This window comes from Choloepus didactylus, chromosome 1 (assembly GCF_015220235.1).
Source record: "Choloepus didactylus isolate mChoDid1 chromosome 1, mChoDid1.pri, whole genome shotgun sequence".
Lineage (NCBI taxonomy): Eukaryota > Metazoa > Chordata > Mammalia > Pilosa > Megalonychidae > Choloepus > Choloepus didactylus.
In genome coordinates, this window is record NC_051307.1 from 52,591,218 (window position 1) to 53,167,933 (window position 576,716).

Here is a 576,716-nt window from a genome sequence, read left to right on the forward strand (position 1 = left end):
TTTTTGTCCAAGAACTGTGTTCCCCTAGTTTATAACAATATTGTTAAGCATGATGAGCATTTCTGACAAAATTAATTGTACATATGTGCATATATGCAAATAAAGTCACTTGAAAAAGTCTTTAATGAGACTACAACTATTCAGAGCTCTTTGCACATTGTGGTATAAATTTCATAAATATTCAGCATTACATTAGGCAATGTTAACTCCTCCTATCCTTCTGCAAATGTTGTAATACCCAGTGAGCAGACAGCATTCCTTTTTGAGGGTAGATGTGAATACATACCACTCACATAAAATCCAGTTTCAAACAGTTTTGATGTGAATTTAAATCTTCACATCCCAAACACAACAATGCAAAGCGGATATTATTAGAAGCTTCAATTTCATCAATGCTCAATTTAAATATTCTTGGCCTACTCCTGCTTTCCTGGACATACTACAATTACAAAAAGAGAACTTTTACCCCTATATTTTACACTGACGATAGTTTATTTTGAGGGAAATGAGAGCGCAGATGACAAAACACTAACAAGAACAAAAAGGACCTAAACTTGATAAACCAGATTACCAGCTAAGTTCCTTTCACTGTAAAATATCCCAGGATACATTAAAGACCAACTAACAATCACCACTATTTTTGTTTTAAATATTGTGCCAGTTTGAATGTATTGTGTCCCCCAAATGCCATTATCTTTGATGTAATCTTGTGTGGGCAGATGCTATCAGTTTTGTTTAGATTTCTTTGAGTGTTTCTTTGGAATGCGCCCCACCCAGCTGTGGGTGATGACTCTGATTGGATATTTCCATGGAGGCATGGCCCCATCCGTTTAGGGTGGGCCTTGATCAGTGGAGCCGTATAAATGACCTGACGGGCAGAGGGAACTCAGTGCAGCTGTGAGTGATGTTTTGAAGAGGAGCTACAGCCAAGAGGGATGCTTTGAAGAAAGCACAGGAGCTGCAAATGACAGACAGTTTGAAGACAGCCGTTGAAAGCAGACTCTTGCTCCGGAGAAGCTAAGAGAGGACAAATATCCCAAGTGAAACTAAGAGTGACATTTTTGAGGAACTGCAGCCTAGAGAGGAACGTCCTGGGAGAAAGCCATTTTGAAACCGGAACTTTGGAGCAGACGCCAGCCACCTGCCTACCCAGCAAACAGGTTTTCCAGACACCATTGGCCATCCTCAAGTGAAGGTACCCGATTGCTGATGTGTTACCTTGGACACTTTATGGCCTTAAGACTGTAACTGTGTAACCAAATAAACCCCCTTTATAAAAGCCGATACATTTCTGGTGTTTTGCATCCCAGCAGCATTAGCAAACTAAAACAAATATTAAAAGATTTTCTCTAGATCCAAATCTATTCTCATTATATTCTTCTCTGAGAAGATTCTTAGATACCAAATAACCCCTTACACAAAACTGAGCCTATTTATGTTTTGACTTTTAATTTTATGTAGCATTATTTTTATTTTATTTCAATGTAGTCTTATTAAGTTTAGACCAGTTAACATCTGCAATAGGTTTTAAGAAAGAACCAATACGATGAAAATACATGTTAAATTTGCTACAGAGAATATACTGCATGTATACTGATTTGGGTTTGGTAGACTGACCTACATTGGGAATATAGTTGAAATATTTAAGAATCCATGATTTGTATATATCATGGTGTCTTTATCTGAAGAGATAATAATTTTGCTAGTATAACAAGTTTTATTTGGAAATTTACCTATTACAGTACAAATATTCTGAGAAAGTTTCAACTTCATCTTCAATAAGTCAACTTTAGGATAAACATTTGGGTGACAATAAAAATAAGTGATTACATTGGGTCCAGAAGAAGTGTTTTAAAGCTCAAGAAGCAAATCACAAATATTTCATGACTCCCGGTCATTCAAAAGTGGCAATAAAGTTGTGCTGACCCAAAGGCTGCCAATTTTTTTCATATATTATTGTTGTTGCTTTTTAATTTTTTTTGTAAATAGATTGCCTGATATATGACTTAGAATATATTCTTCAAATTATTTTCAAGAAATCAAAGTATATGATTTAGAGAGGAAGAAAATTTCAGTTTCGAGTAGAACATGGATTATATATTAATACATAAAATCTTATGTTCTAGCCCTCAGTTATGCTTTGGTATAGTTATACTGGAATGAATCTATGTCTAGTCTTCACTGTCATTTTTCTTATATTTTCCCCATAGGATAAGACAACAAGTAAGATAGATGAGCTGCCATATTTCCATAGAGGGATGCCAGCTAAATACACAAATTCCTGATGTAGGTCTTGGCATTAACTCTAGATTGGCATAAAACTCCTCAAAGTTTCTTTAAATAACACTGATTATCTTTTTTTACATTCTGTGATGATGCCAATTTTTGCTCTTGACTAGATCTCTTCTATGGAGGATCAGGATGAGTTTTGGATTCAATTTTGACTTATGGTCTTATTCAGTTGCAGGAAAAGCAGTTTTTTTCTGGTCACACACATTCTTGTTCTCTCTAAGTTACCACCATCCTCAATACTAGGGAGGTATAGTTCAGTTGGGGAACAATCAGGTCCCTAAAGCAAACCCCTTTAAAAAATAAAAATCAATTTTTCACAGCTATTCAAAAATGCATAATAATTTGGAGTTTGTCTACTGGGAGGTTTCACTTTCTCAACCACAAGTTCCTTCCCCGATGCCCAACCTCCTTGCTAGGAAGCAGTCTGTGTAAACCTTAGATGCACACACCATTACAGTGATTTGCAGTTCATGCTCTTAGCGCCCTGCCTGGAGCAATTGTTGTACATTCCTTTGGGGCACTGGCACTCTTTGTACTTTCCTCTGAACTGAAATTATGCTTGAAAGCTTGATAATTTGATAAATCTTTTAATTGTGAGCTGTACATCATCAAGTTCCTTTTTAGATTGGTGTTAACAATATTAACTCTCTCTGCAAAGAGCACGCTGAAATGATTAGGTGAAAAGCATCCTGTTAAAAGGTTGGGCTATGGATTCTCCTTTTTGCACCATCTTCCAGAAGCAGTCAGCTCATGTAGGCATTTTCCTCTTTATTATATGAAGTGAGGAAAGCTGAAAGTCTGGTACATGCCTGGAAAGGATCAAGCAGTTCATCTCTTACCTTAGAAATTGGGTTTGTATTTATGTGCTGTCTTGAGCTATTTCAATCTCTATTATCAAACATATTCTTCCTTTTCTTGCAGATAGCAGGAATGCTGACACCAGTGAATTTCCATTTTCTTTTCCATGTTATTGTAGTAAATTCTTGTATTAGCTGTGATGAGAGATGGAGTCATCATCTTATTGTAAGAATTTTGAAATTAGAACAGAATTAGAACAGGATGACACATGAGGGTTCTGTGGCATCCTTCTGACAATAGAAAAAAACAGTTTTTCTGATATTCATGTTATCAAAACAGGACAAAATTCTGAATGTTATTCAAGAAGAAAGCCAAGAAGCACTTTGAAATTCTGGGAGAATTCTGGGAGAATACCATGGATAAAGGGAAAATTTATGAAAAATATTGGCTTGATGTTTTGACAGGAAAAAAACATTACATTTTATTTGAATTTATTCAATTTCAAATATCTGCATTTGAACATTGATTTATAATATAAAACAAATTAATTTCGGCAAGTGTCATGCTTTACTTTCACAATACTGTATTTTTCCTGTGGGCATCAATTTGCACACTGAGATATTTATTTACATCAAACAATACTATTAACAGCCTCCTGGTAGTGGCATTTATATGGTTATAATCCTACCTAGGCCACTTAGTAGCTGTGTTACCTTGGCCATTTTTTACTTCCTGGAGTTTCTGTTTCCTCATCTAGAAAAATAGATTAATAATAGGTTTCTCACAAGGTTATTGTAGGAACCAAATGAAATAATATAGCAGAAACAAAATGTCAAGTAGTACCCAAAAAATATTAGTTCTTCCTCATTTAAAAACAAATATCCATTCAAGGTATAATGGAAAAATTAACTAGGCATTAAAAATATCACATACATCGCTTTGCAATTGGTTTTGAAAAGAGTTTTGCTTTTGCATCTGCCAATCACGAACAATCTTCTGAAATATATTAAATGTCCTTTGATGGCTCTCATATACATGTTCTAAAATGACAAATAAAATTTAACACATAATGTGGTGTTAGCAGCTTTATATCTCTGTACCAGTTTGTATATATTATGTCTCCCAGAAAAAGCCATGTTCTTTGATGCAATCTTGTGGGGGCAGACATATTAATGTTGATTAAGTTGGAATGTTTGGATTAGGTTGTTTCCATGGAGATGTATCACACCCAACTATAGGTGATAACTCTGATTAGATAATATCCATGGAGTCATGGCCCCGCCCTTTCAGCATGGGCCTTGATTAGTTTACTAGAGCACTATATAAGCTCAGACAGGAGCCAGCTTGCTACAGCCAAGAGGGACATTTTGAAGAATGCACAGGAGCTGAAAGAGGAGCTGCAGTTTACAGAGACATTTTGGAGATGGCCTTTGAAAGCAGATTTTTGCTCTAGAGAAACTAAGAGAGGACAAACACCCCAAGAGCAAGTGAGAGTGACATTTTGGAGAACACAACCTAGGAGCAAGCAGTCACCTAGAGAGGAACATCATGGAAGAAAGTCATTTTGAAACCAGAACTCCAGAGCAGACGCTGTCCTTCCCAGCTAACAGAGGTTTTCCAGATGCCATTGGCCATCCTCCAGTGAAGGTGCCCAATTGATTGTTTATGCCTTACCTTGGACACGTTATAGCCTAAAGACTCCAACTGTGTAACCAAATAAACACCCTTTATAAAAGCCAATCCATTTCTAGTATTTTTCAAAAAAGGCAGCATTAGCAAACCAGAACAGTCTCCTATATTAATTATTTTGTATTCCTATTGTGCACAATTTCAGGTTCTCAAATCTGCTTATTTGAATATTGCTCTAACCCTCTCCACTGCAATTCATATTTAATATGACTGTATGAGTATTATAAATTTCAACAGCAATCTTGGAATTCTGTGTTCAAATATCTTTAAAGGCTCCCCATATCTCATAGAAAATATCTGAATGCCCTTTTCCTTTCTGCAACTGGCTCCAAAATTCATAACCATTATTTCCATATATCCCCTATATACACACCTTATATTTCAACCAAATTAAGCTGATTTTCCTTCCCTAAACATCACTTACATGTCTCTACATGTAAGTGTACATTTATCATCTCTCTTGTATGGAATTAATACCCCCTTCCAAAGCCCACTTCCCTTGTGTTGGTCAGAATTCTATGCATCCATCAAAATCCAGGTCAAATGTGGTATTGTCTACAAAGATTTTCCTTATGATCATAAGAAAATTGATTCTTTTTTCCTCCTCTGAATTTTCATATTATTGATAGTTATATAGATATGTGTGTATGTATGTATCAATACATATATACATACATATGTAAACATTCACATTATGGCAAATTATCATTGTCTTGGTCTTAGTTTATTCTACCTGTGCCTTTATGCCTTTATTCCCTGTCTAGATTAAATTGGCCTAATATGTAGGAGTTTATTACCACCATCTTTGTAAATTAAGAGCATCTAACATAAAGAAACAAAATGAATCTGCCAATTTTCTTTTGGATGAAATTGTGTGCCACAACAATGACTATTTTTAAGTGAGACAGAATTGAGAAGTATAAGGAAGAGGAATCTGCTATTATAGATATCCCACCAGGAATTTGGAGCATGGGTGCTGGGGGTAGGGGGTGGGGAGTGAGAAGTCAGGAAGAGGAGTTACTGAGCAGAAACAACAGGAACACAAAGAAAAGCAGTATATTTATATGTAAGAAATACCATTTCATGTCTTTGGCTAATAGAACTCTGATCATTTAGGAATATAGTGAAACAAATGCATCATGACCACTTTGAGAGAGAAGGTCCACTTTGGAAGAACACTTTGTTGACAAATGCAAAGAGATGCCCTCTGATCTTCATAAATTTTCATAAATTTATATATTTATAAATATTCCAAACTGCTCTGATAGCACTCCTTTGCTCATAGAATTGTGACATCAGTTGTTCTAGTTTGCTAACGCTGCCGGAATGCAAAACACCAGAGATGGATTGGCCTTTATAAAAGGGGGTTCATTTGGTTACACAGTTACAGTCTTAAGGCCATAAAGTGTCCAAGGTAAACACATCAGCAATCAGGTACCTTCACTGGAGAATGGCCAATGGTGTCCAGAAAACCTCTGTTAGCTGGAAAGGCACGTGGTTGGCGTCTGCTCCAAAGTTCTGGTTTCAAAATGGCTTTCTCTCAGGACGTTCCTCTCTAGGCTGCAGTTCCTCAAAAATGTCACTCTTACTTGCACTTGGGATATTTGTCCTCTCTCAGCTTCTCCAGAGCAAGAGTCTGCTTTCAACGGTCGTCTTCAAACTGTCTCTCATCTGCAGCTCCTGTGCCTTCTTAAAAGTGTCCATCTTGACTGTAGCAGCTTGCTCCTTCTGTCTGATCTTATATAGTGCTCCAGTAATTTAATTCAGACCCACCCTGAATGGGCAGGGCCACACCTCCATGGAACTTATCCAGAGTCATCACCCACAGTTGGGTGGGGCGCATCTCCATGGAAACACTCAAAGAATTCCAATCTAATTAACACTGATAGGTCTGCCCACACAAAATTACATCAAAGATAGTGGCATTTGGGGGGACATAATACATTCAGACTGGCACACCACTCCATTCAGAAACATTCAGATCTCTCCACAATCTCTCTAGTCAGTTGCAAACCTATATCTATTGTTCAAGATCTGTGATCTGGCACCTTTCAAACTCTTCTTTGGCCATTCCACTTCAGACACTGAAGGCTCTAGCCAAACCGGACAGACAACTTTTTCCACACATCGTCAATATCACACTTCTTCATATTCTTCTCTGTGCTTGAATACACCTCCATCAACCTCTCTTCATTCTCTGCAATCTCTGTCACTATTTATATATAGAAATGCTGCTTATACTACATGGTACTACTTAAATATCCATTCGTCCATGAGTACTTCTCAGAGTCACATTATAACACACAAAAAAAGATATGATTTCTTCTTCCTTGAGTACTCAAAATAATTTAATAATTTATAGCTATTAGAATAGTCTGTTTTAATATTAGCATACATTTTATGTCCTTAGTTAATTTGTAAATTTCTTGAGGACATGGTAAATGCATTTAAAAATATTTCACAAGGAATGAGCTAAGGAATATTCTTGCAGTTCATATCTGAATGAGGGGAACTGGTTTTATGAGTAAAGCCAGAATAAAATGAACCAAGTGAAATCTTAGATTTTTATGTGAAATAGTAGCAAATATAATTTAATTGAGAAGCATCTGATGGATGTTAGTACAGAGTTTGCAATAAAATTATCAGTTGGTGAATTTCATAAAGTTAGGGAAAAAGGAGCATGAAGAGAGAGGCATTTTAAGAGAGACATCTTAATCTAACAACTTTGTGATAAAGTCAAATATATCTAAAGAAAATGACACTTTTTGCACAAAAAGTATTAAATCTCTGGGGAATTCCAGTTGCTAGTTTAAGCTGGTTTCCAGAAAAACAGTGAGTGTGTGACAAAAATTTTTGTTGCTTGTATATCTTGAATTCTCTACCAAAAGGCCATTGCTGAATTTCTTGCAAATTATTTTCACACTCCTAGCAAGTGCAAACTTGGTGTCTTAGTTTCTCAGTGCAGTCATAACAAAGTATCACAAACTGCATGGCTTAAAACAACAAGAATTTATTGTTTTACTGTTCTGGAGGTTATAAGTCCAAAATCTGTAAGGGGGAATCCTTCCTTGTCTCTACCTAACTTCTGATGGGTTGCCAGAAATCCTTCGGCTTCAATCTCTGCCTCGGTAGTCACATGCCCTTCTCTCCTGCCTGTTTATCTGTGCCCAATTCTCCCCTTATTAAAAGGACACCAGTCATATTAGATTAGGGTCCACACTAATCCAGTCTGGTCTTAGCTAATAACATCCTAAAAGACCCTAGTTCCAAAAAAGCTCCCATTCACAGGAGTGGGAGTTAGTATTTGAATATGCCTTTTTGGGTGATACAATTCAACCTACAATACTTAGTTACTCTAGTCTAGGAAAGAAATGCATTTATTTGAAACCTAATTTTAAAAAAAAGAAAAGAAGAAAGTCATTCCTCTTTTGCCCCAAAAATGCCAGATCAAGTTATCTGGAACATTTCGTTAAAAGACAAAATTAAATTCAAGAAGCAATTAATAAGAAATATATATATATATATATATGTGTGTATATAAATATACATGCATAAAAACCTTCAAAAGTAATAGTAGTCATTTTAGGAATGTTAATCTTCAAAAATTCTAATTTTTTAAGTATGTCAGGTTTTATATTCAATATTCTGAATACAGGCTCAACCCACCTTTCTATTGTTATTTGAGCTGTTTTCATTTCAGACCATCTTGTATGGGGCATATGACTCGGTAAAATAATCTCAAGAAATAATAGAATAATCTACCATAATATTTAGGCATTATCAGAGATTACTGTAGCACATATAATGATTCTATAAAATAAAGATGGTAATGAGAAGGATGACAATTAAAGCACCAGCAGGGAAAATGTCAAGTTGACTTTCTTTTCAAATAATTCAATCCTCAAAATACACATTTCTGTATTTTAAATTAAATTGTTTCAACCTTTAATTTCAATGGGTAAGGTAAGAATGACCTCCACAATTTATATTATTTAAAATGGATAATGATACATAAGTCCAGAATACATACAATGAATGCAATGTAATGACATGTAAAATAGAGAGTCCAGAAAAAGTGACTCATGTGACCTTGTTTCAACTAACAACTCATTGTATTTGGGAGAAATTTCAGTCCTCCCCACTCTCAACTTGTATACAAAAGCTGATGAAACAAGAATAACTCAGCCCCTTCTACTGACTGTTCAACAAAATCCTGTCAGTATTCACGCTGCTGAAGTGCTATAATTAGAACTTGCTGGAAGCAAAATTACAGTGATAAATAATTATATTTTCTCTACTAACAGCACATGTGGGAATACAATAGAGATAAACACAATGAGAGAGAGAGAGAGACAGAGCACTCTTTCTGTCTAACATCTCTGATAAAAGCTGCACCAGAGGCAGGCAATAAACTTAGTATGCAAGTAGTAACTCACTCAGATGAACCCAGAGCTCCCCAGTTTGTCAGTGCCAGGAAGAAAAGAGTCTCTGGCATTCTAAGGAAATCAATGACAGTGCCATGTTAAATGCTCCTTCATGGGTTACTACAGGTCAGCCTAAGAATCCTTTTGTCCTCATTCCCTGTCACTTTGCTATTTTCTCTACCAGTTTTTAGTTTTCTTTGTTGGCACATCACGATTAAGCAAACATCAGAACTGCCAGATAAATGCAGGTGGATTAGCTGAGCAAACATAGAAAACAACATGACTTACAAATGATATGGAAGACGTGTTATATAGAATGTGCTTTTCCATAGTCAAGATAATAGACAAAGGTTGAATCAGCAGTTGTAGAAAAAGTTCGATTTTCCCGGATTGCCCAGAGAAACTGTAAAATGGAAACTGAAGCTTTTGAGAAAAAAATGGAGAGGAGGTGATGCTTCTTATCTTCTTTATTCTGCTTCTTAATATAATGAAGTGCCCAGGCAGCACCTAAAATGTCAGCCAGTTCAGATCTGTCTGGGTATGTTGGGAGAGTTGGAGTCCTTTGCTGAAGGTGGGTCTACCTTCTTGAAGAAGCAGAAGCTTGAAAGGAAAGAAAACTAAATAAATAGTTTATGGGTAGCCAGCTGTGTGGTTTGGAGAACACAGGTCATCCTTTAAATCTCTCAACTGGTTGAAAAATATTCTCATGCAGAAGCTAGTGCAAGCTTCACATGGGAATGGTCCATGAAGTAAGGACCATCTGTGCATATTAATGAGGTGAAACTCTGATAGGCTTCCAATGCAATCCCTCTTTGTTTTCAAGGGCCAGTGAGGGTATGTTGGGAGAGGGGAGACTAGAGAATGGAATAATGTAATAAATGCTATATCACTGGTAATTTTATATGAAATTAAGAGAACACTAAATTGTGGGACCAACCTCATAAGCAGAAAACTTCGATGTATCTTGTTTAAGAAATTGATCATGGTCTCTAGAGCACACTTGAAGTTAGGTAGAGTCTTGTGTTTTGTGAGACCCATTTCTCCCATTGGCTTCCTAATATTAGGATTTTTTTGCTTTTTTTCACAAAACCATCTTCTTTCTCTACACTTTTGCTCTATGTGAGCAGCTATTTTCATGATTTAAAAACAAACAAAAAATTTAAAAAAAACAATCTACCTGCTTTTAATTTCTGTAATCCTATTTGATATTTCAGCAACTGTCTAGTACTTTAGGCAAATAGCCTCTGAAAATTAGAATGAGTGGGGGATTTATGTTCCATCTTCCATAATCTGACTACCATGTGGTGTGTTACAATGAAAGCAAGCATTAGACAAAATGCTGCCCAGCATTTATTTGTACTAAGGTCAGTAAAGTGATTTAGCCTCTTCTTGTAGCTTGGAGAAAGTTCCTTTCTATGGCCTTTAGTACTCCACAACACATGACCCTCTATTCTGAGGGTTTGGTGCACCAGTATTGTGGTTGGATCAGGTAACAAAATCTGTCAAAAATCAATGTTTTGTAGAAATAAGAGGGATCTAGACCGTGACCCTTGCATGAAAAGTTTAGGCAGGTTATGCAGGAGCAAGGCCTAGGACACCTCTCCTGTCTTGAGTGTCTTGAACACTACCACTTTCACCAGTGAAAAGTTACTTCTGACTTCCCTTAGGGGCACAGAGGTTGGACTGATGTACTTGGATCTAACAACAGTTCTATTCTGATTCCTTCAGTTTTCTCAGTGACAGAAGAAGCAAGGTCATCAGTTGAGAGTGAAGGTAGTTCCCAAACTAAACATGCCATTCCGTAGACCAGCCTGTCTAAAATAGGAGAAGCTGAAGAGAAGGGGTATGAAATGGGCATCTAAGAGAGTGGGAGGATGGATTAAGAAATGCACTTCATTGCTTTCTAGTATTAGAAGCCCATTTGTAGCTCCTGGTCATGATTTCCAGGGTCATCTGTGAATAGATGTAGAGAATGCAGAGAGTTGGTATAACTGAGGGTAGAATTACATCCAATGGCTTGTGTGGAAGTATTTTCAAAGAAAAAACAACACAGAGGATATAATACTGTTTGTGACCCAACCTGTATATTTTCTATTTCTACCTGTGTCATCTTAGTGTCATAGTCACTCGACTAAATTGAGAATCCCAGAGATTCCAAACTGAGTATTTCATTCTACTGACCAGTCTGTCTATTTAAAATAGGTCCTTCCTTTTTCATTTTCTCTCTCTCTTTCCCCCAAAAGTACTTATCACAATTTAAGTAAAACCATTTCATATTGTTGTTTTTGGTCACTTCTTGATTTGAAATCATATGTCTGAAACACCAGGGAATGTATATCATTTTTTGTTAATCATTCTTCTCTCAGCATTTACCACAGTGTCTGACACATTGTAGATAGTCAATACATACTTATGGAATAAATAATGAATGAACAAATAAATGTGAGAAAATGAATGAGGGAAAGAAGAGATCTGGCAAGGGTTTCCAACCTACATTTTATTGGTCACAATGAACTAGAGAAATGCTGTTTTATTGCCATAACCTTGACCCTATTATACCTACCCTCTTGATCCTGGACATCAATGTTATATCGGGACTAGAGCCCATTCCTTCTATTTTCTCTGGGACTCCTCTATAATTGTTATCAGCACATTACCCAGTCAGCCAACCGTTTTGAACATCAAGTAATCTAAATTATGAAGAATCATGGAATACAAACTTTACAGGAACACTAATATGTGAATATACTTCCATTAGTGTTGAATTATTATTCTGATTTAACATAGCATCTCTCTCCTGCTTCAGCCCAACCCATAGCAGGTGGGGCAATCTTTCTTAGCTATTATCCTTGGCATGGCTCCAAATACAACTCCTGGGTTAAAACTGCAGGTGACTCCTCCAAATTGGCTGCTTCACATGATGGAAAACAGTTAGAATCTTTGGAATTTCTTTTGATACATCCTTACCTGAACAGACATACTTACTTTCATTTGCTACCCTCATTCCTTCCCCACTTTATCTACTTCACTATAAACACTCCATTCTTTTTTCCCATCTTTCTGCTACCCTCTACTGCTTGGCAGCTGTTTTACGAGTAACATCCTCTTAATTCATATTCTCTGCCTTCTCAGATACCAAGTTCTTGGACTCAATCTTCTTCAGAAATTATTCATCCAAGTTCTGCATCCTTATAACTTTAGTATCAACAAACCCAACTTTTTAAAAAATGTGTATGAAATATTTTAATCAAGTATAAAATGATATAGTTATAAACATATTTGGGGAAAATCTATCAATTAAATAAAACATATTAGGAATCACTCTTTTTCTTTATCTTCTTTAATTCTTATAAAATGTATTTTCAAATAGCTTTGGAGGAATTTCCTGCCTTAGTAAACAAAAATGCCAATGTGAATGTTTGTCATAAATAGAATTTTGTGATACTTCAGGGTCATTGTTATCAGCATTGATATTATACTGAAAATGCAGATGATTTAAGACATTGGACTGGACAATAGGCCATGTTAGATTTATCTGAATTGCTTCATTTGAAAGAAATATATTAGTTGGGCTTTTTTATTCTTTCAAATTTCCACTTTTTTTTTTTTCTGTGGGTTATAGCAAAACTATTTTCAAACCATCTAGTCCATAAGGGCTTTCTCACTTATTTTGTTTCTAGAAGCTTGAGGGACACTTTGGCTCAGTTATCCATCATGATTCAAGCAAAGCAAATGTTTAAGCCAAGCTCATCTAGATAATTGCCCAAAATCTCTATTTCCTCTCAGAATGTGGACACAATCTATAAATATGTTGGGAGGGATTATTTTCTTCATTTCAAAGCAGCTGATTCCCAGGATTAATTTAATAAAAGTGATTTGTCATCACCATGAACTCATTGGAACTATGTGCTAAACTTTAAAATTTTAAAGAACTTATGATTCCCACCATCAGTATTTATCCATTAAAATACAGCAGAATGAGAAAATTTCAGAATCAGATGAATGATTCAGCAACAGTAATGGTTTAAGCAAAGAGTTCTGAGAAGATTAATACCAGACAGGAAAAATAATATACCTGGACCACATCTTCCTAAAGGAAGTTCTTGAAAATACAACCACAGTAATTTTTAAGGATTTGTGAAGCCAACTGTATTTGGCTTTATAACTCTCAAATTTCTAAATAATTGGATTAAAAATACAAATGAATTTTGCCAAAAATTTTCCTCCGTTAAATTTTAATCCTGGGTAGAGTTCCAGTGAAATGTACTGCAGATGTTTCTGATTAATTTTCACTTGTAAAATCATTTTAGGGGCTATAATGAAGCATTGAGTAGTACTTTTCTTTGTCTTTCCAACACAATTTCTATAGGAAACAAATATGTATTTAGCTCCTTGGGGGTTCAAACTGAACTCAAACTGCATGGTCTGTGAACTGAAGTTTCCTGCAATCTGCCAGACACTTGTAAACAGGACACAGTAATTGAGGATGTTTTCTATTGCTAGGATTAACTTTCTGGTTTCAGAAAAAGGAAGGAGGAATATTGTCTCTCTAACTCATCTTCCTCACAGGTTTTAGGAGAGTAGGGAACTAAATCCAAACTTAAACTGAAAGAACCAGAGGTAACAAACACATCCCGTTTAGTAATTATGCTCTTACATATGATAATATACTTACCTCCTTCTCTAATTCAATTGTTGCTGAGATATTAACAGGGACAAGAAATTTTCTCAAGTGTTTTTGAATTGCCACCAAAGTTATATATAATTTAATATTGGTATTATATATACAACTTAAGATTATTTAATAAAACCAGATGTCTCATCTATAGTAAAACAAAACAAAAAACTTAAGACCAGTTGTAAAGATAAAGGGAATCTGTATGAGAAATGAATAACACCAACATTTATGTAATGCCTTCAAGCACTGTTCACATACATTAATGATAGTTATATTCCTGATAACCATTTGGTAGTTATTTTAAAACCATTTTGCAGATTTTAATAATCAACCAGTTTAGTAGATATATTCTACAAATATGTGTCCAAAATATTGCACATTTAGCCCTTGTTTAGCTGGCTGAAAAATTGGGATAATTTCTTTAGATGTTTATATGTTCATCCAATTTCAGCCATACTGGTGCACTTTGGCTTCTTAAACAAAATAGTGTTTTTTTCGGTCCCGTTTCAGGGCTATTGGCCTTAAGCCTCCTTCAACCAAGATTGCCCTTCCTTTAGATATGGACAGGTTCACTCCCTTTCTTTATTAATCTCTGCGTAAATGTCATCTGCTCGGTGAGACCTTTCCTGAGCAACTTACGAAAAAAAAGTCACTCACCATTCCCATAATCTCCTTGATTTTTCTTCTTAGTAATTAACAATAATTTAAATTAAAACATGTTAATCTGCTTACTTGCTTATTGTCTATCTCCCTAATTAAACCACAGCCTCACGAAGGCAGGAACTTTGTTCTATGCATCTCTGTGTCCCATGCAGAGAGCAAAGCAGGTGCTCAATAATTATTTGTTGGATGAATGAGGACTGCACTGGAATTGGCAAGAGGTGCTTTCTGCCAGCTGTTAATATTTTGGGGAAAGGGCCACCTCTTTACTACTAAGGCTTTTTTACATAACTTTAAGACATTGTAAATACACATTTAGTAGAAGAATAAGTTCAGGTGAAAGGATGTTATTTTAGAAATGTGTAATATCTACCAGAATTGAAGCAGAGTTACAGTTTCAGTAGCTGAAAGTGTTACAGATGGAAGCATTGCATAAGACAGTGAATGAAACAGAACCAACTGCAATAAGCTAGCTCATTTGCAGTTTGTTGTTTTCATAAAACATACCCATCAATCAACTGAAACCAGCTGCTCAGTGTTCAGAAGCTATGGGTGAAATTCTCTGCTGAACAGGATAATAACCTCAAGACTAAAACACATGTGAGCTTCTAATTCAGAAACGCTTGCTAGGCTTTTATTAAACTACCATATATAAAAAAAAGAATTTCTTCCATTCTACTTTTGAATTTGTCCAGGATTCTGATAACCTTCATGGGTCAGAGAAATATAAATCTTCCTTTTATGAAGCTTTCACATTCTTCTCCTGATAGATACAGTTGAAATAATCCCAAGTGGATGTTTTAAAATCTGAAGTACAGTTGTAATCACAAGAACATGTGTCATTTACTATTCATCCATTTGACTCAATTCATGCCAACAGTAAATTAACATGATATACACACCCCAGGATCATTTTTCCACTCTTAGATTTGTTTTAGTGTAGCCCTCCATCACATTCTGGATTTCTTAGGGATTTAGAATTTTCAAAATAATGCTCTATGGCCAATCATTATGCTCAAACCAATTCTGTTTTTCCTTTCTGTGACCTATAAAATTCTGGACAACTTTCTAAGTTATGTTTGATCAGAGATTTAACTCCAAGTTTCTCCTGTGAGTTTCCTTTTCTTATCCTCAGGTTGTGCGAATAGAAATTCAGTGTCAGTTCTATGTTTTGCTCTTTATTTATGTGGAATTATAAATTCATCTGAAATATGTATTCAGAACCAAAAGAAGCCTATTTTTTCACTCATTACTTGGATTAGCCACACACTAGCCCCTTCATCCAGCCTTAAATCAATCTGAACACACCTTATTTAGTAGCACGGATGGTGCATCTAGATCTGCTTTTTTTTCCTAAACTAAGTCACTGTGCAATGTTTATGGTCACTGCCTGTGAAACTGGATCCATTACATTAATTCCATCTGTCTATTCCTACTCTCTTTTAGGAATGGACTTGGTTTTAGAAGAAAATGTCTGCTAAAGTGGGCCTGAGCTCTTTCTGCAAGACTTGATGATCTGAAAGGAAAAATCCAAAGCTGAGCCTTAAATTGTCATTATTTATAATCTATTGGTTGAGCAACTACAATGTGCCAAAATGCCTGAGCTATAAAATAAAGCAGAACTTCCCTGCCTTTCAGATTTCAAATCTGAAAGGAAAAACAGATATTAAAGTAATAAATAAAAAACAGTATAAAGAAAACACAGTCATATAAACAGGCATTAGCAAGGATGTTTCATCAAGCATGAGTTGGAATACAGCATTCATATAAGATAGAATATATAATCCCTCATAGTGCATAGAGTGAACAAAGGCTTGAATATATTAAACTGCATGGAATGTTGGGGAATGAAAAACAGTTTTCTGGTTTGGTTGGTCAGCAAAGGATACTCATAATCTGTAGGTGGTAAATGAGCCTGGGTATCATCTGAATCCATACTAATGGATCAAGGATCTTTTGTAAATAAGGCCAGAGGATTTCAGACTTTGGTGTCCATAAGAATAACCATGGGAGCCACTTGAATGCTGATTCCAGGGATCCATCAACAGAGATTCTTATTCAGTATGTCTGGGATTGACAAAGGCATATGATATTTGACAAGCATTTTGGGAGATCTTTTATCCAGATCAAACCAGGTCCAGGCAAGGGGGACCCCTGCTCCATGTGCTGTAACTCATGGGCTCCCCATGCTTTGGAGCACATTTCTCAAAACTTTCTAAGATCTCCTTCAATGCCTGGGATCAGCAAAGGCTTGCCATGTGGCCAAGCAGGGCTCCCTGAGCCTATAGTAGGACTCTTGTGGATCTTAGTCCCAGTCTCTCCCCTTCAGGATGCTCTTCAACCCTCTTCCACAGTTATGGGTTCAACAGATGCCTGACATACTTATAAGTTTGTCCCATTGCTCCAGTATTTCCTTCATGAGTTTATGTGAAATTGGACTACCATAATAGAGCTGGCACACTGACTTGGAGTAACTCTCACTCACATTGGACATAGGACAAATTTAGAGCTCTAGGCTACCTATAGAACCAGTGAGCTTTGAGCTACATGTGCAGACCTATGCATCAGCTATTGGCCTTCCATTGGCTCATGCCCATCTGTGTTCTGACCTTCACCATGGTGCTTCTTCTGACCTACAGCATCTGAGTATGGCAGGGTGGTGCCAGGCATCCTCTTTACCATGTTTCCTTTCCACTGGAACCCAGAGATATCTTTCTCCCTTCTCCAGCAGCCTCATGTCAGGACAGGAAGTTCTTCAGAGATGGTCATGCTTAACTCCTCTGAGAGCTTTCAAGAATGTTACTCCACAATGCCAATGGACAGTTCTGATAGATATCCTCTCAGCCTCTGATTGATGTGGTCACCTTCTGCCCTTCTACATCAATCTTAAGCCATAGATGAGGGATGGAAATTCTTTGTGTGAAGTCCTCTGGCTTTGTCCATAGATTTCAAGCTATTTTACCTACTGGGGGCAGTATGAGGAGGAAGTAGTAAGATCAACATTGAAAGAGATCACATTCCAGGAATTCTGTGATTATGGCCTAAATATTTCAAGAGAAGATATAGTTGAAAGATGACCAGAAAAAATAATTATCTCTCACATTTTCCTACCTACTCTGTATAAGAGTTGTATTTGTGCTCATTATCAAGGAAGAATAATCACAGGCAGTACAATGGATGATGCAACATCAAGAGTAATGATGCAACCAGAATTAACTATGTGACATTAGAGAACTGGAGAGGCAAGAAAGTCTATGTTGTTTCAATACAACCAGGATCTGAAGGTCCATGACATTGTGAGTAATAACCATAATGCTACCTTTTTCTCATGGTGGAAGATAAAAACAAAACTAGTCAGAAATGATGCAGCTGACAGTTAAGAACACAGAGAACATTCCTGGACCTGCACTGGAAGAGATGGTGCCTGGAGACTGCAAAAGAATCTTCACACGCACTGATTGGACAATAAACAATTACCTAAGTATCTTTCCTTTATCCATTATTCTACATCTTTATTATGAATCACTATGCCTCACATGATCCCAAGTACTTTGTAATACATTTTTCATTCTGAATGTTTATACAGACAAAGGGTCCTTAAACACATCCAAGGGCAACTGATTCAGAAGGTAGGTCAGAATAATAGCTAAGAAGATTCAACCTTACCATTATTGGAGAATGAAGATGAGGGCAAGACTTTGTATCAGGTTTGATGAATTAATGAAAGGTAGAAGACTTGATCTTCACAGATTTTTTAAAAAGATCAGAATTTATCTCAGGCTGTTAATGGGTTTTACCTTGCATCACGCTCTCCCTCATTCTACCCTATGCATAGCTAATTTTTCAGCCTTAATCCCTATTTGTCTGATCAAGTTGCTTGTTAAATCTTTAAGAGCTGCAAATAACCTTAACGATGAGAATGTGGTTAAGTTAATATCCATGAGGATTAGATTTGGTCTACACGTTTTCATTATCTTCAACAAGCCACTTCATGGAACCCATTGAAGAATAATGTCTCCACAAATCTGTTGGTTTGTCTATTTTCCAGCCACATTTCATCATTAGAAGGAATAATTCAATATACACATAAGTATGATTCTTTCCATTTTGTTTGCCTTCTGAGATAATGTATGTTGAAAATAACAGCTACTTTATTATTATAGTTATTATTATCACCAACACCTTATTCAACTTACGTAAAATGACTTTCTGAACTTACCATCACAATCACAAGAGTTTAATTAATAGAATCAGAGATTTTAGAAGTAATTTATTAATCTCCGTTGATTAGTTTGCTAAATGAGACTCTGGTGGTCTAAAAGTATTGACATGCCCTATCTGGATGTCTTATCTACATAAGAAAGTAGTTTATACGTTATGAGATGAAACATTCAATTGCAGTGAATTTGATAACTCTTCTCTCCAGTTACAGTCTCTGAAAACACCTGACAAATGAAGAATCATGCTTCAAAACATTGGACCTTTGTTTCAATTTAAACGTGTGGGAACAAAAAATATGGTGCACAAACAACTGTGGTGCCATTTCTTCATGCCAATAAAATATGGTATCAGTTAACAATGGTTAGCTATCAAGTCATTTTGAAAGGACAATTGCCACTTTTTAAACTACATATCCTGATACTGACTTTATTTTTCCAGACACATCTCATATGTGGCACATATTTATATACCTCAAGGTTTCTAGAGCTTTATAGTATGCTGTCATTTCATAAATACTTTCATTAGCTTGGATTTTGGATAGCTTTTGGGTTCCTCTCTCAGTGATATTTCTGAGACTTCTGCAAAGGTCTAGTTACATGGTATTACTTCAAATTTCAGCTCCAAATTAGTCATTACTGACAAGTATAGAGAATTCAATGCACAAAAATCTCAATGGTATTTATATTAGCACTTCCAAGTATTTATCTGATTTTTCACAAAGAGCAAAATTTGGCTTTTTTTGTTTCAGAACAGTTTAAGGCAAGGATTTTCACACTTTAAAATATATAAAGGTCATGTTGGGGACTTATTTGAATAGAGATTCATGGCCCCTTCCAGAGATTGGGATCTATTTAGTACAGAGGGAAGCTCTAATGGTTCTGAGGCATACTTTAAGACACATTGCCCTAAAGAGATGAGGCTTAAAGATTAGACACTAAAATTACAGTAACTTTATATTTGGTAGTGGATTTTTCCCTTGGTCATCTCCATGCCAATATCATCAGTCTCACTAAACTTTGGGTCTCCAAAGTGGGAGGGGCAAAAGACAATAGAATGGATTGTAGGGAAACTATTAGAATGCAATTTAATTTAAAACATTTTATCCTTTTTCATTTTTACTTTTTGACCATGTTTTATAGCATGCAAAACATATATGTAAGGTAATAAGCTATGATATTTGTGAATAAATATATATGTATGTACTAGAAGTGTATACTCAACAATTTTTACTGATGATGAGGAAAATTTCAAAAGTTTGACAATCACTGTTACAGATGATACTAGTATTGATTGTGTGTCCATAACACACAACACTCAAATAGAAGCTCTTAACATCACAAGGTGTTATTTTTTTCTTACACAATATCTGTTGTGGGTTCAGGCAACTCTCCTAGACAACTCTTCTCCATGAAGCGACTCTGTAAGGAGAGTCCAGCATTCTGTAACTTCCTGGTCTTAAACACACAGCCTCTTTGTTCTGGGCAGCAAGGGAAGAGGGAGTGGAAACTTCTGCAAAAGCTCTTAAAAGCATGTTTTATTGGCCAAGTGGAGTCCAAGGATATACCTAATTTTAGGGCAGGGGAGAAGTGCAATCTTCCCACGTGCAAGAAATATTGATAAGCAACTCTCTTTATCTACCAAACACTTTAAACACAAATCCAATCTGTAAAACAATTTATCCAGTTCTAAACATTTTATAAATGTTTGTAGACACATGGGCACACATACATACACACATCAGGGCTGATCATGGGACAACATGTATACAGAAATATATGAAAAATTAGTATTCATGCCCATTTTAAATTAACAACACATTATACAGTAGAATTTGCAAGTTGAATTTCTGCTAGTCTACATTTTTTTTTCATCTGAAAATCATCCTTTGATGTATCAAATCACTAAATAGAAGGAGATAAAAATTATTCTTCTCTCTAGACTACTATTAAGTTTAAATGTAAAAACAGTTGAATAGCATTCAGCTTCAGTATCATAATCATCTTATATATTTAAGATTGAAGGGAGGAAATATGGTTATAAGAAAACTTGGAATTTTGGCATTCCTGTTCCACAGAAGCAACGGAGTTATTTAAGTTACCCAAAAAAAAAAAAAAAAAAAAAAAAAAAAAAAAAAAAAAAAAAACCACAGACAATTCACTGGTTTCTATGCCAAATTCCATCAGTTTGAAGGACTTCATTTTTCACAGCCAAGTTTTAAGCACGTGGAAATTATAAACGGAAACATATTGTGTCCTCTAATCTTGGAGGTGGCAACTTTTGCTACAAAACTGGATGAGAGATTGATCTCATTCTTTGGTTTTCCAGTTTTTGATAAAGAATTTGAATTTGCTATATTTTAACCAATGGTTAAAAAATATTGCATAGCCCCAGTGAAAAGAGCAGTGTTTTATAACTACATAATAGTTTCATCAATAAGTAAGAGTCTGCTTCTTGCAACGAAGCCACAAATATGCTGAAAGTCCCCAGCTTTCTGCAGGATGTACAAAGATTTCTGTTCAAGTTAATTTTGAACCATTTTTCCTTCTTTGCGGTGGCAAGGGTTGTCTGGCTTTGTGGGTTTACATTTGAAGCACATTTTACAGATTTTTAAATAATGCATTCTTTGGGAGAAATGGAGTGTATAAGCGCTTAAAGTACTTTTCTATTTGCTTATTGGTTTTCTCTAGCAATTCAAGATAGATTAAAAGAGGAGAATAAAGAAGCTTTTCTAAAGAAAATAGAAAAAATACCTGAAGCTTTTTTATCAAACTTGTTTTATATTCATTTATTGTTAGTGTCATAAAATCTTTGATCACTGAACTAAGATCTCAACTGGCATTATTCATATTGGGTTAATAGTAGTCAAATTCATTATCTTGAAGGCTTTCCATCTAGTGATATTAGATTCATAATGTTCATTCATTCATTCTCAATTTCCATTTGATACACTCAGTGACAATGTGTTTCCAGCTCTAAGTTTCATCTAAAAAAAAAAAAAAAAAAAAAGAAAGGAGTCTTCCAGGTCAGACTTACTAGAGGGCAAGTTAAGTATCTTGAGTGTTTTCATGGCCTACTTATACTGATTATATGATTAGAAGATGACTTTGGCAAATTTTCCCTGGAGAGTTTCTTTCTGATCTGTGTCTTTCATAGTAATCTAGGTCTGTTAGAGCAAAACAAGCCTGGTCTATTTTCATTCTTTTTCTATTTCAGGAGCAGTTTTCACATTCTTCAGTAAAATTACAAAGAGGATAATATTAATATATATAATGAGCAGCTTTCTCTGGTTATCAGTATGTCTAAGACAGATATTTAACTAAATCAATGTTTCCTTTCAAGTCTCCTTAAGTTTATCATGAAATTACGATCTGTTTTCTTATCTAGTAAATATAAAATTCATCTTTTTGTATCTAGGCAGCAGTACAATTTAACCATGATGGACAGATGGGTTAATTTCTAAAAATCTCAGATTTCATACGAAAAATCAAAGGCTTAATTGAAATTATTTCTCCTCCCCCAAACTCTTATATCATATATGATTTTAAAATAAAGATAATTCCTTTGCCACCCTTAGGGAGCTTTCTTGAGTATACATCTCCTTTATTTTTAGGCAAGATTTTCTTACTAATGATCTAAATTATTCAAATTCATATACACCATTGTTTTACAACATTTTACTAAATGCTAAGTAATAAATACATTTTAAAGTTCTTAACCCACACATTCTACCACCTTTCTTGTCTCATCCCCAAGCAAAATAATTAAATTACAATTATTATAAGTCCTCCAATGTTTAGGTTGTTAGAAAAAATGCTTTTCTGTGTTATTTTCAGTTTTTCTGATTTTTTCTTAGTATGTGAACATCAGTCCTGTGTGGGTAAAAAGAAATTACTCAGAGTGCTCACAACCAAATATTCCAATATTTGTTTGATTCATGTTAGCCTCTTCCACACATTCTCAAGCTCACGAGTTTTTCAATATCATCTTCACTTGCCACTTTACCCTAGGGAAAATCTAGGAACAGGCAATAACTTGCCCACTCATTTAAAAAGTGTTCTTAATTTAATCGAGAAAATAGATAATAAAATTGAACCCTAAGATTATATATTAAGGGTAAACTCAGAAAATTCTCATTTTAGCATATATAAAGAGAGAGAGTCATAAATAACAGAAGAAATGAGGTGAGTGTCAGAAAGTTCTTTGATTTCAGAAGTTCTTTGACTACAAGTTTATTGAGTTTCCACAGTAGTTAGCAAGGGCTTCCTTTCTAAACTATTCATGAAGAGCTGCTGCACAAAGCTGTCAGAAATTACTCATCTTCACCCGATGCCCACTACTCTAGTTAGCCCACACTTATTGAGTATTTATTATGCACCAAGGATATCTCATTTAATGCTCACATCAACCCTGAAAACTATGTCATAATTACTGCGGTTTCACAAATGAGGAAATAAAAGTGTAAAGGTGTTCAATTATCCAAGCCAGTTAGTGGTAGAATTGGAACTCACACCCCAGGCCTGTTTGATTGCAAAACCTATGCCTTTGACCTCTATGCTCTATAGCCTGTGCTTTATGATTACTTCCTGTGTCACACTAAATTTGTCCCTCTCACCAGGTCCTTCCCCATCCTAAATGATGATTCTTGGTGATTTATTATTTGACATCTTTATTTACTAAATTTCCATACGTTTTAAATGAAAAGCATAATCACCTTGTGCAAAATTTGAACAAACAATTTTTTAAAGCCCCCAACCTATAAATTAGCAAACATTTCAATGGTAAATACCATTAGATGCTAAAGTAAAGCACCTGAAATGCAATTGCAAAAACTTCAGTCTTTTAACTAAAATAAGCAATAATGAATGATGTAGAGTAATCATCAATTGCAGGGATATTGCACCCTGTGCCCTCAAGAGGACTACTTTAACTAGGGAGTTAGCTTATGGTCAGATTAAAATCTTCTGATTAAATTATGCATTTTCACTTATAAATATAGTTTCGGAATGAATGAATGATTTGAAGACAGAACTGTCACAGACTGAATATCTAATATTTTCAAGATTATGCCTTGATATTATAAGCTAGACTCAAAGCAGCAGAAAAGCAATAAAATGTTTTAGAAATGACCAAACTCCCACAACTCTGCTTGCCTTAATAACCTAGGGTTATTAAGTTTCCAAGGAATCACTATCATGAGTTAAAAATTGGAATAATTACATCACAAGAGAGGGGATAGAGAACAGCCATATACTTCCGAAGGGCAATATTATTATTTTTGATGTTTTCCTGGTTAAAAACATATTTTAGTTTTGCTTGAATTTTGCTAATTGACCACTAAAAAATGTGCAAAAATAAGTTCAAATAATATAATGTCTAACATAAAGCAAAATTACCAAATATTTCTCATTTTCTGCCAACTTTTTCTTTGTTTTAGGAGTGAGATCCAACTCCCAGTTAAAGTAGTTTTACTTTCTTTGAAAGCTATTTATTTGCTTCTTCACTAAGATCATGTGCTTTCAATTTCTTTTGCATTTTACCACTTACTTTCTACAGCATTCTTTTATGGAAGAACGGCTGCCTGGCAGAACAGAAAATGAACCACAGTATGTAATTAAGTTCCTTTGCACAATGGAAGTTAGTCATCGACACAATTAAACAACTGGCTTAAGAATCCAGAACCAAAGGAATGAACAGTAAAACCAAATAGCATTAATTCCAATGAAATTTTTCTAAACCATGAGATTGAAGAGCACTGCCTGCTTTTTGGTATCACAATAAGAATCCAAAATAAATTATCTTTCCAAAACTAAAAACAATTCAGGTTAAACAGTATCTTTTTTCCTATATATTCATTTTTTACAATTTTTTCATTCTTTCTGAATCCTGTATAGAAACTTCAGATTATCAGTCGTAAGAAACATTTTAAAGATGATTTTCTGCTCAAAGCCAAGAAGAAATGTCCTAAAATATAAAATGTACTCTTTATGAATAATAATTTAGCTACATTTTACTGTTTTATGTAATAATTTAGCTACATTAACTTTATGTAATATAAAGTTAAATGCAGCAAAATATAATATGCAATAGTTCAAATATATATTAATATTTTTCAGTTCTTTATGACTAACACTGTTTTAGTTTTAGGCAGCAATGGTATACTTTAGAGCTGTTTTAACTTTATGATGCAAAATTTAATTTTATATAGATGGTCATCAGGGAAGACATTTATCTAGGTTCAAATATATCATGGGTTCATTTTGCTAAATACAAGTAAATGACATTAAGTATAATTTTCTGCTGGAAAACAAAATGTTTTACTTTTGAAAGGAAAATTGTTTTTGGTCTTCTCTAAGTAATTTATCTCTAAATATATTTAGAGAATTTTTAATATGAAATATGGGAGAAAACAATACAAGATCAATTAATTAATTAATCAAAAAGCTTCAAACCACCCCTTGCCCTCTGACCACATTATTGATTAAAATGATACTAATAGGTTCTAGTTGAAACATGTATCAATTCAGATAAAAAGCAAGGAACTTAAAAATGTAAAATTACATATTTAAATAGATACTATACATGTATTGTATCATTCAATAATTCAATTAATTCAGATATTGTGGATGTAGTGTATAAAGACTTGAGTAAAGAAGACTGGGTGTAAAATGGACTTATTTTTTGGAAGTTACCTGGAAAATTTCTCCTTTGACATTTTCTCTATAAAGTTTTCACTATGATAACTAGGATACATAGACTTGTCCACAATCATATGTGTTAAAATATAATTATTCAGAAAACTCCAATGATATGCTGCAATTAATATTTCTGGTACTTTTTCTGACTAACCATTTGTTTTTCTCTTGATGGGGATAAAAAATATTTTCTGGTTGGTAGTACTTTTAGGTAGACACTTGACTTATTCTAATAGCCACTGTACTATTTCATAAAATATGAATTGAGATAAATGGGAGGGCAGCTATTAAGTTGACGGAAAAATAAAGGAAGAATAAAGATGCACTGCAAATAAGTATGTCTTGGTTTTGGAAAACTTTGTTTTTCCAAATTGCCTTTGATCATGCTGCCCCCATCTCCCACTGGATTGTACTATCCTCAGCTCTCCATAAAGGATATTAAAAACATGTACCTTCTTCCTTGAATGCTTCTATTCCCTCATAGTGCTTCGTTCAGTTTTGCTTTAGCTATTCCCTCCAAGGAATGTGACTGTTAAACACTTTAGAACGCCTGTAGATTAATGAGTTGCATCCTTCTGGAAGGTGGAGAAGGCCCTGAGAAACCGAAACTCAAAACTATATGCCAGAAGTGCTCTCATAGATGTGAACTTTCAGGCCCTGAGCTTGCTTGTTGGAGGACACTTTGAAACAGATTTTCCTTTTTCACAGATGAGGTAAGCAAGCACGCACAAGACCTGTAGCAAGGATAGGCAACATCTGGCCTTAAGGCTAACATTACTCAGACCATCATATGACCAAATCTAAACACGGTTGCAGAAATCTCATTCACTGAAGAATAAAATAAGACATATAATTAACTATCCTGTGATCAGGTTCAAGCATGACATAAGTAGGTTGTAAGTGAAAACTCGGACTAAAAAATAAAATCCGAACTAAAAACAAAACAATGACAAAGTGGAGCTTGCTGCTTTAGTCGCTCAGCGTGTTTCAAAATATTAACTAACTGGGGATGGGATGGGTGTTGGCAAGGGGTAGTTATTAAAAAGGATAAGCAGGATGTCTAGGCATGAAGGGTGAAGTTTGGTCAAGAATGTGAAGTCAGGAGTAGACAGTTGGAACAATACCAGCAGCACAGTTGTTCTGACCGGCTATCCTATCCAAAGCCACCTGGCGGCTCAGGTCCTCCCTGGTCTCCAATGGAAACACCATCAAGATCTGGGCAGGGCCTTTTACTTGAAGTATTTAAAGTGGGATGATTTTCAGTTCAATTTATTCATTCCTTCACATATCTTCCCCAAGATTATTTATTGGGTGCTTGCAATGTGTCTCATATCATAAGATTATAAGACATTGATACCTAGGAAGATGTTAAATTCTACCTAAAGAGAAAATTAGTACCTGAATGGAATGGTATGTGAGCTTGAGGAGAATATGGAAAGTACATGTAACCCAGATGAAGGGGTTCAAGAGGAAAATTTCAGGAAGTGGTGGTTCCTCAGCAGTAATGAAAGACAAAGAGGAAAAGGAAGAAGGATAAGAAAACTCCAGGCAGAGGGGCAGCACCTGCAAGATCCAGAGGTAAGAAGTAAGTGGACCAATATTTTAGAACAATATGCAAAGTATGCAAGGGGGCAAGAGGCCGTGACATCCTAAGGGTCATACAGTATCCTGAACATAAGCTTGGACTTTATCTTTGAGCTAACAGGGGGCCATTGAAGATTTTAAGCAGGGAGGTGGTACTTTTAGATTTGCCTTAAGAAGATTGTTCTCCCTTTGAGGGAGGCAGAGAAATTAGTTGGGCAGTTGTTGCAGTTAAAAGGAGATATGGCAAGGATTGATTTATTTATTTTTAAGTGGAGATATACTTAATTCCATAAATTCTATAAATTTTGTAACTATAACTCTCATTACTTTATAGACTTACTTGCTCCCTTTTAAATGTAGGAAAGTGTGATCTCTCCCTTATTGCTTTAAGTTAATTCACAAATTCCAGACAAGGAATGTAATGGAGACTGCACAAGGTATGGATAAACCTTACTCAAAAGAAGGTATCTTCATTAAACAAGTCTATATAGTAAATAAATAGGAAATTCAGAAATGGGGTGTCATATTCTAAACACCTTTTTACAATTCACTTCCAGTATAAGACCTTATAAGAAAATTTCCTCTAAACTCGTACTCACTTGCCAAGTACAATGAAGAGCTATGCTTTTGTAGGTTGCTATTTGATTGTAAGGCTGATTTGACCACCTATATAAAAATACTACAACAGCAGAAAATTCATCTTTTACTGTTTCTGCATCTATCACTGTTTAACAGATTTACTTTAAAAGAATCTTTATTTATAGGAATTATTTTAAGAAATAGAGGAAGGCATTGGAATGGAGATGTATAGAATATTAATAGAAACAAACTTTTGTATATTAATAACAAGAAATCAGCATGTTACTCCTAGAGGGGAATTGAGATTCTGCCTTCTTCAGAATTAATAATTCTAACTTATCATATGAGTTGATAAAAGGCCCTGGACTTAAGTCAAAACATATAGTTTTGAGTTTCAGTTTCTCCTAATGCTAACTGGATTTCAAAATGTGTTACTCTTTTTGGGCCTTCAGATGGAATAATCTAGATGATCATTAAAGTTCTTTAGAGTTCTAAATTTCTACGAGTCTTTGGATTTTAATCATATATAAATTAATAAATATATAGGTTATTTAATAATAAAAAAGAAATAATAAAAATGCTAAAATTTGTTGATGTCTATTTTTACACCTAACTTTCTGCCTCAATTTCTCTGAAATTCTCTTTGCTGAAATGCAAAGCAAATTCTTTGTGATACATACTTAATCAACTAAGACATTTTCTATTTAGTTGAGCATAAAACACAGTATATGTGTATCAACAGTTCCACATGCAGGAATTGAAATTATTTTGTGATGGAAAAATGGACTTTAGTCTGTGTATCTTTGGATTGATGCTTTCAGACAAAAATGTAATAATTGTCCCAAATCATAAGGATGAATCCCAAGAGCACCAACATCAAACTAAGTTTTGTTATTTTTTAAGAATATTCAAACTGCTTTATAAATATTAAAAAACACAGTAATTAACTATATTTAATTCTGGTAAATACTCATTGTATGTCTGGTATTCAAATTTCAGTTTTTAAATGGTATCTCAATTGTACTTGAGAGGTCTATGACCTAGAGAAATAGAGCATCTTAATGCGATATAAACCTTTTGAAGGTAACATTATTCTCAAGCCAATAAGATAGCAGTGAATTCACCTTATCTGGCTATGACCCAAGAATTGTCCTCAACTGTTACAGTTTAAAGTTTTTTGAAAAATATTGCAGGGACTTTAAAATTACGCTTTGACACCACAAAGCTTCTTTGTCAGGGCACCATAAAATCTGGTAATTTGTTGGTTGCCACAAGATTGGAAGACATAAGAGCTTTATACGAAAATTTCTTCTGGACATATACCATTTATCCCATGTCATTTGCAAACTATATGCTTGGATATAATCTGCCTTGTCCATAAGCCTATTCCCAGTAGCTGAGCAATTTTCATGTTTCGATAACACTGCAAAAGAGCCTTTGAGAATCTGTGACAGCTAGGATCACAGCCAAGATAAATTAAGCATTTTTGTGATCTTTTGAGCCAAGGATTGATGTGCATTTCAAAAAATATAAATGTGCTTTGAAAAGGGGTATATTCTATTACACAAAACTGAGCATTTTGATACTATATATATATATTTTTAAAACCCACAACTGATTTATTACTCATCATGGTTTCCCCTTTTCATAAAAATACCTGTTTCTACTATCACTCCAACTAAGCACTATTATTATCATTATCTGAGTTGAATAAAAACATCTCAAGTACAGCCAAATCAATATATAGTCAACAGGGGTGTGATGACATAGAAATGTTAAAATTCAGATGTTCATTCTTGAAAATCATATTTCCAGGTATATTGATTGAAATATCTCAAAGCTGATTAAGTGACTAAAGTATGATAGACTTGTAGGAAGGCATCAGTTCGGACCAGGTGCTGCATGTGTGTGTGTGTTTTGTGAACCCAGAGTTTTAAAATTTTTAAATCAACACTGAAAACTAGAAATTTCCATAAGCAATCTAGATATTACTCTCCTTTTAAAAACTAAGAATCATCTGAAGCTGGATAGATTCTTCTCTCTGACACTCAATTACATTCATTTGAGACCTGCAAGCATTTGAATTTGAACCAATTTTGGACCAACTCACTAGGCTCTTGTCTTTTTGATACATTGCACAGAAGCATCAGCTCCGCAGAAATATTGTGGAAAGATAATTTATGAAGGAGTTGAATATACACAGCGCCAGAAGAAGCAAGTAAGGTAGCCTTCAATTTAATGATGTATCTATACAAATTACAGGTATTTCTGGCTCAATGTCAGAATCTGATCATCACACATACTGAGTGAATGCACTAACCTGGACTCAAGCTGAATCAATTATTGTATAAATTATTATGCAAGTTTTGTGACATCTATTTTCACTGTTAACAGATAACTTTTTTTTAAATCTTGGTAACTCATTTCTAATAGATGAAATTGGATTGTTAAATTCTTGAAAGTTGTTATTGCATGCACATCCTAAGTATGTCTTTAGAAGAACAGACTGTGAAGATTATGATGAAGAATGAAACAATTTAAGGAATAGTTTGGAGACATCATGCCTATTGGAAATCCAAGATTATTACAACAAGCAAAAATCTGACACTAGATTATTTTATAAAATATTTGAAGAAAATGACTATAAGCAATCTTTCAGAAATTTAATTTAATTTCATTAAGCTTCTTTGCTATAAGACTCTCCAGTTGTCATTTAGCTCTCCCACCAAGATTGCTTTTGTGAGCAGTGGTTAAGTGGAGATCATTTTAACCATTGGAGAAAAGGGGTAAATCCTATTCTATCTATAGGTGATGAATTAAGAGTGCAACTGTTCATAGTTACTTTGCAGAATGAAAACACCCATAAATATATTAATAATTATCTCTGAACTTTAGGAATAATGTTTTTTATTATATTTTATGGCTTTATAAAAACACACAATAGTCTAATTTAGGAAGTAAAGTTGATACCTAGTTTATGAAAAGCACTATTTCAAATATTCAGAAAGCATCAAAAGTATATAAATACAAAAATGTTTTTTTAATTAGCTCTCTGGGTAAAAATCATGTTGGTTTTGTACTGTGGCTTTAGTTTAAAAAAAAATAAAAGGAAATACAGAAATATACATTTAAAATAGACGGTATTTCTTTGTCAGTATTAAGATAATAATAGGAAACATAATTTTATGTCATAGCCTGTTTGACTTTAATCCTTTCAGACATTGCAACCATTTGATTAAGTGGTATATGAGCTTTCTCCCCCAACACTCTCAAAGTGTCATCTGTCATAGCCTTTCTGTCACAGCCATAAAATATGACTGTCTAATGATATTAGAGTCAAGAAATATGATGTTGGGTTTGGCATTTCAGATCACTATGGGTCCTTCCTATAAACCATTTAGCATGGTCCCTGTGTATATAACAAAAGAGAAGATATCAATTGAGACAGTGAACATGGCAGATGTTGGAAAAAATAGACTGGAAGAATGGTAACTTTATTGTCCATTTCTGTCATATTCAAGACAGACTGATTCTCCCCTAATCTTCTTAAATGTATTATCACAAGCAAGTGAAAAGTTATGCATTTCGGTATAATCACCTAATCAAAACATTCATAATAACTTGCATTACCTTCAATAACAGTGCATCTCAGAAATCATCTATGGATTTGTTATTAAATAGTCTCTGAAAATATTATCCTAATTGCTACAGACCCTAAAAGTGTCAACAAATTGTGGAGCATGATCTCATGGGCTTCAGAATATGCCAAAATGTTTCCCAGCTGCTTTCAGTAATATATAATATATAATTATATAATTATAGTATATTCCTAATTTCAAATATAAATTTAAAAACTTGGAAAGTTACTTAACTTTGCTTTCTTATTTCCCTTATTTGTAAAACTGTGTTCCCAATATCTGACTGGCAGAATTATTTTGTGAATTAAGTGGAAAAATATATGTGAGCAATTTAGCGGCATGCTTGACACATAGTAAGTACTCAATAAAAGGTAGCTATGTTTATCATTAGTAATATTGTCAGAAGCATATAGGTTAATGTATTCTTGTCCTTTTACCTTTAATTTGGAAGTGTGGGTCACCATACCTCAAAATAATTGAAACTTATAGAAAGTGCAAGGAAACGTAACAGAACTAATTGAGCAGATAGAGTGGATTTTAGGGATCATTGCTTTCTGTCTTAGTTTCCTTGGGCTACAGTAACATAGTACCTCAAACTGGGTGGCTTGAAACAACAGAAATCAAGGTGTCAGGAGGGCTGTCCTTCCTTAGAGGGACACATCTGTTCCATGGCTCTCTTCCAGCCTCTGACAGCGACTTAATGGCAATCCACGGTGTCCTCTGCCTCAGTTGTCACATGTGTACTTCCCTCTGTCTCTCTCCATCTGTGTCCAGATCTCCTCTTCTTATAAGGATACTAGTCCTATTGGATTAAGGGCCCCCTACCCCATTATGGCTTCATTTTAACTTACCTAATTCTCTCCTACTTCCAAGTAAATTCACATTCTGAGATACTGATGCATAGGACTTCAAATATCATTTTATGGGACAAAATTCATTCCATAACACATTGATTCATACAGTATATGGATTATGAAATATATCAGAATAGATGAGAAAAAAAAAACATGGAGAGTAGATAAGGTCCACAGGGCAAGGAAGATGGCAGTTAAGAGAAAATATCATATATCAAATGGAGGGAGGTCTAAGCAAAATATCAGATGTAGAGTGAATGGCACTTTTATTAAATAAACAACCACTGTGAACAGTGAGCAAAACTCAGACATAGGATCTGCTCTCCAAAAACACATGTATAAATGGAGGAACTGGAAAATATGTAAATACAAAAAGATAAGCTTGCTAGACTGCAAAAATGTAGAAAGGTGAGAAACACTTTTAGAATGGTGGTGTGAGGATCTCCTTAGATATTCTTTCCAGCTAAACCACCATAACTCATGAAAATTGTCCAAAGGGCTCATAGCAAATGGAAAAACATTTATTGAAGGGAACTTGCAAATATCAGTAAAAACAGTGAGAATCTGGTATATCATCCATAAACTGCTCCCTCCACTCGTCAAGCTCAGTGTGACAAAAGCTCGGTGCTGGGCAGGTGTGGCCAAGAAGATAGGACTCACCCTCCTCCTGGCTCCCAAGCTAAAGTGATGATTTATCCCTAAGGAGAACAGGCCACAAGCATTAGTCATCCCTTCCCCCAGCTCTATGTTGCAGAAGCTCTATTCCAGGCAAGCACAATTGAGAGACTGATCAAAAAGACTAGGACCTTATTGCCCCCTGTGCCAGTTTGAATGTATTATGTCCCCCCAAATGCCATTATCTTTGATGTAATCTTGTGTGGGCAGACCTATCAGTGTTAATTAGATTGTAATTCTTTGAGTGTCTCCGTGGAGATGCACCCCACCCAACTGTGGGTGGTAACTCTGATGAGATAATTTCCGTGGAGGTGTGGCCCCACCCATTCAGGGTGGGCCTAGATTACTGGAGCCATATAAATGGGCTGACAAACAGAAGGAACTCAATGCAGCTGTGAGTGATGTTTTGAAGAGGAGCTACAGCCAAGAGGGACACTTTGAAGAAAGCACAGGAGCTGCAGATGAGAGACAATTTGAAGACAGCCATTAAAAGCAGACTCTTGCTCCGGAGAAGCTGAGAGAGGACAAATATCTCAAGTGCTACTAATAGTGACATTTTTGAGGAGGTGAAGCCTAGAGAGGAACATCCTGGGAGAAAGCCATTTTGAAACCAGAAGTTGGAGCAGATGCCAGCCACATGCCTTCCCAGTGGTTTTCCGGACACCACTGGCCATCCTTCAGTGAAGGTACCTGATTGCTGATGTGTTACCTTGGACACTTTATGGCCTTAAGACTGTAACTGTGTAACCAAATAACCCCCTTTTATAAAAGCCAATCCATCTCTGGTGTTTTGCATTCCAGCAGCATTAGCAAACTAGAACACCCCCTGTTCCAGGTCACACAAATGGTAGGCATTTCATTCCAGGAGAGACAAGCTGAGAAGACAGAGCTACCACTCCCTCAATCCCATCCAGTGCCTGTAGTTAAGGGGAGGGTTGTCCAAGAGAAGCAGTCTACTATCCCCATTCCCAGCTCCTCAGCAGTGGTACAATTATTCTGTGCAAGGGGAGATGCAGGCCACAAGAACAGAAAGCTCTGAGGCTCTCTCTGCGAAGGTTGACTACATTTGGAACATAGGAGGAATGTTCTTGTCCAAGGACAGGATTGAAGTCAATGGAGGTTTTGGTGGTGAGCAAACAAGAGGAGATTGGTAGCTCCAAGATAGCAACAAATGAAATGGGAAACCAGCTATTAGTTTAATATAAAGAATCAGGGAAAGACTCACCTAGGAAGACCCTTCCTGGGTTCAAAGCAATCCTCAAAGGCTAGCCTGAAAGAAGTTTTTAGTCTACCCATGCAAATGTGGCCACTCTTTATTTGAATAAGACTGTGGAAGAAAGCATGCCCCAGAGCATTGTTGAAAACAACAGAATATTCAATTCACATTACTGGAGGCTAGCAACTGTGGACAATGTCACTAGAGACAGACTAGGGGCAATCAGAGAAAGAGACAGAGAACCCAGCTACAATCATAATAATCTCTGGGAAGTTTAGGGGGTCAGAGAGACATGTGCATGGCCCAGGCTATACCCTGAGAAGAGCAACATCAGAGACTGCACACTGTGGGGGGAATAGATGTCACAGAACTAGCACATCCAAGTCACTAAGCAGAGAAGCAAACAGCAGCAAGCCCTGGGGGCTGGGGGAAGATCAGTATCTAAGGTCACTACAACTTATCTATAATGTACAGTTTTCGACAAGGAAATTATGAGACCTGCAAAGAAACGGGAAAGTGTGACCCATACACAAGAAAAAAAGCATGTAATAGAAATCGCCTTTGAGGGTGCACAGATGGTAGATTTAGCAGACAAAGGCTTCAAAGCAACTATTACAAATATGTTCAAAGCCATAAAGATAACCATGCTTAAAGAATTAAAAGAAGGCATTATAGTAATGTCTAATCAACTAGTGAATATCAGGGAAGAGATAAAAATAACAAAAGGAACAAATGAAAATTTTGGAGGCAAAAAGTATGATAAACTACATGAATTCACTGGAGGAGTTTTGGGTTGGAAGAGGAAAGAATCAGTGAATTTGAAGGTAGACTGATAGAGAATATACAATGTGAAGAATAGAGTAAAATGAAGAAAGAAAAATGAACAGAAACTCATGGAAATATAGGACACCACTAAGTGATCCTATATATGCATAATGGAAGGAAATAAATGAGAGAGAGAAACTAGAAGAAAAATGTTCAGAGAAATAAAAGCTAAACACCTCAAATTCAATGAAAATTATTATTCTACATATCCAAAAAGCTCAATAAACTCCCAGTTGAGTAAAAACAAAGAGATCCACATCCAAACACATCATAGTCAAAATATCAAAACCCAAGAACAAGAGAAGGTCTTAAAAGCAGCAGCAAAAACGGCTTGTCACATACAAGGGAACCTCAGTATGTGTAGCAACTTACCTCTCATCAGAAATATTGCCTGTCAGAAGACAGTGGGTGTGGCATATTCAAATTGCTGAAAGAAAAACTATCATTCAAGAATGATATTATCATCAAAAATTTCTTCTAAAATGAAGGCAGACTTTAAACATTTCCATATTTTAAAAATTGAGAGAATTTCTTGCTAACAGAAAGAAGAAATACTAAAGGACATACTTCAGGCTGGAAGTGAGTAACATCAGGCAGTAATTTGAATCTACACAAAAAGTAAAAAATAAAAAAGAGCACTGATAATTGTAATTATGTATGTAATCATAAAAGACAGTATAATTGCATATTTCTTGTCCTTTTTTCCCCTAATTTATTCTATGAAGCAAGTATTACTCTGATACCACAGCCAGACAAAGACATCAGGAAAAAGAAAATTCCAGGCCAACATTTCTTGTGAATATAGATACAAAAAATCTTCAACAAAATACCATCAAACTGAATCTAGCAACATATAAAAAGGATTATATACCACGGACAAGAGGAATTTATCACAGGAATGAAAGATTGCTTTAACACAATAAAATCCATCAATGCAATGTACCATTAATAGAATAAAATATAAAATACACATGATTATCTCAATGAACACAGAAAATATATTTTAAAAATCCAACACTCTTTCATGATAAAAATCACTCAATGAACTAGGGGTAGAAAGAAAACTCCTCAACCTGAAGTGAGCCTCTATGGAAAAACCACAGATAATATCAAATGAAAGTGTGACAGATTGCTGCTCTCCGGAAGAGGTTCTTGCTTCTCTCTCACTAGCTTCAAAATGAGTGGCATGTGTATGCTTGATTGAACCTAGAACTTCTAGCCATTTTATAAGTCAAAGTGAAATTTAGAGAATGCTTATAAGACATTTTCAGCATCTCAAATGGGAAATAGACTGGCTGTCCTTAAGGTGAGGAATTCCTCAAACAGAATGATCAAATGAGATTGTAACCAAAAAAATAAAAAAAGAGAGAGAGAGAGATGCTTACTACTCTTCCTTTATAGTGATGTCCCTCTGTGAAACGTATCTTGGAACTGTTATTATAAATAATCATGGTCTAGATAGGTCATCTACCTAATTGAAGGTAATGCTTCTTTATCCATATAGAATAAGAGGGCAAATTTCAAGCCTGTTTCCTCATTAGCTTGTATTCCTGAACAGATTTGGTGCACATGGTTATACCTTGCTTAGAGACCTAAAAAGGACCTTACTTACCTAAAGGCATTATTTTTAAATGGAGAATAAATGTAAGTATTGGAAGGAAGAATGGCTCAATAAAAAATAAATTAGGTCAACTGAATCAACCTCCAGACCTATAGAATTCTAAAAAGGAAATAGTCTGATGATTCTAATTAGTCTAATCTACATTTGTTCTTCAAAGGCTAGAAGAGGTCATATGATATTTTATATATATATATAGATATATATATACACACACACATATATATATATATACACACACACACACACATATATATGAGAGGAAATAGCCTCATTATTTTCTTTTTGGAAAAAGAATATACAATAGCTGTGCTCACCTGTACTTAACATAATGCTTACTCTAACCAAAATTGAAAAATTTTTTAAAGTCCGGGAGATTTATCAGACCTATTTTATTATTTTACTGACACATTTTTACTTTAGAAAGCTATTATTAAAGCTACATTAACCGTATTATTTTCATCAGATATTGCATTTTTACATTTTTGTCATTTTTTCATTTTTCTCCCATATGAAAATTTCATGACACATTTTTAGGGTTAAGTATCAGAAATAACTAAAAACCTTATTTTAATAATTGCAATTAATATGCTCTGGAATTTCTACTAATAATGTATAGATTAACAGATGATCTAACAAAACTACTAATTAGCATTACCTAATGTTTTTGTTTAAAAAAAATTAAAAAGCTCAACATCACAATGCTATGAAGTTCCTATATACAATGCTTTGGGTTTGCCCTAGCTAATATTAGCTAGAGGATGTTACCTCCTGAAAAGGGGAAATTCAAACCAAAATATTCTCTAAATTTAAAGCTAAATGCTTTTGTTCATTGAATAGATATGATATGTCCACACACACGAGGAAAAAAATCATTCCTGTTGACAACCTCCCATCTCCATTTTATTTTATTCTGTTTCCAATCAGACTGAGGATGAATTTCACAGATAAAATGATTCATTATTGACATTTAGAAATAGTGGTATTTGCTTGGCAGCCTCTAACCCTGAGGCAGTAACATGGACAGATTTATATTAATTCCAGGATTGGTTGGAAAACTTCAGGTTAGCATGAGAAGGAGAGTGAGATGTGAGTTGCGACCACAAAATGCTTTATTTCATGTGAAACTGGTGTAAGTGAGAACTTTAAATGGTATTGACAGGAGTGTGAATTTTCTTTTTTGAGAGTTCCACCTGCCTAAAAGTGGAAGCTTCTCCTGCTGCTGCCCATGATGTCCTCATTTGAGGGATAAACAGAAGTCTCCTCTCCAAAAGTCTGTCAATCCAGCACTTTTCTAAGGCACTGAATTCATTTAGGGAAAAAATGTGCTAAACGAAAACATTGTCAAACTAAAAATGATTTTAATTTTTAAAGGGAAGCTTGGCATACCAATTATTCTGAATAATTATCTTAGCAAGTGTAGTTTTGTGTTACCTACTACAATAGTGAGCAATTCAACATCATACGTACTATTTTAATCAGCAGATACTGTTGGTATCCAAAGTATAACTACGAAAAATTGTCATAGAATGTATGCATAAACGCCATAGAGGGTGGGAAGCAAAAATGCTGCTTCAGTAAATGAACATCATCAGAATAAAGGCTAATACCATTTAAGATTATCTTCTTTTATCTTCTAACATTAATCATAAATCATATAAAAATGAGGATTCTGATATTTAAAGCCAGATAATTATTTTATTATTTCTTGACATACATTACTTTATTCACAGGAGAAAAACTTATTGAAGTTTTAAATTACTACCTTCAATTTGTGAGTCTTCTTTAAACTTTCTAATTTGGTTCAAGCCAGTTGCTAAACAAAAGCTTTATTTTGCTTTTTAAAGTAAACCAAAAAACACAAAACTTTTACATGCTGTCTTGCAATTTAGAGAGTATTGTGAAGTCATTAACTATGTTTAGACAATGGAAATGTATATAATGTCTCAGTTACGATACATCAGTTTTCCTCTTTGCAGGAATCAAGTCTGGAACAATTTTAAAGTGCTCGTTTCAGGTACTGCTCTTTAATTCCAATTCATTTGCTGGGACACAGGACCTGATAAAAGATGGTATTTAATTAATACTTCTGATCCATTGTGTTCACATCGGCTTCTTCTGTGCTACTGCAATAGTGAGTGGTGCACAATAGGAGTCATTTGGGTCCTTATTGTGCATAATTATTAAGGTGTGACAAAAGGATGAAGGAAATGCAGAGGCAATCTGTTCTTCAATCTGGACTGTCTGAGGACCCTCTCAGAGCAGCAGAGTGTTAATTTCCTGAGCATCTCATGATAAGCAAAACAAGGCTTCTCTGACAAGAAAGTTGCCATAAAAACATGCAGTTGGTGGATGATTTATTCTCCAATGTAATAAAAACCGCACTGAAATAAGAGGGTTTAGTTCTCTCTGGAAAAGAAACTCTCCAAAGTCTATAAACAGTTGGTATTCTCCTGCCAAAGGGATAGGATGGTGGAGACTGTTTATATTATGAAAGTGAATTCATCCCCTCAATTTATAATAATTTTTACTTCGTATAAGTGGAGATGAAACAAGATCATTGTCGAGATGATTCTTACTGATATTAAAGTCCATTCCTCCCAAAGAGAACAATTTGTAAAAGTTCTTGACTGTTATAGTAATAGAGTTTACCAGTTGTTTGGATATTATCTGTTTGTGCATTTTGTTCCTTAGAACTATGACAATTAGTAAACACAGTAGAATATGAAAAACAACTATCATATGAGAAAGTTGTTGACTTAAAAACTATAAATGGATCGTTTGAACATGATGAATTTGAAAATAAACTCTGTGGTGAATCCAAAGGTGAATATGATCTGGTCCCTAACCTAAAAAAGGTTATCAAGCAATCAAAGCTACAGTTGTTTGTGAAAACTCGTCTAATGAAAAGAAAGAGTGTGCTTATGTGTTTGTCTGTGTGTGTTTCCAAAACGGAGGCCCATACAAAGTCCCAGTGCTGTCGAGGAATGGTAGGAAATGATGAAGGAGAAAATCAATAATGGTTTTGGGAGAAACAAATGCTCTTTCACAGTACAAACTACTCTCACCAAAAACCAAAGGGTATCTGAAGCCAGATGTGTGTTCCATGTAACCAGGGAGATTGACTTAGCTTCGATGGTGCTGCTCATTCAGCCTATCCCCAAAGGAAAAACAATGCCTTGTGTTTCATCAGTGCTGTTAGCTACCAACCTTATGAACCATTTGAAGGAGAATCTCCAACATGCATTTGCGAAACATAGCGCTAGTTCTCTGTAGCAGTTTTTATGGACATAAAACACAATTCTTTTCTGCATTTGGTGATCTCAACTAATAATCTTGCTGCTCTTTCTTCCATTTTCCTTTTCTTTAAGCTAACCTTCCTTTTTCATGTTTGAAACTGTTTCCCAAACAACATACATCCTCTCAAAAGGGTTTTCTACAAAGGCTACTCTGCCTTAAAGCAATGTGAGCAAATATAACTCCCAGATGCTACTAACTCTGACATTCTCACAACTAGGACACCAGTCTTACAGGCATCCTTACCATCTGATATGTCTTGGTCACAGGGTGATGATCAGACACTGGTCACAAATGCCCCTGTTCACAAAGATCAATAAAGAAGGACTTTGTGGGCCAACAAAGATTAGAAATGTTTACAAGCAAAAATGGAGAGCAAATTCAAATTTAAATTTGTTTTGGAATATCAGACCACTTTTATAAAGTCTATATTTGAGTTAGTTAAATGCAAATAAGATGTGGAAGAATAAATTTTCCATGAAATACATACTAAATATAATATGGACAAGCAATTGAACCTTGGGAAAATAAATCATTGCATTTTTTTTTTTTTTTTATTTTACAAACCTAAATGCAGAACCAATTATAACCTTGCTGTTTTGACTATGGTGGACTAAAAATGTTTGGGGACTTAAATTTTGAATAACACATGCAGAAAAGAATTGCTAAAACAGGGGACAATATTTTCCTTTCTCTTTTTTACAAGGCGTAGACAGCCATATCAGAAAGACCTTATGTTCGTTGCAAGGAAAGTTTGTTCTAAGGGCTTTTAGCTATAATTTTGATGTTTGGAAACTGTATATGACAAGATATATGTTCAGAAAAGTTTCAAGGCTATTTGATAGTACAGTTGAACTGCCTTATACTGCTGATTTCAACACAGACTCCTGTTTCATAGGTTTTCTATTCCAAAATGACTGGAAAGCATTTATTGTGGTCACACATGTGGGCTGAGCCACCTCATCCAAAACTTGGTTTGGATATTAAGACTGATGACCCCACAAATGCACCAAGAGGATATGAAAAGATTTATTACTCACATAATGAGACCTTCTGGGGACAGCTAGGTGAATGCTCCAGAAGGCCCAAGAGTGAATTGAAAGAGCAGGGAGCAAAGATTGCCTTTAGGGTTTTTATGGTGACTGGGGGCTGGGATTGGATGAGAGTTCTTCACAGGCCAAGGCTTGTATGGTTTGAACATCCCACCAGTGCTAAAGGATGAAGCACCTGAGCTTATTAGCTTGGCAAGGTTTAAGGAAGAAGGGAGTGCTGGAACTTGAAACACACCAGTAGTCAAACATCAAAAATGGAGTCATATTCTTTATTATAATTCACCTCAGATTTTTCATGACTGAAATGTGCCATGTTTAATTTAACTGCATTCAAACTTGTTCAAATTAGCCATCATACATCTCTATGAGGCATATAGCCTGAGACTAAGGGAGATGTATGTTCCATTGAAAGTCTTGTTCAAGAGCCCAACACGGTGGAATTGTGGAAGTGAAATGAGTGCCTTGGTCACTATCAATAATGTGAGGAATTCTAAAAAAGATAAGGGATATTTCGGTGAGGCCTTGTATTGCGGCTTTAGTACATGCAGGAATGTGGGAAATCTTTTGCATATCTGTGAGGCAAGAGATTCCCAGAGTTCTTTACCCCGGAAGGGGCAAACTTGCATAGGCAATTGTTGTTGCTGCCATTTCTTGGCCAGTAGGCCAGACCATTGGCGATAACTAAAAGTATGTAAAAACATTCAGATGGGGCTAATTGATGGCCAGGTTATCTAATGCTAAGATGACTACCTGAAGTTCAGACAATTATGCTAACCTTTGGATCCTATCCTTGACTAGGTCTACTGAGTCAAGAAATAAAAATTAGCAGCCCTTCAGTGAATTCCATCAGGTGAGTTGGTGGTGCTACTGTCCATAAAGTATACATCCTCCCTTTATTTTCATCATACCAAGGAGCTTCCCAGGTAGCCAATGAGTTCAGGACAGGGGTTTCTTCTCTAAAACCATGGCATCTGGCAAAATATTTCACAAAGGATAGCACCCCTTCCTGTAGATGGGATATGTCAGGATGCTCATGTTGACCTTCTTGAAGAAAGCCTCTGTAGTTTTGTCAAGCTTGCAGGTTACTGCTCTATGAACCAAAGCATAATGGACAGCTTGGTATGGAGAATCATGAGCTCAGAGCTTGTGAAAGCCTCTGTTTCCAGGAGAGTTCGATAGGCATTCAGTCATTGCTGCTCTATTGGCATGTAGTGTGAGGCCAAGGAGGAAAATTTCTTGCACCAGAAGTTCATGGACAATTTATGGCAATGACAGATGATCCGGAGAGTCCAGGAGGCATGAGAGGAAGTGTCTAAAGCCTCTACAGTGAAGGAGTCTCTAGGTGGCATCAAAAGGAGTGCCTATTGCATGCGATTTAGACAGCTTCATGAGCCTTTTGTTGTAGGCAGCCCCATTTAAGACAAGCTGATTTTCGAGTACAAATGTAAGTAGGCTTAAGTAAAATTTGTAAATAAGGAATATGTTACCTCCAGAACCCCAAAAGTCCTAGGAGATGTTTGCTTGTTTCAATATCGTGGGTGCTGAGAGGGTGAATAGCCACTTCTCAATAATGTCCTGGATAGAGTGGCCCTCAGCTTATTTCAGGATATTTGTTTTTCCCAAAGCTTTGCTTCATTTTGTTTGGAAATGTTTTGTTTTTTTTTTATTTGATAAATGAAGTAATTTTAAAAAAATAAAAAGGTCTTGAATTATGTATTTCAATCATTGAAGTTCTTGTTTTAAATTGCGTTTGGTTCTATTGACTATTTTAATTAGAGAGGAGAAGATTCATAGGGTCCCATTTTGTCAAACCATTTGTATGTGCCAAAGACTAAATTTGATTTTAATTTATTATCTGTTTATTATTAAATTTAATTTATTAGCCTTCATGCTCACTATGGGAAATTTTTGAGCTGTGGATACTATGGTGATAGGGAATTTAGGCAAGGCAATGGTTCCAATAGTTAAGACGAAGCATACCTGAATGTCCATATTTTATGTTCAGGAACTCCTTTAAGATTATTGAGGGTACCTTGTTTAAAATTAATGGGATCCTAGCTATAACTGTAACTTGAGTCCCAGTATTTATTAAGGTCATCAAGGTTTGTCAATTGGTGCATTTCAGCAGATGTTAAAGCTAATTCAGGATGTATGTTGGTAGAGGTTCAAAACCCAATCCCTTTTACTTATTTTATTTTATATATATATATATATATATATATATATATATATATATATATATATGTAAACTTTGGATTTCCAATAAGTCAAATTATGGACCTCTGTTTCAGTTTTCTTTTCTCCCTCTGCATCTATGTTTCTTTCTTGCTTACTTGCTTTCTTGCTTCCTTCTTTCCTACCTCTCTCCCCTCCCTTCCTCCCTCCTTTCCTTCCTTCCTTCCTTCCCTCCTTCCTCCTTTCTTTCTTTTCTTCCTTCCTTCCTTCCTGTTTGATTGTTTCTGGACATACTTCTGGGGGTATGGGTGTCCTCTCTACCCTGCTCATATTTACAAGATTCTTCCTTCAGAGTTCCCAAAATCATTACCTTCAGAGTAAGAGGACCCTCACATGGCAATGATGGGCTTAAGGACCCTGGAATTAAGTTCAAATTAATCCTTTGACTGCCATGAGAAAGGCTGTCAGCAATCAAATGGAATCAGACACTTTATTACACATTGCGTGTGTTTCTGTGTGCTTGTGTATAATATGTATGTTATAATAAAAGAGTTGATTTGAAATATTAGTACATATTCACCTGTTCCCAGTACAAAGTAGTGATTCATAGAGATGAGAGGTGTAGAAATAACATAGACTTTAGAGTCAGGCAGACCTGAAGTCATACCCCTAATCTGACATTATTTATTCTTTGCCCTTAGGAAAATGTACTTGAACTTTCCCACTTTCTCCACCATGTAGAATGTAAACATCAAAGAACTGTTGGGAGGAGGGGGTCAACGCATGAATGCAAGTGAACTGTGTGGCATGGTTGCTGGCACATGGTAGATATTTTTAATGCTAGCTTCACCTTCTCTCCTTTAGTCATTCAGTAAATTCTTGTTTATTTCTTAATGGAAACTCTGGCAGTAGTAAGCTTTATATGGACAGGCAGTTCCCAATTATTCACAAGTGAGTTGCCTTCCTTGGGGATAAAGCTGGGGGCCTCTGGAGTTTACCAGCTCCCACTTCCACTGGCTAGTATTCTCTACCCTAGGGTAAGGTCTAATTCTAAACCATCTAATTTTATCACATATTAAAATTGGATTATGCAAAGCCATTTTTTTCCATTGCATTTGAATATGAAAAAGTATATTTAAACCTTTCTATTTAATCCCAGAGAGCAATTATCTTTTTTTTTCTAAGTTATGAATTTCAGGATGGTAACTATGCACACTTCTATCATTCTATTCTTTCTTTCCACAGCATGCATTGAGCACACCGTGCTAGGTCATGGTTACACAGTAAGCCTGCCGACAAAGTAACAAAAAAAAAAAATTCAACAATATGTACATGCAGCAAAGTAAGATGTACTGGTTATCAGTAAGTAGACCATATGCTGCCATTCCTTGTCTCCTAACTCAATGATATCAAAGACAGCAAACCCATGACTATGAATTCCTCTAACTTGTGGGCTTCTTCATTCCAAAAAAGTCATTTCAAGCACTGAAACAAATGCTTTGCTGCCCCACCAATATATCTTGAGCCTTACAATTTCAGTAAACACAGGCTGATTCCAATGTCAGTATCACATCTCTGTGTCTGATGGCTTACTCCAAATCCAGAGAATAGTCTGCCCACATGTGAGGTATCTTGGAAATGACAAGTATTTAGCACCCCTCAAGAGTAGCTCCCAACCAGTGACTGAAGAGAATTGGTATTTAAATACCCCATCATTCTTGTCTCCTAGATAGGAAAACTCTGAGGCATGTGTTTTATACTGACTTCCAGATTTTTCCATTGAGATCAAGCTCCAATCACCCTCAGTGGTAACTGGCCTTATATTCTACCCTTGGTTGATTGTTTTCTCTTCCTTTTATTCACCTAACAGTGCTTCCTGTTAATCCTAAGTAAACTACTTGCACTCACATCCCTTATTTAGGGTCTGCTTGTGAGGGAAGGCAAATTAAGATAATCGTGAAAATTAGGTCTATTTTGTTGAGGAATTAGACAAATACAAAGGGGTTATGTATGGTCACTGGTATCTATCAAGAACTGAGAAGTGTCTTGGAATTTACCCTAATTGCTGGGCTAATGAGCTAGCTGCTTTCTGTTTCATGGATACTGGCAGAAGTCATGAGACTTATGGGTCAAATTCAAAGAACTTTATGCCAGTTCCCCTTGCCCACCCAGCCCAATGAAGGTGATGCAGAACGACCTCTATGAATGCTGGATATGTAGTGTATTTGCCTCACAACCGAAAAATATTGAACCTGGTGACTTCACTGCTTTTATAATGAGTGGCAAGAAAGGCTGTTTTTTGTCGGGCAAGAGCTATACCTCATCTCTTAAGGTTGTTCACTGCAAGCACAACCACGGAAATAGCCTTGGTAAAGAGGGCTCAGAGCCTTACATTCTTGGTATACCCAGCAAGAACCCACAGGACACTCAGGATCGATTACAAATTGCCTCTCCCAAAAATATCCTGGTCTCATTTAAATTCTTTGCATGTTTTGTTTGCCCATTCACGAGTAAACTGAAGTGGAAGCAACTTAAAGTGAGCCTTGAACCATCATCTTCACTTCTAACACAGAGCACGTCATTGTGTTCTGGCCTAGATCACGCTGACCATAAGGTAGGTGCTGGAATATCTTCCCTAACTTGAAGGCAACAGTAGTCAACTGGAGGTAATGCAATGTAAGCCCGAGAAAAGTTTAAACATAGAATGATTGAAGCATAAAAGGGTCAGCAATTAGATTTGGGGGAGATTTCTCTATTTTCATAAGAAAGTGCCAGTTGAGCTGTCATGAAAAATGACTAGTTTTATAAAGAAAGAGAAAATGGATACAAATAGAAAATAAACCATAGATGAAAGTCATCAAGACATGGAAGCATCACTGAAGATCAGTAGGGCAGTATGAGACAAACTGGGAGGAAGGAAGTGAGGTTCGCAACGTAATTTTAACAGATTATGTAGGGTCTTGAAGTCACTTTATGTTTATTTAACCCATATTTAACTTATATCTATTGCTCCAATAATGTAAGCTACTCTCCTAGGTTCTCCATTCCATATTCTCCCTTCTCTGCACCCTCCTCAACTGTCTAATTAAGGTAGCAGGACCACAGTCTGAAGGAAAGTCTTTTAACATACCCACCCTCATCATTAGAGTAAAACAAACAGTTATGCTTTAAAGAATTTTTTTTTCTATTTCAGTAGTAGAGTTTAGTAAATGTGAGAGTATTATGGGAACGGACCTCTGCAGGGGCTAACGTATGGGGTCATGAATTCCAACTGTCAATTCCCAGTTCCACAAATGAGGCTTCTTAGCTATATGATCTTGGATAAATTACATAACATCTCTAAGACTTGATTTCCATCTCTGTAAAATGCTAATAACAATGTTACCTTACACGAGCAGAATGTACTCCTGATTGAATGTTATAATGAAGTACATGGTGGAGAGCCTTGCACATATTAAGCTCCCAATAAAAATAGTTGTAATCATAATCCTTGGATTTATACTACTTTCACATATGGTTAGAAGGTGGCAGTATTTGATAGAACAGTACATATATATCAATCCTTTGGGCTTATTTGACTATTTTATTAAAGGGTTTACAAAGTTTTCCAAATTGGAGAGAGTCATAATATTTACAAGTTGTAACATTCTTATCAAAATTGAAACCTGCTCATTCCATCAAAATCTGATTGCAGTTTCCCACTTAGTGTCAACAGACTTTCAAAAAAAGTTTTGAAAGATAAGCCTGTGGTTTATTTTGAAGAAAACTCCCACACATTTACAAGCAAGATATAATGTATTATCTTTATGCAAATTATTTTCACGTGCCATGGTGGATTGAAAGAGTTACCGTAGTTTCAAAAGCGCCTGACAAAAGTTAAATTGGAGAAAAAGAAAAAAAAAAACAGTTACAGAATATAATACCCAAGGAATATAGAATGCAGAATGCATTTTTCCATACATGATGTTATTTTCATATACTTTGTTATATTGGAAATGAAGAAGGAACAGTATGTGTAACTCTGTACCACAGGCGCCTATAACGCTTCTTTTGGCCAAGCCGCAACCCAGAAACCACAAAAATATGCCCTATTGGATAATCCGGGAATTCCCCACTTGCATTCACCCTGACACAAATCACAAACAATACTCATGCCAACAATTACATAATTTGCTTTGTAGCCACAGTACCCTTGCTCTTTCCTCTCTGGGGTTCACTCAGTCACTGCTTATTTATCTTGTTTCATGCTGGCCTGTCCACTTTAACCAGTTCCTTTAAGTGCTAGTACCCCATCTCTTCACCCCACAGCTCTCCCCATGCACATTAGCGTTGAAACCCTGGCCCATTGCAACAGATTTCCTACCTAGCATTCACTTCTGACGTGACTCTGCCGCTTCTAAATTTGCTTCTGAACCCTTGCCCTGCATCTACCTTTCTCTTTGCATTTGCATTAATGTGATATAATTCCTCCGGAGGATGGCTGTGATCCTGTAATCCAACCCCCTCATTTTACAGATGATGAAATGATCTCACTTTAGTTGCTTGTAGATTAGAATGTTTCTCATGGGATTTTTACAGAAATATTTATAAATCACTTCATATGCTAGACTAATTTCTGGAAGGTTTCCACAAGTGGCTAATCTTCCCCTCTGTGTAATTTTGGCTCCTATAAGTTTTTATTCAGAGGCTAAAAGAACTATTTTTCCCCTGAGGGAAAATGGTTTTTACTGATAAGTTTGTAGATCAGAAGAGGGAATGTACTTTAAATGTCTATAAAGGTGGATGCACAGGACTCAATTTTTTTTTTTATTTAACATATTCAAATTCTTTAAAAAGAAGCCTTTAAGTCAACACATTTTGTTATCTTTTTAAATATATACTGGACTTTATTTCTTTTTTCTCAGTTTCCCTCAAATTTACTACAATTTTTTATTACACAGTGCTTTATCATATTTAAAGTTACCTCATATTTTGCTAATGGCAATAAAACACGTTGGGAGGGAAAAATTTTACTATATTTTATAAATGAAGAGAACACAGATCATTTCTAGCTGTGTGGATTTGACTATTGAAAGAAAATATACAAACTGTAAAAATATCGGGGACCTTGATGAAAAAAGAATGTTGATGTAATTGAAATACAAAAATTCCACAATTTTATCCCCCCCAAAAGGACAAGTATTTGAAAATATTCAAAGATGGTGAAAATATCCAAGGTAGATTCTCATAGTATGTAATTCTTTGCGTGTACCATAAGCAAGTCTCTAGCCTTTTAGGAATAAATATGCTTGATGGGATCCATTTCACAGTGAATTCTTCTCTGCCTTTATAACATTGTTACAAGGTTTTAATAAATAAAGTATTTGTCTTTGAAATTAGTGTGGAGAGATTATGAGAACAAACTTACTTTGAATCTTAACTATCGCTTTTTCTTGTGTAAATAGGTAAAACATGAGATGAATTATTGATAGAAAAAGTTTTAAAGAGCTGTTGAGGCATTTAAAACTCTATGGGAAAAATATCACTTAACATTCACCTTGGAAGAGAATATATGAAAAAAAAAAAGGCTAATATAGCATCTCCTTTTTTCCCTCAAGCCAATTTCTTGGTGCTCATTTGGAAATCTTGGCTAAGAGCATGCTAGGAAAATCACAAGTTAATCCATTAACTACTTTTGTGGCTCACATCCATTTTAATCAATAAAGAACTTTCTATCAAACTTTACTATTCTGTCATAGAAACACTTTAATCTTCCTTCTTCATCTAGACTATGTAACTTCCTCTAATACTTTTAAAGCATCTCAGTCAAAATATTACATCAAACTTTCTTTTTCCCTTCTAATACTATTTCTTTCATGGTATTTCAAATATTTCTGTAAAAGTATTTTTCTGTCTTTTAAAATGTCAAGGTTTACTACTTGAAACATATGTGCTACTGTACCTCCATAAACTACCAGCTGGGACCAGTGACTGAACATGACTTGGCTTCTCTTTGGAAAGATGCCATATATCCCCAACACCATCTCACCTTGCAGCACACAGTCTTATTAAACAAAGATATTTTATTGAAGAGAACAACCAGTTGATGCAAAAATTAGTTAAAATGGTTGTTAAAATGTTTTCAGCCAGTTGATTTATACTGATGTCTGCTCTCAGCATTATTAGCAAAATTATTTCATTCAAACATAAACAAACAAACAAATAAACAAATAAAAAGTTTCAGTCACAGTAATGGGTAATGCAGGTTCTCATGCTGTTGCTCAGTCAAATAAATTGTTCAGTAATCATTTTTTAATTCAATAACAAAACTAGAAACAAAAATCAGCAAAATTTTTCCTCCAGTGTTTTTAAGCACATGGGAACTGAGTGTCCTTGAAGCATTTTAAAAGCCTGATTTGTATCTTCCCTAGGTGACACATTGGAAAAAGCACTCCACATGAATCTGAAAATCTCAAATTTTTAGCCAGTTCTGTAGCAAAGTAGCTGTGTGACTCTAGGCCTGGGTGGCTCAGATCTGATTCACAGGCTGAAGAGACCCGATGATAGGTGATACTGATATTTATAGACAGATGATAGATGATAAATGGACAAATAGAAACAGAGATAATGTAGAGTAGAAATACAGGTAGAAGTATAGATACAGGTGTAAATGTAGATAGATGTAGAGAGGCATAGACCTACATATACAGGCACATGGGTATACAGAACCCCTTTCATCATGCTTTCCTGTCCTGTTATATTCATAACTTTAGAATGTCCTGGCTTCTGCAGGCATATGAATTTTCCATCTGTCTTAGTTTCCCAGGGCTCCTGTAACAAAGTACCAGAAACTGGTGGCTTAAAACAACAGAAACTTATCGTCTCACCATTCTGGAAGCCAGATATTCAAAATCAAGGTGTCAGCAGGGCCAGGCACCTTCTGAAACCTGCAGAGCAGAATCCTTTCTTGCCTTTTCCTATCTTCTGGTGGTTTACTGGCAACCCTTGTCTTTCCTCGGCTTGCACCCACAGCACTTAAATCTCTGCCTCCATTGCCATATGGAGTTCTCCTTTCTGCATCTGTTTATATCTCTTCTCCCCTTCTCATAAGGACACCAGTTATATATAAGATGACTAGAGTGGCCTCTAATCATCTTAACTAATCCCATCTTCAAAGACCCTATTTCCAAATAAAGCCACATTCACAGGTGAAGATTTGATCTCATCTTTTTGGGAAACAAAATACAACCCACAACACCATCCTGTTTTGTGTATAGTACGTGAAATGTTTTCTTGCTTCTCAGAAGGTCTGTACGTGTTTGGGGCGAGCCAAGGAGTTTCTCACATACAAATGTACAGCTCTTACTGAAGTATGGATGTCAACAAAGCATATGAAAATCTCACCATGGAATTTTCTGGAAAACTTATTAAGAAAGGTATCCTACTATAATTTTCAAATGGGAAACTATAAGTTTTTCTGTAGAAACCTTTCTGCAGCCTAGCTGCAGTGTTATTCAACTTATTTAAGCTTGAAGTTTATTTTTTAGTGTTACATAAATGGAAACCAGAATATTAGTAGAAAAAGCAAATCTTCATTCCTTGAAAGATCCAAAGGTTCACGGGCAGTCAGTTGAGTTAAAACACACACATACACATATACACATGTGCACATATGTACCACACACATGCACACACAAGGGCGTAACACATATACTTATGTACTTTACAATTCATTTATTTGAAATGCTGTTATTAGATTGGCCATCATGTTAGATAGATGTAGTCTTTCACTACATTCTGTTCTTTTTCCAGATATATTGTCTCAAAATGTCAATTTACTTGACAAGTGGTAAAGGTCATATCAGGTGTTCTGGGTTGCTAATGCTGCCGGAATGCAAAACACCAGAAATGGATTGGCTTTTACAAAAGGGGGTTTATTTAGTTACACAGTTACAGTCTTAAGGCCATAGTGTCCATCAACAAAGGGTATCTTCACTGGAGAAAGCCATGGGCATCCGGAAAACCTCTGTTAGCTGGGAAGGCACATGGCTGGCATCTGCTTGCTCCTAAGTTGCATTTCAAAATGGTGTTCTCCAAAATGTCTGCATCAGCTTCCAACAGCCATCTTCACAATGTCTGTCTCAGCTCCAGCTCGCTATGAGCTCCTTCTGTTTGAGCTTATATAGTGTTCCAGTTAATTAAACAAGTCCCATGCTGAATGGGTGGGGCCACACCTCCATAGAAATTATCCAATCAGAGTTATCACCTACAATTGGGTGGGTCACATCTCCATGGACACTGAACCAATAGGTTCCAACCCAATCCACATTAATAAGTCTGCTCGCACAAGAATGCATTCAAGAATATGGCTTTTTCTGGGGGACATAAATATACAAACTGGCACACCAGGGTTAAATTGCTCTGCCTTTAATAGGTAGATTAATAATTCAAATTCACATTTTCAGTGACCTGGAAATTGTATTCTCCGAACAGTAGTTTTTAGTCTTACAATAATATTCTTTAGACACACACATACACAGAGAGAGAGAGAGAGAGAGAGAGAGAGAGAAATAAAAACTGCAGTAGCAATCCATGTACATGACAGAGGCCATGTTTGATACATATTGACTGGAATGGCAGTTTGCACTGGTAGATTTAGATTTATCTGCCATGTGTGCTGTATTTCACATGTTGTTATACATTTGATTGTTGTTTACTTTTTCTGTACTCAAAGAGTTTGGCTTCATAGAAGTCTATGAGATCTCTAAACTCTTTCCCTATGGGTGGGTGTTTGCATATATAATATGAAACCTAAGAGACCAAAACAATAACAACTAAACATAGAAAGCTATTACTGATCACTGGATATTACTTTAGCATGAGAATAATAAAATATCCAATAAACTAAGACATTTATCTTGTATAAACAAAAACTTAAAGAATCCTTTAAATGTTTGCAATCATTCATGCGTTTCTCCAGCTTCTCTAACTATGGTCTTTAGGCATCCTGTTAGAGATTATGGCAATTAAACATTGCTATCTTAATGTTGGGAAACCAATGACTCCTTAAATAATGAATTGTTAGAAGTTGGGAACATACTTGTAAGATCATCTCATTCAGTTTTCATAGATGACTGATATTGAACCTGAAAGGAAAAACAGCAATGAAACTATTGAACAGAAACCTATAAATAAAGTTTTCATTTTATGAACTTTCACTGAGAAGAAATGCCAGTAGCCTCAATTTAAATTATTATGTACTTAAGAAAATACTTAAGTCTCTTTGAAACAGTCAAATTAAAGACAATGACTATTTCTTGGGAAGGGGACATTCAGTTTCAGACTTTATTTATTGAATACCTACTTCTTGCTATTCACTATTTGCGTTACTGAATATAGAGACATAAACAAAACAAGGGGAGAAACCTGCTATGTTGTAGCTCATATTTTAGAGAAGTAGGTGAAAATACACAAGTTTTAAGCAAATATTAGGATACTTAATAGTACATCACTTACACAGAGTAGTGGAGAAAGTATGAGACTTGGAATGAAAATACCTGAAAGCTAGTCTGCTTCTGAAACTTACCTTTTTTCTTTTTACCTTCAGTTTCATCCTATGTTAACTGTGAATTCTAAGTTGTACCCAGTCTTCCTCACAATCCTTCTCTCTGAATTTTAAAGGTGCTCCAAGTCTATGACAACATTTTTAAAGTTGTATCGAGAACTACATAAACATAAAACAGTGCTGTCATATGGGTATTTCAGTATGGGGAAGGAAATAAACTGAAACCTAGCAAACAAACTCCATAGAGCATTTCCAGATCTCAACAAATGCTAGCGATTGGTCAAAAATTAGCATAACTTATATGGGTTACATTAAGAAAGATCGGAAGAATTTAGGACATGTGTTTATCCAGCTTTGTCCTTGCAGATCCACCCCTAGAATGCAGCATACTGGGGCCTTCCCCTTAGCCAGATCAATGTTTAAAAGGAACCAATTTTGCCACAGGGCAAGGGGTAATGCCACAGAGGTTCCCAGAGTAGCCCTTGGGAGAAAAGGAGATCATTCTACCAACCTGTGCTAAAAGTCACTGATGGTCTCCCAATAAAGCAAAGGAGGAGGATGGCACTTCTTTTCTGGCTTTTCCATTAATTTTCATTTTCTATTTAAACTTGCCTTGATATTTATTTTAAATGAACTGTATCTACTTTAAAAATATTGGCATTGGTTCTAGAGTTAGAATAAGAACAACACGGAACATTTGTTCTTAGGCTCTGTTGCTTCGACAGCATGGTTCTCAAATAAGTGTGGGCAAAATGCTACTGTTGAGCTTGGAAGCATGGGCATCCCTGGACCATGGTACAAATATTATGATTTGATAAGTCTGGAATGAGTCCCAGAAGCTGCATGTTAACTAGTATCTGTCCCACCTTCCCAATCTAATCAGATGACTTTTATGATGCACTTTGAGAAAAATTACTCTGAGGGTAAATACTTTTTCTATACAAAATATCTTTTTAGGAATTTTTACAAATATATTACAAATAGCTGTGTGTAATTTTAAATAATTAAGATGAGAACACATTGTTGTGTTTTAAATTCTATTCTGATGTCATTTTCAATATGCAGTTTTGAAATTCGATCTACTCCTTTTTTTTCCCTGAGAAGTTTTCCCTAAAGAGTATAGAAAAACTATGTAAATTAATAATATTTTTCAGCATTTACCTAAAAGCAGAAGAGCTCCCAAAGCAACCTAAAGAATGTTTACCAGAATAGAAATCTACTAGAGAAACAAAAGGGAAAGGAAAATATAAAGTGAATATATTACTATGAATATATTACTATGAGAAGAAGTAAAGGAAAATATATTGAATAAACCAAGCTCAGGATCCTAGAAAATTCTACTGTCTGACTTGGGAATTCCCAATAAGAGACTTTACATGAGAACTGTGTATGTGAGTGTTTGTGTGTGTGTGTGTGTGTGTGTGCACAGAACACACATTTAATGCCACAAGATATAAACTAATTTGTTTAGTTTTTATTTTAGAAAAGCATGTTGATACTTTGAAGGACTGACAATTCAAAGAAAACGTGAAATTATAACTTTACTTTTGAAATAGTAAATAAAAGGAAGGGAATAAAAATGGTTTTCATTAAAGTTTTCAGTTGTCTTATATATGACAAGAACTTCCTTTTCTCTTTCTAAGTTTTAAAAGGTTCAGAAACATTCGATTGGGCTTTATTTTCCTCTATGCATTTCTTATATACTCTCTTGGGTTCTGAAGTCATTACTCAATAGGATGGAATTGGGGCAACTCCAAAGTTGAAAATAAAGAGCAAACATGGGTAAAGGGTTATGAAATAGTATGAAGGCAGAATGGTAACAGGAAAAAGTTAATTTTGGTTTTGGAAGACATGAATGAAAGGTATTACAACTCTTTCAGGATTACCAAGGACAATTACATAGAATACTTGTCCAGGTGTTGTTCATCTCCTTTGAGGACAGTTCGAGAGGAAATAGATTGAAACAATTATTTACTTCAAAATGAAAAATAAATTCCTGAGACTGAAGATGAACAACCATTGAAATTTCTTGAAGTTTTTTTATTTAGGGGAATCTTGTATTTGTATTACCATAAGATTTTCAAATTGGAACTCCTTGGTCTCAGCTGCTTTAGGTGCGGTCCTGCATGAGATGAAAAATAGTGTAGGTGGCCTCTGAGAATTCATTTTATACCAATCATACTATAAATTAAAAACCCAAGTGGATATTCTCTTTTCCTCAGACAGTTTAAAACCGCTGTCATTAGGGAATTTTCCCTGAATTCAACATGGATTTATTTCTCATGGTCCTCTTCTCCTTTCAGTCTTCATCTCATTTGTTCTCAATTACTTTCTTTCTCATGATAGTGGAAATTAAAGAGAATAGAACACACAGAGAATGTTTTAGATGTTGTCTTTCCTGCCTGAGTTTAAAAGCAGCACTTGGAACAGTTTTCACTGCAATTTTTTTAGATGTTTAAAACAGAAAGTGTGTTGAGATTAGTTTTCTGAAAATAAGTTATCAATGGCAGCTAAAATACTGAAAATTATGTTATTAATTTAAAATACCACTTTAATTGTAATGATAAGTTATAAATTGCTCATTTCAAAAGGCAACTGAATTTGACAGAAGGAATGCCAAACTGTGTTCTTTAACTGTTGTATTCTATGGGTGCAAAATACAATGTATGGTACAAAGAAAAGATGATATGAAAAACTCTTTAAATGACTCAAAATGCATTGTAGATATGAAGTAGCTATTAGAAACAGCTTTTATGCTTTCTAAAATAAAATCTATATTGTATTCAAAGAATAATATTTGACTTTCTATTGATATAATAGCTTATAACATATTTTTAAAATTTAGTTTTATCCTTAAGCGCATTTCAATGTGTTATAAGAACTATGGAGTGTAGCAATTCAATATAAATATTGCACTATTCAAGCCTTGATTATTCATGATTTGGGCAAGGAAGCAAAACTAAAAAGTTAGAGATAATAATCTTGTTGGTTTTCAAAGACCACTTTCTTTATAGTGATTGTAGTGTGATAAGTTATAATAAAAGAGAAACTGAAGCTATAGATATTTCTTTTCAACACTAGATGCAACAAGAAGTTGTATAAATTTTAAAAATAATTATTATATACATTATTGAATGAATACATGTTATCTTTGTGAAGAATATAAGGAAAAAACATCTAGCTCAGAAAAGGGACTAGTATTACTTAAGGTAAGTGTTGTCCAAAATAATAAATTTGGAAAAAATGAGAAAAAGTAGATTTGTAAATTACTTTTATATACTTCTATATTTCTCCCATTTTTACAAAAAGTCTGTGAGAAAATCTTTTTTGTATAAATTCCATTATATTTTATAAACTTGTTTAGTAATTTCCATTTTGTGACCAAAATCTCTGTTGTCTTTGAAAACCATCTTGGTACTATACTCTATATATTCAGGTTGAAAAATTCTAAATTCTCTGTGGGCAATATCTCAAGTGAAACTAAAGCTTACTGATAGATTTTCATTTATTTCCTGAACTTAGTCCTTTATTTTGGTTAAACCATGTATAATATCATATGCAATAATCACGATCATATAAGAATTTTTTTTGGTTTTAGTTGCAAGATGTGAATGAAACAGATAATTCATAACTCTTTTCCACCCCGTAACAAACTTACGAGGGGGTGGATTGAAAACAGTCTTGCTTAATCAAACCAGGTAATTTGTAGACAGATCTTTTAAAAACAATCAGAAATTCAATCAGATGAAAATGAGTTTGCAGTTGAAACTGATGAGAATGAGTATGCAGCTTAACCAAGTTCCTAATCATTTTCATTAGGGAAGGACAAAAAAAAGAAAGAAAGAACATAAACTTCATTATCAAATGAACAGAGGGGAAAGTTAGGCCTTCATCATAGAGAGTTACGTGGCAGTGCTTCTTACAATTCTTTTCTTCCCAAATAAACCTCACACATGGAACAAAGAAGCCAATGCCTTTTCTCTCTTCTCTCTGCTTATCCCTACTGTTTTTAATAATGTATGTCTGACATGCTAACAATCAAGCACATGTTCCTTCATTGCTGTCTGATCTCAGTTCTCTGATAATGACTTAGGAGGAATGATGAGTGGAATCACACATCAAGGGTCTTCTTTGTTGATAGTATAACCAGGGGTGTATTTCCAATTTGCAGTTTTGGTGCTGCAGTCTTAGATGTGCCACATTTGATATTCACTTGGTGGTGTGCCATTAATCTACCAAACTCAGGGGTCAACTTTTCCGACAATGTGTGAATGAGGAATCAAAGATGGGGACTTTCAAGATTTTTGTGAAGAATAAAAGAAACAGTTTGTTTCCTAGGTTTTTAAAAATCTCCAGATATGAAATAATAAAATATCACTTTGCAAAAACCTGACTATACCATATGATATATACATGCGGCCAATACCATCTATAGATTTGGGCTCAGAAATGTTTCATGTTTTCAATCATGAAAGAAGAGACAATCTGTTCTATGTTTTACCATTTGAAATTAATCCAATACCCATTACTTAACAGATTATCTTTATAACTTCTCTGCATTTCAAACTCTTGAGGGAAAATACATAATTTCAATATCTTAAACATTTTCTACTATGAACACGTATTGCTTGGATAAAAATAAAAATTTTTCTTTAAAATATAACTTCTAAAATCTGAGGAAGTCCTTCAAAAAAGAAAGATTTATGGTTACAAAAATTAGAAAAACTTATGTTAGAATATTTTTCCTCTACCAATGGTAGCATGTTTTCATAAAGTACACTTTTAGAAAGGACTCCCACCCTCTGATTAACCAAATTGCATTAAGTTGGTAATACTTGTTTCCTTGTATAAATTGATTGTGACGGAAATTAAGCTTTTTCAGGTATTGAGGCTATGTTCACAGTTTGATGCCTTGAATTCATCTAAAAAACATGTGCCTTCTTAGAAACTACATATATAACATCTGCTACTTTCTTCCATTTTTTTCCTTTAAGAATAAAGAAAAAAGATTAAACTCCACTTACACATGATTTATACCCTTTTATATTAATAACTATCTCTGAGAACACTGTGGTACAAGTGAATATATGTACTCTAGATAAGCCCACTTTTTATTCAAGCACTCATTCTATTAAAAATGATTTTAACTTTAAGGCACATTAGCATGAAGAATTTCAGAAATACTCTTAGTTAAATATTCAAATTGCCTCAATACTATAATACAGACATATTTAGGACAAGATGTTCTCTCCACATGGAATCACTTGAACATAGTATCCAGTGAATTCATTATTTTACCAGTTTTTTTCTTGTGATTGTTTTTAGACCTGCCACGTATAAGAAAAAAAGAATAAAAATAATAAGAATCGGTTTAATGAATGGCATTTAAATTAATATTTGAAGAGAATAAGTGAATAAATTGAAAATCTGTAAAACAAATGATAAGCCATAATAAGTATAGAAAGCTATTAAATTAATGTCTGCTATGCATTAATTTATGTCAGCTCAATGAAAACTCTTCTTAAATGAATTCTTGCCAACAAAGGAAACTTTTAAATGGAATACTGTTATTATTGTTATTTTACTCAAAGCCTGAACACTTAGCTACCCACTTTTCATGATAAAATCTACCAACCTTAACGTTCCCACAAAAAATAATCCATTTTAAGCCTGTGCTGCCCAATATGCATTTTTAAGGTAGGACTTCCTCCAAAAATAGTATCTTAAGTCAGATTGTACATTCTCTCTTGCAAGTGGCTATTAAAATTCATGTAAACTATATACTTGTTTTTAAAAATGTCCTTCAAGTGTAGAAATAGGCTATAGAAAAAAATATGACTTTGAGAATGAACTTTTAATAAGATCTATACACAAACCATGGTTTGACCAAGATGCTCTCATGAAGTCCCAATGTGATGAGAGTTTCCTTGCAGTGACTCTAATTGCACTGTACCATGATAAAAAAGGTGAGTTGGAACCATGGAAGAAGGGTAAGGATTCTATAATTTCTCTGGGTAAGGAAGAAGGGCAGCATTTTAATCACCAGGACAGCCTGCATGCCATGTACAAATGCTATGGTTTACCCCTGAAGCGAACACTTCTTTCAACTCCTGAATAATTGCAATATTGTGTTTCTAGGTTTCCAATAATGTCTCACAATAGGCTATAGCTCAACTTGAATGTTGCAGGATCTTTTATGCTAAAGATGTGTCCAAAGCTTAACATGGCTAAATTTCACATTACAATGGCCTTTTAATTAAATTGAACTTACATTGAAAAGCATAGCTGAATTTGTATAAAAGGATGCATAGCATTTGTTTTATTCTTTTTACCATGCCTCATAATAACAACTATTTTCAATTTAAGGTAAAAATTAAACTCAAGAAAAGTTTAAATTAAGCATTAATCTCAAAACACACATCTCAGCTTATCCTTTATTAATGAAACTAAAATAGTATCATCTTTAATTAACTCCACCTTGCCAGTATTCTTTTACAGAGTTTGGGTGTTTTCTTTTCCTAAACTTACACTTTTTATGAAGATGCTAGTTGCTAGAGAAATGTTAATGAACTTCTCTTTAAAATGATACCCAGAAGAGAATAATCATCCATTTTGTGATGGAGACAATGGAGTTTGTGTGATATAGTATCAAACAGTAAATAGGAACAACCAGGTTTAACATCAAAAACACTATTCAGAATACAGCAGAGTAGCAAATTTACTCATATTAAATATGTGGGTGTAAAAACAAAATAACTTCTTTTCTCTCATGTTTCATAAGGCCAAACTCCAAGAGACATGCTAATTTTGCAATTTAAAAACATTTAGAAACAGTCTTTTCTAGTTTGAACAGTCTCTTTTTAGTTTAAGCACCAAATCTATTCAAAGATCCTTTTCCTATAGAGTAGATTCGGCTAACTCACTCTCTTTAAACAAATGCTCCTTCAGCTTTAAACTCTTTTCCTTTTTCCCTCTCAAGATGGTTTCTGCATGTTTGGGGAGGTAGAATGTCCTTTAGCAGCAGGGCAGTAGGGGTTCTGGAATGCATGCGGAATCTTCTGGATCTTTATGATCCTTTTGTCATAGTGGCTTCAAAGATCCATTCCACTTCACTGGACAGGGCTTTAATTTTCTTTTCTCCACATTATATCCAACTGTTAACCTAACAGAGCAAGTTTCGTGGTTGAGCCATCATAGATGAAATTGTTTCTTCTCTACATTGTGGAAGAAACTCTGTAATCTGAGCACATCGGATTTGCTTCTTAATATATATATATATTTTAATTAGAAATTTCTTGTTTCTGCAAAGCCTGGCTTTGCAAAATTACATTTTGAACCTCATACACTGAACACTACTATTTTTACATTCTTTTTGTAGCAACCTTAATTATCCCTCAGTAAATCAGTTCCCTGAGATGAGTAGGTCACCAGATGGAAGCAAAGTTCATAGACAGCCCGTGGGGTGAGATCTGAAGCCATAGAGAACATTCAGTCACCGCTAGAGATGTTACTCAAGGCAAAGGGAAAGAGGGAGGCATGCCCTTACTTCTCCATTCTTTCAACTTCCAATCTCCATCAGTGCCTCCCATTGGCCAAACTCAGTGTAAGAAAAGCCAACGTCAGTAAATCCACTTACAATGAAGAGGAGAACCAGGGAACTGTGAAGAATGTATCTAGGATTAAATAGGCAAAGGATTGGTGCAACTACCCAACTGATGTCTCCTTTATCTTCCTCCTGAACTTCAGATTCATGTATTCAAACAAAATCTGAAATTTCACTTGGATATGTAAAAGGCACATTATACTGAATATGTAAAACATCAAACTCTGGACTTACTGCCACACACACACACACACACACACACCAACAAAAACCAAACTATTTGCTCAGTACACAGAAAACTGTATAAAATACCAGAGATGCTCAAGTGTTAAACTTAGGGGTTTGTTCTTCATTCTTTTCTTACCTTAATCTCCATTCTCTTGTTACTGTTCATTCTAATTGTAAGTCCTAACTCTAAAATACATCCTGGGTCTGTCTACTTATCTTTATTTCCACAACTAAGTCACCATTATATTTAGCCTAGAGGTTGAATACCTCCCAACTGCTCCACTCTGTCAGATTGTATTCTTCAAAGCTGGTCAAATCAAAGTCTCTTATCCTACATAATTTTTTTGCAACATGAGCTTATCTCATCCCCATCATGAGGTAAAACCCGTTTCTCTCCCCTCTTGAATGTGGGAGTGCCTATGACTGGTTTGAACAATAGATCCAGTGGCTATGGTCCTGTGCCTGTGCTGAGGATTCTGTTTCCTATCTCTTGTACCCATCAGCCATATAAGAAATATATCTAGCCAGAAATTAGCATGTTTTGGGAAGTCCAGGCCATGTGGAGAGATTAAGGAGGGTAAGACAACTCCTGGAGGAGAGAGGCCAAGAAGCACCAAATATATGAATGAAGCAGCTTTCTTAGAAGTGCATACTTCAGCCCCAGCTGCCCCAATATAGTTCCTCAAAATTCTAAACATATAGTTGCCATATGACTGAGCAATTCTACTCCTAAATTCATGCCCACTAGAAATAAAAACATAATCCACACAAGAACTTGTACCTGAATGTTCATAGCAGCATTATTCATGAAAGTCAAAAAGAATAAACAACCCAAATGCTTATCAGTTGAGGAATGGTAAGGAAACGTGGTGTATCCATGCAATGGAATTTGGTAAAGCAATAATAATGAATGAAGCATTGAAACAAGTTAAAACATGGATGAACCTTGAAAACATTATGCAAAGTAAAATAAGCCAGCCACAAAAGACCATGTATTGTCTGACCCCATTTACATGACATACTCATCAGAATGCGCAAATCTACAGGACAGAAAGTAGATAAGTCTAAGACTAGTAGGGGTGTGTGTGGGGAAAGGGGGAGGGAGTCAACAGGGATATGTGGGCAGTGGGTGGAATGTGGAATGACTGCTAATTGGTACATGGTTTCTTTTTGGGATGATGAAAATGTTCTACAATTAGATTAACAAAATGGTTGTACAACTCTGTGAATATACTCAAACCATTGAATTGTACACTTTGAATGGTACACTATATAGGATGTAAATTGTATCTCAAGAAAGCAGTAAAAAACTTCTAATCAGGTCATGGCAACCTGGCTTGACTTCCCATCCTCCCAGAATAAGCTCTAAACTCATATCCAACACCTACAACCCTGTAAGAAAATCTCTATGAGGTCAAGACCTTGTCTACCTTCCTGATCTTACCTCTTCCAATTCTCCCACTATCCCACTGTGTTTTACCCATGAGGACTTCTATTTTTTAATGTTTCATATGATCTGAATTCTCTTTTTGAGGAATTTCCACCACCTATTCCCTATGCCTAAAACACTCTTCCCCTGGGTCTTCACATGCTTACATCCTCCTAGTTACTCACATCTGAGTTCAAATATTAACTTCTGAGGGCAGATTCACCCAATTGAAATAGTCTATTAGTAACTTACACAACACTTCATTTTGTCTTCATAGCTCTTTTTACCCTATAAAACATTATCAGGTTTGTTTTATTTAGTTAGTTGCAATTGTCTTTCTCTCCCACTAGAATCTGAGCTCCACGAGAGCATAAATGTAATCTTTTAATCATCACTTTGCAGTACTGGAAGAGTGCACAGAGTAGATTCTTGATAAATATTTGTCAATGAGGAATTATTTAAATTTAGTTTTCTTCTTATATTTATCTATAAGAAGCAAGTGCTGTTTTCCAAGCAGGTGTTTTCAAAATAGTTATCTGTCCCCAAAGATATTCTTTGTAATCTTGATTCTTACCTTACCCTGCTCATTTCTGTGGAAAGCTCAGACTGCCTTTGGACTGAGCTGTCCAGAGAGTATGTGTAATCCTATTCTTACCTGCTTGTTTTAGGAACTGCCTCATAAATATTCCCACCAGTACTATAACAATGGAAATGCCCTCTACAGATATTTTGTGTCTAGGGTTTATATTTTTACTGTTTATGATACAGAATAGTGAAGAATAAGCACACAGTGGAGACTCAGGAAACTTAAATTCCTGCCTGAATTCTGCCCCTAAAAAGGTTAATTCACTCACCTGAGTCTGTAAAATATGGAATTTTTTCTCGATAACTTCTGAAATCCCTTCATGTTCCAAGATTAAAAGAAATCAGTCTATAGGAGTGATTTAGATAGCTTACCATTCTGAAGTTCTTGATTTATTCTTTAGTGATTGTGCCAGACCTATTCTATGATTTTTTCTGATTTGCTTGGCCATAGTTTTCTACTTCATGCTCCACATTGTTTTAGGAAAATTCATTTATTGAGCTCATTCACAATTTCATGGGACTCTTTTGCCAGGCCAGTTTGACCACTGTCGCAACTGATGTTGAGGGCATTCTGTCATGCCACCCTTTTCTTTTACCTCTTGCTCTAGGACTACCTATTCGCATGGAAAGGACAAGCTCTGCACTAGCTCAGCAGACTAGGCCTGAGAGGCTGCAGACTGCATGTGGGCAAGTGGAGACTGCTTTAGTAGTGGCTGCTTGTCCTCTGGCTCTCACAGCTTGCTGCGGCTCAAACCACCAAGTCATTTGCAGTTACCTTCTGTTTGGCTTCACAAATTCTATCCAGAGACAGAGCTGCACAACTGGGCAGTAAAAAATTCATGAGAATATTTTGGCTGATGGAAGAAAGAACTGTTAGAAAAATTCTTCTCTCTTCTTCTCCTTCATGGAATGTTCAAAGAGACAGTAAGTACTTTTTCAGCATCTCTAAATACATTTGAAGAAACCAGTCAATTGGTTGCAAATGTTATGAATGGTGGAAAAATTGTTAGTAATGCATACATTTGTAGTGCTTTCCCTTCCTTCCCTTTTCCACCTTCCTGGTATTGCACACCCAAGCAAAATCTAAACTAAAGGGCTAAAACAGTAGTAAAAGAAAAAATGGATTTCAACCATGACATAAGTTCTTGCTTCTTACTGACGACCTCTGAGTCAGTATCTCCAACTCAGAACTAAATAATGCCTCCTTATGGGTGTCAGCAATGGAATATCTTTCCACCCAAACCTACTTCCCCTACTTCTATTTCTCCTGTGTTATCGAACAACACCTGATTGCCCAGAGATTGACATGATGCGGTCACAAGAACAGGAATATCAGCAGAAGCTGGAAGAGGCAAGGAGTGAGTGGATTTTCCCCTAACACCTTTGGAGGGAGTAAAGTCCTGCTGACACCTTGATTTCAAACTTCTGGTCTCCAGGAGTGTGAGAGAGAAGTTTCCATTGTTTTAAGCAACCCATTCTGTGGTGATTTTTGTTAACAACAGCTGCAGGAAACCAATGAAGACTTTGGTACCACAAAGTGAAGGGCTGCTGTAACCAACATCTAAAAATGTGGAAGTGGCTTTGAGATTCAATAATGGGTAGAGGGTGGAATAATTTGGAAGTGCATGATAGAAAAAGCCTAGATTTCTCTTAAGAGACTGTTGGTAGAAATATAAACATTAAAAGTAAGGGCACCAAAGGAAATAAAGAACACACTACTGGCAATCCTTGTTATATAGTGGCAGAACTTAGCTTAATTGTATTCCAAAATCATGATGAAAGTAGAACCTATCAGTGATGAAACTGGAATATTTACTGAGGAGGTTTCCCAAGCAAGGTATTTAAGATGAATCCTGTTTTCTTCTTACTGCTTATGGTAAAGAGTGAGAGGTGAAAGTTAAATTGAGGTAGGGATTTGCAAGCAAATAGGAACTAGCCCTTGATTTGGGAGAAAGACCGATACGGAGAAAGAAATAGATGATACCTCGGAAAGGGTCAGGGTGTAAACAGGCAATGGCACATGGAGCAATGTTCTGGGAGAGTATGGTGTGGTAGATTGAATTGTGTTCCCCTGTTTGGACATGTTCTTGGTCTTGGTCCACATTCTCATGGATGTAGATCTGTTGTGAATAAGATCCCTTCAAGATGTTATTCCAGTTAAAGTTGGTCCTACTGAATCGGGTTGGGCTTTAGATTACTGGAGCCATTTATAAGCAGAGGGAAAGCAGACAGGGAGAGAAGCCATGGGGTACAGCCAGAAGCTGGAAGTCGATGATACCCAGAGGAGAAAGGAGGAGATGCTGCCTCGTGCATTGCCATGTGATAGAAAAGCCAGGAATCACAGGCAGCCAGCCTCAAAATGCCAGTCTTTGGGGAGAAAGAGTTACCTTCCTAATGCCTCAATTTTGGACTTCTCCTAGCCTCAAAATTGTAAGCCAATAAATTCTCATTGTTTAAGCCAACCCATTGTATGGGAAACTAAAACAGGTGGGGATGCAAAGAGGATTGGACCAAAGCAAAACATCAAGGAAGAAATCACAGGAAAGAATAGAATAATTCCTCCATATGAAATTTAAGGGAAAAAGAAGGGATGGAATAAAATCCCAACAAGCAAACTGGAAGCATTGGTTCCTAAACTAAGAAGTAGAATTCAAAAATTCTAAGATGGGCTAGAAGGAAAAGTAAGATGGACGCATAAAAAGAGTCAGAGGAGTTAAGCTTTGGACATGCTGCTTAGGATAAAAGGAGAAGACATCAGCATTTCCTGGAAGTCAGCCCAGGGCAAGATTCTTTACTTTTCATCTTACTTGCATTGCAAATTGTTTTCAATGTGATTGTCTTTCCAGAACAAGGTCATTTGCAATATTTGACGTGAAAATTTTATTCTAATAATTTCCTCAGATATGGTCTAATTTTTTGACAGGATAATATGGGGGTATCAGGGTATTTTACTTACTGAAATTTATTTGGAGATCTTCAATCTAGCCAATAAAATTAGCTGGCTTTTGGTTTTTCAGTTTGTCTAGTGGACTTGCTAGTATCTAGTGTCTTTCTCTGTTGAAAGTGAATTTTCCAGTTGATTCCTGGGAGAAACCATCATCATCATCTGTTCAGCATGATAACTGTTGTTAAATCTTCAGTGGAAGATACCACAGAATATTTAACCACCTCTGATGATCCAGTTGCTTTTCTAGATGTCATTTCTTTTCCCTGATCTGGCATTAGAAAGCAAATGGCAGCAACCTTTTTTACTATCTATAGAGCAGTTACATGCACAATAAAAGAAAATGGAAATTACACAGCAAAGAACATAAAAATTACACTTGATTTCACCACCAAGTGAAATTGGTATTTTCTTTCTAACCTATTTTCTCTGCCAATGTGTCTAATTTTTAAGTACTCCCACTAATAATGTATAAAATTCTACAGCCTGATTTTTCATTTGTCTACCATTAACATTTTTCAGGTAATTGAATGCTCTTGCAAAGAGTAGATTTTTAAAGCTGCATAATATTCTTTCATGTGGTTGTGCCATAATTTGTTTAGCCATTGTTCTATTTTGAAATTCTTTATTCTTATTTTTCTTTTAAATATTATTACAAAAAAATTCTACACATTCTTTATCTACTCAGGACATGAGGTTTAAAATTCTGTGGAACATTATCATTATAATTGCTACTAGAGTTTTTATTTTAAAATAATATATCTGACAGTATGCAATAGTAATAAATAATTCCATATTTTACATTAATGCTGATAGTGCTAAGCAGGTGCATTTTGGGTTGTTAGATTATCTTAACCAAGTATTCATAATTGTGAATTTCATGAATTTGTGTTGTGAAACTCTTTTGCATTGTGCATTTGTCAAAGTTGATTAAGATAACAGAAATAAATATTGTATCATGTATTCTGGGATACACTAAATTAGAAGTAGTGTTACATTCAGTGTTTGCATTATACTTTTTCATAATAATCATGGTAAACTATATTATTTTAAATTCTGTTGCAAATAGTGGATAACTGTTGTCATGATCAATATTTTAATACTAGGAGTTACTTTGAAAATTGCTTTACTTAAACGTTTTTCTTTTTTTTGCATCAGAATATTCCCTGGTAGTTTTAAAGCAGACATTATAACTCTTGCAGCATATACCTTGTAAATGAAATGCAGTTATGTGAAGGATTTGTTTTTCCCTGGGTAGAAATATCCTGCCCTGTTGCACTTTTCTCTTTTTGTTGTTCCTGTTTCAGGAACACACGTGCTCCTGAGTGAATGGATAACACTGGTTGAGAGAAGAGCCTAGAAGAGAATAAATCTCACATGTTTCTATTTGGAATTCATCAATGGCATCTGCTGATGTTCAAGGCAGACAAAGTTGCTTAAAATGCAGACTTTTCGCTGTTCCCACCACAATCAATATCGCAAATCTTTCATACTTTAAAAGCTGATTTTACTGTAAATCTTCTAACATTCCTTAGGTGATAAATGGCAGGCTTTTAGGGACTAGACCATTTCAGCTAAAATGACAACTGTATTTTTATGATGAAGATTTATTTAAATTAAAACAGACTTTGTTTCTGATAGAATAGCAGGAAAAGAAAGGAAGAATTACCCCCCTTCTTATCACTTGTGTTGCCAACTCATAGGCTGGTGCTAACGTTTAGGCAGTGTTAGTTTCATTTGTCTGTGTGTTTATTTCTTATGGAAACTTAAAATGCTATTCTTAGCACATTATAATGTGGAGGAAAGAAAGCCTTCTAAATCTCTTACCTCTTAGTTGTAGGCACATATAGAAAGCAAACTAAATCTTATAATGTTATTATGGGGTAACTATTTCTGAATCCATCTTAACCCTCCCATAGACACAAATTATTACAATGCTATAATAAGGAAAAAGTCAGTGACCCTTGGAAATGGGATGTAGTATTTCGATGGCTATCATCTAAAGCTAAATTCCTGTTGGCTGGGATAGCCATCATGATATTTTTCAGAGATCTCAGGGCTAGAGACTAAGGGAAGGAAAAAGTGCTTGAGGAGCTCTTCAAGAAGAATGTAACCTAATATCTTTAAGCCTTGAGGTGTGCTAAGCATAGCTTTAAAAAAATCAAAATTTCAATTTTTCTAACTATTTTCAGGTTTGCAAAAAAAAAAAAAAAATAGAGACTTGAATTGGCCTTAAGGGGTGTTCATTTTGTTTGTTTGTTTTATCTACTCTAAGAAAACCATTTTCATTTATTGAAGGAGAAATTTTGATATGCTGGGTATTCTAGCTTTCTGCTTTTCTGGAAGAGAATAAGTTATTTCTGGCTTTGAGTTAAGAAGAAAGAAAGATAATGGAGGAAATGGCATGGTAGTCCTATCCAACCCCTTGACTGATAGGTATCAAATGATTGAAAAAAAAGAAAAAAAAAAAAAGGTTTTGAAAAGAATGCCAAGACAATGCTATGGGGAAAGAATAGTATTTTCAACAAATGGTGTTAGGACAACTGCATATTTATATACAAAAGAATGAAGTTGGACTGCTTCTTTATGCCATACACACACACACACACACACACACACACACAAATAATTCAAAGTGAATCATAGACATAAATTTAAGAGTTAAAAGTATAAAATGCTAGAGGAAACAAAGGAGTAAATCTTCATGTCCTTAAATTAGGCAGTGCTTTCTATGGTTTCTTAGATACATAGTGTCATATAAAAACATGTAAAAGACAAAAGAAAAACAGATAATTAATGTTAATCAAAAGTAACAATTTTTGTGCTGAAAATGATAACATCAAGAAAGTAAGAGGACAGCCCACAAAATGGGGGAAAATATTAACATACCTGATAAGGGACTTAATTCAGAATAAATAAAGAACTCTTACAAATCAATAATTAAAAGACAACTAACCCCATAAAAATAGGCAAGGGATTCAAACAGACATTTATTCAAAGAAAATGTACAAATTGCTTATAAGCATGTGAAAAGATGTTCATCATTAACCATTAGGGAAATACAAATCAAAATCAAAGGAGATACCACTTCACACCCACTAGGATGACTATCATTAAAAAAACAGACAAATAATAAAAATCCTGGAAGGATGTGGAGAAATTGGAACACCCCCCACCCCTCCCCATGCATTCTAGTGAGAACGTAAATGGTGCAGCAGTTTGGCAGTTTCTCAAAACGTGAAATATAGAGTTACCATATGACCCAGTAAATACACTTCTAGGTATGTGCCCAAGAGAAGACATGCATCCATTCAAAATCTTGTACATAAATGTTTATAGCAGCATTATTTGTAACAGCCAAGAATTAGTTGGGTAAAACCAGTGTCTATCAATTAATGAATGGATGAATAAAATGTGATATATCCATACAATGGAATATTCATCAATAAAATGGAATCAATAAAAAGGAATGAATGCTATAATATAGAAGAGCCTTGATAACATTATGCTAAGTGAAAGAAGCCAGTCATGAAAGCTCATATTTTGTGTGATTCCATTTTAGGAAATATCTAGAATGGGCAGATCTATAGAGATAGAAAGACAGTTGTTGCCTAGAGCTAGGGAGACAGGGGGGAGATGGGGGATGACTACTAATATACTAATGGCTATGGTGTTTCTTTGGGGTGATCAAAATGTTCTAAAGTTGAACAACTCAGTAACTATACTGAAAAAACAATGTTATGATATGGGAATTATATCTCAATAAAGATGCTAAAAAAGTAGTGCCAAAATCTCAAAATAAGGTTTCCAAGAGAAATTCCTGATTAGAGGACAGGGCAGAAATTGATGCAACTCTATTAAGAAACTTCTAGATTAGACACAAATAGATGTACTTTGTATCCAAAGGGACCTGGTTTGTCACAGATGAGTTTAAGTTCTCACTTTGTTTACTTGACTCTATCAGCATATGTTCCTGATGAATTGCCATATATTAAGATTGGATGCATTGAGGTTATCAAGAGACAACACCCTTAGCACAGATATTTTTCCTAAGACAATAGAGCATTCATCATGATTCCAGGGTATACTACACTCACTCTTTTTTGAGAAACCAGTTGCAGCCATTAGTGATTTCATGTCTATTTTCTGGTTTTGATGAGGAAAAGGAATAAAGACCTTTAGCTAGGAATCTATTTATGTGACTCCATAAATGGCACAGGTTTCTTTTGAAGAATGTATTTATTTTGCAAATTTTTGCAAGGAGGTTCATTTGTGAAGGTTTCACTTGAAAACCTACATGTGTATATGTATAATATTCTCCCCAAACCTTTTGCTATTAATTTCTTAGAAATGAAGATATGAGAACTACAGAGTGTTTCAGTTGAAGAAACTTGACACAGAATAGTTAAACTACCCTCAACCCAAACACAGTGGATCAGTGAGAGTTCAAAAATAATGATAGCTAATTTCTTTCTTGTGTACTCTAAAACAACACAGACTAGAACTAGACAAATGCAAAGAACTTTGTATAATTTCTGGCTAAATGTGTTAATAAGTTTTTTTATTTATACTGAATTCAGTTGAAATAAAATTTTGCTATGAATCATAATGTCATTTGTGCCCACCCTCACCTCCACCATTTATATTTTAGCAATCATGGGTGTGATGATGTGAAGATCATATTCTTAAAGCTAATCCATTTCTTGTGGGTGGGAGCTTTTGATTAGGTTATTTCAGTTGAGACCTGCCCTAGGTGGGTTTTAATCCTCTTACTGGAGTCCTTCATAAGAGGATAAAATGCAGAGGAAAAAAAACAGAGAGAAAGACAGAAGCTGAGAGAGAAAGACACAGAAACTCAGAGAAAAAATGCAGACGGAGCAGCCAGAAGCTGAAAGCAACGAAGCCCGGAAGAGACAGGAGAGACAAGCAGACGCCATCATGTTCCTTGCCATCTGACAGAGGAGTCCAGGTATCCTCTTGATGATGCCTTGATTGGGACATTTTCACCCCTCAGAACTGTAAGTTCATAAGTTAATAAATCCCATTGTAAAAGCCAACCCAGTTATGGTATATTGCATATCAGCAGCTTTAGCAAACTAAAACAATGGACAAACTTATTTAAGCCTATTGAGCCAGATAAAATAATCAGGCATAATGACACATTTTGCAAGAACAGAATTTTATTTCAATGAGAAAAACAAAAGAGTAGGTTTATATCAGAGGATCTGTAAATCTCCTGTCAGCTATTATTTCGTGATTCTATGACTCCAAATGTTTAAAAAATTTTAGAAATGGGTGTAAGCCGGAATAAAGATATTAGTATTCACATTGGGTAAATTGTTATTAAAAGTATCAGGAGAATGACATTCTAGGATTTCTAAATCCAATAAAAGCCACAAAGCATTTGTCAGAGAGGCAGACTTATAAAATGGTGACAGTGCTTCCAAGGTTACAGTATAAGAAATCAGGAAAAAAAATAGTTTTAAAAGGTAAAAATGTGCAGAATGCTTTATATTAAATATCTTAAAATATGAATAGGATAAGAAATTCAGTATCTTAGAGTGGACAAATTCCTTGAAAAAACATAACAAATTTTAGCACAAAATGATATAGAAAATCCAAATAGTCAATTGAGAACATAAGATACGCAAGACAGCAACTGAAAATTTTAATAAAACATTGTTGGGAGGAATTAAGCAAGACCTAAATAAGTTACCAAAATTGAATTTACAATTCAAAACTTTTCCACAAAGAAAACTCCATGCCCAGATGATTTCATTGGTACCTTCTATTAAGCATTCATGGAATTCTACATGAACTCTAACAGAAAATTGTAAAGGAGTGAATACTTCCCAATTTAAGGCTGGCATAATGCTAATGCCAAAACCTGAATCAGACATTGCAAAAATAAAAACGATTGCATATTAATATCTTTCATAAATATGTGAATGTCATAATTATTAACAAATATTTGGCAAATTGAATCTAAAAATATATGTTAAATAGACTGTAACCATGTAGGGTTTATCTCAGGAAGGTAAATTTGTTTTCACACTCAAAATCAATCATTGTAATTCACCATATCAGAATAAAGGATAAAAAACATATGATCCTCTCAACAGAAATAGAAAAGTATTTGGCAAAATTCAATGTTCATTGGTGCTCATATCTCTTCCTTTCTAGGAATGGAGGTAAATGTCCCATTCTGATGAAAGGCATCTACAAAAAGTGTAAATCTTAGACTAAGATCATAATTAATGGCATTATATTAAAAGCTTCCTCCTCAAGATCAACATTGTACTGGAGGTCAGAGTCATTGCAATAAAATGACAAAGAAAGAAAAGGCATAAAGATTCAAAAGGAAGAAGTAAAACTGTCTCTGTTGAGAGGATTGCTTACATGCAAAGCATCCTAACGACAGAAATGTTCTTCTGTTAAATAAAATGTCAATGTTTCCAAATAGTGTGGGTGTCTTTTATAAACAATAGTACTCTGTGAATAACTTAGAGCTGATGAACTGTATTGATGATATTATAGTTAATTTTTGGTTGTGGCCATGAGTCTGAAATCAAATTTTCTATTGGTAAGAAAGAGATCATTTAGCTAGGGCTTATAGGAGATACATAAATAGATACAGGTATAGAAATAGATATAGATATATAGACAAATATTATATATACAGACACCAGGTAGCACTGTCTTCCTGTATATTTAATTCCATGATACATGTCTTAGCATTTTCATTTTAATAGGATTAAAAAAATTTTTTCTAGTTGAAGGAAAGTTTTCGGCTCCAATATTGAAATTACCATTCAGAGCTCCTTCCACAAGCAATAGATTCGTGTAATATTTAAATAACGGTCTCCCTGGAGACATTTTTGCTTAAGAAAATCCTGGCATTCCCTATTCTGATAAAAATATCTTCAGAGTAGTGTATCTGACATGAACCATAGATACACCATCTTTCAACTTCCCAAACTAATGTATTTCATATTATATATTTTGATGCAGTTTAGCAGTTTGAAAAAGCCCAGTAAGAAACATAAGCAAACAATGTTATGTGAAATAGCAAATAAGTATATTTGACTAATCCGCATATTGTTTTATCCCCACTTTCAGTTAGCACTTTTTTAATTTAAATTTTAAAATATTGAATTCCCAGAATTTTAAAACCCATGAAGAGAAATGTAGTTCTTGATAATCAAATCACTGTTTTTAAGAAAATGGCTTACATTAGAGTCACTTAGACTGGCAATAACTGGGGATGGTGGAGGGTGTATTCATTAAATATTATAATTTGCATTGGTATTTACTTTCATGTCACTATCATTTACTATATTTATTTACATAGAAGAAAATGCAGGATCACTTAGGGAAAAATACTCCATATAAATCACAAATAAAATGTTTCTATTAGATCTCAAATTGTGACCTGCTATCTAATTAGCTTTGAAGTATTCATGTCTTCTGTATGTCTTGAGCTTGAACACTTACTCTCACCGTCACTTTTTGTTCTAGTTGCTGCCTATCAATGCTTAATTACTCCATACGGTCTCCTCTGGAAGTCATTCGCTAGTAATTAGTAAGTCAGACCTCTACAACATTATGAACCTTCTTTCCAAAACATGTAAAGTTGCCATTTACCAGTGGATAAGTAAAGAAGTGCAGGCAAAACATTTGTTCTTAGGAAGACCTCTTGAAGAGATCTTAGGAAGATCTCCAATAGTGAGATCAAGCTGTAATTTCTAAATATTTCTTAAACGTTACACACACAGAGTAAGGTGGTGGAAAGTATTGTCTCCATCAAGGAGACTGAATCATTGTTTTTGTTGTATTAAGAACTCTTTCCTTATTTCTCTGAGAACTTATTGCTTTCTAGAGAGGTTGTTACTGAGTGAAAATACATACTAGGATTTAATTACTTTGAATATCATGTCAGCTTGGGGGATCTTATAAATCTTCTACATGTGTAATTTATATCTGCCTTTTTCTTTTCCTTTTTCTTTTTTTCTTTTTATTCTATTGCAATACAACTTGATGAAGTATGTTTCAAGATTCTCAAGGCCTAAGTTTTCTTTGAAGAATTCTTCAATGCTGTAGGTCTTACTAAAGCATCGTTCATTGCCTTAATTCCAGGACTCCAATGCTCCATAAAGCAAAGAAGCATCCAAGGGAATAAGAACTTATTTTTCCACATTGGACAACCCCTCTATAACATTCAGAAACTGTGCATTAACAATTTGAATTCCATTTTTAGTCTTGCTAGGATTGCCTGAAGCTGATTCCTTTCATTTCTAAATTTCTGAGTAAATAAATAAAGAGGCAAAGGCTAGATTTTTTCTTTTAACCTCACAAATAATGCATTAAAATTTGTCTCTAAATTCTTCATTTATGGTCTAAAGACTGATGAAAACACAAGCATCAATAAAAGGGTATTCAGATAATTGCATATTGATGAGGACAACAACTTCAACAAAGGACTATACACTAAATATAAAGTGACACATTAATGTATAGAGCAACACAGAGGGACATGTGTGGCAGGAACTTTTCTGCTAATGTGCTTATCCTGAGGGCAAATAAGGATCTTAAATCTCAAGGGCTGCCAACCAGGCTCTTTTTATAAAGTAGACGCTACATTCATGTTGTTCCACACCAAGGTATTCTGCAATTGAAAAAAAAGCAAGTATTGATAGTTTATTGACTATTGATACCCTGAATATATGGTATAATTAATTAAAGATACAAATTGAACTTTGTGGATATTAAAGAGCTTTTTTATGAGGAAGTCTAAATATTGGAATTTGACTGGATATAATGACCGATTACTTCTGCAGTCATTTTAAATATTCATACATGATAGTTTTCATTAGATAAAGTTATTCTGTCATTATTTATGTAAGTATGAGACCTAAGCGGCTCTGGCTGTGTGGTTTGATTCTTTAGAAGCTTAAAGATAAAAGAATACCCTTGTTCCTATTTTGGGGGAAAAAATAAAATAACAAAATATTGCTTTTTGAGGATTATCAAATTCAAAACTAAAAGTAAAGTGATAGATGGTTTTGCAGATTGAATATACTTGTACCGGTTTTTAATTGTAATTTTGCTTTGATTCTATCACTTAAATCCTTCTATATAATAATATCAGTTTATTAAAAATGATAATATAGGAGTTAACATGAAGATTGTTAAGTAAATGGATATACAGAAAAGTCTTTCACTGTTGATTTATTAGTTGCTTTAAGAATAATTTATGGATATCTCTTTCAAGGGTCAATACTTCATTTAAATAGCCCTTTGATGTTGTTTAGACAACCCAGTTATATATGTTTCTGAAGTGGGAGTATAAGATTACTAGCTTGATTTTTCTATAAAATATATATGATAAATATAGTAATATATTCAAATACAATGGAATAAATCTTACTTATTCACTACTGCATGATTAGCTGCTTCTGCCCACATTGCTGGGCTATGTTAAATTGTTTAAAAAGAAATACTCTTCAGTAGATTTTCTTTAGGAGTATATTGGAAGCAGTGAAGTTGTTTCAGGATATTTGTTTTTCCCATTGCTTTGCTTTGTTTTGTTTGGAAATTTTTTTTTATTTGATAAATAAAGTAATTTAAAAAAATAAATAAAAATATAAATAAATACTAAGGAAGCAAGGTAGTAGGTAGAGTTAAAGTTTGGCATAAAATCAATCCTACAAAGAAACAGAACAGAACAATGAAAAATAAAACTTGACGTATGTTTTCATGAATATGAATTACATTTTTGTTCATCAATAACTATTGACTGTGCACCCACTGTGTGCCAGACACTGTTCTAGATGCTGGGGACACCGCAGTGAACAAAAAAGAACACAATCTCTGTTCCTCTGGATATCCTTAGATGTTTAATAATGCAGTTTCCTGTGCTTCATAGAGATCATCAGAATATAATATGGCTGCTATGGATTGAATAATTTCCCCCAAAAGACATGTCCAAGTCCGAATCCCTAGACCTATAAATGGGAACTGATTTGTAAATAGGACCTTTGAAAATAGTATGAGTTAAGGTGAGACCAAACTGAATCAGGGAGGGCTTTAATCCAATATGACTGGGGTCCCTACAAGCAGAGCAAATTTGGACACAGGGAGGACGAGACCGATGGGGAGAGAGATGGCCATTTGACAGAGGTGGAGATTTGTTTGTGGATTACCAGCCAGCCACCTCTAGAATGCTACAGAATTCAGAAAAAGCATAATCCTGTTAACACCTTGATTTTGGACTTCTAGCCTACAAAACCATGAGACAGTAAATTTCTGTTGCTCGAGCCAGCTATCTGTCATAGTTTGTTACAGCAGTCCTGGAAAACTAAGACAATGGTATGTCTTTGGTTTGGCGTATCAGTCAATAAATGAAGGGTCCCCAGGCCCCATTGAGTATATTCCTAATTTAGAATGTCTTTAAACATTAGCATTGTTAAATATTATAGCAGTTGTGGTAACTTCCACTCTGAAGGATAATAAAAATAGATAATTACAAGTTTTTAGAGTAGAGATAGGAAACTGATTATTCTCCTTCAGGGAAAAATGTCAGTTCTGCAGGGATTTTTCTCTACTTGTTCAAAGAGGGTACCCATATGCCTTTTGGGAATTATGCTAGGATAAGTCACTTTTACTAGTGGGAACAAGGCATAAGAACATCAGGTAGGCGAGTTGGTGCCTAAAAAAAGGATCAGATCCTTCCAATTTATTTTTGATTTCTTCTTGAAGTTTAAATTGAAATTGAAAGTGGAAGGACAAAATTATTCAAAATTTTTCCTATAGCTGTTGCTCTCCTCAATAACTTTACCATATATGCTATAGGATATGTTTCTTTCTTCCTTCTGCTCCATATCTTAAAGAGATTTCTTAGGCAATGACTGCCCACTTTGGAAGTCCCGCTTCTCTCATTGACAGCTTTGTCATATTTGTTGGACCCTCTTTTTCAGTATATTTTACTAAAATATCTATTTTGCTGAAATATCTGTAATACATTATAAACCTTATATTCATGTCATTCTCATTATACATTTTAATGAAGAATTTAAATGAGGAAACAGTGCCTGATAAAGAATGCTAAAGAAGAAACTGTGTCACTCATCTCTACACTCTTTAGTGTGGAAATTTCTCTGGACCAGGAATCAAACATAACTTCTTTATTGATTCCTCAGGGCTATGATGAATTCATCATAGCATTCAGATAAGGTAAGTACAAGAATGTAAGTGATTAGATAAATTCACAGATCTACCTAAACATCCATAACCCTTCTTAATTACTACCAATAGGGAAATCAATTGCACTGAACCTAAAAATAAAGTTGTGCTAATTCCTGTGACTGCCTCTAGGCTTTAGGTCAATGAACAGACATGAACACCTGAATATTCAGCTATAGAGGCTGCTGCCTCTTTCGCGCCCTCTAGTGGAATATGTGGCTTATGGCAGTTTCCTAAACCAGGTGCTTGACAAAAAATCTTTCATTAAATTCTGGGAAGTGGGTACTGGCACATGACGTTATTCCATTTATTTAGATGTGATTTTACCTCCAACAGATGGACCTCCTGAGTGTGAACTTGAACTGTAAATTTATTTCAGCTTTTGTACACTAAAACCTATTGAAGCCAGCTTCAGGTTTTCATTTGAGGCTTTAAATGTGCAAGTGTTTTAAAAAATAATTATTGAATAACTGAGTTGACTAAACTAACATAGAAACTGCAAAGTGAACGTATTTGAAAAATCAGAAGATGACATGCACAATTTGAATACTTTCATTGCCACACTTAAGAATTGAAGGAGGATACAATTTTTTTAAGAAAAAAATATAGTATTGGTATAATTGCAAATTATTATTAAATATCTTAGGTGTAAGCCCTCTTACTTTAATGTATCTTTCAAACTGAGTTATCTCTGAGTTTGTATCACCTCTGTAAAATATGTAATTTTTATATTGAGAAAATATATTTGGATTTATGAAAACCTAGATGTTGAAATGGAAGTAGCTTCCATTTTAACTTGGGAAATGTTGCATGGGTAAAGATAATTGACATTAAGATGTAGACTACCTGCCACATTTCAAATTATTTATCATTATTTAAGCACTGTATTGACATGACATGATAGGGATCACTGGCCCACAGCACTGTCCAGGAGACAAATTGGAAAAGCAGGTGAAGTTGTTTGGGCACTTGAGGAAACCAGAGCATCCATGGAAAAATCACAAATGTTTGACACTGTTAAATATAAAACCCCTATGACTTAATATGGGTGATTTTTTCAGTTCCCAGCTGAATTGACAACTATAGTTAGACAGGCACATAACCAGTTAATTTTTCTGTGTTGAGAAATGCTATTTTATGTTCCGGCTTACAGGATACTTAGCAACAAAATTGAATCCATGTGTTCTACAATATACTTCTATAGGACATTTAATATAATAATTTACTACATTTTGCTTTAGGTTAAAAAATACTTTGGATGTACCTACATTCATACCCAAGGCATAAATACAGCATCAGCTATGACAATATTTTTTTTTTAAAAAAAAGCTCCCTTCAATCCATAGGCCATATTGCTATTACTTTTTTTACTGAACCATATATCAATATATTGAGAAAGTGAAAATGCCATTTTGTTATTAAAGCTAATTGGTTAGAAATGAAGGTATTTTTTCTTTGTTTTTAGATAAACTTCCAAATATAATAATCCTAATTCATCTTGTATTGTTGTGATTTAGTGTTTACAGTAGTTTTCTTATCCTTGTTAAAACTTGAAAATCCTCTTAGATTGTTAAACTCTAGTATTTCTTAATATATATCTCAGGAAATTATGCTAAAACAATCATTATGACATGTTCAACATCTCGAAACAAAACAAAATTGATTTTTATACATTATCATGTTGAACAGTGCCTCACTCTTCCAGACAATGCTAGATATTTATTTTGTCATTAAAGACCTTAAAATATTGTGGGGCAGACAGTTCATCCACCTGAAGTAGTTAAATACCAATGCAAGTCAGTAAATGATGAAGTGCTTACAAGAGTGATATAGACAAAAGTGAAATCAGAGTTCACAGTAAGATGGAGTGGTCTTGACTATATAGCTTCAAGAAAAAAAGGAATTTAGAGTAATATGGTATTATCTAAGTAGTTTGCTGGAGCAGTAGGTTTATCTTGAAGTTTACCATGAATGAGGTTGAATAGATTGGGTCATATATTCCTATATTTATCATCTAACTTTTCGTTCTTTTAATACTTCTATATAAACATGAATCTACATATTTATGATAATTTTCCAACAAAATCTATGTATTCTAGAACCTTGTTATACAAGGTTGTCAGACCTGCAACAGACAACACCTAGGAGCTTATTAGAAATATACAGTCTCGAGCCCTGTCTTAGACTCACTTAATCAGATGCTGTAATTTAACTAGCTCCCCAATCTTATGCATATCAAAGACTGAGACGTCCTGCTCTAGAAAACACTACCGAATAGTGCAGCTATACAATATAATATATGAGTATGTGCATGCCTTTTTATGTATGTGAATATGTGTGTGTGTGTATATATACACACATATATATATAAATATATATACATATATATATTTGGGGGTTTCTCAAAAAAAGGATTTAAAAGGACATCTGAAATAGATCCTATCTCAGACAAAACACTCCTTTTACTCCCTATCCACCTCAAGCCACATATGCCCTTGTTCAGAGATTTGCCCAGAGCTTTGGGATGTTTTCTTTAGATTTTGAGATGAACTCTTAGCTTATTTTGACTGTCTTTTAGCAAAGGAAAAGGAAGACTAGGAAGAAATGGTAGTAGTAAAGTTTGTTTCAAAAAATGGAAAAACTTTCCAAAGGTAATTATAAATGAACATAAGAATATGTTTCAAATAGTATTGATTAATCCTAACAAGCAAATCACATTTATGATCAATCTTTTAATTTTCTTTTGACAGCATTGTAGCAATTGGATAGGATCTGTCTAAATTATAAGTAGTGATTTTTTCAATTAACTCAGGTATCTAATTTTTATATTGATTGCATAAACTTAAATGTTTAAATTGAAGATATATCAACTCAATGGATACCAGTTAAAATATAGCAAAATACTTTGTGGAACCTACTGTGACCATTTTTAAATCCAAAATTCAGTAATTGTCCTGAAAAGTCACTGCCCTTTCCAGAAGCATCCTTGGATAATTACATTCTTCTAATCACACTCAAACACTTAGGTAACAGACTATTACTTGTAAAGTTCCTCATAAGCATTTTTTCTAATGTTTTCTTTGTATTATGGAAAGATCCTTCAGATTTTGTGCCTATTTCTGTCTTTGACTGTGTCCACATAATTAGTCATTAAGTTTTTACTCTTTTCTGTAACTGTAAATTGATAGGTTCTAATACATTTTCCCAGCTCTAAACATGATCTGGGAGAGAATTCCCACTCTGGTGGCTTTTCATTAACTGACACTACTTCCATGTATAATGAGCTTAGAGGTAATCTGTGATTTCAACAGTGGTGGTACTCGGAGTTTTGCAGATATGATTATATCTTCTACAATCACACACCTTGGTTGTTTTTTTTACTGTCTATCCAGCTTCCCTCAACCCTTTGTAATCTGGTTTAAGCCTTCTCACTCCAGGGAAACATCACTGGCAAAAATAACCAATTACCTCTGAATCACCAAATTTCTTACTTTTTTGTCTTCAACCTTTTTCAGACTCTACCTTTTTTGCTGATTTTCCCTTCCTGAAATTTGCATCTCTCTTATCATCTCTGATTCATTCTCTCTTCAGCCTCCTTTTATAATTTTATTCCTATTCAATATATTCCAATAATTACTTATCCTCCAACTGGCTTTTGAATATTTTATTTAATCAGAGTTGTGTTGTGGGTTCTCTTTCCTCCTCACTGTTTATGATCTTTCTGGGCAACTTCATCTACTTCCATGGATTAAGCTATACCAATTTTCCAATGATTACAAACTTGCAGTTTCTGCCCTGACTTCCCTTCTAACCTCCTTGGATATATCTACTAGTGGCTTGAATATCTGCACTTGGATCTCAACATGTCCTAAAAGGACCTCATTATTTTCCCACTTTTTCTTCACATCCCATATTTGTTCCCCTAGATCCCTTGTTCATTAATTGCAGCAGCAGTCAACTAAGCACACAAGAGACAAATCATATAAGTCTCTTCCATTTTACAACACTCAACTGAAACATGCTTTCTCCTTTTCTAAGCTTGCCTTCCCTTCTAAGGTGAGTAAGACTGAGAGAATAGTATACTTCTCATTTCTGCTTCCAAATTTTCCATGTATTCCTTTTAGTTAATACAACATGCAGTCCAGTTAATGGTACCAAAACTGTTACCATCAAAGTGTTTAAAACCTTCAGATTATCAAATCCAATTGTCACTTTTCAGTCAATATCTTACTGAATCTTTTTGTTGCACGCACCGCTGTTGACGTGAACTGTTTGGGAACACTTCAACAAGCCTGGTTTCCAGTATGTTAAGCTTTTCTAGTGCTTTGATCTTCTCTATTTCTACCTGCCTTTTAAATATGTATGTATCCTTGGGATTTATCCTTGGCCAACTGATCTTCATACCAAAGACTTTTCTTACAAGACTTATCTGTTTATTTTTCCATATATTAATCATTTCCAAAGGAACAGCTCTAGTCAGGGACCTGGAGAATTCTACATCCATCTACCCTTGGTTTCTCTCAGATCACTTCTACTAGACAGTTCTAAAATTGAAATCCTTAAATCCTATACCCATTTTTCCTCCTCAAAAAGCTCTTTTGCATTCCTGACTACCTCTTCACTCAAGCCAGAGATTGAAAAGCCTCCTAGACTCTTTCAGCTACATTATTTCCCATAACAATCTATTATGAAGTTTTGCCTGTTTCCCCCACTTGTATTTGAGTAATTTGTAGCCCATCTATTACTGCTGAATAGTACTTCCCCTAGATCACTTTTCTGGATCAAGAATAAAAACTATTTATTGAATGCTTTTAACGTATCAAGCACTAGTCTATCACTTTATTTGTACCATCCTAAATCTCATGTAATTCTTAAGATAGCTCTACGAGGTAGAATCTGTTATTATCTGAATTTGACTAGGAGTGGCAGAGCCAGTCAGTCACCTAAATCTGTCTGATTCAAGAGCCCCACTTTTAACTTCTGCATGGCATTGGCTATCCTACTGCAAGAGTCTCCTGATTGATCTCTTGGCTCCTAAGTGGTGTTTTTGCTTCCATTTTGCCCCTCCGCTCTTAAATATGTGAACATGTCCTTTCTAAAATGTAAAATGAATTCTGTCTCTCTTCTGTGCCATATCATCCACAAAGTCAAGTTCAAGATACTTAGAAAGGCTCACAGAACTCTTCATAACCTGGTTCCTTCCTCACTCTCCTGAATCTTCTTTCTCATATTCCCCACTGCTGCCTAAAAATCTATGCTCTACTAAAAGAGAAGTATTTGTGACTTTCTCCAGAAAACCTGCTTTTCACATTTATTCTCTCCTGTGAGAATGCTTTTCTTTAGGACTCATCTTTCCAGATTCCTCCATTTACTGCCATCTCCTCCAGGGAACCAATGTGCATCTATCTAACACTTGCCATAGTTTCTCAATGTGAATCTACATCATTTTAAAGGGCTGAGACCAGGGTATTCATTTTACCCTCAGTGATCTAGAACATAGGCACATATTAGACATTCATATTCTGTTGAACTGAACTATTGATTGAACTTAATATTGCACATGCCTTGGGCATTTCCTGCTTCCTCAACCATGACGTCCATTTGTTCCTTGGGGAATGTAGTTTGTTTCATCTCAAAAACATCTTTCAATTTCATCTTTTGTCTTTCTTCTTACTGATCACTAGATTCAAGTTCAGTTTCTTATTACTTTAGTTTTACTTTTAAAATAGCATCAAACCTGGCTGCTCTGTCTCTGATATTCCCTCCTCCACATGCAGTAGTCATTCCCAAACTTCGGAGACCATAAGGATCATCTGAGGGAATTGTTAAGTTACTGGGTCCCAACTTTAAAGATCTGGGGTCAGTAAGTCTGTGAAGAGAAGAAGAAAACTGCATTTTTAATAAGCCTTCTGGTATTTCCATAGCAGGTAAACCACGTACCCTAGTTAGAGACACCTTGTTGTATGCTATCACTAAATGTCTTCCTAAAACTCTGAGTTGATCAAGTTATTACTTTGATAACTAGCTTTTGATATCTGTCTCTATTTTTTTTAATCCCAAATATACTGTACACATGGCATAGTAATCTCTGCACCGTTTCCTATCTGCATTTCCAAGATCACTGTCTAGCACTTGCACCCACCCCGTCCACCTCCTTGTGTCTTTGCCCGTTTTGTCCCACAAATACTCTATGCTCTCTATATGCCAGATGCTGTTTTGTCTTCACTTGGACACCACTGTGGTTTTGTTTATGTTCCATTTGTCTGCTTGCAGTGCTTTCTGATCTATCCTACAACTGGTGAACTCCTACTCATCCTTCAAGTTCCAAATCAATTATCATTTTCTTTATGAGGGGTCCTTGAATCTGCTGCCTTCACCTCTGTCCTTTCCACTTCTATTGTGGCCAAATTAATTACTCTCCTCTGTTGCCACCGTCTTTTTAAAAATCCATCCAGAGTGGCACTCAGATGATGGAAATACTTTTGCCTACTGTCTGATGCCACTTGACCTAAAGGTTTACAGTTTAGAGACTCTCGATTGTTTACATTATATTCCCAGGCCAGCTAATGTTGTTTTTGTTTTTTTTTTTTTTTTAATTCATTTTGACTCTATTGTGTCTTCCTTCAAACATGAAGTCTTCCACAGTTGCAAGCAGATTTTAAGTGTGAAAAGAAGTAGCCTGAGGTGGTCTATGTATGTGCTTCTCAGTACATTTGCATATTTTCCGAAGTGTTTTTAAATTGTTCCTTCCAAATCGGATTTTTTTCTTTCAAGTTTCAGAAAGATCTTCGGAAACCCTAGCACATTGTAATTGTCTTATAGAAGAGTTAAAGTTGTTTTGGAACTTAAAATGCTACAAAGTTACCACTTTCTAAGTCTTCTCTTTAATATCTGTCATTATTTTCAATTCTGACAGGCTTGACATTGGAAGAGGGCTCTATAGCTCTGGTGATATAATGCAGGAAGAAGTTAGAGATACAAAGTAACAAGGCACATGTTAAAAAAGTCACTCTCTTCCCCTTCCTTCCTCTATCCTCTACCCCATCCCAGCCAACAAAACATTGTTAGAAGGCCACTAATTCAAATTATTTACATGAAAATTGTATTCTTTCGTTAAAGACATATTGTAGTGTTTGTGAAATGAGTATCTTATTAGCAAAGCTTTTTCAAGCCCTCATTTAGATTCTACTGCCTAGAGTTCTAAAACTGACCACTAATCTTAAATTGTTAACTCATCTTTGTTTTTTGGAGTGGTACAAGAAATGTGATAGTCTTGTTTTCTTTTTAAAATAGGAAGAGAAAGATGGGTGTGAGGTGTATTTGAGTAATCATTTCTGGGAAGACATCTAAAGATAAATTAGGATAGGAAAGTTCTTCAAATATAAATTACAAAAGTATTTGGCTAAAATAGGTTGAAATTATATTGTTTGACAGGGGAATGGAAGTAAGAGGGACCAACATGTATAACCATAGTGTAAAGTAAGTAAGAAAGTGCAAGGAAATTACTATTTAGCGATTGTATTTGGAATAATAAAGAAGACTATTCAAATATTATCGTACTGTAAGTAACTGAAAAGCTGGATGGGGAACTGTGAGTTATGCATTTTTACCTCACAGAACCCAAGGATCTGCATGCCAGAGGTGATGGAAAGGAAGGAGTTAGGAATTTATCATCAAGAACTTTAGATTTGATTCTCTTATTTATAACCACAGAACGGAACAAGGGATGAATGCTGACCCATTGCTACTGCTAGGGTTCTGTCTGATCATTCCCTTAGGATTTAGAAGGTTACTTCTCAGTTTTGAAAACCAAAGACCGCTGTCTGTGCACTTACCCTGAAAACACTGTGTGAAATTTATTGAAAAGCTCTATACCATCCATTCTATAACTGGAAAAACTTTCTGTTCTATTGGAACCCAGAGGCTAATGTTGTAATAAAGGATAAAGGAATACTATCTGCTTTGAAAATATCAAACAAAGAAAAGGTTTAGCCAGCAGGGTTTGGGGATACTACAGGGCTTGGAGTGTGTATTAGTGTCCTCTGGGCAGTTATGATCACACTGAATACTGCAAAGGAATAATCCTACCTAATTTCCCTTGTAAATTATACTTCACGAATTTTTTTTTTAATGGTTATCATTCTTTTAATACCAAACATTTTTTTCTGGCATTTCGGTTTCTTTTTCACTCACGCTGCCGTATGACACTCCTATCAGGGATTCTGGTCTCTTCAGGGAATTAAGCTACAGAGCAAATATAGCAGACAATAAAATAGCTGCTTTTCATTGAAAATAAACACAGGTTGTTTTTCTCTCCTCCTCGACCACTGCCCCATCACAACTTCTGGATTTCCTGACCCATTGGCGACGTACTCCCCCCACCCCTCCCACCTCTCCCTTCCTTAGTAGCTCCGCGTTGGAGAGCTCTCTGGGAGGCGCCTGCTGCCGCGTTCTCCTTTAGCCCTCGCTTCCGACGGCACTAGGACCCAGGGAAGTCCCTGAGCGAGGTTTGCCGAAAGGCAGCCAGACTCCTCCTTATCTCCAGTGTCAAACTTGACATCAGCCTGCGAGCGGAGCATGGTAACTTCTCCAGCAGTCAGAGCGCTCCCCCTCACATCAGTGGCATGCTTCATGGAGATATGCTTCTCTCACTGCCCTCTGCACCAGCAACATGGATTGTCACCTCTCCATCCTCCTCTTTCTCAGCTGCCCTGCTCTCAACTGCTTCGGGGAACTGATTCTCCAACCTTCCAATGAAGGTAAGCCAGGTATAGAGACGCGCACAGCAGGGCTATCGCTCTCCAGGCACGTTTTCACTGAAAGCCTTTTCACGTCGTCGAGGTGCCTTAGAATAAAGCATTTCACTCTGAGAGTGAACTAAAGATGTGCTTTTATTTTCAGCTGTCTTCAAAAACACTTCAGGAGCTAATTTTGGATTGCTTAAACCTTCAAAATGTGTTTTTAATCTGATCTCAATTCAAGCAATTACCTTGTTTGCCAATTTTAAGCAAAAGGAAAGAAAGAAAAAAACCCTCCAGTTTTTACAACCCAGTATGTTAATTGCCAAACAGCCAAGGTGGTATTTTATTTTATAATTATGACCATGTGGTACTCTGAAAAGTTTAAAAGAAAATCCAGCTTTCCTTTTTAGATTCTTTAGTATGTTTAAAGGTAATGACAGGTTGTTCATAGTTGAGATCGTGGCATTTATGAATGGACTAAAGGGAAATCAGAGTTTGATGAAGTGTGTGTGTGTGTGTGTATGTGTGTGCGTGCGTGTGTGTGTTTATGTTACAACTGCTATCTTGAAGTGTGTGCATCCCGCCAGGAGATGGTTTGCCCTATGGTAAAGGTTCTAATGAGCAGCATATGCCACATTAACATAAGTAATATTTGCAGGAATTACAATAACCTTAGGTTTGATTTTCTTTGTTTAAGGACTTATATACAAATGGGAGAATGTCAGGAACAGTGAATAACTTCTGGGTGGGTATAGTATAGAAAATCAAGAAAGTATATACAGCAAATGGCATTTCCTTGATCTTAGGCTATTTATTTCTCTCTTAATGGGCATTCATCTCTTTTCAATGGACTAAAGTGCAAACCAAATAGCAACAATACCTGTTTCCTATAAGATTGTGTATTTAATAGATTTGTTGTCTTTTTCCTGTATACCTTTTGTGACCTATTCCTAATGATTCATGAATACAATTACTAACTCTTAAGAAAAACTTCTCTGAATAATTGATTACTTTAAAGCAACACTTTCAGCTTTAATTTCCTCTTAATGACACTGAACTTATTATAACATTTAGCAATTTATTTTACGAGCTATACAGAACAATTGACATGCAAATGTCATATTAGATATTATGTCACTTACTAAAAAAATGCATTTTCAAGCCGATGCTATTGTACATTGTATACATTATTTTATAAATACAATCAAAGACTCAAAATGTTTAGAAACTTTTTCATTAAATGTAAAATCTGCCTCGCATATATGGTGACCTACTTTCACCGCTAATTGAGCAGTTTAATTTCGTTCTTTCCTCAGTGACTGCCTTTATCAGTTTGGCAGATTTCATTAAATTTTTCTGAGTGTCTTTTTTTAATTAGGAAATTGAAAATTCTACAATATAAGGATCAAGAAAAGCATTTTACCTATGAGACTTTTTTAATAAACCAAATTAAAATGTTTATTTGAAAGTAATAGCCTACAATTCTTCAGACTGAAAGACAAGAGTACTCATTTGAAAAATGAGCAACATTTCAATAAGTTAAAATTTGTGTTTTTAAAATATTTTTGTTCTCTTTGAAGATATTAAAATATTGATAATAGCAATAACTAGAAAAATTATTATTATTACCATATGGGTATGATAAATTGTATTTTTCCAGATGCAATGTTTATAATCTATTTAGATAATGGATTTTACTGAATTAATAATGCACAGGGATATAGCTGAGAGTTAAAATACTTTTGTGGAAAACATAACCTTTAAATAAATTGACAGAAAAAAATGAACCTTTAAACTTATTCACACCTATAGTATACTAATGAATATTAATTTAATGAGACAGGAATAATCAAATGCAAATTAATTTAAAACCACAACTTATGTATGTTTGGGTATCTGATATATATAATTATATAGGTACACATTAGCAATATATATATAGGAAGATAAATTTATTCACAAATCTGACATAATTACACTTAATTTGCATGAGTAAAAGTTCCTCTATCTATTGTTCATGAGATTATTCTTTTCAGACATTGCCCTATGGATAGTGTCTCCTTTCCATTCTGAGATTAAGAAAGGAAACTTTGAAATAAAATTTTAAAAGAATGATTTAACTTTGGTAATACTTCAGTGAGTTTTTAGTGATTAATACAATAGCTTAGCTCTTAGTAGCTGAGTTGAACGTAATTCTAACAATGTAATTTGAACAGAAAGCAATGCTTCTGAAAATTCATATATTCTGGGGAGAACTGATGCTAAAATGATTCACCTTAATATAGCTTCCTAATATTATTTTTGAAAGCTAAAACATAAAATACTAGGTGGCACTGAAAATGGTATGCTCAAATCATACTTCCACGCTATGGAAAACTGGTAAAATTTACTAGAATATATTTTGTAATCTACTATGAAGTTAAGCATGATGAACTAAGAGAAAACAAAACCAGATGTCTGAGTTAATTGCAAGGAAACTTGCCATTGTATAATTATTTTAAATTTGAGGTTTGATAATTAAATTTAAATATTGATATGCCTTGGATCCATGATGAGAAAATGTAACTTAGAAAATAGGTTAATCTGAACTTTTCTTTTATTAACTCAGTTACACATAACTTTCTAATGTACTTTCAAAAAAAAAATGATTCCTAATGATACTTTCTGTCACTACTCTCCTCAATAATAATAAGTATTAATAATTTTGATGAACATGTAAATCAAGAACTGGCCTATATATTTAAACAGAAACTTTATAAAATCTGCAAAAACTATATTACAATCTTATGATATGACACAAGAAAAGCCTTCCAATGAAAAATCAACTGCCATTCAGAGCAAAATATAATTGCTATAATATGTATTGTTAGCAAAGTTCAAATATATGCTCCCTGTTCGAGTCCCAGATGTAACTCATAATGACTTTGGAAAGAGGTTAAAACTTGATATAAAGTAATGTACAGATTGTTATTAGTTCAACCTCTTTCAGGACTGGATAAACTGCACTCTTGAAATACTTTACTACATTTGAAGCAGTCTCTCTGAGGCAGAATGCACTGCTTATTGATCAGTACACTATACATTAGATCATTTTTCTACCCAAATGTGTTCAGAAATTAGATAAACATTTACCATAGAACTAAATACATTGAAAATCAGATTTTTCAAAATAAAACTGAATACAAATTAAATATATATATATTCATACATTAATTATTTTGGGAAGACTTGTTTTTCTATGGCTGGGACACCGTCTCTGTAAAAATGTATATCCTTCCACATAAATCTCCAATGTACTAGAGGTGACTATGTGACTTTATAAGCTTAAAAGTAATACTTGCCAGTTCACACTGTGTTTCCATTTGAATATTAGGTAAATGTTGGAGAAAAAGAACATTTAAATAATGTTTTTTTTCTTTCTTAAAGATTATTATGAGTTGGTATCACTTTTCATAAATACTTATCTTCACAATAAGAATATACTGTGATTGATACATCTAATAGAGAACTAATCTATCACATCATCTCTATAGGTGTACTTTTTTTTCCTTTTGGAAGATGTTCCACATTTTCTTTTCAGAGCATTTCTTCACACTAGACTAAATAATTGAATGCATTATACATTTTTGTAATTTAATAGCTCCCCTAATAGCTAGCACACCCCCCACCGCCCCACCCCCAACACACACACAGCAGTTATAACTGTGCTATTTGCCCGGGGGCAGGAGAAACCTTAATTTCACTATTTTATAACCCACAACAGTTAACACTTGACCTAGGTCATTAACAGGATTATCAGCAAATTTGTTTAAGCTTTTACTGACAATCTGGATTGCTAGGATAATATTTTGATTGTGCCGGAAAGAAACTTCTTGTAACCTCTCAAAATCTATCATTAAATTAATTCATTCTGAATCTGTATTTTCCTAAAGATTAATATTGATAATAATAATTCATGTGGGCAAATGTCCTCTTTGATGTCCAGTTCTCCCAACTTTTATGTTTCACATGTCACACCATTCCAGTTTTGTAGTTCTTAGCAATTAAAACCTTGTACATATTACATTTTCTGATAATAACAGTAAGTTTGTAAATACTAAACCAGTTTCACTGTAACTAACAACATTTTAATTTTATATATTTATTGTTACTGTGTTTGATATAATATGTTTTCTGCTTATTTTAAGGTAAAAAGTTTAAGGTAAAAAGTTAATTGGATATACTTATAACTAAGAAGTGACTGAACTATAAACGAAAGACTACATATGATAAGACACCATTGCCACATGTTAGATCATAGTTGTATTTTATATCAAGTTTTCTTTTCCACGGAATTCTAGAAATTTGGGAACTATGAAACTCTTAAAACTAATATAAAAGTTTTAAACAAAATGTTGTAAGCAATTAGAATCTAATGGGTGTTTTTTTATCATTGTTTAGAGGGTTTAAGATGTTTCATGTGTAGTTTTTTATTACTTGAATTTACTTATGGTTTGATACTTTTTTTACTTGAATTTACTTATGGTTTGCTACTTGCTCTTTTAAACAATTTAATAGTTTCACCTAGACTCTTAAGAAACTCTTTTTTAAAGAAAGGATTTAATAAGTTTATTTTGTTTATATATTACCAACATTTTAATATTCAAATATTGGTGTGCTTTATAGGGGTCCTGTAACTTTTAGTACTTTTCCACAATACTTTTCTTTATAAAGGTCGCTAAATGTTGAAATTGTTTTAAAACTTCGGATTTTTTCTGAAATAAAATACATGAAAATTTAAAATATCAAATAATCAGTTACATATGCAAAGGATTTTGTAAAGGAAAGCATATTTCCACAGTATATTTGATTTACTAACTACAATGCAAATGGAAACAGCAAGATGTGTTTTTGAGAGTTACATTTTCCAAGTCATAAAATCTTCAAGAAAATATTAATAATTTTTTCCACAAATCATCAAAATTTGATAAGTTCTTACAGGCATTAACTTCTAAGAAATCTATGATGTGGGCTGCCTTTGATGTGAGTCATTTTCCAATAATTTTATTTGGCATAAATACTAGATGTAAGGAGAAATATGTATTTCTTGGAAGAACACTGAATTTTACAAGTTATTTTCTGTCAAGATCTTCATCTTTGTATTTTAAAAAAAACATATTTTCCTTTAAAAATATTTAATAAATCTTGTTCTTATAATTTCTGCTTGATGAAAGATTAGAAGAACAGATGCAGTTGTCCCCTTTTTGGTTCTGTTGTCAGATATCTGGATTTTATCACCAGGGAGGGTCAATGCAAGGCTATTACCAAGTGCACAAGTAGCTTTCCACAGATTTTTCAAATAAAAGGTTGACTGGTGGTGTAAAACATTCATTATATTATTCATCCAAGTACACAGAAGACCTATATTAGAAATTTACTTCTCAAAAGGTGAAAACCTGGGATAACTCTTCTGTAACTATTTAGAAATCAAAGCAATGTTATGACATTTATAAAACGCATAGTATTCTAAGCCTAAAAATCAATCAATTTAGGAAGACACCCCGAGTTCGAATCAGGATGTGGATACATGTGCACACCTTGATTTCACTCTCAAGGTCTGTTACCAGCTGCCTGATTTCAGGTAGTTCTTGAAACCTGGCAGGAGGCTCTCTTCAGGCAAAATCTGAAAGTCAGGAGGTTTAGTTTGCCTCCTACCAGCTTTCTTTGAAATGAACAAGTGTGGTAGATTACAAAGGGGGTGGGTCATTTGCATATGAAAAGATAATAGAAAGTTGACTGGAAAGATGGAGAGGTAGAAAAGTCCAAAGGTTTGAAAACCAACGTTAACAACATATAAATCTTTTGGTTAAAAGACATTTTTTTTGCTTAAAATATTAGGCTAATCAATTTTTTTAAATTCCTAAAAACCTTGCTCACTTAAAAAAAAAAATGTGATTGCACTTGTCTGTTTTCCTCTGTTTTATTCGCTTTTGATTTTTCCCTAGAAGAAAATATTTTCTCTAGCAAATTTATAGGAGCATAAGCCAAAGAATGCGTCCCCTTTTGGGTGCCTGGGCAAATGCATGTGGAGGATGGATGGAATTAAAAAGAGTTCAGCAAATAAAGCTACAAACTTGGAGTGAGGTTATCAAACTGGAAGTCCTGAGAGTGGAACATCCCCCACCCCTTCATTTTCTAAACTATGCCCTGCTGTTCCAGTCAAAGCAAAGGGTGAAAATCCACATAATCCAAACCACTACGGTGAAGTCAGAATAGGCGAGGGAGGCAGGGGAAAACAAGAGAGCACTGTACAAACAAACTGTTGAGAATAATCTTAGCCATTGACAGGGGTGGCCGCAGGAGGGATGAAGACGCTTCTTTTCCTGCGTGTTACATCTCACACATTTGATATGCAATATGGATTGCATTTTTAAAGTGCGCCCTGGGAAATTTTAGGAGGAGGCAGGGCTTTAATAGGGGGTGACAGTGTAATGCGGCAACAGAGAGATGAGCATTCCTCGCTGCCACCACACCCACCGACAGGGCGTCTTAACGGCAAACTCTTCGCCCGCAGGACAAGGTTCAGTGGTGCTGGGGGAAAACAATTCACTATTTTCCCACTCCTCATCAGATTAAAAATAGGACCATAAAAATCCAATCCGGGTCGGCATAACCCATATTCCAGCCCGGTCCGGGGACCGGTGGCTTCTTTGTGCACGAGTCTTTCCGCGCCTGCAGCCAAAGCCCGTCGCCCTGACACTGCGAACCTTCCTCGGCCTCTCGGGGCAAGGGCAGGCGAGCGCAGGCGGGGTCCCTGCTGCTCGCGGATTCTTCGGAGCCGATGGTCCCTGACGCTCTCAGCCAAGGGCGGGAGGCCAGAGCGAGGAGGAACGCGAGGGCGCAAAGTTGTGCGGAAACCAGCGCCTGCTGGAGACTGGGGCTGGTGAGAGGCAAACGTGCGCCCTCTGTCTGCTGTCGCGGAGCTGCGGGAGCTGGGCGAGCGCTGCTTTCTTCCAAGCCGTCTGGACTGTCCTTACCGGTGGGTCTGTCCCACTCTGTGCGTGGGGTTTGGACGGGCCAGAGTATGTACGAAAGTAGACAATAGACTGACCCGAGGTCCGTGTCCCTCCACATGGCCTCCCCCACCGCCATCAGCCAGTATTTTCAGCTTGGCGTCAGAGGTGGCGTGGGGTCCTTTCCAGGCCCACGGATCCAGCAGGTGACAGAAAAAGGAGGGGGATATAGGGCCTGCAGGAGGGCTCCTAAAACTCCCTGCAGAGTTGGGAAGGCGCCAGGAAGTCCGCACGTCTCGGGTGCTCAGTTCTCCTCCTTAGTGCAGTCACAGCCTAAACTCTCAGTGCCGTCCGACCACCCCTGACATTTTTTTCTTAAAGTCCCCTCTCCTTTCCTCAAGAGGCTGAAATGAGGAACTTTATTTCAGTTTTCTTTCTTTTCAATGTCACCTAGCAACGCAAATTAGACCCCTCATGAGAGCGGAGGAGATGTTCCATAAACTTTTCCCCACTGACAAAGTTGTCATTGTTTTTCTTGTTTTCTCCAAGAGCCCCTTCTTTAACTGGTATCGTTTAAGTGAAATAGGAATTTTTCCTCTTAGGATTTGGAAGCCCACATGGAATGGACAAGAGATAGTTCTGGGAAATAGGGGGATGGTATTAATGGAGTTAGGTTGGTAGTTGGTTAATGCTGATGTTTTTGTGGCTCTATGGGTACTTTTTATTTTTTTCATTAAAGATAGAATTATTGAATCCAGTGGATTCCAACGTTAAACATGTCCAGGGTCATGCCTAACACTGAGATATCAGTTGCACAGTGTTTTGTTAGTTGAAAAGAATTTTCTTACATTGTCATACTCTACTTACTAGATCTCATTTAATCAGCAGTCCTGTAAAACAGTTGTAAATTCTCTCATTGTTACAGCTGAGGAAATCGAGGAAACTAATCATAATACAGTAGTGACTGAGCCAGACCCTGTCTATTGATTTTAATCTCATGTTTTCTCCTATATGCAAATGCCTAGGAATTAGAGCAGTATCCTTCTAATCTAGAAAAGCACAAGCTCAACCTTAATTCCAGTGACTGCTAATTTGTCCTGTGATTTCTCAAAGAAATACTCGGGTTATTGGAGAGAAAATGGAAGGAAATTGCATAAAATGAGAGTACTTTGAGACTGTGAAGTGTTTACACTCAAAAATTATGATCATGGTGCATGGATGGAGAACTCACTAAGATAATTGTTTAAAGGAAATTTGACGTGGACAGAGGAATAGGAGAAAATGTCTGCGCTGCCTTTTCTCCACACAGTCCTACCTCTGACTTCGTTTCCTCACACTCATACACTCCTTTCTTCAACCCCCAAAGATTTTGTCCGAAATTACACACAGAGGGGTTGTAAGGCAATTGTCAACATTACAAAGAATGTGACTATTCAAGGTTTTATATAATAAAAGGTAAATGTGTGAATTAACTATTGTCAGAGAAGTAAGTAACAAGGTGAGGAGAATTGAACATGGTCTAAAAAGTAGACTTTAGTACCCAAGGTAATTTTTTCTCATTGTAAAGATAATTTATACATTACTTTACGTAAGGTAAGAAAATAAATTCTGGGGATTTATAATCTCATTTTTTATGAAAACACTTATTCTATTTAAGTGTACGCTTTGCGAAAAGGTAGCTAAAACAAGGTTTTGAAAGGTAGCAAATTAAGTTGGGGGTAATTATATTTTTCATGTGGATGTTTCAGCACATATGCTTTTCATTAATTGCCACAATAAATTCTGTTAACCTGGCAAAGAGCAAAAATAGCATATTGATGACATCAGTCTTCCAAATCAGAAAGCTCATTTTAGTCTCTTGCTTTCTTCACTCTGACATTCAAAAAAAGTTTGCTAATGTGTTATCCTTTATGTTCTCAAGGAATTACCCAACCACACAAACTGTTGGTACATTTTCCATGAGCAAAAATGAAGGCTTAACAACCAACTGTTTTTCTTTTCTTCTAGAGAATTAAAGTCAATAATCCTTTTCCCTGTTATTTAAGTTTTTATTCATATTTGGGTTTATAGAACTCTTCCAACTCAAGACAAATTATAAACTTGATTTTAGAATCTACAGAATGAATTGCCTCTTGTTTCAAGACAAATATCACGACTGGTTACATGGCTGAGCCTCAAAAGGAACTGGAGCAAAGTGTGCAGCATGGGTTAATTATATTGCTGCTAAATTGAATTAATCTATATCAAATTGTTTAATCTTTACTTTTTTATATATTCATTAAGGGGGGGTTAATTTGTCTTTTTAAAATCATATTTAATAAAGATAGGTGAGTTTACTATACAGGTCCAAAAGGAAGCACAGGCCCTCCTGTTTGATAAAATTATGAGGTATTAAATTTTTATTTTTGTCCATGATAAATGTTGGTGAGTTTCCAATCAATATGAAATTTTAACCTTCCCTGTCTACCTCGGGGTGACTAAGAGAAAAAGAAAGCAACTTGTTTGTAGTTAACATCTATTTATTTCCTGATTTTCAAACCCAATTCACCAATTGATCAAAGTCTCCAGGTTTCAGAAGGACATTTATTGCAAAAGAGAACATTCTTCATGCTGAGAGGAAGTTAAGATGGGAGAAAGAATTGCAGTGGTTTCCATGCAAATTATCTAAATAATCTTCTGGTTAAGCAAAATACCACTCTTAGGAAAAGTCTGCAGCACTGTGTGTCTGTGTGTAGCTGTCTTTCTTGCTCATGAAGAGCATTGTCTCTTTACAAAACTGAGGTATTTCCACACGATGGTCAAAAATTTTATGGATGAACACATATCTTTTGGAATTGAGATGGTATACAATTCTGTTTTTCTGATTTACAAATTGCCAGTAGGAAAAATAAAAATAACAATTTTTTAAGTTGTCATCATCCCATCTTGTTAATTTTCCCCAGTTGGACTGCTGAACTATAGCATTCTAAGATGACATGAGGCTAGAATTATATCCAAATTTTGATTTTCTCCTTCAATGTGCCAAAGCTATTCATGGTCAATTTTTGCATTTTAACAGAATGACAAGAATGGATGTCTTCACAGAAACTATAAATGGGAATTAAATTGGGCTGTTATTCTTCTGTTAAATAGGTAAACTCTATCAAAAGTAATTATTTCATAATATTGAAAATGCTTCTTAAAGAGGTATAATAAAAGGAAATAGTATTTTTCTCTTGTTTTACTTTTATTATCTGATTTACGATAGATAAGTTAAAATTCATTTACACTAGATAACTCAAACAGATAAATTCAGGGATTTTATTATGTTGTTCGTGATATTTCTCATCTGAAACTATTCTGCTTCGATTGTCCTTGCCCTTGTTTTTTTTTTGAAGACAGATTGCCAGTTATAAATATATGTATTTAATTCTAACTGAACTAGTGACATTAATCTATTAACCTATGCTTACAATGATGGTTTCACTATATTTTGAAGTCCAACTGCTTTCCTAAAACACCTGCACATTGAATAAGGAAAATTTTTCTTACTCTTAATTATAAGTGATGTCCAAAATAATTCTAAAATTTTCATACCCAAAACCCTTCCATATAGAATTAGAAAAGAAAAAAACTAAAAAAGACACAAAATTAGTAGTATCCCTTTAAATTTCTCTATGCAAAAACGATCCTTTAGAAAATAACCAGGAATAGTTTCTACCTCTGTTTGGCCAGGTTTCCAGTAAATTTGCTACCCTACCCCTAGTAATAAACACGATGGAACACTAAATTTAATTTCAAAGGCACAAGTTTAAAAAACGTTAAAATAAGTCAAGAAAACTTTAAGAGAAATAATTGTGTGTTACATAAGCATAATTCATCTTTTACATTATAATAATTCATTGTTCATATTTGTTTATTTACCAAACAATCGGTGTACACTGAAACATTGGTGTTATGCTGGATTTTGGAAAAGGAGATCACAAGGAATAATGTGCTTGATGCCCTTGAAGATATACAACTTAGGTGGGACAGATCACATCAAAATAAATATCTGTGTTAAAAAGTGCTGTGATATAACAGAAAAGTGAAAAATAAGAAAAATTCGTATGAACCTTCAGAGAAGGGTTCAGTTAGCTTCCCAAAACAAAGCCAACAGGATATGAGGAGGATTTTTTTCTTTTTTAGATACAAGGCAATAATAATTTAGTAAGAGGAGGAGATTAAATGATTTGCCTAATTTCATGTGGTCGGATGATTATAACCCAGGATTTTTTACTGTATGTATCTAGAAACTTTAGACATACTTCAAACGAATGTCTAATAAACACTCAGATTTTTTTTAAAAACTTTGAAAGAACCAAATATTCAGAAATAGCTGTTCTAAGAAGTATGTATCTCAAGCTCAATGTAAATTCTTTGTGAGTGCATACTTGTCTGTATGTGTGTGAGTGTATTGGAAACACGTGACTGAATATCCAAAAGGAACCATCTCAAAATAAACTCTCCTGTAAGTGCTGTTCATATTTTGACTACAATACCAAGAAAAAACACTGTGTAGTTTGTCTGAACTCTTATCTCCCCATGTTTTGATAAATTAAAAGCTTTCTGACTATCCTCAGCACAATTTGACACTTTCCATTGACACCATGTTTCTAAGATGCAAAGGAAAGGATGAGAGTTTTGAATTAAATTGATAAGCACATGGCACCTTATTTGATTCTTTGTGGAGCATCATAAAGACCCATAATTACACCTCAAAGAATGTGTTTCTATGTGCTTGTTTTTAGATATTGAACAAATTTGTATTGGCATGAACAAAACAAATGAAGGACATAAAATCCAGAGATGTTATCCTTCAGAATATGATGACGCCAAAGCTATATTCTGATTTAAATTGTCTGTAAATTTTAAACAAATTTATTTATTCTTCAGTGAGCTTATTGTGTGTGTGTGTGTTTGTGTGTGTGTGTTAGTATATTAAAAAAAGACTGGAAGCTGTTTTTAAATAGAATAAATTGATCCTTTTTCTTTCATATGCGAACAATTTTGTATCCTTCATTGAAGGAACTTCTAGGCATAGTTTTACTTCTAAAAGAAATACTATTTAGAGTCTTCTGTAAACCAATCTGCTTACACTTTTCCATTTTCAGGGTCATCAGTCAGACCCAGACTAAACAGATAGCTTTTGTATACTACCTGAAGGTTAATAATCAAGATTTAATAATAATGTTAAAAATCTATTGACAGGCTGAATTTATGGGGTAAAGGGAATATCTGCTTGCTAAAGTTTTGGCAGCTAATTTATTTAAATGGCTACCTGCCCAGGAAATAAAAATTATGATTCTTACTAGATGTAAAAGTTTGCCTTGATGATTATTTATATAATTTCATAATTGAGTAACATTTTCATCTTCACTTTTTATTCTGCCAAAAAAGTCTTTCCAAATTTTAATTAATAAGTTTTTATATAATACTTTAGAAAGAAACAGTGAGCTTTAAAGTATATTGTTTACATAATCATAATGTTCCACATTTAGTGATCTTTCCATTTTGGGAAACATTTCATTTGTGTAAACACTTCAAAATATTGGTTGAAAATGCACAGAAACACAGAAACCTACTCTTGCAGTGAGTTACTGAAGCTGAGATTGTTAGTGTACTAAAACTTCTCTGACAGTTGAACATCTTCACGAATTTTCTGGGAAAGAACTATTTTGTTACAACACCAACCCTAGTGATATTTTGATAGCTCTTTTCTTCCTGATTCTATTGATATCAGTCTTTAGATTTCTCTGATTAAAAACTCTAAGAAAGGAAAACTTTAATATTTTTAACACAGCAAGGATTTTACATTTCCAGAATTGCCCAGGTGTCAGGTAGAATTTTGGTCTGTTTCTCTTATTTCCTTGAACCACTCTAGTCATGAAAATGTAGACCTCTCTATTGTGAGACTCTGTGTGTTTTGATTCCAAGGAGTCGTCCCTGCTGTTGGCAAAGATTGGGATGAGGCAATTAATCACAACTTCTTCTACATTTAGGATCTGTCTAGAAGTAAATCCAAAATTATTGCCTAGGAGGAAAAGCTATTAAGAAAGAATAAGTTGATAGTATACCACTTTGTCTAGAAAATCAGTTTGTCACATAAATAATCCATGAAGATGCCATGTAATAAAAGATGTTTTTCAAAAAAATGTCTAGCACTACTCAGTATGTTTTGGTCTTTAATACTTACATATTAATTTTAGGTCTTTATTTGATAGAGAATTTTTCATAAATATGTTTTAAGATATAGTTCTATGATATAGAATGCCTATTAATTTAAATTCAACATAGTTGATAGGAAGTTTTTATTTGCACACATTTAATAGAAAGTTGTTGACTTAAGTTGTTTGCATAATATTTTATAGTTTTTGGTCTGTGGAATATAATGCTAACTAGATCTATTGAAAAACATTTTAATTATGTTAAGGTATATTATAGTTAAATATATAAATAAACACAAACAGAAAGTTCACAATAGCAATTAAACAAAGACTATTTAAGCACAGTAGATGAAAGTTATGTTGAAATATTTAAATATATCAGTAAAACTTTGATTTCTCTAAATTTCTCTTACACACTATCTCAATGGCATACCCTGATATGTACATTAAAAACAAGGAGCTGAGCTTTGGTTAACTCATGTCCCAGAATAAATCTTGATTTCCTACTTCCATGTTAGGTTTGACCAGAGACGTAACAGAGAATTGTGACACTGAACTCAAAATTTATTTCCTCCTGTATCGTTTTCTTCTGAGTGTTTGTGGAATTTAAGTACAACTTGAAGCTGATTAAAGGAAGCTTTTGCTAGCTGTAACCTCAAACAAGGTACTTTGTTTATCATAACAGAAGGTGATGTAAATGGTAACGGTAAGTGTTTAAGAAATGTGGGTGTTAATAGAAAAGAGAATGTCATTATTCTTGAGTAGAGGCAAGATGTAATCAAAGGAAGGATTTGTGTTCTGTGGTAGTGGTTTTATAGTTATTTGCACTTGGCTATAAAGGCACCTTTATACCCAAAGGTTTTATAAGAAAAGATTCTATTACTTTAAGTGTCTGAAATTCTTTAGCCCTTTAACTCTACTGTTAACCTTGTAATGATTATTTGAAAATCTTTTTGCTGCAAGGTTTTCATAAAAACTAAGCATTATCACAAAGCATATCAATATACTATTGGATAGTTGAAAAGATCTTCAGTAAGAAATCCTGACATTTATTTTTTTTTAATTCTTTTAGCACTGTCTGTATATTTGCAGCACTTAATCTTTCAAGATGTGAATGTTAATTTAATTCTCAACCCTTCTGAGTGGAAAAGTAGCTACTATGAATCAGAACTTTGAAATGCCCTTGCAAAAATCTTGACATGTTAATGATTCCCTAAGACTGAAAACTCCAGAAATTCATATCTAAAATTTTTAGACATCTTCTCTTTTTAAAAGCAATAGACATGAGAGAGTAAACCATGTGAAATAAATCCAGAATCATATCCATACGAATGTAGAACTGCTTTCTGAAGAAAATTTGTCCAAAGAGCACCTATTTATATTTCAATTTTAAGTAGTCTCATAAAATTAAGAAATGTGCCCAATATAGTGACTTTAATTAAAAATTAATATGTATGTCATATGGCTTTTTAAAGAGAAAACATTCTGAATTTAATGAAATAATGGGTTTCCTTGTTACAAACCAAAAATAATTGTAAATCACATCATCAGAATATGAAATCTGGTTAAGGGGCTATTTATATCTTCTTTAAATATCCCAGCACAGAGCAGTCATTAAAGAAGTAAGCCATCTATGTGTTTCCCTTTACTTTTAATAATAATTTTCTAGCTCTTTTTGTTAAAATTCATAATTATGAACTCAGAGTTTTCCAGCACTTGAATTAAACCTCCAAGTTGTAAGTTTTACTAAAACTCAGACAATACTGTAATGTTTGTATAACACAATCGCATCTGCCTATTCTATCTGCCCTGGCTATCTCCTACTTACTTGAAAGGAAATGGTCAGGTCTCCATCTGTTTTGAGAGAGGAGAGCATTAGTTACCAGAAGTTCTTGTCTGTATCAGTTTGGGGTTTAAGATGTTGTATTGCAATGTTGCATTTAGTCCATGCATCCCGAGAAATCACTCACAGCATGCTTACTTTCAGATTCCATTAACTTTCTCCTTATCTCAATTATGCTGTACTCAGACTGCCACACAACAGAACACAGGAGACTTGAGTTTTGTATCCAGGGAAGTCCCAGTTTAGCAATCATTTACTTTAAAGTGTTTTGAATTCTAAGATTTTATTTTTCTTACTTGGCTATACATGAAACCACCAGGAAACACTATATTGACAACATGTGAACATGTTATGTGGCATTATAACTCCCAAATTAGTGCTTAGAACATTTTTTTTTATATTTCAGTTCTTCTACATTAGGTCATTTATTGATGGTTGATCATAAATACAATTCAGAAACCAAACTGGAGCCGTTGTTAGTATATTGATTTTACAAGAACATTGAATTTGTATACCAAACTGTAAACTCATGGTGCTTTAAAGTACATTTATATTATTTGATCATCACAATGACATGAAATAACCAGAGCAGATATAATTATGTTTGATTGGCAACAGAGTCGAAATCATGAGTAATTCATCTAATTGTGTTGATGTCATTCACGCTAGATGGAGTGCACCAAAAATTCAATTTCTAAGTAGATGCAATAACTTTAATTAATCTACTATACTTATTTTAATTGACGGTGTGAGGTAATTGTTTTTGGTTTAGCTGTTTTCTTTTGGGCAGAATCCAATTGTTGATGTTATTAGTAAAAGTCCTTTTCCTCTTGCAATTATCATCAGAGAAAACTTAAGTGTATTTAGTTCTTTAGTTAACAACTCACCTTTTATTGAGTAATTTATTAAATGAAGTGTCTTCTTTGCTTCAAAACTTTTTTCCCTTTAGTTACTCATATTGAAATTTAGGTCAGCCATTCATCTTAGCATGTGGAGTGACATACTAATCACATAGAACATATTCAATTATTATGTATACACTATGGTACGTTTAACTGGCTAAATCCCTAAAGGCATTGCAGATATGATCTGATGATTTATGAATACTGGCATTGTAAATTCCTTGATGTAAGTCCTGTATAAAACTCAGTAAAGTCAACTGATGACTATGATACACCCAACATTTGAACTAGGTATGTGTTCATTATAATTAATTTATTAAAACAGTGCTAATATGCTTTAATTTAAAGGTAGGGTGTATTCTTATATTTTCAAATGTTTTATAATATTGGTTGCTCTGTAACACTGATTAATCTGTAGAGTTTTTAAAGTCTTTTTTGAGAGATAACAGCAATATAATTAAGCATACTGAATCGTGGGAAATAATTCAATTATGGAAATTACGCTTATATAATCCATGGAGCGGCTATCTTCTTCTCTTATCTAAATATAATTACTTCTCATTGAGCTTATTTTATTGTGAGAAAAAATCTTTAATCATTAAGGAATTCAGGTGTGATAGATTAAGTTAATGTGTTTTTCTTTAGCTAGAAAACTTAGAGAATCTAACTTTTAGAATTGTATCTCTTTTAATTTGTAACAGTCGGGAGACTTTCTCATACTCACCTAGTGTATTTATCATCTAGCCAGTTAACCAAATAACTTGCTTTAAAAAGTAGTGCTTGACTACAATTACACAGAACTTTGAATAAGAAGTGAGCTATGGTAGATCTATATAGATTAGAATGAAATAGCAACACATCCTAAAGTAATCTGGGTGGAGAATAAAAATATATATGTGGGGCCCCCCTGAAGAGCTGGGAGAGGATGCAGAGGTGTTGGACTTCGTCACCTGGATTGTTGCTGATGTTCTCACAAAGATTGGGGACTGACAGCTTGACGTGCTGAGCCCTCTGTCTTGGGGCTTGCCCCTGTGAAGCTGGTTGCTGCAAGGAGAGGCTAAACCTGCTTCTAATTGTGCCTAAGAGTCTCCCCCTGAGTGCCTCTTTGTTGCTCAGATGTGGTCCTCTCTCTCTAACTAAGTCACCTTGGTGGGTGATCTTGCTGTCCTCCCCACTACGTGGGACCTGACTCCCAGGGGTGTAAATCTCCCTGGCAACGCAGGATATGACTCCAGGGATGAATCTGGACCCGGCATCATGGGATTGAGAATATCTTCTTGACCAAAAGGGGGATGCAAAGTGAGACTAAATACTTTCACTGGCTGAGAGATTTCAAATGGAGTCGAGAGGTCACTCTGGTGGACATTCTTATGCATTATATAGATAATACCTCTTAGGTTTTAATGTATTGGAATAGCTAGAAGTAAATACCTGAAACTACCAAACTCCAACCCAGCAGTCTGGACTCCTGAAGACGATTACAAAATAAATTAGCTTATAAGGGGTGACAGTACGATTGTGAAAACCTTGTGGATCACACTCCCTTTATCCAGTATATGAATGGATGAGTAGACAAATGGGGACAAAAGCTAAATGAAAAATAGGGTGGGATCGGGGGGTGATTTAGCTCTTCTTTTTTATTTTTATTTTTTTTTATTCTTATTCTCACTCTTTCTGGTGTAAGGAAAATGTTCAAAAATAGATTGGGGTGATGAATGCATAGCTATATGATAGTACAGTGAACAGTTGATTGCACACCATGGATGATTGTATGGTATGTGAATATATCTCAATGAAACTGAATTTAAAAAAAAAAAAACAGTAGTGCTTGAAAATTTAGAGTTCTAGTATTTCTCAAAATATTAGTTTCTTAATATTTTTAAAGATTTCTTCTGTAAAAGACTACTCTGAATGATTAAAAAAGGGTGGTACATTTCAAGCATTGGGAAACATTTTATTGACAACATGTGGACATGTTGTGCAATGTATATATTAAAATTATGTTTTGATTTGTGTACATATGGAACCCCTGAAAATGGTTGTCTTTCATTGTATTTATTGAGTCACCTGCTCTGGTTCATGTTACTAATACATATGTAGTTTATGAAACCTTCCTTTACAGCTTCCATTAGTCAATCATGGGATTGTTTTCTAAATTAAAAGAAGGATGAGGTAAAACCATAGTTTCCATTATTTAACAGGGCAATCAAAGTGCACCTTTTGTTTATTAATTCCATTTGATTACCTTTTTATATTTCAGTTTTTAATCCATGATAAATTAATGCTCTCTATGTTGAAAATAAATCATTTGCCTTCTCTTTTAATAATATATTCAGACTGCAACCACACATGTTATATTTTGTTTTCCAACTATAGGAATTGAACAACAGTTAGACTTTATACTAACTAGCACAAAGTCCTAAGTAAAATCACTAAAGCCTTTGGGTAATAAACCTTCTTTAAATAAGTAAAGTTTTACACAGATGATATTATAAATCATATTTTTGCTGTAGTTTCTTCTAAAATTGGTAGTTAAGCATTTTGTTTGTTATACATAATTAGACAATTTACATAACATTAAAAATATATATTACAGAATAGTATTTTGATATTGGTTTTGCCAGGAACAGTATTAAGATGCCATATCATAATATGTGCAAGCAGAAATATTAATTCATTGAGGACACATATTTAAGAAATTAATTCATAATGGGAGCCTATAATTGTCAAATTTAATGGTCATTGCAGTTATTTTGAAATCATGGTAGAATTATTACTGTTTCCTATTTTGCATTTTTATTGTACCCTTTTTAAATACGTAGTTATTCTATCAGAACTAATGATCAATATATTGAATATTAATCTATGTTTGTAAGTAAACACAGACAGCTTAAAATGCTGACAGTTTTTGATCTTTTCACTTTCTTTACATGTATTTCTTTTTTCATTCCCCTCTCCATGTATGCATTATACATTTATAATATAAAAATGAGCAGTCATATCTTTTGTCAATTTTCTGGGGTCACTTTGTACAATCCCAAATTAATATAATCCAAAATAACAAAAACATCAAGAGATAACATTAGCCTAACAGAGTTATTATAGAAATAATTCATTTCTCTTAACTGTGTTGGTGTATTTGTTTTCTTTTAGTCAATCTACTGGATTCAAAAACAATTCAAGGGGAGCTGGGCTGGATCTCTTCTCCATCGCATGGGGTGAGTTCAGTAAACTATTGAAAGAGAGTGTGAATGCATCTATCACCTCTCTGAGGAAGCTGTAGAAATTATTGGCATGTTCTCTGAAGGGAACTCTTGTATTTTGATGTTGTGTTATGTTTATAAGAAGGTTCAATACATGGATTACCATAGCCTAATATTTGTGACCAAAGGAACTATTTAGAATTATGAAGTTTTTTTTTCTAATGGATTTATCAGTTGCTTGTAAAGACTGATTATATAGTTTACTTCTGGCATCATGCAGATGCAGATGTGAGATAATCTAATTTATGATGAGATAAGAATATGTGAATTGAAAAGGCATTACAGATTTCAGGTAATGTAGAAATTGTGTATTTGGAGACCATGTCATAGCATTAAGATCAACCCTGATGACTGTTCCAGAAAGATGATAGGATAGGATTAATTTGTCAAGAGAACAAACTTGTGTTGCCTTAATTTCTTTGTTCAAAGTGCCTGCAACTTTTGTAGATTACTTTAAAACTGGAAATTTTATTTAGGCAAAACCTGGTGCTGCATTCAAATTATAAACTTTTTACAAAGCTATACTAGTTTAGCAAACTAGACACTGACTTCTAGAGTGTGTGGTATTTTGGTGCCCCAATTATTTATTTTGAGCCTTTTGTGTGAGCAAAGTGCCATTTTCTCTTTTCAGAAAAAGAGAGAGTCATACATCTGAAAACTCCTTGTTTCTACAAAATTGTATAATGAAGGTCGAAACACATTTTTTTGGTTTCCAAGTATAGTCTGTGAAAAATGCAAAGTACTATTTAAAAATATTTGTCAATTGGGACAAATTAGTGTATTCCTTTTCCTTCTATGATAATCCTCTTTTCAAAGAGATTATAATTATTTCCACTTAGTATTGACTTTCAGTCTTTAGATTTCTGTGCTTAAACATACTAATTTTAAGGGATTACCAGCTTCTTCCCATCGGATGTTTTACATCAGAAATACTTCATCTGTCTGTCATTTTTGTATCTGCTTCTTTTCCTGGCACACCTTGACTTTGACAAAATGCCAAAACCTGTCACATAATCAAACTTTCGTTAGTTGCTTTGGAGGGGAGAGTTTGAAGCAAGCCAAGATTTGGTCTTCCCATGGGTGTGAAAGGAATCAAATGAGTAGGAGAAACACACCGCCCTGGTGGATATAAAGGGGTGAAATGGAAACTCAGGATTGTGCTGGGAATCTAATTTAAAACTTATCATCCCAAAGTCACACCTAACCTTAGTTTTGACTTTAGAGGTTTGAGTTTACATTACTCATCAGATAATATACCATATAAACTTGCCTATTAAGAATATAAGAAAAGCAAAAAATCATAATGACATTTTACTAAATGATACTTAAATATGTACTTTTTGAAACAACAAAAAGAAATTGAGTTGTATATCAAAAAAACAATGTACTCCATGCTTTCCTTTAAAAACGTATTTCTATATATTGAGAATTCGGGGAATGAATTCATCTTACATTGTTAAATAATCTTAAAGATTTTGTTATGAAAGAAAGTTGGCAATTCTGCTTCCAGAGATATGTAGGGGAGGATGTTCTAGCACCTGCTACACAATGTGTGGTGTATGGATCAGCAACATCCACAACATGTGGGAGACTGCTTGAAATGCAAACTCCCAGGCCCCACACCAGTCAGACTTTCTGAATCAGAAAGTGCATCTTTTCATGGTCCCAGGTAATTTTTAAGCACCGTGAATTTGAGAAACACTCCCCTGGGCAACTTAAACTCCTTAATTTCCCATCTCTCTCTCAATTTCCTATCTTTCTGCCTGGGAATCTCTTATAGTTTCCTCAATCAACAGTTTTCAGTTTCTCATTTGGCTCAGTGATGTTTCAAAGAATCTCCCTCAGGTGCTTTGGGCTCCTCTTCACTGCTGTTCTCTGTTGGTCTTCATGCAGCTGTGACTTCCCTGCTTGTGATGCTTAAAATAGCCTAAAACAGCTGGTAAAGCTGTAAGTCATTGAAACTTGATGGGGACAAAAAAAAGAAACAACCTTCCTAATAGTCCATGATACCTATAATGCTTCAAGAATCTGAAAGCAGAAAGAAAGAAAGAAAGAAAGAAAGAAAGAAAGAAAGAAAGAGAGGGAGGGAGGGAGGAAGGAAGGAAGGAAGGATGGATGGATTGGCAGAGGGATGAAGGGAAAAGGAAAGAAGGAAAGAAAATAGGAAAGTAGGAAGGAAGGAAACCAGGAAGGAGAGAAAGAAAGAAAGAAAAAAGGAAAAGAAGATATGTGAATTATTGTCCTGTGCTCCATGTAGTGCTTATATTCTTTAAATTCCCTTCCATGCATTATATTAACCATAATGTCCATAAGGATATAAATTATGCTAATTAAAACATTAGATTAATATTCATTTCTTTCTGAGATACAGATGAAATTCTTGGATGAAACCACTGCATAGGAAATTTAGGTTTGGGATTTAACATCACTGATTGTATAATTGTTCCTGCCTTTAGATTCAATTAATTATTTTTATTGCCTAATCTTTTCTGTTTCCAACATGACAAGGTATTGAATAGTTCAAATTTGTGAACATTTTGCTTTTAAAGGAGATAGTGAAAACAATTGCAATGTTTGCCACAAATTTTGCCATGAAAAATGACATGTACTAGTTGGAAACAATTTTGAACATATTGTTTTTTAATTAATCCTAATTATCTGTTTGGAGGTTGACTAAAATATTTATGCAAACTTCAGTGGAAAAAAACATAACATTATTATTGTAATTGAATTATATCATATAATTAAATGATATTGAATCACTGAAAATTCTGCTCGTTTGATTTAGGGTGTTTCCCAATAGGAGTGAGGGGGTGGTGGGAAATTTTGCCCTCAAGGGACATTTGGCAATGTCTAGAGGCATCGTTGATTGTCACAGTTTTGTGTGCGTGTATGTGGGGAGGTGCTCTTAGCATCCATAGGATAAGGCCAGGGGTTCTGATATACATCCTACAATTCACAGGGCAGCCTCCCACAACAAAGAATGATCTGGCCCAAAATGACAATATACCAAGTTTATGAAACCCTGCCTTAGGTGATAAATGATAGCACTCCATCAGGAGCTGTGGTCACTTAAGAGATCTTGGGAGACTGCCAGCTCCTTCTCTGCATTCCATCCATCCTCCCATCAGAAGCTCTAAATTACAAATCTGTTGAAATATAAATTTAAAAAAATAACAAAATTATTCTTTCCAAATTTGAAGTAAATCTTTCGTGGCATGATTATATCACTTGAGCTATATAAAATCAATATTTTTTTTCCATTTCTGTTCTTGCTTTCTCCTGACAGGTATTCATACATAAAACTTTATAACTAACCCATGTAACTTTCTTGGGAGGAGTATTTCTGTCTCGATTTTTAAATTGTACTTCAAATTTTCAAGTAAATCTGGTAGAAAATTATGGCACTATGGCTATTAGGCCAGGTACAAATTTTCAAAATAAGTATCTGAGAGGGCATTTAATGAAACTTTGATTTTGACTATACGAAGGGCATGAAAATGTTACTCAAATTTATATACTGAAACAATCTAAGGGATCATGAATACCAATTAATTTTACAGTGAAAAATTTTTATTTGAAATGAATATTTTCTGGCCTGTATTTGTTCACCTTACTAAAACAGACAAGCACTTACCTTCTCTGACCCTTTGAACTATGAATTACAATAACTGAATCCTGGACTTAATTATATTCAGAAATTTCATGTAATTCTATATTTTCAATATACCTTGATTTCGAGGACAATCAACCAATATAAGGGGCCAGATTTATTCTCGGATTACAACCTAGAAAGACAGTCTTTTCCCAACGCATGACTAGGAACTTGATTGATTGATAATGTCAATCTACCAAGTAAACTTCTTAGTCTGTGTATCATTACAGAGAAGGAAGCAAAAGTACACTGTTTTCACTTAGAATAGTACTGATACTGTGATTAACAAGTACAAAGGAATCATGAGCCATGACTAGCTTAAAGAAGCTCAAATAAGGAGAAGAGAATGGAGACAAAGGGGTGGGGAGGGAGAAGTATAGAAAAAGTAGTCTGAAATGGGCGATTCATATATATTTGTGGATGATAGAAGTCTAAACATTTAGCAATTGAGAAATTATTTTATTTTCTCTCCTCCTTTTCTTTATCTCTTTTAGATTTTTTTTCCTAAACATTCCCTTGGCTGTGATAATGTACATAAATAAAAACACTCTTTCGACCAATAGAGATACTGTTCCTTGCCCAACCAGTATCCATTCACTGGCTTTTCCTAGCTGATAGAAAACTGACCTTGTTTAAACAGGTTTTTACCCTTCCATGTGTTCCTGGAAACTAATCATGACAATTCTGGTCATTTTGCCAGTGATTGGTTTAGGCAAGAGCAAGTAAAGCCAATGAGACTAGAGCAGAATTCCAGTAACTTCTAGGAAAGGCTTTCCTCCTGATAAAAAGGGATGGGAGAAGCCAAGCATTTCCTACCTCTCAGCTTGCCAGGTGAAGGCATAATGTCTGGAGGGTCCCCTCAAAACCAGAAAGGCAGAGCCAGGCACACTGCAGATGGTGGGGCTTCCTGGAGCCCTACCATCTCCGAACCACTGATTTAACCAATTCTGCTGCTGCCCTGCCTCCTGACATTCTGTGACATGAAATAATACATTTGTCTAATTGTTTAAGCTCTTTTTAATTGCCCAATAATAGGCGTTCTTATAGAATGTAATATTTTATCTCCTGGTCAAATATCCTTATAAAAAGCCACAGTGCCACTTGTATTTTCTTAGTTTATCTTTCATAGTGCTTTAGTGATATAAAAGATAATAAGCAGAATAGTAAAATAGAATATGCACATCATTTAGACTTGGGACACCTGTATTTGAATTCTGACAACTTTCCCACTTCTTGGCTGTATGGTCTGGTACAAGCCAACTAACCTCCAAAAGCATTTGCCCTCACTTAAAAAAAAAAGTTAATAACAGTAATTCCTGTGTCCTAGCACTTTTTTTTTTTGAATGGTTAACAGTAGCATTGGAGTGTTCTTTCATTAATTGTAACAAAGGCAATATAGCAAAGCTAAAAGTCAATAAGAGGGGCATCTAAGGGAGGGGTGTGAGATTCTTGTTGTTGTTTCTCCTTTTTCTTTCTTTTCTTTTTTCTATTTTTCTTTTCTCCTCCTTTTCTTGCTTTGTGGAAGAAATGAAAATGTTTTCATAAAGACTGTGGTGGTGACTATGTGATTATAGTGGAACCATTGACTGTGTACTTAGGATGGACTGTATGGTTTGTGAATAAAACTGCTTAAAAAATAAATGAAGGATGCAAGCACTGGAGAAATGTGGAGAGAGATATATACCTATTCGCTGTTGGTAGAGAAGTAGAATAGCACAGCCCCTCCAGAAGGCAGTGTGGCAGCTTCACAGGAGGCTAGGTATAAGATTGCCACATGATCTTGCAACCCTGTTATTAGGCAAAGACTTGCAAGAACTGAAAGCAGGGACGCAAATAACTATTTGCAATGGATAGAGGTGGCTAAGAGGACATTGACAGATGAATGGTAGGGTGAACCGTGGCATATAAATACAACAGAATATTGAATGGCTGCAGGAAGGAATGAAGTTATGTGGCATGCAACTAGGTGAGTGAACCTGGAGGACATTATGTTGAGTGAAATAAGCCAAAAACAAAAGGACAAATAATATATGGTCTTACTAATATAAACTAACTATAATGAGTAAACTCTGAGAATTGAATTCAAGAGCATAGGTTATGAGGGTATAGAAAGTGGACAGAGAATGGGAAATTGATGATTAAGGAGTACAGAATGTTCAAATAAGGCTCATTATAAAGGTTCCTAAATTGTAAACTCTCACAGCAGTCGTATCAGTTCTTCGGTTTTAACTGTTATTTCTAAATTCTGAGATACTGTGCTCTTTGTGTATAACCTGGTGGTTTCTTGGAAAACTGGGTATCTGTGTGACACCTGAGACTCAGCGTTAGAGTTCTGTAGCTCTGAAAGTCAGCATTATTCCACACAGCAACTGTTAAAGAAGCTGAAGTTGTTGAACTGTAATGCAGTATCCCTGATCTTTGATAATGATTGTATAATAATGCCTTTCTCTTTGGGAGCAATCTTCTCCATGTCTTTTAATTGAAATACATCTTACCTCTCCAAAAATATTTCCGTCAGGCAAGCTCTCTTTTCCTCTGCATCAGTCCTTTTTTCTTCAACACAGCACATGCAGCAAGTCTTCTGGTGGTGGGGCCATGGTGTGAGGCAAGGGGTGGGGCAAGCCAGGTCAGGTTTTCTGTCCTAGCATTTTTGAGCAAATGAGATTTGAGCAAATGAGATATATCTATATGTGGAACTGATATATGTATATGTGTGTATGTGTATATGTATGATAGTTCATATGAAAGAGCTATATAAATCTTAAATCTTGTTCTAGGGCATTTCAGCTGTGAGGTTCTCCCATTCTAGTCCAAAATATTTTTCTAAAGACATTGAAATATTTCCTTAAATCTAAGTTTACACTTGGTGTCTTAGATTTGGATTTAGAGGAAGTAAATTGACAGTGTTGCTTGAGGTTCTGGCAAACAACTCTTTTCAAAACATTGCATTTGACATCACATGATTGTTATCTCATAAAGTCTGCACAGATTAAGGTTTGCATATAATTTTGACACTATATTTTTAATTGAAGCAGTCAAAATACAGTGATTAACTGTCTGATTTATTTACATTTTAAGTGATTAGAATTTCCTCATAATAATGATATTTCAGATTTCAGGTCAAATTTTTGACTCCCCACATGCCACCCTTCTTCCAGCCCCAGACCACCTGCTTACTTACCACCTGCTAAGTAATCTCTTCTGTCTCCTCATACTTGTTCTTTTTTGTACCTCCACAGCTTGTAACTATACATTTAGGTAGTTATTTGATTGAAGTTTGTATCTTCCAGGAAACTGAAAGCTCTCTGAGGCAAGTTCCCATTTCATAACATTCTCTCTTTTATTCCCAACATTTAGAATTCCTGGATTAGTTGTACATTAATTAAAATTGCCAGAATAAATGAATAATAAAAGCTTTCCAAAACAAGGGAGAATAACAGAGTTAAAGCTGATTTTGTATTCATTGAGAAAAATTTGATGATTCCTAATCTATTATTTTAAATGTAATGTAATATTTTATCTTCTATATTAGCAGAGCTCTTCAGTTAAGATCTAGAACATACTACCAGCCTATGAATTGGAAGTTAGCTGAAAAGAAAAGTACCTAAAGGCAGTTTTATATTGAAAATTGTGTCGATTGTTGCACTGGGACAATAATCCAATATTCAGAAAATATATTTCTTGGAATTGAACAAATCATAAAGAGGAATAGGAATAATGTAAATACTTGCCTGCTTTTTTAGTCTCCAGTATGATGTAATATGCCTTTAATACTGGAAATACTGCTGTTAGTGAGGTCTGTATTCTAAAGTCTTATTTACTGGATTTCTATCTTTCACTTTGTGAATGGAGTCTGAAATGTAGAAGAATATTTTGACAACTGGGTGTCAGCAATAACCACCTGGGATTCTGTCTTTATGAATCGCAGTCCAAATTCTGCTTCATATGCTGAATATGTGATCCGGTAAAATCACATTTTTGACACGTGTGATGTGATTGTTGTTCATTTGAAATTTTTCTGCCTAGACTCCATTTTAAATATGTCACTTTCAACTATCATACTGACCTTTCAAAGAAGGATATCTGATCAAATTAAAAAACCATGGCAATGTTTTCCAGTTTTTTTAAAGCCTTTCTTTGCAACAAAACAGACTTTAAAAGAAAGAGAAATGCGGATAAGTATACAGACCAGGAAGAACATAATTTATTCTGGCAACATATAATTGCTAAAAGTGAAAATGTTTTCTTGTATTTGGTTAGAAGGAATTTTTTATCAGCACTTTAAAAAATTGCAAACCAATTTTTGGCTTGAAAAATTGTATGTTTTTATGTGAATGTGAATCTTTCTCTCTACAATGAAATGGTATTTATTTATGTTTGGGGGTTAGAATTTAACAAATACGACATGTAAGATACTTTGCCTCTTTTACTTTGATGTACAACTTTGTGAGATTTAATCTAGAAGAGCCTTGTTGAGTGGGTCTTGTTTAGTCCAGCTTTACTCATATAGTCATTCATGTTAAATAATCTTCACCTAACATACAATAACTATAAAGTTAAATGAAAAGTTAAGATGTATTGAAATGATTTTCACTTCTATTTTAAATGTATAAGTGCTTTATAAACTCACTGACCATTTAATATTTGTTTTTTTAATTAAAAATTAAAATAAAAATCAAATTCTGTTTCTGGTGATTTCTCATACTGATAGCATTATTTTTCTTTAAAACCAATAACTTATTGACACTGAGCTATATTACTTTGTTTGTGTAACTTCAATTAGTAACTCTTTTGGTCAGAAAGAATGGTTATTAAAATAAAAGGACCAAGAATATAGAAATCATAATTTTAAAAAAATCCCTCTTACTCAATTTATTATACAATCAATTTGTTGAAACATAGGCAAAATAGCATGTGGCAGACAATACCATTTTCCATATTGCTAAGAAATGTCCTGTTCTTTTAATATTTTAGAGTGTATTTAGAATAAACACTGTTTTCAAGCTTCTAAGTTTTCATTTCAATGTGGTAAATAAATCAACATACTTACCCCAAAGGAAAGAAGTTCCAATTCTTTCATTCCATAACTGTAAATAAAGAATTTTGATGGGAATTTATAAAAGTAAGAATTCACTCAAAATTTTTGTTTATTTTTTCTTTGGTCTTTTTTTTTCAATTCTGGGAATTAATAGTTTTGCTTCTTAGGTTTATTATACTCTGGTGTTTAATTGCTTTTGAAAGATTTTTAAAAAGAAATTAAATTTGACCTGTAAAAAAAAAATATGCTATGAAATGCTTTTAAAATAAGTCCTGTGTCCCAAGTGGCAAGTGGACCTGAGAATGTTTAAAAGTTGTGACATGTACAAATCACCTATTTCTGCAACCTTAATAACCCCTTAATAACCATCACTTATTTCCTTCAAATTATGCTCACTTTATTCAGGAATTGTATGAATAGAAACATTATCAAAGCAGTTTTCTGAGACCCCTTGGGAGATGCTAAAACCATCCCTTACTATTACGAAGAGCAACATCAAGGGGGTTATGTACTGGATTTTCTGAGTATTCCTAATTTTACATTTTTATTCATTCTATTCACAATGCTTTTTGATGTAAGTGAACTAATAGATTGAAATCCTTACTTGTTAATTTGGATACAGTAATTGTTAGAAATACAATTCATGGTTCCTAACTAAGACCTACTGCATTAGAAGTCTGGGGGTGGGGCCCAGCACTCTGGTAATAGGGCCATGTGATTCTGATCCTGCCAAAGTTAGGGAATCACTGTGATAGAAAATCATTATCTGGTGTAATGAGGCACGCGTTACTCATTGAGGTATTCAGCTATTGTTTGATATAGTGCTTTAGTTCATTCCAGCCTCCTAATTAATACAGCACTATTCATGTTCATGATTAATATAGCTATTGATATCTTTAAATTTAGAATTTTACAGTAAAAACATACATTAAGAGAAAAATAGGTGTTTCTTTGGCAACTTGTGGAAACCATTCTTACTAGTTTGTCACAGGTACTTTTTTCAAAATCATAGGATTTTTCTCATGTAATCTTATAGTTTTGTTTGAATTGCAATATAGTTTCTTCTGTATTTGCAAACATTGAAGGTATTTTTATGTAGTGGTTATATTTATATATATAGCATCCATTGCTCATATAAAGGTAAGGCCTTTAAAGTCTAAAGTAAGAAAAGGCATGATTTAAGTGATAGGGAACTTGGGATAAGAGATATGAAAGGCTCCCACAGTGTATGGGAAATGACTAGACAAATTCAAAGATTACCAGATAAAGACTACAAAGACTAGACCAATGACTACAATATTACAGGGATCATATTGTAAGACAAAGAGAAGCCATAATTGAAGAATTGAGTGAGTTTTAAGACCTTTGGAGGAGTTGGTGGGAATGAAGATTATCTAATGAACCAAGGAAGGCAAAGCAAGAGAAAAAATGGTGTATAACGTGCTCTAACAAAAAGTAATTCAGTTTCCCTTCCTATAATATCAGTCTTTTTTTGGGTGTGTGTGTGGCGGGGTGAGGGGGTGGGGCTGGGGTTAAGAATAAGCTAAAATATTTAAAAATGGAAACAGTAGCCTCCTTATCCAATACAAAGTGCCAAGATAGTGGATCACACAACCAGGGAGGCTCAGCCACTGCAGGAAGAGAGGAGAGATGTGGTGGTTTCAAAGAACTTTAACACCCAGTCTACACTTTTATAAAAACTTATCCCATGCAGTACAATCCCAAGAAAGCTGATAACCATAACTTTTCTAGGAGCACTCAAAAGTTTTCCACAGGCTTCACAGCTTGTGGGTGACTTATGAATCAATTTTGTAAACTGTACTTGCACAGGAATTTGTACATCATCTGTATACCCTTAATGTTGGATATATGTGCTGGGTGCATGAAGTAAAAATTAGTGATATAATTTTGATATAAAGCTGCCTATTCTCCTAAGTGTTGGTGAGACAGTCCACAAAACCTTACAAACCATAAAAAAATCAATTATGGTATAGAATTTTTTGAAAATGTTTGTTGATAGATCTTCATTTTTTCTTAAAGGCAGCAAAAATTTACCTTATTTGGAGCAGTAGAACATATTTGAATGAGTAATCAATTTTAGAGGCAGCAGGGACTTAGAAATCATCACTAATTACATAGACAAGCAACTGAAGCTTGGGGAATCTTAGTGGCATGTCCAAGACCACATCATTATTGCTTTCTGGGTCTAGGTTCATTGCTCTTTCATGACTTCTTTCTGCCTTGGTGGGTAGACAGTACCAGGAAGGCTTCAAGGTGATATGATTTAATATTTAGCAGATTATCCTTCATGGAATTTCAAGACCATTTTGTCTGAGTGTCATGCCCTACAACATCCTAAATAATAACCAAATCTTGGGACACATCAGTCAACTTAGAGCTCTTATTTCTCAGCAGCTGAAAAATGCTGATCTTTCATAAGCCCAAGAGGGAAATTGGGTTGTATACGACTATTATTAGCTTTCCATTCTTGTGGATGCATATCCCCTCATCGCAACTTGATTTATGATCCAGGCACTGAGCTGTCACTTGATGACTAAGGATGCTTAACTCATTCTCTGACAACTAGAAATTGATTTTAGCTTAGCTTCAAATATAAATCAAAATCTATTACTTTGAAAATATTTTAAATATTAGCTAACCCAAACAAATCTCATGTAATTTCAATTTTCATAGAAACCAGTAAATATTTTGAGATCTTTTTAAAATTAATACATCATTTTAATGTGACTATTCTTCAAAAGAAGGTTTAGATGTGTTATCTTCTAGTCAGTAAATCTCTTCAAGGTTCAAAATTCCTCTAAGTTTTTAGCTTCTACTTGGTGCCTTCTGATCAGCTAAAATTTTTTTTATTGGATGCTTTTCACAGAGATGTATAGTACCCATATATATACTATTTTGAAAATAGTTCAGTAATTATATGTTAGGTTAATAAGTTGGTTCTTCAAAAAATTTTGGAACTAAAATATTAAAATGAACACTGGAGTTTCATATCCCAAGGAAAATTTTGTGGTGAAATTTGCCGTAGTAATATTCTCTGGTATAGTACATAAAAATAACATCTCTTCCAAAGTAAAAGCTTTTTCTTTTCTGAAATAAAATGATCCTCATTCAAGAAAAATGGAATATAAACATTTAAGAATGTAAACATTTTTGAGAAAACTAAGAGTGATAACATTATTTTGGAAAGGAAAGTATGGAAGAAGTAATTTTATACTTTAAATAGAATCTGTTTAATTCTGAACTGTTTATGAAGCATAAATTGATTTGTAAAATCTTTAATACATTAGAATCCATTCATCCAGTTATTCAGTAATTGCTTGAGCTCCTACTCTGCACTAGGCACTAATAATAGGCAGTAGGGTTACAAACAATGCCAATGGCTTATATTTCCACAAAGTGCCTTGTAATATTTCTAGTGTTTTCTATATATAAACTCATTTCATTGCCACAAAATGCCACAAAGAATTTAAGGAACGTGACTGAGGACATACATCTAGTAAGTGACAGAATCCGAAACAATTTGGCTGGAAACCAGTTTGGTTCCATATGCAATGAGGCAAGGAAGATATTTCCTCAGGAAACTTCAGGTTTGGTGGGAAGAGACCAATCCGTGAGCCAGTAACTACAATACAATGACAATCATCACAATAGATACAATAATATCATACAGAGAGAGTCCTCAGCTCTGCTTGACACAGGTCAGGGAAAATTATGCCAAAAAGTTGAGAGGCTTTAAAGATGCATAGGAATTCACCAGATATCCATGATGGGGCATTATACATATAAAGCATAGACTGTTAAATAGCATTGTGTATTGAGAGAAAAACATAGCCTTATATCATCTGTAAATAGGATACGGAAGGGATAAGTGAAGATGTGAAGAAAAAAAAAAGAGAGTTAAAAAAAGAGAGACTAGATCATGAAAATCCTTACATACCATGCCAAGGAGTTTGAATGCTATCTTAGAGAAAAGTTGTTAAGCAATCTGAGAAATAGGAAGTTTGCTCTGTGGACCAAGATTGGAGATACAAAGAACCTATGGTCTATTAAGGTCATCTGAGAAACAGGTGAAGACCTTATAAGTGGCAGATGATAAAGGAAGGTGATGGAGCTGGTCTTTTAGGACATCTGTAAGAGAGAGGCAACTCGGTGTAGGCAGAAAGGAATTGGAGAATCCAAGGAAAAGTGCTATGATTCTATGAGTGGTTGATGGTAGCTGATACATATCTTAGTTCATCCTAGATAAAAGTTTTCCAAACATTAGAGTACATCAGAATCAACTGGAGGGCCCTACCCCTATAGTTACTGACTACATTGCTGATGATGCTGTCCAAGGACCACACTTTGAGAACCTATATCCCAGACCAATTTTCAGAGGTTAGCCAGCAAATAAATGTGAGAAGTTTAGTTTTATGAAAGCTTAAAGGGTAGAAATTATATGAATATAAAATGAAAGATATGGTTTGTTCTCATGTTATAAAAGGTCAGTTCATCTTGAAAGTAATTTTTAAACTAAATACCCTGTTATTGGTACATACACACACACACACACACACACACACATATATACTCAGTGTATATATATACACACACACATATATACATTTAGATATATATATCAAACACATATATACATATCTATATCTATGTCATTTCCATCTATATATACACCACATATCATAAACACACACTGGTATCTTATGTGCCATTGTAATATTTAAAATTCTGTATCATTGCTACAATATTGTGAATAATTATTAAATCATAAAGAAATACAGAAACTATCACAGACTAAATTTTCACACAGTTGGCCACAGGTGGTTACTGGTCATATAATGAACTTTCAAAGTTTTGGCATATCAAGCCTTGGATTTTTTGACAGTAGAGGATACATAAAACAAAAAAGGGAAACAAAGAAAAGTTTTATACCAATGTTAATTTTATATTCTATGGTATTCATAATATTAAATGGATACTTTCTGAAGAAATATCATGTAATGCTATGTGATAGACAAAGAAGAGGTAGAAAATAAAATAAGAAATTTTGAATAGGATTTTTAAACAACTCATAACCTTGGAAAGTGCTCAGTATATAGCTTGTCTTTCAAAGTTCAATTTCCCTTGAAAAACACTGACATGAAACAGAAACATAGGTAGGTGTTTACGTCAATAATCAAACAGGAGAAGAGTATTTGCTAAACCTGTTAAAGGAGCAGGGGATGCTCCATAGCACATGCGTGCAAACAAATAGAGCATGAATAGTCTCAAGACATTTGTAAGCATGTAAACTAATTCGTGTTGCCTTGGGCCTAATTTTAATCTCACGAGTATTAGCATTTACCTTATCCAAGCATGTTTAGAATGGAATCAAGGAATGTCTTGATTTTTTAAAAAATTATTGAGTTTTAATTCAAAATTGAAACAAGATGTTACTTAAATTTGTTTGCACCTTAAAGTATATCTTCAGACAACATACATAGTTCTGAATTTCACTTTGCTAGACTAAGGTGTGGATCTCTCACATATATCATGACCCAAAGTGCCACCAAGGAAGATTTTCTTAAAATGTAGAGGACAGAAGTTTCTTTAATTTTATATAACTCCATTACTTTTTCTTATCATTTGGGATGTAGTATGCTGATTCAGGTCTCTGATCCATCAAATTGTTCAGTAAACTCACCCAGCCAAGAGCCATATTATGTCTTTTCAGAAGAGCACATGGACCCCTCACAGTGCTAACCGAAAGATTATATTAAAAAAATTAAAATAATTGAGCAGTTAATCAACTGTAACATGTTTAACAGTAGGATAGAGAAATTCCTTGTAGACATATAGCTAATTAGCAGATGTCTTAAGGTGGAAGAATTTCTTAATGTTATTTACAGGATATTTTATAAAATATAACTGACATGAAAAATGAAAGCTTGGCTTTAACGAAGAATCCGTGACATTATATTTAGTGAAATCTTGAAATACTGAATTTCACAGAATGGCTACATAGTTTGGGAGAAAAGAACAATTGCCTATAATGAACCTCATTTCTCTTTACTCTTCTAGTAATTCTTCTTGTCCTTATTTTGGAATGTTTAATGTAGCCTGTCTATAAGCAATGATTCACATTAACTAGCAAGCTATCATTTTAATGAATACAATACAAACTATAGTATGAAGTGGCTTCAGAAGATCTTTGTTTCTGTTAAACTGCAGATGATTGAGAGACATTAAGCATGTAGAAGCACTTTCTCCACTAAACATTTCAGAGTCACATGAGACTAAGAAACAGCCCCTGCCCACAGGAGTTTATAGTACACCATTATGCCTAGCCCCTGTTTCACACTTCGCAGATACAGAGAAGAATATGGTTTGTAGTGTTAGGGCATTTAATTCTAGGTGTTCATCATTTCGTTATTGTGTATGATGCTGTTTTGAATTTGGCCATTTATGTCTCCCTTCCACTTGTAAACATGTCTTTTTGAATTCTGAGTTTACAAAGGCTCTCTCCATGTGCTAGTTCCATTCTATGTTTGTCAAGGACTACTTTTCCTTTGAGTCAGGTTTTCTTTCAGAATTCTTAACTTTGAAGTTGTAAAAAACCTTTCAGAATGGTTTGCTATTAGGAAATGCCTATGCATACCAGAATATTTATTCATTTGCATATTATCACTTTTAAGATTACAAAGTATACTTCAAATCTTTGCTATTTTTGCATCATAATACAATGATTTATTTTTTGGTTAAAGGGAGTAGAGTACTAGTTTCACTCATCATTTTCCAAGCTCTTTGAAGCTGTACTAATGGTAAATCGCAAGTATAACTTGTTTCTACTTTTTAATTCCCAAGGCTAATTATTGGGCAATGAGTGTTTAATGAGAGTTGGGGAAAAAATTCAGAAGAGACACAAGCTACTGATTGAAATATAACAGTTGGTTGATGGGCTTTAGTTGCATCATTTAAAACAAATTAGGGAATAACAATCATAATCATTCTTAGACTATCAATAGTAAACATTGACAAAGCCACAGGATTTGAAAGATCATTTACAGGGTAAAAATAAAATAAAATCCACCTTTATGAAAGTAGACAAAGAAATCCCTTTTCCTCAATAGGAATAAAAATCAATGAGCCTTATCAAGAACATGTTTCTTTTCTGATAATTTCTTTAGAAGGGAGAGAGTAAGGAAAGTGGGGGAGAGGGGGGAGAGAGAGAGAGAGAGAGAGAGAGAGGATATTAGAAAATTGATATTTTTTTAACCTAAAAATAAATGTTCTCAAAGTTTTGCTTCCAGTGAATTTTCTTCATTTTCTATAAACCAAGCATGTTAGAAATATTTAATTTTAGTTGTAGCACCACACACATACACACACACACACACACACACACATGTGTATATTATATTATGCATGTGTTATATAGTACTTTTAGTGTGTTTAGTCTTCTGGTAAACATTTGTCAAATAAAAAACAAATCTGGAATTGGTAGGAGAGACTTTATTTGAAAAGATCATTGCAAGCGGGGAAAGGGACTATTTCAGTGGGGGAGGGGAGATCTGTTGCAATAGGGAGAAGCCCTGAACATAAGAGCATAAAATTTGCAAGCATCTCAAAAGTTAGGCAATGTGAGTTTTTCTTTATAAAGGAGAGTAAGCAAGGTTAGAAGGAACCAGGTGTGGGGAAGCAGGATGAAAGGGTGGAGTGATAGGACAGTTGATCACAGACTGTTTTACCCTGAGGACAGCCCATTCTTGGGAGGGGTCCTTAAGAAGGAGCTGTATGTGGCTCATGCTGAAGTTAGGCCAGTGTGTGGGCCCAGGGTAGAACAGTTTGGTTAACAAATAATTTCTTTTTTTTTTTTTTTAATTAGAGAAGTGTGTGCTTGGCCTTGTTATGGGTAAACAAAGGGACATTTTTGAGTCCCGTCTAAGTCTCAAGGGCAAGCATGGTTCTTTGCAGTAAACCATTTTCTAGAAGACAAAGGGTGGGTGGGGGGATTTCTTAACCTTCCCGGTTTTCTAGGGTCACAGAGCTTGGGTAAAGTTCAGCATTGTCACATGCAAAAAGTTTTATTTTTTTTAACAATATCCATTAAATAAATACTCTTACTAAAGCCATTATCTTATGTGGGTATAATTTTCAGGTAGGTGGATATGTTTTTTGTGCTAAATTGAAGTTTTATCAAAGCTGTTTAAAATAATTTAGAATGATCTTCATAATATAGATGTTTGGAAGATCTTACCTTGTGATTTTTTCTTTCATAGATTTCCCTGAATTTATAATACTCAATGACTTGCATCCATTTCATTGGGTAAATTGACTTAATCCCAAATATTTTTAAAAAATCTGCTCTTCCTTCTATAATTTTCATCTCAGATAATGCATTATATATCTGCTATATTTAGTCACCTAAGGTAGAGACTTTTGAATCAATTCAGGTTTACTGCTTTCCTTTTATTCATGGCTAGTCATTCACTAATTCCTCAGGATTCTTTTTGAAATATGTCTAGGATCAATTTCTCATCTCCATCTTTATGGTTGCTGTATTAAACTCAAACCCCATCAGACAAGGCACCAGAGATCTTTGGCTTAAAAAAATAGTAAGTATCATTTAACTAAGAAAGAAATATTAACATCAAAATAATACAACAAATGAGCAATAGTGTTGAGAATACGAAGAGATGCTATTCAAGAAAGAAAACCCTTATTTACATTTAACCTGATCTTATGATTAATTCCTCACCCTTGAGGGAATTTTGCCTAAAAATGCAACATGGGACAGAAAAAGACATTGGTATAAAGGTGGAGGTGATGACTACTGACTAAAGAGTGGAATGATTCACATATTAGCAGAGGTCATGTTTAATAAAAAGCAGCCAGTTCCCTTGACAGGAATGATGGAATAGTTGATCAAAAAAGGAGGAAAACAAAGCAGAAAAGCCTTAATGTTTTACCTTAGGGAAGTTAAAGGACAAGGCGTAGGGATGTGTAGCAGCTTTCATTAATGTGAGAAGGAAAATAGGAGAGGGAAAAGGAAAATGGGAGGAGGAAAACCCATCTTTAGGAGAAAGGATCTCCTATGTTCTAGACATGCACAAAATCTAGAACTAACTAAGATTTTTAGGGGACAATGAATGGACTTGTGTGTTGATAATAGAATGCAAATATAATCAGTATCTCATTGATTTGTGTATGTGGTTGTGTGCATGAGCCTATGTTTGTTTATTGTTGGAAAACTAAAATATATATTAAAATGAAAACATAGGCATATAAAGAAGTTGGTAAAAGTATTAATATAAATAATAAAGGCTTACTCAAGTACTTATTTTTAGAGTGTCTATAAGATAGGGAAGACAAGTGCCTGTGGAGAAGCTGCTTTAAAGAAAAGACTTTTTCTCTATCTCCCTCTCCTTCTCTCTCTGTCTCTATTTCTATTGGAATAAAAATTTTTATTGGTGAGCAGAGGAAACAAGAGGTATTAAGTAAATTTTATTTAAGAGCAAATTAAAAGAATTTATGAATAATTTGAAATTAGATGGGAAAGTATCCCAAGTTACAAAAAATATTTCCATCTTTCATGAAACACATACCTAAATTGAATTTAACTTTAGTTTCTGTACATTTTTTTTTTGAGTGTGAACATGGTGAGGGAAAAGTAGTAAATTTTTTTGTTAGGCACAACTTGTGCTTTAAAAAAATCATGCATAACTTTTAGAATAATAGGATAAAAATGTTTTTTTTAGAAAATCCTTTACATATTAATTTAATAAATCTTATATTGTTTTATGAATATACCCATTTTAAGAAAAGTCTGTTTGCATTTCACTTGATATAGAAGCAGCTGGTGAATGCACTTGAGTTATTTACAATTCATTTCAATGACATTTCAGTCTGGAAATGAAGAGAAGAAACCACTCCTTACCTGGACCTACAAGTCCTAGCTATTTGCAACTAGAAAATAGGAAATACAGATTAACTGGAATCACAACATATTATGAAGTAATTGTGAAAAATGTATGTCAGTAGTGGGACCTGGAAGTACTGAATCACAGAGTTAGAATACCATACTAGAATGCAGACTTTGAAGCCGGTGCATAGTGGTTACAGATCATAGCTCTTTGCAAGAGACAGAGAAATGGAGCAGGGTATGCTGTTGAAACAGAATACCATGTCCAAACAATCATAACATTTTCTATAGTTCAGGGGATTTGGGAGAGTATTGGTTTCTGCCTGCAATCAGAATGTGTGACATGGTTTTGCAAATTAGTAACAGTGGTATGCAGTTCTGCCTTTCAAAAGTATTAATTCATTCATTCATTCAGTATTTGCTAACAATCTTCTATTTGCCAAAGCAGTGCCAGGCATTTTTTAAGGTACTAATTTGAAGATGGAACAACTACTATTTAAACTACCAGCCTTCTTTTGGGTTTCCTTTTCTGAAATAAAGTATTGAAACTAACTAGTCAGATAGGAGAAACACGTCATCCATTAGACACTAGTCATGAACTTCAAGTGGTCATTGTATACTTATTTAAAAACTGCCCACATTAAAAGTATAGAAAATAAGGAAAGTCACTGTAGAAATCCTACAGAGATTATAAAGTTGTAAGTCTTTATTTTCTTAAAACTAAAGTCATAAGAAGCAATTTAATGTATTTTATGTGCAAACATTAATTCACTGCTGTGTGAATATGTGATAAACAAAAGACTGATATTAATTAACAGGAAAATTTAGGTAGATTTTTCTGTGTTCCTGTCTGCCCTTGTAATAAAGGAATTAAATTTGTAGTAGAATGCACAATTAAAGTGACCAAATAGTTTCCTATGTACGAGAACCTTCTTGTTCTCAGTTATTGCTTCAACCTCCTGTAAAGCAGTGGGTATTCCAAAGGTCCTGTTGCAACACATCCATTTCCTTGTATCTCTCACTCTCTGTTCAGTGACACACTGGGGTTAGGAAAGAATATGACTCTTAAAGGATATTGGTGCTATGCAAATGAATTCATGATTAATTAAAGTACCTACTAATTCAGATTAAGTCTAATCACACTGTAGACTCTGCAGATTTAAAAGTTAAAGTGGTAGTAAGCAATTTTAGACTTCTATGGGGTATATTTGGCTAGTTGAACAAAGATCTTCAACTTTGAGCCAGATGTAAAATCATCAATGGTCTTCAGGAAATTCTGACAATAAAATTTGATGCATACTACAAGTGCATAGGTAATTTATTTACATTTCATATATATAGATACATAATAATTACCAACATTAAATGTTGAAAAAAGTAGAAATTGAAAACGTTAAAACAAATATCCATAGGAGGGGTTCATGCATATCATTTGGGAGACCCCCCAGAGTAGAAAGTGGATGGTATCTTTCATTTTATGTCCAATGGTCATTTCCAGAATTGAAAAATTCATGTAACTTCCCATTGAACTTAATGTGTATAAGTTTTTCCATATGATTAATTACTTGCTTCATACAAGACCATCATAATGACAGAATGATACAGGCAGAACAGAACATCTTGGTATCTGTAGGACATCAGTAATTCTGACATTTTTAGTATGGGATCTGCTTCTTATAAATTTGGACAAGTTCTAACCTCTTTTTCTGTGTTATGCTCATGTCAGAGTAAAAATGCTAAATGTTTTAACTTTGATAATGAGAGATATATTATGAACATGCTAATTATTGTAGGGGAATGAGGCAATTGATGATTCATAAAAGAAGCAGAGAAATAGATCTAGTTATAATGGCTGGATTGTGTAACACTGAAAACCATTTGTGTCTAATTGCTTTCTCCAAAATCCATTCTCTCCTTTCTCCACAGTCTCAGAATCACTATTTTATTCAGATTGGCATTGTACTCAGCTAAAGGAATGTGTCTCTCAACCTCTATCAAATCCAGATGTGCCCATATGACTAAGGTTTGATCAGCGTGATGTAAGCAGGGATGTGGGACTTCTAAAGTTTCTGTAAAGGAAATTGGGCATTAGTGTAATGGCTAGCACTATAGCAGCCATCTTGGGAATAAGGATGAGTGCCACGTGGTGGGGTAGTGAAGACCTGGGAGAAACTGGCTCACTGATTATTTCAGGAAGCTGCCATAGCAGATTTGGACTACCTTACTTATGACCTCTTTATGCGAGACGATGATACCTTGTGTATCAGTGACGATTTTCCAGGTCTTATCACTCCCAGTACACCACAGTTCCTAAAAACATACCAAACATACCAAGTATATATTATTTTAGGAAAACCTAATGTAAATCTAGTATGGGTATATGTAAATATACTTTAATTACAGACTATTACTACATACTGTATATACATATGATAGCCAAATTACTCAAAATATTAAAATTATAGAAAAATATTAATTAAATATTAAGGCATGAAATTTGCAAATCCAATTTGTAGTCGGATACTTCCTGAAGCTCAAGAAAGAAAACTCTTCTACTAAATTCTGTTTGTAGTGATTTATCCACCTTAAACTCATAATAATTGCAAGAGGCATCTATAGGAGGCTGAAGGTTAGATTTTTACTTTTAAAATAATAGATTTCACATGCTGAAGAAGATATTCAAAAATGAAATATTGTTTGAAGGGAAGTTTTCATTTGAAAAAGACTTCAACCCAACCTTGAGATTGTGAAATGGATTTGTTTATATTATCTCACATACTTTCCTGGGCATTTTAATTCATTTTTCTCTGCTATAAAAGTAATCATTCATATGATGTCCATGTTATCTTCTATCCATGTTTTTCCTGATTTATGTGATTACAATTCCAAATCCAATCTTAGGTCAATTGGATTTTTTTGTATTGATCAGAGACAATACAACATGCATAAATCATGTATACATTAGCATTAACAAAATACTCCCTGTTCTCTACTCCTGGTAAACCTAAAACAACCTCCTTATGCTGTTTCTTGTTATGATTAAAGGCTCTGCGAAACTACACAGACCAACCCTCTCCACCCCCAGCCTATTTATACATATGGAAGTTTTAACTTAGGGTCGAAACTATGCAAGTTGTCTAGGTGATTTTACTCATCTGTTTTTATGAATAATTCTCAGGAACAAAAATATGCATTCTGTTAAACACTTTAGAGAGAGCTACTGGAATACATACAATTATATTTGGAAAAAGTTGAATGAACAGCATCATGATTTCCTCATTTATTATTTCAAACTTCCTAAAATTAATTACAATTTAGAAAAAGAGCATGCTTAAATTTCCCATCCAGTCGGTGGTTTTGCAGAATCAGAACACAATGTTGTACGAAGTTAAAACCATTTTATATGATTTTATATGATTTATATTTTATATGATTTAATGTGAAAGGTCCCAAAGAAATTGTTAATGTTTGTTTCTAAATGAAAGAAGGAATGTAAGAAAATATATTTTGATAGGAGTTTCAAAAGATTCATTATGAACTAGAGTCCAGATTCTACCATTTTGACACTGATTTGCTGGGTATGTTTGGAAAAAATCACTCAGGGTTTTCTACTGTTTGTAAAATAGTCTATTTTATTGCCTATTTCATAAAGCTGGGTAGAGACTAAATCTAAATCTAAATTGTTATAATCAAGCATATTAATATAAATAAGCACAACTGTGATAATGACTATACGTTAATTACAAAATGAGTTACATGCATAGAATGAAATTCCTAGATGCTTAAAAAAGGGAAGAGATTCATTTGAGGTGTTTAGGAAAAGAGACACTCAGTGAAGACATGAATCTTTGACTTGAAGGGTACAAATCAGAGAGAAGATGAGAATGTTCATTTTTACGTCACTAGGCTTCTGGGACACCATGCACTGCTGGCTTTACTCTTTTCACACTTATGGCTCCTTCTTCATTTACTTTGTGGTTTCCTCTTCATTTCCAGACTTCAAAATGCGGATGCATACAATCAAATGTTTGCTTACCATCTCCATCTCAGCTTGAACTGATTAAAAACCGGTTCCCTATTTCTCTCCCTGCCCCACCCAAAAATGTACTTCTGCAGTTTTCCTTCTCTCAGTTCATGGCCACCCCCTCCTTCCAGGTGCTCAGCCCCAAAACTTGGAGTCAGCCTTGAGTCTTTTTTTCCATCTCCTATTTCACTTCCAATGGTGAAAAATCCTGCCACGCTCTGCTTTCAAAATACATTGAGGACATACCCATTTCTTACCACCTCCATTGCTACCTCCCTGTCCAAGCCACCACCATCTTTTTGCCTGAATTACTCTAAAAGTTGGGCTTGCTGCTTCTGCCCCTGTCCTGTTGCAGTTACAGTCTACCATCAACAAAGTGATCCTGTTAAAATGTTACGTCTACCTAGTCACTCCTTTGTTCAAAACCCTCCGATGTTTCCAGTCTGACTCAGAATTGCCAACGAGACCCCAGTGAGTCCTTGTGACCTATCCTCTCCCCTTCCTTATCTGCTCAGGCATTGTTCCTTGCCTCCACACTGCCCTTGAACCAGTCTGATCGGCTTCTATGGCCGGGCTTCAGCAATTTCTCTTCTCCCTTCCCGCAAATGCTTCCTTCAGCTCCATCCATGGGACCCCCCTCTTACCTCTTTCATTTTATTCCCCTCAAATGTCAACCTCTCGGTGAGGCTTGCCTTCATCACACTATTTTAAACAGATGTTCTCCCCATTCCTCAATATTTGGGTCACTTCCTGCTTGATTTTTCCCCGCAAAACTTACTACCTTTAGAACACTAGGGCAGGGATTTTGGTGGCTCCTTTGTTTCTTGATCCAGGACCCATAACAAGACCTGGCACAAGGTGACCTCTCAATATTTGCTGAATGATTGAATAAGAAATTTAAGAAATGTAGGAGAAGGTGTCTTTCCTTTAAGAATTCCTCAGAAAATGTTATGACTATCAGTGTATTATGTAGTGCTTATATAATGCTAGGGAAGACATGTGAATACAGTGCATAAAACCGTAGTCTGCTATTAATGTTGAAAATACTGATTTGGGGACTAGCTGCTGAGATTGCTCTCTTTAATGGAAGGCTATACTGAAAATATGTTTTAAATTCCTTGATACAGCTCAGGTTGATTCCATAAAGCATATGAAAATTTTCAATCATTTGGCAGCTGTTTGAGAAACAACTGTCTGATCTATAATTGGTAGACTAGTTAAACAACTGAAGAATGGAATACAGTGTTTACAGAGTCAAATAGATGATGATTTTAAGACAATAGATATTCTATTTGATATACTGAGCAGTTATCCATATATTTCATCAAAAGGTAAATGGCACATTTGGATAACAAACTTCTTCAAGCCACACTAAAGTATCTAATATTACAAATAATTGTGATAATGTAACAATAATTGTTGTAAAATGGACCTACATTAATTTATCCACAATCTGTTGATAAAATTTAATATTTAACTTTACATCATAGATGATTGAGGGATAATTTGATCATTTATTCAGGTTTTTTTATTGGGTTAAAATATCCAACTTTTACCTTAAAATCCTTTGCAGATAAGAACTGTGTTAAAAGCTTTGGAAGATTTATGTTTGTTTTTTCATTTTTTTTTCCAAAGAGAAAGCTTCCTTCTTCCTTAAAGAATTCTTGAAGCCTGTTGAAAGCAAAATCTATTAAGCCTTTACTGAGTATGTTTTTGACATTGTTGTACATTAAAGCATGCAAAGATGATTATATGACATAGTACCCAGGTTGGAGGGATTTCAAAGCTATTATAAACATAAATGTGTACAAATCAATAAGTAGTGATGAACATTATTCTGAAATATGAACAATGATCTTATATAGTTTTCATCTTTAGTAGCCTAGTGTCTATATCTCAAATTGTAAGCATTATTTTACCCAATCTGTGTCATTTAAAACAAATTAGTCAAAGTTCAGGGCACATATAAAGCAGCTTTTTCTAGTAATGCTAATATTATCAACTAGCATTTGATGAATCCTTACCTTGTACCAGGTGCTGGCAATATATATCGTATATATTATTTTGTTTAATCTTCACAATAATGCATTAATATATCAGGCATTGTCTTAACCAGAAGGATGTTATTACTGATGAAATAGTAAACAATTTTAAACAAGATTTCATATTAGATCAACTGTGAGAGCAATCCATTATGATTTTAAGGATGGCCTTTGGATTGCTAATGGAAATTTGAATAGGGAAACGGGGTCAATACTCTTTTTTTTTTTTTTTTGCCTCTTAATCATTTTTTTTATTGTTGAATATAACATATATACAGAGAAGTGATAACTTTCCAAGTGCAATTTAACAAGTGGTTAGAGAGCAGATTTCAAAAAATGCAGGTTACAGTTCCACAGGTTCTGTTATTTCCTTATTATGAAATATATATGCAAAAAGGTAATATCTTTCAAAGTATGATTTAACAAGTAGATACATAGGAAATTTCCAAAGTTGTTATGAGTTGTACTACCATAATTGCAGTTATTTCCTTATGCCAGACTTCACAAAGATCTTTTATAAAAGCTGAAAAACAAAGCAAAATAACTCCATTTTTGTTCATTATATTTTAATAAGGTTTACACAAATTCTTTTCATATACCTATTGTTGAGGGTTGAGCTTTCTTACGAGAGTGAAAATATGGTTTTAGTAATTTCTTTTATGGGACTCCCCTATCTCATCTTTGAAAACATTGAACAGATTCATGCTTTATACAGTATGTAGTTGAAAGTCGGGAACCACTCTTGTAGCAGTGGTAGGAGTAATTACAGCTGTCACTTCTTTCAACATGAGAAAACAACCTCTTTCAACTTCACCAGAAACAGATTGTAAGTATCCAAAGGAAAAGAAGTAACAGTCTTTATGTGATGAACAGTGTGCTGATTGTTAAACTAGTAAACTTGGTCATTTGGAGGGCTATATATACTGGAGGCTGTTGGGGAGAAGATACAGTTTATATGCAAGTCTGAAAGCGTTTTATGAATGAACAAACGAAAACACGAGTACTAAGTATCATATAGGGACAAAACTAATGCCTAGTAGACTCTTTGGGGTAGAGAAATTGTGTCTACAGAAACTTGCCTTAACTGCTTTCATGTGTGTTTTGTTTTTTGTGAAAGTACTTCCTTTTTATCTGGGTGTTCTTCACATCTTTTTTATTTGGATGTTAGAAATCCAGGACTTCCTTATACTAAACAAGAAGAAAGTAGATCAAATTGCAAAAAGTTGAAAACACGTTTTAAAAAGCAAAGCAAACTATTTTGTTTTTAATTGGGCTCCAATAAATAGTTTATTTGTAAAGCAATTTGTTTAGTGTATACTGCTTCTTCTCTTATTCTGTGTGTGTGGGATGATTTGGATGCTTTTGTTCCCTTTTGACCGAGTTAGCCCAGCTTGTTAGCTAATCCATTGTTTTTACATTTTTGTCTCTTACCTTAGATAAAAATAAAAATAATAATAAGGTTAACAATTATATTTTAACCTTATTAAAGTATAATGAACAAAAATGTAGTATTTTGCTTTGTTTTTCAGCTTTTATAAATGATCTTTGTGAAGTCTGGCATAAGGAAATAACTGCAATTATGGTAGTACAACTCATAACAACTTTGGAAATTTAACAAATTAACAAACCAAGTTAGTGTACAGAAGCTAAAACTAGACCTAAGACAAAGGAATTTTTCAATGCCAGACTGAGCAGCAACATTTTATTTTAAAAAATAAGTAGTCTAGGAGAGCACTAAATATATTCACGTACAAGTTTTTCTGTCTACTTTTGGTATCATCACTTTCCTTTTTCTCTTTGTATTCACTCATGTCCACTACATATTTTTTTTCCTGAACAAATTGTAACTAAGGGCAGCCAGATGGCCTAGGACAGAAAGCAGGACCCCTCTCCTTGCCTGGACAGGTTTCAAAATTGACACTGCATCAGTGCACAAATGGATCCAAATAATGTGGCAGAAACAAGTGTCTGCCCCTTAACGTGTAGAGTGAAAAAGCTGAAGGGATAGAATAAACTTTCATGGACAGTTCTGCTTTGCAGATATATAAGACTGAGATTTTGATGAAGTGAAGGTTTCTATTAGGATTAAAGCCAGGACACTAAAGTAGTACAATCCAGTGTCCTAGCCTTGTCCCACCAAAGTCTTTTCTTTTCTGATTGAACCATTTATTCCCAAATTGTTTTATTTTTCATAAATATTAACATTAAAGTAGATGCCTTCATTAAAAACAAACAAATAAAAAAAAAAAAAAAACTGTTGCCATGTATTCCTTACCATGGCATTCACATAATTTTCTAAGATTGCTAAAGTAAAACAAATTCTGTTTGGCCTTTATTGACAGGCACCCTTTCTCATACTTAAGCTGTTATCCATAACACCTGTAGCAAATTCCTAAGGTGTTGTTTCACAAAAACAGATCTCTTGCAAAGTTGATGAAAAAAGGAAGAGGAAGAAGGTACATAAAATATCACATTTCATTTAGCTGTTTTTTCTAATTTCCTTTCTGTTCTGAAACATGTGCTTAACTTTGTGGTTATGTAAATAACTATGTAGCTCCAAGCAGATAGCTGTTTTAATGGGGTAATATTGGGTGGATAAAGACCAGACCAGGGGGATCTAGAAGCAGAGAAGAACCATCTGGGGGCTGATGATACACATGCATTGATTTCACAATCATCATATGGGTAACTAATCCCAGGAATTTGTCTCTACATGTCTCTGGAGATACAGCATTAAACAAGAGAAAAATTTGCCTTCCGAGGATGTGGGGGATAGACAATAAACAACATAAATAATATCTATGGTGTTTAAATAATGACATGCAGTATGGAGAAAAATAAAAAACAAAATAAAATAAAACAGGGGTGGGGGCTAAGGAGAGGCCATGGGCAAGGTTGTAATTTTAAATAGGGTTGATACAGAAGAGCCTGAGAAAGGACCTAAAAGATCTAAAAGTGGTGAAGTCTTTTCTACCAGTGTCAGGTGGAAGAACCTGCCATTGTTATTTATTTAACAAATGCTTTTATAATTCAGTATATGCCCATGCTTTACAAGCACTAACTTATTTAATCCACATGATAACTTTATGAGACACATAAGATAAAGAAGATAACTAAATTATTTCTTGCTATGGGCCTATCATATGAATCGATCATTTTAGGGCAAGGAAATTATAAATAACTTTAGCCATATCTTCATAAGAGTATATGCATTATTTATTTAGTGCATTAACGTATTAGTTCATCTTACAGTAATATGGCTGGCATATTAATCAAATGTTTCTAATGATATTTCACTGGTTCATTAAGCCAGTATTTTTCAAACATCTGCTATACATTTTGGCACACTGAGATTTAATTTTTAAAGTCATTTCTATAGCCCTGATAATTTTATACCAAACTGTTTTTTTTTTTTTTTCTTTACAACATCAGATAATCATTTTATGAATCAGATATATTAGGGAGAGCATCAGAAACCCATTCCAGCTGATTTAATCAGAAAAGTAATTTACTGAAAGGAACATCAGCAAGACCTGACAACCTAGCTCAGAAAGAAGCAGGATCATGAAAGGTGAGGACACAGTGAGACCACAGCAAAGAGACCATTGCCCAACTCCTTGGGTAAAGTCCCTGTGGACACTACCACCTTTAATCTCTGTCTCGGCCCCTGGACAGATTGAAAGCTGCCAGTGGACAGATTGAAGCCAGGCCCCAGGAATGAATTCTCTGGCTCTCACTCTCATTTCAGAGTCCCGAGCAGGAATATCCAGAGCCAAGCCCTAGTTGCCAACTGGAGCAACAGAACAAAAGTGGCAAGCAAATTATTTGAGGCTTCTGTGGAGAGAGGAATCCAAATATAGGAAGGCAGTTCATTTCCCGAGCATGCAAAGTAGATACATGTCTTTATGAGCCCTAATATTATTGCTATTACTTTTATTATTTTTATCATCTTAATTGATACATTATAGCATCCCCAAGCACCCAATGTAATAAAAATATTAGCTTCATGTGGTGATTTGTGAGATTTGGTATTGAAGTGTCATCATGATCTGTTGGAAAACTACAAACATCAGTAAGGCTTTATGTATATATATTTATGGACTAGATGCTTTTCTTTCCTTCTCACTTTCTCTTTCTCTTCCTTCCTTCCCTCTTTCCTTCCTCTTTCTTTCCCTTCCTTCCATCCATCCTTTCTTCTTTCTTCCCTCCCTCCCTCTCTCCTTCCCTGCCTCCCTCCCCTCCCCTCTTTCTTTCTCTTTCCCTCTTTCTCTCTCCCCCCACCTCCCTCCCTCCCACCCTCCTTCTTTTCCTTCCTTCCTTCAGTTCCTTCTCTACCAAAATGGAAACGTTATATTAAATATGAATGCATAAATATTGCCATTACACTGACACCTTAAGACCTTGAGAGTCTATAACCAGATACTCCAGGAGATTGAATAAAAATTGTTAGTAATCAGTTTTCTTACACTCTGTTGAAGGGAGAGTGTTTGAAAATACAGTAAATAAGTATAATATACACTGTGTTAGAAGTTGTTAAGTGTTGTGGAGCAATCAGAATGGTTCTTACATTCTTTTGGAGGAAACAGACAAAAATATAATAATAAGTCATCTATATAATCTGTTTAAGTATGACAAGTGATTAAAATAGTAAAATTTGGGTTGGGTATCTTCTTAAATATCAGTTTTCTTGCATAAAATGACGATAAAGTTTGTGTTTTTCTCCTTCTATATTGTTAGAAGAATAAAATGAGACTTCATTTGAAAGCCTATGAGTTTTTACAATTATGCAATTTTCAAAATTTATAAATAAATATTCATAAATAAATGCTTTAAATGCTGATACTCAGGAGTATACCAACATGAGGATTTCTTATTATATGGTTATTATATGGTTGAGATCATGTTATACCTGTAAACTTGTATCCTGTTTAAGGCAAATGCCACCTCATGAAAATTGTTTTGAACTCCCTAGACCACACTTTGAGAACCACACTGTATCAGAAACCTAGAGTAAAGAAAGTTCTGTATGGCTAATACATTCATGTGATTCAAATTTCCAAAACTATTGAATTATATATATTGCATAAATTCTCCTTCCATAGCTGTCAATCATATTTTCTTCTGCTCCAGAGACTGTGGATATCAATAGTTATGTATTTATATATATGTATAAATTGTGTAATGTTTATATAATTTAAATATAACCCCTCTTTTTATACAAGTGGAAGCTTTCAGTCATGCTGCTCTATAGCTTACTTTTTTGAAACACAATTTGTCTTGAAGATCAGTGCTTTGTTAAGACTTTTTGGGGGGCTGGGAGATCAGGGAGAAGATAAGGAAGCTATCCTAAAACATCTCATTTATATGGCTGCTAATTCATTAAACTATCCATGTTACCTTATATTATATAACCAAATTTAACATATATAAATATGTTATAGTCATATGATATAAAAATGAAACGTAGAATTTTTGTGAGTTCATTCACTCTGTAATGTGAACTTTTATGGCAACAAAGGAATAAAATGATATAAATTCCTTAAATGGATACTAGTTGTGGGTGTCCAAACTCTTGCTTTCTAACATGGGTTGTGGGTCTCTGCTGCAGCTTCATGGCACAGAAAAAATGTAACATTCCTGGATATATCAGAATCAATGGAGAAGACAACTCACATTGTTTCATTACAAGATTGGTGGATGGGGGAAGGGAGAGTTACAAAAATCTATTCTAAAATGAAGGATCTCTGAAGTCAACAAGGGAGTTCTGGATGGTTTCCTCCAGATGAATTAGATGAGAATTAAGAAATGAGATGCTTTTAGCATCTGACTGCCTGGTTTTGGGTGGAGAAGTCAGCAGTTAAAAGCACCAAACCATTTTAGAAAATTATATGAAATGGTATCAAGGGGATAGAAAAAGACCAAGTTGATAATGTTGAATTGTTCAGAGGTAACATTTCAAACGGAAAGGCAGTTGATGTAGGGACGCATGGATCTGACAGACAGTCTAGACAAAATCCAGCTTAAAAAAAAAAAAAAAATCCAAGGAACCTTTTGTTTTGCAACTGTTCCTATAACTTTGAATTTATTTCAAAAAAAAAAAAAAAAAAAGACAAGAACCAGAAAAAAAAAAAAAGCAAGATTAAAACTAAAGACCTAACTGAACTGAAGAAGCTAGAGAATGACCAGCAATCTAACCCTAAAGCAAGTAGAAGAAAAGAAATAACAAAGATTAAAGCAGAAATAAATGCATTGGAAAACAAAAAAAAAACAATAGAAAGAATAAAAAAAAAACGAAATTTGGTTTCTTTGAGAAGATCAACAAGATAGACAGAGCCTTAGCTAGACTAACAAAGTCAAAAAGAGAGAGGACCCAAATAAACAAAATCAGAAATGAGAAAGGGATAATTACTATGGATCTCACAAAAATAAAATAAAATCATAAGAGGATACTATGAACAATTGTATGCCAACAAGCTAGATAATTTTCAGGAAATAGACAATTTCCTGGAAACACGTGAACAATGTAGACTGACCCAAGAAGAAAAGATCTCAACAAACCAGTCACAAGCAAAGAGATTCAATCAGTCATCAAAAATCTACCTACAAATAAAAGCCCAGGGCCAGATGGCTTCACAGGGGAATTTTACCAAATTTTCCAAAAAGAATTGACAACATTCCTGCTCAAACTCTTTCAAAAAAATTGAAGAAATAGGAACAATACCTAACTCATTTCATGACATTGCTTGACTCAACCAGGAATTCTTTGTTGAGGGACATTTTCCAGACTTCATTCCACACCTGATACCTCCTGACACTTTGCTCCTTTCCATCTACAGCTTCTTCTGCCCACTGGATCTGCTTCCACCTATGCTATCTCTTGGGGGCAAATCCCAATAGTTGTTCTGTCTTTCTCTGACCTATCAGAAACTTTTTTGAACACAAAATTTGAGATGCCTTTATGCTCCCTTTTTTTCAGGGAAAAATAAAAATAAGTAGGTGAAGGAAATGATCTCCAGATTATTCAGTGAAAACATGTGCTTTTCTTCTAATTTACTCTCTTGAGAGCATCAAGTTAGTACTAAGAGACTATGTGCTGGTATGAGAATCCCTCAGAACACCCAACAGAATAACCATAAACTTTATCCCTGGGACTAGATGAACATATTTAATAGAAGGAATATCCTGATGATAATCAGAACACTTTAATTAAAATTTTATTTACATAGTTACTCAAAGACCATCTTGTAGTACCACTCAGACAAAATATCTTTGAGTGCAACATTGTTTGGGGTTCTCACATACTTATTTTAATACTTTAAAATCAGTCCCTTGCTTGACTTTTAAAAATTGCAGGGGCACCTTATATTCTCTCTGTCACTTTTAATTCTAATCAGTGAAGGATTAGGAACATAAAGCAGATTAATACAGGAGACATTTTGTAAATCATTCTAATGCAACATTCTAAACAATCCCACTGGGATCCATGGGAAAATCCAATCTGGTGTCCTTTGTAGCTACAATTGAAAAGCTGGGAAAGCTAGACTAGAAGACAAAGAACCTTAAATTCAGAATAAGGAAATTTTCCAATGCCTTAGCTAATCCTCAAAATACTGATTTTCATCAGAATGAAAATAAAACATTATAGCATATAACCTACCCAATGTATATTATGAACAGAAAATTTTCTCCAAAGAAATAATGCTTTTCATAGAAAGTTTTTATAGAAATTCTAGGTGATGCAAATGTATACTGGTGAAATTTTTGTCACTCCCAGTGCTGCCCTCTCTGGTCCAGATATCCACCTCTTAACTGTTCTAATGCATTTAAAAAATACTTCATGAGTTCTCTCTTGGCACAGCTTTCCCACTGAAAATCTCATAATACTTCCAAGAAGATCTGTTTAAAACACATCATGTGGCAGTTGTCAACTTAATTGTTCATGTTTTAACTTGCAACAACAAAAAGCGCATCCCTGTTTATATCATCTCTTTCTACCCACACTTTATCCTGAAAATTACACACTTATTCTCAGAAGAAATAGGAAATCAGACTCCTTTCCAAGGCTGACTAGACCTTGGATGATGTGGCTGTCACCTATTTAGAACTTCATTTTCTCCAATTATGCTGTGGTCACTTTCATGTCCTCAGAAAAACCCAATGTTTTCACTCCATAGGCCCTCATTCCTGTGTTTCCTTTTTCCAGAACACTTTTCCCATGGCTTTTCTTATGTAGTTCAACCTATGGTTTTAGTTGCTATTATCAAGTGAAACCATAAGGTTTAAGTAATTAGCCCAAAGACCAATAGCAAGTAATGGCAGAATCGGAACTAAAACCCCATAGTCTAAATCTAGAGCCTGGTTCTTCACCACCATATTATATCTGCTTCTTATCACGTTTCTAGTCTAGTTCTCAACTGGAATGTCAGAGAGGTATTTCTTGATCTGCTGCCTAATGTAGGTTTCGCACCATCCCTTGTTCTATTTCTTCACTTATCTTCCCTTTCATAAGATTTATCATGATTGATCACTAAATTATAAGGTTTTGAGGACAAGACCAAAATACACTCAGCATATATACCTTCCTGTAAACATAAGCACTTGATCAATAAACTTTTTCTTGTAGTAAATAAGGCACAATATAAGGCCTTGTCGGTATTGAATATGTCTACAGGTATTGAAATGTCACTGAGTCGTTTAGGGTTAATACAATTTGTGTTTTCTGATTTTCATTCTATTGCCATCATGACAACCACATTGCAGAGTTCCTCTCTCTTTTTTTGCAAAAAGACAAAAAATAGCACCAGCAATAAAAACAATGATTAACATAAAAAGTAAATCAGTTAACTTCTCTCTTCAGCCTTTCTCCTTTTCTCCCCCAAATTCACCTTCTTTCTCTGATTGTCCTCTTCTTTTGTCCATCTTGGAACCATCCCCTGTAACCAGTTTCAAAAGTATGGTTTCGCCAGAGACTTCAGCTCTCGAAATATTTTGGAATGATGTCAGAAAGGACCCCGAGACAGAACTCATACTTTGATGGAATTGATACAGCAATATCAAAGTGGAGGAATCATGTCAATTGGTGGAAAATTCTTGTCGAGTGCCAATTTATAATCAAGGCAAATGAACAAGCACAGAACCCAGAAAAGTATGATGCATAAGGCAAAAGAGGAACATTTACCTGAAAGGTCATAGCCAGGAAAAACACTCCTGCAAATTGACCCATTTCTTCTCAAAATGTCTCTGAGATGAAATGGAGCATCCTTTATTTTACACAAAGAAAATAACTGAAGGTAACAATTTAGTGATATATGTCATCATGTCTAATAGACAAGGGCCTGAACAACAACAACAAAAAGTCAACATTTAAATAAAATTGGAAATGTGAAGGTGAAATAGTTTGAAATGTCACATTTATTTTTTAATATATTGATCAGGAATTTTTATATTTCTCTTCTTTCAATAAGAAGATAAGGTATAACTAAAGATACAGTATTGGGAAGACAAAGGGAGATTTGAGAAATGAGAAAAGACCTTGAACAAGTGTTTCCAAAGCATTCTCCCTCTTTGGGGAGAAATAATGTTAGAAGAAATAAAAATTACAATGCATTGTTCTTTGGTTGAGTGTTATACTCACTGCACAGTTGGAAATATTTGTAGTTATTAGGAATCTTGCTGTCAGTGGTAAAGGACACCAGTGTCTCTGCTTTTGTTTTAGGTGAAGGTCAAAGTCAAAGTGTGATGTGGACTTTCTTAATCAACAGCAGAATGTCAAGGGTCCCTTCTTAAAGGAATTATGTGGGCTGTCGAAGAAGTTGCTTGATGCTGAAAAGAAATATGTGTGTGTTGCTAAAACCCTTTCTTCTCTTTTCTGGTGGAACACAATAGAATTCCCATTCATCACCATAATTTGACCTCTTACCCCTCATATTTATACCTTTTGTGAACATATTTGAACATTGCAAAGGTGGGAGAAATACCTTCTCTGCTAATTTCCATCTTTCATTTAATATATGTACTTTCAAAAAATTCTGATTGGCACTTTATTTGAAGTGTTTCAAGTACCAGAAAGTCACTAAGAAGAGGACTTGAGGTTGGCACTGGATAAAAAGACAACCTTGAACTCATTTTAAAGTTTGCAATTAGCGCAGATCACAGTGTGGCAAGTAAAAGTTTTAATGATAGACTAGCCCAGGCCTTGAGGTAAATTATGCATAATTATTCATAACTGCTATTTTTGGCTTGCCTGATTTGTCCTAGACCTCTGCCTGAGGAAACAATTTGAAATAATTAGTGTACTAGTGCATTGACAATGATGAATGAATTGAATACTTTTTGTGCCAAACATGGTTCTTGATAAGAAGCAGATAACTTTGGCAACTGTAGTATTTTGTTATTGATTCTTTGAAAGTGGAAATTTTGTGGGGCTTTTTTTCCCACTTTTTATAGGTTGTTTCTTAAGTCATTCTCTAAAGAACTTAAGCATTCTAGAGGCTATGATTCAAAACAAACAAACAAAATGAAAAAGAGCATTTGTTGCTAAAAAACTTCAAGATTTCTCATCTATTTATATACAATTTTTTTTGCATGTTTAATGTTGAGAGTTGGAATTTATGGTATATCAAATATAATTTCACACTAGCTAAGAAACTTCCTTTTAATTTTAATTTCCTTGACTTTTTCAGAGTTTACTATGTTTGACCAAAATTATATTTAAGAAACAATATACTGGTAATGAACTGAATGCAATGTTTTTTGAAATAGAGATGTTTGAAGTAATTAATATGCAATATAAGAATCACTTATTATGTTTCTAAACATTTCTCTTATAAAATAAGAACATAATGAATATTTACCTACATGCTGAATTCATATTGCCAGTTAGAGAAACTTCATCTTTACCTACAATGATATATAAAATAAATTTCAATGATTGGTATTATAAATGTGCTGAAATAACTAAAATTAAGTAATTCTGCTGCATGACCAGAAGATGAAACTAGCAGAAAAAGATTAACGGAAAGGAATTTCAGAGATCTGTCATTTTAATTCCTTGTCCATAAATTGTATAAAGTCCTTTTCTAAATTAAGCAAATACACAGAAACACAATATATTCACATTTTTTTCATTAGAATAGACACAAACAATTGTCTCTGTCATTCTGGCTGAAGGTCTGGACAAACAGCCAGGCAATCTTTGTTTTGGTGAACAAGCTCCAGCCCATTAATGTCACAAGTATGCAAAATTAGACTGCCTTTTTCTAAAACAATAGAGTAATTTAAAAGTATAAAAAGATGGAATTTCCAGACAACCTTTGAAATCATTACTCTACTACTTGAATTTTATCTTGCTGCTAATTGTATATTTAATTTTCTGTATTTTTAGTGTCTCAGGGTGGCCAAACTTATAGTGTAAACAGAATAATTTTTCTTACAGTTACCATATATACATTTTTCTGTCAGAAAAAAATATATATTTTATACTACGTACACACACACACTTGTTGTGTCTTAGTGGTGCTTCTGAATGCTATGTCTAATCCAATTTTATCATTTTTTGTTAATTTTAGCTATGAGAAAATCATTTAAATGATGCCTGCCTTTCATATCTAGAATAAACTACAGCATTAAATAATCTGCACATAGAATATATCAATTCACTTACTGAGTGCTATATATCATTAAACAATTCTTTTATGTAGCTTACACCAATGAAGAGGCTAAAAGCACATGTGACCATACATTTTGTATGTGTGTGTATGTCTCCTGCAGTATCAAATAACCAGTATTTCAGAATAATTGGCCTCTAAACTTGAAAAAGCTGTTTTTGTGGGGTTCAAAGCTGTAAATAGGAAGATTTCTCCCAAGTTAGTTCTCTAGCTATTTTATTCATTGGTTTAAAATCCAAATGTAGCATAGCTTGAGTTTTACTGGGATATAAATACCACTTTATAACCTTAACTTTGGCTTCTCATTTACTTTTCCTGATAGCATAAATCATAGCATTGAGTCTACTTTACCTGAAGGGCCTTGTTAATTAGGGCATCTAATAAAGTTACTAGTGATGATAGTCTAGTTAGAGGCTTTGGAAACCAACAACTCTAATATTGAGATGACAGCCAAATAAAAGAGATTCAATCACAGAACTAGAATTATTAAAATGTAGTCATGGGGATACTTGGTTTAGTCTGTGAGATAACTTTCTATCTTATTTCCTCATAAGTAGTTTGTTATAGAAATAGATTACATTGGATCCCAACCTTCAAGAGCATCTTATCCTGACTTTCCATCCCAGTGGAACAGGAAGAACAGAACTCGAGCAGTGGAGGCTTCCACTGGCCTTTGAATACATACAACATGGGGATAAAGTTTGGCAAAGGAGCCGGTTGCAATGACCGGGTATTTTTTGTAGTTTTCTTCTGTGCCCCCTGTGACAACTCTCTCTACTGAAGACAGAACAAGAGAGTAGGCAGAGGGATCCCAAGGCAAAATAGCATACTCAGAAATATTGAACTTTCAATGTGAATCACGAGAGATAGGTTTCTGTACTTAATATTTCTACATGGTGTTGTAGAACACAAACACTTGGAAACTCTGATAAACTTGAGAAAGAAAAAATCAAGAGAGACGATTTATTTGAAAGCACTTTGTAAATCATAAAATAGTAATATAAATGCACTCTAGTATTACTATTTTTGTTAATATTTACCCAGAATTAAGTTCAGTAGTTTTCTTGTCTAATAGGCCATTAAAATAAAAGATGTTTACAAATGAAAAGCAAATGTTTACTCTTTAGAACCATTTTTGAAGAATTATATACTGATACTTCTGTTCAGCTGGGTAAGGAGAGCAAAACTTTTAACAGATCAACCCTGTAAAAAGGTTCTGCTTAACATCACCTCATCAGTATGCATTTGCAGGTTGGTACAAATTAGCCTTGACATTACATGCAGATTTTGATGCTCCAAATTTATGAGAGTTATCTCAAAAACCATATAAAGAAGGAAGCATTTTCCCACTGAAATGAAGGGAAATTTTATATGAGAGGCTTACCTACTTCTGTGGTGAGTTTCTTGCAACAGGTTTAAAATAAGCACCTCATATTTTTCAAATACCTCTTCTCATTGGAAACTAGGCAGATTAGATTTCATGGCAACAGCCCAATATTGAAATCTAAGGTGACAGTAATGTTTCAAACTGATTGAATATCACTAATCATCACTATAGGGGCTGTTGTCTTTCCTTAAATCAGAAACAATGAATTCTGGCATACAATGTACCAGAGTGTGGATATGATAGGTTGTTTTTGTTATCTCATGAGAACACAAACTGATACTTAATTTTGAAGCTTTGTTGAATGAACGTGGTGGGGGATGTAGCAAACTCTATCTCACATTTATTAGATTTTAAGGTAATGGTGATTGATAAAAATAATGAGGGGGAAAAAGAGCTCCTCTAATTTATTCAGGACTGTTCACTCATTTCTTAATTGCTTCAGGGTACAACTTCAGGGCCTGTTACCAAAATGTCATATTTTTTTCTCGTGACATGCTTTTTCACAGTAATTGTTTTTTTAAAAAAAGTCTCTTTCTGGTAGATGTTCAAGGCTCTATTTGGGATACCATGGAAATCTTCCAGAAGGAGGCAGTTGAAAGAAGAGCAGCACAAATGTGTAAGCCTAAGACCATGGCTTGACTTAAAAATAGTTATAATCAGGAACCACCTTATGATTTTAACAGTCATGTTTAAATGCAAGCCTCACAGAGATGTGCAGATCATTGATAGCTTTTAGTTCAGGGTATTGTTTAAGTCTGACTGCAATCTTCCCATAGACAGAGGCCCTCTGTTTGGGTGGAAGGCCGTTTTCTGTGAGATAGCTTGCAATTTCTCCTCTTTTCTTTTTTGTTTCTTCCTCCTCCCCAAACAACTGCCTCCTCCCTCTCCCCCTCCTTCACCTCCTTCAAGTCTGAAGCCATCAATCCATGTATTTAAATGTCCTTGGAAACTGAGAGTAATCTAGAAGGTTATTAGCATATTGTTATAAATGTTAATGGCCTGACACCAAGGATGGGCTTTTTCTTTTACGGGTGGTGTTGTGAACATGATGAGTTTAAATGGGGAAAATCTTCCCCATTCAGAGTGTCAGCCTGGCCCTTCATTCACATGTCAGGAGCCATTGTGTGCCCAAACCTTGTCAGAGGCTTCTAGATGTTTCGTGGCAGCAGCTTGCCATTGAGAGCTGGGAAGGGGCTGTTGGGATGGGGGAAAGACTGGCCTCGCCAGCCAGGTGGTGGCCAACTGGCCAGTACTGACAGACAATTTAACCTAACTAGGCAATACAGCGAGGCCTGTGTTACAAAAGGCCCACATGTGTCCTTAGCAAGCTTCATTAACTCTTTTAGCTAGCGCTGTACTCCTCTGACATATTAATTAGTTCAATGCTTTCTCTTACTCCAAGTTAACCTTTCCATTGGTCACTGGATTCAAGTGGATCTTTGGAAGCTATTAGAAGAAAATGTATGCAAAGTTACTGGAAAAATTAGCTGTAGAATGAGGAAACTATTCCCTATCCCTGGAGTGATTTTATATGAAACTGTAATGATAAAATGAAAAGAGATGACCATAAACATTTCAATCAGAATGGTGTTCCAGTCCATATTGTTAATAAAAGGAGGACATCAAATATTCCATAATTATGTGGATGTGATAGGTGTAAGAGTCTCTCTTGCCTTTTTACTGGACATAAAAGGAAAGATTTTAAGTAGTTTTGAGTAGTTTTAAGTAGTTTTGAGTGGTTTTCAGATGTTAAAAAGTCTTAATGAGAAAAAATTGTGGATGTTTTAAAAGAGTATAAAAAGTACAGAGTATTCAGAATCTGTAAATATGTTTCACACATGTATATATGCATTGTGTGTGTGTGTGTGTGTGTGTGTGTGTGTGTGTGTCCACCAATAAAGAAGGGATTAGACTTTTTGGGTAGTCTTCTCCTTAAGTTACATTTCATAATCAGGTGACATATCATGTGAACTATGTCTATGGTATTGAATTTAATGATGGATGAAACTAATTCATATTTTTCCTTTGTTTCACTTATAGAACATTTCTTGGCAGAGGTAGTCTATAGATATAAATTAATTTAGAAAAGTCCAAAGGCCAAAATGCGTTTAATATATCTACTCTTGGTAAGCAATAAATCTTCAGTTATACAATACTTTTAAGTTCTCACAACAGATTAGTCACCTGTCAGGTCCATTGAGAACGTGAAGTCAGTCTTGTTTCATCATTTTATATCTTGTAATTGTTCCAACTTAAGTTTTATGTTACATTTAATTCAATACTCTGAAGGAAAATTTCCCTACATGAGAACAGTGTGGTAGTTGTGTACCTATTGTTAAATGTCTGAGTTTCTATCAGTTGTGTAAAATCGATAATTCTAAAAGTAAAATTCAGCATCCTTTTAAACTACATTGCTAGAAAGAACTGTTTTCAAAACCTGACAAGGAATACTGTTTCTGCATACTTTTCTGTTGGCCTAATTATATTGCTCCCAGCAGTTTGTTAGTATGACTGGTGTTCAAGCTGACTCTAAAATAAGCATGTATTTCGCAATTCTTGAGATCTAAACATATATTCATTTGTTTCAAACTATATAAAAATAATATACTGTCACACTTTAAGAAAAGTAATGATCCCCTCAAACATTAGTTGTGGTTTCCTAAATGATGTTCAGTATAAAAGAGATTGACTTTAAAAGAATAGTGGTGAACATTGGCCATCTGGCAGCAAAGAGGTATGTATGCATTAGGAGTGTATGTTTTGGGGAACAGTGTTGATTTTGGAAGTAGAAACAAGAAAAATTGCTTCAGCTATTACAGAGAACACACTTGAGAAAGATGCTATGTAAGGAAAATGACTCATGCAATGCATTATTATTGTTGTTGATATAGTTTCAATTCTACCAGTTTATGTTTATATTCAATAATTCCTCAAAAATCATGCATGTGCATTTTCTGTTGGTGAGAAGTGCATGTTAAGTATCAAGGAGTCTTAGGTTTTTGTAGCACTCTTCTCCTTGGTAGTCATCTTCTCCTTGGCCTTAGGTGTTCTCATAAATTTACATTAAAATTATAATAAAATAATTATAATTATACCTGTCTCCAGAAGTGTGAAAAGCTTCTTCATAATTGTATTGCTCTGAATAGAACTGATCAAGGCAAACATATGAGTGTGAGTGTGGTCATTATGAGTATTTCATGATTTTTTTTATTAGAGAAATGAGATAATTTGAAACTACATATAATGAACTTATTATGTGTGGATAGATTGGGTGTGTTTTTTGATCCATTTCTAAACAGCATGTGCGCTCACTATTTGCATATCATGTCAGGAAACAAAATTAGGAAAGATTGAATGGATTGAGTAATTTACACTATACTCTGGCAAGTCTGTACTGTTTTCTAGAATCCTTGTCTTGAATGTAAATCAGAATTTATTATTACCCTTAATTTTAGAGTTATGTTAGACCCAACAGTCTTAGAAACATGCCACTTGATGAAAAGTTATTCTCTTTTTAAATGTGTAGGGTTAAATTATGAAACAATTATTAGAGTATGATATGATAATACTTTATAAAGGCAGGAGGTTTGGAAATAACTTATACTGGTCCATTTAATCAGATGCTAATAATTATGAGATTTTCTGTTCCCATGTTTAATTTTTTCAATCAAATCAAGCTTTATGAATCTGATGGCATAGAATTTGCAAATTAAAAAAAATGAAAGTGACAGCAGTTTGTGATTTGCTGGAAACTGATGAACTTATACTAGGTTTTTTAAAGTTTTAAATTTTTTTTCTCAATTTAATTAGATGCATGTAATAATGATGTTCTCTGGGGCCGGCTTTTTTTCCTCCCCCAATTAAACCGAACTCAGAAAATCTGATGACAATAGATTTTGTAAGAAAAAAAAAAAAATGATGGCACTTTTTTATTTGGCCCTGAACCTTTCACCTGAGGAAATAAACATGAGTTGGTTTTATTTGGCAGTAGAATGTTGTCTTTGAAAATATGCCCTTTTTAATTTGCAGTGATCCAAACTGACGCTTAAACAAATTGGGTCACAATTGCCAGCACTTGATAATTTAAAGTGGTGTAAAAATGATTGGTGTTTACCAGTACAATTTGCTCCAGGAATATTTGGGAACACCTTTAAGTTGGAAAAGTGTCAACATTTTAAGATATATTTTATACAAACCATGCCCAGGTTGCAGGATTCTTTCCAAGCACAAGCTCTATACAGCTTTAAACTGTTCATTTAAAGTTGTGGTTTACAGGTGCAGTATAAAGGCACTGGTCATTTACTAAAGCACACAGTTTTTTAAGGATTAAATCACAGGAATAGGTAAACATATGTATTTTAGTATGTGGAGGTTTATTTTGAATCATGTTGAAACATTAACTTTTAAAAATTAGTGTAATTTTGTTTATGGGCTTTTTAAAGAACTATCTTTAAATATTAATTATCAAAATTATTCCATTTCAAAATTCTGTTCATACAAATTAATTTGACTACTTCCCAAAAAAGAAAGGTAACTATCTAAAAATTCCCATTTGGTTTCTAAGCTATACCTATAATTCTATTCTAGGAGAATGGCGGTTTGGGGGAGAGGGAATGGGGAAGAAGAAAAAAAAGAAGGGGGACAGGAACATATTTTCGTACTCAGTTTCTCCTTGTTACTAGGTTTATTGTGGGTTTTTTCTTCTGGCCACCCCGATTCCAACTATGCTATCTTGAGTACATTTTTATTCTTTTATGTGCAACGCCCAGCTTAGTTTTGAGAGGTATTTTCAGTTTTCTAACAGAGCAACTAAACTTCTAGCATTTTCTCTTTAGGTTTCTGTTTTTGTGAAGTAAATTTCAATATATTCCAATTTGTGATTGTCAGTATCATAGCATAGGAGAAATTGTATAGGTGTCAAAGTTCAAAAACTTGACTTGGAAATTTGATTTTCCCACTTGCCAGTCATTTTCTTATGCCAGTCATTTTGTCTTTCTAACTCTTGCTAAATTCACTTGTAGAACTGTAGAATGAGAATAATAATACATGACTCAGAATTGTTGTGTGTGATAATAATTTGTAAAGCACTTTACCAATTTACTGCCTTAAATATTATTTAGAACAAGTTACAAATGTACTTAACCATAAGTTTATAGGTAAATACATAACAAAGTATGGGTCACTACTGTCATCTGTTGTGTAAATTACTTGGAATTTATCTGGAATATAGTAAAAGAAAATGAATTGAAGTGAATAAATAAATTTTTAAAAATTGAATTTCAAAATACGTAATTGCAATTTCTATGAACATTAACTTAAGTATTCAGATACTTAAGCAACAACAAATTCACAAAGCAGAGATGCAAGATACATATAACATATACACACACACAGATTGTCTTAAATCTAATTTGCAAAATCCAAACACTTGCCCCTTTTAGCAAAAGGGGCTCCTTTAATTTTTTAACTATTCTCTCTGGTCCATCGCTTCTCATAGTCATTTGGAATTTTCCTAAATACTGTGAGTATTTTTACTTCTTAAATCTGATTTCCTATCTTAACAAACACTTTCACCTCTAAGCCTGGGCTGTGTGCTGGTCAACTACCTGCCAACAAATTCTATGCAGAAGGTCATCAAAAGACACTCGTCTGAGTGTTGTGCATGCCTTGGTGCACTGACAACTGGGTTGAAACCTCTGGGGGATTTCCAGGAGCGACTGTAACTCTGATGCCTTGGATTGCCTGTCCACATTTGGAACTCTAACAAAAAAAAAGATTTATCTCTCATACATCTGCCTTCTCTCTTCTGAGTTCTTGTTCTCTTGCTTATTGGTAAGATTTCCGTAAACAACTTCAAAGACTGACATAGGCTGACAGCCCAGAGCAGATATGAAGGGTTAGATTTCTCTTTATCTTTTTTAGATTTCATTTTTGTTAAAATTTTTGAAGTTATCAATTAGCTTCGAGATTTAGTTTGTTAAGCTTTTAAAAGCAACTCAGACTGTGGAGAAATGTAAAACATAGCATATATTCAAGTCGTTAGTTCAAATTAGGGATTGCTAATTAAAATGCGCTGTTGTATCACAATACCATGTATACCTCCTCTGGCAATTTAAACTGTGGTTCTGATGATAACATTCCTTGTATTTTTTTATTTCATATGCATTCTTTTGATGCCTACTATATTTTCTATTCTTCCACAGTGCCTTCCCTTACTCATTTTATTTCTCTCTTATTTAGTTAGTGTGCTATTCAAGTAAATATTATTGACTGACTAATTTATCTATCATACCCAGCTTGGTCCAAAAGAAGCTTCAATGTGCTTATTTAAAGCAAAATTATAATAAGTCTAAAGATAGTGGGGAAAATAGGCCCCAAAAGGAACCAAAATATTGAAGGAAAATTGCAAGAGGGTAGGCTCTATTGACGTCTATTCACCCAATTATATTTATATTTTTATTTTGAGTTTTACCATTGAACCTCCATCTTGTTTGTTGATAGTCTTGAAACTATTGAATACAATTATTCTACTAAACTCTCATAAGGAGTGGTTTGATCCATAAACTGCTATTTATTAGGAAAGTACATATTTCGAGGGCCTATAATCAAGAAATATATATGTAGCCTTTTTTTATATATAAAACATTTAAATCAGTATTATTTTGTTTATTAGATTGAAACATCATAATTTTCTTCTGAATATTCCATTTTTATTTTGATTTGTAGAAAAGTAGAACTAATATTTAAGAGAATGTTATTAGATAAGTTATGATTACACATGTATTATAGTTGATTTAAATGAAAGTCTGGTTGAGGGAGTCATATGTCACAGCAAAGATACACCAACTGTTTGGAAAGGAATTCTCTTTCTGAACTCAAGACCTTAGGGAATAATGGCTCCTGTGAATCCATTATTTATTACTATAGCGGTACATTATCTATGAAGTTTGTGGATTAAGACATATTGCATTAGATATTTTAGGTGCATTGAAAGATATATTTTAAGGATTTTTGTGGTTTTAGGTATATTCAGTATTTCTGAAGAACATAATTTAATAATTAGCATATTAGTATTTTCAAGGCTGTTACATTTTAAACTATCCTCATTTTTTAAGGAGTTTGAATACCTTTACTTCTATTTCCTAAGACAAATAAGTTCATATTATCATTTTATGGATAAGAAAAGAAAAATAAAGGATGTATTTTATTCAGTTACTGCTTATGAGCAGCATCTAATTTTTGAGGCTAGGACTTTTCTGCATGTTTAATATCATAAGTTTATTGTTTTTAGCCATTCTCTCTATATAGGCCATAAGATAGTCAATAAATGGTATAGAAACTAAAACTGCATTATTGATGTGCAGTGTTTTTCTGAAAGCTAAGAGTGCAAAATATATCAAGTATATTTCATTACCAAAGTAATTTTCATTTTCTTTTTTTTCATTTAAAATAACTTTATACCTAACTAACCATTTTCAAAATGTTATTTGCTGTTTCCTTGCAGTGTTGAATTCTTTCATGTGCATTTCCATGTTTTGCCAAACATCCAAACAAAAACTGTAAAATGATATGGGAAAGAAATGATTTGGGAAATTAATTTAATATGTTTTTGTCTAGTATTTTTCCTACTATAATACTGATCTCTGAACTCTGGTATCTCTGAGCTCTCCCTCAATTGTTACATGGAAGTAAGATGTAGACAATTTTATTGGAGAAGAAGTTTTAAATAAGTTCAATTAAAGAAAAAGGAAGAGAGCTTTAAAAGTGAATTACCATCTGACTTTATTTCTGATATAATAGAACACATACTCCATCATAACAGAAAAAAGAAATCATATGACCCATAGTGAGTCTCTTTATGATCTTTGATCCAGGCTAGTCTCAGGGGAATGTAAAAGTATAAACTTCGAATCTTCTCATCTCTTTTGTTTGGATTAAGGTCACTGGTGGGGCAGAGCAGAGAACTGTGTGGTTAATTGTAGTGGAGATAGCCTTTAAGGCAATGTAAATGTTACGTTCAAATGTTACCAATATTTTTACACTCTGACTTTAAAAAAAAGTCTTCAAAAAATGTGGACAATGAAATCCTTGTCTTGTTTTTTTTTTTCTTTTTTAACTTTTTCCTATTAACACATAGAGTCACAGATGCATGTTACCAAGTCAAACACACTCACACTTGTAGATACATGTTCCCAGCAGGGTTTCATTTATGCTTAGTGCTGCGGTTTGGTGAAAAACCCTCTCATGTGTGTAGTTGTTTTCATTTTTGAGCTTGTCACAGCATGAAATCAGGGTCTCACTGAGAGCAGTTTTTTTTTTTTTTTCTTTATTTTAATACCCTGAGACTTAGAGGCTAAGTAATTTAAATGTCTGAATATGCAGAAATATTGTTCAAGTGTTGTATATATATTCGTATCAATCCCTGTTATCAAAGAATAGAAACGTAATATAACACAATGTTATCTGTAATTGAGGGTGTTTAGAAAACTGTCCTTTTTTTTTTTCCTATGCTTTTCTAGACCGGAATGAATAATTTCTTCCCTAAAAATTCACAAATACATAGTATGCTAATAATAAGATATCAAAACAGCTATGTATTCGAAACATGATTTGTAACTAAAGCTTTCCTTTCCCTTCCACATATCTAAGATATCTTAGATTGTCCAGGCTTGAATGTGGAAATGTTTATGTTTATGAATTGTCCTTTATGTAATTCCTAAACCTGATGTATTTTTCTTCTATAAGTTTTCCACTGTACCATAAACAGACAGGAATTACTTTCTCTTGATTTTCAAGTCTGTGTACACTCATTTCCCCAAAGAGAAAGATGAGACCATACCCTTAAATTTATGGTGTATGTATTTACTGACTGGCATGCTACAGGAGCACTGTTCAAAAACCACAGCTTTATGATGCTTTGGGTCAAACATTGTTTTGACATTATGTTTATCCTACAGTAATCAGCATATTAAACTGGAGAGAGTTTGCTCATATATGCAAAATGTAGAGTATAAAAAGCAGCAGTTTAGTAGCATTTAAAGGCCAAGTGAGGTTATGGTTTGCTTGGCTTGTGGTTCAGCTGATAAAACAATTGGACTGTTTCCAAGATTCCTCGACTCCAACTTTGTCATTTATTTTTGTCTGTCATTATTTTTTACAAAAAAAAAATAGACTTATTTCATGAAACTCTGAGGTGGCAAACCTGCATTTTACATGAAAGAAAAACATTTTTGCAAGTGAAATGCATATGGAAATATTCCAGCAAGTTCAGTTTGGATAATTTGTTAAGACTTAGTTATATAAGAAGGGCTAAAATAATTTCCAGAGGGAGAGTTAAAAAGAGACTTTGCCACAGCCTCTTTGACTCAGATGTTGACAAACTGAGTGAATGATGAACCATTTTTAAACAGAATACTTTCTATACTCTTTAACATATGGTGTTGGAAATTTGCTTTCATGGTTTTGAGAATGGTTCTTTTTTATTTAAACATGAGTGGTCCTATATTGTATTCAAGCAAATTTGTATCTGACTGATTTAAACAATCTCTTTGTTTTATTATTTAAATTACTCTCATTCTACCTGTGTTCTCAGTGTATAGTAGGCTTTTTGAAGAACACAGGATTCCTAAAGAGTTTACAATCTAGTTGAATTAGCATGACCAAGATACACCAAATAAATGAAGAATGTCATGAAGTATGAGTCTTCTGATTTCTTACAGCAACAGATAGCATTTCATTACAAAGTGTCTCACGTAATTCCATTTTATACACTGATTAAAATGTTTTAGGAGCCAGTAAGACATTCATATAGATCTGTTTGGTAGGTAATCGATAACAACATCAGAAAAGGATGCAGCCAAGTAAACCAATAAACAAATACAAGAAATAAATAAGCAAAGACAATGCAATTCAGGTAGGAGTGGGAAGAAATGTTGAAGAACTTAAAACTGTGATGTTTTAAACTTGTTTAGGTCTCTAAAGTTTCAGTGCCACAATCAAAAAGCAGTTCTCCAGCGTTACAAGACAGCAAGTCCAGCTACATAATTTGAGGAGCACAGTGCAAGCAAAACTGTGGGGACCCTTATTCAAAATTCATTAAGAGTTTCAAGATGGGGACAGCCAAATATTAAACCAAATGCAGGCCCTTTTAAGCAGGGTTGCTGGGAAATTGTGCAGGTGCCATGGCCTTGCAGCCAGCCCTACAGAGCACAGAAGCTAAGAGTGAACGTCTCCAAAGTCAGACCTTGTTTCCAATCCTCTAAGTTATTACTCCTTGTCAAAATACTAATATCTACTTTAGGACTGCTGTGAAGATTAATGAAATACTGCATGTAAACTGTTTAGATAGCGATGAGTACTTGATAAATAATTATTTCCATCCTTATTCATATTTTAGCTCAATTTCACTATTATTTTCTTCTTCTTTATTAGCATACTATCATACATTTTTCTCCTGCTTTTTTTTGTCTCTGTGTTTCTCTTCCATGACTTTAATCAGCTTCTATTTTCTTTTCATTGAACAATAAATAAAAGTCTTGTACCACCCTTCATTTCCTGTAGTGAAAGCATGTCGTACTCAGTGGTGGTTCTTTACTGTCCCAACTCTGCCTCCATTTTCAGATCATTCTTTCATCAGATTTCCTTGACATCTGTAAAAGATCAGTCTTGGAATGTATAATTGCTAGTGGTGTGGTCTGCGTAGTACATCGTGGAGAGTAACCTCGTCACTGAGGTTTAAACATATCAGGGTTTTCCTTTTAAAACAAGAGGTAGGAATGCATTGATAGTTTGGTGTAGATGGTGCAGTTTGAATAGATGTTAAATGGCCTCTTTATAGAGTCTGTATAGATTTTTACCCATTTCAGTAGATAATTTCAAAAATTATATCTTACATTATGCCATGAAGAGGAAAATTCTCAAGTCTCGGAAATAATAATAGGGAAAAGTAATCCATACACAAAATTTGAACAGGGAAGTGTGACTTAAATAAAGACCTATACATATTAAGTGCATGTGTGTGTGTGTGTGCAAATTCATGTTGCTTTACCTGGAAATAGTCTGTACCTGTGAAAGTTGAGATATAACAAAAACAAATTTGGTATATCCTTCTACTTCCGTAACAATGTAAAGTATTCTTTAACTCCCTTTCTGTGAGGGAATCTAGAAAAATCAAAATCATCTCTATGTACTATTTTAATCACACAGTTTATTGTTATTTTGATTTTTAAATGCTTTGAACGAAAAGCTTTTAACTGGAACACAAAAAGCAAGCACTAAAACCTGTTATGATGTCAGATGTTTCTGAACCTGAAAGTGAAACTATATTTACAACTATGATTTGAAAGAACAGTTTGAATTTGAGGATTCAGAAAAATTATTCAGACTTACAAGATAATTTAATATCACCCAAGTTTTCGATGATTTCTCCTGATAATTAAAATAATTATTGAGCTCCCTACTATATGTATAGATATCTATAGATTCATTTATTAAATGTATAAGTGTTCATTTGATTATATAATATACATCAAGATGCACACAACTTTGAATTTCAATCTAGGTTAAAATGAGAACCACAGAAATATGAATTGAATTTCTAATATATTGTTCCACATGCCTTATTGAGATATGTTTGTACCATTTTGGATCGCACTGGATTTTGCTGTGGGTGGGATCTTCTAGATTCAGTCTTTTCTGAAGTCTGCCACCGGAACTTTTGTTGATCATCTAACCAAATACCCAAAGATACATCAACATTATCCTGATCGTAGGGTGTGTAAGGCCATAGTCCATGCTATTTTCAATCAACTTGGGGCCTTTCTTCTCTATCACTTAGGTTCTCACCCAGTCATTGCCCAAAGTTCTGAAATATCCTCTATGCACAACATACACATACACACACACCCTACTACCACATCCAATATTCCCTAGGGTTATTTAATCTACTTTATAAAAAAGAAGAAGAAGAAAAAGTTGTTCAAAGAAAACAGATCTATCCCAGGTCTTTTCTATTAACATAATGCTTTATTTTAAATGGAATTATGTTCCTTTAACTTTATGAGCAGCAATGTCAAATTTTGTAAACTTTTTTTTCTAATGGCTCAAGAAGTCATTTTTTTAAGAATTGGAAAGTAGTAACAGATTCTTATCATGAAGTTCTGTCTGCAATTTCTTTAAAATCTTTAGGCTTGGATATAATGGTAAGTATAAAAGCATATGAGATTCTGTGAACTATAAAGAATCCTTGAAATTTAAATGATCAATTGAATATCTTGTTTCAGTTTGCTAAAGATGCCAGAATGCAATATACTAGAAATGGATTGGCTTTTACATGGGGATTTATTAAGTTACAACTTACAGTTCTCAGGCTGTAAAATGTCCAAATTAAGGCATCAATAGGAGGATACCTTCTCTGAAGAAAGGCTGCTGGCATCCAGGGTTCCTCTGTCACATGGGAAAACACATGGCAAAGTCTGCTTGTCCTTCTCTCTGGGTTCTGGTTTCAATGGCTGTCTCTCTCAGTTCCTGTGGGTCCTTCTTGTATCTCTGGGTGTTTCTCCCTCCCTCTCTCCAAATGTCACTGCCTTTTATCCTCTCATGAAGGACTCCAGCAAAGGATTAAGACTCACCTTGAATGGGCTGGGTCACATCTCAATTGAAACAACCTAATCAAATGTCCCACCCACAAAAGGTCTGCCCCCACAAGAAGGGATTAAAAGAGCATGGTCTTTTCTGGGGTACATAACAGCTCCAAACCGGCACAATCCTATGAATAGAAACATGTCTTAAGGATATAATTTTTATAAATAGCTTTATTTGTTCCTTTTTCTTGCTATGCTTTGAAGGTTTGATCTCTTCCTTTAAAAATATTCGCTTGATTCAGAACAATATTTAGAATTTGTAGGATGATGGCATTGCTCAAACACTTCACAGATATGATTCTCTATATGTTAAGGATCAAACAGCGTTAAAGAGATCACTGGCAAAGGATGATGGTCTTTATCTCAGACAATTGGAAACTGAAAGAAACCAGTTCTCCTAAGGGAAAATATTATTTTCCTTTCCCCATTCATGAAGGGAACCTCAGGATAAGCATGTAGTGTGGCTGGTTGATTTGTTGAGTGACTTCATCAAAATGGAGGCCTCTGTAAAGCAATAGTCTCTTAGTAGTTTCCAGCCATAGGAATTTCTTGGCATCAAAACCATCGTATTCTGTTTATGCTTAAAAGACCTCCATTCATTGGGTTGGTCGTTTACATTGGCATGAATCTAATTACACTCTGGTTGTTTTGAATTTAGTTTAGATATGCCATAAGTGATTCTACTTTCAATAATCATATGCACAAATTTCAAAGTAGCACTCAATGGAGGACTTTTAAAATAAACAAGCACTGGAAAAACCAAACTCTTGTGTGTTTCAGGAGTATAATCTAAAGTATAAACACATGCTGAAACAAAACTCCTTAAACATCAATGAAAGATACTGTACTCATACTACTCAAGACTTTTTCTTGCCAGAATTCTTGCATTTCTTATGATTGCTAAAAAAAAAAAAAAAAGCAAAAGTCTTGAAAATAGAATAATTTTATCATTTTTTCCCTGCTTTTCTAATAAGGATAAGTGACTTGTAGCAAAATGATGATGGGAAATCAGGTGGAAAGAGAGGGGACTTAGGGAAAGGGAAAAAGCAGCAGTTACTATTCAGATGTCAAGCTAGAAGTAGAAACTACTGCTCCCGGAAATAAAATCTCTAAGTGTTCCCAAATCTTCTTTCCATTACCAATAGGGGAACTGGTATGTCTAGTTTGATAAAAATGTCCTTGATTCCTATATGTCTAAAATAGAAAAAGAAAAAACAAAAACAACTTTATCGTATGTGTGTATGTATGTTTTATCCTATTTCTGGCTTGTTCCTTAGATAAGAGCTGTGTTCTCTATCTAGCTGACTCTTTAAGATCAAGTTCATGAAGAATATCCAGATGGCACTGTTTTATGTATGTATATGAATGTGTGTGCTGTGAAGATTGTGTATGACTGTACACTTACAATCAAGGTATGGTAAAAAAACGAGGAAACTTCATGGAGTCCCCTATATGGAATTCAGAGTAAAAACAGAGTCAGTAATGTAATTGTAAGAAAGTTGAAAAAGTTCCAGCTTTTCTCCTGAAAAAAATTCTTTATGATTTTTTTTCCTTTTTAAATACATTAAACAAATTTCTGTATTTTTGAAATTAAAAAAAAAAAGTTGGATGACCTTGCTTTGCTATTCCTTAGATATTTGTTGACCTGTCTGAGGAATAATCTAGCACCAGCTGTAGAAGAATTGGCTAAATATGCAGAGAGAGTTATCTTTGATATGTATGTTTAGTAGACTAGAAACAGAAAATTCAGGATATTTAAGTAATTTATTTACCAAATATCACATAAACTAGAGCTCAGGTCTCAGTATAGTTCCATTTTCCCAATATTTCACCTTTGACTAAAGAGACTCATCTTTTGTATCTTCTCCAGGGCTAAAATTTGGGAAAACTGCAGAATAGGTAGGTTTGTAGAATGTGTTTTACCTCTGTCATTACACACTCTCATTTTTCCTTTAATGTGGTATGCTGGTTTGAATCTATTATGTACCCCAGGAAAGCCATGTTCTTTTAATCCAGTCTTCGGGGGGCAGACCTGCTGTGGGCGGGGCATTTTGATTAGGTTGTTTCCATGGAGGTTTGACTCACCCAAGTCAAGGTGAGTCTTAATCCTTTCCTAGAGTCCTTTAAGAGAGCTCACTGAGACAGAGAGAGCTCAGAGACACTAAGAGATATAATACAGAGTTCGCCCCCGGGAGAAGCCAAGGAAGCTAAGACAGAAGTTCTAGACATTTTGAGGAAAGCCACAGAAACCAGAAGCTAAACCCATGAAAGGACCAGCACACTCCAGCCATGTGCCTTCCCATGTGACAGAGGAAGCCCAGATGCCATTGGCCTTCCTTCAGAGAAGGTATCATCCTGTTGATGCCTTACTTGGATCATTTTCATGGCCTTATGACTAAATTTGTGAACTAAACCCCCCATTGTAGAAGCCAATCCATTTCTGGTATATTGCAATTTGGCAGCTTTAGCAAATTGGAACTTGTGGGTTCTCACATCCCCCCACCTCCCCACCACCTCATCTGCTCTCAGAGTATTTCCAGCTCACATAGTCACACTATGATTGTTTAGGTTTAATATGCTTTCACACTTAGGACACTGTTATTTTGCAAGATAAAAATAGCCTGAGAAAATAACAATTTAATAGTGGAATTTCTGTTGTCTTTTGAATGGTGGTATTTTTGAGAAGATCACCGTCTTGTCAACCCTCAAATTTAAAGTACACAAAATGCTGCATTTTGTTTTCTTCCTTCCTCCCCCTCCTTTCCTCCCTCCCCATTCCTTCCTTCCTTCCTTCCTTCCTTCCTTCCTTCCTTCCTCCCTTCCTTCCTTCCTTCCTCCCTTCCTTCTTTCCTTCCTTCCTTCCTTCCTTCCTTCCTTCCTTCCTTCCTTCCTTCCCTCTTTCCCTTCTTTCTTAATATTACACTTCTGATTAGCACAGTTAATGGCTCCATTATTTTTCATCTAAATCTCTCTTGGTAAAATCTCACTGCATTATCATAAAATCTATCTTGACACTAGATTGTGACTTTCTTGAGGGCCTAATTCCCTTTACTTCGGGAGAACTTTTTTTATAAATGGTAGAGTATTTACTTCTGAAATCTCTTTCCTTGCCTGATAGGCCCTGGAACCTATCTACTAAGTACCTCTTCCTGTTCATCTGTATAATAGTGTAAGCTTTACCTCTCAATATGTGCCCTGGTTTTGTTAGACCAGGTGGTAAGCTTACAACATACCTACAGCTTAGTTTACATTTTTTCCCTTAAAAAAATTAATTTTTTCATTATTTCAAAAGAAAAACTTAAGCATTTTTACTGTCACAATTCAATTATATAAAATGAAAACAAGTCAGACTTCACATTGAGAACTATTTTCTGATATTTTCTAAGTTGTGCTTGTGTACTACTGCCAATTACATTTATTAGCCCTAAATATTAAACAGCTGGCAGAATTCCATTGTATATAAATAAGACATTTGAGACCTGGACAAGTGCCATTTTGAATAGAGCCAGCTGGTGCTTTTTACAGTTTCATTCAGCCTAACAGAACTGATTCCACAGTGCATTCAGTGTTTAGGTAAATGACAATAAAAAAGCATGCTGTGAATTAGGAATTCTATCAGAAAATCCACTGTATAGAAATACAACATTTCAAAAACTTGTTAAACCAAGGAAATGCTATGTTATGTACTTGTTTGCTGAATTTTTTTTGACACCTGGAACTGTTTTTAGTCTTTAATTTTCTCTGTGCCCATTTTGTAGAGCTCTAAGGTACGCAAATAATTGCTGCTTTGGTTATTCTTTCCTCTTCTAATGAAATTAAAATTCTTTATTTCAAATTTATTTAAATCATAAAAATATAACCAAACTTTGCATTAGTTGCCGCTTAGAGTCTTACTTTATATTATTTTCACTAATATTTCATGTTCATGCCCTACCTTCATTGAATTACCATATAAAGCCTTTTATCATATTATTACATCAGATTAATGTTTTCAAAATGTAAATATATAATATTATTGCATTGAAAAAGAGCACCAAATATTGGTAAAATGATATGCATAGTTCTTAAAATACAAACTATGCAGTAAATATTAATTTATATTAAATAATGAATTTGTACAATCCTAAAAATGCCTCCTTGTTTTGATCTGCTATGTGTATTCCTAGAATTAATTGGTAAATATAATCAAAAATATTTGTTGATGCATATTGTGTGTATGTATGTATGTGTGTGTCTGTGTATGAAAAATCTGAATATTTCTCCTGAACTCAATGAAATTAAGCAGCATATTTGTCACTGTAGGCACTTATCTGAAATAACTGACCATGACATAGCTTTGTGGCATCAGTTAAAGGACTGGATTGAGAACCACAATAGAACGATTCTCTTGACTTGTTGGAAAGTAAATCTATTATATTTTAGTTAACATTAAAATTAAAAATAGCTTAGCATTTCAGTCTAAATATCCCTGCATAAAAAACAATCTGAAGAAATGTAGAATTTCAATGGGAAAGTGACTTTATAATAAATACAAAAGCTATCTAATAGCTAATAATTTATTTTCACTTGTTTTGATATTTTCTGATTTTCATTATAAGTGGATTTCTTTCTTCATAGTTACCCTTTAGTGTGCATACATAATGTCCTCAATAAAATGTCATTGAAGGAACAAATAGGTGAAGCCCATACAGATAGAAAAAAGCCCAGCCAAGATCTCATTCTGCACTAGACACAGTGATTTCCATGTTGTCAAATTCAGTGGCCCAATCCTGAATTCTCACCTTTCTCCTTTAGTAAAAACATTTTACAAGCTGATCATTGACATTTTCTCCTTGCAAGAACACTATCTTCATTTGGTGTTGGTACACCACTTTTTTGGTTTATCCCTTGCTTTACCTGATGCTTCGTGTTAGGTTCTTTTGCTAAGTTCTGCCAATATTCTGCCAAACCTCACTTTTCAAATCTCTTCTTTTCTCTCTACAGTTACTTCCTGGCAAATTTCATCATTTTATATATTGACAAACTTTGCATTATATCTATCTCTGGCTTCAGCATGCTATTCAGTCTCAGAGTCATGAGGACAAGTGCTTATTGCATGTTTGCTTGGATGTCTAATTGTCATTCACAATTAATATGCCCAAATACCTTGGTATCCTGTCCATAAATGTGCTCCTCCTACAATTAATCTTCTTCATCTTGATAAACGTTTTTCTTGCTTACATCACTCACAGTTCTGTGCATAATAATTTATTACAGGAACAGCCCTTGGCCACTGTATCCTTTTACTCTCCATTTTTTACTATCTGCTCTGCATCTTCTCTATAAGACAGGTTCAATGAAACCTAGGACTTTGCTGTTTCTTTTTTTCACTGGTTCTATCCCCAATCTCGAGTAGTGTTGATTCATAACATACCCTCAATAAATCTTTTGAATGAGTTAAATTATAAGTCTGTAATAAGAGTTTCTTTCATGTTCTACCTAGAACAGATGCCCATACCTGGAGAGTAATAGTTAAATAGACTCTAATCTGCTTAGAAAACTGTTAGAACATTTTCTGAAGGGGATAATTTAAATCTTTCTCAAGAGAATGAAGAGGACTGCATGGGAAAGATTGATTTTACACCATCAAATGACAATACCTCAGACTTTGCTAGAAATTGAGATTCCAGTACTTTGAGTTTTTCATTGTACCATATCAACTTGCCTGACATGATAGGTTTTCCTCAATAAAATGAACCCTTACCTTCATTTCCAATAATTTTTCTACATCAGCTACTCTTTTAAAAAATCACTCTGTGTACTCTATGTTTAACAACAGAATTAGTAAGAAGACATTAATTTTGTGTAATATACTCTGCAATTCATTATTAATGGGTGTCTGCCTGTGTACAGTAGCTCTACTATTTTCTACCCAGATATAATAATGAAAAGCAAATTTTAAATTCAGCTCCTTTTATTTGGAAACATAAATTCAACATTAGGTCTGAGTTGAAAACAGGTCCCTCGTTGTGTGGAAACTTGGACTCTAAGAAACTTCCTGTGCAACACTATTAAACATCCTCCATCTGTAGCAGTTCAAGGTTTTATTGCTTAACCATTTCATGACTACTGAACCTAAAGGCTGCATCTGCTTATTGAAAATATTTTATACATTGAAATAAATCCATGCTTTCCTTTACTTATTTTTCTAATACTTATTAGAAGAAGCTGTTAAAATTCTTTAATTTCTCTGGACTGAGCTGATTACAATAAAAGGTCAAAATCTTAAATTCTTTTTCTAACTCTCTTCAAAACTTTTGTTTGTTAGGCACATCTGTGAAAACAGATGAACCAGTCATTTCAGTTAACCATATAGTAAATAGCCAGTTAACCGGGCATCTGTAAACTTAACTTTAATTTGGATATTAAACTTTACAATTTTACATAAATGTTGATATTGCATGGTTAAATCTTTATTCATTTCATTTTGTTATTTTTATTGGAAAAATTAAAATATGATGTTCCTTTTTCATTAGTTAGTAGACATCTATTGAGTGACTTCAGCCAGGTATTGTTCTAGATTAGGAGTCAAAAATGATGGACCAAATTTTGGGTATGGTGTTTATTAAAAATTAAAATGGAATTTCTTAAGATATTTGATGTACTCTCTTAACAAAGTTTCCATGAGTCCCAGTTGTATCCAATCAGCTTTACACTTTTATATGGTCCACCCTTCTAAGTATGCACGTTTTCAAGCACTTTGTTAGATTCTATAGCTAAACAGAATATTAGTACTCTTAAAGATCACAAAGTTTTGCCTTCAGGGAAAGTGTAACCTCTTTGGAGAAAAATGTTTAAACAAGTCGATGCAGTACAGTTAATATAAGCAATAATAGAACTATTTAAGAAGTGATGGAATTACATAGCTGAGAAGTGAGTGATTCAACTTTGGTGGGGAGATAACTATTTATAGACAAGGCGCCATTTGAATTTGGTCTTAATGATCAAAAAGTAGCTCACTGGGTTGGTCCTTGGAAGGAACAGAGTAGAGGAAAGAGGATTTGGGATGTTATATAAGTGTAAAAGGGGCACAGAAATGTCTTTTGGATTTGGATAAACAGAAGGAAAGATGAGACAGTCAAAGCCAACAAATGGAAAAGCAAAATTAAGAGTACAGTCTGCAAGGCAAGCTGCCTGGGTTCAAATCTCCTCTCTGTCACTTCCTAGTTGTGTGACTTTAAGAACTGACTTAATCTTTCAGTACTTTTATGTCTACATCTATCAGAAGGTGATATTAATAACCTTTACCCTATAGATTAGCTATGATGATTAAATTGGATTGCATATATCAAGTACTTAGAAAAGTGCCTGGCCAATAAAAACACTCAGTGCAGGGGAGTAGGGTTGCCTGCTGAAAGAACACCAAAATCTTGGAGGAAAATCCTAAGCATTTTATCATGGGAGTCATACTAGACTATACACTGTTCATTAATTTACATTCATCATTTACATTACTGTTGGACGATTGTTAATATTAAGACTGAGGTACTCAGATCCAGAGTTATGGGGGGGATAAAGGATTAACTGTCTTCACAAGGGAAAGGCTAAGATCTTAAATCAGGAAACTACCATAATGAGAGACTTAGGATTTAGTTCTCTAATAACCAGAGTATACAAGTGACTTAATATTAGAATATTTGCCTTCCAGTATACTAATAAAAATCTGTGAACTATGGAGTCAGTATTACTTTTTTTTCAATATAATACTGGGATTCTACTTAATCCCTCAGGATTGACTTGGGTTCCATATTTTGAGTAGAGGGACATAATATAGAGAATAAACTGGTATATGTCACCATTTTTGGTAATATATAGTTCTAGATACTGAAGGCTTTTGGAGCCACATAATATTATATAAATAATATTAGGAGCCATCCTGTTTCTAATCCACCTCAAACAGCTGCTTTAACATTTACAAGCTCTAGCATCATTAGATAAGAAATATAGAAACTGATCATCAGTTGTAATATTTGAAACAATGTAGAAAAGTATTTTCAAATAACTTTTTACCACACATTAAATAGTATCAATAACTACATTTTGAATTCATCTGTGACTATTTTCTGAAATTCTTAATAGAAAGTTAAATGAAAATTATTTTGGATAATTTGAGTGTAATTGCATAAATTTATGAAAATATAATATTTGTAACCACTAAATAATATATTCGGTTTCATACTTTCTCTTTATATTAGCCATATACAAGATATGGGAACATTTGTAGTACCACAAATAAATAAACAAGAACTCTGTAGCTTAAGTACTTGACCATGATTTTTGGATCCATATTTTCAAAAGAAGTTCAAAATATTTCTCTGATGATAATTAATAACCCCCTCTTGTTGGGAAAGTCAAGGACACATTTAACAGCCATCTCCCAGCCCTTGTTTTTACCCTCCTTTTCCTCTCTTGCTCATTTGTATGCAGGTGTTTGTTTCCACTTTTGTTTGTTTGCTTGCAAGTGATTGCTGTGTTTCTATTTGTGCCTGTTTGCCTTCAAGTTCTTAGTATGTTCCTACTTTGGAAGAGAATGCAGCTGGGGGAGATGTTAAATAGTAACCATTCCCAGCAGCTTTCCAGGGCATGAAGATTGCTCATTGGCAGAGTCCCCTCTCCCTGGAGTGTATAAAAGCTCATCATTCAGTCAGTGCAGGTATCCCTCATCTCCAATGTGAAGAGAGGCATGTAGTGCTGCTATACATCAACCCTCTTACCCAAGCAGTTGCCCTCTCCAGGGGATTGGCCAAGGTGAGTTCTTTTCCCCTGCTTTTCTGGGCCCTTTGTACTATGAAGCAATAAAGCAGTCATTTACTGGGAGTCTCTGTTGTGCCTGAGCTGGTGTTCCCATGACCCAACATATAGCAACCTGCTCCACTCCTCCCTCCATTGATGGTGGCCTTGGCATTACTATGGGAGCAATTAATGAATCTATTTTTCACAATTTGTCAAAACAGTTTTCTCCGTTCACAATCGTTTTGATATTTTATCAATTACTTTTTCTTTGAAAAATTTTATTATGCAAAATAATGCTCTTCATACACACCATTTAGCTTTTTAAGTTTATTCCAATGTGATTACTTGCTACCTAAATGTTAGGGAAATGTTGGACCATTTTTTCCAAACCCAAAGTAATTAAATTTTAATTTGTCCCCCAAATTTTTATGACTATCCCATGCATCACATTTTTTTTTTTCTAATCCTGAACATGCAGCTATTTAAGATTCCAGTTGTTTTGTTGTTTTTCTTCTACCCACACTCACTTTGGGTAGTGAAACAATGTACTCTATATTGTAGGACATTTATAATCATATGATAATTTTCATAGTGTAAGGTAATATCACTAATTAATTGTTTACAGTTGTCATGTGCATCAAGATTGAAATATGGCTAAGTCCGTTCACAAATATTCTTTCAGAAATATAGATCTTTCTAAAAAATACTAATATTTCAGTACTTATTGAAACATGTCCTTTATAGTACATAAATTTAACGTGTTCTCTGTGTGGAAATTTCATCTGGAAAGAAGGTCCCAGTACCCCTTCAAGGGCTCTATTGCATTATTAAAAGCTCAGTCAATATAGAATCCATTGAATCTTTTTCTGTTTAATAATAAAATTCTTGAAAAAAATTTACAATTACTTCTTCTGCTTCTCCTCCGCTATAGACTCCTTAGTCCCAGGAGGTTTTGGAACAACCTCTGCTCTCTAACAGAAACTCTCTTTATAGTCACCAGTATCCTCCACTTATCACTTCATTCTTCTCAGACCTCATACTTTTTACTCTAATGTATTCTCCATTTTTACTACATTGCTCTTGAAATTCTCTCCTCTGTAGTGTCTTTGCTTCCTCCTTGTTTTCCTCTTATCTCTGCAAATGCTTCTTTTCAAAGCTATATTTGTCGTGCTTAACTTGAGATACTTTGACATGGGGAATATTTCAATATGGATGCTTTGAAAAATCAGTTTTTATAATTTTTCCATTTCTTTCATCAGCTCATCTTTCTCTTGCTACCCTCCAAAATATAAACCTTTCAAAATACAGTTTCTGAAATCCCTTTTTATGTTGTACTTAAAAAAAAATTATCTTAAACACTTGCAAAGCTTTGTTTATGCAACTCCAAAATGTGAATTTCTACTTTTATAAACTTTTTTCCTGACTTCTGGATGACCTTTACAACTTCTCACGTATCTTTTTCTTTGTTTCCTGTTGGTGTATCAAACTCGGTCCAAACAAAACTGCACCTCTTCCTCACTTAACTTTTTCTACCTCTTTTGCTGCCTCTCTCAGATAAGAATATTATTATTACTGAATCAGCAAGAGCTACCTAAATGTTAGGGAAATGTTGGACCATTTTTTCCAAACCCAAAGTAATTAAATTTTAATTTGTCCCCCAAATTTTTATGACTATCCCATGCATCAGCAAGAGAGATTAGTGGAAATTAGGAGAGACTTTGGAATCAAAGAATTGTGGGTTAAATCTCGGCCTCTACATTTACTGGCTATCTGATTTGTGGCAACTTGCTGACCCTTTACTGAGCTTCATTTGTCTCATCTGTATTATTGATGGATGATAGCATCATCCACTCAGAATTGTTACAAGGATAAAGTGATGCATTGCAGAGAAAGCCATTACTCAGTAATTTCCACGTAAAGTTGTCAATATGATTGTCAAATATTAGCTTAAAATCTCAGATCATTTCAGCTTTTCAGTATTCTCAATCCAAATACCAGTTGGTTACCAAGTTCTAGTTCTACCTCTGAAATATTACTCTTATTCAAAAATTAACTCAGTTATTTTCTCATTCAGTGAATGGATTATGTGGAACTGTGCTGGGTGCTCGGTATCAATGAGCGAAATGGACAAGCTCCCATAACCTCTCCCTTAGTTTCCCACGATAACGCTCCAATCCATCTAACTAAATGCTGTTGTGAAAGTAATATCCCTGTATTTGATCTGTGTTTGAATCTCTCAAGTATTTAGAAAGCCTCAAACCTCAGTTACATTATGGCAGTCCACTTGCTCATCTGCCCTTGCTTCCTCTAAGTTTCTACACTTCTTGTTACAGAAATGGGAGAGATCCTTTGGAAAAGTGAGGCTTGCCAGTTATCTGCTCAAAATCCAGGATTGGATCTAAACTCCTCCTCTGCTCTCCTCCCTTTTTTCCTTTCTCTTCCTAGGACAAACCAAAACACTCAGCCTCAAAGCTTTTACTTCTATTCCATTTGCCTCAAATGCTCTTTGCAAATGTATCCATATTGCTTTATGAAATATCATCTTCCCAGTGAAGTCTTTCCCTGCCATGAGCCACATTTTCATTTCGAGTCTCAAGTTAAATATCATGTTCATGATGAGGTCTTCCCAGGGTGCTCTTAAGAATTTCCCCTTCTCTCAAAATACACAGCTGTCCCATCTTCCTTCCCTCTTTCCTTATTTCTTCATAAAACAGATCCCTAAATAAGAAAACAAATATTATACCTCTTTATCTTGTTTATCTGTCTCTCTCACTAGAATGTAATCTCCCCGAGGAGAGAGATTTCAGATTGTTTTGTTCTCCGTTATTCCAAACAACTAATAGGTTCACTGGTGCATAGCAGGTGCTTCATAAATAAGTATTGAATAACTCAGTAGAAGACTGGCTTTATCTCTCACTATAGTTACTTAGAGATACACAAAGTCCATTGGTATTTTTATATTTTTGCATCATTTCCTGTGTTGCTTCCCCTGCCCTGAATATGTTCTTCTTCCTCCTTCTCTCTGTTCACCTGTTTTCACTAGCCAAAGTTCCACTTATGTTTAAATTTCTTGCCTATACTCCACCACATGACTGCTGTTTTTCTCCAAAGGTATTTTCTCTTTCTCTGGTGGTCACATGGCTCATTGACACTTTTTGACTGTGTAAATCACATTCTCCACTTCTCTCAAGTTCCCCATCCAATCCATCATCAAATCTTTTGATGCAACTGCCTAAATATTCCCGGAATCTGATCTCTTCTCCCCACCGCCACCACCACTTTCCTATCTAGGGTTCCATCTTCTGTCACGTGGACTGTTGTAATAACTTCCTCATGATCTCAATTCTTAGATCCTTGCTCTTTGCAGTTTCTTTTCCACACACCAGCCCAAACCAAAGTGCCTCCCATGGCCTACAAGGACTTACATGATCTTGCAGCCAGCTACCTCTCTGATCTAATATTTCACTGCTTTACCCTGGATTGCTCAGTTCCAGCCACAATGACCTCCTTGCTATCTCTTGATTACAATAAGCACCCTCCTATCTCTCTGTCAGTGGACTTTCTGTTCCCTCTGCTTGGAACACTGTGTCTGTGACTATTCTCTTGTACTAGTTTCTAACTTAATTCAAGTGTCTGCTAAAATGGGATGATATCCCTGGCTACCCTATCTAAAATGCCACCACGATTCCTGACATCATTATCTCCTCCTTTAACCTGCCCTGATCTTTGTTATGACAGCTCCTCACCCATCATATTTGTGTGTTGGCTTACTCTTTGTTTTCTCTCGAGTAGAACATAAGTTTCATGACCATAATAGTTGCTTTAACTTATTTTAATCTGTGGGCTGAGGGCTTCCCGGGGCTGAGGAAAGTGCCTGGCCCACAGTAGATTTTTTTTGAATGAGTGAATGACTGTAATATTTGTTTTGCACAATTCAGTTCTGTTCTTGTCATGTAAACTTTCAGAAGGGCAGGAAACCATGACTTCTGCATTATTATCATGGTAGTGCCAGAAAACTATCTTGTAGAATGCAAGTCCTTAATATTTGCTTTATTTAGTAAGCTGGCAAAAAACCTGACAAGCATTTATCAACTATCATTATTATCTGTTATACCTGAATGGACAGTCATTTATGAAAAGTCTTATTATCATCTCCATTTTTTACATTAGATAACTGCGGCTCAACATAACTCCCTGCTATGAAGTAAAAGCACAATAATAATACTTATCCTTTATTTTTATTAAACTACAGAATATTTTTATTTTATGATATAGTTGTATGCAGGCAGGTTAAATAATATTTATGTTCAAAAACAAATAGCGAAAGGAAATAAAATCAAATGTCTAGTAAAATTATAGACCTATAGGACCTGGTAACATGTAGAATATTTATTGGCAAAACTTTTACTCTACTTTAGAATAGGCAAATTTATCATAGATAAATACAGCAGACTCATTTATAATGAAAATGTGAAGCGGACAATTATTCAGTTAACTTTTGTCATTAATTATATTTATTACATTTCAAAACAGTAAAACAAACTACGTTTGTCAGGAATTACGGTGGCTTTAAATAAATCTCAAGAAACTCTAGCCAAGTGAAAAAGAATATGAAATAGGGAAAGCTTGAATTTAAAATGTATTCCTATTATTTTACAGGGAAAAAAAGTCAGAAAATGATTTAGGCTTGCAGAATTATTTTACCTAGCCATTATTTCTTTTCCAATGGTAGGAGAACCAGCTGTCCAGGAAAGCAACTTACAAATTGACAAGAGACCTTTAGCTAGAGTGTTTGTGTTCAACTGAAGTAGTAACTCTGTAAATTGTGAAATGCCTACCACTTTCGTGCGGTCTCCCAGCATCATTCTTCATCGATGTTTGTTTACATGGTCTAAAAGATGGTGCTATGTATTCCAATGCCATCTTTGATTAACTCAGCTTTAGCAGAATAACAATAATACTTAACATTTGTTTACTGCTTCCCATGTGCCACACAGTTACAAACATTTTAAATGGATCATCTATTTTTGTCCACAAAACTTCTATAAAGTGGATACAGTTATTTTCTCCATTTTTCCGATGTGTAAACTCAACCCAGTCTATTACATCTCCTAGCTAGTAGGTGGTGGAGCTAGTTTCAAACTCTGTGTCTCTCTCTCTAGAACTTCAACCCTTAACTCTGAGGTCCCTAGGATATTCAATGGATAAAGAATGAAAAATGTTCCTATGAAGCATGTTGTTATGTGTGTGGTAAGAACAGCAGAAGAGATCTTTGTAGCTTTAAAAAGTGCTACAAAGTAGCTTATATTTCAGGGAAATGCTCTGAAGAATTATACTTATTTTGTTAAAAAATAAATTCAGTTGTCTGAAAATCTGTAAAACTTAGCGTATGTTCCACAGTGACACAAGTTAATTTCATTTCTGTCAATGTGAGTGCTCCACAGGTACCTTGTAAATTGCTATGAATTACTGTGGCTGTGACCCATTATCATCGCAGGAAATTACATGAATCTCACAACTGATATGAAATATACTGCTGTCACCGCTATGCATTAATTTCTAAATAGTTGGCCATTTGTAATAATTCTGCAAATGCACATCTTACCACAGTATTCAGTCTAGACAAGTTAAACCAATGTGCATGGAATTTCCCCATTATTTCCAAGCAGTTATACTGAATTCTAAAATTACCTTTTTATTGGGCAATTTCACATTGAACATTTTTCCAAGAATTGGAAACATGATAGTCCCATTGTCCTACTCCTTAATATTTAGGGGAAGTTTATTCTACAAAAATTAAAGCCATTTGGATATATATGAACAGGAAGACAGAATGACAAAATCTCTGAAGAAAGTCGAAATGTTTTTATTTTTCTTTCTAGCTTTTATGGGATAGCTGAATGATTTATTAGATGGTTTTTTGACCATGTTAACCTCCTCTTTGCTATGTAATTTTCAGATAATGGCATACTTTATGCTAATAGTTTTTGAAAACATATATTTTTGCAATTATAAATCTCCTTTAGAAATCAAACCTCTGTAATGCAAATCATACTTTCCCGATTCTTCCCCTGACAGGAAAATAAATTTAAAAAGGAGGTTAAATTAAAAACTGTTGACAGCAATAAATTTAGATACTGGTATCCCCATGGTATATTTTATATTTTAATATATCTTACCTGTTGCAGGTCAATGCCTCTGGCTAAAAATTCATTTTTATAAGTAGGTCTTAAGCATTTATATTATTTTTGAAATATTTTTCCATTGCCATCCCACCATCTCCCACGCTTTAAGATTTTTCCACCCTCCAAAATTCTTTTCACCATCTATTTCCAAAATCTTTATCATAGATTTACTGACACATGGTTTCTAGAAATTTATTTCCTTCTTTCTTAATTTTTACAAAATGCTTATAATCCTGGAATGGGTCTTGTATTTGCTCAGTTAGGCCCATATTCTAGCACATAGCTATCCAGAGTACTGATTTATTAAATCCAAAGACTTATATAACAAAAAACACATAATATTCTATTTAATTTTAATTCATTTCTATAAGGTATTTACTTATTTATGAAGAATTAAAGATAAATGAATGTCTTATATAAAATAACAAAGGATATAGCTGGTAGACTGTGTTTGTAAAGAACAAGTACCATGTCTGTCTTCTACATTACTGCATCATGGACACAGAGCCTGGCACTTAGCAATTATTTAATAAATGTAAGTGTAATGTTCTTGAAATGAGATACATAGTATCTAATGAGGACACAGTTTCCCAGAAAAAAGAAAATTAAAGACATGAATTTATTTAAATACATGTATCTTGATTTTTATTTCTGTTGATGCTCACTCATAAGAAAAATTTATGTCTTTATAATATTTTGGAAATTTTTCAGAGAACATTCATTCAACAGAGACCATTTTCCCAAGACTTCGAGTTTGGATTTTGAAAGTGGTCTTTCTGAGGCCTTCCTCTTTTCTTTTCTCTGGAGTGCCAACCCCTGGTCCAGAGCCAACCACTCACCCCTCTTCAGTAATTTCTCACCATAGCAAATGTTACTGAGATGCTGCAGTTGATGTCACCAAATTATTCAATGCCTCCCTACTCTAAGTAGTTTTCCACATGCCCTCTGCCCTGTGCCCTATGTTCTAGCCAACTGAAACCTGATTCCTTAAATAGGTTGTCTTCACATGCCTCTATAAGTGTGCTCACACTTTCCCTTTCTGTTTGACCTCCTGCTTCTACCTGTAGAAGTTCTAGCCATCCTACCTTCCATTTCTTTTTTCCTTGATGCTTTCCCAGGGCCTAGCTTTCAGTATCCTCCATCATTTCACACAGCTCCTTGCAGTACCTCAAATGGAGAGTATATCATTATCTACCTTGAGTGGTAGTTAAGTCTTCCCTTTCAGCTTCAACTTCTGGATAACAAGAATTATGTTTTATTCATTTTTTTTACTATACACAGAAATATTTAATAAATGTATATATGTAGAGTTGAATAGAACTATTATTGAAGCATTTTTTTAAAAATCAGAAATCATCACAGAAAATCACAGTGAAAAACTCAAAATAAAAATAATAGCTTGTCTAAAATTAGTTGCATTTTATTTATGCCAGTAGACATATGTGATTGACGATAACTCTTTCCCATAATGTTTACATGATTTTGTGATACATTTTGCTTTTACCACCAAATGTGAAAGAGAACAATGTGATTATATTTAATTTTTTGCTTAGGTAAATCATGAAGTTATTTTTTTCACTTTCTTAGTATTTCCAAAATTGTGTTAGACTATGCACTAAAGGTATTACAGCTTCTCCCTCTCTAAGACAATGTAAATTATTTTTCACTCCATAATCCCTGTTAGCAACTAGCTGAAAATGTTATCCCACAGAACAATTAATTTTTACAATGCGTATACACATTCTTAATTATTACAACTAAGATTTATAGGAATAATAGTTATTAGACTAAATACTGATTATTAAAAATATGTTTTCCCAGTTGACTCAGTGAAAAGGAAGTGTGCTATCAAGAAAATATGAATTAAGGGTCTCTGGTAACGTAAAACACCTTGGATGAAGGGCAGATTCACTGTGATTATGCTATCAGGGATAGATTTCAGGGTTACCTCTTCAGGGAGAGGAAGGCTGGATAAGTGGTTTTCTTAAAGTTGTAATAATCCTGAAAAAGGAAAAAAGAATAAGGGATTCAACTCCGTGCCTCCATGGTCTAATAATATAAGCTTGAATTAGGAATCTTGAAGTCAGGCTAAATATCTGAATGTTGACTTTAGAGAATTAAATAATTATGAATTATTTTGAGTTTTTCATGAGCCTGTGTCCACTTCCACTAAATACAGTGTTACCTGCACACTGCTCACAGAGATTTTTTTTAAGGATGAGGAAAATAAAGAGAAAGATAACTGTACCACCCAATTCTATATGTCACACATTTTCTTTTTTCCAAGTCTGTCTTGGGACAATTACTGTGGTGAATATAGTATTACTGATTATTTATGAACATCACACATAAGCTCTTGGGAAGAACATAGGATAAGGCTGCGCATTCTTTTAATTTGTAAAGCATAAGGATTACGATAGCAGCATTAAATAGTGACTTTTGTTGTTATGCTGCTGTTATTGAGAGAAGGCTCTTTTAAGGTTTTTATTTCTACATTGTTAGTCCTCAGCAAATGCTAGCCTTAGAGTCTTGCTGTGTTCGCACGTGGTCTGAGATGGCAATCCACCATCACTTACAGGCAATTTGGTCTTCATTACAAATTAATGAAGTGATAATTGTTCTCTGCAACCTTTTATGTGTAGAACATGCTGGTGTTGTTTGCATTATCTTCTTGCAATTTATACCTCTGTATTCAAGGACTTGTGATAGCTTGCGAAATTAGCATTGAGAGGAAAAATGGTAAACTACAGTGAGATCTCCATAATTAAAATAATATTTTGTATCAAATTATGAATATTACTATATAATAAGTTTTTTGATGTCTAATAAAATGCTGTACATTACAGGAGAAATTTGCGAAGGATTCATCAGTTGAAATACAGACTCATATCTATTCTGATAAGGCAATCAACTTAAAAATGTCAAGTCAATTGCTTTGACTGTTTAAATAGTAATATCATGATCTAACTTCCTGTAAAAAAACATTTATTTTCTGTAGTTTTGCTAGCTTTGTGCTTTACAATGCCAGTTTTTAATCAATGTGACGATCACAGAATATATGCCACACAATACTAACTTTTAACACAAGAGGTTTTTGGAGCACCATTTCTGTTCATTCTTTTCTTTTTTCCAATATTAAATTAATACATTAATTTTCTTTGAAATGTAACTTATCTATTATAGTCACCTCAATGTAAAAATCCTCATAACTAAGAATGTAATGTACATTTGCCTTCTTAAAAGTTCTCTGTATAATACATGCATAGGATGGATGTATGAAACTATGTATTAGTGATTATTAAAAGTACAATGTGAATATTTTCTTTCCTTATATTAAGATACAAAAATATATTGTATCTTATGTCTACAGTTTTCTAAAAAAAATTCCCAAGCTATTTCTCTGTTTACCTTGGGTGGAGAATGAAGTCTCTCCTGTTTTTCATGCATAACTCTTAGATTTCATTTTTTTGGAGGGAGAGGGATGATTTGAAGTTTACATTTTTACTTCAAATTTTTCTTCATACTTCCGCAAAATATATCCATTAAAATGGCAGAGTATATTATAAAGATACATCTTAGTGTTTAATCACTTGGAATCAACTTGTTTTGCCACATGCTAGATTTTACCAGAACCTGGCCCAAACTAGGAAAAAAATAATAAAGATGAATTTTAGGCAGTGGTATTTTTCATTCTCTTTTCTAAAAAGAAAACAAACCAACAAAACAAAAAGAAAAACAAAACACCAGAAAACTCCTAAAGCCAAACTGTACCATTGTGTCATTGATGAGCACTTATTTGAGATTTGGATCTTGGAATGTTTGGCTAGGCTCAACCAATTGTTGAGTGACTTTTTCTTGCACATATGAAAAATTACAAGGCAATTAAAATGTGTTCATCAAAATAATAAAATATTTTTGTGCCAATGAACTCAGAGAATCTTGCAAATAATAAAAACTACACACAAGAATATTATGGAGTTTCTCCATATCATGATTTTTAGTGAGTAACACTGAAGGTTCTGCCTATTTTATTATTTTATAGTCTCTGTGATGCCTTTGATACCCTCACCTTGTATTTATTATTATTCATTATGACAAGTCATTAATGTGCCTCTATTTTTTTCTCTTTGATTCTTCAGTGGGAAGAGATCAGTGGTGTTGATGAACATTATACACCGATCAGGACCTACCAGGTGTGCAATGTCATGGATCACAGTCAAAATAATTGGCTGAGGACAAACTGGGTGCCCCGGAACTCAGCTCAGAAGATCTATGTGGAGCTCAAATTCACTCTAAGGGACTGCAATAGCATTCCACTGGTTTCGGGAACTTGCAAGGAGACTTTTAACCTGTACTATATGGAGTCTGATGATGATCATGGAGTCAAATTCCGAGAGCATCAGTTTACAAAGATTGACACCATTGCAGCTGATGAGAGTTTCACTCAAATGGATCTAGGTGACCGTATTCTTAAACTCAATACTGAAGTTAGAGAAGTAGGTCCTGTCAACAAAAAGGGATTTTACTTGGCTTTTCAAGATGTTGGTGCCTGTGTTGCCTTGGTGTCTGTGAGAGTATACTTCAAGAAATGCCCCTTTACAGTGAAGAATCTGGCTATGTTTCCAGACACAATACCCATGGATTCCCAGTCCCTGGTGGAGGTTAGAGGTTCTTGTGTTAACAATTCTAAGGAGGAAGATCCTCCCAGGATGTACTGCAGTACAGAGGGAGAATGGCTTGTCCCCATTGGCAAATGCTCATGCAATGCTGGATATGAAGAAAGAGGTTTCATGTGCCAAGGTAAGAGTCTTCTCTGTTTCCTTAGAGTGGTATGGCTTCTCACCTGCAAGTTATCATAAAGTAACTGAAAGAAATAAACCTAGACTGAATTCACATGGAAGCAAAGCATGCCTCAAACTGAGCAGAGTCTATTTACAGAATAAATGTATCCCACTTGACATGATGATTCAGAGTTTACTGGAGAAATGTGTTTATGGGGAGCTGCCCTTTACCTAACTAGAAGTATTAAATATGGTATTCTTAGTTTTTCCCTGCTATTTAATGGTTTTAGTAGTCTAAATATAGTTCAACTAGGGAAAAAAATTGGTCTCTTTTATTTGGATGGTAGAAACACTGTTAGCACTCAGCTAATCGAATCTTAACAGATTTAGTTACTGTGGTGACTATTGTTATTTTGCGTTCCTCTACCTCGTAGCAGTATTTACTTCACTGCCATAAAATATGGTATTTTTCTGCATTGACATCTTGTATCAAATAAGTGCTTACTTACAAAACTAATGCTTTAATAAAGAATATTTTATTTTAAACTGCAGAGCTAGTACTTCAGCCTTTAGTACATAGAAGAGTACATGTTTTTGTTTTTGTTTGTTTCTCTATGGTTTAGTACATTTATCTGCTCAGGAGAATATTTGTACCACACCTTAGGTTTGATGCCAATTTGATCGTTAATATAGTATCAGAGAACCAGAACTGTGTCATCAAATTGATTTTTATTAAAAATCTATTTGCAACTAAAGTAGTACAAATTAAAAGATATTTTCCATATAAAATTATGATCTATCAGATGAAAACTCCCATTTAAACACAAAATTTATTATTGAGCATTATGCAAGGCTTTGTGCTTAAGAACACACTGAAATTATTATTTAAATTTAAAATGTAGAAATACACATGAGATCTTAAGTATGTAGTTCTCAGAACTTAGTCTGTTTCAGTACTTTTGTTACTGTTATACTCTGTCAAAGGGAATTGAGCCATTTAGAAATTCATTATTCTCAAGTCCATGTGGAAGAAATGAATATACTTTATATATAAATCATTTCTAACAATGTGAACATAACATTTTGCTTTTGATGATATAGAAGATTTTTTTTAATGACAGCAAATGGTAAACATTAGCCCATATATCTCCATTTAGATGTTATTTTGATCCTTGGAAATCACCATCAGAATGCTGTCACTAAGTATGATTTTGAAAGTTCTAAAATCAAAACAACATACCAGCTGCTACTTGCTTTTATACATGAATGGAAAGGAGTTTCAATAACTATTATATTCCATTTTGAGTTGTATCTATTTCTATGGTATTTGATTATGACATATGGCATTTGTGGGATTTTCTTTAAATAAAATAATGGAGACCTAACTCAGGAGGGATTTTAAAAATGTCCCCTCCCTCCAGTATGATCCCTGGTGAAATATTCTCTGATACCCAACTAGGAGAGGAACAGAATCTTTGCCATTTCAATGTGTATCAATTTGTGTGGAGCTATCTCCTATGAAATATTCCATGGTGCAAGAAAACTAATCATTCATTTTTGGATTTCAAATAATTTCTATATAATGCTTTATGTCTCATTTAAAGTCATAAGAAATAGAAAATTAAGTATCAGTGAGGAAAATAAAACAACATAACATTGTTAAATATAGTTAAATAAAGCAAATAAGTAATTTATATAACATGCTATCTTGAGAACAAACTTTACTAGAAGTTTCAGAAAAAATCGTATTAACTTGTATCAGAAAGGTTCACAATGAATTCAAAGTTGCTACTATTTTTTTTACCTAATTTTAATTTACTAAGCCATTTTTTAAAGTAACCTTGATGCTATTCAATGCTATTACATGTCAAGATTGATCCTATGGATAGTATCATGTGTGTCGAAAGTTTACATCCTTGAATCTTGTAGTTTGTCATGGGCATAATCAGCATGTCAGTAACATAAGAATGTTGTATTATCACAGACTTCCCCCCCAGTAGCTGAAAATACTGGTTTCAGTATGAGACACATGTACAGAAAGCAAGTTATTATAAGAAAAAAGACTTCAAAAATTAAACCGATAAAAGTAATTACAACTGAATCAGAAGTAGCATATGAAATAGAGTATCACTGGAAGAAAAATAAGGGAGAGGACATTTTTAGCTTTGTAATTTAAAAATTGGAGCATGTACTTATGTTTATATCTTGATATATCTTGGTTTTGCTGAGTGAGTTTTGGCTTCTTTCACAATCAGAAAGTCTTTGTGTATTCAGATTATTAGACAAAGTATCAAGGTATTCTACTTTGTTCTGATTTATATGAGGTGTCCTGTGAGTCCTCACCAATTTTATTTTATCAAATGTTTGTTCAGTAAATCAGTTTAGGGCATATTCTAGTAGGTATTGAGAATCTGATATTTAGTAGTTCTGACATCTGTAATAATATAAGCCAGCATGACTTGAGACCTGTAATTTTGTTCTTGTTGTCCGTTGAGGTGGTGGTATTAGTTCTTGTTGCTATAGATCCAGTTTGCTTTTTTCATTTGTTTTTTATAAGCTTGCAGACTGGTCAGAATAGCTTGATATAACTCTTACACAAATCATCTTTTTAGCAGTAGTACTTCAATTCAGTGACACAGAGCAATGTTGATGCTTGGAAAAGATGCAAAGAAGACAGGTAAACAAACTTCCTGTATTTCATGAGATCAGTTTATTTTTATACTAGAAATATTGACTTATTCTTCTCAAAAAAAGATGGAGCTATGCCTTTATATACCCATTACTCCTAGATTCTAAACACCTCTGGACAATGTCATAACACAATAATCAGCAACCACAGTCTTTCAGTGTCCTATCCAAGGAAAAACAAGACTCATTCACTGAATTTAACAAATAATTGTTGATCTCCTATTTCATTCTAAGCACTGTAGTAAAGATACAAAGATTTTTTTTTAACATTCGTTAAGCACTTACTATGTGCCAGACAGTGTGCTGATTTGCCAAGTAAATCCATGGGCATCTCATATATTCCTCAGAATAACCTATCAGTTACATACTGTTACTGTCCTCATTTTTAAACAGCTTTGATAGGTTAAGCATCTTGTTTAAGGTCCCTAGCAAATAAATGTTGGAATTGAGATCTGAAACTAGTCTTAACCTCAACCGAAGGCATTTCCCTGCTGTTCAGTCTGAAGGTGACAGAGACCAGGAAACCCCTCAAAGATGAACATTCTATTGGAATTGGAGTACTGTATTTTGAATGATAAGTAGGGTCTTAAAGAATGGGCAAAAAGTAACTAAGAATCTGTTAATATAAGGTTTAGCTGTATCAACTTATTGCCCACATCTTTCAGTTACTACGTCTTTAAGAAAGAAGAATTAATAGCCAGATTATCATGATATTTTGGAAGAAAATATTTTGGAAAAGCTAAGCTTAGCCAAGTTGACATAAAATAAAATCTGTGTATATCGATTGTCAAGCATCTAAGATATATAAAAAGTCTACCAAATTTAATTAAGTGTTTCTAATGGTCTATTAGTACAAAAAAATAAGTTGTATGCTAGGCACAGGGAAACATAGATGAATAAATCATTGTTTCTGCCTTTGAGGAGATTACAATCTAGTATGGGGAACAGATACATAAATGAAAAATTTTAAGTCAAGACAGACCAATAAATCTTCTACTAGGGATATAATATGCCTTGGCAGAATAAAGGAAGAAGAGATTAGTTTTTAGTAATCTTGAATAATTTTGAAATGTTGAATAATGATGGAACATTTTTGCATTAGGAGTTTAAGGATTTATCACTATTGTTCTTAGAAGCTTTTAGGGGTAGGGAGAAAGGACTAACTACCTTACTCAGTTTACACATCCTAGAAGGCAAAATTTATAATTTGTTTATCGAATCATGGTCTCAACATCTCAAAATGTTTAGTAGTCCCATTCGAGTGTTGTCCTCTGAATTCATGCCACAGGGAGGCCTTATAGAGGTTTTAATTTCATAACCAGGTAATTTGCTGACTTTCAGTAATGAAATATTTTGAATTATCTATCCCATTCTAGACAGAAAGTTCAGCAAGCTGAATGTTGAAAATGTGATAATCTTTATTTGATAGGAAAACAATTGATAAAAATGTTTTGTTTTTAAAAGAATCATCCATCAATATCAGAACTATAAATAAAACCAAAGTGATTGTATTCTTACCACAATATTATACTTCCCTTGAATATAATGCATATTTCACAACAATCCACTTTTCCTGAAATGAGAAAACATAGTGGGGAGTGTCATTTGATCATTTATTCAATTTTGCAGCATTTATTGGACCCCTAAAAGATGCCAAATGCTTTGTTGGATACTAGAAAGAGATGAACATTGTCACTGCTAAATAAGTTTGGTTCTTAGTTTCAAAATATGTGTGTGTATGATGAGGGATGTGGTTTAAAATTTTTTGGTCTCTGTCTCTGATTTGTTAAATGCAACTAAGTAAATAGTAGTTTAACTGAAAAATAAGTTATTAGTATTTATGGGGTATGGAGATATTGGTGTGGGAGGAGATGAGTGATGGGAAATTAAATTTTCTGTGGTAAAATGCTTTTTGTTGCTGGTCTTACTTTCTTTACTAGGGAATATGGGGCACAGGAAAGCTAAGAGTTGAAAAATATGTATCTTTCTCTTTCTCAGTCTGGTTATAGACACAAAATGAGGGAAGAAGAGAATAAATCTTGGTAGCTAACATTTAATTTGAGAATTAGCATGGCAAACAAACTGGAAATAGAAAAAGGCAGCTAAAGCCAGTTCCAGGTAAATAAAGAATACTTATTAAGATAAATTTGGTAAAATAAAAATGGACATAGGGAATAACTACATAAGATTAAACTGATGAGGGGAAATGGAAGTATGAGTAAGAAAAGAAAATCGAGGTCAGATGCGATGACAGTGTGTCAAACGGCATATTGTTTTTAAGCTATGTCAATAAACATCCTTTAAAAAAGATAACATTGAAAAATTAAAATTATAAAAAGACCTATTAAAGCTAATCATCTGCTATTTGCTTTAATCCTTGACAATCAGATTTGATTCATTTCACTTGGGGCATCTTAGTGTTTATTTCTTATGTCCTAGCACAACTCTCTTCGTTGAATTTTCACTTTTCAGTAGGAGGTGTGGAGAAATTTTGCATTAATACCAAGGGAACTTCATGATCTTTATTTCTTTTTTCTTTTTAATCCTGACTAATGAATCATATTATCTACTGCAATTTTGTTTAGAGAGAAGAAATAAGAAAGTTAATGACTTTTTATACAGTCAATTAATCGCATTTGAGGCTGATGCTAGGAGGTTACTGTAAATATTCCTGCTCACAGAAATTTTGTTTAGACTTAGTGTACCAAATACCTTATTAATGTCACTGAAGAATCTTGTTGCTCAGGGCTTTATCACTGAGTGTTCAGTGTGGAATGCTGATTTTATTCCTTGTTCTTTTACATTAGCAGCTTAATAGAAAAGTGTGTTTGATGTGATGTATGACGAGATCTAGACTTTTTGATGACTGTCTGAAACTGTTTGTATCACTTATGACTTACTTCCAGCTTTTACTCTATACTCTGCTCTTTCAATTCAGAAACTCTCTTTTAAATTGACTGTCATGGTTTCAATTAGCAGGACAATTTAAACAGTCTGCTTGCTCTGACAGAAGAGCTAGAGAAAATTGAAAACCTCAGTAGATATTTCGTAGCATCTACCTGAGTCTATGTGTTTTAAATGATTTAGAAATATTTCTTTCCAGTTGGTATTAGACTGGAAGTTCCTTGAGGGACTGCATCTTGCCATTTTTGGTGATATCTTGCCTGAAACCTAGCAGAGTCTTAACTGAATAGGTTCTCAATTAGATAATTACTGAATGAATATTTTCATGCCAACTCTGCATTCTTAGAATGAAAGTGTGAAGAGAACATACTTTACATTAATTATCTTTGAATTCCTCTAGTTCTTTCAAAATACCTTGCACATAAAGATATTCAATTTGTCTAGTTAGAAATGAATGCACTTGACATTCACATACAGTTGCAACAATTTAAGAGTATATTCATCTGAACTATAATTAAAACATTGAAGAAATTAAGTACAGTAACAATATACTTTATATAGTACCTATGAGTTAATATATTTTTTGGAACTTATGAATATTATTTTTCTGCCTTGCAAAACCCAGTTGTCACCGATTTCATACCTATAATAAGGAAAAGATCTAACTATTTTAGAAGAGTTGAAATGTCTTGCATTTACTTTCCTTAAATTTATACACCTTGAACATAAAACATCAATTCATTCTTTAATAGTTGCACTGAAATCATCAGATTTGTTACCCAGAGTTATGAAAAATTTGTCTGCCCTGAGTTTAAAGTGACAACGCTGCATTCCCATTTTGACTTTAGCAGTCATACACCCATGACTTTCAAAGCCGATTAGCTTATTTTAATAAGAAATAAGCTCCTGAAAAGTAATAATGTAAATAAGCTTAAAATAACAAATTAAATAGGAATCCACTCATTCGTTGTGTGACTAAATGGCCTGAATCCCACTTTGCTCATCCACCAAATGAAAGCTATATTACTACCATTCAGAATTGCCAAAGGGTGTATTGCTTAGCCTATTGTATAGTATCTTGTGGTACACATATGCAATGTGATATTATTCAGAAAGTTCTAATGTATACTACAATGTGAATGAACCTTGAAGACAACATGCTGCATGAAATAAGTCAGGCAAAAAGGCAAATATTCTGTGATCACACATATATGAAATACTTAGAAGAAGCAAATTTCATAAAGATAGATAGTTGGTTATGTTTACAAGGGGCTGGGGGAGAAGGATATGGGGAAGTGGAAGAGGGAGTGTTGCATGATGGGCACAGAGTTTCCTTCTGAGTTGATGGAAAGTTAGAGTAATGGATATTGGTGATAGTAGCACAACACTGAGAATGTAATTGACACTACTGAATTGTACACTTGAAAGTAGTTAATATGGGAAATTTTGAGTTGTGGATAGTTATTACAATAAAAAGCTAAAGAAAGGGTATGTTATCACCTTTATTGTCAGTTAGGGTCATTGGTAGGTATTACCTTACTTGCTTTCTTGTTTCAGTCTGTGTTAAAACACATGTATGACAAAATCATTCACGCAGCAGTCCCTCTTACCTTAGAGCTTACACCTTAGAGATACCTTTAGGGAGAGAAAATGTCTTTAATTAATTTATATACTTATGCATTCATTATTCATTCATTGATTGCCCACCTTCATGAAAACAAGATTTTAATTTTCCAAGGAGACTTAATTTTTAGTTCACTTAAACCTTGAGTCTATTCGATCATGGGTGGTATTTCCCCTATTATCTTCTTTTTAGTTTTTATTTTTCTTCTTCTTCTAAACAGCAGTCACTCTTGATTTTTTCTGTCTGTTATTTGGCTTGGTCTCTTAGTGTTTCTAGAAAGGATATTTTTCCACCAGTTTTAAAGAGCAGCCTTGAAGTTATAGATGGGATTTTTATATTGTATGCCCAGAAGGACTTGTAGGTTATAATTGATTCAATTTAGGAGAATACATAGTTTAGGAAATAAGCAAGCCATGAAAACAGCAAAATAAAATAAGAATGCTGCATTTTGAAAACTACCTATATTTTTTTCATAACTTGGTTATGTTCTAACATACCTTTAATAAAAGTCTAGATTGGATAGTTGGAGAGGATATAACAATAAATAATATGTTTGCTTTAAAGGAATCCTGTAAGTCAAAAATACGTAAGACATTAAGTGATAATATTTGTCAAATCATTTTATTTGACTTGGTGTAAAACTAAGATAACTATTCATTATTTTAGGTGCTTATCATGTGTTTAAGAATCACCCAAATAGTAAAACAGTGGAGTAAATGGTTATAGATGGTATGAAGTAAATGTCAAATGTGCTTATCTGAATTGCTTGCATGATATTAGTGGAACTCTTCAATCAAATATGTCAACACACAATCTAAACAGTAATTAAAGTAAAAATTCTTTTCAAATATGAAGCAGACAAAGTAAAGGAGCATATTTGGTATGTGATCTATTTAAGGACTGTAGCTAATTTTTGAGTCCATATGCAAACAAACAGCATAAATTTAAACCTGGATTTGCATGTTTAAGGTACTAGACAGAAATGTGAATTCTCTGTTCTGTGTATATTATAAATTAGATTATTTTGAAAAATAAGAGAAACTTTAAGTGGAAACAAATAACTTTTTGCAGCATTTAACCATGAATGTAAGTGTTTTAAACATTTAACCATATAACTGTGGTTAAATTAGGGGGGGTCAAAAAAAACATCTAACCATTTATATACCCCATAGTGAGAACATTTTAAATGGTCATCAATAAACCACTATAAAAACCTTAAAAATCACAGGCAGTTCTATGAATGATAATAACATTCTTTATCAAGATAACACTAAATAAATAAGAGTTCTAATATGTTTTAGTAAAATATGGAGTCTTTCACTTATTAAAGGTTAACTTTAGTTACATAATCTTACTGATAATGTTGAAAGAGGGAAAAATGGTGAGATGTTACCTCATTCAATAGGTATTTTAATCCTTTTTATCCTAACCTGTACTACCATTTTATAGGTCAATATTCAAGTATATTCCTAAGGGTATAACTGAGTTTATAGTAATCCCTTATCAAGTCGCTGTAGTGTATGTATGCTTTAGGGTATCAAAGTCTTTTTTTTCACTACGCTGTATTTCTTGGGCATTCAGAGGTCTTGTCTAATCTAGTAAGTGGCTTGGAGTTATATGCCCTGGAAAAACATGTTCTTCATATTAATCCATTCCTATGGATGTCAACCCATTGTAAATAGAAACTTTATAGAGGTTACTTCAATTAAGATGTGGTTAACTGAATCAGGATGGGTCTTAATCCTATTACTGAAAGCCTTACAGAGAAGGCCGCAGAGAGAGAAGACCCGGGGAGCAGCCAGAAGCTGGAAGTCAGTGGAACATGGAAGAGGAAGGTGCCACCATGAGCATTGCCATGTTGTGGAAAAATCAAGGAACCCCAAAGAGAGCTGGCCAGTCATAAGATACCAGCCTCTGGAGGAAGCAAGCCTCTAGCCTTTGAAACTTGAGCCCATAATTCATGCTACTAAGCCAACCCATTGTATGGTAATTGTTTTCCCCTGGAAACTAAAAAAGTTTTTTCAAAGATGCAAATAGTAATTTTGGTAACACTTATATGCCAAATGTATAGTCTTTGGGGAACAAAAATAATTTGCCCATTGAGTAGTTTGTTTCAGAGTGTGTGATAAAATATGAATTAAACTTTCCAGGACAGTATTCACTATGGGGATCTAAGACATGGAAAAAAATAATTTAGTTTCAAAAAGGAAAATATCTCTGATTTTACTTGAAATAGTTTCCATCATTGTATTTTCAGTTTCATTTCCAAAATAAGATCGGAACATTGCTTGCCAGACCATTCACTAAATGTCTTTTAAAAATAATCTTATCTGCAAAGTGATTAGAATTTTTGAAGGAAAAGCCACATCTAAGTCCTCTGCTTGTAAGAATTGGAATATTTGTTTTTTTGAATATCTAAAAATTATAATTATTTTGGAATTTTTATGAATATCACTGTTTCAGATAGCTCATGGATCTGTCATGATAATTTACCATCAAGTTCAATTGGACCCTGCAGGAAGTCTTGAAACTTCATTTCTTTAACTTAGATCACTTTGAGTTTTATAAAGGTAGCCCACCTTCATTCTGTTTTACTGAATGTCTTTTTGCTGAAGGTGTCTTTTTAAAGCTTTTATGTTACACGTACTAAGGCTTTTGTAAAGAGCATTCCTCTTCAGTTTTTCAAAATGATGCTCTCTCTTTCTAGCTGTTAGATATTATCAAAACTTCTGTATTTTAAAATTTGAAGAATGCAGCTTTTTTTTTCCCCAGAATAGATATGAAGAATCGATTTTAAGGGAGATTATTGGTATTTTCTTAACTTTTTCAAGTTTTCCCTTCTTTCTTCTTCCTGCCTTCTTCCCTTCCCTTTTTTTTTCCCCAAAATCCATCCAAAGTAAGGGAAAGCAAACCCTTTGCAAAATAAATTAGAACTAGACTTTTTTGCCTCCATTATGAAGTATTCAGATTCTGTAAATGTATTGATAATAGTTCCATAAAGATTGCTTTGTCAGTACAGATTCATTGAACATTTTTCCACCTTTTTCCTAGTGATTTCTCCCCCACTTATGTCTGTGTTTGGAGTTTGGACAATCCCTTATTAGTTCCAGAGCAGAATTTGTAAGAGCTAATAAGGGTTTACATTACAGTTCTGACAGCTGGCACTAAACTTTAATAGAGAGCAATTGTAGAGAGAAGGACAAGTTTTGATAATATTTGAAGAAAGTGCTCTTAAAGTAAGAGCCATTTGGAAAGAGTCATATGACTAGAAAGGCCGCACGTATGCTCTGCTGTTGCAGCTTCTCATCTTCCCAAGATGTGCACAAAACATCCTGTTGGCAGATATCTCAATGCTCACTTAAGGATTCCTCTTTAAGGGAATAAAATCAATGATAGTAAAAGAGTATAAAGTTTGGTCACATTTATATCTACAACTATTCCTATAATCTTCTGAGACATGCAACTTTTTATTGTCCTTTAGGAAAACAACCACAATGTTTACTTCTAATCATGGAGAATTTCTGAGTGGAGTCCCAGAGATCCCAAGGGCAAGTCACCCAAATCAAGAAACTCATACCCCCTAGATGATCAGCCACAGGCTTTGTGTGTTATAAAAAAGAAATCAGAAATCATAATGGCTACTAATATTCAGAGACCCTGAATGTAAAATATTCCTGAATTTTCTGTCTCTGTGGTCAGTTACAGTACCCCAGAACGTTAAAAGAGGATGCTATAATTGATGCTGCTTTTTGACATAAAGATTCACTTTCAACAAGGAAAGAGGAAACACAGGCTATGGCATGAGAAAATACCTTTTTTGAACTAATGCTTAAGAAACATACAAAATTTTGTGAGCTTCAGAAACAAGTCTGTTAATACAAATGGTTGTAAAGGGACAGTTTTGCTTTTCTGATAGTTACTAAGGAGGCAAATCTATATTTCAGAGGTGGGTACATTTGCTTTTTAACTTATGCTGCTATATTGAAGATGGAATCTTTCAATAAATCAATAAATACTTGTTAAGGCTTTATGGCATACAGAATTGATTAGTGTACTGAGTTAAGGAAAAGAGAAATACAGTTCCTGCTCTCAAGCATCTTGGATTCTAATGGGAATAGGAACTGAATCTATGTAAAATGTAAGCAAGAATGTAATGTTCACAAGGAAAAAAAAATGTGCTAAGAATGAAAAACAAATGTTATTTCCAGACACATTGACATGAGCTGCTAAGATATGATAAATGGAGAGGTTTTAATCCCTACAGAGTTAGATATTAATTCATTAATTCATTTTTAAACAAAAATTTAATAAGAGCCTACTATTCCAAGTTCCATTGTATCCACTGTTGATGTGGCACTGAAGAAAACAGTCTAAGTCTTTTCTCTGAAAGAACTTAGATTTTAGTGGAAATATCAAGAAACCAAATGCTAACGCTGAATCAGATTCTTTCTGTTTACTACCCATAGAATTTTAAAGTCTAGACCAGTGGTTCTCAAACAGGAGTAGTTTTGTCCCCCAAGGGACATTTGGCAATACCTGAGGACAGTTTTCGTTGTCACAGCTGGGGGCAGGGAGTTGCTACTGACATCTAGTGGCTAGAGGCCAGGAGTGCTGCCAAATATCCTACAATACAGAGGACAGCCCCCAGCCAACCATGTCAATAGTACCAAAGCTGAGAAACCTTGGTCTAGAGAGAGATATAAAATAAGGCTAAAAGGTCAAATTACACATTAGTGGAGCCAAAATTGGTACCCAGGTTCAAGCATCTCGTGATTGTTCTTTTTGAATACATGAAGTCTTACTCAGTGGATTGAAAGGAGACACCTATACAAACAAAAAAACTAAAAGATTTTTTTTGGAGTTATGGAGGTAGTTCCCATTTAGAGTACTCCCCTGTACTGACATGAAATAAAATCTGACATTCAACTTTCTTCTTTTCTGTGATGTGAAACTAATGCAAAGATGACAGGTAAATATGATTACATTACAAGACATACTGTATTAATAGACTTTGTATAAAAATTTCCTGGGGTTTAGTTCCAGAACTATTCCTTCTTTGAAAATTAGAGTGGCATCTCAATATCAGCTGATTTCTAAAAAAAAAATAGCCATGTATGCCCTTGGGCATGTAACCAAGGCCAGCAGGATTTTAGTCCTCACAGTGACCCATGAGGTAGTTGGTATCACAGCTTGTGGTAGGTTGAATCATGAACCTCAGGGAAAAAAAAAAAAAAAAAAAAAAAAAAAAAACACATTTTCTTATTCTTAAACCATTCCTGTGGGTGTGAAGCCATTGTAAACAGGACATTTTGAAAATGTTATTTTTAGTTAAGGTGTGGCCAACTGAACAAGGATGTGTCAACCCAGATTACTGGAGTCCTTTATGAACAGAATAAAAGTCAGACAGAAAGAGAGAAAAAGCCTTGGGAAAGCTGGAAGCTGGACGTCAATGGAACCCAGAAGAGAAAGGACAGGACATTGCCATGTGACAAAAAAGTCAAGGATCCAAGGATGGTGGGCAGCCAGCCCCAGAATGGCACAGTGTTCAGGGACAGAGCTTTGCCTTGCAGACACTCGATTTTGGATATCTCCTAGTCTCAAACCCATGAGCCAATAAATTCCCGTTGTTTAAGCCAACCCATTGTGTGTGTGTTTTTTTGCAGCTGGGAAATTAAAACACAGCTAGTAGGCGGTGAAACTGGGATTTTGGTGTGGACTCCTAGAGTGTAACCACCACTACCTTCTGCGACCTAGTGTAGGGGACCAGGGGAAGTAAGGAACCAGAAGCCCTCCAGCTTGCACTATAAGAAACAGCCTGTGAAGCTCAGGCTGCGTAAAACTTTTTCTGAATTGCTATTCAACACTATTCCCCGTATTTTGAGGATGCTGGTTGATTTTTGGTTCATTTTAATTTTCCTCCTGCTTTTTTGTTTCCGCTCAAAATTAGAGTCTTAGGTGGCAAGTGCTAAATGGATAGCTTCCCACCTTCCTAATTTGTGATGAATATCTAAGATATAGAACCAAAAAGTACCAATTTTTAAAATTAATTTTAAATGTATTTCATATCTTTTTATTTTGAATAAAGAAAATTTTCATTTTCATCCTCAAAAGACTTGGATGCACTGCCAGCCCTCACTCCAGCATCACCTACCAGTTAGAGCCAGTCCACTTGCCAGATCCAGCTCCCACTTCTCAGCTCCACACAGTACAAGACCTCCAAAGATGCTTCTGAGGGTGCTATTAAAAGCTATTCACCAAATTCTCTCTCTGAGACCTATCCCAGGCATTTCCCTCTGGCTCTAGTGCCAGGACTGTTTGTGCTCCCCCAGTCTGCAAGCTTGTTTTCACTTTTGAACTCTGTGCATTATGCAATGGTCTTGGTAATTCTATTTGCATTTCCTATAAATGGGCATAGGATTATGCATCTTCCTACATCAAATGGATGTGATCTCACAACATGCACTTTTTAATACTAAACTCACAATTTGATTTTTTTCTTTGTTTTACCTTTTGCTCTATTCTTTACTTTTAAAAATTATTGTAGTATAATTTACCTCTTGAACTACAAGTTTCTTTTCTCAAATACAAGTCATCAATATATTTTAATTACCATTTATTATTTGCCTATTATACTCAGTGATTAATATTATACCATATGTACTATTAGCCATATTTTACCTGGAAAGGACTATATAATTTAGTAATTTGCCCTGCGTCACAATGCTAGGCTACAAATTCAGGTCTGTCTGTCCGAACCCAGACATTTTAGTAATGTAACAAGCTAACATTTTTCATTTAATGAGGCTTTATCAAGTACTCATAATGTGAAAATTTGCAAGCTCTCTCTGCCAAAGGGGTTATAGAAAATTTGGTTATTAGAGTTGAGGAGAAAGATTGACGATGGACATTTAATGAAGTAAGAACTTTGTGTTTGTTAACGTAATATTTACTTTTTTCTTCAATATAGAATTAGGTAAGGTTACAATATCAAAATATTTTAATAGGATATCTTTGGCCTTTATTTTCTGAGCATGTGGAACCCAGTCATGCCACTAATTACCCATGCTTCTATTTGCATTGCCCCTGCCAGTGCCAAGGACATGATTGATAGATGATGGTGAGTGGGGGACCAGGGCTCAGAAAGACATTCGCTATGTGCCCAATGTGTATGCTTTCACAATATGCTCCATTATTAGTTTGACACATTTCCAAGTGGCCTAATGGGAATGCATTTTGGAGATGCTGACATATCATTTACACATAATTGGGTTTTAAAAAGCTCATAAACATGGCTATATAAAAAATATACAGACATATGAAATACATACCTATGTATGAATGCATATGAATATGCATTTATAAACGCATACTATGTGATAGCTACCTGTGCAGATGGTCATGTGTAAATTCATATATATCCATGTATGTTATATATGTACATATATATACTTAGCAGTATATATTTAGTATATATGCATGTTCATGAATGTACTCAAAATCTTTATTTCTAAAAAAATTAAAAGAGGGAAAGATGGAATAAAGTATCAAATTGAGCTTCAGATGATCTTGGGCCACTGCATATCTTCCTATGTTCCTTTAAATTACTTTTAGATGAGACAGTGCACAAAATGATTTAATAAATATAATGTATATAACTTCCGAAATCTGGAGGGAGATCACACAATCATAAATCTTTGCACTTTGTTAGATAAATTAATGGGGCATAAAATGTGCATTCTTCCTAAGTTACTGATCAGGTTGTTTTACGGGAGGGTCATGTATAAGACTTGTTTCTGAAAATGTTGTAACTTTGCTATGAGGAATTGCTTAAACTTCAAAGCTTCCCAGAATCTAAATACATGTATAAAACAACTATTTCATTAATATGGTAAAATTGCTTTAAAATGTGTATGTTGAAGGAGAGAAGTCATTCCCAGGGTCTTACTGCTTATGATTGTTATGTTTCAGTGACAAGATAGGCACTGCTTTATATCCAAATCTGTGTAATGGTGTTGGGTGGGATATTACTTCAGTGTAGAACTACTGGGAAAAGGAAGCTAAAAATAAAACCAGACTCTGTCTTCCCTAAAGTTGATGGTTACTCTTATTAGTGATGAAAAGCAAATGGGAAAATACATTGACTTGCTTTTTATTAAGCACAGTAGGTGAAGCAGATGAATGTTTGAAAACTCATTGAGCTGCCATAAAGAAATTTAAACATTGTTTATATTGGCTAGTAGCCAAATTCATACTGTAAACACCAGATTTTGGAGGTTTTGTCAGCTGTATTCATAGGGGATAGTTCTGTACATTCGTAGTCCAGTAATAAACCTGAGATTTACCCAGCAGGGTTGGTGGGTGTTGTATTTGCTTTACATGACTTGATATCCATATGAATTCACTACAGTGGAATCCCCTAAGATTCCCTGGCAAAGATGATGGGGCTACTTGACATTATATATCTGGCTCTTGAGTATATTTTTTATTACAATGTTTTATATCTATCAATAAATTTGGTTTCTGTATCTCTTGACCTGTAATATTTTTCTATGAGTCAGAGTTAGTACACAACCATAAAAATATAGCACTAAAACATGACTAGTAAATATTGTAGTAAAGTACAGGTACTAATTTTTTTTAAATGAAAAAAATCAAGCATAGTTATTGTTATATATTGTAATATTTCTAGGATTTAGTGACTGTGCTTTCCATTCTGGAGAGCCTGGTCCAAATTTGTACATGATCAGTACACATATTGTATGAACATTGTTGGATCCTTAATTTCTTTCTCAATGTTTTTGCTACTTTTTAAACATATGCACTGTATCAATATAAAACAGAAAACGTGGAACAATAGTAAAGCGTGGGTAATTTTCTTGAATGTAGGTACACATGGCGAACATAGAAACATATAAACCTGGATTTTTGTTCTAGTCTCACCTGTATTTCAGAGAATAGAGCATTTCTCCTTCTTACACAAATCATTTTCCATAAAAAGCATTCAAAATTAAACTTTATAAAACAGAGACATAATCTAAATATTTGACCGATCAACTGTTCTGGTTAACTAGAGACATGAAATATTAGTGCTACCTTGAGGACAGATTAATTGGAACAGTTAATTAACAATAAAAGGATAAAAGAAATTCTGCTATCCTAGCTAACACATACAGTTTGCCAGTTCATCTTTAAGTACTTTTTCACCTTTATTGTTTTGAAAAGAAAGTCTGTAAAGAGGGGGTAAATGCCTTAATTTCCGAAGAAGAAAGAAGGCTAGAAATGGCCACTGATTTAAAGGTACAGAAACCTGTATAAACAATACACACTTTAAGTACTTTTTAAATGTTGAAAAAATAGGCACGAAAGTTAAAACAGTTGCTTAAATGTTCGTATATAATAAAAAGTCTTCTGAATTTTGTGAGATTGCTGTTCCAGTTTAAAGCAAAGTAAAAAGTAAATGAAATTTAAAAAGCAGTGCATTCCTTTCAAAAACTTCAAATAGAGGAAGAGATGGTATTTGGAAATATCAAGTTACCTACAGCTAAAATGATCTATCACGGAACATCTTTCTTAAGATGTGGAAGATTTGTTGGATAACTTTGTAATTACATGTGATTTGCTATTTTTCTTTCACTGGCCAATTGTGGAGCATGATTATATGCTGCTGCTTCAGTGACTGTTCATGATAAGAAGAAATGCCTTGATGATCTAGTAGATTCTATGTCTGAGGAAGTCGGCGAATCCCCGGAGGCACTCTGTGCTTCCTTTGAAGGCTCTTGGTATGTTCAAAACAATTTTCTAAAATTACAATGGTGTGAAAGTAAACTGGATGGAACCTCTACATTTTCTGCCAAAAGAAAAACTTCGTACTCTCAATCACTAACTTATTTCTACATTTCATTTGATTTAATTATCACATTCGTTAAACTGAGTCATAAAATTAGTTCATAATAGCCTAATACATTTAATATATTTTCTAGGTAATTTGCTTTTCTTTTTTTTTTTATCAAATAGTTTTACAGAAAACACTTTTCTTACTTGCTAAACTAAGCAGGGTGGCAAAGCATCTTTTAGGAACTGTCCAAGTTCTTGTAGTAAAGTTTTTCTTTTTATTCCTTACAGCACGCTGAGGCCCCCAGTTAGAGCACACCTTACTTTAGATACATAGTTATAACATGCTTAGTGATTTGGTTTCAAAGCTGATGTTAGATGAGATGCTGAAAGTTGAAAAGGGGAAAGGAGCAGATAGAATGAGTGTAATGAACATAACCATTGGCAACCTTAGATTGGATGTGAGACAGAAGGGCTAGAATAACATACACAAGTTCTCAAATTACGTTTGCCAGGGACCATCATGGGGCCGCAGTCTTCTATGCCTGAGAAATCCTGAGTGCATTACAGAATTCCACAGTGCCCAAAGCAAATAGAAATATTAATAGTCATGGCCTTGAGGGTCAATAGATTCTTAAAATATATTCACTCCTGTTTGATAAAGAATCAAGCTGTTACATAATATACCTTATAATGTTTTCCTTCACAGAAAACAAAGATTAACAGCATCATTGCCTAGCATGATGGCATAAATCAGAACACCTGGATTTGATACTGACTCCGTGCAGTTCATGATGTAACTATGCAACTGTGTGCAAGTTACGTAACACTCATACGTAACAGTTTGCTCATATAGAAATTGGAGATGACAATTAGCATCTCCTTTGTAGCATCCTTGGGAGGAAAAAGTGAGATAATGTATGCAAAGTGTTCAACAAGGCTCCTGGCACTTTTCTGACAAGAATGAATCCTTAGTTATGGCGATAATGTCAGCTATCTAGAAAGGTTTTTGCCCCAGGAAGTCCAGGAACCCAGAGAGTGACAGTTTTCATATTTATTAAATAAGACCAAAATAAAGTAAAATGTAACTAAATTTTAAACAATCTGTATTATACTGCATTTCTTTATTCAATTAAGAGATCTTCAGTTTTTAAATATATTTAGCAGTTAGAATGATCCATGATTGGCTAGTTGTCCAGAATCAAATAACTTTATTTGGTTTAGCAATTGGTTTTGATTATCTGTCTAATGTGGTTCGGGGTTGCCTCTTTTAAAACAGGCATGTCATACCATTCTGAATTCTTTGTAAATTATGAATTACCTTGCTATTTGCAAGGTAATTCTTTCATTTTCGTGTTTGATTTTTGTTTTTTTAATTATGTTAAATCTAATTCTTTAGTCAGGGTCAAATAATTAATTACCTATTTGCAAATGCCATGAAGTTTAAAGCTCCAACATGATAACTAGGACTGAATCACATTTAAATTCCTAATATGCATTCCATTGTATGTAAGTATAAGAGAAAGAGGGGCAGGGTTAAGCATTGTAATGTGCATATGTATATGTAGTAAACTATAGGGTAGATTAAGAGAGAGACAACATAACCAATAAGCAGTTAAACAATAAACCGGAGAAAAAGTGGTCAAAAGATAGAGAAATCAGTGAAAACCTGGTACTCACGTGTCTTTCAATTTTATGTATTAATGTTCAATCAAATATGTGATTGATACCTGTCATGAATAGCATGTGGCTTCATATATGCAATACTTTAAGAATATTATTTCTAAGTTTTTATTTCTACTACTTTTTTTTCAGAGAGACAGAAGTTCTTACGTTGCTATCCTAATTGTGGTTTCTAACACTAAATTTTAATTGCATGTGAATTGGTTCAAAATGCCTTGGAGAAATAAGTCATAGCTTTTCTCATGGAAATTCTGAAAAGTGACCTCAGTCTTTGAAGGTAATCTTGTTTACATATTGAAGATATAAGCCCAAGGGATCACTTCCAGGTCTCTGATTCCTCATGTGTCATAATTTATTTCCTGTGTGCTTGTTGAATAAATACTTAATTGATATATGGAACTCATACATGACTAAAGAGCCAGTATTTATGTCAGTATTTAGTATATTAAGGAAAACATCTTATAAGTCATGACATAAATTTAAATTCTGGAACTGGGAACAAAGTTCCTCAAATGCTTCACGCCCTTCTATGAACAACTTGTCATTTCCTATTTGGGTGTACTCAGGTATTAGAGGGGCACTTGATTCACAGTTTACCTGTGATTTCAGAAGGTCGAGTATTATTTTTGTTCATTTAAACATAACATAATAATTCCCTTAACATGATGGCTATTATTTTGGACATGTTATTTGTAATGTCCCATTTCCAAGAATGACTAACTCTTATATTAGGTTGTTTAAACTGGAAAGGTCAAATGACTTAAGCTTCCAAAAATCCGTTTAGCAAATTTAACATTTGCTTTCAGCACTGTGGTTCCCTTAGCCAAAAAATATTCATATTAAGGCTGTAAGTACAGTGAATTTCCAAGGTTAATTATAGAGTATTGTGCATAATACAGTCATTTTGTTGGTACTCCAATATTATGTTTGGCATATGTGATGACATTGCAAAGTAGATTTTCTGTATCTTGACTTTATGTATCCTTAGTTAGAAATGATTGTACTGTCAGACAAATGATCCCCAGATAAAATGCCTACTGAGATTCACTTCATAGAAAAAATGTTTTTTTCTGCTAAAAAATAAGTTTCACCCATTGGTGGGTATTCGTGGACAGAGGTATGTAATTGGCAATGTATATTTGAGTGGTGCACACAAGCCTTGAGAAGAAAGCAGAATATTGAAGATGAAAACTTGACTGGTATATAGATCTCCTTGGGAAAAATTAGAGAAAATGCAAAGGGGAAAACATTCCATGACAGTTTTAGTGGATTAATTTCCTGATATTCATTATGCAGGCCTAACAAATGCATTATATCCACAGTTATTATGCTATGCAAAGTGCTTTTGTCATTCCAAATATTCGGAAGAAATGTTGAGAAGCATAAAATAATGCCATGCTCATGCAAATAATTTTTTTTTTTGTACATTGGGGTGAGATATACCACTAAATGGCCTAAAGTTGGCAAGGTAAATTCTTTAGGTGATCATGGCTTTAGGAATTACTAATTTATATATACATATTGTTTAATTTTGAAATTCAATTAATTGTGAAAAGCACTATGAAGGATGCAACACCTGTGAAAAAAATGTTCTTTGTCCTACAGATACTTATAATCTAGTTAATGAATAACCATAAACTTATACAGGAATTATGTAAGTACTATCTGAATAGAAATATGTGCTTGCTGCTCATAACCTAGAACACGGGCATTGGTAATCTCAAACATCCAGACCAACAGTTTTCAAGCTGAGGTGCAAGTAAAATTGGAGTTTCATGGAGACTTTCCAAATTATATACAAGGATGTATAGTTTTAAGGAAATTAATTTTCATATCTTCAACTACCACATGTACTAAAGTTGACTTGTCTGAGAACTTCACTGTCTTTAAGTCCAAACGCTCAAGCTGGTTGTCATTCCCCACTTTGCTTTTCACAGTTTCTCTTCTCCTTTTCTAAAGAAAGGCACAGTTCTCACTGTTCTGAAATCTTTCTAAGGCTCATTGTCCAAAGGATGTAAGTGCTAAACAAAAGGGAATTTAAAAATTAGTGTCGAGAAGGTGAATGCATGTATATCAAATCCAATTTCAAGTAGAGTATTTTTCATTTCTCTGCTTTTATCCAAATTGAAGGAGGACTTTATGAAGTTGTCACTTTGATAAAGTAGAAAAATTATTTTGATAAATCACTAGTATTTTGACATATAACTCAAGTACAAAGAATTAAATTGTGCTGTATAAGAAAATTCTTGCCATTCCTATAGACTTATTTATGTAAACAAGATAACTCATTGTTTACATCTATAACAACAAAAATTAGGAAATTAATTGATTCTGAGCCCAGTGTCATTCTAGCAATAAGTAATTTTCATCCTGATTGGAAAAACAAATGCCTAGTTCATCTAAGTAAGACATACATTTCCAATAAAATGTTACTTTTTATCTAAAAAGTTTAAAATGTATAATACCTATGTAGTTTTGATCAGCTGTTTACTACTGATAGTTGTAACAGGGAAATTCAGAAAAACAATTTGCAGCCTTAAAGCATTATAATTATAAGAAAGAAATTTGTAATTTCAATATCTATATTTGATTATATCAATATACAATAGGCTGCTGGATATAAGATTTTCAAGCATAAAAATGTATTACCTTTAGCATAATTTTTAATGAGGTGAGTTGATAGGAAATATAAGTTCAAGGAAAAAAAGCAAACAATGCAAAAAATGTGACCATTAAAGAAGAATTTGTTTACTTGTTTCTTATATGGATGATAGTAGGTATCAAATCACTGTTATTTGATTCTATTGAGCTCATTTGAAAAAGCAGTATACAGCTTTACTTTTAAATGTCAAAATGCTGAACATTACATAATTCCCAGTAATTTGCACCCATGATGAAACATTTGAAATGTCAACCTAAAAATGTATGATTCTGTATATAGATTAAAAAAGTTATTTTAGGGAGTGTGTAATAACAGTTGGAAATTCATGGTTATAGGCCTACCACGTTATTTGAAGAAATGAAGATTCTGCTAGTTAGTAACTGAACCCAGACTGGAAGGAAGGGTGTATTGGAGAATAGGAAGGTTTCATGAAGGAGCAAACATGTGAGCTAAAACTTTACTGGGTGAAATGGCGGGATGGCTTCTAAGGTAGAGGGAAGTATTTAAACTAGAGGAGTTTTTCACCTAGGTTTTTCACTTCCATCCCTGAAAAATAGAAAACATGAATTTTCCTGAACTGTATAGTTTTGTTGAAAAGTATTGGTACATAAGTTTAGAATGTTATATAGTACTGTATTGTATTGTATGTGGGGTTTAGCTGTTCAAGGTTTTTAGTAGGTCAACTGGAGGAGTAAAAGTGGCATAAACTAATGCAGAATTTACAATTATTGTTTATCTCAGGGGAGATGATTTAATCAAGACCCCTATTTTATGGAAATCAATCAGATGTCATTTTATTTAGCTTTACCTTCTTTCAAGTTTTAGAGTATGGCTACATTCCAATGGCATGACTTCACAACCCAACACAGACACACACACAGACACACAGACACACACAGGTGGAATTCCTGAATCTTTGAAGCTCCAGGTTGTGAGCTTTGTCTTAAGGCACAATCAGGGCCCTCATCACTGGCTTTCTCCATGGCTAAATATCTGTGAATCTATAATATTCTTTCCACACCATTCCATTTATTTGAAATAAGACTGATTTATTAAACTCAAGAATCTTCTTTGTTACACATTTCCCACCATATTTAAAAATAACTGAATTTGCCTGAGATGGAACATATGGTTTCCTCCTTTTATTAATAACTTGCACTAACATGAATAGTATAAATTTATTAACACAGTTATCGCCTATAGAATAACTACTTTTTTTGCCATTTTATTGGGGAAAAATCCCTTTCAATATGTAACATTAGTAAATTATTCATCATACAAAACACTATCAACCTCTTTCAGACCAAACTCTAAACTAATTGCATTTGAAGCATATCATTATGCTGTCAAATATTTCCATTATTGTAAGAATATATACATATCAAGGTATATATAGTATATATATATATAATACACACATATTTATACATATAGTGTATATACACATATATACATATACACACACTAAATAAACACAATCTAGATTTTAGGTTAAAGTATTTATTTTAATAAGCACATAACTTTAAAAAAAATGCTGTTTGAATGCATGGATGTGGCCTAAGGGTACACCAACTGAGGAACAGAATGGTGAACTGTGGTGTATGCTTATAATGGAATATTGAGCAACCATGAGGAGCAGTGAAGCTGTGAGACATGCAACACAATGAGGGGAATGGATCCTATAGGCAGCAATTTGAGTGAACTACACCAGAAACAAAGACAAACACTATAATGCCTCACCAATATGGACTAACTACAGTGTGTAAACTCAAAATTGAATCTTAGAGCACAGCTTATCAGGGGAATGCTTATTGTAATGGTCCCTAGATTGTAAGCTCTTATAGCAGTCACAGCTACTCCTGAATTGTAATGGCTATCTCCAGATTCTGAGATGCTGATCCCTTTGTGTATAACCTGATCGATCCCTGGAACTTTGGGTATCTGTGTGACACCTGAAACTCAGAGCTAGAGCTCTGCAGATCTGAACGTCAGTATTAGCACAACTAATAGGAGCAAACATGTGAGCTAAAATTTTACTGGGTAAAATGGAGGGATGGTTTCTGTTAAACTGTTAAAAAAGCTGAAAAAGAGTCCAGACTTCAATTAGAGATATGAATGAAGAAGATCTAGTTAGGACTAGGGCAAATCAGGCCAAAGGGTAAAGGACGATACTGACTGTGTTTTAAAACTTCAACTTCCATGTGAGACCAAGGGAAGAGATATTTATTTGGTTCAGAATCTATATTTCCTAAATAATTTAACTCATATAATTTGTTCAAATACTGTAATTACATGGAACTCTGAATAGGAAGTGAGACCCTGTAGGTTTCTATAGGTTGGTGTGAAATAATGACACATCCCAAAGTAATTTGGGCAGAGAATAAAAATATATATGCATGGCCACCCTGAGGAGCCGGGGAGAAATGCGGAAGTGTTGGACTTCTTCACCTGGATTGTTGCTGATGTTCTCACAAGCATTGAGGACTGTTGGCTCGATATGCTGAGCCCTCTGTCTTGGGGCTTGCCCCTATGAAACTTCTTACTGCACAGGAGAAGCTAATCCTGCTTGCAGTTAAGCCTAAGAGTCTCCCCCTGAGTACCTCTTTGTTCCTCAGATGTGGCCCTCTCTCTCTAGCTAACCCAACTGGGCAGGTGAACTCACTGCCCTCCCCACTATGTGGGACCTGACTCCCAGGGGTGTAAATCTCCCTGGCAACGCAGGATATGACTCCCGAGGATGAATCTGGACCCAACATTGTGGGATTGAGAAAATCTTTACTCAAAGGGGGATGCAAAATGAAACAAAATACAGCTTCAATGGCTGAGAGATTTCAAATGGAGTTGAGAGGTCACTCTGTTGGTCACTCTTATGCACTATATAGATAACCCTTTTTAGGTTTTAAGGTATTGGAATAGCTAAAAGTAAATACCTGGAACTATCAAACTGTAACCCAGTAGCCTTGAGTCTTCAAGACAATTGTGTAACAATGTAGCTTACAAGGGGTGACTGTGATTGTGAAAGCCTTGTGGATCACACTCCGTTTATCCAGTGTATGGACAGATGAGTAGAAAAATTGGGACAAAAACTAAATGAAAAAATAGGGTGGGGGCATGATTTGGGTGTTCTTTTTTACTTTATTTTTTTATTCTTATTTTTACTTTTTCTGGTAGAAGGAAAATGTTTCAAAAATAGATTGTGTTAATGAATGCACAACTATATGATAGTACTGTGAACAGTTGATTGTACACCATGGATGATTGTATGATATGTGAATATATCTCATTAAAACTGAATTAAAAGAAAATCAGCTTCTCCAAAAGCTAAAAAAAAAAAAAAAAAGAAAAAGAAAAAGGAAAAAAAGAATGCAGTTTGTTTGAAATTCCCTTTCTCCCTTCTGCTCTCTTCCTAGTTTCTAGCTCCTAGTTTTGCTGTTGTTGCTGCTGCTGTTGTGTGTTTGGTGGTAGAGAAGAGCATTTCTCAAGCTTTTAAATGCATATGGATCACCTTGGCATGTTAAGCATGCAGATTCTGAGTAGTAGGTCTGCTTTGGGGTCTGAGAGTCTACATTTCTAACAAGCTCCCAGGTGCTGGGGATGCTGATGGCCAAAAGATCATCATTTAGTATGATTTTAGAGACTTAAAAGGCACATATTTACTTTTGGTTAAAAAATTATTTCCTTAAGGACTGTAATTCAAGTGTACATATTTAAAGAATTAAAATTTAAAAAATCTGGTGATTGGTTAAGGAAGACAGAAGACTTAGTCTATCCAGGCTGGTAGCTTGGAGAAAGCTTTGTTGTTGGGAGAAAGAGGCAGCCAAGCTGGCTGCTGTGGAGGCAGCAGGTAGTCTGACAGTCATGTCTTGGCAGATGGGCATGACTGGGTGGGGCTCGCCAGACTGGCGAAAAGACTTGGATGAAAATTTAAATTGGAAACAGAAAGGTATCAGAGGACTCATATGATTTTAAGATGGAGAATGACATACTTGGTTTAGATACTTTGAATGGGAAAATTATATAAATCTACCATCTTTTAGAGATATATTTAAATTTCAGGCTAATGGGAAAATTTAAGTACTGGGGCAGGGGGAAGATAACATTTTTAATAATGCAGTTGAGGCACAGAAGCCATTTCCCAATTTTATTCCAGATTACATAATGGAAGACAATTAATATTACAGTGCGTTAAACAAAATGGTCTCTTCAAATTTGTGAATAGTCAAGTAGCCAAGAAGAAATTGAAGTGCTCTATAATTAATTCTAAACACAAGCCTCAAAATGATTGTGATTCTTTTTTTCCCCCATATTCCAGGCTACAGAAAAAACTTAGCTATTTGCCTATCATTCACTCAAGTCATTTTCACTATCAAAAGTAGACAGATAGTAGAAAGAATGAACTTTAAATTTCACTGAATTATAGCTGTCAGCTCTCTTTTTTCCCTGTATCTGAGTTCAGTATATATATGGAAAGTTATATTTCCAGCATGTGGAAAAATGAGCCCTGTTTATATCCTAAGAAGGTCAACTTCAGATTTTAAGTAAAATATAGTAATTTCTTCCAATATACAAGACCACAGACATTCCACATACAATATTTACTCGATATAACTACTGTGCCACCTAAGAAAATAAAAAGGTTAGGACTTAAAAGCAGAATAATTTTTTCATCCTTAGGATTTTGCAGGTTTTGTTCACTTGCTCAAATGCTATTATTTCTGAAGATGAACTATTTAGAAATTAGATAATTTTAAAAACAGGAAGTGGAAGGCCGTATTTGTTGGTGTCTATTAGATTAATAGACACAATGATAATGCTGTTGATTTAACTGCAGTGCTTCCACAAAGATCTTCAAGTCTTCCCCTTTTCTGTCTTTGGCATTGAACTTTCATTTGTTAATGAGATTGTCAGCTCTTTTTTGCCCAGTTGTTTCAGCATGAACAGTAGGCCATGCCTTTGGTACCTAGGCTGTTCATAAGATCAAAGCTTTTAAAAATATTTTCATTGTTATTGTTGACATGACTTTTTGCTTCTATTTTCCCTGCTGAGCCAGCCCCTAAGAACTTTGTACCAGCTGCTGTTTTTTTCTCATCTGCTGATTTGCTGTTGGTTTGAAGATGGGAAGTAAGAATGCAAATTATATTAGTTTGTTACGTAGAGTTGGCTACGGGTCTTGTTCTGTTTCTAACTGAAGATTTAAGTGTATGCTGCTTCTCTCTGAGGGAAATAGTGAAAAGCTTAACTGAGATAAATGAATGCATTTTGGAGTTTGTCAGCTAGAAAAGGCAAAGAGTTAACTAAAGGGAACTCTTCTCTTGTAGGCTTCCCATTATATTTTCCTACCTGAAAAGGGGATGATAAGATTGGTTGAGAATACCTAGGGTGGGACTAATAAGAAAAATAGCTCATCTATTTTTAGATCATTGAGTTGATTTTGTCATTAATATTTAGAGGAGATTGAAGGGATATATCTGTTGCCTTCCTTTCAATTCTGAACTCATGCTCAATCATATTGATGTATAGAAAATAAAGTCGTGATGGCTGCACTACTTCTGAAATACATTTTTATTTAAAATCATAGCTAGAATGGGAAGACAGCCATTCTCTGCTCCAGACAGAGCCTCTGGCAGAGAGAATCTTTAAAGGAATGGTACAGAACTCCAATCCTGCAATCCTTCAGAAGGTGACTGCTGAGCCAGCAGATTATGAAGTTAGTTTGCCATAGGGCCTAGCGTGGTCCTTAAGATGGTGAATGATACATGGATTAAAATAGACAAACGTAAAATAAAATAGTTGGTAATTTTATGATGGGATTTCAATATCTTGCTACTCTTTAAAACTTTATTAGTTAAATCATTGTTGTTTATACTTATACATTCTTATGGCTAATCTCTGTGATATGTGACACTTTTGTAGCTCCCTATAAAGATGATTTACAATTTGCAAAACCTAGTCGATTAGAACTACTTAAGTTTCACTTTATATTATTTTTAGTGAAAGGTATCCATTTTTTTTTGCACAATTATCACTGTCTTTTCAGAAGTTCAAGGCCTGAGACCTAATAAGCTAAATAAATTATTGTTGACATAATCAAGATGACTAAGACTTTCCTATTTTCTTATCCATTTTGTAGGCAGAAAAAATTATCACATTTTTGGGCTTGCAATTGAGTGGAGTGTAGTTAGAAGTAAGCTTCTGATAGGATGACCCAAATCTGAGTGGTAAATCTCCATGGTAAGAGCTTTAAGAGATTCACTTTTCAGGTTAACCAAAGACAATGGATATGGGATAGGAATGTTTTAAATTACATAATAAAAGACAAAGATTGCCAAGTTGCATTGATAGTCACTGAAAGACCAATTGAAATATAATTTTGTAGAGTGAAACTGATGTTATAAATGTAGGAATAAAGCTTAGAATAAAAATTACATTAATGAGGTAATTCTATAAAATCTTAATATCAACAGAAGAGAATTTTATTTATGCTGGAGGTTACATTAAATTTTCTAACTTAATTTTCCATGTGACAGATGTTTTCATGTATTTCATTAAATAAAATCTTGTAGAACTATACAAAACCATGTAGAAAAATAATTATTTAAACTACACTGTAAATGACCACAATATGCCTTTATAAATGGATTTTATTTATATTTCATTGTTTATTTTCTGTCAGCTTAGTAACTAAATAAGGTTAGTCAAAACTAACCCCATATGGAGCTATAAAACTTGCCACTTCCTTCCTAAGTAATGAGGACTATTAGTTACTTCTAGAGGTGGAGTTTAGTAGTGTACTTTATTTAGATGATAAGCCTTTCCACCATGTAATAGTATTTGGATAGGCTTTGGCTGCATTGTTTTCAAGATAAATTCTCTCCTGACACTCATCCATTTATAGACCAAAGAAATGTTCATAAAGAATGCATTCTTTTCTTGAGTACTGTTTTGACATTCAAAGGGAGAAAACAAAATGACTTTTAATGGAAAGATGGAGATTTAAACTTGAAATCAAATATATTTTGTGCAAACATAGCTACCTCCATGCCAGTACTTCACTTTCTTAATTACTATTGCTTCATAATAAGTTTTGATACCTCAGGCAAGTGTCTCAATACCATTTAAACTTCCTCACAATTCTCACCCTTTATTCTTTCATATGTGTTAAAGAATCATGCTATTAAGTGCCATGAAAATCTCTGTTGAAGTTTTTATTGGAATTTCTAAATCTGTAGATAAATTTTAGAAAATTGGCATCTTTACAATATACTATTCTTATTCATGAGCATGGTATATCTCTACAGTTAATAAAATTTATTTAATATATTTGTATAAAATTTTATAATTTTAGAAGCCTTGCTAAATCCTTAGCACTAGATTTTTTATTTATACTGAAATTAAATATTTAGCTCATCAAATACATTTTAAGAAAATGAAAAAAAATAAAACTGAGAAAAGCTATTCTCAATTACACTGAAAAACATGCATGATTAATATGTAAGTATTTTCTATGTATTAATAAATAAGTAATATAAAGAAACAGGGATAAAAGTCATAAATAGCCAATTCATTGAAAAGGAAATATATTGGTTCAATAAACATGAAGAAAAATTTGGTATCATTATGATCAGAGAAAAGCAATGAATTACCATTTTCACCCATTTATTTGGGAATTTATATTTTAATTGAATATTTCAAGTGTGGAAGAAGATATGGTTTCACATCTTCCAGTGGGAATTTAATCTAATTTATGGGAATTTAATTGGTAAAAAACCACTTTGGAAAACAGTTTGGAATTGTCACCTGAAACAAATTAAACCATTCTCCACCTAGTTAAATAATTAAGAAAACCTCTTGTAAATGCTTGGCAAGAGATATTTTCACAGAACATTGTACAAACTATATAAGACATGGAAATAATCTACATATCTTTTCAATAAGAGTGGACAAATGAATTGTATGTAGTACAGTCATACAGTGGAATACTACACAAAATCAAAATAAATGAAATATATTCATGTGAAAAATGTGTATGAATGTTAGCAATATATGTACAAAGTCTTTAAAAGTTACATGTAACATGATACCCTTTTTAATGGAGTGGTCCAGTTTGCTAATGCTGCTGTTATGCCAAATACCAGAAATGGACTGGTTTTTATTAAGGGGGTTTATCTGGTAACAAATTTACAGTCTGAAAGCCATAAAGTTTCCTAGGTAAGGCATTAACTATCAGGTACCTTCACTGAAGGAATGGCCATTGGCTCCGGAAAACCTCTGTTAGCTTGGAAGGCACATGGCTGGCATTTGCTTGCTCCCAGGTGGTGTTTCAAAATGGCATTCTCCAAAATGTTGTTCTTGGGGCATTTTTCCTCTCTTAGCTGAAACTCCTCTTCAGAATGTCATTCTCAGTTCCTCTGAGGTCTTTCTGTCTGTGAATTCCTTTATAGGACTCCAGTGATCCAATTAATACACACCCTGAATGGTTAGGGAAAAACCTGCTTGGAAATTATCCAACCTAAAGTTTCACTCACAGTTGACTGAGTCACATCTCCATGGAAACACTCAAAAGATTCTAGTCTAATCAACACTAAAACATCTGCCCCACAAGATTGCATAAAAGAGTATGGTGTTTGGCAGGACATACTATATCCAAACTAGCACATTTCACCCCCTGGACCCCAAAAGACATATTCTTTCCAAATACAAAATACATTTATCCCATCACAATATCACAGAAACTTAAGTCAGTAACAATCGGTAAGTACAAGATCCCATCAAAATCAGTTACAGGCACAGTCTGTCCTAATGCAAAATTCGCCTCTGGCTGTGGACCTGTGAAACTCAGAACAAGTTATCTGCTTCCAATATACAAAGGAGGGACAGTCATAGGATTAACTTTCCCAGTGCTATAGGGAGAAACAGTAAGCAAAACAGGGTTTAAGGGACCAAAACAGTTCCTAAAACCTGCAGGGCAAACTCCATTAGATTTCAAAGTCTGAGAGTCATTTATAGAAAAACGTTTTATCCTTGGGGCTTGAGAGACTGGGAGTCCAACCCTTTCTAAGGGCTTTTGCTGCAGCCCTTTTCTTTCCAAATGCTGGGTTGAGCACTCCAACATATCCACACGCTGGGGAGACCACCTTCTTCTCAGCCCCACTCTCCTCAAACATTGGGATGCCATCCAGACTCTGCCTGTCCGGGGCAAGGCTCTCCCCTCTCTTAAATAGTGGGGTGGCAGCCAGGCTCTCCCCAGTCCCTGGGGAATGTGTCCCATCCTCCCTGGGGCCTGGGGTGGTAGCACTCTTCCTATGCATTGAGGCAGAAGGCCTGCCCTCAGCCTCCAGGGCAAACTCACCCTTTCCATGTGCCTGGGTTGCTCTGCTCTTTTAGCCCAAGATTTCTTGACTCCAGACCTCAATTTCCATGATTCTGTCCTTGAAGAAACTTTTCCTTCAATTTGTTCCTCTGTCCTTGTGCCAGTTTGAATGTATTACGTCCCCCCAAATGCCATTATCTTTGATGTAATCTTGTGTGGGCAGACCTATCAGTGTTTATGAGATTGTAATTCTTTGAGTGATTCCATGGAAATGTGCCCCACCCAACTGTAGGTGATAACTCTGATGAGATAATTTCCATGGAGGCGTGGCCCCACCCATTCAGGTTGGGCCTTGATCAGTGGAGCCATATAAATGAGCTGACAAACAGAAGCAACTCAGTGCAGCTGAGAGTGGCATTTTGAAGAGGAGCTACAGCCAAGAGGGACACTTTGAAGAAAGCACAGGAGCTACAGATGAGAGACAGTTTGAAGATGGCTGTTGAAAGCAGACTCTTGCTCCGGAGAAGCTAAGAGAGGACAAATACCGCAAGTGCAACTAAGAGTGACATTTTTGAGGAACTGCAGCCCAGAGAGGAATGTCCTGGGAGAAAGCCATTTTGAAACCAGAACTTTGGATCAGACACCAGCCATGTGCCTTCCCAGCTAAGAGAGGTTTTCCAGACACCATTGGCCATCCTCCAGTGAAGTCACCTGATTGCTGATGTGTTACCTTAGACATTTTATGGCCTTAAGGCTGTAACTGTGTAACCAAATAAACCCCGTTTTATAAAAGCCAATCCATTTCTGGTGTCTTGCATTCTGGCAGCATTAGCAAACTAGAACAGTCCCCTCCAGACTGGCCATGGCTCTGGTTATACGGTTCTCTCACAAAGCTTGTTGGCTTGTCATGAAGCACACAGGGATCAAAACTGTCAGACAACAGGACTTTCCACAAATCCTTTCTGGATAATTCCATCTCCAATCTTGGCTTGTACTGAAATGATGGTTGGGTTCTATGTTTGGTTAAATCATCACACGGACTGTAGCTACTGGGGTCTCACTTTTTGGAAGCCTGGAATTTTCCAAAGTATCAGTTTCTGGTTTCTTCATACCCAAGAGTTAGTTTCTCTCTTGTCTCTGTCCTGTCACATTTTACTATAAGCTGCAAGGAGAAACCAGGCTGCACTTTCAATATTTAGTTTTGAAATCTCCTCAGATAATTATCCCAGCTCATCGCTTTCAAATTTTGCCTTCCTTCTGGCACCAGGACTCAATTTTGCCAAATTCTCTGCCACTTTAAAATGAGGATCGCTTTTCTTCCAGTTTGCAGCAACACATTCATCATTTCTGCTCATGGAATCATCAGAATTATCTGTAGAGTGCATATTTCCACAGTCTCTTCACAATTCTTCCAGAATCGTCTCCTTATCCATTTACAAAGCCATTCCAACATGTTTGGTATTTGCAAATTCAGCAGCACCCCACTTCTCTGGTACCAAAATCTGTTCTGGTTTGTTAATGCTGCCATTATGCAAAATACCAGAGTTGGATTGGCTTTTATTAAGGGGGTTTATTTGGTTACAAACTTACAGTCTGAAAGCCATAAAATATCCAAGATAAGACGTCAACAATCGGGTACCTTCATTGAAGAATGGCCATTGTCCGGCGCTTCTCCGCCCCGCCTCGAGTCCTCGGTCGGCCGGCGATGGGGACCAGAGAGATAAGGGGAGAGAGGGTGCGGACAACGTCTTACCCGGAGCACTTGTGATCACTCAGGACTCACGGTGGTAAAGCAGATAAACTTTTAATGGGACTAGGCAATCATCATCTTTACAGGTTCCACCCGGGGCGAGACACCTCGGGGGAGAACAACCTCGATGCGGCCGTCAGGTACGGCTCCTTGTGGGCTGTCTCCCCGAGCTTTGCCCGGGAACTTTCTTATAAACCTTGCGTGTATCCAATGGGCTAACGCCACGCACACAAGCATGATTGGTGAATACAGCGGGTGGTTACATACATCAGAAGCCGGAAGCAGGATGTGGGCGCCATCTTGGCACCACTCGATGGGCGGGGGGAACTCAAGGGCAGGCTGCAGCTTGTCTACTAGGCCAAATCCGGAAGGTGGCTGCTCACATCTCCCCCTTTTTTGTTTTTTATGCCCCAGTGTCTCCAGTGATGAATGTGCTCCCGTGGACCAAGATGGCCCACAACGTATTTTTTGGTGCTTTGGGGAGTCTGGACTAGGTCCCGGCCATACCAAGGTGGGACCTCTGGCACCGACCAGAATGCTCACTTCATATAGAGACCGGAGAACCCGTGAGCCGGAAACCACGTGGCCCTCCTTGCAGTACTCAGTCTCGCAACTGGGGGACAGGAGGATTAGGAGAAGGTAGCCAGTGCCGAGGGCGTCACTAGGAGCCTCTGTGCAAACGCCAAGGGTCCCGTCTGGCCACAACTAGGACTCTGCGTAAGAGGTCCACCTGAGACAAAAATTAGGGCCACTGGTACCGAATGTTTATATACGAGATTTTTTCATATACTTAGCTGCGAACCTTACCCCCGAATGCCCAGCTTCGAGTGGTTGGGATGGGTGCTGGGCAGAGGGACTATAGTTATCAGGAGGGTTACAGGCAGAGGACATGGCCATCATGGCGGTAACACGTAATTGCTGTTGTCTTTGAAACAAACGCTCCAGCAAACTCTTAACAATGATCAAACCTACTAATAACCCCACAGCAAGAAGAACCCAGTTGGTCAGATTAGGCCAAGAGAACCAGGAGGGAAAAAAGGTCAATATTCCTGGCCCTCTTCCCGGTCTGCTGGGGAGTGGTCGACACCGTCGACATCATTTGACCGCTCATCACGCGAGTTGAGGACTGGATCCAACAGGTCACGTTGGGGGTTTAACGACCCGTCAGGCTGCAGTTCTTTGGTGTTCTCAGGCGACTGCACGGTTCTCACCAATCTCTCCGGTACCCACACTGGTTGGCGTCCTGGTTCCTGGGGAAAGACACAAACAGAGCCTCTGGCCCAGCTGAGCACTGGGTCAGGACCTTTCCATTGCCCCGACAGAACATCCCTCCAACGGACCAGGCCTCTATGCGGAGGACCTGGGGTGGTATGTTGTAGGGCAGGCGTCATGGTTGATGCGTTTTCATTTAAATAATTGTATGTAAATAGGGCGGCAGACAATTGGGCCCTGGGGGACAGACCATGACCTATTCCCTCCTTTTGCTTTTGCAATAGTTCTTTAATGGTCCTATGCGCTCTCTCGATGACACCCTGCCCCTGAGGGTTGTATGGGATGCCGTGTTTTAGGTTAACTTCCATAACATCACAAAACTTTTGAAAAGCTTTGCTAACGTAAGCCGGGCCGTTGTCTGTCTTAAAGCAAATTTTGAGGCATCCTCAGGGTGAAGTGGGATAGAAAAGAAGCAATCTTTCAGATCTATGATGAAAATCGACCAGTGCTCCGGTAATGCCGAGAGGAGGGGCAGTCCCATCTGAACGGGCCCTAAAGGCTCCATGCAATCGTTAATAGCTCTTAGATCATGTAGCAGTCTCCATTTACCAGATTTCTTTTTTATTACGAATATAGGGGTGTTCCACGGTGACGTGGAAGGGGCGATATGGCCCTTTTCTAGTTGTTCTGATACTAGGGCGTGCAACGCTGCAAGTTTTTCCTGTGGCAAGGGCCACTGAGGCACCCACACCGGAGCCTCGGTTTTCCATTTTAGTTTTATAGGTGTGGGTGGGAATCTCTCCTCAGTGGCCCCTATGAAAAACCCAAGCCTCGTCTGTCAGACTTGGGGGCAGCTTGTATAGGCTCCGCACGTCCGTGCAGTGAAGCTCCTAAACCCTTGCCGGGGGTATACCCCATTTCTTTTAGCAGTCGCTTAGAGGTTGGGGAGTAGCCGCTAATTAAAGTAACGTCCATTTGGGTCAGAATGTCTCTTCCCCACAAAGACACAGGCAGGGCTAATACATAAGGCTGGAAACTGCCTTGGTGTCCTTCTTCATCGGCCCAATGAAGGGCAGCTGCACTGAGCATGGGCGCTGAAATTTGGCCTATTCCTCTAATGGGCTCTTCCGCCCTGCTCGTTGGCCAGGTGGGGGGCCATTCTTGTCTTATGATAGACCGATCGGCCCCTGTATCGAGCAGGCCCAAGAAAGATCTGCCTTGCACCTTAATGGTTAGCATAGGTCGAGACTCCAGGGACATATGGAGTCCCTCAAAAATCGCTCCACTGGATCCGAACCCTTTTTCCCCTCTCTGTCTGATTCTGCTTGGAAAGACTGCATGTAAGCTGGGTAAGAGCAGGAGCTGCGCCAGCTTATCACCTTCTGCAATGACTAAGGTGCCCCGCTGAGATTGAACCATAACTTGGGCACGGCCTGTGAAATCTGAATCTACAAGTCCTGGTATAACTGTTAATCCTTTCAGGGCCGTGGATGCTCTTCCCAATATGAGCCCTACAGTACCAGCCGGTAAGGGCCCCTTGAAGGAGGTCCCTACTAACTGGACACCCATGGAGGGGGTTAGTACGAGTCTGGAGGTGGCACAGAGGTCCAGTCCTGCTGAGCCGGGGGACGCACGAATTTGATCGGATCCTGTGTTGTCGAATGGCATGCAAGGGGGTCCGTCGAAAGGGCGGACCCCCTCTTCCCGTTTTTTGGAATCTGCTCGGGGCGGCCAGAGAGGCGTCTACCCTGCGCATCGAAAACCGATTTACAGTCTTCTGCGCGGTGGGGGCCTTTGTGGCAACGGCCACACGGCCTGGTTGCTGCACCTGGTTCGCCAAACCGTTGAGTGGCAGGGGGTTGACGTCTATTGGGACAATCTCTCTTAAAGTGCCCTGATTGGCCACAGCCATAGCACCCGTTAGACTTTGCCCCTAAGGTTCTCGGGCTTTTTGTAGCCACCTGTAGGGAGCTGGCTAGCATGGCAGCTAGACCTGCATTAGTTAAAGGGCTGCCAGCATCTCTACAGAGCCTGACCCACTCTGTCAAATTTTTTGCTCTGTTTTGTGCCAGGATAACTTTGCACTCCTTGTTGCACTGCTCAAAAATCATTTGCTTAACCACAGTCTCTGCTACTCCTGGATCTGAGAAGATTCTCTCAGCTGCGGTTTGCATCCTGGCTACAAAATCCGCAAATGGTTCTGTGGGGCCTTGGTGTATATTGCTGAGTGAGGCCTGAGCCTCTCCCTCACCTGTTAGCTTTTTCCAGGCACCCACAAAACAGCGGAAGATCTGGGCATAGACCTCTTGTGGGAAACCCGTTTGGTTCTGGGCATGGGCGCCTCTCCCCAACAGCATGTCAGCATTCCACCCGCCACGTCTCCCCGCCGCATTCCTTGCGGCCTGCTCTTCAGCTAACTCCTCAAACCATGCTTTCCAATCTATGAATCGGCCTGACGGCAAGCAAGCACGGGCTAGCTGAAAAATATCTGCGGGTGTATGATTTAGAGCAGAGAGGTTCTCGATCATGTTCAAGGTATAAGGGGCATTGGGGCCATACTGATGGACGGCCTGCCTCAATTCCCTCAATAGTTTGTAATCATATGATTCGTGCCGATTGCCACCTTGGGGATTGATAATAACCGGGTACATTTCTGAGACTGGCTGCGGCTCAAGTGGCTGGTAGCCACCCAGCATGCCAAAAGGTCTAAATGTTGTGAAAGGGTTCCATCTCCAGAAATGTCTCCCACCACTACCTAATGGCAAAGGGTCCTGAGGGCCTGTATACTCGGGCGGGGGGTACGGCAAAGGTTGCCCCTCCCCTGACCGACCCATCGGGGTTTCCGGGTCTGGCAGCAAAGGATAATTACATTTACTGGGCATGGCCACTAGAGGGAGCTCTCGGCGAGGTCCTTTGGTGGGACCGCCCAAGGCGTCAGTTGGGAGCTGGGGTGTCCCTGGGGGTGCAGCGGTAGACATTGGCGGGGCGGAAGGCCGCACGGGTGTGGCGGGAGGCTCCTCCCACTCAATTAGCGGGGATGCTTCCGCCTTCTCGTCAGTATCGCTATCTGACTCTGAGTCAGAGTCACTGGACTCCGGCGGTTTGCCCTTACAGGAGCCGTCCGCTGACGAAACTGACTGGGTTTCTTGGAGCGCGCACCGTGCTTCTTGCAAGACAGAGGACGGGCTTAGGCCGGTAGCCGATTCTAGTTCAAGGACCGCACGGACGGTCTCCCATATGGGTACTAGAATCGGGTCCATACACACGCCCGTCTGGCGCGCTCGGTCTATGTCGCGACCGAGCTTCATCCAAGAGGGTAGGCTAAGGCTGCCGGTGCAGGCAAACCAAGGGGCAAAAGTATCAACATCATCAAGAAAACGCTGAAGGGAGCTTTTCCTGACCGAGATACCCCGTTGTTTCAAAAGGTTCTTTAAGGGAGCTAAGAGAGGTGAACTTCCGGACTGCCCCATGATTGCAGTCGGCACTATACTTCAGTCACTCGGAGAGCTCTTCCGAGTCCCCCGGGGTCACCTGAAAACCCACGGGCCCTAACTATCATGTAATAAGACGCACTCACCTTCTCGCGTTGATCAGGCGCGGGAAGTCCGCCGTAAGCTCGACGCGCAGCGCTGCTCTCCTCACAGAGGGACCGTCGAGAGCGAGGCAGGAGGAGGAGCTTCCCCGTACGGGCCACCACTTGTCCGGCGCTGCCCCGCTCGGTCCCCGGTTCCCGGCCGGCGAGGGGAAACAGGGAAGGAGAGAGAGAGAGATGCAGACTGCGCGAACTAACCTGGTCATGAATCACGACTCGAACCACACGGCAGTTGTGAAAGCAAGCCCTTTACTACAGCTAGATGAACATTCTGTGTTACTGGTTCCCACACGGGGCACGGCGCCTCGCGGGAGAGCAGCCTCGATGTGGCCGTCAGGCACGGCTCCTTGTGGGCTGTCTCACCCTACCCCGTCCGGGTAAGACCTTTTATACACAATTAACAACCAATAAGCTTCTAGGCTAGTATCGCGTATACAGGATTTCGATTGGTAGGAGCGGGTGGTTACATACATCAGAAGCCGGAAGCAGGATGTGGGCGCCATCTTGGCACCACTCGATGGGCGGGGGGAACTCAAGGGCAGGCTGCAGCTTGTCTACTAGGCCAAATCCGGAAGGTGGCTGCTCACAGGCCATTGCATCCAGAAAACCTCTGTTAGCTCGGAATGCATGTGGCTGGCATTTGCTTGCTCCCAGGTGGCATTTCAAAATGGCCTTCTCCAAAATGTTGCTCTTGGGGTGTTTTGTCCTCTCTTAGCTGCAGCTCCTCTTCAAAATGTCATTCTCAGTTGCTCTGAGGTCCTTCTCTGTGAATTCCTTTGACTCCAGTGATCCAATTAATACCCACCCTGAATGGGTAGGGGAATACCTGCTTAGTAATTATCCAATCAAATGTTTCACTCACAGTTGACTGAGTCACATCTCCATGGAAACACTCAAAAGATTCCAATCTAATCAATACTAATACATCTGCCCGATAAGATTGCATCAAAGAATATGGCTTTTGGTGGGACATAATACATCCAAACTAGCACATGGAGTTAAGGAGAACTAAAATTTTTAAAAATGTGTTTAAAAACAAAGTATACATAAATATGAAATTAAACTATATATGAAAAAAGCAAGGTCATGGTGATAATGGAATTCAGGGAATTGATTATTTCAGGAGAAGGAAGACAGGGGTGTGGTATAAGAGGGAGAAAATATGGCCAAATGTATACAGTTATTGTTAGGTTCCTACTCTGGATGATGGATTTACAGATGCTTATTATGTTGTTATAAATGAATGAATGAATACATGGACAAATGAATGGACAGTTAAGCAAAAAAATTCATAAATATATAAATGGTAGCCATACACAATCCTGTGAGCTCAGTTCCAATAAAAATAAATTACAAGATATCCATAATTGTCACAAATTCTTATTTTTCTGATTATGATTCCATTGGACTTACAGGAGAGTTTAGTTGGCAGTGAGTGGGTAGTGTTTCCATGAAGAATAACTTTGACCTGTTATTTTAAAACTTGACCAAATTTGTAGTTTATGAAGGTATGTTAGAATAAAGTAGAGTCAATTTGTGTGCCTAAAACTTTTCATGAGGAGAAAAGATCAATTGGCTTTCAGCGTATAAATGTGAAGGAATCAATCCAAAATTTTTCTTGTGAAGATTCTTAAAGGCATGTCAGTGACAATGTTCAGTATATTCTCTAAATAACTATTATATACTGTTCCTTAGTATGATGAGTATCTTAAGTACTAAGAGGAAAAGTACTTTTGTTAGTGGAGGAGATTGCACACTTGAGGTAGCCAGATAGAAATGTGGGGCTGATTTCCACACAATTTGGCAGTTGGTTCAAAGTATTTGCATTAAAATCCCAGTAAAAACAATGGAGAATTGGAAATTTAAGAAAATGTTGGTTTATGCCTGTAGCTCACAACTTTGCTGAGGTATGTGAGCCCAATTTTGAATTTGGTAATTGCATATTGTCTAAATATCTCAATAATATATTTTATGTATTCTTTTGCCTTTAGCCAGAGCCACAATTAAGCCAGGCCCAGAATCAGGAAATTCTATTCTTCTTTAACTGCAGTTCTAGCATAAGAAATCTGTATTGAGTTTAACAGCTCCGAGTTTAGGGAAGCATTTCATTTTATTGTTTGTTTAAATGTGGATAGTTGCCATTTATGGCAATTTATCCCTAACCAATATAGGTTTTGGGAAGTAGTGTTACCCAAGAAGATTTGTGAAATGGTGGCAAAAAATATGGAGTTGATCTTGCTTCCTTAATTACATGTTGACCTCAACAAATTTCTTACTTCATTTCCACAACTACAAAATGCCAAATACTAGTAAAATGATTTCAAATATCTAAATATTAAGCTATTTTATAAGTATTTGCAATAATCTACACCATGGGCTTGATTCTATTTGAAGGGGAGAGAAAACTTTTTAAAAGTTACTTGCTGGCCATGAATCTACCCTTTATTATTCTCAGAAACAGAAACCAATTGTATTCTGTCTCAAACAGCTAGGATTACCTTAGGTTTGAAAAACCATACCCAGCATGGTATAAATACATCTTAAATTTGGTCACATTTTCCTACTAAAGTATATGGTGTAAGAAGCTACACAGTATGCTGGATTGCTTGACCACTTTTAATCTTTGGTCTTTCGAGATTTTGCAGCTCAATCTCAAAAAGAAATCCCCATATGCTCTATCTAAAACTGTATACATTGTACTATGGAGTATCAAAAGCAGTCAATCCTCATTCAAAGGGGATTGTACTGTTCAAAGTAAATTCTTTCTTGTTATGAGTTTTATTCCTGAGAACATTTCAAGAAAATTGAAAATAAAAGCACAGAAGGGAATAGTTTGCCAATGATTTCATTGCTTTCCACATTGCAAACTATCTGTATAATTTAAATGATTTTAATTATCTGTCGGTATCTGAGACAAAGAATTTTATTCTCAAATCTAAAACATTTACTCTTTTAAATGATGCTGCTTTAAGGAAATAGCCTAGCCAACCAAACAGTAATAATAATGATAATAATAAATCTTACATCTTAGGAATATTATAAAGTTACAGGCGCTCATTTTAAAACGTTAAGCCATTATTTGTACAGTATATATTTTAACATAACAATAAAATGTCAGGTTCAAATAAAGTTATTGGGAACTCTTAGGAGCGTTTTTGTTTTTGTTTTTGTTTTTAATCAACTACTCTTTCTGACTCCATAGCTTGGCTTTATAGATCCAAACACGTCACAGACATTTATCACTACTACTCTTCTCTTCCTTTTGAAAGAAGCATAATTCATCAAGAAAATACTTTTCAATAATCTCTGCACAGGATAATTTGCCTTTTTTCTGGTCTTCAAAATGACAGATTGCCTACGTTGAGCCTCTGACTTAAACTACAGACCGTTTCACATTTCCATGTGCTTTTCTGTCTCACTAGCTGACTTGATTTATAATTGTTGAGGTAGAGCAGAATTAAAAATTAATTAATTTGAGTGAATTGGTAATAAGGTGACTGAGCTACTGTATTGAGATGCTAATAGGCCTATTTCAGACCTATTCTGACTATCTGATGCTCTGGAGTATCCAACAGCTGTGGTAGGCAAAACTGACAACTGAGCACATTCAAGGGTAGGGTCAAGAGTTTGTCATCTAACCCCAGTGGGGCCAAAACTGGGGTTGAATCTCCTGACATTCTGGTTCTGGGATGGAAGCAGGTCAGCTGGTTGAAATAACATATTTGTATGACATTGCTAGAGATGTCTGTGTAGAAGCACTAATATTGCCTACAGGATATGATATTATGGTTTTCATGGAAAACAGCTTCCTAAGCAGTTTTCTATAAAGCTTCCAGTAACTACAGTGATTGCTTCATTGACTGATTCATTGGGAGAATGTATAATTAATGCAATTAAGACTTTTAGAAAAAAACTTCACTGGTAGAAATATATATAAGTGTAATATATTAATATGTATTTTTGATTTAAAAATTAAAAAGAAAATTCTGTTTTACAAAACATATGATAAGAATGTACTCCATTTTATGATGGCCAAATATACAAAATATCTGATTCATAAAATACATAATTCAGTATGTTTTTATATCTACCACTAAATATATATATATATATATATATATATATATATCATGCATTATTTTCCTAGTTAGACAAATAGAGGATATCCATTTATGGGTTTTTTTTTTAATTTAAAATAGTATAAGGAAATATATAAAAGCATTCACATGCAAGTTACCTAAGATAATAATTATTTGTTTGACAAATAATTACATGGGGATTACATGGTAGAAAAGTAATACTAAATTAGCAGGACACTGACAATTGATTGCCAATAAAAGCTATACAAAGCAGCACTGAGTTAAGTTTTAAAAATTGACAAGCTGATTTGCGTTGTGACAATTTTTATACTACAATTGATTTCAATTATTATTTACAGAGAAAGTTTTGGAAAACAAAACTTTAAAATTGAAATTCTAAATCCAGGAAATGACAAAGCAACACAGTACTTCTTGAAAATCAAGCCCACAGATAAAAACTAAAGCCAAAAGAAAAAAAAAAATAGTAATTTTCTGTTTTGCAGAGATATAATTGTCTTTACCTTTTAAAAAATTTACTTAATTTTTGTGAAGAACACATTTTGCACTCTGTAGCTTCCTAGTTAAAGTATCCCCAGCTGTTAATTTGAAGTAGTCAATATCTTGTCTAAGGGTGAAACACAAAAACAAACAGTCATTGAATAAAATGTAATTTTTATTGTTCCCTCTGCTTGATTTCTTCTCTTTCCTCGGGGAGAACAAGGAAAAGGTGATTAGCTATTAGTCACTCAGAAACCAATTACCTCCATGTCTCTGGTGAGATTTTCTTACCACAAACTGATCAATCAGCCAATCGTTGTTGACCTCCTGTAGCTAAATGTTTGGTAATTGAAAATGGATTAGCATATACCTTGACACAATGCATTGAGCTAAAAATTACTGTGGTGTTGGTGATTTAAATAAACTTTAACAATCCTGAAATAACTGTTTCTGTTAGAACCGCTACCAAAGCTACCAATGACTACTATTTCTACTTCACTGCAACTACAGGTACCACCACTACTATCTGATTACTGCTATCACCATTACTAATACTTAGCATTTATCAAGTTATTTGTAACAGGCATTGTTCTATCACTTTTATATATATTTAACTCTTATAACAATCCTCTTTGCCACATACTATCATTTTCTTCATTTTAAAAATGAGAAAACCTAGATGCTTTATAGGTCAATTGCTTTTTAGCACTCCTTATATGCTTTTAAGAGAATGTAATAACACATTCTTTGTTCCTTACCTAAGTTATCCATTATTCCTTGGAACACAAGCAAGTAAAGAAATGATATATTTTTCATGAGGTTGGATATTTCGAACAAAATATAACAGAAAATATATCTCAAGAAGCAAACTAAATACTTCCGCTAATGATTGAATAATTTGATTTTTTTCCCTAGAGATCAACTAAAAGGGACATCAAGCTGAATTATAAATCTCAAGTCCTGATCTTGTATTGATGGGGTGGGTAAATAAAATTATACTTCTCTGCTTCAAAAAACAAGATCAAGTTGTCCTTTAGTGCAATAAAGTGCGGATTTCAAACCAAGGTTGAGTCTTTTAAGGTGCCTTCCAATCAATGAGGATATGGAAGGAAATGCACAATTGGCAGAGTTGGGAATCTAAAGAATGTCTTCATCTAATTGCTATAATTACTGCAATATGAGCTGATGATTTTGAAAGCAGTTTCAAGTAAAGAATTGTAATTCTACTGAGACAAACATTCCCACTACAGGTTAAAATCTATAGACAATTCCTGTTAGAAATAATAGCAACCGTTTGTTAGGGGATACACATTGCTATTAACATTGCAGATAATTTAAGAATTACTGTAAAGTTCAAACTGAAAACAATGCTGAATCCTAGACTGCAATATAATGTTTTAGTTTCCTTTATAATCCTTATATTCTATAGTTAATAATTAAATCAGAAACCTTAGATTAGGCAGTGTTCTTAATATCATTGGATAGGTTTTAGTAAACATAATCTCACTCAAAATGTTCATTTGTCTCATCACTTATACTTTCATTTCTTTTTATCCATTTTTTATTTAGTAAAGTATGAAAACAGTTATACCCAGGAAAAAAATAAAACCCTGCCAACTTTACTATTTTTATGTCTTTCAATGCTTGTACTTATAATTCATAAATAAAGTGCTATGATTTGGGTCTTAAGGGTTTGATTATTTTGCATTTTCAAATATGAAAATATTGCTATCACATATCATTTTTGCAGTATCAATTTTATGTTACATTATTTATATACAAGCTAGTCTCTGAAAAAGTACTAGAGGGAAATTGACCCATACTGAGAGATTTTAAACAAAAATCAAAATGGGTTTTAGGGCAACAATGAAGCTAGGTTTCCATAATGTTCATTTGTTACAGAATATGAAAGACAGTAAGTAATTTTTTTTTATATCCGATAAACATATCGGTTTATATGTTTAAGCTTCAACAAGGCAAACTGGAATACATCCTAATATTTTCAAATTTAAAGAGTGTGATTTTAAAAATGGTATGACTTGTATCACATGGATCACGCATTTTTTTTTTACATCCAGTGTATTTGAATTATCCTTTAACAGTTAACATTTTTTTTTGTTTTCATGTCATTCCTTAACTCTTGAATCTAATTATTTCTTATTATTTTCTTGTATTCCAGTTTACTAAGGTCCTAATTTAGTGATTTTGAAGTTTGAATAGTAGTATTCCATAAGTACTAATATGAAAAAAAATAGAGGAGAAAATACAGAGAAGTATTTCAAATTTTCTTCACTTTTTAAAAAATATTATTTTAGCCATGATGACACCAATACTGATAATGAAGGTGTGAAAATTCCACCTCATTGGCAGCTGTACTGCAAGTACTTGTTCAGCTACATGCTACCCAGTTGAATGATCCTGTTGGAGGTGTTAGCTTTTTAATTTTTATGAATTCTGACCATTGTGCTAAGCATTTGTTTCTGGAAATGAAGTGACACTTTTTCTCATGAAAATGGAGTTGAGCAGATTGTTGAGGGAAAAGTTCAATTGCAGTTAACCTCCAGAGGAGCAGTCGTGCTCCCATCACTCTGTGTCACTCACTTAGGCCAATCTGAATTATTAAAGAGGACTGCATAAAGGATAAGTATGGGAGGACATTCATGAGGAAGCATTAACAAAAAAAAATAATAATAACCAATATAAAGTATTAGTGTCTGGTTTTGATTCACTTTCGTTTTGTTGTTTTTTGAAGATAAATAGCAGAGATCATGCCAATCCTAGCAATAACAGTACACATTAGTCTTTTTTGGCTTTGTTTTTAAGTTTGTGTCACTTTAAAAATTCATACAATTTTATGTGCTTATTTTTAGGAGATATATTTAAAGCATTGGAAAATATTGATAAATTCTAGAATGTCCCAATATATACTTAAGAAAGAAGTATATTTGAAGGATAAAGGGTAGGAAAGATTATTATATATATCAGTTTTATTTTTCTTTTAAAGCATTTCATTGCTAATAATCTTAAAAATAGCATTATGCTATTTTCAAGTATATATATGAAATGGCCTCCTATATTTTTTAAATGGCTGATGTTATAAATATGAAAAGCAATATTTATACATTGCCAAAGAGGTTATTGTGGCCTTGATTAATGAAGAAAGAGAAATTAAAAGGTCCTGTATGTCAGCTGTATTGGCGAGATAGAACAAATACAAAAATCTAGTTGAATCCCATAATTGTGAAAAGCCCTACTGCAATGGAGATTAATCTATAACACCTTCTCTGAAGTGTGAATTAAATCTGATGTTTCAGAATCATCTGGAGGCAGTGTGGATGTCTGTGTACATCATAGAGCTGCCTATCCAGCTGTAAGCTGCTTTTATGAGAGTGCTAGCCTCAACTGGTTAAATGGATTTTGCTGCAGGTTAAAAAGTCTTTAGGGAGGTGGGTCACATTGTACAAGGATAGCTTTTTAAATTCTCTTATGATGATGTAATAGTAAGAACATAATTAGTTCACTTAACACCCTGCTATACATGAAATCATGTAGAAATCTAAACATGAGGCATCTCAGGAAAATAATTAGACCCATATTTGGGTACTGGCAAAGTCTTTTACTGATATGATAGAGTCGCAGTCCCTCTTTATTTTTATCTCAGATTGTGTGCCTCTGCTGTGCCCAATTTAAACCATAGAAACTCTGCTTCTTCAAAGGGAAACCCTCTGGGACAATGAGAAGGCTTTCACATATGATGTGGGATTGTTATAATGGCGTCTTCTGCATTTTAGACCATGTTATTCTGAAGATTGTAACATGTCTCAGAAAAATGACCCTGGGCTGAAGTTCCTGTGAACACTTCCAAACTAGCAGTGAAAATTTAAAGTTTAATATTTTATTATAATGGAGAAAATAGAGTTTTATATGCTCCAAACTTTAAAACTTCTCATTTAAAATAACTCTTACAATTAAATCATCTTATGAACTGATTATTTTATACAATTAAATAAGTCATCTTAGGAAATGATTATTTTATACACTCTAATTTTTTGGAAAAAAAATAAGAAATAAAGTTGAAATGTTGGATTTTTTTTTTAAATGTAATGTTAAATTTAAAAGGTATTTATATGGAAAACAGATTAGCATTGTGGTGGTTACTGTGTCACATAAATGTGACATGGGCATAGCTATCTGTACCTGATCTGCTCTTCAATAGGTCTGGCTCCCTGCTGACCCAGTGCTCTGAACACCAACCCCCCACCCCTGCCCCACTAGGTTGTCTCAGAGAGCTTGCAAGAAACACAATGAAGTTGTCATAGTTTCCATGAGCAATGACAGTTCAATTATTTTATGTGTGAATATACTGGCTCACAATTGCCACCCTGCACTTTATATGATACAGTGGAGATACTTTCAGTCACTTTTCTCTGACAGAAATTTGAATAGCTACTTAGAAAGTAAAGTATGATTTGTAGTAAGAAGCATTTGGGGCTTCCCTAGAAATTCGTTACTAGCATTTTAATGATTTAAATCTATCACTCATTTTGCCTCTTATTACCTTTGAATCATCAAAAATAATATTGGTTTAATATTCTTTGAAACAGTGAATTTTCTTCTTTGATAATCTGAAGCTCAATTTTTTGTACTAGGAGTTCTGGCTGAAACTTGACAGATGATAGGTAGGTAGATAGATAGATAAATAGACAGATTGGTAGATAGATAATGCTGTAGTATATAAGCAAGAACACATGTTAGTATATAGCATGTAGGGCTGGTGGAATTTGTTGATTATTTTAATAAAGGTCTTCAGTATCATTTAATGAACATTTATTGAGCATCTATTCCATGCCAGTACTTTTCTAGAGACTGGGGATAATTTCAAAGATAAATAAGTCCCAGCCATCATTCCTAAGGAGCTCCCAGTGTATGAGATAAAGAATAGAAAGAGGATGAGTAAAGGAAATCATTTCAAGACAATGCTGTAGAGATTTGCATACCATTCTCTGAGCTTAGAAAATAACCAATTTATATTGAGGAAAAGGGTAATTCCAAAGAGCAGAACAACTTAAGATGCAACTTGAAAAATTAATAGGTGATAATCAGATAGAATAAAAGATGAGAATGGATAAAGGAATCTGAGATTAAGTAATAAATATAATGACAAAGATCTAAAGGTAAGAAATAACAGAAATGTATTCAAGCATGATAAATATTTTGGTATTGCCGAAACATAAATTGTGACTAATGGAGAGGAGGAGAATGTAATCTGAGAAATAGACAGGGGCCAGGAATATAGTATCTCATATATCATACTAAGAGGTATGGTGTCTGCAAATCTTTAACATTATTTCTGTGGTGTTATTGGAGATTGTTTGGGGGTTGGCTTTGAGTGTCTTAAAGCAAATAAGTGACATAGTGTTTGCTAAAGCTGCCAGAAAGCAATATACCACAAATGGGTTGACTTTTTCCAATGGGGCTTTATTAGGTTACAAATTTGCAGTTCTCAGTCCATGAAAATGTCCAAATTAAGGGATCAAGAGGAAGAGACCTTCTCTGAGGCAAGGCTGCTGGCATCCGGGGTTCCTCTGTAATATGGGAAGGCACATGGCGATGCCTGCTGGTCCTTCTCTCCTGGTTTTAGTTTCAGTGACTATCTCCAAAATGTCTCTCTGCTCTCTGGGAGTCCTTCTTTCTTATTCTGGGGCATTTTCTTTCTAAGCTCTCTCTCCTTGAGCTATCTTAAAGGACTCTAGTAAAGGATTAAGACCCGCCTTGAATTAGGTGGGTCACTTCTCCATGGAAACAACCTAATTAAATGGTCCCTCCCACCTATTGTGCACCCACCTATTCTGCACCCACAAGAATGGATTAAAAGAGCATGGCATTTTCCAGGGTACATAACAGTTTCAAACCAGCAAACATTGACAGATAAATGTTGTAGGATGAAAGCGAGAGATGAAACTGGAAGCTATTACAATCAAGTCAAGAAATGGTGTTGACCTTATCTAGAGAGTGGATGAGATTATCCATAGAAACTGAAAAGTGAGGACAGTGTAAGGGATCCTTAGAAACACAGATTCTTAAAGGAATTTTCAATTATTTGATGCTCTTTTCCTATTATTTATGGCACATATATTTAGTTTTTTCCTTTCTCTTTATTTCATTTCCTCTGTAAATGAACATACCTACATCTTCCAAATGAAAAAAAAAAAAAGAAAAATGATTATCCTCAAGCTTTCCATTATTTCTCTCCTTTCCTTAATCTATAAACATAATTCTTAAATGAACTGCAATCCAAACCAAATATCTGCCTGCAGTCTACATTTCCTAGCCTCTTTTGAAGTTAGTTTGGGGTCATGAGACTAGTTCTGGCCAATGAATTATGAGTGAAAGTGACCATTGTCATTTCTGGATTGAGGAATTTGAGAGCTGTGTTTACGCACCTGCCTATTGCCTATTCCCCTTGCTATGAAAACGTTTGTTCTTAAAATAATCTCCCTCAACGGTTGTTCTTCAAAGCCTCTGGTTTTTGTTTTTGTTTTTTTTTTTTTTCTCCTTTGCTCATTGTTTTATAAGATCCTGTATGAAATGATTGCTCCTGGGGGTTAACCAGCTTTAGCGTCCCACTTCCTATTGTTTCTTGTTTGGGTTTCAGTTACTTTATGTGTTGAAGTGTGACTATTTTTGGCTAAACTCAGGATTTCTTTGATAGTACCGCTTCTTTCAAAATTATTGACTTCCAGTAAATAATTATCTAGACATAGCCTTTGAATCTAAGAGTTTCTGTCTTAAAGTGAAAGGCTTTTTCCCTATCTATATCTCCGTTTCATAACCACTGTTTTGAATTGAAATGGAAAATAATAATTCATTTCTGGCCAACATGTGGCTATGCATTCCTCTAACATCCTGAAATTCACCCCCACATTATCCCTAATGCTACAACCTGAATAGACACACAACTGGTATCCCAATATGACAATAGAAAATATTGTAGTTAGTTTTTGCAAAACAAGAGTTACATAAGAAGAATTACTAACTTCCTAATCAGGTATATTGGAGTGTTGCTGTCCTATGTTGGACCTCTTCCACTAGGCCAATTTCTAGGCTTCAGGGTCTGCTAATTGAAGTTCCTCATTTTTAGCACCAAATTCTTGAATAAGGAAGTTTGTTTTACAACTAGGAACACTGATTAATTTTATCTAAAACCAGTCAGCATTCTCCATATACAATCAGCTCCTCTAAGACACATTTTCTTTACTGCCAAAAGATCCATTATCACTTGGTTGGAACTATGGAAACTTTATTGACTTACCTATCCTCACACATTTACTCATTCGAGCCTTCCATCATATTGTTTAGCATTTCTGCATATCCTCCACCCTGTTTCAAGACCTTAGTAATTCTTCCACGTATTACCACAGTAGCCTCTTAATTTTTCCCCAGCCCCAACCCCCATCTCTGTGTTTCTCTACCTTCATCTAGACTATGAAAAACCTCAAAGTTAATTTTCCTCATGTGTTGTTTTAGACACGTTACTCCCTCACTGAAGCCCTCAATGTCTTCTATTGTCTAAGAAACTCCAACCTGGTTTTCAAGAATCTGGTCTTAATTACCTTCTTTTCTTATTCCCACTATTATTCTGTACTAACCTAATACTTAAATAAAAATGGAGGCCCCTCTTATTGAGTCTTCACCAAACTGGATGTACTAACTACTCCTTCAAAGGCCCAATCATGTCTCATCAGTGCCCACTACTCAGACTTTTCTATAGTAACCGCTTCCTTGGGATAGTTTCTGAAGGTAAAAATCCCGCCATGTTTTTGGTTAATATTTTGTCTCTAACACCACTTCAATTTGAAGCCTAAATTGATCTCTATAAATGGGTAAAATTTCCTCCAAATAATGTATTTCTGTAAGACTACAAAGTTGAAGAAAGGTTAGTCATCTTCATTCAAGTAAGCTCTGCAGCCCTTCTCATGAAACATTAACAACGATATTTCAAGGAACTTCTAGAAACATTAACTATGGAATTAGTTGTCTTGGACTGTGAAACAAAAAGCTCATCCTTATATATAAACAATTACACATATAGCATCATCCATGAAAATCTGTAAGTCTTAAAAAGTTCAATAATTAAAGTTCTGAACATACTCTTATCAAACTGATGTTTGTAAGTCAGAACCTAGCAGAATGAAAAACGAACAGGAAGAACAAGAAAAAATAACAACAAACAAAAAACAAAAACCATTTTGTTTTCATTTCCTAGGCTGCTTTCTGGCCTTAGACTGTAAATTTGTCATCAAATGAAGCCCCTTTATAAAAGCCAATCCATTTCTGGTATTTTGTGTAATGGCAACATTAGCAAACCAGAACACTTCCCAAAGACCAGATGCTGGTGATTCTTGGCTCCTCTGCCACATGGCAAGGCACATGGCAGCATCTGCTGGTCTCTCCTTTTCTTGCATGTTTTGTTGATTTCAGCTTCTTGCTTCTGAGGCTTTCTCTTTCTGCCTCTGTATTTGTCCCATTTATAAAGGACTCCAGTAAGAAGATTAAGACCCATCCTGAATGAGGTGGTTCACACCCTAACTGAAGTAACTTCATCACAAGGTCCTGCATGCTATGGGTCCACAGCCATAGGACTGGATTCGAATTAAGAACATGTTTTTCTGGGGTACATACAACTTCAAACCTCCACACCTTTGAATTGGAACTGTGAGAAACACTTCTTTTTAGGAACATTTTTCTCACCTTTCAAGTGGATTATGGTTATTTCAACAATGATATATGAAAAGCTTACTATAATTTAAGAAGGCATATTATGTGTTAGATATGTTTTATAAAATTTCTTATTTAAAATTCATAATACCCTGAAAGATAGGTGATACTGTTTTAATTAACAGAGATGGAAACCATAATTTAGATATATGAGGTAGTGTCTTCAAATTCATGTAGTCAGTTAAGGGTACAGCTCTGATTTTAAAATATGTTGTTCTGATCACAGAGCCATGCTTTTTTTACTGTATCACATGATTATAAAGATAATTGTATTAAGAAATCAAGTAAAATTCACTAATTATAACTAATTACTATTTTATTTTATAACAGCTTTAACTTTTGTTAATTTGCCTTGTACAGAAGTTAAGCCATAGGCATCTTACTTTCCTCCATGCACATATTCCTAGAAGTTGTATGTGGATGAAAAAAATTCAAATTGATTATTATAGCCATACATTCTATGCAACAGAAAAATACCTGTCATTTTATCATTCTAAGTATCTCATGATGCCTCTATTTTAATATATACTCATTGTTATTTACAGTATAATGCTTTGTTTTGTTTTATTTTAATTTTTGAATGGAGCAACAGGAATAGAAATAATTATGGCATATGTAGCCTGAGAGAAAGAAAATTATGAATTAAACTTAGTCTTAGTTTCTATAAACATCCTACTGATGAATAATAAATTTTGGAAGCAAAACATGGCATAGAAATACATTTTTAAGGAGAAATATGAAATATTTGCAGAGTCAGGTTGATTCTATGTATTTATCATACTGCAAACCATTTCCGAGTTTCCGCATATGCTTGCCAAGAACAATGATAATTAATGCTTCATGGAATTCTTTGAGAAATGCTGGACCATGTTTAAGCATATATTATGCTAGACTAAATTCTAGAAGATGAGATAGTATTTTATATTTTTGGCTTTTTGTATTTAAAAAAAAACTAAAGTAGAATACAGAGGCAAAATAGAACTGGGGAAAAAAATCTTTATCTCCTTCTCTAGATGCTTCCTCAGCATTTCTTTTTCCAATTCCTGGATACTTTTCCAAAATCCTTAATAATTATGAAACATTGAACCTTTGTGCCCATTCATATTTTTATTCCCTTGTCATTCCCTTTTCATTCCCTTACTTTAATAGATGTCAGCAGCAGGTACAATGTGGTTTTCAGGGAGTTCATTGTTCACATTTAAGATTATATATGTATAATATATGTTTATTAAGATTATATGTATTTAACTCTTTATTTAATGTAATAGTATAGAAAAATGAAAATAATTTTGCCAAAACATTGATTGAATTTGTTCCTCTAACTGATTCACGTTAAACTTACTTTATTTCCCTTATTCCCAATTTAGTACATTCCCCCTTGCCAGATGTCATCTAGTTATTCCAAGCAATAGAAGAAGATTTATGCATTGACAAGTGGAAAGGTGAAATGCTGTTAAAAGAGTTTTGCAAATGATACTCCTGATCCCAGCAGGAGTATTGGCTTACATTAAAACACACACACACACACACACATACAAACACATTAAATACATTTAAAAAAAACACACACACAAAGTTTTCCTTGCTAATAATTGTAAATTACATGCTGTAGCATTCTATCCCTTTTTTCTTCTTCCACTTACTAACTCTACCTCACTTTAGGGATAAATCCTTCAAGTATATGCCCGACACTTATATAATACATTTATATTTGGAGAACTCTTGAGATTTTCTTTGAAAAGAATGGATTTGCAGGATTGAAAGATATACACAATTTACACCCATTCCACGCCCTATTCCTCACGTCAAAGTTACACTTTCTTTTAAAATGAAAGAAGGAAAGCTCTCACAAATATGCCTGGCTTAGGGCAGCCTTTAATCATTAGAGCACTTTGCAGTTCCCTTAGCCTCTCTGAAGGGATGTATTATAGCTTTAACTTTAAAGCGTATGCACACGTTTATTAGAAAGGAATACTTCCACAGGAGGTGGAGATTAGTTGTCAATTTCTTACAGAAATGTAAATTTTCAGATTTTATTTTAAAGCAACAGGAGCAATTTAGGGAGATGCTTATGTCTGTAAATTTTCAAAAAGAACTGACTAAATTTCATATGAGTCATATGAGTGAAGTTGACTTAGACACTGAATTTAGTTATTTCATAGGGAATTTTCTGGTAAAAAAAACTCAAAATTAAGAAAATTTAGTTTGACATTATACAGTTGTGGTTAGTTTATTAAAAGCAGAAAAAAAAATCAGAGGAGTTGTTTTGTTTTGTTTTGTTTTAAAACAGTACCAAAAGCACATGACATGTTGAGCTCATAGTCTTGCATTTTAAGTGTTCTGGGAGTTGAAATACCTGAAAACATGCTTCCTTTCCATATATTTAATATACTATAAACTTTAGGAAAAATATCACAGAAAATAATGTTTAACCTTCTTAAGTAGCACCCTCATAAATAATATTGAATGTAGCTATTTGCTTTGACCATGGATCACTACAATTTGAGAGAAAAGGACACTAGAAAATGGTTACTAACATTTTCACTTTGCTTTTGGTCTTTTGAATTTATATGATTTCACCACACTAATCTGTTTAATTCATATTTAGACCCTCTACTTGTAACAATGTAAAGTTCTGTAAACTTTTATTAAACACTTTTGGAGACACACACTGGAATTTACTTTGCCTAGTTAAAATATTGGTTTCAGCAGATAATAATATATACCTGGGATAATTTGTCTCTGCTTTGATGAAATAGAGAATAATCTTTATATATTTATCTTTGTACTCAGTATGGTTTCCTTCTGTGATATTACCTTCACTCGAAATATGAGAGGTCATATAATGGAAAAATCTAGTTATAATTGTATGCTTAGTGAAACTTAAAATTCTTATGCTGTGACAGTTTAAAATTTCTTATCTACATATTATAAGCTCTATATAAGTAAAGCAATCCTTTTGAAGGTTCAACATGTTGATATTGTGTAATATGCTTAGGCCATTCTTCCAAGTGATAATACCCTATTTATAAATGTTCCTTAGACAAATGGGCAGTAGGCCTCAACCCCTATCAGAACTGGCAAGAGATCTCAATTCTGAAGTTATAAAAAGGGCTTCCAATAGGGAAGGCATGTTTTTAAATATTATTTGATAACTTGAATTGCACTGGAATGTATTAGGAAGATGATAGGAAAAGGGAGAGTTTTCCCTATTTTGTATTTATATAAAAATATTTAAATATATGTTAGAGAAATACATATTTGTGAGCTTGTCTTAGAATCTTCAGTTACTCTATAATACTATGTCAATGAAAATATGCTTTCTGCAACCCAAACAATTGTTTTTGAACAGAATGTTGTGATCAGAAATTTAAAAAGAACTCCTCTATATTAGCAAATATTTATGTAAACTTCTATGGAATACTCAGCTATTAGGGATTTCTTATATATAGCAGATGCCTTTAAAATTAATTAATTGGATATACTTCAGATCAAGACAAAAGTCTATATAGTAAGATGTTATCACATGTATAGCTGTACATTTTATTATCACCAGACTTATTTTTTATATTTATCTGATATTCTTACTTCAACTCTGGTCTCTTCCTTATTCTGTTGATTTGGGACTTCTTTTAAATTAGGGTTTGGTAATCCAAGCCCAGTGGGCCAAATGTTACCTACCACCTGTTTTTGTAAATAGATTTGTAATGAAAAACGGACACGTTCATTTGTTTACATGTTGTCCATGGCTACTTTCATACACTACAATGGCAGTAGTTGTCACAGAGACCAGGTGGCCCACAAAAACTAAAATACTTATTATATGGCCTTTTACAGAAAAAATTATTGACCCTTGCCTTGAATAAAACTATGATCTTCTATCTATATGCTCAGGTATATTCAACAGGAACTAAAGGAATTTCTTGTGCATGCACGGCTTTCAAGCCCAAAATCTTGCTGAGGACCAAACAAATCTAATTAAATAGCACATGGTGAGCAATGACTTGGTGGTTCAATTGTTTTTGTCTTCTGTTATACAGACATCCATTGCTAAATTGGGTCTAACAAATATGAAAATATAAAAAAAGCCCCAAATTAGATGTGTCTGAAACATAAACAAATACCTGCCTTGAGAGGGAAAGGGAGAATATGTTTAAGAAATGGATCCCCTTCACAATCTACTAATGATGTTTTTTTCCTACCGATACAGATTATAATTGCAAAAGGAACCATTCATTATTCTAAGTGTGTGTGCGCATGTACATATGTGGTAATTCAGAGTATTGTTTAACTGCTTGAGCAATCAGAACTTGAAAAACAAGGAAGAAAACACAACCCTGACACACATTCCCCTACCTCCTAGAAAACTTGCCCCAATTACAGACACTTCACAATTGATGGAAAGTCCATCTTTTTAATTGTTCAGGCCAAAAAACTTGAGGCCCCTTTGCCTCTTCTCTTTCTCTTAAGCTCCATAGCCAATCTATCAAGAACTCGAGGTTCAGAATATAACAAATATCCAACCACTTCTTACTATGTCCAACTGTACAACTCTGGTCCAAGTTATCTTTATGTCTTGTCAAGATTGTTGCAATCGATTGCTAACTCATCTCCTGGCTTCCACTGTAGATACCCTTACTCCTGCTCCTTTCTCAAAAGAATGAGCATGATCTGACCATTCCCCACTAAAAGGAAACAGTGTCTTTTTTTTTTTTTTGAAAAATAGTTGATTCAACATCTGGAGCAGATAAAGCACAAGTTGATCCTGGAGTATCTTATTGTTTGAAAGCAAGGAAGTACTTAAGGACCAATAACTAGTAAAATAAAAATAACACCAATGGAATGTAACATGATAAATAACAATAGAAGTTAACGACCACAACAATAATGATTCTAACAGCAACATTATCAGCAATCCCAGAATTTGCAATGAAACTAAATAAATGGCAGTGGGGATGGAGAGAAAGCTCGTCTATACAGAATGCTAGTTGGCAAATGCTTTATATTTTACCAACCCATGTAATAATGAATATAGATAAGTATCATAAATGGATGCTAAAACTATTTCTAGGTGCTGAGAAACAGTGTATTCACATAGTCTCCAAGTATCACTTCACATATGTTTTTTATTAATTACAAATGGAAGAATTATCTTTACAATAGAGATCTGATAAACTCGACCTTTACCTAGTCAACAGACTTAGATGAGACAAACTGTCATTACATGCCTCCAGATTTGGTGCAGTAGGAAGTACAAAAATCACTTATCTCATGTTCCTATGGAAATGTCCAATCAAAATTTAATCATGAGGAAACAATCAGTTAGCACATATTGTGATGCATTCTACAGGCAACTAGCCTGGCCTGTTCAATATCCTGAAAGACCAAAAGAGAGGGTGAGAGAAAAAGTAGAGGTATTTGTCTAGAGTAAAAGACATAAGAGAAATGACAACCAAATTAGATGCATGATCCAAGGCCAAAGAACACTCCAGGCAAAAAGTTACCCATGAGGTGAAAAAATGTGGAAATAGTAAAATTCCCCACCTGGGGAATTCCTGATATCCCTGCAAGCACTGGGGACTACCAATTTAGAAGGCTGAGCCCTCAATCTTAGTGCTTTCTCTTATGAAGCTTTTTGCTGCAAAGGAGAAGCTAAGCCTACTTATATTTGTGCTTAAGAGTCACCTCCAGAGAATCTCTTTTGTTGCTCAGATGTGGCCTCTCTTACTAAGCCACCTTGGCAGGTGGGCTCACTGCCCTCCTCTCTGTGTGGGACATGACTCCCAGGGGTGTAAGTCTCCCCAGCCACATGGGATATGACTCCCAGGAATGAACCATACATCATGGGATTGAGAAAGCTTTTTTGTGGCAGTTTGGATATATTATATCCCCCCAAAAGCCATGTTTTAATCCAATTTTGTGTAATATTTGGATTAGACTGTTTCCATGGGGATGTGCCTCACCCAACTGTAGGTGATACTTTTGATTAGACTATTTCCATGGAGGTGTGACCCTGCCCATTCAGTGTAGGTCTAGATTAGTTTACTTGAGTCCTTTAAAAGCAGCAGACCCAGACATTTGCTGATGCTTTGAGATGGTGGCCCAGAGTTTGTCCCAGAGAAGCTAAGAGAGACAAGCCCAGAGACATTTTGGGGAACATCATTTTGAAATGCAACCTGAGAGCAAAGGGCCAGCAGACACAAACCATGTGCCTTCCCAGTTGACAGAGGTGTTCTGGACACATTGGCAATTCTTCAGTGAAGATATTCTCTTGTTGATGCCTTAGTTTGTACATTTTTATGGTCTTAGAACCGTAAATTTGTAATTTAATAAATCCCCTTTATAAAAGCCAATCCATTTCTGGTATTTTGCATAATGGCAGCATTAGCAAAGCCAAAGACTTCTTGACCAAAAAGGGGAAGAAAAATGAAACAAAATAGTTTCAGTGGCAGAGAGGTTTCAAATGGAGTCAAGAGGTCATTCTGGAGGTTATTTGTAGGTATTATATAGGTATCCCTTTTTAGTTTTTAGTGTATTAGAAGAGCTAGAAGGAAATACTTGAAACTATTGAACTGCAATCCAGTAGCCTGGATTTTTGAAGACGACAGTATAACTAAGTAGCTTATATAGTGTGAACGTGTGATTGTGAAAACCTTGTGGCTCACACTCCCTTTATCCAATGTATGGACAATTTAGAAGAATGGGGACAAAAATTAAATAAATAATAGGGTGGTATGGGGGGCAAGAGATATTTTAGATGTTCTTTTATTTATTTATTTATTTATTTATTTATCTATTTATTTATTTATTTATTTTGAGTTATGAAAATGTTCAAAAATCAGTTGTGGAGTGCCGGGGCGGGGGCGAGGCCGGAGGAGGGCACCTTGGCACCTCAGCGATGATGGCAGTCCCCCGGACCCGGAGCTAAGCGACCCACAGCGTGCGGTGGAGAGGGCGCGGCGAAGGAAGGCGAGGCTCGCTGTTCCTCCACGAGCCCAACACCGTTCCCGCGCGGCTACGATGATCCCTCCAAGCTGCGCCCCCGAGGACGGCATGGACAGGCTGCCCAAGAAGACGGCGAATGCCCGGCAGCTACCCTCTCCTGCATCCTCCAGCAGCCAGGAATCCAAGCTCCAGAAACTGAAACGATCACTTTCTTTCAAGACCAAGAGTTTACGGAGCAAAAGCGCTGACAACTTCTTCCAGCGAACCAACAGCGACGTGAAGCTGGAAGCAGACATGCTGGCTGAGGTCAGCCCCGGCTCCAGCCCGCTCCCTGCTCCCAGAAGCCTGGCGTCCATGCCTACCAGGGCTGGCCTGCACCCAAGCAGCAGCAGTGGCAAGGTCCATGCCTTTCCGGAATACTTCTTCAAGAAGCCCACTTTCTGTGATGTCTGCAACCACATGATTGTGGGCCACCTTGTGAGCAGCATGTTGATTCTGAGCACAGAATTTTAAGTGAAAATAAGTAAATCTGAAACACAGTCGGATAAGAAGATGACCGTACCAGATGAAGACTATTTGAAGGAGTTACGAATATTTGGTCTGGAGAAGGCTTAGGGTAACACAAAAATTGTCTTCAAATAGCTGAAGAGCTCTCATCAGGAAGAGGATTTTAACTCACTGTGTGTCCCAAGTGCACAAAGATGGATAATACAGTGATTCAGAGTTCAAGACAGTAAAAAGAAGAACTTCCTAAAGTACCTCTAAAAGTAGACCCCATCAGTTTGGGGAGAGGGATTTTCCATGGTAAAATATACATTTGGAAAATATGTATACTCCCTTTGGGTATTTATAACAAACATAAGTATTCTGAAATCCTGCCATACTGAAAGTGACCCAGTTGCTATCAGTGGAGAACAGTCAGTGGGGCAAATGGACTATAACTAAGGAGTTCTCTCTCCTAATTTCCTTAATTCTTCTTGGCTGCTATTGAACCTTATTTGGTATGTATCTCTTTAATGTACACAATTCAGAGAGACTTCCTAATGCTTGCAAATGCAAATTCATTAAAGTGTTATTAAGATTTCAATACCAGTTCCAATGTCCTCATAGAGATTATCAACTATAAATGACACAAATTAACATGCAGCTGGTACCCAGCACCTTTCAACTAAAGAGCACTAAATACTTTTCAGCCAGCATCTTCTATTATTTTCCTGGAATTTTATGCTCGCTGCCAAGTACCATTTACTCTTAAGAAATTTCTTATTGAAAATAACTTGCATGAAAAAGTGAACCATGTTCCTCCCAGCAAAGATTGAGCAGAAATTAACATTGGTGGACTCCGAGGAAGGAGAGATCCTAGAGTCACATGTAGAAATGGAAGCAACATCTGGTAGGGGCTAGTGCTGTGCTCCTGGAGCCTCACCTGGAACCTGCCTGGCATCACTTCAATGTGTAAAAATCTTTATCCTGCTGCCAAAAGAGAAGATAGGATGAGAGGAGGTGAGGAGGCCTCCTCCTGTTGCCAAACTTCTCACCACTCTCCCCAGGCAGCCTGTTAGTGGGAGGTCCTACTGCTGTTTTCTTGACCATCTTCAGTACCCCAGCTTCTTGCTGTTTCTTCCATCTGGAATGCTTCTCCTTCCTGCTCCATCTTTCCAACTATTCCAACCCTAAATCTATCAGGAGTCAGTTAAAATGCTCTCTCCTCCACCAGTTCCATGGTGATCACTTATTGTCTCTGAACTCTCATGTCAAGTCTTGATTTTACTAAGTTCCTTAAAGACACGATCATGGTCTAATTTGTGTGGCTGTCCCACAGCAGCGAACACAGCACAGCACCTGACAGAGTAAGTTCTTAAAACATAGGGCAAAAACAGTCTGCCTTCGAAGTGCTAATCCACAAAAATAAGATAGTTTTTTTTAAAAAATAGAAGAATATGGAAAAATTCCCAATTCCTCCCAGGGTGGCCCCTGGTTATATCAAGGCCCCAGTCTTCCCAAAAGGAAACTTGACACAAATTTGCCTCATCTATGGTCTTTCTCTTCATTTCTTCCTTGGTCTGCATGTTTTAACGCAATGTTATTACAGTTCCCAAAGACTCATGACAGGGATATCTGTATTGTGAATTATACTCATATTCAAGTGAATGACATCCTATCTCATTTAACACTTTTGTCATGAATTTCTCTCTTATAACATTTCCACTTTATATTTTTTATATTTGCCTGATATGCCTTTATCTACCCTAACTTGTACTTCTTTTGAAAATAAACATAATTAGATTTCAGATTTCTTTTTGGCCAGCTTAAAAAAAAAAAAAAAAAATGGTTGTGGTGATGAATACACAACTATACAATGATACTGTGAATGACTGTACACTTTGGATGATTGTATGGTATGTGAATATATCTCAATAAAATTGCAGTTAAAAAAAAAAGTTACCCATGAGTTTTAATTAGGGTAAATTACAGAAGTATTTTTCCCAGTGGCTGCTGATTGGGAAATGGAAATCAATGATCTGTACAAACTAGAGGAAGAGGAGTGCTTTATATAGTTCAGCAGAACTTTGCAAGAGTTGGTTACAAAGAAGCCTCAGCTGAGTCTTCTGAAAGTTGATTACCAACAGTGATTAGGCTCAGTGACCTTCCAAAATGTCTGTGTTCTGCTCACTGGGGCTGCTGAGTGTTCAAGGCTCCACCCTTTTCCCTAAGGGAAGGGGCTAGAGTTCCGACCCCTGGGCTGCCACAATAATATTGTATCAATGTTAAATTTCTTGGTGTGATAATGTTTATGTGTTTATGAGGAGGATGTCCAGGTCCTTAGATGATTTATGTTGAAGTATTTAGGGATGAAATGTCATCATGTATGCAAATTACTTTCATATGGTTCAATAAGAAAGAGAAAAAAGAACAAAAAAGAAATTATACAGTACAGATGAAGCAAATATGATAAAATGTCAGTATTTGGAAATATAGATAAAAAGAACACAGGTGTTCATCTTAATATTCTTTCAACATTCCATAGCTTCGAAATTTTTTCTTAATACAAAGACAGAAAGCCTTCTTCCTTTGTCTCTCTCTCTTTGTAACTATATGTATCTTTATCTACCAGATCATGTCAGTTGTTTGCTTAAAACCTCCCACTAGTGCCTTTTCTCACCCAGAGGTAAAGCCACCACCTTTTAAATAAACTTCAGGCGGATGTTAGGGGTTAGGGAGTAAGGTAAGCATTGTGAGAAACAAGCACTATTCCTAAAAAGGAATAAATGTTCACCTGATTGTGGAGAAGAAAAGAATTTATTCACGATCTTGCAAGAACAGGCTCCCAACCAAAATGTGGGGGGTTGGAACCCAGAACAATAGACCCAGCAGTATTTATTCCCTATACTTAACTTGCAAGTCCCTCCCCTATTTCTCCAGTGGCTGGATACTCCAGAGGTTACATTCTATTGGACAAGCCTAACTAGCCATGCAAATTTGAAACATGCAGCCAGCCCAAATTGGAAACACTTGAAAAAAGTCTCCTGCGCAAAGTTGAAACATTTGAAACAAGTCTCCACCCCTCTTTCCTTTGTTTTTTAACTGCAGAGCCAGTCTGAGCTAGTTTGGTAACAACTTATGAAGCTATTTTAGGAAACTCTACCCTCCCCTCCAGTCTCCACCTTGCAAGGACAGTGGGTGGATAAACAGGAGGACCGGCCACCAATTATAGCTTGGCTTCTTGACCCTCTGCCATTCCCCTGAGCTGCCCCCACCCTGTGTGAAAGCTAAACTTAATTTAATTCTCACAGCATGAAACAATAAAGGGAGCGAGACAGTTTTGCACCATGATTGAGATGATTATACCTACCTACAGATGCAATAAAACTCATGCAAATACACACCAAACAGCAACAGTAAAAAAGTCAATGCAAGGAGAACTTTATGGAATTTGAATAAAGTCTGTACTTTAGTCAATTTTATTGTATCAATATTAATTTACTGGTCTTGGTAATGTAATATAATTATATAATATACTATCACTGGGGAAGCTGAGTGAGGGGTATGTGGGGACCTTGTACTATTTTTACAACTTTTATATGATTCAAAATTTATTTCAAAATAAAAAGTTTAAGAAAAAAATTACAAAGCCATGCATGACCTGCCCCAGTTACATCTCAGACGTTTTTGTGTACTCTTTATTTGTGGCCACCTTGTTGCTCCACCATCATAGACATGTGCCATCCTTGGTATCTTTGCTCTAGCAATTTTCTCATATATTTCTTTGACTAATCTCCAAGTTTTGCTCAAAGTTCAATTATAATGGCTTTTAACACTGTGACATACAACTGCTCACCAGCACATCCCAATCCTCTTGAATATCTCCCGTTTTTGTTTTTTTTTTTTTTTTTTTTTTTGCATAGCACACTTCACCTTCTATCTTAATAATTCTCTTAGCTATTAAACACATTGCTTATTAATAGTCTATCTTTCTGGCTGGAATGTAAGGTGCACCAGGATCTTTGTTTTATTTATAGGAGATACCAAATGGCTAGGAAAATACATGGGGCATAGTAAGCATTCACTAAATTTTTGTTAAATTAATTAATAAATCCTATAATTTAAGTCCTTGGAAATTTCTAGATAAAAAATGAGACATGTCCTATTTGAAGAAAATGCTGTCTGTGATAACTTTCTGTTTGCAAAATTTATTTAAATCTCCAACAAGTTAACAAATAAGTAATATTCTTCTGTTTGCTGCTACAGGCACTATTGACAGAAAACAGTGTTACTTCTTTCTTTGCCTTTTGGTTTTGCACATAGCCCAAAGCTGTGTCGGCGCTGATGCTTCCACACCAGGCTGGTTCATGAATGGCTGCCGTTTCCCATTGTTTCTCGTTATGACTCTGGCCTCTGTAGCATTTCCACTGACATCTTTGAAGCTGTCCTGCCATTGCTCAATACACAGCAGCTGCTTAGGTGTCCTGCTGTCAGCCATTCTCTGCATGTTTCCTTCTGTGCAGTTATATTCCAACAAAGGATACTGGTATGCTGGCTGCGCTGGCTCTTCTTCTTTCCATGCCATTTAATTTTCCAAAAGACTGGCTGGTGGATGATGAGATGGTACATGAAGCCAGTTATACTGTTTGTTATCAAACACACTCTTCAAGAGGCCATAAGGACACTCTTATTTGAAAATCTCCAGAAGAATGTATTACATCTCATAATGTTATAATGACTTTGCTTCATTTTTTTTAGCATTTGTTTATTCTTTTCTTTGGTATATTTCAAAATGTTCTAACTCATCACTTGGCCTGTCATTACATGTGTAGTTTTTTCCTTCAGAACCTGACCTCTGCCTCCTTCTTTACATGTTCAGTTCCTTTCAATACTTCAAGTCTTTAGTTAAATGTCACATGCACAGAGTGTTCACTGAATTGAAAATATACTCTGATTTGTCCTTCTCCCTGACCATACCCTGAATAAAACTTGATATTTTTTTAGAGCAATTTTATTGAGATATATTCACATACCATATAATCCATCCAAAGTATACAATCATTGGCTCACAGTGTCATCACATAGTTGTGCATTCATCACGACAACCAATTTTAGAATATAGAATATAGCACTTATATTTTATATGTATTTTTAAGTTGTGTTGATTTTTTTTCTCATTGACCTACAAGCTCTGTGACAGCAGAAAAAATATGTCTTTGGTTCACTACTGCAGCACAGCACCTAAAATAAATAAACTATAGTTTTATTAGTTGTCATTAGTACTTGTAATAATAAATGGCTGTTCCACAAAATTAAGTTCCAAATACTATTTGAGTTCATTCATTTACCCAGAAAATTATTATTTGCACAATTGGAAATAACCCAACTGATAGTACAACTAACCCCAGAAGAAGCTGTCATCTACATAGCCTAAATAACTAGGAAAATCACCTCCAACCCTTTACAGATCCCTGTAATCAGTATCTACACTGATATGAATAAAAGTATCTATCACAGGGCATTACTCTGGTGAGAAGCCATCCTAATCACTAAATTGAAAAAAAAAAAAAAGTATTTAAAAGGCAGAAGATATTCTTCAACTTTGAGCCAAACATTCCTCAGGTGCTCATCGCAATCCCATGCTTTGTCTGCTGTGTTCCCTTCCTCACCAACTCCCTCCTCACCCTTCCCCTAACTCAGTGAAATCCTACTATCTTTTAGTCTCAGTTTAACTGTTCTTTAGATATTCTGAAGTAGTTTAGGTCTCATTGTTACAAGCTTTCATATAAACTCTAATCTGTACTTTTGCTTACTGGTATGTATTACAAATAAGTAATTTCTGAAATAAATTGTTTAATGTCTATCTCCTCAAGTAGGATGCAAACTGTAATAAGAGCAGAGGCAGAATACATCTGGTTTACTGTTAAATCCCCAAAGCATACATCGATGCTTGACACACTCTAGACTCTCAAGATTAACTGAATTAATGAATGAACCCAGAGTTAGAAGTTTGGCTTTAAAAAAAGACAACGTGACTTTTCAAATTTGTGCCTTAAAATAGGGTCATGGACACTACACCCAATTTCATACTGAAGTCCCAAAGAGTCATTAAGAATAATGATGGAATGGAAACTAACTCTTATGCTTTTAAATCATTTTAAGTTCTGGAGAGAACTGGAGACTTTAAAAAAAAATTAGCATATCTTATTGAGATTGATTAAAAATTTTCAGCATTGATAAAGAGAGATTATCCTGTGAAGATAAATTTGGCTGAATTTAAAAGTTGTTGGTAGTATCATTTCTGCAATGTAAATGCAACTCCAAACTTATAATAAATGAAAAATGCAACACAGTTTTCTGTTTTTTTAAATAATCTTTTTTCTAAGATTACATTACCCAAAACTAGTATTATAGAAAATATCACTCTAGATCTGCTTAAGGAAAAATGGGGAAACTCTGGCCAAATAATTTTGGGAAATGTTATACTCAGTATCTTCCTTCACTAATTGACTTTCATAAAGCACAGTAATGATGTGACAGCTCTGTGGAGTTATATAGGAAACAAACATGATTTTCTGAAAGAACTGCCCCTCCACTGATTTTGTTTTAATAATCTTCATAAACATTATGATGCACCAGTATTTCATAAAATGCTTTTTTGGGAACTAAGTAAAGCAAAATATGATCTGGTTTTAAATTAAGTCCCTATTCCCATTTAGGATAAATTAGGTAAAAAGAAGGCTTTCTTTTCAAGAAATAAGATCTGATTATATCCTTTTCTTTGCTGAAATGTATTATTATAGGGAAAAGTATAGTAAAACTAATTTTTAATCTCTGGCCCAACTAAAAATGTCAGGACTTATGCAGCATCTTGTTTTCTTTGGGTGTATGACATTGTGAAACTTAGTAAATTCTAAATAAAAGTCTGGCCCTAAGATTAATAACTGATTTGATGCCTGGAGAACCTTCTTCTTGCCTCCCTCTCGTTCATAGCAATGTTGCTCTGACTCGGGCGAACATAATACTAGGAAGGAATTACTGATAGGATATCCAATAAAGTAATTTCTGTTACTCATTTCTGCCTTAGCAGGGTTCAGGATTTGAGCTGGAATTAAAAGTAGTTATTGGGAGTTTGTTATGACTCAGAATTTTACACTCTAATGGACCACCGGAAGATAACTAAACACACTTAAATTCCTTGGTTGACCTTTGACTCTATCTCCTGGATATCTTTATGCTCAAGGTAGTGCAGAGCTACAGGCTGCTGAAAAGGAAGACTCCAAGCTCATTCAATATTAATAACAAGAACAAAGTGTGGACTCATTTAACATTCATAAAAAATATGAAATAGATACTATTATTAATGCCAATTTGCCATAAGGAAATTGAGACATAGACTTTAATTCACTTGGCAACATCACACAGCTATTAAGTGAAACAGCTAGGATTTGAACCCAGGCAGACTGGCTCCCTACAACTACATTTCATTACTACACCATTCAGTCCTCACATTCAAAACATGGAATCTGCTACTTTAATGAGCCATCTTAGTTCCCAACTAGCTGACTTTATCTTCATAATAGCAGGACTTAAAAAGCTCTGTTTGACATTTAAGTGTGTCAGCATTGAATTGAGGATTTAAATTTAATTGCAACACAATGTAAAAATCAATGAACTTCAATTACTTCTACAGATTTTTGACTAAGAGTCTCTTGATTTTTCCATGTAAATGTTTAGAGATGACCTCTTGATTTTCTTCCAATCCTAGGAATATGACTTTTCTTAAATGTCTCAGTTTTCCAGGCTGCTCTAACAAATACCACATAATGGGTTGGTTTAAACTAGGGGGATTTATTGGCTCACAGTTTTGAGGCTAGAGAAGTCCAAAATTAAGGTGCCAGCAAGGCAATGCTTTCTCCCCAAAAACATTCTGTAACATTCTGGTGCTGGCTGCAGGCGATTCATGGGTTCCTTGGCTTATATCCCTGCTTCTCATCATATGGTGATGTTGTTCTCTTCTGGATTCCCTTGACTTCTGGATTCCAGCTCTCTCCTGTGGCTTTCTTTCACTGAATTTCTTCTGCTTGTAAAGGACTATAGTAATTTGGAATCAGATTCAACCTCATTCAATTGAACAACACCTTAATTTAAAATAATATCTTCAAGAGATCCTATTTATAATGGGTTTACACCCACCAGAATGTGAATTAAGATGTCTAAACTGGGATGTCTAAAATGGGACACATAATTCAATTTGCCACACTAAGCAATTAGCATAGTCAATCTTTATGGGTGATTTTAATTTTTTATTTATATTCCTTACATTTTATGCTTCTTCATATTTTCTACATTTTTCTTGTATATTACTGTTCTGTTTATGAACAATAGATTTAATTAAAATGTATAGCATTAAAAATAAATTAACTAAAAAACAAATAGGATTAGACTAGAATAAAAATCCGCAGAAGAACATATCAGGATCATTTACCAAATATGAAATGGCATTCTCAAACCCCATTTTAATGTGTTCTAATATGTTTTTCTTCAGAAACAGGTTTACCTATTCACACTTGAAAGGGCTAAAGCCTTTGGAAGCCAATGACCTTTAAAATGATTTAAAATATTATTTCCTTTTAAAAATGAAATTTTCTAATTTCTCTTACCATTTCTTCTCCTTTTCTGCTTGGGTGCATTCTGTCTCAAAAACCCTAAGAAAATTTTCAGAGTATATGAAGACTGGGTGAAAGAAAAATCAAACTCTTTATAAGGCAGAGATAGAAATAAAATGGAATAAAACATGTAACTGACAGTGATTAGGAACTAGATAGGATCAGTGGGTTAAGTAAGCTTATCTTGCCAAAGTTAACATTATAAAAATTATAGTAAATAATTGTAAAACTTTGAAGGAATTTTAGAAGATGATGCACATCATTGTAATTTCCTTTGTAACTGCATTAGGGGAAAAAAAAGTCTGTGTAGTTGAATTGGAAGTGAATGAGGATTGACTCAAAGCATATAATTAATTATCCTTGGCTATTTTACACTGTGGCTAATTCAGCTGTTACTCTCTCATACAGAGAGGGAGAAACTTGATTTATTCAGTCTGGCATCCTATTCTCATTAAAAAAGAAAGATTTTAGCACCTCCTGACTGACACTTACAAGTCACAGCCCTTCCCTTCTCCCTGGAAACAGGGAAGCAGAGTAGCAAAGAAAAGATGTCTCTCAATGAGCAATAAAAATGCTTCATGTTGGAGGTATATTAAAGGTAAATGCATGGCAGGGAGATATTGCTGGTCAGCCTATCAATTTTTAAAGATAATTTTATAACCTCTGTCCCCGTATGTCCAAATAACACAAAGTCATCATTGGTTTATTTCTGATTAAGCTTGGACTTACTAAAAAAAAAAAAAAAAAAATTAACTGGAAATAGATAGAAAGCTGAGAATAAATGGAGATGGAGCAAAGACTTAAAGTTTTATGCTAGAATGTTAACAGTTTTTGAGATGATCCTGAGTTTAAGTTTGAAAAAAGATCAACAGATAAAGCAAAGAGATAGCATTTTGTTTAAAACACTGATTCTGTTAAGGGACAAATATGTTTTGTTAGCAATCTTAAATGATTTGAAGTTCCCTTTGTTCCTGGTCTCATTTCACATACAGAAAGTTTCTTCCAAATGGTTACAATGATGGAAAAGATACATGAAATTCATAATAGCTAGAATGTGCTTACCGATGTAGGGAAAGGAAAATTATAAAGTTAATTATAGGTGGTAGGCTAATGAAATTTTATCTATTGTTCCTAAGGATGCATTTAAATGCCAAAAGAAACAATTTACTTGCCCCAGGCCACACAAGTCAGTAGCACAAGGGTGATTTGGGAAGGATTAAAATTCACAACCTCTGACACCTAGTCCTTATGCCACACTAATTTCAAACTACCCCCAATAGATCAACTTTCTTCTTTCTGAGAACATGTGTCTTTTAATGCTATCACTGCTGAAAGATATATCTGTTCATATGGCTATTCTTCATTGCTTAGAAAGAAATAAGAAAGGATCAGTCCTCTGAAAGTAGTTCACCACATTCTCAAAAATTTAAAGGGGTATTTTCAAGGTTGTAGAAAGTCCAAAGTTGAATTTCCCCTTTCTTATTTCTTGATGTGTGTGGTCTATATGGTTTTTCATGTTTCTGTTTTTATTATTTTTAAACCACCCAAAATTTTATTGCATAATCGATGTTTCTGAAAGTAAGGAAATTGAGTGTATTTTCAGGATTGGAGACAAATAGACTATTATAAATTATATCGATGGTCCAATAAAACATAAAACCAAACTGTGCTGATTTTTTTCTCTGAAATAAAAATTCTTGTCTATACTTTTAGCACTTTAGTTATAGCAGTAAATCAGCTGAGGTATTAGAATTTTACAGTGTTCTTTGAGGAAGGTGAAATTTATTATTAACTTTTATAAACTCCATTATTTTCAGAAAGCACTATAAAATAATTTTACTAGTTATTCTTTTCGGCTTTCCTGTGTTGTGGTAAATGATATAATTTTGTTATTTGCAAGTTAGAAAAAAAATCCTCAGGTCAAAGCAAGGTTTTTGTAGCTTATTCAAGGTCACAGGATAAACCCATGAGCACTAGTTAGAAATGAAAAAATAATATGGTCTCGTGGCATCACTATTTCTACTTTCCTACTCTTTTAGCTATCATGAGATAATTCAAGTATTACTTTTGTAAGTCTACTGGCCATTAATAAGATTTGTTGAATGTTATTTTGTATTGTGTGCAAGGCTCAGTCCTAAATGGATAACATGTTGTAACCTGTTCAAGCATCAGAACTACCCTATGAAAAAGACTTATTTTACTCATTTTACAAAGAGAGATTGAAGTGCAGAGAATTTAAATAGCATTAAGGATTTAAATAGCATTACTACACACAAGAAGGAGCCTACAGCAGTGTTTTAGAGCTGTGGTTTTCCAAGTGTGGACCCCAGACTAGCAGGATCAGCATCACGTGGTAATTTGTTAGAAATGCAGATCCTCAGGACCCATCCCAGACCTACTGTGCCAGAAATTGGGAATAGGGCACAGCAGTGTGTGTTTTAATGGGTGATTTTGATTCATGCTCGTGTCTGAGAACCACTGTTTTAGACATAAATTCTAGAGGTAGATTGGTTTTGAGTAAGAGTTTTTCATTTAAGAACTGTGTGACTTCACGTCATTGATCTCACAGGGCCTGATTTAGAATGTGAGGATTATAATAGTACCTCTCTGACTGGGTTGTCAGACTGACTAAATGTATACATAAAGCAGACTCAGACAGCTAGTGTGTCTTCTGTGAATACCAAATCCAAAACTCGGTATTTATCTATGGGATAGGAATTCATTATTATATGAAGATTCATTAATATGATGCCTTAAAGCATTCTGCATGGTGTCTGACACTTAATATATAGTCAATAACTGGGATCTCATACATTATTATTATTAGCAATCATTATCATTGTCAGTCATTATTTAACTAGTGGAAGGCTAGGTAATTGGTTAGCTTGTGACCTTTTGGAAATCCCTCCCCCCCCTCCTTTTGGAGTGACTTCTGTCCACTGCCTTCTTGTTTGTGTCCACCTGTCTTTGAACAGCTGTTAGTCCACCTGTTCTTTATGACTGACAGTGTTAGCCATGTGGACAGCTTCACCTGATCTACCAACAGCCTGGTCCTTACTTCTGTCTTATTCCCTGAAGAAGAGATGAAAGTGTGTTACATTTTGTAGCTTGTGTATAAATTCTTTCTGTCCATAACATTTTAAATTTTTGACCCATATTTGGTGCCTTTCTGTTAATTGAAGTCAATGAAAGATATACCTAAGGATATACAAGTTATCAGATTGTCTGTACAACATGCCTAAAACTTACAGAATAAGATTAATGTCAACTTTCAAACATGATTCCCTACAAAATTTCCTTTCTACTTCCTTTTCCTCCTCTTCCATTGTCTTTCTGGTAAAAAAAAAAATCTATGCTTTGATTTAAAACAAACAAACAGAACTGTACTCCTCCACCAGTCAGTATTTCTCAAGCTGTAGCAATTGTTTTTCTTTAATCAAGTAGGAAAGCTAACATGGAACAGAGTAATGCCATCCCTTCCACACATTTGTAGCTTTTGTACACACCAAATATACAATATTTTCGGCACTTATTACTTCCTTGTTGACATTGTTATATGTTTTGATTAAGAATCAAGACAAACAATCTATTTATTCTTATTCTTCATGGAGCATTAAGCCCAATAATATTGAGGAAGGGGCATCTTTAAATATAAAGTCACTCTATTACCTTTTGTATCTCTGGGAAGGCACAAATCAAGGTGCAAAGAAATGAGCTTAGTTAGAAAGGATAATTTAAGATAGTGCTTTTAAAAAAATCTCAAGAGTTTATTCCTCCCAAGCATAGAATAAATTTGGATTTATTTCTGAATGACCTTCATAATAAAGGGCATTTTTCTTTTTTTCTTTTTTTTTTTTTTTTTTTTTTGGCTGAAATTCTGTAAGGTCAGATTTCACATGTGGTTGTCAAGTGACCTGCATAAGCTTGGACTTCACTGGCTTTCAATTTCCTTGGATTTGATCATATCTAAGATGCTTTAGTTCTCTGTATTTAGGTTCAAATATTCTATTTGTTAGTATACACAAACCAAAATATAGTATATGTCCTTGCCTCTATATTTCTCTATTCATATAGATAGCTGTTAGTTGACTATAATATCTTGAAATAGAAAAACATCAACAAAGAAAAAAGAAGGAAGAGGAAAAAAGAAGGAGGAAGGGAAATTACCAGAAAAAAAGGAAAGAAAATCCTGTAAAATGAATCACTTTAGACTTAATATTGTGTCAGTTACATTTCCAGTTATTGGCTGCTATCATTAAGAACAAAAATAAACAAAATATTTGCTTAAAATTTAAACAATAAAAAACTTAATGTCATGTAATTTAGCTAATATGCTACATATCTCTGCTTGAATTCTATTGACAGATTGCATAAAAATTATATCAGCATTTAAACTTAAATCCTGTCCTTTATAAATAGCGCCATGTCTTTGAACTTTGCCTTATTGAAAGTGTGAAGAAATTTTAATCCATTAATAGTTGTTAGAAAATGAAAAGTAAGGCACATGCTATGCTGGATCTTTAATTACCGTATGTGTTTGCAATTAAACAAAGAGTATCACTAAGTGGAAACATATTTCTCATTTTAAGAGTTGCTTATAAAAGTTGCATGTTAAACACCTTAACATTTATCCTGTTTCGTAAGGCTCTGATCTTTTACCTGATCAATATTTATATATACTCCTTTTCTCTTTGTCCATGTTCATATTCAAAATATGTCATTTTTAAAAGTAACCACAGGGTACATGGAAATTTGCTGTATTATTGGGAGAGTGAAGGAAATTATTTTTCACAACTTTGTATTTGTAGGGAGATTTTAAAGTCAACACTTAAATCTAGGAGGCATTTTATAAGATTAACGTCCTCTGATGGTGAATGTAAAAGACTCAAGAAATCAAATATCTCTGGCTTGACATAAATTTTGTCTTCATTATTTGTTCCAAAATTATAATTTCCCTCAATTTGGCATGTGTTCATTAATGAAAGTGAGTATTTTCCTTATCTAAGCAAGTAGGTGATTTTAGGCCAAAAAACACATGTTATCATTGGAAGATAATTTTCAATTTATCCAAGTAACTTCTTAATGTTGTAAGCATTGTCTATGAAAATGCTTGATTTCTTGTTCCACTCCTTTAGCACTGACCATGTTCTCTTATAAGATATTACCATATCTCTGTAAGCCTCACTTTGCTTATGCAATAATTGAAGATAGAAATTATGTGTACCTAACAGGGAGGAACAAGTATTGAGATGTCTGAATGTAAGTCATTCTAGTTTTCACTTTAGTGTACATTTCTGCATTCCACTTATTCATTTTATATCTTTCACTGTTTATATCTTAGATGAAAACTTACAGGAACAGAAGAGAAGTCAATTTCTCTCTTTTTGTCCATTTCCATCAGCCTTATTTGTACAATCTAACTTAGGAGAGAGCTTTCAATAAATATAATTCATGTGTATGAATGCTTTCAAGTGGAAACCGAAGAGACAAAATAATATACTGTGTGTGAAGATACTAAGTTGAAGCATGTATTTGTCATTCCCTATGTATCCAACACTCTCCCATTTTGTCCAAGCCTCAAGAAATAGTTGTGTTTTCCCCCTTTTTATTAGCACATAGGTTGGCAAACTATAGCTTGCAGAACCATTCTTGCTTTTGTATGGTCAATGAGCTAAGAGTGGTTTGCACATTTTTAAATGGTTATAAAAAGAAAAATACTAAGTGACATGAAAATTATATGACATTCAATGTCAGTGTCCATGAAAAAAAGTTTTATTGGCACATACATACACATTATTCAACTTTTAAAGCTCTCAGAAAACAAACCATTCCATCTCTATCACTTCTCCATAGCAATCTTTAGGATCTTGTGAATAAAGCAGGTAGTTCAGTTAACTAGCCATACTAAATAATTTCTAAGTTACATAAGGGCATATGTAAGGAGGAGAAGACCAAGGCAACTCACTCAAGTAAAATCATCAGATTCTTTGTCTAAAGATCTGTATTAAATTCTAACATGTTCTTTTGCATATGGTATAATATCCTGATCTGAAAACCATAGACTTCTGTGAATTAACAGAGAACAGAAAAAAAAAAATTGAAAAAGACATCACTTCAGTCATTATTAAAAGTAACTTATCTAGACGTGAAATCCATACCCTTGATAGAGCCATCATTTTGATACAGTGAATTGGGAAGTCTGCCTTACACCTCTTTGTGTTCAAGTTTTCTGCTACTTTCAGGATGACATGATTTAGGAAGGTAACTAGGGAGGGGGAAGAAGTTGGCTTAACCAAGAAAATTTAGGAGGAACTGAGGCCAATAATCATAGATTACCTCCACTAATCCACTTCTCCCAATACCAAGATCAAATGAGTGAGATTTTTTTCTTTTCAATACGTATGTATCCCTTATTATTGGTGCTACCATTTCACTAGCATGATATGTATTGCAGGCACTTTACATATATATTATTTCTAAGTCTCCTAATAACCTGTTTGGTAGACGTTAATACCTTCAGAATTTTACCATTTTACCAATGATGAAAATGAAGCTTGGAGTGATTGTGACTTGTTCAAGGTCAAGCAGTTAGTATGTAGTAGAAATAAAATTGATATTCAAGTTTTATTAATTCCAAAGTCCATAATTATATACCAGGTATTATATACATCAAACAAAAATTTTTACTATCGAATATGCTATGACACAGTCCTTTGGGGAGCAATGTCAAAGTTTTATACATTCCTTTCCCTGGAGATTCATGTTCTTCCAAAATGACTGACAGCTCCTAAAATCAAGAAGCTATGACAGAAGAAAGAAAAACCCATCAGTGTCAAGGCTGTGATTTTCTTAAGGGTTGGGCATCCTCATGATCGAGGCAACTAAATTTCTCTCTATAATTATACTTTCCCTAAATCTTCACCCTGTAGAGCCAGAAAAATGTGTATTTGTAGTGATACTAGTAAAGTAACTGGTGTGAGTTCAATCCCTCTTCTGTAAAAAGTGATGATTAGCATTCTTATCTCTCTTAAATAAGAGAAAGGTTTAAATGAAAGTGCTTTTCAAAATACAGTACCCTAATTCATTTGCAAATATGCTCACTCCCATCAAACTCTTTCCCCAACCCCAAATTTGTCAGTAATATTTTTAAATGTTTCATTCTTCCCCACAATTTAGAATTGAAAAGATAGAATATGTAGTTTGTATGATTTTACATACATTTCTTCATATTTATTTTAAATATTCTGACACTGTGTCATGGAAATAAGTTTGGTTCTTTTATTCATTGGTAAATATCTATTGAGGTCTCTATTAAGATCCCTGCACAGTGCTGAGACGTGGTACTGTGATAATGAAAGTCTGCTTTCTCAATTAAGGGGGATACAATGCAAGTTCAATGCAGTATGATGCATAATCTGCCATAACCCAGGAGACATACCTGAACACATGTTGGAGGGTTGCAGGAGGTGATATCTGAACTGATACCACTGTAGGGTTGCAGCTAGTGGGTCATCAGTCTGGCAAGAGAAGGCAGAGGGAAACTCTTACAGAGGAGGTAAGGGAAGAATGTAGAATACACCCACAGAATCAGAAAAATGGAAGCACCTGCATTTTATTTTTAATAGATGCTCTCAAGGATATATGTCTTTATAAGTGCCCATGATTACAGATTGTATATAGGTAATGTCTACTTGAGAACATATTTTGATTGATGTGTTAAAATCACACAAGAACCATCCATAAAAATGTCAACCTTACAAAAAACAAGTAAAAGTAGGAAAAGTCTCATAACACCTTCACTTAATTCCCTTTCCTCTCAGATTGGATGTCTGTGGAACACTGTAATGTACTGAGTGAGAATGCATTGGCCTGGGTGCTTAAATTATTGATTGAACTTGTCACTAGCAAATTCTTTAAACTGGATACATTTTGATCAAACGAGAAGGAATCTTTAAATGGATGCCTGACTGTGAAGACACAGTTTTGCTATCTCTCCACAGTGCTCCTAATTAAAGTTCTGATAATACAGTACTGCAAGATAACTTATTCTTGTCTATTTTTACTAATGTCAATTTAAAATGTGCATATAAATTTAAAACACAGGAGTCAAAATAGCAGAGATTGATATCAGTCCTTTCTCTACCTCTCCCTTGTTATTGGGGGTTGGGAGTGGACTTTATGAAATGGATTTGATTGAGTAAGAGAGTAAGTTTTACCAAGCTTTCTGTATTTGGGAGAAAGATTTATGATTCTAATCTGAATAGCCCTCTCAGGAAGTCTAGGTTCCCACAGAACACAGGAAATGATGTATTTTTCTATAGCACTCAAGGACACATTATGTATTAAAGAGGATATCTGAAAGTCAGTTTGCTTTGAAGCAACCCAGCTGCAGTATTAACTTAAATAGAACATAGGAACTTTTCTCTTATAGTTTGCAAAGTGATATTAAGGATCAATTTAATAGTTTTTCAACAAATAGATCCCTTTTAAGATGTCATCTTTTAAAGCTCATGATTTATTGCATAGATATCCAAATGAAATAGCATTGTCTATCCCATCTCCACTTCCCCCAAATATAAACTAGACAGTGTGGAATAACCAAAACTTCAGAGGCTACTCTTTCTGTTTGCTACTGTATTATCTATTTTATGTACTGTGGTTATTCTCATTTTGAGGCACACATTTTGAGGCATACATTTTCTCTGAAAACTGTTATTTCATTTCTCTGACTTGATGGTTTTCTTGATGCAAATAATAGTAAAACAAATAAAAGTGCACACTCTAATATTGAATTGTAAAGTGGAAGGATTACATAGACTTTTCAAGAAGTTATTATATTTAAAATCCTAATATAATGTGCTGCACAAAAATTCCTTTCAACTTTTGAATATATTTCTAGCCAATGCTACAATAGATATTTCATGCATTGAAATCTTCCATATTCCATCTTGACTATATAATCATACTAAATGACTAGATTTAATATTAGAAAATTTTAAAATCTAAATTTTCAAAAAAAAAAACAAACTAAAGGGCAAAACAGAGATAGATCTGCATGATGTAACTAGGCCACTAAAAACACGCTTGTAAATAAATATTGTAACATACACATTTCAAGATATGTTGCTATGGGGATAGCATGCCCTTGAGTGGTTTTATTTCGTAGATTTATAGTTCACACTCTACACCACCCATTTTTAATAGGAGAAATGATTCCTGTATATTCTGTTTGTTGCCATAATGTGATGCCCTAGTGTTTTGTTGCACTCTCTCCAAAATTTTCCTTAGACTTGATTTTTCAGTAACTATCCATTTCCACATTAATGAAAATTCTTCATGCATTAGATATGATTTAAATCATGATTTTTTTTCTTCTTTTAAAAAATCTTTTACACACTTCTTCTCTATTGGATCCTCCTTGGATGGTGAATATAGTTTCAATGGGGTGTTTAACGCTCTTTTTGCTCACCCCACAGTCAAGAGCTTGGCTGCAATGGCCTTTCCAAGAAAGGTTCATGATGTTTGTCTTGAATATATTTTATTTTTTTGACAACGAACTTTGCTTTTACAAGGTTTATGATGGGTTTATACTTTTTACAAGATGACTTTTTAAAAACATGCATGGTTCCCCAGCAGTCCTTTCAAATAGAGTCAAAATACTTTTCTTTTGCAGGAGTTTTACCCCAATGACTAGTATGTTTTATATATTTCCTGCTTTACTTTTCATTTTAGAAGATTTATTCTTAATCCCAGACATATTGGAACATTATTCAGACAGGGTATCAAGTTTTCTCGGCCTCAGTGGCAAACCAGCAGCCTGCATCTTGCTGCAAATGTAGCTAGAAGCAGGTCTCTGCCCTGTAGGTGGTTCAAGCTGGAGATGCTTGACTCTTCCAGGTGGGAAATCAACCTGTCAGGAAGAGTCATGGAAACATGATTAGTTTACTAACTTCATTAAATGAAAAACGGTTGCAACACAGGGTTCCCTTTGCTCTCAGGGTCTACCATTGCTAAACAATCCAGTGTTTCATGGGCTGAGTGGAATGTCATGTGCACTCCCAGCAGGAGGACATTCCTGAAGGCTTGTGGGCTTCCTTTAACTGTGATCTTGTGGACTTCTTGTGCAATGCCCTATTTTTGTGACTCCTTCACCCGCCACCTTTCTCAGTAACCCAAAGCCACGGGTGCTCAAATTAGGAATGAAATAGCATAGAGGTCGCCTTACTATTTCCAGATCTTGATAAATATTATTTAAGATTTGTGTATATAAATTATCAGCATCTCAGATAGAACATTTCTAATGATGAGGCCCAATAACCCAGAGGTTTGCCTTAATTTCCCAACAGGAATGCCCTAAAATGAGTGAAAATTAATGTTTAAAAAGAAGATAGATTTCATTACTCTTAAGTGCCTCCTATCTGGGGAAGGGTGCTGCTAAGCTCATATTTAAGTGTGTTTAGGATTGCATCCTTATAACTTGAGGATTCTAAAGTATGCATTCAACTTGCTTGGTGGTAGTTTAAACTGTGGAAAATTTGAATCAAATGTGTATATGGTGATTTTTGTTCTAGTTTTAAAAAAACAGACCATGGATCATTCAAATTCTAGGAGTAGCCTTTTATTTTTAACTTAAAATGGTTTTCTTAAACAAATAGCTACGTCAAATGAACTACACTCTGTTTTCTTGGAGAACTATTTTTATTATTATTATAAGCACACACACATGCACAAGACCTCATTCAGTTCTCTTGTTGTCAGAAATGAGTTTAGAAGAAAGAGTCTTTTCTTATTAATGGAATTGGTGCACTCTGTTTACCGTTCTAGAAAGAGTTAGAGAAAAGGTCAGTAACAGGCACTTGTTCTACACTTTAATATTTATAGTTAATGAATATTATTCATAATCCTCAGGCTGTCCCTGGTTAATTAATTTTTATACTTTCTTTTAAAAATATCTGTCTATAGGTAATTGCTTACTGGTTTAGAAATGTGTTTAATAAATGCCGAAAACAAATCGTGCTATAATTTCAAAGAAATGACTTTGTTTATTCAGTATTCAATGAAGTAAACAAGTCTGTAAGCTGATTTATAATGTAAGACTTGACTAATTGATTTTTCCCCTCTTTTTAACAACTATGTGTCTTTTAATAAGACCATCTGTCTCAATAGTGGATACTACAATAATATTTGGTACAAATCTGAAGTAAAGTTAAGGTGAAGATGTTACTTGTTTAGTCAGTGTACTCTAGGGACACAGAACAGACAGGATATATATATGTGTGTGTGTGTATATATGTATATGGTGTATATATGTAAACATCATGAGATTTTTTATAGAAAATGGCTTACACAACTGTGGGGTTGGGCAAGTCTTATGCCTGTAGGGCAGGCTGCACCCTGGGATCTCTGATGGAAGTTTTCAATGAATTCCCCAGGAGAAGCTGGCTGGCTGAAGGGGAGATGGAAATTCTTCCTGCTGACTGTTGAAGTAATCACTTTTCCTTTTAAGGCCTTCAAATGATTGGATGAGACTTCTCTCACTGTTGAAGGCAGTCTCCTCAATTGATTGTAGATGTAATCAGCCACAGATTCAATCAATTTACTGATAATTTAAATCCATGAAATTTCCTCAGAGTAACAATCAGGCGAGTGCTTGTTTGCCCAAACAACTGGACATCATAACCTGGCCAAGTTGACACATGAACTTAACCATCATACTCTCTGACTACTATTTTATCTTCCCATTAATTGTTACAGCCCTCTTTGCTAAGCTGCCAACTCTCATCAAAGAAAAATAATCTGAGCCTCAGGATTATTATACACTGTATTGGGAAAAAACATTCTAGTTTAGATGTGATAAGAAAAGAGGGTATTTACTTAAAAATAAGAAGCCATTCTTAGTAAATATATAAAATCATAGTATCTGGCCATTTTCTATTATCTCAAGATGTGAGCTGTCTTTTGTTCATTTCAGGTTTAGAAACTCAGGAAAAACTGTCTGAAGTTACTGATTACAATGGTTCCACAGTCCTTTTGTGTGTGTGTATGTGTGATGGGAAGACAGAGTAAAGTATTACATAAAAATAGCTAGATAAAGAATTCATGTAATGGCATGATGGATTAAAATTATAGGCTTTTACTTTCTGGACGTATGAATGTTTTTATTTAGTAGTGCTCATATTTCATAATGACATATTTCATAGAAAATACTAATATTTCAGGTGGAAGGCTACATAGACTTTAAACCAGAGTTAAGGAGTAAGTGATTATAGACAGTCTGTCTACAACTCAGAGATACTGGTATATTGAAAAAATCTCAGAGTTAATAGTAATCAATATGAAGGCTCCAGAGGATTGGGGAGACAAATGCAGCTTGGGCTGGCAAGAGATGGCACTGTCACCATGTCTCCTCTGACTGTTGTACAGCTTATACAAATCATAGCATTTGAGTAGTGACAAGTGATGTTTCTATTCCCATTGATCAGCACTATTCTAGAGGGGATGATTGCTTTTCACTGAGTCAAGTGCGGTATAATAGGGTTTCAGTTGAATTAAGCGATGTATCAATACAGTTATAGGGCATGGCTTGGGTACCTGGAGTCAATCTGTACTCTATTTATACACACTTCACCTGTGCACACAGCCATAAAATACATAAAGGACATACCACTTAGTAATAAATTTGAAAAAATCATACATATAATATAAAAACACATTCAGAATATGGCCTTCAATACGAATATAACTAGCTACCCCACTATGAATAGGGTGAAATTTGAGTTATTTTCCCAGGAGTGGGAACAGATTTGTGGCAGAACAGCTATGTCCTGTCACATGTATTGATCCTTGTGATTAGACTTGTATATTTTACTTGGCAAGAGTAGTAAATTCATGACCTCAATAATAGCCATTATTTATTAAATATCCACCGCACTGCTTACCCACTATCTAACCTTATGAAACAGTCTCACAAGATACTATAACCATTATATATATATATATATATATATATATATATATATATATATATATATATATATTTACATATTGGAGATTAGAGAGGTTAAATATCTTGCCCAAGCCTATACCATTAAAAAAATTCTGAGCCAAGATACGATTGCAGCTGTCTTTGACATGGAAACCGAACCTACTTCCATTGCAACAGATTGCCTTTGTTATTAACACTGTGCTTTAAAATATGAATTAAAGTTCCATTTTTTACAAAGATGGACAATTTAATCTTTATTTCTTTCTTCCGTTCAACATATATTTCTTTATAAGTAATTTCAATAAAAGAGTAATGTTTTCAGGAAGTGGCATTGGAGACAGATATATTCTCAGTCCCAGAATAGACACTGATACTCAATAAATGCATAAGTGAATGAATGAATGAATGAATGGATTTGTATGCTTTTCAAAGAAAGCTAAGGAACTCTGTAATGACAATTCTCAAAACTTATTACAGTTTGTATTCTCGGACACTAAATAGTGTTATAGTTTCAACAATTGAAAACCAAAGATGCTTTATGAAATGCTAACATTACACTAAAACAAAATTAAAGGAAAAACACTAATCAAGATCTAGGTATATCAATCTTCAAAATGGAGTAAAGAAGAAGAGACATCAGAGAAGTGAAGAATGACAAAATATAAACTGACCTATGGTGAAACAACTCAAAAAAGAAACATACTGTTAAAGAATCATTAGGAAGCTATTTTAGCAGTCTTGTGGACTGTCTTGGTGAATTAGGTGGCCTTAAATGGGGACATTGAGGATGCAATTAATCACTTCCCTACCCCCAAGATAATTTATCCTTCATTTTTTCACCTCTATTCAAATAGGGAATAGCTTTGGAATATATTCGGTCCTCAATGGAAAATTTTGAAAGTAATTGCTCAGCGTACTATAGTGCATGGGCTTCAAGGAAAAATCATTTAGTACATACAGCATTTAAATTTTCCATTTTGCCTGGCTACAACAAATCTGGTGTCTCCTTGGAGCTCTCTAGTGGGGACTGTGAAATGGGAAGCTGCCATACTAAACAATTCTCTGGATTTCAAATTCATTGAAAAGGAAATACTCCATGGCTAATTCCAATACTCAGTGTATATATGTGTATGATCATTATAGCATAGTCTTTTCAATATCTATCCCTAGCATTTTCTTGTTATTTTGTTGGTGTGAAAGTTTTAGTTGAGCTTATTAAATTATAATGATTATCAGAAGCACAGATGATAAGAATTAGATATTAAATAACTCACTAACTTACCTGTAATAGTCCATTCATGTAGTCTTTCAATCAACACAGTTTTATTGAGCATCTTCTATGCCCCAGACAGACATCTAAGAGTGTATACAATGGTGAATAAATATAGGCATTGTATTAGTTAGGGTTCTCTAGGGAAATAGAATCAATGAGAGATATCTATAAATATAAGATTTATAAGTGTCTCACACAACCATGGGTAGGCACAAGTCCAAATTCCTTAGGGCAGGCAGCAAACTGGCAATTCCAATGAGAATACTCAATGAACTCCTCAGGCAGCAAACTAGCAACTTCGATGAGCTCCTCAGGAAATGCTTCGCTGGTCAGCTGAAGAAGTGAAGGTCCTCTATCTGTCTTGCTTAAAAGTCTTCAACTGATTGGATTAAATCCAGTTGACTGCATTCTCTCATTGTGGAAGACACATCCTTCATTGACGTCATCAGTCACAGCTGCAGCCAATTGACTGATGATGTAACAAACCAGTCTTCTGGTTTACTAAGCAGCCATAGACATCCCTGCAGTAACAGGCCAGTGCTTGCTTAACCAGACACCTGGGTATCATCACCTGGCCAAGTTGACACATGAACCTAACCATCACAGGCATTAACTCAGTTTCTCTGGCAATATGAATCTTCAAACAAAATTTTACCCAAAAAATGATAATCAGAGTTGTTACAATGGCTATGATAACCTATTTTCAAAAGTCAGTCAAAATTTGCATGTAAGCTGACATCCTACAAATGTCACCAAGTACTTGCTATATGCCAGACACTGTTATGGGTGTTGGGGAAAAAGCAGTGAACCAAACATAGATTTTTATTCTCTAATAAGTATTTAACTCTTATTCTTTTTGAAAATTACTCATAGGCATCTTTTCTTGGGGTAGGTCTGTAAAATATAAAGGTCATCTACTATGTATCTTTTTATTAAGAGTCTGTTTTCCTTTTTTTGTTTTTTTTTTTTTTACTCTTTCCTATCCCCAGCACCTTCTTACCAAATGGAAAAATGATGCTCCTTTTGTCTGTACTCATGGGAATTCATAGCTCATTGCCTTTAAAGGCAGATAATTCATTATTTCATTTGGTTTCATACCATGGTTTTTCCCCATGTTTTTTCTTATTTATTACATTGATATTTTTAAAAGATCCATAATCAGTTACATTCATCAATACTGGGGTTTAAACATAATCAGCAGATAAATTTTGAAAGTGAGGAGAATTACTGTAACATACCCCATAAGCAGCCAATAGAGTGCTTCTCTTCTGTGGCTTTTTAAATATAAATTACCATATCTGAACATATTAGATTATCATATGTTTGGATATGTTAATGATGGTGAATCCAATGGTACAGGAATGGATAGGGATGATGATTGTTAATGGGATTATAAGTATCAGAGCCATATTGAAGGAGAATAGGATTGAAAGGGGTTGTTTAAGGGCATGTTTCCCACAGATTAGCACCACAAATATAGATAGGTGCTTACATGATATACTTCTAAGAAACAACACTAGCACAGAGAGTTGAAAACAGAAGGGTGTAGGGGAAAAATCTACCTATTGCATACTAGAGACTATAAGTAATAGGAATACCTTACTGCTACCACACAAATATTAGGGACAAATAATTAAGGGCTGACAAGAGCTAAAAGGTGTTTCGGGTCATGAGAATTGTTAAAAATTGAGAGTGATGAGGATTGTTCAATTATGTGATGATAATGTGAGATATGGATGGATTATCGTGGACATAACTTTCTCTATGTGAACTTAGGAACACCCTACTTTGTAAGTCAAGCCCTTGATCTTGAGGCTTGCTCAGGTGAAACTTATTATTGTAAAAGGGAGGCTAAGCCCACTTATAATTATGCCTAGAAGTCACCTCCAGAGAGCCTCTTTTGTTGCTCAAATGTGGACTTTCTCTCTCTAAGCTTAATTCTACACATAAATTCATCACACACCACCTCCCCAATGTGGGACAGGCACCCCAGGATGAATGAGTCTTCCTGGCAATGTGGAACACAGATGCCAGGAATGAGCCTGACTCTGGCATCGAGGGATTGAGAATGCCCTTTTGACAAAAAGGAGAATGCCCTTTTGACAAAAAGGCAACAAATTAAGGTTTCAGTGGCTAAAAGAATTCAGAGTGAAGAGGCTGTCCTGGAGGTTACTCCTATGCAAGCTTCAGCTAGATTTGCCAATTAACCACAGTATGATAAGCCCAAGTCAACAGTAGTCTCCAAAACCCAAAAGAATACCCAGATTCCTATCTGAGACTCTTTAACAGTTTCACTCACTAAATTTATTCTTCATCAACTTGAATCATTTGGAGCGCTCCTATGCCAGCTAAGTCCCAAAACCCAGAGGCAATAGCCTCTTCAGGAACATCAACTAGATGTGTCCCCTTTTCCCATAATGTCAACACCCCTTTTCTACATGAACAAGTTAGGGTGGTCACTGCCTAGACATCCCTGAAGATCAGGAAAGTGATTAAATTAGAGGAAGGGGTAGCAACAGACAAGATGAAATTTAACAAAGGATTATGAATACTGAATCTCTATATAATTTTCTTTCTCTTAGTTGCTAGGGTACTAGAATAGCTAGAAGGAAAGAAATGAAATGGTGGAGCTGTAACCCTAGCATCCTTTGAAATTTGTTCTATAGCTATTTACTAAATTGCAATTTGAAAGATATCACCTTTTTGCTTATATGTTATATTTCACAATAAGGAAATAACTGAAACTATGATACTGTAACTCATAGCAACTTTGGAAATTTCTTATATAACTACTTGTTAAATCATACTTTGAAAGATATTTTTTGTATATATGTTATATTTCATAATAAGGAAATAACTGAAACTGTGGAACTGTAACCGATAATATTCTTTGAAATTTGCACTTGTTAACTTGCACTTGGAAAATCATTACTTCCATGTATATAAGTTATATTCTACAATGAAAAAAAGAATGAAAAATATATAAATTACCATGTGTAAATTACCAAGTATAAATTACCATGAGCCATCCTGATTCTTTTGGTCATGTTAACTGAGACATGAATAGCAGTCAGGAGCCATTGAAAGACTTTGCCTTTATTTCATAGAATTTATCTTATATTAATTTTTGTATAAATATTGTTTCAACAATGGACAGTTTCTGTATTTTATTTGTTGTGGGAGTAGCCAGGCAAAAGAATTATTGTAGAGCCAATCAATACAAATAACTATGTTTGGAGTGCAGGCGTAAGGAGTTTGTTTGCTGATGAATAGGGCATGAACAAGTTTTAACTAGAAAGTATGGGTAATAGAAAGAGTTTGTTGCAAATGAAATAGTATCACCAGCAAAGTGAAAAAACAAATGCTTAAACTGAGTGGCATCAGATTTTTTGAAGCCTCAAGCCCTTCTGGTCTGAGTCTTCAGTGAATTCTAAGTAGTCAGCAGAGGAAAAAGGAATGTTTCGTTGTTACTGACATTTATCCAGTGAGGTTGATAAGGGGATATGGGCGAGGGATGGAGACCCAGATAAGAGAAAGTAACGTGAATGTCCATGTATGTTTCCACTGATCTTCACCAGATAAAATACCAATGATAACACTGGAGAAAGAAAACCTGAATTACATGTTTCTTTGCAAATATCAGCTGTTCTACTTTTCAGATAGAAGCATAGACATCCAGTCCAGAATGTCAGGGCTCTTTGTATTTAAATATGCATTTCCCGGCATACTAAAGATAGAAAGGCTTTTTCTGAAACATAATTTGGAATCAATTTAAATTAATCCAAAATATAAGTAGTAGAAATCATGGTCCAGCATAAAGTTGCTTGTACTGTTGGTAGAATAATAATTTCTACCCTTAACTCTACCAATGGCTTACTTTAAAATTGAATGTGTCACAGCTTCATTGCTGTGCTTCTTTGATGCTGGCCCTATTGATATTTGACCAATGAAGACCTTTTGCATATGCATTGTCACACATGTTTAAGTAAAGCAGAAGCATCAAAACTGAATCACAGGCCAAAATAGGTCAAAAAGAGAACACCTTCTCTATCGTGCTTTCTTCTGTATTGTGATTCTTTAAAAACAAATCTCAGCACACAGAACAAGGCAACACAAAATGAAGGAGAATTTATTTTCTACACATATATGTTTGACACTCAGCTGTTCCTACAAGCTTTACAAATTTATTTATTCATTTTTTAAGTAGGTACAATAAAATAATTATAATTAAACAAATGTAATTTTTTTTTTAGTTTTCTCTGTTTGCTTTGTTTTAAAAAAAAAAAATTAAATTACAGTTCCTCAATTACATGGTTTGTGTCTTTAAAAAAAATCCTAGGAACTGCCATAGATTTTCCTGCCAATATTTCCATGTCAGATTTATAATCTCTGGATTTTATTTATATATCTTAGTGGTATGCTAATATACTGGTTCACTATAAAATACTAGAATTTTATTAATAAAATTTTCTTCAGACTCATATATACAATTATTATCAGAAACTGTATATTAAAGAAAATCTTTAAAAAATCCCCAAAAGTCAAATTTGTATCCAAGGCCCACATGTGTTGAAGTTATCACAGGGATATATTCTGGAGCATATAATAACTATTTTCATTTTTAAAAATCTATACTTATTATCTTTAATAAACAATGTATTTTAGGAAGTGCTATAAATGCAACTTGCTACATTTTCTAATGGTCTCTTAAGATTCAGAGACAGTGAATGGAGCTATTAATCAGTAGAAAGTCTTCAGAAGAATAAACAAAATTCTGGTAATTGAGCAGCCAGTAAATTCAATCTAGAATATTAGTATTATTTAGATTTAATGGAAAAAAGTGTGATTCCACACAGTGCCATTTTTATCTCTCCTCAAATTTTTCTGATATGAAACCTTAATGATTGAATTTTTCAGATAATTTTCATGTTACTAATTTTAAAACCTTGATAGTCTGGTTTCCTCTGATGATCTTCTCCATGTAGAAAATAACTTTCCGTTACCTGCCAGCAACAAAAGTGACCTCTGAAAAATGAAACTCAGATTACATCACTTCCCCTCAACCTCACCTTCAGCTGCCCCAGAAGTTTCCTGTTGCATGTAATGTGAAATCAAACTTCTTACTGTAATCTAGAAGGCCTGAAATTAGCTGTCCTTTCCTTACTTCTCAGAATTTATCCTCCAGCATTCTCCTCACATTCTTTGCTCCAACTGCTCTTCCTGCTTTGCTAATGTGCAAGTTGGGACAATCCTTTTGAAATATAAGTTGAATGGGGTCACTTAGCTCAAAGAATGACATTTACTAAGGTTGTTCTTTTGGCCTAGAATTTTCTGCCTCCACATTTTCTAATGGTTGTCTGTCTTTTGATATTTAGGGCTTAGAACAAATATTACTCCTAAAAAAAGTATTTCTGGACTACATTCATTTATTCAATCAATAAATATTGAAAGAGCTCTTACATACTAGGTAGTTGTCCATGTAGTTGGAATATAACTGAATGACAAAGACAAAATTCTCTGCCTTTATGGTGTTTATAACCCTTGGGGGAAGAAATGATAATAAAATAAATAAATTTATTAGAATGTAATGATTACTATGCAGAAAAGTAAAGCAGAGATGCAGAATAAGAAGTTGTAGGGATTGTGGTTGCAATTTTAAATAGGGTAGTTAAGGAAGGTCCCACTGAGAAGGTGACATTTGAACAAAGCCCTGAAGGAACTGAGAAAGCAAAACCATGCTGATAATGAAGAAAGCATGCCAGACTTTTGCACAAGAGCAAAGGCCCTAAGCCGGAAGCTTTCTTAGTGTGTTTCATGACTATTAAGGAGGCCAGTTTGCTTAGAGCAAAGTGAATTAGGGAAACAGGAGTAGGATATAATGTAAGCTAAGGATAGCAGGGGAGGGGCAGATCAAGTAATACCTTACAGTGCTTGGTGAAACCGGCTTTTTTTCTGAGTGAAAGCAGAGCTATTGGAGACTTTGAACAGAGGAGGTATATTATCCAATTTATGCTTATTCTGACTGCTGTCTTGGAATAAATTAAACTGTAGGTGGGCACAGGTGAAAGCAAGGAAACCAATCAGGAGGGTTTTCCAGTAATTCAATCAAGAGATCATGGTGTCTTAGACCGTAGAGGCAGCAGCAGGGATGTTGCGAATTGTTGAATACAAGATATATTTTGAATGTTGTGTTGACAGGATTTACTCTTTGTTTGGATATAAGATGACAGTGAAAAAGAAGAGTCAAGGATAGCTCTTGAATTTTTGGTCTGAGCAATGGGAAAATGCCATTTACTGTAATAAGAAAGACTGCCAGTGTGGAAGGAAGGTTTGAGGCAGGTGACCCAATTATATTTTGTATTTGGGAGTCATATTTAAACCTGGATGAGGTAATGAATGCAAGTTTAATAAACAGAACAGAGATGATATGCAAGAATTGAACTTTGATTCATGCCAACATTGAGGTTAAACTATGAGCAAGTAAGACACATTTTAGTAAGATGCTTTTTCTCATTCTACTCTCCTACTGCTCTTAGACTCTAGCATGTGTCCTTGTTTGATTTTCTTAGCAGTTCTTATCTCTAACCTGGTAATTTCTTATTCATTTTTCATGTTTACTTTCTATGATCATTCCACTCCCATTAGACTGTAAGCTTTATGAGAACAGGGATATTATCTACATTATTCACTGAAATTGATTCATGGCAAGCCTTTTAAAAACATTTGTTAAAAGAATTACTTATTTTTTTCTAATTAGTACTCGGAAAAACATTTAAGGCTGCACAAGGGTTATGAACAGAACAACAATAGCTAACATTGATTAAGTTCCAAACATAGTTCTCCCTGTTTACATGCAATAAAGCTATTTAAAGAGCAGAAAATCCTGGAGGTTATGCATTATTGTTTTCATTTTGCAGATGGTAAAATCAAGGCACTGAAATGCTTAATATGTTGCTGAAGGTTATGTGGAGATGAGTGAGAGATTTGAGATTCTAAACCAGGGCATCTGGTATCCACATCAGGATCACTTTACCATTATGTTTATGCTCTCCAAGAGAAAGAAGTGGTAATAGTGAGGTCAGTAAAAGTACGATTTTTGAAAGGTTTGCAGGTGGTCATGGGCTAACCCCATTACACCAATGTGTGGTATTAGCTGCAAAGGAGCAAGAACCATCACCATCTAAAATAACTACAATACTCTGGGGGTTTTATATTGTAGATGCAAGCAAGTTTACCGTTGTCCCCTGACCCTGCACCCCACCCCACTCCCAAAAAATACCCAAAGACAAAAGAAAGGGGGAAAAAGACAGAAGAGTGAGCAAACATATTTAATTTCCATTAGAATTTTTTAAGAATCAAAAGCGTTTCATAAAGATCATTGCGTTCAACCCCCTTATTTATAGATGGGGAAACGACCTAGGTTACATAAGTAGATACTGAACCAAATACATTTGAATCCTAGTTCAACCACTTCTTCTCCCCCACCCAAGATTCTCCATAGATTTAACATGGACCTTGAGTTTTCCTTACAAGTACACACACAAAAAAAATACACTAAATTGTTTGTTCCACTTTTCTTCCTGACAACTAAAAATATGTCTCGATATAGTAATATAAGTTAGATTACTATTCCAGCTACATAGAGGTATGCCTAGCTGACAACAAAATACACCAGAATTTATTTTTTGAAGAAAAAAAAGAATTAGAAATAACCTAAAATGTGTATGCTTTCTAAAAAAAAAGATGATTTACCAACAGCTGCAAAAGATACAATTTTAAAACACTTCTTCAGTGTTTATATACAGTAGTTACCATGATGAAAAACAATTTCTTACATACAAAGTCAATATTGTACATTCAGTCTAGGGTATATATGCATTCATCTTTTAAAATATAATGCTCTCTGAGAGCAAAACATCTTTCTAAATGGATGTGTCATTCCATTAGTTGGTAAGGCATGAATGATTACAGCCTTAAACTAGTAATATGCCTTTCTGACACAAATATAGGTCTATGATGCTGTATAATGTTGACATTTATAGCCACTTTCATAGACTTTATTCAAACCCTTGAGTGGATACAGAGTGTACTGTATATCTCTTTTAAAGTGCCTGTGTGTGGACAAGCACAGTAGCCATTATGTGACGAAAAGCATCCATTCTATTACTATTCTATTACTGCTAGTTGTTTTACAGCCAATGGAGATACAGACTTGAACAAATACTTGTGCAACTTTACCCTAACACTGTTCTCAGATGTCAAACCCAACTAAAGATCCCTGTAATTAGACTGATAGTAAATACTGTTTATGTAAGCTCTTGAACATTAGTATGCATATTAAATCCAAAAGCATCATAATGGTTGCATAAATGATATTGCATTTCTGCAATGCTGCAGGAAAACAATGCATTCTTGGTCTAGAGAACTGTCAGAATAATTAAAGTCTAAACCTCAGCATGTTTTATTTAACCTGAAATTGAAAAAAATGCTTTTAAAAGTTTTTTAACTGTTCTTCGGTCTTAATAAATAAAGAATTCTGAAAGCACTTTCAACTTACATTGATAACAAACTATCATTTATGGACAAGTTAATGGTGATAAAACAATTAAGATAATAGCTAACATTAATATGGCACCTACTCTGTGATAGATAAGGTTCCAAGTGCTTTTCACATATGAATACACGCAGTCAACAGAACAATCCTCTGAGATAACTGCTAGTATTACCTCTATTTACAAACTAAGAAATTGAAACTCCAACAGGTGAATTGACAGGTTCAGGGTCACAGAGTAAGACTCTAGTAAGTGTTGTCTAAACATCATCAGGGATCACTGAGGTATGTAGAGCTCAAGTTTGTTCCTGTATTCTTTTGGATCATTGGAGAATCTGGGCTGGTAAAAGAAACTGGGACTTTGTTTCAATTTTTACTCTTCATGCCTACTGACAGCCCAGAATGCCAATTTAGCTTGTCTGTGATTGGCTAAATTTGTTGGTTCTAAAAATTGCTACTAAAAATTGAAAGTTTCAGAATTTACTCCTGGAGATACTCTATGAATTGAAAGAAATTTTTTGTCATATATTAAAGTAATCCATCCTTTACAGTGGATTCATGGAGATGATAGGCTGTGCCAAGCTAGTTTATTTGAGAGCCTTGAGCCAAATATATTTCAATTTTAACTTTTTATTCTTAGGACCTCAGGTTAGAAATTAAAATATTATCTAATTTTCTGAATTTTCCTTGATGGCAATGAATGACTCAAAAGGTTAAATATGGATGAGTTTGTACTTGTAATCATGTTTGGGTGTGATAAAAGCAGAATCACACACAGAGGAAAATAAATGGATGATGGGAAGGAAAAAAGTGATGATTTTTCCAATTGCCATTAGCCTTTCTTCCTGTATTTTCATTCAGGTTCAATTAATAGAAGTGGATTACTTTACATTGCTTTATACTGAGTGGCCTTTCTAGGGAGTGAAGCTGTTATATGTAGAGTTTAGATTTCTGGTTTGTGTCAGTGAAAGACACACAGATCAATGGAATTGAATTGAGAGTTCAGAAGTCAACCCTCACATTTATGGCCAACTGATTTTTGATAAGGGTTCCAAGTCTGCTCTGTTGGGAAAGAATAGTCTTTTCAACAAATGGTGCTAGGAAAACTGGATAAACATATTCAAAAGAATGAAGGTAGACCCCTACCTCACATCATATATAAATCAACTCCCAAACAGTCAAAGACCTAAATATAAGAGGCAGAACTATAAAACACCAAGAAAAAAATATAGGGAAACATCTTCAGGACCTTGTGTTAAGCAATATTTTCCTAGACTTTAAAACAAAAGCATGATGAAAAAAAAAAAAGAAAAAAATAGATATGTGGGACCTCATCAAAATAAAAAATAATTGGGTATCAAAGGACTTTATCATAAAAGTAAAAAGACAGTCTCCTGAATGGAAGAAAATATTTGGAAACCACATAACCAGTAAGGGTTTAATATCCAGAACATATAAAGAAATCCCACAACTCAACAACAAAAACACAAACAACCCATTTTAAAACTGGGCAACTGACTTGAATGGACATTTTTCCAAAGAAGATATACAAATGGCCAATAAGCACATGAAAAGATGCTCAACATCATTAGCCATTAGGGAAATGCAAATCAAAACCCCGATGAGATACTATTTCACAACCACTAGAATAGCTACTATTTAAAAAAAAAAAAAAAAAAAAACTACAATTAACAAGTGTTGGAGAGGATGTGGAGTAATACGAACATTCATTCATTGCTGTTGGGAATGGAAGATAGTCCAGCGCCTGTGGAAGACAGTTTGGCAGTTGCTCAGAACTCAGTAAATAATTACCGTATGACCTGGCAATCCCACTTCTAGGTATATGCCTCAAAGAATTGAAAGCAGGGACTCAAACAGATATTCACACAATGATGTTCTTTGTGCCATCATTCACAATTGCTAAAAGATGGAAGCAACCTAAGTGTCCATCGACAGAGGAATGGGTAATAAAATGTGGTAAGTGCTATATACATACAATGAAAAGGAATGAAGGAATGAAGGTCTGATACATGTGACAATATAAATGAACCCTGAAAACATCATGTTGAGTGAAATAATCCAGACACAAAAGGGTAAGTATTATATGAGCTCACTGATATAAAATAATTAGAATGAGCAAATTCATGGAGTCAGAAATTAGGATACCAGGGGGCCAAAATTGGACTAGGAACAAGAGTTAATGCTTAAATTGTACAGAGTTACTATTTGAGGTGATGGAAAAGTATTGGTAATGGATGTTGGTGATTGTAGCACAACATTGTGAATATAATTAACAGCACTGAATTATATATTTGAATGTGGCTAAAATGGGAAATCTTAGGTTGTATATATGTTACTAGAATAAAAAATAAAAACAACAACAGCAACATAGGACTGTACAACACAGTGAAGACTAATGTGAACCATGGATATAGTTGATAGTAAAATTATGATTATTTTATTTCATCAGTTGTAACAAATGTGCCACACTAATGCAAGATGTTAATAAAAGAGAGTAATATAGGAACTCTGTGTTTTCTGCATGATTTTTTTGTTAACCTACAACTTCTCTAATAAAAAAAGAAAAAAAGAAAGCATATTCTGAGAGGTACCTAAAGTAACAGGGCATGCTTTTTTGCCTTTAGTCAAGGATTCATCCTCTGTGGTTTAACAAGCATGATGTCAGAGAATACAAACTGTGAGTCGGCCATCATTTCTTTCATGGATAAGTCTTCTGTTGTCATCCTAAATGGTCATTTCTGTAAGTTATATCACCATTTTCATCATTCTAACTAGGCAGTTATCTCTGAGGTTTTATTTTACAAGTTTATAAGGAAAAGTATACCTTCCTTTTATGTTGAGCAAAGTAATGAATATTTAATCATTTTAATAATTCCATAATTATTGTCCACAATCATTTGACACTTTCTGGCAAACTTCTTCTCTCTGATGAATCAAAAACTGAAAATAGTGTTGAAAGTGTGATAGAATCAGAATTGAGTATAGAGGAAAATGTGTGTTTAGACATGCAGAATGCATAGTTTAGAAAGAATGGATGCATACAATTAAAATACACTTGAAAATATTATCTAAGTGGTACCAAAGAACTGTAACAAATGTTAATTAAAGCTTGATACTAATTCTTATTTCTCCTTTTATTTTTTGGCATAATTGAAAGCAAAATGTAACCACCTGTTTGGATAGCAGTAAAAGTGTGCCTTGTTACAAAGTAGATTAAAGGCAGGTACATAAATAAAAATCACATCCACCCTTCAATTTCAAGCCCTGATTTTCAAAGCTTTAGCTTTAATGAAAGGATTTAATAAGCAGATGCCCTTTATATCTTAGATTTATTGAGTGTGTTTTGTAATTGGAACAAACTAATTTAAACCCACAACCCTATATTGTTAGATGTAATGTAAGAAGTATTTTGTATATCATGCATTTTTTAACAGCAGATTTCTTCAAGAAAAGAACAATGGATATTAAAAATTGATTGAGTGGAATGATGTGTGGTTTAGTTTCTTCATAGACGATAATCATGTAGATGACTAGAATCAGTGCATACCTCTCTATAGCTTTTGTAGTTAACGTAATGTTTCACTCACCACTGGAATTTTCTAATGAATGAATGAATGAAGGCAGGGATCCAAGTCCACCTAAGGTATTTAGTCACTCTATGAGTTTGAGTATGTCACTAAACCTCTCTCTCACCACCAATATCATCATTTATATAATATGGGGGTTGATCTGAATTACCTTTGGTGTCCCTCCCACTTCTCATATGATTTGATTGCAGGATTTTCTAAGTAAGCTTATATTTCTAAGAAATAATTATAGAGAGCAGCCAGTCTCATTGAGCATATATTCATTCTTAGAAGAAAAGTGTAAACTACACTAGGTTATATAGTACATAAAATTTATAGCTTTCTTATTTAGAAATAATCTCTGAAAATCATGTTTTGAAAAAGAGAATGATAACTTTTGCATCTGTTTTACAAATTAGTGCTTAATTTAGACCTGCCTTCTGTGAAAACATTAAAAAATGAGCTAAGATGAAAGTTATTGACAGGATGCTCAAGTAATAAAATCAATAGGAGAGAGAAGATATGAGGTAATTTATGGTCAGTTGTAGGTACTTAAGGCTGAAGAGTTATTCCTAAATCACTAACTGAGAACCTTGAAGTGTGATGTTGTGTGAGATTACATGTAAGGATCATTTGCTCCACTTTATGACTCTTGTCACTTAAAAGATAAGAACTTTCCTCCCTGTGAGGCTCAAAGCTGGGTCTGGTTTATGGGACATATGCTGACTGACCAGAATAAATGAAAATGTCTGTTTCCTCAATAAACTTGTGAGAATCTGTGATCTTAAGTGTACTGTTTAAAGGCAAGATTACTCTAGATGTATGGTAGCATCAATGTCTGGGGAACAGAGATGAATGTAAACAATCTGGCAATCAATGGAGTTGAACTCTCATGATCAGGTGCCCGGTGAGATTTTGGACTCTGAGTCTACTAAGTCTTATTACTGCTATAGTTCTAAGAAAGTTGGTAGAAAGATGCTATAATTCTTTTTAGAAAACCCCATAATAAAGAATGCAGGACCATTTTATTAGTATGGTAGAGGAGGATGAGTTAGTTATAACAAATTATTTACTTAAGGTTCTCGTTACATTTAGCAGACACTCCATTGCCTAAAATGCTTCACTTGCACAGGCAGTTATTCACTCAATATTTCATTTTTCAAACTGATGAATATATGCAGGCTAAAAATTCTTAACTATCTTTGATCTGCAGAAAGCATAGCACTCTGATTGAGTACTTTACAGTTTTCACTAAAGTCTGCAAAATTCCCAATGTTTCATTTACTTATCTTTAATCTTGCTCTCTACCTCTTACACATAGACATATACACACATGTAAGGTGACTGTTGATAATGTTCCAAATTTTAAAAGACTTTGAATTGAGTACATATACAAGTATTTTTTATGGACATATGTGTTATTCCTTTTAGAGAAATACCAAGGAGTAGAGTAGCTAGAAGAAGTGGGTGATTAACCTTTTAAAAAAGTGCCAAAATATTTGAAACATTTTATATTCCTATCAGCAGTGTATAAGAATTCCAGTCCTTACATCTTCACCAACCCTTTGTCTTTTTTATTTTGACTATTCTAATTGCACTTATTGCTATCCCATGGTTTTAGTTTGCATTTCCATAAAACTAGATGTTTTGCATCTTTTCATGCACTTATGTGCCATCTGTATAGCATCTTTGGTGAAATGTCTATTTTTTTTTTTGCATTTTTAATTGTGAAATATATATACAAAAAAGTGATAACTTTCAAAGTACACTTTAACAAATAGAGAGCAAATTTTAAAGAATGTTATAGGTTACAGTTCCACAATTTCAGTTATTACTTTAATGTGAAGTATAATATATATGCAAAAATGTGACAACTTTCAAAGTACGATTTGACAGTTATATAGCAAATTTCTAAGAATGTTACGGATTACAGTTCCACAGTTTCAGTTATTTCCTTATCGTTGAATATAATATATATACAGAAAGGTGATAACTTTTAAAGTACAATTTAACAAGTAGCTATAGAGAAAATTTCAAAGCATGTAATGGGTTACAGTTCCAACATTTCGGTTATTTCCTTCTAGCTGCTATAATACTCTAGCATCTAAAAAAAAATTATATAAAGTTTCAGTATTGGTAATCCTTTGTTAAATCCTATCTTGTCTATTCCTACCCCTTCCTCTCATTTAATTGCTTTCTGGATCTTCAGGGATATTTGGGCAGTGACTACCCTATCTTGTTCATATTTCAAAGGGGTGTTGGCATTATAGGGAAGAGGGCTGTGTCTGGTTGATGTTTTTAAAGAGGCTGTTGCCTTAGTCTTTGGGGACTCATCAGGCATAGGAACACTCTGGAGGATTTTAAGTTTCTGAAAAATGAACTTAGTGAGTGAAACTTTTATGTCTCAGATGGGGACCTAGGTATTTCAGGACTACTGTTGATTAAGGCTTGACGTACTGAGGCCATTTGGAATATCTAGCTGAAGCTTGCATAAGAGTCACCTCCAGGGTAGCCTCTTGACTCTTAGCTCCTGAAACCTTATTTTTTACCTTTCTTTTCCCCCATTTTGGTGAAGAAGGCATTCTCAATCCTTTGATGCCAGGGCCAGGCTCATTTCTGGGAGCTGTGTCCCATGTTGCCAGGGAGATTTACTCTCCTGGGAGTCATGTCCCATGTAGGGGGGAGGTTAATGAATATATTTTCCAAATTGGGCTTAGAGAAAGAATGGTCATATCTGAGAAACAGAAGAGGTTCTCTGGAGGTGACTCCTAGGCATAATTATTAGTGGGCTTAGCCTCCCTTTTACAGCCATAAGTTTCACAAGAGCAAGCCTCAAGATCAAGGACTTGATTTATTAAGTAAGGAGTTCTTAGTTTCACATAGCATATTTTCTGTCCAAGATAAACAGTCAGTATCTCACATTATCTTCACTTAGTTGTACAGTCATCACTCTCAATTTTAAGCAATTATCTAACCAAAACACCCCAAAGCTCTTATCAGTCCCTAATTATTTATCTCTAGTATTAGCATGGTACTGGTAAAGTATGTCTATGAAATATAGTCTATAATATGCAATGGGTAGATTTTCCCATATACTACTCTGTTGTTAACTCTTTGTACCAGTGTCATACCTTAGAAGTAGATCATGTAAGCACTTACTTATATTTGTAGTGCTAATTTGTGGGATATATGCTTTTAAACAACCCCTTTCAATCATGTTCACTTTCAATGCGGCACTGATACTTAGAAACCCATTACCAAACTTTCGTCATCCCTGTGCATTCCCATACTTTTAAGTTCCCCCTCATTATCATGTGTGTACTATTAGGTTATCATTCCCCCTTAACTAGCTTCTGTCTATCTCTAGGTCTCCTATATTCTCCATTAGAAGACACTGATTTTATGAAATGTCTATTTCAATGTTTTACCCTTTTTTTTTGTTTTTTTTAGAGTTTTTTATACCCTGAACCCAAGTCCTGTATCAAATATCTGATCTGCAGATATTTTCTCACAGTCTGTTTTCTTTTTATTCTCTTAATAGTATCTTTCAAAGAACAAAGTTTTAAATTTTGATGAGGTGCAATTTATCATATTATTTTCTCTTATTAATTGTGCATTTGCTGTCTTATATAAGAAATCTTTGCTTCTCCCAGCAGTTGCCAACTTTATCCATAAAAGACTAGACAGTAAATAACTTAGGCTTTGTATGCCATACGGCCACTATTTGAACTAATCATTTCTGCCATTGTAATGTTAAAACAGCCATAATATATAAATGAATGAGTGTGGCTGTGTTACAATAATTATTGTCTGGAAGTTGAATTTTATATAATTTTTATATGTCATGAAATAGTATTCTTTGTTTTTCATTTTTTTTCAGTCATTTAAAATGTAAAACATTCTTAGCTTACAATTCATTAAAAACTGGGAGGGGCGTTGGATTTGGTCAGTGGACCGTAGGTTGCCAACCATTGTTCTCATCCAAGATCATAGTGATTTTCTTCTATGTTTTCTTCTACAGGTTTCATAGTTTAGATTTTAAAATGAGGCCTGTGGTACATTTAAATTAAGGTTCGTACATGGTGCCAAGTATGGATCAAAGTTCAGATTTTTGCAAAATGGCTAATTTTTCCAGCACCAATTTTTGAGATAACTATCCTTTCTTTACTAAATTTCCTTTGCACCTTTGTAGAAAATCATTTTTGATACATGTGTGAATCTGTTGTTGGATTTTATTCTGTTCTACTGATCCATTTGTTTAGTTTAATACCAATCACCACATTGTCTTGAATTGTCTGGTTTGTAATAGTCATGTTAGTTCTCCAACTTTGTTTTTCTGTTTCAAATTTAATTTAATAGAAATAGAGCTAATTAGGTTATTTGTTCCTCTTTGGGTAAGCTTTATAGTTTGTATCTTTCAATGGATTTTCTATTTCATCTAAGTTGTCAAGTTTATTGGAATAAAATGCTTCACAGTATCTGCTTATTATCATTTTGATATCTGTAGAAATATAGTACTACCACTTCTCTCATTCCTGATATAGGAAACTTGTGACTTGTTTTTTTTTTTCTTTTCTTCATTAGTCTGATTAGAGGTTTTAAACTTTATTGATTTACTCAAAGGCCCATTTTTTTATTCCATTGATATTCTCTATTCTTTTCTTCTTTTCTATTTTATCAATTTCTGCTCTGACCTTTGTTATTTTCTTTCTTCAGTTTAGGTATAATTCAATCTGCCCTACTTTTTTTTATTCTCTAAGATGCAAGCTGAGTCCATTAATTTGAGACCTTTCTTTTTTTAACTTAAATTTTTAGTGTTATAAATTTCTCCACAAGTACTGCCTTAGTGGTATCCCATAAATTCTATTATGTGGTGCTTGTATTTTAATTTAGTTCAAAATAATTTATAAATTCCCTTTGTTTATTGACCTATGAGTTTTTTGAAAGTGTATTATTTGTTTTCAAATATTTGGGGATTTTTTTCAGAAATATGTCTGTTATTGTTAATTTAATTCAGTATTGGTCTGAGAAAATAACTTATATGACTTGAATATTTTAAAATTCATTCTGACTTGATTTATGGCCCAAATGTGATTTATTTGTGAATATCTGTCTGAACTTGAAAAGAATATGTAGTCTGCTCTTGTTGGGTGGAGTGTTCTATTAATGTCAATTAGTTCAAGTTGATTGACTGTGTTGGTCAGGTCATTTCTGTCTTTACTATTTTCTCCCTAATCATTCTTTCAATTATTGAGAGATTAATATGGAAATATCCACCTATTATTGTGGATTTCTCCATTTCTCCTTGTTGTTCTCTCAATTTTTGCTGTTCTGTCATGTGCATAAACATGTATGATTTAGATAACCTTCATTATCTTGTTAATATTCTTTACTCTGAAATCTACTTTGACATTAATGTAACAATTTCAGCAATTTTCAGCTTTCTTTCTATTCTCAGCATGATATATTTTTCTATCCTTTTACTTTTAATCTACTTGTGTCCTTATATTTATAGTGTGTTTCCTATAGACAGCATGTAGTTAGGTCTTGCATTTTAATTTAACAATCTGTGCCTTTTAATTGGGTTGTTTAGACTATTCTCATTTAATATGATTATTGATTTCGGTAAGTTTAAGTCATCTTTTTGCTATTTGTTTTATATTTGTCCCTTATGTTCCTTGTTTACTTTGACTTCTTATTCTGTTTTCCTTTGAATTATTCAAGTATTTTTTATGATTCCATTTTATGTTCTTTGTTGGCTTGTCAACTCTAACTCTTTGTTATTTTAGTTTTTTTTTAGGATTTACAGTATATATAACTTTTCATAGTCTGCATTTAAGAGATATTATGCTACTTCATGCATAGCATGAGAATCTTAAAATAGTGTTCTTCCATTTCTTCCCTCTTGAACTTTTTCTATTGATATCAAACATTTTGCTTTTATACATATGCTATAAATCCAACAAATCATCGTTATCACTTTAGCTTAAAAAGTCAATTATATTTTAAAGAGATTTAATATTAAGAAAAATATCATTTATGATTATCCATGTATTTACATTTTTGGATTATTCACTCCTCTCTATAGATCTATAGTTCTATGTAATATCATTTTATTTCTGCCTTAAATAATTTATTCAGTATTTCTTGCAGGTCAGATCTGCTAATGCTGAATCATTTCAACTTTGCTTGTCTGAGAAGTGCTTAGTTCACCTTCTCATTTGAAAGACATTTTGCTGTGTATTGAATTATAGGTTGATATCTTTTTTTTCTTTCAGTGCTTTAAAAAATGTTGCTCCACACTTTTCTTGCTTTATGATGAGCAATCTATCATGACCTTATCTTTGTTTCTTTGTAAAGTAAGGTGTCTTTTCTTCTGTGTTTGCTTTTATGATTGCCTTTGTCACTGATTTTGAGTAATTTATTTATGATGTGCCTTAGAGTGGAATTTTCTTTGTGATTCTTGTGAGATTCATTGATCTTCTTAGATATGTGGGTTTGTAGTTTTCTTCAAATTTGGAAAAATTCAGCTATTATTTCTTCAAATATTTTTGTCCCCTCCTCCTACCTTTGGGAACTTCAGTTAAACATATATTAGGCCACTTTAAATAGTCATAGTGTTCACAGAAGCTCGTTACTTTTTTTTATTCTTTTTCTCTTTGTTCTTCATTTTACATAGTTTCTATTTACATAGATTCATGGAAATGAATCTGTTCCATTACAGTGTCTAATCTACCACCCCTCCAATCCAGTGTATTTTTCTTATCAGACATGGTAATTTTTTTATCCCTAAAAGTTTGATTTGGTTCTTTCTTACATTTTCCATATTTGTATTTGACTTTTTTAACATATGGAATGCAGATATAGTAACTGTTTTGATATCCATGCCTGCTAATTCTAACATCTATGACATTTCTGGGTTGATTGTGATTACTTTGTTTTCTCTTCATTATGAGTTGTATTTTCCTGATTTTTACATGCTTTGTAATTTTTTGTTAGATGCTAGACATTGTGAATTTGTCCTTCTTTGATGCTGGATATTTTAAATTCCTATAAATATTCTTGAGCTTTGTTGTGGGACACAGTTAAGTTACTTGTGAATGGTTTTACCTTTGTGATTCTTGTTCTTAAGATTTGTTTGGTAAAATCAGAGTGATGTTTAGTCATAAGCTTTGATTATTCCACACTATTGAAGCAAGTCACTTCTATTTACTCTACATAATACACCATGAATCTTTAGGCTTTCCATTCTGGCTGGTAAGACAAAGTACATTTCTCTGTTTGGTGAGAGCACTAAGCACTGATACTTTTAATATATTTGGGTAGTGTTAGATCCCAGAAGAAGAAACTAACATGTAAAAGGAGTTTCTAACCCAGGGGCCCCACAGCTTATCTCACAAGAAAACAGGTGCCCCATAGACTAAAGAATGAAGGCTGTTCAAAGCTGTTCAAGGCCATCCCAGTGGCCCCTCAAAGGCAGGTAAGGCAAGGTCAGAGATGCCCATGAAATAAACAACCAAGAAGGCCTACTCTCCCTAGTTAGATAATGCAGCTGCTTTCCTAAAAAGAATATTGTCTCAGAATTCTAGCAACCAATCACCCCAAAACTAGATAAGCACTTACCCAATCGAGGCACAGAACATCAGAGCAGACACCCTACCCAACGTGGGTTCCTTTTTTCCTTTAAAGAATGCTGCTCTCAGATAGAGTGCGGGAGCCATTGTCTTTTTCTTCTTTTCTGCTTTCTTCTTCTAATAAATCTTAAACTTTATACTTAAACTTTGACTCCCTGCGTTGTATGGATTCCTGAACGGCTCCAGACCTAGCAGGTAGCTCTTTCCCTGGCCTCAGGAGTTTTTCTCAAACATGGACTGATCAGTACTCTCCTGAAAACTAAAGGAAGATCTTCCACAGATGTACAGTTATACCTCTCGCGGCAGCTCTTTTTCCTCTTTTATCCTCTTCTGTGAGCTGTAGCTGACTTAGTCTCCTGGATTTTCAGCTCCTTCCCCTCAAATCTTCCAATTTGCTGGGTTATGCTTTGATTGCCACTCCATGCACTACAGCTTGAAAATTTTCAAGACAGTAAGATGTTGCATTACAGTTGTCATCACGCACATTTCCTTTCTCTCAAGGATCACTGCTCTCTGTTGCCTGATATCTAGTGACTTGAAAACTGTGGACTCGTATATTTTTGTTGTTGTTGTTGTTGTTTTATATGGGATGGTAGATCTTATCCCTGTTACTTGTCCAAGGGCCAAAGATTGAGTTTTGTTATGTATTAATTCTCTTATAAATATTTGCTGCAAGCATTTTTAATTATATGCTAGAGGTGCTGAAAAAGACATCAAATCCTATAAAATAGAGTGTGCAGCAGATAATCTTGAAATACATTACAAAATATGAGCTATATGTCAGACATCATAGAATAGACTAAAACAACATATGATTAACCACCAAATGATGTGATGACTAAAGGTCAACATAAGAATTTACTGAAAATTAGTTGTTTAGAGATGTTATTAAAAAGAAGGTGTTAGGATTAATAAACTTTCTATAGCTGGCATGGAATATTTGGAGAAAGGCTTTCCATGCAGGTAAAACATGATCGAATAATGGTGTGTTGTTCAAAATGATCAGAGAAGAGTTGAATTCACATCAGAGAGCAATAAAGGATGATGTTTGAAGAAATATGTAAATGCCAGATTTTGGGAAACTTTATGTTTCTCTTTATATAAAAGTAAGAGGTAAAGCATTAAAACACTTAGAATGGGGTTATCATAGGAGCTGAATTCCGTTTTGAACATGAATAAACAGGATGCACTGACAAGGAAACAAATACTAGAGAGACAATGTGCTAGTCATGGGTTCAAAATGAAAAGACAGATGAAGAGGCATTATACGGGTTAATTTTGCAGGGGTTGCTGATTGTTCACAGGAATGAAAAAGCGGAAATTCAAATAAGACTGAAATTTAGATAAAACAGCTATAAACAGAAAATGGAATGTAAGGAAAACTTAATTTGGGAAACTGTTCTGGTAAGCTAATGCTACCAGAATGCAAAATACCAGAGATGGATTGGCTTTTATAAAGGGGGGTTATTTGGTTACAAAGTTACAGTCTGAAGGCCATGAAGTGTCCAAGGTAAGGCATCAACACAGGGTACCTTCACTGAAGGATGGCCGATGGCATCCGAAAACCTCTGTTAGCTGGGAAGGCACGTTGGCTGGCATCTACTTGCTCCCAGGTGGCATTTCAAAATGGCATTCTCCAAAATGTCAGTGTCCGCTTCCAACGGCCATCCTAAAAATGTGTCTTTCAGCTGCAGCTAGCAGTAAGCTTCTTCTGTCTGAGCTTTTATAGGGCTCCAGTGAACTAATCAAGGCCCATGCTGAATGGGCAGGGCCACACCCCCATGGAAATTATCTAATCAGAGTCATTACCTACAGTTGGGTGGGTCACATCTCCATGGAGGCACTCAAAGAATTACAGTCTAATCAACACTAACATGTCTGCCCACACAAGAGTGCATCAAGGATAATGGCATTTTGGGGGACATAATACATTCAAACCTGCACAAAAACTAAACTTAATTGAACCAAAGAAAAATAATAATAGCATAATAAACATAACAATAAATGGAAAAATATTTATTAAATGAGCAATGTGTGCAACACTATGTAAAACTCTTTAGATGATGTGGGGGTTAGAAACTATATGTAATCCAGAAAACTTGTTCTTAAATTTAATCCACCCCTATGCATATATACCCAGTATAAATAGGACCTTTTTATGAGGCTATTTTAGTTAAGGTATGACCCACTTCATTCGGGATGGGTCTTAATCCTATTACTGAAGTCCTTTATAAATGGAATGAATATAGAGGTGGGGGGGGAGCCACAGAAGCAAGAAGCTTAAATCAAGGAAACCCAAAAGAGAAAGGAGAGACCAGCAGACATTGCCATGTGCCTTGCCACATGGCAGAGGAGCCAATGATCTCCAGCAGCCAACATTCGGGAAGAAAGCATCGCCTTGCTGATGCCTTGATTTCAACATTTGCCATGAGTCTAACCATGAGTGAATAAATTCCCATTGTTTAAGCCAAACCATTTAATGGTATTTGCTTTGAACAGCCTAGGAAGCTAAAACAGATTTTCGTATCAGAAGAGTGGGGTGCTGTTATTGCAAATACAAAAAAAAAAAAAAAAAATGTGGAGATGGCTTTGGAAATGAGTAGAAGCTGGAAGAATTGTGAGCTACTTGACAGAAAAGGCTTAGATTGCTCTGATGAGACTGTTGGTAGAAATATGGATACTAAAGGGACTTCTGGTGAGGCCTTAGAAGAAAATGATGAATATGTATTGGAAATTGGAGGAGAGAAGATCTTTGTTTTAAAATGGCAGACAACTTGGTGAAACTGAGTTTTGATGTTCGGTAGAAGGCAGAATTTGAAAGCAAAGAGCCTGGATATTTAGCTGAGGAGATATCCAAGCTAAGTGTGGAAAGTGCAGCCTGGTTTCTCCTTGCAGCTTATGGTAAAATGTGACAGGAAGGAGATAAATTGAGAAATGAACTCCTGGGCACAAGGAAACCAGGAATTGATGATTTGGAAAATTCTGAATTTATGGCAAGTGAGTCCCCATGGAATAGGGCTCCATGCGAGGGTTTAACTGAACATGGATCCAGTCAGATGCTTCCTTGCAACTTGGGATTGGAGGTGCAGTTATCCAGGAAGGATCTGTGGAAAGTTCTCTTGTCTGATGGTTTGGATCCCTGTGTATTACATGCAAAAACCAACAAGTTTTTTTTTGCGTGATCCGAATGAATAGAAACACTGCTTGCCTCCACTAAAAAGGACAGGAAAGGGACAGATTGAAGGAAAAAATCACTTCAAGAGCAGAGCTATGGAAGCTGAGATCTGGACTGAAGACATCTTAGGTCAAGAAAGTGAGCCCACCCATGCAAGTGGAAAAGGTGAGTCTGCGCTTGGAGGAGGTGGGCCCTGCCTCATTATTCAGGAAGAGTACCGCTGCCCCTGTCTTCAGAGAGGTTGAAGCATATGCTCTGAAGACTGTGAATGTGAGTCTGGGCCCCAGGAATTATGGAAAGCTGGACTGTCACCCCAGTGTTCCTGGTGAGTTGAGGCTGTTCCCTGGGGACTACAAATAGTCTGACCGTCCTCCCAGTGTTTGGGGAGAGCACAGCCACTGCACAAGCACTTGGAAGGGTGGGGCCGCCACTCCATCAGGCTCAGAGGATAAAACATCATTCTGTATATAACCCTCAGACCTTAAAATCTAATGGGGTCTGCCCTGCAGGGTTTCAGAATTATTTAGGACTGGTGACCCCTGTTTTCCTTCCAATTTCTCCCTATGGGAATGGGAATGTTTATCCTTTACCTGTCCCTCCTTTGAATATTGGTAGCAGATAACTTGCTCTCCAGGCTTCACAGGTCCACAGACAGAGGGAATTGTGCCACAGAATAGACACATGTATAACCAATTTTCATGAGAGTTTGTACTTAGTATTGTTATTGATATAACTTAAGGCTTTGGGGATATTGTGACAGAATGAATGTGTTTTGCATATAAACGGAACATTTATTTTGGGAGTCCAGAGTGTGGATTGTAGTTGTTTGAAGCTGTATGTACCCCAGAAAAACATGTTCTAAAATCTAATCCATTCCTATGGGTGTGAACCCATAGAACATAGGTCCTTTTGATGAGGCTACTTCAGTTAAGACGTGGCCTGCCTCAGTCAAGATGGGTCTTACACCTATTACTGGAGTCCTTTATAAACAGAATGAATACAGAGAGAGAGACAGGGAGTGTGCACACGTGTACACTGTGGAAGCAAGAAGCTGAAATCAATGAAACCTGAAAGAGAAGGGAGAGACCAGCAGATGCTGCCATATGCCTTGCCATGGGGCAGAGGAGCCCAGGATCACCGGTATCTAGTCTTCAAGAACAAAGCATTGCTTTGATGATGCCTTCATTTGGACATTTTCTCAGCCTCAAAACTCTAAGTGAATAAATTCCAATTGTTCAAGCTGAACCATTTCATGGTATTTTGTTTTGAGCAGCACAGGAAACCAAAACAGATGGACTACCTCATTTAATCAGCAAAGCACTCTTATGAGATTCTATGGATATCTGCAGTTAAGAAATGAAGAAAATGACACATATCTTCAGCCCAAGGTCACAGCAAGGAAATGGTTGGGGAATTACTGGAATTTCAATATCTCCAACTCCAGATCCCAGTCTTTTGTAGTAGATCATTACTGCTAACATGATATAAGCATAAATTTAAAGAAAGCATGTTGGACAGGAATTTATCTAACATTGTATATGAAACTGGAAAATATAGTCAATTTGTGCAATATCAAGACTTGGAAAAAACTGAACAATTCTGATAACTCGAAATTATGACCACTTTCTTAGTTCTGCCTATCTACAATCTGAGGTAGTGTTACAGCATAACTTCATTTTTCCATATCAATTTTATCAACATCTCTTGGGCATGAGAAAATGGTTTCATTTGTGTTGTCACACAATTATTTCTGGCTCTAAGCTAAACAAAAAAATAATTTAAAATATCAATTCTAGTACTTACTAGGATTTCAACTAAGTAAATATATGTCTTACTTGAGTAATTGTGATTCCTTCATTTTATTTATTATCTAGCTACTCAGTATATCTTCTAATTAACAAAGAACTATAATAGTCTCAAATGCCATAATGTCTTTTCTTTCCACATTAGATTTCTTTTTTCTATTATGAAGTTAGTATTCACTCCAACTCATTTCTTTTGCTCTGATAAAAGAGATATAGTTACCACCAACATAAGCTACTCTTGCAGAATATTTACGACTGTTGCTATATGTAAACTTTGTTATACTGACAATTTTATAGACATACACATAAGTATACACACAAATACAAATACATGCAAACAAGCATACATGAGCTAAGAAGCAGAGAGAAAATGGGAAAAATTAGTTACTTAATACTTCTATGTTCTAGACTTGATGCTAACTCCTTATTTAGGTTATCTCATTGACTACTCTCAACAATTATTTACATTGTCTGAAACTTGCCAACGTCACTCAGGTAATAAGCTTTGGAGCCAAGTTTTTAACCTTGCCGTCTGCATTCAAGAGTTCAGATTTTTAACCACAATGTCATACTACTCTGTATTGAAAGATACAGAATCAATATAGTGTCTGCCATTTATTTTAATAAAGGAAATCCTATGTGGTGAAGGCAATTTCTTAAAAGGAAAAACCTTTCAAATAAAATACACAGTTTATGTCTTTGCCATACCTACTCTTCAAAAAACTCTCACTATCTCTTTTCTTCACTTTTAAGTTACCTCTTTAATTAACAAGACTGATGTTTCCATGAAGGAACCAAAATATATCTTCAAAACCTATGGTTCATTCTTCAAATAAATGCGAGAGCAACAAATTTTGAAATTTTTTTCCCTAAAGTGAGTTTTGCTTTTCAGAGTGGCTAAGAACTATCCAAAGTAAATCTTGTGGCTAAAATGAATTACCAGAGAAGAAAGGCCATTTAGAGTATTGAATGAGGCATGGATTTAAAGCACTGAAGGCAATTTTCTTATGTGGCTTATAAAATGGTTATCATGACAATGTCAAAAAAGATTTTCCAAGAAGGTTTTGCACTTTGGCAGCATTCTAGGATAAATGTGCAGCCTTCTCAATTTTCCACTTCTAAGCTGCTGCAATAATTTGGAATGATATATTATGTGTGTGTGTTTTTTAAATAGTAAAAGCTGATAATATCACTTATAGTAATAAAGTATGTATCCACTCCTAAAAAAGAGGGACTTGACTGAGCTTGTTTTGAACAGAGACTAACATATTACTATACAGAGAAGGTTAATAAATGTCCCTTTATATAATAAAACTGGGTTTCGTATTAATTTAATTGAATCACGGCATGCCTCAATTTACATATTTAAGTATTTGCAACTCCCCTTGCTGATGGATGGTTGTTATGGTTTCTGCACCTATATTCACTAAATAATTTTAATAGCCTGAACTTTAATGTATTAACAATTATCTGCAATAAATATAAATTATGTTAGTAGAAAGTGGTGTAAATTGAAAGTTAAGCATAAAATACCAAAGAATACTTATTTGGAGTTGAAATATTAATTTCTTCCACAGATCTCCTTGAATGGGAATGTATTCTTATTTTAGACCCTCTAAGAAGCTCAACCAAATAGAACACATCATTGACACAATAGAACACACCCTTGAATGGTAGTCTAGGATATTACAATATAAGTGTTAATAGGCTCTGTAAGAGTGATGTATAAAGGTTTGGAAAAATTAGCCAGAACATAAGAAATTTAAAACAAAATATAGGGTAGCTATTTTGTGACTACCAACCTTCTTAACTTTGGGTATACGCAAGTAAATAATAAAATAAATTAAATAAAATAGAACAAAATAAAATGTGACCATTTCATCACCTTGGAAAAATCATAACCACTCAGATCATAGAAAGAATCTAGTCTTGTACAATTTGAATTGTTCTTTCTTGTTAGGGGATGACATAACATCACCTTGTTAATTTGATTTTTAAATCTAATGTAACATTCAAAAAGTTGAGTCATCTGTAATTGGAATACCAAGCTACTTAGTCCGTTTTTTGACATCCGTCATATTCATGTTGTAACATAAAATTTTAAATTTTAATGGTGAGTAAAATCCTTTAATAGTGACATGACTTTTTCTACTTACATTTTCTTTGCCAGTCATTGAAAGCTTTTCATCTGTTTTATAGCAGTCTTCCTTTACACTTTTATTCTGGTTGATATAAAAGACCAAAAGGGATTCTAACACTTAGCTTGCTTTGTAGGGTGTACAAAAGCCTTATATTTTATATCTACTTGAGGAGTTTAACTCTATCCTAAATAAGTAGAAGTTGAGAATAAGGAACTATGTAGGTGGAAATGATTAGAGAATTATAGACAGGAGCAAAGTGGTGAAAGATACTGAAAGTGAATGAAGACTACCATAAGATGTTCATTTTATGTATACATTGTGGCTGCTTATTTTTCTAATAGCCTTCCCCTCACATTTTAAGATATTTTTAAAACAATTATATTTTCTGAATACAGAATCCACATTGGTTCCCTATTAGAATTCTTGGTATTACTTTTCCAAATTTCAGGTGATGCTCTATGTATGATATTGCTCTTTTATCTTTCTTGTTCTCAATGGCATTAGAATTTCAAAAACAACAATATTATATGGTTTAGGAGTAATGTTTATTTATCACTGGATTATGCATGTTGATATTTGAACTTATTATTTTCATACAACAAATTAGACACCTTTAAGAACTGTATTTCCATAACTGATATTTTTTTCCTCCTTGCTTTTGTTTAAATTCTATTTCTTGGCTTATAAAATATCTTTTATTGATGATATTTTTTTCTATTTGTAGTTCCTGCTATTGCTCCTTTCCATGTTTTGCTCTCTGTCCTTTTTGAAATCTTCTCCCCCAGCAGCATTTTCTTTAAAAACTTTATCTTTAATTCAGAAGGGTGATCTTAAAACGCAAACCCTGATATTTGGGTAAAGGGGTGGGAAGAAAGGGATGGAGGGAGAGTTGAAAGAAAGATGGAATACAAAGGAAGGAAAGAAGAAAGGAACGAAAAAGTAAGGGAGAGAAGAGTTTAGTTTTCTAAATGTAAATATGTTATCTTACATTTTATTACACCTATGTGTGAGTCCATCAATATCAGTGAAGTAGGCAATTTAGACCACACTTAAAGAGGGATATTGGAGATATTTTGACTATCCAGGAGCTTTTCAAACAAATAACCATATATTCTTCTGTTACTAGTCTCTATAATATATTCATGTTGGCAAAAATAAAGCAAACTTTTTAATGGTATGAAAAATGGACTTCTCAAAGTACACAAAACTTCCTTAACTCATAAATTGTTCACATGGTTCTTTGTGCACCTCTGTGTTGTTATGTCCAAAGTGACTAAGGGGCATTTAAACTTGCCATCCTTTCATGTATTTCCAGCATAAGAGTATGAGTTGATCCTTTGAAAAATTAGAACCAGACCTCTGTTTCTTTTTCCTGCTGAATTACAAACTATTGAACATCTTTGAGCCATTTTCTTTCCATTGACCATCTGTTGAAACCTTTAACTAAAGGAACTCTTAGTCCCTGATGTATCCCCAGCCCCTGCTTTGCTACTCACTTGGGTGCAAATTTAAAGGGCCTTGAATCTTTGGAACCAGCAGTAGCTTCTGATAAAATTTTCATCTTCGGCTCTTTCACCAGACCCAATTCCCATCTACTCCAATATGAACTGTATTTTAGCCTCATATTTAGCCAGTCTTATCCTTCTACTAACTATTCTCAACACAGTCAGGGTTATATACTTTTTATGATATTAGCTAATTTATGTTTTCCTTTGCCCAATACCTCCAATGACCCCCCTTGCATTGATTTTCAACATCATACATGATTTGGCTTCCGGGACTCACCCCACCTCAGTCCCACCATTTCTGTCACACTGGCCACCTTGATGTTCTTCAAGTATGTTCTTATCCTACAGTCTTTGCCATGGCTGTTGACTCTGTCAGGAACAGTCTTGCCCCAGGTGTCCATATGGCTAACACCTTCATGTCCCTTAAATGTTTGCTCAAGTCCAAGACAGGCTCACTGCTCTATTCAAAATATTCTCCTCACACATTCCCTTACTTTAATATATTGGTTTTTTTTTTTCATTTTCCCATATTAATCACTATTCTGACTAACATACAGTATAATATATGTATATATATTTATTATGTTCATGATTTACTGTCTGTTTCCTTTCCCTCTTCCCTCTTTTCTACCCCTCTGCTCACTGCCTACTACACAGTAAACACCATGAGGGCTATGTTTTTTGCTCTATTTACTGATGAACCCTAAGCACTTTGAAAAGTTCATAGAACACAGTTGCTGCTCAATAAATATTTAATGAATTTATACATGAAAGTGTTTCCAGAAATGTCATTAAGTTAATGGACATCTGACTTTTATGCTGATCTTCTCTAGTCACATAATATGAAGATTTTTCATTTCAAGGACCATTTTTCAATTTTATTTCTGATTAACGAAGACTGCATTGGCATAGCAATTTTTAAATGACATATAACTCTTTGCATCAGGAATCATTTTTATTGTGAAAGAATTCATATAATAGCATATTGTAATACTTCCCATTTTCTCATAACTTTTTCTATTTATTATATCTTTTCTTCTTTCTATTGTAGTCAACTTCCCATTCTTTTAACATCTCAACCTTCTTTGACTTAAAACTTTTGAACATGATAAACTGTTTAGCACAACACATCGAAATCTCTTTAAAGAAAAAATGTAAAGGCCAAGAAAAATATTGTACATGACACATAGCTCCATCTGTTAATAGGTCAGAATTGATTTACTTTCACTCTGGTTTTAGTCTATGAAGAAGTGTAAGTTTGAACTTCTTAGGCACAGGTACTTCTTTTTTGCACTCACCATGTAAATAGAGGAAAGAACATTGGAATGATTTAGGAAATCCTAGATAAAAATTCCTCAATGTTACAATTTACTTATTGTGCATAATAAATAGGTTATTTCACACCTCTGAAACTTATTCTTTATTACCTTTTTACCTCCAAAATTCAGTGTGTCAGCTATATTTTGGGGTTCTTCATTATAAGATAAACTACAATGTGTCTTTTCTGACCCTAGCATTTGCCACCATTTTTCATGTTGACCCTATCAACCCTTTGGCCACTCCTATTTCAGATTAATGTTTTCTGGATTTGATTCCAGTCTCCTCACTATGCATGTCCAACCCCACTGTTTGAACCTGTTTTAGAGTATAGAAAATGCAGTTTTGTGAACAGCCAATTACTTGTATTTTTCCCTTATTTTTCTAATAAATTAGCAATAAAATATCAGGCCAATTAGTATGTAAAACAAAAATAATATTTTGGAGAGCTATACTTCCTAAAAGGGGAGAGGCAGCTGGAAAGGGAAAAGACTACTGTGATCTGTAATTATTATTGATGGACCCAATAGATACACCTCCCAAGTTGTAATTATAAAATAGTCATCAATAGCATCATAGCTAGTGTTTTATGAGTGCTTACTATGTTGTAGGCACTGTTCTAAGTATTCTATATTTATTAACTTTTAACCTCCACAACTGAACCATGAGGTAATTAGTGTTATTACCCCTGTTTTAGAAATGATAAAACTGAGGCACAGAGAGGTTACATAATAGGCATAAAGCCAGAGATTGAAAATGGCGAAGTCAGAATTCTAAGCCAGGTTGACTGGCTTCATTTTCTTAATTACTACTATTTTGATTTTGTGCTACCTATTAAATTATGACATGGAATTGAAGTCAACTCAAGAAATGGTAATTGAAATCATCATGAAAGGCAAAAATAGAGGATGCCAGATAACAACCATGCGTAATTTGTGATTAAAATAGAATTCGTATTAGCATTGGCTTTCAGGAAATTTAATTTTCCCGTTTCAACCATCTTTAACAAAAGCAGCCCAGAAAGTATTTAGTGAACATATTAAAGTCCTGAATGACGAATTATTGTTGAATTTTCTGTCAGACCTTTGAGAAACAAATTTAGGAACTGTATAATCACAGTGAAATTAATGACATGAAACTCAGGATTGATAGATTATCACAGACTCCCTGGCTTCTCTAGATTAGCTCACCTAAGCTCAGTCTAGCCATCCATTTAGAGAAAATTGTGAGTAAGTCTCAGAAAAGCCCTGTAGGTTTGAACATGCTGTGGTTTGGCTGGCCTAAAAGCAGAAAGTAGAAGGCAATGTCTTCCACTACTTGTCAAGTGGATGCTTGCCAACTGTGTGAAATTGGTCCTACTGAATTTGACATAATTCTTTCTAGACGAAGGACCTTTCAGGGGTTCTTTGGTTTGGAATAAAGAGAGAAATCACAGAATTGAAAAATTCTCGCATTTACATAGCTGTCTGGCCTTCTCACAAGTTTCAATATATTAGACCAACACTCATAATTTAAAATTTAAGGCAACAGTAATTTGGTAACAAAATTTTTAGTACAGGAGGCTCTCTTTTACATAAACTCAACACAAGCGAATTCAGATATACTTGATTGGCAATAAAGGCAGAAAGAGAGAGGGAGAATTCAATTTTTAAAAAAATATTTCTATTATTAATTTGATTTGCTTATTGTTACTAGAGTGTAACTAGTAAAGCTGACCCAGTCAGGGTCTCCAGGCAACACTACCCCTCTGCTAGCAGATGTCAGGTGACTTCCCAGCCTCCCATTGGCTGCAGTCATTGTTCTTCCTCCGGGGGAGGTGGTGTAGACACACTGGGGTGGTGCAGGCTGCTAGGACGTAGGCACTCAAGAGAGAATTAAAATTTAAAAAAAAAATATTTCTATGATTAATTTCATTTACTTATTGCTACTAGCATGTTTCTTTGCTTTGTTTAATAAAAACGTGATATGTAGGTTTGCATAAGAAATACTTATTAAATAATGAAATTTGCTATTATGAATGATTTTCAATTTACATGAAGGGTCTTGGAATAAATTGGTTGGTTAAAAGGAGGTCCTACTGTATATGTATCATGGTGTAAGTGATGACCTTTTCCTAGTATAGAGGGTTTGATAAACTATAATTCCCCTGGTGCATTGTCTGTGGTATAGGTTTTCAAAGCCTCTTCTCTCTGTTTATGTTGCACCCCAGATTGTTTTCAGCTAACTACACTAAAATTAAAATATTCATCATCATCATAATCATCTAGCATAACCATGGAAACCAAGAAAGCCTAAAGGTGCCTTCCTTGCATGTTTTCAAGAAGGAACTAGAAAAAATTCTTGTCAATCAGCATCCCTTCCCTGACCAGTTTTGGGCTAGCCTTAAGATTTTCATATACATGGATTCCTGACTCAAAGAATTGTAAGTTGCTAAACCTAATGAATAAAAAAAGAAAGGAAAATGTCCCTTATAAATTAATAGGCAAATACAGAGACATCTGAAGAATTATAAATGGTAAAAATTTTACTAAACCACTTAAGAGCATAGGAAAATTCAGGAGGTTAACTGCAGAAAAATAGTTTTTTAAATAGAGCAACATGTATGCAGTTTCCAGAACAGTAACTGTCCATATGTTTGTGGGATAGGAATCATCTGGTTTTGTTGGTTTTCTTGTTTAACTTTATTCCATTAACTTCCAAAATATTCTTTAATATGGAAAGTTTAATCATTTAAGTTGAATAAAATTTATCTGAAAGAGTGATGTACAACAGGATCCAGCAGTTACTGGAAATGAAAATTGGCTCTATGTACAGACAATTTGATAATATGATATTACATAAATAAATGTAAAATAATACAAAAAGTACGAGTACACAGTTTGAGAAGGGGACATTAGCGTCAACTCGGGCTGTCAGAGATGAGAACTGAACGGGAACTTGAAAGATGAAGCTGTCTCTAACTTAGCATGGAGAGAGGTACAGGCATGCAGTGGAGAACATAAGGGACCAAGGCATGGGCAGCAACTGAGTATAGTAAAGTGAAGGTTATACTAAGGATCCTAAATGGGATAGGGAAAGGTAAGTAGGGATAAGTCAAAAGGGAACAAATTATTTATGGACTAAAGCTAAGGGGTGGTATTTGCATTTGTTCAAAAATTTGTAACTACGAAGTTTAAGCAGAGAAATGAGATGGAACTTAGCAAATATGAACTGTCACCTAGGCTGTATTTGGTGAGAGTGGGTTGTGTGGATTTGTGGAGTGGTGGAGAGGTTTATGTAAGAGGAGCTTGGAATAACAATTTGAATGAAACTCAGTGATTCTTTGTAGGTAATATTAAATTAGTGAATTAAGAATATTAATATCAAAGGCATATGTATTAAAAGGCAAAGGCAATGGATTTAGGAAAACATTCCATGTTTCCTATACTACCTTTTACATTTGATTGGTCACTCTTTCCTAACCACTGCATTTAGAAGGCAAACATAGAAAGACTGTTAGAAGTATTCAAGAAATTGAAAATTGAAAGGAAAGAAGGATTCTCAGTCTCCAGGATTATGAAAGCTTCCAAGATAGAAGTAACAGTGAAAGTATCATAAGTTACACAGAGATAAAGTAGGTTTAATAAAGAAAAAAAATGCTTTTGGATTTAGCAGTGGGAGATTATTCTTGACAAGTATCAGACTGGTGTCATTGGATTGGCAAGTTGTTGAAGGTATTGGTTATAAGAAAGTAGAAAGAGTGAGGATATTTTCCATAACTGTAATGGAGAAGAAAAATTAAAAGTTAAGTCTTCACTTTAACATGGAGAACGGAACTGGGAAAGGATATTGTTTTGTCTGCTTTGTTTAGGATAGTTGTGCCTTGATCTTGCCTCTAACCATTGGAGAAAGAGTGACTAACAAATATGAGACATCATAATTGATGGTGTCTAAAATAGGAGAAGTAGAGAGAGTTAAGAACATAGCGTTAGGTAAAATGGGAGAAGGGAAGGAATAGTTCTCAGTTTTAGCCTATTAAAGTCGTAAGATTTTCTGTGATTACTGCCACACACTTTTAGTTTCTTGCCATTTCCATAGTATGTTAAAGAAGCACATTTATTTAGTAAGTCACTGAATACAGGGTTAAAGACAATCTTTTTTTTTTTAATATTCATTTTATTGAGATATATTCACATACCATGCAGTCATACAAAACAAATTGTACATTCGATTGTTCACAGCACCATTACATAGTTGTACATTCATCACCAGAATCAATCCCTGACACCTTCATTACCACACACACACAAATAACAAGAATAATAATTAAAGTGAAAAAGAGCAATTAAAGTAATAAAGAACACTGGGTGCCTTTGTCTGTTTGTTTGTTTCCTTCCCCTATTTTTCTACTCATCCATCCATAAACTCGACAAAGGGGAGTGTGGTCCTCCTGGCTTTCCCAATCCCATTGTCACCCCTCATAAGCTACATTTTTATACAATTGTAAAGACAATCTTAAGAAGTTTTGGGGCCTAACCCTCTTTTCTTTCCACACAATAAAATGCCTCCACACACACCAAAAGTGTCCTGTTTTATAATACCACTCTCATATCCCTTGGTTTTTGTCACTACAAGTTGCAAATCTTGTGAATTAAAGCTTGGAAGAAAATTGGATACTTTACCTCAGCTTTGAGATTCTAATAGTAAGTTCTCTCATGGGAAACTCACAAGGTGATCTTCACATGCCTTTAAACTTTATGTTCTCAGTAGAAAGTGACACAATTTCTAAAATGTTCACTGACTGTCTCTCAGCAGAGTTTTTTTTAATGAGCTGGTACCTGCATACCCCTTTGAATAGTTCAAACCAGAGTTCTTTATATATAAAGTAGATATATAAAAGTAAAAGACAAGTGAGTAAAAAGCATAATAGGCTATGTGAGTACTAATTTTAAGGGATAGGAAAAAGATATAGTATAATAATAGCTTTAAAGAAAAGTAGAATTTGAAGACATTATCACAACTATCTTTATAACGGTACAGAGTAATGTCAGACTGCTTTGGAAAAGTCATGACATGCTTTCCTAAAGAAATGTTAATATCCATGTGGTGTTTCAGATGTATCAGACAAATGATAAATAGGTTAACTGCATAGCACTTTGATTGTGGAGACTAAGCTTAATTCAAATTCTTTTAGTCCCTCCCTTACTTGATATACTTTACCTTTTTACATTTATTTTCATGAACTGGGTCATATTTACTATAATTTCCCTTTCTAAATAACAAGAACACATTCTATTAAGTAAATCATCTGTTAATTAGAAAAGAACTCCAGGAAATCAAAAAATAAAGGGACTGTTTTAGTAATGCATCTCTCTGTGTTTTCACAGCTATTTGAAGAATTGGATAATTTAGTTGGAATGCTGACTTTGTTTGGTAACATATATAAATATCAATAATAGTAAGAATCAAATTGTAGTCTTTTGGGGATATCTTAAGCAACCTGTAACTATAAACACTTTTTAAACATATTTATTTGAAGCACAGTCTCTGGAGCCAAAATGTGTGGGTTCTTATCCTCATTCTATAACTTCCTACCTGGACAATGGTTATATAGTCCAGTTACTTCATTTCTATATTTGTTAGTTTCCTTCTCTGTAAAATGGGGTTTATAATGATAATGTTACAAAGGTTTGTAGTGTAGTTTAAATAAAGTCCAGGGAAATGCTTGGCGAATAGTAAGCTTTCCACAAATGGTCACTGTTACTATTTAACAGTTTCTTTTTCCAGACCAAAATAATACATGCATACATACTAATCCTCCCTTTGTTAAAAAAATATGAGTAAAATTTATTTCAGACTATGGATTACAAAGAGAAGAAATCTAAAATGAAAGCATTTAACTTCAATACATTTTCCTTTGTTCTCTTAACTACTGACCTTGACAAGAGAATGGTGACATTTTGGAGAAATGGACTTTCTGGTGAATATTGCAATTTCTTTGTTCTTGCTTTTAACATTTACTGTGTCAACCAATGATATAAGTGAAACCACACAAAATTTGGTGTCTAAAATGGGACAGAGGTGATGTGATTCACATAATAGACAAGGCTTTCAGAATTTTGCATTTCGTTTTCTCGTGTATCATTCACTTCGACTGCAAAGAAGCAAATCATATTCATAATTGAGTCAAGACAAGAATTTTCAGATGTGCTCAAGTTTAACATTCTCTTCATTGCTAGCCAATGGCCCACTGCATTTAAAAGTTTCATGGTCTGAACCATCAACTATCTCTTAAAATTCATGTTTATTATTCTAGTTTAGCAAATAGGGATCGTCTTTCTCCAGCAAACGCCAACTCTGGAATTGTTTACCAAATATCTATATCGTTAAAACTTCCAGGGGACTCTTTGACTTCAGTTTGTGCTTCCTTGGCACAAGCACATGTATTTTCAATGCCTCATAGCTGGCAGTGGACTTGGCATATGTTCCATCTGGAATCTGAAAAACAACCTTGGATTTATTGTCTGATGTGAAATGGTCAAGAATATTGAAGAGCAGCTTTGGAGATGGGGCAACTTAGGCATAATCTGTTGAAAAAGAGAGGACAAGAGGGACACACGAAATGAAATATTGGTTAATGTCCTCAAGGTGGACCTATGGAACCTATGTGGCTCATCAAAATCTTGGCACCACAATTGTTCTATGATTGGTACGTTCCTCCACATGTTTTTCTGGTTTTACCTCTTTCGGTCTTTTGGCCACATATATTTATGATCTATGGTAGTAATAACAAAAAATCAACAGATAAAGTAGAATCTAATGTTGAATGATTAAAGCACTTAAATATTACAATAACCCTTGTCTTTGATTTTTATTCATACATCTCACAAATTCTAAAAAATTTATGTGAAGTTGGGGGTAGGGTTTTTTAGAGACAACATAATATATGACAGTTCAATCAGTTATATAATAACCACTTTTTCATAGATTTCATAGGATTTTCTACATAGACAATCATATGGTCTGTGAATAAGAAAGTTTTAACTATTCCTTTCTAATCTCACATTTTACCCTTAAATTTTGTCAGTTTTGTGTCATGTTTTTGCATGCTATGTTTTTAGGTTCAGATACATAAGTGTTATTTCTTCCTACTGTGCCAATGATCTTTCATTATGCACCTCTTTATGTCTAGTAATATTCATTTCCATAAAGTCTATTTTCTCTGATGTTAATCTAGCTACTCCAATTCTCTTATGCCATTATTTGTATGATATATATTTTTCCATCTTTTCATTTTCAACTTTTTTTTTTTAGTTTAAAGTGCATTTCTTATAATGAGCACATACTTGGATCTTGCTGCTTTTTTATCCAAACCGAGAAACTCTGCCATTCATTTATGGCATATAGTCCATTCACATTTAATGTAAACTTTGATATATTTGGATTTAGGTCTGTTATTTTGCTGTTTCTTTTGTACTTATTTGAACTCTTCTTTGTCCCTCTATTCCTCCTTTAATATTTTCTGTTTTGTTATGCCATAGTTTAACCCAACCATTAGTTAGTATATGATTTTAATTCCTCTACTGACTTTTTAACTGTATGTCTTTCTACTATATTTTAGTTGTTTCTATACTAATTGCAATATGCACCTTCAATTTACCAAAATCTACTTCAACTTGCTACTGAATTACTTCTGGTAATAGGATATTTTCATAAATGTAGCTACTTCCCCTACTCCTGTGCTATTGTTGTATCTATTATATCACATATGTTATAAAACTAAAAGCAGTCTTATCATGTGTGCTTTGGCGAAGTAATGCATCTTTAAAATAATTTGAGAAAAGAAAATTTATATTAGTGAATAGTATCAGGAAAAGAGAAAGCATCAATTTTGAGATTTTTGCTCTGATTACAGCCTCTTATTACTACCTATAGTTCAAAGCTGTCATCAGTAAAATAGACAAGAATATTCTCTTGTTATTGTGGAAGGTATAGATTTTTTAAAAGTAAACTATACTTGTAAGAATTTCAAATTTGATTTTATGGTGGCATAAATCTGAATTCATTTTAATATTAATTTGTTGTTATATGCACTATACACACATACACCTATTTACACACACTCAAACACACAAAAGAATTAACATTTTATGTTGCTTTTCATTTAACTAAACATTTCAATATGTCTTTCTACATTTGGTTATATTTAAGGGATTTACTATTATAGAATTTTACCTACGAGACAGGTATGTCCAAGAGATCAAGCCCCCTACCACAAATTATATAGTCAAATTTCAATTTTGTCAAATTCAATCCCATCCTCCACCATAAATTATAAGCATATTGTCAAGTCAATATTTTTTGAGCCTACGTAAAAAAACTACTTTTTAATTTTAAAATAGTTTCTAATCAGTATTGGTGGGGGCGGGGAGAGGAAGGTGGTGGTTCATTTTCTTTTATGGTGACACTGAAAGTATGTGACTAATTTTAAATAAATTGTGGGGCACTAGGATCACATGATAATGAATGATGTACTTTCTATAAACAGTGGGAAATCTTCAGTATGGTGGGGATCAAAGTGGACGTGATGCAAAGCAATTTTTGATTTGTTTATCAAAGATCCAAAGCATACTGATTGTCGAATAACAGTTCCTGGAAATAGGTTATGAAAGGATACAAATTAAGACACACATCTCCGTGACTGTGCCTCATTTCCAGAGCCTGGTGATAGTCCTGCTGTTCTCAGCATGCTACTTGATGACGACCTCATCTGTAACATAAGATGCATTCAGCTATCTGGCACATAGATGGCAGTCCACAAAATATAAACATAGTGCTTTCAAATGGACCGTAAAGCCTGACTAAAATCTTACAAATTAGTAATAGAAACACCTGTTACAATGTTACATCATCATCTATGTCAACCCAGCAAATTACTCCCTGATGTATATGTTTGGGGGGAAATATAAATGTGTATGTATCATTTTTGTGTGAATGTGGATGTGGAAATAATATCTTATCCTTATTTTGTTTTTTTAAATGTAATATCTTATAATGGGAATGTATGTCAACAAGGATGGACTTGAATAAGACAGGAATTGGGGAGCATGCTTTGTTTGTCTGTCAGTTTTATTATATAATGTGACATTTGGAAAAAGAACTACAACTCCAAATCCAGTGGACGGGAACACTTCAGTGCACCTTCAAAACTTAATGAAAGCTTTTTTTTTTTTTTGTCCTGTATGTGAGAGTGATTCACATGAATGTGTTACCATTGATCTATTTTAGCAATGACATTTAATTTTGTTTTAAGAGAACTTTCCTTAAGGTTGAATGAACATCACTATCTCTTTTGATTTAGGCTGCTTGAAACCTGTGAAGAGAATTTTCTAAAAATCATATAGTGCTGTCATCTTAACTGTTTCAGCTCTAGCAGTTCTGGCAGGGGTTCCTTTTCTTCAGGTCTCATACTGGATTTGCCTCGCAGGTACTTTCATGGAGAACATGCAAAAATGCTAAGATAGTGCCAACAAGTCTAACTGTGATAGATGAAGCATGGTTTCAGCTGAAAGATTTATTTTCCTTTCAGAACCTCATTTTTTAGTTGACATTATTTCTTGAGAACCAAATCTGGAATTCAGTTCTCCTGAATCATCTCTAAAGCATTACCATAAGAAAAATGTGTCCACTGAGGTGTTCAACAGTCAAAGTACAGCTTGAGTAGGGTGTCTGACAACCCAGATATAGAGGCAGGGAGAATGGATGAGTCATATTTTTGTGCCCAATTGAAATGCCTTTTGAAATACTTAATATAAATGTAATTTGCAATCCTTAAAAGGAATTATACTGAAAGAAAAGTCCTCTTATAACCTAATTCTTGTCTCAGAGATATTATGGGAAAGAAACTGTTATTCAGTATTAACTGTTTCAAATCCTATAACTGTCACAAAAGTAAACACAGGAGAAAATCATCTGGGATTACAGATGTTGTGTACTATTTTCACAGCAGCAGGTGGGTTGTTAACACTTAGCCTCTCTGGCACTATTTTCCCGTCCATACTGCCAGCTTTTATCACGTGAAAGATGCTTTGATTTGTGGTGTCAAGAACTAGAGGCAGTAGCATCAGTGACATTCCAATCAGCAGGACATCATTACACATTAGTTGTTATCAAATATGATACTTCACTAATGTATTTTGACAACATCTGTCACAATTCAGGGGCCACACATTATATATATATGTATTTCCTTAGGTCCTAAAATGTAGATTCACCACCACAAATCACCTTATGTCACAAATTTCAAGTTCAAGACTGTGATGGTTAGGTTTATGTGTCAACTTGGCCAGGTGATGGTGTCCAGGTGCCTGGTCAAGCAAGCACTATCCTAACTGTTACTGCAAGGACATTTGTGTCTGGTTAATAAAACAGAAGGCTGATTTATTAAATCATCAGTCAATTGACTGCACCTGTGACTGATTACATCAATGACGGGTGTGTCTTCTGCAACCAGAGAATCCAATCAGCTGGATTTAATCCAATCAATTGAAGACTTTTAAGGAAGGGAGACAGAGGACCTTCACTTCCTCTTCGGCTGGCCAGCAAAGTGTTTCCTGAGGAGTTCATCGAACACCTCATCCGAGTTGCCAATTTGCTGCTAATCCTATGGAATTTGAACTCATGCATCCCCACAGTTGTGTGAGACACTTTTATAAAATCTTATATTTACAGTTATCTCTTGTTGATTCTGTTTCCCTAGAGAACCCTAACTAACTCAGAGACCTAATGGTCAAGATTTTGATGGCGGAGGAAAATGTTCTGTTTCAAAATGTGCTACTTCCATCTCTTTGATAGAGCTTTTCTATGGAAAGTGGAATTCTCAGATTAAAATAATGCCATCACACAGGAAGTACTGGGTGCGAAATTTAACTGTCAAAGCTTTTGCTTAGTAAGAACACGCTTTGTGTTAGACACTTTATTAATAGACATTTCAATGTTCACAACCACCTTCTGGGACAGACATGTTTGTGCTCAGTATGCACACGTGGAAATTGAGTTTAGAGAGGTTGAATATACTCTTCAAGATGACAGTTGGGAAGTAGCAAAGCCCTGATTCTCCTTGAGGTCCAACTTCAACACACCTAGGCTAATTCTTATGCCACTCAAGGCTGCCCATCTCTCCTCCCTCTGCTCACTTTTAAAAATCTGCTTAATGATTGATAATAACAGCTTCTATCAAATTATTCTTAAATTATAAAAATAAAAATTGAGGGCCATAATTAAAGGAAAAATGTTATGGTATGATACACACTAAGTGCCATAGAAAGCCACATTGAAATAGTTGAAAACATTTTCACAGAGATTTTCTTATGAGTTGACACTTCTTTATTGTTAAGTAATCAGTTAAGAAAACTAGAAGGTGTAGCACTAGCCCAGTAAAACCTTGTCAACTAGTGGGAAAAAAAAAAGAAAGAATTGATAAGTATTAATGTGGAGTAGATCCAAGACAGATTTGGAGCATAGGAAAATTTCAGATCTGGGTGTGTTTATATGTGGAAGGAGAGGGATATGCATAAAGAGGAAGATGAAGAAAAGCAGTAAAATGCCCTAAAAAATTATAATCTACTCACTGATTCCAAACACACCAGTCCTAATCAGTATGTACACAGAGATAAAATATACCTTGATATGTATTGACTTGTAAAGTCAGATCTATCAGAGGTCCAAGCTAGAAAACAATCATTTTGCATTATAACATCAAGGAAATCTAAAAAAAAGTCTCCAAAAGTGTACTCAATTCTTTTTAATTATGCAAGTTATTAATACTAATGGATTCTATCCATTCAATATGTAAAAGACAGACCAGACATTGTCCTGAGATTATTTTTACAATTAAAAAATGGTTGAGAGAATGCATTTGGTGTTAGACCAAAATAATTCAAACAGATGAGGTAATGCATTCTTTTGTATCACTTCTACATAAGCAATATTCTTTGAGGTTTCTAAGTGGCTTAAAAAGTGATTTTATAGGTTGAAATATTGTCCTTTCTAGTTTTATGACCAGAGCAAAACAGTATTTGCCTGAAATGCATGTTATATTGCACATGGGGTTAATTAGATTAGGGATGAATTAATTTGTAACAATTTCCTTTATTTGACAAGCATCAATAATATAGTATATTACTTGCATTCCAGACATCAGCATACTTCCATGACCCAGTCAGGTTCAATTTGGGAAAATCTTGGGTCATATGAATATTTTGTTATTGATTCTTTTGTAACTTCATATTTTACAGTTAGATCTGGGCATAAAAGAGCATAATAACTTGAAGTAATATTTTAGAAAGTCATACTGTTAATGACTGGAAATCATGATTTGTCTAGTAAAAAAGAGAACTTACTGATCTCTTCCTGGGATAAGATGATAATGTGTAATTTTAATCATTATTAACAGCTATTAATAAGCTGTTTTCTAAACAAACAGAAAAATGATCCTTGTTTTATTTTCTTTTTAAATAGTTCACTTGCATGATCATTGTACGGGCTGTGATACTCTTATTTATCAGTTTCTAGTACATAAAATACCTCAATTTGTGGATTGGATGGTTACTTGGGGGGAAGGTGTTATGGAGATCGTTTACATAATTATGTTATCCTGGCTTCTTTTCATATGTTTTTCATTTTAGGTCATTTTTAGATGAATAGTTTGAGTCCTTCTAAAAATCCTTCCCTGTATCCATCCCCCCCCCCCCCAGTTGTTTGCCCATAATGATGTGATAAAGAATGTTAGCTCATCTTGATTGGAAAATGTTGTGTTGATGGTGTCTACTGTTAAATGCATTGCACTACAAAACAAAACTTATATTCATTAAAAATCTAATTCTATACCTTTTGATTATGGAAATGCCAAGCTGAATCTACTGGCAAGGTGTAAAAATACAAAAATGGCATCTCTAAAGAAAGATAGCTGAGGGTCATGGAAAGTCACATTACAATTCACAAGAATTGCTATTAGTAATTTGTTTACTTTTTTTTGTCTTTGAAAAGATGTAATACCTTATACGAATGTTTATACTGTGTCAATTCATTTAAACAACTTTATGGTATTAGAATTACACACACACATACACACTCATCCCTTCCCAAAGGAATGACAGATGTTCATGTGTCCTATGTTCCATAGAGCTAAAAGACTAATTTCCTAATGCAGACTTCCCTGTTTCTCAAACTTTTCATGTATTATTCAGAATATTTTACTCTTGCTCCTCCTCTTGTACAAATTTTTGACCACCAATACTTAACATCTCCTATTGATCACTCTATGTATCTCCTTCCCTGGTGTCATTTACTTTCTCCAGATCCCAAAGTATAAGCAATTTCCTAAATTTCTGTTTTTCTCTAATATTTTTCTCCTGTGGACTCTAAGAACTTTGGGAAAGGACCATTGAGAGCAAGAGATGGAGGTGGTTAAGGTAATGTTGGGGCCTGACTAATTTGTAATAGAGACTAGAAATGCGTATCTGTACACTCAACCTGTGTATGTGTGTATGTATGTATGTAGGTTAACTTATTTCAATAAATATTAACCATCCATTTTGTATCAGGCAGTGATATAATATCTAATATAAAAAGATATAAAGGACATAAATCATCTTTTCAATTAATTTATAGTCTAATAGGGCTTAGAGTCCCACAGAGAGTTAATGAAAATCTAATATACTAAATAGTAAGATAGAAGCAGTCACAAGTGTTAAAATTCCAAAGCAGAGAGCCACATAATTATCAGTCCATCAGTCAGGGTTGGGAGAAAATAGAAGTTCATAGATGTTAAGCACGACAGCACCCTTCAAAAACTTTGTCCAGAGGAGGGGACCCAGGCTCAAAGGCTCAGCCTGGCCTGGCCTGGACACTGGCTAATCCTTTGTGAGAAATGGGAATTCTCAGACTGCCTAAGCTGATGCTATAAAGCAATGAAATCACTTCTCCTCTTTTAATTTCAACATACCATGTAAATTCCTTCCAAATATAGATTATTTGCTGTTTAGTAGAGGCTCATCATGTAAAATCTTGCTCTTAATATGATTCCCATAAATACTTGTAGGCAGGAACTTAAAATACTCTTAGATTTTGACTTGACAAGTAATGATATGCATATGCATACTTGTAAAGCATTATAAATACCTATTTGTACTGTTGTTATAAAACATGTATTTATTCAAGGTATTGCCGTGTTTAAAATGCTCAGAATTCTGAGCAATACAAAATATCTGATATTGAAAAATAATTGTCTTTCTAAGGATGGCTAATTCTTTTATTCTTATTATACAACTAGTTTTATTAGTATTATTTAGTAGACAGATATACATAGATGCACGCACAAATAACTCAAATATAAAATAAGGCTGAAAACCAAATGAAAGCTACAACTCCCTGCTGTTATCCTCCTCTGATGCCCAAGTCTTTCACTTCATCTAGTGCAGCAGCATTTTAGTGGCCTCCAGCTGTGGTCAGAATAGTATTCATCTCCTATATTCCCTAGAGTCCCAAAGGTGTTTAATTTTCAAGTTATAGTTGACACAGAGGAATAGAAATTCAGCAAATGAAAGAGGAACTTGAGATAAGAAAGTAAAGGTGACTATAGGGATATTACCTTTGCTTTCGGGAAACGTATTCTCTAATGTAGTCATTGAACCATCTTGTGTCATCTTCTAATCCTGGGAGAACAATGCTAAATAGAAGTATATTTATTCTAGAATATGGGATTTTAAATAAAACAATCCTGTAGACTTTTTTTTTTTGTAGCCATGGGGCTGGCATGAGTTTTCTAATCTCTGTTTAAAATTAGTTATATACTTATTTGGGATCTTGATAAATAAAAATGACTCATAAGGTTATCAGGAGTGAATATAGATAAGCAAAGCATCACAAAAAGTACTTTGAAGTATTTCACAATTTCTGGAAAATCATTATGGACTATTCTGTCATGTTATTCTAGATTAAAAGCACTTTATTGCTGTGACTGATGAATAGCAACCTATCTCTATGAACAGCTGCTATAAATTTCTTTATAATGTAACGTTAAAAAAGGAGGTCCTAAAACAGAATCAATATCTTGTTGCTATTAAAAAGTTAATCTTGTACCTACATTAGAGGAAGGGATGATGGGTAACATACAATTAGGGAGAGGTGCCTGTTTTGTTTTTTCTTCTCCACAGGAAGGTTGCACCACTGGCTTCTCATATGGCACTGTCCCCAGATTTCAGTATAGCTACACGTGTGTGTGGGGTAAAAAATTATCTGAAGAACATGGCTTCCAGATTAAATCATTTAGTTGACCCAGGAACAATGTGTGACGTGCTCTTAAAATTCTAATATGTGAAAGCCAAGGCTGCGAGCATAAGGGAAACAGCGTGTGATTTGGAGGAAGAAGGCAAATGTCGAGTCCATCTCTACCACTCATGGGCTATGGAACCTGGGACCAGTCCCCTCGATGTAAAACAGTACCCAGCTGGATAGTGCCAGTGAAAATCAGAACTCAATTTGCTTACTCCCAATCTAAGATTGCTCTTCCTTCCACATGAAAGGATGCCATCAAATAGGGAAGCTGTTCTTATAGTTCAAACCCATTTGAAATATTTTTTCTACTGTAAGAAAGATTCTGATACTACTTCATTGAGTCGGCTCTGGAATATTAAGCATGGAACCTTTCCTTTAAATGTCTGCTATCTCTTTAGAAGCAGCACAATATTCTCCTTTTCATTTACTGATCACTTGCTAGTCTGAGGAATGTTTAATTTAGTACCAATTTAAGTAAACTGAACAAAGCTAGAAGAAAATAGAAAGGAGTACAATAGAGCTTTGTAAACCAGAGAGAGCAAAGGAGCAGCTTTAGAAGTATAAATATATAGTATATGGAATTGAATCTCTAAATATTAAATTAATAAATGCCTTGACAGCATCAGACCCCATATTGTGCTACTTTTGTAAAGTCAGAAGAATGGGAAAGTTTAGTTAAAAAAGAGTTCCATAAATGGCATTAAGAATCTTGATGGAATGCCGTTTACAAAGCTAAGCCGCTGCTCGTAGTGTCATGGTATGTAGATGTATAAACATATTGGCTTCTGTTAATTTAAATCTATAGTACCTTATGCAAAGTGGGACTGAATTTTGTAGTTTCTGAGGTTTCATTTGTCAAAAAGTTAAGTCTAGAATTTTGGTAGAATGATATAAATTCTGGCATAAACTATTCAAATAAATCTGCTTCATAAAGAAAGTCCATTGAAAAAGCAGTGGCTGCATGAGAAACCATATACACTTATCTTTTTCAAGAGAGTTTACCACTTGGCACCAAAGAATTATATAAGTACCCATTGGGTCTTTGGAAATGATGCTGTGATCAGCCAAAAGAGCCTGACAATTATTGCCGTATGTGAATGTGGTTTTTGTAATCTGGATACTTATCCCCTAGGATTTGGACTAATAGCTCTAGCCTTTTACTCCTCATTAACTGTCAAAAAAGCTATCAGACTGAGGAAACATTGGTCAGTGCCAACATGATGCAGATTTGGACAAGCAGCTGAAAGTTGAAAGGATCAGTATCACCTTAGCAACCACTCTGTACTTATTGAGAAATAAGACTCAGGAAAACTAAAGAATTTCAAACTCAGATATGTTTTGAATATCTGTAAAAAAAAGGGATACCTCCAGAAGTGAGGACAAGATGTGGAGGGAAGGTAGCCAAGTTTGTAAGCGGTTTGCTAGTGCATATGCGAGCTAAAAAAATAAAAATAAAAAATGACCAGTGTTGGGGTAGAAAGAGTGAATCTATACAAGGAAGCAAAGCAGCTTTGAGCTCCAAAGTCAGAAGTAATCATTTCAACCACTCCTGAAGGGCTCCATTCAGCTTTGCTCCTTCCACTAGTAAGTACAAGGATTTCAGAGAAGAGTAAAGGCATTAATTTTGTGTGATGAAATGGGCTAGCATATCAACCAAGAACCAACTGGCTACGTTAAATGAAAAGTCTTATAGACATAGTACATCTGGAAACCTCTAGGGTCCAAAAGTGATAGTTCAAGTTGTTGGGCACAGCAAAGGACTGGTCACGTATCTATTAATAACAAACTTGGGGAAGTGGATACTGTTTTCGTAGTGAATTCAATGAAAAAACATAATTTTTACAGAGAAGGGTATTGCCATATTTCTCCAAGAATTTGTGAATGCCTAATGAATTTTGGGAAGTAGAAAACTTAGAAAAGGCAAATGTGGCTTAATATTGTTCAAAACTATTGACAAATCTATTGATATAGGCCACAGATTTTGGAAATGTTTGTATATATCATGTAAATATTTAATTGTTTATGTAAATACATGTTAATAATTACTTGTTTCTAGTATTTATTGAAGACATTATACTCTCATTTAATTCTTACAAAATCTTATTATTTGGACTTTTGTTATTATCCCCATTTAACTGACACAGAAACTGAGGCATGAAGAGGCTTTCAAATATACTCAGTTATATAAGTAGTAACAGAGTCAAGATTTGAACTCAGACAGTCTGAAACTGTGATGGTAATGATTGTAATACCTCTATCAAAATAATTTCTCCTAATGGTTTACCAGCATTGAGACTGCATTTTAATTGTTGATCCAATAATCATGACATATTTCTGCTGATGTGTTCATAAATTCGCTCCTTTTCTGCTTTGTGATGTTCACGTTATCAGGGAAAAGTTGGAATTCAAGGAACAGAGGTTTTCTATTTTTGAAGCCAGGGTTCATTTGGAAATCAAAATGAAGCATCCAGTCTATTAAAGAAACAGTTTTTCTTATGTGTTGGTTACATGAAAGATGTCTCCAGAAGTATTTTATTGTATTATTTTCAAGTAAAAAAAAAAAAAACCCATATATTGATCAAGTTTACTTCTCTGAGAACCCATATTTTTTGCTAAACAACTTCGTTTGGTGTCAATATACAAAAACCCATTCAACAAAGAAAACTAAACATGGCATTTCTCTTACAGTGAAAATATTGAAATCAGTTTCTTTCCATTACAAATAACACAAATGAAATACAATTTAGTATAGCAAATGCCTACTTGGCCTATCTAGTTGGCTCACATAGTATAATATATCCAAAATTAAACTCTTGTGTCCTTACCCATGTATCCACTTCCTAACTCAAGATGTAAGAATAGCACACAACTGGTCAACTAGAAGCCTATATCTTAATCTTTATACATTCTTCTACATTATACTCTGTATCACTCTATCTCCAAGACCTATTGATATGATCGACGTAGTATATCTTAAATGAATACACTTTTTTCTATGTCCATAACCGTTTCTCTAGTCCATGTCGTATCATCTCTTATGTGGATTATTTCATTGTCTCCCATTTGCTCTTTTCTTTAAATTCAACTCAATGCATTTTCACCGTATGAGCAACAAGGATCTCTTTGAAATATAAATCTACTTGTAGTTTTCCTCATGAATGAAACCTTTTGTGGTGGTTTGAAGCTGTGTGTACCACAGAAAAACATGTTCTTAAATCTTATCCATTTCTGTGGATGTAAACCCATTGTAAGTAGAACCTTTTGATGAGGCCACTTCAGTTAAGGTGTGTCCCACCTCAACCAGTATGGGTCTTAATCCTATTACTGGAGTCCTTTTTCAGAAAATGAAATTCAGATACAGAGAGAGAATGCCACAGAAGTAGGAAGCTGAAATCAACGAAACCCAGAAGACCTTTCAATGACCTCCCACAGCACTTAAAACATAAAAGCAACCCCTTAATATAGCCTTCAAGGCACTGCATTACCAGATAGGCTTGCAACCTCTTCCTCCCCTCCCAGCCTCCCCCAACTAATTTGCTGCCCATGCATCCATCCATTCTGTTACAGGCGTGCTCTTTTGTCTTTCAGTTTCACAAACTCTCCGAACTCTTTCCTACCTCAAGTTTTTCACCCTAGAATGCTTTCCTGCCACTTTTTGTCTCTGCCTTTTACATGTCACATAAATCCTTTTAGTGTCTTGTACATATCACAGAAAGTGATAGCCCTCATTTTTAAAGTTAGAGGGTTTATAGTCCAAAATTATCATTTTCATTTGGAAATTCATGTACCGTTTTTCTCTTTTAAACTAATTTAAGTTGTTCATTTAGAAAAAAAAAACTTTAGCAAATTTTCCCTCCTATTTTCTTTTATCCTAGGGAAATTTGCTTAGATCCCCTTGACAATTTTTTTTAAAGAAATGCTTAGAAGAAACTGGGGAGTCCTCTTTGTTTCTTGTCCTTAAAATATGACTTATGATTATTATTAAGCATATATATGATTGTATATTGTGCATATATTGCATACATTGTATTATATGTTTAATTATATATATATATCCATAGTTACTACCTAACAGAACACATAAAATGTCTTTAAAAACTTGTCCATCTTCTTCCTGTTTTTACATTATGAAACTTCATGATTAATAGCCTCATGAGACTGATTCTACAAAGGGAAATTGGGTCAACTAAGATGGTTATAGTTGGCTGGGCCTAGTAATTGGACATAGGAAATATGTAAATGGGGCACTGTAATGGAGGAATAGAGAAAGTTTCCTTTCTTCCCTCAAAATTTGTTGGTTGCCTTACATGAGCCAAACATTCTGGTGCATGCTAAAGAATAAAGGCAAAAAAAAGTGCTTGTGAAGTGATCATTAACTTACCTATCACACTGCAGTAATACGATAGGAGTTGAGTTTTAAATAGGATGTGTTTATACTTGTATATTATGGAAACATGATTATACCTTCTGTGGTTACTTTATATTTAGTTATGGTAATTATATTGCCTTGCAAAATATATCAGTTATCAACTGCTTACAGTATGCTTTTTGGAAAGTAGAATTTCAGGTAGTTTACATTTTCATCTGGTTTGTTAGCATGCAGATGATGAAATATGCAGGCAGTCAGAAACTGGCACTAGATTATGAGTTTGGATGGTTTCAGGTATTACTAAACATGAACTTATCTAGTTACAAAATTTCATTCTTCATTGTATATACCATCAAGTTGATTGGAAGTACTAAGAACTTGAGAATTCCTGAGAAGGAAAAAGGTACAGATTCTAGTTGTTGTGTGCCATGTTGAAGGACATTAGATGGACAATTTTCAATAATAATTCTTTTAGTTTGTAAATCTGTTGCTACTTAATTATGCCAGATGTATAAACTGAGTGACAAGTATAGATTGGGAGCAGCTCTAAAAGCTTTCTAAGCTTCTTTTATGAAGTGCATCAAATCTCTCCCAAAGTCTTTGGAAAGATACTATTTTTTCCCACTTTTGTTGGTATCCTGAGTGTTCTAGTTTGCTAATGCTGCAGAATGCAAAACATCAGAGATGGATTGACTTTTGTAAAAAGGGGGTTTATTTGGCTACACAGTTACAGTCTTAAAGCCATAAAGTGTCCAAGGTAACACATCAGTAATTGGGTACCTTCACTGGAGGATGGCCAATGGCGTCCGGAAAACCTCTGTTATCTGGGAAGGCATGTGGCTGGCGTCTGCTCCAAAGTTCTGGTTTCAAAATGGCTTTCTCCCAGGACGTTCCTCTCTAGCAAGCTTGCTCCTCTTCAAAACATCACTCACAGCTGCACTCCGTTTCCTCTCCTTGAGCCAGCTATTTATATGGCTCCACTGATCAAGGCCCACCCTGAATGGGTGGGGCCACGCCTCCATGGAAATATCCCATCAGTTATTGTCTACAGTTGGGTGGGGCACATCTCCATGGAAACAACCTAATCCAAACATTCCAACTTAATCCCCACTATTATGTCTGCCCCACAAGATTGCATCAAAGAATATGGCTTTTTCTGGGGGACATACATCCAAACCGGCACACTGAGCATGTATTTTTCAACAGAACCTTTGAGGAACTCCAAGTACAAAGTTATGTTTTGGTGAAAAATAACCTATCAATTATATAATGGATGAAGTTGAATATTTTATTTTCATAGGATACTTGAGAATTATTTATGTCCAACAGACTAAAGCAATATAAAGTGAAATTGCATTAGCTCTTTTAGTTTGGGATTGAACACTATTTATGATATTTTTTTTTCCTACCCAGTGAAGTTTCTTATTACAGCTGATACCATGGGGAAAGTAGACAACTCATTTTATGGTGAGCTAGTTGATTCCCCTGTGAAGAAATCCAGCTCACAGATACATGTTCAGTAGGCCCACAATATTTAAGCATTCTCTGCTCCTAATGTCTAGAATGGCCTTCCTGGCTAGACTTAGGCTTGAGATACTGTTGAAGAAAACTGCTATCAAACTAACAGGTACTGCAATAAAAGGAGATAATCGATTTCCCTGTGTGCCATTTGAGATCTATCTATATTTTTACAGTCACACCTCTATAAATTTGTTACATTATTTTTAAGACAATAGATCCCTTGGTGACTCTAGATTAGTTGTCACTTTAAAATTTTGCACAGATGGGAAGAAATTGGATGCGAAAACACATAAATATCTTATGTCTTATACAGCAAAGAGCAAGCCTCAGAAGACTTCAGACCTAGGTTTGAATTGTGATTACAGCACTTAGTGGGATGAACAATGTTCTAAATATCTTTAAGCCCGGTTATCTTATCAGGAAAAATAGTTAATACCTGCCTCACATGATCATTGTAAGTACAGAAGTAAATAGAAATAAAACAAAAGTACAGTGCTAGCATGGGGTAGGTGTCCAATAAAATTTATTTTATTACAGGGAGATGGGAGCTGCTCTCTCTAGCTAGATAGATATGGAGAAGGTGATGCAACAGGGTAACTCAAGCTGTCTGGGTTTTGAAAGGCAACAAAATTTGTGCTGCTAGGATAAGATGTGACTCAGTGCCTGGGAGTTCCCTTTCCAATTCTCTTCCCTACCTCTTATACGTCCTAGGCATCTTCTCCTAGATCTAATCCCCTAAATTTGCAGAATTTTAAAAGAAGATGAACACTTATCCTGAATGAATGTCTTAGGCCAGTGAACCTCAAAATTCTAAAATGTAGCTCCACAGAATGGAATGTATAATCATCTGTGCCTTGAGGAAACACTTGAAAAATGTAACCAATGGTTTAAATTAGAAAATCACACACACACAAACATACACACACCCAGATGTGGCATGTTCAGTACACCCAGAGCCATACCCATCTTCTCTCTTCTCACTACCTGTCTGTCTTCCCTCCTTCTATTCCTCTCCCTTCTACCCCTCTCTCTTTTCCTTCAAGAGGGCAATACTGAATGCAGGAGATTAACTTATTTGAAGTTCTGTGAAATGATCAGACAGAATGAACAAAAGTGACAGGCATCCTCTTGTTTTTATTCTTCGTCCTTATGTTCCAAAATCCTAAATTGTCCCAGTTATTTGTTATTTGAACTATACCAAAAGAATGCTATATGTTTGCTGACCATTAGCAATACATTTTAATATTTCCTCTATATTTTTTCACCTTCCTCCCATTCTTCCTGCTCCTTAATTTTCTCTTCCTCTTGGATGGATTTAATTTTCTAGTTCTTTTTATTGCAATGCATCTCCTAAGTTGACTGTAAAATTCTAGGATAATATGCAGTCATAAATGTAAAGGAAGAAATTCATCTATCTGTTTAGAAAGTCACCTCTTGAAGGAATGCAAGCCTGTTCAAAATTCCTCTAAAATTCTTGGTATATTTTGTATTCATAACACCAATAAATACTTCTATATATTGCTATGACACCTGCCCATGAAATTCTTCCAGACAATTGAGAAGTTTCTTTCAACTCTTTGTGGGGTCATAACTTTGTTTTATTGGCATGCAAATTAGAAAATACAGATATGAAACTTCTCAGGGACAACTTTGTGTCTGAAAAACTGTTTTCCTTATTTTTATTTTATTAAATAAAGGGGTATTATTTTATGTGAAATGCAAATATAACATGCTATTCTAAACAATTACAAACATTAATGCCTTCCATAATACAAAATAGATGATCAATTTAAGATTTTGAGAGACACATTCAGCTAACAGTTTTGCTGATCCAATGGACATTTGTTTCTCAAAGATTTTATATTTTCCTTATGAAATTCACTCTTTCACCTTTCGGGAGTGAATTTCAGTTTACCTTGAATTGAAATCCCCTTTCTGTCTTAGAGAAAACATCTACCATAAACATAAAAATAAATGAAAAATGAGACCCTAGAATTGTGCTAACTCGTTTTATTATTTTCTATGTTCCCTTACAAAAGGCTATTAACCATGAAGTGACTCAAACCAAATATTGAATACTTTTAAATTGTAAATCTTCCTAGTTGGTAATATGTTGTGATCATAAAGCAAATAGTTAATGCATTAATGGCACACTACAGTTTTATTTTGCATTCATTGGTTTCTTAACTGTAATAGTATTACCTGAGTCATTTTAATTTCTGACAAGAACTACACAAAAGTAGGGGGACAGAGGAGTATAGAAACATAGTTTGTGTATGCTACTGAAGTGAAGATAGTTTCAAAGCAAATGAAATTATTATAGATTTAGGAAGTAAAATTTAAGCCCTAAGGTAACTATAAAGAAATATACAAGCTCATGTAGAGTACATGTTGCCAGGTGTGGGAGACAGAGGGAATGGGGAGTTAATGAATAATGTGTGTAGGGTTTCTGTTTGTGGAGATGGGAAAGTTTTAGCAACAGAAGGTGGAAAGGGTATTCCAACATTGTGAATGTGATTAATCCCACTGAATGGTATACTTCAGATTGTTCAGATGAGAAATTCTATGATGTATATACGTTCCCACAAATAAAAAAAAAAGAAAAGCAAAAGAAAGAGCAACTAAAGAAACAATGACAATTGAATGCAGTATGTGATCCTGGATGGAACCAAGTAAGGGGAGAGAAAAGGCTCAAAAGGACATTAATGGTTCCCCATCTGGAGAATTCCTGCTATTCTCTCTTTTTTTTTTTTTTTTTTTTAATTAAATTCCCTTTTTTTGAAATACATTCACACACCATACAATCATCCATGATATACAATTCACTGTCCACAGTATAACATAGTTATGCGTTCATCACCACAATATATCTCTGAACATTTTCCTTACATCAGAAAGAACCAGAACAAGAATAAAAAATAAAAGTGAAAAAAGAACACCCAAATCATCCCCCATCCCACCCCATTTGTCCTTTAGTTTTTATCGCATTCCTCTATTCATCCATACACTAGATAAAGGGGGTGTGATCCACAAGGTCTTCACAATCACACTGTCACCCTTGTAATCTACATTATTGTATAATTGTCTTCAGGAGTCCAGACTGCTGGGTTGGAGTTTGGTAGTTTCAGGTATTTACTTCTAGCTATTCCAATACATTAAAGCCTAAGAGGTGTTATCTATATAGTGCATAAGAATGTCCACCAGAGTGACCTCTCGACTCCGTTTGGAATCTCTCAGCCACTGAAACTATTTCGTCTCATTTTGCATCCCCCTTTTGGTCAAGAAGATACTCTCAGTCCCACGATGCCGGGTCCACATTCATCCCCGGGAGTCATACTCTGCGTTGCCAGGGAGATTTACATCCCTGGGAGTTGGGTCCCATGCAGGGGGGAGGGTCCTGCTATTCTCTTAAGCAGTAGGGACTCCCAATTTAATAAGCCAAGCCCTCAACCTGGAGCTTTGTCCTTAGGAAACTTGTGTCTCCAATGGCAAAACTAAGCCTACTTGCAACTATGCCTAAAAATCACCTCCAGAAACCTCTATTTTTGCTAAGATGTGGCCTCTCTCTCTCAGCCAACTCTGCAAATAAACTCACTACTCTCCCCGCTATGTGGACATGACTCCCAGGAGTATACATCTCCCTGGCAATGTGGGACATGACTCCCAGGGATGAGCCTGGCCTTGGCATTGTGAGAATGAGAATGCCTTCTTTACCAAAAGAGGGGAAAGAAGTGAAACAAAATAATGTTTCAGAGGCTGAGAGATTTCAGATGGAGTCGAGAGGTCATTCTTATGCATTATATAGATATTCCTTTCTAGGGTTTAGTGTATTAGAATAGCTAGAAGGAAATTGAAACTGTTCAATTGTAATGCAGTAGCCCTGATTCTCGATGATGACTGTATAATTATACAGCTTTTATCATGTGACTGTGTGATTGTGACACTCCCTTTATCCAGTATATGGGCAGATAAGTAATAACATAAAGACAAAAAATATATAAATAATAGGGTGAAATAAGGAGTATGGGATGTTTGGGTTGTTGTTCTTTATTTTTATTTTTATTGTTTTTATTTTTGTTATTTTTGGGAGAGTAATGAAAATGTTCTAAAATTGATTGTGGTGATGAATACACAACTGTATAATGACACTGTAAGCCACTGATTGTATACTTTGGATGGATTATATGGTGTGTGAATGTATCGCAATAAAATTGCATTAGAAAAGGACATTGTTGGGACATATGATAAAACTGGAATGTATACTGTAAGCTTTATATCAGTGTTAAATTTCTTGAACTTAATAACTACATTTAAGATGATTACTTAAGTAAATACCCTTGTTCTTAGAAAAGGTGCATAGCAGTATTAAATGTTCAAGGAACATGATGTTTACAACCTACACTCAAGTGTTCAGAAAAAGTACTGATAAGTAGATAATAGATATAAGGACAAATAGATTTATCGATAGAAATACAGGTGGAAAGATAAATAGAATGATATGATAAATATTGCAAAATGTTTATACTGGTGGATTTGGGTATCTGGGGACATAGGGGTATGTTGGAGTTCTCTATATGGGGTTTGTATTATTTTTGTAACTGGCTTGTATGTTTGAAAGCATTTCTAAATAAAACTTTAGAAAAAATAATTAAGCAGTAAATATGAAATTTGTAGAGTTATTTCCTCAGGATAAAAATTGACATTATTTAAAAATAAATCCATCTCAAACATGAAACCAATTTAAAGGTCTTCTGACAAAATACAGTAAGGTCAACATTCTTCAAGACTCTAGATGGTCATTGTCTCTTTTGGAGATTTTGTAGGTACTGGATTTCTTTTGGAGTTATAACATTATAACTAAAAGAGGAAATACTTTTGCACGTGTCTGGAAACTTTCACAGATTTTTTTCTTCTCGTGTTCCATCTTTCATAGGTTTTCAGTTAAATACTGGAATTAAAAATGTGTGCAATTTTCTGCATAAATATTCCCAAGTGAGGGTTGGTTATGTGAAATCAAAAGTATAAAATTCATATTATTGGGGCTATCAGCATTTGCAGTCAACCATCTTTTCCCTTCATGTTGCATTTTTTTAAAGAAGAAAGGGAATATGAAAAAAAGAAATGTTAATTTATAATAGATACAAGAGCTAATAAAAATGATGTGTTTGTGTGTGTTTAAAGAGAGTGAAAGATTGTTATAAATGTGTGTTTTAAGCCCTACAAATAAACATATTTAATCATGCACTTTACATGTACATGACATGCACCCAGACTCAAATTGTATAATTGTGACATGCACACACGCTACGTTTGTTGACTAAAGTGATTTGCCTTTTTTGTGTATGTACAATCATTTTGATTCTCAGCCTATTTTAAATTTTTTTAAAGCTTTTCATTAGACAAGTGATACCAATCATGCTTGATGATTAGGAAAATGCAGATAAGCAATAACAAAAGGATCATATATACATTATATACATTATTTTATCCTGCTTTTTTCCATTAAAAATATTATGATCATCTTTCCATTTTAAACATTAATTCCATCAAATAAATGTATGAACATAACATAATTTATTTATGAGATTATGTGAATATAGCGTAATTTATTTATCCACTTTTAAATTTGGAGCATTTAAGTTCTTTCTAATTTGCCAATATTTCTCTGTGCATTAATATACAGTAGGTCCTTTTGAAATGATAGCTGCTAAGCATTTTATGGCTGCTATCTCAGCATTACTCCTAATTGGGTAACATTTTACACTCCACATTTAATTTATTACAATTCCATTCTCCTAAAATTAAATCCTTATGGTGACTACCGGGTTGGTAAACCCACCGTGCTCTAGTTATTCTTCCAATGCAGTCTGGAAAATGCTGTAGAAGAGATTTAACCCCAAAATCCCTTCCTAGGAATTGTTTGAGGTAATCCTGTACATTCCAGTGCTATTGTGGTGTTTAAAAAAAAGAAAAAAAAGAAAAAAAAAGTAGTGGTGCTATCTGGAAAACTTCCCCAGGCTGTTTCTCAGTTTATCTTGGGTATAGATCTGAGTCCTATGCATTTTGACAGTCACCATATTAAATCCCATAAAAAATGATTTTCTCACTCATTTTCTCACTCACCTTCTCTCCCTTTCTCTTTCTCTCTCTTCTCTCAGCATTTACTGATTCATGATCTATAAGTTTCATGATTTTGAAACTTAGTTAATGGGCCTCATTCTCTGGGCATTGATGATGAAGAAGAGAAAAACTCAACTAGTGACACTATTTGGATTTTAGGTTCTTTTTGAAATTGGAAGACATTTGAAAAGCTGAGAAAACATGATGTCCTTGGGACCAGGGCTGTTTTAGAATTCTATTTGTGGTGAATGTCAATTGAACATATTTCAGTGTTACTGGCACCTGTCTTGCTAAATCTGATAGAACAACAAACACAATAAAGTTTTGGTATAAAGCTATCTTTGAGCCATACTAGATTGTGATTGATTCTGTTATGTTTAATAGGGTAGTGGCATTTTGCCTTAGGCCTTTTTTATTGAACAGTGGAAGGAACAGAAGAAGGAAACACTTATCACTTTGTAAATGCTGCACATTGCAGGCAGGGTTTAATGACTGAATGTAGCCACTTCCAGTGTATGCCTCTGCCTTGCCTCAAAGCATTGTACCTCTATTCAGATGCAAAGAATAGAGTTCCTGTAATATCATGGAGTGCAGCTCATTTTGCAAATAAACAGTTGGTTTGACCTTGTACTGGCACATAGACCCTGTCAGGCCTGGAATTGCAAGGCCAGGAAATCATCTTTTTAGTCACTGCTGGTTCAGTTCTTTAGCTTGTGTTTATGGCTGGGAATTGATAATATAACCCTGTGTATACACTGAGCTAAGTTCTGAATAGTAAAAGAGCCCTATTTACCAACAGCTTTATTTTTAAATTTAAAGTTAATTCAAATTGAAATGAGCCTTTTAACCCTTAATTAGGACCATGTTTTCTTCTTAAAGTCACAGGCATTAGTCAACTGGAGACAAAATTCACTTTGCAATTGAAAGGCTGTCTACTTTCTTTCAACAGTAGCACCATGGTTTACTAAGTACATTTGTTTTCCATTCACTATGGTAACTACCCATTCTCTGTATCAGCTTAGCTCAAACCCATCAATTACAACTTAGAGGAAAGCATGCTATGTGCTTTAGGAATGAGGCCAAGATTCTATCTTGAAGCCCTTCTATAATTATTATTCATTGTATAGGTAGCTCTTATAATACTCCCTAATTCCTACTTTTTTTCCTTTCTTATTTTCCAGAGATGGCAGTTTGTTTTTTTCCTCCCCTAGACCTGCATTCTTTATTTCCTGTTTTATTGTTTCTTCTGCATAAACATGAGATCAGCAGGTTCTCAAAATATTTCTAAGTCATTCACTATATATTGGTATTATATTGGCTTCCTTTTATTATTTTATTCATCCTCTTAATGTTTCTCAATAGAATATTAACCTTGGATAGGGGCTTTGTCTTATGTGGTCCTCTGTGGCCCATCCTGGGGATTTTCACTAAGTTTTTATTGTTACTTTGCAAACATATCCTCACCTAGCTACGCATTTAACAGAGAGAAACTGAAGACCAAGTTAGTGAGGAAAAGGCTCACGGCAGACTGGTAGAAGGGAAATGTGTTCTTTTTAAATTGTACTTTCAAAGCTGTGCTCATTTTCCTTTTATCATTGAAAGAGTAAAGATAGTAACCTCACCTTACATTTTAAAATTGAAAAGAATAATTAATATCGAGATTTATTATTCTTTACTAAGTATTTATGCCTAAGACTCCCAAACGTCTAACCATTGTGCTCTATCTATATTGTGCAAAAAGGAAGAGTATTGTTCCAACCTAGCTTTTGAAGGGCTTGGGTCAACCCAGAGGCCACCACCGAGGAGGGAATCAGCACTCTACAAGGGTGGGGGAGGCAGAGGGCAGCTTATAGGGTGTGAGAGCAGAGTTTCATCAGAGTCTCATGATATGGGGTTCTGAAGGTTTGTTATCAACAGTGATGGGGAGGAGAGTTTTAATGCTTTGTTTATGATACCATCTGTACACACTGTCTTCCTTGAGAAAGTCAGAAGACCTTCAGCTTCTCTCCCAGTCACGCAGGCTGCTACGTGCTGTGGGGCCTACTTCCCCATTAGGGAGAGGGAGCTCAGGCCCTGGGTCCCCACAAGTATAATCAAGTATAGCTTTGCTATGTTATTGGTTAAAGTGGAAATATAATAATAGGGAATTATTTGCTTGGTGATCAGTTTATCTTTCAATCCATCCACCCACAAAAAAATCAAGGTATCCTTTGACTATGTACTGCCCTGAAACAGGAAAATATTGCAAAAGGAAAAAAAAAAAATCCATCATTTATTTTTCAAGAATATTTCTTTAGGTCAGGAGAGAACTTCATTTCCTTTTCTTGTTGCCCTATGTATAATGTCAGTGATTAATCTTAATCCTTAAGGCAGTGATAAACATGAAGATACATTTTTCTGTTTTCATTTTTATTCAGATATGGCTGGGGACTATCCAAATTTTGACACACATAGTGTTAACTTTTTAAAGTGTCTAGCCTCAAGAGTCTTTAGAGATGACTTAGTCAACACCTGTCATTTTATAAATGAGGAAAAGTCCACAGAGGACAATTGGTTGCAAGTTAATCGTTCACTTAAAAAATGCATCTGATCAACTGCTCTGTGCTGAACAATGTACTAGATGCTCGGCAAACAAAATAAAAAGGATATAACTCCTGTCTCTGAGTTGCTCAGGTATAATTCAAGAATACATAAATGCTAAAAATGTAACTTCAGCAATATTTATAGAAGAGAAATTCAGTAACTCAGCACCTCATTATAATCCAAAGAGACCCAATGAGTGATTGAAAAACCTTGATCAAGACTCACCGCCCCCACTCCCCAGTCCAGTGCTCTCTCTGGAACAAGCTGAAACATCTTCAACTATTGGGATAACAAAGAAGAGAAATTTATTGGAACACAGGAGGTTTATAGGGTAGAGAAACTATTTTGTATGATACCATAATTGGGGATATATGACCTTATGCATTTGTCAAAATCCATATAACTATATACACAGAGAACGAACTGTAATGTGAAGTGTGAATTTCAGCTACTAATAATGAATCAATATTTGTCCATTAATTGTAACAAATATACCACACTAGTGAAAGATGTTAATAATAGGGGAAACTGTGTTTGGGGGATATGGTATATGGGAACTCTTGTACTTTCTGTGTAGTTTTTCTGTAATTTCAAACTCTTCCAAAAATAAAGTTTATTATTTTTTTTAAATTAGAATTTCTTGATGAAGATCACATATAAATGTCTTATAGAAAAGTACCTTGCCACTCACATTCTCAGGTGAGGAGCTTCATTTCTAAAATAACCACGTCATATAAAATTGGTCCCCTTGGCCAATTTGTGATCTCACTTAAAAGCTAGAATTGTGCCTTTTATCACTATAATACTGGACACAGTAGTTTCTAGGATATGTTAGAAGTTTGATAAAAGTGTGTAAAAGGGTCTAAGCACTTTATAAACACATTATGATTCTTAGTAAGTAATGATGTTCAATTGGGCTGGGGGACATGCTGTGTCCCATTTATTATGGCTGTTAATTTAGGCTCATGGGTCACCCTACTTTAATTTAGCAACATAAAATCAAAGGTGAGTGTTCCTGCCACACTTAGCCTGCTTAAAATTTTCCTTTGGAACAAGAGGGACAGACATCTTTGGGACCACAGAAATCTGGCAATTTGCCACCACTTAAAAGATTTTAAACTGTTTAATCACTCTTTGGTTTTACTACCCTGGGGTTTAAATCTATGAATAAATTTACAAGTATTTAACTGACAGGAACATGTATTACTTGGTTACCTGAGAGAAGATGTAAATCAGAACTCTCTCATTTTGGCAGCACTTTTCAAATTTGTCCACATCCATCTTAGTTAAGCATTGCTTTAATAGCTGGCCTACATAAGGGAAGGCCTTGATTACATCATGGGAGCTTTTTATTTTAAAACTTGCCACCGGATAATCTGAATAAGTATTAATTTGTTTTCCTTTCTTGCTTATTCTCTGATTTTCTCTGGTATTTCATAATAATGTGGCCAGACTTCTCTTGAGTAACAAATGGAAGGAAAACCCATTAACATATCCACTTCCTGTTCTTTTACCTGGGTTTTTTCCTTTTATATACCAAACCTTCTTTAACCTATAAAACAATACTTAGGTGAGAGAAATGGGCAAGTTGCTATAACATGAGTTTTACTTTCAAGAAAGGGAAGGGGATGACTTCAAAATACAATCATTGCTTTGCCACTATAAGGAAAGATAATAAATTACAAATATTTCTGTCCCTTTGAGGTAAAGTTTCTCATTCTTCCATGAGTACTATCTGAAGAATAAAGAAGGTATAATAGAAAGGTAAATACTTGAGCACACATTGATTTATTGGAAAGGAAGGAAGATTAATTTTGTTGGGAAAACTTTTAAAGTGAGCTTATGATAGAAAACTTTCTTCATATATATTTATAGAGAGTGTCCCCAGTATAAGAGTGTTATCAGTTATTGTACATCTCCAAGATACAATTTGTCACCGGTTCCTGAAGATGATGGAATTCCTCTTTCCTGCCAAGAAAAAAAGATACTTGCCTATATGTCCAAACAAATGTCAGACATCAAATAGGTAGACATATACAAGAGAGCACTAGCCTTTCTGAAAGTTTTTTTTCTTACTAGGAAAAGATGACAGAAAGAGTTGCATTTTTAAAATTAAATAATGATTTTTAAGTGAGTATTCTTCAGTGTTATTTTACAAGTTTGGAATTGGTAGGAAAGTAATTCATGTTTTTTTTAAGGAGTAATTTGCTTTCAATAAAATTGAAAGCAGAAATATTCCTTGCTTGTTTAGACTATACCATTGGATTTTTTTTTTTTTTTTTTGTCAATTTGGGCAAAGTATTCCCCTTGTTTGTGTTTCAGTGGTCTAGTGTGTAAAAATAGAAGTTCAGTTGAGACCATACATATGAAAGTCCTTTAGAAAGTGTACAAATCTACACTATTTAGAATATTATAGTATCTAGCATTGTACCTTGTGTATGTTTGGCATTCAATGAGTATCTATCAATTGATGGTTAAAACTTATCAGCTAAATGTCAGGTGTCAGAATATTACCGGACCAAGGCCAAGGCGGTGAATTCTTTGCCCAATGCACTCAAATGACCAATTCCTGAGACACTGAGGTTTCAAAGAAAGAGTTTATTGCTAGGCATGAAGCAGGAGAGCAGATGGCCTATTGACCCAAAAACCTGTCTCCCCCAAACCACTGTAATTCTGATAGTTTTATAGTATTAAAAAATGGGCAGATGATGTAGTTAGAGGTGATCTAATTATTGAGCATGCACTGATTGATTACATGCTAGTCACAGAATGTATGTAAGAAAATGGCAGTCTTAATATGATGATGGGTGTGATTTTTAGTATTATAATGAGGTATTGGTGACTTATAGGTTAAAGTCTAAGCAACTGCACATGTCAGGTGGGCCCATTTTGGTTAGATCCAGTTTCGGTTATCTAGATAACTTTGGATTTGGGGTTGGTTAGTTCTGGACTGACCCAAGACCCTTCACTAATAAACATTAGGGGCTGCCTTTAGTAATCATAAGACTCTAAAGTCACAAAATGGGTACAAGTAAAGGTTAGTCACAAGGTTTTTACAGTCACAAGGGCACAAGATAAAGGCTATACAATCATTATCAGAGATTAAGGCAGCTGGATTACAGTTCAGAGAGTTCAGTTATTTCCCTCTGTCTACTCTAATATACCAGAAAGTAAAAAGGAATATATATATAAAGATTCAGTAATCATAATCATCCCTTAAATCCTAACTTCTCAGTCTTCCCCTAATTTCCTAGAATTCCTTGTCCTCAGGTATAATATCCAGAGATTGGACGATGTGATCTCTTAGGATCTTTCTTGCTCCATTAGGCTATATTCTATTTAGTTAGAACACCTAAACTGTATTCTAAAGTACATCTAAACTATATTTTCTGTTTGTCTTTTTGGTGTCATTTAGGAATGTGGCCTGCTCAAGTAAAAGAAAACTTGACCTCAGTGACTTAAGTATAAGATGTTATTTTTCTGACATTATAAGAAATCCTTCTGGATTTCTGGAGCAACAAGCACAGGGCACCCATCCTCTGACTATCTTGGCCTTTTTCATTATCATATGTAAGCTGCTATAATTTCAGTCATTATGTCCATATTCAAGGCAACAATAAATTAGCAGTGGTGCCATTGCATTTGGACCCTTTAGTTGGAAAAGAAAAAAAGGTGTCTCAGGGACTTCCATCAGATTTGTTTATATCTCCTTCTCCATCTCTGGTGGCAATTTCTTTTCTTCCTTTTTTCAACTTGCACCACAGTGTTTGACACACTCTTTGTTACCTTCACTAAAAACTTATCCAATGAAGACTGCTTCTGTCTTCTTTTCAGAATTCCTCGAGAATGTGAAATTGTTAGGTCATTCAATAAATTCACATTTCTGCTTGTCAGGATGGCACTTCTCCACAAGGTTTTGAACTTCTGCTCATTTTGCACATGTTTCTTTTATCAAGGAACTGTGGACATCCTCCCTTATCTCCTCACCTGAAGAAATCTCTTCAGCCAGTTCTTGTTGCTGCTCCTTCTGTAGTTCCTGCAGCTCCTCAGTGCTGAGCTCTCCACAATGTTCCTCCACTGACTCCTCAACATCAGCCTCCTTTATTGCTTCTTTATTCTTAATGATGGTGGATTCTATTGTTCTAAGAATACTGTATTCCCTAGCAAGATTAGTAATGTGAATACTGCTTTCATGTTTGCCTATTACTTTTTTGTTTTGCTCAAAGATGGTGCGAAATCATTTTCTTTTCTGCTCAGCACTATCACTGCTCATTTTCTTAGGACCCATGATGACAAAAAAAAAAGCACACAAAAAAAGCACAAAAACACACAAAATGAAGCTAAGATAAGACCACAAGGGGATGCGCACAGGGCAAGAGCTAATGTGTCACTGATGTGTGGCCCTTTGTTTCAGCTGGAAAGGGTACTGAGTCATGAGGCAACCAACCCTTGCAAGTCGAGTACCAAACAAACAGTGTCAAAAGGCACTGAGTACCAAATTTGATGAGTTTTAAAGCAGTCGAGTACCGAGGTACCACTATACAGACAAAGTCTTAATTTCTGCCTTCAATTGCTTACTGTTTGCAGGAAGAAGCTGTATTCACATAGAGAAATTAGAAAACAAGACAATGTGTAATATATTGCTAACTGCCGTGCAGGTAATACGCACATTGCATCATATTTTAAAAAGGGAATGATTATATGGTAACGTGGTTTTGCTCTATTTTCTCCACAAATAGTCCAATGCCAAGTAAAGCTGTGAAAACATGAGCTGGAAATTTCATCTCACTCTAGTGCCAAAATAATCTATATCCAGTGGGGTTTTCCCCCCGTAACATTTGGTGCATATTCAAATGTACATGTAGAAATGCTATTCTGGGCCACATTATTTGCTTCTGTATATTCTGGGAGAAAACAAAAATGGACTTTTATTCATAATGAGTACATGCCCTAACAGTCTGAAAGCTGTTTCATGTATTTTCAAAAGTTATCACAGAATTTTAAAAGAGTCATTTTGTTTCTAGCTTGTCGACCAGGTTTCTACAAGGCTTCAGCCGGTAATATGAAGTGTGCTAAGTGCCCACCTCACAGTTCTACTCAAGAAGATGGTTCAATGAACTGCAGGTGTGAGAATAATTACTTCCGAGCAGAAAAAGACCCTCCATCCATGGCTTGTACCCGTGAGTAGTTTTGCTGCAACCCATGCCTCCATGTTTGCTTTGTTTTTTTTTTTTTGTATTTTTTTTTTCCCTTATTGAGCTTTTTTTTTTTTTTTTTAAGCATTTGGCTCATTTTTTTTCCTTTATCCATGTGCAAATTGAAAGCTTTCTCTGCTTCACTCTCCATGCTTGGCTCACCACAAATGCAACATTTATCACGCAAAATGTGTTACTTTTTAAAACACATCCTGCAGCATGACCCCTTGAAAGAAATAAAATTCTCTGTATCTTGTTTTAGATCTTGCATTTACATTTGACAGGATAGAGGAGGCTATCAGCATGGGATTTTATGTATTTGTATTTCTATTCCCTCTTGCTGTATATTGGTCATAGGTCATGGAGAAAAAGACTAAGATTTATAAAACGAATACTAAAGTTTTCATAACTATTCACAAGGGTATTGTGTTTAGTCGTAAATTCTTTTGTGGGACTTTGAAAATGCATCCTCAACCTGGAGTCAGAACTCCTCCTATACTGGGGAGGACAACGGCCTTGAATCCATGTGTCTATAGTCTCATGGACCCTCTGAGGAGGAATTAAAAGTAGATAACAAAGACAAGATGGTTATTTACCTCTTTTGGTTCCATTGTAACTTATCTATTTCCCTTGTAGTAGAAAACAGAGGTGAAGCTCATTAATCTTTGTTGAACTACCTTGCAGGACCTCCATCTGCACCAAGAAATGTTATCTCTAATATAAACGAGACCTCGGTTATCCTGGACTGGAGTTGGCCCCTAGACACAGGAGGCCGGAAAGATGTTACCTTCAAAATCATATGCAAAAAATGTGGGTGGAATGTAAAACAGTGTGAGCCATGCAGCCCAAATGTCCGCTTCCTCCCTCGACAGTTTGGACTCACCAACACCACAGTGACGGTGACAGACCTCCTGGCACACACTAACTACACTTTTGAGGTTGATTCAATTAATGGGGTGTCAGAGCTGAGCTCACCACCAAGGCAGTTTGCTTCGGTCAGCATCACAACTAATCAGGCAGGTGAGTACACACTGATGTTTCTTACTCCCGCTACTCCAAGCCAAGCAATAATTTTGGAGGAGATACCAGAATAAAGGGTATTCTCCTTTACCCTTTGGCCCAATTTGCCCTAGTCCTAACCACATCTGCTTCATTCATATCTCTAGTTGAAGTCTGGACTCTTTTTCAGCTTTTTTTAACAGTTGCTACATGTGCTAATATCAGCATTCACATCTGCCAACTTCTAGCTCTGAGTTTCAGGTGCCACACAGATACCCAAAGTTCCAGGGATCGATCAGGTTATACACAAAGGGATCAGCATCTCAGAATCTGGAGATAGCCATTACAATTCAGGAATAAATGTGACTGCTGTAAGAGCTTATAATCTAGGGAACATTACAATAAGTGTTCCCTTGATAAGCTGTACTCTAAGGTTCAATTCTGAGTTTACACATTATAGTTAGTCCATATTGGTGAGGCATTATAGTGTTTCCCTTTGTTTCTGGCATAGTTCACTCAAGATGCTGCCTACAGGTTCCATTCCCCTAGTTGCATGTCTCACAACTTCACTCCTTCTAGCAGTTGCTCAATATTCCATTGTATGCACTCTTGTGATTTTTTTAATATGGTGATTTTTTTTTTCAACAGTGTGATGTCTGAAATTACTTATGGGATTTTATTTGTGATTCTTTTGAACATATAGAAGGATTATCCTTTGGTTTTTACAAATGATACCCCTTTCAGATATGAAAATCATTTTTCCAATATTGATAAAAGTGATGAATGAGTGATAAATGTTTTTTTGCCTTATATGATGAAATAAAACTTACACAATGTTAAGCTGATAGGTATTTGTTCTGCAGAATTTTTACTTCAGGATATTATATTTAGGGATACATGTTAAGCAGTCCAAATCAGAAATATTGTAATATGTGATTATTTGTATACTTAAAGCAAATAAACAGGGGAGCCAAAAGGAAGAGGAAGAGACGGTATGCCATCTTGAGAATGCTTTTACTAGAAATAGAGATGTCCATACTGCACTCAGGTGGGCTCAGCCCTGAACTAGAAGTCAGATTGAGTGTAAACTTGACTTCTGAATTGCATTTGGTTTAATTTATGGAAGCCCGTATGCTTTCTAGTTGGAATCGCTCTTTGCTCTGAGGATATCAGAGTGTGTACTGAATGCTGCAGGGAAAGGGAAAGGAACGGGGACTAATTCCTCCCATCAGATGGAAGAGATCTTAAGGCAGCCAAATTATTAGCCACAAAACTCACCACTTTTTGCTTTTCTCACTTGGTTGGCTAGGGAAGGTTAAACAACCAAAGGGTACACCATTAATTAGTTTTACCCAGGGCTAATATTAAGCAAGTATGCACCATATGACTCTGCTAGTTGTTAAAATATTGAACTACTTCTATACTGCTTTGTATAGAAATGCATCTATAGTGGTTAATTCCTCAAGCATCCCGAGGAACACCCAAAGCTCAGTACCCCAGGTCCAACCTCCATCTTCCTCGTAATCCAGCAACCAAAGGGTTAAGTGCTGGTATAAGAGGGGTCTCCAGAACCCTGCACCAGCACTCCTCCCTCTTGAGGGGTCTGTCCTGTCCTGTCCTGTCATGACAGTTGTTCGATATTTTGACTATAACCTGTGGCAGAGCCCACATTCAGATATGAATCTTCCTGATTCCATGTCCTTCTTTTGTTGCTACTTTGTGTCCGATCTCATATATATATTGATGAAAACTTTATACTTTAAAGTTATCTCTTGTGGTGAAAAAGTCACCTTATTAGTGGAAAAGACATGACTTTTAAATGAAGTACATTGAATCATTACTTTAATCTTGCTTATTGAATCTCTAATTTCTTCTGCTTCAAGCTAGATCCCACACAAATCAGCATACGCTTTTGCTTTGCTTCAGCTAATAATATTCAAACTTTGTAACTGATGTTATTTAAAATTTGTAATTTGGGTTTATTTAACTGTCTTCTATGAAAAAAATAAGTAATGCTATTGCTATATATTGCTGATTATACCTTTCAATATTCAGTGAACGTGGCAATTTTAAGAAATTATAATGATGTGGCAAATGGCTTTCCCAAATCCTATATTTCAAGCTGACTTACTGTCCTGTTTAAAATAGGAGCATCAATCTGCATTATAATTATCTCTTAAGTCAAACAGAAATGTATAAAAACAAGCAAAAGCTCCCCATTTCCTTTCTTATCGTGCCCCTCTGGCTTTCTGACAATCCATTTATCAGTTCCAAATATATACAGTGAATGAATCTAGGTGAAGTAGCAACCAAAAGCAGGCCAAGTCATTTAAAAATAAGTGGGGTTGATGCTTTGGCCCTCCCAGTTACAAATCACAGGGTAAGACAGAGTGTCAGCAGGGATGATATCAGTTATTCACCTCAACCCTACTCCCAATGAAAAGAAAAAAAAAAGGGATCACAAATTTATCTGTAATATGCACCACTGGGACATTTTGTACATTTACTTCAGGATGTCTGTATCTTTTTTGCGTGCGGGGGGAGGTAGAAGTCTTTGTTCCACCTTCAAATCCCTAGGGTAAGATATATAAGCAAGATTAGAAGCAGTGCCATTTCTGCAGGGAGTGTTTCTTTGTTTTGCTTTATTTTTGTTCTTGTGAAGGTTAATGGACTGGTAGCCTTGCAAAATGAGCTCCCTACCACAGGGAAGATATGGCTGTGACAGATATGATGCCATGGTGTTTAAATTCCTCCTAATCTCTCTATCTTTGACATGGATATAAAGGGGAAACGTGAATGTGTCCCTTTTAATTTAGTTTGTGAGATTGAATTTGCTGATTTTTCTCTTGATTACATTGTAAAAGCCTTGTGATGATCACATGATAAGGCGCCTTCTAAAGTGTAGGGGATATGTTGTAAATTCAGATATTAGTTCTCAGCTCTTAATACTTTCCACAAAGTATGTCAGTGGGATAAAATGCATGGTCCCTACATAAAGATTGTATCTGTGAATCGATCAAACATGTAGAGAGAGAATTGCAGATTGCAAAATAAAGCAAAACAAAACTCACAAACCTGTAAAATTAGAATGAAATCAATTGCTATTTTTCTTCTGTAGAGTGAGTATATTTATCCCTCATTTTCTGAAACAGTCATCCACTAATAGAATATCCATCTCTATTTATTCTTAACTTCCGTTATAGTACTTGTCTTTTTTCACTAACCTATTTCATACAGTGATCTCAACTAGGAAGGGGAAACTAACAGAAACCTTATGGGGCTTAAGGTTTTCTAGCCCTCCTCTCTGCCTCTCTCTCCCCTTTTCCCATTTTACAGCCAGAAAAATTGAGATCCTGAGCTGCTATGTGACTTTTGTAACATTTCACCAAGACATAAAATTGTCGTTTATATCTCCCAACTCCAACCTCCACTTAAAATTCCTATTCTACTCTTTCTACCATCCTGTGATACAGGCCATAAAGATCAATCAAATAATGCTGCCTGGGAGACAGAGACTGACCTTGTAGAGAGAATCTGCTGTGACCCATGCTGTCTACACTAAACCTGGTCCTTGCTGCCCAGTCATTCATCACAGAATATTTTAGGGATATTCTGCAAGAGACCTTCTTTATCCCTCTTCCCTTACCAAGACCCAATCCTTCACTCCCTCATTTTCCAGGGATGGTTGCACCTTCTACTTATTAAGACCATAAATTTTAAGAGGGAAAAGAAAAGAAATCTTATCTTCTCTCTTCTATAAATCTGATCCATTCATCTGTACTTGCTAACTCCCATTGATTCCTGACTCTTAAAGAGAATATGCTTTCAGCTGAATCTCCTTCCTTTCTAGGATATTTAACAAGTGTTCTCCTGGCTTTTTTCTCTTTGTGTTTCATGCTGTACAGGTTTGTTTTATTTCAGAGGAAGACACTAATAATTAAATTAAAACAGAAGCAACAACAGCCAACACACATAGTAATATACATATTACAAATTGTTTGCCTGCTTCTCCGTGGTCTGATTGTATTTTTCTCCTAAATTTCAAGATAAAATTAGATTTCTTCAGAGAATAATCCTTACTTATGTCTCTATTTTCTCATCCACACTCCTTCCTTCCAATTCCTGCAGTCTGGTTTCTGCCCTTATTCTACACTAAGTCCTCTCTTGAGGATCAGTAATAAATCTCTATATATTCATGTTATATATACATATATATAGTGTATATTTATTTATTTATATTAAGATGAGTGCAAATTTTAGGGAGATTGTAAACTCTATGAGGAAACGAATCTTGTCTGAATGTTAAACCTTTGTGTTTCTAGGACTTTGAACGTGCCTTCAAGCTCATTGTAATCATTCAAATATTTGTTGAATAGATGAATGATTGTTTAATGGATATTTTCATCATCTGACAGTTAAAGCATAACCTCCCTCAAACTACTTTTTCTCTCTCTTTTTTTTTCATCTTTATTAGTGGAGTCACCATTTTTCCCAGCTTACCAGATTCAAATACTTCAAATTATCTTTGGCTCATCTTCTACATTAAAAGTTCTCACATACTACCCATTTTTCCTTGAATTTTTTTGAATCTTTACCCCTCTACTTTTAGTATTCGATTTTAAAAATCTTGGTTTTAAAATTTATAAATAATTAATTCCATAAATTATAACAGTCATCTTTCAATAATATTAAGGTTCTAAGATAAAAGAGATTATAAAGTAAAATGTTATTCAGATCAAAATATCATATCACCCAGCAGCTTCTTTTGACTGAGATGTTTGTAAAAAAGTGTTAATTTGTCAACAAATATGTTTGAATGCCTGTTATATGACTATATAAGCTACGGTTCTAACCATTCAGGAATTTACAAAATAAATATAGATTTAAAATAAATTATATGGATCAAATGAACTTGCACAAGATACCGTATAATTAAATGAGTCAAAAAGTAGAGGTTCAAGGATTTTAGAACCTTATTTTAGAAATAAGAAAATAAGAAAAGTCAGTATGATCAAAATATTGGAAACACTTGAGTTCCCTGAATGACCAGCGTATTATGTTATAATTTAAAACAGAGAAGACGACTTAGTTTTTATTTAGATTTTATGTTGTAGGAGCATTATTTTATGTGATAGCATCTTAGAGACTATCAAATATAATTAAAATATTCCTGTCCTGGCCTTTAAACAACATGGCCACTGATCAACTATCATTCACTTAATTTGATGATCTTAGATAATTCCTTTATTTTAACCACAAATTGCTATCCTTCAAGTGAAAGGATTGAACTGGGTATTCAATCATAATTTGTCCTTTCTATATATTTATTTTGTGATTCTGTACCTATGATTCAGAGCTTCATTGGTAATATAATTGTAATCAGTAAATATTTTTAAATAAATCTTAAAAACATATCCTAAAATATCAGAGCTCTTTGGCTAAGTTTAGAATCTACACTATTTTTTTTTCTTTTTTTTGCTTTGATAAAGCAGACATTGCTAAATCTTTGGCCTTCCTTATTCTGAAATGTATTTCCTTTATCCAGCTTGTTGTTCTATCAGGATTTAGAACTAGCAGATATAGTTATGATGGAGTAATGCCTCATGCTGCAGACCGTCAGACACTTTAGCATTTCTGAAGAAGCAGCATTTAGAAATAAAGAGGGAAAAGAGATGCAGCTGGATCTACTATTAAACTATTGCCACATATTAAAATAGCCCCTGTAGAAATGTATGTTGCCATGTAATTATGCTCCCTGGAAGTAAATTCGACATGAGAAGAGTCTACATGAATTCCTTCAGAACATAAAGAAAAGTGTTCCAAAGCAGCAGTTAATGTTGTGAATCAGAAAGTTAAAACACAATGAAAATCACCTACCAAAACAGTGGGGATCATATGACTCTAACAATGCACTCTTTTGAATACCTCCCACTCCTGGCCCAAGCTTTCATTTCTTTTAACAAAAAAGTTCTGTATGAATAAGCCCAGAGATTATAAGTGAATAGTCACGTTATAATTTCCATGGTACATTTTGCTTGTCTGGTAATTTGGCTTCTTCCTTTCTAATCTGAAATCAAGGCAGACACCTGAGCATCTGAGAACTTGGTTGCATGAGCTCTGCAGTGATGTATCACAGTGTGCCCCAAGCATTATACATCATTTAACACATGAATTAATGTCTTTCAGCCATCATACCCTTGTTTGGGGGCATATTGCATATCTGCAGCATGAACAATAAGTGAACAAAAGCAGAACTGTATATTGTCTTTTGACAGTTATTCCAAACCTTAAATAATCTTAAAGCCTCAACAGTTGGGAGCCTCTGCAAATAGATAGAGAGACAGAGTTTGGGGGCTTCCAGGATATAAATTGAATTCTTGGCCAATCTTCATTTCTGAGCCTTAATACAACTCCAGAGAGTGGAGCAGAATTGTGCCTGGTGGAGTTGGGTTACTATTTTCATGTAGGCTTCTCCTAAAAGGTGCTTACAAGAACTTGAATATCAGCAGCCAGCTAGAGGAGGAAATATGATGTTAACTAAAGCAGGTAGAAATGAAGGTAGAAACAGCCATTTGATCCTAACTTGTCACAACTTTAACTCCATTCCTCCAATAGCAAAAAAAATTTCTTCAACAGAAATTTTTCTTATTCTTATTTTTCCCAAGCAGCACATTGTTAGTTTCAAGATACAGAGAAGATAATAATGTTTCTTTTTAATGTGATTCTGTTGCTCTGTTGTCACTTTAAGTTAAATAAAGAAGGTCCTTTAGGAATAATTGCAATTTTTGCAAATAATTGAGAAATTGAATTAATGCAGATATATTTAGAAGGAAAAGATACTGTTCTCAAAAGCAATAATCTTAGTACCACTGGCCAGATTCTTTCATATCAAGCTCCTAATTATATTTCAGTATCTCTGAAATATCATCTTTGTTAATGATTTTTATGGCCCAGCATTCTGACTTTATAATCCTATCAATATCATTGCTAGTTCATTATAACATGATTGTCCAAATTGAATAGAAATTTCTCTCTGCCAGAAAATTATTGCAATAAATATCCAAATCACAAGGACTATGATGTATGGCATCATATATACAGGGGGCCTTAAACGCTATAACATTCACACCAAGCAAAAGAATTCCAAGGCCAAAGAGGGCAAGCTCACATTTTCTACCCCTTTTCATCAGTAATAATTGCTCACATAACTCCTACTGATAAATTTAGCACTGTGTTAAAGATCTTAGCATAATTATTTGTTTTGGTCCTTATAACAATTTATATACCTGTAAATGGTTAAATAACTTGTCTGTTATTACACAGATCCAAAATTCCTGTTCTTCACTATTAGGTCATTCTTTTTTTTATGTGGCTCAGGATGGAGAGGATTTGCACAAAATAAACGTTAAGACTGAAAAAAAAATCAAGTTAGTTGTCATATTATAAAATCTTGACTTCTGCCATACAGATAGTTTGATAATTTTTTCTTTGAAATCAAAATTTCACATGATTTGAGCAATGCTAGTAAGAATCCAAAAACCTGAACTGCTATATTTGAGGCATTGTTTAAACAAACGTTTCTTGCCAAAAACAGTACGAAAGCCCCAAACCTCTAAAGTAGCTTTGAAGAGTTTACTTACTATTAGTCAATGTTAATTTCAGAGTATTTGTTTTGACTATTTCTTATCATCCAGAAAGAACATCTTACTGCTATTCATTTTCATTCCAATAGGGAACAAAAATTATAACAACGCAACAGAAAAACAACTCTGTCTCTTGTCAAACTTTGTCAAGAAAAATGCTTTAAAGGGGAGGCTGTGTGTCAGAGTAGAAAGAGCTCTAAAATGTTTGTCAAAAAGTTAACACTACTCATCTCTGCTCCTACGTTTTGGCTTGGGCCTCTGAATAGGTCACTTTTTATCGCTATTGTTTCAACTGTTTGTAAAATTGAAAAGTTGGACCAGATTATTCCTAAGTTTCCTTCCTGTATATATTGATTATAAAAATAACCCATAAAATAACATATAACTGAAACAAAGATATTAGAGAAAACGATAGTTGAAAGGCTAAGTGGTAAAAGTTTGTGTCAAAAGTCCAATTGTAAATCAAGGTGTTGCCTTGTGATTGTGTGTGTGTGTGTGTGTGTGTGTGTGTGTATTTTTTAACTTGTTTTTTAAAGCATTTATTCCCAGTTTTGTCTCAAAATGAATTTAAGGCAGCTATGGAACTATACTTAACTTTTTAGAATCTTTGTATGCTTTTTGAAGTGGAAGTAATACCATTTACCATGCAAGAATTGTTGTAGGATTGAATAAAATGAGAGCAAGCATATGTACTGAGGAAGTGCTAGGTTCTTATTTTCTGTCTCCCCCTTTTAATCATGCTGATCTTGCTCTGTTTCAGGGAATGACAGATTCCTCTTTAAAATTATATATATGAAGAAATATTAAAGTATGAGGTTAAACTCTGAAAAATCCTAATTTGAAGGGATTGGTTTAGGCAAAAATTCTTTTCAAAAATTAATAGGTATGTATCGTGTAACAGGCCTCCATATGATAGACAATTCTTGCTTCATTCATTACACACACATAAAATATGTATAAATATATTGAGTTCATGCTAGTAATGAAGTGTCTGTGAGAGTTTAGTGAAAATGTCTTGAAGGGATCTGGGTGTATTGATCTAGACTCTGAGTCTTGGTCTAAGAAAGGACTGAGAGGCACACTTAAATGAAAGTCTTTGGTAAAAATAATAAAGGGCTAGGTAAATAAAGTATGTCTGCAAAGATTAAAGAAGTGGAAAGAGATGTTGGAAGAAACCAGGTGACAAAATATTCCATTAGTCATTCTGGATAAATACAGAGTCAAAATAATAAATTTTTACTGAGGACCAGGTTTTGACAGCAAATAATTGAAGATTTCACAGTTACCTGGGAAATGTTCACCTTTTCCTTTTAATCACTAGACTGTTAGTTGTTTCTTTAAGGTACATTTTAGTAAGTGTAGTGTATTTCCAAAAATATAAAATGTTAAATGCCCCAAAAAGGAAACTAAGATTACTGCAGAAATTTTGAAGACAAGTGTTCATCTCTTATGCCTTTATTTGTTTGATTCATCATTTTCCTTAATATACTTTTTGGGCAGAGCTTGCCCATCTTTGTCCATCTACTGAAGGTGATTCTATGTATATCACATAGGGAGGAGTATATGTTACAGTAATGTTGGCTTTTTCATTCATTGCCAATGTGCCAAGGAACAACATTCTCTGTTTCTGTTTCATTAGGTAAGGATTGCTTTATTTCTCTTATATTAAAATGCTTTCAACATAATGTTTATAATTTACAGTTGAGATACATTTCCTACTGCTCTATTAATTCCCAAGAAGTGCTAGATTTTAGAAAATATCATGCTTCTTGATTTAAAATGATAGAGCAGAAGAATTTTGTTTAATTTGAAAATTTTATGTCTACAAAGTTTAAAAAATGAATCCCATCTAACCTGCTTGAGATATGTTTTCATTCTAAGCTATTTTCATAAATTCTTATTATTATGAATATAAGACATATTTCCTTATTAAAATGCCAACATGAAACATCTAGATAAAGAACTAGGTTTTATAGCAACTGGTTGTGTGCTTCTGAATGTGCTTTATGTGTATGTCTGTGTACATCTATACACTGTTATATACATATACACATTGTTATATACATATCAATTAAGAGGAATGTAAAGTTCTAGAAAGATTCAAATTCTAGAAAGTGTATGAAGTCTAGCATATCTGAGAAAAGGAAACCTCTTTTCCTCTAAATAATTTAAATTTAGATAAATGTTTTAATCATCTCATCTATTAAATAAGGATTATACCCACATTGAGATGTGAATATAAGATAAATGTGTGTGTGTGTGTGTGTGTGTGTGTGTGTGTGTGTGTATAAGTACTTCATATGGTTTTGGCTACTTATTGAGTGATTGATACATGGTAATTAATATCTTTAATGAATATTTGGAACATTTAGCAACAAATGTGCTCTCAAAGATCAAAATAACTTTTACTAATTCCTGACTTTCCTTGGCAGTAAATAACACCTTTAATCAATTCTGTTTTTTTTTTTTTTTTTTTTTGGTTTTGTTTGCTTGTTTGTTTTCTGTTGCCTAAGCATTGACCAAGCACTTAGTATGAACCAGGTCCTATACTGGATGCACTGGGAATAAAGTGATGATTAAGATGTGGTTACTATCTTCATGGAACTCTCAGTCTAGTAGATCTTAAAGGTTTTAAGAACCCAGCATGAAACTGATTGGTTTGGCCAAGAAAATTCAGGCAAGGCCAGCTGCCAAAATGCTTCAACAAGCATGAGTAGCTCAAAGAAAGAACCCAATGTAACAGGTTCATCATGAATTCACATATGATGCCAAATTATCTATTGAATCTTCATCTCTTTTTTCCACTAATAAACTATAAAACAGAGATTTTTAAAAAGTTACTTTTTAACACATGATGCTAAAAACAACATACTATCCCAATGATTTTCACTAACAGGGAGAAGGAAAAGAAACAAAATGCTTTAGATAATGTACAAACTAGATTTTGCGTGTGTAGTCAAATGATCTCTCAATTGAATGTATCTGGTTTGTGCAAAGCATTTAGTCAAAATATGTGTACTTATAATATTGGGATGAGAACAAATGTTTAGAGATGTGTAGTCAAACCACCATCAGTCATGTTTATTAATTCATCCATCTACTATTTATTGGTCAAGCTCTTTGCTATTAGTATGGAATGAAGTATTCTATTAGTTAAATATCCAAATTGATAGGCAGTTGTCAAATGAAGTACACAGAATAAAATGCACTGAAATATGACTGATGCTAATTATCTTGAAATAAGTCTCCATTTCAGATGGTTAACAGAATGTCAAAATTTTAGAAATGTTCAGAATAATCATTGCAAGCATGAATTATTATTTTGAAGATGTTCATCTATAATTTAGCACTGATAGATAAAATGATAAGAAGTCATATTTTACTACTCTGTTTACTAATATTTTTTAGGACATCTATGTTTGCAAGTACTGTCTGTTTGTGAAAGTTAAAAGATATTGCTGATTCTATTAAAAATAAAGGGCTATGGAAATGTGTTTAAAAAAATATAAATGTAAGTCTAAAAGTGAACTCTATCTGGGGAACTAGATATAAAGGAATAATCCAGCATTCTTTATCCAAGTCACTCTACAGGTACACTTTGTGAGAAAGTGTGAGTTTTTCTTGGGAAGTACGTAAGGAAATTATAAATTTTTGCGCACTTCACAAGTACTACTGATATTTATACAAACATTTTAAGAATAGTGTACTTTTTTTTTAAATTTTCAAGTATATGCAGGTAAATAAACATTTCTGTACTGTTTGGAGCCATTTTTTATTTAGATGAGCTGGTGGGTATTAGATTTTTTGTTTTTATTCATACAGAGCTTTGGGTTTTTGTAATAGCCTTAAGGAATTCTTGAGTGAGCACAAAATCAGAATATTTGTTATGTTTAGTAGGGATTAAATGCAAAGTACCGCCCATTTGCCAGACACTGTAAAAGGTATTTTATATGTATCAATTAAGCCTTAAAACAACCCTGAAAAATAGGCATTATTACCCTTATTTATAGATGAAGAAACTGTTTCTGAGAGGTTAATTTACTAGTTCCATTCATCTGGCTTAAATGTTTGAGGCAGAATTTAAACCCAGGTAGTGGTCACTTCAAAATTCATGGGGATCTTGTCAATACGCCAGTATTTCCTGATTTTGCTTAACTGCTTATTGCTGCCAGGAATTTTGCTTCACCCACACACCATCGGGACTCTTATAACATAATGATGTAATTGAATTGGGCCTTGTGTTTTGTGCTGAAATGTGTTTGAAAGAGAGCTATGCTCCTGTAAAATATATGGCTACTTAGATAAGAATTGTTTGTCCATATACCACCCAAGATCTTTTGACAAACCACCAGGGGTAATCGTGGACACCATTTCTACCCATACAACTTCCCTGGCAGTAGCTGTTACAGGATCAGAAACCCCAGGGCTCCCCATGTCAGGTAAGAGGAGCTCCATTCTTCTAGCTATTCAGCAAAGCTGTTGGAGTCTTTCTTGACTCCTCTTTTTCTCCAATATCTTACACCTGATTCATCAGCATATTCTACAGAATATACATTTCAAAATATGACCAAAATCTGACCACTACTTACCGATCCAGTGGTACCTGTGTCAGCATTATATCTTGCCTAGATGATTAAAAATGCCTTTTAGCTGGATTCCTTCTTTTCATCCTTGCCTTTTCAAAAATACAAGCTTCTCACAGTTGTACTAATGTTTATTATCATTCAGTATTTAATTCAGTGTTTAATGAGGTTCGTAGTTTCTTCTAAAGTATTTTATAAGTGGTAGAACTTTATAGTTATTTCAATTATTTTATTCAATTCTCATGTATCCTTTCAAAGGAGACTAGTACTATTTTTATTTGACTAATGAAAAAATGAAAGAGATAATTCTCACATGACCAGATAGATTTAAAAATATATTTGTGGCTCTAGCAGGAACTTCTGAGTTGTATGTTCTTAAATGCTAACTCTAAATTATGTCGACTTATTAAATCAATAGCTTGAGTACTTGATATTTCTTTCCTCAGTTACCGTCTCACATATAAAATATTTACCTTCCGATCTTACCTAGAGTCACATAATGGTTTTGACCCTAAAGTAATACATTAAAACAATTAAGAAAAAGGATGCCATTAGTGCTGCCTAAAGAATAGCTTAGACCTTCTTGTATCCTGTGGAAATAAAGACCTATGATTTCATAAGCTAAACTTTTCTGTTGAGATCCTTTTTTTAAAGGATGTCATGTGTAGTCTAAGATATAGCTTGAAAGTTGATATGAGTGGTGCTTTGTGACAGAACCACAGATGTTCAGTATGTGATATATTTATTTTTTACCCCAGTGGCCCTTATAAAAAGTGCTAGTAGATCAGCTTATAACAAGTCAACTAATGACATGATATAGAGAGGCTCCTGGTTCAGTGGCTGTTATTACAGCTGTGTGTAATTACATATTAGATACCTAGAACATGCTTGCATTCAGATAGGCATTTATCTTTTGAATTTCAAACATTTCTGCCATAAATAAGGATTTTATGCTTTTCAAACATATTTCACAGTTTAGTCCAGGGAATAGGGAAAAGTTTTGTCCACTTAATGAAATGTTCCTTTTAGAGGATTCCTGGAGCTGAGATGAGCACTTTCCAAGTCTCACCCCCACGGACCTGTCTCACTGTCCTCTGTGCCCATTCCCTGCTATTCCCTCAGCCTGAAGAGGTGATAATAACTGGAGTTTCACAAAACCAGCAAAGTGGGGACCATGTGAGAGTTTCCTTTGATCTTGAATTAATAATCCCCTCTGTTACTTCTTCATAATAGGAGTTTTCTGAATATAACAGAATGATGACCTATACTAGTGCTGTGAGAATAGCAAAACTTTTGTCCCCAAAGTAAACAGTATTTCTTAAAAATATTATAAGTGAAAGTATGAAAGAATGTCGGGCTATCCCTTCCCCCATGCCACGGTCCTGATTGCAATACAAAAGAACTAAAGATTCATGCTTTAAAGCATAATAGTGTGAAACCTTAAGAAAGGCTATGCGAGATCTCTCCACCCCAGAAATAATGACCGTAATTGTCCGTTTCAAAAATAAGTGTGATAGTCCACCCCATCTTCTCCAAGTGGCACTACCTAATGTTAATCAATTAGATGTTCTTCTCTTTTTGAGATAAGCATTTCACATATTTTGAGGAATAAATGACCCAAAGAAGGAAATTTATTATGTGAGAACTTGATTCAGAGAGAAACTGAGTCATTTTCCTTTTATTCTCCAAAGTTCGTTGGGAGGGTGGAAGATTAGTCTGAGTAGTTATTGCTGGAATAACAACTGCTTCCTGGGAGTGAGCTTTGCTCCGCCTCCATAGAAAGAAAGCAGCTGCCTTTCTATTGCAGTTGGTACTAGGCAGCTGCTTTTATTGCCTCTATTTCTTTATAAGGCCTCTCTTCGTGGCTACAGTCACCTGCACAAAGCCTGCGGTTTTTTAGTTAAAAGGCTGCAACCAGAAAGCTTCATTTGGCCATTGTAATGAGCAATGCAGACAGTGGAATGGAAAGACATTTTCCTTGAACACTGCACAAAGAGTGTACATGTGTGCACATGTGTATATGTGTGGGATGTTGGGAGGTGGGGCAGAAGGGAAGGTGCTCAACATGTGTAACTGAGTGTTTGTGAAAAGCACCAGATTGACAGATGACAGGATGTGTGGACCATGTGGGGAGCTGTGGAGAATACTGGAATCATCAGCCCTTGCCATGCACGAAGAATCACCAGTACAACGAGAACCAAAGATTTGTCAGAGGAATGAACTTTTTCATTTGTTCACAGTTCAAAAGCAAAATGCTGTCGCTGACCAGGGCAGTATTTATTAACTCAAACTAAAATTTTAGTCTGGTGAATATTTCAATCTCCACTTTCCTATTTTGCTAAAGACAATCCCAAACTGTGATGGGATTTATAAGGTGATTGGCTGTGCCACCAAAAGAACCAGCTTGATAAATTCATCCCGTATAAAACTCTACCTCTGTCTAATCTGTGTGATTGCAATCTCTCTTTTGTGCATTTTTCTAGACCACATGTTTAAGGGAAATGCCAAGACAATTGTTACACAATGGATACTAGTCTTTGAATTTCACCCACTGACCATATAGCAATTCTCTTTCTATGATTCTTGAGTCTTCCACGGGAGTCTTTCTTAGGCTTTGTGAGCCAGAGAATGCCCCCACCCCTAATCCTATCCCAAGTTTATTCAGCGTTAGGACCTCACCTATGTGACCACTTGCAAATGGCAATATAATCTAATAAAGTAGTGGAAAGTACAGCTTTCCTTTTGGTAAATATTTTTGCATCAACATTATCCTTTTGGAGATTGCTTTCTTATTTGCCCCCACTGAGTAGAATTTCAGGAACAGTATCAGACTGGATAAGGCAGCTTTCATCACAACATTTCCGCTCACCTATCTTTGATGGACATCCCTATTTCCAGGACCGTTAATGCCAATAACAGGTGGCAGATGTCTCTATCTTATTTGTGACTGCTCCTAGCACCAGTCAGATGATTTGTGTATCATCCTTGAGTACAGCTATTGGTGAAAACCTTCAGGTCAGTGATTCTTAAACTTGGGATAGCCTAAAAAATCACTCAGAAGCTTTTCAGCACACCGATATGTACCCACATTCCTCCAGATTCAGAGTCTTTGAAAATAAATGTGAAGATACTTAGGACATGTGTATTTTAAACACTCTTAAGCTGAATCTAATCAGTAAGCATTAGTCTAGGTTCTTGGGGGAAAAACTGTCCCGATTGCACGGCTGCAGAAAGGTTGGAAATCTACTGTACCCCTTACATTTGATGTTTCCACTCAACTTGAGCTTAGATGAATGATCTAGGCTGAAGCCATGCTTATTGAACTTGTAGGAATAGAGGATGGGTCAATCCTTAACAAAAACCAGATTTATGTCGCTAATATTATCTTGGTCTCAAAAAGGCAGCAGTTATTTTTCTAGACTTTATGCAAATTAAAATTGTCACTGTTTTATCATTATTTACTGAATCCATTTAATTCTGAAAAATTTTAAAATCTATTTGCATTTAATTTCTTCCCAAATTTGTTGTAGAATAATGCTGAGGATATCAATCAATATAATATACAGATCCTACATTGCATTAAGTAATGTTATTATTTTCTCCTGCATTTTGTTCTTTCTTTGATGCATTTAAAAGTTTTCTTAATATTCATTGTATTAACTGACTGTACTTTTATAACAGTGGAATATTTTATTTATTCAATTCAGTTCGAAAAATACTTATTGAACACTATTGTGTGAATAGAACGGTGCTCCGCATTGTGGCAGGGTATAATGATGTATGTGCTTGTTGCCCTCATCCAGTTTATAATTGCTTCAATATTTAATCAGTTTAATATAGCTTATGCAAACAAAATGAACAAGAATAAAGCAAAAGGAGTGATCCTTTCCAGTGATTCTTTCAAGTTTGGGAATTGAGGAGGATTTCATTGAAGAAATAGGGCTTGAAGTAGACGATGAAGTGTGAATAAGAGTTTAAGAGGTACAAGAGCATTAAAAACAGAAAAAAAAAAAAAAAAAAACAGAGAGTCAAGAGTACAGAACTTAAAGGAAGTTGCAGCATGTCTTGGTTCAGCTTTTCCCTGGCTCTGTGGTTCCCTCAAGTGACCCTGTGTAGGGAGGGTCCTGCCAGGGTTGGAAACATATACTAATCTAGCTGCACCACTGTTCTTTTATACTCAGTTCTATAATATCCCTTCTGGAAAAAATTCACCAGCAATCTGTGCTCTTTTCCTTTTTAGGGGAATAGTTGCCAGTACTGATCCCTTTTGGATCACAAACCAACTCAGCCACATGATCAGAGGGGATGGTGGGGAGAGTCAGGAGAGTAGAAGAGAATGAGGGAGAATATAAAGTATGGAACAAAAAAATATGCCCAAGGATAAAATCTTGAGAAACAGCTACAAATAGCTGCTGAACACAGGAGAAAGAGCCAATATAGTAATAAAAACTCAGGCTTTAACTAGAAAATAGTAGTATATGGGAATAAATTATAAAATCTTATTCTCTGTCTTCTTTCGTAGTACTCCTCAAGAAATGTAAGCTTCCTAAATGCAGGGAACTTTTATCCCTTTAGTTCTTTGATGCATTATTTATATATTTCCACTGTGCTCAAAATGTAGTGGTTATTAAATAAATGCTTGTTTACTGAATAGCTAGTCAGTTATTGTGTCCTGTTGATTCCACCAGCACAAACTCTCTCATATTTTTTACAACCTTCTTTCTGCCTTCACTGATATTACCAACTTTGAATTCTCATTACCTCTCATTTGGGCTATTACAATAACCACTAGCTTGGAGTTTGCTCCCTACCTAATATTTTATAAAGTACCTTAAATCCAAGTGCTTTACTATGGCTTATGAAGCTTGTGAAGACCTGGCTCATGCTCATCTGCCATTTAATATATTTCCACTTTATTTTCTATAAATATAGATCCTTATAATCTTGCACACATTCCCTGCAATTTATTGCCTATTTTAATTTATTTTCTATATTTCCATTTACAGGAAATTCTACTCTTTCCATTCTTCACCTGATTCACTTTTAATCTCAAAAATTAGTCCATAAGTCACCTTCTCCAGGAGGTTTCCCATTTCCCGACTGTAGTAAGCAAACTTCCCCTGTCCTCCCACAAAGGCAGGGAACCGGTGTTAGCCATGTCTAAACTGTGACTAACTCATTGCCATATTAATCTTATTGGCTTAAAGTTTTGATCATGTCACGTAACTGCTCTAAAAGCCTTAATGTCTCCCGACCACATACAGGAAAGCAGTCAAATTTAGCCTGGAAATTGAAGCCCTCCACAAGTGGGCTTCAAACAAATCTCCTACCCTAATACACTTTAGTCCTAGTCCTGAAGCTAAATTTGATTCTTTCCTGTTCTCCATGAGTTGGTCTTTGCAAGTTTCATGATCTTCACCTAAAGCAAACTTCCTCTCTATTTGTATGTCCAGATTTCTTCCATTCTGCAAGACCCAGATTGAATGCCATCATCGCCATTAATTTTCCCCCAATTGTTCTCAGCTAGAAGTAATTATGCTTTCATCTGAACTCCCATAGCACTATGTTATCCGTATCTCTCTTATGGTGCTCCTTTTGTAATTTATATTGTAATGGTATTTTATATGCATTTAATCTTCCCTTCTGTACTCCCAAGTTCTTTGAGGGCATGCTCGAGTCATGGCCCACATTTGTCTCCCTTAGTAAGCTTCTAGCTTGGGCCTTGTCCAAATCACACTATTGAATAGTTTTTAAGTGAAAGAGACAAAGTGAAGAGACAAAGACTGAACAGAAGGATTCACATAAAACAGGCTTCACAGAATTAGATCAGAATATAAAAGTTTTTGGAGTTGGTAGTTCAGGGTGGTGGAGGTGATTATGGTACCTTTTCAGAGACTATTTATAGTGTAAAACTGGAAACAGCAGTTCAATTACAAATGTTTAAGGGGTCAATAGCTAACATAGATCAGTACCTACTATGTGTCAGGCACTGTGCTAATCATGTTCTATTGTCATTTACTGCAATCTTCATTAAGGAAAAAAAACTGATGCAGTAGAAACCTTTATTTTTCTAGTTTTCAATGGAGCCAACTGAGGAAAGGATACTAAATAACATGCCTAGGTTCACACAGGCATTGCCAAATCACGATCTGGAATCAAGTAATCTGACGGCAGTGCCCACATTTTTAACTACCACTTTGCACTTTGCACTCCCTATTGAAACATACCGCTGGGAAGGAGAATAGGGACTAGCCATTTAATAGTAAAGTAGGGCGGACTTTTGACGGCTCAGGGAATGGTAAGAAGTGATGGAATCAATGGCAGGTCTTAGTTTTAGAAAGGAATAGGGAAACCTGTTTTTCTCAACACTGGGAGGAAAGAAGAAAAGCAGGGTAAAGCCAGAAAGTCATTTCCCCTGAACCAGGTTGTACAGTCAATTGGGTAAGAAATAAGAAGTTGCTAAGCCATGGAGTAAAAAATGTGATGTGGCCTCTCAACAGGTACCACTGTTTTTTCTTCCTTTTTTTTTTTGTGCAACTAGACAAAACATCTGCAACTCAGTAGTAAGCTATAAAGGAAGAAAATGAAAGTCAAGGAATAAAAGAAATTTTAATACATCTGCCTTTAAACTGTGTGAAATTAAAGATCCGAGTTTCCCAAGCTCTCGGGAAAATCAATTTTTGTGCAATTGTTATGGCCCTTTTTTGCAAAAACCTTCATGTTAGGCTTTTTAAATATTTGTAGTTTTTTCCCATTCCATTGATTTTTTAACTTGTTTTTGGGTAGTGATCTTGAGACATTTTGATTTTTACTGATGACCACAATTGCCATATAATTCTACTTAAGTACATTCAAACAAAATAGTCTTCTATCTGTTCTCATGTTTAAGTGTCCCTGTAGGATTATCCTCATTTAATGAGCATGTTCTTAACTATCTTTCTCTTTCCTGTACTCGTCATATAGGAGACTTTTTATTCTAGTTCCATGTCTAACAGGTAAACTGAGGAGCAGTTCATAAGGTGAAAGAAGTGGGACAGGTATGTAAGTACTTCTGGTCAGGAAGGGGTATGGAGTTTTTCTGATGACTAATGTTAGTCAGTGTCTCTTCCAGTTTGATAGCCAGCCATATTGTCTGGTATATTCAGAATTCTTAAAGGAAGTCTGTTCATGAGTAGAGTTTGTTCTAGTTTGTACTTCTCTAATTAGTTTATTGTACAGTCACAGTCATAAGGAGAAGAAAGACTGAGATCGATAAGTTGCAAAGTTTCATACTGGAAATAATTTTTACATACAAATATTTCATATCCTGGTTAATTATGCTTGCCTATGTTGAAGAGAAGCATAGTTGAATGTGAACAAATTCAACGTATGTAGTTACTAGAGTGTGTCTGGGAACGACTTTTAGTATCAAGCCAATTGTCTTTAGAGGGCAATTTTCTATGATTCACTTTCTGTTTAGAAGTTATCTAAAATTATTGTTTAATTCTAAAAATGTAAAATCCTTATGAGAGAGAAATGTAGGAAAGAAAAATACCACTACAAGTTCCCTCATAATTTATAATCAATTCTAGTCTGAAAGACTCAAATCAAATTGAAATTCACATTTGCCCATCTAGGAATTTATAAATAGATCCATCTGGAATTTTGGGAGCCAGGCAAAGTCTGTGGATTCTGTAGACAAGGAGGCAGGTAGTATCAAGTGAAGAGATCCTAAGACAATTCATTGCTTCGCTAGTCATGACCTAGAACTTGGAGAGGGCTGAAATACAAATTTGGGCCTGGTTGGCTGTAGGTAATGAGGAAGCCTTCTGACAATTCCTGATAGTCCCTCTTCTCACTCTCAGCATTAGACTCAAGCCTCTGTATCCCAAGTCATATAAATATATATATATATACACATATATATACATATATGGCAGCTTTTATTCATAACTAGCACAGACTTCTTATTTCTTCTAATTGCAAAAAGCAATTCATTGGCATATGTGGCACTTCCAGGAATGCTTTTAACCACTTCATCAAACTTGGCACTAGCTAGATGCTGGTTTTGATTGCCGACATAGAAAAGAGAAGGGAAATCACCAAAGGAAAAAAAATGAACAAGTGAGCACAGTTCCAAAATTTGTTCTACAAATGTGTTTTAAATCAAATGAATCATCCTTTGGCACGAGCTACTCACTTTATAGTCATTCATTTGAACAGCTTAGTCTCTGCTTCCTGAAGACTGTGGTTAGCTTTATTCTTGATGAATGAGACAGTTACCTTAAATCATAAATAAAACAAATAGAATAATTTAACATTTGACACTGAAAAGAAAGTATGTTATCTCACTTTGCAGTGGCAATATTTTTAAGGGAAGTATTCAGAAAAACAGTTTAAAAGAACCTGTGATGTTTCTGCATGGAATTGCTACATGAAAAAAGTCATTTGATTAAACAAATGCATCTTGATTAAGAAAATCTGTGTTCTTCCCAACTTTTTTGTCACTTTGCTTTTCTAGTCTTTCACTCCATAACATTGGTATTCAGTGCTTATTCTTGTCACTTTCTAACTTTACTAAAGGTATCTGGTATTAAATGGGATTCATGTGAAATAGTCTATTTATTCCTGAAGACAATTTTTTTTAAACTCCAAATCTTTGCAATGGTAAAGGATTACAAGGGTAAATCACATATGAATCGAAACCTTTTAAGAGATAAATTGGGGGTTCCCTATTTTGTGTGTATGTAGTGGTGTTTTGGTCATATAATTTAATATTTACTTTTCAAGAAAGAATTTTTATTGATCTTTTATAATTTCCTCAAGGCCATTTTTATAGACTGGACCCTTAGGGAATATAACAACTTAAAAAAAGTGTACACTATTTTTCCAAGTTCTGTATAATCGTTTCATCTGTACCTAAGTCTGTATATATTTCTCCATCTCTTTCTAAATCAGTCTTACCTCACAAAATTAAACTTTAGGACTAATAATTGTGAAAAGGCAACATTATTGTAGAACATTCTAATGACAGCAAATGGGAAAGCTCAGAGTAAGAAACAGAAAAGACTTCTGTGTAAATCCACTCGTCTCAAATTCTGCGTGACAGGTGTCTCTTGGTGGGTCTGCTAGATGGAGGGATACTGGGATATAAGCCCCTGCTGTGAGTGCCTATCCCAGAGGGTCCTTGCTTATCTGCCTCTTTCTTTGATTCCAACTAGACTCTGATTTTCACTCACCCTGTGAATTGACAGAGAGGATTTATTCAGAGATATATCTTTACCTCATTTTCAATCCTAGTTCAGGCTTCCATGTGTGGGCTTCTGAAACATGCTGCACCAACACAGAACCAAACTGCATTCTGCGAGGCTTTGAAAAGTGTGGGATGGGAGGGGGGTTTCTTATGTGGTTTAACATCCAGAACTTAACTCTAAGATCCAGATAGAGTCCAGGCCATTTGGTCCAATTATTATGGTATATGCATTATTATATATAATACTATATATAATAAATAACAGGCTTTATTAAGACAATGAGAGGATTTATTGAAAATCAATTCCAACAGAAAGCTAAAAATGTACATATATATGTATATACACACAACACACACAAACATATGTAGCTATTCAGTCACATATAAACTGTTCAGCAAGATTATTTCCTGTTATTAGGAACTGACAAATAAGATCACAAAACAGAATTAAAAATGCACCAAATATACCACATTCAAGAAAACTGCCAGCAGTCAGGGCCAGGTAACACTTAAGGAAGGAGGCACAAAGCGGGTTCCTGCAGTTTGGAGGCCTACAAAGGCTTCTGAAAAATTCATGAGTGCCTAGAGAGAGCCAGCACTCAATTCCAAAGTTGAATATCAGCTAAGTAAACAATAGCACTTAACAAAAAGAATACAATTGTGTGAACAATTAATTATAAACTTTTGCACTTTTCCATAATCTCCTCCACCCTAACCCAGTATCAGAAGAAACAAAGAAGGAATAAAGAACTGACTTTATCACCCCACCCACCCAGGAAATTGCTGTTTTTTACTGGTGTTCACTGGGTGTTAATAAATGAAAGTGGAAAGTGAGCAGAAAGCTACAAGATCTTCCAGAGATGTTTTAAAGGACAGGAAAGGGAGGTTTAACAGATCAGAAGGGCTCTGTTCTCTGTATCTCACTTACAAAAAAAAAAATACATTGGTCTGGTCTACATTGGGATGTCTGCATTTTGTTTGAGGGCCGGCTGTCAAGATACAGCTTGGTCTTTGCCTGGGAATCCCCAAGAATGACCAAACAATGCAACAGCTCTGACTCTCTAGCTTGAGAATGCTGCATTTTGAGCATAAAAGAGCAAGATGAAAAACTAACCATTTGGGTCAGAAGAGTCACCCCTTTCTTGGAGTAGACAGATAAATAAGGGTTCATGTGAGCAGAAATGGCTCTACTTAATTTCTGGGTGGCATCATAACTATCTCCTCATCCAATCCTAGCATAAGTGTCCTGAGACTTAAATTTTTCCAATATCATCTGTACTATACTTTACATCTTTCAAGAGTGAGTTTGAATAATGAAGGATGCTGGGATAGGAATATATGTGTGTGCATGTTAGCTCTGTGTGTGTGTCCATAGGCTTGTGTACCTAACAACCTGACCAAATGGATGCCACAACTCAGTTTCAGAGCTGGCCATTAACTAGGGTAGACATAAATGTGTTGTGTCTTGAAAATCTAAGTAGAGCTCAAGGTGCTCTAATCTCTCATCTGTATCCTAGAGAAGCTTCAGAGATTCGAAGTGTCTCAGTTTGGATTCTCCCAGAAGTAGACTCTGAGATGAGAATTTGAGTCGTCTCTTTGGGAGATGATACCAGGGAATATAGGAGGGGAATATTAAATGAAACAGGAAAAGAAAGGGCAACCAATAAATTGAGGGATTGATCAGATTACCCTGTGGGGAATTGGAGTTTGCTACCAAACAATGGGATTCATGTGGAACATTTACTTTCATGATCTCATCCAAAAGAAGAGGAAGCTGGAGCATTTATAGAGGAATTTCTATCAGTCATGGATTGAGGACTGATCTAGGGATGAGAGGCAATTGAAGGAGTGGCCATCCCCGCGGCTTCCAGCCTGAAGGACTTGGGCAGAGCTGACTCCAATGGCCAAAGAAAGCTTTCAGTCAGATAGCTGCAGATGCCAGCAACATGAGAATGGAAGATTGCACCCTGATAGTAAATTCTAAAGGGATCTTGTTGGGACAGCAACACAATATGCCCAGTAGATATCCTGGATGGGTTTGAGTATTTCAGATTATTCCATAGTTAGCCTTGATGATGACGGGTTCCAAATGATGTGTTTGGGGGAACTTGGGGTATCAAATAGTAATTTTTAAAGAAAGAAGGTTTTCAGTCCCCATAAGGGTAGGCTCCACATCTGCATCTTCCAGTGCTTTAACCTTGAACCTTACAGAAGGCCTGGCATATAATAAACACCCACATGCACTTTGATTAAATCATTTTATGATTTTTTTTTGCTTTAATAATTTTTACTAAGGAAATAAAGATAGGTTAAAAAGAACATATAAAAGAGATAGCCATTATATCATTAATTTAGAAAGTACTCTAGAACTACAAATAAGGAGAGCTAAAATACTAACTAGATTGTTGCTTTAACAAATGAAATACAAAATTCTGCTTTCTCAAGTGTCCTTCCAGACAGTTACCAGAACACTTCTTCAGCCCTATTCCAGTTAGTATAAGAGGGAAGATATGGGATTAATGCTAGTTCCTTTTTTCTTTAAAATTTGTATCATTTACTTTTTTATCTTCTGTAAAATTGAAATAGAAATTATCCCATTTATATAACAAGGGGTAATGGAAATTATGGATGAAGGAATTCAAATGTGAAAAGTATGTGAAAATAAATGGAAGCACTACATTTTGCTATTACCATGGTTTTATTTAAATTTCTTAATATTTTGAATTCTGAATTTCCTTTTTTAGGGAGAAATCAAGAAAAAATTCCCTTTATTTTTAAGATTGTTGGTAAAATTAATAAAATAATCTGAATATGCAATAGTATATATATTAGATAGCATATATACATATAAATATATCTTCCTATATTGGTTGTTTTAAAATTACTACAATCAGATTTTACACTTTATCAGTTTTACTCCTTTAAATATCAACTCTGGCTATATACTTTTCCACTGCTGTAGGTCTTTCTGATGATTTGTATGGTTAAGGAATTTATGTTCTAATTTCATAAAGTATTTTACCATCAATATTTTTGTAACTTTATATTCACATTAAAAATGCAAATATAGAATCTGCTTTCTATTGTCTGACCTCCAATCATATTTGGATAAAAGACACAATTTTGAAGTCACCAGAAAGGTCGATGCAAAGTGTTAAGATGTAAATTTTTACAGCAGCCATTCTTGAGATAGTTTGTCATCAGTATTATTGGTCATTTCCTTAAATGAACATTGGTAGTTAGCAATTTGTAGTCCATGAGGGCCTTTTAATTTGTCTTCAAAAGGTGACTTTGAACATATGTTATTTTGTTAAATTGTATATGTTAACTGAATAAATTCTTTGGTTGCATGTTTTCTTTCTACAGTCACTTGATTGTTTGCTGTAAAACCCTGCTGACTTTTCATGAAATGTGTTAGAACATTTTTCTCACAATTTTTTTCCTATGCCTGTAGTTCTAGTAGTCACTTCCCTCATTATACGATTAATTGCCAGGGGTCTAGTAACAAGGACATGATCTTTTCTTATTCAAAGTTTGTGTTTTACTTGGATTGATTTTTTTATCTGATTTCATGACCCACCATTTCACTAGAAACTCACTGTGAATTACCTAAAGCACTTCCCAACCTGTCTCTATACATATTTTTTGATGAAAGAGAGAAGAAACATTATATTGATTATATGTGATTGCCTATATTTATGTTTTATATTGAATACAAATGTTAATAGAATATTCATTCCACATGTACACATGGGCAAATTTTATGCATTGTTTAGAAGCCAATATCTATTCCTAGGGGACTCTTATTTCAAGATCCCCTTTCAGAGAATTAAACCAAGCCATTGGAGACCAAAATCAATTTGACAGTCATTCCTATGGTTAACAAGGAATAAAGAGTTCTACACTTAGCCATCCAGGAAAGCAAGGTATATACATAGATCCACAAAAGCACATATGAAAACCAACTGTGAGCCTCCCTGGAATGTAACAGGGGTAAGAAAACCCAGTCACATTTGGAGAATGGACTGCCAGGCGCCTCAGACCTCGAGTTAGCTTTTGCTGCTAGCATTTTCCTCATCCTTTTTTTTCCCCCCTCACTAGGTGCATTTTGAAGGAAATTTAACTTGAAAAGCATGTTTCTAAAGCTAAACCACAGACTGTGCAATGTGAATAACAATGATCCTTGGCTTATTGTTTTTCAATTCCAGAAGTAAAATGACAGACCAGGCTAGTTACAAGCTGTAATGCCTATGTAATATTTTTTCACACAGATTTTCTTTTCCAATAAATGGATCTGAAAATTAGAAAAGAACATTAAAAAATGTTCAAAATTAGTCAAGGCTCTACAATCATTTTAACCACCTATTAATTTTGGCGAACCATTTGCATTACTGTTTTTTTTTAATTATTTTTTTTTCTTAAATAACTTTATTGGGGTATATGTTACATCTTGTGAAATTCACCCATTTCAAGTCTACAATCCAATAGCTTTTAGTAACTTTGTTACTGAGTGATTCAACCATTATCATAAATCAGTTTTAGAAAATATTCATCCCTGAAATAAGTAAAGATGATGGCTCCATCTGTATATTTTAGCTCAGTTACAAATTATATAAATTCTAATTTGAGAGTCTTTACACTGAATTTAGTTCTTCATAAATAAAACTCAGCACCAAATGACGTAAATTTAGTTAACAAGCTTGGGAATAAATGTTTAGACTCTTTCTAGACTATAGGTAAAATATCCTCTCTAAAGCTGACATCTACAGGGCTGTGTCTGAGAACTTGCTCTATGTAGGCTAATAACAATTTTCTGTAAGCTATGAAGGCAGGAAATTAGATATGCAGAGAACTAAATACATGCATTGAAATGAAAACTGTCTTAAAAGAAACAAGTATTACTGTATTTATATCTTCTTAATTTTCTCTTCAGCTTTTCTTTTAGTCTAAAAATGAAACAACTTAAAGCTATTTTTTTCCCTAATGTGCTAAAATTTTTAGGTGCATGTAAAAATTAATTGGCTCCAGTTCTCAAAATTCTAAGATCAATTATGTGAAGTTTACATAATTGCAAAAATATGTATTGATGTATTTTCCTTATTTGGATGGGCTTGGAAACTAGAAATGCTGCAAAAAATCATGACTGGCTAGAAAGGTATTTGACAAAAATCTTCAGATAAATTAATCTTGTGCCTGGAACTAAAAAAGTCAAGCCACAGGATTCATGGAAATTAATCAGCAGGTAGTCTGTCTCTGTATTTTCCCTTTTGTTTTATGCTAGGATTTTTAAAAAATCTTCCTTTGTGAGGAACAAAGTTGTTTATTGCAGCTAAATATTGACATTCCTTAATCAAGTGATATGTGGAGGAAGAGGGAATTTGCTTGGAACAAAAAGATGTTGGGAAATATCAGTAACAGCAAGCGTGGACAATGCAGATTTCACAGGCCAAAACAGAAATTATGCAGGCATGATTGCTTTTGAAAACACTTTAAGTCTCTGCTGGTATGCATTTTGTTTGTATAAATATGCAAACACACCCAGATTAGCATATTCTACATCTGTGTACTTCAGATCGCTTGACCAGAAAAAATTAATAAAGTCAACCTCTTCTTTTGCACTTTGTTACGTTTTAATTGAGATTTGATAATGGGGTTTCGATGCATACTTTCTTGGAGATGTAGAGTGAAAATTAGAATTCTTATTTTAATTATCAAATGCATTTAACTTTCCCTATTTTTTCAGTTTTTTTTTTTTTTAATTAACAAAGACTCTGATATTCTTTAAGAGTATACCTATATTATGAATAATTCCTGGCATCAAGGTAACACAAAATCAGAGCTTCTCAGAAAGATGATTTCATGGTAATCAAAGTATTTTCCATTCTATGAGTGACCCACCAAAAATATTCTCTTTTCTGGAACACTCCCTTGTCCCATTTTTCAAACTAATGAGTGTTTCTCTATGTGAATGAAGTTGATAGTTCTGAACTAGTTTCCAAATGTTTTACCAGACTTCCTAGATTTTCTTTTAAGGGAGGTTCAGGCTTTTATTTCCCTAAGGAAAGAAATTGACCTACATGATTTCTCAAGAGAATGCCCACCTCCCTCCCATCTTCTCTTAATCTCTTTTGCACTTGGGATAGAATTGCTTGGGCCAACCATATACAAGCTATATGCTAAGCAGAATTTCTCATTTTTTTTCCTTTTTCCACACACATGGTGAATAATATTTAGATGTAACACATGCATGCATGGTGTACACCATATTTTAAGAATTTTGAGGAGACAATATAGTATTATGGTTCATGATTCACACAGCAATGTAGGGTTAAATAATAGTTGCTCATTCATGCCCATGATAATTTTCAAAAGGACAATTGTCATTCCTGTAGGAATTAATGAATACCTTTTACACCCAAGAATGGATATAAATGAGAATAAAGTTATTATAGAACCACACTTGAATCTATAAAAATGCATTGTGTGTATATATATATATGTATATATATATCTTTCAAATTTTGGTACCTTGATTAAAATTAGAAATTTATTACTTGTGCCACAGATCACAACTTATTCTACCACACAGGACTTGCAATATGATGCATTGAAGAACTCTGGACTAATATAACTATGACTTTATTTTCTTCTTCTTTTCTTTGTTACTTGTAAAGTGAATGGATCAAGCAGAGACTGAACAAAATTGGTAGTTGCATTTGAGCTCAATAGTATCCACTAGGATACTAAGGATGTTGGCTTATGATTTAGTGAACACATCTAATTAAAGATGTTATCTGACTAAAATCACGGGGCTTAGCAGCAGGCACACAGGACCCGAAATATAAGAAGTCATTAAGTGTAGAAGTACCTAGCCCTTAAATGCCATGATAGGTTGAAAGTATGCATTGCCAAAGCTGCTACAGGCTGGTTTTAAACATGGGTGTTAGTTAAACATCAAAGAGTGGGTGTTAGTTAAACATCATGGGGGTCTCTGGGTTTGAAGAGAGTGAGACAAGGTAAAATTATAGCAAGACTGTGTGCATGCCAGATGTTTCCTTAGATAGCTCATTACTTCTGTGTCAAGCAGAGGGCTACTGAATGGTTAAAAAGAAAAAAAAAAACACTTTTAAATGATATTCCACTACTATGATTTACTCAGATCAAGTTATACAAATTTTATTTTCTTCTTTTTAAATTGAAGTTAAAACTTACATACAATGAAGTACACAGTTTATAAGTATAAAATTCAGTGACTTTTGACAATATGTGCACCTATTCAAGATATAAAATATTTCTGTCACCATAAGAGGTTCTCTTGTGCCCCCTTCCAGTCTATGGCTATACTGTGTCAATAAAAGTTTAATTTTCTTAAGACCAGAATATATTTTGTATCATTACTAAATATGTCATAACAACATGACATAACATACAACATAACATAAGCTTCTCTCTTCTTTTCTGTCCTATTGCACAGGTAGGGCTGTGAAACTACCCACAGAGGCTTTCTTACCATTATCTGTAAAGTAGGAGTGAGTTATTGTCAATCCTCTCAGGTGCTGAAGGTGGGTTTAACTTGTGCCTCTCCACTTCTTCAGCTAATCAGAAGGCAGTAAGCCCTTTGGTCAGCAGCTACCTGGAGAATCCTGCTAGCATCCAGATTTGTTCCATCTGCCCTGGGCTGGAGTATGGTGGTCCCCTGAAGAACCCTAAGTCAGAACAGACCCATTACCTCAGCAGTCCTTAATCACACACACATGCAACTCACAATGTAGGTAGCCTAGTTCTAATCTGAAATTTGCTCTGCATTTGTTCAGAATTCATCTTGGCCCATCATCCCATTCCCTCCACATTTCCATTAGCTACTTTCAACAGCTGCCTCTCCTCAGTCTTTAAAGCCATCTATAATAAAATATATTTGTCTGTACTAAAAGGTTTATAGAGTATTATCTGATTTTTACCAAGATTTAATATTTAGTTATTTAAATTTTGATCATTGACTTTGGTTTTGAAGTTTCTCCTCTATTGTTTTTATTTTGTGGAAACCACCAAATAAGATGATATGTAGGGCATGTGGTAGAAAGCAATCCTACATTGGTTGGGAATTTGACTAATAAAATCCAATATCTTAGTCAAAGCAGATTCCCTATATAGTATATTATTGCTATGAAAACTTACCCAAGGATAATCTTGACAGACTCAGGATTTGGGCATATTACTACTCTCAAAGCTAAGCTATATCTTCTGGAAATTTTTGCATACTTAGAAATTGTATAAAGTTGGGAATTTCTTAAATTACTTGTGGCTCTCTGGGGGGGGAAGCTCTATCCTTTCCATGTGGATTGTTTGTATCATCTCTGGAATCCATTTAAGCTCAGGCAAATATTTAAAAACATATATTTTCAGAAATAAAGTAAAGAATATTGCATTTAAAAGAATGCATATATACCCAAATGCTTACCTGCCTAGGATTTTTTGAGTATTTTATGTGTCATGTGAAATCGATGAAGAAAAGAAAGAATACCCTAGATTTAGTTTAATTTTAACAGCATTCATCTACATAAAAAAAAAAAAAAAACATTAAGGAGGAAAATACACACAAACACACACACATACAAATATTTAGACCAATGCTATCCATCATTCCTATTCCCTTGTACACAAAGTATGATGTCCTAGGACAGGGCTCACTAGCCTTTGAAACTGTAGACTTATTCAGAGTACTCAGAATCCTCAAAAGGACCTATAAACAGAATGATATTTTAGAACATCCTAGCAAATCTGAGGAATGTTATATTTTCCAAAATATACTGATCCTATACATATATATGTATCTTAAATCTTAATATTATCTAATCAGCTTGCTAAAATAGGCTGCATTTTTCAAAAACAAATAGTTATTAATAAAACTTCATGTGGTTAATAACATAAATAGCTATTTATCAATATTAATTTCTTTCACATTGAAGCATTTTATTTAGAAACCTATGATGACACCCATAGATTTTCAAAGCCATATTGCATATTTGACTGTTGTGATTCTCTGGGGGAATTGGAATTAAGAAGAAAGAGAAATTAATATAAATTTAAAAAAATGACACACCAGAAATGTGAAGGTAAATTGAGAAAATGGAAAAGTGGATCTCATTTTATGCATCCATACAATTAAGAGCTATGAATTGAGCCCTTCCTCTATTACTACTGTTTTTTCTCTTTTCTCCTACCATGCTGGGTGCATGATTTGGGGAGAGATGAAAAAATACTGAGTTTTGCATTCTTTAAAACTGGTCTGGGGTCTTCAAAATTCAATAATTAACTTTTTTTTAGTATTCTAGAGTTTTCTCTAAATTTAGAATTGAAGGTCCAATCTGTTGTACACTCTATAAACAAAAAAATAGGAAAAAAATTAAAACCTGGTCAAAGTTTATTTTTAATCTATGATGTTTTAGAATGTTTTCATCCCCCTTGAGGAATTCAGTTGAGGAAATTACCATTCTGTTTTCTACAGAATTCGAAAGACCTGAGTTCATAGAAGATGGTCTCTCCATTTAGTATATTGTAATATTCATTTTGGTTTGAGTTTTGGTATTTTAACTTCAGGAGATAAATGCAATAAATCTTGCAGACTAACCAGTCACAAAATATTTTATACATTTTACTGAGAAGCTAACCAAACTGTGTGAATAGATTTATGTGAGACAGGCACAATGCTAGACCCTGAAGACACTGAGGTCCTTATGGTCTAGTAGAAGCCTATTGTTAAGCAAATGATATAGTTACAACATGATGTAGCAGGCTTGATGCAGTGAGCTAAATAAAAGAAGAATGGGCAGCTATCATATGAAAAGACAGAAGAAGGACCTTATCAACTATTGTCTAAGGGACCCAGGAAAAGCTTTAAAGGGGAATTATATTAGCAATGTGTTTTGAAGGATAATGAGTAGAAGAGATTGTCCAGGTGGAAAAGGACAAGATACAATGTTCCAGATAGGGAATAGGGCACACATAAGTAAGGACAGAGTGTCATCAGAATTTAAGATTTGAAAGGAGGACCAATAAAAGACAAGGTTGGTGCATATGTTGCAGTACTGTGAGGAGCCTTAAATAATATTTTAATGAATTCTATTTTATGTATCCTATTGTACTCCAGAAGTTTCAAAATGTATATGAACATAGAGTTTTTTAGTAGGATCTTCATTAAAAAATATAGATTCTTAATTCTTTTCTCTGGAGTGCATGGTTTGATTAACTTGTTTAGGAAAACTAGATTTGGTATTATGAGATTTTAAAGGAAGGGAGAGTCAAGGTTTCATTTGTTTTATAAAATGATAAATCATCAAAATGTGTAAAAAGTTGAAATTTTGGAAAGTGAGAGAAAATGTAGGTAAAACATGACAAGAGTTTGAACTGAGGCAGGTATCCTGAAACTAGAATTGAGTCGATAGAAAATTCTGTATCTTTAAGAAGTTGTAGCTGATTGGCAAGTGGGGTTGTTGGTGAGGGAGAATATACAAAGGAGCAAAATTCCGAAATTTCAAACTTGGCAGACTGCAAAAATGGTGAGGCCTGGAACCAAAACAGAAAATTACTGCCAGCACTAGTTTTGGGGAAATCAGGGTAGAGGAAGTGAGATAAAGAACATAAGCTATGAATGATTTTATTAATTCTGAAAAAAAGCTGAGACAGAAAAATGTTCTTAAGTAGGCATTGTAATGGTTAGTAAAGAAAAAAATAAGAGAAAAAATGCTTCTAAAGGCATGTTTATTCAAAGGAAAATCTTTCAGCCCTTCACTGCATGATATTTTCCCATGGAGATAACTTTTAAAAGCTTTGGCTCACTTAGAAAAGAAATACTGAGTCCGTTTTGTTATTATTTTAGAATGTTCAATCTCTAAACCACAGAGATACCTCAGAGGTTCATTAGAAATTCCCAAACCCAGAAATGGGAAGGTCCTAATAAAAACAAAAGAATCCAACTAGATCCTTTAGGAGTTGATATTTTAAGTTTTTACTTCCTGATTCCAAGGATGGATCATATTTTAGTTGCAGAATAATGGGAAATGTAACTTAAAAACACCAGAGTTAAAATAATGAATACCTTCTAGATCTCTCTCAGATTTGGCATGTGCAAGTATGAAGTGTGAATCTAATACGAATTGTGAACGATGCAAGCCCTGCCACATCCCGAACCCTTTCCATAGGAACCTTTTTAAGTCTAACATTTTTTGCTTACCAATTGTATTTTTTTTTCCTATTTCATTAGATGTAGTTAATGGCTCAGGTTACGTTAGCAATGAGGGAAAATCATTCCCTTCTACAAATAAATGAAGAAATGCTCTTTTAGAAAAAGTTCTTCACCTCTAGGCTCGAGTTTTCTTATTAACTATTAAGGGGGCTATCTTTGCACGTTGCTGTTGCAAGAGGCTGCCATTGCAGTGGCCTGGAGATAGAGAACACACGCAGCGAACAGTTCAGCCCTTGGTTCCCGGAATTCTATCTCCTTAGAACAGAAATGGAAAAGTTTTGCTTTCACAAAACACATATTACCAGATAATATTGGGTGAAAATATCTGCCCCATCTTCTTTCACGACAAAAGAAAAAAAAAATTAAAGAAAAATGAATTGAAACAACCATGATCAAGTCCACTGAGATACAAGTTAAGAATTTCTTAATACTTAGAGTGTTCAGAAGTGCTCAGTAAGTTCAGGAAAGCTAATTTATGGAGAATGGCTAACTGTGTGATTCATGAGCCACACATCCCCACACCCCCCGCCTCCCCAACCTTCACTATTTTTTTCCCATATTCCTTTAAAACTACTTCAGATAAAATGCAATCAGTGTACCAGGTATATCACGCCTCCTTTTTCTGTTGTTTTCCAAAGGACACATTTATCCAGTTGTACTCAGAATAACAAAAGCTAAGAATCAAATACTATCTCCCTCACAAATACCAATACAACCAAAATGTGTTTTATACACCAAGCCCATATTTCAAAGAGCATCATCAACTTAATAGAGATTATTACTTTACTAATGTTTCAGTCTCTTTTTACCAGTTTTTCTCTCTTTTCTTTTTTTTTTTTCCTGCAAGACTCTCTATCTGCTACCTGCATAAATGTCTGGACCAGCTTCACAGGACTGTAGTCTGTCATAAACTTCTTCCTCTTAATAAGATAAAGAGCCAGAATAATTGTAGTAATCTATCAGTTAGGGTATGGAAAAGAGGCACTAAATTAAAACTCTTAACCCTGAGCTATTGGTATGTTCACCAGTAAATTCTGTTTTAGCTTATACATCAGCATTTTTGCCAGGGAAAATCTATGCTTCCTCCTCCTTTATAACTTCCTTTATGACACCCTATCTCAGAGCCAGTTCTCCAGTTTTAAGGTAGATTTGTTTTTTTCATTCCATACAATTATTACCCTCCATTCTCTCAAATAAAAATTTTAAAAAACAAGAGGAAAGAAAATAAAATAAATCCAATCTATCTTATAGTAAACTTTGCAGTTCCATGTTCTTTTATAGAGAAAAAGTTAATTTAAGAATTTCTATGGGTTTTGGAAATTAGTAATTTAAACAAGGCACTCTGATGCCTAAAAAGTTATGTAACTAAAAGAAACATAATCTGTATCATTTTTCTCATTAATATTACGAATTGTGTTACATGTAGCGCATGAGGAAATATGTATATATTCTGCCTCAAGACATGAATTAAAAAGTGTTCTAGAAAACTTTTTAGAAACCATTTGTACAATGGAGTGCCCATGGATTTTGTTCCTTTCCACACTATTTTATTATGTCTTAAAATTATTTATTAGGTGAGAGAAAAACAATTTATGTTAATTATTAATTAGTATTAAAATATTGATGAGCATTACCTAAATGTAACTGGCTTCCAGCTGTTGCACTGGGTTGAAACTGCTGAAATGCAGCCAGCATAAGGGGCGTGTCCTAAAAGAGCAGAACAAATGACTTAAGAGGGGTATAAAAGCAGCAATCAGGAAAGGTTCATTTAACATAGAGATGGCACAAGCTTGGAGCAATTGCCTCTACTTAAGCAAGTGTGGAATTACAAAAGGTTATTTATTACAGTCCAACAGGGCCCTGCAGCTTGCTCAAAGACCTTTGAAGAAATTCAACAGTTTAAAGTCCTGTTTAGTGCAGAAGCAGTAAAATTTAGGCAGACCCCCAAACAGCCTGCAAAGCTTTAGTAAACAGTTAATACAAACTTGTCACAATAGATCCCTTGAAATGAATAAAGAAGAGATGCTATACATGGCGATTTTCAAAATTTATTTAAAAATGTATTTTAATCATCAGGAAAATAAGCCAGTTTCATAGTGGTGTGGAATTAAATGTAGGTGTCCATGGGTTTACCAGGAAAATGTTCCAGCTTTAAGCTGTAAGTACCACATTAAAAGTTGCTTTTTTTTTAATTGATTTGCTTCAGCAGAAAATTTAGTGGAATTTCTTCCTTTTTTATACAAAAAAAAGCAAAATTTGGTTTGGAAGATATTGGATGTTCATTAATGATTGAATATTGAGTTTTCTAAGTATTAGGGTACATATAAAGAAAATGGTTCTCATGAAATTTAACATCTGTTATTTATTTATAACTCAGAGATACATTAATAAACACTGAATATACTTATGAAGCTTCATAAAAATAACCTACCCTTTGTATAGAATCCACTTCAGAACAGCAAACCATAGGGGGACAGTGAGGTATATTTGGTAAATAAAACAGAAGAATATTGAATAGATGGAGAATAGATGTGAAAGGTAAATGGTAATGCTAGTTGTTAATTGCCAATGGAAGCAAAATGTAAATAAGAAAATGAATTCACTTCTCCATCAGAAAAGTACCACCTACATTTGTCCTTGGCAAAAGACTAAGTAATCAATCCCAGGCCATCAAAGTAATGATGCTTTGCTTAGAAAAGAGTTGGTAAGGGGATCTTACAAATAAAGGAAACAGGTGAGGGGGAATTTATTGCAATGGATTCTACCTTTAGATATGCACTTTCAACTGCAATAGCAAAAAGCAAACTTAATGAAAGGCCTGATTTTGTGTGAGGAACAAAAATAAAAGGCATTTATAGATGGGAACAATTTAAATGAAAGGTTGGATGCAAAAGTCAGCATGGGGTAATCACAAAAACATCAAATCAACACATAAAGAATGTGCACTACTAGTTGCTGTGGGAAATAAAAATGTGTAAGATTCAAATAGACCTAAATTTGAGAAAAATCTAAGTAAAATAGTTCCTCTAATAATGGCAGCAATTCAACAGTCAATGTAGCTAAAAATTCCTGAGTTTTGTTTGTTCACTTGTTTCTTTTGTAAATTTTTTTTTCTCTCTTTCCATTAAGGCTGAATGCCACTGAACCTTACAGTGAGATATTTTAAATAATTACATTGGCCAGTGTACTGAGATCGAGTTTTGAAAACAGAAGTATATAGAAAGATAGTATTCATTTTCTTTTGAATGGAAAGATTTAAGTAGGAAATCACTTAAAATTTATTTACTCTTCAGTTAGAAATGAAGGTTACCTTATGGTATCAGACCCAAACATATGTATTTTTGCTTACATTCCATACTTTTGATCATGCATAGCAAAACTTAACCCATATATACTCACCACCCAATAAGATACCTCAAAGTATTTCTAGAGAGCTTGTGACATGTATAGCAGTCATTCCCTAATTACTTCTTATTAAATAATTTTTTCAAGAAATAAAGATAAAAGGTACAGAATTGTTGTTTTGATATTATATAAAATATTTTCATTCATCAGAGAATCTTGTCAGAAGTCAAGACACAGTGTAATAAGTTCTAATTTTTATCTATATATAATATACTAAATATTATTACCAATGGATACCATGGGACTCCTTGTGCATAATGGATTCCAGTCCTTCTACGGAGCTGCATGTGAAAATGTTATCAATGTCCTGAAGAATCTGGTATTAATAACTTTGCAACATTATAACAAATAGGTAGTCCTGAGGCTTTGTTCTTTTTTTAATATATCAAATATATTTCATTGCTTACATTATAGTAGCAGATTGAAAACATCTGCTCAGTTGCCACTAGTCCACCAGCAACAGAAAATCTCAGCTCATTTTCCATAGGCTTGCATATACCAGGGCTATAATCCAGCTGCTGAGGCTTGATATGGGGCCAGATTAATACTCAAGAGCCTTTGAAATGGAAATGGTGCTTTCATGCCAAAGATTTAGAACAATGATAAATCCCATTTGCTTGTTACCTTCTCTCTCTGCTCCTCTTCCCCGCCCTCTCCAACCCCATTAACTTGCCTCTTGTCTGCCTCTTCCCATCCTGTCTTTACAGCCCCTTCACCTGTTGTGACAATTAAGAAAGATCGGACGTCCAGAAACAGCATCTCTCTATCCTGGCAAGAACCTGAACACCCTAATGGAATCATATTGGACTATGAGGTCAAATACTATGAAAAGGTGGGGACACAAGGCAAAAAGTTTGGGTTGTGTAGGGAAAGAGTCTATTTTCTCATAAGCTCTGCTCTTGCAAAGAAATCAGTGACATTGCTTGTAACTGGGAAAGATGTCATTAGAATTCTGATCATGTGATACCTTTGATTTATAGGTAGAGGGGGATTTAGAAACCACCCTGTCAGATACCCCTCCCTCCCCAATCTATAGCAATAAGCCACAAGCAAGTATCTGACTACCAAGCTTCAGCAAGTTAGTTATGGCAAGAGAAGAGACATTATATCACCCCACCCAAGGCTGCTGTTCTATGGACTATTTTACAGCGACTCCTTAGTCTCGGGTTCACTGCCTAAGCCTCATGCCTGACCTGCACATTTACCTGAATTTTGTGCAATAAAGAAAGGAACATGACACTAATAACAAAAACATTGTATTATTGAACTGGCAATGAAAAACTTTCTTATTTTGTGCAAGAAAATTTAGAAGGTACTACTAGTAGGGGACAAATTTGTCTCACATAGTAGAATACAATAATGAATCATAATATAAGATCTGTATCAGTCAGTGTTTCCCAGAGAAACAGGAATAGGAGAGAGAGAGAGAGAGAGAGATTCATTACAAGGAATTGGCTCATGAAATTATGGAGACTAGCAAGTCCAAATTCCATAGGGCAGGCCAGAGGCTAGAAATTCCAGTCAAGTTAATGTTGAATTCTAGAGTCCCAATTCCTTAAGCTGGAAGATCAGGGAAGTGTGGTGGGTATAGTCCTGAGGCAGAATTTTCACTAATGCATTAATAAAAAATATATGTATGATTATTTATAAGTGGAATTCAGGCAGTGATATTTCATCACTCTAAAAAGAATTTATTTCTCCTTGGTTTTAAATTACGGTAAACTTTGAATGCAAGATGTATTCACACTTAGAGCTGATTGGCTTTATAGCTACTAATAAGGACAACTTATTTGTGTTTCTGCTGCAGTTTACAAAATACTTCAATGTAGTTTAAAATCAAATTGTACATTTAGCAGTTTAACATTTACAAAACACTTCTGCATACATTATTAAATTTGAGCAGTATGATAATCCATATAAATATATGCTTATATAAATTATTTGACAAATTGAAACCTGTGATTCAGTGACACTAAGTGAACTTCCCATAGTCTCACTGCTAATAAGTGTAAGGTCTTTGTTTTGAATCCTGGTGGTCACGACTCCTCTGTTAGTATGCTTTCCCCTAAATCATCTACTTTTCTACACATGATAATAGATCATTGTGGACATGAGAATTATTGGTACAATAATTTTTGAAACAAGGAGGTATAAAAAATTCGTTTGCATTATATAGCTTTTTCCTTTATTGAAGTTAATGCATTTCACAAGAAGATGTCATTTCTTTTTCATAGCAACCTATGGGGAAAAGAAATGACTTTTTTTTTAGTAAGTGAAAGTGAAGCATTATGAATTTAATTTTGTCAAAATTATAGTATAAACAAGTGTTCTCCTACTTTCAGTGATCTGTTGTGTTATTGCCAATATATCTGATTGTGATCTATTTTTTAAAGCGTGACAAGATAAATTGTACAAGTATAAGTATCCAATTCTTTAAATAATGCAACAACAACAAAAAGGAAAATTAATGATGTACCTCAGTTCAGACTGGGTAGAAGAACCAGGAATAGAACACCCAACCTTCAGATCCAAATGTGATTGAACTATGTTCATATCTTTTGTTAGCATAAAATTTTTTCTGAATTTATTTCTAACTCCATCAACAGAGCACAATTCACACTATCATTTTTAAACAACAGTAACTAGTACAGCTAAAAAAGATTGAATCTATTGATTTTTCCCTAAGCATTTTAAAAATTGGATACATTATGTTTTATATATTTTACATAAACACCCATGTAATATATACAAACATTGTTAATACATGTGCACATGCATACACATTTATAATTATATAATGTTTAGAGATATTTCAGATTATTTCACTAGAATGTAAGCTCCACAATTCTTAGCTTTCTTGACTGGTAAGTTCACTGATAATAATGAATGGAGCCTGATTCTGATTCAGTGAATGCTCAATGGTTCTATATAATAAATGAAATCCTTCTTTAAATGAAATAAAAATATGCTGCTTTTTTTTCATTAATTAGTATAGTAATTAAAAATGCTGCCTAATATATAATCAATGTTTCAGTAAAAAATATATTTAGTGACTGGTATTTTCTGTAGTATGTATTATACCTAATGTTGGTTGAGGATATGAATCATTTGATATGATCTATTCCAATCCCATCCCAGATGCAGGGACATTCTACCATGGCTTGAAATCAAGCTATCCATAGGGTGCTTAGCACTTGTTAATACATGTGAGAGAGAAAACACAACACAACATGTGGAAATACAATTTTTTGTAAACAAGGCTTGACACAAAACACCTTTACTATTAATGAACAGTGTGAATCTCCTAGGCGGGACCCTGTTGGGAAATATATTTCTAAACTTTGATCTGAAGGTTTTTAACTAAACCACAGTGGCTTAGATTAAACACAGTGCAAATATATTTGGTGCTGAGAAAATTATTGATGTACAGCCACATATAAAATCCTGGCTTTTTTATATTTAATATTTTAAAATTGATGGAAATATTTTCTATCTGGAAGTATTAAAGCATTCCTATTAAGTTTGAATTTAAAGGGCATATTTACCTTTGTTCTATGTTTATTCTTGGAAGTAGACTGAAGCTTTCTTTCAGTCTTCCCCGAAAGAGAACTTATATTCACTCATATATTCTCTCATCAGTAAGAATGAATCTCACTTTTCCTACTTTTATGTCCAGGGCACAAATAGTTATGCCTAAATCCTAAAATTCAGTAAATATTTCCAACTTAAAAAAATAGTTCTTTTACATTCAGAGAGTGAAGTGATCATATATCTTGGCTTTTTTATCTGCCATATGATTTACTTAAAATCTAAGAGAACTGACTAGGGACACACTTTGATTCATTTACTATTCATAATTTGATGATATTATGAAGATTTGATTTTAACATCATTTTTTCTTACCTCAAAGCAGGAACAAGAGACGAGTTATACCATTTTGAGGGCAAGAGGCACAAATGTTACCATCAGTAGCCTCAAGCCTGACACTACATATGTATTTCAAATCCGAGCACGAACAGCAGCTGGATATGGGACCAACAGCCGCAAGTTTGAGTTTGAAACTAGCCCAGACTGTATGTATTTTTTCAACATAATGTGTGGTGGGGAGGGCTGTTGTAATATATGTCTGATAATTTATTCTCACTCTCTCTGAGATTTAACCAAATGTCACATGTTTGAACGTATATTGCTTGGGACACTTAGTAATTTGCACAGCATTGTGTCTGTGTATGTGTGTTTGCATGGGTGTGCATCTGTGTTTTCTTTTTTGCAAACCAAACATATTCTAATGTCTGTAACACATCTGGTTTTCTCCTAGCTATAAACTACTTTTGAGGAACATTATGTAATATGGTAACACATTTCTAGTGCCTGTTAATCCAGATATTCCAGGTTTATTGCATGTTTCAGTGAACTACAAAAAAGAAACTTGCTGATCCATGAGGATCTTAATTTTGTTTTAATCCTTAACACATTGAATCTTGTATCATTTGGAGATTTTCTAAAACCTGTTTTATCACTTCATTCACTTTCACAAACAATTTGACCATCCAATGAACCCAAATTTGGTTTGTCTAAAATTGGCAAAGATTTTCTCAGTAAAATCTTTCTTTTATGTATAAACATTTTGCTTCATATTAGAACAGCCCTCTATTAAAATAAAATTTTCAAAAAGGCAGAATCATGACTCTGATACTAATATAAAATGAAGACAAGTTAAAGATTTTACTTAATTATTAATAAGGAGATCAGTAAGAGATTAAAACTGATTTTTTTAAAAAAAGACTATTTGAAGAACACACAAACATATGCATACGTTGTTTGTATTTATACATATAGACCACCAGGAATGCTTACACAAATTTGCTAATAGATCCAAAACTTGTTAATATCCTGTAGTACAATTAATGTAATAATTGGGGTCACCTATTCCACGGGGCATGAATCAGTTACATCTCTAGTGAACAAGTGTCATTTTCTTTGTAATGGGAGAAAAACATTTATATCACCATTAGTTTTCTACAACTTAACTTCACAGTTGTAAAATAGCCTAGAAAAGCAATCAGTGGATACACAGCATATAGAATCAGATAATCCAGGGAGGGTCTGTAAATGCCCAGCACTCCATTAATCTCTTTTGCCCCTTGCAGTTCATTTTTCCTGGCACTTTTATTTTCTTCCTTCTAGATATGCTTTTTTTCCTGACATAGACTCACATTTGACTGATATGGTGACATTTTTATATCCAGTTTCCATACCTAATGGAAATATTCAGGATGGACAAAAGTTATCAAAACTCTGTAAATTGATACGACGGAGCAAAGTGTTTTATGACACATTTTTGTCAGACAAGTAGGAATGTTGTTTGCAATAATAAGCTGACTCCTGCAAAGTATTGAGGTTGTAAAGGTTTTTTTTTTTTAATATTCATTTTATTGAGATATATTCACATACCACGCAGTCATACAAAACAAATAGTACATTTGATTGTTCACAGTACCATTACATAGTTGTACATTCATCACCAAAATCAATCCCCAACACCCTCATTACCACACACACAAAAATAACCAGAATAATAATTAAAGTGAAAAAAGAGCAACTAAAGTAAAAAGGAACACTGGGTCCCCTTGTCTGTTTGTTTGTTTCCTTCCCCCACCTTTCCACTCATCCATCCACAAACTAGACAAAGGGGAGTGTGATCGCTATGGCCCCCCCAATCCCACTGTCCCCCCTCATAAGCCACATTTTTATACAATTGTCTTCAAGATTCATGGGTTCTGGGTTGTAGTTTGATAGTTTCAGGTATCCACTGCCAGCTACCCCAATTCTTTAGAACCTAAAAAGGGTTGTCTAAAGTGTGCGTAAGAGTGCCCACCAGAGTGACCTCTCGGCTCCCTTTGGAATCTCTCTGCCACTGAAGCTTATTTCATTTCCTTTCACATCCCCCTTTTGGTCAAGAAGATGTTCTCCATCCCACGATGCCGGGTCTACATTCCTCCCCAGGAGTCATATTCCATGTTGCCAGGGAGATTCACTCCCCTGGGTGTCTGATCCCACGTAGGGGGGAGGGCAGTGATTTCACCGTAAAGGTTTTTTAAAAGTCAGCTCATGGGTTCCAAAGCTGATCCATGACAATTCCTCTGTTCAAAGGAGGACTTCAAATACACAAATATTCTTCGAATACACAAATGTATACTTACGGACATCTCCTTGTCCTCTTATGATGAAATGAGCATAGGGAAACCACTCTCAGAGGACGGTAGAAACAAAACTTAGTAAGATTCCATGGGAGTCTGGGTGAACAGGGTTTAAAAGAAATTTAAAAGTTTATGTCATAAAATATAATTGCAACTTAACTTCAGTAGTTCTAAGTGGGCAATTTGTAACTAGTACAAAAGAAATTCTTCTTTTGAAATGATTACAGATTGACTTTTTTCAATCTTTAAATGCATGTTTGAATAAACAACAAAATTAGCATTTGATTTATCAGTGAAAACTTCAAATTGCAGAAATAGAAAAAACAAATAATTATTCTATCAGATAGTAGAAATTAGGCATATTGAAGGGCAGAAGGAACAGATCACCATTAAATAAACACGTATTATGTTGATACATATTTTGGAACCTCTGTCTCTTCTTGCATTCCTAACCAGTACTTAAATCTAATTAATCTGAAAAAGTAAATTTGCAACAACAACAAATTCCAAAATTCTAATGTAATTCTAGATTTGCCACAGATATTGCTATGATGGTGTTTAATCATGAATTTTTAATGAAACTTCAGTGTCTGAGGTTTAAAGAATATTGCATTTAAAAACTGCAGGGTCTTAGGATTTTTGCCAAGTTTTATACTTGCAATTCTTCCATGGATTGGGGAGGAAAGGAAATGAGGATAGAAAGAAAAATATGAACATTTTTCTCCTCCACCTCTCCATTTATAAAAGAATGCTGAGCTGAGCAATTTGATTTTCTTTTAGAATAATTTACTCTTAATGCTTTACCATAGAATTATTCCAGACCTTAAAAATATATGAGAAACAAATGCACTTTTCCTTAGGGGGAAAGACAAAAATCTACCCCCATTCTAGTTTTTTTTAAAATCAAAATGAAATATTCATAAAAATACTAGGGGTATTACATCTTATTTGTAATGTATTTAAATTTAAAATATATAAAATAGATCCATGTTTGGATTTCTTTAACAACTTCCTTATTTTTTCCTAGTTTTTTTTTTTTGTTTAATTACAATTAAGTTCTCATTCATAATATATTTAAAATAATTCTTAGTAAAGCACAGTGTATTCTGAGCTTGAATTTAGATGACCTTCTGAACTTGGTATGTAGCAAAGATATTGAGAAACATTTGTGCATATGTTAGGCTAAACGCTTCATAATATTATTTATGTCAGTGCTTTACATTTATTGTTATTATCATTTTACAGATGAGGTATCTGAGGCATAGAGAGGTAGAGTAAGCTTTCCAGTGTTACACAATTGCTACGAGATAGGTCTGATTCTAGAAATCATGCATTTATATGACAGTTTATAAAGCATTTCATAACATCCAATTTAATCCTATTCTAAGCTAGTCAGATTCTGTCATCTCCTTTAACACATGATCTAGGACTCAGAGTTTATGTGTTTTTCCTGACGTTGCATAGCTACTAAGTGGTGGCTATATGCCTAGAATCTCTAGGTTTTAGTGTTGACTCAGTGCTGTTATTGCCCATATTTTTTTACTTAATGATACTAAACTAAAACCCACAAAAAGCACAGAGTGCAGAAGAGAAGGACTTTCCTAGAGTAAAGGCAGCTTCCAGCAAAGCAAGAAGTAAAAACAGCATGGCCTATTTAGGAAAAACAGATCATCCAATTGTTTGTGGAAACCTTCAGTGGCAGACACTGAATTCAAGATGTGTGCTTTGTGTCCAAGAAAGCCAGGAATAATGTAGTAGTTAAGAGCAAGTATCCTGGAGCCGAGCTGGTATTTACTGACAGGATGATCTTGGACAAGTCACTTCAACATTCCCTGCCTCGATTCCCCAATCTGGAAATTGAGGAAGATAACTGTGCATAACTCAATAGGGACTTTATGTTGATTAACTTAGCTAATATTTGTAAACTGCTTAAAATATTATCTGGTATAGTAGGCCCTCAATAACTGCATATGTGTTTTAAAATCTGTAGTCCCTAATGTGAATATCCTAAGAATTTAAAGACCAAAAATCTGTGGGACAAAGATAAGTTTTAGAATTGGAAGATTCCATTGGATATTACTGTAAAAGAAAAGGAGCCTCAGGGACAATTAAATTAATAACTCCTGAGCATGTCACATCTCCTTTTGATTGTATCTAATGAGTAAATGTGCAGCAAATTTAATCTCTTGGACATATTAAGAGATCTTAAGAGAGGCTAAGAAAGGAAGGATGAAATCATTATATAGAGAACTTTTCTTCCCAACTTAGACATGAATGAGTAAATAGAGAATTTTTGCAAGCATTTCACCAGAGAAATGATAGAATAAAAATATATAACATTTATTGAGCACTTACAATGTGGTTGGCACTGTTCTAAGTGCTTAGATTGTATTAACTCATTTAATCCTTAACAACAACCATACTATGTCACACAGCTAATAAGCAGCTGAGTGAGTATACAAATCCAGGAATTCTGGTTCATTACGATGAGCTCCTAATCACTCTGCTTTAGGGAAAGTAAGCCAGCAGTATTCTTTATTAGAACGTACTAAAATTGGAAGTGTCTAGAAACAGGGAAAACAATTTGGTTGTAGGAAAACAAATTCAAATGGAATTTCTAAGAAATATAATACAATATATCAATTTTTAGCAATATACCACACTAACTTATTAGACACATAAAATCACATGTTTAATTAATATTACTCATTCACATATTTGCTAATTTCAGTAACAAAAATGATCCATTTTGGTTACATGATTCAGAAAGTCTCCAGGAGTCATAGATATTTAGAGCTTGATGAAACTGCAGAGAAGTTCTACCTAGTTTAATCCTTGTTTTGAAGAAAAAAAAAATAGCAAAACAGAATTCTTTCTCCTATCATGTTTCCCCTCCCAGTTTCACTGAACTTTATCGTATAAATTGGATAAACAAAATTATCAGATAATTTAGAACTTGCTGCTAACTTAAATTGTTACTGCAGTATATAAAATGGAAAACAAAAATTGCAATTGTTGTTGTATGTTAATGGAGCTTTTTGAATCATTGGGTTAAGCTATTTTATAAAAGATCATAGATGGATAGAATGATGCTGCACCAATTCCAGTCCTCGAGGAAGCAGATGCCAAAATGGAATTAGAAGAGCAAGAGCTTTATGGAGAACCACCTTTGTGAAGGGTGAAATGGAGAAGGAGAAAGAGTGGGAAAGGGAAGCCTCTGACTGAGAGGCAGGTTTGACAACCATGAAGGGAAGGGGAGGAAGAAGAAAAAGTGGGGAGAAGAGTCTCAGACTGCATGTTGCTCTGAGAGTCTCAGCCAAGCCAATAAGGAGCCCCTGAGTGAAGACTGCCTGTTGGAAGACTCCTGCACTGGGCGGAAATGGTCCAACGACACCAGCCCTCTGCATCGTTACTGAGGAGAGCGTGGCCGGTGCATGACAGCTGCAGTCGGTTCTGGAGGTGCAGCAGCTGGAGGCTGTCAGTTACTGCGCTCTTGGCAGCTTGGAGATCTGAGCAGGCACTACCACGCTGCCGCCCTGTTGTAAATTGTTTGCTGGTTGTAAAGAATAAAGCATTTGCAACACTTTATATTATGAGTATTCCGTTCTGTGACACTCTGCACTCTTTTTTCAGATGCTTAGAGAACTTCTAATAGCCTATCTACCACATTTCTTTCCTTGTGTAAATAAAAACTCATATTTTAGAGAAAAGCTTCCCAACTTAGATTTGACTGGGTGGAAGGTGCCATGCTGGCTCCTGGGAAGTGAGAGTATTCAAACAACTAAACTCTGGTCTTCTGATTCATTATTTGTTCATTTGTTCAACCAGCATTTACTACAAGAGCAGCATGTGAAAAGGTATGAACATATTAAAGATGTTATTTCAGGAAGTCTAGAGATTAGGATGCTTTTGGACTTTTTCAACAGAAAAGATTTAGATAAGCCTAGATCCTAAAAGGCTTTCTTTACATGTTCTGTATGGAATTTGCATTTCATCCAGAAAGCAGTGGAGATGCATGCAAAGATTTTAAGCATGGGCATGACATGATCAAATTCATGGTTTCAAAGGAGCACTTTCGTGGCAAGGTAAAAGATAGGAAAGGTGTGCAGCTAGAGACCAATTAGGAAATTCTAACTGTAATTCAGAAGATGTTCAGAAGGCTTGCTGGTTAATTGGATTAGAGTAATCAGGAGAGAGAGAGGACAAGGTGACTTCATTTATGGTTTACATTCTTGCTATTAAAAATGTGATGCTCCATGAACTAGCAGCATCAGTATCATTTGGGAGCTCTTGAGAAATGCACAGTCATAGTCCCCATTCCAGAGCACCGAATCAGAAATGACATTTTTAAAAAGATCCCCAAGTGATTTGTATGAATAGTAAAGTTTGAGAAGCATTGGCGTAGTCAAAGGTTAGTAATCTTTTTCTGTAAAGGTCCAGGTAATAAATATTTTATGGTTTCTGTGCATGTAATTTCTGTTACTACTACTTGACTCAGCACTGTAGACAATACATAAATGAATGTGTGTCTTCCAATAAAACTTTATTTATGAACACCAAAATTTGAGTTTTATAAAATTATCATGTCACCAAAAAAAATTTTTTTTTTTCACTTTTCAACCATTTAAAAATGTAAAAAGCATTCTAAGCTGTGGGCTACACCAAAACTGGTGGCAGGCCAATTTGGCTTGTGGGGCATTTTTGCTCACACCTTGTCTAGGTGAATGTAGATGGGGCCATCTCTACAGAGGTAGGACATGTGGGAAGCAGAGTAGTTTGTTAGTGGTATGTGTTCAGGGCCTTAGGCAGGTATTATTATCTCTGTTTAAACAAATATAGATATTGGAGACTATACAAGCTTAATCAAAAAACTTTTATAATTTCATCCTGGGAAATCTTCACACATTTTCTAAGTTCCTCTGATAACTTCTGGTTGATTCAATGAGCTTCTTATCAATAAGGCTAGAGAAAACCAGTCCTGCATATTTCACACAGTAGGCACTTAAGTAGGGTTTGGCTGAAACAGTTGAGAGGGAATGTTTAATCTTATCAATGAAAAAGAAATATCAGGTAAAAGTATGCTAAATGTCCATTTGTTTACACTAGATGAAGTATTCCTTCAACGCTAGGTCAGGCATTAAATCAATAAACATGATTTAATATATCAGCTCATCCATATACAGATTAGTTACAATGTGTTAATGCTTTTCTTTTTGTATATTTTCTTATATTTTCCCTTCAACCTCACAGCTTTCTCCATCTCTGGTGAAAATAGCCAAGTGGTAATGATTGCCATTTCAGCTGCAGTAGCAATTATTCTCCTTACAGTCCTTGTATACATTTTGATTGGAAGGTGAGTCCAGAGTCTGTCTGTCTTAACCATTTCCTTTCATTACTGCTTTGCTTTCCCTTCTCATTTGCTGTTAAAATTTGAAAAATGTGGTATTTTAAGCATTTTAGTATTTTGTTAAAAGACAGTTTTAACAACAAAAAAAACGTTCTCCACTTCTAGTCTAGGTCTTTCTTTCTCTCCTCCCTTTCTCCCTTACTTTTGATTTTATTTTCTTCATTAAATCCCCACCTCTACTTTCCAACACTGACCACTTCTCTTCTCTCCTTTGACCCACTTCTGGTTTTCACTTGCTTTTGCCAATTATCCCCCCTTACTCTTCAAAGCTACCCCAGATTTTTCAGGCACTTTCTCACCCAGAAAACTCGAGACACTGCACGGCAATAAACACTAACAATGGAGACTTTACCCTTCATTCATTCCAACAGTAGTTGTTAGAAAAATACTATAAACACATTCTAAGGCCATTATAAAAACTGAACTGAAGGGGTTTGCACAGTGGGGAAGCAACTCTCTATATTTCCTCATTAGGCGGCTTGCCAGGGTCCCCAGAGAAGGCGGCTTTCCTTAGTGGATTTAGAAAATATGAAGTCATTAAACTTTCACTAACGCATTTAATTGTTCAAGGGAAAGACTTATTCTGATGTGCTTTGCCCATTCTGAGCATAGAAATTGTTTTAAGTATGTTTCCTCTTTTCTCAATTTGTCTCTAGGTTCTGTGGCTATAACAAGTCAAAACATGGCACAGATGAAAAGAGACTTCACTTTGGGAATGGACATTGTAAGTTTCCTTCCTTCCTTCCTTTCTTCCTTTCTTTCTTCCTTCCTTCCTTCCTTTCTTTCTTTCTTTCTTTTTCTTTCTTTCTTTGTTTTAACATTTTAGTTTTAGCATTTGTTGACCTATAAGTGGATAACATCCCCATGAGAAAGAATTCAAAAGTAGTGTTATGAAAGAATTGAGCAAGTCAAATTTATTTTTAAACAAAGAAGGAAATTCGTGGCTCTGCATTAGGCAATTTTTACGTGGCTACATTTCAGCATACTTAAGCTAAAATAGAGGGTAACCCATGGTTTACATTCAAATAATGCACATGATGGGTAGTAGGAACTGTAGTCAGTTCTGCATGGCTGAAACGCAAAGCATATCTTCAATTTCCTTATTACCATTCCTTTACTGAAGTCTAAATAGGAACCTTTTCTGTTTCCTAACTGCCAAATAAATATAAACAACCTCTGTTTATGTAAAATGCCTTGCTTCGTTTTGCCAGCCAATCGGGAGAGAGCCTTTAAAATAAACTGTTTTATTTTGCAGTTACATGATATCCAACTGGTAGAAAAGGGGGAAGGTTTTTTTCCACATTTTAATACCAACCAATTTAACCACTTTTAATATTTTCTAAAAGAAGTATTCTTTTAGGAAACAAAGTGCTTACATCTAACAAAAGACTCTCATTTTTTTCCTTCTGGTGAAACAAATCATCCCAGGTGTTTTTCTTTTCGAAACTATAGTTCAGCGTAATGTGGCACTTACTAATCATTTCCTTAAAGGGAATAGCCTGTTCTCATGAAATTAGCAGAGAGTCTACTCAAGCGCATGTGCTCTAAAATAAACTCAGTATAACCAAAGTAGTCTTGTAAGCATTGCTCTCTTTGGCATTTACTATTGCCTTTTTAAATTATTTTCAAATCAACATGATATTTGGTATCAGTCATTGAATTTGCATCTAAAAATGATAGCTCAAGTTGTAACGAAATTGAAAACTTGATTACCTATTGCTAACATGCAGGAGGAATATAGTCGCTTGAAAGAAAAAAAAAAAAAAAATCTCCAAATGTAAATTGCTGTGGGATGGAAAGAGTGCAGGAGTTCACAGACCACATTGTTCTGTCCACTAAAGATTCCTTCCATGTCATTGCAGAGTAATTATAGGGTAGCTCACAAATAGATAAAAGTTCTACCTTCCTAATATCAACATCTCATCCTTCCAGATTGGTTAGGTTACCAATTTAAAAGTTATAAAACAAATGCATGAACAAATTACAGACTGCTTCTCTTGAGTTTTTTCATGGGCCTACAAAACATGACCTTAGAATTGTGTGTCTAAATTAGAGTTACATTCCTGTCGATTAAGTTGCTCTTAATTTGAGTAGGACAATTGTTGTAAATCTGGTCATTAGAGCAAGACCATAATGACTTGGTTCTTTTTTGGGGGAATTATAAATCTCATGAATTTGGAACTTTGATAAATTTCCATGTCTACTGCAAGCAAGTTCCCCTATCACCCCAATCTCTGTTGTAGCTGTTTGTTTTTATAGTGGAGTTTGTTGATACTTTAGTTTTTTCCAAATGTACAGTATCCTTATGATAAACAAACAAAAATAAATGCATTTTATCCTAGCTGCAAGGGCATAAAGTAATTTATGTGCATGTCTTAAACTTTCTGTTTCTTAATACCACAGCTGGTTTATTTCAGACCATTTCTTTGGTATTACTTTAAAAAGCTCTTGCTATGAACTGTTCCCTCCAGCCTTGTTACAAAACCTATAATATTGCTTCAAAAGGAAAGAGATGTGTTTCACCTCCTAAGATCCTGTCCCCTCGCGCTCTCTGGCTGTGACTTCTTACTTTTTTGCTATCCTTAAGGCAATTCATGCTGGTAAAATGGAAATGTAAATTATTGTGTTTGCACAAAACGAGCTGTAAAGTTGTACAGCTTAACACGTGTGCATGTGTTTATTATCTGGTTTTCATGACAGAGCCCAGTTACTCTTTGTGTTGCCCTTAATTATTGGTGTGAAGGGATTATGTGCCTTGCAGTCTGAATCACCTGATTCCTGAAATCTCTGGGGTTAGCAGTTAAAAATCAGCAGCTAAAGCCCCCAAAGTGAACATGCCATTTTCCTTGTTCTCTCTGTGTGTGTGTGTGTGTGTTTACATATGCCTTTTTTCACCAAATGCCATGCAATAGAAAAGCAGTTTACTTGATTATAATGAATAACAATGAATACAGTTGATTCTGAGAATGATTCTTTAATTTTCAGATTTTTCAGTGCTATATGTACTCTCTAGTGCTGATGGGTACTGAAGGATAACTCTGAAGTATACATTCAAGGCTTTTTAAAGCTTATTTGAAATATTGAGGCATTGTTCCTGACAACTCATTTTATAATTTTCTCTGTAAATTCTGATGCCAGAGAATCTCCCACCAATTAAGTTTTTTAAGCTCAGCAATGCAAACCATTGGTAATTGCCTACCAGAAGAATTTTCATTTTTTACCTTATGTTTAAAAGTGTCATTTGATTTCTTTGAAAATGATGCTAGGTTGCTTTATCTTCCTGTTATTAAGTAGATTCAAATCCAAACAGGCAAATCATGTCTATAGCCTCAATTTGACCTGTAGGTCCTCATTAAAATGTAACCAAATTTACTAAACAAAAACATTTCACTAAAAATTTATCCTAACATATTCTAGTAAATCTGTTACTTTTACTGTTTTCCTAACTCCAAAGCAAGAAACAGTAAGATAGTTTTTCTTAATCTGTTGCTTGTTTTAAAGGTATTATATTTGAGTACTGATAGTGTTAGAAATAGTTTTAGTGTATTAAAAAATAATAGCCCATTGTACTGAGAGATAACCCTAGTATCCATTTTCTTATAGGGAATAATAATGTTTATAATATTACAGAAACATGCAAATTATCTAAGCTTGAAAGATATTGGCATTTTTTAGCTCAAGTTCTACTGCTATGAAACCTCAATGATATAAAAATTGTGAATTAACATTCATAACAACGAAATTATTAATAATGGAAATAATAGCTATTATTTATTGAACACTATTTAACAGGCATCATGATAAGCACTTGGATAATACATTTTCAAGAACTTTCAGGCTTAATTTACTTTTTTTAGCTGAACTTTTCAAATAAGCAAATTTCAAAAGTAGAATTCTCACTTTAAAAGCTACTCCATTCACAGTTTGCACAAAGCAAGGGAAGATCTTGATGATTCCCAGTTTTTGTGGACATTGACTCCTTAGATGCTGGTGTCTTTTCAAGTTACCCACATCCTGCCTCTGGCTGGAGAACAGCAGCTCTTTCACAGCAGCAGTGTCAGCGTCAGGCAGAAATAAGAGTGGAATTAGCCCAGCTGACCTTTCTTCTCCGGCATTCTCTATTTACTCCCTTTCCCATTCTGTTGTCTCAATAAATAGCTGAGGAAAACAGTGTTTTCTCCTCTCTTCTCTCCCAGCCACCATTTCTTTTATAATCCATTTATTCTGATAGTCTAACTTTCTTTATTGCAAGCTTTTATGGAAGCTCTGCAGGAACTCAAGTTATAATGTGATGTAATCATGACATTACATAGTTGTCCTGTAGTTCAATGAACTGATCATTTGTTAGCACAAACTCTGAAATCCTGGTTTTGTTGGCTTAGTATTCATTATGTTGAGGGCTTTCCTCAGAAACACTTGCTGGCATCTACAGTCTCTATAGTCATTTAATACAAACCGTAAAACCGACATGAAGAAATCTGTGATAATTACAGAGTATTCTATGCCTGAGTTTATTTATTTTAAGACAAAAAAAAAAAAAAAACACTTTTAATAATTTAGTCTGATTAATGGGGAAAAAACACCATTAAGCATCCATGTCCCATCCTAGAGCAATGTTACTAATATTTATCACTAAAGTTAGAAGTAAAATCAGTACTATAATAGATATGCTATGGGAATTAAATTGCAATTTCTTTCAATGTTAGAGTATATTTATTCCCTTTAATAGATTTTAGGCTCCCCCCCCTTTTTAAATGCAATTTTATTGAGCAATAATCACATAACGTACAGTCAAAATGTACAATCATTGTTCACAGTATCGTCATATAGTTGTGCTTTCATCACCACAATCAAACTTTGAACATTTTCATGACTCCAAAAAATAAAATAAAAATTAAAATAAAGAAGTACACCCAAAACATCCCATTCCCCTTCTCCCCCCATTGTTCATTTACTTTTTTAATACAATTTAATTGAGATGTATTCACACACCCTACAGTCCTCCACAGTGAACAGTCATTCACAGCATCATCACACAGTTGTGCGTTCATCACTAGAACAAATTTTTGAAACTTTTCCTTACTCCAAAATAAAAATAAAAGCCAAAAGAACCCCTAACTCTTTCCATCCCCTCCATCCCACCCTGTTCTTCATCTAATTTTTGTCTTCATTTTTCCACTCATCTGCCCATATGTTGGATAAAGGGAGTGCGAACCGCAAGGTTTTTTTTCACAGTCACACAGTCACACTGTGCAATCTACATAGTTAGACAACAGTCTTCAAGAATCAAGGACACTAGGTTGCAGTTTGACAGCTTCAGGTATTTCCCTCTAGCCATTCTAACACACTAAAGACTAAAAGGTGATATCTATATAACACATAAGAATACCTCCAGAGTGACCTCTCCACTCCATTCAAAATCTGTCAGCCACTGGAGCCTTATTTTGTTTCATCTCTCTTCCCCACCTTTGGTCAAGAAGACCCTCTCAATCCCACAGTGCTGGGTCCAGGCTCATCTCCAGGGGTCATATCCAGCATTGCCAGGGGGATTCACACCCCTGGGAGTCAGGACCCACATAGCAGGGAGGGCAGTGAGTTCACTTGCTGAGTGGGCTTAGTGAGAAATGGACTCCCCCTTTTTTAAAAATGTAGTTCTCTTTCAGAGAAATTTAGTTTATTTAACATTCCAAATTATCTTTAATGTGAACTTTTCCTAAAAGGAATCTTATTAATATTATATTAAATCCAAAATGACTCTCCTGCATGCAGACAGTGATTTGGCTATAATATTTTAATTACAGGACATTATGAAAAATGTTCAGCTACAGAATGTTTTGATAAATAAACATATTATTAAGAAGATTTATATTTAATAAGTTATAAATATGATTTATGTTTGGAATTGATTTCCTTAGCTGCATTATCAAACTTATAGACAATAACTATACTGTCTTTATGTTGAAGAGCTGCACATGAAGATTTTAGTTAGTTGATAATATAAATATATAGGCAGCTTATAGTAGATCTATAATTGCAGCGAGGCATCTTGGTTTTGAAAATTAATAAAAACAAAATAGTGTCAGACAGAAGATATTCCATTTTCTATCCTTTAGTTAATTTATCTGTAATTATATCCACCATACAGCCTGCATGTATGGAAAGTAGCAATTTCAAATATTTTATTCTACTGTCAGTTTGTACTGTAATAGAGATTTGGTTACCACAGTGTTCATTGAATCATAAGTGTGAAAATGGCATGATTACGTTCACTCAGTGGTGCTACTAGTAGCTAATCATTGGGCTGTTAATAATTATTAGACTGTTCAATTCTGAACTGTCTTCTCCTCTTTAAGATCCCTTCCTTGATCAGCTGCTTTTTGCAGAGAAAGCTGCTCTTGTGGTTTCTCCTTGTGTTTCATTACAGGGAATTTCTTTTTATAAAATTGTTCAACATTTAGTCCAACGTCTCTCTTTGCCAACTTAATTGTTGATGCACTTTACTGGGATGAGAATTTATTTTTAACCACTAATGTTTTTAACATAAAATTTGTTCAGTAAAAGTTTTATGACTCTACCTGTAATAATGCCTTTCTTCCCTTAAACAGTAAAACTTCCAGGTCTCAGGACTTATGTCGACCCACATACTTACGAAGACCCTACCCAAGCAGTTCATGAGTTTGCCAAGGAATTGGATGCCACCAACATATCCATTGACAAAGTTGTTGGAGCAGGTAACAACCATAATAGTCCCACTGCAAACCTAGTGTATCAATGACAAGTTTACAACTATGAATAAGAATGCTGACAGACTGCTCGGGTTCTCAGGACTAAGTATATTGCTATTGAAAAAGACATTTTCTAATTTCAAGATCAAAGGTAGGCAATAAATAAATGAAGAGGTATTTAATGGAATGCAATGATTTCAAAGGTGCCAGACTTACAGACTCACAGACCATGGCTGGCTTTTAATTTATTGAATTTCAGAGGCGGCAGCAGAAACAACTCAGTTTTCCCATGGCTACGCTGATCATGTGTCATAAAGCCTGTTTGGTTAAATAGGGTTAATAGGATAAAAGTGTGTCCTATTTTAAAAGACCAGCAAATGAATATTTTGACTTGTAGAAAAAAGGTAATTTTAGCATTCCCTTTGGAATTAAAAAAAAAAAAGGCAAAAAATAAAATCATAAATGATGCATTTTATACAAATTTGATCATCAATATTTTGCATGGTTATTTTAAATAAAATATGAACTGCTCCACTTTAATACTTTCCTTTAACTTTATATAGACTTTATATAGGCCCAGTCATAAATTCATTAACACCTGTGGAGTGGTTATTAATGGCAATTTCATATTTTCAGTAAAAACTACCGGCATTTGCAAAATAATAGTATTTTCTACCATTACACGTAAGCACATGTACAGCCACAATATATGCAGTTGTGCATGGGAATAAAACAATATTTAAAAGTAAAAATAAACCATACTTAGCAATAATTTTATACTCTCATCTCATCCTTCCATATTTCTATGTTGATGCAAGAATTAGAATTAAAGATTGAGAAATTAGTTCATTGGATTATGTATAACATATCTGATTATATCTTCTGCAAGTACAATATTTATGACTGTTTCTTTACATGGGAGAGCAGGAAATTTTGTTTTCTTTCTCTATACACCAAAACAGTATTTAGAATTCAAGGAGAACAAACTGAATAATTCATAGTATCTAAAGAACACAATAATAATAATAATAATAATAACTTACTATTATTATAATAGTAAACTGCTCCATTGTAAAAACTTTTTTTTTTCTTCCTGGTTTTTATGTTGCCCCACAAGAGTGCACTGTTCTCCAGCAGGGAAGCTGCAGTAGCTTATGCAGCACAAGGACTTTGCACACTCAGTTGGAGAATCTGATGAAAGGAGGAAAAACTTAATACTCAGCCAATATACTGAAGGCCAGACAAACATATTATCACCTTACTCTGAAATCTATAAGTAAAACCTTGTATGTGCAGATGATATTGACAGATTCAGAAATCCGAAGCACAGTTGCATGAAACAAAGCACATTCATTTAAAATGGTGAGATAGGGAGTGATCTACCTACACTGAGTCACCTAACAATGACTTTATGCTCACTAAAGATTAGAATAGAGCCTCTTCTTCCTTTCTCTCTTCAAATACATTTGTAAATAACTACACATATACCCTATTTCAAGGTTTTGCTGACAATGTTGCCATTTGCCCCATTAAGAGTAATAAAACTGTCCCTATTTTGTTTGTAAAAGGTAAATTTGCAAATGACAAAAATTAAAATGGAGGCATGAAATTAACTTTCTCACATTAATAAAATTTTATTAATGAGGAATTAAGTATGACTAATTCCTAATTTTATTCCCCAATCCAACCATTACTTCAAGTATTAAATAGAATTTTTCGAGGAATAAAATTTTCATTAAGCCCCTATGCTATGCTAGGCATTCATGTGCTATTTAATTTTATTGGCCATTTTAGAGAAGTATTTTCTCTATTTCTGCAGATGAGGAAACAAAAGCTGAAAGGTTTTCAAATTCCATGTTCACACTGCTATTAAGTGGGAAACCAAATTTGAGTCTTGTTCTCCCAACATTGCAATCCATGCTGGCCGCTGAAGATCACATTATGCTTTTTTGTAGGATTTTTGCAAGGATTAAATGAGATAATTCATATATAGTTCTGAGCTGTTACCCCAGTATTGCTCAATATATATTTTTATTATGTTCCAGTTACTGTAACAATAGTGGACTTTGAAACTAGTGTAGAGGCAATCAGGGTCCATAATCCATGCTTCTACCTATAGCTCTGTACTACCTATCCAGGAGAGTGACAAGTGTCTTACCACTTAGAATAATTGGTGATGACCTATTGGTTAAAGCACTATCCAATACATAGTATTGACTGATGACAGTGACAGAACTTTCAGAAAATGGAAGTTCTTTATGGATGCCTTCTTGTATACCCACACTTAATTTTTACACCAAGTGAACTGTGGCTTTCCAGAATGTGTAAAGACAGAAATTCTTATTCTTGCTTCCAAATTATAGCAATGATTGGCTTTGCATCAGAACTTGTCTCCCTCATAATATTCCCACATCTATATTGACATTCTCCCTTAGATTTTAGAAAGATTAATGCATGGTCTCAAGTTCTGTCCCTCAATTCTCCCTACCACCCTAAGGAATACTCAAGCTACAAGTATTGTCTTGTTTACCACTACATCTCTGTGATTTTCTCTGTGTATGTCACACTGTTGCCCATTGATCAATGTGTATTAAATTCATGAATATTTGCTTTGGGATCTTAAGTAATGTTGCCAAGTTACAATCATTGTTTTGAGGGCAGTGGCAAGACTGGATTCCTAAGAAAGGGTTGAAGTCTGAAGGGGGTCGGAGATTCTTGGAGAGAAGCAAAGCCTTTCTAGTGATGCGTTAGGTAAATCAGTAGGACAACCCACTGTTTGTATGGGTCAATTTCAATCACCTGCACAAAAAATTAGAGAGAAGAAGCATATTACTTCTTGCCACCTTCTCTCTGGCTGACACGTGGGGCATGAAGCTGGTAGATAAACTCACAGTGAGAAGGTTGGACTAGCAGTATCATTCAATTCCATAGAAAGCCTAAAAATTAATCATGTAATTAATCTTAGCATATTTCAGAAAACTTTCATTTGATATTAAAATCCATTCTTTTTTCAAATGTGGTAGAAAACAAATCTCATAATCCACACAATTAGGTTTTCTTCTATGAACAAGAACATTCTTTGGATGGCGTTACTCTGTTTCAATCTTTATGGCAGCAGTGGGGAACAGAGAGATGGATGTAAAGGACTTCTGCTCCCAGGAAGCTCAAAATCTAATGAAAGAATGATGGGCAAAAATATTCTCAATAAAACTATACATTGAAGGGAGTGCCCAAATGAGTTCTAAGAAATTGTATATCCATTGTATTAGAATATTTAAAAGTCAGCAACACCCTATATTCAACAAATTCTGGATTAATTGCACATGTAATACAACATTTTTCTTGAATAAATTGAATCTAAGAAAATATTTCTAGATTGGTTCTACAGATATAAGATTGCTATGTTATATGTTTAATATTGTTGTGTAGTCTTCTCTTGGAAGCTGAAAATCTTTACAGCTAGTATGTCAATAATGCAACATACCAATACTTCAATAAAGTGAATTGACAATAGATGGCTGTTTCTCATTTTCCAGAGAGTCTGAATGTAAGCCAAATTGGCCTTCTTAGTAAAAACAGAAAAGTTAAAATTCTGAAATTTAGTCAAATGCTTAACTCATAATATCTGTGTTGGGCTGTTGATTACCCTGAGAAAAGGCTAGCCATAAGAACAAGGGGTGAAAAGTCTGATACAGCTTTCAACTTTCCTCTTGTTCTTTCATATTGCATTTGTCATACTGTAGTACTTCAAAATATCTGTGGCTTCCCGCAGGGCTAATTTTCCACCAGAATGTAGATGTACTCGAGTTACCTAGGGATTCTCAGATTATCATTTTACAGAATAATTTGGAGGCCCTACTGGGTATATCATGCAGGTAAAAGATGTAAATATTTTTAATGGGATTGTTAAGAGAAAACAGTTGCTCTCCAGGGATTTTTTTTTTTTTTAATTATATAGTTCCTTATGTTTTGCTGTTGTTCTTTTCTATTTTAATAGGTGAATTTGGAGAAGTGTGCAGTGGACGCTTAAAACTTCCTTCAAAAAAAGAGATTTCAGTGGCCATCAAGACTCTGAAAGTGGGCTACACAGAAAAGCAGAGGAGAGACTTCCTGGGAGAAGCAAGCATTATGGGACAATTTGACCATCCCAATATCATTCGACTTGAGGGAGTTGTTACTAAAAGTAAGGAAAGTCTTAAGACTGCTTTTGTGTATGCTGAGCAGTGATTGTTTAATTATTTAAGAGTTCTGATCTTTTTTTCTTCACATTTTTCATAAGCAAGAGTTAGTTTAGTAAATATATTTCAGTCCTAATATAAAGACCAGTTTAGAATTAGCATGTCTTTCTTTGAAAACAGAGCAGAAATATTTACCTGGTAGTCTATTGAGTGCAATTCTATACTATAAAAAGCTTTTTAAAAACCATTAGGAGCTAGACATTGGACTATATTATGACATGCTGATTAAAAGACAGTTAAGAAGAGAATTATGGAGATCTTTCTGTCATGTAGAGTAGCAAGGAAAAACAATGACTTTAAGTTTAACAGGTACTGCTGGAAATTCTCAGCTGGCTGCCTTTTCTTTTACTGTTCACCAGCTTCGTAAGGCTCCAAATATACCCCTGGAATTTAAGAAAATTTTGGAAGTCTTGGGAATACTTTTGAGCTCTAAAGATTGGTATCACAGTAGCCCCAAAGACTTTTCTCAGTTCTCTGTGGATTTCAAATTGTTCTGATCTAGGGTCCCAGATGGATTTTTGATTGCTCTGGGAAGTCCTGACTCATAGCTTGTAATGGAAGTCTGAACTTATTTCTATGATGGTTTCTCCAGCCAGGCTCAAAAGGGATCCCATGAGGCAGATTTGTGAGTTTTGGCTCCAATCTATGAAAACCTCTTGAGAATGCTCAAGAGGATGTTTTTTTTTCCTCAAGAGTTTGGAGCGCAGGGTGAAGAATAAACTAAATTGGCAGCAAGCTTCATAGAATGAAAGACAACATATGGCTGGAAATTTGCTATCCTTTAGGGGATAATTCATTGGCACCACATTTACATATGCTATGGTTGCCAACAGACATTACACATTATGTTCTCAACAATGATATTTTTCTTTAGGATCATATAGAGTGGTTTCCAAATGGCACTAGTACCTATTCTCATCTTAGTGTGACTAAAAGGCAAGTCCTTCCTCAAAAGAGCATGGTATAATTGAAATATATGTTGATTTCCTTTAGATTTCCATATGTAATAAGTGGATTTAAGAATTTAATCATATATTGTAAGATTTCCATATGTAATAAGTGGATTTAAGAATTTAATCATATATTGTAAGACCATGCTAAGTCTTGTAAGATTTATTTTCTCTGTGAAAAAAATCAGACTATGCTAACGATAATACTGCAAATTTTCTGATGAGAAGTACTTTTTTTCATTTTTTAAATTAATAATAAATACATAGTGGTAGTAAGGGTTGGGAAAATATGAATCCTTAGTTCCTTCAGAGCAAAGATTATGCTTTATCTTTATATCCATGAAACTATAGAATCAAGTCTCAAGGGGTTTCATTAGTCATTAAGCATTTAATCTCCTGTATAATATTCTCACCATGTGGTTGTTCATCAGTCCTTGAACCCACCGATGGGAGAAAACTCAGTTGTACTGAAGCAGCCCTTTCCTTAATAACTACATTTTCACAATTTTTTCTTTATGTAGTACCTATTATGTGCCAGACATTGCACCATGGACATTATTTCATTCTTACAACTATCTTGTGAATTAGATATGATATTTTACATTTGAGTAAACAGATCTGTAAAAGTTTAAATAGCTTGCCTATGTAATAAGTGCTACTGACAGTGCTGGAAACTTGACAACATTGATTTCACCTCTCTCCTAACTCTGCACATACAGTTGGCCTCTATTTTTTATTATTTCATTCTAATTATTCTTTTGTCCCCATAACTTGATCATTAGGAGGCATTCTTATCTACCCTCATAACTTGATGATTACAAGGCAATCCTTGAACTTCCAAAATTTTCTTGAAATATTTAATACCCCTTAACACCTCAAACAAAATGGTAGCTTTCATTGAGGACAGGAATCCCATTTTATTTGATACAATCAGTGACTATAAAAGAACCTGGAACATAGTAAGTGCTTAATTTACCCTTGTTGATAATTAAAAGATTGATTGAATGAATGATGAATGAATGAATGAATGCATGAAAGGACAGTGTCTTCTAGCAAAAAAAAATCTTTATTTATTTATCTTTATTTAATCTTTATTTATTAATTAATCTTTATTATCTTTATTAATCTTTATTATTAATTTATCTTTATTTAATCTTTATTTATTTATTTATCAGTGTTTCTTTCAATAAATTGAATGCATCTTTAAAAAATGCCACTATATAACTATTTGTGTTACCCAGGAAGTGATTGAGAAAATGATTCAATTTTAGCATGGACAGAATCATAACCCATCTTCTCTGACACAACCAAGAAAAAGTAAATGTTACTAACAAACTAAATATTAGATTGAAATGAAAGCTTACTGATACACTATCATATTTTATTAAAGAGTTGATTTTTCTTTATTTCTATGGTTATGATTCATTGCAAGGAACCTCTTAAATTCTGATGTTTCCTATAAATGCATCACTGAAAGATAAACAACATTAAACCATAATTATTATAGTAGGTTTTCTTGTCCTCTTTAGAGACAAAAATGTAATAATCAAATACAGTTTATGGTAATCAGTAAAAGAAATCCATGAAACAAATCCCAAGATTAAAATGCAGAGAAAAATACCTTATAAAAAAAATACTTCAAAAATTGTGGATATTGTAAGTTAAACATCTTATTCAAGTCTATTTCTGTAACATTCTAATATGGATTACAACTGCCTTATTCTTAGGGTAAGAGTTCTAAATGTGATATATCTCCCTGGTCACATAAGCATTGCAAAAGGCTGCCAAATCTGACTATATAAATCCCAGTCATCTCATATATTACAAACATAATAGAGTAGCAAACCTGGAATTAGATGTTGAACTCCTTTAGTGGCATACTTAAAAGCTCTAAATTTGGCACTCTGTAAATCTGGGAAGAAATAGAAATGCCTTAGAATAAAGTTAATGTATTTCACTTAATAAATAAATACAGTGATTTTGTCACTAAAAGATGTTACTTAATGCACTCCTAACATTTCCTTTGTTTTCCAAGACTACATGACTTCTAAAACAATCTACCTTCAGAGTTTGGAAAAACTCACATGCACACACATGCTACTAGGATGATGAAAACTTTATAATTTAAGGAACAAAATTGTGTTTATAGAAGGAAAACATGAATATCAGCATCTGATTAAGAATTAGAAGGCCAGAGTACAAGTTTAGGCTTAACCTTCCTGGTTGTGAGACCTCTGGCAAATCCAACCACTCACAGAGGCTCACTTTCCTTATCTGTAACATGGAATTAACAGCACTCCCTTGCTATTTCCAGATATTTTAAAGATCAAGTGAGACTACATAAGACTGCATTGTTAAGTGGTAAAGAGATATGCAGATCCACAACCACTTATGGTTGAGCTTGGGGAAATTTTATTAGTGAATCTGGATGTGTAGAAGAATAACATTCTTGAAACTAATTTTTTTTCCCCAAAGGTAATTTTTGATTCTTGTTATTGTGTGATTTGAAACATTGTATATAATATAAAGTATCCTTTTCAAATCACTTAGGGAAAGTTCTTTATTCAATCATTATATTTTCGTTTATTTGAATTGAACTGTAAACAATTTTAATGGTATGTTTTGAGCTTGATGGTCTTAAAAAAGAGAAAGTGAGAGGGTCTCTGATCTTCAAAATAACAGAAAGCTGGGGCAAATTTTCTGCTCAGAACTAGGTACTAACATGTGTTATCAATTTTAGTTGAAGTTCAAAAAGATGGAACTTGTTTTTAACAAATGTTTGATATTTCTGCCATCACACCATTAGTCAAATGATGTTCAGTTCCCAAGAAGACCTTCTGTTGGCTACTTTTCACCTAGTGAAATGGAAAGAATTGTTTTGTGCGGTCGCGGTTACTGCTTCTAGGGGGAGGGGCGGCCGGTAGCTAAGCCCTCAGCTCTCGGGGCTGCTTAAAGGGTACCGGCGGCGGGGGCTCTTTCCCGGAGGCGAGGGCGAGGCGGAGGACGTGGCCGGGGTCCTCGGCGGGAGGCGTGCAAGGTATGGAGGGCGGCGATAGGGACAAGACACTCTTCATCCAGTAGGAGTATGCGCCAAAGAGATTTATTCAGGGGTGATTACAGGTTATATAGGCTGGTAAGAAGGGCAGGGCTGGAAAGGAGGTGAAGCAGCCTTAAATGGCAATATTGAAGGGATAGGGGCTAGGATTGGTTCTGAGAGAACGCCGGAGCCGTTGCAGCGGGGCGGGGGTTGTTCTGGCCACGGGCATGCGCGCTGGCAGTGGCAGGAGTGGCCTTGGCACCAGGGAGTGAGTGGGTAAGATAAGGAAGTGGGGAAAGGGCAGTTGGGAGAAAGGCGGTTTCCTCCGGCAAGCCTCCCCTGCCAGTGGCATTTTGGGTGAGGAAAAGGGAGCTGCCCTGACCTCGCTCCCCAGGCTCGGGGGGGCTGCAGAGGGCACTCACGCCCGTACCTACTACCCTCCCCAGGGGGTGATATCAGGTCCCCTGGCCCAGGCCTGGTAAGTCGAGGTACAAGCTCAGACACCCGCAATTCCCCTTTCTTTTCTAATTAGAGGAAGAGGCTTTACCGGAGAGGCCCGCTAAGGGTGAGGGAAGGGGGAGGTTAGGGAAGGGAAAAAAGGGGTTGACGGTGGTTCAGCGAGGCTGGAGCTCAGTGTTGGTGTGGTGCCTGGGCGCTTGACAATGGCTTCGCTGCAGCGGGCTGGGCGAAGGTGAGGGGTTTAAAGTTCAGGGGTTCAGAGAAGCTGGAATTCGAGGTGAGAACGATGTTCAGGTGATTGAGAAGGGCCTCGCGGTTGGCGAGTCGACCGGTGGCGTTGAGGTCGCGGAGGGTTGGTTGTTATCTTGGAGCGGGGGGCGTCAGAGGTGGCGAGTCGCTGATACTGGATTTGCACGAACGAGGAAAAAATGGCATCCGTTTGTTTTCTTACAAGCTGGACAATTTTGCGGATGAGGCAGGGTCCTAAGATGAGAGCTAGAATAATTATTAATAGGGGGCCAAGAAAAGGAAGGATGTATGGGAGGATGGGAGTGAAAAAACTGGACCAATAACTGGTGGCTTCACGATCTCTTTTACGCTTTTCCAGTCCCTCTCGGACTCTTTTCAGGCTGTCCTCGACGAGACCTGTGGAATTGGCATAAACACAGCACTCTTCTCCTAGGGCGGCGCAGAGGCCTCCTTCTTTGAGGAGGAGAAGGTCAAGACCTCGGCGGTTTTGGAGCACTACCTCAGAGAGGGAATTGACAGAATTTTTTAGATGGTGAATAGCATTTTGTAAGTGATGAATGTCTTCGTCAACAGCCGCCCTGAGGTGAGATAGGGCGGAGTCTTGACTGGCTAGTGCAGCGATTCCGGTACCAGCGCCGGCAAGACCTAGGAGGGAGGCAATTGTAAGGACGGTGATGGGCTCTCGCTTTTGTAGTGGGGCAGGAGCCGCAGTTTTTTCCAGACGGAGGAAGAAGTCTTCTTCGCTGTGGTATAAGACCCTAGGGATAAGGACAATTAGGAGGCAAGTTTCTTTATATTCATTGATGACATTCGTGCTGAGACAGGGGGTAAGTCCTGTAGAGGAGCAGAGCCATTGGGAGGAGTTATGAGGAATGAGAAATTTTGCCGAGCTGCTGGGAGATGAATAGCTGGCACAGGCAGTGAGGTCGGGAGAGTTACTGGAGCGAGGGCGGACGCACTTTCCCGTATAGGAGACTGAATGAAAGGTCAGGGGGACGGCAGAGGTATTCCAATTGCATTCCAAGGGGCTGTTTTCTGTGCTTTCTGAAAAGGAGAGGTTGGAGGCAACGGGCTCGTATAGAGAGGAAGAGGTGGAGAGGCAAAGCCAACAAGAGGAGGTAAAATTGGGGTTGGAGGAATTCACTGAGGAAAAGGCGGCTTGGATGAGGCTGAGGAGGGGAGAGGAATAACGAGAAGGGGGCAAAGGAAGCTGGGGTGGTGGGGTTTGAGATGTAGTTGAAGTGCGTTTAGCCGGAGCTAAGGTGCGGCTGGAGGGCTGTGGAAAAAGGGGGTTAATGACTTTATTGGGACCTATGCCAGAGGGTGTTTTTAAAGCAGTATTTTGGTATGGTTGGCTTACAGCCTCCTTCTTTGTTAGAATAAGTGATCCTCGGTTGGTTCCTTTCTTATAGATTTTGAAGCCCCAAGTTTGACTGAGTAACCAGGAGGGATCAGTGGGGAGCTGCACTGTAAGATTAAGATGTGTGCAGGATTCCTTACTTTCTTGGCCGAGCCAGTTAACAGTAGGGAGTTTGCACCCTGTAGGGGCTCACTTTAGGGTAAGGTAATGATTAGGAACAGGAGGCTTTCAATTATTGGCTAATGTTTCACACCCCCAGTATGCACAGTAGTACTCGTTGGGGGAATTACAGTACGATTTTCCAGGATTTGAGGATGGGCACATGTAATATTGGGCCTGGGGATTACTTACCTTTTGAGCGCAGGTTTCTTCGACTCTGGAGACAAAGGTGGCGAAAGGCTTACTCGGCTCCTGGAAGAGCTTGGTGAATTTATTAGGCCGACAGGCAGAACAGTTGGCAAACGCGCGTAAGGCGATTCCCCAAAGGATAGGCCAAAAGGCGGCAGGCGTATTAACATAGGCAGATGCGTTTAGAAACGCTCCAGTGCCCATATAGGCTTCAGGGGGATGATAGACTCCAAGGGCTGCGTCTTGCTCACTTTGCTGAGCAGCTTCTGCCTGGAAGTGAGCACGCCAGTCAACAAACTGACCGGGGTTAAGAATGGAACGGGCAAGCGAGGCCCAGTCTTGGGGGATGCAATAGTCCATGCCGAGATCCTGCAGTATTTGGGAAGCGTATGGGCTACCTAACCCGTCCTCCTTGACGGCCCTGCGAAGTTGCTTGATAGTATCTGAGTCAATGGGATACCAGTCATACGGTTTCTGTGGGGTGGGGGCAAGGTTAAGAGGAAAGCAGCGAAAAGCACGAGAGAAAGGAGGACGCGCTTGCAGAAGGCTTGGCGCGGGAGTGGGGGTAGGGGGAGCGTTGCCCCAAGGGTTGCCTTGAGGTGTAGAAGGCAGCCAGGGGTTGTTAGTTGGCGGGGTGGGAGGAGCGGCGGCAGCTGCCGGTAGCGGCTCCGAGGGGGAGCTCGCCGAAGGGGGAGGCGGGAGCGGGAGGCCCCAAGCGTCGCAAGATGGCGGCGCGGTGGGCGTGGCTAAGATACAAGATGGTGGATCAGCCCCGCCCTGTGAAAGGGTGGGGCCAAAGGCATAAGATGGTGGACTAACTCCGCCCTGTGGAAGGGCGGGGTAAAGCATATGCGGTTTCCGGCCCAGCTTAGGGCTGATGTCATCGCTTGGATTTAACGGGGCCTGGATCAGGGGGGAGGGAGCCTTGAAGGCAGGAGCGGATGGTTATCAAGGTGGGGAGCAAGCCGGGAGGGAAGCGCTTGCTCTCATGTTCCATGGCATTAGTGACTCGATCAATAAGACGATCATAAGTAACAGGGTCCCAAAGATGGCAAGTGGTGAGCCATGGGTTAAAGGGCAGCAGGAGGTCCCAGTACACCTGCAGCTGCCGGACAGACACTTTACAGCTATGCGTGTCTAGGAGACCCGCTAGAGCACGAACTTGAGGTGCCTGACATGTAGATATACGATTACCCATAGCTGAGGGGGGAGGAGGGGGGATTGCTCCTGAGCCGGGCCTGCCCGGCTGGCGGGGAGGAGGAGGAGGAGTTGTTTACCGAGCAGAGAGAATGAGATAAACTGTGGCCTTGAGGCCGAAGGAGACGGCGAGAGCGGAAAGCAGTGCCCTTTGGCAACGGGAGCAGTCGAGGGGGGCGGTTGCAAAGAGGCACACGGCACCAAATGAGGAAATAAAAATACAAAGAACTACAGCAAAGTAATGGAGGGGAAGAGGGAGAGCGTTAGGAGAAACGGGGGTCATAGAAGTGCGCATACAAGAGGACGAAGAGAGCGTGGGGGAAGGGAGGAGTTCCTACTGGATGAAGAGAGCGTGGGGGAAGGGATGAGCGGCTTCGGAGCAGTGAACCTCCCACGGCTCCAGAAGCGGCGAAGGAGAGGCGGCCCTACCTTGCAGGCGAGGAAACGGGAAGCTGGAGAGGCGTCCGGGCGAGCGATCGACCTGCTGAACTGTTGTGTGGAGACGTTCCTCACACGGGGCACCAGTTGCGGTCGCGGTTACTGCTTCTAGGGGGAGGGGCGGCCGGTAGCTAAGCCCTCAGCTCTCGGGGCTGCTTAAAGGGTACCGGCGGCGGGGGCTCTTTCCCGGAGGCGAGGGCGAGGCGGAGGACGTGGCCGGGGTCCTCGGCGGGAGGCGTGCAAGGTATGGAGGGCGGCGATAGGGACAAGACACTCTTCATCCAGTAGGAGTATGCGCCAAAGAGATTTATTCAGGGGTGATTACAGGTTATATAGGCTGGTAAGAAGGGCAGGGCTGGAAAGGAGGTGAAGCAGCCTTAAATGGCAATATTGAAGGGATAGGGGCTAGGATTGGTTCTGAGAGAACGCCGGAGCCGTTGCAGCGGGGCGGGGGTTGTTCTGGCCACGGGCATGTGCGCTGGCGGTGGCAGGAGTGGCCTTGGCACCAGGGAGTGAGTGGGTAAGATAAGGAAGTGGGGAAAGGGCAGTTGGGAGAAAGGCGGTTTCCTCCGGCAAGCCTCCCCTGCCAGTGGCATTTTGGGTGAGGAAAAGGGAGCTGCCCTGACCTCGCTCCCCAGGCTCGGGGGGGCTGCAGAGGGCACTCACGCCCGTACCTACTACCCTCCCCAGGGGGTGATATCAGGTCCCCTGGCCCAGGCCTGGTAAGTCGAGGTACAAGCTCAGACACCCGCAGTTTTGGATAGGATTTATTTTGTTTTATTTTATTTTGGAGGAATTGTTTTCTGAAAATTAAGAAAAAAGCGTAATAATGCTACTTAACTGTAGCGTTGCAGTATTGAGGGTTCTTCCAGAGGAAATGTCATGGGACAGATCATTAAGAGGATTTCTCATAATTAAAAAATTTCTACACTGGCCTGCATGTCTACTTTACATCTAAAGCTTAATCATTGGTTTGTGCCTCCTGACTCCCCAAATATGTAATAAGGAAACTTTTCTGGAAAAAAAACTTCATTCTTTGGTGACAATGCCACATTCTTGCTATTTCCTGTTTGCTTCCCTGTAAGATTTCTTCTGTACTTGTCTCAAGGGTGTTATTGCCCATGTTATACTCAGTGTTCATTTTACTAATAACAGAGTAAAATATATATATATGCTGTGTTTATTTTACTAATAATTAACAGAAATATCTATAATAAATTTTGGAAACTCTGTTGATACAAGTTACTATCATGTATTCATCAATGCAGTTTAACAAATGAGTTCAGGACATGTTTGAATGTCTACAGTGCCCACATCAACAAAACTGGGAAAATCTTTGCTTGGTGTACTAGAGAACAAATAGACGAAAAGCTATTTTTACATGTTTAAAGAGCTTTCCTTATTTCTTCAACATTTGTCCATTTATGTCTCTTGGATGAATTTGTTACATTTGAACTTTAGAAGATACATTGTTGTGCTTTTTACCCAATAATTTAGATAATATGGTTTTCTGATTTTTTGAAAGATAAATTCATTTATATATTAAAATATATAAAGTGTGGTAGAGCATGATTTGCATGTGTCCAAAGACTGCCTTTTAAAGATTGCTAGTTTAAATACAGAGTAACTTCAAGATGAACTATTAAAAATCCCCAAAAGAAGAGGAAACTATAATTATACATTAGTTTAAAATTTGTCTGAGCAAATCTGGACTTAAACAAACTCTTTCAGACATAGGAGAGAAAGGAACACCCCTGACTCATAAGGCTTGTAGTATCTTGGTACCAAACCATAAATGAATATTATGGAGAAGGAAAATAACTGGTCAATATCATACATGAACAAAAATTCATAACTCTATAACAATTATGAAGCCCTAGTCATCAATGTGTAATGATATTAAGTCATGTCCAAGTTTAGTTTGCACCAAGAATGCAGTCAGTTTAACATCAAAAAATTCTAAAAGTTAACGACATTAATGTAAAAGAAAAAATCAATCTCAATAGATGCAGGAAATAAACCTTCATAATATGAAATATTTTCTTAGTATATCTTATATAGAAAAATTTCTTAGCATGATAAAATATGTTTAAAACAAGTCCCAACAAACTTCACATTCTATAGCGAAATATTGGCATTTCTTTTAAAGCAGGAACAAGAAGCCTTCTATCATCCCTTTGATTCATTATTGTATTGAAGGTCTAACACTTTGCAGTTAGAAAAAGTAAAAGATGTGGAGACTAAAAAGGAGAGAAAAAAGTTGTCATTGTAAAATCAAAATGAGCACATTCAGATTATTATATTTGTTAATTAATTACACTTACATATGACACAGGTCTGACCTCCCTAAGGAGGCTAAGGGAGAATAAAAACATAGTAGTTCTTCTTTGCAAAGAGATTAACTTTAAGTCAAGCATAAATACTAATGCCAATTGAATGTAAATGTTTTGATGTGTTAAGGAATATCCAGTTGATGGAGTGAGATTGGTTCACAAAGACTTCTTGAAAAAAGTGTTTCTTGGCCTGTTTTTTGAAGGGTGGTGTGCTGGTTTGAATATATGATGTTCCCCAGAAAAGCCATATTCTTTAATACAATCTTGTGGGATTAGGTGATTAATCTGTTGATTAGGGTGGACCTCTGATTGATTATTTCCATGGAGGTGTGGACCCTGTCCATTAAGGGTAGGACTTAATTAGATCACTAGAGTCCTTTAAAGAGAGCACACAAAGAGAGCAGAGAAGACAAAATACCCCAAGAGAAACTGAGAGAGATATTTTGGAGACAGCCTTTGAAAGCTGACGAATGGAAATGCTTGGAGATGCAGACAGAAGGAGGTTTGAGATGCTAAAATAAGAGATGAAACACAGAGTTTGTCCCAGAGAAGCTAAGAAAGAACCCCAGATGCTTAGAGAGAAGTGCCCTGGGAGAAAGAAGCAAGGATGCATAGGAGCTGCGAGAGAGGAGCTAAGGAGGAAGCCCAGAGATATTTTGGAGAAAGTCATTTTGAAACACAACCTGGGAGCAAAGGCCCATCAGACGCCATTCACATGCCTTCCCAGCTGACAAAGGTGTTTGGATGCCCATTAGCCATTCTTCAGTGAGGTGTCTTCTTGTTGATGCCTTAGTTGGATACTTTTTTTTTTTTTAATTCATTGTATTGAGATATATTCACATACTACGCAGTCATACAAAACAATGCATACATTCAATTGTTCATAGTACCACCACATAGTTGTGCATTCATCACCAAAATAAATCCCTGACACCTTCATTACCATGCACACAAAAATAACAAGAATAAAAATTAAAGTGAAAAAGAGCAATTAAAGTAGAAAAGAACACTGGATGCCTTTTTTGTTTGTTTGTTTGTTTGTGTTTTTCCTTTCCCCATTTTTCTACTCATCCCTCCATAAACTAGACAAAGGGGAGTGTGGTCCATATGGCTTTCCCAATCACATTGTCATCCCTCATAAGCAACATTTTTATACAATCATCTTCAAGATTCATGGGTTCTGGGTTGTAGTTTGATAGTTTCAGGTATTTACTGCTAGCTATTCCAATTCATTAAAACCTAAAAAAGCTTGTCTATATTGTGTGTAAGAGTGCCCACCAGAGTGACCTCTCAACTCCTTTTGGAATCTCTCTGCCTCTGAACTTATTTCGTTTCCTTTCACATCCCCCTTTTGGTCAAGAAGATGTTCTCCATCCCATGATGCCAGGTCTAGATTCCTCCCCGGGAGTCACATTCCACGTTGCCAGGGAGATTCACTCCCCTGGGTGTCTGATCCCACCTAGGGGGAAGGGCAGTGATTTCACCTGCCAAGTTGGCTTAGCTAGAGAGAGAGGGCCACATCTGAGCAACAAAGAGGCATTCGGGAGGAGGCTCTTAGGCACAATTATAGGGAGGCCTAGACTCTCCTTTGCAGCAACAGTCTTCCCAAGGGCAAGTCCTGTGGTAAAGGGCTCAACCCATCAAATCACCAGTCCCTATGGCTGTGAGCACATCAGCAACCATTGAGGTGGGGAAGCCCAAAACCCCTGCATTCTTCACCAGCTCCTCAAGGGGGCTCTGCATACATTTTTCATTTTTTTTTTATTTACTCTTTTTTTTTTTAAATCAACTATATAAAAAAATTAAAAAAAAAACATACAAAAAAAAAAAAAAAACATTTCAAACAAACCATAACAAAGGAGTAAGAAAAAGACAACTAACCTATGATAACTACTTTACTTCCAACATGTTCCTACTATACCCCAAGAAAATAACCTAATATAGCAACATTTCTGTGAACTTGCTCCTACCATACCCATCAGAAATTAACAGGCCGTAGTCATTCCTGGGCATTCCCAGAATGTTAAATTTACCCACGATAACTTATCTGTTCTTATTGGGTTATCACTCCCCCTTCCTTAATTGCTCTCTATCACTATTTCCCCTACATTCTACATTATAAACCATTTGTTTTATATTTTCCAATGTTCACAGTAGTGGTAGCATATAATATTTGTCTTTTTGTGCCTGGCTTATTTCACTCAGCATTATGTCTTCAGGGTTCATCCATGTTGTCATATGTTTCATGACATTGTTCCTTCTTAAAGTCGTATAGTATTCCATCATGTGTATATCCCACATTTTATTTATCTACTCATCTGTTGAAGGACATTTGGGTTGTTGCCATCTCTTGGCAATTGTGAATAATCCTGCTATGAACATTGACATGCAAATATCTGTACATGTCACTGCTTTCAGATCTTCTGGGTATATACTGAGAAGTTCAATCACTGGATTGAAGGGTAACTCTATATCTAGTTTTCTAAGGAACTGCCACACTGACTTCCAGAGTGGCTGAACCATTATACAGTCCCATCAACAATGAACAAGGGTTCCAATTTCTCCACATCCATTCCAGCATTTGTAGTTTCCTGTTTGTTTAATGGCAGCCATTCTAATTGGTGTGAGATGGTATCTCATTGTGGTCTTAATTTGCATCTCTCTAATAGCTAGTGAAGCTGAACATTTTTTCATGTGTTTTTTTGCCATTTGTATTTCCTCTTCAGAGAATTGTCTTTTCATATCTTTTGCCCATTTTATAATTGGGCTGTCTGTACTATTGTCACTGAGTTGCAGGATTTCTTTATACATGGAAGATACCAGTCTTTCGTCAGATACATGGTTTCCAAAAAATTTTCCCATTGACTTGGCTGCCTCTTCACCATTTTTGACAAATTCCTTTAAGGTACAGAAACTTCTAAGCTGAGGAGTTCCAATTTATCTATTTTTTCTTTTGTTGCTTGTGCTTTGGGTGTAAAGTCTAGGAAGTGGCTGCCTAATACAAGGTCTTGAAGATGTTTCCCTACATTATCTTCTAGGAGTTTTATGGTACTGTCTTTTATATTGAGGTCTTTGATCCACTTTGAGTTAATTTTTTGTAGGGTGTGAGGAAGGGGTCCTCTTTCATTCTTTTGGATATGAATATCCAACTCTCCCAGCTCCATTTGTTGAAAAGACTATTATGTCCCAGTTCAGTGGCTTTGGGGGTCTTATCAAAGATCAGTTGGCCGTAGATCTGGGGGTCTATCTCCGAATTCTCAATTCGATACCATTGATCAATATGTCTATCTTTGTGCCAGTACCATGCTGTTTTGACAACTGTGGCTTCATAATAAGCTTCAAAGTCAGGGAGTGTAAGTCCTCCCACTTCGTTTTTCTTTTTTAGAGTGTCTTTAGCAATTCAAGGCGTCTTCCCTTTCCAAATAAATTTGATTACTAGCTTTTCCAAGTCTGCAAAATAGGTTGTTGGAATTTCAATTGGGATTGCATTGAATCTGTAGAAGAGTTTGGGCAGAACTGACATCTTAATGACATTTGGCCTTCTTATCCATGAACATGGAATATTTTTCCATCTTTTAAGGTCCGCTTCTATTTCTTTTAGTAGAGTTATGTAGTCTTCTTTGTATAGATCTTTTATGTCTTTGGTTAAGTTTATTTCTAGGTACTTGATTTTTTTAGTTGCTATTGAAAATGGTATCTTTTTCTTGAGTGCCTCTTCAATTTGTTCATTTCTAGTGTATAGAAACATTACTGACTTATGTGCATTAATCTTGTATCCTGCTACTTTGCTAAATTTGTTTATTAGCTGTAGTAGCTGTATTATCAATTTCTCAGGGTTTTCCAGATATAAGATCATATCATCTACAAACACTGACAGTTTTACTTCTTCCTTTCCAATTTGGATGCCTTTTATTTCTTTGTCTTGCCAGATTGCCCTGGCTAGCACTTCCAGCAAAATGCTAAATAACAATGGTGACAGCGGGCATCCTTGTCTTATTCCTGATCTTAGAGGGAAGGCTTTCGGTCTCTCACCATTGAGTACTATGCTGGCTGTGGGTTTTTCATATATGCTCTTTATCATATTGAGGAAGTTTCCTTCAATTCCTACCTTTTGAAATGTTTTTATCAAAAAGGGATGTTGGATTTTGTCGAATGCTTTTTCACCATCTATTGAGATGATCATTTGATTTTTCCTGTTTGATTTGTTAATGTGTTATAATACATTTATTGATTTTCTTATGTTGAAAAATCCTTGCATGCCTGGAATGAACCCCACTTGGTCATGGTGTATGATTTTTTAATGTGTCTTTGGATTTGATTTGAAAGTATTTTGTTGAGAATTTTTGCATCTGTATTCATTAGGGAGATAGGCCTGTAGTTTTCCTTTTTTGTAGCATCTTTGCCTGGTTTTGGTATTAGATTGATATTAGCTTCATAAAATGAGTTAGGTAGTGTTCCATTTTCTTTGATGTTTTGAAAGAGTTTAAGTAAGATTGGTGTCAGTTCTTTTTTGAAAGTTTGGTAGAATTCCCCTGTGAAGGTATTTGGTCCTGGGCATTTATTTGTGGGAAGGTTTTTGATGACTGATTGGATCTCTTTGCTTGTGATTGGTTGGTTGAGGTCTTCTGTTTCTTCTCTGATCAGTCTACATTGTTCATATGTTTCTAGGAAATTGTCCATTTCCTCTTCATTATCCTGTTTCTTGGCATAGAGTTGTTCATAGTATCCTTTTATAATTTTTTTTAATTTCTTCAGGATCCACAGTAATGTCACCTTTCTCATTCATCATTTTGTTTATATGAGTCTTCTCTCTAGATTTTTTCAGTCTCGCTAGGGGCTTGTCAATCTTGTTGATCTTCTCAACTTTTGGTGTTATCCTCTCTATTGTTTTTTTGTTCTCTATGTCATCTATTTCTGCTTTAATCCTTGTCATTTTTTTCTTCTATTTGGTTTAGGATTGGTTTGCTATTAATTTTTTAACTTCTTCAATTGATCTATTACTTCTTTGATTTTGGCTCTTTCTTCCTTTTTAATATATGCATTTAGTGCTATAAATTTCCCCCTTAGGACTGCTTTTGCTGCATCCCATAAGTTTTGGTATGTTGTGTTTTCATTTTCATTTGTCTCTATATATTTAGCAATTTCTCTTGCTATTTCTTCTTTAACCCACTGATTCTTTAGGAGCATGTTGTTTAACCTCCAGGTATTTGTAAATTTTCAAAGTCTCTGATGATTATTGACTTCTAATTGTATTCCATTGTGGTCAGAGAATGTGCTTTGAATAATTTCAATTTTTTTAAAATTTATTGAGGCTTGTTTTATGTCCCAGCATATGATCTATTCTGGAGAAAGTTCCGTGAGCACTAGAGAAGAATGTATATCCTGGTGATTTGAAATGTAATGTTCTATATATGTTTGTTAAATCCAATTCATTTATCAGATTGTTTAGGTTTTCAGTTTCCTTACTGGTCTTCTGTCTAGTTGATCTATCTATGGGAGAGAGTGATGTGTTGAAGTCTCCCACAATTATTGTGGAAACATCAATTGCTTCCTTTAGTTTTGCCAGTGTTTGTCTCATGTATTTTGTTGCACCTTGATTGGGTGCATAAATATTAATGATTGTTATTTCTTCTTGTTGAATTGCCTCTTTTATTAATATGCAGTGGCCTTCTTTGTCTCTCATAACATCCTTGCATTTAAAGTCTATTTTATCCAAGATTAATATTGCTACGCCTGCTTTCTTTTGGCTGTAGCTTGCATGAAATATTTTTTTTCCATCCTTTCACTTTCAATTTCTTTGTGTCCCTGTGTCTAAGATGGGTCTCTTGTATGCAACATATTGATGGTTCATATTTTTTGATCCATTATGCCAACCTATATCTTTTAATTGTGGAGTTTAATCCATTTACATTCCATGTTATTACTGTGAAGGCATTTCTTGAATCAGCCATCTTATCCTTTGGTTTATGTTTGTCATATATATTTTTTCCCTCTCTCTCTTAATGTCCTTTAACATACCCATCCTGAATATCTTTAGTACTGTACCTTTCTCCATATCTCTCTCTCCTTTCCTTGTTTCTCTGTTGGTAGGGCTACTTTAGTATCTCAGGTAGTGCAGGTCTCTTGTTAGCAAATTCTCTCAGCATTTGTTTGTCTGTGAAAAATGTAAGCTCTCCCTCAAATTTGAAGGAAAGCTTTGCTGGATAAAGGATTCTTGGTTGTGATTTTTCTCTTTGAGAAATTTAAATATGCCATGCCACTGCCTTCTCACCTACATGGTGACTGCTGAGTAGTCACTACTTAGTTTTATGCTGTTTCCTTTTCTCTTGCTGCTTTCAGAACTTGCTCCTTCTCTTCCGTATTTGACAGTGTGATCAGAATATATCTTGGAATGAGTTTATTTGGATTTATTCTATTTGGAGTTCACTGGGCATTTATGTTTTGTGTATTTATGGTGTTTAGAAGATTTGGGAAGTTTTCCCCAACAATTTCCTTGAATATTCTTCCTAGACCTTTGCCCTTCTTTTCTCCTTCTGGAACACCAGTGAGTCTTATATTTGGATGTTTTATATTATCTATCATATCCCTGAGGTCCATTTCGATTTTTTTTTCATTTTTTTCCCATTCTTTCTTTTGTTCTTTCATTTTCCATTCTGTCATCCTCTAGGTCACTGATTCGTTGCTCAACTTCCTCTAGTCTTGTACTTATGAGTATCCAGAATCTTTTTAATTTGGTCAACTGTTTCTTTTATTTCCATAATATTGTCTTTTTTTTAATTTACACTTGCAATTTCTTCTTTATGCTCTTCTAGGGTCTTCTTCATGTTCTTTATATCCTATGCCATGCTCTTCTTCATGTCCTTTATATCCTATGCCATGATCTTGTTGTTCGACTTTAGTTCTTTGATTAATTGCTCCAAGTACTGTGTCTCCTCTGATCTTTTGATTTGGGTGCTTGGGCTTGGGTTATCCATATAGTCTGTTTTTTTCATATGCTTTGAAATTTTCTGTTGTTTTTGGCCTCTTGGCATTTGCTTAACTTGATAGGGTTCTTTTAGGATTTGTAGACCAATTAAAACCCTTATTTCTAATTGTCAGATCTACAGCTTTGTGGAGTACACTTTCTCTTACTAACCAGCAGGTGGTGTCCGTGAGCCACTGATTCCCCTCAAGCCAGTTCTCCCCTACTTTCTCTTTGTGGTGAGTGGGGGTGTGAGTCTTGTGGGGTCCAACTGGTGCACAAAGCTTGCATGTGTAGTTGGTGTTGCCCGCCCTGTATATGGGGTGTGTGTCTGAGTGGTTAGGGAGGGGGGCGGCTTTAATAATCAAATCTCCCTGGTGTTCCTGAAGATTTAGAGCTGTTGCAATAGTCTAATCCTTCAGTTCAGTCTTGCCACAGTTTGTCTCTGCCACTGACTCACAAGACCTTGGTATTGGCGTATGGTCCCTGGGACTTGCAAGTGGGTCCCTCTTCCAAGCTGTGCAGTCCTAGGTCTTCTGCTGAGGGATGGCTGTGCTATCTCACAGGTGAGTGCCATTCCCCAGGGCAGTTCTGGGCTGCAGGGCTGTGTAGGTGTGTTCCCAGTCTGCTGAAAGGATGGCTGAATGGGGCACGTTAATTTCCCCCTTTTCACATAGCTCTGCCTTCCCAACTCTGGGACAATTATCTGAGGGTGCAGGAAAGGCTAATGTTCATGCCCGATTTTGTGGTGTATGCATGTGTTGTTGGAAACACGTCCTGTCACACTGGGTTGTTAGAGGCAGCTCTGGGCTATGGAGCTGGCACTGGGAAGATGGCTGTAAGGGGATGCCCCCCTTTTCTTTGGAAGTTGTGGTGTTTAGTGAATTTTCTCAGCCATTGGACTTACTGCCTTGTGTCTCAGAGCTCTCTTCGCTCTGCTCTTGTCTGGGCCCAACTTGCATGTCTTTGAGGATTTCTGTAATGGGCTTCCTAGAGTAATTGTTTTAGAAAAAGCTTAAAAAAATAAATAAATGAAAAGGAAGGGCCCTCCTTGCAGATCTAATGGGCTATTGAAATGTTAAGAGATGAGGAGATTAGGGCCATTAAGGAATGATCAAGGGAGCAGAGAAACTGGTTCTTCAGACAAAGAAACTCACCTTCCGGATTTGCATATGAGCCTGACTCTGCCTGAGCCCTGCCCTTCCCGGTTCTATGTTCACCAGAACTCCAAAAAGTCTCTGCTTTTATTTTTGGGTTTTTCTTGCTGCTTTTGCTATCCCTATCTCCTCTCTACCAGGCTGATTTCTCCTGGATTCTCAGGTGTCTGGTCTCAGTCTATCTATGTTTGGAGTTTGGATCAGTAGAATTAGTTTCTGATGAGAGCCACAACTGCAGTTCCTCCCTCTGGGTTTCCAGCTCTGACAGCCCCTCCTCCCATGGGACTGAGTCTGGCAGGGAGGGGCGGGGGTCCCCTGGCCATGAGAACTTACAGATTTCACTGATCTCAGCTGTTCCATGCATTCATGAGTGTTGTATGAAGTATGCCCAAAGTCAGATTGCTCTGTGGTGTCCGGTCCATGAAGTTACTGGCTTTCTACCTACTGCCCTGGAGGAGTAACTAAAACCTATGTCTCACCACTTCGCCATCTTGCCCTGCCTCAGTTGGATACTTTTTATGGCCTTAGAACTGTAAATTTGTGACCTAATAAATCCTGTTTATAAAAGCCAATCCATTTCTGCAGCTCTAGCAAACCAGAACAGGTGAGATTTTCCTTTGTCAACCTGGAGTGCTAGACATGATCTGAAAAACTGTAACTGTTACTTTGCTAGGTACTGGATTTAGAAGTACAGACAAAGTAGAGTTGGCACCTGCTCCAACTCATAGACTAGGGGATAAAATAGTGGTTGTTTTAGCAGAATAATGGCTTGATTAAGACAGAATTTGAAAAATATTTCCATGGATTTTTGTAATCAATTAATGGGAGACCCACAGGAAAAAGACCCTAATTCAGTCATTACAATATTTTTCAATCACTTAGGTTTAATACATGAAAATCTATGATCAAAACATGTTCTTTCTAATCAAAGACAATTCATGTCTTCTTTCCCAGGGATGGTATGGTATATTTTTTAAAAATTTCTTGAATTTTCCTTCTCTTGTTTACGCTTTTTTGCTTCTACCTTGATTCTGATTACATGATACCGATAATAGACTGCTGACTGCTCAGGTCAAAGCTTTTGGTTCTATAAATCATAGTCATGTGTTTTTTAAGGCTTCTGAAATTAGACAGTGTTTTTTAAGGCTTCTGAAAATAAAATGTAGAGTAGGTAAGACACAATTCCTGTGGTTAATAGAAGTTAACACTGTATCTTTTGAAATGTATTAAAATTCAATGATTTGTAATATTTCAATAATCTATACATATTTTAAAGATTGGATGAAACTACTTTTATCTTAAAACCAACATTTATTTGAAAATTGCAATGAAAAACACTTCTATGTCTGGCTGTTTATTTATTGCATTACCCTAGTCTCCTTTTCATAGAAAACATGAGTTAAGAAGATTGTGGTAAAATAGTCTGGGCTGAATCTAGAATTTTTAGATGTTTTGATTCTCTTTTCTTCTGTCATCAAGCAGTGGTTTAATCATTAGGGACCTCAGCCAGTGGGCATAGTTAGGGAGATGAACTAATTACAACAGACCATTTTGCTTCTCTTAAACCCTGTAATTGTGGAATCTATGTTTACACATCAATTTAAAAATGAAAGCAAAACTCCACTGAAAATTTTGTGTTGTTTATATTTGATGGGATTTCAATTTGGCCAGTCAGAGAAAAATAACGTCTTTGAGTTTAGTATATATATCCAGGTATATTTTAGGCTCTTAGGGCAGTGAATGTTAACAGATACTGTCTTGAGGAAATTGATAATGTCATTTGCAAATCAAAATACATACATATATGTATGAAAAGCATGCAAACATGAATATAAATACACTGTATAATATGCAGATTAGCTGGTACTTATAAAGAAATTTCCACTACATTTACTGCATGTTAGAACTAATTCTCACTACCATTGCAGAGATTTCTTTTCCTTTAACCCTACTTATCTTAATCAAAAATCAGAAAGGAAATGCTAAGTGAAGATACTGCTTTTCAAGGTAGAATATTTGCTCTTTGGTTTACTCTTTATACATTTGGGTTTGCTGAATCTTTGAATTTAATGCAAAGCATATTTTCAGAGTCGCCTATCTTAACTGTTGTGTTTATAAATACCTGAATTATAGAATTAGATGCAGCCTGATCTGATTTCTGAATGGTCATAGAGCTTTGGCTTAATTGACTGGTCTGATTTTTCAGCTACTTTTATTTTCCTTTCCAAAATTCTTCTAGACATGTTAATAAGAAATGAAATGGTCATAAAGCTGGGAGCCAGAGGAAGAGAGTGATAAGCAAACGGGTCTGAGTAGTACACAAACTCAGTAATTGGCCACTGAAATTGAGAGAAATTGAAATATTCTGAAATATTTGTGAATTGAATTTCTGTATTATATTTTTTTTTCCAGAATTGTGTTAAGGAGGGAATACAGAAACTGATGGTGGTTCATGGAGAACATACATAGGCAGGGTTTCTTTTACAAGTTCATTTGTTCATTTGTTCATTCATTCATTACATTCCAGGTCTCTGGAATCTGATTTACTAGTTCAGAAGAGAGTAAAATTTCCAAGGGAATGCTGACTGTTCTCTTTTTCATGAATATTGTCAAATCAAAGTTTTGTTAGGGCTCTGTAGAAGCAAGTTCTTCAGGCTCAAAGCTTTGGCTAAGATGACTTCTCAGATATTACCAGTTTAACTAGATGTGATATGTTACCTAAAATTTATAAATAAATTAGTGTCTTACTGAAAGATAGATGGATGTATCAACTGATTGTTGCATATATTAAAATTACCTAAAATTTTATAGAATAGGAAAAAAAAAATTTCACCTCTTAATAAATAAGACATACTGCTGGGGATATACAGGTAAGTTAACTAAATATCATAAATGCAACGTTTGTGGTACTAAGCTCTAATTCACAACCAGTATTTATTAAGAAATTTCATCTATGAAAGGAAAAAGCAAAGAAAAGAAACTGTTTTCTAACATCAGCATGACAAACAAAGCCTCATGATGTAGTAGATACATATCAGGGAAAATTAGAATTGTGTTAGTCAATTAGATGTATATAGCTGTATGTTAAAATTCTATTATTTGCACAAGGTCTTTTTTGCAGTACTCAGTTCAGGTTTAATTCAAGTCTTCTCTACTTGGAAGAGGGGAGCTTTTCCTTTTTCTTGTAATGAGGAATTTATACTTAAAGCAACATTATAGCAACAACTGCATTTTGGGTACATGCGTAGGCTTTAGAATCAGAGAGAGCCATGTTAGGGATCTGCTTGACTACTAGCTAATTATGTGGTCTCAGCAAATTACTTAAATCCACACTGCCATCAGTTCAAGAACCAGTAAAATGGGAATAATACATATTGCAAAAGCATAAGACTGTTGTGAGGATTAAGTAACATAACATGACAAGTACCTAGGCAATTGTATAAACTATCATTATGGAAAAATTCAGTAGGATTTCTTTTCCTTTTTGAAATATTTGTTTTGTCTTATTTATTTTCCCAGTTGTTATCATAATATATGTAATTATATTTTCAGTTTTGTTCATGTAACTTTACACTGCAAAAATTGTCTGTAGTGATCGTCTTTAGAGACATAATTTCAATTGTAAATAAGCTGTAGTATTGACATGCAAAAAGTGAGTAAATCTTTACCTAGAGTAGAACATTTATTCTGTTTGGAGCTTTATGTATCCAGTAGACTTAGCACCTTTTTGTCTTTTTTTTTTTTTTTCATATTTTAAATATTTTCCTCAGAATGAATTTCTAAGATTGACAGTTGTTCAGAACTGGAGCTATACACCTGGTTGCAACTTTTGGCTTTATAACTTACTAAGAGTGTAAAATTGAGCAAGTTATTTAATCTCTCTGTCTTAGTTTTCTCATCTGTTAAATGGAAATGATAATTGTGTTGATATATATAAAAACTTAAACCAGTGTCTTGTACATAATAAGCTCTGTATAAATACACTAAAGTGCTGGGATTTTGATGACATTTAAGACCATGCATTTTCAAAATGGTTATTGCAAGATACTGCCACCAGCAATTTTAGTTTCAATTTCCTTTTAAACATTTCCTTTCAAACACAGCCGGCATAAAGTTTATAGTTTTTAATGTGTTTGTTGACTATGTGTAAAAAGGATGTAATTATTATACTTAATTGTTTTGTAACCCTTCCATGTAGGATCAATGAAGGTAGGGACTTTGATTGTTGGCTTCTGATTAATTGGCACAAAAAACGATGGTTAGCCCATAGCTCTGCAAATATCTGTAGAAAGAATGAAAAACTGTTGAATTCTTGACTCTATCTTGGGTTTAGAGGCAGAAATACTTGATTCTGCAGATGAACTAAGGTGTGATTAAAGGAAAGAAAAGGGCAGATTTTGTGTACACTAAAAAGCATGCTAAATAAGCCAATTTAGATAACACAGATATAGACCCTAGTTCTGGAAATCAGTTTTCTTAATTTTTTGTTGTTGTTTAGTTTTCCACTGAAATCTAGCTTTTCGTTTTTATCATTGTTTTTTTAATTGTTTTGTTTTGTTTTGTTGAAACTTCATAAAATTAGAAGGAATGAGGAAAGCTTCTACATCTTTTGTATTTATCAGTTGTATCAAAGTGTATTATATATGTTAATTGCTTGTTATTTGTTAAACTCTACCAATGATTATATATTTAATTTATTATTTACTATACATCTAGGTAAGCCTGTTATGATTGTCACAGAATACATGGAGAATGGTTCCTTGGACAGTTTCTTACGGGTAAGTATAAGTAGAAGACTGCTGAATATGAGACAACCTCTAATATTGTGCCAAGCAATTAGGCACTCTAAGTTTAAAGTAAAACTGAAACTTTCCGGTACTGTGTAGCAAGAGGAAGACTATAAAATCATATTCTTATCAGCATCTAAATGTTAACATTTATAATTTTTCAAACAAATTTGATCAATCTCTTTCAGCCTTATTCTACTGTCAAGATTCATATCAGTTAAAAGACAAAGAAAAGGAGTCCTAAAGTAGGACATGAGTAACATTGATGCCGGATAGAAATAGCCTCTTTTCTTTACTTAACATATTTAATGTAACCTCTGTCTGCACATATGTATGCATATATGTGTATATACTTGTGTATGTGTTGGTGTGTGTGTGTATGTATATATATATAGAGAGAGAGAGAGAGAGAGAGTTTCAAAGCATTTTAAACTTTGAAATTTAGTAGCTTTGTATTTTAATTCTTTCAACAAATATTAAAAGTGCAAAAAATACAAAAATTATATGGAGCATAAGATACTGCCAATTACCAGAGTGGATAAAAATGTTTATAAAAAGACATAGGTCCTCTCCTCCCCTCGTGGTGCTCCCAGTATTATATAAATAGATATCAATAAAATACCAGCCATAATCTTGGCATAAAATTCAGAAATTTCTATGACTATGAAATCATGCACTTTAATATTCAGGAGCCAAATACAATTTTTGGTGATATTTTGACACACATATTTCAATACCAAACATTTTTCAAACCAGTTAATGAGCATTACAATTATTATTCTTTTAAAGTCATTGTTTATGTAGATATGACTACATATGGAATTTTATATTAACATCTTATATATACTTTGTAAATCACATATATCTACTTTAATCAAAGGTAATTGGAAGGTTTTCTATACCCAGAACTCTATGATTTGTCTTCTACTTTATGACATACAACTCTAAGGTTTGGAGAGAAAATCAAATATTCAAGAAATATTTTTGTCTAATTATGAGTTAATTATTTATGATGACAATTATAATTTAATATCCACCTTTTTGAACTAATCATAAAAAATCTGTAAATCAGGAAGCAAGAGTGAAGATTCAATCAAATAACTATAAACCTCAAATTACCACAGAATCCATTTCATGTTTGTGTTCTTGTCCTTAAAGTTTCTGAGGAGGAGTTTGGAAGTCATGTAAAGACCAGGAAAATCCTAGTTTTAAAACAGAAGTCAGAGACTATTAGAGTACTTATTGTCTGGAAATATTCAGCAATATGGACACTATGTTATTTTATTTTAGCCATTTGTTTATGCACGTATCTTTTTATTCTGGAATGCTTAAAACTAAAATTTGGGTGATTGGTCTTGTTACAAAATTTGGTATATGAGATTTTAACTAAAGATACAGTTTTAGGAAATAGCAGCACATCTTATTTTACATTTGGAATGTTTCTCAGAAACATGACGCCCAGTTTACTGTGATCCAGCTAGTGGGAATGCTTCGAGGTATAGCATCTGGCATGAAATACTTGTCAGATATGGGCTATGTTCATCGAGACCTCGCTGCTCGGAACATTTTGATCAACAGTAATTTGGTATGCAAGGTTTCCGATTTTGGACTTTCACGTGTTTTAGAGGATGACCCAGAAGCTGCGTATACAACAAGAGTAAGTAACTTGGCTATTTCTTTCTTTTTTATTTGTTTTCCATCTTTTATCATGCTGACTTGCAAATAAGTAGGAATCACTGAATGCATGCCCTGACATGCTTTGTCAATTATATCTTCCACAAAAGGAAATGATCCTTAAAATTCAAACATTATTATTTTCCTGGAAAATTGATGCCATCTGGTTCATAAGGTGAGTGAAGATTTTAATTCTGAAATTTTACATATGGATTTAATGAATCCTTGATGTCTTCGTATTTTTAAATTTAGCCATCTTGCTATCGTAGTTGAGCCACCTTTACTAGTCATTTTGGATAAATTCTCAGTACTCCATTCAACTAGATAGAATTCTTAATCATTTTAAAATTAATGTTTACATAATGCAGATTCATTGTATAAAAATTTCAAAACAAAGCAATAAAAAGTAAAAAAGTCATGCTTAATTGTGTTACCAGAAGAACCTTTGTAACTTCGTGAATCAATTCTTCCACTTCTTTTTTGCTTACCTATATATGCAAACATATGTATGAATAACTAATTATATAGGATTAATCCTATAACTGTCTTATTACCTGACTTACTCCTTAGCAATATAACTTTTGAATATATTTCACTGCCAGTAAATAACCTAAATCATCATTTTTAGCAACTTGATGTTTCTCCTTGTATCTTTTTTAACACAGTCCTAATTAGTGACCAAATTATTACTATATCCAGTTTGTCAGTATTTTATATATAAATGTATGAATGTTCCAGTTGCATTCGTAACTGTAGGAGTCTATCATTGCTTTAGCATCTATTCCTAAAAGTGGATTTTCTGTGTCACAGGTCTGTGTGCCTATTTAAAAAGTGCACTTCATTACTACACTCCTGATAAAACTAGGTACTATCATTATTTTCAGTCTTTTCAGTTGGGAGAAATTCTACCTGAGTGTTGTAATTTGCATCCTTTTGATTCAAAATGCATTTGGATATTTCTCCATATATTTTATTGACAGATTCCTTCAAAATTGCATTTCTATAGAATGTTTTGTTACAGGATAGGAAATTTGGGCAAAGAGGTTGAGCAAAAAATAAAGATACAATAATCATTACTAAATAATTCTAGCCAAAGATAACAAGTATTAACTTTATAATTGTATACTTTCAAAATATCTGCTATGCATTTTCCTATATAATGAGTTCCCATATCTAAATATAGTTACAAAAATGAGATTGTACTCTATATATTGATATTTATAAAATGATTTCCACTTATCAATAAATCCAGTATTTTCATTCAGTGTTGTTTTGTAATAGGCTTTTTTTAGCTTAAAATGTATAATAATTTTCCAGAATATTTAATAATCTACATCACTTAATAATGTGTTTTATTCATGCACATGATTTCTTTAAACAATGCACTATTAATTAGGCAGAATTCCAAAGTTCTGATATTGCCAACACTTTGATACATTTACTGATATCCAGTTCATGCCTCTCCATGATTATCTTTTAAGGATAAATTCTTACAATTAAAATTGCTAGATCAAAATATGTTCAAATGTTGGGTTTTTTGTATATGAATCAGTCAATTGTCTCTTCTTCCTCATTGTTACCAGCCAAGAGAATGAGCAGTTTTTAAAACCAGTAGACTTCTGCTGTTTTCTTCTTATCCAATCTAAAAGTTTGTTCCTGATTTTTTTTTTTAAGAAAAGCCTCATTCTTTTCTTTCTGAAATCATCAATCTTGACAACTCCATTAACATCCAAGAATGTCACATAGCATATATATATGACATCCTGAAAAGTATAATATGCTCAACTGACGTTCATCTACAAGTTAAGCCACAATGACAGAACTGCAGAAATACATATCACAGTATCATTAAGACATACCTAGAACCATTGGTCTAGGAATTGGGAGTCTCCTGGTGGTGTATAAATATCACATCTTTGTTTGATTTTCCTGTTTTCAATTTCATTCTGCAGTGGATTTACATTCTTCATGAATCTAAATCTTTTTTTTTTTTAACATGCTTTACATAATAATGTCATGAGACATAATAATGTCTGTGAGTACTGTTCAATGGTGTAAGAGGACAGAAAAAAATTATTTCTAGCAGCTAGTTAAATTCCATGTATAAAACAGTGACTGCACAACTCTGAAAATTGATGTAATCTCAAAACATGGGTAAATATCTTGATAGTGCTTCTTAGTGCTCCTCTGTGCTTCAGAAAAATCAGTTAGCCAATGTTCAGCAACAAAGCATCATTTTTATGACTAAACTATAATTTTGGAAGACAACGTGATGAAACAAATGATAACATATTTATTGTTCCAGGGAGGTTTTTCTTTTTCTTTCTTTTTTATTTTATGCTCTGCTACTCTGCATTCTAGAGGAATCCTTCATATCCTTCTGCTACTTACATAGTCCTTGAAAAGGATCATCCTTGCTCACAGTGTTCTTATTAAAACAGTTAACCAAAAAAAAAATTACAGTTTTTATAAAAAGTATTTTATAAAGGTGTTTATTTGAAATATTAAATTTCTGGTTATTCATTCATGTTTTAATTTCTTTGTCATATCCAGATATTAAATGAGAGCATCCTTGCTTCCAATATTAATCTTGATTTATTTAATACTTGAAGGAAAGTTTTCCCTGGTAGATGCTTAATAGATTCATCCAAATCTAGATCATCTGCTCTAGAAAATTTATTGGGTTATCTTTCAGAGCTTTATTTACACTGATTGCTACTGGAGCCAATGCTGATTGTCAGGACCAATGAGTTCTGAATTCTCTCACTTTTGTAAAAGAATGATGTTGCTCTTTCAACAAGGCATTCCTCTTTAGCACTTTTGAAATAAAAGCCCAACAGGCACTTTGTATTTGTGTTCATTCTCAGAAGATTCTCAAAAACTACACTGGCCAATGCGCTCATTTGGCATCCATTCACTGCCAATAAGTAGCTGTTTATAGTTCTTCAGTGCTCATCCTTGTATTTTCTTTAAACTCCCTTGAAATATTCAGGGGGGTCCTCAGTTCCCTCTGAAAAAGTGTAATTTACATCTGGATTTCTAGAGTAATTAAGATATCTTTGATTTAATCTCTCATAATAAGCCCTGTTTAGTACAATAATTTTATAATTTACCCTAAAATATGCAGTATGGTTTTAATGTAATAGGTCTGCTATTTTTAATATTATTTAAAGCAAACACCCAAACAGCTAAATGAGTGTTGTCATTCAAATTGTCCCTTGGGGAATCATAACACTGCTAATGCACAAAACGATTTGGGAAATCCTCTTGTGGAGTTAATTATCTCTAAAGCTAGACTGTGAATGACACCTTTACTCAAAATTGTTTAAACATACAACATTTTAGGGAAACAGACTTCACTGAGATAAAATCCCTGGTCACAAGAAGCTTACAATTTAGTAAGGAAGAAAAGCATCTGATGAAATATCATTATTATAATTAGTAAATAAGAGAGTTAGTACATTTGTGTAAAGTCTTTTCTTTTTAACCAAAAGCAGTATGACACCCACTTTATTTATTTGATTTAACATATTGTGACTATACTTACTTCAGAAAAACAAGTTCATCATTTAAGATTGTGTACCAAGGCACCATAAAACAAATTCTGGTAAATCTGTAAAAAGTTGGTCCATTTACTTTTGTCACACTTAAAACAATTCACCTAAAGCCTGGCGTTTCTATGATTCAGAAGTTAGCATTCAGTGCCCCCAATGCACTCAGGCTTTTCCCCAGCTGACTGACTGCTCTTCTGAAAGTTATTGCCTAGAAGTAAAGGGGAATTGCACCAAAGAACCATGAGATATTTGATTCAATGAGGTATTTGCTTCAATGCCACTGAGTGATCTTAGGTTGTGTGCTGTTGTCATCTTTAAAATATCTGTGAGAGAACGGCAAGGTAGAAGACTGGAATAGAAATCATATCAAATAATTTTGCATTAATAACTCTTAACCTCGAGGAAGCATTTGAAGAGGTGAGAAAATATTTAGCTTCAAAACTTGAAACAGTCTATCAGATATTTTCCATACTGCTTTTGATAATGTCTTACGTGTATAACTTGTTTTTGTTCATTATGTCCTCAACAGTATGCCTGATAGGAAGGAGTCAACTAAGATAGTAATATGCATTTTTGTACATTTTGGTTTTTCCATAAGGATATTGGGTAAGAAATCAGAATTTTTTTTTCAATTCTCACTTCCAGATATTCCTCATTTCACACTCCCTTTATATAATTACAATATTTAGCACAGAGAAGAAAAGGAATGAAAAGGTAACTAACATTTGTTTTCCTAAAAAATCTGTTTTACATATAGAATTTCTATTAATCTCAGAAACACTCTTTTGAAGTACACAACTTTCTATATAGTACAGATGAGGAAAAAATGTTGAGAATATTTAAGTGTTTCAGCAAAGTTCTAAACAGAGCTTTGAATACAGCTCTCACTGTATCATGCATACAATCACACAATGGCCTTAATATTTATTGAATACCTATTTGCTACTGATATAGATGCTGAATAATCAGTAACTAATTTACATAAGACTTATGTAAGAAATGGTCAATATTATGTATCAGCAGTTCTCAAACATTTTGGACTTTGGGACACTATCACACTCTTAAAGATTATTGGGACCTCAAAGAACTTTCATTTATATGCACATAACTTATAAATAATTTATTGTTCATAAGTTTATAAATAGTTTTTATATTAGAAATTAAAACAAATGTTTGGAAATTTATTAATTCATTTAATTATTGCAATAAACAACTCCTTATATGTTCAACTATTTTTTTTAGGGGATAAAAGCTATGTCTTCTTAAATAAAACAAATACTGAGGAGAATGGTATTATTTTTTCATTTTTTCAAATTTCTTTAAAGTCTTCCTTAAAAGAAGATTAAATTCTCATATCTGGTTCTGCATTCAATAGATTGTGATGTGTTATCTGGTTTGAGGTATATGAAAATCCTGCCTCACACAGACATATAGTTAGAAAAAGGAAGGGTATTTTATTCACCTTTTCAGATATGTAGAGGTAGATATTCTTTATTTGAATTACACCAAAATTTGACAAGTGGTAATTACTTTAAGGTAACATGGGATCCGAAAGCATTTCAATGACATTTCATGTTCAGTTACATTAAAATATACCAAGTTATCTTTCAGCTTTAAAGAAATTTTTACCCAAGCATTGTTTTGTAACATCATGAATTGGTCTTTTGGAAAATATTGAGTTACTGAGTTATGCAGATATTCCAAAGGTTGACACTTTCCATTTTGTCATATTATCACGTATAATGTCACACATGGAAAACTCCATTATACATTCATGAGAGTGAAAAGGTGAGTTACGTTTTAAGATTATTATGAAACTAGTTTTCACTTTGAGGAACCCCTTGAAATGCTGTTGGAGACCCCTCGAGATCCTTAGACTATTAATAGTTCAAGAACCATTGTTATAGATGCCTTATAAGGAAAAGAATCTTAAAAATCAAATAAATATTTCAGTAGATGTTTCAAAATATGAAATTATGTATAGAGTAAAGATTATGATTTAAGATTATGTGATAAAATATTTTTCATTAGAGAAGTTGTGCATTAATAGAATATTCATGCATAAATAACAGGATTACCGTACACCACTCCACCACCACCACCTTTCATGGGGGGTCTCATTTATCTGTCTTTTTCTTTTGTTGCTTGTGCTTTGGATGTGAAGTCTAAGAAACCATTGCCTAACATGAGGTCCTAAAGATGCTTCCTATGTTTTCTTCTATGAGTTTGATAGTTCTAGCTCTTTATATTTAGGTCTTCTATCCATTTTGAGTTGATTTTTGTATACTGTGTAGGGTAAGGGTACTCCTTTTTGTTTGTTTGTTTGTTTGTTTGTTTTTAAATGGAGATCCAGTTTTCCCAGCACCATTTTTTGAAGAGACTTTTCTTTCCCAATTGAGTGGTCTTTGCCACCTCATCAAAAATCAATTGGCCATAAATATGAGGATTGATTTCTGAACTCTCAATTTTATGCCATTGCCTAATGACTATCCTTGTGCCAGTACCATGCTGTTTTGATTACTGTGGCTTTGTAGTAAGTGTTAAGATCAGAAAGTGTGAGTCTTCTAACTACATTCTTCTTTTTCAAGATGACTTTAGCTATTCAGGGCCCCCTACACTCCTATGTAAATGTGATGATTGGATTTTCCATTTATGCAAAAACAATGTTGGAATTTTGATTGGGATTGCACTGAATCTATAAATCACTTTGGATAGAATTGACATCCTTATGATATTTAGTCTTCCAATTGTTGAACATGGTATGTCCTCCAATTTATTTAGGCCTTCTTTGATTTCTTTTAGGAATATTTTGTAGTTTTCTGTGTATGAGACCTTTACATCCTTGATTAGAATTATTCCTAGGTATTTGATTCTTTTAGCTGCTATTGTGAATGGAATTCTTTTCTTGATTTCTTCTGATTGTTCATTATTTGTTTATAGAAACACTTGTGATTTGGGGGCATTGAACTTGTGCCCTGCCACCTTGCTGAATTCATTTATTAGCTCTAGGAGTTTTGTTGTGGATTTTTCAGGATTTTCTGCATATAGGATTATATCATCTGCAAATAGAGAAAGTTTTACTTTTCCCTTTCCACCTTGGGTGTGTTTTATTTATTTTTCTTGCCTAATTGCTCCAGCAATAATTTCCAGTTCAATATTGAGTAACATTGTTGATAGTGTCTTGTTCCTGGTCTTGGAGGAAAAGCTTTCAGTTTTCCACCATTAAGTAGGATGTTAGCTGTGGGTTTTTCAAATATGAACCTTACCATGTTGAGGAGGTTCCCTTCTATTCCTGATGCTCTAAGTGTTTTTATATTGAAGGGGTGCTGGGTTTTGTCAATGCTTTTCCTGCATCGATTGAGATGATCATGGTTTTTTGTTCTTGTCTGCTTGTTTTTTGTTGCCCTTCATTATGTTAATGTGGTGTATTACATTAATTGATTTTCTTATGTTAAGCCAACTTTGCATACCAAGGATAAATCCCACTTGATCATGATATAATATTTTTTAAAGAATGATCTTGAAAGCATATCTGCAGTTTCAGATCAAAGCTTGTAAATCATCTTGAAAGCCTGCAGATTTCACTGGAGAAGTATTTAATTAGAGCATTTAGCCCCACACATTTAAATCCTCAGAGAATTTTTCTTGTTTTAAAAACAAAAAATACAAACAAATATATTCAGTCTCCTTGGGTATCCATCATGTGAATTTCAAAGTATAATTATGCCATGTTTCCTACTCTTTTGCTCTGGTCTACTAATTTACTTTACTTCATTCTAACAGAACCATGGTACTGTTAGTAAGAACTTTTCACCACTGAATAAGTTTCCAATCTTCCTCCTTATGAAATTTTATTTTAAATGGGCTAGCATTGTTTGTATACATGCCTCATGCATCTATGCATATAATCATTCTTATATTCATATGTTGAAATAGATGGGTTACAAAATTCCAAAATGAGAGAGTTTAGTTCAGTGTTCTGCTGAGCATCAAGTTCGAGGAAACATATAGATCTTTATCCAGTTCACATTCTGTGTAGTAAGTGAATCCAATTCTTCTCAGGCCCCAAATTAATTTTAAGGCTATAATTACCACATAAACTGATTTGGGATATTTGAGAACACCAAATGATTTGCTTTTGGTTACAATATCTATTATCAGATTTTTTTTTTCTTTTTTATTTCGGTTCAGAAGATTCATACTATGTAATTACCAGCTGGAATTTTATGCTTAGATTTGAGAGTTCTGTCTTTTGTCACATTTTCCTTTTGTCCAGTTTTCACCTATTTAACTTTTAGAAGATGAAGCCAAATGAAAAGTTATCACAGGAAATGTGTTTTAGGTAATGGGAGGAAAGAAACCTTAATTTACATAATATTTTATTTTGTTTTTTAATTCTGTGTCTCTGCTGAGTTGATGCCAGAAATATCTATCTTTCATTTTGTCTTATCTATCCTTCATTTTGCAGGATAAGGAAAAATAGTGTTAAAGAAAGTGGTTAAAAGCTAAGTGGTTAAATACTCCTATTCAGGATAACTCCAGTGTACAAACATAAATAATAGAGAACATTAGCATTTGTTCTGCAGGATTCTCCTGTACTAAAAACCATGTATATCAAAAATCAGCGTGTGCAAAAAGATAATTACATTACTTTGTTAAGTACAATGTTACATGTCATTTACACATGAATGGAAAAAAGTAATAAGAAAATATCTAATCAATGGTCTTCATAGAATTAGAGTATTTTAAATTAATCAAAACAAATAATGTTCAGCACAAAATTATCCCCTATTTTTTGGGATCAGTATGAATATGCCTGTATGTAGCTTCATAAAATAAAGACACTTATTCATAAATCAGAAAACTCTAGAAGATTTATCAATCTCAGTTATCAATGCAGCATTAAAATCTAGTAATTTCTAACCACACATTTCAGAGAAATGCATAGCATGAACATTTCAACATGTGAAAATAACCTATCCAGATTTATTTGGGGGAAAACTAAACTGTAATTTTGAAGTGGAATATGGGAGTATGGATGTTATATATAAATATATTATACACAGCTCTAACAGGAGCCATTGTCTCTAAAATGCCACATTTATTCATTCATTCACTCAGTCATTCATTCACCCAACAAATATCAGAGTGCCTACAATATATCAGGCACTGTTCTGGGATCCGGGGATTCAGAGACAAAGAAAACAAAACCCCTGACCTCATGGAGCTTGAGTTCTAGAGGGATAATTCAGATAATAAGCAAACAAGTAACTGTATGGTATGGTGGAAAAATAAGATGAGGAATGACTTTTCAGATACTTTCAGGTTCACAAAATACAATATAAAAATTAGGCAATCTGATGTGTAATATTAAGCATCAACAAAAACAATGTTAGTTATAAAATTATTAAGCGTAAGGCAAAACACATGCCCCAGTATGGGTCCAGTGCTTGTCAAAGCTCAGTGAGGTTTTAAAGGCCAAAACTTTGTTTTTTCCACATACCAAGTTCACAAGTTATTTTAAATAGACTGGTCAGGGAGAATTTCTCTGACACAGTGACATTATAATGGAGAATTTTTAAGAGTGAAGGAGCAAATATCTGTGCTAAAGAACCAGAATAATTTTGCTCTAGTGAATTTTCAATTTAATAACATAATTTTAATTATTGTTCTGATTCCAAGAGATCTACATTTCGAGAAGATGATTTTAAGTAGACAGATAACTGATATGACTCAGGCTAACCATCAAGCTAATAGTGACTAAACCTCTCTGATGGTTTGAAGCTGTATGTATGCCAAAAGAAAGCATGTTCTTAAATTTAATCCATTCCTGTGGGTGTGAACCATTGTAAATAGGATCTTTTGATGAGATTACTTTAGTTATGGTGTTATGGTATGACCCACCTAAGTCAGAATGGTTCTTAATCCTATTACTGGAGTCCTTATAAGTGGATGAAATTCAGACATGAGAGAGAGAAAGCCATGGAAGCACAAAACTAAAAATCAACAAAACTTAGAAGAGAAAGGAGAGACCAGCAGACAGACACTGTCATGAGCCTTGTCAAGTGACAGAGGAGCGAAGGATCCTTGGCAGCTGATCTTTGGGGAAAAAGCATCACTTTGATGATGCCTTGATTTGGACATGTTCCCAGCCTCAAAACCAAGAGCAAATAAATCCCCATTTTTTAACCAGACCCATTTCATGAGTATTTGCTTTGAACAGCCTAGGAAACTAAAACACCTTCCTTCTTACAGCTTTGGTTCAGTCTGTATTGTGGGTGGCTCCTGGAAGCTTAGTTAAAATCACCTTCAGAATTGTAAATACTCTTCATCTTCAAATATGCAATGACAAATTGCCCCCACATACCTTGAGGCCATTGACTGGCCTCATTCTTCTATTGTATCAGGCGGTGCAGCAATCACCAGTACTACCACTTGATATCTAACATGGCTAATAATTCGATTCCTTTCCTATTACCTTTTTCAAACATAGTTCTAGTGTCATGGTTCAAACCCACACCCATGTCTTGTTTCCTTTTTCCCTTTCCTTTTGTTAGTCTTAGATGTGGAATTTCAAACATTTATATACTAAGCAAACATTTTCTTAAAATTCTTTCCACACCCCTTTAACCCTTTCTCAATTAACTCATTAAAAAATACATCATCAACATTTATTTCAACCCTTTATTTTTTCTATCACTTGCCCTCTATATCTTTTATCAGTGGAAATCAACTCTATTAATATCTAAAAAGCATATGACTTGTGTTACAGCTATTGCTACATACAGGAAATGGAAATACATAGGACCACAACTTGTTAGACATACAAGGAAACTATTATGAAGTCTAATGGTCTCAAAAGCATCAGAAGTGTCTTTAAGGAATATTTATGGGAGTCTCCACCTATCATTTCATATCATTTCTTACTTTTCAATCATCAATATTAAACAAATCAATCTTACTCAAGTTTTGTTTTTTTGGTTAATTACTAGAATGAAACTAATATCATGTTCCAGGCCAGATGAGCCCCAAGACCAAAAGAACATGCCTGGCGCAGAGTTACGCATGAGTTTAATCAGGGACTTATAAAACAGAAGACATCCCAATGGCAGTGGTTGGGAGAGTAAAATCAGCGTTCCGCCATTCCATAGAGAGAGACAGAGAGAGGTGTGCCAAGTGGGGAGACTTATAAAGGTTTGTGATAAAGGAGTTTCTCACAAGATTTGGTTACAACAGGATCTCGTGAGATTTGGTTACAGCAAGTTCTCCCGAGATTTGGTTACTACCAGTGATTTGAGGAGGGGAGTTTTAATGCGTCCCCCCCTGTGGGGGAGGGGCCTGTTGCAGGGTCAGGTAGGCTACTGCGAGTATCTCAGTAATGAAGGAGGGGGCGGGGCCCCAGCCCTGGTTCCTCACATATCATTTCTGTATTTTTTACTGCAAATATACTGCATTCTTGCTACATTAAATGCACATTTTTAACTTTTTTATATACAGCTTTGCTTCTTTGGAAAATTGTGTTTGGTGCTAAAAATCCTAGCTTTCAAATAAATTTCAGGAATTAAAAAAAAATACTTAAGAATTCAATATAGGGAAAAAACAGTTTGGGCATTTAAAAACTCATTGAGCTTTCACAAGCACCGGACTGATATTGGGGAATATGTTTAGCCCTATCCCCAATTTTGTAACTAGCATTGTTTTTGTTAAAGCTATATATTACACATCAGACTGCCTAATTTTTATACTGTATTTTTTATGAGCCCGAAAGTAACTGAAAAGTCATTTATTTGTACTTAATTTCCTGGATAGCCAGAGAGTAACTTGAAATGCCATATGAAGATTTTCCTGTATTTCAGGAAATTCTTAGGCATTTCACACAAAAGTTCAAGGGATGGGCTCTTGCAAACTAAGGGATCATCTGTCCCTGCTCTTTTGTGGCGATCAACATCTGTTGGAACAATTTACTCAGTGGCTTTTAGATTTAAACTCCTGGGGATTAGAACAGATTCTTCCCCTGGGAGTCTTCTTGGATTTCCCTCCACCTTGTCTGCTGTAGTCTACAGCAAATGAAGTTTAGTCCCTCACAATAGATAGATGCTAAATCTTTTAGTCAAATGATTTATGGCTATACTTCTGCTTTTAACCCGAGAAGCCAATATTTGTCTCTAGCTTAAACACTCAATTACTTGGAGTTTACTCAGATAAAATCTCCAAAGTCCTTTGTCACCCTCAGCATGTCCTGACAGAGCTCACAGGCAGGCAATGTGAACTGTGGATCATCAAAGCATTTTCTAAATCAACAGGGAGAGATTTGTATATGTAATTAGAGAAAAAATTAGGCAGTTATGAGACATTATGCCTCAATGTCCAGAGATTTCAGCAATTACACTGTTTTTTTTTTCTCTGTAGAAATCAAGCCTTGAAGCTTCCTCACTAATATTTAATGGACTGACTTCCGTTAAGCACCTGACGAATTCAGGCTTTTAGCCAAATGTCTCATTTGACCTGTCTAAATTCATTAAGCTTGGAGAACCGACTTGCAGGATCTTAAAAGAAGAGTTTTACTGTGAGATTCTTTCTCCAACTGTTGTTTCTGGGCAGAGTGAACAAGAATTTGGGCTAGTCTAACTAATCCTGGATTAGAGTTTAATAATCATGTAATGCCTCACCCTTTGCATCCCTGGTGTCCTTACTTGCACAACTATATTCTTCTCCTTTAATTTTTCTGTAAGAATTCTATAGAAGTAAATACAGATATGACACCCAAGTAGAATTGAAGTTTCCGAAATTAAGGTGATCTCTAATAGTCCAAAATATTTAAATATTGAAAAAAGGCAACATCTGTGATATTCACACAGGTTTAAGATGAAAAGTTGAAAGTCCAAAGGGCTAAGGTTTGTAAGTTAGCACCACTGTGTAGGAGAAAGATAAAATTTAACCGAAAGTCAAGTTTTATATCTCCATATCCCTCAATTTATGAGTGACAAGATAGCTGCACAGAGAGTTTGAAAGACTTGGTTTAAATTAGCTAGTTAGGGTTAACATGGAGCCCAGAAACAAAGACTCCTGATTCCTACTAGTCCAAATAGAAGAAGTGACCAAATCTCTTCCCACACGCCTAATTACTGAGCTGTAGGTGAATAAGACATCAGTGCTGGGAGGAACTGGCTGCCGTTGCAAACATGGGTGCAAAATATTAACTTCTGAGTCTGTTAGCTTTGAACTGGTTGTCCCTCTGCAGTTGAGGTTTTACACACACTCCATATGCTATGATTCTGGGCTCACTCCTGAAAATTATAAGCTTTTCTCAAATACAAAAACAATGCAAGGAGCTTACATGTGGATACAGGGACCACCTCAATTAAATGCTCCATTTTAAAATCTGTTTAAATATTATAAAAATACATCTTCATAAATCATTTTAATAGTAACTAGCTGTGCTGCAAATGCCTAGTAGCATTCTACAAAATCAATTTTAAATTACAAACTGATTTCAGAGTTTCAGTTCATGAATAATAGTTGCGTTAGGATAGTTTTATTGTGGCAGGAAAGAAAATATGCCAAATGTTGACAACATTTTGTTACATAAAATCCAAATTTTTGCATATCCCATTGAAGAATATGCTTAGCAGTTCTTTAAATGAATCTAATTTTTAAAATGCCACCACATATCTAGGCAGGGAAAGCAATTTCTGAACCTGGAAAAAAAATACCCCAAGCAATACAAGCTTGAATTCCATCTCTAGGATGAGAAGTGGGAAAGGAAGAAGAATTTTTTTGGTCACAATCAAGATTAGAAGTATGCATAAATTCTGTAATAAATTACTTTTAGGAAATATAATGAGTCAGACTCATGTATATTCAATTCATATTAGTTTGATAGTTTCAGACCTCTGGATGCTCAATGAAGGCAGACAGTCTTATCATGAAGTATGATTAAATTAAAATTTATGGGCCCCAGTTTCTTGTTCCATCCACGTTTCAGAGCAGAAGTGGGCCCTCCAGGACTCTTATCCAATATTCTCTGTCAATGACATTAATATTTTTGTAGCAGCAGATATTATTTGCTCTTAGAGTAAACATTCACTCCTTACTTAAAATACTTGATCATGGATGCCTCCATCTGATAAATAAATTGTCGCTTAATTTATGAGACTAATTTAAATTTCACTAGTAATAGTAAGCTATCCCCTTTGCAAAAAAAAAAAAAAAAAAAAAAAGGAAGGAAAAAAGAAAGGATAAAAGAAAATAAAAGATTAAATAAAGTAAAATATCTAGAAATGGTGCTGCTATATGTATCAAAACCCACAAATCAGAAGATTAGCTTTGGTGAACTAGGCCTTGCTTTTCTCTTATTAAATTTATGGACTAGGACAGAAATAAGAACATCCATGGAAAGTGTGAGAATGTGGGAAAAGAGAAAAGTTCTCAAGGATTCCACTTAGTCTATATAAAATCCCACATAACTCCTGCACCTCTTATGAAGTCTTTTCCATTGCTGACCAAGGTTCATTACACATCATCTAAAGTAGAAATTCTCAAATGGGGGTGAGTTGCCCCCCGGGTCATTTGGCAGTGTGTTTTGCAACCTTTTTTTGGCTATCGTAACTGGGAAAACACTACTGTCATGTAGTGGGTAGAAGGTAAGGATGCTGCTAAACATCCTACAGTGCACAGGACAGTCCCTCATAACATGAATCATCTGGTGTAGAGTGTTAATTATACCACTCTTGAGAAAGCTTGCTCTAAGTTTACCCAGTATATATAAAAAATGGGAATGGAGACAAAAATCTACCTCAAGTGCTTTACAATTTCTCCTATTCCCTTGGCCCAGAGGCTATACAGAGAGTAAAGTAGAATAAATACATTTCTATTTGTGAAGACAAAACAAAACTTGCCACAGACTAGCCATCTGCCAACGGCCCTCCTAGAAGGTTCAACTTTGAGATATAGCAAGCATAATAAAACAAATAGTAAACCTTTTATTCTTGTTCACATTTTATTTTCATTTTTTTTATCTAAGAATTGAAATTACTAATTCTTTCCACCCCAAATGCTCTAATTTTAAAATATGGCCCCTTTATTTGTGATTTTTAAGTTTTATTTTAGTAAGACATTTATTTACAAGATAATAATTAAATAACATTTAATCAGATAAAATATTTAATAAATGTCAGATATTTTCAGTCACACACATACATATATATATGTATATATACATATGTTTTTAAATTTTGCTTAGTCCCATCCTACAAAGGATAGAGTGCATAGACTAACAAGACTTTTTAAATTATTGGTCATACTTTTATGTTTGTAAAACACCTACAACATTAATATGGAAAAATTTGATACAGGACACGTACTGTTTATGGAGTCAAATAAAGATGTTTTTATTTTCTGTAAATACATAATCTAAAATACTTAATCCATACAATATCCCATGAGATATTACCCTAATTTTATAGACACCCTAAAAGTCGATGCTCAGTGAATCTTATATTTATTGTCAATATGGAGCTAGTATAATGTTTCAGTGTAACAGCATTATTAAATAGCAGCATAAAGTAGAGAAGAACATTGGAAATTAGTATGATATCTTTCTTTTCAAAAAGCAATTCTCATGCTACATATTGGCTCATTCTTACTTTATATATATATATATACTTTATCATTCTTGCTTTATATATATTTAATATATGTATACTTTACATATATTAAATATATATATTATGAAAAACTGAATTCAGTTGATCATTATCTGAAAATGAATTGCATATTTTAAATGCCCCAAATCATTAAGGATCTTCATTAAAATTCTGCTACTCCAAGTCCTCAAAAATTATTCATATTCTCACTTGACAGAACTACATGTGCCACCAGAAAACAAGGTATTGCAAGCAGGAAAGCTAGAAAGTCAGACCCCTGTTTAAACTATGGGGATGAGGGAGGAAAGTTGTACTTTTCTCGAGCTCCAAGTCTAGTCGGGGAGAGTGACAAGTATGCAGTAGAGGGATCACAGAAGATCCTGCCTGGAAGATTCCCAAATGTCCCACCAAAGAGTCCACTTTTGATCATGATGTTAAAGTAAGAAGTTACAGAAGGCAGGCAGAGAAAAAGCCTTCCAAGAAGAAAGAACATCATGCACTTAGGAAAGCAGGGTGGTGAAGGGAATTTCAACTCAAGTCAATGATCATTTGCTGAATGTCTTACTGTGTATATTTGCCAAGATAATATCTAAACAAGACAATTGCCCTCTGTAGTGAGCACAGGCTTATGTGATTTATGCTCATTATCTTCAGCTTTATAGTCTACTCAACTTTTCATAGGCTTATGATTCCAAATTATGGTTTGGGTATGCTAATTTTATTTATGGCAGTAGAATGACAAGAGCTTCTACTTGAATTCTTTTCACTTGTGTGGAACATAAAGAGTTTGAAACTATGGTGTTAATTTTAAAGAGTTTGAAAATGACACAAACATTCACCCTTCCTGAAACTCCACAGTGGTTCTGTTGGTTTGGAATATCTCCTGTAGTTTGCTTTTCTAATTTCATATGAAGTGTGTACAATGTTGACTGAGTTTTACTTTCGTTTAAAGCCAGAGTGATTTGCTGTGTTGTTTTTCCACCATGGAAAAAGGGAAATTTTAAAAAGAGTTTTTCCAGTTTGATTTTATTTTTTAGCCACAATAAAAACAGTTTCTAAATTTGAATAGTATGTTGTAGTTAGCAATGAACTTTCCCTCATATTCTCATTTAGTAACTGTTATAAAAATATTAAAGGTGTTTAACCAATTGAAGGGAATTGGAAGGGTGGAGGTGGAGCAATCTATTAAAGATCAGACACTTTATTAGTTGCTTTACATATATTATAAAATCTTTGCTACTTACAAAAAATAAACTTCTTAAATAGTAATTAATAATCCTCAATCATCTTTATTCTCTTTCTGATTCTCTTAATGATGGATGGCATTTTAACCAAAAACTTGGTAGGGAAGAGATGACCCCTGGGTGAGAAAGTAATTTAGAGAGTCTTGAATCTGTGGTGATCATTTCATTCTTGGAAGTAATCTAGTCAGTCTAAAAAGCTATGTAGAAGCAGATAATAAAACTACTCTATTGAGAAAGCTAATTGCTTCATGAATATTGAATAAATTCTAGGATTCAGAGCTAAGAATCTATGGACTTCAATGGTAGCACTGGGCACAGGCAAACATCACTCGTTCACACCTTCTTCTGAATAAAGAGTTCAAACTAGTCCTGGCTGCTCCTTTAGCATGAGTTGCATTGGTATCATATATAAAAATATTAATTGAGAGTTTTTTGTTTGTAATTCAATTACACATGTTTACTTTTAGGTATATCAACTCACTGTTGTTATAGCTAACAGAAAGTTGATATACCTGAACCTGGGACAGTATAACAAAGAACTAAAAGAAAGAATTAGTGTACCAAACGGGTGATTTTACTATCAGTGTTGATCAGTGGAAACTTCTGAATAAGTTAATGAAACACTTAACAAACTTACCTAATTGTTGAGTTGATTGAATGCTACTTACTTAATCTTTATGTGTTAACATATTCAATAAAAATGAAAAAAAGAAAAAAGATTATCTCACTTCCCCATACTCTTTAACACAGGCAGAACTCAAGCCTTAATATACTTAGGAGCCCAGATTAAAAGCCTGAATGACAAGTAGAGTCCATAACCTACATTTCCAAAGCTAGCAAATATTGCAGTGAGGAGCTGTTATCATTTCACAGGTGACAGCTGTTCAAGGTGGGAGAGATACTTTCCTAAAGTAGCAGAGTGATTTAAGAGCCATAATAATTTAATAATTAGTGCTACCAAATTCAATGATAGTGTAAAGATCATTTGATCACCTTGTGAGTTTCAGAAATTGTTAAATTGGGAAGTCTGAAGTTGTTATTCTAACAATGTGTGTGTTTGCTTGTATGTTTATGTGTTAGGCTGCAACAATGGCAAAAACATTAGGAAAAGAGCAGAATTAAAAATTAAGTATTTTTTTAAAGTATTTTCAATTAAATATTTACCAGACATCTTTCCAAACACATTTCCCTTTTGTGTGTGTTTTAACACAATGTCTTGGTAATTTTACCCAGGGAAAGCACATAACAACTGACTGGAAATTCTTTCTGAAAGTTATTTGCTTGAATCTGTAACTACATTATTAATGAGATGACTTTCAGTACTTCACAATTTTTAGAAATTTATTGAAAATATATTCAATTATTTCCTCTCTGGAAAATAGTGATTATGAGTTTAGGATGATACTACTTTTTTTTTTTTTAATTCATTTTTATTGAGATATATTCACATACCATGCAGTCCTACAAAGCATACATTCAATTGTTCACAGTACCATTACATTATATAGTTGTATGTTCATCACCAAAATTAATTTTTGAATATTTTCATTACCACACACACAAAAATAATAAGAATACAAATTAAAGTGAAAAAGAACAATTAAAGTAAAAAAGAATACTGGGGACCTTTTTTTTTTTTTTTGACCCCATTTTTCTACTCACTCATCCATACACTGGACAAAGGGGAATGTGGTCAATATGGCTTATCCAATCACACTGTCACCCCTCATAAGCTACATTTTTATACAATCATCTTCAAGATTCATGGGTTCTGGGTTGTAGTTTGATAGTTTCAGGTATTTACTGCTAGCTACCCCAATTCACTAGAACCTAAAAAGGGTTGTCTATATTGTGCATAAGAGTGCCCACCAGAGTGACCTCTCAGCTCCTTTTGGAATCTCTCTGCCACTAAAGCTTATTTCATTTCCTTTCACATCCCCCCTTTTGGTCAAGAAGATGTTCTCTAAGGATGAGACTACTTTAATATGTTCCATTTTAATCCTTGTTGAACTAAATATTTTTTAAAATGGCCTTTCCTTTCTTGGTTTTCATCAATCTGTTATCTTTTCTAATAACTGTTTTAATTTCAAGTAGAGACCTTGGTAAGACAACACGTATGTGTGCTTCATATTTTCTAAATCGACATAAAATTATCAGTTTGGAAAGGCCCTTTTTCAGTGCCAGGAAACTTCCTGAGCCTATCCCCTCCCATCTACATGGCTGTAAAAGCTTTCTACTCTACTTTTCTGCTTCTAGTCTGTCACTCTCCAGTGCATGTTGTGCATTGCAGTGTCTCTTGCTAACTTCCAAGGCTTTATTTGGCCTGGTTCCAATCTCTCCAATATCATTTGTTTTAGTTCACGGACATGAACCATCGACTACCCTCAGACTGGTAGCTTCTCAAGGAGGCTGTACCCAATCTGCTTCTCTGTGCATCAGCATGGTTTTCATGCTGATGCTATCTCTCTCTTTCTCACTTCTCTGTACCGTTCATGTATTCTTTAAGACCCAGTGTAAGCCCTTCCTCCTTCACAGGTCTTCTCAAAGTATCCTCTCTGAATGGGAAATACCAAAGAGAAGCACTCAATTTTTCTAAGGTAGTTCCATACATTTATACCACTCTGTCAGCTAGGATAAAACTTCCTCAGCATGCTTGGAATTGAATCCCAATTCAGTATTCTTTTTCCTTCTCCCATTAAATTCTTGAACATAACTCTCTATTATAACCACACCAGAAAATACATTTTCCTCCTCTATGCTTTGATTTATGCCATTCATTTAGAATATGGGAGTGTTAAGCTAATGATTCTTGAGTCCTTACTGTGTGCCAGGAACTATGCTAAAGATTGCACCTGGAATTTGTGATTTAGCCCCATAACAATGCTATGAGCCAATACTATCAGTTTCCTCAATAATAGATGAGGAAACTCAGGTGTAAACAAAACGTAATAACTTACCTCCTAAGTGGCTTATCCACTTCTCTGAAGCACTATACTCTCCCCCTTGAGGATCACTTCAAAACTCAGTGAAGAACTATAAGATGCAATATAAATGGACCACATTTGGGTGAATATGCTTAAGATTTTGAAGATTTTTAATTCTTTGGAATATCCATTTCTTTGTTCTTATTATATAAAAAAATAGAACTCATCTTTCAAGGCTCAATCCATTTGTGACTTTCTTGGTGAGAATCATAGCTCCATGCTCCACATCCACACCTGCCTCAACTGCTGCCTTGCTGCTCTGCTCAATGTAAGATCCGTGGACAAGCAAGTTGGTATCACCTGGGACCTTGTTACAATGCGGACTCTGGCTACCCTCTGGACCTACTGACAGAATCTTCATTTTAACAAGAGACCCAGATGATTCATGTGCACTATAAAATTGGAGAAACAATGCACTAAATACTTACTTCTTTTTGCATTTAGTTGTTCAAAGCAACTGATTACTTTTCCTACTTGCCTAACATTTCCTAAACAGGAAAGCCAATATGTTATTTATATTTGTCTCACCCAGAATGGCTAGCATAATAATTCCCATATGGTTGGCCCTCAGCACATCTTTGTTAAATTTATTTATTGAACTGAGAGCAAGTTTTACGGTATTTACACCTGTATATCTCCTATAACTCATTGAAACAATATTCTCCTCTAGACCATAAATTCTGGGAAGGTAGTTAATATAACTATCTAGTTCACATGGTGCCTACTTAGTACACAAAAGGTACATTAATGATTAATAATGAGTGAGGCTCTCAGAAAATTAATGAAGACTTGATTAATATATTCAAGAAAGTTTTATAGAAGTATAATTTTTAGAAGTATAATTTATTTTGAATTTATTTCATTAATAAATACATACAAGTACATATTCTGTGCTTATTATTGTGGCCTAAGTGCCTCACAAATATTAACTTATGGTCTGAATTAAGATTGCTTAATTGCATATGCCCTAATTGATATGAAAAACTTGTCAATAGTTTAGTAATTTTCTATTTTTTTTTCCTTTTATGGTTTAAAGATTCTTCTAAATTGTTTGGAAGTAAATACTGTAATAAATTGTGTGCTATTAAAATCTCCTGATGGGTATTAAAAGTAGAAGAGCAGTGAGATAGTTCAGTGGAAACCCACATTTCTTCTCAGAATAGAAATAACCTGACAAATTTTGTCAGTTTTTCAGGTTATAATATATATTATATGTTTTATTTATTGCTCATGTATGTGCATCTAATTTTATGTTCAAAGGGAGGGAAGATCCCAATCAGGTGGACATCACCAGAAGCTATAGCTTACCGCAAGTTTACCTCAGCCAGCGATGTGTGGAGTTACGGGATCGTTCTCTGGGAGGTGATGTCCTATGGAGAGAGACCATACTGGGAGATGTCCAATCAGGATGTAAGTATTTGTAGTCTATGAGTTATGGGTTCAGATTAAAAGATCAAGCTGTGCAAGGAAGTGGAGCATAATGAAACCAGGTGGCTACTAGTTTTTGACATTGAAATAGAATACTTAGAAGAGATGAAACAATTTCCAAGTCATGAAAGGATATTAATTGAATTGCTCTTACAGCTCTTACATTTTTCTCCCAAGCAGGGGTTTAGAAATAAGACAAAGTTAAAACATTCATAACAAGAATGTAACGAGATAAGTGACTAAGAAGATAACCAATAGATTTGAGTGAGTGTTTGAAGGATTTTTGCTACAAAATTGTTTCAATGTAACATTAGTAACATATGGATCCTTTGTAGATTAAATTAATACATCTATGCCAACATTTTGTTTACTTAAATACAGTATTTCCCCGGGTCAGACAAAAACAGCCCATCTCTACCATGTTGTTTCTTTTAGTGTATTAAACTGGCACATGAATTTAGTTTTACAATTTGAAGTCATTGGATGAGAAAATAAGATTTAACTTTCTATTATAACTGTGGTAAGATTTTTCAAAAGGATTTTTATGTTTATAGGTCATGTTTTGGTAATTCTGAGTAAAAGAACTGTATTGGCATATGGAATCAACACTCAAAGATTTCTCTTTATGCTTAGCCAGACTGTGAGCGTGATCCCAAGATAGATAAAAAAGAAATCTGAGAAGCTTTCAGCCATTTCCTACTCACTGTGTTTAAACTGCTTTTAGTGTATTTGGATATAAAAATCTCTCCATTCTTCTTTAAATAAGCTATTGCTAATAAAAGTACTGGGAAAATTTGAATGACTTTTCAGTATTTCCATGTTCAAACATTATCTGTGTCAGAGGATCTAAAAGTGTGGTCCCTTGACCAGGAGCTTTAGCACGGTCTGAAAATGTGTTAGGAATTCAAATTCTCAGGCCCTGCCCCTGATGCATGGAATCAGAAACTCTAGGGTTAACTGTTCCAGAGATCTTTATATTAAAAATCCCTCTAGATGATTCTGTTGCACATTAAAGTCTCAGAATCACTGCTTTACATGATTTAAAAGTACTAATGAATTAATCATTACTCATTTGCACCATAGCACATAGAATTTTCTCAAAGGTAGTTACTAAGTATTGGGAAGATACCACTTGAACTGTGCCATACCACAACAAAAATCTGTACACAGATTTTCTTTGCATTCAATCAAATATGGCTTCCATAGGAATCTGTATGGTCTGATAATAATTTCCTTATATTCAACTGAATTTCCTGTGTCACTGAACATTTCTTTTTATTTTAATCTAGGAGAGATCTTTACACACACTTTTTTTTCTTTCTTGACTTTACATCATATTTTTGAGCATGAACAATTTCTTATTTGACAAAGCAATTTAAAATAACTTTTTTTTTTAACTTCAAAATATTCATATTAGTGGGTCTAACCCTTAATGAAGTAAAGTAAGTTACTCTTAATGTCCAGAATCTTTGCTTCTCACTCAGGTAATTAAAGCTGTGGATGAGGGCTACCGACTGCCACCCCCCATGGACTGCCCAGCTGCCTTGTATCAGCTGATGCTGGACTGCTGGCAGAAAGACAGAAACAACAGACCCAAGTTTGAGCAGATTGTCAGCATTCTGGACAAGCTTATCCGGAACCCCAGCAGTCTGAAGATCATCACCAGTGCAGCAGCAAGGTGACACATTAGATTTTGCATCCTCCACTCACTCTGAAATTAATGCATTTGCTTTCTCTAAGGTATTAATTTTTCCTCCAGCTCCCCCAACTGCATTCTTTGAAATTCATATGCCTCAAGACTGAGGAGATGTGTTCTTTTTTTTTTTTTTTTTTCCCCTTCCAAGAGGAATCCCCATGCAAATTAATGGTGCTGATGAAATTCTGAGACATTTTTAACCTCTGTCTTGACTAGAAGTGATTCACATTTTAATTTCTTGTAAATAGGAAACATGGTAACATACTGCTTCTTTTCTCTCTTCATTATTAAAAAAAAGAAAGAATAAATGGAAAAAATTCCAGGAGTGGTGGGGAATCCCAGTGAAGCCCTGATTCATTCCTAGTTTAAAATAAGGTTTCAGATAACAATAACAATCCTTCCAAAACCTTGCACTGCCTAGTAGAATACGATTTACCTCACTTAATTAAACAAATATTTGTGTAACACATATTATTAACCAATTATTCTCTTAGACACTGTAGAAAGTAAAACTAAGAGTAAAATAAGGGCCCTGTCCTGGACACTAACACAAATGCAAACACATCATAGCTATAATACAATTCAGAATGCACATTGTCCATCAAATTTTATGCATATTCCTCCCAGTTTAGAATCACAGCATTCTCTCAATGGTGTTGAGGAATGTAAATTATAGTGCACTTACAAAGTGCAACAGAAGAAATGGAGGAGAGATTAATTTTGGCAAGAGCCATATGAGAAGTATTATTTTCTGTGGTGCTTCTCAGAGAAGTTAAAGGCACAGCTGTTTGTCTTGTTTAGTGATTTAGATCCTCATCGTACACATAGAGGAGCACAGTTCCTTTGTATTTTGATAATGTTGCTTTGTAATAGGCTTATTATACATGCTAATATATACTTCATACCTTTGAAAACATTCCTCCTAACAATTAGAGAAAAGATTTCACACATATTTGGGATGTTTAGCCACAAATAACTTTAAGACTAGTGAGCTCATTAATACCCTATAGGTGCAATGACTTTCTCAATAATGATGTCTTGTGGGCAATCTCATGCTTGTACAAGTCTTTGCATAAATAGTTTCTTCTCAAAATCTCTTCTCATTTGTGCTGTCTCTAGTTTCCATGCATGCTATCCTGCTCTATTTTTTCCATTGCTACAAAGCATAGTACCTAAAGCTGACGTTTCAATACATGGGAAATTCCTTGCTTTTCACCTCAACTTGTCTGTTTAAATACCAAAAGGTGTGTGTGTTAGTAAATTATGATTTAGTATCAGATTTTAAAGAGGGTATTTGCAGCTTCATTATAACTTGCCCAAAACTTGTTTAAAAAAATATATATATATGAATTATAGTCAGGATAAGAAAACTGAGTATCTGCCAGATTTATGCAAATTATAATTTAACATTATTTTGATATATATTTAGAGTGGAAATGCTTTTATAGTTCACTGCTCTTTTTCTATTCTGTGATTTTTTTTACATCTGATAATTAAATTTGTTTTAGTATTAATAGATACTGTGCTAAAAATTTGAAAATTCAGACAATTTAGAAGCTATATTCAATAATATATAAGTAGAAATATAATCTTAAAGTGCATGGATTTACAGCTATACTTATATTTTAGAATATAGGTTACCTCAAAGATATTGCATGTTCCATTGCAGACCACTGCAATTAAACAAATATCACAATAAAGCGAGTCACACAAATTTTTTGGTTTCCAATTGAACATAAAATGTTGTTTAAACCATACTATAATCTGTTAAGAAGGCAATAGCATTATGTCTAAAAAAACAATGTACATAAATTAATTGAAATGTGACACAGAGACACGAGGTTCACATGCTTTTGGAAAAATGGTGCCAACAGACTTGATCGACTCAGGGTTGCCACAAACCTTCAATTAGTAAAAAAAAGCAATATCCGCAAAGTGTGCTAAAGTGAAGCACAATAAAATGGGTTATGCCTGTAATATATTCAGGCTGTGTGTGTGTGTGTACATGTGTGTGTCTATGCAATGGATGTAGGAAATAATCTCAATTGTTTAATGCCACAGAGAGCAGAGATACTTTGGATTATCTTGAGTCTATAAATTTATAAATTCAGGAAAATAACAGAACTTTAGTAAAAGAACTACACTATACTCAGTGTGCACATAAATCCACAGGATTGAGTGATATGTGTAAGTGCTACATAATGATGATTTAATGTAACTCATGTGTAAAAGTTAAAATATGGTGCACTATTGGAAGGAGCTTTCAAGCTTTCTTTTTTAAAATACACTTGCTGGTTTTACTGACAATCACTGTGAATTATGACCTTCAAATTGATAGAGCATTTGTTAATGCATCTTACGATATAGCATATGATGCTTTTTACCTCAATAGGAACAATTATATTAAGCATACATTATCCAGTTTTTCAAGTATATTTGAATAAGATGGAAAAAGGGAATCTGAACCAATGCTTTAATATCAGTATATGAATCATAGAATATTTGTTGGAAATAATCTTTAGGATTCACCAAGTTGGACTTAGTGATAGATCCCTAGATAAAACAAACCATAACTTATCCCACAAGGATGGATCTCTGTCCTAAACTTCACAGAGAGAGACTATATAGCCTCCTTTGGAACTCCACCTGACAGTTTAATAACCGACAGGATTACAAACTTGTAATGCACCCTGAAGCCATTTCTTTTGATCTCTACTCACTACTAACCATAGCAAAGAAAAACATCTTTTTAACTCTTTCCATATCATGAAAAAGACACTCAAATCATTTCCACAGGATCAATATAAAGACTACCTTATGTAGTATGGTCTAGGGATACTTAACCCCAATTTATGAAGGAATATAGTCTTAATAGAAGACCATAATATATTAGGACATGTCCTAACATTCAAAGTTTAGCATGCTTCTTTAATTCAAGTTTTCCATTCTTATCGAAATGTGTCAAGTAATGTTATTTCCTCCCAAGATCTACTCTTTAAAATCTAAAAAATTCCATGTCTTTTTTTTGTCACAAAACATGTCATTTTATTATTTTTCTAAGATGCGTCATCCATCTTCATTCACTAAATGTAATGGTTAAAAATTACATTGGAACTGGAGCAATTTTTTACACCTCTTTCTTGCCTTCCACACTTTGAACTAGATGATCACTGTATCCATCTCTGCCCATTTCCACTGCAATGACTGTAGTTTACGACTGTTTCCCTCCTGATCTGGACCACTGCAGTCATCTCTTACTTGATCCCTACCTCTGCTCTTGTCCTATCCCAAGCATCTTTTCACAAAGCTTCCAGAATTTTCTTATCAAAACGTAGATGATATAATTTCAGTCCTGTTTAAAACCATTTTTGCTTTTCCATTATACTTAGGAAAAAATCTAGACTCCTTTGGATAGTTTAAAATGTCCAGCCTCTCGATGTCATTCCTTTTATTCAAATATCCATTCAACAATGACTTATTATAGCCAATGTACTCTGTGGTAGGTGTTGTACTGGACTCTAGAGAAAGGTGAAGAAGACAAATACGGTCCCCTTCATACTGGAACTTATATTATAGAAAGGAACAATAAACAACAAATAGCTACAGGTTATAGGAAGGAAGTAAATAGATGGCTATGGTAGACAATGAGGGAATGGTTGGGAAAAAGTGCTTGGAGGAGTTAACATTAGAGTTGAGACTCGAAGGAAGGAAAAAAAGTCAGCTGTTTCAAAAATCTCAGGAGAGAAAAGTATTCTTGCCCTAGGAAAAAGAAGCTGCATGTGCCTAAAGAAAAAGTTTGGAGGGTTCTAGGAAGCGGCAGAAAGATAAGGTGACTGAAGAGCAGTAGGAAAAGGAAGAGTCTGTCATGAGACTGAGGAGGCAAACACAAGCCAGAACACTTATGGCCACACAGGCCATGGCGAGAACTTTGGAATTAAATGTTTTTTTCTAATTAGAGACGTTGTAGGATTACAGAACAATCATGCATAAAATGCAGGATTCCCATATACCACTCTATTATTAACATCTTGCATTGGTGTGGTACATTTGTTACAATTGATGAAAGCACATTTTTATAACTGTACTATTAATTATAGTCCATAGTTTAACTTAGGGTTCACTGCATAGTGCGGTTTCATCAACTTTTTTTTTAAGAAAAATTAGTCTATTACCATATATATAACCTAACATTTCCCCTTTTATCCATGTTCAGATATATATTGCAGGGCTGTTAATTACATTCACAATGACGTGCCACCATTTTGAAATGCATGAGGAATCCATTAAGGGATTTGAAGTCAGCTGGGAACTGATATGATTTGATTTACTTCGTGAAGTGAGTGGTGAAAGTGTGAGGCAGGGGACATTTCAACCTTTCAACCTGGGCCACACTCACTTAATACTCTAGCCATAGTGACCAGCTTCTAGTTCCTTCCGAAAGCCAGAGCATTTTAGATATGAAGACAGAAATACATACTGTTGCCCTTGTCTAGGATTTTCCTTCATATCCTTCATGGAATATTGCCCCATCTTCCTTCAGGGCACAATTTGCCCATCATGTAGTCATCAAGTCATTTTCTAGCAACACATTTCTTATTCTTCATCACAATCTTAATTTCCTATGTGTGTTTTCTTTTTAGGTATCTGTTTCTCCAGAAAACTCTAAGCTCTATGAGATAAGTGTCAAATTGATAGTGGAAACTCAATAAATATCTGTGAAATGCAGGAGTAAATATTTTCTGAAATCATTACTAAAATTTCCATCTCAAAAGATGTGCATGTTTTAGAAAAAATTTCTCATTTTTTCTGTCCATTTTACAGGTTTCTACAGGCATTAGAAATAATGGCCAAAGCTTAAAACCATGCTCCTAAACAAAATTCCACCTAAGTGAGCCTTTCTGTCAAATTAACCCCAGAGACAGACTCCTCAAAACATACTAAAAGACTGTCCCAATCTGAGTTTGTGAATTGGAATCAATGTATAGAACTGTAGTACAGGAAAAACATGATTCGTGTAGGGATGCTGTTTTCCATATTATGAATGCAGTTTAACTTATTCCAGAGTCTTCCTGGATCCAGTTAGTTTTATGTATGGTAAAATTTGAATTTCTTCTAATATGTTGGCCAATTGTCTTTTATAACTGTTTTACTTAGATTTTATCTCAGATACTGTTATAGGAATCTTGGTATAACATATTATTTCACTGCTCAACCTTCATGAGAGTTGATGATTCTTAACTGAAACATCCCTAGAGACTCGTCCACTGAGTGTCTTCATGAACATCATTGCTCATTGTATATGACAGGAGGTAGGGAAGGTGTATGAGCAGATGGTCAGTGTGTACCAGAGCACAAACATACTGAGATGGTGCAGGGATTGGTGAGAAGGGAAGGGAATTTACATTAAATTTGATGTTGCTTGATAATTAATTTTTCCTAAAATAGTATAAATCAGAGGAGACAGTGTATGAGCTTGAAATTTTGATTTTACATCAATATGAGATCACAAATGTTTATTTAACAGTGGCTTTGTTGAAGGCACCATGCTAAGCCCTGTGCTTACAAGATACAGCCTTTGCCCTCAGACAGCCTACATTTAAATATGGGAGGCAAAGACAAGTTCAGAAATGCTATACCACTCCTCAGAATACATAATTACTGGAGCAAAAAGATTAGGTGTCCAGGAAACAAAGGAGGTGAGTTTTCTTCTACATTTGAGATTCCCTATCATTTGTATGGTGGGTGAATTTCTACAGGCAGATGACAGAATAAGACCATACCAGGCTGGGAGAACACTATGCAAAAAGGCAATGACATGGAAACTTACAGGACTTCCAGGTTACATTGTATAATCCAGTTCTGGAATATGGGATAAAAAAGGGAATTATGGAGTCAAGAGCCTGATAGATGATTCTGTCCTATAATGGAAGGCATTAAATGTCATCCCTAGAAATTTGGACTTTATTCCCATGAAGAAAGGAGAGCCCTTGAAAATATTTATGTGATTTGTTGTGCTGTGCTTCTGGAATATTTCTCTGGAAGCTATACCTAAGAAGAACTGGAGGTGAGCAGATTCCTGATAAGAAGCTAGGAAGTGCTTTCAGTAGTCTAAGAAAGGACTTAAGCTAGGGTAGATCAGTGAGAATAAAAAGAAAGGGTGTGAATTTAAAAAAATTACTGACAAGGGTATTATAGGACATGGTGACTAATGAAATATGAAGAGTGACAGAAGGAGTTGGAGGGTACTTCCAGGTTTTGAACAATGTTCTCACTGGCAGTGGTAGGAATGGAAGAAGGAGCAGATCTGCGAGGCAGATCCTGGCACAAGGAGCCTGAGTCCAGCAACAGGTGGAAGTTCACATCTCAAACTTCTAAGGAGAAATTACAAGTAGGCATATGATTTCAAGAACTGTCTCTATAAAGATAATAAGAGAAGTCATAGAAATATGTCTAATTGTTACAAATCCCAGTCTAGTAACACCGTTTTTTTTTTGCAATAAATATAACTTTCTTTATTTTTCTGTATTTTCTTTATTCTTTATTTTCTTTATTTTTATTATCTAAGTTTATAATCAAAGCCTTCATATCTCATGAATTTTCAGGAGACTTTAATCTATGACTAGTGGAAGATGTTGGTTCATTTAAATTGTCACTGAGACATCCTTCATTGCTATCTGCAAGTCTATAATTATCAGGTTCTCTTTGTTTGTTCTGGGCTGTCCTGAGGATTCCAAGGCTCTTTCCTTTTAAAGCCTCTTCATGTCTCATTCATTTAGTCCAGAGGCTACCAACTCAAAAGTCTTGAAGAGCCAAGAAGCTAGTGGAAAAGAGTGAATACCTCTATTGTATATAAAAGAGCATGGAGATTTCAGGCTCCTTGTAAGGGGCTGTGGAGCCAATCAGTGCCAGAGGATTATTGCCAGTGGATGGCCATCCTAGGAGGAAAAAATATAAAACATACATAATGTTTCAAAATGTTAACCCACTGCACACAGTCACATCTAGAGAGAAAGGAGGCTCTCCATTCAGAGCTTGGAGAACTGTATCAGTTATAGAGCAGAACATTGTGTAACCATAGGTGGAAAAAAGAAACAACCAGAGAGGTAGGATAAGATTTAGAACATTACAGATAACCACAGTTAAAGGAATTTTCAAAAGGTGGATAGAATGGATTGTGTTATCAAAAGCTGCAAAAAGGTGAAAAAAAAGAGAGAACTGGGAAAAAAGCCTTCCAATTAAGCAATGAAAAAGGCATTGGTTTCTTTTTTAGAGAACTATTTTGATTCTTTAGAGCAGTAAATGAAAGATGAAGTTTTAATAGTTTTGGTTATAAGTGGATGATGAAATGAAAAAGGCCATGTGAAAATAGTACACATGGGGAGTTCAGGAGAAAAAGAAAAATATAGTCATAATGCACATGGATAGAAAGTTAAAAGCAAAGCCCCTCCACTTCTTTTAGAATTAGAGAAAGCATTCTTATCTAGGTTTTGTTAGCAAATTCTGCTCTACAAATAAATACAAAATGGTGTTACAATGATGAATTTTCTCTTATTTCATACCACATGCTTTTGTTTTACATATAAGAGAAATAAGCAAAATTCATTTTTAAAAGAAACTTTTCAGAGATGAGTTTTATAATAAAAATATATAAATTAATGAATTTATTCAGTTACATTTGTAAATGGAGATAAATTAAAAATCAAAAGACTAATAATAGAGAAATATATGAATTCATTTCTATTCAGGCATTAAGATACCCAAATTTTTGTGTATTTATATAAAATGAACTAGAGTAATGACTTTTTCTCTAAATTAGTATTTTCAAAATCTAAGCCATAAGATTCATTGATACTATTGTAAGTAGATGGCATCCAAATTCTTGACATAAAGAATTAAACAATACCTTTAATATATTAAAAATGAGGTTCTAAATTGAAGACATCCAAATTCTTGGCACAAAGACCTAAACAAAACATTCACTACATATAGAATGAGATTCTGAAGTGCCAAATATACTTAATGTAATTGAAATGATTTTAAATATTGCTCCATTGCATCAGTTGCTAAGTTTGAAGATATCTATTTTTATTAACTTGAAGGTTAAATAGGGGCAAAACTAAGCAATATTCATAATTTTCCCTGTTAATGCCACTAAGCTGGAATTAAAAATCTTCTCATATCAAGTGTACATAATATAATTCTTTTTGAGAATAACTGCTGTTTTGAGAAATACCATTATATTATTCAAGATAAATCTACCTACTAAAAAACAATCAGCTTTTACTTCTAAAGTGACTTTGACCTCACATCCTGAAACTGACAGGGTGACTTTCCTCACTGAACAAATATGATACAGAACCTTTTAGAGGGAATCAAATATGCCAAATACCCAGGTGATTTTTTTTTAATCTTAAAAATCAAAGTAGTTATTTTTCATCACTGAGAGGGATTAAACCAGATGTAATAGCTATAGCTGCAAAGATTCTGATACTTAAGGCCTAGAGATAATTAAAATAAACACAATGACTTTACTTCTTGTTAATGTGTCATTTATATTCTAGTCTCCTGTTGGGAACTATATATATTCAAAATTATTTTTAGTTACTGATGACAAATTAAAGTCATTTAATCCTATGTGGATTTTTAATGTTAGAAATAAAAAGTTCAAGGTCATCATTAATCCACATTAAAAATTTGACTAATATTAGATTTCCCCCTGAAATATAGTGGGAAGATACGATTTGAAATAAAAAAAAATAGAAATAACTTTTGCAAGGTACTGAAAATTATATTACTATTCTCAGGTAATAAAAGAGGTAGATAAAATTAATATTTTGTCTTTAAGAAATTACTCTTTTTAAAGAATTTTATTAAAGCAAATGTTATTTTTCTTATTTAAATACATTAGCTTTAATATATTTCCTGAAACTTCACAGCAACAGATAAAATTGGGACATTTTTAGTAGTGTAGCATGCATCTCCAATGTAATTGATTTTTACTTTTAGTCTCAGTAGGCATCTACTTATTCATTCAAGAAATGTTTATTAAACACTGTTCATATATAAAAAAATAAAGCTCTTAATAAGGCAAAAAGTGACCATAAAAGGATAACCTAGCATTCAATCCTAGTGATTTGGAATTCCCTTACAATATTGAAATAAGGTCATTATCAGAAATTATCCTTGGAAGTGGCAGAGGTCTGTTGCTATTTGTTCCTCAGTACCTGGTGCTAATTGGTATGAATTCCAATTAGGGGTTGATGGGAAGAAAATGCGTAGATGTGTACCTCTTTAATGCAACAGTATGAACACCCGTAAAAGAATAATTCACAACCTAAACACAAGGAAGGAGAGAGAACGGGAGGAAAGTTATTTTTTGCTTCCCTGAGCAAACATGTAATTTCCATGATTTCTTTTTAATGACTGTGGTCTGCAGCCAGTAGGTACTGATTTATGAAAAGCTGTAAAAGATCAGGTGGAACTCTGCAGGACACCGTTTCCAGCTGCACGGATTGAAACCTATCTAATTTGTCTAGTAAAAGTGTGAGCTCACGGTGCACATCACCCAGCCTATAAATTTTCCCTTTAGACCGATGTCTGGGGCTGGGTCGAAAAAAACACCGATGCCTGCAGCTGCTCAAAAAGCCCAGATTCCCTTGGTGCACATGAAGAGACATCACAGGCTCTTCACAGTGAGAGACAAATTCCTATCCATTGATAAACTCTCCAGATGTCCTCTCGGAGGAGGAAAGGAACCAATTTTTATTTGAAATCCTCAGAGAAATCCTGGAAGTGGAAAAATGAAACTTTGCAGGGCTGGTTATTCTGAGGTCACTGACATTAAAATTGGGTCATTTTTTTTTTGTCTTGGTTTACTTTGATCCAAGCAATAAACATAAAAACTCAGTTGGAGGTCACTCTAATCCCTAATCTACACGTCCTGTTCTATTTCAGTTTGTTTATACTAATTTTCTCTAAACTCAGGTTGAGTCTGGCTTTAATGTTGAGCTTAAAAATACAAACCTTTTTGAATTGAGAGGAAAAAAATCTGCATTTTACTATTAGGCACACTTCATAAATATTCTGAATACATGTCCTGGGGTTTGATTCTTCATACCCACAAATCCATAAATAAAAAGTATTACTATTCATGGGACAGAGTCGACATTAAGTGCTATGCTGCAGCTACTGTAGACATAGACACTATGGTGTGTGTGTGTTTGTGAAGGTGTGCATGCACACACATGCCTCTCTAGCTAGTTATCTAATGTCCCATATCTAGATCTCACTTCATTTTTCTTATACAATTTTCTCACACCTGATTTGAAACTATTCTTATTGATTTTGCTTACTGGTTCAATGATTCATTCATCTGATCCAATGTTTTATCTAATGCTCACTAGTGACAAAGACTATTTCACTCATGGTAACCAGTCTAAAACAACTCAGGAATATCATATAAGTTTTGGAACCTGACTTGTACATCTGTATCTGTAATTCCTCATATTCTTATGAAAGTAACAAAAATAACAAATTTTCTATTATGGAAATTAACCACTTTTTTTTTCTTTTCTAGAAAAGTAACTTAAAGAATTATGCCTACTTTTGTTGCAAGACTAATTTATAAAATGCTATATTGATATTTTATAGTTTTATAGTTAATATAAAGGAAAGAAAATTGATACTTGATAAAAAAATGCTTAGGGTGATTTTTTTTCCCTTAAAAAAATAACCTCTAAGATTGACTTAAAACTAAATCATAGTGTAAATATAGATCATAAAACTCCAGAATTTTAATTTATAATTCAAATATAGGAAGTATAGAGGACTGATATAGTTGAGTTTAGTTTAATGGAAAGAAAGATGAAAAAGTCCTCCACTTTCACCATGCTCCACTTCACAAATGATCATGATAAGGAAGGAATAATTGTTGTTCCATCTTCTGCAGAGGATGAAAATAGAAACAAACCAAAATGTCAGGATGCCATTTTTTCCTTATACTCAACATTACAATTTCATTAAAATTTGATCGTTTTCATCAAATAAGTTTAATCAATCACCGCCAAAAGCCAGATGGATAGTCAATTTACATTCCTTTCATGTGCCCCCCCCGGAACAATATGCAAGACTGGGTCACAGTACAAAATTGACAAACTTAACAAACCTTAAAACTCACACTCAAGAATGGTTCTAATATAGCAGAGAGTGAGTTGGAGAGACTACACCAATAGTAGTGGCAACTTCCCAAATGAAAAAATTTTTAGGTGAGTGTACAATTGGCATATTTATGGATTTGCTTCACAGAGAGACTTCATCATTTAGACAATATCCTAGATAATAATCAGTCAGTGCTATTCATATTCACTATACAGTTTCATTTAGCCTGAGCAGTTAATTTCACTATTTCATGCTATCCAAAGGCATTTTTGATATTAGTACTTAATAGAGTCAAATCCATTTCCAAAATGAGAATAAATGCATTTGACTATATTCTTTATTTGTTTTGATATCTTCATACAATAAATTATAAAGGTTGAATTTTTGCACTTCAAATGATGGTATTTATTTAGGAAAATCATTTATTTTAAGTATATAAGGACAATATGAAGTTCTAGTTTTAAAAAACCTAATATTGGGGATTTAAAAAAAATTCTGAAAAGTTCCAACAACTGCAGTATCACAAAACATGAAACATTCTGATTACACATTTTTAATAGAATATTTTACTGCAATAATGAAGATAGACACTGTGGAAAGCGGAATAGCATATCCATTTAGGAGCATGGTCTGTAGAGTCATTGTGAGCTTGGAGAAGTTAATGGACTGTTCAAATGAGGCCCAGGATAATACCTGCTTTACAGAGTGTTTGCACTTTTGTGTACATAATATTACATGACTAATTACTGGTTATCCAAAAAGGTAATTAACAAGATCATTGCATACTCACCATTTTGTATAAACTGGAATTTACTGCTATTTTCTTTTTTAACTTTCAAAAGCAAAAACGTTCAGCTAGGTGTATTACCTTATGTCAGAATAATGAATATTTTTAACAGATAAAAATCAAAGAAGCCACATCAAGAATCATAAACAGCCTAAGAGAAAACAGGAGAAATGCAATGTGAACTGTTTCACCTAAATGACATAACATAGTAGTTGAGTGGCCCAAAATAACTTGAGCCTGGATCACAGCTCTGTCTCTTTTGCCTGAGGAAACCATGATTTGTAATTTAAGCTCTTTTAGTTTCAGCTTCCTCATCTTCTTTAAGGTAGATCGCTCCTTTCCTAAGTAATGTTATGCGGACTAAGGTCTTTCCTATTTAGTAAGATGCTTAGCCCAGTGCCTGACACATTATAAGAACTCATAAATGTTCAATAACATTATTGCTGTTATTGTTATTATTATTAGTTATTATTCACCTGAAAAGACAGGTCTTCATGGGTACTTTGTGGTAAAACTCTCTTCCTTAAGAGAAAAGAGATAAAGAGAAAAATCAGTGTTCACCCGATGACAGGTCCCAGTCTTATAAGTAAAAGGGCAATTAAAGAGGTCACTGAGAGCTAAAAAAAAGACCCCAAAGGTAGGTCATCAACAAAGGGCTTGTTTTGGCTCCTCAGAGACGCAAAGATGGTCTCCTCCTCTTCTTTTACGTCTCTTCTGTTCCTCTAGCTCATCAGATCCTGTAAGTGGTTTGAGATCTTTGGTTAGGACAGAAGTTTATAAAACAATCCTAGAACTCCTGCTTTTTAAGGCTGATTGAGTTGAAAAGTATGAATAGTATAATATATACAGCATAAACTCCATTTGGTTTTGTCAAGTATGCAAGCATTTCATCTATTGTCACTCATCTACACACTTCTATTCCTTTTACAGTTTGTATTCTTAATGACATTTTACATTCTTTAAACCTATGCTGACTCTATGTCCTGCTGTAAATACAGCCGAGATTGTTCAAACCATCATTCAGACAGGAAACTGTACCATATCTACAACTAAATACCTAGTAGGCTGGATTTAATATTGGAAGCTGAACCTTACACCAAAGCAGACAGGAAAGTATTCATTGTGTTTTGTCTACTAAAACTGTATGCTAGGTTACATCTTTGGTAATGGTTAAACAAATTAAATTATAATTAGCATGTATGGATATAATTATGTCTTTCCCTGGCAAAGTTTCAATGATTTAAAAAACAATCATGAGTGAAGAAGTGGAGTGCTTAGATAAGATGATTGCACAGTACTCTCCCAAGCTGCCGCCTTGAACCTATGAAGACTTTGTGGCAGATAAACTCCACGAATAAACAGGAACTCTTCATGAAGTCTGGAAGTTCCTACTGAAGTCGGTGTCAAATTTAGACATACAGCCACTCCATGACTCCTGATCTCTCTCCCTTTGGTGTTTTCTTTTCTCACAGGCCTTCAAACCTTCTTCTGGACCAAAGCAATGTTGACATCACTACCTTTGGCACAGCAGGGGACTGGCTTAACGGTGTCCGGACAGCACAGTGCAAGGACATCTTCACAGGCGTTGAGTACAGTTCTTGTGACACCATAGCCAAGATTTCCACAGAGTAAGAAAAACTTTTTGTTTGGAAGAATGAGTGATTCTGAATTTTCTAGGGCACACACATGTATTGGATTAATGTTCTACATATTTTAGTTATTCACCTGAAGTACTTAGTGTTTTCTTTAGCCTCCAGGCTGGGCCCTGGCTCTCTCTGTGAACCACACTTCTGGATTAACATGCCTGGATGTTTCTCCCTCCTTCAGGTTAGGTCCTCACAATAGGTAAGTTCGTTGACTCCAGGGCTTCCTTAAGGTCGACCAACAGTTATACACACTTACCCACACCCACAGACCCAAGACCTTAATTTAAAACATAAGCAAGTATAGTAAGATTATTATTATATTTCTGCCTTTTTGATTTTCCATTATTTTTACCGAAGATTATCCTCTATGGATATGGAAAATTGGGAACTGAGTGGATAATCTGACATAAAGGGACACATGTTACACAGGTACTAAATAAAACTTTTATATTATCATCTATTATTGAGTGTCTACTCTGTGACAGACATCATGTTAGAAAATGAAGTTATAAATAGTTTTAAGACTAATTTTTGTTTTCTTCAAAGGGCTTATAGTCACGGTGGAAACACAGAATATGCATCAGAAGATTAGTATTAATTTATGAATTCATATTCTAAAAGCCAATAATAGTCAAGTGTAATATGCTGTATTTCTTAGGAACATTTTGGTAGCAGGAATCCTTTGGTATGAAAAACCCTGGAGCTAACGAAAGGGTATGTATAAGGGACCATGTGAATCCTTTGAATTTGAGAATGTAAAATTGGTCCTCATTCATAAGGGAATGTATTTGAGAACTAGAAAATGAAGAACTAGCAGCCATACTTTCCCTGAAGATTGGCTGGAGCACTTCCCTGAAGAAGAAGGGCCTTTAGGTACACCAGATTGGTCCAGAATATTGTAGATTATATGGTTTGTTTGGAAACTGTGTCCATCTTCGTGTCAGAGTCTTTCTGTCTTTGATCTTTGTTACATTAAATGAACCATTTTGTCCACTCAAGTTCCTTTAAATCTTATCCCTTTCAGCTAGTATTTAATATTTACACATTGTTTTAGAATTTCATTGCCACACTGTCAGTCATTTAAGCACAATCACTGTGTACAGTGTCATTAATAGAAATACAAAGTGCCCAACAAATAGATAAATAAGTTTACAGGTGATAGTATAGTTTTTCAATCACAAACACATAAAGCTACAAAAGGAACTACAGGAGGGGTATTTTACTATTAGAGATTAGACTTGTTTTTAGAAAATAAACTAACCCTAGCCTAGTTAACATATGTTATATTCCTTTTTGAAGTGCAATGTAATGTTTATCGAATAGACTTCTAACCCAATAGGTTATACATTTTGAGTTTCTGTGGTAGTTATTTTTATCAGACAGAATTCAACATATGTTCATGCATTTAAATGTTTTTATACAATCTTATTCTAAAAATATAAACAGAGCTGTGATACACAAAGCACCTGCTTTAAAGCACAAAAGCATAGCAAAGAACAAATATAAACTTGAATACTTGTGCACTATTACCAGATTTACAAAAGCAAATTTATACAAATGTTTATTTTTAATAAAATATCAACAATCAGAGCTTTCAGATAATGAAAAGCTTTATTAGGATGGATGAGGCAGAACATTCTTAATAAGGTTAACTGGTAGCTCAAATTTAAATATAGTCAGCCATTATAAACTGAATGCAGTAAAATAGCTGTTTGCTGAAAAATGTGAAAGGACGGCATTTGTTATGCCTCCAAGTTAGCAATGCACTCGGCTCAACAAAGTAGTGTTGGAATCGTTGAGGCTGCCTAGACTATTTTCAATTAATTATTATTATTTAAATAACCTGTGAATAGACATTCAACATGCAAGCTGACTTCTCCAAAAACCTTGGCTCTTTCAGTCCTTTGCACTGAACCAGATGATACTGATATCTCTGTATTCACACCCCCAACACATTTCCTTCAGTCCTTTCCCTTCAATTCAGGGACAATGTAGGATTCACATCTATTGACCAGAAACTCCTTGAAAGGATATGCTTTTTCTAGTTTCTCTGCAGTGTTGCATTCATCATATCCCTAGTTTATATAACAGAAATGAGAATTTAGTGGAAAGACGGTGGAGTAGGAAGCTCCAGATATCAGTTCCTCCGTGAGAACAACTCAGACTGGCAGGAATTGTTTGAATCAACTATTTTGAAACTCCCGAGTCCAGTAGGACACTATGCAGCATACAGGGACGAATGGGAGGAAGAGGTTGGTAAATTATGGTAATTTACCTATAAATTGTTCTCTCTGTGTGGTGGTTACTGTCTCCTAGACCTCACTAGACCCCAGTCTCACGGCAAGCAGCAGTGGGGTACAGCCCTGGCATAGTTTGCTAGAACCAGACAATGACATAAAAATCCACTTCCCCAAAATCCAGTGTGGGCACAGGCCAGTCACTGACCATGGCTTTTGATTAGCTACTTCAAATAGCTGGAAGCCTGGCTCAGAGGTTGACCATTGTTCCAACCTGCCCCAGACAAATGTCAAGGAGGATACTTAAAGGCAGTCCACTTTCTCAGAGCTGCAGAGGACAGTTGAAGGGCCACATTTGCTAGGAAGGTCAAAAAAATGCAGCTGTGGGGAGCCATGGAAGAGCCCCTGGCACCTTCCCAGCCCATCCCTTTCTCCCTCTCCGTGGCAGTTTGGAGCCAGCCAGCACTCCCTTTGTGGGTCTCTGGTCTTGTTTAGGCTGGGAAAGACTGACTTTGGGAACTTCTCTGCTGTGTGAGCTTCTTCCCAACAAAATGCCCTCTGGGCAAAAGCAGCTGGCAACAACAAAAGCAGTGTGAGAAACATTGAGGAATACAGCTTGGGGCAAAGGCATATGTGCTTTAAGTCTGGGAATTGAAACACCAGAAGAGGGAGAAGGTCTATCTCCTGGGAAGTACAGGAGGCCTTCAAACTCCCATACACAGGGGAACTCTCAAGGCCTCTAGCAAGCACAAGCCCAAGAAAAGGCACAGGCCCAGAAAAGACAGGGATGGCCCTGCACTTGGCATTCATCTTGGGTAGACCTTTCTGAGAGGACGTCTCATTCTCAAGAAAATCTCAATCAAGTCAACAGCTGGTTACAAATTCAAGAAACAGAAGCAGCAGGAAACAAATCCCTGAGTTAACATTTTAAAATATTAAAATGTACTGCAGGCAACAAAACATTGCAGGACAAATAAAGAAATGGGAAATGTTGACCCATCAAAAGGAAGAGAATAAAAATCCAGAAAACATCAAGGAAGAAACCCTGATTGTGGACATACCAGGCAAAGACTTGACAAAAATATTGCAAGAAGATGAAGAAAATACAGAGAAAGAACAAAGGATATTAGAAAAACAATGAATGTACAATATGAGAATCTCAATAAAGGGAGAAATTTTAAAAGGGAACCAAACCAAACTACTGGAGTTGGAGACCACAATAACTGAATGAAAATTCCCAGGAAAGTTTCAGTAGAAGATTGGAGCTGGCAGAAGAATCAGTGAACTCAAAGCCAAGACAACTGAAATCAATCAGGCTGAGGAGCAGAAATAAAAAATAATTATAAAAAGTAAATAGCTTACAGGATTTGTGGGACATCATCAAGCCTACCAATATATGCATTATGGGGATCCCAGAAGGAGAAGAAAGAAAGGTACAGAAGGAATATTCAAAGTAATAATGACAGAAAACTGCCCAAACTTAGCAAAAGACATGCGTATACATATCCAAGAAGCCCAGAGAATACCAAATAGGGTAAGCTTGAAGTAAAATATACCCCATCACACATTGACCAAAATTTCAGATGCAAAGAACAAAGAGACCTGAAAGCTGGAAGTGAGAAGCAACATGTTATATACAAGGGAGTCCCAATTAGATTAAGTGCTGATTTCTCATTAGAAACCATGGAAGCAAGAAGGCAGTGGGTTGAAATACTTAAGTACTGAAAGGAAACAATTGCCAACCAAGAATTTTATATCTGTTGAGACTTTCTTTCAAAAAATGAGGGCGAGATTAAGACATTCTCAGATAAACAACAGCTGAGGGAGTTCCTTATCACTAGATGTGTCCTATAGGCAATGCTGAAGGCAATTCTTCAGACTTAAAGGAAAGGACACTAGAGAGTGGTTCAAAGTGGCATAAAGCAGTAAAGACCACTGGTAAAAGTAACCATTTAGGTCATTATAAACGCCAGTCCTATTGTATGGTGCTTTTTTGGTATATAACACCACTTCTTAATTCTACAGGTGCCAAAATTTAAATGCCTAAAAAGTAATGATAAATATATGCTTTTAGACATACAGTATATAAAGACAAAAGTGGTAACAACTACAAAAAATGGTGGGGGAGAGGAGGGTATAGGAACTGTTATGTAAATGCTATTTGAAGTTAAGCTGGTCTCAAATCAAATATAATTGTTACACATTTGGGATATTAAATTTAATCCCATTGTAACCATAAGGAAAAAAATATGTATATATACAGATAGAAATGAGAAGGGACTCAATATGGTACAATAAAAAAAAATCAAATAAATGTAAAATAGGCATTTAATGGAAGAATTGAGGGCCAAAAAGATTTATTAGACTTACAAAGACTAAACAGCAAAATGGCAGAAGAAACCCCTGCATTATCAGTAGTGACTTTAAATGAAAATGGATTAAACTCTCCAATCAAAAAGCAGATATTGGTAGAATGGATAAAATGGCATGACCCAACTATAACATTTACAAGAGACACACCTTAAATTAAAAAAAAAAAAAAAAAAACATATCTAGGTTGAAAGTGGAAGATGGAAAAAAATATAACTTGCAAGTATTATCAAAAGAGCTGCAGTAGCTATATTAATATCAGATAAATTACCTCTTAATTCAAAAAACAGCTACAAGGAACAATGATGGTCAATATATGATGAAAAAGGGACCAATGTGAAAAGAAGATGTAACAGTTAAAAATATATATGAACCAAACAGCAGAACCCCAAAACATATGAAGCAAATACTGACAGATTCTAAATAATAGCTGCCCGAATCTGGAAAATAAGTTCCCAGAGGTTGGGCTGGGCATAAGGAAAAGAGATTTATGGCTTAAAATGTACAGAGTTTCTATTTTTGATGATGGAAAAGTTTTGGTTATGGATGGTGGTGAGGGTAGGACAACATTATAAATGTAATTAACAGTACTGAAAAATATGTCTGAATTTGGTTGAAAGGGGAAATTTTAGGTTGTTTATATGGTAATAGAATAAATCCTAAAAAATAATCCATGGAGCTTCACTACACAAGCAATGAACCCTAAGTTAAACCATGGACTATAGTTAATAGTACAATTATAAAAATATGCTTTCATCAATTGTAGCAAATATACCACACCAAGGAAAGGTGTTAATAATTGGGTGGTATTTTATGCAGGATTGTTCCCTAAACCCACACTTCTCTAAAAAAAAAAGAATTTATTAAAAATATTTAATATGTTATTAATTTGCATAAATCTAATATGACAACATTTACATGTTAAATGTTATAAAATTTAGGGATTTTATTTACATGTGCTCTACCTGGAGCAAAGAAGAGAAGAAGGAAAAGGCAAGAGTGACTGCAGAAACTGGAGACTCAAGAGTTTGTGCAACGAATATGAGATAGATTGTGTAAGGAAATGCTTATTCTTCATTTAAAGTTAGATCCATAGAACTTAAAGATTCAAATTTCCATAGAACACACATTCCCAAAAGCAGAGAAAGGCTACTATAAGTAAAGGCTTTCATTGTCCATAGTACCTGTGGCAAGCCTGATGTCACTGTACTTTCCCATTCCGCTTCCTGAAGTGAAGGTAGCTGAAGAGTGAGATAAGAGAGGACCTCAGGCAAGATACAAGTATCCATAGAGAATTTATCAGTCCTGGGAATGGCAGCTGGAAAGGAAACTGCAGGTCCTCAGGAACTTCATTCCTAGCCCAGGTAATAATAGTCCTGCTTCACAGTCTTGATTGATTTTATGTAATTGATGTTTGTCCTAATTTTGTACAAATTGGTTGGCTTAATCAAAAGGACTTTATTGTCCCACAGGTTCTCAAGCCAGAAGTCCAAAACTGAGGTGTCTGCAGATTCTGCTTTCTCTGAATTCTGTAATATTCTGGTTATGGCTTGCTGAGAATCCATAACTCAGTGTCTACCTCCATCATATCTGTCTTCTTCAGTCTCTTCCCCTGTGTCCAGATTTCCTCTGCTTTATAAGGACTCCAATCGTATTGAATTAAGGCACACCCTGATTCAGTTTGGCCTCACCTTAACTAATAGCATCTTCAAAGATCCTTTTTACAAATGGGCTCACATTCACAGAAGAGGATGATAGGGTGGTGGTGGAGGGTGGGTTAGGACTTGAATGTGTATTTGGGAGGGATATGATTCAATCCATAACAATGATTAAATGACATGTTAATTGCTTCTCAGATGATTACCTATTATCTATTTGCACACCCTTATTCACTTGTTAGGGAATCAATTCGTTATTTCCAAGTTACTGAAACTCCTAATTTTTCAATCCTCCTTTTATGGTTAGTATAAAGGAGCCACTAGTGTGTGTATGTGTGTGTGTGTGTGTGTGTGTATCTGTGTGTGTCTATGTGTGTATTTTCTCTTCTTTCTCAATTTTCCATGCTCTCTCTGCCAAATGGTACTCTTCTCTTTAACTTCCCTAACAAACATTTTGTGCATTACTGATTCATTCTTTTAGTAAATACGTATTGAGCCCCTACTACATGATAGGCATTGCTCAGTTTGCTGCTGACAAGGAGAGTATAAAACAGACAATCCCTGTTCACCTGGACTTCACCTTCTAGTGACACAAAACAGAGAATAAAGAAAATCAATCAGAAAGAAAGGCAGTAAGCCTCATGGTGATAAATCCTTTGGAGGAAAAGGAAATAAGAAAGGAGGATAGGAAGCAGAGGCACGACTACAGTGGAGGTTTTACAATATAAATAGGAGGGTCAGGGAAGGTCTCAGGAGAGGGTGATCTTTGAGCAAAGACCTGAATGAGGTGAATATATGCCCTTACAACTTGAAACACAAATAGTTAATTATTTGCACATGTTGATCTAAATATTTTTTTTTCCAAAATGAAATTCCTATGGCTTTAACATATTTATGCTGATGATTAGTTCTGTATTCAAACTACTGGAAATTTAATATCATTGATAAATAGTGATCTGTACTTCTCATTTTTTTCTCCTCCAAAGGCTAGCACTCAACTTTATACTTTAAGCAGATTGTTCCATTTATCTACGGCTACATAACAAACTTCCCCAAAACCCAGACAATAAAACAACAATTTTACTAAATGAAACAATGTTATGGATTATGAATTTGGGCAGAGCTTTGGTGGGTGATATCTTCTGTTCTAGTATTGATGTTGACTGGAGCATTCAGCAGACAACGGGTGGGGTTGGACTGGAAAGATGAAGATGATTTCATTCATGTATTTGGTCTTGGTGAAGTTGGCTAGACATCTTAGCTCAGCTGGGACTATTAACCCAAATGCTTACATATGACTTACCAATGTTGTGGTCTCCGGGCAGTCAGACTTCTTATATGGCAGCTCTGGGGTCCTAGAGATGGTATTATTAGAAATAAGTGAAAACTGGCTGCTTCTTAAGACTTGAGTGCAGAAATTGATATTGTCACTTCTGATATATTCTGTTAGTCAAAACATATTCAAAAGAAACGTATGAAGTCCCACAAGGAATTTCTGACCATCTATAGTCTTCCTTAAGGATAGAGGTGGAATAGTTAGGATATAACACATGGATGAGGTAAAATGAGAAAATTAGGTCCAAAGCATTGGGATATTTGACTGTGCACTTTTGATAGTTGAATACCTCCTGCTTATATATTTTCCAGGAAATCAAGATTCTCACCAGATATTTTCTCCCTTTTTCAGTGACATGAAAAAAGTTGGTGTCACTGTGGTTGGGCCACAGAAGAAGATCATCAGTAGCATTAAAGCACTAGAAACACAATCAAAGAATGGTCCAGTTCCAGTGTAACCTGTTACTTCTGGAAGGAAATGGTGGCTGAGAAGGATGCAGCATCACTTTGGAGAGAGATAATAATTCTGGAGATACTGTTGGAAATTCCAAGCCCATAAGACACTCAGATATGAGTACAAATGCCTTAAAATGGAATTGAAAAACTTTATATTCCCCTATCACTTAATGGATGGGTGGGTGGCTGTATTTTGTTTTATAATTGCTCATCTTATGTTAGTTGATGGATTGAACTGAGATTCTTCAGTGCAAAATGGTGAGGAACTAGCATAGAGCCATTGACCATAAACTGACTGTCATAAAAGCAAAACAAGTGAAAAAACAAAATGGACACGGTGGCTTTGTTTACTAATAGCCACAATATAAAACTTGCAATATTTTTATACACAGAAGAAATCTGTAACAGGTATTTTGTTTCTTTAAAAGCAAGCAAAATAGAGGAATTTATACCTCAAACTGTCTGGCCATATTTACTACCTTATCATTGTATTACTCTCTTTTATCTGTTAAAAGTATATAGAAATGAAGTTTGTAGTTGTTTTAAGTACTAAACATTTTTAAATTGTTAGCCTCTTTAAGTGTTATGTAAAAAAGTCTTAATTTTGAAAAAATACATATTTATTTTCTTTTGAATTTTTTATTGTTTTATATTTATGCTTTGATGTTTTAACTAGGATTTGTTACAGCCAAGTGCCAAATGCTCTCTTAAATTGTCAGCAGTAGGAAACATGGTTAACTAGACATAATGAATGATGGAATTGTTTCCAGATACTTTGCACCATCCACTTATATGTATTATGTAAGAAAAATGAAAGCCTTGCCCTGTCCATACACTAACCACATAACTCAGAGTCTGAATTACCCTATCCATTTTTGTCTCTTCATTTATTATATACAGCATGTCCCTAATTTAGTATAATATACTGGCTTGTATGTAATGGATTCTCAACGAGATGATACACCTGCCCTGTTCTGGTGTTTAGGAGACCATTAACTCGCTTCATGGTGAAGAAGCCATGTTAGAGCACCTGACTAGAGAATAGCTACACTGGGAAGAATCAGAATCCTATTTAGATTGCTGTGTTAACCAGAAGCATAGCCAAAAAGCTAATGCATGAGTCAAAAAATCACTTGCTGAATGGCTTTGAAAAGTCACTTAATACTTTTGCCTAAATTTGCTGAGCTGTTTGATAACTAAGCTATTGGCATACATCATTGGGATTTAGAGTCAATTAATTAGACATTTTGGTCATCAATACAAGGTTTTATTATTTTTAAGAGTCTTCCATTGCAATACACCTGTTATAATTTGGGGCATAACTTATATGCATTGAACTTTTCTGCATTTATTGAACATATCAATTTCAAATTCATAATCTAGCAAATGTCTCAAACTCCATAGGCAGTGGAGAGATCTCTCATTGCAGGAATTTAGACTTTCTATTCTGTAAAGCAAATTATGAGCATGCTCAGTAATATTTGAAAAGATGTACCTGGTGGGGAGGTAGCTACTAATATATTCTGAAGCAACAATTTAACTCTATCTATACTCTCTAAGGCTGATATATTGATCATGTCATGGATATAGGAAATGCATATTTCATTAGAAGAAAATGGATAAAACATTGCTGCAACCTTTATGTTCTTATGCAAAATGAAACACTAATGAAATACCGCCTTCAGGCACAGGTCAAAATTCACAAGTGCTAATGTCTTTGAAGTTTCGTGACTAAGGCTTAGGTTGTGTTCCTTCATCTATGAGATTGGTTCTCAAATTCTGGCAATATTCCTTACAGTCAATCAACCTACTAGAATTCTGTGTTGGATTTATAAGAGCATGAACTTTAAAAAAAATATATATGGGGTTATGAAATTAATCACAAATTTCACTTAAGCCTGCTAGAAGCAGGTAGAAAAACATTTATTTAAATAAAACATTTTGTGTTGTGGAATGTTAGATTGAGATCTAAATCTGGCTTCAATCTCATCTTCTCCCAGAACAGTGTTTACTTCCTTAGATACTATCCTAAGCATGTTGAACAAATCTGTGCATTTCATAAACACATGGAAGTGAGGATTGGTTGGATCTAATTCATTTATTTGGGCTGTGATTTCAGTTTGAATGTAGAGGTTGTATACACAGTATGTTGCTCTTCACTTATCAATATTTTTCTACCTGACCTCTTATAGATTTACCTTACACAATTCTTACCCTGTACATATGTAAACATAACTGTGTATGATTCTTACCTATGGAGTAGAGGTACTAGAATGCTTGTGGCCATCTCTTTGTACAGGAACTACATTGACTTTGGATAAACATGAAACCACAATTTCTTCACAATATTATGTACCATACTATCTGTTTTGTATCTTAAATTTAATTTACATTTATTATTTATTTTTGTTAACTTACCCTGTTTATTCTGTACTGAGTATCAGTTATGCCATGTATAAATGTGATATCTTTGGCATTAGGTATTTACATATTTTCACATTACTCATTTAGTTAATGTGCAATCGTAGATGGCCTCTTACTAATGTAAAATGATTTGTAGTGGAAACATTTATATTTTTATAATAAACATAATGAAAATATTTTTTACAGATTGGAATGCAGAAGTGGTCTTTGCATCTTTTTAAAATTTTTAAAAATATGTTTTAAACAGCAAAATAATGAAATTTATATGACACTAAGAATGTGCTTCTGTTTCTTTTTTCTCCAGTAGTGAGGAAAGACTGATGTTATGTAATTCACATTTTTTTCATCCAAATCTCAGGTTATCAATAAGCTAGAAAAATAATCAGTAAATATTCTCTTCATGGTTAGCATATACAACTGTATTAGAGAGCTCTTTTCTGTGTTCAAGCAAAAAATATAAATGTATTAGCTTAAGGAAAAATGAAATGTTTTATCTCATGTTACTGAAATGTCTAAGGATGGAATTTTTAGCTGAGAGATAAAGCACAGATGGATCCAGGAGTTCAAAATTATCATCAGGACTAAGGCTCTCTGTTCTAGTTTGCTAATGCTGCCGGAATGCAAAACACCAGAAATGGATTGGCTTTTATAAAGGGGGTTTATTTGGTTACAAAGTTACAGTTTTAAGGCCATAAAGTATCCAAGGTAATGCATCAACAATCAGGTACCTTCACTAGAGGATGACCATTGGTGTTCAGAAAACCTCTGTTAGCCAGGAAGGCACTTGGCTTGTGTCTGCTCTGGAGTTCTGGTTTCAAAATGGCCTTCTCCCCGGATGTTCCTCTCTAGGCTGCAGTTCCTCAAAAATGTCACTCTTAGTTGCTCTTGGGGTGTTGGTCCTCTCTTAGCTTCTCCAGAGCAAAAGTCTGCTTTCAACGGCCATCTTCGTATTGTCTCTCATCTGCAGCTACTCTCTCAGCTTCCGTGCATTCTTGGCGGTAGCAAGCTCTCTCCTTCTGTCTGAGCTTATATAGTGCTCCAATAATAAAGGCCCATGCTGAATGGGTGGGGCCACACCTCCATGGAAATTATCTCATCAGAGTTATCTATGTACAGTTGGTTGGGTCACATTTCCATGGAAACACACACAAAGAATTACAATCTAATCAACACTGATACTCTTCCCACACAAGATTACATCAAAGATAATGGCATTTTGGGGGACATAATTCATTCAAACCGGCACACTCTCATTCTTTGTCTTCTTTTCTTTACTTCACTTTTTTCCCGAGTTGACTTGCAAGCTCTATTGCTTCACAAGGCAGAAAATATTGCTCTAGTTTATATAATTGTACCTTGTATTTCCTGTGAAAGAATTACTTTCCCCCAGTTGTTCCAACAGAAATCCTGCAGCCTTCTTTGGGTCACAGGCCCTATCTGAATCACTTTAGGCAGAGGAAAGAATAACTCCAATTGGCAAGAACTCAGTTCTGTGTTTGCCCTTGGAGTTAGTGAGGGAGTCACGTGGAATTGATGGACTGTGGTGATTAGGGATGTTAAAAGGGTTTTTGTCCAAAAGAAAATCAGAATATTATTTACAACAAAAAAGAGAAAGAATGATGGTTAGGCTAAGTAAAACAAATGTAAATGAAAAACAACTACAAATACCACCCTAAGAAATGCTTAATGCATTGTATAAAGTAAGTCCCTCCTCATCCTTGCAGTCTACTTAGAGAAAAGGAGTATACACAGAAACAAAAACAAAAGTGAGCATGCAATATAAAACAAAATACGTGATCAAGATTCCCATAGAGGAGGAAGTGGTTAGGGAGAGGTCACAAAACATGTCAGATTCGTTTGCCTTAAAGGAAACATAGTGTTTGATCTTGAGTGGAGTAGAGAATAACTTATAACTAAGAGAGTGGCTAAAGATAAAACTATTATGAGCCAGGTGTTTTGCTATCACCAGTTACAAGTTACATCAATAAATCTTTATAACAATCTTGTGAATAGCTATTTCCTACTTTTAATAAGTGAGAAAATCAAGGCTTAGAATGTCCAAGTTATTTAGATTAACAGATGTTTCAAACTGGGATCTTTGTGTTCTTTCTATAATACCATTGCTACCTAATGCCCAAAATACTCTGGGACAGTGACAATGGCAATTTGCAAAAATAGTTTGGGGAGACATTGTACATTAAATAGATTATTATGTTAGAAATCTATTTTGGTGTTCTAGGCATGAAGCGATACACTTACTATGGCCTGCTGGTAGAAGAAAAGTGAAGAATGGAATGCATACAGACACATAAAGAGGGAAGAATTAACAAATTTACTAACTGAATGTGAGGATTTTTCAAAAAAGAGGAAATAAAGTAAACAATAAAATGTAAGTCCTGAGTGTCTGTAGAAATGACAACATCATTAGAAATAAAGAGTAAAGAGGAGTCAATTTAACATTATGAGTTTGCTAAATTTATTGTCAGCAGACCTCATTAAGCTAATGGGTACTGAAGAGTGGGTCTGAAGTTTTAGAAAAAAAGAAATCAAGGCTTAAAATGTAGATGAAAAGATATATCTGATAGTATGTAAAGATCTGCATATGTATATCTGTAGGTGTACATAACACATAACTTTATCTCTGACTGCTTGTTTTAATTAGGTTAATGTGAGCTGCTGTAATGGCTAAGTCATCAAATATTATCAGCTCATAACAATAAAAACAGTTTACGCAAAATAATACAGTGTAGCTGTTTGGCAGACAGACTTGTTTGCAATCATTCAGAGTCTTGACTCTCTCCGTCTTGTGAGTTGTAGGTTGTTAAAATCCTTTCCTTCCAGCCAGTAAAATGGAGGGGAAAGTTGTCTGTGGTAGATTTTATGAGATATGCTTGCAAGTGGCATACATCACTTCTACTCTCATTGTTTTTGTAACAACTCAATCACATGACTGCAATGAACTGCAAAAGAGTGTGGGAAATGCAGACAAATGTTGTGCTACGTAGAATATTTATATGTATATCATTATAGACATATATGTCATTATGTGTGTGTGTATGTATGTATACACACACACACATACATACACACATACTACAACCTCTGTTAATCCTTCATAATTTGCCTGGATTACTGAGGAATCTCCTACCTAATACCTTGGTTTCCAGTCCTGAATTTCCAATACATTCTCCTATATGAAGCAAATCTAATTATGTGGTCCCTCATCTTACAACATCCAGAGGCTCCCCAGGAGGACTTGCAAACTCAAATGCCTCAAGGCCCTGGCAGGTTACACAAATGAAGAAAACAAGAGGGGAGTGCGGTGACCCATAAAGTTACTTTCCTTCCTCCAGAGGAAATTTCTCTGGTACAAAGCAACACAGGTTCGATGTCCCTAGTGAATTCCTGATATTTTTAAAGATCTGGACTTTTGTGATAAATATTCATATATTTTAAATATAGTAAGCTATCTAATAACAAAGAAAACATATCCATGGCCTGATGTAAGCTTACAGTTGCCAATGCAACATTTCTAGCATAAAGAGTTTTCTTTAGTATTGGCATATAAGAATGTTGAATAAAACCCTGCCTTTTCTCCTGTTTGTCCGCTACCTCCACAAATTCTACACAGTTGTGCTCAACCACTTGTAATTCACTGAATATGCTACACTTTTTTTTAATGCATCAGTGCTCTTGACCTTTCTGTCCCTTGTCTAGAATAAGCTAGCCAATCTCTAATAATTCTTCAAGTCTCCTGATCTCAATCCTGGGTTAGATGTCCTTTTATCATAGCAATAGAACCCTGAGCTTAACACTGCATAACATTTAACAACATGTACTGAAATTGCCTTTTCTTTAAGCCCCATCCATACTTTTATCTGTAGGCACCTTGAACAGAGACTGTGCATTGGAAATTGTCATCACCCCATTGCCCATTGCAATGCCTGGCAAATAACACCCAGTCAAAAATATTTTATTTGAATTCATAAATTAAAAAAATTTTTGATAATATAATAAAGGATGACATCCTGATTTTTTTCCCTCATAGGCAAATATGGAAATGCCCTTCAAGTCAATAAAACTAGTTAATGTTTTAGTTAGATACACTAGATCATTGAACATACTGATTTCTTCTAGAACCCATTCATTTTCACAGAATTCTTTGGACTCATTTCATTGGTCTCAATGCTCCCATTTTCCTTAGTGCAGTTAAGTCGTTTAAGTAGACCCCTCGAACCAGAGCTTAGCTATAAAAATTTAACAAGGTGAATGCCAAAGCTTTTCTGCTCCTTTCTACTCTCTTACTATGTACAAATAATGTCAACATGCCTACTAAAAACTACCCTCTTTATGTGACATCTGGGATACACATTCTATTGATCCAAAGTATCCAGATACAACTTGGGGAAATAAGGGGTAGAATTTTTTAAATACACCGTAAAATGATGACTTTGGAGATTTACAGAAGCCCTCAACCTGAAATTCCTTGGGAAAAAAACAATTAAAGTTAATAGATAATATTCATAATTGAATCGCATTTTCAATTATCTTTGAAGAAAGATAATTTTGACTTAAATTAGATGTAATGTCTATAGTAATAACAACAAATAAACTGTTCAATTTCTTTTACATATACAGACATATAAATGCATATGTTATATTTAATTGCTCCACATAATAATAATAAATTAATATCAAATGAACATTTATGTCCCAGGAACTGATCTATATCTATTTATATCTCTATATTTATATATTTATATCTATCTATCTAATTTTGTTTAATTCTCTAAACAGCCCTCTGAACTGAGTATATTATTATCTACTTTACAGGTTGAGGCTTAGAATAGTTAATCAAACAGATCATTCTGCCATCAAGTGGAAGAACCAAAGTAAAAATCAACTCCAACACTCTTGTTTTGAATGAGTACATTCTTTCATCTGTCAGTATAATGCTATTAATAGGAGAAAATCTGAAAATAATTATGAAATGCAATTTGGAATATAAATCTCAAGTAATCTCCATTTTTTGGTGCTTTTCAGTATGTGTGGATGTTACTCAGCAACTCTGCTAGTAGAGACACATCTACGAAGAAACCTTTGATTGTTACTACCATGGTAAAGGAAGGATAAGGCAGTTACCCTTGATTTCATTTCTGTGAACTCCATTTCAATAACATGGGACTTGTCTGACATATGGTGAACCCTTCAAGTAGACATGCTCCCTTGGACATTCAACAAATAATCTAATCTGGAAACACCAAATACCACAAGGAAAAAGTAGTGCTCTCGTGCTATTTTCTGACAGATTTCCACACCAATGATTTATGGAAGTGTGTTAAGTTTGGGGTTCTTAACTGAAGCCAAGAAAAGAAAAGAAAAAAATCCCTTACATTTTTGAAGCCTATCACCATCAATGATGGAAGCCAGAACCTTGGAATGTTTGCTAAAATCAAGGATGAGAGAACACAGAATGTCATGTACTATCAAGAACTTACTGACTTTCATATGATTCTCATTTAACCTCATATATGGCAAATCAAAAGCCTTGGAAGGAAGCCAATACAAATCGTTACAGATAACACTATCTGAATTTAACTGCCACAGGTATGCTTCATATAATAAATATATATTTCATATTGGCAGCACAAAAATGGAAAAAGACTCTAGTCAAAATTTATTTTTGAGTACTCTTCTTCAGGGAGTGCTCAGTTTGCCAGTATTGCTATATATCTCGATCTGGAGAGCCCTTGATGTTGAATTTGCTTCATGTTTCTCAATCTACAGATTATATTTATGCATACACATACTTATATTTTCAATCTACACTCTCTGAAAATTAGAATTTTGGAATCATGTTACAGTGACCTCTTAAGGACAATAATATTAAGCTACAGTAGATGAATGGTTAGTGCTCTAGTTCACTAATGCTGCCGGGATGCAAAACACCAGAAATGGATCAGCTTTTATAAAGGGGATTTATTTGGTTACACAGTTACAGTCTTAAGGCCATAAAGTATCCAAGGCAAGTCATCAACAATTGGGTACCTTCACTGGAGAATGGCCAATGGTGTCCGGAAAACCTCTGTTAGCTGGGAAGGCACATGGCTGGCATCTGCTCCAAAGTTCTGGTTTCAAAATGGCTTTCTCCCAGGATGTTCCTCTCTAGGCTGCAGTTCCTCAAAAATGTCACTCTTAGTTGCTCTTGGGGTGTTTGTCCTTTCTTAGCTTCTCCAGAGCAAAAGTCTGCTTTCAATGGCCGTCTTCAAGCCATCTCGCATTTGCAGCTACTCTCTCAGCTTCTGTGCATTCTTCAAAGTGTTCCTCTTGGCTGTAGCAGTCTTGCTCCTTCTGTCGGAGCTTATATAGTGCTCCAGTAATTTAATTCAGACCCACCCTAAATGGGCGGGCCAACACCTCCATGGAAATTATCCAATCAGAGTCATCACCCACAGTTGGGTGGGGCACATCTCCATGGACACACTCAAAGAATTACAATCTAATTAACATTGATAGGTCTGTCCACACAAGATTACATCAAAGATAATGGCATTTGGGGGAACATAATACATTCAAACTGACATAGTTAGTATCTGGATACAGAATCAGAATAAGTTGTTGATATTTCAATGACATTTTGACATGTAGGAAATTGTTCTATGTTTAATTGACTACAGTTCAGTTTGAGGTATCACTTGAGCATGGAAGCCTCTAATATTACACTTGCTATAATTTTTAGCCTAATAATGATGATTTAATTATCCAATGCCTACCACAATACCTGGTACACAGTTGATAAGTAGACACAAAATTACTATAGTGTTCAATAAGTGTTAAATGTATTGAGGACGAATGGGCAATTTTCAAATATTATGGATCATGTGAATAATGTATAACTAAATTCCACTTAGGTTAATATTTATCTCAAATATTTAGAGAATTTTGTAAAGGTAAGTTTAATCCAGCATATCACTAGCTCAGGGCCTGGCCCTTAGAATAAACCCATAATTACCTGTTAAATGGTATACATTTTTAATGCAAAATCACTTTGGATAACAAAAATAATCCTATAACATCTCTCCCTATTGTGAAGGAAGGGATAAATGCCAAAGTCAAGAATAAGACTCAAAAATTCTGAGAAATGTTTTACTACTAAAATAGCCTGTACATGAAAGGGATCAAGAAATATTAAAGAGGATGGAGATAATTAATAGCACTAAATTATATATTTGAATGTGGTTAAAAGGGGAAATTTTAGGTTGTATATAATGTTACTAGAATAAACATTGAAAAAAGAAATATTAAAGACAAGTGAATTTTGTTTGTGTATTTTAAATGAGTATTCCAGTTACTATGTGTGGTGGATTGAATTGTGTATCCTAGTTGGGATATGCTTTTGGTTTTGGTGCACATTCTGGTGGGTATGGACTCATTATAAATAGGATCTCTTAAAGATGTTACTTCAGTTAAGGTGTTGCCCAACTGAATCAGATCGAGCTTTACTGTGGCTTACTGGAGTCCTTTACATTCAGAATGAAATTCAGATTTGAGAGAGAAAGCCATATGACAAATCTGGAAGTCAGTGAAACCCAGAAGAGAAAGGAGAGAACATGGTCACATAACAAAACAGCCAAAGAACCCCTAAGATTGCCGGCCACCCAGAAGATACTGGTTTTGGGAGGAAGAAGCTTTCTACCCTCTGAAATCATGAACCAATAAATTTCTGCTTTTAAGTCAACCCATTTTATTGTATTTGTTTTAGAAGCTACAAAACCATGACACTATAGTAGCGTGACATCACCCCAAACTTAGTGGCTTAAAACAATAAAAACTATTCACATCCCACAGTTTCTGTGGATCAGGAATTTATACATGGCACAATATAGGCAGCTTTTCTCTTCAGGTTGTCAAGACCTCAAGTGTAAGCCTGGAAGTGTGGGGTCTGGGATCATCTGAAGACTCATTCACTCACATGTCTAGTGACTGATGTTGGTTATCAGCTGGATCATTGGCCAGAACACTCAAGAATCTCATTGTGGCCTGGACTTCCTCACAGTATGGTGGCTGATTCAAAGAACAAGAATCCTGAGACATAAGGGGAGACAGGGAGATAACCAGGCCAAAGGCATTTCACCTTCTATGAGACAGCCTTAGAGGCATGCATCATCACTTCTACCATATTATATTGGTTCATTTATTTGAGCTGAGTTATTTTAGTTGCAAAATCTCCACAGGCTCAAGTGGCAATAACAAAGATCCTACTTATTTGTGGAAGAGCATGTGGGATAGTGCAACCATGTTTGAAAAATTCAGTCACCACAATGAATATATTAAATAATCAAAGTTATTACCTGCTAAGTAGGCTTTAAGAAGACAGGTACATTACCAATCAGAAAACTTGTGTTTGTTAGGTATCAACAGTGGGGTGGGTTAATTCCAGGAACCTTCCTAGGATGGAGAAGACATTTTAGGTCACCAGAAGGCTTTCTCTGAATGGAAGGAATTGTGGCATGCTCACTCATCCAATAACTCAACCCACCCCCCACCCCACCCCTGATCTCTTATTCCACTGATATTTCATTTCTGATACCAGGACCTTTATTTTTGCATTGTCTACTCTGCCCAGTCATCCTTCATTTACTTTTGCATTCAACAATTATATTCTGTGCATTGACTCTGAATGGAACACTATTTAAATATTGGAGATGGAGTAATAATACAAAGGTCCTTGTTTACACAATATAACTTCTACAGTCAGTTTGTTCAAACATAACAATTACATGGAACTTTGAATAGGAAGTGAGATATGGCAGGTCTGTATAGGTTGGAATGAAACAGCAACACAACCCAAAGTAATTTGGGTGGAGAATAAAAATATATATATTCGGGCCCCCCCCTGAGGAGCTGGGGGAGGATGCGGAGGTGTTGAAACATGCTTATAATTGTGCCTGAGTCTCCCCATGAGTGACTTTTTGCTGCTCAGATGTGGCCCTCTCTCTCTAACTAAGCCACCTTGGCAGGTGATCTCACTGCCCTCCCCCCTACATGGGACCTGACTCCCAGGGGTGTAAATCTCCCTGGCAATGCAGGATATGATTCCTGGGAATGAAACTGGACCTGGCGTCATGCGATTGAGAACATCTTCTTGACCAAAAGGGGGATGCGAAACAAAACGAAATAAAGCTTCAGGGGCTGAGAGATTTCAAATGAAGTCGAGAGGTCACCCTGGTGGACATTCTTATGCAGGATATAGTTGATACTTTTCAGGTTTTACTCTATTGGAATAGCTAGAAGTAAATAACTGAAACTACCAAACTCCAACCCAGTAGACTTGACTCTTGAAGACGACTGTATAACAAGGTAGATTACAAGGGGTGACAGTGTGATTGTGAAAACCTTGTGGATCTCATTCCCTTTATCTGGTGTATGGATGGATGAATAGAAAAATGGGGACAAAAAATAAATGAAAAATAGGTTGGGATGGGGGGGATGATTTGGGTGTTCTTTTTTATTTTTATTTTTTATTCTTATTCTGATTCTTTCTGGTATAGGAAAAATATTCAAAAATAGATTGTGGTGATGAATGCACAACTATATGATGGTACTGTGAACATTTGATGGTACACCATGGATGACTGTATGGTATGTGACCATATCTCAATAAAACTGAATTTAAAAAAAAAAGTCTCTGTTTACAGAGAATGTACATTCCTGAGACATATAAGACACAACTAAATAAATAAACAAGGTCATTTGAATTAATTATTGTTTTTCATTAAGAAATATTAAAAAATGAATTAGAGAATGACAGAGATAAGAAATCTATTCTGGTCAGGACAGGTCTCTGTCAGGAGCTAACAATGGAGCACAGTTCTGGGTGATCAGTTATGTTACGTGGTGTGTTGGAAGAACATTTTAAGTGGAAGGACCAACCAATGCAAAATCCTGGAGAAAGAATGTGATGGATGTGTATAAAGAAGATGCAAAAAAGCATTGTAGTTTGAAAGAAGCACATGAGGGAATGGATTTGATAAGGAAATTGGAGAGCTGCGCATAGTCTATATTTTATGACTTATGTAGTTCATAAAACATTTATTTCGGATTTTAGTCTACTTGTAATAAGAAGCCTTTGAAAGGGTTGAATATATTGAACATGCAGTCAATGAGTATTTGCTGAGAACACTTGTGCTCTGTGGTGAAAAGCACTAAGGGAGAGAAACTGAAGCTGTTTTACACACAATCTCTATCCTCGTGGAACTTTCTCCTTAGTTGGGAAGAGACTATGAACCTCTGAAACAATTAACAAAGGGATATGTAAGTTAACATAAATTTCTATGAGATGATTGGGGGTAATTATGGATCAGTAGTTTTGTAATTCAGATGAATTAGTACTTAGTAAAGTCAAAATAGCCAGGAAAATATTCTTTAACTTTCGTCTTTCTTACCTTACTCAAACTCCTTACGGTTTCTTCTGTAATAGAAACGAACTAATTTCTTATAAACATTTAGCAGCATGTCCAATACTGACGTCCCAGGGGTACTTGGTCCCAGACTTCATGGCTGAGTCTGGCGAGGTACGTGCCTCTCCACCACCCCTGCTGCTCCCAACTGTCCCTGGTCTTCAGACTCCTCTTGTGCATGCTCTTTTGGCGTTCCAGTGAATTTGGGTTGGACACTTCCGAGCAGGAGCAGCGTCTGAACGTGGACCCTAGGAAGTGGAGCTGCCGATTGGAGATGCAGCATTTTCACTAACTACACTTCCTGAATCCACATTTGCCGTATAAGCTCAAGTGGAAGAGCTTGCCTTCAAATGTACGGAAAACGCACGTTTCCTTGAAACATGACGGGACATGCTGGAAAACAGCTGATTCTCTGAGACCTGAAAACTGATTTGGCATGATTAATTAGTCATTGAAATAATGATTTACTTTTCCCCATATATATTTGCACATGTACCACATATATGGAATAGTCTCTTTCTAGGTGTTCTGTGTACTCAGAATGAATTTTTTCTTTGTTTTCTTGATTTTTGTGAAAGGAAGATACTGATGTCATTTTTAATAATGGCAAGTTTTTTGTATGAAAGTTAATTTCATCAGTAGATAATTAAAATTAGTGGTGCTACAGAGCTACCAGTATTAACCTATGTAGACCATTATTCGTTTTCGCAAGTCTCCAAGAATGGCAGAATTTGCAGGGACGTTCTAGTTTAGCCTCATTTTATGCACCAAAGTAGGTAACTTTGACTAAGATTGCCAATGGTAGACCCAGATCTATTAGGCCAGGTTCCCTAGAGCTAAGGATGGTGTCTTGATTGCTTCTTTATCTCCAGCTCCTGGAATAGTTCATTGAATGAAACAACACTCTCTAAATGTTTGGTGAATAAAAGATTTGGCAAACATGACTAAAGCTAATTTTTCTTCCTATTTTTAGCTTGAAGACTAAGTATTTATCTACATTTTTAAAAGTCCTCTTTCTTATGGGAATTTGAACTTTGATGATTGCTTTTTAAAATATGTGATAAATATTTTTTTTGCCTTTTTATGATTTTTTAAAAGACTTTACTTCAGAAAATGAAAGCCTGTCTAGAAAGAATGCATAATTTCTGTATTTCTATGGTTAACTGCTTTTACAGTTAATTTTTCTTGTATTTGACATACTTATGTATTTGATAGTTGTCTTAAAAATTAGGGTTCTGAGCTCTTGCATTTGGAGCTTTGGGAGTTCTTTATGTAACAATTCTAAAGAAGTTTCATTGTTTCTAATGTATCAAATTTAAATACTGTGATTGTTTTCATGTTCTTTGATCTTGGTGACAATTGCTTTTTACTTCTCCTTTATCTTATATATTGCTTTTTTTTTTTTTTTTTTTTTGGATGTTTTGTGTCATATGTGTCAATGATCAAGCCAACTAGTTTTGTACTATATAACTTATGGGGCATTTTGTTATGGCATTTTAATTCTTTGAATATATAGAGATGTGAGCAGATAATATTCTGAAGTCCCACAATGAGGCTATGAAAGGGGACAAATGGATGGGCAAAGAATAGCTTTGTTTAGCACATTAGATCATAGTTCTTAACTATGAGTTTTCAGTTAAAATCACACATGGGTGTGATTTCTGTACCAAAGAGATGCTTATTCTGATATTAGAAAAATATTTTTCTTATATATATTGAAAGGAGCAGCTGTTAAAATTTAATGAAACTCTTATTGGAAAACAAAACAAAACAAAACCAAAAAAAAAAACCACATTTAATAATTTTCCAATTATCAGGCCAAAATGACTGATAACACTCATCTTTGAAGGCATTGCTTTTTAATTACAGTGCAACACCTAAAATTGCACAGACCCTGTTTTCTGGAGCCTGGACTCTATTTTACTTTGAGGTTTTTGAGAGTAGGGACTAGGGATTAATTATATTTATATTCTAAATGTCATTGCCTGAAATATATTAGACACTTGTTAAATGGCTGCTGATTGTATGTATAAATGAATAATGGATATCTCTAACATGGAAATAACACTTCAATCCCACTGTAATACTTTGCAAAATGTTTTGAGTTCTTTTGATTTACCCTGGGAAAATATGCATCAAAAATTCAAATGAACAAATACTGGACATTTACTTAACATCTACTATGTATGAGACTTCTGCAGATATGAAATCAAAGGACACAGCCTCTGCCCCCCTAGATATTAGGAATGAGTAAATAATTGAGCAGAAGGTAGCATATAAGGAACTCAAACTTAAATGAATAGGAAAAAGAAATTCTTTTGGATATTTATTGATTGATTAAATTATGTTTTTTGAGATCCTATGTATAACGTGCCAGGTGCAATGCTACCCATGGGGGATGCACATATGATTTAGATGTCTTTGCCTTTTCACTGCTTAGAGATTAGTTGAATAATGAGAAAAAAAAAAAAAAAGGAAAACAAAATAACATTTGTTTTAAGTGTAACAGTAACTTTGGGTTCATAAAGGAAGGTAATCTGTGTCAAATTATGTTGAGAAAGAATGTATCACAATGGAAAATGCAGTTTTTAAAGTTAGGCCATGATCTGCATGTACTATTTGGGTGACTTTAGTAAAAATACGTAAAATGGAAATAATAATGTGTATTTTTCAAAGTTTATATGTGAGTTTCAATTTATGTGTAAAGTGCCAGGTGCAGAGTTACATAGCCGAAGCTGTTCATTTCTACTTTGTTCTTTGTGTTAGGAAAACTGAAGAAAACTAAAGATTGCATTGAAGGAAACAAAAATTATGTTCATTATAAAATTTTAAAATTTAGGCCCTTTACTTTGTATTCCTTTTTATAGTATGATTTGTAATTTAATATAAAACAGCTTCAATTTACCACACTGCCCTGTACCTATCCCATGTAATATGACTGTGTAGTTCCTTCCATTGAAAGAGGGACTCTGTTTCCTCACCTTTTGAGTCGGCATAGCATTTGTCATTTACTTTGATCAGTAGAGTGCATCAGGATAGATGTGTACCAGTTCTAAGCTTGTGTCTCAAGAGATCTTGTATGCCTCACATTCTCTCTTGCACCATTGCCTCTGCCCCAAGTAAAAGCCTGCCTGGACGGAAAACGACTTCATGGAGCAGAGGCAATCTATGCTAAATGAGGCCATCCTGGATCACTCAGCATCCAGCCAACACACCAGCTGACAGCAATTCTTAAACTAACCCGGAACAGATTCGCTGACTTTGAACAAGATCAACAGAATTACTCAGCCAATCCATAGAATCATAAAAAATAAGTTGCAGTTACAAGACATTGAATACCAATAATGGAAGATATTAAGGCATTATTGTTCATTTCTCCAGGTTGATAAAATAGTTTCTTCTGTATGTTTAAAAAAGTATCACTGTGCTTTATGAATGAAATAATATGGAATTGAGAATTTGCTACAAAATTGTCAGGGAAAGAAGGTCATGAGGTCAATCATCATTGCAGCTTTGATAGCATTTTGTATTTTTAAAATGTATCATTTTAAGAAGTTAAAGTAAGCTATTTTGTAAAAACATATGTCAAGGTATACTAAGATTTCATTGGAACTAAACATACAAGATTTTTTTTTCTAAAAGACTACAAATCAACTATATTCAAGTAGGTTTTCAGGCTGCCTGTGTTATCGTAGCTCTTCTCTCATGTACTGTGAGACATTGAATAAGCTACCAAACATTCCTGTGCTTTGGTTTCTTTGACTGTAAATTGGGGCTAATAATACCTCCAAGGCTATTATCTGGCTTTTAGGGAGCATTAAATAACTGAAATATTTGTGATATTACTATCGGTAATATTTATTTTTAATAGGCTTATTTATATTGCACATTTACTAAAAAATTTTCAAGAACTATGAAAGGTGTCATATTTTACCCCACTTGCAAGCTAACAATTTAACTTGCCACACTTTCTTAAATTTTGGCAGAAGACATGAGACTTTTGTGTCAGAGACAAAGGACAGCTTGGCACTGACAGCCACAAAGGTAGCCAGAACATCATCATTTTCATGTGCCAGTTCCCCAAGTACCAATTTTCACATGGCCCAGTGATGCCTCAACATGCAGTGGGTTTCACTGAAGGGGGGAAAAAGGACCTAAGTGTAAGGAACCCCAATCTTTTATAATGGGGCAAGAACACCTGCCTAATATTTTTCCCAGATGGAGATATTTATTACCTGTGTCATACTGGAGATGAAAGTACCGTTTTCTGCAAAGGGAGATACTATTTTTTTGTCCAAGGTTATCTTTGAAAAGATAGTCTGCAAAAAAGACAGCATTAGTGTCTCTGCTGGTAAGACATGGAAAAATGCAAGTCACCCACAGAGAGTTTTTTCCGCCAAAAAAGTTTCCCTCAGCCTTTAGTTTTAAGAGCAATAAAGAAAATGATATAATCCATTAAAATATTCACACTCACAAAATTCCACTATTCCATGTTTAGCATGCTTTCTTTAGAAAAGCAGAGATCAACTGCACCCCACCTTAGTTAAGAATGCGCCTTAGTTAAGAATGCACCTTAGTTAAGAATGACTAAATAGGAAAATTGTGATTGTCAGTATCTTCAAGAACATAAGAGATTAAAACAATGCTTCTTCTATGAAGATTGCCATGTACATGTACATTCTTACATAAAATATTTTTGACTCCTTCTAAAAGACTGTCAAGCACTCTTCAATTTTTTTTTCAATCAGTGGACAGTATATCTATAAACAGAAAACAAGATGCAATTTTTTTTCTTTTACAATTAAAATATGTTTGAAAAATAGTAAAAACTCAGACAAGATCTACACAAATATACAGGACTGTTTTTAACTTTTTATTTTGACATAATTGTAGATTCACAGGAAGTTGTAAAAATTAGAGACTAGTAGAACCTATGCAACTTCACCAATGGTAACATCTTACATAACTAGTAGTATAACACTAGTTTCAATATCAAACGTAGGTAGTACAATAGCAAAATCAGGAAATTGATATTGGTCCAATCCACAGAATTTATTCAGATTATGCCAGTTTTACATGCACTCATTTGTGTATGTGTGTAGATGTATGCAACTTTACCACATGTGTTGTTTCATGCAACCACCATCAAAATTAAGATACTGAATGGTTCCAGCACCACAAAACTCCCTTATGTTACCCCTTTATATCCATACCCAGCTTACCCCACAACCTGAGTCACTGGCAACCACTAATCTCTTCTTCATCTTTGTAATTTAATTATTTCAAGATTATTATTTAATTAGAATCATACAGTAGGATATTTTCATATTTATCTAATTCCTTTCCTTATTAATAGTTTGTTCTTTTTAATGTTGAGTAGTATTTCTTGATATGGATATACAATTTAATTATTCACCTGGTGAAGAACATTTAGGTTGCTCCCAGGTTTTGATCATTTCAAATTCAGCTGCTATGAAAATTTATATACAGTGTTTTGCATGAACCTGAAGTTTTCATTTCTCTGGGAGTGCAATTGCTGGGTTGTATGGTAGTTGCAAGAAACTGCCAAACTATTTTCCAGAGTAGTAGTAGCATTTTACATTCCCATGTGTAAGTGGAAATGTATTAGTGTACAGATTTCTTCACCTCTTTCCCAGAATTTGGTGGTATATATATGGCAATTCTGATAGACCTGTAGTGATATCTTGTTTTCATTTTCATTTCCAAAAGAAATAATGAAGTTGACAAAACATTATGTGCTTATTTACCATGTGAAGATCCTCTTTAGTATAAGTCTGCTCATGTATTTTGTCCATTTTAAAATTGGATTGTTTGGTTTTTTACTGATGAGTTTTGAGAGTTCTTTATACATTCTAGATGTAGGCCCTTTGTTGTACATGTGATTTACAAATATTTTCTCCCAATCTATAACTTGTCTTTTTATACTCTCAAAAGGGTCTTTCACAGAGCAAAAGTTTTTTTTAACTGTGATACAGTCCAGTTATTCTTTTTTTTTTTTTTTTTCCTTTTATGGATCTTTCTTTTGGTATTAAGTCCAAGTCTTCCATCTTGCCCAAGTACCCAAAGATTTCTTCATTTATTTAAAGCTTGTATAGTTTTCATTTTACATTTGTCTGTGAACCATTTACAATTAATTTTATATTAGGTGTAATTTTCAGGTTGCAGTTTTTTTATTTACTGTTTTCTGCCTAGGGATGTCCAAATTCTCCAGTACCATTTGTTGTCAAGTTTAGTTTTTCTCCATTAAATTGTATGCATTTTTGTCAAAAATCAGTTGGGCATTTTTGTGCGGATATATTTCTGGAGTCTTTTTTTCCCATTCCTTTGATGTCTATTTCTGTTCTTCTACCAATACCACACTGTCTTGATTACTGTAGCCATATATTAAGCTTGGACTTTAGGCTTGATTCCTCCCACCTTATTCTACTTTCAAAATTGTTTTAGATACTCTAAGTTCTTTGATTTTCAATATAAATTTAGAATAAGCTTATCTATGAATACAAAACTTGCTGGGAGTTGATAGAATTTTCATTAAATGTATAGATAATTTGGGCAGAATTGACATATTTAGTAAGTTAAGTCATCCAATCTATGAGAATGACATGTTTTTCCTTTAATTCAGGTCTTTGATTTCTTTCATAATATTTAGGTCTTTGATTTCTTTCATAACATCTGTAATATTCAGTATAGAGATAATGTTCATGTTTTGTTTGATTTATGCCTAAATATTTCATTTTCTTTAGTACAATTGTAAATAATACCACATTTTTAATCCATCTAGAAATGTGATTCATTTTTTGCTTTGATTTTGTTTCCTGCTACCTCGTTGAACTCATTAATTCTAAGAGGTTTTTATTTTGTTGTTGTTGTATATCCTCTGAGATTTTCTATGTGGACAATCATTTCATCTAAAAATAGGGGCAATTTTTACTTCCTCCTCTCTGATCTGCATGCTTTTAATTGCTTTTCCTTGCCTTATTGCTCTGGCTATAACTTCCAGTATTATGCTGAATAAGAGTGGTGAGCAAGCATCCTTGTCTTGTTTCTAGTCATAGAAAGCTTTCAGGTAACTATAGTTTTTGTAGATGTTCTTTATCATGTTGAAGAATTTCTTTGTTCCTAGATTTCTTACAGTTTTCATCATGAATTGAATTTTTTCAGGTGTTTTTTCCTGCTTCAATTGATATGATCATGTGATTTTTTTCTTTAGCCTGTTGGTATAGTGGATTCTGCTGTTTGATTTTTGAATATTGAGCCAGCCTTGTCTAACTGGAATAAATCTCTCTTGTTCATGATGTATAATTCTTTTTACATATTGCTGGATTTAGTTTGCTAATATTTTGTTGATAATTTTTGTATCTAAGTTCATCAGAGATTAACAAGTATTGTTTCCTTTCTTTCTTCTTACCTATCTTCCTTCCTTCCTTCCTTCCTTCCTCTTTCTTTTTTGTGGTTTATATTTCAAGCTTCAGTATCAGGATAATACTGGTCTTATAAAATAAGTTAGGGCTTCTTCCGGTTTGCTAATGCCTCTGTTATGCAAAATACCAGAAATGGATTGGATTTTATAAAAGGGGTTTATTTAGTTACAAAGTTACAGTCTTAAGGCCATAAAAGGGTCCAAGCTAAGTCATCAACAATAGGGTACCTTCACAGAAGAATGGTCAGTGGCGTCTGGAACATCTCTGTTGTCTGGAAAGGCACATGGCTGGCATCTTCTTCCTTTGCTCCCTGATTGTGTTTCAAAATGGCTTTCTCCCAGGATCTTCCTCTCTAGACATCTGGGGGTATTCTCTTAGCTTCTCCCAGGCAAACCCTGGAGTAGCAAAAGTCTGCTTTCAATGGCCATCTTCAAAATGTCTCTCTTGGCTGCAGCACTGAGCTCCTTCTGTCTGAGCTTTTTTATAGGACTCCAGTGATTAAATCAAGACCCACCCTGAATGGGTGGGGCCCACATCTCCATGAAAATAATTCTATCAAACGCTTTACCCAGAGTTAATTGAGTCACAACTCCATGGAAACACTCAATTAAAGGATTCCAACCCAATCAATGCTAATATGTCTGGCCCCACAATATTGCACCAAAGAACATGGCAGTATTTGGGGGGACATAATACATCCAAATTAGCACAGGGCTTACTCTTCCTCTTCTATTTTCTGGAAAAGATTGTGTAAAATTATGTTAATTCTTCTTTAAATATTAATAGAATTGTCCAGTGAAACTAATTATGCCTGGAAATTCTGTTCTCAGATTTTACATTGTGAATTTGATTTCTTTAATGGCTATATTACTATGCAGATAATCTATTTCATCTTGGTTGAGCTTTGGTAATTTTTTGAGTTTTGGAAATTTGTCCATTTTCATAAGTTGTTGAATTTATGAGTATAAAAGAGTTTGTAGTACTCCCTTGTTTTCCTTCTAATGGCTGTAGAGTCTGTAGTAATACAAACTATTTGATTCCTAGTATTTGTGATTTGTGCACTGTCTAATTTTATATTATCTCTCTTTATAGAGCTTTAACAATTTTATTGGTCTTTTTGTAGAAACAGCTTTCAGTTTAATTCATACTTCACCATTGTTTTCCTGTTTTGATTTTCCCTGATGTTCTTATCTTTTTAATTTCCTTCCTTATGCTTCATTTGGATTCATTTTTGATCTTTTCTTTGTCTGTTAAGGTAGGAACTTAGACTATTGATTTGAGCCTTTTTCTCTTTTCTGAAGTAAGCTTTCTATACTATAAATTTTCCTCTCAGTGCTACCTTACCTGCATACCTCAAATATTGATGTGCTGTGCATTAGTTTTCACTCAGTTCTATGCAACTTTTATTTCCTTTGAGACTTTCTCTTTTAACAGAGGATTATATAAAGAATGTTTTTAGTTTACAAGTATTTAGAGATTCTCCTGTTCTCTTTCTGTTACTGATTGCTAATTGACTCTATTAGGTTTAAAAAATAACGGATATTATTTTAATTCCTTTACATGTTTTGAGATTTAACTTTTTGAGATTTACTCACCCAGAATATGATCTATCTTAGTGGATTCTCCATGGATGTTTGAAAAGAATGTATATTTTATGTTGCTTTGAATGGAGTCTTCTATCAATGTCTATTAAAGCTTGTTGTTTAATAGGTGTTTATCAGTTCTATATATTTGCTCATTTCTGCATAATAGCTTATACATTGCTTAAAGTGGGGTTTAGAAGTCCCCAACTATAATTATGAATTTTCTATTTGTCCTTTTATCTCTATCCATTTTTGCTTTGCATATTTTGAAACTCTGTTGCTTGGTGCATACACACTTAGGATTGCTATGTCCTCATAGTGAATTGATCCTTTACTATTATGCAATATCTTTCTTTATATCTAGTAGTTTTCTTTGCTCTGAATTATGCTTTGTCTTATATAAGTGTAGCCACCTACTTTCTAAAAATTAATGTTTGCATAATATATTATTTTTCTATCATTCTAGTTTTAATATTCTTGTGTTATTATGCTTGATGTGAGTTTTTTGTAGATGCCATATAGTTGGGTCTTGTATCCATTCTGAAATTTCTGTCTTTTAATTGGTGTATTTAGATCATTTACTTGTAAAGAAAATGTCTTAAGTGTGCCAATTTATTACATGTTTTCTATTTTCTCCTTCTGTGTCTCATTCTTTTCTCCCTCTGTTTCTCATTCTTTTCTTTCTATTTACTTGTCTTCCTATGAGCTACTTGAACCCTTTTTGTAGGATTTCATTTTGATTTATTATAGTATTTTTTAGTATAATTCAAAAATATACTTTATATAAATCTATGAATAGTTGTACAAGTTACAATAAACACATAAGACTGAAAATATACACAAACTTTGCAATTATTAGGTGAACATATGAGTCTGTATTTTGTCTCTATAAAATGTGAATTTGTCCAGATATTTTCTATAAGTTCTTCCAATTCTAACATTTTTTGAAATGTGATATTCACTTCTATCAACTTATCAATATTTGAAAATTATAGTGTCATATAGGGAAAAATAAAACATCACAAATCTGCTACATACATTGATTTTTGAGTGAAAAAAGCACACATATGTATACATATATGTTTGTGTGTGTGTGTGTGTGTGTGTGTGTGTAATTTCTGAAAGTGTCATATTTTTCTATAGACAGTGTTCTAGTTTGCTAATGCTGCCAGAATGCAAAACACCAGAAATGGATTGGCTTTTATAAAGGGGGTTTATTTAGTTACAAAGTTACAGTCTTAAGGCCATAAAGTGTCCAAGGTAACACATCAGCAATCAGGTACCTTCATTGGAGGATGGCCAATGATGTCCAGAAAACCTCTGTTAGCTGGGAAGGCATATGACCGGCATCTGCTCCAGAGTTCTGGTTTCAAAATGGCTTTCTCACAGGACATTCCTCTCTAGGCTGCAGTTTCTCAAAAATGTCACTACTAGTTGCTCTTGGGGTGTTTATCCTCTCTTAGCTTCTCTGGAGCAAAAGTCTGCTTTTCAACGGTCATCTTTCAAGCTGTTCTCTCATCTGCAGCTCCTCTTTCAGCTCCCGTGGTTCTTCAAAGTGTCCCCCTTTGGCTTTGTAGCAAGCTCACTCCTTCTGTCTGAGCTTATATAGTGCTCCAGTAAATTAATCAAGGCCCACGCTGAATGGGCAGGGTCACACCTCCATGGAAATTATCCAATGAAAGATCTCGCCCACAGTTGAGTGATCACATCTCCAAGGAAACATCCAATCAAAAGTCTCCAACCCAATCAACACCAATATGTTTCCTACCCACACAAGACTACATCAAAGATAATGGTGTTTTGGGGGACATAATACATCCAAACCAGCACAGACAGTAAGATTAATCATGATATAACCCATGTGACTGAGTAGAGTTATTTGATCTTGCCCAATCAGAGTTTAAGGAATTAATTGTAAAAACTTCAGGACCCTCTTTTGGTTCTCATAATTCAGGATTATTTGGTATGTGGAGATGCTCTAAACTTTTATTCCTTCCCACTCTCCAAGAAAAAAATCCTCATTTTTTTCTTTTGTTTTTTCTTTATATATTTACATATTAAGAAAGCATCAATGGCCTTAAAATTTTTGAAAACCATTGCTGTAATGTAAGTTCATATTGATGATTTATTTATTTGCTTGCACATTACAGAACTATTGATATTAAGATCATGCATTCGATTTAGTGCAACTCACAGAATGCATTTAATTTCAGTCTAATCTATAACTCCAATATAGCTCTAAATAAATGTTTTCAAAATCTGCCACTGATCAAAAAGAATATTAACAAAGTGTTAATCTATTTTGAGTAGGATGACATGATATTTTCCATGTTAAGGATGCAGAAACTAGAAGAAATATTTAGGAGTTGCAATTTTCTGGGGATAGATTAATTTTATGAACATATATCCTATCTACATTCAAGTGTCTATTTACACATTTCCACACAAATATTTATACATATACTATAAATAGATATAAACATATCTTAGACCTAAATGATAAGAAATCAAATACATACGTATTCACATGCACACACAAATTTGTGCTTTGTTGGCTTTTTAAAAGTTTTTTTTCTAATAAACTCTCTCATGTAGTATGTTATATTGTTCAAGTGGGGGTTTAATAAATATTAATGAATGAATGAAGCTGGGTTATATTATAGGAAAATAATCACTAAACTATATGCCATGGTTATATAGAAATATGGAGGGTACTTCTATTCTATGGCTGATATCTTGGCTTTACTCTTCTTTTTTCATTCATTAGAATGTGCTTTTCTCTTCATGTAATGTTTTCCCCATATTAATCTCTATAGGCTTAAATCCTAACCAGCTTTCAATATTCAGCTCTGATGATGCAACTTCTCCAATATTCAGCACTTTGAGAAATTAACTTCTGCCCCCACTGAACAGCAAAAGCTTTTGCATTTTTACTGCATTTATTGTACATTACCTGTTGTATTCGTTAGGGTTCTCTAGGAAAACAATCAACAAGAGATATCTATAAATATAAGATTTTATTAAAGTGTCTCATCTGACTGTGGGTATGCACAAGCCCAAATTCCTTAGGGCAGGCAGCAGACTGGCAACTACAATGAAGATGTTCGGTGAACTCCTCAGGCAGTGAACTGGCAACTTTGATGAATGTGTTTGATGAACTTCTTAGGAATGAACTGGCAACTTTGATGAACTCTAACGCTTCGCTGGTTAGCTGAAGAAATGAAGGTCCTCCATCTGTCTTGCTTAAAAGTCTTCAACTGATTGGATTAAATCCAGCTGATTGCATTCTCTTATTCTAGAAGACACACCTTTCATTGATGCAATCAGTCACAGCTGCAACCAATTGGCTGATGATTTAATAAACCAGCCCTCTGGTTATTAACCAGCCACAAATGTCCTTGCAGTAATGGTTAGGCCAGTGCTTGCTTGACCAGACAGCTGGGTACCATCACCTGGCCACGTTGACATATGAACCTAACCATCACACCTGTCACTATTTTTTATATGTTAATTACGTACTTTATATTTCAATTATATTTTATAATGGTTGATCTACATTTCACACAATGGCATCTTCACCTAAGAAGCTTCAGTATTGGTGCCATATGCAAATGCCCTTCTGAGTATTTCCTAATAGTTTCTTTGTATCATATACGAAGAGTCATTCAGCTAGGGCTTGAACAGTCTAGAGGTCCCCATCAACCATAAGCAGCAAGCAACTAGTGATGTCTCTGAGATAAGTACATGACCAACAAATAGAATCACATCTTCTCTTCCTGAACTAGAGGCACACAGAAAGTTATACTTAATGTGGAATAGACACATGTGGAAAGAATTAACAAATAAGCACGAGAAGTTACAAGGCAATGAAAGCATTGATAAGCAGAAAGTGATGAAATGAATAGATGGGACATATAAAGCTAATTGATAGAAACAGAATCAATAGAAACAAATACAGGAAATTAGCTCATTATCTGTAAGCGCTAAAAATATAATCCATGCCTTCATTCAATAGCAACAAAATGATATTGTGTTTTATTTCTTTGCTAGTTTGGTTTTGGATACCCATTCAGTCATTTATGGTTCTGGGCCTTGGGTATTGTCTTAGTTTTTTGGGGCTAGTGTAATGAAGTACTGCAGACTAGTTGGCTTAAGTGGCAGCAATTTATTGTCTCACAGTGCTTAAGGCTAGAAATCCAAAATCAAGGGTGTGCAGGGCAGAGTTTTCTCTGATATGTGTGGATTTCTGGCCATGGCTTGCTATTTATCACATGACTAGCTCTCTCTCTGTCTCTGCATCAGTCATCCATATGTCTGTTCAAATGCCTTCTCCTTATAAAGACACCAGTCATCTTGCATTAGGGCCTAACTTAATCCAGTTTGGTTCCATCTTAACTTAAAGGATATGATTCAATTCAATCCATTACATGGTGGTGGTGAAAAAGATAGGCAAATCCTGTAGTGATGATGGATATTGAAGCTACTGATGAAGCTTGAAAAGAAGTTTAGTATTTTTTGATGCCTGGATGAGTTCAGATACTGAGACAAGCTGTATCATTAAATAAGCCCAGTACCACTGAGTGAACTCCATTTTGTTTTATTTTTTACATTCCAAAAGAGCCTAAACAGTGCCGTTAGCCACTATACTGTACACTCTTAGGGGATAAGCTAGAATAGTTGTATGCTCCCCAGTGTTTTGAACCTGAAAGCACTTTTTTTAAAAAAATCACCCATTTGGATAGCAAGGGACAAGCAAATAAACACGAATGCCATCTGATTATTTGTCACTGTGAGGAATTGCTGTTATGCTTGTTCAAAAGTACTGTGGTAAAAGGCATCACAGTTTAGGTACAAAGAGACCTGAGTTCAAACTCTAAGCTGTTTGTCATCAGTTGAATTCAATACTTGCTTGACTCTAGGGACTTAGTTTCCTCATCACTAAGTTGAAATAATTATATTAAACTAATAGCATTGTAAAGATAAAATGGGACAATATAAGTAGTGATCTCCTTACTTGACCTCAAAAAATTCTATTTCTTTTCCTAATTTATTTACCCAGATCCAAGTAAAAGTCTGGCTTTAGGATTTCTATTTATCAAAATTGAACTCCAAAGCAAGTGAACTCAAAGGGTAAATTTTGGGAAACCAAAATTATAGAGGTTCGGCCAATTCCGTTAATACTTTTTCACATTAAGCTTATCGATAAGTTAGCTTTTCTGAAATACAGAAGAAGCCTTCTCCTATTCTCATTGTGAATGAAATGATTTTTGTTTTGACATTTGAAATACATAAATATTAAAAGCTACAGAAGGGAGAAACTTTCCTGAAATGAAATGGAATATTTTAACTTTCTATGGAAGGTTTTTTGTTTTGTTTTGTTTTGATTTTTGTGTCAACTTAAATAATGCAAGAGTTGATTCTTTTCCTGAGTTTCTTTTTCTTGGTTTACAAGTGGTCTATACACATTTAGAGGACTGAATGCATTGTTTCAAAAGAGTAGATAGTAAATGTAGTGAAAGCTCTGTGACTAGTTTCTTGCAATGCAGAGCAGATAAATTATTAGATTTAGCCTAAAAAAATTTAAAATGTTTCCAAAGTCTTTTAATAATTAAAGGGAAAAAAAAAGTGAGGCTCTGAAGAGATCTGATTTGTTCAGCAAATCTGTTTTCTAATTAGAACTATATGATCCTAACGGTAAGTGCATGGAAAAAGTTTGCTAGCTATTTGATTCAACGTAGTAACTGGAGAAGAAAATATGGCTTTTATACAGGGTTTGCACCTTGCATAGCTTTGTGATTGTATTTGTTTACTTATGGTGGAAAGCTCCTTATTACATTGTGGGCAAGAGCACTTTTATTGGTTTTCTTAGCAGTACCTGCTTATTTCAGGAAGCGTTAGATTAAAATGCTGGATGAAGATTGCTGAAGTTGATCTTATAATAGAGCTAGTGCAAATTGACTTGATATTTAGACATGTGCAGGAGACAGACAATTTCCTAAAGGGCTGGATGCAATTTCTTCTTTTAGCTCTAAAACAAATTTTAATGATTTTCTTAACCTTAGTAAAGACGTGGGCATATGTATCAACTGATGAGGTTTGATAAAGACTTCTCTTCCCTTTAGTTTTGCTTACACACAGCAACTAATCTTACATGACTACCAAAAAAAAAAAAATTCTTAAAAATAAAAGCTCAGTCTTGGACTTACAGATGAGCTATAGTTAGTTTTTTATGCTATCAATAGCTGTTATACTATCAACACTATCATCAACATGGTGCTGATCTCATATTGTTTCCTCTTCTTCACTTCTGTGTGTTCCTCTTGTTCTTGGTTCAGCTGAATCATACGTCTTGTGTCTTGAACCATATGGAGTATGTTTTGGTACGAACTCCCATGATTGAGGACATCTATCTCACCTCTCACATTTGCCTTCAGGGGACCTTTGCATCATTTAATAGTACAGCTAACAGCATGTTTTCTCATGAAGTTAGCTGTGCAAAGCCTTTCTGGGGATTCCACTGTTTTCATTCCTGACCACAAATAAAACAAAACAAAACAGCAACAACAACAAAAACCATAAAACAAAAAAACACCGAACATATGGAATAGCCCCTACTTTTCCTTTCACTCTGCCTCCTTTCTTCTTGCTTTTATTCTTCTCTCCCTCTATTCCTTCATTTCTTCCTTTTTACCTTATTTCTATTGATTTTGACTGGGTGCCAGCCCATGCTCTTGATAATAATCCCACATTACATGTTCTCAGTGCTATACAGGCAGACTACAATTCTTAAAAGCAATTCACTTTTCCAATTAATTTTGTTTGATTATAATTTGGACATCCTAATTATATACATATTTCCATATTTATTTTTTAATATGTATTAAGTAATATAGGATCCAGATTTGGCTCTCTTGAAATTTTTTGTAGAAATATTCTTAAATTAATACATTCAAAATGTTCTCATGCTTTCTAGGTTAACAACCCAAAGTGTGAATAACTCGATAGTGAAATATTATTAATTCTTCTATTTTAGATATGTTTTTTGATGTGTGCATTATAAAGTATTTAATTTAAATCAATTTAAATCAATTTTAAATGTATTCAGTAACACTAAATAGACAGGAAGTAGAGTTATATGTCACTGAGATTCCCACAAACACTAGAAGACAGATATAAAAATGCACAATATTAAATTCATATATTATATGATGTTGATTGTTACTTTTTAATTTGCAAAATATCCCTATTCATTGTTGATGCAAAGATGAACTTCATTGCACAGTTCCTGAATGATGAAAAATCTAAGTTATTATAATCTACATTACAGATTTTGACTCAGTGTTTTTTTTTTCCCCTTCAGGGTGTAAATTGTCAGTAGTCTCATTTATTACTAAATATGATGTTCAACTGTTTCTAAATAACACCAAATCACAGAGATGAATACATTTTAGACTATCTTAGCGAAAGCATATTGATTAATGAATTAGATTTATTGATCTTTATTTACTCTTCCTAAAGTTTCTCCTTACTTTTCATATGCACAAATTTATTTGGCAGAAATATTGTTGAACATTTAGGTACTCCAAAGTACTAAAGATACAGAATGAAAAAGATGTTATTCTTCTCTGGAGGAGGAGTGGACTTATTGGTGAAGACAATGGGAGAGGAAGATACAGAGACAAGAATGTTAGACTCTGTTTTATGTGTGAAGTGTCTTAAATAATGTGTATGCAAAACTAATGGCACATTTAAATCAATGATGTGGAGATAGTGATGTTCTGAGAATGCAAATATAGCTCTGTATTGGTTTTTAAATAGCTTTATTGAGGTACAATTTACATAATATAAAATTCACCCATTTGAAGTGTACTGTTTGATCATTTTCAGAATTTTTTTTACAATTTGCTACCATCACCACAATCAATTTTAGAGCAATTTCAACCCCCTAAAAAGTTCCCTCACACCCTTTTATAGTCAACTCCCACTCCCAGCTCCAGCCCCGGGTATTCAATCATCTCTATCTATATAATTTCTTTCTAGAATTTCATATAAATCAATTATACATTATGTAGTCTATAATATATGTGGCCCATTATCAGTTTGTTTTCATGTTTCTCAGCTTCCTTTGCACTGTGAAAACTATATTTAAGATGGCATTTTGAAATTTAAAAGATGCCTTTTGACTAAGAATTTTAGGAGTACTACCCCTAACTCTGGGAGCCTGCCCAAGAAAGCTATTGGCTTGCTTTAGAAAAGAAACAAATGGAGGGTGGGTGTGAGGAGCACTTTGACTTTGCTTTTAAAACCTTGGTTGCCCTGTTTTTCCATAGACAACACACAGAAATAATGCCATATAATGTGACTACTGGTACTGAGGTTTTCAAACCTTAAAACTAATTAAATTTTTATTAATTTTGATTTAAAATCTTCTGATAAAGGGGAGAAGAAATATTTTTATTGATTGCTCCTTAATGACAACTTCACAAAATATATTTCTTTGAATCCCATGTCATAATTGTGATACAGGTATTATTTCTTCATTGTATAGATGTAGAAGTGTGGTCTTAGAAAAATCAGAAATTTGCCTAATGTCACAGCTGTGAATGATGACTGAGATTTAAACATAGGTCTATCTAATTCCAAATACTTGTTCTAATTTCTCAGATAATTGAAATACATTGGCATCATTAACCCACTGGTAGTGGGGGTTCTTTCTGTTGTTATTTACCGGCTACCTAAAATCTGAAACATGCTCAGCACCCCATGAATTCAATTGTCAGTTGTTCAGTCATTTTAACAGTTGTTTGAACACTCATATACCAAACACTATACAAGTTGTCTGCGAGCAAACAAATGAGTAAGAAATGAAATGAACTTCTGTATACTTTCACTTGATCTTAAAAATCTCTTCTTACAATGCATCTCAATCACAAGAGATATTTATTCTAAATTTAAAATATTCATTCTACATCTGAAAAAAATAATACATTGAAATGCATCCTGGACTCTGTTGGGAAGTAATGCTTTTGAACAAAATTTCTCTCTGATTTACTGGAAGTTTTACTAATGAGTAAAATCTGAATGTGTTTCCATCTGTAAGATTTTCACACAGTTTTTATCAGGTACTAGAGAAACACTGAATGTTAATGTCATCAATTTTTGCTGAATTAATGTACCATATAACTCCTCTTATATTAAAGATTTCACCCACTTCACCAGAAGTAGTGTTTTCACAATGCATGTTAATGATACAGACAGAATGACAGGAAGAAAGGAAAGTGCCATCAGGTTCAGAGTCAAAAGAAAAAAAACAAAATTCTTCTTTTCTATCAGTTATCTGTCCCATTTTGATAAAGAAAAATGAATGCATTTGCAAAATATTATTTTACTTTGCTTCAATTCTATGAGTATCAGGTCAGGAGCACATATATATGATTTTGACTACCTTTGTAAAGTTTGCTCTCAAACATTGATGCTAGCCATTGAATAATCTCATTAGTAACTAACATACATAATATTTTGCACCTGATTTTTTCTTGTGAAATTCTCTTTAGTTACTGTCCTCATTCTTTTCTTTTCTTTTCTTTTTTAAATAGTTCGCAGGTAGGTCATATGACCATATCATTAAGATTATCATTCAAACCTTTAGCAGGAAATTGGAAATTTAAAAATTGCTTATGCATGGAAATGATGCCAGATATGAAGATATACAACAAGAGGGGGAGGAGGTGTTTCTAAATGCCTCCCAATAACAATGAAAAAAGAAGTTATTTGTGATTTAGAAGATGCTTAAGGAAAAAGTGAAAACTGAAACTAAGGAAACAAAAGTTTAGACAAGATAATCCCAGCATCACAGAGAGCATTTGTCATTGTCAGAACTCCAAAGAGCAATAAAGCTTTTATCCATTTCATGGACCCCAGGACTCATGGTCTAGTAATTCTTATGTCCCCAAACCATCTTATGATCTGTATGGAATTACAGTGTGTCACCACTCTACATATGCAATCTTAATGTTTCCTTCCTTTGATTGCATGACAAGGAAACTCTTGAACCAGAGCTCTCCACTTCACAGGAGTCTGAGAGGACCAGCTGCTCATAATTTTGGAGTTTTATAGGGCTCTTTAGTCCCTGAATTCCTGTCTGACCTGTGTTGATTTTCAGAATTCTTCAAGAAAAAAAATTTGGCTGCTTTTTAATACTTTATACATTTTAAAAATACTGAAAAATAAACTATACTGCCTTCCTCCATTTCTTCTTCAAGTGTATAATAGTTATGACATTTAAAGAGCAATGATTTTAAATTATGCACTGATTTTGAAACAAAATGTTTTTATATGGCTTCATCACCCTGCCTCCCCGCAAAACTTTATTGTATACAAGTCACACTTACCAAAGTTAACATCATATTAGATTTTATATATAGATTTAAAAAGCTGTTGTGGAACATTAAAAGGGATATTGACTGCTTTTATTTAGTGTGAGAAATCTGGGAGAAATTTAAGAGTATAATTGATGGAACAATAAATTTCAAATTATACATAACTCTTCACTTTTTCTCTGGGAATACAAACTTTGGTATTTTATTGGACATTAATTTCCCTCCCACAGCACAGCAAATACCTAAAATAATTTACTATTCTGTTAAGAAAAACAGAAGTGACAACCTGAAAAATTGCTTGTGGTAATACCTTCTTAATTTATGCACTATGTCTATTTTTTTTCTCTTATACCTAGAACTCTTCATACTCTAAGTATTGTATAAAGTCAAATCAGGGTCATTTGGGGATCTCTGTGCAAAAAAAAAAAAAAAAATGAATTGAACTTGCATAGTTAGCTACCTGTGCCACCTGTGGTAAATTGTGTTGCATGCCATTTTTGCTTTTGCTTTTTTTTTTCCGGTTTCGGGCAAATAGTCACTGCACCAGTTTGAATTGCATTTGATTTATTTCCAAAGAACACAATGAATGTGCCTTGCTAATAATTATTCCTACAACCTATGTACTTTTAAATGAAAACATGAAGAGCTCCAGGGGCAGAGAGATGATAGCACTTTAAGCAGAATGCTCTGTTTTGGAGAAAGCAGTAGCTGTATTTGTAACTAAATAACTTTGGGAAATGTTATATGCTTTATATTTCCTATTGGTGAATCTCTACGATTGCTCTTTGTTAAAATTTCTAGAAAATGCAGCACTAAAAACATCTGTTTAACTGTGTTCATTCCACATCACTCAAACTTATTAGACCAGAGAACGGTTTTCATGACCATTCTGTTTTGCAGAACACATGCTGAAAAATGCTCTTCTTTATTTTACCGAATAATAGTGCAACATTTTGTACTGACATGACAGTCAAAGACTGCAGTGCCCTGTTTGCTTGCTTGTTTGTTTTTAATTTTAGAAATTTCATGGCAAAATATAGAAAGAAATATAATTATCAAGAAATGTATTCAATGTGTTATTAACTATTACAGGGTATACAAGCTAAAGTCTCTTTTCCTAAGGTATTATATAAGCCTCTTCAACAGAACTATTGATTCAACAGGAAATTTTAGGAGTATTTATTCTCTAGATACATTGAAGTGTAAAAGAAGTGAAGATTTATTAGAAATAGCTTTATCAATGAGGATAAAATTAAATCTCCATATTTCTCAGGATTCAGATGGTATAGGATATAATTTTATTTCATTTTACCTAAATCAACTTAGCATTCTATATTCCTGTTTTATGTTCTTTATATAATACAAAATGATCTTCTCTGGGAAGAACATGAATTATGTCAGACCTGATGGCTTTGTAAAATACTTTTATAGTTTCATACCAGGAAAGTATCAGGCCACTTTGCAACCAACAAATGAAAATGAATGTTATGGTTTCATCTGATGAAAATGTAAGATTATTAATGTTCAACTTAAAAATAGCTCTCATCAAATAGAAGAGTGCTCAGTTTTCTTTGGATTGAGTCACTCTATCTAAATAACATCTGAAGACATGAGAAACAGACAGGCCCCAAACAAAATTGTTTGCAGAGGCATTGGGTTAGATCATAGGGCAGAATGGACCTAGTAACTGTGCCCAGGATGAAGTTGCTTTGGTATTTTAGTTATCCCTGCACTGTTATTAAATATGAAATGAGAAACATCTTGTATTCCAGTGGAATATTGATTTGCTTACCTTTTCTACACTGTTCTATTATTGACCCATTGTCTCCTTGATGACTTGGTTAGTTTGATATAACTAAACGTGGAAATGCTAAATATTCCAACAGCCCAGGAGGCCTGGAGGAAGGGAATGAGAAGTAGGAGACGACATTGTTTGGGCCAGGATTGACCTCAGTTTTGTTTCCAGAAGGGCAGAGAGATAGGATTAGCAATGTTCTTTCTGGAGCAATCAGCAGGTAATAGTGCTTTCCGGCTCATCAATCAGACCTGCAACTATTGCTGCCACCTGGGTCTCCTTGGGCACCTGGCTACATCCAAGTGTGTGACACAGAGTGAATGAGATCAGAGGTTTCTGACTACTGTTTAAGGAAAGCTGCTCAGCGCTGGTTCATTGGTGGCCAACATACACTACATGTTTTGTATCATGATCTTGACATAAAATGGAAATGTAAGATATAATACATAAAATTGAGAGCAGTAACATAGAATTGAATGAAAGAAAACACGTCATCCTATGCATAAATTATTTCCTAAAGACTCTAAATATCTTTATTAGTTTTGACCCTAGCCCAACTTCTTTTTAAAATGTTGTTGCCACAAACTACAGCAATGAGGTCGCTGCAACTCTTCCTTGACTGCTTCCTGCTAATAGTTTAGATCTTTAAATAGCTCTGCATGTTTCTCTATATTGATTCAGCCAGTCCAGCCAATCATCCTGAGGAATGCAAAATAGGTGCCATATTAAAGCTCTTCATGTTTAGAACAATGACATAGGGTACTTATAAAGTCAAACTGAAATACGTTTGTCACGATGTTTGGCGAAAATACTATTGAACATTTTTAGAGATTTTAGTGATTATAAATGCAGTCACCAATGAGGAACATCATCAGGGATAGAGGTAAAACTGAATGAAGGAACGATGTGAAAATGGAAAGTAATATCTACATTATCAGAGCTGGTTGACACATAGGGTATTTAATCAAGAAAAACACATGTCATAAAGTGAGGACCAGTGTTTGTTTTTCATTGAAACTAATTCTATCCCATTTCAAATGTATATCTTCAGGCAACAGGGTACAGCTGGCTAGTGACCTCTTGGAGAAATACTGAGCAGAGTTCTTCATTTGTCTAATATAAAGAGATAGTGCATTATGCAGAACTAGGGGGAATTTATCATCATGACAGGAAAAGATAAAGCATCTAATAACTGAGTGATACCATATGTAGAATCTTTCAAAAATATTTAGTACTTTCTACTCTATATAACAGCTATCTCAGTTTTATCTGCATCTACTCTTTTGGGTGCCTTGCTGTTGAAATCAACAATATAAATTCAATGACTTCCTGAACTTCCTCTAGTCTGGAAGCAAAGACTTGTTTGATGGTTCTAACAGGAAATAGGTATGTGCAGGCAGAAACTGAGCCTCTATTTCCAACAAGCATCAAGCCAGACACAAATCAATCAAATCAGAACATGTTTCTATGCAGACATGAAGGCTGTTCATGGATAAGGGGATGCTTCCATATTTCATTTTTATCTCACATTAGGAGATGTAAGTGTTTCCAGTCATCTTTGAATAAAACTGTGCAGGCTGAAATAATTTCCCCTTTGTTTCAAAAATCTTTAAATTCTATAAAATATAAATTTTTTCCTAATGCACATATAGGGGAAGAGAATTTCACAGGCACAAAGGTGTAAAAACAATTGAATGAGCTACAGCATTCTTTAAATATTGTGTAGAATACCACCTTCACTTACACTTACTAGAGACTAATATTTCCTGGGTTTCTAGTGCTAGAACTTCAGGCTCAAGAAGCACATGATAAAGCTATTCAGAATATATCTTTGGGGAGCTTTGAATGTCAGGGTGGAGCTCTGAAACTCGCGTGACACTCTGATTATCTAGGGAATTACATCAGAGTCATGCAAAGTAAATGCACAGTAGCAGAATTTTGCTTTGCCAGAATATAAAATAAACAGTGAATACCAAGGGCAGTAAGTAATAATTTAATGCAGGTTCTAGATTGTAACAATATTTAATTTAAATGCTACAGGTTTAGAAATGAGATTTTGTTACCTCAAAAAGTATCACGTGCGTTTTTAAAAAGAGTTTGTGATCACAAAACAGGAATATTCATTTCCCCCTATAGAAACATTGGCTAAGTACAATTATATAGGGGTGATGTATGAGTGCATGTTTCTTTCTTCTACCCTGCAGCTGATCCCAGTACAAATGGAAACATGGATGTCTAATAAAAATAGTGCCACATGTTGCCATTTGTTGATATATCCCAGAAGATGTTGTGAAAGAGGGGTCTCAAAACCCAGTGTTCTTCTACTAAATTCTTTCTTCTGTTATATTTTTTGCTGTTCAAATTAGAAGAGTTTCTTGCTTGTCTAATACAAGATGATGCATTACATGGAACTGGAGAAATCCACACAGTGACAGAATACAGTGAAAGCACAGGCTCCCATTTAATAACTGAGTGATACCACATGTTGGATCCTGGATGTTTACAAAACTGCGTGGGTGGGTTCATGGAATCAGGCCTTTCTCTGGATTTGGAGACCTGTTTACAGCTGTACTAAAAACAGAGAGGGAAATATCACTGGGTTAGATCTAAATACCATTAGGGAAAGGATGACGAATTTGGACAGGCTTTTAATCTTCAATTTAAGAGCAGTATTAATACCAACTTTGTTCTTCCAATTTTTGATTGGAAAGAATGGTATGATTATCAATTTCCCAGTTAGCACATGACCTCAGTTTTCCATCTTTTGGGTATAAGCTGCATTTTATTATTTTTTTTTCTAATAAGACTATATCTGTTCAATACCCTAGTAAAAGTTTTGATTATAAGTATCCAACAGTATAAAAAGTAAAAAACAGATTTGTAGGTTTCTAATATATTAATACAAAGTGCATGACTACATACATACAGTACATCCTACAGGCAAAGAAAGGAGAAAGAGGAAAAAGAAGACTGTAGTTGAGGTCTAGTAATAAATAAATAAATACAGAAGTAGAGATGATCCATATTATAGTATATTCTACCACCAATGCTGCAGTCAAAATGTACAAAAAAAAAACATTTCAAATATAACTCAGGAGGAAGATGATAATGGCTGGGACTCTTGTAATAAGCCTCAAAGGCTATGGGAGAGCCAACCCAACTCACTGTGTAGTCTGTGTATTTGGTGGCATGTGGCATGTAGGTTTTTCCAAAAGGAAGAAATACAGAATATTAAGTTTAGATTAAGAACTATAAAACTATAGGGTGCCTATAAACAGTGGCTCAGTCCTTGTTATTCATACTATCCAATTTTTAAAATCCAGTTTTAAAAATAAGTACTGAGTCATGTTAATACAAAAAGGTAGGCAAAAATGCTCCTCCCCTCATGAAAGGTGATTTTTTTTTCCTGAAATTTTAGAAATGAGGCAATGAGAGTACTTTGGTTTGGATTCAAGTGAGGGGCTTTTAACACAGATTTCAGAATTGAAGAGCTCCATGTTCAGGATTTATTTATCACCTAACAAGTCAATGTTCAGAAAATCTGGCTAAAAGAAGCCAAACCAAAAAGCAACCCACTAAGCATTAACACACACCTCTTTTCTTCTTTACTTTAAATATTGAAAAGAAAAAAAAACTCTAATAGTTTAAAACAAGTCTAACACCCACTCTATACAGATAAAACCTTCACAAAGCTTAACTGAAGTAATCCAGAGCTAAAACTGAATTGTGCAGATTTTCAATGAAGTCACCAAACAGTCCTATAACACAAACAAAAGTCAATTACATACATACTAGGCAAGCCCTCTAAGAAATGTGCCCCAAGAGGCACTAACCTTTGTTTTGTGCCATCTTGAAGACTTGCGCACTTTATTTTTCAGACATTTTTAATAGTGTGTGTTCTCTACCATGTGGTAATGCTTTGGTGCTATTCATATTAGATTGCTTATCCTGAAGCCTTGCCATTTCCCCAAGGGAGCTTTGATTCTGCTTTAGAAGTTTCATATAGATTAAAATCTTTATCAAATATTAATATGAAGGGAGGTGACACAGAATGCAATATATACAGTCAAGTTACCTCTCTGTATATTTAGTAATTACTTTTTATTTCAAGGTATATGCACCAGAAAGCTTAGTCTATCCTGCTTAATATTTCAGTACTACAGGTTTGAATCATCAGAACCTTGGCAAGACCTTAGTATTTCAAAATTATACACAAGTACCTCTAGGGGCAAGTCTATATTATCGAATTAGACAAATTCACTATCATGAGGGAAAACAAGTATAGCCAGCCATCTTAAAAAATGCCTCAACCACTACTTCTCAATACAGAAAAGACTAAAAAACTATATATGGTTTATCATACAGCAAATTCCATCTCTGTCCCCTGAAATTCCCCTAATTTCCTTCATGAGAAAGGGATTTTAAAAAAGACTTAAAGAGCACTTTACAGCAGCATTCAGCTTTCCTATGAAATACTCAGCATCTTAAATATTATATACACTTCTCTTTTTCTTTTAGTTAAGCTAGACACTGGCTTCAGAGTTTGTGAAACTGGGGGGAAAAATAACCCATTCAAAACCATTCTACAGAGGAGCTAAGATGGCTGCATAGAGAGGAGTGGAAGACTGTTAGTTCCCCCTGAACAATCCATAAATGTCCAAAAAACTAGTAAATAACCTGGAATAACTGCAGGGAGACAAAAGTGTCCACTCATCATCCACCAACCTGAATTGGGAGGAATGCCTGAGATCACAACATAAAATCTGTAAGTAAAACTGTGGACCCACGCTGAGAGCTGAGAGCTGAGAGCCCTTCCCTCACAGAAGCCTCGTGGTGCTAAAGAGCAGCACTCTCCGAACAAGCTAGTGTACCTCAGCCCAGCTCCAGCTGGGGTTTTAATGTTAACTGCTCAATACAGACAGCGAATCCTCAACAAGTAGAGGCTTTCGGTGGCAACTGACCTTGGGAGAGTTGGGGGACATATCTGTCTCAGGATGGGAACCCAGAGAATTGGGTGCTATCTCTGGCTGACGGGTGAACCTGGGAGCTTTTCTGTCCCTTTCCCTCTCTGTGGAGTAAACCTCAGCCATTTTCAGCCTGAAGCACTTTGCAGTAAAGACAGCCTCAGCCATTTTAAAATCAAAACACTTTGATCAGCACAGTCAGAGAAACAAAGAAATTATTGATATGCTGATGACCTCTCTGGAGGGGGCATAGCTTCCCAAGAGGATAGGGAGGGGCCCAGCTCTACTGCCTGCCTTTCCAGAACCAGACCCCAAGGCCTGGGGGAAGAGAGCCACAGGCCACACCATCTTACACCAGCCAGTGACAGGCTGACAGGTGCACCTGCCCTGCAGAAAAGCACAGGTGTATCAATCCTCTAAGAAAAACCATCAGGGAAACCAGATACTGAATATTTCCTCCTTCTGTGACCTGAGCCTGTTCTTGTCTGGGAAAACCTGATTGGGGAGGCCTAGGAGGTCAGATGCCTAGACAACAGAAAACTACAACCTACACTAAGAAAAATGAAGCTATGGCCCAGTCAAAGGAACAAACGTACATTTCAACTGAGATACAGGAATTTAAACAACTAATGCTAAATCAGTTTAAAAAGTTTAGAGAATATTTCACAAAAGAGATAGAGGCTGTAAAGAAAACACTGGGCATACATAAGGCAGAAATTGAAAGTTCAAAAAACAACTAGTAGAATCTATGGAAATGAAAGGCACAACACAAGAGATGAAAGACACAATGGAAACATACAACAGCAGATCTCAAGAGGCAGAAGAAAGCACTCAAGAACTGGAAAACAAAACACCTGAAAGCCTACACGCAAAGGAACAGATGGAGAAAAGAATGAAAAAATATGAGCAACGTCTCCGGGAACTTAAGGATGAAACAAAGTACAATAATGTATGTATCATTGGTGTCCCAGAAGGAGAAGAGAAGGGAAAAGGGGCAGAAGCAATAATAGAGGAAATAATCAATGAAAATTTCCCATCTCTTATGAAAGACATAAAATTACAGATCCAAGAACCACAGCATACTCCAAACAGAATAGTTCTGAATAGGCCTATGCCAAGACACTTAATCAGATTATTAAATGTCAAAGACAAAGAGAATCCTGAAAGCAGCAAGAGAAAAGCAATCCATCACATACAAAGGAAGCTTAATAAGACTATGTGAGGATCTCTCAGCAGAAACCATGGAGGCAAGAAGGAAGTGGTGTGATATATTTAAGATACTGAAAGAGAAAAACCACCAACTAAGAATTCTATATCCAGCAAAGCTGTCCTTTAAATATGAGGGAGAGCTCAAAATATTTTCTGACAAACAGACAATGAGAGACTTTTTCAACAAGACACCCACCCTACAGGAAATACTAAAGGGAGCACTACAGACTGATAGGAGAAGACAGGAGTGTGTGGTTTGGAACACAATTTTGGGAGATGGTAGCACAGCAGTGTAAGTACACTGAACAAAGATAACTATGAATATGGTTGAGAGAGGAAGGCTGGGAGCATGTGAGACACCAGAAGAAGGGAGGAAAGATAAAGAATGGGACTGTGTAACTTGGTGAAATCTGGAGTGTTCAACAGTTGTGATAAAATGTACAAATATGTTCTTTTATGAGGGAGAACAAGCAAATGTCAAACTTGCAAGGTGTTAAAAATGGGGAGGCATTGGGGGAAGAATGCAATCAATGTAAACTAGAGACTGTAACTAACAGAATCATTGTATTATGCTTCCTTTAATGTAACAAAGGTGATATACCAACGTAAATGCAGATAAGAGAGGGGGATGGGGAGGCATGTTAGACACTTGACATTGGTGGTGTTGTCTGACTCTTTACTTTGATTTAAGGTTATTTTTCCTTTTGCTACTTCCTAGCTGTCATTTTTTTTTCCTCTTTCTTTTGTCTCTCTACCTTCTTTGACTTTCCCTCCTGCCTTGTCAAAGAAATGTAGATGTCCTTATATAGATACTGGTGAAGGTGGTGAACACATAAATATGTGACCATACAGAGAACCATTGATTGTTTACTTAGGATGGAATGTATGGTGTGTGAACAAAACCACCTTCAAAAAAAAAAGGGTTGTTGACAAAACCTCAAGGGCAATATACTGAGTGAAATAAGCCAGACACATGGGGACAAATATTGCAAGGTCTCACTGATAGGAACTAATTATGATCTGTAAACTCATAGACATGAAATATAAGGTACCAAAATATAAGACGAGGCTTAAGAATGGGGAGCGGTTGCTTAGTATGAGCAGAATGTTCAAGTAGGTTGAACTTAAATGCTTGGAAATGAACAGAGGTGTCAGTAGCAAGATGTGAGAATAACTAACAGTGCCTAATGGTGCATGAATGAGGTGGAAAGGGGAAGTTCAGAGTCATATATGTCATGAGAAGGAAAGTTGGAGTTCAAAAGATGGGAATGTACGAAACTGAATCCTATGGTGGGCAACGTCCATGATTAACTGCAAAAATACTAGAAAACTCTTCCATGAACCAGAACAAATGTATAACAATACAACTAGAAGTTAATAATAGAGGGGCCTATAGGGAAGAAATATATACCTATTGCAAACTATATACTACAGTTAGTAGTATTTCAACATTCTTTCATAAACAGTAACAAATGTACTACACCAACACTACAAGTCAACAATTGAGGGGGTTGGTTAGGGATATGGGAGGATTCCAGCTTCCTTTTCTTTTTTCTTTTTTTTTTTTCTTTTTACATCTTTCACTTTATTTCTTGTCTGGAGTAATGAAAAGGTTCTAAAAATTGAACAAAAATTAAGCGTGGTGATGGATGCACAGCTGTATGAGGGTACTAGGAGCAACTGATTGTACACTTTGGATCTCTTGATAATTGTATGCTATCTGAACAATCCCAATAAAAATTAAAAATAAAAAAATAGGAAACAAAAAATTAAATATTCTCTTTTTAGAAATAAAAAGACAATGATTTTTTTGCAAAATCAAAACAAAAAAAAAACCACTCTAAAAATTGTCTTTTGGCAGAATAGTAAGTATCCAAGTTAAAAATAGGAGAGTCACTTTGTTGACTTTCCAAAAAAATAAAAAGTTGTTTTTTGTTCTACATAAACCTCAGTCACCATTCCTTAGTGGGGATGGGTGGAGGCTCTGGCCCCTGCTCCTCAGGCTTCTCAACAGTTGTTTTCTTATTGCTGCAACAAGGCTCGAATAGATGTGTGTCAATGAGGACTTCCCCAAAATGGCCTTTATAGATAATCCTGCAATATATTTTCTGTCTTTTCCAGTATGTGAGCTCTAAAAAGGAATTAACTGGTGTTTAGTTAGAGCCAGAAGCCATCTCTGCATTTGAGCCATCATCTGACTGGTCATTCTAACAAGGAGACTGGGCTAGGGAGACACTTAAGGCATTTCTGTGAGTATCAGAATTGTGATGTTTAAATTCTTTCTGCAGTTTATTGATCTGGTTGCTCTTTATCCTGTTTCCAGATAGAGTTTTCTCTTTCTTTGGTTTCAGTGTAGTGTTTAGACTGGGTCCTGCCCTTGCATCTACCGAATGGTTCTAGTTTTTTTTTTTTTTTTTTTTTTTTTTTTTGATGCTGCTGGCAGTTTCTACCATCTTTTCACAAGCAAGACACAGGCATTGCAGATATCTCCTGAACGAGTCTCATGTAACCCAAAACAGCTCTGGAAGTCCTCTTCATAGCATTTACTTTCACTGAATCGAGAACTAGAGGACTTAGCCCTGCAAATACAGCAGCCCTCTATACTTTGGTACATCTTTGGCTTGTGAAAACCAAACATCTTTTCTTCTGCGCAATAGTCTGACAGAGACTGCATCTCACGGCTACCAGGAAGCTGGACCTTGAGACAGACCTCCAGCCTGTGGCACGTGGTCTGTCATGTTTAACACAAAAAGCGGTGCCCTCCAGAGTACACTCACTCCCTCGGTGCGAACAAGGCCATTGCCTCCATCCCTAAGTCAACTTCACTGCAATTGGCCCATTTTACTATGTTTTAATGTATGAAGGTATTAATGCTGAGTTTTGCAAAATGTGATAGAAGAATTGCCCTAATAAAACAAAAATCAGGCTATTTATCATTGTAAAGCAAAATCGTCAAGCAAATACATCATAGGCAATGATAAATACATTTATATTCATAGTGAGCCAGGGGAATTTTGTTTTTTATATGAAAATTGTAAATTGATAGTTAGAAATGCCCATAGATTTTTAAAGCAGTTTTATTGAGATATATTCCCATCCTTACAATCTGTCCAAAGTGAACACTCAATGGCTTTTAGTATAATCACAGAGTTCAGCATTCATTACCACAATCAATTTTAGAACATTTTCATTACTCCAAAAAGAAAAACCCCATAACTCTTAGCAATTACCTCTCAATCCCTCCCCAGCCTTACATAACCACTAATCTAATTCCACCTCTACAGATTTATTTATATTTACATTTTATATAAATGTAATCATCAATATGTAGTACTTTGGTGTCTGGTTTCTTTCACTTAGCATAATGTTTTTAACATTTTGTTATCTAGATTAGAGTTGTAGGCTTACAGAAAAGTCATGTAAAAAATACAACATTCCCATATACACTCCTCTTATTGGCACTTTGCATTAGTGTGACACCTTTGTTACAATTGATAAAGAATATTAAAATATTACCAACTATAGTCCATAGTTTACATTAGGTTAATTTTTCCCATATACCACCCTATTACTAACATCTTATAATAGTGCCATACATTTGTTATAATTTTTGAAAGAACATTCTTATATTTGTACTATTAATCAGAGTCTATCATCTACAATAGGATTCACTGTTAGAGTCTCATATTTTATCTTCTAATTTTCCTTCTAGAAATGTACTTGACCCAAAACTTCCCCTTTCAACCACATTCACAAGAATAGTACAGCACCTTCAATTATACTCACAGTAATGTGCTACCATCACCACTATCCAATTCCAAACATTTACAATCAACCTAAATAGAAATTCTGCACAAATTATTTTCCATTCTCTATCCCCAATCTATTCCCTGGTATTCTATATTCTGGATTCTAATTTTTTGTGTGTTTGCTTATTATAATTAGTTCATATCAATGAGATCATATAATATTTGTCTTTTTGTGTCTGACTTATTTTATTCAACTTAATGCCCCCAAGGGTCATCCATGTTGTCACATACATGAGGGCTTCATTCCTTTTTACAGAAGAATAATATTCCATAGCATGTATATACCACATTTTGTTTATCCATTCATCAGTTGATGGACACTTGGGTTGCTTCGATCTTTTGGCAATTGTGAATAATGCCACTATGAACATTGGTGTGAAAATGTCTGTTCATGTCCCTGCTTTCAGTTCTTCCAGGTATATACCTAGAAGCAGGATTGCCAGGTCATATGGCAAACTGTCTTCCACAGCAACTGCACCATTTTATATTCCCAGGAACAGTGAATGAGTGCTCCTATTCTCCACATCCTCTCCAACACTTGTAGTTTTGTTTTCTTAAAAGTGGTCATTCCAGTAGGTGTGAAATGATATTTCATTGTGGTTTTGATTTGCATTTCCCCAATAAATAAATAGTGATGTTGTACATCTTTTCATGCACTTTTTAAGCATTTGTGTTTCTTCTTTGGAAAAATGTCTATTCAAAATTGGGTAAAAATGTCTCTTACCCAATTTTTAATTGCATTCTGTCTTTTTATTGCTGAGTTGTAGGATTTCTTATTTATTCTGGATATTAAGTCCTTATCAGATATGTGGTTTCCAAATATTTTCTCCCATTAGTAGGTTGCCTTTTCACTTTCTTGACAAAGGCCTTTGAAGCACAAAAGTTTTTAATTTTGAGGAGGTCCCATTTATCTATTTTTTTTCTTTCATTGATTGTGCTTTGGTTGTAAAATATAATATACTATTGCCTACCACAAGATATTGAAGATGCTTCCCTACATTTTCTTCTAGGAATTTTATGGTCCTGGTTCTTAAATTTAGGTCATTTATCTATTTTAAGTTAATTTGTGTATAGGGTGTGAGATAGGGGTCATCTTTCATTGTTTTGCATATGGATATCCAGTTCTCCCAGCACCATTTGTTAAAGAGACTATTCTGTTCCAGACGAGTGGACTTGACAGCCTTGTCACATATCAATTGGCCACTGATGTGAGGATCTATTTCTGAATTCTCAATTCAATTCCTGTGGTCAATATATCTTTCTATTGCCCTGTCTTCTAGCTCACAGATTTTTTCATCTGCCTGTTCAAATCTGCTGTTGAATGCTTCTAGTGTATTTTTAGTCTTGCCTATTGTTCCTTTCATTCCCATCATTTCTGTTATGTTTCTTTTTGTACTTTCAAGTTCTTATTTATGCTCACACAGTGTGTTCATAATATCCTTTATCTCTTCAGCCATATTTTCCTTCTTTTTGAATTGCTTTAGGATTTGTTTGAATGTCTTTATTCAGTTGTTCCAAGTTATGTATCTCCTCTGAAGTGTTTATTTGTTCTTTTTACTGGCCATATCTTCCTATTTCTCAGTATGGATTTAAATTTTTTGCTGATGTCTAGGTATCCTATTATCATTATGAGTTTACTTGGAGGGTAGATTTCTCTCTCTTGCCTGGGGTTTTATTGTTGATTGGCTTTGTTTTAAGTCTCATCTTTGACACTTGGTTCAAATTATTCTAGACATTTAGAATTGCCAGTGTTTGATCAGATTTTTTCAGCTCTTCTTCATCTGATTCTTGCCATGGATATGTGGTACAATTTTTAAGATTGCACTATTTGTGCAATTGTTTTACCCCGAGGAGAAAACTTCCTTTCCTGTGTTCCTTGTCTAGGAATCTTGATGTGTTCTGTTTGTTTTTGTTTTATTGCTCTCTAGCTTTTTTAAACACTCTGTCCATTGTCTCTAGCTTATTCTGCCTACTGGGAAAATTCTGAGGGGAGGGTTACTCCAGAGAAGACTTTCCCAAATCAGTATTTTCCAGCCATAACATGGCCAGGGACCCACAAAGAGGGCACAGTACAGATCCAAAGAGCCCTGAGGAGAGGTTCAGGAAAGATGCCCCAAGCCTTTTATGATAACTCCCTGAAGCTGTGCTTTCTTGGATGCCCAATGGACAGTGCTCTTCAGAAAAATGGTTCCCCAGAAGCCTAAGGAGGCACAGTGTCTTTACACCTCCACAGCCTCTGCCCCTTTTGGGGCCAGTGTTGAAACAGTGGCCATGGCTGTCCCTGCCCAGAGTGGGCTGAATCAGCAGCTCAGAGCTATGACCCATGATCATATTTGCTGATCAAGAGCCATGATCAGTTTCAGCCATGCCGTCTAACCCCATTCTTGGGAAAGAGGACTTCCACATCCCTCTCCATCTGCAGCAGCCAGCTAGGAAACAGACCCTGAGGTGGCTTGCCTCAGGAGTGGGAGATGGGCACCAGCATATACCACGAGGCACGCTACTCACAATTCTCTTCCTTGGATGCTGTACAGTGTTCTTCTGGCCTCTGCAGCCCCAGAACATTTGTTTTCAGTCAGTTCCTACCTGTCCACTAGCTGTTGTGGAGGAGGTGTGAGTCCTGGAGCTCCCTACTCTGCTGTCTTCCCAAAAAGTTCCCTTTCCCATAGATTTTTAGTGCACATGGCTCTGTATCATCTTGTCCACATATTTGTCTTATACCAGACCTATGAGAATATTGGTAAGGACCTCTACAGAAGAGGATTTCACATTTTCTTAAGAAATTTGTTTTACTAGTCAACTATTGTGAAGTACATGATACATATAGTCTTTAAGATATAAATTTATCCCATTTGCTTTTGATGTAATGTGAGTGCAAATAGGAAATTAGTTATCCATGCTTCTACAAATATAGGTAGATTTAAAAAATCACTTGAAGATCCCATTTAGCTTTCAACTACCTAAGCTAAGTAATCTTAGTTACTTTAGACTCTTCTTTTTAAAAAATTAATTTTAATTAAAAATCTAACAATGAATATACTCTAATTTCATGTAAGATTAACATCTGCATTTTTTGTTACTCCTAATGTCCTCAGGTGTAGTCACTGACATCAGTTTTGCCTTTAATTTTCCAGCTCTCTTTCTTAGCATTCACATATGTCTATATAACCCTAGAAAATCTGCATGTATGTGTAATGTGTGTAAATATATCTATAAATGTATAAATAAATGTATATATATAATATATAAAATACATACATACATAAATGGGAGATTCTGCCAGTTGCTGAGTGTCTGTTCCAGTTATACATTCTGAACAGGATTATTTCAGGGACACACAGGACCCAAAGTGAGATGGAATTGAGCTAAAATGTATTGATCATTTGACCCCCATAAGCCCCAACTCTCACTGGTAGACCAGAATGACGTTTTGGGTTTCCAGGAATTAGTGTCAGTTCAGACCTGGGACACAGTAATTCCTGAAACATTTAATTATTTCCCTCTCATCAATGCAAAATCATGCTTGTAAATGGTCATAGTTCCCTGTGAGGAAGGCTGGGAAAAAGAGTAACAATATAAACTTTTGTCAGTGTAGTAGGGTCATTCCTGAAGGGGAGCCAGTCCCCCCTTTATTCAAGTAGTTCTGAATCTGCACTGTTATTCACCTATAGCAACTTGCTAAGTTCCATAAGGTCAATATATCTGGATTTATCCTATCCTTTTTTTAAATGGTTGTACATTATTCAATAGCAATTCCCCAAGTAACACATATTTCAATTTTTCCCAGGGTTTTAATGCTGATAGAACAGAAAATAATGCACATTCCCATTTGAACAGGTATGTGTTTCTCTTGGTTAGATCCTAAGAAGTAGAAGGCTGCAGCATAGGGTATATACAACAAATTTGCATAACCACCAGCACTATAGAAATGAAATTTCCATAACATTGAGAGCATTTAGAGATATAAATGGTAAATTAGAAATGTAGGGGATTGGCATTATTGAAAGTATTGCATTTTGTGTTCATGAAAAGAGCTTGCCCTTCTTAGACTACAAGTACCTACCTTCCTGTTGGAGAGGGGAGGGAGTTGTGCATCTGGTTCATCTTCCTACAACCTTGGAAGATGGCCAAAGAAAATTGCTTGGAGAGACTGTTTGGTGGGTGTACTCAAGACCACCCTCAGTACAATGACTTTCTAGGATTCACAGAACTCAGAAAAATTGTTATACACACAGTCATGTTTTATTATAGTAATGGAATACAAATTAAAATAAGCAAAAGGAAAAGTACATGGGGCAAAGTCCAGGAGAAACCAAGTGCAAGCTTCAAGGTATGCTCTCCCAGTGCAGTTTCACAGCCATGGATGAGCTTAATTCTCCCAGCAATTATATGCGACAACACGTGGTGTACTACCAACAAGAGAAGTCCATCCTAATTTTTGTGCATAGGGCTTTTTCCTGGAGGTCAGATACCTTTGCAGCACCTTCGTAACAGACATCAACTTCTCAGATTCTATCCCTTCACAGAAAAAACAGTTATTCGCTATAAACTGCATTGTTAGAATAAGCTATTTGATCAAATTGCTACTGTGTGGCCCAAGGATTCAGGCAAACAAAAATCCTCTTATCAAGCAGATTATTCCAAGGGTTCATAAGTTATCTCCCAGGAACCAGCCAAGAGACAATCCTGAAGACAGCTTTTTGGTGGCTGTGCAAGGTTTGAGAGCCCCAGGCCTGTTGAGTTAGCACTTTCCTGTACAGACTGACATCTGTGTCCCTGGTTAGATGTCTGCATAGAAGTCTGACTCTTCTGTCCTAGTTTATGTGCCTAGAGCAGATAAAGCATCTTGAGCATAGACTGGGCAGTATAATAGCCAGACATGTCACTCTTTCTATTTCCCAGTTCCTGACAGGTACAGAAACTGGAGTTTATTCATAGTTGTCAAAGATACAAGTAGAAGTTGAGATTAAGTACTATAAACTTGTCAAGAACTTTTACAATACAAAACAAGAGGAATGATCATATCAGAGGACTGTACATGAAGCTAGCAGCTCAGAATCTTCATGAAGACAGAACTATCTTTCTCAAAATATAGGAAAGCTGCTTGGAAGTAAGTCCCTTATCAGTGGGCTGACTTGAAGTCATCACCTCCTCACATGTGTTTGCTTTTCTTTTTTTATTGAGATTAATTTATATTCCATAAAATTCACCCATTTAAAGCATACAATTCAGTGTTGTTAGTATTTTTACAAAATTATGTAACCATCACCACCTTCTATTTCCAGGACATTTTTATCATCCTCTTCCCCCAAATGAATCTCACATTTATTAGCAGTCATTCCCTATCTCCCCCTTTCCCCAAACCCTGGTGACCAGTAATTTACAATTTATCTGTATGCATTTGCCTGTTTTGGGCTTTACTTCTAAATGGAATCATAAAATATGTAACTTCTTGTGGCTAGCTTATTTAAATTTGCCTGATGGTTTCAAAGTTTAGTCATGCTGTAGTGTACATCAGTACTTCACTTATTTTTATGGATGAATAATATTTCATTGTATTGATATACCACATTTTGGTTATCTACTCATCAGTTGGTGAATATTTGAGTGTTTTTAACTATTTGACCATTATAAATTATTACTGATATAATGCTTATGAATAAGTTTTTTGATGGACATATATTTTCAATTCTCTTGGCCATTTACCTATGATTGAAATCACTGAGTCAATGGTAACTCTGTTTAACTTTTGGATGAGCTGACTGAACTTACTAAAGTCACTGTACCATTTTAAATTCCTGCTAGCAATGAATGAATTCTCCAATTTCTCCACAACCTTCCTAACACTTGTTACTGTCCATCTTTTTATTATACCATCTTAGTGGATTAGAAGTGGTCTCAGAGTTGATTTGCTTTGCATTTGCCTAATGCTTAATGATGTTGAGCATCTTTTCATTCTTCTTTGGAGAAATATCTATTCATAACATTTTGACATTTTTAAAAATTGGACTATTTGTCTTTTAATTGTTGAGTTAGATTTCAGTGCATATTCTGGACACTAATCATTTTCCAGATATATGATTTTCAAATATGCTCTTCCCTTCCATGGGTTATCTTTTTGCTTTCTTCATAGCATCCTTTGAGGTACAAGCACTTTAATTTTGATGAAGTCCAGCTCATTTTTTTTTTGGTTGTTTGTGCTTTGGGTTCATGTCTAAGGAAGCAGTGTCTAATCCTATATCATGAAGATTTATGCCTATGACTTCTTCTGAGATTTGTTTAACTTTAGCTCTTACATTTAGGACATGAATCCTGATTGAGTTAATTTTGTATGTAATATGAAGTGGGATCCAAATTCATTATGTTGCTTGTGGGTATCCCGTTGTCCCAGCACATTTTTTGTTAGAAACACTCTTTATTTACTCCAGTGAATTTTCTTGGCACTGTTGTAAAAAAGTCAATTCACCATAAATGGTTTATTTCCAGCAATTCAGTTCTATTCCATTGATCATGTCTGCCCAAACTGTCCTCATTACCCAAAGATTACCCAAGCTATATAGCACTATGTTTTAAAGTCAAGAAAGAGTAAGTCTTCTGTGGTTATTTTGGGTCCCTTACATTTTCATATGCATATTAGGATTAGCTTGTAACATTCTGAAAAGAATATAGTTAAATTTTGATAAGAAGTGCATTGAACCTATAGATCAAATTGAGGAATATGTCCACCTCAACAATATTAAATCCTCCAATCAATGAATACTGGATATCTTTCCACTTCTTTAGATTTTCTTTAATTTCTTTCAATGATGTTTGGTGATTTTCAGTGTAGAAGTCTTGACCTCCCTTTCCCAAATTTATTCTAAAGTATTTTATTTTTTGATGCAACTTTAAATGGAAATTTTTCTTAAGTTTTGCATTGTTCATTGTTAATGCGCTTAAATACAATTGATTCTTTTAAATAATGAACATGTATCCTGCAATCTTGCTGACCTTGTTTATTAGCTCTACAGGCTTTTTTTTTTTTTTTTTTTTTTGTAAATTCCTCAAGATTCTATGTATTGTCTATATTCAAATCATATTATCTGTGAATAGAGACAATTGTACTTCTTGCTTTCAAATTTAAATGCATTTTTATATATTTTTCTTTCCTACTTATTGTTTAAAATGTCCAGTGAAATATTGAGTAGAAGTAGCAAGAGCAAGCATCTTGTTTTTTGTCTCTGATCTTAAGAGTAAAGCTATTAGATTTTCATCCTAAAGTGTTATTAGCTATGGGTTTTTCATAGATGCACTTTATCTGGTTGAGGATGTTCCCTTCCTTGTCTAATTTGTTGAGTGCTTTTATCATGAAAGTATTTTGGATTTTTTTCAAGTGCTTTTTTTGTGTCTGTTAAGATCATCATATATTTTTGTCCTTTATTCTAATAATATGGTGTTGTACACTGACATTCATATGTTGGTCCAGCCATATAATCCTGAGTTAAATAAGCCTAGATTATAGTATATATTCCCTTTTATGTATTTTGGATTTGTTTTTCTAGTATTTTGTTGATGATTTGTGCATCTATAAACATAAGGGGTATTGGTTTGCAGTTTTCTAGTGATGTATTTGTCTAGTTTTGGTATCAGGACAATAATGGCCTCATAGGATAAATTAGGAAGTGTTTCCCCTTCAAATTTTACGGAAAAGTTCATGAAGGATGGTGTTAATTCTTCTTTAAATGCTTGATAGAATTAACCAGTGATGTGATCTGTTCCTGGGACTTTGTATCTAGGGAGTTGTGCCAGTTTGAATATATTGTGTCCTCCAAATGCCATTATCTTTGATGTAATCTTGTGTGGGCAGATGTTATCAGTTTTGATTAGATTTCTTTGAGTGTTTCTTTGGAATGCGCCCCACCCAGCTGTGGGTGATGACTCTGATTGGATATTTCCATGGAGGCATGGCCCCACCCATTTAGGGTGGGCCTTGATCAGTGGAGCCATATAAATGAGCTGACGGGCAGAGGGAATGGAGTGCAGCTGTGCGTGATGCTTTGAAGAGGAGCTATAGCCAAGAAGGATGCTTTCAAGAAAGCATAGGAGCTGCAGATGACAGACAGTTTGAAGACAGCTGCTGAAAGCAGACTCTTGCTCCAGAGAAGCTAAGAGAGGACAAATACCCCAAGTGCAACTAAGAGTGACATTTTTGAGGAACGGCAGCCTAGAGAGGAACGTCCTGAGAGGAAGCCATTTTGAAACCAGAACTTTGGAGCAGGCACCAGCCATGTGCCTTCCCAGCTAACAGAGGCTTTCCGGACGCCATTGGCCATCCTGCAGTGAAGGTACCTGACTGTTGATGTGTTTACCTTGGACACTCTATGGCCTTAAGACTGTGACTGTGTAACCAAATAAACCCCCTTTTATAAAAGCCAATCTGTCTCTGGTGTTTTGCATTCTGGCAGCATTAGCAAACTAGAACAGGAGTTTTCTAAAAAAATTATTAATTCAACCAATGTGTGTGTTATAGGTCTATTCAGATTTCCATTTTCAGTAGTTTTTGGCTTTCTAGGAATTCTTCCATTTCATCTACATTTTCTAATTTATTGTCATATAGTTGTTCATAATATTCCCTTTTAATCATTTTTATTTCTTTAAAGTCAATAGTGATGACTTCTTTTTCATTCATGATTTTAGTAATTTTAATATTCTCTCTTTTGTTCTTGGTCAATGTACTAAAGTTTTCTCTTTTTAAAGAACTCACTTTTGGTTTCATTGATTTTCTGTATCATTTTTTTGTTCTCTATCTCATTTTATTCTGCTGTAGTATTTGCTATGTATAATCTCATTTGATCTGCTCTACTATTTGCTGTGTATTTGTCCCTGCCTAGTTTGTGTTTAGTTAGGTTTTTTTTTTTTTTTTTTTTTTTTTGGTTTCTTAAAGTGGAAGGTTAGGTTTTGATTTGAAATATTTCTTCTTTTCTAATATATGGATTTATAGCAATACCTCTCCCTCTAAGCATAGCTGTATCCTACAAGTTTTGGTATATTGTGTTTTCATTTTCATTCATCTCAAAGTATTCTCTAATTTCTCTTATGATTCTTTGACTCATTGGTTTTGTGTGTGGTTTACTTCTACATATTTTTGATTTCTAAATTTTCTTCTATATTGATTTCTGATTTCATTGAACTATGTTCAAAAATCATACTTTTTAAGATATCAATTCTCTGCATTTATTGAAGCATTTTTATGGTCTAGTTTGTGATATATTCTGGCAGTATCAATTAACATTTTAATTTATTACAATCTGGTTCAGATTAACAACTCAAAATTTCAGTTGTTTACAAAATATTTTCTCCTCAAAATATATATATCTCCATTGCTTCCACCTCCCTTGTGCTATTAATGTTGAGAAAATCACCTCTACATGCAATGTATGCCCATTAGCACAGATTTATAGTTTTTGCTTTATGCAGTTTTCCTCTAAATGAGATAAGAGAACAAAAAGAATTTATGAACAAAAATTACGTTTATACTCTCCTTTATATTACCAATATAGTTACCTATAACAGTACTCTATTTCTTCATTTGAGTTACTGTGTAGCATCCTTTCATTTCTGCCTTCATTATTTCTTGTAGGGTAGATCTGCTAGCAAAGAATTTTCTCATTTTTTTTTTTGTTTGTTTGTTTTCTGGGGATGTCTTACCTTCTCTTTTGTAGTATAGCTTTCTTGATAAGGAGTTCTTGGTTAACATTTTTCTCTTTCATCACTATGAATATATCATTCCAGAATCTGCATGGTTTCTGATGTGAAATCAGCTGTTAATCTTCTAGAGGATCATTCAGACATCATGGGCTGCTTCTCTCTTACTTCTTTCAAAATCCTCTATTTGTCTTTGGCTTTTGAACTTTTGATTATTATGTGTCTAGGTACAGATCTCCTTGAGATTATTCTACCTGGAGTTTGTTGAAATTCTTGGACATGTAGATTAATGTTTTTCATAAAATTTGGGCAGTTTTGGCCATTATTCCTTCAAATATTACTCCATACCCTTTTTAATTCTGCTCTCTTTCTGAGATCCCTATTATGCTTATATTATGCATTCTTGATGGTGTCACACAGGTCTCTGAGGCTCTGTTAATTTTTCTTCATTTTATTCTTTCTCTTGCTCCAATTGGATAATCTCAATTGACCTATTAAGTCTTCTGGTTCTTTCTTCTTCCAACTCAAATCTGCTGTTGAGGCCCTCTATTGAATTTTTCTTTTCAGTTAGTTTACTTCTCACTGCTTGAATATCTATATACTTTTAAATTAATTCTATCCCTGTATAGCTGTTCTATATTTGGTGAGACATCATTCTCATGTTTTTATTTAGTTCTATAGATGTGGTTTCCTTTAGTTTTTTTAAACATATTTAAAATAGCTTGTTAGAATACTTGTCTATAAAGCTCAATATTTGGGCTTCCTGAGGGCAGTTTCTATTGATTGATTTTTACCCCATGTTTTGGCCAAACTTTCTTGTTTCATTGCACACCTAATAAGTTTTTGTTGAAAGCTATACACTTTAAATATAATATGTCAACTCTGGAAATCAGGTCTTTTGTTGTTGCTATGTGTTGCTATTCTTGCTGTTTGTTTGTTAAGTGATTTTCCTGAACTGATTATGTAAAAATAATATTCTTTTTTTTATGTGTAGCTATTGAAATCTCTGTTTGGTTAGTTTAATGGTCAGTTAATGTTTGTACAAATATTTCTTTAAATGGAACCTGTAAGTCTCCCAACCTGTGCCAAGGGACAATTTGTGTGTGTGTTGCAGAATGCATTCAATGCTCAGGCAACCAGTTTAAAACACTACTTAGCCTTCATGTCCTTCTTGCCTAGAGCCTTAAGTCTGCCAGCAGCAAGACATTAGGCCTTCTCAAGGCTTTCTTAGGTATGTGCACAGCCCTGGCCAGCTACACAGCCTTATACATGTACATGGTTTTCTAGATTTCCAGGAATATTTTGGAGCTTCTGAAATTCCCTATAGACATCTCATTTCCTAGGTTCCCTTTTAAGTATTTTGGACTGTTGGTTGTTTGCCCCAGATGTTATAGAGCCTCATACAGCTGCAATGCTAAACAATTGCCACTGTTTTTGTATGTTTGTTTTAAAAAATTCCCTTGGATTAAAGTCTGTTCTCATTGGTAAAGTCTGCGAGTCATGCAAAATAAGCCAAGTTTCATATGTGGAATTTTCCATAGAACTATTAGGTAAAATTAAGACAGTTTTCTGGGAATGAGGTTCTGGAGGAACTGCAGTTTCACTGGATCCTCTCTGATGGCTGGTAGGGTCTGGCTTTCACTGTGATTGTGAGGCTGCTGGTGTTCCAGGCTACCAGGGAGTTAGCTGGGTTAGAGGCATGGGGATGATGATAGAGCAAGGAAAAATTTCACAACATTTATTGTTCTTACTTAGATTCATCCAGTTTCCTTGAATAAATGTTCCCCAGATTACTGAAATCTTTTTTTATAGTTTCCAGAGTTCTGAAAAATGTTGATTTTGATGATTTTTGCCAGTGTTCTCACTGCTTTCATGGAGGAGAGTACTTTCAGAAGTCCTTACTCCATTGTTCCATTGCTCCTATCCTCCACATCCATTTTTTTTTCCCACATGGATTTTTAAGCAATGTCAGTGATGATGATAGGCAGAAGGAACAAATCAATATTTCCAGGTTGATTTGTGAGGCAATATGTACCCCTTCTCTCTCCTGCTTGCCCTGCACCATAGTAGTTATTACAGAGGACAATGAAAGAAAGTATATATGTCACTTTTTCTTCACACTTGGGATTAGGTCTTCATTTTTAAAGCTTCGTTGGCTAAGTTATCACATTTACTCTCTCTATATAGTTCAGATTTAGTGTTTCAAGTGCTATGAAAATTCCTGTTGTGGTTTTAATTGAGGTTCAATGAATTGATGGATTAATTTGGTAAGAATTAATCTATTTTACAATAATAAGGTTTTCCACCCATTAACATTGTACATCTCTGCATTTATACAATTTTTAATGTCTTTAATCAAGTTTTGTAATTACCTTTAAAAATTTCTTGCATATTTCTTGTTAAGTTTATTCTTAGTTCCATATGGCTATTTTATTTGTTGTGAATGAATTTTTAAAATCTAGTATAATTTTATTTTATCATTACAGTTGATTTTTGATAGCTGATCTTTTAGATATCTACCTTTCTTATTTCTTTTATAAATGAAAATAGATATTTTTCAGTTTTCCTCCTTGAGCTCAAATGAATGATTGTATTTTCTATAAATAATGGCAGCTTTACCTTTCTTTAAAATCTTTATGTCTCTAAATTACTTTTTTTGTATTGCGATTATTTACATACCACACAATTATCCAAAGATCCAAAGTGCACAATCAATTACCCCAAGTACCATCATACAGCTGTGTATCCATCACCACAATTATTTTTTTTTCAATTTTTAGAACATTTTCATTACTCCAGAAAAGAAATAAAGACAAAAAAAGGAAACTCAAATCCTCCCATACCCCTAACCACCCCCCTCCATTGTTGATTCATAGTATTGGTATAGTACATTTGTTACTGTTGATGAAAGAATGTTAAAATACTACTAACTGTAGTATAGAGTTTGCAATAGGTATATTTTTTCCCTATATGCCCCTCTATTATTAACATCTAGTTATAGTGTCATACAGTTGTTCTGGTTGATGACAGAGATTTCTAATATTTGTACAGTTAATCATGGTCATTGCCCACCACAAGGTTCACTCTTTTATACATTCCCATCTTTTAACCTCCAGCTTTCCTTCTGGTGACATATGTGACTCTGAGCTTCCCTTTTCCACCACATTCACGCACCATTCAGCACTGTTAGTTATTCTCATAATGTGCTACCATCACCTCTGTCCATTTCCAAACATTTAAATTCAACCTAGATGAACATTCTGCCCATTTCTTTAGCCTTGTTCTGTATCCTGGTAACTTGTATTTCTTGTTTATGAGTTTACTTGTTATTATTAGTTCATATCAGTGAGACCCTGCAATATTTGTCCTTATGTGTCTGGCTTATTTCACTCAATATAGTGCCCTCAAGTTTTCATCATAAACCCATTTTTTTTTAAAGACAATTTTGTTCACACACCATACATTCCATCCTGAGTAAACACCTGATGGTTCCCTGCATAGTCACATAGTTATATATTCACCACCATCACCACTATCTATATAAAGACATCTCCATTTCTTCCACAATGCAGGAGGAAGAGTCAAAGAAAGTAGAGAGATGGAAGAAAAAGGAAAAAGAAAGAGAAATAAATGACAGCTGGGAAGCAACAAAAGGAAAGATAGCATTAAACTAAAGTAGAATAGAGTCAGACAACATTACCAATGCCAAGAGTCCCATATCGCTCCCTTATAACCATTCTCTTATAGGCATTTAGCTTTGGTTTATTGCCTTTGTTACATTAAAAGAAGTGTAATACAATGTTTCTGTTAATTTTAGTCTCTAGTTTGCATTGATTGTATTTTCCCCCAATGCTTCCCTATTTTTAACACCTTGCAAGACTGACATTCATTTATTCTCCCTCATGAAAAACATATTAGTACCGTTTATCACAATTGTTGAGCACTCTAGGCTTCACTGAGTTATGCAGTCCCAGTCTTTATCTTTCCTTTTTCCTTCTGGTGTCCAACATGCTCCTAACCTTCTCTTTCAACCATAATCACAGTAATCTTTGTTCAGTGTACTCACATTGCTGTGCTACCATCACCCAAAATTGTGCTCCAAACCTCTCACTCCTGTCTTTTCCTATCTGTTTGTGGTGCTCTCTTTAGTATTTCCTTAGAGCAGGTATTTTGTTCACAAACTCTGTCATTGTCTGTTTGTCAGAGAATACTTTAAACTTTCCCTCATATTTGAAGGACACTTTTCACTCCACTTTCTTCTTGCCTCCATGGTTTCTATTGAGAAATCTGCTCATAGTCTTATCAAGCTTCCTTTGTATGTGATGGATCATTTTCCTCTTGCTGCTTTCAAAATTCTCTCTTTGTCTTCGCTGTTTGAAAATCTGATTATTAAGTGTCTTGGCATAGGCCTATTCAGAGCTATTCTGTTTGGGGTATGCTGTGCTTCTTGGATCTGTAATTTTATGTTTCTCATAAGAGATGGGAAATTGTCATTGATTATTTCCTGTATTATTGCTTCTGCTCCTCTTCTCTTCTCTTCTCCCTCTGGGACACCCATGACACATACATTCAAGCATTTCATGTTGTCATTCAATTCCCTAAGACATTGCTCATATTTTTCCATCTTTTCCCCATCTATTCTTTCATGTGTAGGATTTCAGGTGTCTTGTTCTACAGTTCCTGAGTATTTTCTTCTGCTTCTTGAGATCTGCTGTTTTATGTCTCCATTGTGTCTTTCATCTCTTGTGTTGTGCCTTTCATTTGCATAGATTCTGCCAGTTGTTTTTTCAAACTTTCAATTTCTACCTTATGCACACCCAGTATTTCCATTATATGCTTCATAACTTTTGCTATATCTTCTCTAAATATTTTGAATTGATTTAGCTTTAATGGTTTCAATTCCTTTATCTCAGTTGAAGTGTAAGTTTGTTTTTTTGATTGGGCCATAGTTTTGTTTTTCTTTGTGTAGGTTGTAGTTTTCTGTTGTCTAGGCATCTAATTTCTTTGGTTACCCCAATCAGGTTTTCCCAGACCAGAAATGGTTCAGGTCCCAAAAGGAGGAAATATTCAGCACCAGGTTTCCCTGAGGATATGTCTTAGAAGATTGACACAGCCTGTGAGGCCTAAAGGCACTGTGCTTTTCCTAACCTGCACAGCAGTTGGCGCCTGTCAGCCTGTTTCTCCTGACTGGTGTAAGGAGGTGTGGCCCTTCTATTCTCAGCTTAAGTTGCTTCTCATTTGATTGTTTTCCCCCAGGCCCTGGGGTCTGTTTCTGAATGGAAGGCAGGTAGTAGAGCTGGGTACCACCTCTTTTCTCTTAGGGAAGATGCATCCCCTAGGGAATTTTCATTTGCATTTAAATAGGCTCTTTGTCTCTCTGACTCTGCTATCTCCACCCTTGTCTGGGTCAGAGTGCTGTGAACTGAAAATGACTGAGTCTCCACTGCAGAGCACTGCAAAATGAAAATAGCTGAGGCTTTCTCCACTGAGCTGCCTAGGTTGAGAGAGAGAAAAAGGAAAAGAAAGCTCCCTTTCAGGGTCAGTCCACAGGCCCCAGTTTCACCTGTCAGCCAGAGATAGCACCCAGGCCTTTGGGCTCCCTTTTCCAAGACAGAGAAGTCACCTGGCTCTTCAAGGTCAGTTGTCACTAAAAGCCTCTGCTTGTTGGGGACTTGCAACTTGCATTGAGCAGTCCACATTTGCCAATTAAAACCCCAGGTGGAGCTGGACTGAGGGATATTCACTTGTTCAGAGAGTGCTGCTCTCTATCACAGCGAGACTTTGCAGTTTGTATTGCCATGGTGGGAGGAATCTCCTGGCTTGCATCTGCAGTTTCTACTCACAGATTCCATGCAGCAATCTCAGGCATTCCTCTCAGTCCAGGTTGGTGTACAATGTTTGGACAGTCATGGTTGACCCCTATCAGTTTTTCCAGGTCATTTACCAGTTGTCACTGGTTGTTTATTAGTTGCTCTGGGGGGACTAACTACTTTCCACTCCTCTCTATGCTTCCATCTCCCCTCTCTGAATTATTTTTTGAATTAAATAAAATATTAAAAATTGTGCTGATAAGGGCATCCTTACCTTATTTCTATTTCCAAAGTTTTATCCTTAAAGAATGAATTGTTTAGAAGAATGCAGATAATCTGTATCAGGTTAAGAAAGCACCCTTACTTTGCAGAAAAATTTTAACATGAGTGTTAATTCTGTCTTTTTCAGCACCTATAAAGAAGATTATTTAATAATTTTCTTTTAATATAATATAAATGTTAATATTAATTATGTTGATAGATTTTTATATTGTTCCATTATTTTTCTAATCTCTGATTTACAGGAAATGTATTTTTGTATTTCTTATTCAGCAATGTATTTTTCCTTAAATACTGCTGAATATGATATGCTAAGATTTTTAAGAATTTTTCCATGTTTATATCTAAAGTGAGATTGATCTAAAATGTCATTTTTTTATGCAACATTTCTCTCATATTAGTGTCAATTAACATATTTATAATTGTCCTATTTTCTAAATCTTTAAGCACCTTTGAATTATAAACTCTCCAGATTTCTCAATAGCTCTCTTCTTTATTATGGGTCTTAAAACCTGCCATAATAATAAACTAAGAGATCTGCACTGTGCTTTTCTTATTTAATCACTTCCATTCACCAAATTCACTTTGATTCAATATTTAATGTCATTCACCTTATTTTGGATATCTTTACCATCTCCGGTGTTTTACAATTTGTTCATTTTTCATAAATGTAGCATGTGGCATTAATGAAGACCTCCTCTTAGTTACGTAAATAACATAACTTTTACTTCAATCTGTATGATAACACACAGGACATGAGAAAGGAAATCACTACCTTCCCCTTTCTTTTCTATTTTTTTTTTTATTCTGAGATAAATTTCAATCCTGTGTGTATTCAGTTTCCAAAGTACTGACAAGTTTGCTGATAGATGTGTGAATTAGATAGCTAGGCTACATAAAGCATTTTTTAAAAGTGAAGATAAGCAGAATTGCAATATATAGCAGGAAAATTCTAAACTATTCAGCCAAGAATCACTTTCTTCTTTTCAGGAAAAAGAAACGCAAGAACATTCACTTAAAACTTACCTCCAGAAAAACAAAACAAAACAAAACCCTCACAAACTGACAAAAAATTTTATTCAAGATCTTTTTATACGTCTGACAATAATGGCTTGTGTATCTAGTTTTAAATTACCACGTCTATCCTCAGTGTAAAGAACTTCCAACACAGCTTCGCTTACTCCAGTGGGATAGGTAAGTAGTCTTTGCTCTCTACTCTAAATGGAATGGCTAAAAATACACTGAAGGGAATTAGCCCAGGTGCTAGGACACCTCAGGAGCCTCTTAACTTTTATCACTAACTTCTGTAAGACATTGGGAAAGCTGCATTTCTAATCTCTGTAAATACTTCTTCCAAATAAAATGATGAGGTTGAAATATACATCTCTAAGTTCCTCTCCATATCTAGACTCCTATGATAAGCAACTGTGTTGATTAAAGACATTGTGTTTACGTGTTAGCTGATAGCTTAAGATTGGAAGTTTAACCTTCATTCAAGAAAAACTTTAAAATTAACTAATTTTGAAATAACTTTGCTTTGATTCATTACAAACATTCAGAACAACATGATATGATTTAAACACAGTTTAAATGTAAAGTGAGAGTCTGAAGGGAGAATTACTGTTAGGTATAATTTTTTTAAAAGGAGCTTATATTACAATTTGATCCTTAATTAGCCTGAGATTTAAGCAAAGTCCTTGCATATTGTGAGCTATCATTTTTTGTTTGTTTCATTTCAAAGAGGCTTTTCCCAGAGTTTTAATTAATAGTTGAAATAAAGTATAATTAATAGTTCAAGCTTTAATTTATCACAAATATATTTTTCAATAAGTAAGTGACTAAATTTTAATTTGGTCTGCTTTAATTATGACTGGATACAAGCATAATCTGTATCTTTAACACTGTGTTGGAAATCAATATCAAGATCATTGACCAAAAATTGGATTTATTTTCAAAGTGTATTGTATTCCTCTCTTTTGCTTACCTACAATGCAATGGCAAGATTCCATTGGCTCATATTTTCTTTATCTTCTCATTCCATTTTTTTCTGTGGATGTTGTGTGCAAATTGATTACATCACTTACTTAACTTTAGTCAAATAAAGAAACTAACATACACAATAACGATTTTTAAACATTCATCTAAATTAGAAATTAATAAAGAGTGTTTAAAATGGCTGTGCCAGGGTCTAGATTTGATTCACACAGTATAAGAGCTATATGAAGGTAAGAAAATAGATCTGAGAGGCAACTAGTGATACCTTGACAGGCAACATTAATAAATATTTGGCCAGGTTTTGAGTTGTACTTTGGCTTATTTAGGGTAGGCTTAGGGGAATTTGTTGCAATACTTATCGAATGAACTGGTGAAAGCATGCTTTTTTATAGATCAATTTCCCCTTTTTCTTTATTATTTCCCTTTTCTTCTTCCACAACAAACACAGTTTTAAAAAGTTGATATAACAAAGAAGTATATGAGTACATTCTTGACTTCAAGGTACTTTAGATCCGTTTGGAACCCCAGACTGCTTAAAACAAACAAACAACAAAAAACTAACAATACAAATTAGCATTGAACATGCATATGAATATGAACATATTTTGTCTGACACTTTCCTGTACATTCTCGCACTCTTTTCAAATATTAATTAAATTTTAAAGAATCAAAAAGTAGCTAGGCATTATGCCATTTATTTTATTTTTATCCATGTGATCCCTTTCCATTGTATAACTGTTCACTATTTTCCTCAGTATCTTGTAGTAGATAAGCTGTACTTGAAGAAATGCTCTTGAGTATATCTTGTGTTCATATAGACTTTTTATAAATTCTTTTTACAATTATGTTCCTTATTTAAAGCAGAATTCATATGTTATTGATGAAAATAAAATTGCCCTCGTTTTAAAGTATCACGGTAGTTGAAGTTTATGATGAGATGTGTGATGAGTTGTTGCTTGAAACAATCATTTACTGAATAGAGATATAAATTTTAGTAGTGCCACCACACGGGACTCAGACACGCAATAGGAGGTCTGGCCACGGGGTGAAGAGAAGGGCAAAGTGTGTGTTCTCTCTTTCACTGGGGGAATGTCTCTCCCACCAAGGCCCTTTATACTCATAGACTACTTTTCCCTACAGATTGGTGTCCATTAATCTTACCACTTCCTGTCTAGCTGAGTCAGCACTTGCAGGTTCAGCACTTTTTCTAACAACAAGCAAACGGTTCTTTAGTTGTCAGATCTTACCCAAGAGGACTAGCCAACACAGTGGGAAATGATCAAGCCTTATATGTGTAAAACTCAACAAGGCATTAAGTAACAATTTTAGGTATAGTAAATAGACTTTTTTGGGCATGTATTATCTCCTAGATGATCTTGACAGTAAAAATGATATGAGTATTTCTCCAGAAAAATTAAAAATTTAATTCCTTGAAAAAGAAATGCAAATAAGTGAAGACATCCATCTACTATCCTCTTGTAAAATGAACTTGCTCAAACTAAATAAGCGTCTCTGGGTTTCAGGCTTAATTCATTCATTTATTGAACATTTGGAGATGCTTATTCTATTTCTTACTGATAATTTCTTACCTATTGATACCATCTTTATCCTGAATGAGGAAATATTGGCAGTCTTTAGGATGGTCTTTGACTTCATGTAAGAGATTAAAGATCATGGTATATCACCTATTACAACTTGCTGAAGAAACACAGTGGTTTTAGAAAATTTACATATATCTGCCCAAGTTAAATTCCAGATATTTCTTATATAGTTGCACATGTACGACAAAATTGTCTAAGTGCATACTTTACCAAGACTGCCAAACAGTATGCATTTTATTAGTTAGTCCAGGACTTAAATCTGTCAATTAAAATTGAATCTGTTGATCCAGGACTTTTGAATCTGTGCTACAATTTGGATTATAAATTTAACTAAATATAAAAGATATGCATCCATTAGAATATATTATACTGCAGACAAAGCAAAACAACAGATATATTCTAATTTATGGCATTTTTTTCAATGCAAGCCAGGTATTACATTCTTAATAATAGTTCTTTACAGCTTTCATTGTATTATCCTTGATTTTGCATGTTTCCTAGGTTGATAAATTTTTAAATCCTTCAGGACAGGTGTCATATCTTGTTCATGTGTTTATAAACTTAATTACATCTTGCACAAATGAAATGCAATAATGTTTATCAATTTTTGGTGACGGTTAAATGTACTTTCTGACCTTATCATTGTGAATATGTGCGTGATGGCTTTAAACCAGCAGTTCCAAAATTTTAGTGTGAGGGAATTTTGTTATATGCTTGTGTGAAATGCAGATTCAGGGGCCTCATATGAATGTATTCTTATTTAGGACACCTGGATATGGCTTCAGAATCTGAATTTGTAACTGTCATCATAATACTGACACAGAGATTTCCCAAACAATACCTTGAAAAAGACAGCTTTTTAACAGTTATAGAATGTTGTCCTTTGTGAGACCATCACTGTCTTCTACCAGGAGGCTAATTTTTGAAACAATGCCTTCTTCCACTCCTTTATTGCCCCCTGGGATGCTTCATATGCCTAGATTTGCATGGAATTAGGCAGGCAGTCTTAGAACAGAGTGCACAGCTGATTGACAACTGGTATTAGTGGCAGGTCAGTGCTAATTATTGAGCCTTGTTTGCATGAGAAATTTTGAGAGATGGAAACTAAAGTGTCTGTGGCATTTTCTGCTAACAAATTACCTGGCTGACAGGAGGATGTCACTGCTCATCAGTGCTGATGGTGTGCAAGCTGGTACTTGTGCAATTAAGGAGAAGAGAAATATTGCCTCAGAGATACCTTCCTGGGAGTAATTACTATAGGTGTCAACAATGTTGGAAAAAGAAGGGGGTGCTATTTACTCTTCCATGACTCAAAGTTTTGAATGATGAAAGGGCTGATTCTGATGATCATCAAAATCTATCCTGCCTTTCGGTTTATTCATTTGTCATTGATTATGAGAGCATGAGAAAGGGCTCAGAAAACAGAGAGTAATTAGGTGATTAAGAACAAAATCCTTGTTATTTGCTCCAAGGATCCTTGAGACATTTCTGATATGGTTTGCTTTTCTGAAATGTAATGTTCCTGGGTAGATTTCAAAAGCCAACTAAAAGGATTAAGGGCAGGAGGAATCTTCAGGAAAAAAAAGTTGAACAAAAACTTATCAAGGCAAGAAAGTAATTGGAATCCACATTTTTGGGAACCAGAATATTTCAAGCACCTGAGAATTTGGTGTATATCTCTGTAGAGGTTTGCCAAGTTCCCTCACAAATTTGAAACTGCCCTGTGACTCTTTCCTCTTTGCCTTAGTTACTTTCAGGTTCTCAGGCTGGCTATGTGCCTGTAGCATAGAAAAGCAAGCATAGGCTTTTCCTTAGAGCCACTGCCATCAAATAACAGTTTGGAGCCCCCTCTTGGAGACGGAGCAAATCTGAGTATTTGCTAGCAGCTAACTGAAGGTGAGGGCTGGGTAGGTGGAGGCCTTTTTGTCTGGTTTATGTAGCTCAGAGTTCAACACCATCATCAACACTGATCACTCTGGAGTTCTGGAGTTCTGTTCTGCGTTAACCTTCTCGGACCCTTATGGCCTCTGCGAGACCTGACCCCTACTTTGAGACACAGTGAACTGGAAATAATAACTCCCATATGGGAGAAGAATACTTCAGCCCCAAGACCTTATCAAGCTTTGTTTTTCTATGACTATGAAGAAAAGGAGTATGTCTTGGAAGCAATTCTCTCAGCTTATAGCTATTTTGATAGGGTTCTATATTTAATAAAGGTTAAACCCATTGAAACGGTGAGTCAAAGGCACTTTTCACGGCGGACAATGTCACCTGCTTTAGAATCTTACGCTTCCCACTCTCCACATGCCCTGCTCAAAGCAGGAAATGAACGGGCGTTGGCTTTGTTGTATAGGCAAATGGCCCTTCCCCAAAGAAATGAATAAGTATTTTGAATCTGAACTTGTATAACACTCCTGTATGGCTGTCTCCTCCACACAAAAGAAGGCTCTTTCAGTAATTGCAAGACTTAATTAGCCAGTGTTCACACAGAGTCTCCCTTTGTTCACCTATCAACAGTCTGCTTTCATCAATGGGTCTTTGACTCTCTGAAGACTATTCTTTTCCCAAGTTTTACAAAGACTTTCTATTTTCAGCTTCAGAGTCCAATGATATAAGGGCTCTGCATTCCAGTCCCTGGTGTCTTTTCCTCTGCCTCATTCCCAGTGCAGATAACTCCACCCATGGCTGATGGTGATCTGATCACCTTCCCAGTTTGCTATTTCCTAGTCTTCAAAGAGACAGAAATAGATTTTCAGAACAGCAGTGAATCGGTGGCAATGAAGGGCCACTAAAGAGTTATCTTTCTTCTTATACCATTTCCCTATCTTAACTTCATAGTTATAGCAAAAGCAGGGAAGGGTTGGGGATCATGAATACCTGAAAAATACTTGAAAGATGTACTGGTGACAACACTGTAAATATTTAAGCTGTATTTCCTTTGTGAAAGAAATGAAAGAAAGCACAGCTTATATGATTCCACATGTTAAAAAAAAAATTAGACCTCTTATTAATTAATTATGTCTTCACCCACTATAGCAATCACCATTCTGATCATTCATTACCAATATTATTCTCTTTGAAGTTACAACCTTTCTCTCCTTTGCTTATGTAAATCCTGCTGTAACATTTCAGGATGCTTTTTATGTAGACATTTTCTAAACTACTCTTCTAGGGCTTCCTTGCTTTCATTCATTCCTGGGTAATTATCTTGAAATATACATAATTTTTTGGAATCTGACCTCTATAGACTCAAACTATAGTGATTCTGCCACTAACTTAAAAAAATATATATTGGTTGTTAATCAAGAGAGGTTCTTACTGCCTGGCACATATTAATACCTACACTCAAGGTACTTATTATGATGATTATTCCTAATCCTGTGGCAGACAATACTTGTAATTCATATCCTCAAAGTTGAAGAGATCCCTACATAAAATATCAGAAAGCTTTTGAAATCATTATTTTTATAAAGAAAGCTTTTTGCTCAATTTTTTAAACCTAAATATAAATGTATATTACCATGAAATTTAATTTGAAAGGTATATTGCATGGCTTAGAAAAAGATGTTTTTAAAATATACACATTTCTTTACTCCCTACTTTTGAGTTATTATAAAAAACTGCTCTAAACAGTAGGGATATTTTTCACCTGCTTCAGTAGAGAACAATGTACTAACTCCTCCAAGGTTCACTCATGGAATGCCAATTCTGATGCTTTCTCAGGCCACAAAAGGCTTTCATTTGGAGTTGAAGAAAATTAGCCAGGGTTGTATGTGTGTGTCTAATTCTTGCTTTTCTGCTGGAATTCTTGGATTTTGTTATGCCACTGCATTGTTCTTTCCACAATGGGAATATATAGTTAACAAACCTACCCAGTTAACTGGACAGAGGAATATCTCTTTTAGGGAGTGTCTCATGAGATAAGAGCTCTATGTTACACACTTTATAATTCATCATGAGCTCTCTTTGTCTTCCAGTGTTGTCCATAACTTCTCAGACATTCGGCAGCAGTTTTATCAGATATCAAAACAAAACAATGCAAAACTCGTTAGCTTTAATTCCTCTAATGAAAGAATTCGTTTTTAAAAAGACACATTTTAAACATTTCATTACATTATCCCTTCAAGTCTTTGGGTGCTGTCTGTCTCAGCAGTTTTCTCTGCCACAATTGTAAGATCAAAATGAACATCTTTCGTTTATCACAAATTTGCCAGTAAGACCACTACATGTATTGTTTCTTCAGTTCAGAGGGGACTCATTTCCTTGATTTGTTGATACTTCTGCAGAAAGATTTCGTTTACTGATTATCTGATTTGTACGTACAACTGGTCCCACTTTACAGACACCCATGCATACTTGATTTCTTCTTTTATGGTCTGACCCATGAGATCAATAGTACTCTGTAAAGTTACTTAGAGAATATATTCTTCCAGTTTATTGCAGAACTTACTTACCAAAATAATATTTAAATAAAACATGTGTAAATTAAATTTTATTTGACCCTCATGAAAATGATAGTATCATTAGGAAGAAATAAATCACTTACAACCAAGAGAAAACAATTGTTAACAGTGTTCTTTGTCTAGTTTCAGACATTTTTCTGTCAAGATTAAATTTAGTTTTTAAACAGACACTTTAGTGATGATTTTCTCTATGTATAAACTTCCTTAAATGCCAAATCTAGCTAATGTCCTCTCCAGTATTATCAATAATTGAACATTTTTTAAAACCACCAGAGGAAAAATAGGCATGCCATGTGTCATGCAGAGAAAGGATGTAGCAACATTCCTGTCCTTAAAAGACCTGCTGTCCTATTCAATAGATAAGGCATAATTCCACTAGAAAATAATAACTAATAGAAGGAAGCTTGTAAAGGGAATAATAACAAGGTGAGAATACTGAGCATTAGGGTGGCCAGAGAAAGATTATATTATGTTGAATCATATAATTATCAGGGTGGTGGTTTGGAATTGTAGCTACCCCAGAAAGACATGTTTTTAAACTTAATCCATCCCTGTGGATGTGAATGGATTTTAAGTAGGACCTTTTGATGAGGTTAAATCAGTTAAGGTACAGCCCAGGATAGGTCTTAATCCTATTACTGGATTCCTTCATAAGTAGAATAAAACTCAGAAAAAGAAAGAGGGGACTGTAGAGGGACATTTTTATTATCCTGTCCCTGTCATCTGCTGCTTAATTTTGTTCTGTTAAAATCATCAAGATTATTACTAAATCTATGTTGAACGATAAATAGCCATTTTCAAAGCCAGTTATTTTACTACGGGTTTTGACTATCTTGATTTTTCCTCCCTTTCCCCCTCTCATGCTCATTCCATAGAGTAGCATTACCTCTATTGAAAACTACAAATAGATTCAGTTTTAGTCCATATTTCTTCAGACTCTAGTACATGAAGCTTCCATCTGGAGCCAACATTTATCTCCCCAAACTCTTTTGGGTCTTGGGAACCTTATCTCCTCCTTTCACACCACTATAAACACCTGCTGTATTTGCAATAACTTGTGATGCTCCTTCCACTAGGAAGTTATTTAGACTAACCAATGATAATAGTTTTCAAGCACAATTTATAGGAACGGGTGGTGAGTTTTTGATCAAAGGACCTTCCCACTATCCCTAAAACTACCCCATATTGACACTACCCCTACAAATCTTGCAAGAGATTTGGAATGTACAAATGTAGATGGAACAACATATAAACATTACATATATTACAGCTCTTGTTTAAACAGTCACACAAAAATAAGAGAAAATGGATAGACCTAAAAATTCATCACAGAACACAAGTATGGGGACCTTTTTACTTATTAGTTTAACAATCAAATATTAACTATAAATAACACTGAGAAATTCAAAGATCTATTGAAAGACTCCATCTTTAGTGTAAACTTAAGATGTAATTCTAAATATCAGTTAGGATCAATAAGTTTCATGTTCCCTTAGGTATAGAGAACATACCAATAGTGCTTCAAATAAGTAAATACTATTATTATTGTTTTATTTTGGAAAACTGCAACTAAACTCAGAAAAGCAAAGAGTTAACTCGGTGGCTGTATTTTGGCAAGGGAGCGGAACAAGGTTAAAATGATAAATGATCAGCAAATCTAGTAATGAAATTTCCAGTAAGATAAACTTGTGACTACTTATAAATATATAATAATATTCTATGAAAATATTTCAAATTTATTAAACATTTTTCTTATTAATATCATTTTTCTCAAAAACTATCATTTAAATAGTGAAAATGTAATCCTGGATATTTTTCTATAAATTTTAGAGCCATTCAGGGCATTAGGCAGAAGATGTGAGAAAAAAGGCATCAATTTGAATGCGATTTTGTCTTAATCATATAAATTTAACATATTTTTTTCAATTTGGGGAAAATAAAAAGTGACCTAAACCAAAGAAATCCTTGCATGATATCTGTGCAGCACTGGACATAAACAACTGTTGATTGCAACAATGGTCCTTCTGTGAAACTTGTGTGGTCCTTCTTAGGAAGCCAAACAATGAGATAATGACAATAGTGCTTCTTATAAATATCACTTTTGATCACTATGTTTGCTGCCTCCAATTTGTGGTTAAGATGTCCTTTTATTAAGAAAAACTGGCCGACGTAAAATCACATACCAGACAATAGAGGCTCGACTCCCCTCTCCAATTTTCCACAGAACCGTTAGCTACCACACACATTGCTGTCAAATTGTTCTGCTTCTTGTCAACTCTACACTGGGCAAGAGAAGAGGAGGCTGGTCGTGCAACAATTAGGAGGATAGAATTTTTTTAAGTGCATTCTGAGAAATATAGGTGCCAAATAGTATCTTATCTAAAATTTATTTAAGGAGAAAGGGCAGAGAGAGCAGAATAACAGGATATAATTTTTAATGTCTTTGGGCTGGGATATTGAGAAAAATCTGTTTTAAGGATAGCAGCAATGTTAAAATGAAATTCTTCCTTGAAACAGGAAAGAGCTGAACTACGGATCCACTTAGAATCACTGGCTTTAGAAAAAAAAATGCAAAAAGTATAAAATTCGTCATGTTGGTTTGGCTACATAGCTCTATTTTTCTGAAACAATTATGGCCTAATAAAGGTGCTAAATTTATGGTGAAGACATTAATCTAGTTTGACGGAAGTGATAAACAATTTAAACTTGTATAGTGTATTAAAAACTCCCACAGCAAATAGATCTTTTAATATGGTTAGTTATATGTTGAGAGTGCCATATTGAATTTTCACTGAATAAACTTACATGCTAAATATTAATATGAAGTTAAAGACATTAAGCAAAAAGATTATTTTTAAATATCTGATTATGATTATAGAATATTATAAGAAAAAGGAATATAATAGCATTTAAATATATTAATTCTTAAATATATTTCACATATATATGAACGCATACAAGATAAAACAAGAAGATTATTCACAAACATGTTAACAATTATTTCTTGATGAATTTGGTATTCTTGTTTCATCTGTATTTTATATGATTCTCTAGTAGGAATGAATGATTCACTAATAAGTAAATGATAATTTTCAGTATTTTATTTTTGATTTTAGGGGATATTCAAAGCAGAGAGAAATAAACTGAGAACTTAAGAATGTATAAATTGTGAGAAGAAAAGAGGTGTAAATATTTTTAACATTAATTATTAAAAGTTTAAAGTTCAATAAGAGCATGACAAAAAATCAAGAGCATTCCTTCCCTTCTTCTTAGTGGATTAGAAATAGTGAGAGGATTTAGGATGGCAAGGAATTTCTAACATTTGGAAAAATATTTACTAGACAAATGCCAATATCAAAATGTACTTCAGAATAAAACCTACATTTTAAAGGACATTTGTTATAATGGGTCATTTAATAATACAACGAATGACCACTTTTAGAAACCATTTAACTGATAAATTTTATGGCAAATTCAGAATTATTCTTCATATAGTTATTCATGTTATTAATCTTTGATAAAAACTGAGGATATGGAACATTTAATGAAGCAGGGTATGTATATTCTTGCTTTTCAACTTGGCAACCAGATAGAATTCTGAATAGATAAGTAATTGAATTATATGTCCCTTAAACCATCTGATTAGAGAATCATTTATCTAACGATAGATAAAAAAAAAAAACTAGGACTGTAGAAATCTTATTCTTAACAGTGTATAAAATGAGATGAAAGAAAATATGACAATAATTAATAATGGAGTAGTTGCGACCAAAACTTGTTGGGGTATCATACAAGAGAGAGTGAAATCTGTGGTTCATTAGGAAGGGAATTAGTATAATGAGTTTCTAAAAAATAGCTTTAATTTAAGGATATCGCACATATTAAAAATTAAGATAAAGATCAATTTGAATACATTCAGATATTGATGCACTTGAATATTTAAGATTTGAAAATTCACCAAGTTTTGTGATGTAACATTCTATGTGTAATTTCATTTGTTCCCTTAATTTTCAATATATAAACAAGCATCACCAAATTTAAAGCAATAGATAAATACAGAAATATGGGGAAAAAAATCCTGTGATCACAGCATGCAAATAAACTCTATTCATATTTTAATGTTTTTATTTAATGTAAATGTAAATGCACATTAAGTGTATATTTTAACATAAATATAAAATGCATTCAGAATGTAGTTAGTATTTTCTTTTTTGATAAGTAGATTATGTTGTCACACTTAAAATTGAAAAATTATGAAAACAAATAATCTTAAGCAAAAAAGAAAGTAAGTTGGAATACATAACTTGGCTGGAATTGTGTAAAACTGGTTCTAGGAGGCTCATGAAGCCTCTGTTTCCTTCTCTTTTCTTATCTTACTTCTTTCTGCATATTGGTTTCATTCTCCTTCCAGTTAAATCCATGCTGACTATGGACATCCTGAACTTTACATTCTAAGCAACCCCAGTGGAAAGAGGAAATTTCTATCAAAGGCCTACATAACGGATCAGGAAAGAACTTTTATAGATCTCGCTCAAATCAAATTCTACCATCACTGTCAAGTGAACTGGCACAATAAGAATTGATCAGTGCTGGGTCATGTACCACACTTGCATGTGAGTGTTGGGGATAATTTGAAGAATTAGGATGAGCACAATAAGAAAATTAGGGGGATGGAGGAAGACAACTATATTTCAAAGTAGATTATTTCCAGGTATTGGGGTTTTTTTGTTTGCTTGTTCTCTTTATTCTGGCTTAAACAAATATATTAAAATAGCGTGTACAATCATAGTTCAACAGGAAATACAAACAAAATTAAATTATTTCTTTGTAAAGTAAAAACTTTCAAAATTTAAAAAACAAGGGTTTAAAAGAAAAATAGAACAACCATAATATGAAATCATTAGAAATTTATCTATTGAGTAATTTCTTATACCCAGGTCATTTTAACTAGTAAATTATCCCATGCTTTCAAATACCAGAGTATGAAACTTCAGTATTCATTGCTTTGTAACACAGACAACAGAAATAGTAAACAATGAGTAAATCTAAATCTTAGTTATTTTTATAAAAGTCTTACAACTAAGCATTCTCACTGAAAAGTGAATATTCTCAGGTTTTGTTCTTCTGAAAAACTCCTTGCTTATCCGCTATTTTTGGAAGGTACTTTCACTGAGAATTGAATTCAAGTTTGGCAGTTTTCTAAAGCACTTTATGTCAATCTATTCCACTTTGGCTTGCTTTATCTCTGACGACAAGTCTGCTATAATCTTTGTTGTTCATTATATAATGTGTCCTTTTGTTCTGGCTGCTTCAATATTTCCCATTTCCTTTTGCTCTTTATCAGTTTGAAGATAATGTGTCTCTGTGTATGTGTGTGTGTGTTTTGAGTGTGCTTCGTATTTGTTCTGTTTAGAGTAATTTAAACTTCTTAGATTTATACTTTGATGTTTTTCATTATATTTGGAGAATGCTTGACCAATGGCTCTGCAAATATTTCTTCTTCCTATTTTTTTCTCTTCTCATTATGGTATGATATATGTATGATACACAATTTGGTATTATCTCACATCTCTTAGAAACTTTATCTCTTTCCTTTAATGCTTTTCCCCCTTTGCATTTAAGTTTTGGTAAAATTTATTGATCTTTTTGGATGTTCACTGATTTTATTCTTGTCTGTACTGAGCCTACCAACGAACTCAGCAAAGGCATTTTTCATCTCACTCAGAGTTTTTTTTTTTTAATTTTAACATTTCCTTTTTTTTTTTTTTTTAATACTTTCTGTCTGTGCTGCAATTCCCCAGTTGTTCATGCATGTTGTTCACTTTTCCATTACAGTCACTAACATGTTAATCATAGTTTAAAAGTTCCTTGTCTGGGAAATTCCAACCTCTTTTTCATATCTGAGTTTTATTTTGTATATTACTGTATCTCTTAACAGTGGATTTTCCTCTTGCTTTGTTGTGTCTCATAATTTTCAAATGAAAGCTGGATGTAATGTTTAGGACCACCTAGGCAGAGGTAAGTGGTAGTTATGCCTGGAAATGAGCTTGCCACTCATATTTTTCACTGTTAGTGTTGGAGTTGGGTCATTCTGGTTCGGAGTTCAGATGGGTTTGAAATTCTCAGTTGCTAAGATTATCTTTAGTTCACCATTTGTCTTCAAAATTCTCTATATTTACCTTATATTTAGTGTGCAGAGAGCTTGTTTGGAACGTTTTCCTCAAATCTCCTCCATGCTCAGATTTGGTCTTCTTGTTGAGTGTGTACATCATACAGGGTCTCTGTTCCATATTGTCATTCCCCAAGCAGTAGACTTCTGTTGTTGATTCTTGATTCTTGTGATCCTTTGATGGGGGTTAGGAGGCATTTTGCTATCCTGGTACAGCCTCATTCTTAGTCAACCCTCTTTCCCTTGGTTTCAGGGGTTGAGGCTTTCTCCATGATTTAATTTCTCCCTACATGTTAGGAAGTTGTTAATCTTCTGGGACTAGAATGTTTTCCTGCTCCTTCTCAGAGGAAAATGATTTTTTCCCTCTTTGGACCATAATGGGTCTTTACTTGGGACATGGGGACTAAAGGGTTTACTCATCTTACCCAAGTAGCTTAATGCTTTGGTTCCAAATGATATGGGGAGAAACATGCTTTCCATAGTAGGTTCTGCCTTGCCCTAGTCTTGCAACACTGAAAAGAAAATTCTGCAGTCTCCTGCCAGTTCTTTTTTCTGTCTCATGAGCACCCATTGAAGGTTCATGGAGAAGAAACTTCATGTAGATCAGGTAACTAGTTTGTTGCTCTGCCACCTCATTTCTCTGATGGATTCAAGAAAAATAATGATTTTATCTATTGCATTGCTTTTCCTTTTCTTAGTGTGGGGAATTACACTGTTTCCAGTTTTATATACTCTAAGCAGAAGCCAGAAGTCTATCCATTTCTTTTGAACTGAAAATAACACTTTTATATATTTTCCTCTGAGTATTTATTTGATCATCATCAATTTTTATATAAAGTAAAATTACAATCATTTTTAAATTAGTTGATCATTGTATCTTTTATAATATAATCTCTGTATTAGTAGTCCAAAACTTGGGGAGCCTTTTTCCTTGTTTTTATTTGCAATAGTAAGCATAAATATTTGTTATTAATTTCTAATTGTACTGCAATATAATAAGAGGTTATGATGTTTGCAATACCTGCTATATGAATCAGAATATTCCAAAGTTTTAATGTACTTTTAATAATTAATGGAAATTTAGATGCACCATGAAATTTATTTTCAAACAATACTGAGAAGTTAATTGAAATTCAGTAAAAATAGTATTAAAAACAAGTATCACTGTTATATTCAACAGCTTATTTGTAGGTTAAAGTCACAGTGAGTGTAGAGGTTCAGAAAAGCAGGATCATTTCTTTTATTCTGGAATATATACTGTTTTATATTAATTAATTTATATTCAAAGTAGTTTTTGCATAATTGCATTACACTGTTGATTATTATTGAAGTTACTGTTACCTGAAATATTTAACATGCTTATCCAGCTAACCCATTCTGAAATTGGAAACTTGGGGATTTTGATTCTATTGTTGTACCTCAAATCTATCTACGTTAAAATTGCCTCATTTAATTTATTCCCTTGTTTTCTCCTGTCAGGTCTTTTTCAGATACTAACATTGCCATCCAATATATTAGGTATTCCTTCCAGGTTCATGTCAACTTCTGTTTGGATAATCATGTTTTCATATGAGTCATTGGTAAAAGGTGATATGTTGAACAGAACAGCGCTGAGAAGAAAGACTTATGTTCTGCCACTGGAAAATCTCTTTAGATTGACCCTCTCTTATAAATGTTTGGATATAACTATTTAATTTATTACAAATTTACCTAAGTACTGCCTCAAATAAAACCACACACTGTCATCTTATCCCTGCAGATTACAGAAATAATAAAATAATCTGGTTTAATGTCATTTTGAAATTCAGATATGTCTCATATATTTTAGGATACACTTAATATTTATTCTGAAATTATGCTTGACACTTGTGTCTGCAGTTGGGAAGAATTATTGTGGTAGACTGATTGTAAAAATGACCCAGTTCACTACTCCTCCCTCTGTGTGTGCCCCTTGCAATGAAACGTATGGCTTCTTCAGTCAAGAAGTGGACTGTGTTTCCCCTGACTACAGAATCTGGGCTGACCCCATGACTTGCTTTGGCCAATAGAATGTGGTAATAGTCCCAGTATGCCAATTCCAATCCTAGTTACCAAGAAAACTTCAGTATTTCCACTGTTTACTTAGACCTCTACAGTGTCATAATAACAAAACCAAAATAGCCAACTGGAGGATGAAAGACCCAAAGGGAGCAGAATAGAGTTGCCCAGTGGAGGCTCTGTTGACCAGCCAGCTCACTACAGACATGTGAATAAGCCTAAATACCGTATATTTGTCATCCCTGCTTTAGAGACTAATGTACTGTGTTTAAGATGAATTTCTGCAACTATAATCACTTCAGAGTTGTATTTCAAAGGCAGGCGTGCTGCATACATTTTCTATTAAAATAAAGATATATTACTTGGGGAAAGGGGGGTATTATTTTATTTCCCTATTGTTAATACATTGATATGTATTTGTTTTTCAGGATGCATAACTGGTGTCTTGAAGAAACTATAAATCTTGGCCCTAAAATGATTGGGCAAACAGAAGAGAGGTCAGTTGCTATGGGAAATAAGGGGGTAGAAGAAAGTTTCAGAAGAAATACAAACTTCAGTAGTCTACAGTTGTCCTCATGCGATAGATTGGATCGAAATGATTGGCTGCCCCAGTTGGGCCATTCTATGAAGACTATATTGGATCAGACAATTTGGAATTTTCTCTTTTTGTTTATAACTTTAGTGTGTGGAGCTAGAAATTGAATATTGAATGTTCTCTTTTGGTGGTGCAGTAAACGAAAACAGATTAAAAAACAATAGAGGTATGTAGATGTTTTCCAAAATAATGGCAAAAATCAAGAATTTTCTGATGATCAATGGTTTTCTGTGTTTTGACAGGAGGTTGTCACTACAGCACTGCTAGTGCTTTTGTGTAATGCTAAACTTATTAAGCTTATGGAACTATTAGGATGTTTTCTAGAAATATATTAACACTATTTGCAGCATTAGTAATTTAAAAACCATAAATTGAATAAACAATATCCCTTAAACATTTGAAGTTGAGTACACACAGTGAAGTCCTTCTAAATATTTTAATTAATGCTTTAATATGTCACCTTCCCTTTAATTGTTCAAATACTATGAAAATAAATAAAGCATAGACAATCACCAGCATAATTCAAAACTTCTTGTTATATACACCTATCATATTAAATAGTGTTTGTATTTTGGGTTGCATTCAAGTTTTCGTTATTGCTAATCTTTTTCATATATTTATCAGATCAACAGCAATCTCTTTTAGACCACCACCCCCACCTCGAAGATAATAATAACTCACAACAAACCAATGTCATTGGTTCTGAGATTTGGGTCTACTGATTCTGGTTTCATATACTGGGCCTGGAGCTGTGCTGTGCAGGTAATTCTAAACCAACAGGCATTTCTTGGTCCAGTGTCTCTTGTAGCATCCAGTTTCCCTCTTGACATCAGTGATATTTCAGTCAATGCTGCTCCTTCCAGCCTGGTGTCTCTTATTTTGTTCCCATTACTGTCAAGTTTTGTTATGGGATTTTTGGATTCTTTTTGGTATTTATTGCAGCATACCTTATTAGCAGTCAGTATTAGTTGTTAATATTTTTGTATTGGTTTCTTATTGCCATAAATGTAGTGGCTTAAAACAATGTAAATTTATTATTTTATCATTCAAAGCCAGGTTGTGTTCCTTTATGAGGCTGTAAAGGAAAATCCATTTCCTTGACTTTTTCACCTTCTAGAGGCTACCTGCATTCCTTAATTTTTGTTCCCTTCTTTGCGTCTCTGGCATCTGCTTCCATCATCACCTCTCCTTGTCTGACTCTGACCTTCCTTTCTCCCTATTGTAAGGACATATCTGGATAATCAAGGATAATATTCCAATCCCAAGTTCTTTAACTTAATTACATCTCCAAAGTCCCTATTGTCCTGTAGTATAACATAATAACAGGTGCTGAGCATTAGGACTGGGTATTTTGAGGGGCAGTTATTCTGTCTACCAAAGAATCATTCAGAGATTGCCTGGAAGAAAGTTATATCTATGCAGTCAATTCTTCCCTCAGGATATTGGCCTAATTCATGATATTTTGACTCCCTCTTGAACCTCCTTATTCTTGGTTATTGTTTATCATCTTCAGGGTTGTTCAATCTTTCCCATTTCTTGGGACAGAGTGTACATTCCCTTGAATAATTTTATTTATTCACAGTTCCCATTTTTGTTTTTCCCTGGAAAGAATGATAGAGAAAAAATATAAATATACTTTATAAAGAATATTTTGAAATAAATAAATAAATAACTATATTCATTGCTATGTGACAGAAAATCCAAGGAACTCCAAAGATTGCCAGCCAGTAGGAAGATTCTGACCTTGGGAGAAAGTAAGCCTTCTAGCCTCAGAAAACATAAGCTGATAAATTACTGATGTTAGGCCAACCCATTGCATTGTATTTGTTTTAGCATATAGGAAACTAAAACAATATGGATTCTTCTTCATTCATTTATTCTTTCTGTTCCTCTGACTATATAACCTCAATTTACGTATCTTCAAGGCAACTGATTCCTTCTTCTGAAAGATCAAATATACTGTTGGGTCCCTTAAGTAAATTTTCAATTTTTGTTATCATACTTTTCGACTCCAGGAGTGATTTTTTAAATATATTTTTTAACTGAGATTGTTCACATACCATACAATTGTCCAGAGATCCAAAGTGTACAATCAATTGCCCACAGTACCATCATACAGCTGTGCATCCATCACCACAATTAATTTTTTTTTCAAGTTTTAGAACATTTTCATTACTCCAGAAAAGAAATAAAGACAAAAAAAAGGAAACTCAAATCCTCCCATACTCCTAACCAACCCCTTCCATTATTGATTCATAGTTTTAGTATAGTACGTAAGTTACTGTAGATGAAAGAATGTTAAAATACTACTAACTGTAGTATAGAGTTTGCAATAGGTATGTATTTTTTTCCTATATGCCCCTCTATTGCTAACTTCTAGTTATAGTGTCATACATTTGTTCTAGTTCATGAGAGAGATTTCTAATATTTGTACAGTTAATCACGGACATTGTCCACCACAAGATTCACTGTTTTATACATTCCCATCTTTTAACATCCAACTTTCCTTCTGGTGACATATGTGACTCTGAGCTTCCCCTTTCCACCACATTCATAGACCATTCAGTACTGTTAGTTATTCTCACCATCACCTCTGTCCATTTCCAAATGTTTAAGTTCACCCTAGTTGAATATTCTGCTCATAATAAGCAACTGCTCACCATTCTTTAGCTTCATTCTATATCCTGGTACCTTATATTTCATGTCTATGAGTTTACATATTATAATTAGTGCATATCAGTGAGACCCTGCAATATTTGTCCTTATGTGTCTGTTGTATTTCACTCAATATAGTACCCTCAAGGTTTCTTTATCAACCCATTTTTTTAAGATGGTTTTGCTCACACACCATACATTCCATCCTAAGTAAACAATTGATTGTTCCCTGTATAGAAATGTATTTATTTATTCACCACCATTGCCACTATCTATATAAGGACATCTCCATTTCTTCCACAAAGAAGAAGGAAGAGTCAAAGAAGGTAGAGATACAAAGGAAAAATAAAAAAGAGAGAAAGAGAGAGAAAAAAAACATGACAGCTAGGAAGTGAAAAAAGGAAAGATGATGTTAAATTAAATTAGAATAAAGAGTCAGACAACATCATCAATGACAAGAGTTCCATACCCTTACCCTATGTTCCCCCCTGCCATATGCATTTAGCTTTGGTATATTGCCTTTGTTGTATTAAAGGAAGCATAGTACAATGTTTCTGCTAATTATAGTCTCTAGTTTGCATTGATTGTATTTTTCCCCAAATCCCACCCTATTTTTAATACCTTGCAATGTTGCGTTTCATTTGTTCTACCTCATGTGAAAACATATTTGTACCATTTATCAGAATCATTGAGCACCCTAGGTTTCACTGAGTTACACAGGCCCAGTCTTTATCTTTCCTCTTTCCTTCTGGTGTCCCACATGCTCTTAACCTTCTTCTTTCAACCATACTTACAGTCATCTTTGTTCAGTGTACTTACATTGCTGTGCTACCATCTCCCAGAATTGTGTTCCAAACCTCTCACTCCTGTCTTTTCCCTTCTGTCTGCAGTGCTCTCTTTAGTGTTTTCTGTAGAGCAGGTATCCTTTTCACAAACTCAGTCATTGTCTGTTTGTGAGACAACATTTTAAGCTCTCCTTCATATTTGAAGGACAGTTTTGCTGGATATAGGATTCTTGGTTGGTGACTTTTCTGTTTCAGTATTTTAAATATATCACATAACTTCCTTCTTGTCTCCATGGTTTCTACTGAGAAATCTGCACATAGTCTTATCAAGCTTCCTTTGTATATGATGTATCGTTTTTCTCTTGCTGCTTTCAGGATTCTCTCTTTATCTTTGATGTTTGATAATCTGATTATTAAGTGTCAGCCTGTAGCTCCAGACTGGTGTAAGGAGGTGTGGCCCATGGCTATTTTCCCCCAGGCTCTGGGGTCTGGTTCTGAATGGAAGGTGGGTAGTATAGCCGTGCCCTGCCTCTTTCCTCTTACAGAAGATAAACCCCCTAGGGAAAGGTCATTAGCATTTGAATAGCCTGCTTGTACTATCTCCAACCTTGTCAGGGTCAGAGCCCTGGGAACTGAAAATGGCTGAGGCTGTCTCCACTGAACCAAAAAAGGACAGGAATCCTCCTTACAGGGCCAGTTCACAGTCACCCTCGGTTTCAACCATCGGCCAGAGATAGCACCTGGTCCCCTAGGCTCCCCCACCCTCCCGGAGAGGTCCTCTGGCTCTCCAAGTTCAGTCATCACCAGAAGCCTCTGTCTGCTTGTTGGGGATTCACAGCTTGTATTGAGCAGTCCACATTTGTTAGTTAAAACCCCAGTTGGAACTCAGCTGAGCTATATTCTCTTGTTCAGATAATGTTGCTCTCTATCACTGTGAGGATTTGTAGTTCAGGCTGTGGGGGTGAGGGCTCCCAGCTCAGGTTCGCAGTTTTCACTTACAGTTTTTATGCTGTGATCTCAGGTGTTCCTCCCAACTCAAGCTGGTGTGTGATGAGTGGACAGTCACATTTGTCCCCCCACAATTATTCCAGATTATGTACTAGCTGTTCCTGGTTGTTTATTAGTTGTTCCAGGGGGACTAACTATCTTCCACTCCTGTCTATGCCACCATCTTCCTCTCTCCCTAGAATTGATTTTTGTTTTTTGATTTATATTCTATAAATTCGCTGAATTCATTTATTAGTGCTGATAATTTTTAGAGGCTTCCTTAGGAAGATAGATAGATAGATAGATAGATAGATAGATAGATAGGAAGATAGGTAGATAGATGATCATTACTTCTTTCTTTCCCATCAGAGTGATTTTTATTTCTTTTTCTCACCTCATTACCCTAGATGGAATCTCCAGTGCAATACTCAATAGAAGTGTCAGGAGTGGCCATCCTTTGCTTGTTCTCAATCATTGAGAGAAAACATTGTCTTTATTAAATATGATGTTAGCTGCCTTTTATCAGGTTGAGAAAGTAACCTTCTACTTCTAATGTGTTTAGTGCTGTAATAATGAAAGTGTTCTGTATTTTGTCAAATGCTTTCTTTCCCTTTTATTGAGATGATCATATGGATTTTGTCTTTAATTCAATTAAAATGGCTTGTTACAATGACCGATTTCAGATGTTAAATCAATCTACCATTCCTGGGATAAATCTCACTTGGTTATGGTGTGCAATCCATTTTACATGTGATTGGATTTGATTTTCTTATATTTTGTTGAGGATATTTTTGTCTATATGCTTGAGGGATATTGATTATCTTGTAGCTTTTTTTTTTAAAAAATCTTTTCTCCAGAGTGTCAGAATAATACAGTTCTCAAAGAATGAGTTGGAGTGCATTTCATCTACTTCTGTTGCTTTAAGAGTTTGTGAAATAATAATTGTGAAGCAATTTGGGTCAGCAATTTTCTTCTGTGGGATTTTTTAATTGTTAATATAATCTGGTTTCTTGTTACAATTCTATTCAAATTTTCTTCTTCCTGAGTCAGTTTCAGTAGTTTGTGGGTTTTTCTATGTGTGTAAAATTGTCATTTCATTTAATTTATTTAATTTGCTGCCATACAGTTGTTCAAAGTATTCACTTATAATCACTTTGTTTCTTTACAGCCAGTGGTGCTATTCCCTTGCATTGCTGATTTGGGTAAATTGCATCTTTGTCCTTCTTTTATAAGTCTATGAAAGGTATTGATTTGTTGATCTTTTCAAAGAATCAACTTTCGGTTTTGTTGATTTTCTCTATTGTTTTCTATTGTCTCAGTAATTTTTTGTTCTAATCTTTATTTCCTTCCTTTTGTTTGGTGTTAGTTTTCTCTCCTTTTTTTTTAATATTCATTTTATTGCGATATATTCACATACCATGCAGTCATACAAAACAAATCGTACATTCGATTGTTCACAGTACCATTACATAGTTGTACATTCATCACCTAAATCAATCCCTGACACCTTCATTACCACACACACAAAAATAACAAGAATAATAATTAAAGTGAAAAAAGAGCAATTAAAGTAAAAAAGAACACTGGGTGCCCTTGTCTGTCTGTTTCCTTTCCCTATTTTTCTACTCATCCATCCATAAACTAGACAAAGGGGAGTGTGGTCCATATGGCTTTCCCAATCCCATTGTCACCCCTCATAAGCTACATTTTTATACAATTGTCTTCGAGATTCATGGGTTCTGGGTTGTATTTTGATAGTTTCAGGTATCTACCACCAGCTACCCCAATTCATTAGAACCTAAAAGGGGTTGTCTATATTGTGCATAAGAGTGCCCACCAGAGTGACCTCTCGGCTCCTTTTGGAATCTCTCTGCCACTGAAGTTTATTTCATTTCCATTCACATCCCCCTTTTGGTCAAGAAGATGTTCTCCATCCCACGATGCCGGGTCTACATTCCTCCCCGGGAGTCATATTCCACATTGCCAGGGAGATTCACTCCCCTGGGTGTCTGATCCCATGTAGGGGGGAGGGCAGTGATTTCACCTTTCAAGTTGGCTTAGCTAGAGAGAGAGGGCCACATCTGAGCAACAAAGAGGCATTCGGGAGGAGGCTCTTAGGCCCAATTATAGGGAGGCCTAGCCTCTCCTTTGCAGCAACAGTCTTCCCAAGGGTAAATCCTGTGGTAGAGGGCTCAACCCATCAAACCACCAGTCCCCTATGTCTGTGGGCATGTTAGCAACCATCGAGGTGGGGCAGGCCAATACCCCTGCATTCTCCACCAGCTCCTCAAGGGGGCTCTGCATATTTTTTTCCTTTTTTTTCTTTAACATTTTTTTTAAATCAACTATATGAAAAAATTTTAAAAATTAAAAAAAAAATTAAAAAAAGCATACAACAAAAGAACATTTCAAAGAGACCATTACAAGGGAGTAAGAAAAAGACAACTAACCTAAGCTAACTACTTTACTTCCAACATGTTCTTACTCTACCCCAAGAAAATAACCTAATATAACAACATTTCTGTGAACTTGTTCATACTATACCCATCAGAAATTAACAGACCATAGCCATTCCTGGGCATTTCCAGAATGTTAAATTTACCCACAATAGTTTATCTGTTCTTATTGGATTATTGTTCCCCGTCCTTAATTACTCTCTATTGCTAGTTCCCCCATATTCTACATTATAAACCATTTGTTTTACATTTTTCAAAGTTCACATTGGTGGTAGCATATAATATTTCTCTTTTTGTGCCTGGCTTATTTCGCTCAGCATTATGTCTTCAAGGTTCATCCATGTTGTCATATGTTTCACGACATCGTTCTTTCTTACTGCTGTGTAGTATTCCATCTTGTGTATATACCACATTTTATTTATCCATTCATCTGTTGAAGGACATTTGGGTTGTTTCCATCTCTTGGCAATTGTGAATAATGCTGCTATGAACATTGGCGTGCAGTTATCTATTCATGTCACTGCTTTCAGATCTTCTGGGTATATACCGAGAAGTGCAATCACTGGATCGAACAGTAACTCTATATCTAGTTTTCTAAGGAACTGCCAGACTGTCTTCCAGAGTGGCTGAACCATTATACAGTCCCACCAACAATGAATAAGAGTTCCCATTTCTCCACATCCCCCCCAGCATTTGTAGTTTCCTGTTTGTTTAATGGCAGCCATTCTAATTGGTGTGAGATGGTATCTCATTGTGGTCTTAATTTGCAACTCTCTAATAGCTAGTGAAGCTGAACATTTTTTCATGTGTTTCTTGGCCATTTGTATTTCCTCTTCAGAGAACTGTCTTTTCATATCTTTTGCCCATTTTATAATTGGCCTGTCTGTACTATCATCATTGAGTTGTAGGATTTCTTTATATATGCAAGATATCAGTCTTTTGTCAGATACATGGTTTCCAAAATTTTTTTCCCATTGAGTTGGCTGCCTCTTTACCTTTTTGAGAAATTCCTTTGAGGTACAGAAACTTCTAAGCTTGAGGAGTTCCCATGTATCTATTTTTTCTTTTGTTGCTTGTGCTTTGGGTGTAAAGTCTAGGAAGTGGCCGCCTAATACAAGGTCTTGAAGATGTTTTCCTACATTATCTTCTAGGAGTTTTATGGTACTTTCTTTTATATTGAGATCTTTCATCCATTTTGAGTTAATTTTTTTGTAGGGTGTGAGGTAGGGGTCCTCTTTCATTCTTTTGGATATGGATATCCAACTCTCCCAGCCCCGTTTGTTGAAAACGCCATTATGACTCAGTTCAGTGACTTTGGGGGCCTTATCAAAGATCAGTTGGTCATAGATGTGGGGATCTATCTCCGAATTCTCAATTCGATTCTGTTGATCTATATGTCTATCTTTGTGCCAGTACCATGCTGTTTTGACAACTGTGGCTTTATAATAAGCTTCAAAGTCAGGGAGTGTAAGTCCTCCCACTTCATTTTTCTTTTTTAGAGTGTCTTTAGCAATTCAAGGAATCTTCCCTTTCCAAATAAATTTGATAACTAGCTTTTCCAAGTCTGCAAAGTAGGTTATTGGAATTTTGATTGGGATTGCATTGAATCTGTAGATGAGTTTGGGTAGAATTGACTTCTTAATGACATTTAGCCTTCCTATCCATGATTTTGGAATATTTTTCCATCTTTTAAGGTCCCCTTCTATTTCTTTTAGTAGAGTTAAGTAATTTTCTTTGTATAGGTCTTTGTTAGTTTGCTCTTAATGCTCTCAATGCTTCTTCTCATCTAGAAGCTTAGGTTTTTGATGCAAGACATTTTTCCAATTTTATGTTAGGCATTTGCAACTATAAATTTCCTTTTAAGCACTGCATTAGCTGCATCTTATATTTTGATGAGCTGTGTTTTCATGTTAATTGTTCTCAAAGTATTTTATACTTTTCGCTGTGATTTCTTCTTTGACCCATTAGTGATTTAGGAGTCCATTTTTCAATTTCCACATATTTGTGAATGTTTCAAATTTTCAAAATCTCCTGTTGTTAATTTCTGATTTCATTCCATTTTGAATGGAAAATATATGTTGCATGATTTCAATCTTTTTAAATTTATTAAAAATTTTTTTAAGACCTAACATATTGTCTATCCCATAGAATGTTCCATTTGCATTTGAGAAGAACATGGATTCTCTTGTTCAGTGGGAATATTCTACAGGTGTCTGTTAGGTCTAGGTGTAGTGTTCTTTAAGTCTTCTATTTCCCTGTTGATCTTCTGCCTAATTGTTTTATTCATTATTAAAAGTGGGGTATGGACTCCTCAACTGTCATCTTTGAGTTCTCCATTTCTCCTTTCATTCTGTCAGTCTTTGTTTCATTTATTTTGGGTATTTCTTCTTAGTTGCATAAATGTTTATAATTCTTATGTATTTCTGGTGGAGTGGCATTTTTCTCATTATGCAGTATTCTCTGTCTCTAGTAACAATCTTTGTCTGATATTAGTATAGCCACTCTGTCTGGCTTTTGGTTAATGATTGCATGATATATTGTTGTGATTTGGATATATTATGTCCCCTCAAAAGCCATGTTTTAATCCATTCTTTTGGGATATTTGGATTAGGTTGTTTCAAGGAAGATGTGACTCACTCAACTCTTAGTGAAACATTTTGGTTAGATATTTCCATGAAGGTGTGGCCCCACCCATTCAGGGTGGTGTTAATTAGATCACTGGAGTACTATAAGAAAGCTCACAGACAGAAGGAGCTCAGAGCAGCTGAGAGAGACTTATTAAGAGACACTTGCTGATAATTTGAGGTGCTTGTAGATGTTTGGAGATGCTAGCCCAGAGTTTGCTCCAGAGAAGCTAAGAGAGGACCCCCAATGCTTAGAAGAACAGGAGCTGAAGAAGCTAAGAGAGACAAGCCCACAGATATTTTGGAGAAAGCCATTTTGAAATACATCCCAGGAGCAAAGGACCAGCAGACACCAGTCACGTGCCTTCTTAGCTGACAGAGGTGTTCCAGATGCCATTGGCAATTCTTCAGTGAAGGTATCCTCTGGTTGTTGCCTTAGTTTGGACAGTTTTCTGGCCTCAGATTTATTGTGACCTAATAAATCCTCTTTACAAAAGCCAATCTATTTCTGGTATTTTGCATAATGGCAGCATTAGCAAACTAGAACAATCATTTTCCCTTCTTTTACTTTCAACTTATTTGCATCTTTGAATCCAAATTATATCTCTTGTAAATATCATATATTTGTATAATTTTTGTATCCATTATGCCAGTCTTGGCATTTTAGTTGGATTGCTTACTCCATTTACACTTAATAAAATTACTGATAAGGTAAGATATATATCTGCTTTTCTACTTCTTCAGTTCTTCTGTCTTTTTTGTTCGTTTGTTTTGTTCTTCCTCCATTACTGCTTTCTTTGTGTAAAATAGTTTCTTGCATGCCATTTTAATGCCCTTATTACTTCTTTTCCTATATTTTTGGGTTATTTTCTTAATAGTTGCCCAATGGATTACAATTAATATCTTAATTGCAAACAATGCATTTCAGATTAATACTGACCTGAGTTAAGTTTGAAATAGTATCCCATATGTGCTCTAATATAGTTTCTTTTCTTCTCTCTCTTTCCTGCTTTCCTCATTAAAATTACATTATAAGCCCATTAATATAGTTTCATAATTATTGCTTTACACAGCTCTTTTAAACCATATAGATGAAAAGAGTTACAAAGAAAAGACATTTATAGTGTTTTAAAAAATATTTACCTATGTAACTATTTTTACTGTGTGCTCTTTATTTCTTTATGTGGATTCCAATTACTGTCTAACACTCTCTTCAGAGATCTGCTAATAACAAAATCTGTTTTATCTGTGAATGTCTTAATTTCACCTTCAGTTTTGTAAGATATTTTTGCTTGATATAGAATTTTCAGTTGGCACCTATTTTCTTTCAGCACTTAAAATATATCATCCCACTTCCTTCTGGCTGCAATGGTTATGTTTTTATTTTAATTTTCATCTCTTAGTTGTAACTTCTTTTTCTGACAGTGAAGAACCTGGCTCTCATTGTCTACATTGTATTTATTTATTTTTCACCCCTTGTAAATGTACAAGTTAGTTTCAAAATTGCTTGTCGGTATCTCGTGAGAAGCAAATTTACCAATTAAAGTGTTTATGTACATTTCTTTTTGACTTTTGCCTTACAATATATAATTAAGACACTGTTTTCTGAAGTTTTTCAAGTAAGCTCCCCCCCACACACACTTCAGTGAGGTTTTGTCACACATTTGTAATACAATTAATTTTGTTTTTTTACCACATTATATCCTGGGTTCTTCTGCAATCTTGGTTGATTGATTGGTTGAATTTATTTTTTCAGAGCAAAGAGCCAGATGCTCTCTGTGTGTATATACACAGAGAGAGGGGAAGAAAGAGTGAGAGAGTGAGAGCGAGAGAGAGAGAGAGAGAGAGAGAGAGATTTGAAGAATTATACGAGCATTCTTAAAGTCCAGACTTGATGGTCTGTTTGGACAGAAGTTTTTCCTCTGACATATTGGATGTGTTATCTTCTATTTTAGAAACATTTTGAAGTCACTGTCCATCTCTTTCAAGACTCAGGCCTAAAGACCTACTTTAATTAATTTAAATCTAGGGCAAATGTTAGCAAATTATGGCTTGCAGATGACCAAATCTACTCTGCTGACTATTTTTGTAAATAAACTTGTATTGATTCCATGTTTTTGATGTGAAGTCAGTTGTTAATCTTCTTGAGGATCTCCTTTACTTGATTGTAGCTTCACTCTGATTTCAAGATTATTTCTCAGTCTTTGGATTTTGACAGTTTGACTATGATGTATCCAGGTATGACTCTGTTTTAGGTTATGCTGCTTGACGTTCAGTGAGACTCTTGGCTGTGTAGACTGTTGTTCATCAAATTTGGAAAGTTTTGACCATTATTTCTTCAAGTATTCTTTCTTCTCTTCTCTCTCTCTTTATTCTCCTTCTGCGACATCCATTATATGCATGGCAGTACACTTGATGCTGTACTACCATTCTCTAGGGCTCTGTTCATTAGTCTTTATTGTTTTTTTCTTTTTGTTCCTCTGACTATATAACCTCAGTTGACCTTTCTTCAAGTTCACTGATTCCTTCTTCTGACAGCTCAAATATATTGTTGGTCCCCTTGAGTAAATTTTCAATTTTAGTTGTTATGCTTCCAACTCCAGAATTTCTGTTTGGTTCTTTTCTACTTTAAATCTCTTTATTGATATTATTTATTTGATACAATATAATATTCATATTTTCCGTTAATTCCTTATATATGGCTTCCTTTGGTTCTTTGAATATATTTATAATAGCTAATTTTTCTAGTTAGTTCAATATCTAGGCTTCCTTAGAGACAATTCCTATTGACTCATTATTTTTTACTTTCATATGGGCCATAATTTCCTGTTTTTTGTGTGCTTCATAGTATTTTGTTGGATAATAGACATTTAAAGAATATACTATGGCAACTTTAAAATTCAAACTTCTCCTTTCCCACGTTTGTTGATGCAGTTTTGCTGTTGTTGATGTTGGGGTTGCTGTTTGTTTAGTGATTTTCCTAAACTAATTCTGTAGAGTCTGTGTCATTTGCCATGTGTGTTTACTGAAGTCTCTGCTTGGCTAAATTAGTGGTCAGATAATGACTGGACAGAGACTCTCTTAAATGCCTCAAACCAATATGCCCCTTAGTCTTTGCAGAGAGACTCTGTGTGTATTTATTCACATCAAAACCATGAAATCAATAAAATTTTATTCACAAAAGTAGCCAGTAGACTAGGTTTGATCTGCAGGCCATAATTTGTTAACATCTGCCTTAGATTCTAAGCTACTTAAAGCATGTCTTTAGGCTTGAATCTTAAAGGAAAGGGGACTGGTACCTTCAAATGTTTCTAAAATGAAAACATAGCACATCCATTTGTCAGGGGCAAATTCTGTGAGAGAATTTAAAATCCAGAATATTAAGTCTGGACTTTAAGAATGTTCTTATAATTCTTCAAACCTCTCTCTCTCTCTCTGTCTCTGTCTGTCTCTCTCCCTCTCTGAATACACACACATATATATGTTCAATGGACTGGAAGTTTACATAAATTTTGTACCATTCTTCACTTCCTGCTTGTGCAGAGTCTCAAGGTTAGTCAGGGTAAGAGTTTAGGGAATTCTCTGGTCACTCTTGGACAAGCATACAGCCTTCCACATGTTTATGGCCTCCTAGAATCACAGTAATATGCAGAGCTTTTCCAAATCCCCATATACATTTCATTTCCAAGATAGCCCTTTTAAGTTATTTGTTCAGTATTGCTGCCATAAGCAGCTGTGGTATTGAACAGTTACTGTTCATTTATTTCAACAAATGGTCAAGGTAGAGGCTGTGCTCTTTGAGGAAACCCTGATTCAGGTCATATATGAAAGTCCTGTGAATGGGGCTTTCATCAGGGATCTGCCAAATAGGCAAAATAGTGACAATTCTCTGGGGGCTAGAGATATTTGGGGAGCTCAAAACATTTCCACTCTCTTGTGGATGCTAGGCTGAATTTTGGTTGGGAGGCTGTTGGTTTTCAAAGATATCATGACTCTAGGGGGAGGGGAATGGGAATCTGGAAGTTAAAAAGCCACAGAGCTCTCTGTTCTTACGAAGATTGAGCCATTTTTCTTATATAAAATCTCCTTGATTTTTGAAAGACTTTGTTCTAGTCTGCTAATGCTGCCAGGATGCAAAACACAAGAGATGGACTGGCTTTTATACAAGGGTTTATTTGGTTATACAGTTACAGTCTTAAGGCCATAAAATGTCCAAGGTAACATATCAGTAATCGGGTACCTTCACTGGAAGATGGCCAGTGGCGTCCAGAAAACCTCTGTTAGCTGGGAAGGCATGTGGCTGGCATCTGCTCCAGAGTTCTGGTTTCAAAATGGCTTTCTCCCAGGACGTTCCTCTCTAGGCTGCAGTTCCTCAAAAATGTCACTCTTAGTTGCACTTGGGGTATTTGTCCTCTCTCATCTTCTCCGGAGCAAGAGTCTGCTTTCAGCAGCCGTCTTCAAACTCTTAGCTGCAGCTCCTGTGCTTTCTTCAAAGTGTCCCTCTTGGCTGTAGCTCCTTGTGGAGGCATGGAAGTTTCCCTGGCTTGGCAAGTTAGTCAGGGAGGCCACTCCCTAAGCATTGGATGCCTGAAGGCAGGCACGAGGCTGGGAGAAGACCAAAGCATTGTGTGCCTGAAAGCAGGCACCAAGGCACTGTGGGCCTGAAGGCAGGCACCTAGGCGTTGTGCACCTGACAGCAGGCAGTTAAGTTAGAGAATGATGCCGGGCTCCTTCCGTGCCCCTGCTTTCCCACCTGGTTCAGAAGAGATCGTTCCCTGAGATTACTATTGTCCTCAAGCTTGCACCCAAAGATTGTAAACATGCTAGTCTTGTGATTTTAGAACAAACACGGTTGCCTAGGGAAACGGGAAAAACAATTATGTAGTCCAAAGAATGCTTATGCTGTATAATCCTGTGCCAAAAAATGAATAAAGAACTTCTTGCAGGAACAGAGAGATGGAGTCGGCTCCCTTCTTTCACAGCTCCTCTTCAAAATGTCACTCACAGCTGCACTGAATTCCTTCTGTTTGTCAATTAATTTATATGGCTCCACTAATCAAGGCCCACCCTGAATGGGTGGGGCCACACCTCCATGGAAATATCTCATCAGAGTTGTCACCTACAGCTGGTTGGGCACATTTCCATGCAAACAACCTAATTCAAATGTTCCAACTTAATCCCCACTAATATGTCTGCCCCACAAGATTGCATCAAAGAATATGGCTTTTTCTGGGGGACATAATACATTTAAACCAGCACAGACTTTAATTTCCAGACTTCTGAAAAAGTTTATTTTGTCCATTTTTCCAGTGTTCTCATTGCTTTCATGGAGGAACTAATTTTCAAAAGTTCTTCCTCCACCATGCTGAAAGTCTAACCATATTTATTGTTTTAAAGCTACATGTTTGATATTTGGGTGAAAACTTTAGGTTCCAGCCTGAAAAGTGAAGTGTGAACTGCATAATAAAACTGTACCAGCAAACTCAAGAACACAGTTCCAATGCTCTTAGCAGTGGTTATAGTTCTTCAGAAATCTTCATTATTTTGAAGAATGGTTTGTCTAGTAAGCCCCCATATCTACCATCTATTCTTTTTATTTATATTCCTCCACCTTGGCTCCTTTCTCCACAGTATCAAGATACATGCAAAATATGTAATCAAAATGGGGAAAAATTAAAACAGTGACCAACTGTATCTTTAAAAATATAATACCATTTAAATTGGATATATAGTTTCTCAAGTTTTCCAAAATGTGTTTAATGAGAAAGTTATTTTTTCAAAAGCATGCTGCCTTTATGATACATATACCTACTCTTCCACTCTCTTCCTCTGAACATGAACAAAAACAAAAATAGAAACAATATGGAGATGAAAGGAAGAAGAGTTGGTGGAAGTGAGGTAAAAAGAAAAACAGTTTAGAAGGCAAAGATTAAATAAAATAGTTTCTAAAAATTTTAGCAATAGACTGCTGAGGCAGCTCCAGAATTTCTTTAATGGAGGGAGTTGTGAGTACAATCTTGCAGTAAGAGTGTATTTTTAAAAGTTATATTTACATGATGAGCACAGTTTTTAACTGAGATCATGACATTAGCATTAGTTTATCTTTATGAATATGACACAAACAAAAATACGCTTTAATATTAATTAGATAGCTAACCAGTTTCTCTACCTCTATTACTCTGAGACTGTATTCAAAGTTTATCTTGCTATTAGACAATTCACTTCTTAATGAGTTTGAGAGATGCTATTAGTTGGTAAATGTTACCAAATACTTCTTCATAATTTTGCATGAAATTCCTTTTAAAAATTCATACCTCCCATAATAAAATAATCTCTGTTCTCTGAGAGTTATTTTTTGTTGTTTTTTTAAATTTTCCTTTGAGAGTTATTGTAATAAGTTCCCTGGTGAGCTAGAGGGGAAAGTTTTCCTGATGCTCCTAAGGTAAAATTGAGCCATGTGAGAGGACAGAGCCCTCAGATTGTCCACATTGGAGTAGGGAAACTTTTTAAAAAATGAGGTTTTATGAGAACAGGATTTGCAGAAGTATCATTTAGTTACTGGCAGAGTTTCAGATAATTAATACCTCATGGAAGAGAGACTGCTGATCCTCTTTATAAACATCAGTTTACTCTTCAGACATCCTCCCCAGTTTGTCATTTTCCTATGATTAGTCACTTGAAGTTGCCAAAATATCTGGCAAAGTAGCTTTTTGGTACAGAACAAAGGAGTAATAAATGGCATCAACATTATCAGGTGGATTAGAGATGGTTAATATTTTCCCTTTCCTATTTTGCCTTGTTGATTTTTTTCAACAGCTAAGGATAGAGTTCAATAGACAGTTTCTTCTATTTCTGTCATCTGGTGGGGATATTGGTTGAATATATGTGTGTCAAACAATTCACCCATAGTCCTTCTGTTTTTATTTATTTGAGTGCATGTTTATATGGTCTGTTACAAGGAAAGTTCCTTTTTCACCTTGCCATTATTCTTTTTCCCTACAGCATCTAATACCTGGATTGACTAATGTAAAGAAGGGACTTTACTGAACAATTTAATTGAACCATATCATGGGCTGTGCTTCCGTTTTCTGCATTGCAGCTATTATAGAATACGTCTGTTAAGAGCTAACCAAGTACCTACTTAAGATGCTGTAAGAACTGAATAAAAGTTACATCCCAAAAGTTACCTTCTGATCAATTGTATCCTTGTGCAAAAGGAGTTCAGGTAAATAATTCAAAGTTATCACTAAAATGCAAATCTGAGTTGCATAGTAAATGCAGATATGAATGATTTAGGTAAATGTAACTGGAGATAAAGAAGTGTATACTATATGGAAAGAAATTTCTCATTTCAAATTGAAACTGCAAATGTTTCCTTGATGTTCATGTGAGATTGATTCTAAGCACTTTTAAATCTTTACACTTTGCAAGTCAACTTATTAAATGTTTACCCAGAATCTTGTAGCCTAAAATACGTCTGCCGCTAAGCCAATAAAAGTAAAATTACTCATCTGAAACTGAAATTCCAAATTATTACTAAATTCAAACATCGTTCAGACCTTCTCGTTCAGACCTTCTGAACGATGTTTGAATTTAGTAATAATAATATGTATATGTATATATACACACATTTTATATATACATATATATGGTATGTATCTTCTTTGTAAAATTTTCATGTAAATATAAACCATTAAAGGATTTTAAAAAGTAACATTGATTTTTATTTTTTAAAATTTTAAGCATAATTAATTTATCTTTATGGAATTCTTTGACCATACTATGATGGATCATTCAATAATATAGAAAATTATATTTTCCATATAGGAAATAATTTTTTAATTATATTGCTTTTAACTATACACATTGTTATTTCCTATAATGTTATAAATGATTTTACCTTGCCACTCTTTTCTGCCTATTATCCATAGGTTATTTTAAACCTTTTGATGCAGCATGGCCCTGTCATCAATTTTCTGTTGGGACTAATCTCTGTATTTTACCTTTGTGCTCATCTTTCCATCACACAGGGCTAGAAGATGGAAATTTATTCCCCATATTCCATTGCTAGTTGGTTTCTAGCTAAGTTCTGCCAGTGGGGTGCTGTATTAGTCAGGGTTCTCTAAAGAAACAGAACTAAGATGAGATACCTGTAAATATGAGATTTTATAAAAGTGTCTCACACAACTGTGGGGATGCACGAGTCCAAATTCCATAGGACAGGCCGTGACCTGGCAGCTTCTATGAAGGTCTTCGATGAACTCCCCAGGAGAGGCTGGCTAGCTGAAGAAGTGAAAGTTCTCTATTCTCCCTTAAAATTCTCCAACTGATTGTATTAAATCCAGCTGATTGCATTCTCTCATTATGGAAGACACACCCTTCTTTGAATGTAATCAGTCACAGCTGCAGCCAATTGATGATTTAATAAACCAGCCTTCTGGTTTATTAACCAGCCATGAAATGTCCTTGCAGTGACAGTTAGGGCAGCGCTTGCTTGACCAGACACCTGGGCACCATCACCTTGTCAAGTCGACACATGCACCTGACCATGACAATGCATTGGTGCAAAATTCAGATGAAGGTTACTTTGTTTCTGGTCCTTTCAGTGGCAGCAAATGCAGGAAACAACTAGAGGCTATCATGGGCTCTATGAGCCTTGGTGGTCCCAGAAGTGGCAGCAAAGTTGATCCCCATCAGAGGTGGTTGAGGAGCCTTCAGCATCAAGGCTGAGTGCAGTGATTCCAGCAGCAGTAGCAACAGTAGCAGCTGCATAAGCTCCTGCTCATAGCTAGCTATGGGAACTCAAGAAACCCCACAATTTGTTTTGTTTCTTTTTTTCAGTTAAAACCCATCTGTCTCATTTGCTCTCCCAGCTCTTTCAATACCTTTAAAGCCAATTTTCTTTATTAGCTCTTTCTCTGCTTGAAATATCTAGAACAATTTCTGGACTGAAACATGACCTATAAAGGAGAAAAATTAGACTTATTCCTTAGGACAATTAGAAGATAAGACTGATCCGTGTATACGGCTTCATATCGTGTTTAATGTGACTTGGCACAGATAATAGAGTTTTCAGTGTTAGTGTTGAGATAAATTAAGGCAATTCTCAATAGCAGATAATATCAGCTAACATTTGCCAGGGCCTCATTTGTTCGTCATAGACAGTTGGGAGACTGTTGTATTAGGGATGGTTAGGAAAGAAACTTTGATTATGAAATTGTTATCTTATAGTGTCTGTCTGCATGTGTGTGTGTGTGTGTGTTACATATACTCTAAGAAATCATTACTTAAAATGTTATCCTTTTAATATGTTAAAGGTGTGTAAACACTTGAGCTGTGGACTTGGAGCAAGAAGATTTTGGTTTCAGCCCAGGCTTCTCTTCTGACCAACTATGTCACGGTTTCCCAGTTCTGGTCTGGAGAACTGAATACTATAATCTAGTCCTACTTTCTAGAGTCTTTATCAGGATCAAATGGGATAATGTATCTGAAGGTGCTTTTTAAGGGGCTAAGTTCTACATGCATGTCAGATGTTATTAGAAGAGATTAGTTAGCAGCTGACAATTGGAGTGTGACTCTAGAACCACAACCATGAAAGTAGTTCCTGAATCAAAGGATGACTCTGTGCATGACCTCTTTGGGCTTCTCTTTGATTGGAGCTGTAAAGTTAGGAATGGCTCAAGGACAGAGTGAGAGAGCCATGAATCATGCAGTGGGAAAGAGTAGAAAACAGAAGGAAGAGACATGAGGTGGAGGTTGCTTCATGTTAATATCATCATTGTCATCCTCTTACTCAATCATGCTGGCTTAGAAACACTTTGATCAGGATGTCACTCAGTACTCTGAATTTTTACCAGTGCCCAGAATACTGCACTAAAGCAGGATTCCTCAGAAATATGGCTTCTGGACCAACTTAATTAGAATTACCATTTTTGCTTGTTTAAATTCCCAATTTCTGAGCCCAAGCCAGGAAGATTGAATGGGAGTCTCTAAATGGTGTATTCTAGGGTCTGTAATTTAAAATAACCCAAGTGCTTGTTAATCATACTTGATTTTGACAGCCTTGACTAATAGGCAAGGTTGGTTCAAGGACCTGCCTTTTCATCCCCTGCAACACTCTCACCTACTTTTCATCTAATTTCATTGTATTCCTAAACTAAATTGTAACCCAATTTTAAACTAAAATTAAAGACAGTGGAATTTAAAATGTAAATATCTAACAAGTATAACAGCTTTGATTTTTTAAGCTTTACAGAGCTAACTCCTGGCTCTTTCCTGTCTTGCTCTGTACTGCTTTTAAAATTGGTATTATTCTCAAGTACTTCCTGGGCCACTTTTCAGTATTCATTTCACTTGTCATCTGCCCCTTCTGAGTTTGGGGATCATACATGTTTCTCTACTTAGAACACTGCAACACTGGGTCATCTGGTTAACTCCTATTTGTCCTTTCAAGTTCATTTAAAATATCACCATCTCTGGAAAATGTTGTTTATTGTTTGTTTTTGCCTCTCAAATCCAGGTTTTTCACTGTACTACATAACACATTCAGGACCCTTCACATTACATAAACCACAGAATAGTCTCAGAGACCATTTATTTGCCTCAATCTCCCACTAGATGAAGGTTGGCAAACTTTTTCTTTAGAGTCAAATAGTAAAGATTTTAGGCTTTGTGGGCCGTAAGTTCTCTGTCACCACTCCTTTGTCATTGTAGCACGAAAGCAACAATTGACAATCAGCATGGTTGGGATCTAATAAAACTTTATTTATAAAATGTTCAGTGGGGAGATTTGGCTCGCGGGTTGTAGTTTGCTGACTCGTGCCCTAGACTTCTAGTTAAACACGTCCCTTCTTATTCATCATTGTAGGTTCAAATAGCAGAACAGCTCCTAGAACAATGGTAGGTATGCCATGCGGATTTGTTGAATTTAATCTGTGATCTATACATGTATATATACATATATAAAAAATACACATATACTTATATGCATGCATACAAAATATATACATACATGAAAACAAAATAAAACAAACAAACAAAAAAAAACAGTGGCTTAAATAAGATAGAAGCCTTTTTCTCCACAACATGAGAATTCTGTAGGTAGATAGTATGAGGCATGCATGGCAGCTTCAATGCTCTCTGTGTTTTCAGTACCATCTATGTACTCTGCCATCCTCAACATTTGGCTTCCAATCTCACAGGGATCTCATGCATGAATGAAAGAAGAAGAAGCAAGCAGGGTATCATCTTTCCATTTTGGGAGACTTCCTGGAAGTCTGGTACACATCATCTTACATGAAATTTTCCAGAATTTAGGCATATAGCCATATCTAGTATAAGTAAAGATGGGAAGTACAGTTGTTTAGCAAGGAGAAATATGATTAGCTAAAAATCAGGGTCCTATTACCAAGGTAACAAAGGAAAATAGATGTTGGGATTCAACATGTGTGTTTATGCCTGTTGTTGGATATTGCTTGGTATTATGTTCCGATATTATGTCTAAAGTTCAGTAAAAGAAACCCAAATATCCTCTACCTGGAATGGCTGATATGTGGTAGAAAGAGCCTTTCTTAATGTTTGTATGATTTTATTACTTTATGAACATAGGAATAGGACCCACACAATTTCAAAACTTTCATTTTTGAGAGAAATCAAAAGTTCACAAGTGACCTCTCTAAAGATACCATTTCATGATTAATCCTCTTGCATTTACTTTAATCTCTTGTTCTATATTTCAGAAAGACAAATAATGTTTGTATTAGGCTAGCCCCACCCATGATTTCTAAAACAACTGTTTTTTGTGCATGAAAGGTAGCCTGAATCATGCATAATTACAAATGTTTACATCTGTTTCCAATCCCTAAGCCGGAGCACAGAATTACTCTTGTACTGGGGTTTACACAGTGTTCTCATTTGTTTATTTATGTATTGGTTCTTGAATTCTATGTAAACATGCACACTGACAACTGTTATAATGTCTGACATCTGTCACATGGTGAAATTAGCAGACAGGAAGAGATTTTGGTCTTCCCTATGAAGAATGGATATTTGATCTTCACCAGAAGAGGCCTGGAGTTGTAGATTTAAAAAATATAAATTTGTCAAAGCTAATTGATTTTCATTAATGACGGGTGACTCCCTTTCATTTCCTGTAAAATTTTTATTTTTTCCATTCATATTGTATCTGAAAAAGTAGAAAAATGTCTTTTCATCTCTCTCTTTCTTGATGTCTCTCTCCTTTATCTACCTATCCATCTATCGATCTATGTAATCTATCACTTATCTGTATCTAGACCTTACTGAATAATTAAGAATATGCTTTACTTTTGATATTATTTCAATACTATTTTAATATTATATTATTATTCATTTATTTGAAAATAGAAGCCTTTTAAACTTTCCACTTCTTGGCTCACTATTTTCACATTTTTACAATAGTGACCTTGACTACTTTTAGGAATCTAAGACCTCAAAATACTGGTCTTGTTCTTGAGGTTACTATTTTATTTTTATGTTAGTGCATCAGAAGGGAAGTACCTATTCTATAATCCTTATTGTTGAATTTATTTTTATTCCTCTTTCATTCCTCCAGCATTTGACATTTATAAATCAAGCACTGATCCTTTATCTTGTAAAGATATGACAGAGTTAGCAGTGGGTTTCTAACTTTAGTACACAAAATAATCACACATAGAACTTTTAAAAATACCAATTCCAGTTCTTTGTTTTCAGAAATTCTGATTTAGTAGATAAGTGATTTGGCTAAAGAAACAGGCATTTTTTTTTTTTTAAATAGACAATCCAAATATTTTAACACAAGTCCTTTGTGTTTCAAACTTTTAAAATATTTGGGCAGGTATCTTATAGGTACATTTGCCTTGGTCCAGTAGATCATTTTCTACATGTGAAGTATGATTTAGGGATGTGTGTTAGTGTGTATGTGTGTGTGTGTTTCTTTATGATGGCCCCCCTCCCATCCCATGCTGATTTACCTACTTTAAGCCAGGCACAATCAGTTGCTAAAGTTCTTTGGATTGTCCTTAAAAACATCTCCTTTTTTAGTTTCTATGAATGTCATCCAGTTTATCACCATTGCTTTTGAAATGAAAGATCCAGATTAGAATACTTGGTTTGAGCAGGGCTGTATCATGTTTTCATACTAGAAGTATAGAGTGCACCCAAGATAATGTCAGGAAGGTATGAAGTCGACTAGCTTTATTTTAGTTTCCAGTTCTATATTATCTTCCATTTTATCCCTTTATATTCCTATTCATTATTAGCATGTGCTTGTTCTTGCAAAATTTGAGATGTAATCCCTGCAGAAAAAGACTAAATATTTATTTGGATGCTTGTAGAATTTGAGACAGTTTCTAATAAAAATGAGTCTAAAAATAACACCTCATTCTTGACCTGTTTTATATTTTCTCCCTTAAAATTACATAGATGTTTTAAAGTATTAAAATTTGAGGAGAAGGTATTTTTATCTTGAGATTGGTTAGTTAGGTATTAAAGAAAAATTGGCCGTCGAGAATGTTCGGCATTTCCTACACATGCACCTAAAATTGGATAAATCCTAGGAAACAGACCTACTCCATAGTATATCTTCATTAGCATAGGTAATGACAGAGGATTGTAGGGGATGGCATATGTCAATTTTTAGAATCTTTTCAGGGGAATAGTAGAAGATGCAGTAATGAGTTTTCTCAATGGATGGCCTAAGAATGGGAAACCAAATCGTAATTATCTTCTGATTTAAATGTCAGGTCACCAGGGTGTGATATGCTTCAATTATTGCAGAAGATAGAATATCTAGAACAAAACCTAAACAGGGAATAATTAGATCAGCAACTTAGAATGAGAATAATAATTTTCTCTGTTGACATAGGAGAGCAGGCTTGTAGACTTAACTCAATTGCTAGAACATTGTTTTTAGGACATCAAACAGGTTTAGGCTATCAATCAGGGTTTCCAGATATTTTCAATGAGAACAACAAAATTAGATTAAACATCTTCTGTCTCTATATGTGTGTGTACCTATGTATGTTTATGATCAATATGAAAAACTTATTGATGACCATTTGAATGATATTTAATACTGCATTTTGTGTATCTTTTATTTTTAAAAATATATTTTTGTTTGCAGCAAGATTAATTTTAGAAAATATGAAGTTTGATTCTTACTGACTTCATGCTTAATAACATTTGTCAATCTATGCATAGACCCTTTGGTTTTTATTTTTCAATACATGCTTTTGAAAAAGAATGGAAACAAAGGGAAATGTCCAATTAACAATGGATGTTGTTTGCTCAAGAGAAATGTCATGTTAGTTAATATCTTTATCATAAAGAAAATACTAGGGAATTACTTTTTCCAAGAGGCCAATGTCCAGCATTCAATTACTCTTTAAAGAAAAATGTACCACAATAAGTCAAATCAAATTACAGAATGATTTTGTAGTTTTCTAAAGGAAATTACTTCTGTAGATATAAGAAACCTATAAATCAGGGTTCTCTTGAAAACAGATATAAGAGCAAACCCTTTGGAAGAAAAGAAACTAGCAGGAAAGACATGTTCTACCAACTATACCAATGCCAGCCTGTGGGAAAAAAAGTCTACATTATTCTTTTCTAAAGAAACCACTCCAATTTTGACTATTACCCACTCATCTCATGTGTATTCTGCAAAATTAATTAGCCTATTGCTGCATTTGTTCTTCCTTCTTTCTCTCTGCACTAATCTTATTCAGTGACAACAGTTAACTCTAATACAATTAAATCTATTTCCTACACATCCTGTTTGGTATCTTTAAAGTGTCATCCAATAGCTCTTCTTTCTTTAAGCATTAAATATCTTGAATGAATAGTGAATGCTTAGGATTTCCCTTTTCTCATATTCATTATTTGATTTATCAACTTGTGTGTGGTCTTCAATTTTTCACCAGAACTTCTTTTTGAAAAAAAATCAGTGTCATCCAATTACTAAATTCAGTACCTTTCTCTTAGTTCTTATTTTACTTGATTTTTGTGTCATCCCAATAGGAGTGCCATTCCATTCTCTATAAAACTTTCTTTGGCTTCACAGGGTAGAGTTCTTCCCCTACTTTTCTCTCTATCTGACTCCTCACATTCAGAAAATGAGGTTCTTTTCCTCATTTTTGAAATATAGATGCTCTCTAAGGATCTAACCTGGCTCTCATGTCTCCTCCTTTGCAAATTTTACTGCATATAACACCTCTTTGTGGTTGAACCATAAATCTTGATATGTAATTCCAACCTAAGTTAACCATAATCTTATACTTTCATCTATGTGCTAGATATCATCCCTCAGTGTCTAGGTTGTATAACAAATTCAAGATGTCCAAACTTGAACTATATGTTCTTCTTGTAAATTTGTCACATACATTGCCATATTAAAGGCCCTGCAAAGTCCTATAGAAAAGAAAATGCTTAACTTGGTGTGTCCCAATTGTGTATGATCTTGGACTGTCTCCATCTACAAAATGACTTTTATGAGAATTAAGTTTCTACTGCTTCCTCTGCTGGAATTCAATTCAACTTTAATAATCTGCCACATTTACAATAAATTTATTGCAATTTATTACTATTATCTTCATTATGTTTACATATATGTATTATTTCCCTTACCAGGTTGAAAGTTCTTAAAGGAAAATGTATTTCTATTTCCTCTAATTCTCTTAACACAGGGCCTTCCATCCCAAGATATTTGCCACTTTCATGGCATGGACATGCATCTGAAGTTGTTGAACATTTAGTTAGTAAATAAATGTTCTTTTAACAGTAAATTAATGTATACTTGGAATAAAAGTTAAGAACAACCCCTTCTCCTTCTCCCTGCAGATGAAAATGAAAAATAACTAATATTATTCATAAATATTTTCATTACTCATTACAATGGATAAGTCATATCAGAGCTTCTCAGAAGGTTGGTATTTACAAAATCTATGGTTATCAATTTCTTCCTGACTGGGTCAGTAGAGTACAATGAAAGACTGTGGAGGTACCACAAAGTACATCAAATATCCAAACAGTTATAAACAAATATTTAATTTTAATTTAGTTTAGATTGTTCTGTTTCTATTGGAAGGACATAAATCGTCCTGCTTGAAACTTGCCCCAGTGGGCATATAGCAGTAGAGATATGACTTGGAGGGCCCAGACCTCATTTGTCTTGAACCATTTAAGTTCCTCTCCCTGGACAGTTCTGCAGTAATAGTCTCAGCAGCCAGCACTAATTATCTTGCTGAAGATTTTCTAAGTGTATGTTAAGATCAAATGACTTAAATTTGAGTAAACGTTCTCATAGCATAAATGCAAGGAAGAGTCGGACTAGAAATCAGGGGTGTGCCCGTAAGGAGATCTCTTTCTGAAGGCTCAAATTTGCATATGCTTTCCTCTCAGCATGAGAAATGTAATGCAATTGGCATGAATATTTTCCTTTAAATTTCTTTACTTTCTTTTATATTGAATTTTGCTTATTTTCCTATGGCAATTCCAATCTAAGGACTAGCAAATAGATTATGCCCCTCAAAAATGTGCTTGATTCAAATGTTTTGAATCAAAATGCTCTTCTGCCCAGGGGCCCCTGGAAAAGTCTCTAGTCACAACTAGTCATTAAGAGTTGACACTTAATCTAGGTATAACAGAAAACAACTCTTTTTAGCCTTCTCTCTTTGGATGCTGTGCTGAACTGCTATTCATTTGAGAACATGAATGGTCTTTAATTAATTTGAGCCTTTAATGAATCTGGTCAGCCATTGGCATTTCTTGGCTTCTGATAGCTGTTATTGAGGCAAAACTTGAGAAATTTTCATTAGCCAACATGCAAGCTGTTTTTCCCTGTTATAGACATTTCTCCCTCAGAAAACACTCAAAATTTCATATAAATCATTCTCTTCATCATAAGTAGAGGGCCTTTCCACTGTCTTTTCCAGTACTTTATTCCATTTCCAAGTCGTAGTAACCTAGAGAGGTTTTGATGACCTCAGACCTGGAGAGGCAAACTTTTTCTTTTCTTTCTACTCCAGGATGAGTTTCAGTATTTTTAGATAATCACATTTCTGGTAGAAGTTCTTAAAAACTACCATTATGCTCTTCTCTGTAGCCTTCTAGATACTGAAGAAAAAATTTATATGTTTAGCTGTCTGCTCATCTTACCGTTACCTTCCAAGATGTTTCTTTTGCATTCTACTGAAAACTTAAAAGCCTAGTTTTATCCCAGTCTACTGATATTTACAAACCAATGTTAACTGTTGAAACATCATGTTTTGTGTATGTTGGATTACTGACATGGTTGTAGTCATTGTTCCCAAATCACTTGATTCCAACTTTAAAAGTTGTAATTTCTTTCGTATGTGTATATATTTATGGGAATTCTTAGAAAAAAACCTCCTAGAGAATTCTTATCACTTTTGGCAGTTTCCAACTGTAACCAGTATAAATTTTTCCATGATTCTAAGATTTAACAAACATGATTCACAAGAGAATTTCTAAATCAGAGCAAATATCTTCCACTCAGCTGAATAAGGGAAAATAAAACGTCAGTCTTTTGGGGGAAATCCTCTCACCTTACTTTGTCCAAGAAAATGTCTGGGTACTCAGATGTGCCCCTAAGACTGTGTAGCTACACTGCTGTTTCTCCTTGCTTTGGACTAAGAGTGAAGGTGATAGCCTATTGAGAAGCTTGTGCAGGACTTCAAGGGCGTAGCTGCTAGCAAACACAGCTACGGCCCAAGGTAGTTAGGAGTGAAGGGGAAGTGTATACTAAGGTGGGAATACATACATTAATTTAGGGAAGAAGGATGTGCTAAGAATACAGAGAAGGTCTATGCCTGAAAGGTGAAAACACCCTGAAGAAATTGAGTCCTGGAGTCTTGCTATAGGCAATTCTGTAACACCGTTAGCAAAATAAACTGCTAACTCTAATAGCGTAAGAAAAGCATTACCTTAAAGCCTATCACTCTTCATCAAAACTGCTACCCAGACACTTGGAAAAATCTTTCCTCGGTACCAGTTAATATGTTGTCCTCAATATCTGTATTGTCAGGACATTGTTTATGATGTTCCAAACAAAGTTGAAAAATAAAACACCTGTAAATATTTACCCTCAGGTGAGCAAACACTTGGCAACCGGATGTGGCATTGCTCAAGGACATACTCTGTTGAGAAATGAATGTTTTTAATTCCGTCTCAGCCTGGTATGAATTCTTCAGCTAAAACTTCTGTACTAAGTCCTACTTAACAGGATCCTGTGAGTCCCATGCATCCAATCTTACACAGGTCTACTGCAGTTCTCTGTCTCATGTATGCTTTATAACTTGCATCAGATGTCTCCTGGTTGTATTTGAGGAGTCCAGCTGCAGGCCAAAATCCTATGCGTGCTCTTTCAGGCTGGAGCATAGACAATTGCAAGGCTTTTCTTGGCAGGCCTCGTGGGGGGAGCTGACCTCCCCACACTAGACTTGGTATACAGCCAGGGCATTGAAGTTTTCTGCAGAGAGCTATAGTAAAGGACCCAGGACCCCTGGACAAGCCGTGCTAGCATGCTTATCTGCATTCCCAACTAAGACACCTCTATTCAGAAGCCTCCTTATTGGGAGATTGATTAAGACACTTTTCTACTCTGATCCCTTCTCGCTCTTCCTCCAAATGGCTTCTCCCTCATGTCCATAAAATGAGAGGAGGATTTTGCTCCCTCTCCCAACCCTTCACTTCAGTGAAGATCCATTGGGAAAAAAAGTGGAACATCTGAAATGCCAGGCTTATTTTTGCTTTTTGCTTACATTATCACAGTACAAGACTAAAGTCTTGATTGTTTGGCTCTTTGTGGTAATGGACCACCTGGACACACGGCAGCTCAACAGCACTGTGATGCACAGGTCTCTTCCCCAGGCACTGCTGAGGATTAACAATAGAGTTGGAAAAAAGTGTTTGGAGGGAATGCTCCCCCTCTTTTTCCAGCTAATGATTAACATATCCAATCAAGTTTCTGTCTGTACTGAGATTGGCCAACTGCCTGAAGTATAATTATTTTAGAATGTGTGAATTACATTTAAAAGAGAAAAGATATAACTGGCATGTGTCTATACAAACACCATATTCCTTTGAAACATATTCTACTTTCTTGAGAATTATCAGGCTGTCTTACTGAATGCCCCTGAGGAAACACAGCCAGTACTTTATATTGCAGTTTACAGGCTTCAAGTAGCTGAGGGAAGACAATGCACATATCATCCGGTTTGAAAGCAGCTACAGCAACTTTTCCTTCAGTGCTGTGGCTGATAGCCTCAAGCTCAGACTGACAGAAGGAACCTAGAGGAGGATATTGGGAAAGAGGAAGGGAAAGGAAACAAAGGTGAAAGTGGATTCTCTGGGTTTACTACGTATCAGCTAAAGGAGCATATGGCTGGCTCTCCTAAGGCCCCACCCCAGTTCTGTAGGTCACCTCGCTCATCTTTAGAAGCCCCTTTACAAACCTGGGTTCCTGCAGACAGATGCATACTAGCAAATCAGTTCTGTACTTCCCAATTTCACAGTGTTGCTCACATAGACATTTCTCAAATTTACTGAATATGCATATCACCTGGGATCTTGTTAAAATGCAGATTCTGATTCAGTAGGTCCAGGTTGGGGTCAGAAATTCTGTATTTCTAACAGGCTCCCAAGCTGAGGTCAATGTTGCCAGTCTGTGGACAACTCCTTGATTAGGTAGAACATGGACCATGATGGAAAAGCACCCCATCGACTTGTACAACCCATACTAACATTCTCAGTGGCCAAGTCCTCAGCACTCAAGGCACTGGAAATCATGTTACCTATCATGCTTTTCATCAGCTTCTTTCAACCACCAAGAGAAACAAACAAAACAAAAATTCCTCTCTCTCACCTACCATATTCTCCCTGTCACCTTACAAAACCCAGTTCCTTACTAGCCTAGTTTACTACTCTTATTCATTAGAGAAATCAGTTTTTTGTTTTGTTTTGTTTTTGTTTTTCATCCTACGCAATAACAGAACCATTTTCTCTTTGCACTGTGAGCCAAGTCTACCATTTATTTAATAATGTCTGTCCATAAAAGGACTAGATAATCACCAACGTTAAGACAGAGTAAAGAATCTCTGCTATGAATAAACTCTCTCATTTTGAATGTCATTCAGTGTTCTCCACTCTGCTTTCTGTGGACAATGGGAATCAGACATATTTCCTGGAGCTAACAAGATCCTAGAGTCCAAATCCTTCTGCATCACAGGAAATAAAGGTGTCTTTTGTTTTGTTTTGTTTTTTGGTTGTTTTTGTTTTTGTTTTTGGTGCTAGGAGAATAAGATTTTCTTCTTTCATTTGATATTTACTTTTTGCTTTTCCATTTAGATTTGGGTGCATTCTTAGGTTCCATTATTTACATTCTACTATCTCCACATAGAGCAATAAATATTTAATGCACACAATAGAACAAACACTGTTACAGGTTTAGGAGAAACACTAGTAGATAAAACAAAAACATGCTACATTTTTTAAAAACTTTTAACAAGCAAATCTAACATTTACTACTTTGATAATATTATTTTAAGGAAACAAACTAGCTTTTATTTTAATTAAAAGACCCCTTTTTCTAACTGATATCTGTTAAAATATAATTTCCAGATAGGTAAAATTGTGACTCTCATCCTAATATGAAGTGAACCCAAGTAAAAGATTTTATTTAACCCACCAGCTAATGAGGGAGCCAATTCAAATGAGAAGTAGAGAGATTTATATTCTGTGCAAACTTAATTTGCATTGCCATTGCAGGAATTCTTTGCACATTTGCATTACCACCAGTTTTCTATAAGTTAAAGACTGTCTATCACCAGTGGATTCTTTTATAGAATCAGAAATCCCAGCTATATGATGCCAATATTCCATGCAGAAGACAACCAGTAAACTCTTTTGCACATTTCAAAGTTTGGCACAAATTTTCCTGACTTCTCCTATTTGTAATTATATTAGTGCTGTCATGATTTTGCTCAAATATTCATTAAAGCATCACACTTGATAAATTGGAAGAAAGAGTATTTCATTATTTTTAAATTAATTCCTTATGAAATTGAATATAAGTGAAACATATAAAATAGTAAATTCTAGAGATAAAGGCTTTGAGAATTACTTACTTTGAACTACAATTAGCCTGTAAACTTACAGTATACAGATTTTCTACCAGTAAGTGGACTTAAACTCCATTTGGATATAAATATTGACATAAGAGAGGTAAAGTCATTAACTACTCCCCTGAATAATAATAATAATAAATTATTTGCAAGAAGGTAAGGAGAAAACATATTCACTAAACTTTAATCATTTCATCAGGCTAAAGGTAATATATAAAAAAGTAACAATAACTGCTTATCACTTATTTTCTCTCAATGATTTTTCCATATTTTCTTTTATAGGTCAGTAAATAGAGCATGAAAGGTGATTCTTTAATTTCCTGAGGGATATTTAAAAATAAAAAACAAGTGATCTAAGTATTATAAAAGAATTCATATTTTGAAATTTATATTTACTGTTTAAAATTGCAGATTAAATACTTAAGATAAAAAAATGATTTCTTTCTCTTTTGACAATTGCCTTTGTCTTACTTGGTAGCTCCTGGGTACATATAGTCAATTCTGTATATATTTCTAAATTAAAGAAAACTCTTAGATTTTGACTTTCCATGACTATTGTTTTATTTCTGACTATATTAAACCTAATTGCAACATGTAGTTCTGTACAGTTTCATGATTCTTTATTTTTATATTTTTTCTACATTGACCCATGAATACGGCAAAGTACAGAGATAAACTTTCACCCTGTGATGTGTTACTTTAAAACACATTCAATGAATCTATAGTATTGCTTTATCCATATCTCCCCCACATCAGGCTCATTGCAGACCTAGTAATTTCTTTTTTCCCTACGACAAGATGGAGTTAATCCATCTTGCTCACTAACACAAAGTACATGGAATCTTTCACAGGCAATTAAAGTGACAGAAAAATATATAACTCTTGCCTCAACCTCTTCAGGATACACATTGTGAGCTGCTTCCTCTGGCACCACTGTGCCAACTTTGTTTCTCTGATCTGTGGCTAGACGGGTAGTTTCATTTCAAGTCACGATTTCTGGATACCAACCAAACTGGCAAATGAAAAATAACTCAGCTGGGGCCATTTCACCCACCAGTGATCTCTATCTGTGAGATAATTCTTTCCTGAGGTTTCTTTCTTTCTGCTACTATGTTCTTAAAGGCCTAACAGAGGGCAGCAAGCTGGTGTCACTGTCCAAGTTTTCAATTAAGACATGTGGAGATATCAAAGAATATCACAGAAGCAATAAGCAAGCCTCCACAACAATGCCTCATGTTTTGCTCTCAGCTCTAGTTCAGAGATGGCAAGATAGTTGAAAAATGTAGTTCTTTAATCCTCACAACAGACCTGGGAGGTTGCAAGGACAGAGAGGGAGCCAGCAATGGGATCAGGTTTGAATAGTTCCTCTGTTGGTTGTGTACATTTGGAGCTGACTGTGAAATCTATGTGGACACACTGAACCCTATGGTTAACTTCATGGTGCAAATGCGTTGATCAAAGGCACTCTGTCAGTATCTGATTAAGAGCCATGTAAGAGCACTGAAGACATTTCCTTCTGAGTAAGAACTCTGATTACAGGGGCTCCTGGAGTGAGTTTTCCAGAAGCAGTCAAGCAGGTCCCCAGGCTCCAGCTGTAGCTATAGGGTTTCTCAATGGCAGAGCTTCCTGTTTCTGAAAGCTTCAATTCATTCGCAGCTTGTAAATCAGTAGCCTGTAAATCAACAGATTGAGCTACTACTGTTTAAAACCCAGTTTCCTCAACAAGCTTCCTTCTGGTTTTGTTTTCATATATCAAGGGCATGAAAAAAGAGGTGTCCAAATTTTAACACCTGGACCGATGGGAGCTCAGCAGGAGAGGTATGTTGCACCAAGCCCTGCAGTTTTGTTTTTATTTCAGTGGAGCAAGTCCTTAGTGGCTCAAGTCAAGATGGCATTTACTTGGAGAAATGATACGGGCCTGTTTTGGTAAAATTGAAAGTTATAAATGCTTTTTTCTCAGCAATTTTTAATGTCTGATGAGAAATATAAAGTTCAAACTGGAATGAGAGTCAAGACATGTTTTTATTTGCTTTACACTAAACATGTATAACACTATTTTGAAATTGATCTGAGGTGCTGAATCCAAGTAGTTTCAGTATCGTATGTGACTTAATGCCTCTTGACCGGGATCAATGTTAAGAGGACTAGTTAATTACAGAAAATCTTCTGTTGCCAATGAACAACTACAGAATAAGACATCAAAAAAAGTTGTTATTGAAAATATGTCAAACTTCTAAATTCATGGCTTCATGTATTATCACAGAATGTTTTAGATGGCAATAGCAGATACCATATATCCTATAAAATACATAATAATCTTTTACTCATTGGCTTCTCATTTCTAGAGGGGTAGAATTCTGTGACAGATGATTTGTAAATTTTAATGTTATGTTCAAAGCCAACATTAAGCATTGATGATGAGTAGCTAAGAAAATTAATAGCTGCATTTTACCCTAATCATTATACAAAATGCAGTATGATTTACATGGAAATTTAAACTATGTCCCTTCTCAGGTATCTGGGACTATGAATACATTGAGCCTAAATATATAGTTTTTGCCAGGCTTTCTGAGAAAAGTGATGAAGGAAATTTTCGAGCTAATCCTTTCAATAAAATTATTAAAATTATTTAAATAGACTTGGCTTTTAAGAGTGATCAGGCTCTTGAAAATGAGACTTTATAAGTCAGAATCTATTTCTGGAATATAAGAGAGATGAAGAACCCTTGATTCATTTTGGTAAGGAAGGCTGAGGTTTGCTACTGGTACATAGCCATGCATTTGGGGTACTTGCTCTAATTTCCCTGACAGGGGATTATAATTCCTAGGGGGAGACTACTAAATAGGGGAGTTCAAAATGGCTAAAATTGCCGTATCTCACTTGCAAGTTAAGTCTGTTTCCTTTTAGCATAAAAAAGCAAAGAGCTTAAACTCTCAAAAGAGTTGAAAGAGCTCAGTGCAATGGAGGATGAGAATTACAAATAAACCATCCCAGACCTTTGGGGAAAGGAAAGTATTGGCTAAGGGAAATGCCCAACCATAATAAAGAAGGACTGTGAGTTATAACTAGTGCCCAGGTATTGCCATCCCAGAAAATGGAAAGTTCAGGGAGTGGAATTCAAGGAATAAATATAGGTAGGATTGTATATTCATGATGGAAGCTGAACCCTGGTTATGTTCTATGGCTTAAATTTGTAAAAGATAATAATTATGCATTTTTCCTCCCATAGCTTTTCCTACACTTACCTTTCTCTGAGTACTCTCTCCTCCTTATCCACCTTCTACATTTCTCCCTGCCACTTCAGCCACTTATTAGTATCATTCAGAACTCCCATTCTTTCAGAACAATTTTATCTACAGCCTCATTTTTATTCATTATTCATTCTACATGCAAGCCCTAAAAGAAATACAGCTTCACTCTTAATTTATCACATCCATGGAAATAATCTTTTTTTTGCCACCTTTCATGCTCAGTCCCCAAATACACAGGTTATAGGATCACTCCTTATTTATTCTTGCTCACTCTATATTGGAGGTTCAAAGCTACCGTCAAAGTAATGTCACTTAATAACCTCTCTTTCTTGACATTCTCCACATGTTTATATCAATGATGTCTCTCACTCCTTATGTTCTGCAGCAAGAATACTCTTCTTAATTGATTGGAGCCCTTCCATTCTCCCTTGTCATAACTTAATTTATTTAATTATTAAAACCCCAATTTAAACAAGAACTATACTTCATGCTCTTCTACCATAGTACACATTTCCTCCATCTGGTTGTGTATATTCTAGGGAAGTTTCACTTTCTACTTTCTCCACGTCAATTCCATCAAAGATTCCCTAGGAAAAAAAAGAGAGAAAGAAAGAAATCACCAGCTGTCATCATTACAGATTCATCCTGTCTATTCCAAACAAAATTGCCATCAGCAACCCTAGTCACCTCCATTTTGGGTACCAACCTCTACAGGTTCTTGTTTACAAATGAAAACTATTGATTTTATGTGTTACTTTTTGTACCTATCATATTGTTAGTCTATTATTGTTCTAAGTGACTATTAAGGTGTTTCCCTGGGTTCCACAGGTACACAATAATTTCATGAGAAAATAAATTTGTCTTTGGATTAGCTTATATTTAAGATGCTTTTAAGCCCAGATTTCCATACATATGTGTGATCTAAATTGGTATCCAATAGTTCCTTGCTTCATTCTTTCATTCATTCAGCATCTAATTAGTATTTAGCTTAAAAGGAAGAGATATTGTCTTATGCACTATAGATAGGAAGACAAATAATAAAAAGTAAGTTCCTGTTTTGAGGAAATCACTCTATACAGGCATATTATGAATAAATTCCTACATGGAATGTAAAATAACATCAGATTTAGGATTGAAATCTAGGAATGACTAAGTGAGTAAGTATGGTGATGTTCCAAGGTAAGTTAATATTACTTAAAAATAATTACTCAAAAATCAAGGAAATTAAACATATTCATATTTTAAAATATCCATATGAGCTTTTAGTGTACATTTTTTTTTCAAACTAATAGTTTCAAAATATCAAGGACTATTTAACTTCCTTTTAACAAATCTGCAGCAGCACCTGGTATCATTGTACCTACAGTGAACTCTCAAACAATTGTGAATAAATTTGTTGTTAACTGTCTGGTGTGAACTTAATTTGAGCTTAAAACTTCTCTAAGACAAAGGTGAGATTATTGAGAGCTAATAAATGTACAATGTTAGAAAATATCACTACTATATTGAGAGATCTCCTTTATAATTTTATTGTAAATCCAGTTGTCCAAGTTCTTAGATTATGAATTTTATTTTTTAGTGTCATGACTGAAGCAAGTGACCTTGTAAAATTCAAGGACATTTAGAAATACTTACTTTGTCAGGACCAGTTTTGACACATTGTCACTTGGGAGGAAGTGGCCTTTGCCAGTTGCAAGGGTCTCACACTTCTCCTGCCTCTGTTTCAGAGGCCTGAGGGTGATTTGAGGACTGATGCTTTTTCAGATCCCTAGAGAATCTTGTTAAATTGAGAAGAAAATAATCATCATAAATCATACCTGATGTCTTGAGACTTAACATTTTTCATATAACTCAGGACTGCTAACATCGTGAGACTTGAATGACATACAGTAATAGGGTACATAGACCCCAATTATCAGTTCAGGGTGGTCTCAGAGGAAGACAGATTTTTTAAAATTGTAATACATAGTTAGCAAATTGTGATTAAACATGGGGCAGATTAGCAGTGAACCAGTGTCATCTTAGCCCCAATCCATTTCATTATATTGAGATTTCAGCAAAATATAATAGAATTATAGAAGAAATCACACAAACTGACTAATGAATGTAAAACACATGCCAAATCAGATCTCTGCTTTAAGATGTTTTTCCCTTCATTCTTTGCAAAATCAGATCTCTGCTCTAAGATGTTTTTTCCTTCATTCTTTGCAACTTTATTATATGAGGCAACATTCAAAAGTAATAGCTCAAGTAAACACACATTTTCTTTAGTTGTTTAGGTCTTTGAGACCACTTGTTTTCTTCAACCATCAAAGATTTATACATGTTGAAACTGTCACATATATACACTCCAGAAAAATCATTTTTACATCTTGGTTAAATTCTTACAATCAGATTTTTAGTGTAAGAGTTTATTTTAAAGAAATCAAAACATTCATTCAACAAAATAGCCACTTTGAGTTGCTTGCTCTTTGTTTATATCATCAACAAGTGAGGAAGAATCAATTGCTAAATCTGATTTTTATGGCCTTTACCCAAACAGTTATGAACTCAAAAACTGGAGGTCAAAAATCTCTAATGCCTCCATCTTACCTACCTTCATCTGTCATTCATGGATCTTCCAAATCTTACCTCAACCTACTTTCCATATTTAATTCCAACTATTCCCTTTTGCTCACATTTTTGCTTAAAACAAACTAATTTACATATTATTTCCTGCACTATTACACTTTTTCACCTCCTACTTTCTCTGCAGCAATTTGTACAACAGGCATGCTCGTGAAAGCCATATTCATCTTCTATGATCTCTTCTAAGTATTATCTTGTTTGTGAAGTTCCACAAATTCATTCCAGACCACAGTAATCTTTTTTTCTGAATTTAGTACACAGTGCTTGCCAACCTTTTCCACGCCATAATATACATAAAAAATCATTCAAACCACATAGCATCTGAGGTAAACCAATATGCATAGTCATATGATTGGAAGGAAACTAAATAGAGGGTCCAAATGCCCTAGATGCAACAAGGAAAGAGCTTAATTCTTTATCAATTAGTTCACATTCTGTCAGGTACTCTCTTACAGCACGATTTGTATGATTATGTCATTATGGAACCCTTCTTGCCCTGTTTCCTGAACAGATAACATACTTTTTGAAAATAGGGATATGTCTTATATATACATTTTTAAAACATGGTAGTGATTTGCATTTTTCACAATATTTGGAAGATGCTCAATATATCTTATTTATTTATTCCCTTGCTCCTCTCTAAGCAGCAAAAACTATTCATGAATAAATTTAGTTTCTGATTACAATTAGAGATTGTGTATCAACGCCTAGCTCTATTGCTTTTGATGTCTTTCATTTACAATTAAACTCTTTTAAAGTTAACAGCAGTAAGAATCGATATAATCATTTGTTTGAAGGGAGTTAAGACTGACAGAGTTACTAATTGACTTTGATGTATGGATTATAATTTATCACACAGAATCACATTGTCCTCAGTTGATCCTAATGATTCAATGATTTTTATTAGAGTATTGTGTCATAATCATTGATAAGACAATGTCACTTGACAGCTTTTCTTCTTTGGAGGGTCAGTAATATATTGTTTAAATTATTGTTTCTAAAATCCATCATTCTCTTTGAAGTAATTTTTAGTAATTTGCTGGCTTATGTAAGCAAGTTCAATACCCTATATTTCTGTGTTATGGATTATAAACTTTAGTTAAACTAATGGCCCATATCCCAGGCAAGACTGTGACACATTGACAAAAAGAATCAAATTATTAATGTTAAAATAAAAAATATTTTGAGAATGACATAGACATTTAAAACCACTCTTAAAGGGAAATTCAAAAGTTAAGACTTTTTTCCTAATGTTTACAGTGTCTCATGTTTTGTGATTTCTGTTGCTGTTTCTCATTTTATAACTCAATTATTTTCTACAACAAAAATTTTAAGTTTTCTTATGCACTCCTGCAGGTAATTTAGTTGATACATATTAATATAAATTGCTTTTTCATCCTGAGGTCTTTACTGTCTTCTTTCAGCCTCACTCTGAATAATTGTTGAAATGTGTGCCTGAAAGTGATAATTTTTGAAGCTGTGATCTGATTTCATACTGTGTATTTACTTTAAACAAATTAAGCTTAAAATTATTAGTTTATATTTTATATCAATAATTGCATAATGTAACAATTAAACATGTTTATGATAGCAAGCAACGGTGATGGTGAGTGTTTTGGTTTGCTAAAGCTGCCAGAATGCAGTATACCAGAAATGGGTTGGCTTTTTCAATGGGGATTTATTAGATTGCAAATTTACAGCTCTAAGCCCATGAGAATGTCCACATTAACGCATCAAGAAGTGGATACCTTCTCTGAGGAAAGGCCGATGGTATCCAGGGTTCCTCTGCCACATGGGAAGGTGCATGGTAACATCTGCTAGCCCTTCTTCTTCTGGGTTCTGGTCTGAAAATGGCTCTCAGTTTCTGTGGGTCCTTCTTGCTTCTCCTGGGGCATTCTCTTTCTTAGCTTCTCTTGGCTCTTGGCTTGTTTCTCCTGGGGTATTTCTGTCTAACTGTCTCTGAGCTCTCTCCAAAACGTCTCCTCCTTTTATCTTCTCATTGAGGACTCCAGCAAGGGGATTAAGACCTTTCTTGAAAACATGGAAACAACCTAATCAAAAGGTCCCACCCACAATAGGTCTGCCCCCAAAAGAATGGATTAAAAGAACATAGGCTTTTCTGGGGTACATGGTAGATCCAAACCAGCACATTAAGTGAAAAAATGCAAAAATTTTCCTACTTAACACGGCTAATCCAAAAGTGTGCTATAAATTGAATCAGTGTTTCTCCATACATTTCTCACCAATTTTAGTTCTACAATAATTGATGAGGCCCGAGCAATAAAATAAATCACCAGGATCATGGAAATTTTTAAGAATTGTTACGTAATATTTTCTGGTACCACTTTCAAAAATGAAAAGTAAACCTAAATTTGATTTTGCTAACCAATCACATAGCATGGAAATTTTACAATTTATATATAGGAGTAACTTCCTTATGAACAATTACATGAATGGAAAAGCATTCCTTTCTTGTAACACTTCAAGGATTTTTTTCATAAGTCTAATACAAAAACTATATTTATGCAAATTAAACATTGTCATTATATTTCTCTAATGGACAACATAATCAATTATAATAAGCTTATAATTTATCAGATTCCATTCATATTTTAATCCATTAATGAAACAAGACAGTGGAACCCAGAAGAGCAAGGAGAAGAGGCTACCATGTGCATTGTCACATGACTGAAAAGCCAAGGGACCCCAAATATTGTTGGTTAGCCAGAAGATACTGACCCCAGGAAGAAGCAAACTTTCTTGCTTCTGAAACTATGAGCCAATAAATTCCTGTTGTTAAGCGAACCATTGCATGGTATTTGTTTTAGCAGCTAGGAAACTCAAATGATATGGATAACAGGATGAAAGAATAATATATATAAAATGCATAATGCCTGTTACATATACATTCAGGAAATTATTCTGGTATTGTATTATACTATTATAGTTTGTTTTGAGGGGAAAGTAATTTATCTATGAGAAAATTTCGATGTCCAAGAGACAATTCCAGTCAGAATAAAATCCTATGTTATTACCATTAAAAAGATCTATAAATATATTTTAATGTATGGATAAAAAATATTCTTACTTATTTTTAAATTCAGAGATTTCTAGATGGAAAGCATTGCTTTAGAAAGCTGCTGCAAATTGATTCTGACAGCTATATGTGAAAAAGGAAACAATAGGCAAAGATAGTAATACAACTTCTGTAACTTCTGTTGTGGCAGAGGTGAAAGTATCTACACGAAATTATCTACACAAATAAATTTTGACAATGTGGATGAGTTGGTACTTGACCAGTGATCTCACCCATTCAAAAGACCCTCTTGCCCTCATTTAGTTTCTCCTGTGCTTAAGAATATTTTGAAAGAAATGCCAATATACTGGAAGGTTGAGAGATTGCCAATTATAGTTCCAGTTGAGACAAAAACAGTTCCACTCATCAGTAAGCAAGAAGGTGAACCGTTTGAGGAGCTCCTTATTTTAATGCCACAGTAAATGTGGCGAGTCCGTCATGGGATATTTCAACACATCATACATGTCATTTGGATTTACAAGCAACCTGCTGAGAATGCAGAGACCTACTTTTCTCTGTCGTGATTTCAGTGCATGTTAGGAAACATCCTTAAATATTATTCCTTTTTTAAGGATATTTGGTTCTGTAATACTTTTCTGAATTCATAGGAAACATTCTCTCTTCCTCTGACTTAACAGAAGGCATGTATTTCCAACAGAGACAAACAAACTCAGGCGGAAAGCTGCTGATTTTGCATTAAAAAAATCAATTCTATAGTCTTCTTTAAAAAAAAACACACAGAAGAGATGAGAGAGCTAAAAGCATAATTTAACATTAAAAAATGAAAGATAAGTATTGGATAAAACACTTAGAACAACTAATAAATGCATTGTTCTCATTGAGGCAAATTCAAACTACAATCTATAGTTCAGTGTAGATTTATGCTTCCAATATAACTGCCTATTATTTAGCAAATAATGTAACTCTTTATAATGATAGTATTTTGGGAGGAAATATTAAATGCCACTTGTCAAGTTGATGGCCTATTATAGTCAAGTTCCCTTAAAATATATACCTAATATGCGTATTGAGGATTTTTAATAATTTAAAATTATATGCTATAGCCATGAGGGGAAATGAGACTCTGATTGAGTCCGTGTGGAAAACTCAAGTTGCAAAACAGCCTAGTAGAGTCCTTTCTTCAGGAAAGAAAACACACAATCACATTTAAATGCATGTTTAAAAATTATGGCAATTTTAGGAGGGAGGCTCCATTTTGTGTCCCCATTTTGGCTGGCTCTGTCATATGCATTCAGTACCTTCTTGCAACTAGTCTGTTAGAAGCACATATCTTGCTTTTGTGAAGAAGGTATCCCTATGCATGGAATGACACATTTTATTTCAGGGCATCACAGACATATATCAAAGAAAAGAAAAGAACATATTCAAATTGACCTACCTGGTTAACGCAAGTACATGAGCCTATATTTTGTCTGTAGTATGTATGCATTTACTAAAAGTATTAAATTCATTTTATGCTTCAATAGTTAGCGTAGTATAATGGTAAATATTATGAATGTCCAGATTAAACTGTTTGAATTTAAATCCTAACTAGGCCAGTTGTGAGCTGTATGATTCGAGGCAATTTACTTAGTCTCTATGCACTTTACAATCTCTATCTATAAAAATAGAGATTTTCTACCTTAGAGACTTGTTCAAGGATTAAATAGATAATCCAAGAAAAGTACATATTACAATTCCTGACCCAGAATTAATAGTCAATAAGAATTAACTATCACCTGAAATATTATTATCTTTATGAACAGCAATTGAAAAATATATTTAGATTATTTTTTCCTACTATTATGTATGTTCTATTCACTCTGTATGTTAGAGCAATTGTAGAAAGGGCAGACCACCACTCTTATTTATTTTTCAATATACTTACTGAACATCTACTATGTTCTAAGCACTGTCACTAATGAAATAATCGAAGATTTGTTCATTGTTTTTGTTAATCTTATAGTGCATTATTAGGATTTAGGTAAATGGAAGAGGGAAATTTTCTATTTTGTTATGATAAGAATATTGTCACTCATTTTTATTTGAAAAGGGCCTTATATATGACAATGAGTTACCACATATAGAATGCACCAAATCACTGAAGTCCAAGTCCAACTGTGAACTAATTATTTAATATAGAGTTAAATATGGATAAGATATAGAGGTTGTCTAGCAATTGCCTGCTGCCTAAAACCTAAGCATTGCATTTATTCTTAAAGTCATTCATCCATTAAATCAAATAGCTGTTGAGTCACTCTCTGTGTCAGTATGTGGGAGGTACTCTAAACCAAAACACTGATATGAAACTTCTCTTTGCCCCCTGAAAGTGGTGGGGGAGTATATGTGTAAACAGAATGTAGGTTTATTTATAGTGAAGGTGTGACCACAATATGGTGGAGAAAAGAGAAGTCAGAAGTAACATTTTAAAAAAGTGACATATATAGCTACATGTGTAAATAATAGATTATGAAATAGAAAGTTTCTATGTAAGAAATATTTTTATAAAATAATAGTAAAAGATATATTTGGTTGAAAGTAGAATTGGACTTACAAAGATAAAAAGAGAAAATGGTGAGTATGAAACAATAACTGTCTTCTAGCTTGGAAAAGATTGTTATGAGAAAATAGTAAAGGGTAATTTTCTTTTTCCTGAGGACAGTGCAAGAGGAAATTAGCCTAAGGCTCCATATTAGGAAGAATTCTCTCTCAGTGCAAGGATGTATTGCACCCAGGATGAAATTGCTATTTGTGAATCTTCACCAGTTACAAACTAGAGAATGTTTCTTGGAGAGAGGGCAAATGTCATATACATTCATATAAAACAAGCTAAATTAACCATCTGTAGGAAGTCCCCAAGCTGAGCACTACCACTCAAATTTTGCTCTTATAAATGACTGTATATGGTAGTCTATAAGCTTAAAGAAAAACATGCACCAAGTGTAATGGTTAACTTCATGTGTCAACTTGGCTAGGTTATGATGTCCAGTTGTTTGGTCAAGTAAGCACTGGCCTGGTTACTACTGTGAGGATATTTCATGGATTTAAGTCATTAATCAGTTGATTGCTTCTATTGCTGATTAATTCTACAATCAACAAAAGACGTTGCCTTTGGCAATGAGAGAAGTCTCATTCAATCAGTTGAAGACCTTAAAGGGAGAACTAATGATTTCAGTAGACAGACAAAGAATTTCTAAGTCCACCTGTGGACTTTCTAAATATACTTCAGCCAGTCAACTTCTCCTGGAGCATTCATCGACATCTTCATCAGAAATCCCAACTTGTGGTTTCTCCTACAGAAATTGTGGTCTCCCCACAGTTGTATGAGCCAATTCCTATAATAAATATCAAAATATTTACATATGTATATGTGTACATATATGTTTATATATGTGTATGTATATGTGTGCATGTGTGTGTGTATACCTGGAGAATCCTGACAAAGAAGTCTGACATTTGGCATCCTGAGATTTCTGAAGCTTATGGTTCTCACATTAATCAGGGAAAAAGCCCTGATTATTAGTCAAAAGGTATGCTGGTTTGGATGTATTATGCCCCCCCAAATGCCCTGTTTTCTGATGCAATCTTGTGGAGGCAGATGTATTTAGTCTTGATTAGGTTGGAACCTTTGGATTGGGTTGTTTCCATGGAGATGTAACCCACCCAACTGTAGGTGATAGCTCTGATTGGATTATTTCCATGGAAGTGTGGCCCCACCCATTCAGCATGGGTCTTAATTAAATCACTGGAGCCCTATAAGAGTTCAGACAGAAGGCGCTCATTGCTGTAGCAAAGAGAGACATTTTGGAGATGGCCGTTGAAAGCAGACTTTTGGTAATCTAGAGTTTGCTCTGGAGAAGCTAAGAGAGGACAAAACGTCCCAAGAGCAACATTTTGAAGAATGCACAGGAGCTGGGAGAGGAGCTGGAATACAACCCAGGATCAGCAGACTCCAGCCATGTGCTTTCCCAGCTAACAGAAGTTTTCTGGGTACCATTGGCCTTCCTTTGGTGAAGGTATACTTGTGTTGATGCCTTAATTTGGACATTTTCTTGGCCTTCCGACTGTAAATTTGTACCCAAATAAACCCATTTATAAAAGCCAATCCATTTCTGGTATTTTGCATAATGGCAGCATTAGCAAGCCAGAACAAAAGAGATAATAGGAACATATGTTAACAGATAGAGGACAGATATACTGCACTGTTGATTACAGGTGTAATCTCATTCCCTGTTGTGGATGGTGTTTATCCCACAAACCAAAGCCACAGTGACAGCACCTATCTGATATCTCAGGGTTACTTAAGTAAACCTTTGTTTGCTATTGATTGGATGAACCTGACATATTTGGATGGGCATGAATCACCATTTTGAGTGCCAGGTTTCCAGGTTTATATATGACTAGTAATGGTTCATAGAATCATTTACTGGTAGATTCAGGTGTCATCTAATCAGTAGGAAAGAGCTCTTATTTCTTTCTCTTGACTGAAAATTTTAAATTGGAATTTGGACTCATAAGGACTTGCGAAACAATAGAGGAAGAAGTACTTGTGAGTCCCTGAGGATATATTTAAAAACAGGTAGGGATTTTTTTCTTTTGTTGAGTAGTATACATTCATGTTTTTAACAGTTTTTCCATCTGGTTAAAAGTAATAAATTTTGTATTTACATGAGTTGGTTGAAATTATTACCTTTGCTTTCTACCGACCCATACTGAAAAAAAGTGTAATTACATTGGGGAAGAAGGAGAAAGTCGAATATTAGGGCTGAGACCAAGTCTTTTTATGATCTGTCAAGTTTTAGGAAATGAACCTTAAGTGGATGTTAAGTGAGCACAAAATTTGGGATAGTCCATGAACATCTGCAAGCCCTTGGCTCATTTGCCCTCAGTTGCATTCTTCACCTTTCCCCTATTTTACTTTCACAAACACTGACCCATCCAGGCTGCATTTTCCAGACTCCAGTGTCAGGTGGCATCTGTCTGGGTTTGTTCAAAAAGAAGTACTAACAGAGAGAAAAGAATAGTCAAGGTTTTTCTCTCCATCCCTCTTGCCCCTGAGTCATGTGGTATCTTTGGCACAAGCTGCTTCCAAAATCTTTGGTTCCAGGTTGCAGTGGTTCTGACTCCTGGGCTCCAGAAACAATACTTTCTTCCTTTGTGCCTCCTGCCTGATGGTAGTAAAAGCTTTCTCATGTTGCTCACCTTCAGGTTCTCTTTTTATATTTCCCTATTGGATTTTGGCTTGCCCATCATCTATGAACCTGATTCCCTGAATTAAATTACCTTTGTTTTAAACATTGAAAGTAGCATCTGTTTTCCTGATTTGAATTAACCACTACAGTTCTTGGGACCAGAACTATTCCCAAGATAGAGATCCTCAGCATGGGCTTCTGGGATTAGTTACTTGCCTCTTTAAGTAAGGTGTTGTTAATCAATGATTTTTGGAAATATTATGATTATGTAAATTATCACCTGTGTTTGCTTGGAATGAAATGCCATTCAAAAGCAAGACTTTAAGAAATCAAGGTGTTGCTTCACTTGATCAAGGTGGCAGCAATTATTTTATTCAGACACTAAGGTGCAATCACCACTTTTTGTGGTGCTTTCGCTGTCACTGGAGAGCTTGCAGAAATAATGATAAGTTCAGAGACTTGTGCTCTCTATTCAAAGCCCATGGGACTATAAGGGAGCAACAAAGTTAGCACTAAAATAATCATTGACTTCTTGATGCCTCATGGAAAACATGGTTGTGAATCAGTCCAAAAATATGTTTTTACAGGTGACTGAATTACAAGTTGAGACAAATACACAGCTGAAACAAAGTCTGTTGTCATGTGAAGGTGAGGGTATTATTGGAGAAGAAGTTGTACCTCAAGATTTTGGATGCATACATGGTTCTGGTTTGCTAGAGTTGCCATTATACAAAATACCAGAAATGGATTGGCTTTTATAAAGGTGGTTTATTTGGTTACAAATTTAAAGTTCTAAGGCCACAAAAGCATCCAGAATAAGGCTTCAACAAGAGGATACCATCACTAAAGAAAAGTCGATGGCTTCCAGAACACCTCTGTCAGCTGGGAAGGCACAAGGCTGGCACCTGCTGTTCCTTTGCTCCTGGGTTGTGTTTCAAAATGGCTTTCTCCAAAATCTCTCTGGGTCTCTCTTAGCACTCTGGGGCAAACTCTGGGCTTCATCTGTTAGCTTAGCATCTCCAAATGTCCTTGTGTCCACATATCCAAGCATCTCTAAGCATCTCTGTTGGCTTCCAAGGGTCTAAGGTCTGTGTGTCCTGGCTTAGCATATCGCAGGGCATTTTTGTCTCTCTACTCTCTGTGTAAGCTCCCTTTAAAGGACTCCAGTAAACTAATCAAGACCCACCATGAATGGACAGAGCCACATCTCCATGGAAATATCTAGTCAAAATGTTTCACCTACAGTTGAGCGAGTCACATCTCCATAGAAAAAACCTAATCCAAATATCCCACAAGATTGGATTAAAACATGGCTTTTGGGGAACATAATATATACAAACCAGCACAGTGTACCTAGGTGTACACAGGTAAGCCTGAGAAACTTTAAGCCTCAAGTTTTCCTTGACCTACTTTGCAAGCAGAAACAGTTTATTCTGCATTGTCTGAGGAAACTAGCTGTATCAGTCATGGTGTGGACAGGTTTAAGGAAAGGGGATATTGAGGTACCCAGGAATTTGCAAATATGGTAATCCTTTACCACCCACATGCCTGAAGGAGCAAGGTAAAAAACAAGAGCCCAGTTAGACCTTGAAAAGGATCTCCATTTGTAGAGAGATCCAGCTGTTATCAGAACTGCAATCCAATCTCTTTACTCTTTAATCTTACCTATTGATGTCTCCATTGGCCGAGCCAAACTAAAAGTCAAAGGTTAGGGAAACATGGCTGAGCTGTAAGTGTCCTAGAATACATAGCAGGCAGCAACATGTGGAGAATGTACCTGAAGGTGGAGAACAAATGGAGATTATCAAGCACAATCCACCCCTTTTGCCCTTCTTCATCCATTCTTGAGCTTTTCTGAAAATAATCACCCTTAAATGAGATGATCCCCCTACTATTGAAGGACAGTCTCAATTCAGTTATCCTCCCCTATTGAGCAAAATGATAACATTATCTGCTGTCTGTAATCTTCATGTAATGTAGAAAGAGAATAAAGGGAAAAAAGGAAAAATTAATTTGTTATAGCTGCCATGGTCCCCAATTGTGTGCTGGGTCACTAGACCTAAGCTGATAATTATAACTTTCTTCCTACACAAACCATTTTGTTCTTCATACCCTCTGACAGCATATCAATTAGAAGAGTTCCTCTAACTGAGTGACCCACATGTTTATTATTATGTATCCAACTCCTCAGTGGACCTGTCTTTATTGGATTGATGCAGTTTCCTATTGCCCATTATTATGGACATGGGAATAATAAAAGGCCCTCCAGTGAATACTCTCTGGATCAGTCCTCCTTTGCCCCTGTGGTGTAGCAGACCAATATTCCCTTTGTAATTGGGATTAATCACTCTGACAATCAACCATCCATATTTGCCTCTGTTTCAGCAACCAACATGAGGAGCCAAAAAATACCCAGTATTATACATATCTCAGCTTCCAATTTAACAGAACCATGACCATGTTCCCCCATTTCTGCACACCTCCTTTGACCATTAGGATATCCAAACCACCATGCCCAATCCTAAAGCAAATATTCTGCAAGGATTGCTATATATGTTAATGAAAAGGGCCACTGCTATTGTTACCAGACTTATACATTTTGGCTAAAGAGAAAATGGAATCACACATTGGACTACACTGTAACTGCAGGACATAAGTTAGTTTTCAGTAGGCCATAACTCTACTCTATCATACACTCTGCTTCTGTGTGAATGTATGGTGAAATCTGTGAATCTCTTGCACATGAGCTCATTGTTACATTTCTTTCACTTTTAAATGAGTTCTTTGTTTGGAGGCAATGATATATAAGATAACATGGCAATAAGAAAGGCATTCTGTAAATCCACTATTCTGGTTTGCTAATGCTGCCATTATGCAAAATACCAGAAATGGATTGGCTTTTATAAAAGAGGGTTTATTTGTTTACAAATTTACAGTCTGAAGGCCTTGGAAATGTCCAAATTAAGGTATCAACATGAGTATACCTTCACCAAATGAAAGCCAATGGTGTAAGGAAAACCTCTGTTAGCTGGAAAGGCATGTGGCTGACTTCTGCTGATCCTGGGTTGTGTTCCAGTTCCTCTCTCAGCTCCTATACATTTGTCAAAATGTCATTCTTGGTTTGTCCTCTCTTATCTTATCCGGAGCAAACTCTGGGCTAGCAGCGTCTTCAAAGCGTTAGCAAAAGTCTGCTTTCAATGGCTGTCTCCAAAATGTCTCTCTCAGCTTCTCTCCAAAATGTCTCTCTCAGCTGCTCTCTGGTCCTTCTGTTTGTGAACTCTTTTATATGACTCTAGTGATTAAATCAAGACCTACCCTGAATGGGCGGGGTCCACATCTCCATGAAAATAATTCAATCAAACATTTGACCCACAGTTGAATGAGTCACATTTCCATGGAAATACTCAATCAAAGGATTCCAACCCAATCAACACTAAAATGCCTGCCCACACAAGATTGCATTAAAGAACATGGCATTTTGGGGGACATAATACATCTAAACTGGCACATCCACTAATGGATGTTCTGATAGAAGTATTTCAGTGACTGAAGATAAATTCATATTTGGAATATGTATTTATTCTCATAAGGACAAAACCCCAGATGATGAAGTGGGTCAAAAATATTCTAACTGTAATATCTATTGACAGATTGGGTAGGTGGTAGCCAGATCAAGCCTTCATGAAGGTACATCCATGATTTTGAGACCATGCCTAGCCCATATCCCTGCCTACATGTACTCTTTATACATGGGCCCACTGAGAAAAGAACAGGGTATTTGGTGAATAAAATTGATATCCACAGGATGGTTCATCTTGCCTATCTGATTATTGAAAATTTCCTCTGCAGCAAATGTTTCTGGAGATATCTAGTTTGTCATTCTAAGATGTCCATCCTTATTTATCTTCTAAGTCCTCCTTGCCACAAATATTCTGTTTTTATTCTTTATTTTTCTAGTCTCACAAGACTTAACAACTACCCATTTATGAATATAAATACATACCATAGATCATATATAAAAATAAATATAGAGTAGATGACTAGATGCTATGCTTGGCATTCTGCCCAAGGAAAGATTTCTTTTCACAACTGTCTCCAAAGGCCTCCCCAAGTTGGGCTGGGATGTAGCAGCTATGCACTTCCAGATGTAACATAATTGAAGTGGGCTCATGATACCATAGGAGGAGAGAAGTTAGCACTCATTCCAATAGGTTTCCTCCAAAGAGAAGGATATAAGAAAAGGGAAGAGTTAATGGTGGAGTGGGATTCATAAAAGTATTTTTTTAAATGAAAGAAGTAATACCATTTTTGTAAGTGAATGAGAATATAAAGAAGAGAAAATTAATAAAGCAAAAAAGGGAAGAAACATTAGGGCAATGTCCAATTGATTGGACTTATATAAGGGTATACAGTTTATTTATAATAATGGAGAAAATACAGGCTAACCAAGAAGGTAAATATGGTTATTGGAGCTTGTGAGATTCCTTTTCAGATTACTTGTAGTATTATTATTTTTTTTTTTTTTTGTAAAATAGGCCAGGTAATCAACTGAGCATAAGGATGGTGTGGTGTTTTGAAGCTGTATTTACCCCATAAAAACATGCACTTAAAGTTAATCCTTTCCTGTGGGTGTGAACCCATTGTAAGTAGGACTTTTGTTGAGGCTACTTCAGTTGTGAGCCACCTCATTAAGGATGGGTCTTAACCCTCTTACTAGAGTCCTTTATAAAAAAGATTGAATTCAGAAACAGAGAGGGAAAAACAAAGAAACAAGAAGCTGAGAGCAGTGAAAACTGGAAGAGAAGGCAGAGACCAGCATATGTCACCATTTGCCTTGCCATGTGGCAGAGGAGCCAAGGATTGCTGGCAGTCAGCCCTCAAGTAGAAAACATTGCCTTCAGGATCCCTTCATTTGGACATTTTCCTGGCCTCAAACTGTAAGCTAATAAATTCCCATTGTTTACACCAACTGTTCTGGTTTGCTAATGCTGCTGGAATGCACCATACCAGAAATGGATTGGCTTTTATAAAGGGAGTTTATTTGGTTACACAGTTACAGTCTTAAGGCCATATAGTGTCCAAGGTAAGGCATCAACAATCAGGTACCTTCACTGGAGGGTGGCCATTGGCATCTGGAAAACCTCTGTTAGCTGGGAAAGTATGTAGCTGATGTCTGCTTGCTCCCAGGTGGTGTTTCAAAATGGCATTCTCCAAAATGTTGCTCTTGGGGTGTTTTGTTCTCTCTTAGCTGCAGCTGCTCTCAAAAATGTCACTCTCAGTTGCTCTGAGCTCCTTCTGTCTATGAGCTCTTTATATGGCTCCGGTGATTTAATTCAGACCCACCCTGAGTGGGTGGGATAAAACTTCCATGGAAATTATCTAATCATAGGCCTTGCCCACAGTTGATTTAGTCATGTCTCCATGAAAACACTCAATCAATAGGTTACAACCTAATCAGCACTAATATGTCTACCCCCCACAGACTGTATCAAAGAATATGGCTTTCTCTGGGGGAATAACATATACAAATCAGCATACAAACCCATTTTATAGTACTTGCTTTAAGCAGCCTAGGAAACTAAAAAATATTTTGATATCAGGGGAGTGGGGTGCTACTATTGCAAGTACCAAAAATGTGGAAATGACTTAGGAAATGGCTAATGAATAGTGGCTGAAAGTATTGTGAGGCACTTGAAAGAAAAGTCCTATATTGCTTTGAAGAGACTGTTGGTAGAGCTACGGATGCTAAAGTTACTTCTGATGAGGCCTTAGAAGAAGATGATTAATGTGTTATTGGAACCTGGAAGAAAGCCAATCCTTGTTTTAAAGTGGCAGAGAACTTGGTAAAATTAGTTCTGATGTTGGATAGAAGGCAGAATTTGAAAGTGATGAGCTTAAATATACAGCTGAAGAGACGTATAAGTGAAATGTGAAAAATGCAGACTGGTTTCTCCTTGAAGATCATAGTAAAATGTTAAAGGAAAGAGATAAGCTGACAAGTGAACTGGAAGGGGTAGG

General features: G+C 35.0%; 1 protein-coding gene and 2 pseudogenes across 2 annotated transcripts; 2 read left to right on the forward strand and 1 right to left on the reverse strand.

Moving 5' to 3' along the window:
* Nucleotides 1-85,137: 85,137 nt before the first annotated feature.
* On the forward strand, nt 85,138-451,742 carry EPHA3 (EPH receptor A3). 2 transcript variants are annotated; one of them, XM_037833928.1, is made up of 17 exons: nt 85,138-85,300; nt 104,358-104,422; nt 173,936-174,596; nt 320,194-320,349; nt 321,049-321,384; nt 358,176-358,300; nt 361,379-361,541; nt 368,919-369,021; nt 369,732-369,799; nt 375,681-375,806; nt 379,798-379,983; nt 403,244-403,305; nt 404,762-404,971; nt 425,676-425,825; nt 427,328-427,521; nt 440,956-441,111; nt 449,082-451,742. In XM_037833928.1, exons 1-17 carry the CDS (start codon nt 85,213-85,215, stop codon nt 449,185-449,187), a joined length of 2,955 nt encoding a protein of 984 aa, XP_037689856.1. In that variant the 5' UTR covers nt 85,138-85,212; the 3' UTR covers nt 449,188-451,742. The 2 variants fall into 2 exon arrangements, with proteins under 2 accessions (XP_037689856.1, XP_037689864.1); XM_037833936.1 differs by lacking the exons at nt 320,194-320,349; nt 321,049-321,384.
* Nucleotides 451,743-462,165: 10,423 nt separating this feature from the next.
* Nucleotides 462,166-462,499, forward strand: LOC119530072 (annotated as a pseudogene).
* A 28,894-nt stretch (nt 462,500-491,393) lies between these two features.
* On the reverse strand, nt 491,394-492,094 carry LOC119530119 (annotated as a pseudogene).
* Between the last annotated feature and the right edge of the window lie 84,622 nt (nt 492,095-576,716).

Coding starts and splice junctions, on each gene's coding strand:
- EPHA3 (XM_037833928.1), top strand. CDS start 85,213: ATGGATTGTCACCTCTCCATCCTCCTCTTTCTCAGCTGCCCTGCTCTC. Junction 174,597..320,193: donor AAGAGGTTTCATGTGCCAAG/GTAAGAGTCTTC, acceptor TTTTGTTTCTAG/CTTGTCGACCAGGTTTCTAC. Junction 358,301..361,378: donor AGGTCAAATACTATGAAAAG/GTGGGGACACAA, acceptor CTTACCTCAAAG/CAGGAACAAGAGACGAGTTA.